The sequence below is a fragment of the Melopsittacus undulatus genome, chromosome Z (genome assembly GCF_012275295.1).
Source record: "Melopsittacus undulatus isolate bMelUnd1 chromosome Z, bMelUnd1.mat.Z, whole genome shotgun sequence".
NCBI classification, from domain to species: domain Eukaryota; kingdom Metazoa; phylum Chordata; class Aves; order Psittaciformes; family Psittaculidae; genus Melopsittacus; species Melopsittacus undulatus.
The window spans coordinates 9,395,819-9,972,534 of record NC_047557.1 but is presented as its reverse complement, the minus strand read 5'-3'; the positions used below and the strand labels follow the sequence as shown (position 1 = coordinate 9,972,534).

Here is a 576,716-nt window from a genome sequence, read left to right as displayed (position 1 = left end):
GCATCTGTGGACAAGCCTGTGAACAAGTATTTCCCTGTTAGGGTATCTCTGAATAAGTGCTCACATGAGTGTTCTTTTGCCAGCAAATTCTCAGATAAATCCTCATCAGTTCATATAAGTGCAGGTACTTGCTTTGGGATTTGCCTGCCAATACATATCTGAAGATACACTGGCCTGAAAATTCATATCCACACGTGGCTCTGCATGCGAATGCAGGTTCAGAGAATGTCACCTCACACTTTCCTTTTTTACCTACACCTTTTCAGCCTGGATTCTGCTGCAATAAGTTGTCACACGAAAAGGAAGCAATGGGGGAGGCGAAGGCCTTCAAAGCAAATCATGGCTCTTATTCAGATGAACAGTGGAGAAGGTTTTTTCCTGATGCTGTCCCTCCTGTCCTTGTGATATGCATATGACTCTATATGTTTCCATTTGAGGCCTGAGGAACTCTGTTAGTTCCCCCCTGCTACCCACGAGCCAAAAAGGCGATAAGGGAATATAATGAACACAAACAATGGTGGAGACTGAATTTGACTTTTTGTCCTCCAGGGACACACAGGACTCACAGATGTAGGAATATTATTGAATTCTTTTGGATACATTTGATCTCTTAGCCAAAAAAGTATGTGGGACATTTCCGCTTATTTTTAAAACATTCTGCCACAAAACAGTAATTCAATTAACGAAAGCTCCCACTGATGTCAGCACTGAGCTTCAGCCTGGCTGAGCATTTCTCTCTGCTGTGAACACAAAAGCCACCTTAAAGAGAAGCGACCAATCTACATATGTTTGGAAAGGAAAAGCCTTCATGAAATCTTTTATGATTTAAAGTGAAGGCACGTAATGAACAAAGTGTGTTGCCCATTAAATGCACCCATGTGCAAATGGGCCAGTCTGGTTGTGGTGTTTCAGCCAGTCTTTATGTGAATCTGGAGCCACAAAAAGTGTCTAAGGCTCATGCTGAGGTACTACATCCAGCTTCCCTCCCAGCAGCCTGCTTCTCTTTGCTTCATTCCCTCCTGGCAAAGAAAGCAGGAGTCAACATAGCTCCTCTGTGAAGTCGGCTTTGTTTTCATGCATTAACCAAGGGCTCCAAATTCATCAGGCCAGTGCTGTTTGAAAGGCACGCTTTCCCTGGAATAACTCCCTCTTCCCCCCACCCTCCAACAATTACCTTGGCCATATGTTTTGTAACAAGCACTATTCATGAAACCAACATCTTCTGTGAAATAGAACCTGACAGCTCTCTTTTAATGCAACGTTAAATGTGAGGATTTAATCTCATAAACCTGAAGAAACTCAGAAGCTGATCTTCCCCCAGAAGCTTTAACTCTGCCCCCTCGTGCATATGCCCTCCAACAGGAGCGCTCGCCAAACGAGCACGTGAAAATACTCTCCAGTGAAACCCTGGGTGTATAATTCCGATGCCTCTCAGGTTGCAGGGAGAAGTGTAATTTAAACACAAATCAAAATCAGACAATTAAGGTTACTTAAAAAGTAATATTGGAGACATATTATTCAACACCGTTTGGGAATATGCAATAGGATATAGAGATAAACTGAGGCTGAGATCCTGTGGTGGTAATGTGGTTGAAATACCTAGGTAGATGAATTATAAAGTAAATCAGGCCCCCAGGACACTTGCTCAGATGCAGCCAGGCTGAGAGCAAATGAAAGCTGTTTCTGTGTCACAGCTGTTTGAGGCCATCCATGAAATTAATCTCGTGGATCTCTATCCATGCTTGTTGGGATAAATCTCTACATGGAAAGAAAAAGATGCTGATCTTAGAATCATAGAATAGTCAGGGTTGGAAAGGACCTTAAGATCATTCGGTTCCAAACACCCTGGCATGAGCAGGGACACCTCACACTCAACCATATCACCCAAGGTTTTGTCCAACCTGACCTTGAATACTGCCAGGGACGGAGCATTCACAGCCTCCCTGGGCAACCCATTCCAGTACCTCACCATCCTCACAGTAAAGAATTTTGAATTTCTAAACTTCTGCTGTTTAAGTTTTAACCCGTTACCCCTTGTCCTGTCACTACAGTCCCTAATGAATAGTCCCTCACCTGCATCCCTATAGGCCCCCTTCAGATACTGGAAGGCTGCTCTGAGGTCTCCACGCAGCCTTCTCTTCTCCAGGCTGAACAGCCCCAACTTTCTCAGCCTGTCTTCATACAGGAGGTGCTCCAGTCCCTGATCATCCTCGTGGCCTCCTCTGGACTTGTTCCAACAGCTCCATGTCCTTTTTATGTTGAGGACACCAGAACTGCACACAATGCTCCAAGTGAGGTGTTACGAGAGCAGAGCAGAGGAGCAGGATCACCTGCTGGTCATGCTCCTTTTAATGGAGCCCGGGATACCGTTGGTTTCTGGGCTGCAAGCACACATTGAAGCTGGCTCATATTCATTTTCTCATTGACCAACACCCCCAAGTCCTTCTCTGCAGGGCTGCTCTGAATCTCTTCTCTGCCCAACCTGCAGCTGTGCCTGGGATTGTTCCAACCCAGGTGTAGGACCTTGCACTTGTCATGGTTAAACTTCATGAGGTTGGCATCAGCCCACCTCACAAGTGTGTCAAGGTCCCTCTGGATGGCATTCCTTCCCTCCAGCATATCAACCGAACCACACAGCTTGGTGTCATCGGCAAACTTCCTGAGGGCACACTCAATCCCACTGTCCATATCACCAACAAAGATGTTGAACAAGACCGGTCCCAACACCGATCCCTGAGGGACACCACTCGTTACTGGTCTCCAGCTGGACATTGAGCCATTGACCACAACTCTTTGCATGTGCCCATCCAGCCAGTTCTTTATCCACCGAGTGATCCATCCATCAAATTGATGTCTCTCCAGTTTAGAGGCAAGGATGTCGTGTGGGACAGTGTTGAATGCTTTGCACATTTTTTTACCTCAAATCCTTTGCCTGGAGTCCTAGCTGAGGGCAAGGGAGGGTGCTGGATGCTGATGAGTCTTCTGCTCTGAAAGATGTTGCTCTGGGGCAGAGCTGGGGCTCACTGGATGATGGGAGGGGAAGCAGATGAAGCCTTTTGGGCTGCATTGCTTGGTGTGGCTGAGCTGACTGCTGGCATAAACAGACTTCCCCCTGTGCACATGAACACATGTGTGCACACCCAGGACAACCTCACACTGATGGAGGAAACACCCCGTGCCTCTGTGGCCACAAGCATGGTGCATGCAGCCTCCTGATCTGCCAGCTCCTGATCTGCACACACTGTGAGATGCTCAGTAATGTTTGACCAGAGGGGATCAGGGGAAATGTGGAAATGCACAATCAGATCTTCTGGGAACCAACATAGGTTATAGGAGAGAGGGCCGGGGCTTAGCACTGGCCTCTCTAACCATCAGCCTTGTCCTGCAGCCTCATTGTTCAGGAAAGTGTGCCCTGCCATGGGAAATCTGGTACCAACAGAATCATGGAATGGTTTGAGTTGGAAGGGACCTCAGAGCTCATCCAGTTCCAACCCCTGCCATGGGCAGGGACACCTTCCACTAGACCAGGTTGCTCCAAATCCTTGTGTCCAACCTGACCTTGAACACTGCCAGGGATGGGGCAGCCACAGCTTCTCTGGGCACCCTGTGCCAGCGCCTCAGCACCCTCACAGGGAAGAGGTTCTGCCTAAGAGCTCATCTCAGTCTCCCCTCTGGCAGGTTCAAACCATTCCCCCTGTCCTGTCCCTGCAGGCCCTTGTCCCAAGCCCCTCTCCAGGTTTCCTGCAGCCCCTTTAGGCACTGGAGCTGCTCTCAGGTCTCCCCTTCAGGAGCCTTCTCTTGTCCAGGCTGCCCCAGCCCAGCTCTCTCAGCCTGGCTCCAGAGCAGAGCTGCTCCAGCCCTCGCAGCATCTTTGTGGCCTCTTCTGGACTCACAGGTGCAGGTCCACATCCCTCTTGTGTTTGGGACCTCAGAGCTGAACACAGAACAAGGGATAATGGTTTTAAAACTAAAGGAAGGTAAATTCAGACTACATATGAAGTAGAAATTTTCTACGATGAATGTGGTGAAACACTAGAACAGGTTACCCAGAGAGGCCCCAGCCCTGGAAATGTTCAAGGTAAGGCTGGACTGGGCAACCTGATCTAATAGAAGATGGCCCTGCTTTTTGCAAGGGGTTGGACTGGATCACCTTTAGAGGTCCTGTCCAGCTCAAACAATGCTGTGATTCTGTGATTCTATGATCCTATGATCCTATGAAATGACCATGCTTCTCAGCTATAGCACAGCAGGTACAGCCTTTCAGTACTTTGTGGTATACAGGGGCAGACTACTAGCCTGCAGGAATTTCAAGGTCTAGGTACACTGTAAGTGGCTAGTGAGGGGTTACACCAGCTCTTTAGAGCTGTGGGAAGTGAGGCTGGAAGGATGAGGGGAGAGCTACTGGAGAAGAACTGTTTTGCATGCCTCTTTAAGGACTTCATCAGTAGGTGCTTTCCAGAGGATTGGGGTTCTGCTGCCCACCTTCTCTGACACCCCTGTGACCCACAAGTGCAAGTGGCAGATCTGCAAAGCCTTGTGTGTCACATCATTATGGCCCAGTGAGGGACAGCTGAGGAGCAGCCTAAGTGACCCCCTGGGATCTGAGGATGCTGCTCCAAGCGACTTCCAAGTTCTTGCTGCAGCATGTTCTAGTTCATGCTGCAAGAGGGGGTGAGGACTGGGGCTGTACTGAGCTGGGAGTGATTCCCAGTGCCTTTCTGTCAGACAGCTCCCAGTGTGAAGAAGGAGCACACTGATAGGTGGACAGCAAACATATTCAGAGGCGTGAGGATGGGACAAATGGGCTTCTGCTTTCATCGCCTGGAGGCAGTAAATCCAACCAGACTGGTAGCAACAGTTAGCAGTGCTCTGTGGGTCCCTATGAGTGTGAAGCATAAGGAGAGAGGACTCTGAAGATGAGTATTTTGGCAGCTGTTGGATGCTTCAGGACATTTGTGTACAACCTTGAGCAGTACTGTCACTGTTCTTATCCCCAAAGCAGAATGACAGTGAACTGGAGGGCAAAATACCAACTTTTCTCCAGTTCTGCTTGACCCACTGTGTCAGAGCCTTTTGCAGACAATGTTTGTCTCGACAGCCTCCTTAGGTTGGTACCCATCAACCATCCTACCATCACTGGAGCTGGTGGCCCCGGAGCTGTCTGAGCCGAGCCTATACACGAGCTGCATCAGCTCGAGCAGCTCAGGTACAAATGCCCTCTGCTCTCCCAGCCAGGGTGAGGGAAAGGACGTGCCTCACACATTGTGCTGGCTCCTGCCAGCTTCCATCATTCTGCCTTTCCAAGCCAGCAAAGCAAACTGCATTTCACAGGCAGGGACAAATGCTTATGCCAGCAGCTTTGATCAAAGCTGTTGTTTAGTTATCCAAAGCAAGGTAAACAGCTGGACGTGCTCCTGCTGGGAAAGGCTCTTTCTCCTTTCTCCAAGCTCAGCCAACGTCAGCACAGCTCGGAGAAATCATTTTGCAAACTGAGGCTTTCTGGGGAGGGGGATGCTTCTCTTCAGGATACTGAATGTTTGGATCAGTCCCTAAAGTATCCTCACAGTCCCTGCTTTTCAGCATTGGGCAATCACTGTATGACCTTGGAAAACACTTAGATCTTTCTTCTAGGGGCAGATGTTAGAGGTGTCGGGTGTAAGAGGATACTTAGCCTGCAAGTATCAGCCCCTTGCATAAACAGCTTGGTCTCTGGACCCCTAGGAGGCTGCCAAGGCTTGCACAACCACACCATGGGTTTCTCCCACTGAAGTGCTCATCTCCTACACACAGCTAGAAAGGATCGTGACTCCATCTTCAAGTGTCCAGAAACTTCTGTGGTGGGGACACAAATCAGGAATGGGACAAGGGAAGCAAAGGGACAAAAAAGAGGATCACAAAAGTATCAGTTTTGAAGAGTGAGATATTTCTGTGCCTGAGCAGAGGCTGAGTCTCCTTGGCTCGAGAAACAGGATGAAGCAGCCACGCCGCCTGCTTTTCTGAAACCCAATCTCCTCCAGCTTCACGTCTCCCCACACTGAGGGCTCCTCTTCTCTCCCTTTCCCCTTCTTCTATTTTTTCCCTTCCTATGAAGAAAAAAAAGGAAAAGAGAGGAAGGACAGAGCTGGTGCTGTTTTCCCAAAGTGTTTCCCCCAGGGCCTTTGTTGCAGCATCAAATTTCCTTTGAAACGGCTATGTGGGAAACACAGTTTCTTGGGTCACTTCCCAAATGAAAAAGAAAAAAGAACAATAAAAAAATGAAATAGGAAAATAAAATTCGACATATGAAAAGCAGAAGCCAAATCACAGCAGCTCTCTGTCCCATTTAATCCTTGGTCCTAGGGAGGAGACTGGAAGTTCTGTTGGGAACACTAATTTTGCATTGCTGTGTTCCCGCTTCTAAACGTCTTCCTGGCTCCCTCCCTGGATTAGCCTTTTTGCCCTTTTTCCATTTAAATTCCACTAAGATTTGGGGCATCATCTACTCGCAAGCTGAGCGTAGGAACAAAGACAGCTGACTGGATGCAATTCCTGGAGTCTATTCCAGACCACCAAAGCAACCCAGAGAAGAGGATGAACTTCTCTTTAAACACTTGTTTGTGATTTGAAGAAAGACAAAGCTGGTTATTATGGGTACGAGGACTCATATTTCTGTCTTACCATCTGCCTCTGCTCCTAACCAGCTCTTGGTTGTCATCTCTGCATTGACCCACTCTAGGACAATGTGTGTGATGATGCTTTTGGGCCCTGTATCCCACCCAGATGCACGCACCCTGACTCCTCGGCAGCTGTGCTTGAAGGTGCAGTGAACTCTCAATAGCTGCAGCCTGAGATCTCCACAAAGACATCAGCTGCCTTAGAAATGTTTCCCCAACTTCTCCTAGTGCCTGCTGACATGTGAGAAGCTTTCTGCCACCTGGTCTTCTTGGCAAGCAACAGACACTGCCTGTCCCGCTTTGATCTGCTGCGCATGGTTTTTGACCGGGAAGGAGGCTGACGTGCCTCAGATAGTCTGTTTCTGCCAAAGCTGATACAAAGGATTAAGCTGTCTGGGGTCAACACTCCAAACCTGTACACGCCCCTGCTTTAACTCGGCTAACAGGCCTGAAAATAGTACAAAATCAAGGGTAAATAAAGCTTTTTCCCTCCCAGATCATCCCTACTTTCCACACACAGAACACAGTTCACCAGTGCTGGCTGATACAATGGGAAGGCATCAAAAAAGACAGCAGATGGACTATCCAGGACAGTTTTCCTTGGGCTTTGCTCATATCATGCTTGAAAAATCCATTTTCTTACTGGTTGCCCAGCCAAGGAAATGTGCGAAACACCCAGCCTTAGTGTGACTTGAAAGTCGATAGCTTTGCTAAGCCAGCTTCTCCACGCACACAGAAAGTCAGAGCTGCTTGCTGTGCCTCACGGTTTTTCTTTGAGTGACTTTGTCACATCTGGGAACCTCATGGCTTAGCCTAAAGCTTGATTTTCTGGTCCAGCAGAGCCAGGGCTCCTCCTGACTTTGCTGGTGGTTGTGTCAGGGTGAGCTCCCATCATCCTGATCTTAGATCACCTTATGAACATACAGTTTGAGTTTGACTGACGTGATGCGTTTCCCTGCTACTTGACATCTCTTACTTGCAGTGCATCACCTCTCCATTTCACAGAAATCCTATCAGAAAGGACACAGTTTTCCAAAGTGGCCATTTTTCTTCTGTACCAGCTGTTAATGTCCTTGAAATAGTTTGGTCACACTGACCACATCTGTGGCTAGCAAGCACAAGTGACCTCTGAAAATTACCTGGATGAAAGCTGTCAGGTACTTTAATTCAGCCTTTGCTATCTAACAGCCTGAATTTTGAAGCCATCACCTCACTTGAAGTTATTTACTGCTTCTCCAGACTAGATTTCAAGCCCTTCAGGAATACCTTAAAAAGAAGCATAACAATGAATTTCATTTACTCGTATATCTCCCTCTGCTACCTCCGTCATGTTTGTTAGAAAAGGATAGGTCTTTATGCCTTGTTGTTGACTGCATCAAACCGTGAAAAATAAATAATGATCAAAACCAAATGTCATCTGTCTTTAATTAATGAACTGTTGAAAAGGACATAGAGTGCCAGGATGTTTGTGGAGTTGGGCTTAAATAGATCTTGCAGCTTGGTGTGTATTTATGAAGGTGTTGACCAGAAGGTCTTAGTCTATGTAGAACATATTTACTCTGAATATTTAGCTACAGTGTTCAGCCTGTTCCTGTTGGTGCCTTACATCAGTAATGTCTGCATGGATGTATGAGGCTCAGTCCTGGCTGTCTGCATGGACAGTGCTGGTCCTCTCTAGCTGGTGCTCGAGAGAACAGGCTGTGCATAAAACATGGAAAGTTCACTAAAGTGCAACTCCTTGGATACGTCATCTCCTCAGAGGGAATAACCATAAAACTAAAGTGTTTCGGTCATTGTTGGATGGGCTCCAAAGAAAGTCTGGGAGCTTCACAGCACCTTTGGGTTCACCAGTTTTTGCAGATACTTTACTGAGAACTTTTGCAAGAGTGATGTTTCTGATCATCCTTGTGGGGAAAAGCAGTGGATTGCACAGACACAAGAAACCCAGCTGGATGAGCAGCTAAAAATACATTTGGCTTGGCATCTTTCCTTGTGCACCAAGACTTTGCATAAACCTTCATTCTTCAGAGGAATGCATACAGCTATGAAATCAGAGCTGCTCTTTTGTGTCACTGTGGGCCCCAAAATGAAATCCATCCCTGTATGTGGTATTCTTGGAAACTCACAGGAATAAAATTATGAGATCAGCAACAGGAAAGTTGCTGGCTATCAAAGTACCCTCTATCCCTGGCATCATTGTTTGGGAGGTACACAAGTTGCAGATGATTTGCTTAGAGACCATAAGAAACCTGTGTGTCAGTGCTCCATGAAGGCCACAAACCAATGATAAATCCTTTAATTCTTGTTATTATCCAGTTGCAACTTCCTCTTGACATCTTGTCTGGGTTCTTAAAATGGCAAGCCCAATCAATAAGCCATCCTGTAACAGTGAGTATCCTGACCCTGAAGGCAGTATGAAAGAACGTGCCATTATTTTACCACTTTGTCATTTTGCCAATGTCAGCTTGAATAATGACTGCTATCTTGCATCAAATGCAGTCTACCCTGAAGTTCGTTCACCACTAAGATAGTGTCTGCTGAGGAGACTACAAGCTCAGCTATGAAATCCTTGTCCAAGAAGGACATCTGTTTTGTTGTTGATGCAGTACTGCACCAAGCTATACATCAGCTTTTGTGACATTCTCTCAGATAAAAGTCTGCCATGCCAAACTTTTAGAAGCCCTCAGCCCATTCCCAAGCCCATTTTAATTATGATCAGGCATTTCCATTGGATTTGATTAAGAATATAAGGATGGGTGCACCCAGTCAGATAAAAAGTCCATTATAACATTGTCCTGTCTATGGCAGTGGACAGCAACAGATGCCTACATGGAAAGTATAAGAATATGGAAAGGATACAGCTATATTTCCCCTGAGTTCTCTGTCAAGATCTAGCAATTTCCATCACACAGACAACCTAAGGCAGGTGAGGATGTTGTGTTTAATAGCAAGCAGTAGCATTCCCCTCCATGAATTTGTCCAGTCACATTTTAAACTCATGTAAACTCCTACCGTTCACAGCATTGTAAGGCAAAGAGTTCGGCAGCTTAATTATATGTTGTAAGACGAATTTCTTCCTTCTGTTTTTTGAACAAGTGAGGCTTTTTGAATCTTCAGTGTGATTGACATGAGCCGGATGCTATGGCTGGAACAAAATGGTTGTTGGAACAAAAATGTTCCACCTGTGTGAAAAGCGTGATTGCTTAAGAAGAAGTGCATTTTTGCTCCCGTCATTTATTGTCAAGTGTCACAGGTCAATGTTCTGCATTATTACTAGTGGTAAAACTCCGTTTGGTGCATTGTTGTAAGAACTATTTAACATGTTGAAGGAGGATAGGCATATAGTAACTGTCTATCACACCAAGACGGAAAGCCAATTTGAATAAATTAATCATGACTTGAACCATCCATTTCAGACTCATTGACTAATGCTGAGTTGACTGGGTTGAACTTTGCCTGTAATGATTTTAAGAGTGTGTCTGTCAGCCACAACCTGCTTTATGCAAGCTTTTTCACCTACAATTTCATCTCACTTTGCCGAAGTTTTCTTGTATTCCTTCAGCTTGAAGCCTGATAAAGCATTTGTTGGCAACTTTACAGACCTTAGAGACCAAATGGAGATTGCAAACAAACCAAGCTGACTGTCACTATTGAATAGTCCTCAGACTCACAACTGGGGTAAAATCATGTTAGCTGTACAAAGTCTGAATTCCTAGCAAACTCCATGGAAATAATAGTGTGGCAACAGGGCCAGGGCAGTGAGCATCCCCCTGCACTGGGCACTGGTGAGGATGCACCTTGAATCCTGTGTTCAGTGCTGGGCCCCTCACTACAGGAGATATTGAGATGCTGGAGAGGGTCCAGAGGAGAACAATGGAGCTGCTGAAGGGTCTGGAGCACAAGTGACGAGGAATGGCTGAGAGACCTGGGGAAGAGGAGGTTGAGGGGGGACCTTATCACTCTCTACAACTGCCTGAAAGGAGGTTGTAGTGAGGTGGGGTTGGTCTCTTCTCTCAAATAACAAGGGATAGGACAAGAGGTAACAGCCTCAAGCTGTGCCAGAGGAGGTTTAGATTGGATATTAGGAACAATTTCCCCACTGAAAGGGTGCTCAGGCACTGGAACAAGTGCCAGGGGCAGTGGTGGAATCACTGTCCCTGGAAGTGTTGAACATCCATGTAGATGAGGATATCAGTGACATGGTTTAGTGGTGGACTTGAAAGTCCTGGGGTAATAGTTGGACTTGATGATAAAGGTCTTTTCCAACCTTGTTGATTCTGTGATTCTGTAATTCTAAATGGATGTGTTCAGTCAAGAGCAAATGTTACTTATCAGCAGAAATGTCCTGAGAACTGCTATAAAATATCTATAACCCTGATAGGAATGTTTTAGACTCAAGACTTACTGTAAGCCTGGAGGTCATTTTGAGGAAGGTGGAACAAGAAAGAAAACATGATGGTTTTTTATGTTTGACTATCATGTGTGGACAGCTTTCCTCCTCCTGACCAGTCATGTTCAGCTACATCTGTTTCTACAGAATGCAAAAACCCTCGGAGAGTACAGCAAAGTGAATGCACAGAGGCATCAACTACCCAAGTGGTTCTGTTCCTTGGATTCTTGTTCATGATGCCTAACAAAACCAATTTCTCTCTGAAAGATGTGTGCTCTGACTTCAGAAAACCATTTCCCAAGAATGAATGAAAGTATTTGGTTAACTGAGCAGGGGAAAAATGTGTATAAGTACATATATTTATATTTATTTTTATATATATACACACACATATATGTATAATATGCATGTATGTATGTATGTGTGCATGTCTATGGATCAGAAGAGCTTTAATGGGGGCTTATAAGGGCCTAAAATCTATGATTTCATAAGAAAAAGAACAGGACAATTTTGGTCAAACACACATTTTAGTTTAATGTTGACATGAAGGTAGCAATTAGCTCTAAAATAGCAAAGTCAAACAAGCACATCAAGCAGAACTGCAAATCAGTGTAAATTTTAAGATAGGAAGTACAGAAAATGGAAAGGAGAAGATAAAGATACAAGGAAAGATCAAAATTACTGAACAGGAAGGAGTTTTCTAGGCTAATTAGGAAGAAAAGAAATGCCAACGATGTCATGGGCCAACCACGTGAGGACAGGAAAAATGTGAATAATTATTTAGAGGCAGCAGAAATGTTCAATAAATAGGTTTGCTCTGAGTTTGGAAAGAAAGAAGAGGATGTGTTTATATCCACAAGGATGTCGAAATACTTTCCACTCTACTAGCAACCAAGAAGGAAGTTAAGCAACTTCTTCTAGGGATAAACACATTTTATACGAACAGAATCTGCAAACTTGCAGCCAAACATCTTCCTAGAACTGGCTGAGGAAATTTCTGACCCTTTGACATCAGTCTTGAATAACTCCTGGAGCACTAGGGAGATTCCAGAGCAGTTGGAGAGCTTTCAGTATGTGCCAGTATCAGAAAAGAGAAAGTGATCTGACCCAAGCAGCTCCACAGTCACAAGTCTGACATAATCTCATCACAGTAATGAAAAAAAACAAATATGGGAGTCAATCAACAGAATTAACTCATGGGAACATAATTAGGGCCAGTTAACATAGACAAATAGAAAGTAGCACTTGTCAAATACTCTTTGATGATATAAAAAGTTAGGATGATAGAGGTGACTACTAAGCTATAATATATTTAGACTTTTATAGAGCTTTGACTTTGCAGTTCATGACAGTTTGATTAAAAATTAGTGTGATGCAATGTCCATGAAGCACTCCTTAAATGGATTAGGAACTGCAAAGCGATCTGCTAAGAAGTGGTTGTTTATGAGGCATCAAGGGCAGATGGGGGTGTTTCTGAGGAGGCAAGGTCTGCAGGAGTTGGTAGGAAGTCTGGCATGACTGTGTCTTGTCATCCATAATCTGGGAGGAAAACCAAAATTGCTGTTAATGAAGTTATTTGTTAACAAAGATTAGCAAGATGATCTGTGTTTATAAGAACAGGACACCTATTCAGAGCTGGACAGTGTCTTCTTGCAGGAAGGAGTGAGTTGGATATCTTCAGCCATGGTGTGTAGGAAGTACTGACAGCATAATGTGCTGTCTCTGGAAAGCAGAGAGTTTGTAAGGGGCAAACAGTTCCCTCTTTTGATGGCAGATTTATTATCTAATATTTACACAATAAGTAGAGAAATATATACATTTTCATATATTTATATTAGAGAAACAGGATGCAAGGTACTAGTGATTAGAAGCAAGAACAAGAGTAGGGAATGATTAGTGAAACTGCTTCTTCAACACCACACAAATAAATACCCCTGGTGGGACAGAGCAAATGCCCCTTTCTTGGGAGCTTGGGGCCAGGCACAGAAGATGAGCACTGAATGCCTCCTTTGGCACAAGGAGCCGAATTTCTCTCCAAGTGCAGGTAAGCAGGAGTCCAAGTTTTCTAATTGCTGACTCCAGTTTAAGGGCATGAATTCTGTTTACTTCCCTTATTACCTACTGAAGCAGGTGGTCTGAGTCTTGCCCTCAGCCTCCTTACACTAGTGAAAACATGATCAAGGGGCATGCTGCAACAGCACATACACATCTTAGTGGAGATAATACTGCTGTTAGTTACTAACAAATCTTCAGGAGCTGTGCAACAGAGTGAAAAAGGCATGACAGGGACCAGTGTCATGGTTCAGAAGAACCTGAAGTCAAATTCAAGTTTGAAAGTACATCCCAATTTCTAATTCCAAATATGACTAGAGAAAACACTGAAGAGAAACATACAAGCTTCTGTCTTCTAATCCCTTCAGGTCACAAGATCTCAGAACAATCATCTCAGAAGAGGTATTTTAACCAAGCACAGGTTACTGATATAAATTCAGAATAAATACATAACATTTAATGGTAGAGAACTCTTTACACATTGTGTATTTCTGAATCTGTTTGTCCAGGAGAAGATTCCTGGACTCTTGTGATAGGGATCCATTCAGCTCTCCAGTCCTTTCACAGTGTCAGTTTTTCAGCTGACAGCATGTTAAAGAAACAGTGAATGAAGTTACTATCCATGAAGGTGAGCAGGGTAAAGACAAAAAGAAGAGAGAAGGCAGGACCAGTGGGAGGAGAGACAAAATGGCTCAAAGAGCAGATTATAAATCTAAAGAAAAAGAAAAGAAAGATCGGATATGAGAAAGAGCAAGAGAGTAATCAGTGTCCTTCAAAGTGTTCATGCTCAGTTTGACCATATTCGCTTATGGTCTGGTACAAAACACAATTTGACATCTGGCTCAGCTCTCCAACCAAGAACTGTATCTTCCTTTTGCAAAATGGATGTGAAATAAGTAAATACAAGATGCTCAGGGAATGGGAAATCTCACTGCTTCCCATGAGTATTTGGTTTGGGGTCTATTTGGTAGTGATGTTTGCACTGTTATTTTGCAGCCTATATGAAATTTGTTGATAGGTCTTGTTTTGGTCCTAAGGAGTTACTTGTCTGCATCCCTCCCACAAGGATCCACACACAGAATCCACAAAATACAACTTTTGTTGCCTGAATGTACAAAAGATCTTGCATTACTCTTCCAGCTCTTCTCATGGAGTTTTGCAATCAGGGACAGAAAATACCTTGGGTGAATGTCAGTCACCTGAACTCAGGTGCTTGCATGCACCATTATCTTAGTAATCTGAGCTCTCTGTGAACTATTGTTCCATTCAGTTGCCTTCCCATAGACCTTTAGTGCCATCTAAGATATCCCATGATAGCCAGTACTTCCAAATGTAGTGCAGTACTTACAGGATACCCATCTTTCTGGGCCAGCATGAAGCCCAAAGGCATGGCACAGGTCCCAGGTGGTCTAGAGTCCTGCGTGTGTGTACACTGAGCCACAGCCAATACTGTCAAGGGAGGTGGAAGCTCAAATTCCACCATGGGTGTGCATGCACCCAGCTCACATACAGACACCCACACAGCAGATGTTTCTGTTTACACAACCAAGTGGAGAGCAGTTCAGCTGACCAAATGTCAGTGCCTATGTCAGGGTAGGAGAAATAGCTCTCTGGGCTCCTGGGGGAGCCTGGGTACCAGGTTCTTGTGTTCATCAGAGGTGTAAGTGCCTCAAGCTTCAGCTTTACTTACCCTTGTGTTGCCCAAGGTTTATGGACTTTCTGGATAGCAGTCTTCATGGACTCCTCATCATTCACTTCACGTCTCTTGGTTCCTTCTTTATTCACATGTGTAAGCTACTGACTACACCAGTGACTGCACCAACTATCTTAAAGGCCTTCCAAAGCCAAGCATCACCCCTCTGGCATCATGATGCCCCAGGGAAAACCCTCCTTCTGTCTTCCCTTCTGCAAGTCCACAACTCTCCAGCCCTACCCACAGTACAAGACCACGAATGAGCAGGTGAAGAACCCGTATGTGCATGATGCCACCTTCTTACCATGCTAACATGCTGTCCTGCTTGCTCACACAGCTCCCTCTTGGCTCCCTCACTCTGGCCAGTGTCCTTTCCTTGCCTGGAAGACAATGGTCTGTAAGGGAAGCTGGGAAGCTGGAGTCGGTGAACCAGTTTGTCAAACACAAAAGGAATGAAAGAGAACAAATAGCCATCAGAACTTGTTTGTGTCACTTTCCTGTGTAATCATAGAATCATAGAATAGTCAGGGTTGGAAAGGACCTTAAGATCATCCAGTTCCAACCCCCTGCCATAGGCACGGACACCTCATGCTAACCTATGTCACCCTGGGAGCGGAGGCACTAAAGTATTAATAATACCTTTAATTAAAAGGTTGGGAGGTGCCTAAAGGATGAGCAGCAATAAGTAGGTATTCATCCCTTCCCAGCACAAGCTTTAAGTGCTTTATTTACCTCTGGTGCAGAGGCACAAGTGCTACAGAGGTACTGCGCCTCTTCAGGCTGGGACCAAGCATTTTAAATGCATATGAACAGCACACTGACTTCATTAAAGCGTTTGATTAACGCCAGAAAGGACCCACTCCAGCAGCTGCATTTATCACAAGGGTGATGGCATATTTAGAGAGTGAGTTGGTAGGCCCTTAGCATAATCAGAATAGATGAACCTACCTTAGAGAAAAAAAAATGTAGCTTTTAATAGACCCATAAGTGCACTATGAATATTTATTGTGCCTGTCCCTTCAGTGGGGACATGATGTGGTAGCAAGCAGAAGTGGGACAAGTCAATGGGCAGTGTCATTCAGCATCCCCTTGTCCATAGAGGGATGGCTGTTGATGCTGGCAAATGGTGACTGGCACAATGGATTCTCCATCAGCTCTGCTTACTGCTAGGAAACCCAGTATTCCATTGCTCTTAGAGAGACAGTCAGCTCTAGCACATGATTCAGACCCCAGAGGACTATGTATCCAGATGTATGTCCCTAAGATCATGCTGATATCAAGCATGGCCCTAGAGTGGTCTTGTCAGCTAGAAACATGCAGGGTAGACGCCATGACTCCAGGCACAAGAGTCCTTACAGCACTCAGCACCCTCTGTCCAGTTTTTAGCACAACTAGGTAAGACCAAAGACCCCATATCCCACTCCCAAAGATGGCCAATAGCAGATACCTGGATGAATAGAAAGAAAAAGATAATCCTTCTGTCAGCAATTTGTGAAACAGGGACATCCTGACCCAGTGATGATATACTGGCGGTTAATGATTCTCCACAGAACCATTCTTCCACAGATTTGCTCTTTTCTTCTGTTTCATCCCTATTCTTCATCTCTCCCCAGGCTCACCACCACTCTCCAAAGCAATGAGGAGTTTTGTTCTTTTTACATTTATTTTTTATGCTTGTGAGTTTTGGAACCTTCAAATTAATGGTCCTAAAAATAAGTGATTACTGAAAGGAGGCTGAGAAAAGGAGAGAAGGGGAAAAAGAAAGAGAAAAAGAGTTAGAAGCAAGAGGTTGCCCTTTGGGAACAGAAGAACTCAGTGCAGATGATCTGAGAACCAGTTTAATAGCCGAGACATTAGGGTGTGCATCTGTGTGTGAAGCTGTGAGTTTACTGGAAACTAGGACAGTGGTGGTTTAGCTAGAAAATCCCTAATAAAGGAGGAATAACTAGGACCATATTTCCAAAAAGGGTAATTTTTAACAACCTCCTTAGGGAAGAGTGGGGGATGGAAGAGCATTTGGAAAACAAAATGAAAAAAACCTACATGGAAATGTTCATTAATCTCTGGAGACCATTAGGTCAAATTAGGAGATGAAATCCAATCACTTAAGTGTGAAGCAGAGGGATTTTAGCCTGTTCTGAGGACAAATCTCAGTGCAGCTTGAATGTCGAAGCTTTCTGCCAAAGGTTTCTGCATGTACATGTTACCGAAACAAACACAGCTTTGTATAGGTCTCTCTGCCTGTACACAGAGGCAAACGTGTAGATGCAAGCAAAGATCAATTTATTTTCTTTGTATTTAGTTGTACTGCTAAAGATGTCAGTTTCTGTAATTCTCCCTGCCTCATTCTCTAATATACATGACCTTTAATAAGCAGGACTTGCAGTTTGACAGCAAGGACTATTGAAAAACGCAAGGAAATCCTGGCTGGATTAAATTTTTAGTCCATTTCATTTCCATCCGCTGCTTACAGCCAAGTTGTACGTGGATCTCAAACTAAAGATGGCAATTTGGGAGGCAATTTTCTTGAATTGCAGGTACAGCAGGATGCAGAGGAAAGTAATGGCAGGATCAGGCAGTTAGACATGGCATAAACATTAAAGCTACCAGTTATATTTAATGGATTTTCATTCATTCACTTTCTTTCCCCCTCTCATTAAAAAAATAAAAAATAAAAGATCTCCATGAATGAGGAGAACAAACAAACAAAGAATGATAATAAAAATAAAACCCTCAGCACCTTACTGATAAAGGGTAAAATTGCTGATTCTGAAGTTCCCACTAAAGCTGTTTTCTTTCCATTGACAGAAACATCTCATTGAAGCACCTGCTGGTCTGCTAATGGGTGGGCAAGGGCTCCCAGAGCTGCAAGGTGACCCCACTTCCCATGGAGAAGATGCACCCCATGAGTGAGCAATGCACCGGGAAGGCGCAGGCCTGTGCCATGACTGTGGCTTTTCTGGTCTGGCTGGAATTTGTGAGCCAGGGGCTTTTCTCATCTTTTGTACTTCAAAAGAAAACAGTACAGACAGCGCTTCTTTGTATTTAACAAGGATCTTGTGGCTTCTGGATTCTCCTGCCGAGGATGTGGTAGGATAATGCGACTTGGCAAGAAACTGTGAATGTGCATCCCTTAAAAATCACATCCCTAACTTCTCATCATGGCATCTCAGATCCCTCTCCTGGAACAGGCAGTCAACTGTTTTAGAATACCCACTGGATAGCAGGGTTCCACCCTCACCAAAGTCTGCTGACTGACAGCTTGGCACTGAGTCCCAAAGCCTCCTGAGGCCATGGGTGCTTCCACCATACAGGTCCCTTTCTATCTGCTGGAGAGGCTGGAGACATGCCAGAAAGGATGCTGAGAGCACCGAGCTTGCCCTGACCACAGTGGTGAACCGGGAGTGAAATTCAGCAGCACTCAGAGCAATTCCACGTGCTTGGGAACCAGCAGCGTGCCTCATGAATAGTTCCCATCTGTTGAGCTCCCCTGATGGACTTGGGGGGAGAAAAAGCACCCAGGTGCCACAGGCTCAGGTTTTCTCACAGGACATTTCTCTGCTCACCTCTACCAGTCATTTCTGCAAACCTCAACTACTGTGAATGTGACCTGAATTTGAAACAGATGCAATGGTGCAGAAATCTGGGCTTCCAGATACCAGCAAAACTGTGTCCAAGGTGTGTGCGGTATTTCAGGAGACAGATGGACCTTCTGGCAGCTGTCCAGAGGAAAGCAGTGAAAACAATGTAAGGAAAGATCAAAGACATCGGGGCTTTTTCGTCTCGAAAAGAGAAGCCCAAGACAGGAGCAGAGCTTTTAGATGTTTGAAAAGCTGTTTCAAATCAGAAAGGAATTCTCTGTGGACACTGGGGATGGGACAAGAAGTCCTCGTCTAGGTTCAGATTAGATGTTAGGAAACCTCTAACACTAGGAATAATGAGGTGCTAGGACAGGTTGTGTGAGGTAGAGGTGAAATCTTCATTTCTTGAGGCATCTACAAAGAAGTTAAATGCATACCTGTCCAGGATGAAGACAATCCTGCCTTGCGGCAGGGAATGAACACTTGGAGCTGAACTCTTTCCCATATTGGCATTTGACTTCTGCAATGGACTGAGAAAATGTTCTTTCTTAAAAGAAATGTCTTTGGACATTTCCATTAGGAAGTGCCCAGGCTGAGCTGGCCTGAGGGCCAGCCCATAGGCAGAGATTGATCATGCCAAGGCTTAGCTCACTGGCAATAACATCCGGAAGATTCAGGATCCTGAATGCTTGCAGTGATCTGATCCCAGTCCTACACAAGGCACTGACAGCCTGTAGTGGGATTTACACCATCAACAAGTGCTGATTCAGGTCTGTGGAGTGCAAGCAGAATCAGGACTGCGTTTCCTTATGGAAGGCAGTTAAAAAAAGATGGGACATTACAGACACATGCCTACCCAAGTCATCTTTCTCCATTGCACACAGTAGGGACAGAAATCTTCGCAAGGCAAGTCTGGAGTTGACACCAAGGGGTGTGATGGGTGCTGATCCCCAGCTCCATGCATGAATCTCCAGCCAAACCACAGCCACTCTGGATTACATCCTGCACAGTAGGCATTGAACATTGCTGCAGCTGACACAAACACAGAAGAACCATGCAGGGTCTTTCCAGTGCCAGAAGACTGCTGTGCTCTTACAACATTTGTTCAGTGTTTCCCGGTTAGGCACAGAGCAGGTTGGAAATGAGAGGGAGACAGGAGGTGGCATGAGCAGCCCACAGGGAAGCACACACAGTGCAGGGAAAGGGAGCTCAGTTTGTTTGAGTACACAGAGCATTACACATGCAAACAGTAATTTACTGGGGCAGAAGGCACACACAGGCAGGATGCCTATACACCCCAGGAATACACACAAACACAGACCCCAACAGTACAGAAATAGTCATTACACCTGTATACACAGATGCAATGCCCCTATGCTCTGACCATGGACACGCGTAAGTTGTGCTCATCAGCACAGTTGGCAGGCAGGCTGTACTGCACACACACATGCAGCACACTGCAAGCATACAATAAATATACCATAGCATTAAACATGAGTACACACAAACAAACACACATATGCACTGTAATCACATGTGTCCAATGAATGCACAAAATATCTCCACTTCCCTAATTCAGAAAGCACAGCCCTACTGCAGGGTGTATTACTCATTTACAGACACCATCCATCACCATGTACACAGAAATATCTTCCCCTTACCCTGTACTTGCTGTCTGTCTCTTCAAGACCCTCGCACACTATCAACACAGGCAAACCTCTGCAGTGCTGAGGCATAAGGAGCCCAGAGACATGCCCTGCTTGTTTGAATGGCACCCAGTGTAAGCCCATCAAAATGCCCTCACGGATTTAGAGCTTGTGGCTGTAGCCTGATAAGGTAATGTCTTTCCTGCAGCTTTAATAGCTTTTAGAAAGTCTAATGTGTCATTCAGATACAAGATGCAGCTGAAGAGTCAGGAAATTCCCAGGTGAATGCTACATAGGACAGCTTGAACTCTGCCCGCGTGTGAGTCAAATGCAAGAGGGTGAACAGGATGGAGGTCTCTAAAGCTCTAACATTGCTGAGCAACTCGATTCCCTCCCGGGGCTCCCCAGCTCAGCTGGAAACTTTTCTGTATTGACATGAGCACCATTTATTTTGGCTGCACAGCACTGTCTCCAACAGCCCCATGGATCCAGCTGCATCATCAGACACATTCAGCTCCATGTCCTCACCAGGTACCACTGCCATGGCCTCTCCTGGCCATGCAGGGAGGGGACAATCCAATGGATGGGGTCAGGCTGCCCCAGGGGTGTGCTGGGGAGGGGGTCATTGCCACCAAGTCGGATTTTATCCTTTCTGATGCGAGTCCTGGTTCATTAGCTGCACAACATCCAGCCTGCATGAGGCAGAGCTGAATAGCAATTTACCACTGCAGCTCCACTTGGCTTCCAATCAGACCATTTACCTGGGGGCCAAAACCTGCATTTAAGTGCCCTGCTTGCGATACTCTGCTGAAGCATTTCCATCACAGAAATCTCCGCAATCTGCAGTCTCAACAGTGAGGCTGAAGGCTGAATGAGTCACAAAGGCTCAATTTCCCTGCTGCACTCCGGGGGAATAACATTTGCTTATCGACCCTTACCTGGGGCTTTTCGAGGATTAGTCACTAATGCAGCCAAGCTGGGGACGGGATGCAGAGCTGGTGTAAGTCAACCTGCTCCCTTGCTCTCAGAGAAGTTTGCTTTATGCTTTGACAACAGGATGTGTTTGGGTGTTTTTTCATGTCTTCTTTCACGTTTTCATGCAGTAGTACTTTTGTTTCTAGAGGGAGAACCCAGTTCTAGATGGGACAGGCTGTGTGGGGAAAGGATTTTGCCTTTGCTGCTGTGCTTTTTACCAAGCAAAAGACAGATTCCCCTGGGTTGGTTGTCAGTCTGGCTTCTTTCACTGGTACTAAAGTCTATCACAAATATATATGAGAAATAAACCTGCCAAGACAGGAGAGAAACAACAAAAAACAATCAGTGCTTGCTGAAAGGGAGAAAAGCTGAGCAGCATAACATTAATTCCTACTTTCTAACATGGTGTCACAAGATAGAGGAGGCTGTATGAAAAGTAACCAAAGAATAATTATTCTTGAAAGGCTGGTATTTGGCAGAGTCATCTCTTTTGGAAAATATCCCATAAAAAGCATGCTGGTTCAATCTGATATGCAGACACTGGGGATGATCTGCTATGCCATTAGTTACTGTCCTGTGGAGTGACGATGCAGAGCTTTGCTTGCAAGGAAGGATACTAAAACAGGAATGAAGTTCCCTGCTCTGTCTGGGTTTGGATGTACATGCCAGCACATGCTAATCCCCCAAGAGCTCAGACATGCTGCGAGAGGTCTCCTCCCTGAGCAAGTTACCCAACATCTGATGACCAAGGACATTGTAAATGTTATTACAGTTCACCTCTCATTTGCGCTCACATGTGTGTGTACACCCATCCTCAGTGACCTGCTGCATGTCTCTGAGAGGAGACATCAGGCACAATGCCAGTGTTTTACCCCAAAAGCATGGTCTCAGCCATGAACCTCAGATGGTCCAATCTCAATCCTCTGTGGTAGAAGGATTCCTGGTGTGGCAGTAAGCCATGCACACTGTTTGTCTTAAGCCACAGTTGACAGCACCCTGTACTCCTGGGACATCCTACTGTCCCTCATCATGCAATAGCTTTTCTGCAACAGTTCTGTGCCAAGGCTTATTCCTCATAGCTCAGGTGATATAATACATCTTTCTTTTGGAGAGGCACCATAGACCTTGAATGACCTCGTATAGGCTGAACTTCCAATTGAGACCTTAAAAGCAAGTACTAAGTACAGGCTACAGACTTCTGGACGTGTTGATGTGGTTGTGGTGAGGGGTAACATCCAACCAGAACTATCCTAAGGGAAATTCCTGCTACACGTATGCAATCAAAGGATCAATGTTGTGCTTTGAGTGTGGAGCTTGCTTTGTAACAAAATCATCATTATTCTGGTCCAAATCTTGCTCAGGGTCAGCACTGCGTAAGCCTGGCCTGTTTGTAAGCTCTTATTTTGCAGACATTCAGTCCCTGCATGGATCAGAGCCCCACTAGTAAATAGAGCCTCTGTTCCCTCCCCCTTCTGCTTGCTTTGATACCTTTGCAGGAAGACCATTAAACTATTGGAGATGAGCCAGCAATTCAAAGCCAAATCAAAGCCAACAGCCCCAGTCTGAAGCCTTACCGTCTTCCAGCATAACAGGCTGCCTGCAGGCAAGTTCAAACAAACGCTGCTACAGTGCCAATCTTTCAATACAGGTACAAAACAGACATCATGGTTCAATACAGCCGTATTGCACTCTGACATACAAATAACTGGTTTGTGACATGAAGGAACAAGCCTAAATAAATCTTCCGAGGAGAAAAATCAAGTTTGTTTGGAGAAGGAAGCTGCTTCCAAGTTTGAATGCAACTTTGCAGGAAGGAGAGCTTGGCTCCATGGGAAGGAGGAAGTCATCAGGAGATGAATCTGTGTGGCTCTGAACAGCAACTGAAGTGTGATGCGCATGTCTGCTCCTCTTAAGTAGTACAAAAGCTAAGAAGTGATAAGGCTGTTTAGATGTGTTCAGGTTGATCAAAGCTAAGTACATCCATGCAAGACAAGGCAGAAACACTGGGAGTTAGACACAAAGGGCAATATACTCAGCCAGATTATGCCAGTGAGTGTAAGCGGGTGCAGCTCTGATGAGAGTGACCAGAACTGCTGCAGGAGCACTGTTGGAGCACACTTACAGGCACAGCTGGAGCTTACATTGCTTGGAATTGACCCCAGAGGAGCTTTTGGGAGAAAGCTGAGTGGTTTTGCTCTGTGTGCTGCAATCCCATGCACCACAGTCTCCTTCTCAAGCACTGTCTGTATCACTTAGCTAGCAGAGGTGTTCCAGAGCAACCCACCTCACAGGGGTGCATTAGGAAGAAGCATAACGTAGGTGTTATCTAATGGCTAAGAGGGAAGTAGAGAACTTCACTATCTTGGCAGGTCCCTGCTGGGTGGCTATTTCTGCCTCTGCTGTTTTCTTCCATGTTGTGTTTGTCTCATCTCTATAGCGTGAGAGTTGTACGAGGTAAGAGCTGCCAAGCATTGCGTGTCTAAACAACAGACACAACACAGGTTTGTGTTTTAGCTGGGTGCTTTTGAGTCTACCAGTTTAAAAGACAGAGAATAAAAGATTCACAAACAAGCTTAACAGCAAGCTAAGCTTACAGGTGCATATCTGAGCACTCCCAGCTGGACTGATCAGTCCACATGTCAAGCACAAATAGCTGAGACAGATAAAGAGCAGGTGCTGTGGAGCAGAGATTATATGGTGGGCAGGGTGCTCAGGAGACCCTTAACCTGCTGGAGAATAGGAGACTTCAGGTTGTTTTTTACAGACACTGGTACCAAGGGTGGAAAACCTGATGTGCTTAGAAGAGAAACCACAGTATCAGGAACAACACCAAAGCCAGCTGTGCTGAAGCCATTTATACTGCAACAGCAAACAGCCCAGGAGAGCCATTGATTGTAGCCAGTTTCTGATGGGAAGCTAAACTAACAGTGTTGTGGATGTCACAGATCCCAAAGATGAAGTGGGAAGAGAAGCCCCTAGAAAGATTTTGGTACTGGAGCTGATGAGAACTGAGTTCCTAAACCCTCCTGAAGACATGGGTGTCTGTCCTTGGAGTAGGCACTGCAATCTTGTGAGAGTGTTGGCTCTTTCAATACTCTTGGGGCTATTGAAAGCTGCATGCAGGAGCCAGAAAAGATTACTACATTTCCCCTACTATCTCCACCTCAGAACATGGTTTAGGTATCAGTTGTGATCCGTCCTGTCATGGCCAAAGTCTACCAGGTTGTTATTTTCACAGTGGAGCTCTTCGAAGGATGAGCCCTAAGCTCGGCACCCAGCTTTTCCAAAGCAGAACCTGCTGTCATACTTTGTTGGTCTTAGGGATCACAGAGCATCAGGTGAGCAGGGGTTTCCTAAGTAAGGTAGCTCTTTATGGGAACACATACCTGTATCCACTCCCACAGGCCCTCTGCAGAGGCTGGTCAAGGATGGCAGCAGACATGGAGCCACATTGATGGCAAATGCTCTGTTAATACCCCAATACCTCTAAGGGGCAATTTGCACAGTCCTGATTACATTGCCATGCTTAGGGGGCTGCCTGCTCACCCCATCATTGCTTTTAAAGCTGTAGCTCCAGCACCACACGAATGAGCTGGCACAGCAGGAGTGCTGCAAGGACTGAGCAAAGACTTGCTGTTACATGGGCTTCTTCATGCAAAGGGTGGCATTTATCTGCTCTGAGCAGCATGCTGGATGGGGGGGGGGGGGGTTGGCAGAAATCCATGTTTGCTGTGAGGCTCAGTGAGGGCAGACTGGAGCATTGAAGAGAGGTTTCAGCATCTTGAGGTGGCTGCTAAGCCCCAAGGATGTTCATTTTGCCTGAGGGTCATTTGAGTCACACAGATTTCCCCTTGCCTGGCAAGGGACATCCATCATTCTTCTGATAATGCAGATCTACAGCCAGCTTCTTCAATGGGGTATTGATCCACCAAGCACAAATGCCTGCAGAAAGCCAATGAATCCAACTGGACATAAACAGCTGAAGTTGGACCTACGGTCCCTACTTGAACCCAAAGGAGTCTGATCCCTGGGTTTGCAGTGGCTCCTATGACCATCCTGTGCCTATGCCTGTCCTGCGTGAGCACAGTCTGCCATTCACAGAGCAGGAGACAATTGACAGACATAACTGCTCATCAACAAAGAACAAACAGTGCCCATGGATTACATTTGGTTATCCCAGCTTCCCAGTGGGAGCAAAGAAGACTCTTAGGATTATCCCAGTTTGCAATGTGCACATAAAACCCCTTGGACGAGGGTGTTCCAGTCCACAATAAAGATGTTCAGAGACACACAGACAGCGCAGATCACACAGGATCACACAAATGAAGCTGCAAGCAGTGATATTAGGGGGAGATGATAAAGCTTTGCCGTCTTATATGATGAACACCATCAGTGGCTGCTTAATAGGTAATGTGGGATTGGCACAGTCCCAGGGCAGATGTAACACGCCTGCGAGTATGTATATGTGTGACTTCCTATAAATCTACGTCTGACACAAGGACCTTTGTGAACTGGGTTATAAATAATTAGCTGGACATGTCTGTATTTCTTTTTACAGCACCACTGTCACTAGGACAAAAGCTGAGATCTCCTGCACCCACAGTAGCTTGGATTGCATGGCCAGAAGGGGCAGGTTCAGGCAGTGTAACCCCTCACTACAACCTGTCCAGACATCCTGTCTGTAATGAGTCTGGCAGTTTGTGCTCAGCCAAGAAGCCTAGCCCATCATATCTGAAGAAATCCCTAGAAGGTTAATGCAATATAACCCTTGGCAGCTTGTTCCTGGTCTAAATGAGGTCTTATTTTGAGGAATTTATGATTAAAGTGAATAAAGAACAGTCATCTTTCCAAATATAAGTTGAAGGTAGTCTCTGATTTATTTCTCATGATGCATTTGGTCATGTTCTGTTGTCTTTGCAAATCTGTATTTTTATTGCATTGACATGTTTCTCAGGTTTAGGTTACACTTCTAATAAATATCCGATGCCATGTTGATTTCCTGTATCATATTTCATTAGTCTTAGAGAAGAATGGAGCACCATTTTTATAAAAAACAGCAGTCAGAAAAGGAGTTTCTAACACGAGGCTTGTCTGTGTTTAGCAAGTGATAGCTAACTCCCTAACAGTGCTGGTATTGTTAAAACTGGTACAACCTGCCCTCGCATGGACTTGGTTATCTCAGGCTAAAGGTGCCTTATGCCTGTATAACTATTTCCATGTGTGAAGAAGAATAACTCTGAAACTAGAAATTGAGGCTTTTAGTGGCATAGCTTTAACTGGTAAAAATCACACTGCTTAATGAAGCTGTGGCTGAAATAGGAATAGAAATCTTGTTCCAAAGAGAGGGATTCCTGATGTGGAAGCCAGCTTTGTAGGAAAAGAGGTTTAGGATCCCTGTCTACAGTCCTGCATCAATATCATGCTGGAGTATACTGGTCTGCTTTGGTCATCGTAGTGAAATAAGTACAGACACGATATTCTGCCTTAGAACGGGGTCATGGGCAGCAAAGGAAAGCAGACACATTTGCTTCACATTTGCACATGCCAATGCAGTGCCAGCATAGGCAGAGGAGGGCTCGGGAGCAGGTCCTTTCTGTTTGACTCAGGTCACAGTTGCCAGAAGCTGAATCCTAATGCATTTCCCACCCCATCTCCACACAGGAAGTCTGAAGACCATCTCTTGTGGTCAAACTCCCTAAGCAGAATAGGAATCTTCCAAGGATCCTAAGAAGACCACTGACATTCAAGGGATAGAGAGGTATGTAATGGGAAAGATGTGAAGAGAGAAGGTGATGGTGGCAGCCCCCACAGTGGAATAATACCCTGCAGAACATGCTCAGCTCAAGGCCTGAGTGTTTCTCTCATCACTATGCATATCCGTCACGACATTACAATAGGAGACTGAAATCTTTGTTATTCAAATATTCCCCCTATGATAAACTACATTACCCCCAGTATCTTCAAGGATTCCTCTCATAGACATATCTCTTATTTCATTAACTCAGTTGCTGGAGATGAAATCCTTTCTTCCTTAATTGCTCTGCTCCAACCATCCTTGTTACTCTTCATGAAAGGAGTAGACAATAATCCTAATATCCTCCCTTTTTTTTTGTCGCTGTTGCTTAACAAGAAGAGCCTTGAAATCATTGCCTCTTATTTCCCAGACCTATCCGGCTGATAGGAAATAATTAACTCCTATCTGTGCTGACGGAGCTGTGGCTGGTGTGTAGCCAGTTCCAGGTAGTTTGTTATTCCTGCTTTATCGCCTGCTGCAGAAGGGGGGCTGCAAGATTATTTAGCAAAGCTCTGCCTGGGTGTTTATCACTACAAGTTTGAGGAAAACAGTGCTAGTAATGATTTCATTTTATTTTATTACTTTCTTAAATAAAGACTATTGTTTAGTCTCAGCGATGCAAATGACAAATCTTCTTGGACTCTTTTCATTTAACAGACAAGATTGTCTTTGTGGCAGCCTCAGCTACAGCAAATGATCACACAGAGACACCCAAGGGATACAGAAAGCTGGGAGTTGCTCGGCAGCAGCATCAGAGCTGGAGCTGTGAGAGCTGCCCACACAGATCAGGCTAGGAAGAAGGCAACAGGACACTTGGAATTTAACCAAGCTTGCAATCAACTGCTGCTTGAAAGCAGCTTTGTCTGATCATCCCAAAGGTCCCCTTAGCTCAGCATCCAGGGCTAGCCAACAGCAGATGCCAAGAGAGGAACAGGAGCATGAGCCAGCATATCTAATCAATATTTCTCCCTGCCTCGTGACTTGCATCTTGGGACTTTCTGCCATAAGTGTGGCATCCACTTATGTCTCCAGAAGCTTTTCTTGCACTCATTAAAGTCTTTAGCACCCCCAGCATCCCACAGCAAGGAGTTCACAACTGCATTAAGTGGTTGTTTTGAACCTGGCACCTGCTAATTTCGTTCATTGCCCCCAGTACTTGTGTTGGAAAGGACAATGAGCAACTTTTCCCTGTACTTACTTCCCCTGCCACTCAGGATTTATTATCTTCCTTACCTCCAGCTGTGACTGAGAAATAATGCTGCTAAATCTCAGCTGAGGTAAAAATGCATTAATCACTACCTTGATTAATTACTGAAGGATCATTTCCTCTCTATGATACATGGAAACCCCCAAACTTCTTGAATCAGAAGTACACTCAAGGTGTTCAGTGCCACATCCATCATGTCCAAGAACGTCCCTGTCGACAGAGGCATATGTGGCTGCTCAGACATCCTTCTTGCACTGCTGAGACACCCATAGTCAAACTTCTGCCTTGCTGGGCAGGGTGTGTGAGCAATCTGGCAGCACAAGAACACCTCAGATGTCCCATTGTGATCCTCTGATTCCCAGACCTCCGCTTCTTCATAGCATTTACATCCCTGACAGCTCAGCTGTCACAGAGGGCTGTGTGCACACTGGAATCTGTTGTCAGACCCATAGAAGAGCTCAGTTAGGGTTAGGTTTGCTCCCACAGGAGACAAAATCACATTGCAAGGAATACCCAGCTTGCAGTGGACCCTTCCCATAGTTGGACATAGTCTGGACTCTGATCCATAGCCCTCATGGGCCAGTGTCCCCTTTTCTGGCTATGGCTGAAGAATCTCAGTATGAGAAGCTTTGTCCATAGCCCTCATCTACAGTGTAAGACAGAGGATTTTGCTCTCCAGGATTGTCAAACTGGACCATCTGCTTACACAAAATTCACTCTGATGGGGGGAGGAGGGTGATGATGGTAAAGCAGCTGTCAGCACATTGCTTAAAGCCGCAGAGAAAGAGTTACGTCATGTCATGGGGAAGATTCATCTTTTAACTCTGTTCTGGCTTCTTCATGATGCTTGCCTCTCCATCCCCTGCAGTTTTCCAGCTTATTTGCTCTTCAGCTTGGTGATGAGACAAATAGCCTTTAAGGCAGGGGGCTGGAAACGTGGCAGAACATGTAAGCAACAGATCTGAAAGATACCCTTGGACCAGCTTGCCTGGAGAAATATCTCCCGAGGGCTCAGCTCAGCAGTGGATCTTCTCTGCCCCATACAAAGGTTGCAGAGGGATCTTTACTCTTCCCTTGTTTTGGGAGATGCTTTTTGAAATACAAGGTCATGGATGCTCTGCAGCTTGTAAAAGGGCACACAGGGCCTGTGTGGTCCTGGATGGGATGGATGTCTCCTTAATAGTTACCAAGTTGGGTGCTGAATCCACTGGAGCAGATCTTGGTGTCTGTCTGGTCTGTGGTCCCTGCTCTGCCTCTGTGCACAACCATGGTGACTGGTGCTGGTCATGCTGGCAAGAGGGAGGGAGAGGCTGAAATGGTTTGGAAACACTGCCTGGAAAAGCAATGGCTGGCAAAGTTTCCACTCACAGAAATACATAAGGGGGCTTCAGAGAGTCCTCTGGTTATCTGTGCCCAGTATGAGGCATGACCAGCACCACCAGACACAGCAGAGGGGAAATGAGTGAAGCCTTCAGAGATGGAGTGTGGCCATTACCAGTTTGATTTCCAGAGGACGAACAAAGGAAACACAAGAGCCCCTCTCATCTGAATCCCTAGAACACAGACCACAACACTTCTGGGACAGGACCCTTCGCTGCCTGGGTAGCAGCACCTTTCCTGCCGATTCCCAAGCCTGGGCTTGAGAGGCTTGTGGCTGCTGGTAACCCACCAAGAGCTGTTCTGACAGCGTAACCCAGAGGTGGTGTCTGATTCTGCCAGACAGAACTTGGATGCAGTTAGCACTTCACTGTCCCTGGGGCTGTTTGGAGATGCTCTGCCTCTCCAGCAAGGAGGAGGGAGGAGCAGAGCACTTCCAGCTAGAGCCAAGAAAGCTAATGGATACATTTCTTTTCCCAAAGCAGGCAAATTATTTCTGCTCCCAGCTGACCCCTCGACCACAAAAAACACCATAAAACAGCAAGAGTGTGTAAAAAATAAACACAGGCACGCATCAGCCTTCCGGATTCCCGTCCCTCGAGCCAGAGGAGCTCAGTCCGCGGGCAGAAGGAATGTGGTGTTGCATCGGGAGCCATCGGGATGGGATCAGGGACAGGAACGTTTTATAACTGGCCTCTGGACCCCACTGAGGAGCAGAGGGAAGGAAGGACAGCGTGAGTGATGACTACTTGTATTGCAAAGGGGGGTAAATTTGAATCTCATCTGCATGTTTTGCAAGGATTGGTATTTTACAGTGGAAACTGCTTGCTCTGCTACTTTGACCATTGCTGTCTTGGCTCCTCTGGCCAAGTTTACATCAGGGCTGTCCTGACCAGCCAGGAGCAATGCAGAGGAGCTATAACATATGGGGTAAGATTCATGCTGCAGGATCTCAGGGATCTATATGGAAGTGAATGATAAAATGAAGCAGCCTTTTGCCCCTCGCCATCACCTTGCAGAGCTAAAGAGAGAGGGGGACAGAGGCCAAGTGGGTTTCCACCCTGTAAGAGGAGTCTGAAGGGATGTCAGGGTGAGACAGTAGAAGTCTGATATAAGCTGAAGCATTGCCATTTACATCAGATGAGACATCCTGCATGAAGACTGAAGACCAGCAGGATTCGTATTAAGAAACAAAGACATAGTGAGCTAGCTCACTGAAATCTGGGCTTGGTATTCACCATCCTCAGCAACGGACTATGACAATCATTCGTGCTTTACCCAAAAGTTTTGCTTCATCACACTGGGAGGAAGAGGAGATGCCACCTGGTTTTGAGCTACACTGATACAAAGGAATATGAATGTGAAAATAACCAACTTCAATATAGGAAGGGCTAACTCTCCTTAGCTCTGATTGTGGACTCCCAAAGAAATCCATCCAGAAAGCTCTAAGGGACTGAGATGATACAAGCAGATTTACCTTAAAACATCTGCTCCCAGTAAGTCTCCACCTGCATCTGCAACTTGCTTGCTTCCTAAGGATGCATTTTACCATTGAGAACTGGAGCTGCACAAATACAGAAAGTCATTCCACCCTGCATGGAGCACTGCTGAGCTCTGAGAAGATGAGCATTGCAAGCTGGTTGGGCCAGGATCCCAGCCAACAGCACCAAGATGTCTCCAGCCCAACAGCCCCAGCACAGCAGTAAGTGCCACTGTGTCCCTCCTGCTATTGCAGAGGGCAGCCAGACAAAGCTGCTGCCTACCAACCATCTCAACTTAACCCTTTCTCAGCCTGAGGAGTAAAACGATCCTTCAATGCTCAGATTTCATGCCCTGAGAGTAAGTATTTTTCTTACAGGGCAATTTTGGGAAAAACACTGCTGCTTGTGGCTGGTGATGTGAGGGACAGCAGCAGCAACATAAAAGAAAACAAGTAGTTTTGATACATTCCCCAAAGCAAGTAACCTACATTTTTTTCTCACCACTGCATTACTAATTGCATCCCTTTAATGCGTCAAGATCCAAAACAGATAAACAAAAGCAACAAGCTCTTTTCAAAACCCAGCTCAGCTAGTATGAATTAGGAATTAAACCCAGACACAACACAAATAACATGGTGGTTTATTAGATGTCCCTTGTTGTGAAGCACAGCTGCCTGTGATCCCAACAACTGGGTGCCTTCTCTGGTCTCTTCCCCTTCTGGGTACTACCAGATCCTATGGCAAAGTGCAAACAGTGGTTGTGGATCCAGGGTGTCTTTTGGTGCCCATTCTGTCAGGCTGTTCCCTCCTTCCCTTCCTTGCTGTTTTCAAGTCCCAGGTGACAGTTCAGACCAGAAATGTCAGTCTGCAAATGCTGGTATAAAGGAAGTTATTTCCAATCCAAATGGGCAGCTCCCCTGATGTTCAGCTTATGGAAAGCCGTTCAGTGTGCTGTCACTCAATACCACTTTCCTCTTGTTAAGCATTTAACTCCAAAACTCGTATCGATTTAGGCTGGGGTTTTTAAATCAGCTAAGGGTTTTTAAATCAGCTAGTCACAGCTCCAACAAAGCTAGAGACTGTAGGTCCCTGGTCACCTACATTTGTTATGTGCAGCACCTTCTGAGCCCGTTTTAGAATATTTAAAACACTGCATATCTTTGTTCAAAATGTGAAGTGCCAAAGGGCATGGGGCCGGCTGCAGAATACAAACTGCTCTGCAGAAAATGCTCTCAGAGCAAGAAGCTAAACCCAGGTTTATGAAACGCACTTGGAAGGAGCTCAACAGCCCAAATCCCAGTGCTAACAGAGCAGTTCTGAGTCGATTGCAAATAACAGGCTCTTACTGTCCAGCCGCACTAGAATTCCACTGAGCTTTGGCAGAGGATAATTCTGGGGTCAGATATTTTCAGGAGACCCTACTTGACATTTTGGCCGGAAATCCTGTGGCATGTTTTGATATTCCATGACACACCATGATAACCGCATGGATTTCCTCCATCGTTTTGACAGACACCACTACCCACTCAGGCAGAAAGCAGTGTCTGGATGAGCTCTTCCCCCCAGCTCCCTCCAGCCAGCACACAATGCAACAGGCTATTGAATATACGTTGCTAGATCCAAAATACCCTGGGAGAAATAACCACAGGACTGGAGCCTGCACGGCTGCATCCTCCTGGGCAGATGCATATACAGTTTAGTAAGGCAAGGCAGACACTGAATATGATGCTTCTGATGAGGCTTTTCCAGGGAGAGGAAACAGTTTTGCTCTGCATTTGGCATCACTTGGCTTGGTTCAAGGTACCGGGGCTGGTGCAGGTTAATGATTCACTGCCAGCCCAGGTGATGCCTCTTGTCTTGTCAGGTATCAGCAGTACAGCAAGGAAGGCTCTTTCCAGTGCTGGGTCCCCACATGGCCAAGTGAAGCCAAGATCATAGCAAAAGTCTCAGATAAAAAAACAGGTCCTGCAGTAACAGTTGTATCTTACTCATCACACTGGGTAGGGCGAAGGAACAACCCTCCTGAAAGAAGACAGGTTGCAGCTGATTGTCATGTTCGGAGCTAGACACAGACAAAAGAGATGGTTGTGTGAGACACGGGAGTACCAGAGAGGCCTTGGACTTTGACAGCATTAGAGCTGTAGTAATCCAGACAGCTGGAGAGCCATTTCCCAATGGAGATGAAAGCTAATCTCTGGCATTTATCATGCAGGGATTGTCTCCAGTGTGTCGAGAATGCTGAAGATACTCAGGAAAAGACACCAAGGGCGCATGAGAATCATTGAATCACAGAACGGTTTGGGTTGGAAAGGACCTTAAGGTTGTCCAGTTCCAAGTCCCTGACATAAGCAGAAACACCTCACACTAAACCATGTTGCCCAGTGCTCTGTCCAACATGGCCTTGAACACTGCCAGGGATGGGGCATTTGTCGCTTCTTTGGACAGCCTGGTCCAGTGTTTCACCACCCTCACAGTAAAGAACTCCTTATACCCAGTCTTTCTCTTGTTTCAGTTTTAACCCATTACCCCTTGTCCTATTACTGCAGTCCCTAATGAAGAGTCCCTCCCCAGCATCCTTATAGGCCCCCTTCAGATACTGGAAGGCTGCTATGAGGTCTCCATGCAGCCTTTTCTTCTCCAGGCTGAACAGCCCCAACTTTCTCAGCCTGTCAAAGGTGCTATTACATTAGAGGTGCTGCTATGGCATGTACAATAACATAGTGTACATACAATGGAGGAGACTTTGAATCCAGAAACATGCACATCACCTACCCACTCCTGTGCCCCTGTCATAAATTCTTCATGCTCTCTTATACAGGCAGCTTCTTTGCCCTCTGGGCTTGAGGCTGTTAACCAATGTGGTCCAAAAACACTTCAGTGTCCTGATGGCTGGTTCAGACCTGTTTGTTCCTGCAGTTGAAGCCTGAGCATCTTAAGGGAGAGGGAGAAGAAGAAGGGAAGGGAAGGAATGACACATGCCCCATATCAGTATAGTAAACCCTGGGAAATCAGTGAAGAAGGTGAATGGGGCAGCACTGGTGGCAGTGGTGTGAGAGGCAGAGGGCAGAATCCCAGAGGCAAGAGGATTTGTTGCCAGCTGTTGAAGAGGGGAGCAGGGAGCAGACAGCCGCAAGGAGGCATGGAAAGACCAGACTGGGAGGTTGCCAAGGAAGAGAGAGAGTCACATTAAATCTTATTTGTCTTTAAACAAAGTGTTCTAATTGCTAACAAAGGGATTTCAAGCAAATTGTAGTAAAACTGAGTTATTCTGATCAATTACACAGTCAAGCAAATTACAGAAGGAGTCTGAAATATTGCCAGATACAAAAAAGAGATGGAGAAAGAGGAGGAGGAGCTGCAGAGAGAGTGGGGGAGGCAGTAATTTGAGGAAGGAAAATTACTTGATGGCTTGATAAGGAGAGTTATTAAGCATAAATTTGTGATGCAGGTTGCTAAATCTGAATGCAAAATCAAGGGAAGAAACTGACATTGTTTTTTAAGGTTGGTGAAATATGAGTGGGGGCAAATAGGAAAAAGAAAATTAATGTGCAGACAAGCATTAAAAGCAGATGCTGTAAAGGTGTCTGCAAAGATCATTGCTAACCACAGCGAGCTGAAAACAAGGCATGACCCAGAGAAGGATAGCTTTGTGGTGAGGACATTGGACCAATGCCATGCTCCTGCCATGGACCTCCTACCTGACCCACAGCTTCTTCAAAGCACTTAGCAATGACCTGGTTTTGTTGCTGGAAGAGTCACAAGGGCCACAAGCCCAGTGCAGTCAGAGGTGAGACACACCAAGCCTGAATCCTTAGCCTTGTCACATCTTACCTGGAAACTGCAGCTGACACCTCTGCTGTCTGATTTGCAGGTTTAAGTGGAATCATTCAGTGTGTACCCATACAGCATCCAGAGCAATAGGCAGGGATGATTTAGGGAATACAAGCCAAGTCAGGCCCCTCTGTTAAAGGAACAAGAGTGGTCCCACAATGACATACAACTGCACGGCTGGTGGCTCTGACTCAGAGACAAAAGTACTTTGGGATGAATGAAATGATTGAGCCCTGTCCTGCTCAGTTCTGGAGGTTCCCTGCCATGCTGATAGGTATTCAGGGTTCTCATGAAACAGCTACCAAACTGCTGCAGTTTGCAGCCTGGCACATTAGGGCAAGTCACATCCAATTTAATTTTTCCATAATATACAGTGGGATCAATTTGCATTGGGTCAGCCATGCTCACTGAGCTGCTTCCTGCTCCGTATGGCACACATGAAGCAGGCAGCAAGATTAGGGAGACCATCCTATTGTTTTGTATGAGATGCACAAGGACAAGCCACACCACTTAGGGATGGCAAAGGGCTTGCTGGCTCTTAGGTACCAGCCTCCTACTAGAGCTGTGTTTAGATCAACGGGTGGAAAATCCAGTTCCTTCACTGAGTCTCAGGATTACAAGGATGTGGTCCTTATGTGTATATAAAGCTCTATAAGGCTGCTGTGAAGCTAGTCCAGAGGGCTCTAACCCAGAAATAGTGTTCTTCAAGCCAATTACCATATGTGGTTCATAACCCTGCATCTGACGGGATTAATGGATTATTGGCATAAAGGGCTGCAGGGAGATGCCTTTAAAAGAGGAAGAAAAGTAGCCAGAGATTATTTTTAATGGTGTTTATTTGTCAGAGAACTCTAGATCTTGTGGGTTTCTGTTGGGCTGGAAGTTCTGAGCCCAGAGAGGAGATAAAAGAAAGGATTAGGGTATTACTGTGGCAGTGGAGTTCATGTGTGTTGTATTATTAATGCTTGTAAAGTACTTTGAAAATGAAAAGCTCTGTAAAAGCTCTAAGTGCTGTATTTAGCAGGAGCTGAAGAAGAGGAATTTAAGTTTGAAAGGACACTTCTCTGTTATCAGCGCATAGAGAGCTTGGGTTTTTGAGAGGATCCCGCAGTCAGATGCAGTCTGAAGTGGCAGATGAGTTGTTCAGAAGCCAGTACAAGGAGGGCATAAGTACTCTGCAGAGTATAAGGCAGGTTACTGTGTCATGAATCAGAAAAACAAGCCACTTGTCATTTTAGTATGGCAAAAAGCCATCAGATTTACCTGTCCATTTCTCTGGAGCTGGAACTGGAACGTTCTCTACAAGACACCTACTTCTGCTAATTTCTTTAAAGGCCTCTGGACAAGTGACCTCCCATGCATTGTGTAGGGAACTTCTGCAACAGAGAGAAAATCATGACCAGGGGAGAGTAAGTAGGCAGCGTTAGGGATCCTCTGGTGGACCCATCACTTCTGACCTGCACCCACCAGCTTCCATGGCCATAAGCTGTGAGTGAGCTACTCCCAGGGCTCAGAGCCAGCATTTTGAGTCTAGAAGCTTCACTGGAAGACAGTGACTTCCAAACAGAGCCAAGATGAAGCTTGTCTTCACATTGCTGCTGTCCCAGCTCCAGAGCCCTCCTCCACCTATGCAGGTTGACACATTACAGACAAGAGCATTTTTCTCAAGTGAATCCATAAATAGATCTGCAGCATCACCCCTGACAACCCTGAGGAGCTTCCTGAGCCACCTTTGTCGAAGCAGAAAGATCTGAAGGCCAGCTGAGGCTGCAGACAGGTATTGATGGCATATACCCCTGTTCTGCAATGACAGGCATGTTCTTGCTTTCCCACCACTTGCCACTCTGACAAAACACCAAGTTTGCAGCTTTGCACAGGTCTTCCCTTACACATCAGTCCCTATGGCAGAGCTTTTCTTCATCCCTAGTCTATATTTTTTAACCACGATTTTAAAAATACCTATGTTTGACAGAGATGGAGACACCATCTGGGTGTCTGCAGACATTTTCTTGGTTTAGCCTGTGTTTGCAGTCATACAGTCACGACATCAATTCCTTGTGCATCAGAAGCACATTAAGGCTTGCCCATGTTGGAGGTCCCAGACTGGTGAAACCACCCAGGACACCTTCCTTTTTCCCAGCTCCCTTCCCATCTCCCAGCAGCCAAAAGGGGCTCAGAAACTTTTTCCCTTCCTCATTACTTTACAAGCAGATAGCTCAGCTTCTCATAAGGGGAAGGCTGGACCTAACCTGCTCAGAGTTATTGCATCAGCTGGCATGTTAAACATGGATATTTCACCTTCCACCCTTCCCTTCAGTATCTCAGATCCTGGCACTGAGGAGCATCCATACAGGCACCAGAGCTTCCCTGACCTGTGATGTGACAGATGTTACATATACCCACCATGACACCTGCACCCTCAAGAGCTCCTATCTCATATTTATTTTTGACAAACAAATCTGTCACTGCTAGATTTATGCCCTTCAAATATTTGTCAGCTGTTATCCCACCTCCCTGCACATCATTTAACTGAGCTTGACGTACATAAGCGCTTTTAATCTTTCCTCATGAAGCAATTTCCCCCTCCCCAGGGCCTCTGATCATGTTTGTAACTCTTCCTTGAGACAGCATCAGTTCATCATTGCTGCTTTGATAATACAGAGAGGAGCATGGCAGCCTGAGCATGCAGGTGGGGAGATGGGGGAGGATCATTTCACATTCTCATGCTCAGCTAGCTCTTGTTCTACCCTCCTAAGAGTACCTGAACTTGTATAGCTGCTCTAGAATCCCTCTCTTCTTCGCTGGGCACTGGTCTCTTCCCAAACAGTCTCATTGTTCCTGCTAAAAACACCAGTCCTGGATTATTTTGCAACTTGCATGAGCCCAAGAGGGATTTCATTTTCCTTCCTTCCTGTCTTTCTAACATCTCTGGTGTCTCTTTCTATTATTACCCAATCTGCGCTGGCATTCTCAATGCCTCCCAACTGAGGCAGGAGAATGTAATTAACAAGCTGTTTACCTCTCCTTCCAGATCATTAATAAATATGTTAAACGAGACCGCTACATTGCTGAGTGATGCAAAAACCTGATGAGACACGTAGCCTGCTTTTTAACTTTGTATGGTTTTCAACCCATGCAGGGGGCAGAGAGGCTCCTCCAGAGCACATCACCTTCCAAGCCTGCAGCTGAACTGAAACCCAATGTGCCTTATACCGGTGTATGTGCACACCTTCACACTGGCTCTCATGAGTCTGGTGATGAGACACCGAAGCTGATGCCTGAAGGGAGTATAGTTGGCACCTTAGTGCAACACAGAACCCACATCTCAAGACAGAGGTCCTCTTAGATCTACCGAGGACCAACGTGATACCCCATTCACCAGTCTCTAGTACTGTTCTTGAACAACTTATGTCTCAGACTATATTATCATTAATCCCAGTGAGTGTTTGCTTGCCAGTGAGATATGTGCTCAACGCTGAAGATGTGCTACAGCAAACAGGAGCTCACGACAAACAAGTCAAAAAGACCGCTTTTTGGTAAACTTAATTATTTAGCTTCCTTTTCTTTTTTTCTTAACACTTGCCTATTGCAGCAAGAGAGGTTTTGTTGAAGCATAAATAAAAAAGCTTTGTGCACAGCTAAGGCTCTGTTGGCTGATATCTGTAAGGATGGTGAGAGACATACGTGCTTGATTTCACTGGAGCTGCTCTACCCCAAGGCAAGGAACAGTCTGAAAAGCCCCTGACTGTGCTCTCCTGTTCCCTGGCTACATGATGCCCACAAAAGAGTCCTTCCAGGATCAGCCAAGAGAGCTGCAGGCAGTGGTACCTGCTTTTATCCCAGCTGCATGGCTTTGCCTTTACCTCTCCTGCTGGAGGGACTGGACCTCAAGGACAAAGACTTCTTAGTCTCTAATCAGTTTTTCTAGAGACCACCATAAGTTCCATAGATAGAACTAAATATAGCTGCAACACTGGTTGCCACTTAACATAATACTTGCTTGGTGGAAGACAACAGCTCTGTTCAATGGCAGACTTTGGCACTTTGACCTTGTTCTATTCAGCAGGAAAAACGACAATCTAAGGATGCTCCAAGGGAGAAGACGTATTCTGTGGTGTGTCCTGGCTGCCCGTGAGTCCCAGGCAGCTGCAGGGTGTTTAAAGTGACATTATCTGCCTGGGCTGCACATTCTTGCTGATGCTTGTCCAGTGAGAGGCAGCTTGGACAGCATAGGTGGCAAAACCATGGATGTCCCAGTACATGCAGCCTGGCTCCTGCTGCTCTCTGCCACCATGGAGGGATCTCTGCAAAACGCTGCGACATCCACAAGGTGGCAAATTCAGCTGAAGGATGTTTTGTTAACATCTTATTTTCCTATGTGTCTAATAGGGGTGAGGATGAAGGAGAAGAGGGCAAAAGCAAAAAGGAATAGAAGGATCCAGAAAGACTAAACAATATCACAGACTGTCCCATCTTAAGCTACCTAACAGCAGAGCTGGAAGCTCATCACCTGGATGATTTTTGCTCTTATGTTTGGTTTTATTGTGTAGTTGCTGTCAGCAGCCGTGTGGACACAGGTCAAGTGTATGTCTACTTCCCTCCACCAGCAGAGCAGACAAGAGGGGCTGTCCCATTCTCCTTGTATCCTCTGGAGTCACCTTGGGCAGGGAGATGGGTTTGCTTGTTTGTTTTTCTTAATGGGTAATTAACATTGCAAGCAGCAAGTGACCTGGGAGAGGAGAGAAAGTGTTCTCATAGCTCAGCCTCCCAGATTGTCCCCCTGGGCCACAGCAGGCAACGCACTGACCTTGGCAGCAGTAGGGTCTTTCAATTGACTTCTGCCTTCTTGACTCTCAGTTTGCTGTTGGATGGTGCCCGATGGATGCCAGAGACATGTCTCAGCATTTCCCCACCATCCTTGTTTAAAGGCCAATTAGAGGGTGCTGGTTTTGTTTTGCAGCCAGCAAGTTAGCCACCCCAGCGATTTAACAGCTGCAATTTTCATTTACAGTTGACTTTGAACAGCCAGTTTTATACATGCACAGTGAAATAATGGTATAATTAACCTAGGAAAATCCATTAAAAGGGTGCGGATGTTCAAAACATGGAGCAAACAGTTAGGAAACCCCATGACTGAGATTACTGTGGAGGTCTTATTCCTCCTTACACTGCTCATCTCTACATGGATTTGGGTTGGGAGTAATTTTTCTTTCAAAGGCTTTGCCACCAAAAGTTTCACCAATTTTCTAAATTTAACTTTTTTAACGGGAAAAATAAAATCATAATTGTGAATAGAAAATTAATAAAAAAGCTGCTTGAATGAATGAAAATTTTAGGAAATACCTCATATTGACGATTTTAATACTTTTAACATGGTTTGTACCAGTTTGGGCTTTTCCTTTCTGGTTTCTTTTTAACCTCCAATCAGGTCATTTTTTAAAACAAGCAGACATTTTGAAGTGAAATCTCTTTTTCCTCTCCCAGAAAACACAAAAAGCTCTTTCCCAACTTCCAAACTGTTCTTTGCAGCTGTTTTCTCAAGTTAGGTAGCTTTTCAAGCTGGTTGTGCCCAGAAAAACAACGGAAAAAAGACTTCTCAGACAAATCTGCATTCCTTCACACAAAAGTAATTAAAAAGACATTCCCAATCATAAACACTGTTTAATCAGGTGTCCGCAGACTGTTTGTTCCACAGGGCTGTTTGCACAGGACAGATAATGTTCACTGAGGCAATAGCCAATGTTTTTTTGTGCTCATCAGGTAGCTTTTCCAGACCTCTCTTTTGGACCTTGTTTATCCCTTAGATTAATATTTAAATTCATGAACTCAGCTTTTGCATGTTATTTGAGTCCAGAGGGCTGCAGTTCTGCCTCACCAGGGAGAAGGAGATGCCACCCTTGTTTCTGATATGAAAAGTGGCAAATGATGTTTGTTTTGGGGGGCTATAGGTAGGTTTTTGAAATATTGTCTTTGGGGCACTTATTCAGCTGGTGTAAGTCAATCCCATAATATAAAGAGGTGCCTATTTGCTCTGTTTTGGGGTTGTTACCACCTGAATCTTATCTTTGTGCCTTGGTGTTGGATGTGAACTGGCTCCTTTGGCAGAGCCCAGGGCAGTGCATTGTATGATGTGCCCCACTCCATATCCCACAAGCAGGTACAACGCACTGGGGTGCTCCAGCTCTCATGCCAGCCCCAATCACAGCTGCAAGTGTGAGTGAAGCATCATCCACCATCTGCTTCATCCCACCCTGCCACAGGACTTCTGTTACATCTCACCTCCATCCACCTTCACCACTACCTGCTGCAGTAACCCTCAGCAACCACCACAGCCACGTTGTTCCTATCCCTTCTGTGCTTGTGTTAACAAATATATTCAACCACTCAGGGCCTCAGATGAGCTCAGGGCTCTCCACTATTAACCTTTCTGCCTGCAGAGAATTGGCTGTTTGCTCCTTCCTTTCCCTCCCCATCTTATCTCAGTTTTAATCCTAGCCTTGGCTTTTCCTCTCATCCTATGGTTACCAGGTTTCTTTAATAGCATCCTATGAGGGGCTTTATCAAAAGCCTTTCAAAAGCTCAAATAAATTATAGGCAGAGCTCCACCATTCCCTGTTATCTTGTTAACCCTTCTGGATGATTCCAGCTCAGGTTAGACAAGCAGAACCCCTGCCATGGGTCCATTGCCAGCTCTGCAGAAAGCCAGTGTGGCTCACTCATGTGTCCTGCCTGGTCCAGAAGGATTATTGACATGCTGAAACATCATCCAGTCTCACCTCAATAGAAAGAACTATTCCTGGGAACTGAAAAGATACCCATCAACCCCCTCACTCAAAAATATGTCACACTGTTTGGTGAATTCTGGAGTATTTGATGTGATTTCCCTTTTAATTTTGATTTGCAATCGTGACTGTCAATTGAAAAGTACTATACAGCGAAGGTATTTCCAAGCAAAGAAAGGGTCTGTTGTCACACAGGTATTGAAGGCAGGCGCTTCAGCAATTTTAAAAGACCTTTTAAACATATATTTGAAGCAGGAGGGATCCACATGAGATGAATCCAAGCTTCTGGTGGAAAAAACATTTCAGGACTCCAGAACATTCCCTCAGTTCCATTGTTCCTTCCTACCCTTTGAGCTTCAGCTCAACGCAAGTCACAGTTGAAGGAGGCACCCCTGCTACTGGATGAGGACAGGCAGTGAGCGACGCTCTGATGTAGAAACCACAGCTTGCTCCTAAACTGGAGTGCATATGAGTGAGCTTTGACCCCTTGTGTGGGTGATGGGATGATGGCAGGTCATTGCCATATGCAGTTTGGAGCAGACCATCTTTCTCCAGGTATCCTCTGGGATGAGCCATGGTGGGGAATGCTCCCTTCTCAACATGATGCCTCCCTGCCCTCTGCTTCTTCTGAAGTTCAGTGCTTGGTTTCAAGATACCTTTTGCAGGCTGACAATGAGGGCAGGCAGCTCCTGTAGGTCCCAGGCACTCCTGGAATATATATCTCTGCTGCTGCAGGAGGCTGCCTGCCTTCCCTTTGCAAACCTTTTGTGGAGGTCATGCATAGGGTATTAAACACCTCGGGGAGCAGGGTGCTCAGTCTCAGCCATCTCTTCACTTCTTTTTACCTCTTGCCAGTTCTAGGACTCATGTTCCATCCTCCTGTATTTCTCCCCCTTGTACATCAGGCTACGTCTAAATCAGAACAGCTAAATTACATTTTTTTTGCTGAGATTTCTTGGGTAATTTGGGTGATTGGCTCAGCAGGAAGCAATGTGCTGGCTCAATGTGCCAGGCTGCTCAGGCACTGTGTGCCACCTCCATGGACATAACAGAGCCCTGCAGCTCCCCCCTGAGAGATCAGGAGTGTCTAGGGCTAAATCTCCACATAACACACCAGGACCTGACCCAATCTCCATCCTTCTTCCAAACTCCTTCTCTACAGCTACATCTTCCTGGCACCACACTGCAAAGTGAGGGCACAACTGCAAGCATTTACACTGCAGTAAATGTAGGTAGCACAGATGGGCAAGAGGAGAGCTGTGAAGGTTGTTCCCCCACCCACTTGGTGCAGGGCAGGCTCTCCATCAATCAGATGTTCCCATGAGCAAGGGAACACTGATATCTATAGCTGATTTAGCAATGCATTGCTGGGCACAAGGCTAATGTCTTTCTCCATTTGCATACAACTCTCTATCTTGACGGTTTGCTGTTAATAACAAACAATAAAAGGAGCTCTGCCATGTGTATGTACTTTCATGTCCCAGGTATCCTGAATGTGAATGCCTAATGCCTGCCTGATTATTATTCACTTGGTATTCAATAGTATGAAAAAATAAAAAGTCCTATAGTTAGAGAGTGAGATAGGACTGTTTAATTTCAGGCCATTATCTCCTGGTAATTGCTGGAAGAATTTCATTCTGTGCCAGTGCAATAGCTAAAAAAAAAAGGTTTTTTTTTTCCCCCTTTATGGAAAAAAAGGGCCTGCTTTTCTCCAAGGGGTTCAGGGCTTTCAGGCCATGGCTGGGAGCAAGAGCCGTGGCTGCTTTATCAAATTCGTATTTCATTTCCAGCATGCACCCAAGCTGCATGTAAATTATAATGAGAAAAGGGGGAAAAACAAAGAGATAGAGCTCAAGAGATGGGAAATGATAATGAAATCAAATGAACTCAGAGCCTTTGAAGACTAACAGAGCTACAGACAGACAGATATGTACACAGTGACAAAGATGGAGACAAGCAAGGGACATGCAAGAGGGAACAGCCAGCTTAGTGGGCAAATAGAGAGAAAATCAGAGATTTGAACCCACAATGTGCACAAGGACATTACATGTGAGTGAGCAGATAAAGGGATCTCTGCTTCATACAGACCTCTCAAGCCATGCACCTGGGGTGTGCATCTTGCTCATTTTTCCTGCATCTCCTATTACTGCCATGCTGCTTCAGAAGTCCCAAGAGTTAGTGATTAAACCTGGCAGCAATTTCCCCATGGCAATGCACACCTCCATCCTCCCAGCCAAGCCATGCTGTGTCTGCCCACTGTATGAGCTGAGGTGGGGACGATCACCTCACTGAGATAGGAACAGAGAGAAGACACATTAAAGTGATGCTTGAAGGAAAAAGGATTCAGCCCTCCTTTGAGGTCAAGACGGAGCCAAAGCCACAAAGGACAACCAACCTCTAGAGATCCCACCTGCCCATATGGGGATGCAGACCTCAGGTTGGAGAATGGGAGTTGTTGTACTGCTGGGTGTGTAAGATAAACCTCTTGGCAACTTTTCACTTCTGCTGGATGCTGATATTTGGGTCACACTTTGTTAATGGGAGCTCTGGCAGGGACTTCAGAGGGCTCCAGTGGTGCTGGAGAAGAAAAAGCCTTGCTGCTCTGGCTGTCACTGCTCAGCTTCTCCTCCAAACTCTTTGGGTTGGTCAAGCTGCAAACAGAAGGCTGAGCCCTGGGGAACATAATTCTCCCAAGCCCAGATGGCTGGTGGGACACTAAGGAGCAGCAAGGACCCCACCACCATGAGCAGAGTTTGGGCACCTTGCCGCAGTAACTCACACATAGTTTGATCCTTGCTCTCTGTGAATCAGATTGGCACAACACAGGGACAGATTCTGCACCATGGGAGGGTGAAGGATGGCTGCCTTGGGTGCCTCAATCCAGCAGGACCAGCAAGACTCCATGAGGTCCATTTTCTTGAGTTTTAGGATCTTCTGTTCATGGGCTACCTCTTGGGTCAGGTACTCCAGAGGTTTATTCTGGAGTATGCTGGAAAACTGAGCTTTGTTTCTAGGCACAAAGGGAAACAGAAGGAAGAAAAGGGAAGGTGGAGCCTTTAAACAGTCCTGCTATTAAAAGACAAATATCTTCAGAATAGCGATGCAAATACCAACACAGTGACATCTAAGTCTCAGTACCATAAGCAATATAACTTCCCAGCTACCTGTGAAAAGCACCTGTGTTTGCTTGAGGAGCTTCTGAATCTCTTGTTATGAATCAAAACTCATTATAAGTTGTTAAGGATTAATTTAGTCATGGATAGCTGACTATTTAGGCTGCGTGGAGACCTCATAGCAGCCTTCCAGTACCTGAAGGGGGCCTACGACCATGCTGGAGCGGGATCAGGGACTGTAACGATAGGACAAGGGGTAATGGGTTCAAACTTAAACAGGGGAAATTAGGTTAGAAATTCTTCATTGTGAGAGAGATGAGGCACTGGAATAGGCTGCCCAAGGAAGTTGGACAGGAAGCCCAAGCCAGGCCCCATCCCTGGCAGTGTTCAAGGAAAGGTTGGATGAGGCTTTGAACAACCTGGTCTAGTGGAAGGTGTCCCTGCCCATGGCAAGGGGGTTGGAAGTGGGTGATCTTAAGCTCCTTTCCAACCCAAACTAGTGCATGATTCTATAATTATTGTCATTGTGATTAGTGGAATGGGTAACAACCATTGTCAGTGAGCAAAGAGTGGGGTGCTGGGAGTGGATGGGACTCAAAACTCCTCCAAAAGACGCTGCCAGGGTGCAAGGTGGGTAGCAGAGCCCGGACAGGGGTCTGCACCAGTCAGAAGACCTCTCACAGAAGGAAAGAGCATTGTGCCAGCATCAGAGTGGGCTAAGTCACACATTGCTGCCCAGTTTGGCAATAAGAGGCAGGCAGGGAGCAAGTGGAGATGAGTTCTCCCTTTCCCTCCTGGAAATCAGGATACCAGCAGCCACTTCTCACTGTACTCATTGTTTGCTGCCTGGATGAGGATCTCAGAGGCTTATCTGCTCCTGGACAGGGACTCTTGGAGAGGATGGTTGGAAACCTGCTCCTGGGGATGCTGGATGTGGTGTGGGAGTCTGGGAAGGTCAGGATGGCACATGCCAGGGACTGGAGAGCAGTGCATGGGCAGTCCATACATCCTGTCTGCTTAGATGGAGAGGAGATAGAAAAGGGATGTTTGTAGGTCCCAGCAAAACTCCACACAAAGGAAGGGTGATGTCCTCCTTTGACCCAGGAGTTTAAAACCTGGAGACTTCACACTGCCGCACTGCTGCACTCTGCACTTGGCCCTCTGACATGAATGGCTTTGAACCATTGGGGAATGATGTTTGCAGCAGTTTTCTGGAATGTGCTACTGAAATCCCAGGATAGGGCAGATTGTGCCTTTTAACTGGCCTCTTGCTGCTCTGTGGAGCAAAATGGACCAACGGGGTCTAAATTTGTGCAAGAATAGTTTGAAAATCCTTCCAAACTTGCTAAATTCTCTTGGCTTTAATGAAACCAATGCAGGGAAAGCAGGATAAAAAAAAAAAAAGAAAGAAAAAGAGGAAAAAAGAAAAAAGGAAGAAGCCAGAGATTGATTCTTACCTCATATCATTAAAAAATAAATTGCTGTAGCGCTATAACATAAAGTAAGAATCAATCTTATTTTTTAACACCAGAAATAACCTAATGAAATACAAGATTGATTCTGAATATGGGCTTCTTGGTGGAGCCCCTGTGGGAATTGATTACAAAATTGAATGTCTCAGAGCTGATAAGATGAATTTGGAATAAATCTTACTTTTAACTACTCCCTTTTTATGCTCATAAAAAAAAGAAAGATTGATTCCAATCAAAACTTCTTCTAAAAAGTGAGACAGTTTCGATTTGTTGAGGCAGTTTTTCAACAGAACAGCACTGAACTTCAGAGCCAATCTCACCCCTAGTTATGCGTTCCCCAGGGAGGAAAAATACGAGGCACAATATTTCTGATTTACAGCTTGAAATGAGACAGTAATGATCATAATAATCAGGACAAGAAGAAGGAGAGAGCCTCAAGTGGATGGCAGCTCTCTCGACTGATGATGCCAAGGGAGGCAGTGGTTTGGAAAGCAAAGGTGGAGGAGCGGCTCCCCCTCCGCCTTGCTGCAGGGGACTGCTGAGGGCACCTTTTGCTCTGCAAACTCCAGGGTCTAACATGAGTCTGGTTATAGTGCAACAAAAACCCTGTTGGGAATACTGGCAGCTTCCCACAGGGCTGCATCTCCAGCCCTACCACCATCTCCTGCCAGCAGCAGCAACCCCTTGGAGCCTCCTGCACTCATGGGTAGGAAATAGCTTTGGGTTTCCAGCCTCAGTTATAAACAGTTTAACCCCATCACACTACACTATGTCCTGGGAGATGTTTAAATCCCACTAGCCAACTTGCCAGTTGCCTGGGATGGAGGTTACCCAGTCCCAGTAAACTCAAAGCACTGGGATCATCAAGCTCTGCTTCCAGGCTGGCTGTGATAATTTCCATACCCTCATTTCTAATTACATTTCATGCCTTTGTTCCCATGGGCAGCAGCACTGGTCTTATCAAAAACTGAGGCAAAGAACTCATTCAGTCTTGGGGCACAGTCTGTGTTTCCTTTAATCTCTCACCCCTCATCACTGCTTTGCAGAAGGCAGTTTCAGGACGTTTGTTGGTTGGGTAGTTTCTTTTCATCTCCAGCTTATATTTATTCATGGCCCAGTTGCTGATGTTTGTTGCAGTGCCAGTGTTTTATTTCAGCTTCAGACACTCTCCCTTCCACCTGGGCATCTCTGCAAGACGGTGATTTGCTTCCATCTCTTCCACCAAATGCTTCTACACCAGAGGGATCTCTCAAGGGATTTCTTTTTCACTTTCTGGAAGAAATGCAACTCCAAAACCCAACTTGTGTCTAGCTTAGAGCCAATGAAGGTAACTTGAAGACTAACTCTTTCTTTGTTTCTTCCTTTTATGTTCTTTCTTTCCTTCCTTTTATGTTTTCCTTCCTTCCTTCCTTCCTTCCTTCCTTCCTTCCTTCCTTCCTTCCTTCCTTCCTTCCTTCCTTCCTTCCTTCCTTCCTTCCTTCCTTCCTTCCTTCCTTCCTTCCTTCCTTCCTTCCTTCCTTCTTTCCTTCCTTCTTTCCTTCCTTCCTTCCTTCCTTCCTTCCTTCCTTCCTTCCTTCCTTCCTTCCTTCCTTCCTTCCTTCCTTCCTTCCTTCCTTCCTTCCTTCCTTCCTTCCATTCCTCCATCTCTCCCTCCCTCTCTTTCCCCCAAAAAGGACATTTAAAAGGAACAACATCCAGAGGACTTTCTGTCCTGATCAGAACATGCATTTTTTCCACTAAATATGTCCTAGGTGCAGAGGGACTGCTCACAAAAGCAGTCTGTGCCTGTCTTTCCCACAATTGCACAGCCAAGACTGCTTGGACACTGCCCTGTCCCTGCGACATGTGAATCTCAGACAGCTTCCTCCCTCCTTTGCCTGAATATCACACATTCCCAGCGAAGGGCTGTGGCCTCTCCCTCCTCCAGGACCCACATACTAGACCCATCTGGATGGGGATCCAACATGACATGTTGCCTCTGACATATGGGGTCCTGAAGAGACACTGGTCCCAGTGCGGCGCTGTAGTGGGGATGTACCACGTAGCAGGGCTGGGCTTTCAAAGGCGCCTGTGAGCAAACACACAGCTCCAGCTGTGCCGAGCATTGGGACTCCATCCCTGTCACGCGCCTGGGAGCACCAGATGTGCTCCTGACGTCCTCGAGCGCTGTGACGCACAGGGGAGAGAAGGGAGCTCGTTCCGAACTTGGCAGAGCCTTCATTGTGCCACCATGATCCATACTGACCCCCGAGCTGTGGCACAGGTGGAAAGAGGGATTCATCCTCCTATTCCTCTCCTTGGACAACTGGCTGTGATTTCAAAGGGGTTGCAGTGAATTCAGCAATGAGGACCCTCCTGGTTTCTGCAGCCAGGGAGGCAGCTCACTGGTCTGGGTGAAGAGCAATTCCATTCTCTTATCCCAGCAAAATCTGGTCCGCATTAAAAATAACAAAACTCTCTCAAACCCACTGTGTTTAAATAATGTTAAAGATCTGACTGAAAGCATAGAAAGCAAATTCCAAGCCCTAATGAAGAAGGATTGTCTGGTATGGTAATAATAATAAACCCGGTGCACATATGTATAGATGCATGTATATATAGAAAGAGAAATTCATCTGAGAAGCTGAGCACCCTATAATTAGCCTTTTCTCACAGTTGCACAAGGAAACACAACAGGTTAATGCTCTTAACCTGCTGTTTTCAGCTCAGTACAGGCAGACAGAGAGAAAAAAAGAGATGGTCCAAAGGAGAAGGCAAAAGCAGGTTGCCTCATTGTCTCCCATTCCATCCTCAGCTGCAGCCCTGGATGACTGCTGGGCTTTCTGGTTTTCATTGCTGGCTTTGCAGTGAAGATCTGAGGTATCAAGCATCTGCCAGGTCCCAGTCCATTAAAGACATGATGGCCATAATCAGGAGACTGTTTTGCTGCCACGAGACAAGGGTCAGTTACCAAGACCCACCTCTAACCAGAGGCTTTGGGGTCAGTCAGAAATGAGAGGTGTAGGGGAAACACCATGTCCATTAACATCACAAGAAGGCAGATGAGGAGGCAGCAGGAGACTGTGAGGAGGGCTAACCCAGGCTAACCCAGGGCTGACCATCCCCTACAGTGAGGAGACATCTTTGTCTTGTGAGGCTGTCCTTCCATGCTGTGGGCTGGTTCGGCAGCTTTTCCACTGATTTAGGTGATAACGCTCCCAGCCTCCCCCAGGGAACTCTGTCAGCAGTTTCTGTCATACTCCTCCACTTCATTATACTTAACAGATCCTCCTCCGCCTTCTCATTCACGTCCTTCAGATACCTATGTGCTGATGAGAGCGGAAGGAAGGAAGCTAGAAAACAGCATCTTCTAGTTCCTACCTGTGTAGGTAGTTGCACAGTGAAACCTGGAAGAGCAATGTCGATGAACCACAAGCCATATGAGCATATCAAGCTTAGCAGGTATCCAACCACCATGAGATGGTCATTTGATTGGCCAGGGATGCTGGATGGTGGGGGAAATCCTTACTTCATGGTATTTGTGTGTAAGGCAGCTCCTCAAGGTCAGCTGTGAGAAGTTAGAACCTGGTTTGTCCCACACTGCATCCAGAGGTCTTCACAGCAGAGTGCACCCCAGACCCAACTCGTAGATATCAGGTCAGCTTGGAGCCATATCTCTCACTTCCTTGCTTCCTTGAGCTGAACTCACTTTACAGTCATTGAGGACATCGTTTCCCACAGCATTCCCCTAGAGAAACTGGCTGCACATGGCTTGGATGGGTGTGCTCTTTGCTGGGTAAAAAAGTGTCTGGATGGCCAAGTCCAGAGAGTTGTGATGGATGGAGTTAAATCCAGCTGGCAGCTAGTCACAGGTGGTGTTCCCCAGAGCTCAGTACTGGAGCTAGTTCTGCTTAGTACCTTTACTGATGATCTGGACAAGAGGATCAACTGCACCCATGGTAAGTTTGCAGGTGACATCGAGTTGGGTGGGAGTGTTGATCTGCTGGAGGATAGGAAGGCTCTGCAGAGGGGTCTGAACAGCCTGGATCCATGGGCTGGGGCCAATGGGATGAGGTTCAAAGAGGCAAAGTGCCAGGTCCTGCACTTGGGCCACAACAACCCCATTCAATGCTCCAGGCTTGGGGAAGAGTGGCTGGAAACTGCTCATGGGGAAGGATCTGTGGGTGCTGATTGAGGGAGCTGAACATGAGCAGCTTGTGCCCAGGCAGACAAGAAGCCAACAGCATCCTGGCCTGTACCAGCAATAGTGTGGCAGCAGGGCCAGGGCAGTGAGCATCCCCCTGCACTGGGCACTGGTGAGGCTGCACCTTGAATCCTGTGTTCAGTTCTGGGGCCCTCACTACAAGAGAGGCATTGAGGGGCTGGAGGGGGCCCAGAGGAGGACAACAGAGCTGGTGCAGATCCTGGAGCACAGGTGTGATGAGGAATGGCTGAGGGACCTGGGGGGTTTAGTCTGGAGAAGAAGAGGTTTGGGGGGGACCTTATCACTCTCTACCACTGCCTGAAAGGAGGATGTAATGAGGTGGTGTCCATCTCTTCTCCCAGGTAATGAGTGACAGGACAAGAGGTAACAGCCTCAAGCTGTGCCAGGGGAGATTTAGACAGGATATTATGAAATATTTCCTCCCTGAAAGGGCTGTCAAGCATTGGAACAGGCTGCCAAGGGCAATGGTTAAGTCACCATCCCTGGAGGTATTTAGAAGATGTGCATATGTGGCACTTAGTGACATGGTTTTAGGGGTGGACTTGGCAGTGCTGGGTTAATGTTTGAACTTGATGATCTGCAGGATCTTTCCAAAGCTGAACAATTGGATGATTCTTTGATCTCCCCAGTGCAAATCTGGACAGACAAGCAAGCAAGCAGAGAGATACGTACTTGCAGTCACCTCAGTCTGCTCCCAAGTCCCCCATGGCCCCGTTAATCACCTGGGCTTGCTTACACTGTGCAATTTGCATGGTAATTATATTTAACAAGAACAGCAATAAGGGAAATAGAAAGTGTAATGTTGTTATCAAGGCATAATTATTCCTGAATAATTCAGTGATTACAGTTTGCTGTGGTTGGAACTAATTGTCACCAGTCCTCTTTGGTGTGACACATTCCCTCTCGCTCCTGCAGCATCAGCCCCGGGCTGCCTTCCCTGGACCACTCCAGCTGTCAAGAGGGTTTAAACACACAGGCATGATGCTTTGTGGCACCTAGATTTGCACCTAGCAGAGCAGGTCTGTGGAAATGAGCATTATAATCACGTTCTTCCAGCCTCTTTGCTCCTCTACAGTGTCTCTGCCACACATACAGGCAGCTCAGGACTGCATGGTGTGTCAGACACGCTTGGGCAGAGCACCAAGGGAGCCCAGGGAAAGGATGCCTGTCCTGAGGGTATCCCTGCAGGAAGGATGCAGGTAGGCACAGCAGCATCTCAGTGGAAGAGATGGAGACACAGCTTCTCACAGCATATCCCTGGGAACCACAGCTGCCAAACCTTCAGCTCACCACCCCAGAGAGGTGCATTACAATGTATTCTGTGCAAGGCCTCACTGGATAAAACGTGTGGTGCCTTCATGGTTCTTCTCAAGGCTTGGGCATACACTGAGATTTCAGCTGCTGTTGGTCTGCCTGGTCCCACAGCACCCTTGGCACCAGCCAGCCTGGCTATCATCCCTACACATGCATTGCCCCCACAGCCAGCTCCAGGGAGAGCTGAGGCAGGGCAAAGGTGTGGTGAAAAGCAAAACCTGTTCCTCCCATCCACTGCAAGGAAAACGCAGGGACCCATCCATATAAAAGCCAGCGCCCTTCTCCTCCATAGCCCAATACACGTGTTTCCTGCACAATAGAGAGCTGTCCTTTCAGATTTCCCCATCTGAAATGGGGAAATCCGCATGCCCATTTCAAACCCACTGAAACAGGAAAATGCTGTCCATGTCCTCCACCAAGCTCAAGGGTTCAACAAGCCCTCTGTCCTGAGGCATAAGGATAACCAAAGCTTGATGCTGAGATCCCTTCCTCTCTGGCTGCCATCTCCCACTGACTGTGCCCTGGCCAAAGCAATGGTGGGATAAAAATCCCCAATAGCAGACAGGCCATTGCTCAATTACTGTTCTGCTGCAGTGCAGCAACACTGCCACTGAAGACATGGTCTGCTGGGACAGCAATGGGTGAGCTGCTTGTGCTCCTCCAGTGAAATGAGTGTGCCAGGTCTCATCCAAGGAGCTGTTGCAGGGTGGGTATCTGCATGCATACACCCAGCATCTGCTTGACCCAGGGCACACATGAGGAGAGAAGGAGCTGAACAACTGCAAATGGATCCTCACCAGCTCATCTCTTTCTTAGAGGCTCCCAGGATGGTGCTTTCACGCTCCTCAGTGGGTTTCTGGGCACATGCAGAGGACAGTCTATGTATCTCCTGCTCAGTATATTAAACCCTGCTGTCCTTCCATGCTAACTCATTGCTTACAGTCCCCAGCAAAAAAAGAGATGAGAAAGGCCCCTGGAGCTGAGATTTAACTTCTCCTATAAATATGTAGAGACCTCATGTTCAAGTCTCTGAGTCCAGCTCATCTTTTCAGCTCAAAACACTCGTAGCTGCTTGAGGAACCCTCAGAAATTCCTCAATCTTCTGAAATGTAAAAAGGAGGGGAAAAAAAAAGCAACTATTCTGTGATGTATGGCTGCTTTGCTGCCCAAAAGGTATCTGAAAACATCAGGCAAGGAATTCACTGGAGGCAGTGTGCTTTGTATATCACAGAACACATTGGTGATCAGGTAGTTTGTGGGGCCTGAATTGGATCATTCAAGAGACTGGTAACAAGGAAGATGTGGGATAGAGAGGCAGGAAGGGTTGTGAGATGCTGCCTGGAAAGCACAGGAGCAAGAGGAAAGTCTTTACAGGGAGAAGGTGTGTGGAGATGGGGTGAGCTCAGGAGAGGTTGTGTCCATGGAATGAATTGCAAGCTGGTGAAGCCTCAGGGTGGGAAAACCATGCAGGAAACAGGCAGAGGAGATTGTCTTTACTGCTTTCCCACCCACCCAAAACACAGTTTGCAAGCACAGAGTTCCAATCTGCAGCCCAAGCACAGGCACTTCGGAGCAGATCCAAACCAGAGCGGCCCTGGTGGGAGCAGGTCCCATTGCAGCACTGAATGCACACAGTGGGATGCACACTCTGCCCAAGCCTTCACCCTTCAGACCATCCACAAGGGAAGCTCCTTCAGTGTCCTGTGCATGAGCAAAGGTCTGGATCCTGCTCATGCACCCTTGAGTAATCAAGGGATCATGGTGCAGGAGCCCTGAATCAGCAGATATTCCAGCCCTGTGTCACTAATTATGCCTCTCATACACAGCAGTGCATGCAGGAAGACCCAGTGCTTGCTGGATGTCAGCTCAGCCTCAATGTGCCAACACTACCCTAGCTCCAGTGAGCTGCTTCAGTAGAGGAGACACAACCTTCAAAAGACCAGGGTGCTTATGCTGGGTAGGATGAAACACCCATTTCCCCAGTGTCCCAGAAAGCCCCTAAGATGAAAGTTAAGTGTGTCGTAACAAATCTTCACAGCACACTCCCCATCCCACTTAGTGAGGAGCCACCCTGAGCTTGTTGGTCATTTCTGTGTAGTTAGTTACTGACGCTGAAGAGCTTTTTCTCCTGTGGATTTATCTAGTCTTTCCTCAATGCCAGCAAACTTTGAGGATCCACATCAACGTGCATCCATCAGTTCCACAGGCCTATCACACCTTGCACAGGGAACCATCTCCTTTGGATTGCTTTTAACAGCCTCAAGCCATCTATTCTGGCCTCTGCTTCTCCCATTGCTTCCTGCCATCTTCCCATGCCTTCTACCACATATCTTTGGTCACCTCTTTTCTGGACCATAAGAAAACCAGCTCAGGAGAAGACAGAGTAGTCAGTGGAACAAGGAGCTAGACACAGCTTCCATATATCCTTTCAGTTGGAAGCAAGACTTATTTACATGGTGGGACTCCTTAGAGACAGAAAAGCTTGCTGAGGAGTGAGGGAAGCCAGGGAAGTATCTTGTCATTGTAAAACCTCTGTAACCTCTTCTCCTTCATGCTGGAGAATAGGAGACCGTGTCACCCCTCTCTGATAGGGATGCTCCAACCTTGTCCTCTTGCAGTGGTTTGGGTTGGACTGGGGAGATCTGGGAATGGTTCAGACACGAAGCCAAGACACAGGAGCTACCCCTCCATCAAAGCTCTGATGTCCCCCTTGATGAAGCAGAGCTGTTTTGTTAATCATCTCTGTGGATTAACACTTGCTTACAAGCTGCACAAAGAAACGTTTGGAATCGTAAATTGCATTTGCACCACTTAGCCCGGGAGCATCGCAGGAGCTTGGTAGACAGATGTAAAAGGAAACCTTTAGAGAGAACAAGGAGGATAACAAAGACATTATCAGAACCAAGCCTGAAAATTAATAGACCAAATCAAAATTAATTAATAGACTAAATCCAATTAATAGACTAAATCAAATCCTCTTTGAAAATGCAGTCACCTCAATTACTGATAATCTTTGCAAACTCCCACACAGGCAGATAGTTCAGCTTCTTCAACAACCTGGGTTAAGAAAGGCCATGCTGGAGCAACAGGGGGGAAAGACCAAGGGTTTGAGGGTCAGAGATACCCCTGCAAGGTGGAAGGCAGGTTCAGAAGCACAGGCTGGACCTGCAGCATGTATAAGGAAATAAAAACCATTAGCAAATAAAAAGCTGCTATCTTCTCTCTTTAATGAAAGCTGTGATAGAATCATAGAATAGTTAGGGTTGGAAAGGACCTTAAGATCATCCAGTTCCAAGCCCCCTGCCATGGGCAGGGACACCTCACACTAAACCATGTCACCCAAGGCTTCATCCAACCTGGCCTTGAACACTGTCAGGGATGGAGCATTCACAACCTCCCTGGGCAACCCATTCCAGTACCTCACCACCCTCACAGGAAAGAATTTCTTCCTTATATCCAATCTAAACTTCCCCTGTTTAAGTTTTAACCCATTAGGGACTACAGTCCCTAATGAATAGTCCCTCACCAGCATCCCTATGGGCCCCCTTCAGATACTGGAAGGCTGCTATGAGGTCTCCACGCAGCCTTCTCTTCTCCAGGCTGAACAGCCCCAACTTTCTCAGCCTGTCTTCATATGGGAGGTGCTCCAGTCCCTGAGCATCCTCATGGCCTCCTCTGGACTTGTTCCAACAGTTCCAGGTCCTTCTTATGATGGGGACACCAGAGCTGCACACAATGCTCCAAGTGAGGTCTCATGAGAGCAGAGTAGAGGGGCAGCATCACCTCCGTTGACCTGCTGGTCATGTTAATGATGCTAGAAACAAGGTGAGTACTAAGAGCAGTTGTCTTCCTGGTGTTTGGCTTGTATCTGGATTAAATTTGTGTTAAGGATGGAATATGAGTCTGGCTAAGTATTAGTTCCCACAAATATTTGCCTTTTTAAAAGAGCCCAAATGTGGAGTTTGTCACATTCAGACCCAAACAAATTGCAGTGGAATGGAAGAACAATAAAAAGTAACCAAAGAGAGCCAAACAAAGGGGCACCAGGCTTGGGCACAGCTCACCATGGAAGGGAAGCACAAGATGCAACTGGGGCATGGGAGGGTAAATGGAATGGGCAGAGCTAGGGCCAGTCCTGTTGTTATCCTGGCTGTGCTTCAGGTTTGCACTTTCTGCATGGCAGTCCTGCCATGCTACACAGTAAGACCTTGGAGGGCTCTAGCTCCTCCTGGACCATGCATGGACCATGTATTTTGGAGATGAAGCAGGAGAGGAATCCTGCCCTGGAAGAAAAGTGTTTCCTCACCAGCAATGAGAGAAGTCCATAATCAGCAGCTCAGGTGGAGACAGCTAGGCTGAGGGTTCTGAATTTGGACATGCAAATCCTATGCTCTTACCATCAGAGGCAAAGTGACCTGCACTGGCCTTGTAACTCAAAACAGTGCTGAAGGAAGGCTTTAAGATGGCATTTAGGCATAAGAGGGTTTGCACAGAGAGTATCCACTGAACCCCCTCTTTCTTCTCAAAGAGGGAACTTTTACCCCTTAGCTGATTAGTCAGCTACTGCAAATGAGATGGTGATTTTTAGAGGTTGCAGATGTTTCCTGTTGCCTAACAAAGAGAAAGGTACACTCTTTTCAGAGCATAGGGGGTTCTTTTAGGACAACAAGGCTCTCAAAGCTTCTCTTAAAACAGGTGAGAGAAGTCTTTTTCCCAGTAATGGGCCTCTCCATGTCATCCAGTGAGCAATAACAAAATTACCCCAGGCACTGTTCTGTGAAACCATGACTGCAGCTTCCTATGCCCCATCCATAAAGCAGCACTCAAGCATCAAGGTTTCCATGGCCACATCCCTCTTCTTGATCTGCCTGTTGCAGCAGACCCTCGATGAACCCAGCCTAAGGGCAGGTGATGTTGTTTACAGGGCCGTGTGAGTGAGGGTTTAGATGGAGAGTTTACTGGCCCCAAAAATGCAGTTTTGAGTCAACTGAAGCTTTTAATGAATTTATGTTTAATCAGGGGTGAGGCAAAAACAAACAAGAAAAAAAGCCAGCCAAAATGAAAGTCACATTTGCAAGGCTCAAGTTTCTGTTTCACAATAACACTTTGAAAACCATTTGGCTAAATGTATTTATTGCCTTTCTGAAACAACAAACAGGGAAAAAAATAGAAGCAGCCCACAATGAGGAAACAGAAAGTAGTATCTTCTAATGTAAAATGAATTAATGAGTAATTAATCATGAAAAAAAAAGGCCTATCTTCCTTTGGCTCTGCTCAGAGAGAGATAGTCGCTCAGTATCTCTGATTTACTCACGACTTGCCAGCAGTGTATAAGAAAGGAGGCTGGAAATGAGTATGGCTTTAATTGCTCATCTTTGTTTGTGTCACAGCACAGTAGATTGACTTTGCTTTCATTAAGCAGCCCTGAAGTGGATGTGTGGAGGGCAGTGATGAGCCAGAGCTGTAATGTCTGCACTAGCAACAGGCTGTGCAGGGTGGAGAAGTAGAGGTGATGCTCACATGAGCAAAGGGATGAGGTGGTTTTGCCCTGCTGGAAGACCCTGGCATGTGTTGCTCTACCCCAAACTGCACATCTGCTTTCAACCAACTGGTTTCCCACTGAGAACTGCTTCTCATCGAGGTGTCCCTTGCCCAGCTGGCTCACACAGGTCCTGTGAGGTTGTATATTCAGTGCACACCACTATAGTCATCCCCAGAGTCCAGCCCATCTCAGCTCCTTGCCCTTCTCCATGATGAGTTTCTGATGTGCTGCAGGTCAGTCCCCATGCCTGGTTTACCTCTAGGAATTCATTCCAGCTCCCACCCAGCTGCCTGGTAGGGATCCCTGTTCTCCTCCTCCATCAGACCAGCCCACCTCCCCCAGCAGCTATTACTGGGAGGAAATGCAGAGTTTGCTCTTCGGGAGAGTCCAGTGTTTCAAAACAGCCTCATTCCAAAACGGAGCAAAACAAAGGCAGAGCTTTCCCTGTGAACTGGAATTTAATAATTTTGAGTCACTCAACTAGGCACAGTTGGATAAAATCAAAATGTTTTGTCCTGATTTTAATTACCCATTACTATTAAATTATTTTATATACATTACAGTGTATTATGCACAAGCATTTTGATGTTTTGACCACTTCCTCCCTTTTTCTTTCTGTGAGAATGAAGTTTCCTCATGGTCCACGCATTTTCACAAGCTGTTTTGCTTTCAACAGTTTGGCATTTTCAACAGAAAGAATAAAAGGAAAAGAATCTGTCTGAAAACCAGCTGCACTTGCAAATACTGCGGGAGGAGCTTCTTTCATTCAAAAGGCAGTTTCCACTGGATCCTTTCCTTGGTTTTAGCTGTTACAAGGTCAAAACTCCAGCCTTGCTTTGAAGCAGTACCACAGGGCTCCACATTAATTGCTTCCCTGTGATTTCAGATCAATTATAAAACTCTGTAAAAGGATCGCGTTGTTCTTCCGAGCCTCCTGTTCTGGAGGCTTGCCCATGGGTCAAAACCAGAGGTGTTTTTCCTATCCAGGTAATGATGCTCTGGCCACGAGCCAGAGCATCCTTTCTGATTTCCGGGGCATAAGTTTAGGACATAGTGATGCATTTGGATGATGCAGCCCAAGGCGCTACCCTGCATATGCATTTTGCATCACTCTGCTGATGAAATACAACCCAACACAGTCTCCACCTCTGCCCGTGGTGATTTAAAGGTGACTTTGCAGGCCCTTGATTACAACAACAAAAAGCCCATCCCATAGGATTTATCCCTGCAGCTATCTCTTACAGCAGCATTCACTTCCTTGAGGAAGATGCTTTTGTTGCTATCCTCCTTTTTTATGGCACAGACTGTAGAGGTTGAGAGCTCTTGTAACTACACAAGACGGTTTTGATCTCAACATTATTTTTAGGAGTGGAGTGGATAAAATACACCTTTTTGACAACCGAGAAAAGAAAAAAAGTATTATTTCCCTGGGAAAATTTTCTTTTGTTTAAAAATTTCCATTGGAGGAGAGATAAATGTAAAAATGCACTTTTTTCTTTTTTTTCTTTTTTTTATAGAACAAGTGGGTACTTTTACCAAAAAGAGTTCTTTGAAAGTCTGTCCCCCATCCCATTCTTTTTCATCTTAAGGAAAAAAAAAGGAATAAATTCATGCATGGTTTGGGAAGCAGGGGAAATGCCACAAAAAAACACATGTTTTAACCAGCTGAGTCGTAAAATCCTCCTTTTAGCCAATAAAGTCAGCAGGTCTGTTGGGGGGCAGCGGGAGAAGGTGGTCCTGGGTATCCAGGGGCTTTCAAGGCTGTGCAGGAGGTGGGTTGTGGTGTGCTATAGCCAAGCTTGTCCCTGCGCCAGCAATACTTGATATATTGTTATGGCCATGTTTGCTGTATTACTAATTTAGCACCTCATTCCCTTTGAGCACTGTACAAATTACTCTTGTTGTTTATGCATAAGTGTCACTCTTCATGTGTTGAAAGAACTTTATGGGTGGTAATTAATCCACATGAATGCTCCCTGAAACTCATATGCACCTGCATAGCTCTGCCTGGGGAAACTGAGGCAGGGCATGGATACAGTAGCATGCTGAGACCACAGCACCAGGACCCACTTCCACAGTGGCCATCCCAGACTGGTGCCCAAGTTCCTCTGCTGACAGATTCTGAGGGTGATACAGTGCACCCATGGGGGTGCTGGACCTTTGGATGGGAGGACCACCACAACGGGGGAGGCAGGGACCACACCGGCATGCCGCTCCCAGTGACCACAGGGAAAGGCTTAAGCTTCCAGATGTGGTGAATCAGCAGCTGGAGCTGGCAAAACCTCCAGAAACAAAGATCCTCTTTCTATGCAAATGTCCCTGAGAAATAAAACTCCAGGGAAAAGGGCAAAAGGCTGAAGGTGACGTCAGTGACTTCGTCTCTGGGATTTTTCCTCCCCTGAGTTTCCTGGGAGGGGTGAGCGGGGTGGCTTAGGCAGATGTTTGCTGATCAGATATCATAGAATCATAGAATAGTTAGGGTTGGAAAGGATGCTGGTGATGGTGCCCAGAGGGAGCGGAACTTGAAGCAATACGGTTTAACCCGAATGAAGTAATAAAACTTCCCAATTTCTTCCCTGGTTTTGGGTTCTAAAACAGCTAAAAAAGTGGGAGATAATGGTTAGGAACATCAAGAGGTTGAGCAGGGCTTTGCAGGCTTTTCCCTAAGAAAGAGTTAGGAAGGGAATTTTTCAATCCATTAAAACTTAATTGCCAGGAAACTGTCTTGTAGGGTTAGTGAATAATGAACCTTTGAGATGCTCCAAACAAGGCTAGCTGTACCCAGACACTGAGGACCTGGTGGGTGCAAGGAGGAAGCAACTTTTCTGATTCCTGCCAAAAAGCTTCCCAAAAGAGGGCGAGATGAAAAGGGCCCTTTTGACACTACTGTTAGCACCATGTTCCCAGCAGGAAAAGCCCTATGAAGCTGATTGCCATGCAGTGATGGGGAGGACAGAGTATTTGGGAGTAGATCCAGGGACCCATGCCTCTGGGTGACACAGTGAAGGATGGTGCAAGACACTATGTGGTTTGAGTCACGTCCCAAGCAGTGAGCTGCAGTGATTTTTCTGACCACTTTATGGGGGAAAGAGAGGATGATACAAACCCTGCTGCATCTCCTTGCACAAACCTTGGCCCTGGAGCAGTCCTCAAGCTGTTGTGAAGGCAGAGAGGGAGATGAAGCACTACAGCACAGACGTCTTGGAGGATCCAATGCATGGCTTCGTGAACCCAAGGTCCTTCCTCATGAGGCAGGACCGACTGTCAGGATGATGGTGTTGTGAGCAGGTTTACAGCTCTAAGAAGGACCAGAAAGGCAGATGATTTTCAGCCCTGGCACCAAAGCATCTGAAACCTTAAGACACACTGTGGATAGTGTCTGGACACCCAGACTACATGCGTGGATGGGGGTACAAACAGTTGTGGGTTCACATAGCTGTGCATGTGCGTCTCTGCATTCCTGTAGGGGTGTGCATGTGTGTGTGTGTGTACAGAGGGCAGTGTGAACATGCAGGGGTACCCACAAATCCATTCCCAGGTATGCCCGTGCCAGCCAAGAGTCTGGTTCTGTCTGGAAAACCAGTCAGTTTTCCAGCTTATGCCTGGAAACACTGGCAGTGTGGGCAGCAGGCACCAACGGGGGCAGGTGGGGAAGGGGAAGCTATGGGGCCAGTGGGAAGGGGTGATGCTTCAGCTAGTGGCAGGGGAAACATGAGACAGGGTTGGTCTGGAAATAACACAGCTCCTGTCAGATTTACAGCCCCTTTGGGGAGAGCTGTGAGAGCAGGGGAAGGAAAGCCAGCGGCAGGCCCAGGGGATATCACCAGAGCCTGGCTTTTGAAGGCATGTGCTCCCGTGTTACAAGTGTCAAGAGGGCACTGAGTGAGCCTCTTTAATGAGCCCAAGGGGCAGAGGCCACGGGGGCCATCCCACCTCTATGGGAAGCATGGGAGGGAAATGCAGACATGGGGCTGACAGGGAGAGGGTGGACAGCAAGGGGCTCAGCATGGGGAGCAATGAACCATGGCAGAGAGATAGCATGAAGGCAGCTGAGCTCCACATCCTCCCCAGCTACCCTGGACAGGTGAGAACAGCAGCTAACCCTGTTTGTCCTGAAAAACTGGAGCTAAATATCGATTGCCAGAAGCTGAGGCTATAGAAGGCATGGTTAAAGCTTATGGGCTTGGTGCAGGAGATATGGCAAGTGATAGGGTGCACTGGCACCCAGGCAAGTGTCCCAGACACCAGAGCTCCCTGCCTTCAGGGGTGCACACAGAGGGGAAGGTGAGGGCTGTACCTTGGAACTTGACATCTCCAGCAACCAGTTTCATGACTTGGCTGCAAGATAGAGCAGGAGGAAAAGCAGGACCAAGAAAGGAGAGGTGAACTTGTCATTCAGCAGCAATTACCTGCCATAATAGCGGAGGGGAGGTGGGAAAATGATCTACCAGGGAAATTGCTTTGGGTAAAAATGATCTGTTCCTTGCTTCTCGCTTGCAGCTGCGAAACTCTACATTTTAACCCTTTCCCAGGCTCCATCTTCCAGGAGATACAGCAGCACCCATGGCTTGGGCTATTGCAGTACCTAAAAGGAAGGGACAATTCAGAGCATGTCTCCATGAGAAGGCTGTTAACCCTCTCCTGACTGACTCTTCATGCCTCTGTCTGCTTGCAGACTGCTCCCAAGTTGGAGGCAGAGTTGGCTCTTCCATACCCCCAGGACACAGCTAGACCTGCTGGGCTGCAGCTACGTGGGAGCTGCAGGACCCATATGCCAGGGATGGAAGAGCATCCCACAGACACCATCCTCTTGCCCCTGGCCACAAGCTCCACAATGAGACAGCAAGTTGGGAAACTGCACTGCTCCCTGTCCTCTCGGAGCAGCATGCAAGCAAGCTCCATCTGCTCCAAACCACGCTGCACAATGCTCCCTTCTACTGCAAGGAAACTCATTAAGCAGCAGCAGCGTGGGGCTAACGATGTGCAGATGAACACTTCCATCTCTGTCCGCCAGAAGGCTGCGAGCCTGGGAAGACAGGACGGTGGCACAGTGCCTGCCCTGATGAAGGTGTTGTAAGGATTAATTAGGAAGTACTTGCAGTGTGCTCTGGAGCTGGAAAGCACTAAACGTTATTAATCAGTGTCACAATTTACATAGAAGAATTGCAGAAAATATGAGGGGATGGTGAGTGGGAAAATAAATCACCCCATGGCTTTGATGGGGAGCACAGGATGTGGGTACAGGTCATCCCAACCCTACAACACTGCTGCTGACATTGACTGGAGGAAGGTGGATCCAACCTTTTTGCACCATCAGTGCAAGTAGACATGCACCAACCCACCCTGCCAAGGCACCTTGGGGACCCATTGAACACACCATGCTGGTGTCCCCATACCCAAAGGTGATCCTTCCCATTCCATGCAGGCTCTCTCTGCTCTGGGGAGAGTTCACAAAGCTGCTCACTATCCTCTCTCCATCACAGCATGGGACTGCTCCAGGACAGCATGCTTCAATGCAGCCCCTTCCACTGGCAGCATCCCCCACCACAGCAGGGCCGGCCATCCAGACCAGATATCTGTCCAGGACCTCAAAATCAGTGAGTGAAGAAGGGACTGCAAAGCAGGACATCCCCTCCTCTGGACAGAAATCCCCTGTTTGAAGAGGGTCTGCTCTGTCCCACCAAACTGGAGCTGGAGGAAAAGGAGACCTCTGCTCCCATCTATGGGGAACTGGGAGAAGTACGGCTGGGAGGAAGACCCCCCGCCTGTCCCTACAGCCATTCAGGGTCCCCAGGAGTGTGTTCCATATCCCACATCCCAGCAGGACAGTGCCAGTGTGCAGGGCTGCACGACAGCTTCTGTTTTGTCCATCCCTTCAGTACAGCATCTGCACCAAGCCACGGGGCTGGGACTGGAACAGGAGACTGGGACAAATGGGAAGGAGTTTTGGAGAGTTGAGGTGGTGCAAACTGAATCAATGAGAGCACTGCAGGAACAGAGCAGAAGGGCTGAGTAGAATCAGACAGCACCTGGTCTCCACATCTGGCCACAGCTGGGCAGAGGTTTCCCTCTAGAGCAGCCTTGAGGGCTACAAAGCATCCTGCTGACCTTGTAAAACCATGCACCAGGTCACAGCCCAATATACGAGCCCTGTGGACACACAGAGCTTTACATGTCCCCCTCCAAACACACCTGTACCCAAGCACATAGCCCTGCATGGAGGAGCAAAGTCAGAACATCACACGAAGTAAAACCATCCTCCTGTTTTCTGCCTGGGGCATGTTTGGAAGCGGGCTGCAGACTGCTCAGATGCAGATGGAGAGTCACAGTTATTTAAGTGCTGTTAAAATCTGTGTTATTTCTAAGGACAGTTGCTGTGAGGCTGGTCCCCACAGCGACAGGATGGCTGCTTGGAGCAGTTCACCGGGTCCTGCTCCCCACCTGGAATCTGGGAACAGCCAATTTATCTCCGCACTAATTTGTGTGCACAAGATTGCAACTGGCTCTCCCTAAATGTCTGCGCAGGTAGAACTCGAGGGCTGGATATTTGCAGACAGCAAACACAGGCGAGGGCACAGCCCAGACCAAGCAGATTCATTATTGTAGACAAGCAAGTATTCAGGGGGCTTTTTGCACTTGTGTTTGCTCAGTTCTATTTCAATCATTTAGTGCATATGGGAGGTCAGATTAACACCTCCGAAGAGTTCCTTCTAGACTAGGAAACATGTTTTTTCTACCTTCCTTTTCCCTTCCCTTCCCTCCCCTTCCCATTCCTTTCCTTCCCATCCCTTTCCTTCCCTTTCCCTCTGCTTCCCTTTCCCTTTCCTTTTCCTTTTTCCTCTTTCCCTCTCCCTTTCCCTTTCCTTTTCCCATTTCCTCTTTCCCTCTCTCTTCTCCTTTCCCTCTTTCTCTCCCTCTCCCTTTCTCTTTCCCTTTCCTTTTCCCTTTTCTTTTTCCCTTTCCTTGTCCCTTTTCCTTCCTTTCCTTCTTTTATCTTATCCTCTCCTTCCTCCACCTTTCATCTTTCTCCCCTGCTTCTGTGTTCTCTTCCCCTTCTTTGCTCTCTGTTTTCCTGTAAACCCTGTGGTTTAGGGGATGAGTTCCTCAGGACCATCAGAGCTCCCCTCTGCTCCTTACCTCTCTCCCTGCTGTACCACATCTGTAGCTGCCGCTCACCCCACCTGCCCCCGGGGCCTCACACGAAGCCACTGGATTGAGAGTTAATTTGAATCTGAGCTGACGAACTCCAGGCATATCCCATCTGCAGAGGCAGGAAGTGGCCGATGTGTTAACCTTCCAGCAGGGAGGGCAGGGCAGAGGGGAAATGCTTTTACCTTCCGCTCCATTTAGTTTAGCTCTCGAAGAAGAAAATAAGGGTCAAATAAAATAACGCCCTGGGTTGACCTAAAGCTGAGGTGGAAATTGCCCACCAGCATCCAGAGGTGTCTGGGAAAGGGGGGAAAATCCCATCTTGCTGCCTGGGATGAGGGGCTAAAAGTGGAGGGGAGCCCAGGTTCAGCAGGACTTGCACTATGGTGTGTGCCAGAGGCTCGTTTCACTGGATGGATGTTCTCTTCCACATCATTGAAGCAGCAGAAACTGACACTGTGTCCCCTTGGCTGCTTGAGGATGCTCCCTGCTTTGCTCCCATGCAATGTGGTTTGCACAGGCAGTCATCCTTCCTCAGCAGAAGTATCTGTTCCTCTATGTGAAGCTACAGATGGTGGTGCCTTAAACCAGTTGTGAAGCCAGACAGTTGCCTCAGCCAATGCTCTGTAGTTTGCAAGAAGCTGAAGGTGCAAAGGGGACAAGGAAGAGTGCTCCAGCACCTCTGAATGACAAGGTGAACCTTACAGATCACCCATTCACACATGTGGCCATGCCACATGCCCCATGGCTGGACTTTGTGAGCTGCCAAACCACAACCTTCTACCACAGGGAAAATGACAAGGGCCAGAAAGAAGCAGGTTTTGTGCTTCAGTGGGAGATGCTGCAGGGGGTCTGAGCCCCACATCCTCTCTGCTCACTCATCCTCACACAGCCACCTCCGTTGTTTCAGCTGCTAACCCCTCTCAGCTCTTCAGTCCTGCCTGCTCTGCTTCTCTGACATTCCTCTCTCAAAGATGGCACTTCCAGCTGATGTTGATTTTTCTTTCTCTGCAATAGTGTTTTTAAGCACAACCAAGGCAGCTGGAATAAAATTAGCATTATTTAGCATTACCCAGCACCAAAGGCACTTGACAGATGCAGAACAAAGATTTCCGCTGGATGCTGGCAGAAAGCTTCTTAATGTGTCCAATGCTGAAACAGAGGAAGAAGCAAATGGGGAGAGGCTGGGTTCTCCTTTCCCAGGGTGCTACAGTTGTGCTGAGCAGACCTTCAGACCCATGTCCATGCAGGCAATTCTGTCACAGACTGTGGCTTGTGCAATCAGGGTTACACCAGGATCTATTGCCCCATCCATTGCTGCACCACCTGGCAGCTCAGAGCGTCAGCATCAGCATGCAGATGTCTCCATCTCCATGCTAAACCAGACCCCCCCCATTGGCACTGATGGGTGATGATAAAGGGGAGGGTAGGGCTGCAAAATATGGGAAGAGGCTTAGGGAAAGCAGGAAGCAGCAGGCAGAGGATTTAGGACCTGATCTGCATCCCAGCCCAGAATCAACTCTACCACTAAAACCTTTTCTTGGCTGTTTTCCTCTCTGGCTGCATCTCCTGGGTGCAGATCTAAGCCAAGCCCCTGGTGCTCCCTCTGCCACTAATGCCTGTAATGAGGCTTCAGTCAGGTGTAATACTGAGAGAACCGCAGCTTGTCACCTTTCCAGTGGCCGCAGGCAACGTCAGGTTTTTCAGATGCTCTAATGGCAAACTGTCAAACAAACCCGTCCCCTCTGGAGACGCTCTGATCAGCCTCGTGTTTGCACATCCCCTTCCTAGCGAACACGTGGTGCTGCCACGGATTTAGGAGCAGGATAAATAACCTCTCCCCAAACCTCCCTCATTTGTGTGCTTGCTCTCCCGAGAACTTCAGTAATTGCATCTTTGCCTTTAAATACCATACTGCTCCTTTGGCATTTCACTGTTTAAATGTCTCCCGCTTGGAAGATGACATTGTCTGGAGGTGGATGGATCAGGGTGCCGTCTGCACAGTGCAGTGCAGGCAAGCAGAGGGCTGTTCTGCCTGTCTGACTTCTCCAGCCATGACTGCAAGGCTGGGAATGGTGGGTTTTGCAGTGTGGCCATGGAAAACTGAGTTCATGATGGGAGTAAGGATATCCCCCTTCTCCTGCTCTTAGAGGAGTCCATCCTACCCATTCCTGGTGGGTGCAGATGTCTTGGCTGCATCTCTTTCCTAGAGCAGCATAGGTAAGGGTAAGTTGTGCTTTGAGTGTTGGAGCCCCAGCACAGGCTGGATTACCCCATTAGCACCATACTGAAAGCTCAGCCAAGCATCTTCAGGTCGTATGGGTGCCATGGCCAGGTGAACAGCAGAACCTTCTAAGCCTCTTTGCTTGCAGGAAGTGATGGATACATTCCAAATCTCCCTGCCATGCATCTTGCATATGCAGCCTCCCTGTTACCTCCACACCCAATGGGAATGGAACCAGAGTGTCCCATACTGCAGCACACAAGTGTCATGGTTACAAGTGCACAGGGAAGTGTGTCAGCTCTTAAATCCCAAGGTCCTGGTTTTAGGTGCCTCCTTCCCTATGAAACCTAGAACCCCAAGAAGAATATTCTCAGGATTTTACATCTATGTGTTTTGTTTCCTATTTTTCAAGCAATAGGGGAGCTGAAGTATTTTTGCAGTTAGCACAGTATTAGGGAAAGTGGTTAGGGAATGTTCTTGCTGGGAAAGGGGGTGGGGGAAGCAGCAGGAATGTCGTTCCTTATTATTTTGGGGAAAAGAGTAATTATTACCCGTTTGGTGTGTCTACAAAGAGGATTAATAATGTCCAGCTTCACAGCTGTCAAAGCCCTGATTAATTGAGCTTGCTGTACTGAAATCTCATCTGTTTGTCTTGTGTCAATGTGCAAATTGAAAACACAACACAATAAATCTTACCGGGCATCCTGTACCTCTCAGCTTATCAGCTGCCTCCTCCCACCTCCCTGCTTCCAATCAGTCCGGAAGGGGTGAGCTGCTGCTCTGCAGATGTGTTCAGCTTGGAGCTGGACAGTATCATCTCTGGTAGGGGTATCAGGGGGTTAAAAGCCCCATGGCACTGTCTGCTCTGCAGAGTTGGGGGTATTCATGCAGGACCTGCTCTCCTCTCCCAAAGAGGAGTCACAGGGGGACAAACTGCAGGAAGGTTACAACAGAAGTGTTTGGGGTTTGGCAGAACTTGCACCCACATCACAGCCAGGCCATCCTTGGTGTGTGTGGGTCCACCAATCCTCCCAGGCACAGCTTCTGTGCATAGCAAGAGAAAGGATATGGAAGGGCTTCAGGTGGATTCATATATGATGCCTTGCACAAGCTTATGATAGATTTAACCTCAACTAATGATTAGGTTGTGATTCATTCATCCAAAAGGCAGTAGGTGCCTGAGCATCCCTGGGTGAGAAGCTGGGTCTCACAGCTCTGGTCCCACCAGCCAACAGGCTCCAGCCAAGAGCCCATAGATATCCCTGGAGGGTCTTGGCACAGTGCACCCAAGCTGATGCAAAGCAGGTTTCAAAAGTGTTTAGGAGCAACTCTGCTCAGCCCCACAGAGCCCAAATGCAGGATGGGGCCTTTGGCTGCAGCCTCAGCTGGTGTCCTTCATCACACTCTGGGACATGAATTTGGTTTCAAAGAGAGACTTTCAGCTTCCATCAGCACCACTTAAAGGACATGAGGTATTTTTGTCTGCAAGGCAGCTTGCCTTGGTGCCGAATAAATGTATTACTGTGATGGTAAGGGAGATCATTATTAATTATAGTTCATAAAGAACCTGGGAACCCTCAGGGGAAGATGCTACAACACACTGAGTGTAAACCATAGGCATTTTTTCCAGGAACCTGATATTAAAGTGGAATAGAGTTATAGGGTAGTATTGTCTCAGAGAAAGAATACACTGGGTTCTGATAGACCCTGGCAGGATCTGTACCAGGATCTACATCCAGCCCAGAAACAGCCCTGGAATGGATGTGGGACTTCCCTGTCCTCCAGCTGCTATCCCACCCCTGCTGAATGACAACGCCAAGACACAAGCTGTGCTCAGCAGAGTCAAGACACTGAAGGGATGTGCCCCCATCTCTTCCACATTAAAGCCATTCCAGAACTTCACTGGAATGGGATCCTCCTGAAAAGACCCTGCAGAGCCTAAAGGCAGGTGAAAAACAATACTCTAATTAAATACCCTATTCCCACAGCTTTAGCCGATGCTCACAGAATAAAAACAAGTGAAAACTAGCAAGAAACCTGTGTTTACCGTTTCTCATTCTATAATATGCAATGTTTTCTCAGCATGTCTTCAGCAGACAAGCAGCTGGGAGCCCAGACTGAGTGAAAAGAGAGACAGATCAAGGTGTTAGGCAAGAAATGCAGGGAATGGGGAAGTAAGACGACCCTTCACAGCCAACACATAGCACCCTGTGGTGTTTACCCAGACTCATATCCATCCTTAAAGTGGCTGCTGTCAAGGGCACCAGGGCAGTTGGCAGTGATGGACACAACCTGTATTCCCACATCCTTCTTTGGAAGTGGCAGCAGGAGGGATCGCTTGGGATGTCCAGGCCATTTGCTCTCCCACCCTCTGGAAACATCTGTTGTCCCTTTCCAATTAATACCCTGGACATGGCTTAGGCTTCCCTCACCATGAAGCTGGGTCCTCTCCAAAGTGGGCCTCATCAGTAAGAGGCTGAACCATCTCCTCCGGATCAGATGCACACCTTTGCCATCCCCCTCTGCACAAGGTTTTATCCTTCCAGCAACGTGCACAGCCTGACTTAGCCCCAGCAAAACTGGGATCCAGCTCTTGGCACCACCAGCGTTGCACCAGTGCCCACACTTCCTGGTGTCCACAGCCCTGGTCCCCATCACCTGTCCCTCTTTTCATGCACTCTTCTGTCAGTCTTATGATGAGCCTGGTGAATCAGGTGAATGAGGACTGTCCTGGTGCAGATAACGCCTCCAGTGATGGCTCAGGTGATGGGAAGCTGTGGGTACCTCTTTCAGCCACAAGCTCCTCAGCAAGCTGGGAGGGATTGCAAGTACCAGGGAAGACAGGACTTGAGAACCTGAAACAATCCCAGAAAATGGGTGGAATCACAAAAGGAATATCCAGGCTGTGATTCAAAGAGAACAGGAATGAAGTATAGCACCAGGGATGGAGTAACTAACCCCTTAAGCCACTGAGGAGGCATTTTGCCCTGCAGGCAATGACCCCATTTGGCCTCCTGCACACCTGGCTGTGATGTGCTGAAGCCACAAGCTGTGGTATGGAGACAATGTGCCTGGCCCACCCTGGGGAGAGCAGTTTAGCAGCCAGGGACCTGTGGACTGCAGCAGGAAACCATGGGCAGGAGCCTGGAAGGAGGCTGCTCTTGTGGGCATGAAGAAAAGCAGTTTCTGGAGTCCCCAGAGGACTTAGAGCTCCTCTCTGTCCCTGGCCCCTTTAAGGAACCTTCCCCTGACATGCTGTTTGTGCTGATCTGCCAGGGCCGCATCCCATCAAAGCCATTAGATCTATTTTCTTTAGCTGAATAATTTCAATTTTCTAGTCAGTTACCTTTCAGGTCTTGCTTTCTCCTTTCTTTGTGTCTTAATTGCCTTCTCCATTTATCAGTGCTCCCCTGGCATGCTCTTCCCTCTTCCAGTGTGCCCACTCTCCTCCTCATCCCCTCCCTCTTTCCATGCCTGCACTGCCTGTCTCCCCATGCCTAACCCCCTGGGGCTATTGCAGCTGCTCTGCTTCACCCCATAAGTGAAGGGTGAAGGAAGGACAAAGGGAAGCTTGTCATTCCTGCCAGGAGACAGTGCCTAGGACCCTAGGACTGGGATCCAGCCATCCCCAGGGTATCTGTGAGGCTAAAATGTATTCAGGCTGAAGGCCACCATTATCAGCATCTTTCCCCCTGGGGTGACAGTGATGGACTTTGGGGGCATCTTTTTGCAGTTCCTCAGCCCCATCTCTCAGCAATGCTGTCATATCCCAGCTGGGAGTGCAGGCATCCTGATTTCTCAGCTCGTCCCTTGGAGAAACAATGCCCAAACCACATCAGAGCTGCTCTGCACGTCTAAAAACAGATAAACTGCTGTAAATCTCTCCCTGCTGCTGGAGAGCACCTGTCTTATAGGCACATGAAACAGTGGAAAACTGCATCTTGTGTACGCGAGCAGGCAGCACGCACCACATCACCCTGCTGGGATGCTCCTGGCTGCAGCTTGTGCCCATGCTTGGCACTGACTCCCCATCAAGGCCACAGCAGAGATGAGGGCTGAGGGGCTGAAGTACACTGCCAAGACCACTGGGGCTCAGTGCCCCTCAGGACAGAGTGGCATTATGTGCCATTTCTAAGCCTCAGGGGCTCAGCATCATACTGCTTCCTCCTCCTGCTTCATCTTGATAGGTCTCATTATTCCAGTCGTAGCTGGGGGGTGCTGACACCATGCCCTGAATCCCAGGGCTTGCACATGGTATCTACAGCAGACCCTGCAACCTTTCCACCCCAGGGGGATTATACTGGCCCCACATCATTCCTGGGGCTCTGCCACAGCAGGCAGATTATGCTGCACTGTGGACATCCTGCTCAGCCACCCCAGGCCAAGAGGAGCATCCTCAGGTTGGGGCAGGAGCTCCAGTTTGAATGCCTTGTCCTACACCCAGTCTCCCTTCCCATGCTGCCTTCTCTCCCTTTAGATCCATCTGTCCAAAAGACAGCAGGTCCCTGTCTTTGTTCCATGTACCTGGCATGAGGCAGGCAGCTCATGAGCTGGGTGACCTGCCCTGCCAAGGAGATGCTTCCCTTCCTTTCTTTTGAGGAATTCCTCACAACACAGCTCAGGGGTTTTGCTGCAAAGGCACAAAGCAAAGGAGATCAAACCTCAAGCACACACAGTCCCAGAAAGCAACTGCCAGCAAACCTGGGTGCGGAGCTGACTGCATCCTTAGTACAGGGAATCAAAGGTGATGGTTGATAAATAACAGTGGTGAGGTCAGGGGCACCCTCTTCTCTGAGAAAGACAGGGGACAAAAGGAAACAGCAAGAATCAGATCACTCAAGAGCTCTGCTTACACTTCACCTGGTTGCAGGGCTCCCTTCCCTGCAGCACATAGTGACTGATGCTCCTCTGTCCCCACTTCATGACTGGAAGCATGAGGAATGTGGAGCTGCAGGGAGACGGGAGTGCAGAAGGGTTTTGGCAGAGCTGAGAGGAGAGGGGTGAAGGCAGAGCTAGGGCAAAGAGGGAACAAAGTGCATTAGGAAAGCTGATGCCGGAGACAGACGTCAGCAGCCCTCTGGGATGGGGGGAGCACTGGCAACTGGTGGCAGAGACCTATTGCAAGTCCAGCCAGCCTGTTGGAGCAGAGAGGCTGGAGAAAGCTGCTTGGGGTGTATTTCAGAGGATACCCTGTCCCTGAGATGCAAAGCCAGCCATGGATGCTCAGGAGCCTGTCCCTTGGAGCCAGCTCTCCCCAAGCAGACTGAGCTGTATGCCTTCACCAGGTCTATTTTTCAGAGGATAAGAACAAAATCTGACATCATTCTATTGATAAATAAACAAGGGGCTTATCTCTGCCTTGCACTTTGCTCCCAGCCGGCCCTTTGACACCCTTGTGCATGCAGCCTGTGAGACAAAATGAAACAGTCTGTAGGAATTCTCATTTCAGCTGTGAAACACCCTGAGCCCCAGGATACATGGCTGTGCACATCTGACTGTGCTCAGCCCTTCTGTTTGCCCAGGCAGGACATTGAGCTGCTGCTCCTGATCAGTTTTGGTTTCCTTGCTAATTAAGGGACTGAGCAGCAATTTCTCACAGCAGCCATGCAGCAGGCAGGGATGCTGGAGGGCAAACAACAGCCTGTGGGTCAGGCACATGAGCATGTCCATGAGTCCTATGTGAGAGAAGGGTGCAGGATGGCACTGGCTGCATGGGCTGAGCTCGGGGAGGAGGCTGTAACAGGGCATATAGTATGTGTCAGGGAGGATTAGTGTGTCGAGGTAATGGCATACAGGAGACCATGCCTCTGTGTGCACTCTTCTGTTCATTTGAAGAAGTGCATGAGAGAGGTGGTGTGATTGTGTGTGATAAGTACAGCTAAGCACTCAAGCAACAGGCTCCGCAGGCTGGAGCGTTTGGGTGCAGCGGGATGCTCTGGCAATGGATTCGGTCAGTAATGGGTATATGACAGGGAATGTGGAAGACAGCTTCTGTATGCACATGTTGGTGTGGGAAATGATGTGCAAGGGCTTTGTCAGGTGCCTGTACCTGCCTCTGTGTGTGTGTGTAACATTTGGGCTGACGTTAGTCCCCGTAGCCTTTGCTGGCAGACAGGACATGACAACCCAGAGACATCACTGTTCAAATGCTGAACAGGGCATCCTGTCTTTTATACCTTAAAATTAAGTGGTATTTCATATTCCAGCACTGACCTCATTCTAAACCCCTATTAAAAAAGAAGAGAGACAGACAGACAGAAAAAAAAAGAAAAGGCCAGGAGGAATGAAAAGGCAAAGCCGACGGGGAAGTGCATCCCTCTGAAGAGGACATGTTTCATCTGAACACGAGCACTTCAGACGCTGCTCACAAGCCCTGTTAAGCAGCAGGCATCTGAGCGCTTCGGCTTGTGTGAGTGCTGATTTGTATCAGCTCCCATCACATGCCAGAGAGCGAGTGCTTCACCCTGCAAGCCCACTCATCTAGGGCTGGTGGGATGGGGCAGGAGGTACAGACAAGTCAGGGTTTTTAGGCTCTGCATCCCCCTGTCAGCCTCCTCTCCCCAACCTAACCAGGCAGTTATCAGGGCAGGTGTAGGATAAGGCTCCCAGGGCATGGACTTACCTGCACAAGTGCCCTCCCAGCCCTTCAAATTGCCTGAGAGCATCCTTTTGCCTTACAGCCCCTGCCCTGGCTACCCCCTGATGGCATCTGTATGGGGCCACAGGTAACACAGGCATCTGGATGAGGGCAGGTTTGTCTGCCAGGCAGAGGCATGCCTGGGAAGGATGTGATAGCAGTGTGAGGACATGGGCAAGGAGGAAGAGTGGCAAAGAGCACTTGCCAAGGTCAGTACTAGGCATGGGGCTGTACCTGGGGAGATGGGACCTTCGAGAGGAGCAGCTTACTTGGGTTCCCTCCATGCAGGAGTGGGGAGATGAGCACGATTAAGGGAAGTGGAAATGAAGCTCTTTGAGGAAACTGATCATCTGACTCATTTTAGGCACTGCTGATGCAGACAAATCCCACCCTAGGCTGCAGCTTTCCCAAGGCAGGCATTCTCACTCATTCTCATACTGCCCTGCCACTGTGTTCCCTAGCCCACCCCACACAGTGGGAACATGGAGTTGGGGTGTGCAGAGGCAATGCATCCTTCCTCCTTCTGCAGGGGCACTCCACAAACCCTGCCCACCCCTGTCCCATTCATATCCCTGACTGCACATCCCTGACACTCCTGCAGTCAGAGATGGGCAGGGCGGATTGTGATTGCTTTTATTATCAAGATAATCTACCCCTCTGATTTCAAGAGACCTCCTGCAGGTTTGTCCTAATATCGCTGAAAGAAGAGCCTAATCCACAGGCTGTATTGCCACTCTGGGATACGGCATTCCTGTATTCCTCCGGTGTACACGTACCCGCCTAAAGGCTAATGTCACCCAGAAGCCATTATGCACAGTGAATTGCAAAGAGGAAGGAGTCGGTGCAGAAAAGTCTGCCTCTTGCTTTTGTCAAGCAGCAGATAATGAACCATTTGTGCAGCCTCCCAGGGACTTCACAGGTTTTTCTGCAACCGAGGGGCCAGTCATTTTCCAGTGGGAAAGGGTCAGCCCCAAAGCAGTTCCACTGCCATATATAAATAGCTGCTTTTTTTTGGTTTATTGCTATTTGTCCTTGGTATTCTGAACACAGGTCTCAAGGGCAGTAGGAAAGAGGTGGTGTTTGCTGCCTGGGTTACCCTTTTCCCAAGCATTGCTCAGACCTAAGAGTGCATAACTCAAAAAACAAGAGACATTGCTGGCTCAGAAGCCACTTTCACAAGTCTCTTAGTTTTTAAAAGGAATAAAGCAAAGGAAAACCTTGGAGCATGAACACTGAAGCTAGGCTCCCTATCCAGAAGTCAGTCAAGAAGCTCGTTTCTCATCAAGTATTCAGATGAACCCAAGGAATCCAAATGGAAATGGAGATGACCCACAAAAAAGGAGGTGAGGGTGTTTTGTTCTCCATCATGAGACATCCCCAAAAGAAGCCTGGTATGTCAAAGAGTGGGATCTCAGTAGGGGCAGGATCTAATAACCTGGGATCAAGGTCTGAGGGACAGAAATAGCAAGAAATGAGGGTCATAGTCCCACAGAGTCAAACTGAGGTCCATTTTGAAAAGTGGACTGAGCCCTTTAGGAATCAATGCCCTTCATTTTCTCCCTATGAAAAACAGATGTTTTCACAGGAAGGAAACACTGATTTTTGGCCCATTTTAGCATCTCTCCTTTCAAACATGCTGCTATTCCCCCGTTCATCTGCAGGTGCCCTCAGCTGCAGTGCCCAGACGTGGAAACAGCTCAGACAAAGCACAATTGCAGCCTTCCATGGCTCACATCCAACATCCAACATTAATGCATCCCAAGAGGTGAGCTGCCCTTTTTGCTAAACCATCACACTATTGACTCATGCTAAGTTAGTGATCCGTCTCAACCCCTTGATCCTTCCCTGCCATCCCACTGCCTCTCTAGGCTCTCCTGCCTACGCATTCATGCATTCGTTTATCCCTCCCAAATGTGGCACCCTGAGCTCTCAGTACTAAATTTCGTCTGGCTAATTCCAGACACTAGCTCTGATCCATCCCCATCATTTTGAATTCCAAGCCTGTCCTCTAAAGTTCTTGCAGTGCCCTCGTTAATACACAGCCCTGGACTTATTTAGCAGATGCTGATATCAAAATGCATACAATTATTTCCAGTTAGCAAAGAAGTGTATCTCTTTAGCCAGCAGGAATGTTTTGTTCAGAAATGTCTTCAAAAACCCTTCAATTGCTATCACTCGCACTGATAAAATTCTGGCGTAATAACTATTGACTCTAGCACAGATACTTCACATTTATTCTTGTAAGCATCTTAGAGGAGAGTCGGGCTCATTCTTGTCATGCGCCCAGCAGTCGGTCATAACATCATAACATCCATGAAATGCCCGCAATGGATGCAACTATTTTATCCTCTCTCCCCAATGAGGGATAACTATTCGTTCTTGTTTTCCTTTTTGTCCCTGTTTAAGCTGTTTGTTGTAGACCTCTCTGCAATAAAAAGAAACAAAAACAACAGCAATAACAGAGAGAACAAAATATGTCAGAAAAGAACCCGGAGTTCTGGAGATGTCACTTTGCAAATCGCAATCAGTCTGCTGCTCAGAGAAAAAGAGGCTGGTGAAAGATTCCAGCTCAGTCTGGGTGCACTTGATGAGATAACACACGCTTTAGGACATCTCTTGCTGTGTCACAGCAGCTTTTAAACTTATTTCTTTTAGTGCAGAGCTGCTCACAGCAAACATGCCAACAGTGCCTGAGCAATGGGTCTTGGTGTTTGATGCCCTGCTTTGAGACCACAGAAGAGGAGGTTGTGCTGCAGTGGTGACAGCTGAAAGCAGAGGGGAAGAGAGCCCAGCTGAGGAGCAGTGCTCAGGGTTTATGCTCTGGAGGAACCCAGCTCAGCACCAAGGTTTGTGGACACTGGCCCTGTTTTGGCAGTGTTTGAGTGTTTGCTGAAGATGCAGCAGCCGCTCAGCTCAGGGGCTTCCTGAGCAAGATGTAATTCAGTGTAACTATGAACTTCTCTTTCCTACAGAATTGTCCAGTCTTCAGTCCAGGTAAGCTTTTAGCATCCATGACAAGGATGCTGAACATCCTATTGCTGGAAAGACTAATTGTTTACTTCAAAACCTATCTCCATCTAGGTTTATCCAAAGGATCCTACTCCTTATAGCAGAAGACATACCTTGCTCACCTGATTCATATCTTGAATTTATGAGGAATTCCCTTATCCCCTCTCACGTCCTGTAAACTTGCTCATCCTTGTTAGAAACCACAGGCAGGGACCAGCCCATCACACTTACCTCACAGGCTGGTGTTCCTGTAATTAACAGCAGTAGGAAGGCTCTCACTGGTAACAGGGTTAATTAGCCAGGTGGAGAGGGTGGAAGAAGCAGCAGGCAAGAGCCCAGTGAAACCAGGGCGTGCATGCCCTGTAGTATGGGGTTGTGTGTGAGGGAGGTTCAGGTCTATGGTTGACACTGGCCAAGGAGCAGTAGCAGGGACCCTACCTGTACTACATGGTCCCCAGCTCATACCCACTGCTCACACAGCATCAGATGATCAGTACATGGAGAGGAGGTTTACCTCAGCTGAGCATCTCGTGGAGCACCAAGAGAAAGGGAGGACAAGGGAAATGGGAAACTCCAGATGATGATAGTGAAGTGTGGACACCACTTCAGACCACGGCAGACAAAGACCAGGAAAACTGGGTGAGGTGCCAAGTAGTGATTCAGAGTACATCAGCACTCCCATCTTCACAGCACAATCAATGGGACCAAGCTGAGAGCTGGTTCATGTGCTGGGCCAGCCAAGGAGCATTTATAGTCATCCGTGCTTCAGTAAGGGACAGAGAGGCAGGAAAGCCAGAGCTGCAGCTTTGCAAGGTGCCAATGGCAAACGTCCTCTTCCCACCATACCAAGTCCCTCCCAGTATAGACAAACTCACTTGAAATCCCATTGCTCAGGCACACATACCAGCCAGCTCTCCCCAGCCCATGCTGGGGCAGGAGACCCAAGCTGTGCATCAGCCATGGGAATATGAATGTTAGAAGGATGGAGAAGGATCCCTAATGCTGCAGGTTGGGATGCAGAGTACACCAGCAGAGCTGTCAACACCTGCAAGGACAGGAGTTGCATCCCCACGCTGCATTCCCACTTGCTGCACAGCCTTCCCCATCTTGCTCACCTCTTTTTCTCTGTTTCTGATAGTGCCCAAGAGCAAGAGGGAGGGGGTCTCCCTCCAGTATGCACTCCAGAGAGCTCTTTTCATTCTGCATTTAAAAGGGAAAGAAGAAAAGGCAGAGCAAACCTGTCTCGCACGTAATCTGCTGCACAAATGCCAGCTCTCAGCAATCGATAGCAAATGCTCCCGGAGGGCTGTTTTCATTTCATAATATTTATTGGGTTGCTTTATTGTCAGAATCATTACAGTTCAATGTACTGCATGGATTTTATGCCAGCTGCGCTTAGTTCATCTTGTTTTTAGCACTCCATATGCCTTTTGCAGGGCCGTGGTTGCACCCAGGTTGAGACTGCTCCTTGCACAGGGTGCTGTGCAACATGGGACAAGTTACCACATCTCTCTGAGTCTCTATTCCTCCCTCATCCCAGGATAAATCATGGCTTGTCAAGCTAGCTGTAGTACCCCAGGACAGGGATGATCTCTGCATGTACAGTATCTCCCATAAATGAGTCCTGATCTCGGGTGACCTACTGGAAGTGAAGCAATCAAAGCAACAGAATCTTTAACATACAGATGCTGTGAAATGGTCAGAGCAGAACTGTGAAGAAGGGAGAGAGTGATGGAAGAAGGTGGGAATGGGGTTAGAGAACTGACTATTAGTAGTGACTAGGGTTAAGCATAACCAGGTTAGAATCATGAAATAGTTGGAGTTGGAAAGGACCTTAAGATCATCCAGTCCCAACCACCTGAGGCAGAGACACCTCACACTAAACCATGTCATCCAAGGCTCTGTCTAACCTGGTCTTGAACACTGCCAGGGATGGAGCATTCACAACTTCCTTGGGCAACCCATTCCAGTACCTCACTACCCTTACAGTAAAGAACAACCAGGCAGAAATCCTGGTGAGAGGGGCTAGGATGGGAATTGGGCCAAACTAGCCATTAAGTGAGGGAACTTATGCACTCCTTGCAGTACACTCTGCAGATACTCACTAGTGCAAACTCAGGGCTTGACTGCGTGCTGATTGCCAGTGTGGACACAACCCAACTGAAGCAGTAAGATGGAAAACACTCCCAGACCTCACTCTGTCCACACCTTCCTTGTTTCTCAAGGCTGCCTCTAGATTAGGAGGTGAAGAGGAGGAGACAAAAAGACTCCTCAGCCCTTCACCAAGAACACCCGGGCGCTGGAGCCAGCATGGACTTAACTCCTCAGCAAGACCCCTCGCAGAGAGGGACCCTAGAGCATGGGGAATGTCCTTGTCACACTTCATGAGCTCACACAGTAAGGAAACCCTGATGTTAGAGGAGTGCCTCCCTGCCATGACAGCCCAGGGAAGGGGCTGAATGCTTGCACACATCCAGTTCAGCTGCTACCTAGGATTGGAAGCCTTAGGGAAAGCCTTGGCCAACACTGCCCACAACTCCCAAGCAGGTGGGGACTGCACAGTTGCTTTCTGTGGGGACAAAGTCTCCTGGGCATTGCCTGAGGCTGGAGCCACCAGGGATGTTGAGAGGATGAGATGCCAAGGCTTTCCCCAAGGCAGGGGGTGCAAAGAGAAGGAACTGGCTGCAAAGGAATAGCTGCATCCCTCTCGAGTAAGCATTTAATACTCACACTCTGCTATAACCGGTACTTTGAGCTACTAAAGGAGCCCAGCTACTAACTCACAGACATTCCACACCCCCCTGGGATGATCAGGGCCAGTAATGGAGCACAGTGAGGAATCACTGCTGAGATGCCTGCAGTGCTCCTGGGCACACAGACCCAGTGGAGAACCCAGGCTGGACACAGGATATGGCAGCTCCTCTCCCCACTGCTAGCAGTTAATGTGGTGATAGCTCACAAGTGTTGGGAGTTATTATGCCAGTGCCTAAGCGGTTCTCTTGCCTCTCATTTTTTTCAATTACCACCTGCAAACTGCCTTCCCAACTGCCTGGCAGGCCTTGGCTCACCTGCCTGCTGAGCATAATTTGTGTTTAATGTATGGCTCTGGCAAATTTTCTCCCCTCCCCCCATCCCTTTTTATTTTATTAAACAAAAATATTCTTTTTTTTCCAACTCACATGTGTAATTAATTCCTAAACTGATGGCAGAGCAGGAAAGGCCAAAGCAGGTGTCCTTAGGGAGGCAGATACTTAGCACCTACTATTAACCTTGTACACACACCCATCCCCAGAGGCTGAGTGGGACATCTAAGGGCAAATTGTTCCAAGGATGCTTTCAGCCTTACCATGGCAGAAATCCCTACTGTGCCTTTATAAAGCAGCTCAGTTTGCCTCTAGCCCAGGGCTGCCAGATCTGTAGGCAGCGTGAGCTGTCATAGCATCTCTGATGGGCTTACCTAGTACAGCTTCACTTTGCCTTGCCTGCCTTCTCATTGGGTAGGGGCTGAAGGCTGGTTCTCACCATCCTTTCCCGTGTTCAGCTGCTGTAGCAGGTTTTTGGCTCTGTCTGTAGGGTAGGAACGTGCTCTAGAGAGGCCACTGATGTCTGGAGACACAAGGGCTGCTCCCCTTACAGCAGCAGGTCCTGGCTTAAGGCAGAGCTTTTAGCCATGAGCACTGGTTCTGCTGAAGAGACCCTGCAAGACTGAGGCCAGTGGTGCTGGCAGCAGTGCTGGGGGTCAGTCATTCTCTGGGTGCATATGGGCTTCCCAAACCACAGCCAATGGGAAAGGTAGCACGAGATGGGCTGGAAACAGTCTGGGGGTTGTGGCAAACTCACTAATCGCTGGCAGCAGCTCAGTTCTTCTAGAGCAAGGGGGATGTTACCTTGGCAACCTCATCTAGTTGAAGATGTCCCTGCTCATGGCAGGGCAAGAGGACTAGTTTACCTGGGAAGATCCCTTCCAAGACGAACTATTCTCTATCTCTATTTACAACCACTGTGTTCATACTCTTTTGCACTAGTGTGTGGTCACCACTGTCCTGGAGGGGCTGAAGTCTCATCTGGAAAATGACAGCTCTTCCTTGAGGAAGGCAGGCAACACAGCACAGCATCCCACCAAGGCTGCACCAAGCAGGATGCTGTGAGACAGGCAGACCTACAGTCCCAAATCCCCAGGTGGTGCTCACAGCTGGACCACTACAGAGAAGTCCTTCATGCCTCCAGCCCACTCAGCTAAGAAGGCAAAGCTCAGGCATGTGAATATTGCATTGGAAACTGCTTCTAACCCCTCTGCACTTCTGCTCCCTGCCTGTATCTCAGTCCTCACCATGGGGAGCTGTGATGATAAAGATGCTCCATTCACAGCCAGGAGAGCTGTTTGAGCACCAACAGGGCTGGCAGTTTATGCAGAAATTGCTGTTCAAATCCACTGCTGTACATGCTAGCCATGACGTGGCAGGACTATGCTGACCTCCCTCATTATACCCACAAATATCCATATGCTTTCAAGACAGAGCAACAGCCAGGGACCCCCAGAACACCTTCACACAGCTTCCTAGAGGAGCAAAGACAGAAAACAACACAACTTCCCTTTAAAAAGCAAGTCAAGGAGGGAAACAGCTGCTCCTAATGACCCAATCCATCAAGCTAGCACTGGCCCTGTCACTTGCCTCCTAAAAGCTCCTGATCATCAGTGATTATCAAAGCTGGCCATGTGCATTTTGATCAGGCACAATTAAAGCTGAGTGCAGCTGAAAGAGCCATAAAAGCCTGTGCAGAGCAATTGGTATAGAGTCCTGGCTGGGGGTCAGGCTGGGAGCTGGCTGGCCATGGGCTGAGTTCCTGCCCTTGCAAGCCTGCAAATAAACAGCTTGCTTTGGAGCTGAATGTAAAAGAGGAGAAATGCTGTGGATGTCCATGAGGCTTCACTGGCAATAAACTTACCAAGGTCTTGGGAGACGGCCTTGGGTAAAGGGCTCCTCTGTCATGTTGGGATGTGTGACCCACAGAAGGGGATAAAATGCATCACAGGAGATGGGTCTGATCCTACATCACACACACAAAGGCACATGAGGCTTCCTTATGAGATTCCTTCTCATAGCCCATCACCACACTGCAGGCATCCCTCTTTTACCTGGTCTGTAACTATAACTGTAGCATTTTGCTTCCAATTGTTCTTTTTCTGGTGAATATATTTTGGTTTTCAATCAGATTTTGCTGGAGAAACTTGGGGCCAATTTTTGATCTAAACTTGCTGGTGTTTTTCATGAGGACTAAGGCTGGTGTATGTGCAAGGAGATCCACAAGGCAGTCACTGAGTAAATATCATCCCCTCTTGACTGCAGTTGCTGCCGGGACAGTATGGGCTGGAAAACAGTCCGTGAAACATGGCCTGTTTTGGCCTCTGGGTTATTTGAGGCTAATGAGTTAATTATTCCATGCTCAAAGCCTTGTCTGTAAAGCCAAGTTAATGCAAGGAATGAAATTCATTCGGGAAAGAAGATAAGCAGCCACAGCTTGGTGAAAGACCTGGCAAGTAGCATTGTAGAATGAGTATGATGCTGTCTGGGCACCTTTTTTAGTGCAAACACAAATAAGATCATAGTAATTAGCAATTCATAAAGAGATAACTATCAAGCAACTAAACAAGCAGTTGAGGTGTGCTATTTGAAATGAGGTCTGTGAGAACTGTGAGCTCAGGTCAGTGGCTGCCCAGCAGTTGGGTGTCTGGTTGCAGTGATGACACACACAGGCACGGTTGTTGCTTTGATGTGAGATTTCATATTCCTAGCTCTGTGACCTCCTGTTTCATGTGCCATGTTGGCCCCTCTTCTGCTGAGAGGAAGCTCAGGTTTGAAATTGAAGCCTGCTCTGGTGCTGGTTTGGAACTAAGACCATGGGGAATAAATGGAAAGATTTGCTTTTCCATAGGGAGGACTCTTTGCATTTCAGGAAGTGTTTGGTGTAGCTCAAAGGTGTGTTTTAGCATTTCGCTTCATCTCATTAGAGCTTCCAGTTGTGCTAAAAGTGTCGCAATCACTTCAAGATTGCTCCACATCTGCCGCAGTGATGAGTCCTGGGTGGAGAGGAGCAGAGCTGAAATGGGCAAGCAGAAGAGAAATGCCAGCAGGATTCAAGCTTCTTGTGTTTTCACCACATGGATACACGATGCTATGTCAGATCAGAGCGCTGCAGATCTGCAGGTCAGCCTCTTCCCCTGACCTGTGCCAGGCTCTGGCCAAGCACCTCTTCCTCCTCAGAGGGGATGAAGCAAGTTGCCCAAGTTCATGGAAGGAGCCAACAGGGAGGCTGTTTCACCAGCATTAGCATGTCCTTCAATTATTGCAGTGTGCATGTGTCCAGGAGGCCGTGAGCTCCCTTGAGAGAGGAAGAGGGACTGGTAGCAATGGGATAGGGAGGTCAGCACATCATGCCCAGGGCTGCCACATCCCCTTCACAGTGTCAGGCTCCCTGCCCTTGGGCTGAGCCTGGTGACAGGGGGCACAGAGTGCCTGCAGGGTTAGCAACGCCTGTAATTAGCAGTTAATACATTTGACTCCCAGGGCTTGATTATTTCAGCGTGATTAACAGGACCCATAGGATGTTGTTGCAGACACAACATCATCTGCTCCCTGCCTGCTCCGAGCAGTGGGTACCAACATAGGGATAACTGGGCTGTCTCCTCTCTGCTGTGCATTTCAAGCGTGTGTTGCTTTATGGAGGTCATCATGCTGTGAGTGATCATGGGCAGCCAGCAACCCCATCCTCCTGCCCCGAGCTGAGCCCAGCACTGCCTGCCTGGGCAGGGAGATAACTGCTTCTTTAAAACAGCTGATGAGAGCTTCTACCTCCTCCTGGCAACTGATTCTGTGCTGCATTGCCCATATAATTGGAAAATATCCCCTAAAAATATCTTACCTAAACCCTCCCCACTGAGTGCCTGCAATTGTTTTGTCTGTGCTTAGTGGAGGTGATCTCTGCTTATTCCAGTCCTCTTTGCAGCTCTCTTTTATGTGGCTGTAGACCTCTCTTGTCTCCCTTCTGCTCCTCCTGCTCTGGATTAAGCTGTCTTTATTTTCACTAGTCTTGCTCAAGGCATGAACCCCTGAAGGAGGCTTCTGAAGTGCACAGAGCCAGAGCAGAAAATGTGGCAGGAGGGAGCTGAGAGGATGATTGCTGCCTCTCCATCTCTGCAGGAGGTGTTCCCAACATGCTGGTGCAGAGCAGAAGGGATGCCAGGACACCTGAGCAGTGTCTAACTTCTGGCATCCTCTCCTTTGCAGTAAAACTCTCAAGAGTTCAGCTGCTGATCCAGAGCCATCCTGAAATATTAGGACTGTCATTAACGTGATTAAAGCTCTAACGAAATGAGATGAAATGAGATTAAATGCGTAGACCTGGTCAGCATGCCACACCAAGTACCTAGTCATGTGTAAAGCGCTTTAAGCCTCTCCTGAAGGAGGTAAATCTCTTTCTTTCTCTCCACACAGCTCTGGCCCCAGGAGGAAGTTGGAGCAGATTGAAATTTCAATCCTGTGTGCATTTACCTCCACTCAGCACTTCCCAGAGATGAGGAAACTGTGTCTAGTTGGATAATGGCTGCATTTTTCATGTTGGGTTCCTGTTTTTATCTGTGGAGATGGGTTATCTCCTGTCTAAGGATATTAAAATCACAGCAGCACAATAGTATCCCTGTGGGGGTCTCTAATGTACCCTGTCTGGCTCTCACAGTTGCTCCTAGAACCCTCTTGATGGTGAAGGCTTTAAGTGCAGGTGAACATGGACAGCCATTCTCATTATCTGGCTCAAAGCAGTGGCCTTACTCCTGCTTGGCACTTTGAACATTTCATGGAAAATGTAGGTCAGTGATTTCATCTCATGTAGTCCTGCTGGAGTACACATGAACATCTTGTGGGGTCCATGAGAGAGATCAAGGCCATGATCCGTGAGCTTTAAAGCACCAGAAATCTGCATCTTTGCTGGAAAATGCATTGGAAAATGTGTAGAGGTCCCCAAAATAAATTGGTTATAAATGTGGTTTCTTCAGGCTGTGTGGGAAATAAATGATTTGAACCGGCCAGGCTGGCTAATGGCAGAGGCAGGATGCAGGATGTGAGCCACAAGCTTAGAGAGAAAAACCCTTGGAGGGGGCTTTCCAGCAGATGTGGCTTTCCCAGGGGTATCCAAGCCCTGGCTGTCCTGTTCTCCCATCCTCTCTGCCCAGAGCCTCCTACACATACTGGGATGCTGGGAATGGTAGGGATGTGAAACCGGCCCCAGCTGCAGAACAGCTGGATGTGGGCAGCGCCTGCAGTAGTGCAGGGGAGCGGTTACTCCCAAAGGGAGAAGAGGCTGTGGTAGGAAGCATGCCCTGCCCCGGTACTCACCGCAGTGTTGTACCACCACAGCCCTGGATCAGCTACCCAATGCCCTGTCCTGGTGCACACATACACAGGAATGAACACCACAAACACCAGCTGGGATGATCCAAAGAGAAACCTGGCTTCAGCGAAATCCCTCTGTTGGCATGGATTGAGCTAGTCCCAGCAGTGGCATGGATGGGAGATGGGCTATTATATGGGCTAGGGAGGATTCCAGAGGGGCAGATCTCTACATCTGCAAGCTGGGATATTTGCCTGCTGTCCCCAAGACATATCAGAGGACATATGGCTTTAGAGCCAGGAATGCAGACCTGGCCTGCAAGGAGAGATAACAACCGGCAGCTCCACATTCCCCTTTTTCCCCCATGCAGGGCAATTTGTGACAAACCCTCTCCAACAATTATTACCTGCTCTTTGAAACTGAGCTGGATGTTTTCAAAGCCCATAGCTGGACGACACACACCCCTGTTGTAAAGGCTTAAACCATGTCCTGTTAAGGGCTGACACTCTGACAGCAAGTAGCCAGAGTCTACATCTTTGTGTGCCTGGCTTTGCAATCTGACCTTCCTGCAAAGCTACCATTCCTAATTGCTAATTAATGAAGATTTGCATATGCAGTTTAAATTGGCTGGGCCTCACTGGGAGCCAGGCAGCTGACAAACATCCCTGATACAGTACAAAAATGCTTTGGTTCTTCAGCTGAATCAGGTAAAGTCATTTTTAGATCACTCATTGGCAGGAAATATTTCAGAACCATCGTGAGACACTGTAAATAAATAATATTTTTTTAAAAAAATATGATTTGTGCAAATATTTGCGATTGCAGAACCATTTCCTGTCTTGTTCTGAGATGAAAATGTGAGATCTTTTATCTTCCTACAGGCTCATAGCTCCAGCGCGGAAGGAAGATAACTGATGTTACCTTCAAATTGGCCTGATCATTTCAAGTAGTTTCATGCTAGTCTCAATTTATTTGTTTGTTTGTCTAAATGTATTCCAACATTGAGACAGGCCCATTTGGATTCATCTGCAGCTCTCTGGTTTGAAAATACCTTGGCAGACGGTTTCACTTTAATAACCATTCTTTCTTTTGCCCCCAAAAATTTTTGAGCTGGGAAAGTTGATTTTTTTTGTGTGCCTGACTGTTCTGCAAATAGTTTTGGTTATGCTGAAGCAGCATTCTGGGCAAACACAACACTTGAAACTCCAGATATGTGGCGTGTAAGTGTATTTCTGTCTGTGGATAGAGACATATTTTTACGTCTTTGCTCAATTGTGTTTATTTTAGTCAATAAAGTGAGGATTTAATACCAACTAGTTGCACAAAAGAAGCTGGGAAGTTTCCATTTTGGATGCTATGGCCTAATGGTGCTGCTAAACATCCCACGCTCTCACCGCCATGGCTCAGCCCTTCCCCTGGTTCATAGCTGTGGTCTGGGTGGTGCTGGAGCCCTGAGCACCACCAAAAGGCTCAGGATGAGCCCATTTTCACAGATGCTGCCCAGTGCCCTGGTCACATCACCCAGCCCATGTGCAGGCACAGTTAGCATGAGGCTCCTTGGCTTGTCAAAGAACCCCAACAAAACAGATTGAGAAAGGGAGCTGCCCTTAACACTGAGCAGTGTCTGAGCATCTTCACTCTGCTACACGGGTGTGATGTGGCCAAGGTGGAAACTAATCTGGATACCAACCTTCCTTCAAAGGTCCCTGTGGAACTGGAGATGGGGGAGAACAGTCAAAAGTCAAAAGACAGAGTGATGGGTGATGCTGGGGTTTGGTCTCATTGGGTGGCCTCAGGATGCAGACACAGACTCCAGAGCTACACACAGAAGAGGTCTTCCTCCTATATGATACCACATAGGCAGCATGTGGTGCCTTCAGCCCACATTGCCAAGAGGCAAACACACCTCTGAACAAAAGAAAAGCCTTATTTCAGCTCTATCGTGCTCCATTTGTAGCCTACAGGGTGAAAAACATGCCTTTTTTTTCTGTGGGTATTTTCTGACTGACTCCAGCTGCCTGCTCCGTTTGACTGCAGCCAGCAGCAGGCTTACAAATACCAGGTTTAATTAAAACAATCTTTTATGTTCTGAAGCAAGCCTTATTTCCTCTACCTGGTGAGAAATGGCTCTTGCCTCAATCAGCAATTGAAGCCTGAGATTGCTGTGCTGGGCAGAACGGCTGCCACTTTCTGTTAATTAAAGCTCTACTCAGGGCACTGCAGCCTGGCCGGACAGAGAGCAGCTCCCAAAACTTGTCTCCAGCCTAACAGGAGCAGCAAAGGGATGCAGGCACTAATGGGATGCGGGAGGAAATCTGCCGGCTTCCATCGTGCCCTGGTGATTTCCAGGATAAACCATATATAGTTTGGTTGTTATCTTTTCTCTAAGAGAGAGTGCTTTTGTAACTCTTTGGAAAGCCTATGTGAAAAGGATGATATCTCCAACTGCATGCACTGCCTTGGAATTATCATAGAATCCTGGAATGGTTTGTGTTGGAAGGGACATTAAAGCCCATGCAGTGCCAACCTCCTGTCACGGTGCAGGGACACCTTCCACTAGAGCAGGTTGCTCTAAGCCCCTTCCAACCTGGCCTTGTTTTCCCCTTCAGTTGTATCTCCATTCCCACAAGGAATTCTCCCTGCCCAATTTCTGCTCTCCCACTGGATGCCAGAGACTATTCCTCCCCATTGCAATGCCAAGGAGGTGCTTCTGCCCTAGAAGGGATGTGGGATTTCTGTGCTGGACGCAGTGCTGTCCTCCAGGTATTTGGGAGCAGTACCTGTGGGACCAGGGCTTTTCCCAGTATTTGATGTGAGGAAAGGGAAGGAAGAGTTTCTCCTGGCTGGTAGATGGCTCCACCAGGCCAGCTCTAAGCAGGAGTTAAGACTGAAATGATGGGACCACTAAAACCAGATTTACAATAGCGGAATAAAACTACTGAAAGACGAGTACAACACTATGCATTATTAAGATTCTGCTTAACAATAAAGATCCTCCCTCACTGCATCAGCACCTCGTTTAGCTTTTTTCTTCTCACATTAAGATGTAATCTTTCTCTATCAGTGTAAGACCCACTTTTATGCTATAAAACAACCATTTCCTTTCACCAGCCTCCAGCAGGGAAGGTGAAGGGGGAAAGAGCTGTTTCATCTGTGCTGCTCCAGATGAAAATATCTTTGTCCTGGTTAGTTGCTCAGGCATTTGCCAGCTCATGAGATGGCAGCAGGGTTGACCATGCTCTTCTTGAAGATGTGCTGCACACACCTGTATGAGATACCCTTACCACAGTGTTCTTGGCTCCAGTTCACTACTGTGAACTCACCCTTCACCAATGTTGGTGATCAAGTGGTGGGGACAGCTGAAGGCTTTTAACTCTAGTAGGTGGCTACTAACAGCCACAGGGACATTTAGCTGAGGAGAGGCAAGGTACTTGTGAAGGCAAACCAGAGGGTATCTCTCTCTAAGTGGTGGATACCAGGATGGGCACCCCTGACACCTCCAACATTCTGGAAAGGATTGTATAGGACAGCAGGAAACTCTGGCACTTTCAAAACAGGGTTTGGTGGGTGGTAGATTTGCACCTTGGTGGCCAATTCAGCCCCAAAGATGGTTGCATTGGGCAGCAGTGACACTGGCATGAGCATGATGCTGATGTTGTCCTTTGGCAAAGGCACAGCTTTCTGCCTTTTGGCCTCGGGGTTTCATTTCCAGCTTCCAGCCCCAAATCAGGCGCTGTGTGGATGAGAAGTCAGAGGACAGGAGACCTGAGGCACACCAGATAACCTGTGCCCAGGTTACCAGCCATAGGGATATCAGCCAGGCAGCCCTGCAGACTGCTCCAGTGTCACACAGAGGTAGCGTCCTTCCTCCTGACATCCTGGTCTATTCCTACCAGGGCGTTCAGGCCATGCAAACTGCAGGACAAGGGGAGAGGAGCTGGTTTCCAGACATGTTTGCAACATGTGGGCTGTCACTGCTCCCCAGGGCGAGCAGAGAGCAGCGTTTCCAGCAGACAAACACAGCCCCACCAGCAGGTTTGGATCAGCTGGAGCTTCCCATGACAGAGGAGCCGACAGCATCCCACATCACTCTTACACCAGCTCTTTGCTCACCTCTTCCCTCCCAACTATGGGAACTATGGGTTTGGAAGCTTCCTCTCCATCTACCCCAGACCTGCGGTCATGCAGCATGAGCTCAACACTTTGCCCTCAAGGCACTGGGCTGCAATAACCCCCCAGACAACTCTTTCCTACCCTGTTCCTCTCAAAGGAGGTGAGGTGATAGTGCAGGGCTGAGGTTTTAGATGCTGTGACATGGTCCTCGGGAACACAGTGGGATGGATGGATCCATGATGCAAACTAAGGGAAGGGAGTCTAAGAATGTGTTGTAAAGTGTATGGGATGGTCTGTCCCCTGTAGCAGCCACTTGTGTTGCTAGGTTTTGCTTCTGGGGCATAAAGATTCTCTCCCATCACTGGAGCACAGCACAGAGCTGAAGGGAAGGAATTAGCAGTCATTAGCAGCCAGCCCCAAGCAGCATGCCTTCATCCACAGGATCTTGCAATGTAGAGGTGCCAAGAAACTGCCTTCCTTGCTCCAGGGATGAAACAATTCCCGAATTTCAGATGGGAGATGAGGTTTGCAAATCACCAAGGACAGTGGTGCCACCTCCACAGTTCTGGGCATGATCTGCTTGCAGGGTTGTTTCATCCTATGAAGTCCTAGCTCTAGTGGGACCCCAGATAGGGTATGATGTGATATGTTTGTCTACCCCAGTCTCTCCCACAAGTTTGTGTAGATTTTCAAGGCTTCTGGCCTTTATCCCTAAAGAAGTTAGACTCATTCATGGTGGGTTTGGAAAGAGCAGTCAGGAGCAGGGCTTTGCCAGTGCAGAGAGGGAAAAGCTTTCAACAATGCTCTTTGTCATGTGTATGGGCAAGCAAGGAACACTCAGTAGCCCTGCTGCCACTACCTAGGCGATCTCCTCCAAGTCTCCATACCTCACTTTTGGGCTGGATTTGTTTCCTGACCACTTTCTAACCAGCTTGGACACACTGTTAACTACTTTCCGTCTCTTCTTGTTATGATAGCCCTTTCTGAGCCCATCAGAGTCCATATACATCTCCATGAAACAGAGGACAACTCACAGTACATCCATGCTCGTCCATCTCTTCAAGGGTTAACAGAAGCATTTTCCTATACAAAACCATAGCTTTCTGAGCAGAATTTTCCCTACAAGATTTTTCCAAGCACAGCCCTGCGGTCAGCACATGCATCCCATTCTCTGCAGCACCAAGTGACTCTGCACTGCAGACCCTGCAGGGAGCCTGGAGTTGGCACATTAGCAAACTCCATCTGTGCTAGGAAGAAACTGCAGCAGCACCCAGATGCTGTGCTCCCAACTTCTGCTGCAGGACCAAGTACAGAGTCAGACACATCTGCAGGAGAGGCAGTCACAGAGGCATCCTCTGTGGGGTCAGGTCTGTTCTTGACCCCACATTCCCAGTAAGGTCCTTGAAGGGCTTCTCTATCCCTAAATATTCCTCAGAGGTCCCCTTGCCAAGCATGGGCCAGGTCTACCTTACCTTGTGAGCAGGAACTGTTGTCAGAGCTGACACTGCTTAAGATTTACTCCATCCTGTGTGGAAGGAAAGTCCAAACCCTCACATCTGAGTTAATGAAACAGTCTGAGGAGACAATAGTTCCTGGCGCTGCGAGAGCTTGCATTAGTGAGCTGGGGTTACGGAGAGCTTTGATCAATAAATATGTTGCCACAGCTTTTCGGAGCATCCATCACTTGTCAGGAAATGCATTTAGGCTAATACCTGCAGAGGGCATAAACCAGCCATAGGAATTAAAACCTGCCACATGCCAAATGGTAATGCACAATTTAATGATCACAGGATCTGATAAATAAGCAAAACTGTGAAATGAATAAATACACTCTGGCTTCAACATCTGCAGCCCAACCTGACCACATTTAGAGTATCAAGATTAACCTGCAAGGTGATTCTCTGTGCTCATCTGTTTGCAGTACATGAACAGCAAAAGCAGCAGCCTGCATCCCTTTCATGGGAGACCCCAAAGGACTTCCTGACCCAGCATTTCTTGTCACCTCAAGGTGTAGATAGGAATCATCCTCATGGCCATGCTGGGCAAAGCAAAACAGGGAGAGACTGAAACTGCAGCAAAGAAAATGCAGGTTGGGCACCAGAAAAGAGGGGACCACAGGTTCATTCCTGACTGCCAGATGTGAGGATTGAAGGGGATTTTAGGAAGACATGAGATGCAGGGTAGGCCGAGACAAGTTGATCCTAGGACCAGAAGCTCTAGAGAGCCTCTCCAACCCATCTACCTCCCTATCAGGTTCATCCTATGCTTCTCCCATCACCACCACCACATTCCAGAGACCTCACTGCTTGCAGGCAGGATGAGGCAGGAGGAAGGTAACTATCACTGAGCAGGAAACAACCTCTTAAGAGAGCAGTATGAGAGAACCACTGCTCCTGTCACACTACAGCACCTGTCCAGGGGATGGCTTGGCACAGAGAAGGGAAGGATAAGCAGCATGAAATTAAGAAAGGGAAATGCTTGGGTCTGTAGCAGGAGAAAAAACTTCCTGACAAGATTTATGAGACTGTGGAGAAGTTTATCCCAAGAAAAGCCTGGGACATTTGAAGCTAGATTAAACAGCAAATCTGGAGATGCAGACAGGGAAAACTTCTGCACTGCAGGAGAGTTGGACTTGAGGGAGCTGAGTGAGGCACTGCCCACTGTTAATTTATTCCTGGTCTGTTGTATTATCTATTCATGCTCTCCTACCACATCCATCATGACTCTCTCTGGTACTTGGGAAATGGAAGGGGACCTCCATGGCCAGCGTGGATAAGGGATCATTTAAATACCTCTTTCTGCCAGCTTCAGGACCAGCTGAATCTCCATGGCAGCTTCAGGCAGCTCAAGCACAGCCCTGTGCCTCCCACATCAAAGCACAGCAAGTGCTGTTAACCCTATGACATGGCCAGCAGCACTTCAGGCAGAGAAAGTGCAGCACATGCAAGGAGATGAGCCAGAGAGTAGCTGCAATTTGGGCAGCCCCCAGGTCTGTAGACCCTAGTCAGTAAAAGGTCATAAACATGAAGAGCTATGGCAGCACTCAGACTTCACAAGGCAAGAAGAAAACGGCCCTACACTGTTTGGGACTGTGATTGGGCACTTATTCCTCAAAACCATGCTGAAGGCATCACCTCACTTCAAACTTTTATAGACACTGGTGGCTATTGTTCACCACAGTCTGGACCACGTCTGCAGTCATGCAGCTGCCTTGATCACAGCCTGGGGTGGACATGGACAGCATATGGATCAGAGATCTCTGATGCCTCAACTCCCTGTGGACCCAAGCAAACTGCCCACACCAAGGCCACTACAGTCAGTCTCTGGCTCAGGCTTGGTCAGGAAGACCCATGCATAAGAGATGGAGAGATAAGGAATTCAAGCCTGCAAGAGTGCAGATGCTTGAGCCGAGCTCTTCATGCCAGTAAAGTGTAATAGCATGGGGTTTGAAGTTCAGCCTCTCTAATGCTTGTGCTGCTGCAGATAACAGCTCACTGCTAGAGGATCGAGACCCTGTGGAGTTCATGAGGTGATTTAAGGGAGCAGAAAGTCTCAGGTTTGGCTTTGCTGCTCACTCAAGTGCTAAAGCTCTTCCTAAAGCAGCAGCCCAGGCCCACTTCTACTCCTGTCCCATAGCCTTCATGTCCCCCTGCTTGGGAGCCACCAGTCATACCATGGCATAATGAGTCCTTTCATGGAGCTGTTCTGGCTGAAAGGAACCTGACATGCCCTCCACACCCCAAAACACATTTCTTTCAGGCAGGTCACTGACATTAGTTGACTCACCATGCAGTGACAGGAGCACTGGTGAGGGAGGATGCAACGGGGTGAAATCGTGTTTGGCAGGAGGGTGGTAGATGAGTTTATGATGCTGTGCCACTGCTTCATACATCCAACACTGGCACAGCCTTTTAATGACTCTGTGCCCCCTCACTGCCCCTGCATGACCCTCTGTCATTAAAGACATCTAAGGAACACAAACCTGCTTTTCCCAAAGAGCTTAATGAAACGTTCTATTAGGGTGGAAAAATCTGGAAGCAAACCCTTGAACCTCACCACAACACACACCTCTGAGCTGGGCTCTATCAGCCAGACGCACTGTCACTCTATGACTGCTTGCTTGCCTTCCTTCAGGGAGCACATGCCTTGTCTTACAACCCCACCACCACCACTTTGCAATGTCACCTCCAATTCTCACAGCAGCCTCTCCCTGATTTGATTATATCACAAGCAGTTTGCTCTCTGATTAGCCCTCCAGTTACCTGCTGCAAACCCCAGGACAATTCTGTTGCAGACTTGTGTGTGGTTATCAGCTCCCCAGCCTGACCTCCATCAGGATGCCAGTCTGCTCCATCACCATCCCCATCCAGCCTGGCATGACAGAAGTGGCAGAAACATGCCTTGTCAAGGGACAATGTCATCAGGATGACAGCCACACTCCAGTTTCTAAAGGAGATTTGCCTTTTCCCATCCAGCTCCATCTAAAATTGATTTTTGGCTCCTGGGGGTGTGGGGCTACCCAAAGGAGCAGCATCTCCCCACTTCTTGGTCCCCACATCATCCCTCACCCCTGGGAGAGCAGCATAGGCTGTAGCCCTTATGTGCTGCTCTCTTCCAAGTCCTCTTCAATTCTGTGCCACCTTTGTGGAATGATTTCTTGAAGCCTCTTCTGACACCATGTAATCAGGCAGTGATATGTAAGAGGTAGCTTTCATCCCCAGCTTCCGTGGCATGACAGGTGAGGAATTAGGAAAAATTATAACCCAGCACAGATTCAAATGAGAAAATTGCCCCCTGTCTTTCCAGAACCCTCATCATTGCAAACACAGGAGTGCTGCGTCTCCTCCCAGCCTCAACAGCGTAAGGGAAATGGGTCTTCAAACTCCTTCACCAGCACGGCCCCAAGGCACGAAGTATACATGTGCCTATGTTCACATACATGGTGGGGTGCTCACCCCCATCACCATGCAACCCCAGTGTCCCAGCAGCAAAGGAATGAACAGATTGAGAGATACTAATGTCTTGCACAAATGCAGAACAGATGTTCCAGCAAGAACCCAGGAAAAAAAAAGTACATAATTAAGAAATAGATAGAGAAATCCTGTTCCTTTTTACTTTGTTTTTTCCCTGGAAAGTGCTGTCATGAGCCTGAAGGCCTCGCCAGTGGCTCCCTGCAATGCCTCAGCATGGGACGGGTGAAAGATCCAGGATGCACCAACCCCCTTTTGGGATGAGTTATCCAAAAGCCGGCCTCTTTTATTTGACATCTGCTGCAAGGGAAGCCAACCCAAGGAAAGGAGGAGCTCTTCTGTTTCACCATCTTGCAATAATTCAGGATAATGGAGAGGAAGAAAAAAAGAAACCAAACACAAAACAACCCCAAAACCCGAAGGAGGGGGGGAAAAGAGAACTAGCAAGAAGAAAAAGAATCAGCCATTCCTAAACACAGTGTGGCAGCGCAGCCAAACCAAACAGTAATGATTCATTGACCTGTCTTCACCCTTCATTTTTCCTATAATGAGCAAAGAAACCACAGAAATGTGGAGCTGAGGTCGCTCTCTGCTCCCAAGGAACAGGGAGGAGGATGTACAAACCACCACTGCCCTTTGGCAGGTTTAATCATGGACCAGCTCCTGTGTGCTCAGTCCAGCCCCACCACCAGCCTCCTTTCCCAGCTCACCTCCTCTCAGTTCATCCATTGTACTCACTGCCTTGCTGGCTTGGGCTTGCTTTTCCCTACCAACTGCACTGAGGAGGTGGAAACAGGTACTGCAGCCAGGTCTGTCCTCCTGCCTTTGGTGGGGCCAGCTGGCCAACAAATGGATGTGCTTCCCAGCCAGTTCTGCTCACAGCTCAGCCTGATGTCACCAAACCATCTCCATGCCAGGCTTGAGCAGCTTTGGCTTGGGAGCAAGCGCACAACCCATTTGGATGTCCCACTGTGCACGGGCAACTGGTCAGCACCCTCCATCTGAAAGCCAAAGAGACACAGATGGGCCCTCCCAGAGAGAGAGGGGGATGAAGACTATGGTTCAGCTGGCTTGTTGAACATGATAGAGAGCCTGAAAACCGTGGATGGACTCTGCAAACAGCTGCAAGATCTCACAGTGCATCTTCCCCCATCTCAAAGGTTCAGAGCCCTCGTGCTTCCTGCCTGCAGTGCAGCCAGGGAAGGGGTTGTGCTTCTGCTTCCTGAGCTGCACCATACAGAGTCCAATGGGTTGAGCTCGAAGAGGTGGCAAAACACACCTTGAAAAGTAGGGCTGATTCCTCTGTCAACACTCCTCCAGCAGCACTGCAAGACAACAGGGTCTAAGGAGGAACAGTGGAGGGCAACAGCACCTTCCTTCATCTTACTTCCTGGACCCAGAACAGCCATTCCCAGATGAGCTCCCCTAGAGAGTATAGTGGCCATGCACTGACCAGGCTTTTCAGGAGAAGGGTGCCCTAAAAGGTTTCAGGATGTTGCCTTCCTCATTTCATCACTGTGTGATGGAAACAGCAGGGTGTCCATTGCATCCATGCACTGTTGCCTGCAAAGGAAAGATAATTCAGTATCCATTAAGGCATCTCGAAGTCCATGTTCACTCACTGATTTGCTATGGGACTTGAGGTTCTAAGAGCCCTTTTTAAAGCTGTGAGTTGCTTCTCCCAAGGAAATTGGTAGCCCCTCAGGACTTGCCAGCAGATGAGCAGCTCAGAGCCAAGTCTGAGTCCCAAGCCAAAAATTCAATCCAAGGATGGGAAGGACCATTCCCCAAAGGTGCATCTGGAGACCATCAAAGTCATTGGGCGAAATCACAGAGAGCTCTTCTCCACAGAGACATTGTGGGACATATGACTGTTTTCTAGGTGTCTTATCAAGGCAGGTTTAAACTAAGCTTCAATCCTTGCTCCAAATATCTGCATCACTTCCCACATGGGAAGACCCAGAAAGCTGGGCTTGTTACCCAGTCATTCAGCAGTCGGGACCAGGCATTGCATGGGTCTCACAAGGACCAGTCCTGCCAGCTGGCTAGTGATGTCCTTTCTGTTCAAAGCAGCACTCCAGTCACTGTGGCCCTTCGGGGATAGGAACAAAAATCAATCACATCCAGCAGCTCAATAACACTTTGCCTTGGACTTGTGCAGACGAGCAGCAGGGACCAGAGGGAGCAGTAAGAGATGCAGGAGAGCTGAAACGGGGTATTCCTCCTGGTTATAATTCATTTTCATGCTGTCTCTGCAGCTTCTCCTTAGGGCCAGGGAGAAAAGAGACAAATCACTGAAGATAAGCTGCTTTACGAGAGTTTCTCTTCCCATTTTGTGGCCCCTGGGGGTTTTTCCCACACTGTCCCCAAGCCTCCTAATGAACGGCTTGATGTTTGCAGAGGTTGCTCACCTCCTCCACATGGAAATACAACTGTTTGTGCAGCTTCTCAGGGGGCTGGTTATCTTGTTAGATTTGTAAGAGCATTTAACATGTTGCCTAGCCGTGTGCCCTTGAAATATCTCAGGCAGCATCTTCCAAATGTACCATAAGCATCACTCTGTGCTCAAGCTAATTATCTCCATCTCCCAGCAGGACAATTGGCTTGGTCCAGCACAGTGCTGACCCAGCCACACGGCTGCCTCCGCAGGCACATCTGTGAATGCCTGTCTCAAAGCCTGGGCAGGCACCAAGAATTGCCTGCTTCCCTCCCCTCCTCAGTTCCTTGCTGTGCCCAGATGTGAGGGTTGCAAAACAACCGCTACAGAGGTGGGCACCTGCCCAGACCAAGACTTCATGTCTCCTTGCAGAGAGGCTGTAATTCCCAGGCAAAGTCCTAAAACAACCCATGTTTTCAAGGGTGTTCTTGACATCTCTCAGCCATTCCCTCTGCCCAGTACAAAAGTTGCACTTCTAAGAGTTCCTCAGGGCCACGAGGGACCTCAGGACTTCCCCACCCTGCAAGATCCATCCTGTGGGATGTGGATGGTCTCACTGTGGACCATCACAAATGTTTTCCTTCCTTTCTGTCCTCCTTTGTCTTCAACTTGGTGCTGTCCAGCCTCTCTTTAACATCACCTGCTTGAATACTTGCTTATCCCTCAATAGGCTGCTTCTTTGCCTACACAGGCCATCTTTTTGTATGTGACATACCTTTCCAGACCTCCTTATCCCTGGCGTGTCCTCTAGCATCTCCCCTGCACTATCAGGGGAGATGCTCATGCCTACTCCTGGTCAAAAAGAGGATAGAATGGAAGAATGGGCTTGCCAAGCTGGTCATGGTTGTCCAGGAGGACACCAGGGTCCAGAGTCCATCTCCAAGCTTTCTATCTCCTGCTTTCCCTCTCCACAGGGTCAAGACCAACAGACATCCTTGGCAGGGCCATTGCATTAGCTGGGGAAAGGGAGCAGCAAGGACAGGAGATAACCATGTGGGGTGGGAACAGTCGCCTGGGAGCAATAAGTGTCCCCTGTGCAAGCCACGCATCATTGTGCCCTTGTTAGCAAGTTCCAGCTCGTTGCACTGCCTGTGTAATTCATAACTGCTTAACAAGGCCGCTGATGGCAAATTATCCAAACATCAGTAAGCAGGGAATGTGGTCATCACATTCATCCTGTTAACTGGTGGCCAATTATCTCATTGTGCCTCCCATGTGCTAATTGCAAACTAACCGTTTCACATAGCCTACCAGTTTCATTTGAACTTTAGGAAGGATCCAGGCAGCGGATGTGTTTTTTCCATTGTTCTTCCCTTTTTTGTACATACCTTGGAGCTGCAGTTGTAGTATAGAGGAATTGGCCTTCCTCATGTTTGTTATTGGCACCAGTACTGCAGAGAGGAGCTTGCTGCATTCATACCAGTGGCCCTTTTGCTCTCTCAGCTTCATCAGATGGTTAGAGGATATCACCAGTGTCTCTTTGGGAGGCTACAAAGCCAGGCTCTGTGGGCTGGTGGCAAAGATAAGGGTCTCAAGGCTACAAGCAGCCACCAAGCAGTCCATGCAAACAGCAAGGACCTCTTGCTCAGCAGGTCACATATAGGGGCAGTTATAAGTAAGGATGAGGCATTTAAATGCCCTGCCCCTTGAAGAGCTGCTTGCTTGGAGTCTGGGTGCAGGCTGGGGATGCAGGGCTGGAAACACATCCCAGAGCAGAGGAGCAGCTATTTTCTGAGCCTGGGAAGCACTAGAAGGGAAACTCTAGAGATCTTTCACTCAGCTGCATGTGCACCAGAGAAAATGTGCTGCAAACACAGCCTTTAGCCAGAGAAGTACAACTTGCCTTTGGGACACTCCAAAATGAAGGTCCAGGCAATGCAGCAGGGCCCCACAAGAAAGATGATGCCACTCAGCCTGTCTTTTTCTGCCCCATTTTGCCCTCCCCAGCATCTCATGGTGCCCACAGTGTATCTGAAGATTGAAGGACACTCTGGGCCCCCAGCATTTGGAAGAGCCATTTCCTCACATGGACCAAAAGCGAGGGTCTCTCCAGGGTGTCCAAATGGTGATGTGCTGGAAGGAAGCTCTGAGAGAAGAGACAGGAGGGGAAGAACTCGTGAAAGCATCCTTGAGCACCAGGGATAATGAATTGGGCTCCCCGCCAGCTTCTGCAGATGTTTAATTAATACTGTAAGACTCCTGATCATCTGGCTGATCCCAGTGCAAAAGGCTCCCCAGATCAGCCTCAGCTCAGCTCTGCAATGTAATGGAGGTGGATGGTGAGCTGCCAGGCTTGGAGCTATTCCTGATGGTCTTTCTTCTCCTGCCTCATACAGGTACCCACTGTTTCTGCTGCCAGGGAGCAGTGAGACACAAACCTCAACACATAGACACAAAGGGAGCTGCAGCAGGACTGGACCATGTCCTTGGGGAACCCCATCCCATTCCTGCTCACCATGCTCTGCCTGGTTTCCAAAGGAGTCATGTAGGAAACATCCTGTAGGGCAAAGCAGCTCTAGCCTGAAGAGCAATCTGGTAAATGCTGCCAGTCACGGTGAAGCTTGCCATGGAAACACCTTTGTGCTCTAGGTCTGCTGCAGGCATACAAGAGCATCTCAGTGTTGGGGAACAACTCCTGGTGCAGCATGGCTGGTCATAGGGGAGTGCCCAGAGCAAGCATGCTCAAGCATTGTGAGCTGCAAAGTTACTAATGAAGACAACTCAGCTGCTATACAAGCAAAGGTTGATAGAAAGGACATGTTAAAAAGGCCTGGCATACATTTCTTCTGCACTGGCCATTTTTACCATCTGGAGAGCCATTTCTCTCCAAAATGGCCCTGGAAAGGGATCGTCCGGATCCAGCTGGATTTGTCCTCCCTCTTATGACAAAACAGGAGTTGCAAGGCCCGCAGGGTGTCTGCTGTGCTCCACTATGGTGCAGAACCAACAAGCCCTTGGAGATGTGGGTTCAGAAAGGAGAGCAAGAGACCTCTCCTGGGGGAAGTGATGAGGACAACACTGCTGCCAATTTCCAGCTTGAAGAACATCTCCAGGCTCCCCTGTTACCATTACTCCAGGGGTTCTTTGAGACCAAAGTAACATTTACAAAGCATTTCCCTATGTGATGTTGAGATATGGGCTTTGGGATGACACAAAAGGGGCTATAACACTTTGCTGTGTTCTTTGAGCCAAGAGTACCCAAAACCCACATGTAATGTGACCATTACATTCATGCAGAGAGGGGAGATATCACCCTGTCTAGTGTTTTCTTGGGAAAAGGGAATGACATTGCAACAGGGGTGCTCACTAAAGAGTCAAAATAAGATAAAGAGCAAAAGAGATGAAAGGTGTGCGGGTGGCACAGGGACTATTTAAGGATGCCCTTTCAGGCAAGGGAGGAAAAGAGGTAGTCTTTGCACATTCAAGGTTGTCCAAATGTGGAATTAAATAAGAACACAGTTTCTGGCAGGTTAGATGTAAATACACAGTAAGGCAGCCAGAAAAGAGTGTTAAGATTAATTTGCCATGGCCATAATAACAAATGGTCCCTCCTTCAGCCACAGGACCAGCAGAGTCTTCAGGACCATGAGATTACCAAATGATGATAGCCCTTAACAGAACAAAGTAGAGGACCATTTTCATTCCAACACACTGCAAGCAGGTTTGGAAAGCTGCTCACCATAGAAGCTTTCTTAAGACCCATCTCAAAACAAACCTGAAGACAAGCAGCAAAACAACCCTTAAAGGAGCTAAGGTGGCACAGAAGAGCAGGGAAGTTTTCTCTAGCTAAAAATGGGCAAAAAGGCCAGTTTCCTGATGGAGGTGCAGAGTCCTGCAAGGACCTGTACTGCTCAGTCTGTTCATGAATGAGCTAGGGAAGGAGGCAGACAGTGAGGTGACATCTTCTGCCTGCATCATGTGCCAGAAGACCCAACAAAACTGTTCAGCCATGAGCTGACAAGTGAAATACAGGGTCTATAAACACAATAAACTGCTCAGGGCTCTGCTGGGTTTGTGGGCTGGGTGCTGCTGCTCTGTGTGTGTGATGGGGATCAGCACAGGAGTGGTAGCAGTTGTCAGGGAATAGAGTAAAACATCGACCATCACCATGGCACAGTGTAAATCTGTATCCATGGACACTATACTCTTCTCTCCTGGCTCAGAGAGACCAAATGGAGATGACCCAAGGTCTGGGACAGCCTCTGCACCAGGAGGAATTGGGTCAGGCAGGACTCTGCTGCCTGGAAAACAGATTGTGCAGGGCCAGGGAGAGTAACAGTCCATAAGACAGGGAGAAGGCATGGGGGAAATAAATACGTTCTTCACTGTCTCTTAGTACAAGGAGAGGACAGCAAGGGAATTTGCCATGCTCCAGCAAGCCCAGTGCTTGTGGCAGGCTGAAATACTATTTGGGAGAAGGAGGAGGCTTTGCTGGACATGTGCTAGGCACAGGCTACTGGAGGAGCCCAGGCAGTAGGTTTGTCTCCTCTCCCAACCTGTCTCTGGTCTGCATTGGCTCTGATGTGTTCAGAATGAGCCTGGGACACTTTACAGCAGTGTCTTTCCTTCTTTTCAAGAGCAGCTGTGTCCTGAAGGACAATTGGCTGTGGGAGGAGATTGGAGCAGGACCATTGACTCCAGCAGTCACCTCCCTTCCTTCAAGGAAAAGAGAATGCCTCATTTCCCCAAGGCTCCTCCTGCTTGTCCTAGGGCAGGCAGAGTAATAACATCATGGGAGCCCAGAATTCACCCCCTTTTCTGCAGGGATTTCACCCCACACATCCCATGGGCATCCAGCAGCCTTCATAAGCAGCCCAGTGGCTCCATGCATCTCAGCCAAGTGGGGTACCCCTTATATCCCAGCACTGGCCCAATGCATTGTAACTGAGACCCACTGCAGGCACCTGGGCAAGTGCCCCATTTTTGCATCTCCTGTCTGAGGCAGGAAAGCCTTTGGATTTCAGAGGTAACGAGTTCATGGTGACAAGATGGAGCAAGATTTCTGTCCAGTGTGGCTAGCCCAGACACTCAATTAACATGAGTTATAATGCATCTACTCTCAGTCCCAGTGCTGGGCAGCTCACAGCTGATGATGCCTGCTATGAAATTTGTGCTGGTTTTCCCTGGATAATAATGCCTGAATCAAAGGAGTTTGTGAAGGGAATTAAATACAGTATGGGAAGGTTCCCTGCGCCTGCCTGTTATAAATACATACCACAAATGTTAGCTTTTTAGGCTTAAATTCCACCTTCTGAATGAACTATTATTTCAGCACAGCCAAGCAGCCAGATGAGATTCTTGCTTTTGTATTTTGATGAGTAAGAGGATCTGACATCTTGGATGCCTCTGATCCAACCCTGAGCTTTCTTCTGCATCTAATCAGCTACGGTCCCTGTACATCAGCCCTAATGTGAAGCAGTGAGAGATTTCAGGCATTGATCAAAGAGTGCAAAACCTATGACAAAAAGTGGCCAGTGTCCTCACAGAGCAGCCTGGGCTTTGAGAAGACATCTGAGGTGCTGGAAACATGGACAGTGCTGTTTGCAGTGTGATCAGGAGCAGCACATCCCTCCCAAACAGCCATCTTCTCTCCCATATGAGGTGTCAAATTTGATGGTAGAAAGCCATCATCTCAGACACCACAGAGATGCTGCTTCTCCAATAAGCAGTATGATGGGCACTATCTTGGGTGCAAGATGATGTGTTTCCAGGGTATACATACCCCCTTTGCAGGGCAGGATTATGGAGGAGGCAGGAATGAGAAGCTGTTGTCTCCAATAGGTATCTCTCTGTGTGTGGCAGCTCCTAACATTGCTGAACCCCATTGGCAATTTGCTGCTGAGGTTCAGCCCAGTGGTTCAGCCCATTCCTGAGCTCCTTCCTTAGTCTCAGCTTGTCCCTGTGAGTAGATACCAGGAGCTGTATGATCTGTAGAGCAACAATCTGGTCTGGAGAAAGCAATAATAAACTGCAGCTCCAAGGAACCAGCTTTCCACATTGCTCGAGCTCCAGCTTGCTAGGCTTGTTTACCAGGAGCTAACTCCAGCTTTGACACAGGCCAGAGATCATGGCTGTCAGAATCAGACACTGACAGCAGACCATGTCCATGCAGCATGTGCAGGAGGTTTCACCTTAACACAAGCTCTTGGTCCCATGCTTCAAGGTCATTGGCAAGGCAAATAGCTACACATCAGCTCCTTTGCAGCTGAAAGGCAAGAAGGGTCATGCCATAACAGCCTATCTGCTATGGAACAGCATCCTCCAAACTAGCCCCCATACAGAGAGGGTGCTTCAGGAAGATGATACACATCTACCAGCATTGAGAGACGAATGGGGCTGAGGAATTCCTTTGGGAAATGATTTCCCCCAGGAAATCCATGAGTTGAGCTGCCATGGACCATCCAGGTCTCTCTGAGGGGCAGTCATAGAAAGTTCTAGAAAAGAGCCATTGAATCAGAAGCTGAGCTAAAGGCACAGAGGGAGGCTGCAGCAATAGAGCAGTCTTTCAATCGAGTTATCAAGGCAGCAGCGGCCCCGTTTTGAGGTAGACACAATAGCAATCAGGAAGGAGAAATATTCCCAGAGCAACACCACAGCAGGCAGCCTGTAAATGCATCTGTGACTGATCTTATTAATAGCAAGGTGCCACAAAAGGGGGAAAACCCCTCTCCTGAAACTGTGGGAGCCAGACACTGCCCATGGTACAGAGGAGTGCCTGTCCCCACTGGGGACATGGATGCTCTGCTGCAGATACTTGGTGCTGAAAGCAAGAGCAGAATACAGCCCTGTACCCCTTTTAATACAAAAAAGAAACATGTACTTCTTTGATTCCAAAAAGAAGGAAAAAAAATAAATAAAAATCAAACAACAGCCTGAATGGCTTCCTGAAGATCTGGATTTCTTTCTCCTTTTTTACAAATGGTAATTTCAGGCTGATGAAAGGAGAGTAATGTGACACATTGACTGCACAAGATGTCTGCACAGAGGGAAAGTGGCTGATGCCCAGGAATGCAGGGTGATGCTCCAAGCCTTCCCCACTTACTGGTACCACATCATTGCCCTGGGCCTCAGTTTCCCCCTGTGACAAAGGATGCTCTTTTCTGGAAAAGCAGCATCCAACAAGGAAGTCACTTGGCAGCAACTTCTCCATGCCCAAGGCTCTCCAAGGACTTTCACAAGGCAAGGCTTCCTTCTTGGCACTTCCTTAGCTGCAGGAAAAACCTCCGGCCTCACCCCTTGGCAGGGAGATTTCTCCTTTATTCTGCCCATCAAGTCATACAGCTAATTTAGCAGACACCCTGTCCCTTAGGAGCCAAAGGGTAGCCCATAGATTCACTTCAGCCACCCCATAAGTAACAGTCCTCCATGCCAGAGGCTGCCATCCTCATGTTCCTGTCCAGCTCCCAGGAGTCACCCACCCTCTGCTACCAAAACTGAACAGCAGAAACACTGCAGCTTGTTTTCATGTCCTTGGGTCGGTTTGTTTTTCCATGGGTTATTTTTATTCTTGCCCTGATCCCAAGTCATACTGGGGATTTAAAGTTTCAGCCAAAGCAATAAGACATAAAAAGTGAAGAAAGTGAATCGGGATCCAGACCATTTCAATAAATTAAAAGGAAAAAAGAATTAAAGGACAATAAAAAAAAGAAAGACTTAGCCCAGCGCAGAGGAAGCAAAGCAATCAGAGCAAAAGCTGTCAGCTTTGCCAGTTCCCGTTTGTTCACAGATCAAATTCACTGCCTCTCTCGTCCAAAAGTAACAACTCCTAAGTCTCCCCTGTGCTCCCAGCAGAGGTGTTTTCCATATTGGAAACAAATCTACTTTGACACTCTTGATGCTGTTTTACCCAAATTGCCCTCTGTTAAGCTGCCTCTCTCATTTCCCATTTACAACGCACCGTGTCCCCAAGACAAGCCCAGGGACAAGGTGACCTCAGTTAGTGCTGGCATCAACCTGGACTCACACTCGCTGAGCCCTTGGATTCCTTCGAGGAGCTCAGGCTCCCTGCCACCAAGTCCCTCTTCTACCCATCCCCTCTGGCCATGGGGAAAATCTGGCCCAAGCCAAAGCTCATTTGGCGACCGAGCCCTGACCATGCATTGCTTAGCAGGGAAGAAAGAGCCTTGATGCTGGCTCCCAACCAGCAATGTCTGCTCAAACATCCTTTTCCTCCAACACCCTGAAGCTCCAAGTCTCCAGGACAGTCTGACTGTTCCCTGCTGAGGTCTGTTTGCCAGACAGGGGAAAGAAAGGAAACAGCTTTGCCAGCAAAAGGATGGAGGAAGTCCCTACAACCCAAGCTGGGTACAAACGTCACCATGAAAGCTTCGCAGTTCAGTATCTGATGAATGTTCATGGATCCCCCCAGGTCAGAATTTCAGATGGTCCTATATCCTATCCTATACTATCCTGTCTTATCTTATCCATTATCTGTGTTTGCTAATGTACTGACCTTCATCCTGGGTGACAGGTCTTAAAGTGTCCTTGCTGAAGCAGTGACTGCCTTGTGCAGAGAGAGGCAAGACATCTGTAAGCTGTCAATAGGAATGGTCCTGTAGGATGGTCCTCTGTGTGTAGTCAACATATTGAAGAGATGTTTGCCACGTACATGGCACTGAATTATGCATGTCCTGGGGGCTCAAATGGGATCACGCCAGAAAGATTGCAAGAACTGAGTAAGATAATGCTTTGCAGAGTCTCTCCTGGCCCAGCTGAAGACACAGCAGCAAGAATCCTTGTGGTGGAAACTCCAGTCACCACCAGATAGTGACAAGCTCTCCTGTCCAGTGAACTGATTTCCACAGGCAATGTTTGCCCTATGCCAAAATCCACGTGGATTGATTTCTTGGGCTGTTTTTTGCCTTTAACACTATCTGTGCAGTGATTTGAAAGACATGGCACCAACAAGGGTTTTCTCCTGTACACACCTCTGGTACCACACAGCCCCTCTGACTGGTTGCTTTTTTGTAGCTGCTGAACTCATAACCCAGAGACTTTTCCTTAATTCTCCCATTGCAGACTCAGCTTTGTTAACCCATTGCCCAGCCTGGTCCTTGCTGTGGCTCCAAGCATCTCCAAAGCAATGGGGTTTTAGCCCAGGCTCCTCAGCCAGTTTGTATCTGATCTTTTTTCACCTGCAAGACAAGGATCACTCCCTCCATCACCTGAAGTCTTTACAGCAATGCACTCAGCCCCAGTAAGGCTGAGGGTATAATGAGGAGAAAATTACATCATGAAACAGTAATAATTATCAGCATCCCAGTAAGCTGGCAGCCACCAGAGCTGGGGGAGGAAATGCAGCATCCCTGCAGCATCAGTGCCTCAGTGGGCATACAGCTCACTTTCACATTGCCTGCATGCAGATCTTCTGTCCATCACTAAGAACAGCACATGAAGAAACCTTCCTCTCCTTTTCCTGGCTCCAAGATGGCATTTCACCTCTGCAGTCACTGGATCAGAGCTGCAGAGACTCATGTCATCTTGTGTGCTTGAGAGGTGCACTCATCTGATGGGTTGCTAACAGCCGAGGGATAAGGAGGGAGCAGAGAAGTCAGTTTAATGCCATTTTCCTTGTTATTATCACTAGCTTCTCCCCAGCAATTTGCTCAAACTTCTGTATAACTTCTTGCCAAACAAGCCCCTGCCCAAATAGTCCTACATGTCCGCAGGACTCTATTTATGACCATGATCCCATTTAGCAGATAAGTCGGGGAATTCGAGCAGGATTTAAGCTAAGCAGTTATCTGTGACCAGCGGCCACAGTGTGCATCACATTAGATTTACTGGGGATGTAGAAGGCAGGACAGGAGAGCAAACAGCCTTCAGAGCAGCCAGATAGAAACCTGAGGGATGCAATCACTGCTGGCAGACACAGCTTTGGGAGCCTTTGGGAGCAGCCAAAGAACATGGACCAAACCCCTTTCCCTAGGATGTGGGGAGTGTTCTGCGCACCCTAGGATCCTGCAGGTATCCAGCATCACTTATACTCTCCTCCTCCAGCTTCACACCACTTTCCTAACAATGTATTTCTTGCAAGGGTCTCACTTGTCTTCCCAGCTAGATATTACAGTCTAAGATGGCACACTTAACAGGGTTGTGAAATCTGCCATAAAGTTTACTGCCCTACATCAATATAATGCCCTGCAAAGTTAATACGGAGGTATCTATTTTATAACAAGGACAAATAAAAACATATCCCATTAGCACCCAGCACTGGGAGTCTCACTTCTGATGGCCAGATGCTGCAATGAAATGGGTGGAGAATATTAATACGCATGTGTTTAAAGCTATGCACATGTACATATGCATATATATACCCATATAAAAATGGGACACTATTGGATTTGCTCACATATTCTGCAGTGTTCAGAGGGCTTTATTTCCACACTGCAGGAGAGATTGGCTGCAGATCCAGAGGCACTTCTCTGCTATTACACCATGTCAATTTTTCATCATCTCAGAGGCCCTTGTCATGTTAAAATGAATAACTTCAAATTGATCCAAGTTCAGAGTTAAACACCTGGATGTAAATGCAGCAAGGAATGAAAAGCAAAGAGGAATCAGCTACTTCCCATGAAGAGGGATGTCACTGGGGTCAGTCATTCAGATTGCTGAATTTGGGAAATCCTTTGGCCTCTCTTGGGAAGTGGTTTCTGTAGGCATTTCCACCCTGAAGGGGCAGTGGGATGGAGCCCTGTGCCTCACAGCTGTGTCTGTTTGTCTGTTCTGACAGCCTTGGGGTGCAGCTGGAGTCTGAGCATCCTCAGGATGAAATGGAGTTACTGGTTGTAAACCCAGCAGCACTGTGCTGAACCCAACCCTTATAGTCCCAGCCCTTTGTCAACACCGAGCCAAGCTCCAGCCATGTGCTGGCTCCATGTCCTCTGTGCCATGTCCCTCTGGTTTCTTTACTCAGCCACCATTATTGTGGGGAGAAATAAAGAGTTTTCACAAGATCTGTCACAGTTTCTTCCCCAGAGACCAAGAGTTGGCCCAATACTGCCTGGAAGGTGCTGGGTGAGAGCTATAGGGCTGTTTGTCATCCCCAAAGGGTGGACAAGGGTCTCCCAGCTTCCCCATTCTCTCCTCTGGCCAAGTATGCCCACAGCAGCCCCCTTAGTGACACCAATGTCCTGATGGGTTGCATGGGTGTCCTGGAGAGCAACATTTCAGCTGAAGCTTGAATCCACATTGCTCAGTGATAGCAATCCCAGCCAACCCCTGGGCAGCAAGCCTTCTGCCACCATCTTCCTCCCTGGCATTCTCCATGCCCTATGTCCAGCCTCTCCCTGTTGTCTTCACCCAGACCCTATCACCTCATCTTGTTCCTTCAAAACAGGTATTATTATAGACACAATATTTTATGTTCCTATTGTAAAGTGCTGAAAGATGTGAAAAGAAAGGTATTAAGTACAATCAAAGAGCAGAAAGCCCTTGTCAACTAGACTTGCAGGAGCAATAAAAGGTTTTACCCGTTTTCCCTCCATATGATGGCCTGCACATGGCATGGCCTTGAGAGCACGAAAAGGGAAATGGACACCAAAGGATGCCATCCATGCCTGTGCCCAGCTCAGCAAACATGAATAGAAAGGTCTCACTGCAGGGCAAACCCCACTGAACTCCCGAGCAATGGATAATGCCAACCTGCAGCCGAATAGAACATTAAAAGCCTCCGATAAGAAAAGGCTGGGACAAATCAGTTATACATCACCACCACCTGCTGGGTATCACAGGAAGGATCCCCAGCCACTGCCACCCTTCCAGGTAAGGTTACCCCCAAAAGTGTGCAGGACCCCCCAGAAGCAGCTGCCTACCTCTCCAGCAGATAACACAATGCAAGGAGAGCGGTTCTCCATCAGCAGCTTGTGAGCACAGGGATTTAAAAGCATGCATGAAGCCAATCTTCTTTGTTACTGCATCAATCCCAGACAAAACAACAGACGGCTGGTAGAGGATGGGATTAATAAAGAGTTAAAGAAAGGTAAAATAATTAGGGTCCCACTCATGGGGCATATGGAGAATGGGGCTCGTCAGAGCAGCTTGCTCTAATTTTTCATGGAGATTACAAATTTGGTGGAGAGAGATAATAGCGTTGCTGTAATGTGCTTAGGCTCTTGTAAGCCATTTGATCTGCCCCTGCCTGACACTCTGATTAATAAACCAGAGCAATAGAGAATCAACATGGCACACGAGATGTGAGGAAAAACAGCAAATGAGGACACCCAAATGGGATTAAAGAGAAGCAGCCCCAAAGAGAGCATTTCCTGGGGCCTCCCCAAGTCCTGTCCATCATATGTGCACATGGAATTCAGGAAAGAAGATGCAAGTCTCCTGCAAGAGGGACAGCATGGGCTGCACTGACAAGGTGGGTGCCCTGGCTGGTGGCAGCAGCTCTGCAGAACATCTGGATGCTGCCCCATAGGATGTGGATGCTGCCCCATAGGATGTTCAGCTCAGCCCTTGGGCTATTAGAGCTGAAAAGTTTATTGCATCCCTGGATGTAAAGCAGGATCATGCCAAAGCAAAGGGAAACTGTCTCCAACCCCAGTGAGAGCGCATTGCCAGGACTGGGGCTTGGGGGAGGATGTGCTGATGTGAGACCCTTCCAGGAAGAGCACAGTGGATTGCACTCAGCAGCTCTTCATCCCCACTGCCCCTTCACAGACCCAAATCCCCTCACTTCAGAGGATCTCAAGCAGTAATCAGAAGCAGCTGCTATTGAAGCTTTACACTCAGACCAGTGAGCTGCCCTCCTTCTCAGAGAGTTACATGGCATGAGAGATGCTAAACGATAAGGAAGATAAGGAGGAATTGGGAAGCACTGTGCCAAGGATGTGGGCTGCCCATCTCACTTCTCCTTCTGTTCAGCCCATCAGAGACCCACCACACCAGAGCCCTCCCCATCACCTCGGACATCAGCCTTGCACTGAATTAGCCATGCTACCCCAAGCATCCTCCCCAGAGCTCTGGAGAAACACCAAATCCAAATTCCCTCCACCCACAGCTCCCACAGCCCCTCCACTCCTGCCCTTTCCCTCGGGAACAGCCAGGAACTTTGGACAGATATGTGTTTTCATCCAGAAAATGCCAGTTCATCAAAACACTTCCTAAGAAAAGGTCACTTCGGAGGAATTTCTTTTTCCAAAAACCTTCTGGGGAAAAAAATAAGAAAGAGAAAGACAAGTAATGGTTTAACTATCCTGTTTCAACAGCTTTAAACGAGAAATAAATCTTCTCCCCCCCCACCCCGCCCAGGTGCCAAATGACTTTTCATTTGGAAATGGAAGATCGTTATCGTTCTTCAAAAAAATCAAATAGAAAAGGATGAAATCAAAAGAAAATCTCTGGAAAAAGTTAAAGGGAAGCGCTCGGCTCAGTCACACGCAGCAAGCGGAAGATGGGCTGCACTCTGCCAGGTTCCTGGGGTGGCTTTCATCCCATCTCAGGGCAGGATAGGACTCATAGGTCCTGACAAGACCCCCCAGGACAGTGAGTCTGGATCCCCATTCCAGCATGGGTTTGTGGGACACAGAGACATGGACAAACAGCTTTCAACCCACATGCTTGCCAGGAGCAGAGACCCCACAACTCGTGACATGTCAGAGCAGCAGAGCTCCATAGACTGGCAATGGGCACCCCAGTGGGATGGGTCTTGCCAGAGGTGCAGAGCATCAGGGATGCCCAGGTGGGAAGCAGGGGGTTGGTGTTTCTGTTCCAGCCTCCCCATGCATGCTCGCAGCCCCCCAACATCATCCCCAGCCCTCAGCTGTTACAGTTTAGGCTGCGTGGGGAGCGGGAATGCCAGCAATCAGGCATCCAGAAGGGAATCCAGGCCCGGTTCAATATTGAAAGAAGAAGGGCTTTGAAAGGAGTACACTCATTTTCCTGTTTCGTCCTTTGCCAAGAAAACCAGGGGGATGGAGGAAGGGGCGAAGGGGTGGGGGGAACAGTGGAAAAAATGTCTTGGCTGGGCCTTCTTTGCCTTTTATCTCGTGGGCAGCCTGCCGAGATGGGGTCTTCCCCCTGCTGAGCCCGCTGGCAGATCAAATGAAAGGAGAGAAGAGTTATAACCCCCCCTGCTTTCCCCCCCCTTGGCCTCCTCCCTGTGAGGAAAAGGAAAGGAGGAAAGAGCAAACAGCACCATGATGCCAACAGTTCCCACCCCAGCTGGAGAGCAACCCATCATCTCCCCAGGATCCATGGAGAGCCAAGACATATCCCCCCAGTTGGCAAAGGGAAACTCAGAGAGACCCAGATGGTGGTGGTGGGGGAGAGGTATCCCTGTGGAGGGGATAGCACTTGATGGAAGGGGAAGGTCAGTGGTGGCCACAGAGAGCATCTCCCCAGGGTCCCTATGTGCCCCTTCCTCTATCGTGCCAGACCTTTCAGAGCCAGCTTTGAGCAAATAGCTTAATTAAATGCCTTTATTCCAAGGACTCCCTCTGTGTGTTTGTGTATTTATGGATTAGCAGTTAATACAGTAAGAGGCTTTATTGTAACTAAATTGATTTCTTCACCTTTTCTTTTTTTTTCCTTTCTTCTGTACTTTTCCCCCTTCTTCCTTCTCACCAGACTGTCCTCCCTCATCATAGGGCTTCACAAGGGAACCCTCACCTTCACTGGTGACAGTATGGATGTGATTGGGGAGGCAATGACAACAAGAACCTATCCAGGGAGACCACAACCCATGATTGTTTTGTGTAAGGGGTGTTCACATTGGCAGGCACAGTGGGCACATGGGGAGCTCCAGCCAAAGCCAGTCGAAGCACACTGAATTTTCCAAGGCAATATGGCCACAGGTTGCCAAAGGGAAACCAGCCCCATCCCTACCTGCCGATCCCTGAGGATTGCTTGATAGGGTTTGTGCAGTCCCACCATCCTTTTCTTTCCAGTGCAATTCAATTTCCCTACGCTATAATTCAACTTACAAGCCTGTAGCACATTGGGCCCATGCACTGGGTGTTTAACTTGAAGTCTATGACTGCAACAGGTCCTCAAGAAGTCAAGAGCAAGGAAGATCAGGGTTTGCTATCCCATTGCTGAGTAGCCCCAGAACACTCCGAAAGCTCACAGTGTTCACCGCTTCTTGCTGTGGTTAGTTAAATTAGGCTGGTAAATACAGCCACTATCCAAGCTGGGACCTGGACATTACTCTGGGCTTCCCAGGATGGGCATATTTCCTTCCCTTTTTTCCTTTAGTTTTCCTTTTCCATTTTGTTTTCCTTTCCTTATCCCTGTCTCTCTTCCTCTCCCTCTCTCTCCCCCTCCTTCTTTCTTCATCTTCCTCTTCCTTTTCCTTCCTCCTTTACTACTGCCTGCCAGTTCCTTACTTTTACTCCTCATCCCTCTTTCCTCCCTTCCTTCCTTCCTTCCCTCCCACCCCATGCCCCATGCCCACAGCCAGGCAGAGCTGCCCTCTCCCCTCCCTATCCCCAAGCAGCAGGAGCTGAAGCTGTAATTAAACTTGGCTGGGAAGAACGTGAATCAAATGCTGTTAAAAAAGAAAAGAAACAAGGGTACCTGTGGGATTACGTGAGCCAGAAAAATGCAAAGCCGGCTTCCAGCCGCCCATAAAACAGAAGCCATCTCCTTTCCCATTGGCAGGGTTTGGCAGAGCACAGAAAAGACTGGGAAGAGGATTTTTATGGGAGTTATTTATAGCCTGGGTGAATAGCAGTGTGCCTGTCAGTGGGTTTCTACATCTCATACTGTGCTGAGGTTGGGAGGAGCAGTGGGTGCCAGCCTCGCTGGGTACCACCATGCTGGGTTTGGGACAGCACCAGCAAACCTGAATGCAGCCCTGGGCCTTCTCCAGCCCTTCCTGCAGGGATCAAAAGAGGAACAATCCGGAGCAAAAAGGGTGTGAAGGAGCAGCTAAGGGTGGCTGCTTGCTTCTCAGCAGCTTTGTCTAGGCCAATGTGCCCTGCATGGGGACAAGCAACAGGCTACTCCAGCCTGAGAGCCACCACAGCAGGACCATCCATAGAATACTCACTATCCCTCCCTCCCTAGTATCTTCATTCCTGGCCTGACGGCTTTTCCTGTCTTCTCTGGTTTGATGGAGACATCTGAGAAGCCTTTCCCCCCATTTGCACCAGTAGCCAGCACAGAAATTCATCCCTTCATGAGCAAAATCAGCTCAAAATCATCACCAAACACCAAGCGAAGCTCCAAAGTTGGCACTTCAAGAAGCACATTCATTAAATAAAGGGGAGAGGGAGAGGTGGAGGAAAAGAAAAGGGAGAGAGGAGGGGGAAGGAAAAAAAAAGATTACCTTGCTGAATTAATCAGGCTTCACTGTAATGTTCAGCCTCGGATTTTATTTCCTGTAATAAGCCCATTAATACGGGTGTCTATAGCAGGGGGCTTTTAGCAGCAGGCACCATTAGTGTAACGAGGAAGGGCTAATAGAGTTTTATTGGAATTTTTACTCCGACATCACAGCCTTTTAAAACAGCTGTCTCAATAGGCATTATTATTCTGATTAACGTTTAGACAGCACAAATCATAGTGATGCCCTTGGTGTCCCGCAGGTTTTATCATAATCATCCCCAGTCCCCATTGCATCAGCTAGTCCTCAGGGGGCAGAATTTTAGACCCTCGCAGGGGCTGAGGGTCATTTCTTTTCTCTAGTGCCCATGTATTGGCTACTTCAGAGGGTGCCTGCTGGGAGTGTGATGGAGCAGGGTTCTGCTGCTGCAGAAGCATGGTGGAAGCAGCTGTAACCAGACAGATGCTTTCTGAGCATCTCTGATCCTTGGGGGAATCCAAAAGCAGGAAGGGTTAAAAAGCAAGGTGACATGCTGGGCATCCATTCCGGCTTCACTCTCACTCTGCTTCTTCTCCATGTGAGAATTCAATTTTTTTTTAGTAATTTAATTTGTTTTAATTTAAATCATTCAGTCATAGAATTATAGAATCATAGAATCACAGAAAGGTTTGGGTTGGAAGGGGCCTTAAAGCTCATACAGTTCCAACCCCCTGCCATGGACAGGGACACCTTCCACTAGACCAGGTTGCTCCAAGCCCCTGTGTTCAACCTGGCATTGAACACTGCCAGGGATGGGGCAGCCACAGCTTCTCTGGGTAATCTGTGCCAGGCCCTCATCACCCTCACAGAGGAAAACTGCCTTATATCCAAGCTAAATCTCCCCTCTGTCAGGTTAGAGCCTTTCCCCTTTTCCTGTCACTATGGGTTCTTGTCCAAAAGCCCTCTCCACATTTTTTGTCATCCCCTTTAGGCACTGGATCTGCTCTAAGGTCTCCCCAGAGCCTTCTCATCTCCCAGGCTGAAGAAGCCCAGCTCTCTCAACCTATCTCCATAGGAGAAGTGCTCCAGCTCTTGGAGCATCTCCACGGCCTTCTATGACTCATTCCAACAGGTCCACATCCTTCTGATGCTGGTGGCCCCAGAGCTGGACACAGGACTGCAGGTGTGTTCTCACAAGAGCAGGGATGACCTGGTCATGCTCCTTTTGATGCAGCCCAGGATGCAGTTGGCTTTCTGGGCTGTGAGCACACACTGCATAGTCATGTACATCTTTTTATCAACCAACACCCCAAGTCCTTCTCCTCAGGGTGGCTCTCAATACATTCTGCACCCAGCGTGTAGTTGTGTTTGGGATTGTCCTGACCCATGTGCAGAACCTTGCACTTGGCCTTCTTGAACTGACTCACCTCTCAAGCCTGTCCAGATCCCTCTGGATGGCATCCCTTCCTTCCAAGTTGTGACTCCACCATACAGCTTGGTGTCTCCACCTGGACTCCAAGTCATTGACCACAATGCTCTGGATGCAACAATTCAGCTAATTCATTATCCACTGTATGGTCCACTGGAATTCATGTCTCTCCAGTTTAGAGACGAGGATTTTGTGCAGGACATTGTGTGAATTAAGTATTACATATTGGCAGTTTGTGTGCACAAACCCAGCAGTCTGCAGGACAGCACAGTTTCAGGGCAGCAGCCAGACCCAGGGCTGGAAAAGGTTTCCCTCATATCCTCACAATCCATGGAGCCAGGTCCAAGCCAGAGGCACCACGAGAGTCCCAAATCAGGGGTGTCACACCGGTCCTCATACAGCCTAGGAGCATCTGCAGAGCTGGCACAAGGGTTCCTACTGCCCATTCAGCTGAGGTGGACATTGTCTGGCCTCTGTGTTACTGATCCTATTTGAGCCATGGTGAAACTGAGGCACAGGGAAGGGCAGCAGCTTGCCCACAGGGACAACAAAGCAGCCCAGAGGATTACTGCCTTCCAGTCCAAGCATATAACTCAGAGGGAGCAGAGAAGCTGCCAAGAGTTATAGACAATTGTGAGCAAAATAAGCAAGGGATTAAACATCAAAAGCAAACAGTCTGCAAATGCACTTTTGTTTTTTATCTGTCACGTTTTGTTTTGTGGGGGTAATTTATGAGGACTTATTATTGCAATTGAGCATGGGGAGCAGCAGCTGGTTCATCCCAGCTCCAGTCGTACCCTGCAGGCTTAATCCAGCTTGGGTGCACTGGAGCGGGTGGTTTGACTTGGAGCTGAGCAAGGCAGCCTGAGGGCACTGGGCACGCTGAAGACCTACTAATTACTTTCTCATTAGCATCTAATTAGAATATGCCTACCCCCTCCACTCTCCCAAGGGCTCTGCCAGGAGTCCCCTTATGCCCTGGCCAAGCTCCGGGGGTGACTTTCCACCCTGGATCCATGCTGGCATTGCCATGTCTCTTTGCTCCCAGGTCTTTGTTACTGACTCCTCAGCATCGCTGAAGATAATTAGCAAACATGTACAATTTCCTTCTCTGGAACATCAGGATGAAGGGGATTCCCCTTCCCAGTGGCCACTGGGCAGGCGCAGATGTTAGTGAGCTCTCACAGCTGGCTCCAGCAGCAGGGGGTACCAGGCACAGCTGGGATGCCTGATACTGCCCATGCCAGGATCCAACTGGATTTAGCAATGATCCTGGGTCCTGCAAGGGCTCCTGCCTTCTCCCAGCATCTTTCCTACTGGGGGATAACCCTCTTTAGTGTTCAAGCATGTCATCTGTGTAGCCTCCTGCCCTCCTATCTATACCTGCTTCCCTCCCTCCCCTGGGTTTTAGGTGAATCCAGCAGGAATCCAGACCTTTCTGGAATTTCTCTTGCTTTAAACAGACCTTAGCCCCATGGTGGGGTCCCATGATAGGAGAGAGGCTCAAAATCACCTGCAATGGCAGGTCTCCATTGCTGGGAGCCAAGCCTTCCCAGAGCTGGGAATGCAGAAAATTTAGGGGGAGCTGAGGGAATCCACTGCTCCGTGATCATATGGGCACTGCAGCGGGATGGTATTTCATGATCCAAACAATAAACAAACTAAATTCCACCCATCCTAAAGCCCATGCAGAGCCCATGGCTCTCTGCTGCTGGCAGGCAGCATCCAGGCATCCCACTGTGTCCAGCAGGGACCAGCAGCCCTCCCACGAAACATGGTCCCGAGAGCTCTGAAAATGCCTTGCAGGGAGGTCTCAGTGACCATCAGCAGAGGAAGAAAACAGCAGCTGGCTGAGGCATGGGGAAGTCACCTCCAAAATTGCTTCCTGCTGGTCTCAGCCTTTTGGAAAGCCCCTTCCAAGGCAGCTGCCAAGCCCTGAGGAGATGCTCCAAGGACAAACTGGGTGCTGTTTGCTGCCCAAGGATCTGCTCCCATGCTCCTGTGTGTCTGTCTAAGCCAAGAGCTAGAAGGGGTTTGTTTCTCATTCTCGTGGCATAGCAGCTCTGCCCGCAGCATGGAGCCGTCTGCTGCAGGGCACCAGGGTGTTTAGCATCTGCTTAACATTTTTAATTGTTTTCATGTTCAGCGCCTGATGCTGTCTTTTTAGATAGAAATGGGAGGATTTAGCCATCCCTTCCTCCCTGCTTCCCTTGTTCTCCTCCTTCCTCCCTCTTTTCCTCCATGTCTTCCTTCCTTTTCTGCCTCCCTGCCTCCCTCACTTGCTTCCTCCCTTCCTTTTATTCTCCCTCCCTAAAAATTTACTAATTTCTTCCTTATTACATTCCTAAAAGCCCCATTCAGTTAAAGGCAGCAGCCGGCAAGGAGAAACTCAACCATAAGGGCAAAAACAACAGTAAAACTGGAATGAAATGACAGCCATAAACCCAGTACCAGGAGGGACAGTAAAACTGCAGTTTGGCAGGAGCCAGCAGGCCTGCACTAATAACTTTTTTTTCCTGATTAAAACACTCTGGTCACAGATTAACTTCCTTTGCTCAATATTTATTGTCTTACCTGCGCTGAGAGACAGCGAAGAGAGGAAGAGGGGTGGGCACGACTGGGGACTCAGGATCTGCAGCAGGTCTGTGAGCAGCTCTGAAGCCATTGGGAGCTGCCTGGGACACGGACACATAATCAAAGGTGATGAACGCACCTCCAACAGTTACCCTGCATTGGGTACCACCAGTAATGATGGTACTTACACCAACAGTCTCTGTGCAACAGGGCAGCATCCCAGAGTAGCATCCCAGGACTTGGCCATGGCCACAGAAGGAGTCAGTGTCAGAACAGGGGCAGTGATGGAGATAGGCACTGCTACAACACAGTCGAGCATACTGGTTTGTCTCACTTGAGCCAAAGCCCCAGCAACTCTGGGAAAACCACATCCCTTGGAAGACTGACCCATTTTTTTCAGTGGCATCAGAAAAAAGGATGGAAATAAGGCTAAAATCCTGGCTGTCTCCCCTAAGGCATCTGTACATCTCCTCATCTCCCACTTGGCTTATCACTGGCTCCTTGAGGAGCACAGGATGTGCCAGCCTGAAGCAGAAGCACCACAGCCCTTTGCTAATCACTCACAGCCCTACTAACACACCAGAGAGGGAGCAAACACCTTCATTGGATCTCAGGGCATTTTTAATGTAGTAATTCCACACTTAAGCTTCACCGTGGCTCCTCTCATTCCCTGTTCTGGTCATCCTTTCAAAGCAGCTCAGGGAATGGACTATGAAGGATGATGCTGGGGAACTGGAGCTCAGAACAAGGGTGATCCCATTGCAGGGACCCTTTTCCTGGGATTTCCAACAGCTCCCAGGCAAAAGTTAAACACCATCAAGGCACATCCCAACATAGAATCCCAACAGGCCTCAGTTTCCCTTTGATGCTGCCAAGTCAGGAGCATCATCTGGGTATCCCACAGTCCCTCTATACCACCATCCCACACTCATGTCTGCATGTCATGTTTCATGTCTGCATCATAAATAACTTTTTGATTATAACTGGACTTTAGCTACCAAAACACAAAAGGCTTCAGGGCTTTACAGCACCCCATGGATAGGTCTGGGAATTGCAATGACTTTACATCCCCAGTAGCTCCATTCACACCTGCCCTGTTGACACCAACCCAATGCCACAGGGAAGGCTCCTTGCTCCCTTCCAGCCTTTCACACCCCTCCCAGAAGCTGAAAATACAGGAGAGGATGGATCCATCATGAGGATGAGGGAACTCAGCAGAGCCAGGGTCCCGTTCCCACACCAACCCCACTGCATCTCTGGGTGGTCCTTCACCAGGTCCTTCATCATCCTTCACCTGCTGCTGAGTTCCACCCTGGATGTTTCAGATGGCTTTTGAGGAGGGGGAAACCTAATTTGTATCAAGGAATAAAAGAGGTAATTAATTCTCCATCCACCTCCGATCTATTTTAGCAGCAGCTAAACTCCAGCAGCCACTACCTGCTGGGGAGAGCATCCCAGCACGGGTACCAGCGCTCCTCGGCACACGCCGCATCCCCAGCCTCCGTCCTAAATCACAACACAACAAACAGGCTGTTCATTAGGCGCTGTTTAATTAAGCAATATGGATCCTGCCTCGATATTTACAATCCCACTTGCTCTGATTTATTAGAGAGTCTCGTTTCTAAAAGACGGCGACTGTAAAGTTTAATACCGCTTGACTTACTGCAAGTTTCATTTACGGCCCCGGGCCGAGGCGATGCAGCCAAGGCTCAGAGCCGGTGGGGTATTAAATCACAGCTAACTGCGCATGCAAGGAGATGACTAGCTTCGTTACAACCGGTTCAGCGGCTAATTATCCCAATCTGGATTCACACATTTAAGTCAATTCGTTGCGGCTTTTCCAGGGCCCTGGGGAAAAATGCGGAAGTTGGGAGGTTGGAGTGAAGGCACTTGTTGCGATGAGAAAGGCTGAGAGCTGTGATGGGGATGGCTGCAGAGCCCAGACAGACTCTGCTTATAGCAGGAGGGAAGGAAACTGTTTGTAAGAGGCCAGTCTTGCCCAGCTGGGCACCCCACCATGCTAGGCAGGGGGTATGTTGTGTACAGTGATGGCTCCAAGATCGAGGGTCTCCCCAAAACCCACCATCCCCTCCCCAAACCCCTTGGGCACGTGAGGAGAGTGAGTGGTGAGATGGCTTATGGGCTCTGGGATGGGATGACTGGGGATGAGGATGGGGCTAGCATGCAGGAAGGACACATCCAGCCTGGGTCTGACCCCTACACTGGCCCAGCCCTTTTCTCTGCCCCAGCCCCATGTGTAGGGATGGGGAAACGATGGACAGATAGGGCAAGGGGGGGCACAGCCCTCCCCAGAAAATGTCATCTTGTAGGTAGGCACAAAGTGTTTCTCTCTTCACAAGGTATTTCCAGCCCCCAGGAGCCCACTCACAGATTTGACAAGGCCTCATTAAAAGTTATGAGAATGGCTCTTTAGTGACAAATAAAAGACTATTTCTGCAGAGAAAGCAATGCCAAATGGCACTGTGCATCCCCCCACATCAGCTGTGGGGCATCACTGTCCAGGACCTACCCCAGGACAGTCCTGGGGCTTTCCTAGGGGAAGGGTCTGCAGTGGGGGACAGCACAGAGCTGGTTGCAGCATCCCTCGGCTCAGTCTAGGGACGAGGGTGCTGCTGTCCCACACCACTGGTGGGCACAGGGAAGGGAAAAGAGGACAGCTCCTTGCTGCATCCCCACAGCCCTGCACAGCAGCTGCAGAACATGCAGCAGGAAGAACAAGGGCTGAACCCTGGCAGCCTCAGGCAGAGAGGAGGAAGAGGAGCAGCTCTGGAGCCAAGTATTCTCTCCAGAAGCATCCATGCAGCACGTTTGCCAGCCCTCAGCCCTCTCCAGCAGCTTAACCAGCCTTGGGCAGCATCAATTCCTCCCTTCTTCCAACTCCACCCCAAGCCTGCAGCACCCAGAGACAGGCTGAGAGCTCCCCCCAGGGAGGAAGAGGAGGCAACGCAGAGATAGGAACAGGAGCAAGCAGCATGGGGCTGCCAGCACATCCCCTGCAGCCCTCAGTGTTATTCCCCTCAGCAGTTTCGGTCCCTACCAGAGACCCCCAGACCTCCCACCCAAGGCCAAGAGCCACGAGGGTACAGGCAGAGGCACTTTGCTTGAGGGTTTTATTGACTATGGGGATCTGTGCTCCTCCACAGATAGGTAGCACTCCCAGTCCCACCAGTAAGACTGGAATAGTAAGGAGGGTAAGACCTTTAGTGGTGGTAGGAGCATGCTGTGGAGGCAAAAGAGATAGGGAAAGGGACAGAGAGAACAGCACCGTCTGTGTGATGATGCCACAAGATTAGGACTGGGGCATCCCAACAGGCAAAACCAGCCCCTAAGTGGGGACAAGGCTCAGAAGCTGGAGATCAGAGAGCTCACAAGTGACATGAGTTGCCAGGCCTCAGCTCTCATCATCCCCAGCTGATTCCTCTTCCTGGTCTCATGAAGCACAGTGAGGGCTGGCCCTGCTGCTCCCCATCATGACATCTCCTTAGCCCTCTGCTTGTAGTGCACCTCGGGCAGGCTCCGCAGGCGCTCAGCTGCCTGTGGGACACATCACAAGGGACAACCAGTGGCCGGTCCTGAGCATGGCCCTGTCACAGGACCCCCTATTCCCCACAGTCCCCCCAGAGCTGTGCTCACCTGCTCCGGGGTGAGATCCCGCTGTGCCTGTGCCAGCATCTCATAGCCCACCATGAACTTGCGGACAGTGGCAGAGCGGAGCAGAGGGGGGTAGTAGTGGGCATGGAGCTGCCAGTGCCTGCAGTCCTTCTCCAGGTAGGGACCTGTGGGGGCTCCTGGCAGGGGTGCAGCCACTCCATGAGCCCCATGGATAAGCCCCGTGAGTAAGAAGATTGTGGGGGTTCCCAACCATGTCACTCACCATGCCAGCCCATGGAGTAGGGGAAGGAGACTTCAAAGAGGTTGTCATACTTGATGAGCAGCCTCTTCATGATGGAGGCGAGGCCTGCAAAGGAGAGCTGGGGAATCACAACCCAAGCCAGCCAGCTCTGTCCAAGGCAGACAGTGCACCAGGCTGGAGGGGTCAACCTCAGCACCCCTCACCATAGTGGACACTGGTGACAAGGAGGAGGGATGCACTTGGCAGTTCCTCCCCTCTCCACCCATGCAGACAACCCAAGCAACATGGTGGAAGTCCCGATTCCTCAACAGCCATTGCCCCAAAAGTATGGAGCACCATGTGCTTCATCACTCAAACAGGAAACTAGTCCCTTCACCAGTACTGGCTGTGCCTGTATACCCAGCTCTTATCCTAGCAAGACAGGGGTGCCAGTTCTGCTCCCCCAAGCCAAGCCCAGCAGCTAGAGGGTACATGGACCCACAGAGCTGCCTGCTAATGAAGGTCAATCCCACAGAACATGGGATAGGGCATAAGAATCACTCACTGTCCTTCTCGCCCTCGTGGAGGTCTTGGAGGCGGCAGATGTGGCGACGTGGCAGCAGCAGGGTCTGGTAGGGCCAGGTAGCCCAGTACGGCACCACCACCAGCCAGTCCTTGTTCTCCACCACCAGCCGCTCCTGCAGGACACGGAGCTCCATGGGGACACACGCAGCCCCAAAGCCCAGGGGATGGGCACCCCCAGGGTCCCACTCCAGCATATATCCATCTCCTAGAGAAGGGATATGGACAACAGGCACATCCTCACCTTCCGACGAGCCTCCTGCTCAGCGTACTCCAGCAGCATGGGCACACCGTGCTGGTTCAGGTGCTGCTGCTGGGTCCGGTCCTCCAGGCATGCCTCGTTCGGGAGGAAGCTGCTGGCCCATACCTAGGGGGGATATGGGGGCACAGGTTACCTGCACCCTGCATTTACAGGGGTGCCCCAGAAACGCTGCCCATCTGCAGGTCCGTGCTGCCACCAGGTGGAGAGTCTGACATGTGGTACTAGAAGGGACAGTCATAAAGAGGGAAGGTAACAGGAGAGGTACGAGGGTATCCTGCAAAAAACATGGGATCAGCGCAGGGGGATTCCCATTCACATCTTGTCCTTTGGTTTGTTGTAGGGCGGCCCGCAGGTACTCACAGTTAAGGCAGGTCAGGGTGGGACAGCCTCACCTGGCAGTGGGGGTGCGGGTTGGAGCATCCCATCATCGCTCCTTTGTTCTCGAAGATCTGTGGAAGAAGAGGTGAAGCCAGTAGGTTCCAGCCCCAGGGTCCATAGTGTCCCCACACACCAGGAGAGCATCCCAAAGGAGAGCAGAGCCTCACATCCATCCAGAAAGGCTCAAAGGGGCACAAAGCAGGGGTAGGGATGGTCCCAACCTCAAATACTGCCAGAACACCCACTGCTGGCCAACTGCCTCCACCCAGGACCCCCAGGGCAGGGAGAGAAAGGCAGCCCCCACCAGCCCCGGACCTGCACCCAGGGGTAGGAGGCACCCAGCTCAGCCGCCAGCTCTGCCCATGCATCGATGACAGCCCGGATCTCTGCCAGGGACATGAGAGGCAGCGTCAGGTCCGACCAGGGGTGGAAGCACATCACCTTGCTGCAGAGGAAACACACACAGCTGGGACTGAGGAGCATCTCTGGGGACCCCCACAGTCCCATCGGGTGCAGGGGAACGAGGGACAGGGATGAGACGCCCAGAATGCAGGTGTGTGCAGAACAGGGAGCGCAAGGAGGGGACCAGGCTCAGTACAGCTTCATCCAATTGATCCTGGCTGACACCATGGACCAGACCCCTTAGAGCCATGGATGTACTTACCACACCCCCCGGGCTGCTGCAGCTCGAAACAAGGGATGACCGCTGTCATCTGGGTAAGGACAGAGAGTGGGGAAGGAGAGGATGCTGGAGGCGCACTCATGCCCCTAAGGGTCACCCCACTGACCCCAGGGATCTCAGCCTGTGGGTCCCCATCAACCTGATCTCCCCCAGAATTTACCAGGCTCTGGAGCATCAGGCTGTAGGGCCGGGAAGTCATTTGGGAACACGAAGGTGCCCTCGTACTGGGGGTTCACCTGCGAGGGCAAGAGATGGGATTAGAGGGGGCCAGGGCAGTGGAAGGAAGGAGCCCGGATGCCTGGGTCCTTGTTGGTACCTCGCCATTGGCCCGCGTCGCCCCGGGGCAGAGAGGGTTGTTGGGATCCCAGCGGGGCACATCCTCGGGGGGCGGCTTCTCCAGCTGCCCCTGCCATGGCCGCTTCACCCGGTGGGCCGACACCAGCACCCAGTCATCCCGCAGGGGGTTGTAACGGACGTGCTGGTGCTCTGCAGGGAGACACCAGTGGGGTCAGGGAGGGAGAACTCAGGGTGAACCATAGTCTGCACCCCGCCTTATGCCCCCATCAGCTTCACCCCTTCCTCCCTCTCTCAGTCCGGGGGGGGGTCCCGGCTGCCACCCCCGGGCAGGGGGGGGTCCCCGCAGCCCCAGCTCCCGGTGATGTGCTGTGGGTCCGGAGGCTCCGGCCGCGGCCGTACCGCTGGCACAGAACCGGCCGCCCCCCTTCTCCTCCTCCCCCGACGGCTCCATGGCCACGCACTCCCGGAAGCCCCGACAGCAGCACCGCCCCTCGGCCCCGGCCCCTTCCCTCCGCATCGGCCCCGCTGCGCTCCGCCTCCCGGCGCCGGCGCAGGGCCGCTGGTGGCCCGGCCATGGCGTGTCGGCGGTGGGGGCGGTACCGGTGCCCGTCCCGCTGCCGGCGGGGCGGAGCGGAGCCGGGCGGGCAGCATGGTGGCGGCGGCGGCGGGGCGGCGAGCGCTGCGGGCCGGGCTGGCGCTGGGAGCGCTGGCGCTGGTGCTGCAGGGGCTGCGGGGCTGGTTGGCCTCCAAGCGGTACGAGTTCACCCCCGCCGAGATCGCGCAGCTCGCACGGCACCATGCGGGTACGTGCTGGCCCTCGACGGGGCCCATCGGACGTGGAGGGGGTGACGGGGAGCGGGGATGGGAGCCGGGGGAACGGAGCTGGAGCGGGGACGGAGAGCGAGGAGGGTCCGGTGCAGGGGGACTGGGATCATGGCGGGGATGGGACCGGGGTCAGAGAGGGGCCGGGAGGCTGGGACTGGGAAGTAGCATGGGTATTGGGAAGGAATCAGTACCGGGGCACAGGGACAGAGAGTGGGGTGGGGGAATAGGACTGGAGGTTCGCAGCATCACCCAGCCCGGTTAGGGTGGGATCTCGGGTAAAGCGGCTCTCGGTGCTGGAGCAGGTCAGGGGCAGGACCGATCCCCAACTGGGAGGGGAGGGCTGGCCCTGTAGGACACAGGGTGTACAGCGGCAGTGGTGGGGCTGCATGTCACCAGGGCAGGGTGACTGTCACCTCACTTGTGTTCCCCATGTTGCCCAGCACCTGGGGTGGGCCATAGGACTGGAGTGCATGTCCTCCATCACCATTTAGGGAGCAGCCACCGGGGGTGAAGGTTGGAGAGAGGAGATGTCATCCCTGGGCAGACCCCTCTAAGGATGTGTTGGGACCCTGTGGCTATGGAGGGGAGTGAGGGGGATGCTGGTAGAGCTCTGTGGCAGGGACTCACGGTGACCCTGGATGCTGCAGGGCTGGACCATGAGCTGGCTTTCTCAAAGATCATTGTGGAGCTACGGAAGAAGCACCCAGGCCACATCCTGCCAGACGAGGACTTGCAGTGGGTGTTTGTGAATGCTGGTGGGTGGATGGGCTCCATGTGTCTCCTGCACGCATCGCTCACTGAGTATGTGCTGCTCTTCGGGACAGCTGTTGACACTGGGGGACACTCAGGTAAGCAGGGGGACAGGGATGGTGGGCAAGGGGCTTCTCTGAGCTCTCTCCACTTATTTAGATACATTTGCCTTGGCCTTGGGGTACCCATTGCATGGAGCCCACTGCTCCTTTTATGGGGTGCAGATGCTGGAAAACACTCTACACGGAGACCGTCCCCCATGGTGTCCTACAGCACATGCAGGTCCCTGTGCATGCCATGCTGGCTGGCCAGGACTGTCCGCATCCATCTGGCAAGCAGTGGCAGACATTGCATCTCCCAGCACTTCAGCAGGGAGGAAATGCCAAACACTGGGAATGGTGGGGCTTAAGGACAGCAAACAGCCTGGGCTGGTGATATGTGACCAGTCAGACAGGCAGCCTGGGTACCAGACCCAGCTGTACTCCTCACTGAGTCAAAGCCCTGGGCATCCTTCTCCCTGGGAGGGCTGCTCTGTAGTTCAGCCCTGAGCTCCAAAGCTGTCCCAGGCATGGATGCACTGAGCCGGTGCTGTCTGTCCTCCTGCAGGTCGGTACTGGGCAGATATCTCTGACACTGTCATCTCGGGGACCTTTCGGCAGTGGAAGGAGGGGACCACCAGAAGTGAGATCTACTATCCAGGTAAGTGCAGCAGCCCTCTGAGCAGCATCCACATCCTGGGACACAGCCACTCCACTGTCACTGAGCCTCTTCCTTCCAGTTGGCATAAGCCAAGAGCTCAGGATGGGGCAGTTTGTGTCCCCAGAGGCACATCCCAGCATCTCAGTGAGTGCCAGTAAGAGAAAAGTGAGCAAGACTGGGGAGAGGTTGGGGTGCTCAGCCCTGCAGGTCACCATCTGAGACATCTCTTTGGGCCTGGTGCAGGAGAGCCGCTGGGAGCCATGCTGGTTTTGTGTGTTGGCAGGGGATACCATCGTGCACCAGGCAGGAGAGGCCACGTCAGTGCAATGGAGCGCAGGCACCTGGATGGTGGAGTACGGCCGGGGCTTCATCCCCTCCACGCTTGCCTTTGCCCTGGCTGACACCCTCTTCAGCACTCAGGACTTCGTCACCCTCTTCTACACCCTGCGTGTCTACGCCAAGGGCCTGCTTCTGGAAGCCAGTGCCTTCTTCAGCACCATGGGCTGCTGAGCTCAGCTGCCAGGGCGCCCTGCTGTGCACAGCTGGCTCCTCCCAACCTTCCTCTCCTCCTCTTCCTCCCTGAGCGCAGGCTCTAGCAGAGGCAGCAGGAGATCCCCCCTGTGCCTTCCCTACATTGCTCTGTTGTTCCCCGTGGGCCAGCTGGGTGCCAGGACAGAGGGACTGTGGTGGTCACAGCAGGACAGACCCAGTTCTCTTCACTACCTGCCTCTTCCCCTCCTTTCAATTGGAGCTGTGTCCTGCTTTTCCATCTCTTGCAGCTGGAGTGGCCTTGTGGGATACAAACACCCCTGTGTGCCCTTGGCATGCAGCAGGAGAGGGACCAGAGCTGGCTGTCCCCAGGTTCCACAAGGTTGCTGCTCCTGAGACATCAGGAGGAGGATGCCACCCTCAGGGCAGGGTGCACCAGGTGTCCGGAGCACCCACTGTAAAGGTCAGCTGAGAAGTTCCCATCTCCCTGGCAGTCTGCCTGGGCTGCGGGCAGCACAGGATGCTGTGTCCAGCTGGCAGCATCCCCCATGGCTCCATCCCTGCTGATGTAGGTTGGCAGCACACAGTGTTACTCTGGCACGGGGCAGGATCTGCACTGAGACCCTTCAGCAGTGGGGGGATGCTCAGCCTCTGTGCTGGAGGTCCCTCCTGGGCTTCTGTGTGTTACCTGTCCCAGGGGATAGCCAGAGCTGGAAGGGGGTCCCCTTCCCATAGTCCTCTCCCTGCAGTCCCCCTCCAAGGTGGAAAGCCACCGTCTGTCGCCTTAATGGAGAGCCCATTCCGTGTGGCCTCTGGGCTGTGCACATACCTGGTGTCTGCATGTGCCCAAACATCTGTCGTTGCTCAGGATAGGATTTTGCCCCTCAAAATGCTTCTCCTGCCTGTGAGACCCTCTCTGGGGACAGCCACCCCTATTGTCTGCTGTTGGGGGGGGGTCCCAGCCAAGGGAACACTGCAGTTCTTGACCAAGCCTGTCTGCAGACCCTGCTTGCAGCCCTGCAGCCAGACCTGTGTGGGTTCACTGCTTGGTGGAGGGCTTTCACCCCCGTGCTGTTGCCAAACACATGTGTGTCCCTGGCCATCAGTCCCGTAGCATGTCACTCTTCCTGCTCCCCAGACTGTCCCTGTCCTGCTGATTTGCAGCCCTGCGCATGGGCTGTGTTTAATTTGCCACCTGGAAAGAGGTATCTGTAATAAAACTGTTCATCCCAATTGCTTGGGTCCCTGAGAGAGTCTGTGGAGCGTGCTGAGCCCCTGCCATAGGGAATGGCAGCCAGCTTTCAGCTCAATGGGGATCCTGCTGAGTGTGCCTGGGGAAGCCATCAGCATCCCACCTGGGGTCCTGGGAGCTGGGGGTATGGAGTTGGGCAGGATCAGCCCCACCTCTGCTCCCAGAGACTGGCAGGAGATGGTGCTGTTACTCCTCTCTCCACTGAAATTGCTGAGGATCAAAAGCCTGCAGTGTTGCCAGGCCTCTGTTTCCATGGGGGACCCAAGAGTAGGGGGGGGTCCATCCTGTTCCAGTACTGGGCATGTGGCTTTGGGGGTGGATGGAGTCACATCTGGGAGGTTGGCTGCTCCAAGAGGTATACACAGACACATACACGGGTTCACCACCTCCAGCATGAGGGGTGCGCATGTGGAAAGCACAGGGTATATAGGCTATGTGTGTGTGCATGTATGTGCACGTACATGCAGACAGGTCACACTTGCATGTGTGTGTATAGGTGCAAACAGGATGATTTTGTGTGTGTATGCATATAGGTAGAACAGGCGGGGATTGCACATGTGTGTACATAGGTAGAAGAATTAGGCATCTGTCCATACAGTCAGAGCAATTGCACATGTGTGAGTGCTCAGGCACAGGTGTGTAGGACAATTGTGTATACACATGTGTGGGCAGAACAGTCGTGTGCATGCATGTGTGCCTATGCAGGTGATACAAGTGAGTGCACACGTGTATGCACAGAGCCCACAGAGTACAGACCGTAAGGACATACATGTGTGTTCTGTGTCCCCATGAGCAGACCACATGTGCACACATGCATGTGGGCAAGTTCCATTTGCACATGTGTGTGCATTCCCATGGGCTGCAAGGACACCTGGCCCCATGCCATGCCTGTTCCCTGAGATTTAGCAAGGCACTGTCGAGGAACAGGAGCAATCCCGTGCTGGCCCACACGGGAAGGAGCTAACTCAGCAGCTCGTATCAATACTGCTCCACTTACAGCGAAGGCCGCGTAATGAAAATCCGATGGGCACGCTGGTGGGAGTAAATAAGTATGCCATTAAAATGAGAAAATCAAAGGTCTGGACAGGTCTTTTCTCTTGCCCATTGATTTCTTTTATTACGGAAATATTGCTGCTAAATAACATTAGTGTGAACAATCTCAGCAGTGTTTTCTGTAGCGCCCGTGTCAATAACTCCATCACGGGCGGGGGATCCCCCCCAGCCTGGCTGAGAGGCCAGCTGTCCAGGCAGAGGGCTTCTCCAGGGATACTTCACCATCCCCAGCTAAGCTGGGATGTGCACAGCAGAGAAACCAGCTGGCATGGGGTAGCTCTGGCAAGTGCCACCGGGATGGAGTTGGGCTGGGATGCAGGAGTCCCAGCTGCTTTGCTGCAGCAGGAGGGGTTGTCCCCATCAGAGCACCAAGGAGAGACAGTGCAGGTAACCAAAGGTCCCAAAAAGCAGCCTTTCCCTTCAGGGTGGGTGGTTGCAGCTTGTAAAGGATCATGTAAGACTAGCAGAGAGATGGGTCCTTAACACAGCAGGCTTTTGCTGTCTCTTCCCCTTTCTCCCATTCCATCTCATCCATGCTGGACTGACCCAGCTCCCTTGCTGTTGACACACAGGTACCCAGCACCCTCCAAGATGCCCACAGATAGCAGGAGCATCCCAGATGGACTAGAGGATGTGACCAGGGTGGTGGGAGATACGCACCCTTTGGCACCCAGGTGTGACCCCAGGGCACCTCAGGGGATACCAACCCCTGCGAGTGGCTGGACAATGTGTAGGGATACGGCCACAGGCACCTGCACCATGGGTCCACCTCAGTCCCAGCCACCGCTGAAGTGACCATGAATGGCATCTCCCTGGAGCCCTCATCAGGACAAATGCACATCACTGCCCAGCAAACACTTTCCTTCTGCAGCTCACTCTATCTTGCTGTCCCTCCACATGCAGTGGGTATTGATCAGTCCGCAGGATCTATCTCCCGATTCCTCTTGTGGTATCTCTCTGCTCCTAGTATCTCTCACTCTGCTCCGCTGTCTGCCGTGCCTGTCTATACCTCCAGTATCTATCTGTGCTGTCTCCACCACAGCCATTGATAGCCATTTGGGGGATTTCTCTTTCTTTCCAGCCAGGAGCATCACCGGACCACAGTAGTGCAAAGATGCTGAGCGGAGAGTGGGGAGAACACGGATGGTCCTGCTTGCTGCCCCAGGCAGAGCCTGAGCATGGACACACTTCATGGCACATGTCCAGAGCCCCAGAGCCACTGCTGTCACTCTGGAGGCTCTAGGGAGGAAGCAAGTCATACTGGTCCAGCAGAGCCAGCTCCCTTGGTGGCCATGCCCAGAGCAATGGGAGAGACTACACCCCATGCAGACCCCAGTGCTTCACTAGCCAACCTAGCCACATCCTCCACATTGATCCAAGCACCCTAACCCCTCTGCCTTGGAGAACAGGAGATAGCTCTGATGCCTGGGTTCCTGCTGAGCCATGAAGTCCCATCACCATCACCACACCTGACTCAACCTGCTCAGCCTCCAGCCCCAGCTCCCTCCTCACCCCATTGTGCAAGGGATGGGGCACGAAAGAGGATGCCAGCACCCTGAGGTGCAACACAGGAACACTGGAGCCATGTGTGATGGGATCCCCTGGGAAAATCCCGGGGAGCAGCTGGTCCTTGGGCCAGGTCCTATCTTCCCAGGGGCAACTCAGCAGGAACGTTGTCCAGCCACCAGCAACCCGCTCAGAGGGGCTGGCAAGCACTGGGAGGTCCTTAGCCCTGCCTGAACGAGATGGGCCAGTGCGAACTACAGCAGCCCAGCCCCGAAATGGGATGGCTGACAGCTAATTTATCTCCTGCGCAAAGATAAACAGAGGCCGGGGGCCCCGCGGGGCCGGGAGCTGCACTGAGTCCCAGGGAAGAGGCTCATTTTTCCACAAGAGCCTCTCTGGTGAGGATGCTGCTCCATGCCTGGTGCTGCTGCATTGCCATGAGCTCAAGGAGTCACCAGCACCATGGCAGGATGAGGGGCAGCTCCCCCCCAGATGCTCAAAAGCCATGACTTTTCCCCACAGAGGGGTGCAGTGAATGGGGCACAGGTTCATCCCAGGCTGTGGAGCCCAAGAGCAAAGTCAGCTGCTACCATAGCTGTGGCCAGCGGCTGTTCCCACAGGATGCTCCAAGGAAAAGGAAGGACTCAGCTCACAGCAGCTGCCCCTGCAGCATCCAATGGTCCCGGAGGGGACAGATCCAGCAGCTTTTGGCACCCAAATCCTCTGTCACCCCATGCCGCTAACACCCAGTGCAGCAGCATGAGGTTTTAGTGTCAAGCTGATGGTGTGAAAGGGCTAAAGCTGTTCCTTGTGTCCTAGTGTTGCAGGATGATGATGCTCATCCATAGGGATCTATGCAAGTCCTGCAGCTGCACTGGCATAAAAAGCCCAGGGAAGAACAGGCACCTCCTTTACCTTCCGCCAAAGTTGCCTGCACAGAAAAAGGGGTCAGGAAAAAACTGGGAGCCAGGCAGGTGGAGGTGGAGTGTGGGAACACCACAGGGATGTGACTGTGGCTAAGCCCTGGGCTTCCTCAGGGGCTTTGGCCCTCCTGCGGCTGTGAGGTGCTGTGGGTGCACCAGTGGTCAGGCTCATCCCATGCTCATCCCCGCTTACACCCTCATCAGATGTCTGGAGGCATGCTTGATGGTACCTGGTGCCTCAGTTTACCCTGCTGCAAGGGCAAGCCAGCAGCACTTAGCCCCTTCAGTGCCAGAGGAGATGCATGGCCTCATCCTGCCCATGCCAGGCAGGGGCCAGGGCTCTGGAACACTGTTGTTTTGCAGTCTGACCCCAACCAAGGTAAAGGCACACACAGCACCCCTCAGGAGGACCAGCATGGGGTTAGGGTTAGGGTTAGGGTTAGAAGCCCCAGCATGGGGTGTGCTGCCTTGATCTCTCCATGTACACGTACAAGCACTTATTGCTGTCCCCAACACCATGCATACATGCCCACACACACACTGCACGAGTTCAGCCCCTCTGACAATGCACATGGCTGTACAGATCACAGAATTATAGAGTCAACTAGATCGGAAAAGACCTTTAAGATCATGAAGCCCAACTGTCACCTCAGCACTGCCAAGTCCACCACTAAACCATGTCACCGAGAGCCTCATCTACACCGTTTGTGAACACTTCCAGGGACGGTGACCCCACCACTGTTCTGGGCAGCCTGTTCCAACACCTGACCACCCTCTCTGTGAACAAATCGTTCCTAATATCCAGTCTAAACATCCCTTGGCACAGCTTGAGGCTGTTAAGTTCTGTTCCATCACTTGTTACTTGGGGAAAGTGACCATGAAGCAGCCCTCTGAGGGGAAGGATGCCTCTGTAGATGCTTGGACACACACACAGCATGTACAGACACACAAGCAGTGCACACTCCTGGTGCGTGTGCACAGGTTCCCCTGCAGACACACATGCATTATGCTCACCTCTCCCAGAGTACACGGGCACATGCAAGCTCAGACAGCCTGCACACACACATGTGGTGGACACTGGGCTGCCCAGTGTGCACACATTTACCTGCGCAAGCACATACTGACTGCACACACACTGCACTATCTTCTCCCAGCACTCACAGGTATCCACACATAGGCAAACCCTCTGTGTATGTGTGAAATGAGTTTATACGCATCTACAGACCCTTTGTACACCCCCCTACACAATCCCCTCTCCCCATACATATATGCATGCACCCCTGGACACCCTACACGCCCTTGTGCACTTCCCTCTCCCCATACATACATGTATACACCCTTGGACACCCCGCACACCCCCTATACTCTCTGCTCTCCCAGTATATACATATATCCACCTCTGAACACCCCACTATGAACTCCCCTCTCACACACAAACCGCTTCCACCCAGCCCCCTGCACCCCAACCCCATCCCCTCCGGTCAGGGCTCCCCGACCCTGCTCTCGGCACACCGGTCCCGAGGCGATCCCGCGGGGCTGCCGCAAGCCCGGCCCTCCCCGGATGACTCCCTTGACGTGCGCTGGCAAATGGGAGCGGGGAGGGGTGTTGCTGCCTGCGTGCCACTTGTTGCAAAAGAGAGGAAAAAAAAAGGAAGAAAGAGAGAAAGAAAGAAAAGAGGAAAAAATCCCACCCACCCTCATCTGCTGCGGAATAAAAGAAATATCGGCGGCCGCGGCGCCATGTGAGCGGCGGCCGGGACCGGGCGGAGCAGCCGGCCGTGCCCCCCGGGACGGCGGGGCTCGGAGCCGGCGGCATGGTGGAAAACCCCAGCCTGGCGGCCAAACCCGCCCTGGTGAGGGACGGGACGCAGCGGAGGGGCCCCGGTAGCGCAGGGGTGCGCGGTTGGGAGCGGGGGGGGCACCCGGGGTTGGACGGGAGAGGGGTCCCGGGAGGAGAGGGCACCGAGGGCAGTCTCCGATGGGAGCGGGATGGGGTTCCCGGAGGGGCCGGGGCGGTGCGGGCTCGACAGGAGACGGTTCCCGGTGGGACCGTCGGGGCGGAGGTCTCCGGTGGGACAGGGGAGGGGGTCCTCGGTAAGACCCAGTCCCCGGTGGAACCGGGGCGGGGGGTAGCAGCAGAACACGGGTTCCCATGCGGAACGCGGAGGGGGAGTCCCCGAACGACAGCGACGGGGGTCCCGCGTCGGAACTATTCCCGGTGGGAGCAGGGAGGGTGTCCCCCTTGGAGCGGGTACTGGGATCCCCAGTAGGGCAGGGTCCGGTGGGACGTGCAGTACCTCCTGAGCGGGTACCGCGCCCGGTGCGGCGGCCGCGGCTCCGCCGCCAACTTTTGGGCAGGGCCCCCGGGAGCGTGGGGGAAGAGCGGGTGGAGTGGGGGGTGCTTCCTCCCTTCCCTCCTCCTCCTCCTCCGGCGGCGGCCGCAGTGCTGAGGCCGTGCCCTGTGCCCGCAGCCGGCCGCCCCTCCGCGGGGGCCGGGGCCGGCGGGGGGGCTGCGCTTGGCGGCGGTGATGGAGAGCCTTCAGCGGCAGCAGGCGGCCCGCCTGGCCCGCGGCCCCGACGGCGCTCCCCGACGGCCTCCCGTTGAGCCGGGTCCTGGCCCCGGGCCGCTGCCCGCCGGCCCTCGCCGCCGCCCGGCCCCCGACCCGCGCCCGCCGCCCGCCGCAGCTGGGGAGGAGGAGGAGGAAGAGGAGGAGGAAGAAGAAGAGGAGGAGGAGGAAGAAGGGGAGCACCGGGAGCCTCCGCCTCCCCCACACCACGAGTGGACCTACGAGGAGCAGTTCAAGCAGGTAGGAGGCATCTGCCACCCCAGCATCGGCTGCTCCAGGCAGGCATCCCTGGTGTCCCCTACGAACTCGGGGTTCAGCCCTTCCTGAATGGATGCTGCTTATACCCCCCACTACCTCCTGTTTGTGTCCCACCCTAAATGTGCAACCCCACTGTCCCAGGCTTCATCCCCGTCCCTCCCCGGGTATCTGTTCCCCCAGACGTTATGCCACCCTAAATGTGAGCCAACCAGTCTCCTTCCACTACCCCCAGACCTCATCCCAGATGAGTACAGTCAGTGCAACCCCGCATCCCTGTCCCAGAGCCCCTTTCTCCCCCAAATGGGTACCCCTATAATACTCCTCGTCCCCATCCCTGAGCTGTGTCCCACTCCAACAGGCATCTTCATGTGCTCTCCATCTCCCTGCCACTGTCTCCTCCATCTCACACATGCTTCATGTCCTCCATCACTTTGGTGTCCCCTGTGCCTGTCCTCATGCCCCACAGCATGATGGCATGCCCAGTGTCCAGCCACCTGGTACCCTATACCTATATCCTGACCCATGGAGGTTTCATCCCTGGTGCTTTCTTGTAATGGGTAAAACTGTGTCCCTTTCCATGAAGGTGTTTCAGAGATAAACAAGGGCAAAGGCTCTAGTGCATGGTTACCCCGAGGAGCTCCTCTGTGTTTCTGTGAGGACCAGGGTATATTATGGATGGTGAGTGTGGCACATTGATTTCTCATATTGGCTGGAGGAAGCCGTATGTCGACCCTGTCACCTCACTCCTGGTGGGCATAGGGAGGACTCCCATGCCATGGAGGTCTGGTGCAGAGAAAAGGCTCTGGGGGGTTGCATATAGGGTGAAGGAAAGGCCTGCTTGTATTTAATGTGTGTTTATCCCATCCGTGCTGCCCTGGTTTGCATGCAGTGAGTGCTTCTCTGTACACTATGTGAGTGTGGACAGCACAGCACCAGGTCGGGTTTGCACTTCCCATGTATTCAGCTTGGTTGCGGGGGGAGAGAGCAGTGACAGAGATATCCCTGTGGAGCTGGTGTGTGGCTTTTTAGGATGGCACTGCTCAGGGAGCAGTGAAGTGAGGGGACTTCCTGCCTCATCCACAGTGTTTCTGGCAGGAAGGGATGAAGTCAGCAGCAGGGACCCGACTTTCGGGGGGTGCTCGGGGTGCATGTTGCTACCTATTGTGTTATTCAGAGGGGCCATGGCTCATCCCGCTGTGCTGCGAGGCAGCAGGCAGGGTACAGGCAGGGCACGGCAGCATGTGACCTGTAGCTGTGCTCGGGGTAAGCTGTTTCCCCGCAGTCAGGCCGGGGAGGTGCGGGGTGTGTGATCCGCACAGCCCCAGTATCTCCTCCGGGAAGTGCTGCCTTACACCCCACCGCGCAGAGAGAGGCGGACTGTCCGGTTCCAGGGTCAGCCCGGAGGTGGGAAGCGGCTCCTCCCTCCCCAGCTTTACGAGGGGAAAGCATCCCCGGCATTTCTCGTCCCTAAGCCTCACGCCCTGGCCCCGGCCGGGGCTGCCCAGGCTCTCTCCTATGCGGGGCAGGAGCAGACGGCGGTGCGGTGGGAATACCGGGAGGTGGATGGCAGGGGATGAATCCTGCCATCACTTCCCAGGGTGAGAGCTGCCTTCTTCATTGCTTGCTCGACTTTTTCTCCAACCCTGGTTGGAAAAGTGATGTCTGTACTCCACAGACACACACTGTGGGTTTCCTACATGGTGGCATATCCCAGGTGACGGTGAGATGTCCCTTATGTTCAGTACTCTAGGGACAAGGGGTCCTATTGCCTCTGGATGGCTTATATGGGATGGGACAGAGAGAGGGGAAAGGAGTTTCTAGGACCAGCCCTTCCTTGCCTTTGCGTGGGGTACCTCATCTGGGGTTGCAGTTTGGATCAGGCTCCGGTGCTGGCTTGCCTTGGGGTCTGCAGAGTGTCTGTCACTGCTGTCTCTGCCCTGTGATCATCGGGGAGGGGACATACCCCTGCCTGGGAGGGACGTGTCTCCCCTGGCTTCCCCCAGGCTGCAGGGCTGTGCCTTGCCCAGCCTGGGGAACAGGTTCTCTGCTCTCCGCAGGGGCCGTGTTGGAGGGTGTCCGCACTCAGCTTTCGCAGGGGCTGTGATGTGTGGGGCACGGAGGGCAGTGCGTGCCTGCTCACAAGCTTATGGGGCACTCACAGTGTGGGCATGGGGCTGTGTTTCCCACAGGGACGCGCTGGATGGCACTGCTGGCATCACCTGGGATGGGTCGGGGGTCTGTCATCTCCTGGGGGGCAACAGTTAAGTGAACGGGGACCACCAAATCCAGACTGGTTTACAGAGGATGGGTTCTCCGCAGCAAGGAGAGGGCTCTGATGGGGATAGGGTGGGAGGCTACTGCAGGACCAGCTGCTCAGGGTTTTACACGCAGTGCGGTGGTGCTAAAAATGGGAGCAGAGGATAAGGTTGCAGCGCAGAAACCCATTGAGGGTTAATAGGCAAACACTGCTTCAACCCGGAGGAGCATTTTGGAGAAATATCCCTTATGTTTGCCCTTGTGTTATATGTTTCCTGTGGCGCCGGTTTGGGAGGACTGGCAAGACCTTTGCTCTGATCTGGGAGGGCTGATGTGATATTAGGGGGTTGTAAGACCCCCTCACCCCTGCCTCTTGCATCAGCCCCCGGCGCCGGGCTATGTACACTTGATAAGGACATATGGGTAGAGCCCTGGGCAAAGGTCCAGGAGGTCTCCTGCACTCAGCGCTGCAAGGCAGACCTGGCCCCAGGACCGACTGGGGTCTGACTGTGCACTACCCTTGAATACCCCTTCCATGGGGATGGGGATGCCACCACGTTACAGTGCTGCATCATGTTTGACTTAGGGGGCACCAGGAAGAGGCTGGCATTGCTGGTGCCAGCTCAGCCCCATGAATTCAGCTTTCCCCACTGGAAAGCATGCACGTACATAGGGATATGGGCCCTGGTTTCCTCCAAGTGATGGAAGAGCAGCACCCAGGGCTTCCTTCTCTATCTCCCAGCTCCTCCCAGAGGTAGCACTGCAGGAAGGCTCAGGGCATGAGGGTCTCAGACATCTAGGTTTGTGTCCATCTTTCTGGCACCAGTGTTTGCTGGCAGGAGGGTGCCATCCCTGCCAGGGCACATTCAGACCCATCTGGTTGCAGTTGGGATGCATCAGTACCCCCCTGGAGCTCCTTCCTCCCTGCCTGGGAGCAGCTGGGGTGGGGGGGATGAGCCCCAGCCAGCCCTTTGGGTCCTCTCAGGTGTCTGGTAGCCTCAGTATTTAATACAGGGATGCAATGGTTTGCCACCATCTTCTGCCAGCCCTGGTGTGGCTGCTCCTCCTCTTGCCATGGTGCTGCTCCTGCTCTGTCTGCCCCATCTCTTGCACCCACTCACCCTTTATGCATATTTAGTGAGGCTCATTGTCTGTACCTTTCAAAGCCTGGAGCAAAGTGCTTTGAGTTGGCTGCAGCCCTCCTTGTGCCACAGACCTCAGCCCCATGCCTTGGGGCCATCCCAAAATGGGGTGCCAGGGTGTGCGTTCCTGCTCTGTCCCCATTCCTTTCTTCTGTAGGGTTGTCCCTGCCTGCAGGGAATGGAGGCGGCTCAGGAGGGGGATCCTGGGAGAAGGAGGTGGTCTCCCTGCCCCATACCCCCCCCTCAGTGCATCTTCAACCCAGCTGCAGCAGTTAACAACCGAAGGGCTCCCAGAGCTAAATTAGAGGGTCTCTGGTTACAGCGCAGAGCTGGAGGGATGATGGACGTGGTGTTTGCTCTTGTCTGTGTCTCCCTGGAGGTTTCTCACCACCAAACGTACAGGCAGAGCTCTGGGACCACCTGCATCGGGGAGGTGGTGGTGGTGGCAAGGGTCAGTGTGCTAATCCCCTGCAGCAGCAGTGCCGGCAGCTCCGGCAGCCCAGTATGAGTGCAGGGGTACAAGGCAGGAGCTGCTGGTGTATGGCAGGGAGTGCATATGGAGGTGTTCTCTGTGTGTGTGTGTATGGAACAACAGCGTATATGTGTGTGCATGTAGGGGTGTGTATGAACCATGCATGTGCCCACATGCATATGGTGTGTCCATGCAAGTCTGAACATACCTGTCTGTATGTATAGGAACACATGTAGTGTCCCAGTGTGTATGGGCACTCCCGTATGTGCATGGACCAGTGTCCCTGCATGTGGACCCATGGGTGTTTGAGGCACGGTATGGGGGCTGGCCCCCCGTCCAAGACCATCCCTATGCCCCCTGCCCCAGCCCACAGTGCTGAGCAGTCCTGGTGGGTGCCCCCAGGGCCCTTCCCAGCCCCACTATAGCCCAGGGGATGCTGAGTACCCCAGTGGCTGCTACAACATCATCTCCCAAACAGTCTCAATCCCAAGCTCTTGGGACCTCCAAACAGGAGGTGTAAAACTATTCAGAGTGGGAGAGGAGCATTGGCAGAAGCTCCCACCCTGGCTCCCTCACAGGGATCTGGCCCCACAGCAGTGCCCATGGACTTTCGCAGATTCATGGGGGTGTAGGAACAAGCTCAGCTCTGTGTGGGGTACATGTGCCTAGAGGTGCATGAGCGTGCAAAAGGGAGAGTGCATAGGGAACACATGAGCATGCACAGGGGTGAGTGTGTGTGGGGAAGGTGTGTTCAGGGGCTGCATGAGTGTGTGAAGGATGCAGAGGGGGAATGCATAGGGGATGTATGAGTATGTACATGGTGATTTGTGCACAGGAGGAACATACATAGGGGATGTGTGAACATGCACTGGAGGTGTGTATGTGTGCATAGAGAGAGTGTATGGGGACTTGTGAGTGTGCGCAGGGTGGAGGGTGTGTTTATAAAAGGTGTGTGTGGATGCACTTGTTGTGGGAATGTGCACAGGATAAATGTGTGTGCACAGGATAAATGTGTGTGCACAGAAGTGTATAAGCGGTGCATAAGTGTGCACAGGAGGCTCTATGAAGAGAGAGAGCACATCTGCACCTCTGTGGGGTGCTGGTGCTGGGGGGGGTGTCCCCATCCTTGGTCATCCTGGGATGGATTGAGGCAGGACAAGGACGGAGAGGCAGGGATGGAGAGGAAAGCAAGGCTGGAGGGGGAGGCAGTGGCATGGCAAGCACCACGGGTCAGCGAGGTTAACCCGAACAAATCCCCTCATTGACTCCCTGCCTGCTCAGCCATGAACGAGTAACAAGGGGCCGATCACGGGGGACACACGCTCGCTGGGAGGCAGGACCCTCCCTTCCCTGTGCCACAGCCCCCAGACAGACCGATGTGGGCTGGATGGTACCCGTGGTGGCACCATGCAGCGTGTTTCCTTTGGCTCCAGCCCTTAGGGAAGCGATGCCGGTGTCCTGTGTCTCGGTTTACCCTCCTGCAAAGTGCGTTGAGGAGGAGATTAGGAACCCTATGAGCCCCTCCTTCACCCCGGTCAGGCTGTAGGTAGGGGGACTGCTGTCCCAAGGCCAACCCTGCCATCAAACAGTCCCCAACCTTGAGCGAAGCCGGGTTAATGTTTGCAGCAGGCAGCTCTCCCAGCAGCAGCAATGCCTGCTGTGATGGGGAATGGGGGTTTTAATGACCTGCTGGATCCGCCACATTATCAGCGCTGATTAAACCTGCTGCTCTATAAAGCGCCGTTAAATATTAAGCATGATTAAAGGCTTTGAGGGGGAGCCGCAGGGCAGGGACAGGGCTCTGGATGGAGGGGTCCAGCCACAGCAGTGGGGTTGACCGCAGAGGCTGGGGATGTTGGGGTGAGCAAGCACCCCTGCACCCATCAGGGCTGTGGGGTCAGGGGAGCAGCCCCCTTCCACTGGAGCTGGCAGCACCTTCGAATGCAGCCGGTGTCCCAGCAAAGCCGTCCCATAACCATTAACTTATTAACGACTGGTGGTGGAGGTGAGCGGTGGCTCACAAGGTCAGGGGGTGGTTTGTGCCCAGCGGGAATGAGCTGCCCCCCAGCTCTAGCACTGGGGAGAGGAGGGAGGGCATCCACAAACCCTTGGCTCCTTTGTGGGTGTCCTGTGGCTGGGGGGACTCTGACTGTGGACATTGTTGGGGTCCCTGCACCCCAGCCCCATCCATTGGGAATAGCCAGTTCCTGTGGTTGTAAGTATGAAAGGTAAACTGAGACACAGATGGCTTTTCTGTCTCCCTCTGTGCCTTGGTGACATGGTCTGGTGTGAGGTGTCCCTGCCCATGGCAGGGGTTTTAAGGTCCTTTCCAACCCTGCCCATTCTGTGATTCTATGATTCTACGCTGTCAGGACACAGAGGACACTCCAATGTCCGGCTGTGCACCATCCCCCTGGGGTAGGAACCAGGGACCCCAGCTCAGAGGTGACAGTGGTGCTCAGGAGGGGTGCAAGGACCCCAAACCAGTCAGGCACTCACGGTGTGCAGCTGCGCCCTGGGGGGCTCATGGGGTGTTGGGGAGGGATGAGCATTACCTGAGCTCCCTGCGTGAACAGCAGCCAGATAGAAAAATTAGCAGCACGCTAATCAATGTGGTGCATATTAAGCGGCTCAGGGCTGGGGGAGGAAGGATGCGAAGCAGGGGGGAACCAAGCAGGGTCGGGGATCGATGCAGCTCGTATTAAGTGGATTAAATCCTGGCTGCCGATCTGAGCCCAGCGGGAGGTGGCAGCTGAGCAGGAGCTGCGGGGGGTCCTGCTGCTATTGCTCCCCTTGGTGGCAGGGGGCTGAGGGTCCAGGGAGACAGGGCAGCCCTGAGATGCTTGGGGCTGGGTTATCACCTGGCTGCTTCCTTTCTCTAAGGGATCAGCTGGGCTATGGGGTCCCAGCTCCATGAGAGGCATCTCCTGGGTGAGTGAGAGGTGCTAATGATGTTATTTAATCGCAGTGAGGAGGAGGGGCAGGCACAAGGTCTATTCGTATCCCTTTAATAAAGCATGTTCGACCCACTGACCTTTAACCTGCCTGACAAGCCCCGTTATCCCCATCCCTTAAGGAATAAGGATGTCGCCATGGCAATGGGATGATGAGAGGGAGTGGGGTCCCTGGACCTGGATATGGGTATGAGGACATCCCCCTCTGGCCCTGCACCAGAACCCAAGCGGTGGTGTTGGGTGGAAGTAGGATAGCGCTGGGGGTGCTGTGTCTTTTGGGGGTGAGAAGCACTGTGTGTGGTTGGGGTCCCCGAGGTCGGCAGAGCAGAGCTGTGGTGCGCATCGGTGGGATATTGATCCCACAGCTTGACAGTTTAATACTTCTGTTTATAGAGGAATATAGTTACATCGATGGCGTTAAATGAGTTACTAATTATATCAATACAAACATGATTAAAAGGGTCCTTGCTCATAGGTCATGGCAAGCAGGAACCACTGCTCATGTTGCACAACTGCCCCGGGGCAAAGCCTGCCGGACTGCTCTGAGGTGCAGGGGGGGCTCTGGGGTGGGGTGTACCCCTGCAGGGTTTGGGGTGTCTGTCCACGGGGTTTGCCTGTCTGGGGTTGTGCATGCCACATTTGGGGCTGTGCATGCCCATCCAGGGTTGTGTGTGCCTGTCTAGAGCTGTGCGTGCATGTATGGGGTTGTACGTGCCCATCTGCGCTTGTGATTGTCCATACAGGGTTTTGCACAAGTGTATGGCATTATGAGTACCCGGCTGGGGTTGTGAGTGCTCATCTGGGGTAGTGTGTGTTCATCCAAGGTTGTGCATGCATATCTGGGGTGCATGCCCACGCAGGCTGTATGTGCACATCTGGGGTACGTGCCCATGCAGGGCTCTGCATACACATCTGATGTGGATGCCCATGCAGTGTTGTGTGCACCTATGAAAGCCTTTGTATGCTCACCCAGGCTTGTGCCTTCTCACTTGGGGTTGTACATGCCCATAGGAGGCTGTGAACAGCCAAATTCCTGCATAGGGATTTGTACCTGTGCAGATTGTGTATGTATATACAGGGTTGTGCACACTCGTGTGCTGTACTGTGTGCCCATGTGGGGCTGTGTATGCCTGTGCAGGGTGGTACATGCCCATGCAAACTTGTGTGTGACACTGGGAGGTTGTGATGTGCCCCTTAGATGGTCAGTCCCCAAGTCAGGCAGGAGGGAACCATGGTGCTCACCCTGCAGGAGGAGAAGCAGGGTGAGTGGCAGGGCCCAGAGCTCTGGGTAAGGGATGGAGTTGGCTTCTTCTACAGGGCTGGGGCTCTTTTGGGGTCCCTCCTGACCTTATGGCTGTAGCAGACCACTACCCATGCCACCACCCATGTGCCACTTCTGCAAAGTGATGCTTGGATCCCATAGCCAGCCTGAACTGGGACTCAGCCCACCTTTCATCAGCAAGGATTCCCCAAACCACCTCCTCTCCCTCCCGAGCATCCCCACATCCAATGGGATGCCCAGTGCATGCCCGGCACACCAAAGGCTGCTGGCTGCTCCCTGCTACTCAGCTCCGCTCTCATCTCCACTTAAAAGCCGACCTTTGCTCCCTGTTTGATGTAATGTGTCTTTGCATCCCCGTGCTCTGCAGATAAAAGGTTAGAGGTTAATAAATGGTGTAAAAATAGATTCCAGCACTTGGAAATCACACGTTTTGGGGGTTGGAGGCAGTGGCAGCACGGGTGGGATCCTGTCTTTTGTGGTGAGAGGAGAAACACAAGTGACATCGGATGTAGGAGGACACTGGCTGGGTTGAAGTCAGTGGCTTCTCCCTGCTATGGGATAGGCAGTGGTTGCTGGTTTGGGGTGTTTGCTCCTGCTCTGACAAGCCAGGAGACTGCAGGGATGGAAACAGGGTTAGTGTGGAGCCTTGGGGGTAAAGAGCCCTGCTGCAGGCAGGGAGATGCACGCAGAGCCTGGCTCACGCAGCCTCCCTGGGGCAGAAATAAAAGCAGCCCCCCTGGAGCTATGCTCTGAGCCTGACCTAGTTACTGTTATCGATGGCTTGAGGCGCTCCGGGGAAAGGGCAGGCAATGAGGAGTGGGCACAGAGCAGAGCAGGGAGCATCACAGTGGAGGAGAGGCACAGGGTGATGGTACTCAGGGGTCAGGGCATCCCAAGAGCACCCTGCTGAAGGAGGGGACACAGATGAGTAGCACCCAAAGGGTAAGGAAGGGACAGAGAGCGAGTGGCTCAGAGCCAGGCAGTCAGCACCCATGGGTCTGGTAGGAGACTGTCATCAGGCTAGGTTAGGGACAGGCATTTAACACCTATCCCCATGGGTTAGATGATGATCTGGGTTAGAGGTGTCTGTCCAGTCATGGGAACTGTGGGGTGTGTGTACAAGCATCCCTGCATCTCTGTGTCCCCCCAAACCCCCAGGTCCCTGCATCCTCACCTCCCTACTTTCCCTTGTCCCTGCATCCCCACATCCTTGCATTCATGTGTCCCCAACACGTCCCTGCATCCCCCCCCCATCCTCACATCCCCACGTCCTTATAGCCTGCCATCCCCACAGCAAAGCTCCCTTTATCTGTCCAGTGAATGATGTGCTGTGTGGAGGGGGAGAGTGCTCCCACTCTATTGGTTTTTAACGGCCTTTCCCAGCACAATTGTTTTTTAAACGACTCAATTTTGTGCCTGACTTTGTTTTCCAGCTTGCATTTCTTTGTATATGTTTTGGAAATCCATTCTGGACTGCTGAGTTTTGTTTCTTTTCAATGGCTTTAAATTCTTGCCGGGCTTGCTGGGAGGAATTGGTGTCTATAGCGCCTTCGATTGGTGCTAATTTTTCCTTCATGTGCTCTGACTTTTACTGCTGGGCCATCGATCTGGCGAGCTCCAATTTGTCATGGTCACCTAGGCACTGTGCTGGAATCAGGCGAGCCGTGGCTTCTGCACAGAGCCGGTGCTTCATGTCCCTGATGTAGGGGCTTCACTTGCCTCTGCGATGCCATCCGTCAGCTCAGCCTTGGGGTCTGTGTCCGTGTGTCCGGACCCACATCCCTCCAATACACATAAGTATGCTCACAGCTGAATGTGTGCACCTGTGTAACTGTGTGCACACTCAATAGCTGGCACACACAAAGTTGCTGGGACACACAAGCACCAGTGTTGGTGCTGCACTCACCACTGTGTGCTTGTGCACTGGCACACACATCTGGCTTTGTGCACACATACACTGCAGGAAGTCCGTGTGTGTTGTGGGGATGTGCCACTGCCATGCTCACACCCTCGTCCCTGTGCACAGCTGAGGAAGATGGATTTGGGGTCCCCATGTCCAGGTGAAAGAGGAGGATTTGGTAGCATGGCCCTTTGCAGAGGCACCTACTGCTGTCCTTGGCCATTGATCAGGCCCCGTCTCAGGGTGACACAGCTCAGGCTGTGCTAATCATGTTGTCAATAGCCCTGTCACCCCAGTTCAGTGTGGCAGTCTCTAGTGCTGGCAGCTCCCCACTGGCACCCGTCCCATGGTCCTGCCAGCTCACCCTGGAATGGGACCAGCATCTCCACTGTGCAGGTGCACTGTGTCCCTCCAATGGGACATGGTGAGCACAAGCACTGGGCAGTGCCAGGAGGATGCTGAGCCAGAGCAAGGATGAGTGTCCAGGTCCCAGGGACCTGCCTGGGGGAAACCTGGGATTTACTGCTGTCCTGCCTACACTGGCATCACCTTACCAGGGGGGAACAGTCATCCCTCCACCTGGGGGAGTGAGGGCAAGGGAAACTGAGGCACAGATGCAACATCTCTGCAACAAGGGTGCAGAATAGTCAATGGTGTGTGGGCTGCCCATGCCAGGCATAGGGAGAACACAGCACTGTCAGCATGCAGGGTGCACTGGCATATCCTGTCTGTGACAAGGGACTGCCTCTTATTGCTGTCAGAGGAGGCTGGTGGGACCAGGGGTGATGCCTGGTCCTGGTACCAGCAGCACTGACTGCTCTCTTTCCTGCCCCCAGCTCTACGAACTGGATGAGGACCCGAAGCGCAAGGAGTTCCTGGATGACCTCTTCAGCTTCATGCAGAAGAGAGGTAAAGGTGGGTGGCAGGGGTGGGCACCACTGGCACCCCTGCCTTGGCTGCTTGGGGGGGCTCCCAGTGCTCTGAGTTGCTCCCAGTCTCTGTGAGCCCAGCAGGTAGGTCCTGCAGTGCCTCCCATCCCCATCTACACATGCACATGTGTAAGCTCACACTCTTCAGGTTTGACCCCATTTCTATAGGCAGCACCCACCATGGGGTGCCTGCTGGAAAGAGGTGCTCCCTTGGGCCCCCAGGCTGGAGATGGTGGCAGTGCCAATGCAGATGCCAGTTAGCAATGCCCGTTAGCAGTGCCCAGCAGGGATACCCCTTGGTTACAATCATTAACAACACCTACTGAGGTGGGCTGGAGATGAGGATGGGGATCTGGATACCACCTCATGAGTGTCCCCCGAATCCCCCTGGTCCTAGTGCAGGGCTATGGGTAGCAAGAGGGAGCATCATCGCTACCTCTTCCCCCCCAGCATCCATCAGACACTAATGATGCCCATTAGCAGGACATTTTAGTGCTGCCTGCTGGGAATACCCTTGGCAGTGCCCATTGGTGATGCCCATCAGCAGTGCCCAGTGAGGATGCTCATCACCAGCATCCTTAGGGATGCCCATAGAGCTGCACTGCAGGATGCAGGCAGTGTTCCTGGCAGCACCGGGCACCTAGGGGTTAAAGGCTCACCAGCCAGCCCTGCCGCATTGGAAATCTTTGCTATCGGCATGGGGGGCCGAGCTGGCTCCTGGGGACTCGATAAATGCTTTAACCTTCGCCCTCCCCGTCCGGGCCTGTGACAATTAAAAGTTGCCGAGCGCGGGCGTGTGGCCAGCAGTATTAATTAGAGCCTTTTGCTGGTGTGTGGATTAATGAACATGCCGCTCAATAGCCAGTAAACCCCAGGCAGAGGTTAATGCCGGGCTAATTAACGGGGGAAGGCTTGGGGGTGGGTAGGGGGGTGCAGAAGCAGCAGGGCTGGCAGTGTGTGGGACAAGGGTGAGCTGAAAGGGGCTGTTGTCCCCAGTCAGTGCCCATGGGGAGGGTGGTGAGGACATCTGCCCACTTGGGGGGCAGCAGTGGTCAACTTGTGGGTCAAGCAGAGACACCACAAATTCATTTCACTAAGGGCTGTGCTGAGGTGGCTGGTGCAGCCATGGTGCTTACACTGGAGCTGGGATGGAGATGAGGATGGGGATATGGGTACTACCCTATGAGTGCTTCCCAAGTCCCTCTGGCCCTAGTGCAGGACTTTGGGGAGCAAGTGGGAGCGCTGGCACTGCCTCAGTCCCCCCAGCATCCATCAGACACAAGATTCATGGGCTGTTCTGTGGCTTCATTATCTCTCTCTCCAGAGCTAATTAACTCCCTCACCACTGGGGCTGGGGCTAATTAAGCAAGCACATGGTGGTGCAGGGAGGAGGGAGGAAGCCCAATGCTTCCCTGCTCCTCATCCCTGTGTGTCCAGCTGTCCTGCTCCTGTCTCATCTGTCCTGCATCTCCTCCGAGTGGGTGACTTCCCCCCAGGAAGTGTGAATACATGTGTTGGAGTGCTGGATTTTACAGCCAGGTAGCAAAGAGAAAAGGGACAGAGGGCAGCAGGACAGGGACAGCATCACAGGGGTCATCAGGAGCTGAAAGAGAAGCAGCACCCATGATACCAGCATAAGTGCTTGCAGGAGCACCCAGAGGTGCATGGAAAGGCAGCTGCCACCCCCCAGACTGCATCCCAAAGGTGGCAGTGGGACAGTGGGAATAATGCCTACAGGATAAGCTCTAATGAAAGGGGCCATGTCCCCCTGACGTCCGACAGGGCAGTTTTGGCACTGGTGTTTGTGAGAGGGGCTGAAAAATGGGTTAGAGACAACCCTGATAAGTGGGAACTTAATGGCTCAGGGCAGGGACACCCAGCCCCAGTGGCACATGGGGGTGATGGTATCATCCCCATCAGACATGGGATACAGGGAGCACCACATCCCCATGTCCCAACCCCTGTGGCACTCCAGAAAGGGACAGCTGACTGGTGAGGGAATAACTCTGCATTTGCTCAGCAGGGCTCCGCCATCTCCTTGCCAAGCTGAGGGCCCTGCTGATAACACGGGGCCATTAATCAATCAAGGAATTAATTGCAGCGCCACAATGGCCGCATCACCTCCCCGAGCCTTTGTGCTGCTCGCCCTGGCCGGGACTGGGGCCATCACTCTCCAGGGATGCAGACAGGTCCCTTTGTCAGCAGGATGGGCACCGGCCGCCCGCCCCGTGCAGCACTGAGATTAATGATGAGCTCCTTTGGATAGCCACCATGCATGGGGATGGGGGAAGAAGGAAGGAATCCATTGATTGGGGTGAGACCCAGCACACTCGTTGGCATGTTGGGCTGATGGGGAGCCCTCAAATAGAGCCCCCATGAGGTGATGGGGCTGGTGCAAGCAGGCAAGGGACTGCTGGCAGGTATCAAGTCAATATCTCTGCCTCTTTCCCAGGGGGACAAACTCCTCTCCCTCTTCCTGAGCAGCCGAACAACAGAGACACATACACACAAAAATAAGTTAAATGAACTCAGTAAAGGAATAAAAAGAGCTCATTTTTCAGGCTTATGTGAAGAAGCCAAGCCAATATCGGGGCCATAAATTAGGGATGCTGGAGGATGGTGGTGAGTGACGGCTTCGTTTGAGGGGCAAAGCGCAGCCGTGACAGCCTCCCCTGGCCAAATGGATGGCTTTCCGATACTGCCTGAGCCCCGACACCCCGCAGGAGGAATAAATATGGGGTGGGATGGGACAGGATGGTATGGGATGAGATGCGTATCCTTCCTCTACCCTACTGCAGCCTTCAGCCGCTGCCTGGACCATTGCCCTGAGGTGCAGTGGGGCAGAGTAAGGCTATGGGACTATTTGGTGGGGCTGGGAGAGTGGGGTGTGAGGGAGGTGTAACCAGACCTGGTGCCTGTGTGGACCATTTCTGGTCCATGCTGGGCTCACAGAGCCCTGGTAACCTCATGTTCCTTTGCCCCATGGCCTCAGGGAGGGGGGTGATGTTGAGGGACCAGGGATGACAATCGCTGCTGAGGGCATCTGAAGGGGATTTGGGGTCAGGTCTCTTGAGGCAGGGCACTGAAGGCTTTTAAGCAGTCAGGGAGGCTTTTGGGAAGGATTTGTAGGTGGGAACCTCCTCTGGACTCTTAGGGAACTCCTTCTCAATGGGGCTTGGAGAGGATTTTTAAGAGCAAAAACCTCTCTATAGGGAGATTATAGGATGAGTCCCTCCAGAAGGGAGGGGAGCAGTCTCTCTTCAGAGACCCTGTATAAAGTTTTATGGGGTCTCTCTTTATGCAGCTCTGAAAGGGATACAGAGAGAGACCTTCTAGGATGCTCTGAGAGATTTTTTTGGGGGAGATGCTCTATTGGGAGCTCTAAGAGCTGTAGAGGATGACTTTCTCTAAGGGGCTCTGGAAGAGGCACTTTACCCATCCCACACTTTCCAGATGAGAGTGTATCCATCCCCACCAGCAGCTTCATCAATAGGGACCGTGTGCCAACATGCTGGGGTCTGCTCTGCTCATGGGCATGGTGCTGCACTCCATGCTTATGGGTGCTCACCCTCACATGTGTCACCCTTGTGGGGCAGCTGGTACCCACACTAGCAGTGGGGACAAGGTAGGGACCACATCCCCAGGCAGTATGGGTCCCCATAGGCTCATCCAACACCCTTCTCTCTCTTCTATGTGCGGCTGTAAGGGACGCCTGTGAACCGCATCCCCATCATGGCCAAGCAAGTGCTGGACCTGTACACGCTGTACCAACTGGTGACGGACAAGGGTGGCCTGGTCGAAGTCATCAACAAGAAGATCTGGCGAGAGATCACCAAGGGCCTCAACCTACCTACCTCCATCACCAGCGCTGCCTTCACCCTCCGCACGCAGTGAGCACCCACCCGGGGGCACCCACTGCCTCCGGTGTCCCAGACCCCCAAGTGGGGTCCTTCATGGGGTGTCCCAAAAGGGGATGAAGGGCTCTGACCCTTAGCAGGTGCCACCACCACCATGGTGCCTGCTCACCCCAGGGCTGGCTGGGAGGTGCGTGGTGTGGGTCTCATCCTGGCTCTCTCCCCATGCAGATACATGAAGTACCTGTATCCCTATGAATGTGAGAAGCGAGCGCTCAGCTCTCCGGGTGAGCTCCAAGCTGCCATTGACAGCAACCGTCGGGAGGGACGGAGGCAGACTTTTGGCACAGCACTGTTCAACTACTCACCAGTCAGCACCCCAACCCTGCTGGGGTCCCCCAAATTGCCTCTGCCAGCTCTGAGCATCTCCGCACACAGCTGTGGCCAGCTTGGCCAACTGCATGCAGTTAAGAAAGGTAGGTGAGGAGCACATATTCCCCCTGGAACACATCTCTCTCCAGGGATGGACACAACTCCAGCAGCAGGGATGTTCCCTGTCTGCTCCTGCTGTTATTGCTTGGGGAAAACAGATATAATTTTGTACATAGAATCATAGAATAGTTAGGATTGGAAAGGACCTCAAGATCATCCAGTTCCAACCCCCTGCCATGGGCAGGGACACCTCACACTAAACCATATCACCCAAGGCTTCATCCTGGTCTTGAACACCACCAGGGATGGAGCATTCACAACCTCCCTGGGCAACCCATTCCAGTTCTCTTAGTCCCTTTCTGGGACAGAGAAGGGTTTGTATTTCTCCTGTCTTTGGAGAAGGACCAAGCCCAGAGAGGTGACCTTCTTGCCCAATGCTAAAGGGATGGAGGTGGCACCAGCAGGGACGGTGGATGGGGTGGATATGTTGGATGCGCTGAGGTCTCTTGGTCATTGCAGAGGATGGCATGTTGGCAGCAGCAGTGCCGGGGCGCATCGCTATCCCAGTTGGACTGGCCGGCCACCACCTCGCAGCAGCCCAAGCAGCAGCTGCCTCACAGGCAGTGGTGCTGGAGCAGCTAAGGGAGAAGCTGGAAACGGGGGAGCCTCCGGAGAAGAAGGTGGCCCTGACAATGGAGGAGCAGCAGCGGCTGGTGCAGCACGCACTGCAGCACAACCTCCTGGCTGTGGCTTCCCAGTTCCCCATGAACATCAAGATCTCCAACCGAGGTAGTGAGGTGCAATGCCACAGCTTGGGGCACCCCATCCCCTGCACCCCTGTGGGGAGCAGCAGCGAATGAAGGGGAGCATGGATGCCTGGAGAGGACGGAGCCCCTCTTGTCTCTCTTGGGCAGGTTCTTGTTTCTCTTTCTCTTAACACTCATATTGGTATTTCCTTTCCCCAGATGACAGACAGGAGACCGCATTGAACCTGTCCACCAACGGCATTAGCAGTATCAACATGTCAATAGAAATAAATGGAGTTGTCTACACAGGTAAATAGAAAGGCCGCTTGGCCTGTGTAATTGCGGCCGGGAAATCCAATAACTTATAGCCACTGCCTGGCCAGCAAGTCCTTCCTTCAATCTGATGTCTTTACTATAAAATCCATTGTAATGAAGTGGTGGGGCCTGGGGAGAGGGGGCAGGAGAAGGAGGGGGTCGGTGAGGATGGAAATTGGCCCCCAGCAGGAGCTAGCAATGGAAGGTGAAACTGGGGAGTGGATGGATGGATGGATGGATGGATGGATGGATAGATGGGTGGGTTGGTGGATGGATGAATGGATGAATGGATGCATGTACTTGGCTATTAAAGTATAAAAAGGCACCCGCACTGTGGGGTCCTGCAGGCAGGGCTTGGATTTGGGGTCACCAAATGCTGGTGTGCCCAAAGAGTGACTGGGTGCAGGGGTTGGCTGGTTGCAGAGCATGGTGTTGGGTGCAGGGGAAGATGTTGGGGTGCTTTGCCAGCACAGAGGCTTCTGGGTAACATTGTGCAACTACCTGGCTAGGCAGTTTATCCCATATCACCCAGCTGAGGCACCCCCAACTAAAATCTATGGCTTTTCCTTCAGGGCTTAAACATTTAAGGGTGTGGAAAGGTCAGGGTCTCATCAGCATGTGGGGCTGCCAGTCAAATGGCCCTGGGACACCCCACAGGCTGCCCCATGTGGGTGAGGGTGGCTGGGCTGGGACAGACACCGAAGGTGATGGGGGGAATGGAGCCCCCATGGATGCTGGGGACCAGGAGAGCAGGGCCTCCAACCCATGGCTTGCCCTAATCCCCTTGCTCTTGCTCTCCAGGTGTCCTGTTTGCCCGCCGGCCCCCAGCACACCCGGCACCAGGTGGAGGGAGCACCCAGAGCCGACCAAACCCCATGTCTGCCCTGAACCCCCTGCTCCCAGCCCCCTCACACAACCACACTCCCAGCAGCACCTCACCATAAGGAGAGATGCCCCCACCCAGCTGGGGGTCCCCAGAGCTTTGGGGGGGCTGAGTAGTGGGACCCAGCTGGGACACCAAGGTGGGATGGGGGACCCAAAGGTGCCTCTTGCTGCAATACTGAGTTGTGTCCTTGCAAGGCTGTGAGCACCCATGTGGTCCCTTTTGTCCCTTATCCCCATGATTGGGGTCCCTCCCATGCGCATGCCCTTGGACATACACATCTATTTCCTTAGTGCCGCCCCCAGGTAACCCACCCCATACAGCTCCTGCCTGCCCTGCTGCCTGAGGCACCCCTGGGCCCCGCATGCTGCATCCTCTACACACTGAAGCCCCTGTGCCCACATCACTGCATGCAGCTGCAGCCTCTGTACACGTCTTAATGGGTACACTGCATCCTCCATGTGCCACACTTAGTGCATCTCTTATATGCTGTCTCTGTTACACACATCTCTATGCATACTGTGTTCCTTATACACACCCTCGATGCATACACTGCATCACCTGCACGTTAGATCCCTTACATGTCCAGTGTGCACACTGCATCCCCTATACACAACCTTGGTGCCCACATTACCTCATCCATGCACATCCTCAGTGCAAACACTTCATACCCTATACTCTGCACCCCTATACCTTGCATCACCTATACACTGCATCCCCTATATACTGCATCCTCTGTATACTGCATCAGCTATATACTGCACCCTTTACCCTCTGCAGACTCTCCTACCCAGCCCTCCTGCACTGCCTGGGCTTGCTGCCCCCATCCTGAGGCACCCCCAGGGCCCTGGGTACCTGCTGGCCACCCCAGGCTGGTGGCATCTCATCCCCCCCAAGTCCTCACTCAGCTAAGAGTTCACCCTGGGGAGGGGGGTGGCAGATACTGGGGAAACTGGTGGGACTGGTGGGGGTGAGATGTGACAGGTGGAAATGGGGATCATTGGAGTGGGAGTGGGGATTGTGCACTGGAAGGAGCTTGTTGGGGGGAACAGACAGGGCAGGGAGGCCCAGAAGTGCCCCCCACCACCAAAGACCACCCAGTTGCTGGGGTCCCCATTTGGGGGGCAAGGAGACAGAGGGCACTCCGAACTACCTCGTTGGGGCCAGGCGGGCGCCTCCTCCACCCTCTTGCACCCCTGGGTGCCAAAGCAGGCGAGCGTGGAGCAACGTTCACCTCTACCTCAGCATGGGGGGCCGGGGGTCTGTGCCCCCGGGCTCCCCACGGCACTCCCACCGCAGCCACGCGACTCTGTGTATCTATTAAAGGAAATGAACTGCTGAACCAAACCAGTGTGGACATGGTGGTATGTGTGATGTGGTGCCATCTGCCAAGGTCCAGGGCACAGGATGGGGACACGGTTTGGAGGTGCAAGACACCCACACAGCCCAGCTACAGTGCCTGAGGTTTCATAGCCCACCTCACCTTTGCCTCCAGCACAGGGTTGCCTCTGTCTCTGGAGGCTCTGAGTTGGGGAAAGTTGCCACCAAAGCCCTCAAGCATGGGCTGGATCAGACCGAGCACCAACCCCACCATGCTAGCAAGGCTATGGAGCTGCTTGGCCCCATAAGCTGCCCTGGTGTAGCTCACCCGTGGGAGGGAACACCATTAGGCTGCCTGTGTGAGGCAAGGATCGTGGCTTTGGGGCTGCTCAAGCCATGGCCATGGGTCTGTGAGGTTGCACCAGGTGAGATGCAAGCAGTGCTGGGCCAGCTTGGCACATGGGTAGTGCTCACTATGAGCATGGGTGACCCAGCTGGAGCTGGAAGACATGGACACATACATGGGTGCTCATGGGTGCATATAAGGGTGCACATGGGAAAGCATGGAGATGTTATAAGTCATACAGATTCAGTGGCATACACGAATTCATACTTGCACATCTGTGTGCAGATGCACATGCTCACACGTGCACGTTTGTATTTCGAGGGCCACAGGGGGGGCTCCCATGAGGACTCTGCCAATCACAGCCATGAGGACAGGCTCACCCTGGCACCCATGAATCCAGGACAAAGCCTCCTGGTTCACGGGTCACCGCCGAGGACACCCCCAGCCCCTCAGGGACACCCCCCAGTACCTGTGAAGACACCCCCAGCCCGGACCCCACCGGGTTGTGCGGGCGCTGTCCATGGTGCTGCAGCAGCGCTGCCTGCTCCTGACCTCCCAGTAGTGGCACTTGGGGACACAAGAGGGGGACACGGGACCCCTGAAGAGAACCCTATTCCTGCCCCATTGCGGGTCTTATAGCGGAGCCCTGTAGGTGGGTATGAAGGTGAGCGGGTCTGTGAACAGCGGAGTGTGTGTGTTTGAGTGCACACCGGACTGCAGTGGGGTTCCCCTCTGTGTGTGTGTATTTGTGTGCCTGTGCGTGCCCCAGGCTGGTCCCAGGGTGTTTGCTGTAGGGCTGTGAGACAGCTGAGCGCTGGCACAGAGCTCCTGCAGCCACTGCACAACCCAGCACAGCACGGCAAGCAGAGCCGGAGTGGAATCAATGCAGCCTTAATTGGGGTCTCATGTCCCCTGTCACTGCCAGGCAGCGCTGGCCACAGCTCATCGAGCGCCAGGGCCCCGGGGAGCCGGGAGGGCACACGAAGACCCACATCCCCACTCATTACACGGCTCAGGGGGTGATGTGTATTGCCACTCTCCCTGGGGGGCTCGGAGACACAGCTGCTGTCACCTGAGTAACCAGCCCTGATTGATGCCCGATTCCCATGTCCTGCAGGGACTGTAATTGAGCGGGAAGCAAGAGACGGAGGATGCAGGGATGATCCAGATTAGCTGGAGGAGTGTGGGTCTGGCTTCAGAGCTGGGTTGGGGGCCGGTGGCTGTGGTATCAATATCACTATAGGGATAGAGACAGGGTTGAATTCCTTCTCTCAGCCCCAAGGAGTGTGGGGCAGATCTGTGCACTGCCCTGGCTGTGGGCAGCCAGTGCTGTGCCTTCAGCCCTGTTTCAAGGCTGGTTAGGACTCTAAAGGATGGATGTCCTCCAATCCCAAATGCCCCCAGTGCCCAAGTCTCAGGCAAGGACTGCCTGAATTTCCCACTTTGGGGAAGAGGGAGATCTGAGACCCTCTGTAATGGTCATCTGTGTATCTGTGGGCACTGCCCATCACACTGGGCACAACCAGTACCTCTAAACACAGACCAGCACTATGTTAGCAGCTCACAGCCCTTTCTGCAGCTTGCAGTCACTTCTGCTAATGAAGCAGTTTCTATTTGTCACCTTTGTGGAACAAAGCACAGCTCTTCCTCTCTGAAGATCCCTCTTCAACAGCCCAGCTATTGATTCCTGGGAAAAAAGGCAGAGTGCACAGAGCCTCTGCCTGTTCCTCACAGCTCCTTCAGGGAGATTTGGGAGGCCATAGGGGTTGCTGGGGCCCTGGGCCAACCCACAGCTCCCTCCAGCATGCCAGCCCTGTACAGCTCCCTATAGGAACACATTTAGGACAAGGCTTTTTCAGGGCACAGTGGGTTTTGATCTCAGCAAAGGGCACTGAAAGGGTCCCCAAAGCCATCCAGCCTTGCATTGCTACCCATGTTAATAAAGTATTTGCTGTTAGCAGATGGTTTTGACCTAAGAGCCTTGCTTGGGACCCTTGATTGGGTGCTCCCTGTGCATGGCAAATGCAACACCCAGCTCCATGCTCACAGCCACAAGGCACAGAGACTCAGCACCCCAGCCTGAAGCAGTGCTAAGGTTACATGGACAAGCTGAGCCCTCATGTGCAGGAAACATCACTTTGAAGGTGCTTTGAAGGCTCACAAGCTTCTCCCTCTGCATTTTGGAAAGTCTCTGGGTTTTCCTCTGTGGTGGATGCTGGTACCATGAATTTATCACATACCTTTGAGAGAGTCTTGTCATTGTGAGTGCTGGTTGCAGGCAGCGATGGGACTGGGGCTGGCTGCTGCCTTCATTAGCACATCCCTTCTTATGAGCATCCCTGCGCTGGTCGATAGGATAAAGGTGAACCTGGGCAGGCTGAGGCCTGGGGAAAAGCCTACGGCAGCATCCTGGATTTCAAAGGCCCTTGATTCCACTCGCCCATAGATCACTATTATCAATTCCTTTTAATATATCTGAGTGTCTCTTTCCTGAAGACCACTCTGGAATGAAGCAGACATCGACCGCCAGCGGCCGCCGCGCCTCCCTCTGCAGTGCAAATCACCATCGACCAACCACAGCCACCCCTCCTTCACACCGAGAGCGGCCTTGCACCCTTCCCGTCTCCTCACCCTATCCCTTCCCTTCCCCTTGCCCTATCCTTTCCTTTTCCCTTTCCTTTCCTTTCCTTTCCTTTCCTTTCCTTTCCTTTCCTTTCCTTTCCTTTCCTTTCCTTTCCTTTCCTTTCCTTTCCTTTCCTTTCCTTTCCTTTCCTTTCCTTTCCTTTCCTTTCCTTTCCTTTCCTTTCCTTTCCTTTCCTTTCCTTTCCTTTTCCCTTTCCTTTCCTTTCCTTTCCTTTCCTTTCCTTTCCTTTCCTTTCCTTTCCTTTCCTTTCCTTTCCTTTCCTTTCCTTTCCTTTCCTTTCCTTTCCTTTCCTTTCCTTTCCTTTCCTTTCCTTTCCTTTCCTTTCCTTTCCTTTCCTTTCCTTTCCTTTCCTTTCCTTTCCTTTTTCCTTTCTCCTTTCCTTTCCTTTTTCCTTTCTCCTTTCCTTTCCTTTCCTTTCCTTTCCTTTCCTTTCCTTTCCTTTCCTTTCCTTTCCTTTCCTTTCCTTTCCTTTCCTTTCCTTTCCTTTCCTTTCCTTTCCTTTCCTTTCCTTTCCTTTCCTTTCCTTTCCTTTCCTTTCCTTTCCTTTCCTTTCCCTTCCCTTCCCTTCCCTTCCCTTCCCTTCCCTTCCCTTCCCTTCCCTTCCCTTCCCTTCCCTTCCCTTTCCTTTCCTTTCCTTTCCTTCCCTTCCCTTCCCCTTCCCCTTCCCCTTCCCCTTCCCCTTCCCCTTCCCCTTCCCCTTCCCCTTCCCCTTCCCCTTCCCCTTCCCCTTCCCCTTCCCCTTCCCCTTCCCCTTCCCCTTCCCCTTCCCCTTCCCCTCCCCTTCCCCTTCCCCTTCCCCTTCCCCTTCCCCTTCCCCTTCCCCTTCCCCTTCCCCTTCCCCTTCCCCTTCCCCTTCCCCTTCCCCTTCCCCTTCCCTTCCCCTTCCCCTTCCCCTTCCCCTTCCCCTTCTCCTTCCCTTCCCTTCCCTTCCCTTCCCGTCTCCATGGCAACGGCGGCCCTAGCAACGCACCGCCGTCCGCTGGTGCGAGACGGAAGTGACGCGCAGCCCTTCCGGCCGACGGCAAGATGGCGGCAGGGGCGGTGGAGTTGCAGCGGCTGCAATGGCGCTTGGAGGAGGTGGAGCGGCGCATCGGTGTCAGCGATGGCGATTCCGGAACGCGCAAGGTGCCGGGGGTTGGGGGGGGGACACCCTCCGGTGGTCAGGGTATGGCTCTGTCTGCCCCGGGGACCGGCAGGGTGTGACAGGCCCGTCCCCTTGCGGTGCCTCTGCAGGTGTCGGACGAGCTGGTGAAGGTGCAGGTGGCTCTGAACAACATCGCCAGCAAGAGGGAGAGGATCAAAATCCTGTTTAAGAAAAGTGAGTGGAGTTGGACGTGGATATCGGGAGCAGTCGGAGAGGGGCCGAGGAGCTCGAAACCCCTGTGTGGCGTTTTGCTCCTCCGAACAAAAATGGCTTCTCTTGTGAGCAGCTTTGATTCGGGGCTCTTGTTTCACATATCTGGGGGAGAAATAAGGGTCATTCTGCTTGTGATTCTCCAGCTTAGCCCTTGGGTGTGGGAAGTCACAGAATCATGGGTTGGACAGGACCTAAGATCATCCAGTTCCAACCCCCCTGCCATGGGGAGGGACACCTCACACTAAACCATATCACCCAAGGCTCTGTCCAGCATGGCCTTGAACACTGCCAGGGATGGGGCATTTGTCACTTCTTTGGGCAGCCTGGTCCAGTGGCTCACCATCCACACAGTAAAGAACTGCATCTAACCTGAACTTCTCTTTCCGTTTAAAATCGTTCCCCCTTGTCCTGTCACTACAGCCCCTGATGAACAGTCCCTCTCTGGCATCCTTGTAGGCTCCACAACCTGGTATTTGCATGATATCTGCCTGTATGGGCACAGTGATGTGCACCACCTGAAGTACAGCATTTGAGGGTTGTTGGAGCATGAGTTGCTGAAATGACTTTCTGCACACTCAGACTTCCTGGGCACACTGTCTCTCCTGTGTGTGGTGGGAGGAGTAAGGATCACACACAGCCACTGTTGGATGGATATTGGGACCTGCCTCCAAACTGGGAGATATCAGGAGCAGACACTGGAGTGGTGCTTTGAGCCAGAAATCTGCCTCTTGGCCAAGCTTTGCTGTGTGATGTTGCAGCAGGAGCAGGCTGCTTAGGGAGGCTCATTGTGGTCCAAGGCTGTGGTGGACATTGGGTATAAAAATGTAAACTGCATGTGTAGATGATTTTGAGAACCAGGATGAAGGGGTAATGGCTGGTTGTGTTTCAAGGGCAGGAAGAAGCAGATTTCGTTTGCCTTTATGGGCATTTGTCATAACCCAAATAAAAAGAAATGTTGCAGGTGTCCATCATGAAGCAGTTGCATAACTTGCACCATTTGTTAGTTCTTGGTCACAGCACTCCAAAGTCACATTATTTTAAAGTGCTATAGAAAGTAATCTGAAAACCCCTGACCCTAAATGTGCAGTGTTTAGAGCGTAACCTGATGTATAGCATGGAGGAAAATTGTAAGTGCGGTAACATCTCTGCTACTTTTTGTTTGCAAACCTATTTTTCACTCTAGTTGAAGATGTAATAAAATACCTTGACCCTCAGTACATTGATCGTATGGCTATTCCAGACTCCATAAAGCTGCAGTTCATCTTGGCAGGTATGGCGTGAAATGAGACATGGAAGTCTTTTTAGTGCTATAAAAGTTGTGTTTTACCTGAGTTGGATTGGGATAGATGTCTTTTCTTTAATTTTAAAGATCTGGTAAGGCACCCCTTTACAGCTATTAGAGAGATGGTTTGTACAAGCATGTCTGTCACCCTTAGTGCTCCCATGCTGCAGTTTTGTCAGTTTGGATCTTTTTAGTATTGACCAGTTTAACAGTGAATTAATAAAAGGTTGGAAAGAAAAACTGTAACTAGATCAGGTTTTCACACCTCACTTCCAGCACTCTCTAGGCTTTAACAAAAGTGGAAGACCTTTGAATGTATTTTAAACACCTTCTAGGCTTGTCCTCTTTTGCCCCAAAGAATTTGCTTCAGCCTTGTCTTGGTATAAGTCTACGAATGAAACTTGGTAAAGATTCTCCTGCCTTAAACTGGTGTGAACCAAGATCCAGAGATAAACAACACAAAAGTCTAAACAAAATCATAAACACCCCTATTAAGTACAGCTAAGTCACCTGGAAAAGTTACCTCACCAGTATCTGTGTAAAACCAAAGCAGCATCTTGTACTTACTGATTTTGCCTGTTGTCCCTCCCCACCTAGAGGAGCAGCAGATTCCTTCCCGAGCAGCCCTTCTGGAGCAGGTGAAGAACCTTCAGCCCGTCTTGGACAGTACCAGTATCCAAGGTACACATATTCTTCTGCAAGTTTGAGCTGCAAATGCCACCCCCAGGCTGTTGCCTGTCCTGTTTTGTTTTGTGGTTGTTGTGTTTCTTTTCTTTCATCAGCCTCAAACTGAAGCACACAATCCAGAGTGAGTAGAATAGGTATAAACTTAATGGGATGTCTTTTCCTCTCTCATGCTGCTGTGACGTCCCAGGCAAGGTCAGGGATATGATAGAATAGGTCAGGAAGCAGGTTAGAGACAGCATCTTGGCAGAGAGGATGGAGAGAAGCAGGGACTTCCTACCTGTAAACATGCCTTTTTAATTGCTTGCCATAACATTCATCCAGGTAGTTTACTTTGATGTAGTTCTTGATTAGCCCTCAATTTGCAAGCGTCCCCCACTCATGCTATCCAGAAGAGTTAGCAGATAAACTTGGTTTTTAATATAGAGGGCAGCCAGTTGGGCTTTTTAATAATATAAAAGTTGTGTTTGTGGTGTGTGGCACTTGCATTCAGTGAGTAGAGTTATACTGGGATGCTCTGGTGGAGAAGAAATTGTCTTTATTTTGAGAACTAATCCCACGTGCTGTGAAACTAAATGGATTTCTCTTCTGTGCTCTCAGCGGTTCCTGACCATGCAGCCAAACTACAGCGACTGTCTCAAATCCACATACAGCAGCAGGTAGCATGAATGTTCTCAACAGTCCTGACTAGCAGGGAGGAGCTGTACTTACACTCCTGCTTGTGCAATTGCTTGAATTTGTAGCAGGTTTTTTTTTTCAGTCCCAGGATATTCATACTGCATTCTTAAGTTTAATCACTTGGGGGGAGGGAAGTACTTATGATTTCTGACATCTGAGCCTGAGCTGGAAAAGCACTTTGCCTACTGTAACTGCTCAAACCAGAGGTTTGAGTGGCAGTAGGTTTAACCAGCTGGCATTTCCCCTTTCACTGGGACACTAAGGTAAAGCATTGCAGTCTTACTGTGTCTTTGTTCTGGAAGGCTGTTGACTTCTGTCATCTTGTCACTTCACCCTTTCCTTCCCTGTTTGAGCACTCCTGAAGCTGACACTGAATAGCCTGGGTAGTGCCTAATGCCCCTTTCAGCATTTAGCTGTAAGTTTCCATTTTGGGGAAAGTAAGGCATGGATGCTGAGGAGAGGCAGGCAGTAGTGCAAGCCCAGGGGCTTTGCTGCATTGTAATCATGGGTTTTTGTAACCTTTCACTTGGATGTTTAAATCCTTCTAGCTGTAATGAGTGGCCGCAGTCAGGCCTGAGCTGCAATCTCAGTCCTGGCCTCGGATGGGTGTTGGCAGGGACTGGGAAGGCAGATATCCTTCAGTTTATTTGTTGTTCACTGACTGTGGCTCCCCTCTTTGCAGGAACAGTGTCACCACCTCACTGACAGTGTCAAGACGCTCCTTGAAGACTATAACAAGATGGTATCCTTTATGCCTTGAGCCATGCACAGCTGAACTGCCATGTCAGCCTGTATCCTGGGCTGACTCCCACCATCAGATGTTGTTGGATCCACACCCCTGGGTTCAATGGCCAGTGTCCTTTCTGATGTGGTGACTCCATGTCCTTGTCATACCCCTCTCAGGAGCAGAGCTAAGGGCCAAAACTGCTGGTCTCTGAGAAAAGAAGGGCAGGGTGCCACTGTGAGCCATAGTCCCTGCGCTGGATCTGTTCACAGTTGTGTTGGCATCTCTTCAGCTGCTGATCTCTGCAACCGGCATGAGCTAAACAGTGGCTGCTCTTGTCTGCATAGGATCCCAGTTCTGAGACACGTCCTAAAACCATGGAGGGTAGGGAGGCTCTGCTCTTTCATTTAGAAAGACCCTCAAAATGCAGTGTTCAGAAGTGCCTCTTGAGCTCCCATTGTTGTTTGGTGCTGGGCAGTGGCTCAGCACCTGGATGGTTTGAGTCCATGCAGGATTTCTGCAGCCTCGTGTCCCAGTCTTTTCCTCACCTGAGGAATCAGGATTGTACCGGGACTGTTGGGGTGCTCTGAGCTTGGTTTCTTCCCTCGAGTTCCCACATCTTTTTCCTTAAGAGTCACATTCAGACCCTGCTTCTCTCCAAGCAGTTTGTCCAGTGGAATGAAATACTGACTCAGCTGGAAACTGCCAAGGAAGCCAAGCCCGTGGCAGAGTAATGGACAACCCAGGAGCACTGAGAGCCCAGGGGACCCTGCTGGCCTTTGGTGTCTCTGGAGAGGCTGCAGCACTGCTTCCACCCCACAGATATCTGCATCTTCCCACTTGGCGTGAGCATGCTGCCAATGACATGCAGGCGCACAGGGTCACCCTGGCTCTGTGTCCAAGCTGTGTCAGCTCCAATGTGAAGCCACGCTAATATCACAGTTCGCAAGTCTTCCCTGGAAACACCTTTTGTTTTCTAACATACTTTAAAATCCCTTTCTGCTGTACTGTGAATTGCAGTAAAGTACTGAAACACTGACTGGGTTCTTGTCCTCCCTGGGTGCAAAGAGGTGGGGGTCATTCTCTTTCCCCAAGTAACAAGTGATAGGACAAGACACAGCGGCTTCAAGCTGCACCAGAGGAGGTTTAGGTTGGATATTAGGAACAATCCCTTCACTAGAGAGGGTGCTCAGACATTGGAACAGGCTACCCAGGCAGTGATGGAGTCACTGTCCCTGGAAGTGTTCAAAAACCATGTAGTTGAGGCCCTCAGTGACATGGTTTGGTGCTGGGCTTGGCAGAGCTGGGGTAATGGTTGGACTTAATGATGTTCAAGGTCATTTCTAACCTGGTTGATTCTGTGATTCTAAGGACTCATCCTGTTGCCCGTTACCCCGACACCTGGATTTCCAAGGCTCTGAACTGCAGAGGTCCTGGGGCAGCCTGCAGATTGCCAGTGCTTTCACTCAGCCTTGGGCCAAGGTAAATCCCTTCCAGCCCTTTGCCCTTCCCCAGGCTGTGGCACAAGCTCTTATAGCTCTTTCTCCCCTTTCATGAGAGCTGCCAGTGCCCAGGGGGATCTGGCCTGAGAGGGCTCTTGCCTTGGGCCCTTCTCCTATCCCTGAGCTGAGAGCAGGCAGTAGCTCTTGCTTTAACCCTGCCTCTGCTTGCCCAGCAGCTGCTGCAAGCTGGAGCTGGCAGTGAGCTCTTTCCCCTTCAGAGAGGGGTGTGATCTGTGCCTGGTCTGCTCTGCCCATCACCTGCAGCTTCTCCTGGCATAAACGAGTCTCGCTTTTAGAAGGGTCCCAAACCCTCCTCGGTGGGCCACACACCAGCTGTGTTACCTGCTGGAAAGTAGTGAAGGGGAAAGGGAGCTGGGGGTCCTGGTGGATAGGAGGATGACCATGAGGCAGCAATGTGCCCTTGTGGCCAAGAAGGCAAATGGCATCCTAGGGTGCATTAGAAAGGTGTGGTTAGTAGGGCAAGAGAGGTTCTCGTCCCCCTCTACTCTGCCTTTGTGAGGCCGCATCTGGAATATTGCATCCAGTTCTGGGCCCCTCAGTTCAAGAAGGACAGGGAATTGCTTGAAAGAGTCCAGCGCAGAGCCACAAAGATGATGAAGGGAGTGGAACACCTCCCTTATGAGGAGAGGCTGAGGGAGCTGGGTCTCTTTACCTTGGAGGAGACTGAGGGGTGACCTCATCAGTGTTTACCAATATGTAAAGGGTGGGTGTCAGGATGATGGAGCTAGGCTTTTTTCAGTGATATCCAGTGACAGGACAAGGGGCAATGGGTGTAAACTGGAGCATAGGAGGTTCCACGTTAACATCAGAAGAACTTCACTGTGACAGTGACAGCACTGAACAGGTTACCCAGGGAGGTTGTGGTGTCACCTACACTGCAGCCGCCAGGGGGCAGACGCACACCCAACACGTGGCCCCGCCCGCCTCGATGACGTCACGAGAGGCGGGAAGCGGCGCCCCGCCTCCCTCCTTCCGCGCGTGCCGCGCCTGCGCACTGCGGCCGCCATCTTGAGGCGAGGGCCCCGCTGAGGTGTCCGCAGGTGAGGCGCGTTCCGCACCCCTCCCGCTGCACGGTCCGGGCCCCATCGGCCTCGATCGGCCTCCCCATGGGCGCTTATGGCGCATCCCGGCCTCACACCGGGACCCACAGAGGCGCCCGGCCCCCCACAGCCCCTCATGGTGCGGCTGCCACCCTCCTCATGCCCCGCAGCGGCGGCCTGCCCCTTCTCCCACCCCCCCACGTCCCAATAGCGGTGGGTTCTCCAGACTCACTCGCCCCCCGGTAGTGGCTCGTCCTTCCTAACTCATACCACAGGAAGCTCGGCCTTCCCTGGCATCCTCTGGCAGCCTGCACCCCTATCCCCATAGCAGCAGTGTCCCCAGCCCGCTGCCGCCGTATGGGTGCAGGCCTCGTGGAGAGTGGGTGCAGAGAGAGGATGTTGGCCGGGCCTGTTGCCGTAGGGGGTGAGGTACAACGTGCTGGTTGTGGGTGAAACAGGGCTCACGACCCTGCGGATAACAAAGGCTTAGTGCTGCGTGCTTTGGCACATTGGGCTTTCTGTGGTGGGGAGGGGAGTGTTCTACTCAGATTAGGCAGGTTTTGGTTGGGTTGGCAGTAGCGGGACCCAGTCTTGGCAGGGAAGGGAGCGATAAGACTGGAGCTTTCTGTCTTTTCCTCAGAAAGCACATTTTGGTGTTCATTTATCAGCTTAATTTCTTTTGTCTTTCTTCTTGCTGGTAATGTGTCTGCCTGCAGCCCCTGACCTGCACCTGTCTGCCCTGCATAGCTTTATCAAGTACCCAGTCCCTGCCCTTTCACCTGGGCTGGCCACGGGGTTCAGAGCCCCAGGACCCTGTTTCTGAGACAGAAGTGAGCTGGTGCAGGTGAGCCGTGCCTGGGTTCACCATGCCCATGTTCTGGTGCATCTCACAGGCTGCAGATGTGGTCATTGTACCCCTGGCTTCTGTTCCTGGTAACCTCAGCTCACCCATTTGTTCTCTGTTTTGCTCTGAGGTACAGCCTCTGTTTCTTACTTCATCCAGCTTAGGCCCACAACTCTGTACCTGTCACCATCTGCCTGTCGGGACCAAGTGTTTGTGCTGTAGGTATGCGCTGATAAAGGCAAGTGGCTCCCCAGCATGATTACAGCATTCCTGCTCATCTGTTGGATGTGTCTTTTCCGGATCCCCAGCTCGACAGCTCAGAGTGCCCTTCAGAGGAGAGGTTGTAGCTAATTGTGGTGAGGGTTCCTTTCAGTGGGAGTTTGTATTAACAGATCTGTTTTCCTTTTCAGCACTGCAGAATGGAGAACTATAAGAAGACCAAAATTGTGGAGAAACCTTGTCTTCATCCTTTCACCAACTTGCCCCCCGACATCATTGAAATGAAGGTGAAGGATGGGAGCAAAATCAGGAATCTGATGGGCTATGCCATCAGCAAGATGGAGCTGGACTCGGTGAGGCAGATTCTTTTCACTGGCTCGGGCAAGGCTGTCAGCAAGACCATCACGTGTGTGGAAATCATGAAAAGGAGGCTCAAAGAGCTGCACCAGATCACCAAAGTGCTCTTCAAACAGATCGAAGAGATCTGGGAACCCATTGTGCCTGAGGCAGGCCTCGATACCTTGACAGTGAAGAGAAACATTCCTGCCATATGTGTGCTACTCAGCAAAGATGCCCTCAATCCTCAGGAGCCCGGGTACCAGGCTCCAGGCTCTTTTGATGCCTTCTGTATTGAGACACTTGCAGCAGAATCCCAAGGCCAGGTGAAGAGGAAGCAGAGTGGAGGCAGGGGAGCGAAGCACCCTCACTTCACTGGAGGAGCACCTCGAGAGCCCTGCGCCAAGTCTTGACACACCAGCACTGTGCTTGAGTGTAGTTTGGGGGAGCATTGGAAACAAACCAGCTGCTGCTGCTGGAAAGCTGCTGCTGAACACAGGGGCTTGCAGAGTGGTCAGGGGAGGGCAGGAGGAGTTCACTGTTTCAATAGGGTGTGTCTGTAGGTGTCTGAAACTGTTTTCACAAGTTCCCTTGTCAGAGGGCTGCCAGGCTGTACACTTTAGCTGCGGTTCAGGGATCACAGGAGATGTCCCTGCTTGAGCAAGGTTCAGGGAAGACAGGAGTTCTCTCTGCATGAGCAATGACCATTAGTCTCTCATCAGGGGTGGTGCAGTGGCCCAGGCAGGAGCTGTGCACACCAAGCACTGTTTGTGCAATCAGGAGGCTCTCACTGGTGTGAAGGGGAGATGGTCCTGACGTGCATTCCCAGACAGTGGGGCACAGGGCTTCTCCACCTCAAGAGTCCATGTGCTGAGCTTGTGGGGCAGTTTGAACACAGGACTGCAGGAATACCACTCCACCTGCTTGCACATAGCTCCCTTTCTGTCCTCCTTTCTGCCAAAGTGGCAGGGGCCGGGTCGTGATCAACCTGAAATACTGTACTTGCACAAGTGCCCACGGTGGTGGTGGCAGGCTCCAGAGGACCCTGTTCTTTCCCGTTTCTGCTCCTTTATAACGCACAGGGGTGGGTTTGAAATAAAGCTTCCTGTTCATGTAACGTGAAATTTGTCATGTCGTCCTCACCCCGCTGGAGGTCACCCTGTCAGCGCCGGTGCTGCGGCTGCTGACTGGAGCTCTGCTCCTTCAGCTTTCCAGAGGAAGAGAGGACTCGCTGCGCCTCTCTTGACCGGGAACAGATGTGGAGGGGGAGATTTTCTTCCTGGCTTTGCTAATCACCTGTAATACCCAAGAAAGGTCAGCGCTATAGGCTTGTTTATCTGGGAAGCTTTTTTTTCCTGCTGTTTTGTTTTAAACTGACTAGAACTGCAGTTTTGGAAGGACTCAGCCCAGCATCTCTGAGTGACACAAAGAAAAAGACATCAGGTCTTTTTTAGCACTAAAGTTTCCCTCTGGACAGTGGTGCTGGGCAGTATGGAGTGCTCAGGGTAAGCTCCCATCAGCACAACCCCTGCTCACAGTGTCCCTGGTGCTGCCTGTCCTGTTCTCTTCCCAGTCACTGCCTGTGTTGGCAAGCTGCAGCAGGACCCGATGCTCTGCCTTGTCAAGTCAACAAGAAACAATATAAGCATTTAAAGAAGAGATTTTACCTAAATCCAGGCAGCAGGAGAGATGATGGGTTACCTGCACAACCCAATGCCTATACAGACAAGGCTTCTCTCATGATGCCCTTACACCAGTAGGGGCTCTCACAGGCCTAGTTCTCTTGCCTCCTGGTGGTCTGCTCTGCCCCACTACTGTCCCTGGAGCTCAGTAGGAGGTCGGGAAATGACCAGACCCCTCTGTGGTGCTGGTGCAAGGGACAGAGCAGAGTTAAGCTGCTTTACCTTGGTGCTGCTCCCAGTTGCTGCTCACGTATGTCTAAGGAGGAGGCTGCTTTTCTTGACTAATTAGCAGATTAGTGATAAATGCCAAGGAAAGATGTTCAAGTGTCTGAACAAACAGCTTCTGACATTGCAGCAAGTGCTGTGTTTGTGTTTGTTTACTGTTAAAAGCACCCTCTTGGAGCAGCGCTGATCCTCGAACAGCCAGTGTAATCCCCCCTCTCGGCGGTGGTGGATGTTAATGCCTTCTCACCAAACCTGCAGAGTTGGTCTGTTTTGTTTCACAAGTGGCCCTCAGCTGACTGAGCCCCCCGGGCCTGCAGCAGACCCACCCATGTGTCACTGCTGTATATCCATGCAGCCCAGCCATGGCTTTCCAGAGCAGCTGTAGGTGCTGGGATTACACCCCTGGGGTCTCCAGGACCTCCAAAAGTGGGGAGAGCCCCTGTGTGCTCCCAGCGACCTCCCCCTATGTCCTTCACCGGGACGGCTGTTGCACCGTTACCTGTTCCCTGCCTCAGTTTCCCCAGAGGGCAGGCAGCAATGGCTGTGCCTTGGAGGGTAGATTCCCATCACTGAATATCCATAAAGGACCTGTCACCCCCTGATCTATGGGCAGTGTCCGCGCCCACCCTGCCTGCAGCCCCTGTGTCCCAGTAGGGACCCCAGCCCAGTCGTGCCCACTTAGGGCTTTAAGCACACGTGTGTTGCACACGTGTGCGCGCACGTGTGAAGAGGGGCAGGGCAGGCAGCGCCTCGGGGCCGGGCAGGACAGGCAGGGGCCAGGCAGGGCAGGCAGTGCAGGCAGGAGGGTAACGCAGGCAGAGCGCGCGCTGCCCAACAGCCCCCCCCCCCCGCCGCTCACGTGTCCGCCGGCCGATGGGGGGCGGGACCTGATCCGAGCGCTCGCCCAATGGCGAACTCCGGGCGAGGGGGGAGGTAACCAATGGCCGGGGGTGGGGCAGCGTTAGCCACGCCCCCGTCCCCCGGTGCCGGCGGGAGGGAGCGGGCAGCGCGCGGGGCTGCGGCATCCACCGGGCGGCCCGTGTTGGGTGCGAGCAGTGCTCCAGCTCCGGGACCCGGTACCGGCACCAACACCGGCACCAACACCAGCACCGGGACTCGGTACCGGCACCAACACCAGTACCAACAGCAGCACCGGTACCAGCACCGGTACCAGCACCGAGACCCGGTACCGGCACCAACACCAGCACCGAGACCGGTACCAGCGCCCCGCTCCCCGCCGGGACCCCGCGCAGGGACCCCCCCCCCCCGGCTCCGGTACCGGGACCCGGCCCCGCAGCACCGCTCCCCGCCGGCGGGGTCCCGGCGGCCCCGGGCGGAGTGAGGCAGGTGGGTAACAGAGGGGTCCTGCGGACGGAGCGGGTTCGGCCGGACCTGTTGCTTCGGGAGTCCCGGGGCGTTAGAGGCACCGGGGACCCCGAGGCCGGGGCTGTGACCGACCCTGGTGTCAAGCACAGGGGGGGCTGTCCCGTACCCCACTTGCTGCCCTCTCAGCCGCTCGCCCCGTTGTGGGGTGTGGGTCCAGGAGGCAGGGAAGAGCCTGGGGAGCGGTGTTCGTGCCGGGATGAAGCCGTCGGTTTGCAATGGGATACGTCCAACTTGGCGGCTCTGGGAGGGGATGAGGGGAACAGCCGGGCTGTGGGGTACGGGATGGGTCCGGGAGCTTCTGCAGCCCGCAAACCCTATCAGAGCACCGGGTCCTCCTCCCGCTGGCACCCGGAGGGGTCGGGCAGCCTGTCCCATCGTGGTGGTGGTGACGGTGACTTTCTCCCTTCCAGGTGCAGGAGGGCGGAGAGGGGTCCCAGTGTCCCCTCTATGTTGCCAAGAGATCGCTCCCATCACTCCTCTATAGCAGCGAGGTGAAGCCCAGGACACGGCTGCGAGCACCCGAAGTGTGACGGGATCCTGCTGCCTCCCGGTCCCCATCCCCGTCCGACCTCCAGCACCGCCGCCCCCTTCGTCCCCCGCCAATGCCGGCGGGTGGAGGCTGCGCCCTCGATCGCTGCGCTGGCATCGCAAGCGTGGGGCCGAGCTGCGGGACCCGCTGCTCCTCTTGGGACGGCGGCGATGGGGGCTGCGCTCTCCACCGGGGCCATCGTGGCCATTGCCTTTAACTGCGTTATCGCGTTGCTCATCCTCATCCTCTTCCTCATCCTCTGCAAAGCCTGCAGGACCCCCTCGTGCCCCAAGAACAACCCGGGTACTGAAGTGGATGAGGCAAAGAATGAAGAGAAGTACCTGCTGCAGCGCTGAGCTGCCCGGGGACCCAGGTACCCGTCTGTGCCAAAGGAGTTGTGCCAGTGTGGATGCCTGCCCTGGGACTGGGGATCTGGACTGGGCACGGTGAGAGCAGAAGGGATACGGAGCTGTGACACAGGGCACAGCCCTTTGCCTGTGTGGTTTTGGGGTGTGAAGTCCCTGCAGATGCCCACAGTGACCATGGGGATGGAGAGACAGAGGCTGGAATGTGCTACGGAGACAATCCTGCCTGTCCCAGTGGCGAGAGAGCACCGCAGGAGCCCTGCTCTCCAGCACACCCCCTGTGTGGGGACAGCCCATGGGCTTCTCCCTGTGCTCGTGGCCTGGGACACTGGCCATGGTATCACAGACCTGAATGGGGCTTGGAGAGGGGAGGCAGTGGGGCTGGCATCGCCTGTCCCCCTGCTGTCCCATGGTGGGGTGTGCCTGGGGGAACCTCTGCATTCCCAGCCTGGCTGGCAGACCAGGGTGTCAGTCTGGGTGTCTTTGGGGGTGGCCTTGGGGTGCCAAGTGCCCCCAGAATCATGAAGGCATTTGGCATCTGTCTGCCCCAGCAGCCAGTTCAATGAGCCACAAGAGGGTCTGCATGGTCTGTCCATTCATCCCTGGTCTGTCTATCGATCCCCTTGAGCATCAGCACCAACACTGCTAGGCAAACAGTCCTCCTCCTTGCTCCCTGCCTGTCCCTGCCTTCCCTCCTGCCTGCTCCCAGCCACGGCCAGTGGGGTTTGACCTGTCTGTGGGCAGCAGATGTGCCTTTGTTGGCATCCCCATCCCTGCAAGCAGCTTGGGATGGGTTTTTGCTGGGAAGGTGGGAGTCAATGGGGAGATGTGGGTGCCCAGATGAATGGCATTGGAGGGTCTTCCAGCCCCATCGCTCCCTAGAGGCCACAGTGGCTCTGTGGGAAGGGATGCTGGTGGTCTGGTTTGTCCCTAAACTTGGCAGCTGCATTCTTCTGCCCTGCCTAGAGGTTTCTGGAGGGCTCTATCCTGCCCATCCTAGAGCTGAGCAATACCCAAGCCCCCCTGGCACAGCCTCTACAATATGGGGATAGAAACACGGGCTGTGCTGGGAGGGACACTGGCCAGGCCTGGCAGAGCCTGCAGTTCCTCCCCATATCAGGTGTAGCTAACACATCCCTTTGCAGCGTTGTTTTTACTAGACTAATAAACTGATTGTAGGACTCAGGAGGTGTCTCAGCTCTGCCCAGTGCCTGATGAACTTGGTGTTCAGGCTGCGTGTCCTGCGGGGCTGAGGAGTGGCTGCCCCAGGTCTGGTCCTTGCAGTTTGCTGGGTGACGGTGACAAGGGCTCATGTCTGCATCTTTATGTGGCTTTTAAATGCTGGGTGAGCAACCTGGCTGGGTGTTTAATGCCTGCTGTGGGCATGCGGCTGTCAGCAGGGAGCACCCCCAATAGCGGTGCTACAGGCACTGGGGAGTTTCAAAGCTGTGGCTTTAAGTCACAGGGATGCTTATGGGGTGCACAAGAGAGCTGGAGGAGCCGTCACCACCCCTGCCTGGGTGAACGGGTGTCTGTGGTCCCCATCCCGGCAGCCGTGCGCAGGGCTCCGGCGGTGGCAGCAGGACCCTGCTCATCAGCATGCGGTGAGGCCACCGCGGCTGCTGCTGCCACCACAGCCACGTTAATCCCTGTGCTGCAAAGCGCCGAGCGCAGGGAGGGCTCTGCCCAACCTCAGCCGATCCCACCGACACCGGAGGGGCAGAGGGGGCTGAGCCCGATGCTGAGCCCCTCATCGGAGGCAGGAGCATCCCAACCCTGTGATGTCCTGGCTGCAGTGATGGCGCATCCCTGTTCCACAGCCATGGGGGGCCAGGCCGGGTCCCAGCCACCCACCGGCTTAGGTTACCACCCCAAATCCACGTGTGGTTGACCCCACATATATAGGGTGCTGCAGCGCAGTGCTCAGCGTCTGAGGCCGCACTCATGGTGGGGCTGGCTGCTCTGAAGCTGCAGCCCTGAGGTTTTCTTAAGCCCTGCACAGAGGTTTCCTTAAGCCCTGCATAGGGCTTTCCCCCTGCGCAAGCCCAGCCTGCCTGACCCCAGAGACGCCTGCCTGCCTGCCGCAGCTTCCCCAGCACCTCCCTTTATTTGCCCGGGCACAGAGGAGAAGTGTTCCTGCTATGCAAAGAGCAGGCGGCGGGGCCGTGGCTTGCATGCCAAGCAGCCTCCGATCAAAGCCGGGCTTGTTCGGCCGCCGGCCCCAGCAGAGCCGCCGCTCCCCATTGCTCACAGCTCTGTCTTGTTCGCCGGCTCTCGCACCAGGCTCAGCAGCTTCTCCAGCTTCGCGATCTGCACCTCGGGGCCCTTCTCAACCTCCTGGCCCTTCTTCGCCTGCAAAGAGACCAAGTGGAGCAGAGCTGTGAGCAGGGAGGGCTGCTGTGTCCCAGCTCTCACAGGGATGCACCTGCCTGTGACTGTATCGCAAGCACAAGGAGCTGTGAGATGTGCAAGAGCCCCCATGGATCGGGAATGGTGGTACAGAGGGGTTTGGGCAGGGATGGAAGTGGAGCTGTTGATCCAGAGCAACACAAACCCAACCAAGCCTCTCTCCTCACAGCCGTTCTCAGCTCCATGGGACTGGACCCCCCTCTTTCCCCCCAGGCCCCATGGGGAGGCTCCGGACATGTACCACTCCTAGGGCAGTGACAGTGGTGCAGTGTCCAGACCTCCCCAGCATGGTCCCACCATGCCCATCCCATGCAGTGCTCCTGGCCAAAGGACGGAGGGATCATCACAGGAGGGGGGATCACATTCAAATGGCTTTTCCCAGGAGTGGGAAAAAGTCTCTCAGTGGCTGCTGAGAACCCTTAACCTGGGGCAGGGGAAGAAGTGAATCAGGGCTCCCAGATGGGCTTTAGGCCCTTGCTTTGGCTCTCCTTTCCCTGGGATACCCTGAATGTCCCATGAGACATCCTTGCCCCTCATTGCACACCCCTGTACCAACCCCAGCACCTTCCCACACTCCCCAGCACCTCTCCCAACCCATCAGCTGCCTCCCTGGGTGCCAGAGCAAACCACCAGCGTCCTGGGAGAAATCATATTGCATGAGGGAAATAAGCATGTCCAGTTCAGTCCTGGTTTGCTTCAGAGCATCAGGAGCTGGTGGGGGATGATGTCCCTGCTGAGGGTACTAGTGCCACCCAATGCTTTGGGCAGAGCATGTCCCCCTGCTGCAGGCTGCAGCATCAGTGCATTGCTCTCAGGAGAGCTCAGAGCATTTGGGAAGGTGATAACTTGGGGCTATCCAGACACATCATGGCAGACACAGCTGCATTCAGCCCACCAAGGCCTACTGCAGATGAGTGTCCATCCCTGTGGGGTTCTTCTAAAGTAGCAGCCACGCTGCTGCTGCTGCATCCCATTGCTCAGTGCTGCCTTCTGCTCACACCATTGCCCTTTGCCACGCTGCTGGTTCTTGCCTTGCCTCTGGAACCGTGTGTGTCCCTGCCCCAGGGATGGGAAGCTCCTCTGTGTCAGCACTCCAGATGCCAAGCACAGGCTGGTTCCCAGTCTGGCAGTGGGTCCCCAGCCCTGTGGATCCCCAAAGCACAGCCTCTGCACACGGATGCTCTTCAGAGGCTGACATTGCAGCAAGCAGCATCTGGTTTCTTCTCTCCCCACTTAGGAAAGATCAATTCTTTTCCTACTGAATCAACTCCTCTAATAGTGCAGCAATTACAAACATCACCTTCCCTCCAGCACTGACAACAAATGGCAGCGCACAACAAAGAGGAAGCTGTAGGGCTGTAGGGATCTCTGCATTTCTGGAAGTTCCTGGGAGTAGTGGATTTAAACTGAAACAAGCCAACTTCAGGTTAGATCTAAGGCACAAGTTCTACCCTGTGAGGGTGCTGAGGCGCTGGCACAGGGTGCCCAGAGAAGCTGTGGCTGCCCCATCCCTGGCAGTGTTCAAGGCCAGGGTGGACACAGGGGCTTGGAACAACCTGGTCTGGTGGAAGGTGTCCCTGCCCATGGCAGGGGTTGGAGCTGGATGAGCTTTAAGGTCCCTTCAACCCAAACCATTCTGTGGTTCTATGGTCCCTGGGCTTCCTCCTTCTTCCAGCCCAGCACAATCCTGACAGAACAGAGGTTTTCTGAGCTGCTGGAGGACATGGATGGGATGAAAGCAGCTCTGGAGGGGGGAATGGGGACCATTGTAAACCCCTCTGCTCACAGAGAGCCCCACTCCCCATCTGAGTGCTGGGATGAGCCAAGGCTGGTTTTATTCACCAGGCCCATCCATTGCATACCGGGACAGCACTGGTTTGTACTGGTGTCCCTAAGCGAGCAACGCCCTTCGTGGCTCCGGCCCGGGCACTGCAAGCAGTGTTTGTACTAACGGCCCACGTCACAGCCGAGCATCTCTCCGAGCGGGAGTGTTGGGATAAACACAGCTGCTGGGGATATTTTAGGACTCAGCTATTTCTGCAGAAAAGCTGCTTTGCTGCCTGACAGCATTCAAAGCGCTCCCTTTGGCACCCTGCATCGCGCACAGCATCATACATGGGTCTGTGGGACACTAAAGAGGCAACTGCTTTGCTCAGCTGGGAAAAGGTGATGATGAAGCCATCTCCCATCAACCTGCCTCCATCCCAAGCCCTTTGCTCTCTGCACTGGTTGAGTCTGACTGATGGCTCCAGGGGTCCATGGGTCCTGAGCCTTGCTGGAGTTGCCACAGGTAAGGCCCAGCTCCCAGTCACTGAGCTGTCCCTTAAACCTTGACTTTCACACTGACTCTGCTCCTTTGGTGCTTTTAAACAAGCTGCAACAAAGCCACACACAAGCCTGTAATGAGCCGTAACCAAACCAGAGCCCTAATTTAACGCCACATAACTAGGCAAGCAGGATGACACAGGGAAGGAAGATTACAATGTCCTTTTGGGTGCACTGGAATGGAAAGTTTCCCTTTATTTCTCCATCTGCTTTTCCCAGGGTGCCTGTGCTTGTGAGTGGCTGGGCTGCTGTTGCACAACCATAGCATTGGGGCATCTGCTTGGTTGCAGGCGGCTGCTTCCTATAAATACAGGGGCTTTGCCTGCATCAGGCCTCTGAGGAACAGCTCTTCTTGGAGCAGGGATGCTGCAGGTTCCTGGAGCATGCATGGAGCAGGGAAGTATCACCTCCATGCATGGCTGCTGATGGGCTTCCTCTCCTGACGGATGCCATGTATAGGAAGGGGTACTCATTGGGCTATTCCACATGGCATGTAACTGAGCCCATTCTCCACCTGCATCTCTGCTTATATGCCACATTCATAGGGCTCACTGGGAGCTGAGGGGGAGCTGGGGCAGAGCATCCCCCCTATGGAGCTGACAGATGCAGAGCTGTGCTTACAGAGGAGGTCTGTCCCTGAGGAGCTCATTGAGCGGGTACCAGAGTTGCTCACGGTAGTGTTTGCATCAATTTTATTGTTAACAGTTCCCAGCAGGAGAGCAAACTGCTTTTGGCTGAAATGGTGCTGAGGGACATGCCAGGAAAGCTCATGGCATGGGCAGAAGAGGTGCTGTGTGGGGATGGACTCCGCCCTGTCAAAGAGCATGGCCCTAGGGAGGTGAGATGGGGAGGAGACCCCCTACATACCCTCACACTGCTGTGCTCATGGCCAAATCCCCCTCTGCACTCACACTCCCTTTGCCTTGTGCCTTGGTTCTGTTCTGTCTCTCCCTGCAAGTAAACTGAGGCATGGGGGTCCTGGCCCTATAGACGTGGGCACTGCCCTCGGTGGTCCTCTCAGCCCTAGAGGTGACTACTGACACTAGAAGTGAAGTAAGAGGGGGAAGATGACTGAGATGGAGCCCAAGGGGTGAAAGCAGAGCAAGGACAAGGATGAGGACTGGCTGTTTGAAGGCCCCAGCCCTACCCGCACTGGCACATCCTGAGCTCTACATCCAGGATATGGGAGCCGTTTAGGCTGGATTCCGTGTGCCTCAGCTGATGCCTTCATTCCCTTGCTGAGCAGTAAACTGCCAAGTTAATAAAACTCTCCCATAAAAGCTGGCAGTTTTCAGCATTCCTCTGCCCCCACCCCATTGGTGTAATAATCATAAAACATCTGCTGTAGGTTTCGATTAAATGAAGCAAAACTCGTTTATGTTTTAAAGTAGCAAGGGAGTCAACCACACTAGCACAGACAGACAGAAAAGTCCCAGTAACTTCACTGGGAACAGAGGTGACCCTTCCCTCTGCTGGGTCTGCCCTGCTGTCTTCATGACACTGATAATCCCAGTCGCTGACATTCCTGATGGGATTTCTGGGCACAGCTGTTCTGAGTCAGGATCTGGATACTTTCCACAGCAGCCCAGTGACCCAGGACACCAGCTTCCCATGCAAAATGGGTTTAAGGTTTTACAGACTGATTTTGCAGGGGGTGAGAAGCTCCAAGGAGCTGCTAATGGGGCTGCCCAAAACTCCCATGCTCATTATCTTCAGTGGGAAGGGGCACACAGCCTGACAGGTCCTTAGAGGTGTGTTGCTTCTGAAGAAGACCTGTTCTTGTGTCTTCTATCCTGCTCAGGGGTAGGTTAAGGTGATACCTCCAGGGTATGGCCTCCTCCATTAGCAAACACAGCAATGATGGGTCTGGTGAATTCAATAAATGGAAGCAGAGACTTCCCTGAAGCATTTCTGTTAGGAAATTGAAGGGAAAAGAAAGGAAACCCAAACTCTTTCATCAACTCCCTGGGCCTCTGACTAAACGTGCATCAATGGAGGTGTGATATGACCTGCTGTGATATGAAGCTGGAGTTCCACTGAGGTGGGGATGATGCCTGTGCCAGGACCACATCTGGGCTCCTAAGAAGCCCATTTCCATGCAGCAGCAACATGCTTATCAACCACTGAGAGCCTCGAGTCACACTCACAGCCTGATTTGACAGCATTGCTCCTGGCCCATGGAAGGATTAGCTGACAGACTGGAGATAAGGATTTAGGCTTATTCTGCTACTGTTTGGAAATAAATGACGCAGGAAATGTTCTCCCTGCAGGGAATGAAACCAGCAGAAACGCCCTGGGGATGACTGGGTCATCAGCAGCCACATGGGATCATTGGCCTCAAAGATGCTCATCCCTCCAGCTTCAGCTAAAACACTTCAGGTCAAGCACCTCTCCTTGCTCCAGCTCATGTATCTGAGTCAGAGATCTCTGCTAGCACCTACACTGGGCCAGCAGGGCAGACATGTCCCATGGCCTCAAGTGATTTGCCATTGCTTGCTGGGGGACACCAGTGAAACCACTGGAACCAGTAAAGACACAGCACTGTGGCTCAGCAGCACCCATCTGCCAGTAAAGGCATAGGAGCAAATGTCACTGATGTTCAATAGGCAGGAGGAGCACAGGGGTCACCTGTGTATAAATGGCAGGTACACCACATGGCTGGCTGGCTTACAGACAACCATGGGAGAGGAAAGGGATCATTTGATGGCATGGACAGGCTCTGCAGCAGCAGAGAGCTAGCAGCAAGGTTGGGTCCTTACCCATGGCCATAAGGGAGGACAGTCATCAGCAGAGCTCTGTGTCTGTGCTGCTGGAGCCTGGCTGGGACCCCATATTCTTGCTCATCCTCCTTGCAACGTTCTCTGGCCAAGCAAAAGCTGTGCACACAGAAGCAGCTAAACCCTTCCCCGTGGGTTTCAGCAGCCTCAGGCAAGGCTGTGGAGGAGTTTGACTCCTGCTTTCATGCTGATAGGTCTCATGGTGCAATCTCTACTGGCCCTCAGCAAGGAGCTCAAGAAAAATGAAGCAGTGTGTCTCCTAAGCACGTTGTGCTAACAGCGTTTAATGAAGCATTGACAGAGCCCTTTGAAAGCACTTGCTGCCTGGTCTGATCTAGATGTACACCCTGGCTGGGCACAGGAAGCTGCTCAATCCATAGCCCATCTCACAGTGACTGCAGTGTGGAGCATGGCCTCGCCAGCCCTGGGCACAGGGCAGTATGAGGAGGGTGCTGTGGGCACCATAGGGTGCAGGATAGGCAAGGCCAGGCTCACCTAAGGATGAAGAAAGGTTTAGCACTGAGTGCTCATCAGGCCATTGACAAAGTGATCTGGCTTCCAGCTACACTGAGAGTTCCCTGTCCTTGCTAACTCCAGAGCCATGAGTAATGTCTCTTACACACCACTAATTTAGGCACCTAAATATAACCATAGTAAGACTACATTTAGCAGCCATGCATGAAAACTTTAGTGAAAGAGGCCAAATTTGAGCGCAGAACTTCAGCTCCCCTGAACTGGGCATTACAGTGATTTGTCAATGCCTGAATTTGTCCCAGTACCAGCTCCAGAAACCCACCAAACCCATTTCAACCAGTTGGTCTTCTGCTTGTTCCATATCTGACACTTACGGTTCAAAACAGATATGTGCTCATGATCCTCAGTTCACATATCACCAATCTCTAAGTGAAGGATAAATTTTAAAGTTATCCAAAGACATTATGGTCTGAAATGGGCCACATGAGCAAATAACCTTAACTGCCTTACACAGATGGTGTGATTAGGAAGCATCAGCAACAGGCTCCCTGCTCCTTCAGGAGGTCACACAGGGTTTTACCAGCCCTGGGGACAGTTTGGCTGCATTGTGAGCAGTGTGTGCGTGTCTGTGTGTACGTGTGTGAGAGATGGAGAAGAGCTTTGCCTTTGGGCATCATTACCCTCAGTCACTGAGACAAGCCAACAACAGCCGCCTCGAATGGAGCAGCCTGGTGAGATGACAAACTCCTCACAAGATGCATGGAGTGTCAGTCCACAGATCTGTGTGCTCCATGTGCAAGGTAATTACCCTTTTAGACCCACAGAGGTGTTGTAAAAGGGCTGGGGTGCAGTAACAAGCCCAAAAGCTTTTGCCTTCAATGCACAGAGTCTTGGTGGTGTAAACCACTGTTAAGCTAAGGATAGAGAGACAGGATACCCTTTCCTTCACTTCACTGTGATACAGGCAGTGAGTGCATCCCCCACTGCCCTCCAGCCCTACCAGGTTCAGACTTTCTGCAGTGCCACCAGGCTCTTCTGGATGGGTTGGATTAGCTCTTAGCCTCACTCAGTGGGAAACCCCATTGCCCAAAGCTTGTCCACATGCCACATGTTATAATGGCACTTGATGGTAAGGCTGGTGGGGATTATTAGCACCCATAGTTTTAGCAGTGGGATCTCTCAGACCTAAGTGGTGGTAAGGAAGTAAGCAAGAAGTGGGGTTTGGTTGATATTGTCCATACACACCACTAGAGAGGCAATACCTTGGCTTCTAGCTTGACTTCAAGCATTGACACAATTCCAGTGAACTGGCCCAGCCACCAAGCCTCAAGGCATCCTAAACAGTTATAAAGATGCCCAGCTTCCCTAGCTCTTGTGTCTACCACATCTGCAGCACCTCTCTACTCATGCTGGCAACCCTGCAGCAGGAGGCTCGGGCAAACACAGCACCCACAGACATATCAAACCCATCCAAAGGGGCAAAATCAAGGAGATGCTCTGCAATGCGCAGGGACAATGTCAGTCTTACGCTGCATCCCTCGATGCCAGCTGGCACGTAGCACCATCAGCCACCCAGCAACATTTCTTTATTACTCAGCATCTCTTTCTCTTTTCTTACTTCAGCATTACTTTATCATTTTTCATGACAGCTCAGTAAGCAGTTGCTGATTAGAGTTTAATAAAACCAAACACGGATAGGAATACACAGCTCCTGCAATACCTTGGGACTGCTGTTATCTCATAGGCATAGCAGCTTATGAGAGATCATTTGCAGTTGCATAAAGAGTGTATTTTTAAAACTTGTGATTTTTACAATACCTCTTTGGCCACCATTGTTAATGTATACACATATCCCCTGCAATCACCTTTTATCTATTGTAAGAAAGTTCAGCTGCTGCTTCTCTCTTAACATGGCACCTTCTTTAAAACTTTTGAATATAGCTCATAGGAATATTTTCATAGGAAGCTATTCTTGTTTGCTACTAACATGAAAGTGTGAATATACTTCACCCTGGACAAATATAAGTATGCTGGAAAATTAGTTTTCCTATAAATAGAAGTGAAAAGAAATGTCTTCACTCATAGATGCCCCATATTTAATAACATTAAATGTCAATGGCATGAAAGATGCATTACAACTGATACTGTTCAGTTTACTGAAAGAGCTCAGTCTGCCTTTTAGTGTCAGCCCACAGTGTTCTCCCCCTTTCTGCATGTCTGCACTTGAACTCAGGGATGCTCCAGAAACAGCACGAGGTACTTCAGCTGTGTGAGCAGTTGTGTCATCTCAACAACAACAGTCTTGTGTGTAGTTTCCATTTAAATCAGTGTCACACGGAGCAGGGCTGGGAAAGGTTAGTGCACTAATCCACCCTGGTCCATAGTGGGAGCAGCTACTTTTAAATTGCTTTTGACAGATGCTTGCTCAGCACTTGACCCACAATGTGCCCCAAGCAGCGGGTTGTCATGCTCTGATCACATCACCTGCATGCCATTTCTTCTGAACCCCCTCCACTATGGTGCTGCCAACCCATCTCCTGATGGCTGCTAGCATGTCCCTCTCACATCCAATGAAACCTTTTCCCTAAGCCTTTTGCTGCTGTCTTATAACCTCAGAGCACTGCCTTCCTGACCCTGTCAGCCCTGGACCCCTTTAGGTGTGAGCATCTCTCTGCGTCTCCCTCATTCCAGCCTCTCAGCTGGCCATGTTGTCCTTGGTGTTTTCTTGCTCCTCATGTCATTCCAGCCTGGTATCCCAAACTGGAGCTGAGGCCTTTGCACTGCTAAGCTGTGCAGCAGGATTAGCTCACGTGTCCCTCTCACCCTTCTCTTGCCTGTGCTCAACAGTACAACACCTCTGCTATGGCAGGGCACTACTGGCAAGTGAGATCTTCTTCTGCTCACCTCCTTGGTTGATTATTCCCACCTCATTTCCCTCTCTTCCTATTTTTCCACCATCCTCACCACAATGCATCCTGTTTACTTCAGGCTATGCTTCCCATTTGCCATGGATTAAACAACTTGCATGTCTCCTCTCCACCTGCTGCACAGGAAACAGCCAAGCAAATGATAAACAGCACAAAAACACCCTCATGCCTGGAAAACAGATACGCTATTAGCCTGGGCTATGTGGGATGTCACACTAAATCATATCAGTTATGACTGAGTTACGCTGCAGCATGTAAATCAGAGCTTTAACACGGTCAGCAAGAAGCAGGAAGCAGGACACCCATGGGGAATCCTGCTGTTCTTCCCAGAATCTGACCCTGTTACAGCTGCTGAGAAATCCCCTCCTGCCACACAGACATAGCTCAGCACTGCAGTGCCCTTTGGCTTGGGAGCTCATGGATAGCAGCTTTGGGGGTGTCAATCTTGTGAAGATGGGCTTGACGCAGTGCTGCTTAGTGAATGATGCTCATCACTGTGTGTTGGGATGTTTCCTCTAAGTCCATATGGGTCTGAGTAAGAGCTGTACAAAGAAGAGGATTTATCCTGGCCCAACTGCAAATGCAGGGCCCAAGGGATGACTGTCAGCCAGAAGCAGGCAGGATAAAACAATGCAGGAGAAAGCCAGTGATGTGCTGGGAGGCAGCTCAGGGAGTGAACTTCTGGGGCACAGGCACCTCACTTCCTTCCAGGATACACTGCCAGCAATGACCAGATCCGCTCTGACCTGAGCAACAACGCTCTGCATGAAGGAACACAAGGCAGACCCAAATACTGGCTCCTGACCTGCAGTGATGGGGATGGCAATGGGGCTAGAGCTGGGGATGCTCCTGTCCAACCAGCAGTACTAGATTCCACATGCATTGGTGACATGTCCCGACACATCTGACTCTGGCCCTGCTACCTAGAAGCATAGATATTGTCTGCAGACAGAGATGAAGTGCAGTCTGACTAAAAAGCAGATCTAGACCCTGTGTTAGGGTAAGCTCTCCAGGCGGAATGCAGTCATTTTAATGACAATCCAGTGTTAAGATGCTGAACTGGCTCCAGCCCAAGTCTTTGTACTAAGCTCCTTGACATCCTATTTAGAAAAGCATTATTAAAATCTAATTTCTTCATGCATATATTGCTGTTTTAATTATAACAGAGGCAGAAGAGAGATATGAGCAGTAATCAGTCTCTCTGATGCTAATAAACATCTTAAGAAAGAACTGACCATGGGAAAAGCCAACATTGTCTATGGAAAACGTAAGAGGGATTTATTCCTAGTGATTGTCCATGCTGCCAACAGCACAGTCACAGCAAGGCAAGAGATGGCCTCCCTAAACTGCTCTTTGCTTTGAGTGACTGACCAGGATGCTGCATCTGAATTAATTTCACATGTTCACTGCTGTGTCTCTGTTGTACCAAAATGTAATTACTTCAGGGCCATAGACCAGTTAAACCCATCTGCTAACAGGCTGCTAAAACTAATGGAGTCTCTTTGCAATGTAGTATTACGAAATAAAGGCAGGCTGGGAAGAAAACAATGTAGAAGTCATTTAAGGTCCTTAAGGTAAGTACTTCCCAAGGTAATCTCCCCGTCACTCAGCAAGTCCCATCAGTACCAGAGATAGAACAAGGTTAACCAGCAGCTGACAGCTTCAACAAGACAGTGGCCAAGTTGGCAGAAACAACTATCAGACAATTAATTGCAGATTTAAGGAGTAGAGGGAACCCGTTAGCAAAGGTTAACTGAAGCTGATGCACATGCCTAACACTAAGTGCTGAATTAACAGAATGACACTGGTACAAAGCCTGTCACCTTACTGAGTCTGAAAGCCCCAGCACACCAGCAAATATCCTTGCCCTGCTCTTTGTGCTGCTGGAGCTGGGACAGAGGAACATGGCTGGGACACGGCTGTAAGGCAAACATTTGTCCTGGAGGGCCCTTGGAGGAGGTATCTCTTTGGTGGAGATGGTAGAGATTTTGCCACATCTGGATATGAATTCTGACTGTAGCTTCCCCCAGTGTGGTCAGATCACCATATCAGAGGGGTCACTTCTTCCCAGACTCTCCTCCTTCTGTTCTGATCTGAGCCCATGTATGGATCCTCCTGGTATTGTCCTAATGTGAGGAGCTCCCTGACACCCAGATGTGCTGTCAGGCTGCAAGTCTGGGAGGAAGTAATAAAGACTAAACAAGAACCTGGTGATGTCTTGAGAGTCCTCAAGATGATGACCAAAATTGTCCTTCCTCACCAGCATGTAGGAGATGCCTAAACTGACTTAGAGGAATGGTGGAAGCAACTGTATTGTAAAGAGATGTTGCCTCACCCCTCCTTCTCCAGTAAAACCATGTGGATTGTGTGCCTAAAGTGCTGTGAGATGCAGACACCACAGACGCCAGGACATGGTGTTTTCTCCAGGCACTCTGCTGATCATGCTCTTCCCTCTCACTGCGGAGGAGTGCTCAGCATCATTTGAGAGCTGGGTGAGACACAGCCCAGCAGGGGATGAGCCCACTGCGCTGCTGCCTGCCTGGCACTGCGCAAGTGCCTCAGCATCCAGAGTGATCCTGAAAAGAGATATCCTCACAGCTGGCAACCAAGCAGGAAACAAAAGGAAGACAGAAAGGAGCCACTTGTGCTCAGAAAATTAAATCCAAATTTAATTCCAGTAATAATACTTTCATTAACACCCTATTTGCCATAAAGATGCATGAAAAGGCAAACTGAGAGCTGAATCATTCCAAAGGTGAGAAGAAGCTAGCTAGGAAAATAGTGCCAGCCTCTCCTTAGCCTGTAAAATCTTTAAGAAGCCTGGATCACTGTGAATAGTTATTGTTTGTAATTTAACCTCCCCAGCAACCATCTGTAAATGAGCCAGAAATCCAGTGAGAGCAGCAAAGAACCTGTAACAGAGCTGATTTATTCTGGCAAACCCTGATTTAACCACAGACAAATGCAACATTTTCTCTATGACCATCTGGGGCTTGAATGCTACTGTGGTGAACATACAAGCCAAACTCACCTCACTCCCCACATCGTGCTGCAGACATGGTATTGCTAAGCAGGTTGGGTTTATTGTTGTAAATCCGAGTCCTTCAACCATAAGAACTTTGTCTGGGCTCTGCACCAAAGCAGGATCAAGGACACCTCAGACCAGCTGGTTTTTGGTATTTTGCAAAGGTCTTCAGTGAATTCACCTCCTTCTGAGATGTCACAGGATCATAGAATTAAAGAATCCCAGACTGGTTTGGGTTGGAAGGGACTTTAGAGCTCATCCAGTTCCAACCCCTGCCATGGGCAGGGACACCTTCCACTGGAGCAGCTTGCTCCAAGCCCCATCCAGCCTGGCCTTGAGCACTGCCAGGGATAGGGTAGACACAGCTTCTCTGGGCACCCTGTGCCACTGCCTCAGCACCCTCATGGTAAAGAACTTCCTAATATCTACTCTCAATCTCCCCTGTCAGTTTAAAACCATTCCCCTTGTTCTGCCATGTAGGCCCTTATAAAAATCCCCTCTCCAGCTTTCTTGTCAGCCCCTTTTAGGCACTGGAGCTGCACTAAGATCTCCCCAGAACCTCTTCTTCAGGCTGAACCAGCCCAATTCTCAGTCCAGATACAAAGTCTTTCAAAGTCCTTGTGATCCTCTCTGCCTACCAGGCCTGTTAAAGACTTCTGCTAGATCTCTGCTAAATACCCCAAGTAATCGATGGGAAATTTGAAATGCCAGTGAGGACAATGCCCACAATAAATCTGCAGACTGCTCTGAGCTATCTTCCCACTTATCCTACCGGTAACTGCTCCATTGATTTTTCAGCCCGTTATTCTTCCCACGTCTGGCCTAACCTTTGCAATCTCCTAGCTTAGCTCAGCCATGCACTTGTCATTGTGGATTGGCATCAAAAGTATGAGGAAAGGCAAGTACATAACCACAGGAGGAGATTCACAGGAGAGACAGGTAAAGCCAAGCTACGGATGCTGAAGGTGAGAACCACGCTTCACCCCTGTGTGATGCTATGGCATAAGAGCTGCTGTCAGTTTAGTAGCAGAAGCCTAAGTGCTCGATATTTCCTGTCACACAATAGATAAAGCTTCATCAGATTTCCTCCAGAAGGCTGTAACACAGGCAGGCAGCTCCAAGCCAGAATGTGCTAATTAAGAAACACTGTGTGAGGGTTAATGAAAGTTGGGAGGTAGGAGGAAGCGAAGAGGGTGAACCCCTCTCACCTCCTGTCCTAATGCTATATGATGCCACTTAGTCACTGGGAAAAAGGCACTTTCTAGGGAGGAAAGAAATAAGATAAGGAGATGATGGCTGTGCTGGCTCAGTGCTTCTGTTCTCTGCCCCTGGTGATGAAAAACAAGCTGTAAAAGTTTTCATTTTCAGCTAATGGGTAGGAAGGTTCCAGTTTCACCTGTGGGAAGAGGCAGAAGGTATTTTAATGGCTGAACTGAGATATTGATAAACCAGACTGAGTCTAGCAGAGACTACCGAGATTGAGGGCTGGAGAATCTGCACTGAGGAGACACTAAGGGTGCTGGGCTTGTTCAGCCTGGTGAAGAGATTGGTTTGGGTGATCTAACAGCACCCAAGAGGAGGATATATCAAGGAGACAGAGATGGGCTCTTTACCTGGATGTGCAGCAGGAAAATGAGTTAAAACTGCCATAAACTGAAACAGGAAAGGATTCAACATGACATAAGAGAGTTTTTCTCTGCAGCAACAGTTAGGCATTGGAACAGGGCTCAAGAGGCTGTGAGATATCCAGCCTTGGAGGTTTTTAAGACAAGCTTAAGCCCTGAAACAACCTTGTCTGATGTGAGGGCTGACCCTGCTTTCAGCTGGAGATTGGAATACAGACTCCCAACATGCCTTCCAGACTGAGTGTGCCTGTGGCTCTGTGATTCCACGATGTCCTTCCCTACCAAGTGTAAACTGAAGGATTGAATTCTGCAGCTCTACCCTATTCTGTTGTGCTGTTTATTACAGGCAGCATTTCTAAGCAAATACCCTCTTAACCATATATTGTTCATAGTGCTGGGACTGGTCAGAGCAATCCAACCATCAGCAGGGCAATTCCCAGCTCCTGGGGAATGCTGGCACACTGTAAGAGGGAATAAGCTCCCCAGGACCTTCCTCCCATGGTACTGGAAGTTTCAGAAAGCTTTACAGATGGGTTTGAAAGCTGGTGTTAGAGGGGTAAATGCTGGTGTTAGAGGGGTAAATGCTGGTATTAGAGGGGTAAATGCTGGTATTAGAGGGGTAAAGAGAGGAAGAAGGTCTCCCAGTGAAAAATGACAAGCAGGAAGCACTGGAGAAAACCCATGGAGAGCAGAATCCTGAGGGATGGATAGAGGAAGCTGGACTGAGTTTGTGAGAGCTGACACCACAGGGATCACAAAGTGAGGACTGTTTGCCTGTGCTTATTGGGAAGAGGGGAGCATATGGGGCAAGTATATCTTTTCCCACCAGCATTATCACAATGGCAGAAAAGGGATAACATTGATTTAATGTAGACTTATGCTTGCTGTTATTGTAACACATTGTTGTCTCTGAGTGTTTACAGTTATTTAGCACATAGGCTAATAAATAAACAAGAAGAAAGAGAACTGAAGAGTTCAGGAGCCTGTAAATCTCTTCCTATACAGCTACCTTGTTTGTTCCAAACTGGGATCACCTCTTTATGAAAGGTGTGAATCTCTTTCTGTGATGCTGCATGTCAACCCCCTATAATTTCAAGAAGACCAAAAGCAGAAGCAGACTTAACATTGGGCCCAGAAATAACCATCATGATTCACACAGCCCCAGTCAGTAAACTCATCACACCAACGACTCCTCTGGAAGCCAAAGCACACCTTTCAGTAAAAGACAAAGAGTTTTGAACAGAAGCAGCTTGAGGGACACAGACAACCTAGTGCCATGAAAAATATGTCCTTGTTTGAGTTTGGTTAGCAGCCAAATCCCATTTTATCTCCTTCTGCTAATATAAAGAGCTTTTACCACTGTGAATCCCTTTGTATACAGGTGCGTTTAGGCTGAGATGAAGTTATGGCTTAATTTACTTGTAAGCTCCTAAAAAGCTCCTTGAAATTACGTTTTCCAGACCTCAGATGAACCCCCTTGCTCTTTAGTTTGCATTTTTGGTCAATGAATCACCTCTACTAAAGTGTCCACCTTGGATGTGTCCACTGCAGCTGGTGATAGATTTGGTAACACTGCTCCTCTCAAACACTGGACACTGGTTTCACTCCTGAATCAACCCAGTGAGGCAGCCAGACCCCGTGTTTGGTCAGTGTTTCAGTGGTACACTGAGAGTTCATGCTTTCCTTTACAATATTCAAACCTCTTTCAGCATCTCCAGTTGCAGGATGCAGCCCCACAGCTGTGAGGGTGGTTTGCATGGGTTTTATATCAACCTTGTGCTACATTGCTTCTGGCTGGTAACAAAGCTCTGATGGGCTTTATTAAAACAATACCATAGCACTAAGTCATCTGTCTTGCTGCTGGTGCTCTTTACTGAGCAGCAACACTCACACTTGACACAAACAGAACTATCAACAAGAGCTGGGTCACAAAAATACTGCACCAAACCTTGCCAGACCCATCTCCCTGCCTCCAGTTGCCTTGAAAGATCTGCTGGTCCCAGCTCCTTGCAGGTTTTGTGAAGTGCTTTTTTTCTTAAAGAAAAAGGAATTTAAAGTGAATCCATGAAGGTTTTGTGAAGTGCTTTTTCTTTTAAACAGAGCCTTTACTTCTGAGACAGAGCCCATGTCAAACCATTCTTTCAGGCTATAAATAATACCTTGGTTCAGGTTTATCACAGGCTTGAGTCAAACAACATTTGCCATGCAAGGCTGAAAGCACACAGAGTCGTGAGTGCATAGGGAGTGTGGCCACGTTTAAGAGGACTCACTGCAGTTCTCTCTGAAGCAGGGGAAAACAGCTTGATTGCAGTGCTTAAGTTTCCTCTAATTCCCATAGCCACATCACACACTCTGTGGCACTTCTGCAGCATCTTTCAGCCCAGTCTGCCCAAGCCTTTCACTGACCTAGGGCTTACTCACTCATATGGAGGAGCAGGGACAAGGTGTAGTCATTGGTTTTACTGCAGCCTGCAGAGAGCAAGAACTGTCACTGTGAAGCACTGTGAATCATGGGGGGCATTGTGAAGCATGGGGGGACAGTGAACCCCTGCCACTGACTCCAAGCTGGGTGAAGAGCAGGGATAGAGAAGAGGGGAGAAGATGATGGCCTTGCTCTTGGGAAAACATGCTCAGACTGTGACTACAACTGTTATATGACTGTTGCAGAGATAAGGGAACCAAGGGCTGCAGCTTTCTGTGCCAAGCCCTCTCTCTTTCTTCCTTTGCAGGTAGGCAGTGGTGGTGTTCCATTTTCTCCTTGCTCTTCTGAGTTACAGCTCAGACTAACCTTGACTCAAAAGGAAGGTATAACTGCTTGCAGAAGATCTTGCCTACAGCACCAGCCTGTGAAGAATCATGCTTGTCAGCACATCCCTGGCTATGTGCAGGGTATAAACACCCTGAAGAGTGATATTTCTCTACACAGGCAAGGGGAAAGCAACCAGAGAGTTTCCTGTGTCACTGCAGAAGGACAACAGATCCCTCTGCAAGTCCTTGCTCCCTACAGCTGCATCAGGATCTTCATCCTCAAGACCTACACTTGAGGCCTCTCCCCAGTGCAGGAGCAGGATCCAGACCCCTCTCCTTCACTGATGCTTTAGGCTGGGAACTGTGAAGCTGAGCTGAGTGAGATGACATCTCTACATCACTGCCTTTGGCTCATGGCAGTGGATGAGCTGAGGTTTCTCAGGCTGGGGTTCCCTTGTCCTTGTGCAGGTCAAGTTTCCCATCCCCCAGGCTGCAGGAGCCATTTGGGCTGCATTGTTTTTATGGCACAGTTTTTCTTCTTGAGCAAGCAGTAATTGAAACACAATCCATCAGTGTTTTGCTCTGCTGTGTTACAAACTCTAACCGTGCACAACCTGATGCCCTTTTTTTAATGACATAAAAGACACTAAATTATTGATCTCCTGCACTTCCACTGGATGCTGTTTGGTTGCCCAGGCCAGACAAAATGAGAACATTTGGCTTCCTTTTGCTGGCTTAGAGGGTTGCTTCAGTGCAGAGGAGAGCAGGAGGCCTAAACCTGGAGAGGGATGAGCACCCTCCAGTCTCCCAGTTGCATTTGCAAAACCAGTTTCTGGACATTCTGGTTCCAGTGCCTCCCTTCTGACAGCAAGTCAATATAATCAGAAAGTCAGAGGAGGCAAGAAAGTAAGAAAGCAGAGACTGAGCAGTGCTCACATCCATGTTCTCTCTGCGCTCACTGAAAGGCACTTTTCCCCTGTCCTACAGTCCCAGATCCTTGGGATACCACAGCTGAGACCAGCAACCATGTGGGGAGACATCTGCTCTGGCTGGGCAAGGCATGGGTTAGCATGTACTCAGACAGCACAGGCTGGCAGGGAGACACAATGCCTTTTATTAGCTCAACAAACATATATCTGGGGAATAAAAGGCAAGTTTTAAGGCACATGCACTTCTCTTTTCATCCCAGGTATATTGGTTTGCCTGATAAAGGGTGTAATCTCTGCCCACACACTTTTGCTTGCTTACAGTGTTTGAGACCATCCTGAGCCCCCTGGGAGGCAGCTATTTTCACATTGACTGGACCTAATGGCTTTAATCTGAAGCATTTACCTTGGGGAATTTCAGAGGATGGCAGGGATCAGAAAGCTGAAAAAGGTAAATGCAGTAACTAACTTAAAATAGTGACAGACCTCCAGTCTAATCTCGCTTTTCAGAGATGAGTGGAACAACCAACAACCTGTGAGTGCCTATGAGGAGATGCATCACAGCTCACACAGGTTTGTACCAAAAAAGTCATGCTGAACCACTCTGATTTCATTTTGCAACAAGATACTAGACACTGTGGACAGGAAAGAAACAGAAGTCATTACTCTTAACCTCAGGGAGACTTTCCTACTGCCTACCTGTGTGTTCTAATCCTCATGTGAGGTAAAAGATCTATATAAAGTAGGTAGAAGCTGGTAAGACCCAGCTTAATAGCTGTACCAGAGCTGTCAGCACAGAGCTGTGTGTGATGCTCACGGCTTCATGAGCAATCTGGTCAGCATTTCTGTTAGTGCTTGGACACTGGGACAGATGGGAAGGCTTCAGGTGTCCAGGAAGGCAGGACCAGAATCTGAAATTACTTTGCTGGACCAGCGATGTGACCTGGAAAACCTGGACATGATTTAACAGGGACAAAAGGAGGATACTGCAAGTGAGTAGGGACAATTCCCTGCACAAATACAAGATTGTGGGGAGGAAGTGTTCTTCTATCAGGGCTGGGGTTAGAGGGATAATCACCTGGATAGGATCTAGCACTGCTGTGATGCTGTGAAACAGTCTGCAGAGAAATGGGAGCATCTTGGCAGTCCTGGGGTAATGGTTGGACTTGATGATGCTACAGGTCTATTCCAATCTGACTGAATCTATGATCACAGCCAGGCAGGTAAAAGGATTCCTCTGCACCAGAGAGGGCAGTGAGAAACCTGCACCCACAGGACACCATGCAGCTAGGGCACAGCTCATGGGATCAGTGACAATGAGATTTGGGCTGCAGGTGGGTAATACAGCACTGCTCAGGCAGGACAGGTCTCTCAGTGACAAGACCCCCATGGGGGACGAGGAGCTCAGACACCCACAGTGGGATCACAGCCAGCTCCCTGGTGAGACATGGCACTAAGGGAGAGCAGGGGATATTTGCCCTGAGATGACCTCACACAGTTGGTGCCTGGTATCTTGTGTCACAGAAACAGGGAATTGGAGCGTAACAGCTTCCCTCCAGGAGCACCCTCGAGCTGCTTTGATTGCAGCCGTCACTGCATCTCCCATACCCAGCAGGACTGTAAGGCAGCCCCTCTTCTCTGCTGTGCAGGGCTCTTCTCTTCCTTTTCTCCACGGGATAAAAATAATCCTTTTGCGTCAGCTCCATCACCGTGAGCAGCAAGATATTCCATTCACCGGCAATCCCTTCCTTTCTCTCATTTAAACAATTCCCCATTGAGCCATCAAATTAATTTGAGCAAGGGCCATTTATTTGGCCTGCTTGCTGCTGCAGGTGTCTCCCTTTGTTTTCTTTCAGAGGATGCTGGTAGGTGGCATGAACGTGAGTTGGGGAAAGGCTCAGCAAAGACTGGGAGCAGGCGATGGTTTTGATCAGAGCATGGAAGAGTAATGGCAATTTGTAGCTTGATGTACCCAATATCAGGAAACACACAAGCAAAGTCTGCAGGTGAAGGGCTTTTTACAGCAATGCAATTGGGACGGCACAGACACAATCTCCCAGGCAGGGAGCTGCCCTCTGTGTCTCCTTCAGTAGCCTCAGCCCTTTCCAACCCAGGCCAACTGTTTGGGGAAGGCTGTGTCAGGCTCTGGCAGGGGTTCAGGAGGAGGATATGCCAAATCTCAAGCTGTTCCTCTGGCTCTTGTAGTCTCATCTCTCCCTACTTCACGTCAGGACAAACTTCCTTCCGTTGTCACTGCAGTAAATACCATTGTGTTCTGCAGGCAGGGACTGTCCCAGGGTGCCCAGACAATGGCCAGGGACAAGGTATGTAATATCACAACCAACAACAGTAAAAGCCCACTTTTTCTGAGCTCTGGGTCATTGCCAGGTCCAGTGAGGCAACACAAAAACCATGACTAGGATGGGTCCTGCAAATGAAGACCAGTGTCCCATTTGCCATACCTGCTGAATGAGGACTCAAGTGTCAGTACACTGCACAGCCATGATTTGGAGAGAATTCTTTACACTTTTCCACCTAAACCACATCACCAGCACAAATGGAAGCCAAACCAACACTTATGGAGGTGCAGAGCCAAGAGGAACCTGCTCACCTGCATCCCAGGGTTTTGTGTGCTTTCTGGCCAGGACACCTGCAGAGCCCCTGCTTCTCCGTGCTCGTACCATGATCCTGCTCCTTGTCCTTTTCCTCATACTGCTGCCACCTCTTTCCTCTGTCCCACACAGGGACCTGCTCTCTTATCCTGCCCTTCTCGCTCCATCTGCCAGCACAGACAGCTGAGGGGCAGCACAGGGCCAAGACAGGATTGCTGGGCTGAGGCTGTAACAGTGCACACATCACTGCTGTGTCTTCTTGTTGTCAGCAAGCCTCTTTTGGTGTCACATTCCTCATTTTCACCAGTTCTCCAGTGACATGGCTGCCCCAGATTGAAACTTTGGGTTTGGTAGCCTGTGACATCCAACTGTCTTCCTGTGATAGACAAGGCAGGAGAGTCTGCCAGGCACTGGGCCCTGGTGAGACACAGTTGTCCATCAGGACCCCAACATTGTCTCCTCTCCTGATTGTATTAGATGTGTCCCAACAGCACTCCACAGGAGGGATGCACAGAGAAGAGAGGCTGTTGGAGAGCATACACACAGCGTCTATAGACACCTCTCACAGCTCCCAGAGAGATGCATGTCCTCATCCCACTTCCACATGGAGAAGAACTGCATCTCATCCAAAGAGATGCAGAGGCCAGGTCCAGGACCAGTGCTGAGTGTCCCAGCCCTCAGCCACTGCTTTACACCACATCATCATGATGAGCCATCACCTTGCCCTTCAAACGTGCCTTATGGGCTGAGTTAACAAGCTTTACTCCTTACACCCCTGCAGCAGAGCCAGTGCTCAAGAATAGCTGCACTCACAGGAGCTCCTTGGGGCTCTCTGTCAAAAACCCAGTTCACCCTCAGATGACCTGGAAGTTATGCATCCATCCACAGAGAGCCATGATCAGTTATGGAAGGGGCTGAGCACTGGATACTCTACAGGAGAGGCTGCAGGATGGCAGACCTGCTCTCACACCCAGACACTGCTGGGAGAACGAGTCTCCCAAAGTCTCCCTTGCTGGCTCTGCCAAAGGCACACTTTGGAAACAGCCTGTTCCCCTGTGGGTCCCTTTGCCTTTGTACCGGGGCTGTTACTCAGGGACAGAACTGGATCCCTCAGTTTCCTGGAGAGGGTTAAAGTCATGTGCATAGAAATGAACTCACAGAGGGCAGCTAAAGAAAGAAGGAAACTGTGCCCACTTCTCTGCTGCCACGGCTTTTTGCCAAGGTACTGAGGAAAAGAGAGTCTCTGTCCCAAAGAGGAGCTGTTCAAAGTGAACAGGCGTATCCAGGCAATTGCAGTTCTAACCAAAACTCAAGTCCTTTGAAGCCATGAAGCAGGGCTCTTTATCATGCAGTGAAGGGCTCGCTGGGCTGCAGAGGAGCAAAGCCCAATCTGCTGGAGCTTGGGGAGCTCTAGGATGGTGCACAGCAAGGTACAGTCTGTTCATAGGGAAGAAGATGCAATGCCTGCAGATAAAATAGTTCATGTAGGAACATAACTGAACCATTGTGGGGAAATACAAGGGAAAGAGTAAAATAAGACCTCACTAAAATAAGGCCAAATTCTGATTTCAGTTACTCTTAAAAATGTAGAGGACAGCAAACCCAGTGGATACACACCAGACTTATGTCTAGAGAGGGGCATTCGGCTCTGTGATTTGTCTAATGCTAGTGCTAGAAAAACTACCATTTTTACTCCAAATCCCTAGAATTGCACATGAGGCGTGTCACTTGCATCACTTCCATACACAGTCAACACTTTTGATTACACAGATCTTCAAAGAGGAAATGAGGAAGTCAAAGACAGTGCTCCTGACTCTGACAGTGCCACTCTGACACCACAGAGCATCTCACAGGATGAGACTTGCACTTTAGGAATAATTTATAAGTACTACTGTATTTTCTTAAAATGGGACCTTTTCATGCTCCAAATGCCAATGTTGCCATTAAATGTACTAAATACACCTTATCCTGACCACAGGGAATTGACTTCAGCTTAAAATAACTTGTAAATACACTGATGCCAAACAGAGTAGTCATAGGAAGTGATGTTACACAGCAGAGGTAAAGTTGATGACATGCAGCCAGGAACAGTGAAAAGGAATAATACCCAGCTCTTTGACCCTGGGGTTCAGCAATCCTGCAGTTACATAGAGCTCTCCCTTCACATTGTCTGAAACAACTCAGAAGTTATCTCTCAAAAAATGAAGAAAACTGATTTAATAAGAGAAGATTCAAGTCCTTCAGATCTACTGCTGGTTGTTTGGGTTAGCTCTTCAAACAGTGCCAGTATCTAAGGTTGTCACATCTGTGTCTGGGATTCAGACCTCATTGTACATGTGATGTGATGCTCTTAGACATCAAGATTTATGCCACAAGGCCACTCTTCTGTGCACAATGGGTATATCCAGGATCTCCAGTTAAATATCCAAAGGCTTCAGTTCTGCCCAAGAAGGACATGAACCATCTCCTTTTCAAGAAACAGGTTATCAGGTCCAAACAGTTCCCTCATTTTATCTCAGGCTACACTAGACTGGGAGATATCCTGATGTGGGACAATGGAGGAAAAAGGGATCCCAGGGGCTGTGGAGGTCTTCCTGCTAATGGGCTTCCCAGAAGAGTGACAGGGCAGGAAATCATGGCAGGGAAGGAGCAGGCAGAAGGAGTAGGAAAGCCTGTTTTTGTCAGTACACATCAGTATTCTCTTCAGTAGATGTCGATTTAGAGTTATGGGTCACAGATCTGCATAGCAAAACGGCCACAGGTTACAGGTAATGCTGCTCACACCCTGGCAAGCTGTATACAAGCCTCTTGCTGGCTTCAGCGTGTGGTAGGACCAGCACATGCCAACAGCAGGGACTGATGGAGCAACCATCTCCAGCCTTTCCTGCTCCAAGGCAGGCTCAGGACACCTGTCTCTATAAATGTGTCTCTTACTCTTGTTGAAGGCCCCTAGCACTGGGCTTCTTTCCTGTACCAAGGAGTCAAAGCCAGTGTATATGTCTTTACAAGGCCTACACAAGCTACACAGAAGGCTGTGAATGGGCAGAAATAGGGTTTCACGATCCCTGGATCAATGCCACAATGCTCAGCTCTTCCACAACAGCACAGAAAGCTGCTATCTGCAACCAGCCTAAATAACAGGGGAGGGACTGACAGGAAATCAAAAGCATTTGCAATTTGCAAGAGGAAGGAAAGCCACGAAGCTGCAGGTCAGCATTTATGAGACCCAAGCTTATTTGTGTGTGCCTCCTTATCAGGGGGTCAAGATGCATCTGGAGGAGGCAGTACTGATGTAAGCAAGGCACAGCAGTACTTGATGCCAAACTCCTCCAGCACTGCTTGTGCCTTGTGCTTTTGGGTCACTGTGCAATTATCCAGCCCTGAAAGAGACACAGGAACATTGGCCACTGCTCCAACAGCACACAAGTGACTGTGGGAATCTCAACAAGAGAGGAGCATTTGCATGAAAACAGAAAGACTGAGAATTACACCACTAAAAGAGTACAACTCAAGCCATTTGGAGAGGAGAGGTGAGTGCTTTTTGCTCAGAAACGGGCAGCTGCTCTCAGAATTTCTCTCACAATAATGTCATATAAGAGCTGTTACAATAGAAAATGTGTGGATAAAATGTACTTTCCTCAGTGCTAGACCACTCACCAGTCCAGGGCTGGTGTGACTTGAGAGAGTATCTAATATATAGCTTCATTCTGTAAATACAGTCACATTTGCTGTTGGGTATGTCTGGATGTCTCCTCCTGGGACTGAAGGAGGGAGTTCATATTCATTTTCCTGTGCTGGTTGGTTCATTCCTCACAGCCACTGAAACACCTCCACAGCTACAGGAAAATACTAAGAACAGAAACACATTGTTCTGGTCCTGAAATCCTTCAAGCTTCTCCCTGTCACAGCAACACAAAGCTATAAAGCAGTGAGGTTCAGGATCAAGCACCTCATTGTCCATTTACAACATCTTAGCTCTGGACACGACATGCATCCCACAGAAGCAGGAGATAGGGCAAAAAAAAGGGCCACTTACTGAGAAAGCATTGTGTGCTGTGGGTGCTGCTGGAGAGTATGAGGAGAAAGCAAGGAGATAGCAAAGGAGGCAGTGCTGGTGAGGGCGATAGGCTGAATAAGACATTTCAGCCACTCTCCTACTGTCCCCCTAAAACTTCACACTCTTCCACCAATCTTCCCCAAATTCCCCTCCATCCTTCATCTCCTGTCCATCACAGTCCCCCACATCCTGACTGGTCCCTCCCAGACCCTGCCATCAGCTATGGTCAAAGACCCAAAGTGCTGCAGACAATAAAACTCAATGCCTCTTCCCTGGCTGGATCTGGCCAAGGGCAAACCCATCAGGGCTACCAATAGGGAGCACAGACAGGCAGAGAGGCACAGGGAGTCCAGAGGTGATGCTGGCTGGTGCAATAAGGCACAGAGGGAGCCCCACATGCATGCAGGAAGGCTCAGAGCTACCTCATGCCCCTCACTTGTCCCCAGACCACAAGCTGCTCACAAGAACCCTGTGCTGGACTCACAGATATGTGCCTACAGCTCCTGAGCTGTGCACATCCCTGATGCTGCATCCTGCAATGGGTGTGCAGCTGTGTTCCTCTTCCCAATCCTCTCATAACCAGCTAGACCCTGTCAGCCTGGATATACTGCTTACGAAGGAACTCAATTGTGCCTAAGGGACATGAAGGAGGTGATTCGGAGGTGAAGAAACCAGTAGCAGGGACAGAAACTGAGATAATAATATTGGATAATCCAAGATAAATATCCAATACAAGCATGAGGCCGAGAAGCTGGCTGCCTCCCTGGCTGTCAGCCTGGGTACTGGCCAAGAAATTGCCTTAGCCTCAGCAAATGTACTGTAACCTCTCTCTGACCTGCTTTCTTCCCTTCTCCTGCTTGGCTGTGGTCTCCCAGCATTTCTAAAACCTCCTCACACTTTGCTTTACTGCTTACTTTTGGCATTGACAGGGGTTGTGCTGGGCTATTTCAGCAGTTTTTAACAACAAACCAAAGCCCATGAGCAACCACATTCTTCTGACTGTGATGACAAAATGCTTTAATTTCTTCCAACCCCCAAACGAAACCCGGAAGGCTTACTAATTAAACATCTCTGCCCCAAACTGATTCTTCTTACAGCAATGCTTCCCTCGGGTGAACTCAACCACAAGGTCGTTATAAATTAGGAACAATACTTTATTAGTTAAACAATTCCTGCCTGACAACCACTGCAATTTTAAAGGAGCACTTGGAGTCCAAAAGTGGCTTGGACAAGAGCAGAGAGCCACTTGTTCCTACTGCTGCATCTTAAAATACTGCAAGCACTTCTGTCCCAGCTCGGAGCAGGACTTAACCCAGTTTCACCTTTCACCAGGTCTCCTTGCACAGGACAATAGCTGTTGCCATAAGCTTTCTGCTCAAGCAGGGCTTGATGCTCAGGGAGGTGGGTGCTTAGCAGTTGGGTAGTGTGTTCCAAGAGGACTCACACAATACAGAGACAATGGCAATAGGCATGGATAACCTCCATCAGGATCATACCTCATGCCTCAGTGCCTTGGGGCTAAGAGATGTCTCTGTCTGCAGAGACTTCAACCTATGGGGCTAGGGAGGTCTCCAGGACCCAAATCACCAGGACAAAGACACAACAACTCCCACTGTGCTTGGCACGAGCACAGGGACCTCTATATCCTCTGTGTGAGGTGTCCTGCCCATGGCAGGGAGTTGGAATAGGATGATCTTAAGGTCCTTTCTAACCCAAACCATTCTACATGGAGACCTCATAGCAGCCTTCCAGTATCTGAAGGGGCCCTTCAGAGATGCTGGTGAGGGACTATTCGTTAGGGACTGTAGTGATAGGACAAGGAGTAATGGGTTGAAATTTAAACAGCAGAGGTTTAGATAGGATATAAGGAAGAAATTCTTTCCTGTTAGGGTGGTGAGGCACTGGAATGGGTTGCCCAGGGAGGTTGTGAATGCTCCATCCCTGGCAGTGTTCAAGGCCAGGCTGGATGAAGCCTTGGGTGATATGGTTGAGTGTGAGGTGTCCCTGCCCATGGAAAGGCGGTTGGAACTGGATGATGTTAAGGTCCTTTCCAACCCTAACTATTCTATGATTCTGTGTACCCTTGACACAAGGGCCTGATAGATGGTAGAGACCCTGTGCCCAGCTTCAACAAATTCACCTTTTCCTATGTGCCACTAAGTGATTTAGAGGCCAAAACTCACAGGGAGTTTTAGGCATTTTTGAAGCTTTTACTGTATGTCTTTATGAAAGTCTATTCTGAAAACGCCACCTGAGTGCTTTTGAGAAGTTCTGCCCCTTGGCATATTTGTTCTACCAAGTGTTCATAAACGCGGCTGTGCTAACACTGCTGACAGCAAAACTTGGGTATTAAATAACACTTCTTAAAGATCCCAGAGTGTTTTACAAGCATGAATTAATTAAGCTGCAGATCAACCCTGCAAATTATTTATAGAGCTCTTGAACCTCCGCTCCTCACTCAAGGACCTGAATAGAGGACTGAACCAAGGTCTGATGCAAAGAGTCCTTACCCTCGCTATTTCAGCTTATCCATCACAAACCAGAATAGACTCAAAAAAGCTGAAATCCCATTGGGATGAAGTTAGCTCAGTCTGTCGTGGTGGGCCTCATCTTGGAAGCCCAGCAACAGCTAAGCAATCCACAGAACATGGAGCAGGCAGAACCATGCCTATTTTAAGGGAAAGAAGGGGGTTTGGAATAACATGTGGCTATTCATTATTAGTGTGCTGGTCATACCTGCCAAAAGTAGGTACCCCAGTGGTGTGGGAAGCTGGTGGAGAAGTTTCACAGGTAAACTCCCATGTGAAACACAGGGGTAGTGAGACCTGGATGAGCCCCTGGCTGCCTTGTCCTATTGGCACCTTGAGTTCTGTCAGACCTCAGCAAAAGGCACCTTCCCACCCCCAAAAGAGCTAATGGGGATGACCAGGCAGCTGAGATCGCAGATGCTGGGGGTGGTACAAAGGCCCCAGCCTCCAGAGGCACTGGCCATGATGTGTCCTCCTGGGTGCTGGGCAGGTTCTCCCACTGGGCTCTGTGGGGATCAAGTGCTGGAGAGAACAGACTGAGGTACCTGGGTACAAACCCAAGCACCAACAGGTTTCTCTCCCTACAAAGAGATGGGTGGGATGCCAGGACTCCTCTGCACAGGTCTGGACCCTTCCCACTTACAAAAATCTATGGATATTCTGAAACTGCTAACTTGGCTCTGGTGACTTGCAGAAAACAGAGAGACTTATACAGAACAGGGAGAACAGGTTGTAGCTGAAGGAAGCCTATAAGAATGCTGGGGAGGGATCCTTTATTAGGGACTGTAGTGACAGGACAAGGGGTAACGGGTTAAAACTGAAACAGAAGTTCATGTTAGATATAAGGAAGAAGTTCTTTACTGTGAGGGTGGTGAGGCACTGTAATGGGTTGCCCAGGGAGGTTGTGAATGCTCCATTCCTGGTGGTGTTCAAGGCCAGGTTGGACAGAGCCTTTGGTGACAGTTTAGTGGGAAGTGTTCCTGCCCATGGGGTTAGAACTGGATGATGTTAAGGTCCTTTCCAACCCTAACTATTCTATGATTCTAAGTGAAGTCATTTTACAGAGGAAAGCTGGCTGCACAGGGTAAGGGTTTAAAGAGCATGTTGTCTTGATCTTCAGAGGAGCTAGGATCAATATCCTGGAAGAGCATCTGACAGTAAGACAATACTGCAAACACAGCTGGAGGCTTGCTACTAACTATGGACAAAGGCTGCTGCTGGCATAGGAAGCAGGTGGAGAGGATGAGGCAGTCGATGGCACTGCCTGTTCTGCCAGGACATGGCCTCCCTCTGTTACAGCACCCTGTTGCAGCAGCTAAACCCTCTCACCATAGAGACCCAAGCTCACTCGTCCACTTGTGGCACAGAAAGGCCACTGGGCTGGCTGGGCCAGATCTGCCACTTTGCCACTGCACTGCATGTTACCTGTTTCGAGTTCTCATCTCTTTCAGAGAAGAGCTGGCTATAGCCAGGACACCTGTACACATCACCAGCCATGCCTTAACATCCCTCCTTCTCCACATGTGCAGTGTCCCCTCAAACCTAACCAAGCAAAGAGAAGACAGATAGCTTAATAACATCAGAGCAGCGAGTCCATTTCCACCCCATCTATATGTTGCCTAGGACATGGTACCTATTGGTTTAAAGTCAGCAATCAGTGATTGAGCCATTACCAAACTCAGTTTAAAGTACTTTGTCAACAAGATGCAATTAGCCTCTGAAGAAAGTTGGCAAAGGGAGATGACAACATTGGTACCTGCACAAGAGGGTTGCTGATGGACACAAGGAGTGGAAGGAGACATTCAAACGCATTCTGACCCACAGTGCAGTATTGGTGGGTGCTGCACAGCCCGCAGCTGGGGCACGGAGGAGAGCAGCCACATTCATGTGTGTGTGACCTGTTTCCATTGCTGAACCCTTGTGTAGCCAAGGTCCATGGCAGACATGGTGCTTGTCCATGCCCAGGAAGGACTCATAAAGCAACAAGGAAATGTGTCCTGAGCCAACCTAATGACAGCCCTGAGAGCTCAGATGGTCTTAGGCTGTGGTTTTGAAGGAAACAGAGCAGCGTGAAGCATATGAGACATCCTCCTCCACAGCTCTTGTGCCCAGCCCCAGACAGACTGTCACACTTCTGTGTTTTCTGTGCCTTTCAGCACAGGGAAGATTTAAAGTTCCAGTGGTTTCCAGCTTAAGAAATGTCTTAAAAATAACACAGAAGACTCTGGAGTGACACTAAGTTGATTAGCTCCTGGCCAAAGACCTTGCCTGACACAGTGGGTTAGTAGAGTATTAAAACCTTTGGGGTATATAAATAAAAGATGGTAATTTTGAGAGATGGCTTTCTTGGATCAGTGCTAAAAAGCCTGAAACTGAAATAGCTCCACTAAACAAGAGGATATGAGAATTACATGGGCTCAGAGAGGACAGTGCATTTACAGCCATTTAGCTCATAGCTGGATGAAGCCCAGAGAGAAAGTCTAGTAAAGCATCCATGTGGGAGAGGTCATCATCCATCACAACTGGCATACAAGGCTGGGTTGGAAAAGGGGCTTCACCAGCTCATAGAGGCACATGCTGTCACTTGAAACAAGGATCCCAAGTCCCCTCACAAATCAAACATAGTGCTTGCTCTTTTACAGGAGAGATGACATGGTGGTCAGCGGACAGGCTCTGGTGATTGAGAAGTGCATGAAGACAGGTAGCATGGGCTCTGTGGGAAGACTTGGGAAGGAGCTGGGACTTCCTTTACCTGGTTTTCAATGAGTTTTGCAAATAAAACTGAAAGATAAGAAAAGAAGTGAGCTTTGGGGAAAAAATGAACCTCTGCAGAGCTTCTGGGCTTGTGTGAACCATGGTGAGAAAGAACCCACAGACAGCAAACCCCTTCCCACCAGTCTCCATTCCTGTCCAGGAGCAAACTGAGCCTTACTCATACAGGAACAGAGGCAAGGATCCAACTTCCCAGACATCGTACCCAAAAGGCTTGAGGTAATATTAAGCACCTTGCTGGAGAGTGCAACTTTGCCAGTATCATTGCAAGGAAGGAGAGGGGACAATGATAAAGCATGCAGAGACCTGCTGTGATTTGTGTGTCCATTAGGGGACTGCAAGTCATCCTCACCTTGGGCATCTTGCGCAGATTAGGAGACAGCTTCAAGCAGATAACCTGGCCTCGTTGATCTCCAATGATGATAACAGGGTAGACCGGGTTAAACTGGACATGGGTTATTTTATTCTTCTTCCTGCTCACCACTAGCTGCGTGCAGAGAGCTTCATACTTATTAATGCTCAGATCAAACACATGGGCCTGGGGAAAAAAAGGCAAAGAACACAAAAGGGATTAATCTGGTAAGAGCAACCTCTGTTGAAACAAGACAGAAAAGGTCCCATGGAAAGGCAGCCTTAGCACATAATTACTCTCTGCAGTCATGACCTTCATCCTCTTTTAAGCAACCAGTGTGCAGAAGCTGCCTGATGCTTTTCAGGGCCTGTCCTCCTCCCACAGGGACTCATGGTGTAAAAGACAGTTCCCTGCTGTGGATGCAAGCTCTTACCAAGACCCTTGGTAAGGCTCCAGTTGATCTGGACTGGAGAAGGCTCAGAGCCAGCATTGCTAATCCCACAGGTCTTAATCTCTCTTCTCAGTGCTGCAAGTATTGAGACAACCAGGTGTTAATTCAGGATCTAACAGAGACTGATGCACAAAGCAGGGACTGCTGTCAGAAATACTTACAACCCCTTATAGTAGAGCCTTCCAAAATGTCCAGCTTAATAATAACATTAAAGTCTCAAACCAGTAATTAATAGGGAAGTGATGGGAACATGGATGGTATGATTAAGGGTGTACCTTGGGGTAAAGCCAGGGAAACACAGGCAAAGCACGGGACAGCTTGATGCTGGCAATCCACTCTAGTCCAGCTGCTTTGGATGCTATGCACACGGGTCCTTCTCCCACAGCATAGAGAGAAGTGCCAGGTGAAAACCGGAAATGTGAGGATGAAGGGAAGCACTCAGGTGGGTTTCCCACTGGCACAGACCCCAGACCTACAGCAGTGATGCATCAGTGCCACAGACCTGCCCCATCACCATCTGCATGGTAATGTATGTTTCATTGTGAACCCAGAGCAAACACTAGCAGTTACTCAAGAAAATGTGTTCATGTAATGTTATCTCCCAACAACTGCAATTAGTTCCCATCATTGATACAGCCTGTAAAGACTAATAAAACATGACATCTCTCTCTTTCCTGGTGCTGAAGTGAGCTGTCTCCAGCATGCTGGACTCCCACCTTGAATCCCTTGTGGAGACTTCCAGCCTTATGTTTCTTTTCCCTTTCCTCCTTCAGAAGAACTAAGGAAGAGATTATTTCATGCTAAGAAGTAAGTGGGAATATGGGGAAAATCAGGACTGAAGTACTTGTATACCTCCTGCAAGTTGTGTCTTGTTTACCAGCAGTTAGGAAACAGATGAAACATTTCAACATTGTGTCACGCTCGCAATTTGAATCTAGGAATTATGTGAAATTGTGTTACCCTATAAAAGCTTATTCCAGACAGTATGGAAGGTTTTGTATCAAATCAGTACATGTACTCTTCCAGCACAGACCAATGAGCTGGTGAACGTTATCTGAATTCAAGTATAGCAAAGGGCTGTGCAATGTGCACGCACACGTCCCAAGCAGCCTCATGAGCTGCTGTGTCTTCACAGGACTCAACATCTAGCAATCTGTGGTGTCACTGGTCTGGGCAGAAGAACCATGAAAAGCTTTTATAGATGCAGCAAACAAGATGAAGAAGACTGAAGTAAAATGAGGCTTTTGTAGATGGGAAAAAGCTTGAAAAGCAGAGAGGGTTCTCAAATGTATTTTGAAGAAATCCATGGCAATATAATTCAAGAAGGGAATCCAAAGCATCAGCCACAGATGAGGATCTGCAGTTTGAAGAGTTCTGCCCCAGTCAATGGAAGCATAGGTGGAAAATAAAGCTTTCAATTTTATCTTCTCAATCTATCAGATGCCAGCATTAAATTCTGAATCTAGACCTGACACTTGAGGTCCCACAGTTCAGCCAAGATAATCCCATCTAGGCATAAATAAAGGTAGCTGTCCTGGCTTGTACTTTATGCCTGCTGTCTTACCATCTCTAAGAAGGACAAGCTGTCTTTCAAGCATATCAGCCCTCTATGACCCACATTCACTGAAGATTTAATTGGTTGCCTTCAGAGAATACATTTTTATTTGTTTAAGGTCAGGATTAACAACCGTCCTCCCTGCAACGGCACAAGCTTGATGCTTAGTAACCTAAGAGCCTGTGAAGTGCCCACCACTTGAGTAGGCATCAATTGATGTAGGAGGAAAAAGCCCAGCATGGAATTAGTGGTCAGGTTTCTTTTCAGCATCCACTGAAGTCTATCTGTAAGGCTGTTAAAGTATCACACCAGCACACCCTACCCAGCGCTGCAGTGGAGAAAGATGGGATGTCTGAAGGCTGAAGGCTCAGTGCTGGAGCACTGAGCAATGCAAATGACTTTGAGTGAGGCTGCCTTTCAAATATGTCACTGACAGCCCAGACAAGCACAATGCCTGGGACAAGAACCCGAAACCATCAGCACTGTGGAGAAGGTCAAAAGCAAACAAGTTTATGAATGTTCCTACTATAAAGCTCCTCTTTTATGAGCTTCTAAACAAATGGGCTTGTTTTCCTTTGCCAAGGGAATCATGGAAAAGAACAATCCATTTCAGTTCTCCAGCTGGAAACACCAGCCTCATATCAGCTGTCAGACGCTCCAGATGGAGGGGTGGACACGGGCTTTAGGGAGGACTTTAGAGCCACTGCTCTAAACCAGGCACTCTCAGGAGAGGGGGAAATGGGGTCAGATCAACACTGGTTTTGGTGTTTTGGGAGTAACCTAAAAGGTACACAGGGCCTCCCATAACACCTAAGGCAGTTTAACAGTAATGTAAAGCAGCGGAGCTGCATTCAACCAGTACCATATGCCTGGGGCTTGGGTCAGGGCTTCCTGCTGAAAGAATGGGAGATTGAAAATTTGCATCTTTCCCTTGAGATTCCCAGTTCCATGAGCTGCCTGCTGGCTCAGATCCTGGGATTAAGGATTACGGAGTAGGTTCCAGTTGGATCTCCCACCCCAGAGACTCACTAACATCATACAGTTTCTCCCCATTGCACTGCTGTGGTGGATCCTATCCCTCCAAACTATAGATTGTCCTCCATAGGGCACCTTTCTGCTCAGAGGAGTCACTCATCCAGCAGCATCCAGATGACAGCTGCCACCCAGACCCTGTCAGGCAACTGGCACAAATGGGATTTTTTGATAAGGGATGATATTTGTATAACTTTCCACATGTGGCAGACAAGCTTATTCACCTACTCACTGATACACAGTGTGACATGTTGTCCTGAGCTGTTACAGCTCACAGGACAGCCTGCTTCCACCCATCTGTCCCCTGATGCCTTGCTTGGTACTACAGCATCACCCAGACTGTTACCTACACCAGCACAGTGGTGATGCTTGTCAGAATGTGAGATCTTACAGTTCAGTGACTCCATGGGAAACACAGTAACTTGGCCAGGGCTCCTAAAGCAGAAAGTGTAGCTTTGATAGCATGACAGCATATAGGAATAGGGCAGTGTAGGGCCCTGTGCTGGGACACCAGCTTGGATTTTAATGTTACTGAGAGTTGTGAAGGAACAAAAAGCATGTCAATGCAGTATTGTTGTCACAGCCTACAAACCAATGAAGGTGCCCCTATGAATACCTCCCTCTGCCCTGTCAGTACTGCTACTCCTTCTTATGCTTCCCTCCCTGCAAGTGCTGAGACCTGGGACCACGTTCACTCACTCACTCACGCTCATCCAGAAGTGGTTTAGAAACTGCAGAGTGGAGGTTTCAGACCTCTGATTTTCAGTTTCCTCAGCAGTGCACATCCCCAGGGAGAGAGATGGAGCCTCTGACAATGAACTTGCTTTGTTCAGGTATCTTCTGCAGATCGCATAGAAGTGAATCAGGGACCTGCAGGGTCTGCAGACCCTGGCAGGCACCCTCATTCTTTCTGCTAATAAGCATCCAGATAATGGGAAAAGGGCATTTCAGGTCTTTTGTTAGAGTCCTTAGGAACAAGATCCGGCCACTTCCTTAGAGGAGCATGATTCAGACTCCAAAACCAAGAAATATGGAGTGAGGCATAGAGAGAGGTAAAGAAACATTAAAATGTCTGAAATAGAAGAGTGTGAGGACTCTCCCCTGCTTCTCCCAGCCTAGCTGCAGATCTCCAGGGGGAGTAAGGCATGGGGCAGTAACCAATGACTCCAACATCTGTTTTATTTATGGTCCCTCTAAACCTGTGTGCTCACTCCAGGGAAGTGCCGGAGGACAAGAAGCACCTCCAAACGAAGCCCAAGCTGTTGAGCAAAGCCATTCTTTGCAGCACAGGGATTTATGAGCTGGCATCAACAACCATCAAAAGAAACCTAGACCAAAGCACTGGACAGTCTGATGCCTGATTATGCCTGATATACCAGGCAGATGCTCAAAGCAAACTTCTTGTTGATAGAAGAACAGTAACTCCAGAAAGTCAGTAACCACTGAAAAGGAGCATTACATTTAAGCAGATGCCCAGTTATCTGAGACGGGATCAGGTGAATCCTGCAGTCTGTCTCTTATACTTTTTACTCAATAGGAACACTTTAGCATTGCCATCAGGATAACAACAGAGCCTGCATGCTTGATGTACAGGCAATAATGGATCTAACTCTGCTGTGTTACAGTTGCAGAAAATATTTGACATAAATGAGCTGCTTTCATGCCTGACTCTCAGCTGGAGAAGTAATCCAGCTCACTTGCATCCAGACCATCAGTTCCTCTGTCTATGAATCACACAAATGTATTCCACCTCCCAAAATCGAGTGGCTCCCCACTGAGGCTCCACACAGCTGCTCTGAAAGCATGGCACAGTGCATGTCCAAGGCTATTACTGTAGCTCCAGCATCAAAACAAGCTCAGAGTTTTGACCAACTCATTTCCCCCTGTCCGCTCTGCAAACTGCACATACAGACTGAAAGCCAGTCCAGGCTCCCATGTGCTCAGCAGCTCTGAGGTGACCTGGACCCCTCTGTCCTTATATTCTGCTGTCACCCACTGCCCTGAAGCACATAAGTCTTGTGAGCACCAGATCTGGTGGAGAGCTGAAGCCTCCAAAGGACACCATCAGAAACAAATCAACCTCTCTGCCAGCAGAGCAAGCTACTTGGTTTTTGTGGCCCATGAAGAAGGGAGCTCTAGAGCTACTTTGACCTCCCCTGCCTTTATTGCATGCCTTGAACTAATGACCCTATGCTGTCCTATCCTTCCAGGCCTGCAAGCCTCCATTCCCCAGCAGTGATGTGGGCAACGCTGTCATGTTCAAAATCAACTTCACAGCAACCAGAATCAAGGCTGAGGGGAAGTATGTATGTGGTAAGAACAAGGAAGATGTACCTGGTAACTTGGCAACAAAGAACAAAGTTGGTGTAAGAGCAAAAAGGTGAAGGATAATTTAATATAATGCTGCCCTTTACCAGTTGACATCTCTTTCACTGCTTGGCTCTCACTGTCTTCATGATGGATTTACCTAATTTTCTTGACTGAACCATGATACCTCATCCAGTTGCAAACTCCACGGATGACTTGTTTCAGACTCTCAGCTAATGTATGCAACAGGCAGCCTCTGTCTAGCACCAAGTCAGATGCTGGAGCATCCTAAAGACAGTGGGCAGGCAGGGCAGCTCCAGCTTACATCAAAGCCAAGCTGCCATGCGGTGGAGACCTTACTTTGCATGATTTATGTAGTCTCACTGCAGGCAGAACAGCCTCAAATACAGTTAATTTGCTCTACAATGATGTTTTTGAGTTACATATAAGGGTCATAAGACAGCCCTTGGTCTCCTCTGAAGCCTGGGGCTTGGCAGGAGGAAAGGAGACCTGGCTCAGAGAATACTCATTGCCTCTCTGCTTGTGTGATGACACAGGAATGCTGGTCCTTGGTGGCCCTGACACCAGCACTAAGCAGACCCCAAAATTCATGGGTTTTCACAGCACTTTCATGCTAACAGCAAAAGGACAGACCCCAGCTCTGTTACAAGATGTTCAGAGGCAAGGCAGCCTTCCAGTATCTGAAGGGGTCTTAGAAGGGTGCTGGAGAGGGACTCTTCATCAGCGACTGTAGTGATAGGACAAGGGGTAATGGGTTCAAAGTGAAACAGGAGAAGTTCAGGTTAGATATAAGGAAGAAATTCTTTACTGTAAGGTTGGTGAGGCACTGGAATGGGTTGCCCAGGGAAGCTGTGAATGCTCCATCCCTGATGGTGTTCAAGGCCAGGTTGGACAGAGCCTTGGGTAACATGGTTTAGTGTGAGGTGTCCCTGCCCATGGCAAGGGAAATAGATGATTTTAAGGTCCTTTCCAACCCAAACCATTCTATGGCTCTAAGGATGAGCAGGCATCTGTGAAACCTGCTTTTAGGGCTGAGGCAGGTGAGCTTTGCCAGTGAAGAGTATGTCCCAGGGTAAGGGAGAGGCCTAAGCACATCCCTCTGCCATGCATCATGCCAGCCCACTGCCCCAGAGTGCGTAACATGAAGGGAAAAGAGAGCATCTGTGTCTCCTGACTTAACTGTAGGAGCTGTTTCATTGCAGGGATGCATATCTCTGCTCTTTCTCATTCAGTAAGAACTGGGTCACTCCCAATTTGACATGGTAGGAAAACAGCCCCAGCCTCAGCTGATTTGACTCATCTCCCACGAGTCAGTAAGAAATCAAAGCCTCTGCACTTGGAAGGGCTGCTATTCATTCAGACAGGCTGCGGACCATTTGACACTTTATGGAAACCCTGTGACATTGTTCTACAAGAAAGTGCTTGTTTATCCAAGCTGATTTGTCAGTTACCACTCCTGTCAGCCTGGCTCTGCTCTGACAGTCTCAGTGATTAGGATAATCTCCTTCAGTCTCAGTCTTGCTCACTTCTGAATGCTGTAATCTGGTGTTAAATAGCTGATGCATCCTGCCCCTGCTGCTTGCACTTTAGTTTGGTCTAATATGATTCTCTTATGTTGCCCATGACTTTTTTGTATTCTTTTTTTGACTCTTTAACTTCAATAGTGTGCTTTGGAATGAATCACAAAACCTCTCTCTGCTCTTCAATTTTGTACTAAATGTAATGTTACTTTCCAAATCACTTCTGAAAGGTTAAAATCAAACAGAAAAGCTAATCTGTGCTGAGCTCATGCAACAGCTAGGCTGATGGAAGCAGCTGGTACCTCTGCACTGTGCTGCAACCATTTCTGCAGCAGCAGAGATGACCCTTCCTTACAGACCAGCATCCAAAGTCCAGCCCAAGGCCTGGCTGTGCCCATGAGGTGGCTTTGCCTGCATGTCCCAGGGTTTGACTCAGCAGCACAGTATCAGCAAGAACACAGCAGCACAGGCCCAGCATCCCTTACAGTCCTGCTGCTGCCCCAGTTAGTGATCATTTCATGTTGCACATTTAGTTTGTGTCTTTATTGAATTTTATCTCACTGACTGCAAATTGCTGCTGAGGTTGTCAACCTCATTTACAATTTCAGTTCTGGCACCAAAGCACTTGTAAATCCTGTCTGTTTAGTCCCCACCGCCAAATTACTGCTGAGTTTCAATGCCAGCTTCAGTACCCAAAACATCCCTAAGCTGCACTGCACACTCTGCTGAGGATGATTTCCATCATGTCACATCCACCTTCTCACCTGCCTTATAGTTTGCTTATGAGCTTGTGCCAACAGTGTTCCTGACGTCAACCTAGAAACATGTATTACACAGTCCTCTGACCGACCAGGCTTGCTACTCTCAAAAACATTAATAGATCTGGTTTATGCTATATGGCCTTACTAAAGCCTTACTAGACTGACTGTTCCTTGATCTACCAGTACTTACAAACAGATCATTCACTGATTTGTCCCACGGGCAGGGACACCTTCCACCAGAGCAGGTTGCTCCAAGCCCCATCCAACTTGGCCTTGAACACTGCCAGGGATGGGGCAGCCACAGCTTCTCTGGGCAACAGCCACAGGGAAGAATTTCTTCCTTATAGCTAATCTAAATCTCCCCTCTTTCATCTTAAAGCCATTTCCCCTAGAATGGCTATGCCCTGCTACACAGAGCCAGCATCCTCTGTACTCACCCAGGACAGAGGCTGGGGCATGGGTTAAGGCAGACAGTTGCACAAGCGAGGACAGCATTGGTTTGATGGGAGAACCAGTCACTGCTCTCTGGCACCTGCAGCCCTGCAGCAGGCCAGCAAAGCTGTTCATACAGCAGATATCGAACTGTAATGATCTGGAGACTGGCATTTAAAATGGATCAGCACAGATTTCAAGTCATTATATAATGCCAAGCAACAAACACCAAGGTACAGGAGCTGCTGTCTCTCTGCAGCAGGATGGGCAGATAGCTGAGGGCTCTCAGTGGCCCGAATACAAATGGTTCTCACTTTCAAACTGAAACCTAAGTGAAGGGCCATTCTTAATCGAGAAACATAACAAAGAGCGGAGAACCACCTAGGAGCAGCTTTCTATTCTCAGAGATACTCTTAATGGGCTCTGTGCCCCCAGTATGTTTTCACGCAAAGTCTAATAAGTGAATCAATGAAAACTGGAGATAATACCCAAATCATTTTTTCCATTCATACGTCTGTGAAAGCAGGAAAAGGCAAATTTGGCTCCTGCATGGCTGAATGAACTAGTTAATCTCAGCAGATGGGTTTTGTTAAAATGCTGTATTTCATAACCTGAAAAAGCAATAGCTCTAGTGATGAAAAACTGGTCTGTGAGCATCTCTGTAAGAAACAATTCCTGCAGCACCACTGACAGAAAGGGGTTTACATTTATGTATGGCTTTGCACTGAAACCAACTACTGTGCTGACCTCACCCCATGGCAACTCAGTAGCTGAGGGATGTGAATGAGCAGTAGCAATCTCAAGTGTGCATTTTGAGGCTTGGAGCCCATCAGAGCAGCCTAGGATAGGATGGAAGCTGCAGCAGGACAGAGGTGAGGGCTCACACCCTGCAGGGCAAACCAAAGTCTTCCAGGCCAGCTTTATTCCCTAGAAGCAGTGCACAGAGAGCCTGGTGTCTGCGGGAGAGGAAGGATAGCCTCACTGGCACAAAGAAAGCAGCATTACTTCCAGGGTCTCTGACCATCTACCTCACTGAGCTTTGATATGCCAACAGCCTTTGTTTGAAAGCAGACATAAAAGCTTGCCCAGCAGTTCACATCAATCTCAAAGATTCAGCAGGAAAAAAGAGCAAGCCTTTTAGGTTTCATGGCAGAAGAAAATGAGCAGTTTCACCGGAAACAACCACTTATGCTGTGAATGCCATTTCAAAGCCAATTTAAGAAAGCCCCTGCCCACTTCAGCCTACTCAGAGGTCCTTTGGGGTGATGACAAGGGGACCTGCACTCATTCGGTGTTTTTACACCCCAGGCCACATTGCAGAGAGCCATAAGATGCCTCATCCCAGCCCTGCAGAGCTTGTAGTGGCCCCTAACATACATGAACCCCATGGGATACTGCAGAAGGGTAGGAGGAAGGACTTGAATGCAGCAGGGACATCTGTAGCCATGAGGGGTTCACAGTCCTGACTCCCCTGGGCAAAAGCATTGCCTGATGCTGGGAGGTCTACTGGCACCCCTGATTCGTGCCCTACAAGGAGAGGCAACATTAGCCCCAAAATACCCAGTGAACTATTTGTAAACCTGAAAGGTTTAGCAAGCCTCTTATCTGCAAAATCATTCATGCTTTTAAAGTAAGAAATTGGACTTTGCTGCTGGTCAATACTAAATTGCAAGCAAGTCTCTGCAAATTGCTCTATGCACAAACACACAACAGTGCTAAACAAGTGATTCTTTCCCAAGAGGAGAAAGGAAAACAGTGGGTATCAAGACAACAGGCATTTATTCGTCATCTTATCCAATGCCGAGACACAACAGGAACGTGGTCCTCAAGACTTCTCATACAGAGGAGTTGTTCAGTAAAACATGTGTGTATAAGCAGGAAAGGGCACACTCACTTCCCGAGCAGCACAAACCATTAGCTAATTTCTTGAAGGTTTATGTTGTTTCAAGTACTTCACATCTTGAAAGGTCAAGAGCTTCAGTAATGGGGAAAAGCCCTAGAGCATACATCTGAACAGCCTTCTCTGCATAGTGCACATTTGGATGGCATTTATCTTGGGGCTATCAATATTTACTAAAGATGGCTATAACATCACCTTGCTCTTGCTGCATTAGTCATGAAGGACACAGACCACAAAAACATGAGAGCAAATGGACTTGTACTTAGTGCAAGCCTGTAGTAAACCCCCTGGTATTGCCCTTCTCACACAGGACATTTCATAATGTCATAGGGTCAGAAGGTAATTCAGGTTGGAAGAGACACCAAGAAGTCTCTACTCAAACCTCCTGGCCAAAGGATGAGCTCTGAGGCCAGATGCAGTTGCTCAGGGCTCCATCTAAGCTGATTTTGAAAACATCCATGGACAGTAATGGCACAGCCTCTCTGGGCAAGCTGTTCCATTACTTGACGCCCTTCACAGTGAAGGTTTCTCTTAATATCCAGTCCAAACCTCTGATTTCAACCCAATTCAGCTGCTGTGTCTCACTGTTCCTTCATGCACCACTGTGAAGAGCTTGGCTCCCACTTCTTGATGACCTCCTTGTAGGCACTGGCAGGCTACCGCTGGGTTCCTTCTCCAGGCTCAGGCACACCATTACAGCCATTGCATAGGGCAGCTATGGCTCACAGCCTGGGATGCAGCCACTGAGGGACACTTGTGACATTGGTGTCTGTAGCTTTTTTAACACAGGTAACAATCCATGCATGAATTCAGCACCAGAAAGCATCCACATGTGTGGAGTGATCCAGAAGCAGAAGGAATGCCAGCACCGTTTTCTTATTTAAGGAAAGTAAGTAAAAGAAGCCCAAACAGGAAATTCCCAAGCAGGAAATTTCAAGTATGATTCTTGCTTTTACATGTTTCTTTTTTCCTTTCCTGCTTTAAGCCTGTTTGAGATGGGATTAAAGCAAACTCCCAAAGGCAAATCCTACCAAATGCCACAGGGATTAAATACCACCCCTCCCTGCTTCTCTGACCAACATCCCTAGATTTCCTGCACTGTAAGTTTAAGAGTCTAGGTATCCAAATCCATCTCCACATGTTTTTGGGTTTTTTTCTTATTTCCAAAGTTAACCTTTTTCTTCTTGTCAGGCTTTTACCTTTTACAACATGAACTAATGTAGGTGTTCTCTATCTCATTTTATTTCAGTGCTGATCACATCAGTAACTGCACCCAGGTCTCTGTAGGAAATGGCCTGAAGGGACCTCAGAGCTGCTGCCAGCCAAATGAGCTGCAGGACTCATGCTTAGAAGTAACAGATCTTTCCACTTGTCTGCTTTAAGAACCACTGTGGAGTCTTCAAGGAATGTAAGCGTCATCTGAAATGCAATCACGGAGCAAAACTGCAGTGAACTTAGCACACTGATTGAAACCGAAGCTGAATGCTCTATAGCAACCACTCTGAGTGCATCCAGCAGAGACTAGCTTCCATAAAAGCAGCTGGCTGTCCAGTCCCTTTAAAACAGGCCACTTATTTAGACACCTAGTTAGAGAATTGGGAGGTTTTTTTCCAGGCAGTGTTGGCATGCACATGTCTCAGTGATCATTTTATTTTAATTTTCATTGCAAATCACTTATGCTCATTCTGAAATAAAATGGCCATGGGGCAGAGCAGGAGACTAAGGAAATTACCCAGAACATAATAGAGAGCACTAGTAGCAGTTAGTAACCAATGCATTAGCAGCAGAACAAGCACACTTGGATTATTTATGAAGAGGTGGTGCTGTCTGAAGCAGATGCCCAGCTGCCAACACACACATTTTATCATAATGTCCATGATACTTACAGATTTTTCCTAAATCTTCACTCCTGGAATCATGGGGATTGAGAGAATTTTAGATTTCCAATTTCTGAGTCAGTCTTACAATCTAGGGGGTTGATATACACCTTTTGGATGCATAGCATCAGCTTGAATAAGGAAACACGTTCTCCAAAATACACCAGGTATCCCTTTAAGGCTGCAATTAGGGTCTGATTTAAAACCACCTCCAGGCAACCTTCAACTTTTGTAGGCATAATTATGTGCGGATGCAAAGCAAGAAGGTTGTTTATGAACAGGAGGTCTTTAATGTTTTATTTTCTGGCTGTGTGTCCTGTTGTTTTCTGTATCATAGAATCTTAGAATATCCTGTTAATATCCTGTTAATGTAGACCTTTTCCCAGCATTAATGGAGACTACCCTGTGCGAGGTGCTGAGCCATTCCCAAGAAGTACACTGTGCCACGAAGTATAATATGTCCAGAAACAGAAAGGCTGTAAACAACTACTTATTCCTCTTCCCTGCAGATCTAGAAGGTTCTGCTCAAAATAGAACCTAAAACCATGGCTCAGACATACCCTGCTGCAACCATCATGGTTAGTGGCTAGCACGAAGGCCCAAGATTTCTATCAGCATCAGATCTGGACAGTCTATTGCAATGGGAAGACAGCTCTTGCCTGGACCTTTCCTGCTAAGAAAGAACTGGGCTGCTCCTGGCTGATGGGCACTCTTCTCAGAGTTTGCGATTACAGGCATAAAGCAGAATTAGATCTTACTAAGGTCAGGATTACTGAATTAGATCAAAGGTAGGATAGACAAAGTGAGATACCCTGGGTGCAGTGCTGCCAAAGCCAGGCAGCTGACTGTCTTATCCATAGCCCCTTACAAACTCCAGGCCTATGGATGCTGCAGCTGATGTGACTCTGCAACCACACAACTAGAGTCACTGCAGCAGTGGCTAAGACATGCAGGGGTGGGGTGGACAGATCATATTGCACAAACTCTTGCTAAGTGCATAAGAGATTCTCTACAGCAGGTGAAGCTCTGACGAACCTGGCCCAAGAGAGCAGCATGAAGCCTCCATAGAGTTATCACTGCAGACACTTGAACACATCAATAAAGAATCCAAGTATGCTCCATCTGCTTGTGCTGCCCAAGATGTATCACTGCCTGAAAATATCTCTCTCCTTTTCCCCACAGTTAGGAACCAGGACACAGATGAGGTACCCACAGGTCTCTGTAGCACTCATCCCATCACTCAGAGCTGTGAAGGTCAGCATGACCCTTACCAGGTTTGAAGATGCACACAACTTCACTTGTGGAAAACAATCAGAGGATGAGTCACATTATGAATGCATTAATTTAATTCATTCAGACCTTTCATTTCATATAAGGGAGAATGGGCTCAGACATATTCATGAACAAAGGGCCTCATCATGACCCTGCCTGCAAGGGAAAAGCATCAACACTGCTTTCTGTAGACTATGGCTTCTCATGGAGACCAGGTGCCCAGTGAAAAGATTTCTATTGTTTAACTTGGGAGAAACAAATTCACAGCCTGAGCCAGCGTATCAGTGAAATGACTTTTTTGCTATAACATAAAGGTTAAACTGCAATAAAGTTGCCAAGGCATCAGTTCAATAATAGAGATATATAAAGGCCATCTCTTTTGCTAGAGTAATTTGGCTAAATTGCACAGACTTTCCAGTTTATACCAGTAAAACATTCAGACCATGGTGACAGAGTAACATGGTCTTACAGTACAAAAGCAGAGTTGATGGATAGCTACAAGCCCTGGCTATACACCAGGCTCAAATTAACCATCTGAGCTACTCAAATGAATGGCTAGGGGGAAAGATATAACTGCCATCATCTTAATATTGGGACTGGTCTAATCATTTCATTACCAAATCATTACTTTTGAACACAGCCTTACACAGTGGAAAAATGTTGATTTTATTTAATTGGAACAAAGTTTTATTGGCTGACCCAGTGTATATTACTATAATTGACTTTTTAATATCAATGTAAGTATATAACCTCTTTATTCCACTGCTTCTCTATACCTTAGACATTCTGAACCAATACCCTAATGTCAGCATGTACTAGGGGTGCTCTGATCTAGAGCATTGTCTCTCCATCCCCAGGGATGAACTGGTTAATAAGCTGATTTCCCACACTGGGAATGAAGTGTTTTTTCTCCTGGCATGTGGAAGCTGCACACCTTTACTGATGTGGCCAACACAAGAGCAAGCAGGGACTTTTATGCATTGGCAATCCCTACCTGAAGGCAGCATGAGCAGTGCTGAGAAGGAGCTGGCAACTCATGGCTGGGGACATGCATACCAAAGACAGGAAAGCATAGGGAAAAGAAGCTTGTTGCCCAAACCCTGCTTTCCTCTTTATTCTCTGAGTACCTCCATTCCTGCCTTAAGAGGAGCTAACTAGAACTGCAGACAGGTTTAGCTTTCTTATACTAAAGGTTGGGAGGCTTGGCACCAAAGAAGCGTCTGTGCTTAGAAGAGAAGGCCCATATATGCATTTCTGATGGGTTTGTCATGGGTTTGCAGAGGGATGTGTCACTGATCCTCAACATCTGCTAACAGCCCTCTGATTTAAACCAGCTGTTTGGATGACTGGGCTGCAGCTGAGAGATTTCTGGCCTTGCTGCTTGCAGGGCTGTGGTAGACCTTAAGGGAGAAGGAGTACAAAAGGCTGCTGCAGGTTTCCTCATCTCTGTTACTACTTTATTACTTCTGTGTCCTTGTAATCAGACTGAGCAAAAAGGAATTTTAGGGCCTTGAGCTACCAAAATGAGCCTCCCATCCTGAGGCAAGCAGCTCAGGCAAGCTGCAGCCAACTCAGCCTGTCACTGTGGTGGATAACTGCTGATGGGAGATCTGCAGCTCCTTGATATGCCAGGCCAGTACTGGGCTGACATGTCCCCATGCTCAACCCTAATTCCCCTTGGCTTTCTCTCAGCTCAAATTAGAGCAGTGTTGCTTCCAGGCTCTCACCTTGCTATCAGTGGTGACTGCAGCAAAGACCGTAGAGGAGTAAGGAGCCCATGCAACATCTCCTACACCAGAATTCAGGTCATAAACAAACATTGGAGTCCTGTAAAAAAAAAGGAGGAAAGAACTCTTTTATACACATATCACTCTGGAATTGAAACACTGAGTTATAAATACTGATGCTGCAGCCTGTGTTCAAGGCCAGCTGCAGAAGTGGGAGATGGGGTATTTCTCTATGTCAGCTATCATCTGAGCCAAAGACAAAGCAAAGCTCAGTGTGAACTCAAATGGGTTGGGACTGGTCCTGCTGTGATGAGAAGAAAAAGTGCTTATTTCCAAAAGCATTTTGAAAGCTTCCCCCCCAACACACACAGAAAGATGAAGTCTCTCTGGTTAATAATCATATGGGAAAAAGTGATTTTCCCTCTCTGGACTTCTGACAACACTGACTATTAAAGTGGTATTGGCAACAGGAAATATTTGACTCTGATTTACAAAAAAAATCAATTTTGTGATTGAAACCAGACATTGCTCAACCACTAACCCTGAAATTCCTTGTGTATTTTTAAATGTTCCAATTCTTATTTTTCTCTCTGACTCTTTGGAGGTGTCTGGTCTCTGGGGCCATAATCCAGCCCCTGACATGTCTCAACAGCATTTCTCCAGAAGAATAACCCTGCCACAGTAGGTCCCACCTGAAGAAAGCCAGGTCCAAAGCAAGCAGTCAGGCTCTGCACTGAGCTGCAATGCTTGGCAAGTTCCTGGGGCAGACGATGCTAAATATCATACCTAAGGAGTACAAATCTGAGTCACAAGCCCCAGAAACAGAAATAAGAGAGCAATTAGCAATATCAACCCCTTAGAGGGAAACTGAAGCTGAGGTATAAGCAGAATCTATATCTGATGGCTGGCATGTCAGGCTGGAGCACCCTGACCATGCCAGAACCCAGGAGGACGTACTTGATGGTGTGATCCCAGATCTTGACTGTCCAGTCGGAGCTACAGGAAATGAAGACTTTCGAGTGGTAGGGATTCCAGCTGACTGAGTCCACGGCCATGTGATGAGCTTCAAACACATCCAGAAACTGGCTAGAATAGCATTTTGAACACTGTAAAGGAAAGAACTAGTCAGTAATCAGAGACCTCTCCTTGCACAGATGCTTCCGAAAGCTTGTATGGCCTCCTAGGCTCTTCTGGGCTGGCTGGGAAGTGGTGGCTGATACCCAGAGGGGCTGCAGAGACAAAATAACTTAGCACATGCTGTTTCACCTCACTTCCAGACAACACTAAGCTCTCCTCTGCAATACACAGAGGTAGGAATCTGGTTATATTTACAGCCACAGCCAGGCCCCTGAGCCCTTTCTTCACTGCAGGACTTCCACCAGCTTTCTGTGAGCTTGGGTTCCTGCCATGCCCCTGAAAAAGGCTCTCAGAAGAGGAAGGTGAAAACATAGCTTGTGTTGCTCAGGAGCACATAGCACTGTGTGCATTTGAGTGTCACAGTTAAGACCTCTAGTAACAGTGCTCTCAGCACAAGAATGACCTATTGGACCCTTTGGTTGTAAGGCTTTTGGGAACATGCCATGCCATGATGCTGCGACAGTCTCCTCTGAGAGCCTGTGCCCCATCACATGGCTCTGCAGTTCCTTCTCTTGTGCTACTCGTGACTTCCCAGAGGGGTGTGAGAACCACAAGAGGTTGGCCAGCACTCAGGCATGTCCTCAGTGGGCAGGGGGACAACAGCCCATGCATGTGAGGGTCAGGCCAGCAGTGTCACAGCTGATGAATGGCAAAACGTAGGATGTGTGCAAGAGCTGGAAAACATTTGGGAGCACTGGAAAAGACACTCTGTGCGTGAGCTCATGAAGTGGGGGAGAAATTACAATCTGCTGTCTGCAGGAGCAGAATACAGGACTTGATCCAGACTCTGTCAGTTCTGTGTACACAAAAAAAATAGGTTATACTCCCCACACGTCCTCCCTGCTGAGGGTAATGGAGGTTTCCTTTGTTAGCCACAGGGACCTCATCTCGCAGCTAATGTCTTCTTGGCTGTGTTCCTTCACATGAGCTGTATCCACACAGTAGGTTGGGGTTGGTTTAAGGATTTCCTGTTGGTGTGCCTTGGTACCGCTGCTACAAGGACTTTTCAGCACCTTCCATTAGTCCCTAATGAATGCAGCAACACATCATCTGTCCAAGCAGCAGGATTGCTGGAGTGCTATATGACTTTACTTCCCACTAACCAAACCTCTTAATAATCATAAGGCTTAACTGTTTATTACACGTGACACTCACTGAATATTCAGACCTGTTTTTCCAATGCCCTTGTGCACTGGTACTGCATTGAGGGTGCTAAACTAGTCACACAGCACTAGGTCCTGCATCCCTGGGAGGTTTGCTGTGATAGGAAACAGAAACAAGAAAGTAGGTAATGCTCACTGAAATTTACTGACAGTGTGTATAGCTTGCTGTTTGGTGCATACTCTGTCTCTGAGTTACTGTCCTTGTGTGTAATTATGGGACTGGAATGTCCTTTAATGGCATGTTTCATAACTTCTCTTAATAATTCTTAATGTTCAGCCACCAGGAAAATTGGTACTTGGCTTCTTTTGGAAGTCACTTAGCTGTGAATAGACAGAATGGGTCATGAGTAATTAACACAAGAGAGAAGCTGCTTTAGCCATCTGTCTTTCCAAGTATGTGTATTGAAGGTCCCTAATACCTGAGGTATTTGAAGAGTGGGATACTAACCAGATTTGTCTGCATCCACCTGTAATGAACTGTTTTTAAAGCCTTCTTGGGGCTGAGCCCCTGATCAGTGCAACACTCTGGGCACTTGTAAAGGAGCTTTCATGCTCTGGGATATGCTGATCCTCAACACTGGCTTTGCAGTGTGCAAGTCTGGCCCAGAGCTGAGGTCCAGGTCCCAACAGGAAAGGGACTGATAGGTTTCTTATGAATTCAGCAGCAAAAAGGGTTCTGTAGGGCAGATGCCTAACTTCTGAGAAGATAGCTTCAAAGAGGATGAACAGATTCAGGGAGCAGGCATTTGTGCAGCCTGATCTTCTAGAGCACTGCTCCAATTTGCTGAGTGTTTTTCTCCTATTTAAATGGTGGTAGATGTGTATGAATAATAAATGGTATTTTTATGATGAGATGGGAAAGCAAGAATGTGTCTACACCAATACAGGAAATCAGTAGGAAGATGATTGGTGATGAGGCTACAAAACATGGAGGATGAATTCTGGGAGGAAAGGAGAACTCCAAGGACACAAAACTAATCTTCATTATCAGCACTTCAGATTATGCTAGATGTTAGCCTGATGCAAAACTCCTCCACATCCCTGGTGAATGGATGGTTATTAGTGTCCTTATAATATAGATCATTTGTTTAGTTCACAAACAGAAATACTGAGACTCCCTAATTTTTGCTCAGTGCCTTCTTGTAGAGATCTGCTGAGATATGTACAAAGGCTTATGAATGGAAACAGGCATGTGAATGCACTGGGAGAAACAACAGGAAATGGTAAAAGAAAGAACCCTCATTATTTGATGGCAAATGCAGTCAGTCAGGTGACAAGATAACAGGGCAGAACAAACAGAAGCCCAAAGACAAGGTGTCAAGAACACTTCATCAGACTCCTACCAGGATATCTGCTTGCTTGGCCTTCCCCCTGATCTTCCCCCACAAACAGCCTCTTCACTCACAACACTGAGTTCAAAGAATCACCTTTTCCTACTACACAGTCTTGCACTGACTTTTATTATATTCATTTGTTACACTCTCAAACAACCTGCCTAAGACTGAAAACAAAACCCTTTCTTACATGAATATGCTTTAATCTCATCACAATTTTTCTGCGGAAGCATGTTTATTAAGAAGTAATTCTGACCAAAGAGCTGAAGCCTCAATAATGTCTCAGTATGAATCACAGAGACCATACTTTCCATTACCAAAGCTGAACAGTTCCTAAACAGCAAGTAAGATATGCAAAGAGGCAGTTTTGCATTACAGAATCATATTAATGTAGAAACAGTTTGTCCTCTATGAAAAAGGGTGATAGGTCGGTATGTAATTAAGATAATGATTTCTTGGCTTCAGAAATGCGATTAACTAAGCCATGTTAAAAATTTCACCATAACTGCTGTGCAGCTAAAGAATTAACATATTAACATATTAACATTCTATCTGTGGGCATGCCTGGTCTCTGAGAAAACACCTCCCTGAAATCCACTTTCCAATTTATTTAATAAACAACCTAAAATCCAGCCCATGTGGACAGCAGCCCATGTTTGATCCCTGACTCATACTGCATCTAGTGGCAAGGGCAAGTGCAGCACAGACACCTGAGCAGCCCAACTCCTGCTCAATGTAGCCACAGGTCCCAAGAGCTGCTCAAAGGGCTGTGGCACTGTCACTGTCTTCAGCATCCAAGCAGGGCAAGGCCCTGGGAAGCAGTTCAGAGGTAGCTTCAGTAGTGGGTTCAGACATGCAATGCTTCAATGAAGGGTGTGATGAAGATGTGTGGTTGTCCTTGAGAAATGCCTGGAGAAGATGATCCCAAAGCTTTTGAAACTCAGGGGATGCTAAAGGTGCAAGCAGTCTTGCCCCTGGTTTTGTGGACACTATAGAGGCCTGCTTGTGCTAGACACATGATTTCTTTTCCATGTGTTAGCCCAGACAATCTGATGGAAGGCTGCCCTTCCTTCCCATGGGGACACCCAAGTTTTATAGGGCAGTGTTTCACAATGTGAGAGGGTCCAACTTTCACTAAGACTTCCCTTACACAAAATTCCAGTGCAGGAATATTTCGTTGCTTACCATAAACATGAAATCAGACTCAGTACCCATAAAACAGAAGTACCTTTAAAACAGTATTTCTGCATTTGTCCACCCAAGAAGTAGTTAAAATATCTGGCTTCATGGCAGGGATCACTCCTTATGATAAAACCTTGTCTAGCTCTAGTTTCAATGATGATCGTCCAAGGCAGGAATACCTACAGCTTTGTCAATGCAAATGCTGGCAAATTCTGCTCCTCTTCATTGCTCCTCCATGAAGGACTTCCTTTTCTATGTAATTAAGCCAAGACATTTGAACTGAGCCCCCATTTACCCGGAGAAACTACAGACCAGTCAGTCTCACCTCTGTGCCTGCCAACATCTTGGAGCAGATTCTCCTGGAAGGCATGCTGGGGCACATGAAAAACAACAAGGTGTTTGGTGACAGCCAGCATGGCTTCACTATGGGGAAATCCTGCCTGACCAATTTGGTGGCCTTCTATGATGGGGCTACAGTACTGATGGACAGGGACAGAGCAGTTGATGTCATCTATCTGGACTTGTGCAAAGCGTTCGACACTGTCCCACACAACATTTTTGTCTCTAAACTGGAGAGACATAAATTTGATAGGTGAACCACTCAGTAGATAAAGAACTGGCTGGAAGGCCGCATGCAAAGTGTTGTGGTCAATGGCTCAATGTCCAGCTGAAGACCAGTAACGAGTGGTGTCCCTCAGGGATTGGTGTTGGGACTGGTCTTGTTCAACATCTTTGTCAGTGACATGGACAGTGGGATTGAGTGTGCCCTCAGCAAGTTTGCTGATGACACCAAGCTGTGTGGTTCAGTTGATACACTGGAGGGAAGGAATGCCATCCAGAGGGACCTTGACACGCTTGTGAGGTGGGCTGATGCCAACCTCATGAAGTTTAACCATGACAAGTGCAAGGTCCTACATCTGGGTGGGAGCAATCCCAGGCACAGCTACAGGTTGGGCAGAGAAGAGATTCAGAGCAGCCCTGCAGAGAAGGACTTGGGGTGTTGGTCAATGAGAAAATGAACATGAGCCAGCTTCAGTGTGCGCTTACAGCCCAGAAAGCCAAACGTATTCTGGGCTGCATCAAAAGGAGCATGACCAGCAGGTCGAAGGAGATGATCCTGCCCCTCTACTCTGCTCTTATGAGACCTCACTTGGAGTATTGTGTGCAGTTCTGGTGTCCTCAACATAAAAAGGACATGGAACTTTTGGAACAAGTCCAGAGGAGGCCACGAGGATGATCAGGGACTGGAGCACCTCCCATATGAAGACAGGCTGAGAAAGTTGGGGCTGTTCAGCCTGGAGAAGAGAAGGCTGCGTGGAGACCTCATAGCAGCCTTCCAGTATCTGAAGGGGGCCTACAGGGATGCTGTAGGGGAAGTTCAGGTTAGATATAAGGAAGAAATTCTTTACTGTGAGGGTGGTGAGGCACTGGAATGGGTTGCCCAGGGAGGTTGTGAATGCTCCATCCCTGGCAGTGTTCAAGGCCAGGCTGGACAGAGCCTTGGGTGATATGGTTTAGTGTGAGGTGTCCCTGCCCATGGCAGGGGGGTTGAAAGTGGATGATCTCAAGGTCGTTTCCAACCCTAACTATTCTATGATTCTATGACACCAGCCTGAACATACTTCCTGAAGGGTACCTGGTGGTCCCCACCAGTCACAGACATGCATTGTCATCATGCTCATTGACATCCATCACTCACCTAAGCACAGAGGAAGTTAAAACATGTCATTCCCTGCTGCCTTTTGATCAGAACTAGATATAAGAGTGCCTAAAAAATCTGGAGTGCAATACTTAGTGTAGCAACTCCTGTGGGTGACCAGCCAACTCAGAATATCTGCCCATGACCGGACACATGCTTTGTATCCTGAAAGCATCAACAAAAAGCCATTACACCTACCTCATTGCCCATCACCTATCAGCCCAGCCTCCCACTTTTCTTCCACCTCCCTTCTTTTTGCATCTGCCTGGTGCAATGCAAGTCAGCATTACTCAGAAATCTTCCCTAGATGCTTCCTGGCAGAGGGAGAGATTTCAATCAGCATTATCCCTGTGGAAGGGCTATATATTTGCTAAGTCCTTCTTGCCTAAATGATTGATACTTATTTCAGAATACTGTTTCCTTTGGGTTGTTTTCCCCTGTCTTTTTTCCGCTTTGAAAGCAGGACATGGTGAAGGAGCTTACTGCATCCTCTAGGGATGTCTGGATGGATCTGCTCAGCATCTCAGCCTCCTGCTGATGGCCCACCCCCCACATTGAAGGGACGTGGCTACAATATTAACAAAGCCCCAAACCTAGCTCAGAGGAATGCTGTGCAAACAAAAGTTATATGAGTAAGCAGCTACTGGCTTTATTTTCAAGGATATATACAGCAGAGCTCCAAACTTTCTATTTTTGTCTTGATTTCTTAAGAAAACACAATGTCTGTGTCCTGCTGCCTGCTTGTCTCTCCTCCCAGACAACTTTTGATTTCATAGGCAACTTCAGGCAAAGCTGGGACTTGGCAATATTAAGGCCTTGCATATTCTGTGAAAAGGGATGGCCGTAAAACACAAACATCTGGCAGTCACTCCATCCTGGGAAGGGCAAGCAAACCTTGGCTACTGCCCTCAGCACATGGCTGAAGCTGGCTGGCCATGCTTCAGGAGGGTATTGGAGAGGAGGTAGCCAGCCCTGTCTGCAGAAATCAAGGGTTATAGCATGGAGATGGGATCACTGAGCTGGGGATAGGATGGGAGTGATCAGAGAGTGAATGATTAGAGTAGGTAGTGAGGAAATGGAGATATCAGAGCAAGGAAAAAGTGGTACTGGGGAAAGGACCTATATGTAATTGTGGAAGGGAAGGGCTGTATGACACCGGTCCATAGGAAACAAGGCTTCATTAGCCTCACTGTTCATGGGGTAACAGGTCTAAAAGAGAAAAGAGCTGAGATTTTTCCTGCCATTCCCCCATAGCCATGATGACAGAGGATAATGACCTTTTAACTTCCACTCTGATCGTAGCTGGCCCCTCACTTGCACAGCCACAATCAGCAAAGCATTCTGGGATGCAGTTTGCATGAAAAACATTGAGCAAAATAAGATCTTAATTGGGTCTGTGCAGAGAACTCCCCGTGACCCTTTGTGTCTCTGTGCTGGTCTCAGGCTCACCACAGCGATCTGAGAGCATGACCAGGCTCTGAAGTTTTTACATTATTACTGCCTGAGCAAACAGTTAAGATGATGAATCTAAAAGACAAGCACAGGTCAGGGGGTGTAAAACAAGGGACAAAGAAACCATTCTTACCTTATAGATCTTCCCCTCTTCAGTACCAACGAGAAACAAATAGTCTATCTTTTTGTGAAAATCAAACGATGTCCCACAGCCTGGTAACAGAAGAAAGGTCTGTCAGACACAGAATTGGTTCACGTGGACAGCACACACTCCCTGCCTATGGTACACACACACTGCTGGGGTTTTCAGGAGTGATTGATCAGCCACAATCTCCCAAGAGAAATTAGAGCCACCTCTACCTCTTCTGCAAACATTACAGACCCAGACCAAGCTGTGACTGTCCCCAAGACCTGCAATTTGAAGAACCAACATGGAAAAATGGAAAAGAGAACTGGAAACACTCGAAGGGAGCTGGAAGAGCAGATTGGCTAAGGATTCACTTACCAAAGTGAATCCCTAGCCAAGTGCCTGTCGCAAACATAAGTCATGAGGACCAGGCCTGCCTCCTGGGGAAGAACAGATCTTTCCTGTCTGTTTAGTATTCAGAGAAAATAAAAATGGTTCCTTATGCATAAAGGAGCCCATAGAGGAAACACCACATCACACCTCCCTTTTCATCCTTAGCTCAGAAGCTTAGCAGGCTCACTTCAGCAAAGCCAATAGCAAAGGATGTGATTTGGGAAGAAATCTTCTGCCAGCACAGAAGCATCCTCTTAACTTCAAAAGCCCTGAATGAAGCAACATTGCAAACTGTATTTAAAAGAGGTGTCAACCACAACAGGCTGTGAGTCCTTGAGATTTTGTGGCTTCTGTTCCTGAGGCAGATGCAGCATCAACCAAGAAAGCCAATTTGGATGGTGGTGAAAGAAAAATTCAGCAGGGTCCTTGAGCAGAAGATGGGATGTCTGATGAGAGCTAGAGCAGCCTGGGGCTGTTGACCAGCAAGGACACCCGGAGCAAACATCATATGATAAACAAGCAGACAAGGCTGAGAAGCACATAGTTACAGAGAACTTTCTGCAAAGGCAGCTGTCTTAAACATTATGTCTTAAACGTTAACAAAATGTAGTCCTCAAAGGAATTGTTAAGGTTATTCAACTCTGTAATACTGTCTGCATTTTTAACATTTAAATAGATTGTTAAATATTCAAGGCAAGTCTTTGAAAATCCATTTCACAGAAACGCTAACAAATAATCCCAAAGCCCCTGGGGGTTCTGCAGTGTGCTGCTTTCGCTGGTCTCTTGCAACCTATGCAACCTTCTTACAAATTGTTCAGCAATTATTGTGTAGAAACATAGCAATCCCTAAACGTGAAGTGCTTTCTCCAAACCCAGACCACAGCTTCACAGCCAAAAGCAGGTGCAATAGGATGATTAGGAGATTCTTCGAGGCTCCCTGTGTAGTCCAGGACCTCCAGAGCTGACTCATCCCATCTTATCCCAAACACATGGTGGTCAGGATGAGGTGATTCAGCACAGAAGGACTGCACTGTCTCTACTTTGTACAGAGGGAGCCTAAGATAGTAGCTCAGAAGAGATATTGTGCCTTTAGAGAGCCAAAACCTGCTGAGGTTCATCACTGCTGGCTGGATGAGCTGTGCACCCAGGAAAGGGGAAAGGCTGTTTTTTGTCTTGATTTGGCTTGTTCAGACCATTGTCTGGCAGGAAGAACAAAACTGCCTTAGTTTTGATAAATAGAGGTAATGCCTGTGCCTTGTCCACAGTGGGATATTCCAGTAAAATCATCATGCTTTGAACTGATGTTCATCTTTCTTCCTCAAGTACAGGCAAGGTGTAACCAGCAAAATCTGACTCAATTAGCAGCTATTGCTCCAGATAGATTTTGCCTTACTAAATGATGAAAGCAAGTAGGTGTAGCCCTTCTTTAGCTCCCTTCCATCTCAACACCCTACTCCTAATTTAATTCCCAGAATAACTGATTAGAGGCTTTGTGTCAGTAATTAATCAGCAAGTAAAGGACTTGGGCTCCTACCAAGTGTTTTCAGCTGCAGCCCCTCTGGCCTCTGTGCCGCTGTTCCCTCTACTGACAGCTTGATGACATCTGTATGAACCAGCTCATTCTGCAGGCAGAGGAGAATCCACATGAATAACATGGTTTACAGCAACAATAGAGAGACATTCAGTAATTTGAAATGGCAAATTTTATGGAGGAATTTTAAAAAGCTGTCCAAATGTTGCTTAATGTTTCATGCTCACAGTTGGCAACTTGATAATGTTGTCACTTTTACATAAAACCTCCAGGAAACTGATGCTTTGGTGTACTGGAGCTGAGAGCCACTGGTATACCACGCAGACACATGCAGCTGATGTGGGAAGCTTTGGGGTCAATGCTTTTGAGTGGAGGTCGACATTGTAAGCCTAAATCATTGTGTTATGCAAAATCACCCTGCATGGTTTAAGATGGGTATTGCATACCATTATAGAGCTGATTAAAACCCACACTAGCGGATAGTAACTCACCACCTTGCCAGTCTTTGCTTCTTACCATCCTCCTATTAATCCCAGAGCAGCCTCAGCTTGCAATACTCTCAACCTCATGGGTTCTGAGATTCAAATAACATCTAGCAAGCAGCTTCCCCAGAGGAAAAATGCCCAGTGTTGTTGTTATCAGCAGAGCTCCAAATAGCTCTCATTGCAGGCCGCAGCACTGCTGTGCTGGGTGATGTATGCACACAGGGCAAAAAGGCTGTGCCCCAAACAGTTTACAGTCAAGGTGGAAGACAGAAGACAGATGAAAATAGACACAATGTGGATGAATATGAGGAAACAATGTGAGGGCAAAGATCCATTCTTAGACTAGTATTGGGAATTAAAATACCACTGCAGAATGGAGTTGGTTGTGAATATAAGAATACCCTGGGGCTGACAAAAAGAACAAAGAACTAAAGATTAAATTAGTGAGCAGTGTGGGCTGAGGACTGGATGTTTTAATGAATCTGCAGATTTCCCACTGGAGCACTGTGAGAACAAAACATAACTTCTTAGCTCAGTGAATCCAGCTTTAGCTGGACCTCCTCTAAGCCCAGAGCAGGACTCAGGTAAAAAAAGATTCTGCCTGGCAAAGTTAATCCCAGGGAATTGCATGTTAGGGAAGATGGGAGAAGACCTTGTGAGTTCACTACTGCAGTCCAGAGGGGACAGTAATCTGCAAGACATTTTTATCATATTTTAGAAGTACAAATTTACAGAAGGATCAAGAAAGGCCAAAAGCCATAAAATAATGCACTTTATTCTCCCTCATTTGCACTGTTGCACATCAATGTGCCCTGACCTATTGATGGCTGGAACTGTTCTGTAAGAGAGCAACAACCCGCAGGACAGACTCCTGCAGCCTGCACAGTCCTGCCTTCTGTTATTGACTCTTCTTGTAGCATGTGGGTTACATCAAGTTGGAGTCAGTGGGTCAAGACAGGAGTGATGCTAAGAAAGAGACATATATGCTGGTGTATGTGTGCAAGACATGGGAAGAGCAATGCCCAGAGCATTCAGTAGCAGAGCATATTCCATATGCTGTTCACTGTGTACCCAAATAGGAGTGTTAGTGGGGTGCTGGGAGCACAGTCAGGATATGCTGAGCAGGTACTTGCCTCTGCTCAGGCTCCCAGCTCTGCCTGTTCACCATAGAGCATCTGCCCTGTCCAAGCCATTGGTGGTTGTCATAGGAGCCTGGTCTGAAGGGCAGCTTTGGAGCTGCCTGCCTCTGGTGACGCTGATAGACCCAGTGTGTCTAACTAAGGTCAGACACATGATCTGAGCAGACCTAAAGACATGTTAGCACACTTACTCTCTGTGCTGCTAGAAAAGCAAACCACATGAGATCGTCTCTCTAAGTACACACCTTTCTGCAGCCTTTCTCTGAAGATGCCACCCAGCACCTTCATCTGGCCAAGGCCTCTGTGAACAGCTTCTGTAGCCTCTCGCCTTCACAAAGGATCTTACTCATGCAGACTTTCCTGTTGTGCTGCTTTTAGTGTGTACCCAGCTTTTCCAGCTCCACAGCCTGGAAAATGCATCTGTTCCTGGGGCTGTTTGTTGCCAAAGCCATTTGTATATTCCTCTGAGTAAACAGACTGTTGACAGTTTGGCCTTCCAGGAATACTGAGCAGTAATACATTGCTTCTGCCTAACAATTGTAAAGCACTTTGTAAGCATTAGTGAATTAGGCCTTGCAGCTGCCTGTTTCTCTTTAGCTGTTATTAGCCTCAAGTGATGAATGAGGCACAGACCTGTTCAGTAATTTAGCTCTAGGTCACGTAGGAAGGGTGAGCTACAGCTACTAATCAAATTTGGGATTGCTGAGCATCAGCCTGGGCAGCAGTGCCAGGCTGCATCCCACTCTTTGATGAGGCTCTACAGTCCTCCTTTTTGATAGGCAAGGTGTGCATGCAAGGAGGGAGAATAGCATCATCCAGCTGCAGCAGTTCTGCATTCTTCCTTGCTATTTTACGTCTTCATGCTGACCCAAAACCAAGCCAAGACAGCCTAAGCCCATGCAGCTCATGTGCCCTCTCATGAAGTTTGTTCAAAGTGATTGTGCCCACTTTTAACAGACAATCACTATGGTCAAGCCAGATCAACTGTCCCCAGCTCACATTTGACAACTCTTCTACCTAATTTTTTTGTGTGGCTTGCCAAATATTCAGCTGTAAGAAAGAATTTATCAACTTTCTGCTCTCAGCTTTGCAAGTGTCAAACAGCTATCAGTGCTGGAAGAAGCTTTCGTTCTGTATAGTCCTGATTAGTCAAAAAGATTAATGAAGGTCTCTTTCATTTATTCACTATTTGCACTATAGATCTGAAGAACAAAAAACCTCTGGACTTTATTTATTTTTTTCTAAGTAAAACCCAGAGATAGCTCTTTTGTAAAACTGGAATTCAATTACATTGCTCACTTCTTCTCGCTAGATACAAACCTACAGTTTGCAACAAAATGCCCTTTTCATTCTGTTTCTTGCTTTCCCTGATGAATCTCTGTCCAAAAAGAGAAACCAGACAGCACCTAAAGTGTTTCTGTTTTCCAGCTCTGCCTGCTAAGTACATGCCAGCTCTGGCAACTTCAGAGGTAACTTCACCCCAAAAAAATCTTAAAAGCCTGCTTTTCACATGGGTATAGCCAATTTTATAATAGAAGTGCAAGAAATAAGTAGAAATGACATTGTATTCTGTGGATGCAGGACTTAGAAGTCACACCAAGGATGCTTAATTAGGTATATCTACATGCTCAGGGATTTACAATGTGGGAACACAGTTAAGCACAGATGAATCACAGAAATGTGGTAAAAGACCTTTTACCAGTTGAGTTGACATCGAAGTGCATCTGCAGGCTCTTAGGTTGTCTCAGTTGTGGCATTTGAAGTTAAGAGACTTAACCCAATGCTTCTTGCCTCTTAAGTGGAGAAGGCTGAGCACACTCAGATACTGAGGCTCAGCTGACTGGTTTAACCTGCCAAGTAACCCCAACTGGATGTCTTTAGCTGAAGGTGTGTACCCACTTCCACACAAATCTTTAGGGAATTTTTAGTCAGTGGATAAAACTGGAGCTGACAGCTGGTAGAGTGTTAGCCTGTCCCTGCCTAGGGAGCTCTGAGAGTTCTTTTGGGAGAAGGACTTGGGATACACTTGCAAGAGGGATTTTTATACCTATGGCTGCATGTATGAATCTGGAAGAGTTTATTAAAAGGAACTTAATAATCAAGTCCATCTGCATGCGTGTTCATTAGAAGAAGCTCTCATTTATGAAGTGAATGTGAGATAAAGACTTACATGGTGTCCCTGCCCATGGCAGGCGGTTGGAACTGGATGATCTTAAGGTCATTTGCAACCCAAACCATTCTATGATTGCATGATTTTATACAGTGTTAGATATGAATCCCTACCCATGGCAGCAAGGCCTAAAATGTTCAGAACAGACAAGCCTTGCAGAGCTTGGTATAACAGGTTAAAAAAATGAGCATCCAAGGACATAAAGAGAGAAATTTCTTTGCTGGAGAATAATGAAACAGCTGCTTCAAACTCATAGTTAGGACAATTTGATCATCTTTAAAGTAAAAGACTTTGAAATCTTCAAAAGCCAACAAAAAAATGAATGTTGAGATTCAGAGACATGAATTTAAGGGTCATTTAAGGACATGAATGCTAAGTTTCTATCAACATACCTACTCAAGGAAAGAGAGATCAAAGGCATGGCATGCAAACAAGTTAACAGAAGCTGGCAATATCATGGCAGTGGGAAGCCCTCTGCCTGTCTGATTGCATGTTGCCATCTCACTGCAAATGTGAGCTTACTTTGTGCAATTCTGGCCACAGGGGGAGAAATTTGCACCGTCCTTCTCCCATTCTGAACTGCAATCTGTGGGGGAATATTTTAGGGTTGAAAGTCTTGAAGCTGGGGAAGAAAGCTGATTATTCTGGTCCATCTGTCGGAGACCCTCCCGGGATAAGCTAAGTTTCAGAGCAAGGACCAGTCTTAAATTCCTGCAGTTACGAAGCAGGAAAATGCTCCCTTGTACATCACTGGGTGCTATCAGGGCAGGCAGGATGAAGATTAGGTCCTGAGTGAGAAGTAGGCTGGTTCTGCTCATTTTGGATTTTAATACAGAACCCCAGACCAGCTGTAACTGCACCCACAATCTTCTGTTGACACTTCTTTTCAAACCCAGCTCTTTATAAATAAAAATAAACTTAATGCATCATTGAACTTTGAAAGCAATTGTTTATAATAGGATGGGAAAAGAAATTGCCCCTGTTTACCTGAAGTAAAGTCCATGAAACAATCCGTCCATCCGAAGAGACAGAGAAGAAGTTCAGATTGTTGTCCATGTCATTCTTCTGCCACTTGACCTTAAAACAAGAACACAGTCCCAGTCAGCATTAGCAGGGCAGAGTCTCACATCCTCAGCAGGGTCTCCTGAACTCCTTCCTAAAGATCAGCTGGTTTCCACCCCAGTGACATGCTGCTGCATGGCATGGAACATCCTTACCTCCACAGCATTCATTTTCCTGCAGAGATGCTCCAGAGTGGGGGCAAAACCCCACACCTGCAGACTCTGTACTCACCCATACCCATCTCTTCCAGCAGTAGGAGGAGCATTGACATCAAGGATGGGCCTTGTGAGGTGTCTGAGCTCTGCAGCACTCTGTGTTGTGGCACAACACCATCCCAGAGATCCCTAAGACGTCTCCAAACAGCTCCAGAGGTGCCTCAGAAAGTTCCCCAAGACAGCTGAGCACATCACTGACCCTACACAAACTAACCCCTTCCCATGTGGCTAATTACTCCAAGTGCCATGTCATATGGTTAACCTTCAGCCAGACAACCTCAAATTAACTTTCTGTCTCTATGTGGGGTATAGACAAACTCTTGTAGGCAATCTGTGACATGGGTCCTTGGGACACATCTGTTTCAGGGACATGAAAATGTCTCCATTAAAACTGAAATCCCCTACACCTTCAGAGCATCTGTCTGCCTGGTAAGGAGATTTGCCTTTTGACTATGACAGCTGAGCAGGAGAGATTAGAACTCAGATAAATGGCTTACAGTTTAGAAGAGACATTTCAGTTAGACCAAAAGCATTAGAGATGCTCAATTTTCAGATCTGGGAATTCAATCAGATTGAAAGGAAAAGGATGACTTGTCACTGAGCCTGTCAGCATACACTTCTGTGGGCATCTGTCAGTTCAGGATGGGGACAAGCACTTTGTCAGGTTCTGCTGGTGTTTTCAAAGGTGTATCTGTTCCTGTCCAAACAGTGCAGCAGTTACATCTCCCTAAACTTCATCCCATAAACATGATAAATGGGCATGATTGTCCTAGAGCTTAGCAAATACTTTGTCTACAACAGCTAGTTATCTGGTACCTATTCTGGAAATAAAGCAGTATTCTCATTACGTTACACAAGTTGGGTATCCTTCCTTGAGAAACACAGTGTTAATTCTGGTTTGTAAAACTGTGAAGTCCTGTAGAACATGAAAATCCAGCAAGAGACTCAGCAAAAGTAATTAATCTCCTACTGAACAGGACCTAGAACACACTATTCTGAAGAAGGAAAAATGAAATATAAAAGGAATCCAAATGAGAATATATGAAAATGCCAATTTCATGTCCATAGGGTGCAACTGAAGAGTGTTGAGTGGCATACACCTCTGAACATCCTTGCACAGGAGATATTCTGAGTCTTCCAGGTGGAATCAGTTCTACTATCTGCCATTAAAGGAATGTCATTATTCACTATGGTCCAGAATAAAACAGCTAACAATATAAAGAAGGTTCAACAGCACATGGAGGACACTGATTTTCTAGACTAGCCATTGTGCACAGAATGTGCTGGTATATCTATTCCAGGAACATCTCCCTGGGATAATAGCTTCTGCTGACAGTAATGGTCACCAGCAGCTTCTTCAGATGAAGGGGTAGGTGTAGTGAGGAGCTTTAATTCAAAGTGAGAAATGACAAGTTCAGGGTTACAAACACGTCCAATGTGTCTCACACTGAGCACAGAAAAAGGGTCATGTTTCAAATCAGAGCTTTTTAAGATGCTGCACTAAAACTGTCTGACAACAAGATGTTTTTGTTAGTATGTCCAGCACAGCTCTCCATGTTCTTCCTCCTAAGCTCACTTCCCCAAATATTTGGGAGAAACAGTCACGCTTCCCAGGCCACCTCTAAGTCAAACTGACGGCACTTGAGGTAGGGGAAGCTATTTCTCAAGACAGTATCTCCTATGAAAACAAAGGTTTTGCTATTCAAACCTGGGAGCAGTTAGCACAAGTGGCTCATATATCCTTTACTAGGACAGGACTAAACTGCAAGAAAAGGGGCTCTCCAGTATCTGAAACCTGCAGCCTGAACCCAGCAATGTCCTGAGATGGATGTAGAAGATAAATGCAGGTGACACATACCTGTACTGCAGTCAGTGTGCATCTAAACCATCCTGAAGTCTAGAGACACCATGCAGGTTGCTCACAATGGAGGATCAGAGCTGGTCCAGACCCTCTCTGAACGGAAAGTCCCAGCTTGCCCACTGTCAGAGTGTACATTCAGGCACCCACTACACCCTGCTTGAGCTATGCAGGGGCAGCAGCAACTGAGGTCCCAGCTCTGCTCTTGCTAAGTGCAGTGTAGATGTTGTGCACCCAAGCTAGAACCAAGTGATGGCCCAACACACCTGTGGAAAATACATGGATGGACACTCAGTGGCTGGAGACCATCCTGATCACCCCATCCAGGCACAACTCCTGAGTCCTTACGTTTATGCTAACATGATGCATTGCAGAAACCTTGTCTGGAGGTGACCAACAATGTAAGCACTATCATGAGCTCATGGGGTATTTTTTTCTGAAGCCAATCCCTTTTAGCATTCCCCAAGCAAAGAGCTTTTCCCCAGGGTTTGCCCACTTCAAATACCCTCTCTCTGATGGAGATCTATTCAAGTTTTCCACTATCAGTATTCAGTTGGGTGTCACAACTCCTTCTCTTCAATAATTATGCAGACAGGTGGAGTTATCAGCCCCAAAATATATTAATGAGGCAAATTTGCTTGGGATACTCTTTCTCCTCTATTCAAAGCAGTCAATGGTATCTGAGTTGGGTACATATTGTAGACAGCTTGAACACAGTCCCTCAGGGGCATCATGATCTGCCCTCAGATGACAATCAACACTCCCAGTGACATTAGCCTGAATTTCAGAAAACAGAAATTGGCACTTTATACTTTCAATTTTCCTTCAATACGCTGACATCTTAATAGTGTCTGTGATCTTTTTCTCCTGATCTCTGAATCCCTTAAATGCTTATTAGAGTAATTAGCCTCCATGATACTGCAATCAAATCAGGCATCTGTTCAGAACTGGCCTTTTCTGTGATCCCAGAGACCCATGAACATGGCACAACCTCCTGTCATTAGCAGTATTCGTGCTGTGTGGATTTAGGCATTTGACAAGAGAAGCAGGCAATTGTGTGTGTAGTGGCAAGAAGTTAATTCTTTCCTGAAATGTGATAATCAACCAGGATTTTGGCTGTGTGAAACTACTTACAACAAAAGCTTAATTATGATACAGGAAGACTGACAAAACACGTGAGAAAGGAATGTGCATGTAAACAGCAGAGAGGAGACAAGTAGAAACAGAGCAGCAAGTCCTTTGCTGTGCTGGATCATGATGAGACCTGTAATGAAGTCAAGGATCTACTGCTATTTTTCAAATGTGATCTTAACCTGACTATTTTTGCAGTGCAGAGTTTGTGAAAATCACTGCTGTTAGAAGAGCCTGCTGCTTTTTAATGTTTGTTTCTTAGATCTTGCTTATAGAGAAGTTGAGACTACTCAAACCCCTGTTTGTTCGTATGAAAATAAAAACATGTGTGCTCACTGCTATGTACAGCAGGTTAGCAGGGCAATAATCCATTCATTCTTAGCAAGGGAATACTAGCATCTTTGTCTACAGCAACTGGAAGTTACACCATTTATCCAATCTGATTGGAAAATTCCCATGTTTCTGATGCCACTCTTACAAAAGAAATATTGCTTGATCAGTTTTCATGGCACAGAGGCTGTCAGTCACTCACACTGACAAAATAAGGTCAGAATCATCCTGGTCATGGGGCTGACTCTCATGCTTTGCAGGCAGCCACAGGCAGCATCTGCCTGCCTCTTGTGTAAGGTAAGACCTGCTACTGCAAACACAAATCCCTCTGGCTGGCCTGAGGCTTGCCAAAGATCAACCGTGGGCTGCCATATGGAACACAAGCACATCGACTGACAAGAAATTGCTTCCCAGATAGGGCATTTTGAAATTCAACAAAGGCAAGTGCAGGGTCCTGCACCTGGAGAGGAATAACCCCATGTACCAGCACTGTGGGCCCTGGTGGACAACAAGCTGTCCATGAGCCAGCAATGTACCCTTATGGCCAAGAAGGCCAATAGTGTCTTGGCTGCATTAGGAGGAGCAGGTCAAATGAGGTGATCTTTCCCCTCTTCTCAATCCTGTTGAGGCCTCACCTGGAACACTGCGTCCAGTTCTCGGCTCCCCAGTGCAAGAGAGACATGGAGCTCCTGGAGCACATCCAGCAAAGGGCTACTGGAATCATAGAATCATAAAATAGTGTTGGAAAGGACCTTAAAATCATGTTGTTCCATCCCCCAAATGATTAAGGGTCAGGAGTATCTCTCATATGAGGAAAGGCTGAGGGAGCTGAGCTTATTCAGCCAAAAGAAGACTCAGGTGGGGATCTACCAATGTGTGCAAGAAGGGAGGGTGTCAAGAGGCTGGGGCCAGACTCTTCTCAGTGATGCCCAGAGACACACATAAACTAAAACACAGGAAGTTCCACCTGAACATGAGGAAGGACTTTTTTACTGTGAGGGTGACCTACTGGGATAGGTTGCCCATAGCGGCTGTGGATTCTCCTTCCCTGGGTATATTCAAGATCTACCTGGACACCGTTCTGAGCAACATGCTGTAGGCAACTCTGATTGAGCAGGGAGGTTGCATTAGATGAGTCCTGAGTGGTCCCTTCCAACCTCAGTCGTTCTGTGATTCTCCTTTGAGGAGCCATGGGGGTACTACAGCCCTGCTGTCACCTGTCCTAAGTATTATTATATCAAATAATAATAATATCCAATTGTATTATGATAGTATGTAACAGGCGTACAATCAAAACCAGCTCAAAACCTAACCTGCAAAAATTACCATGCCCATCTATATCTACTTTCATCAGGACTGATCTCACTATAGGAAGGAAACTTCAGTATCTGAAATGGATTTTGAGTAACAGCTGTTTTACTACAGGAAGGGAGCATTTTACAGGCAGGCAGATTAATCACATTACAAGTGAGACTGAAGTGACACTGAATGTTTAGTCCCTAAGTGCTCTTTTGGTGCATGCTCTGCTGTCCTTGTTCCAAGGAAGCACCCAGTGAAATCAGCAGAAACTCTGCCCAAGGAAGGGCCTCTTTTCATAAAGCAAGAGTTACAACTCACCCATTGTTTGCATCAGGAGGTAAAATACTGTCATTCAGTGTCTAAAAAGCACAAATAAAAGTCTGCCACAGGTAGAGAAGAGGAAAGACAAAGTCATTATCAAATCACTTTTACATGAACTGGCCCAGTATGATGACCAGATGACTCCAGCAAACTGCTGAGGAAAGTCCTGGCCAATATGACCTGAGCACAAATTCCTGGCAATCAGTACAGTGCTGAGAGAAGCCTTGATGGCAATGCAGAGTTTGGAGGTACACAAAAAAGGCATCTATTCAGCTCTAAGGCAGGAGCAGACACCCCCTTATCACTGGTGACAATTCACACAGGCTGCTCTCACAAGCCTCCAACTATAGGCACTCAGCAACCTCCCTGTGTATAAATATGTCAGAGCTTAACTGGCCTTATATAGGAAATTTCCTTTACCACAAGTCAAGCCAATTACTCCCTACCATCTCCCCAGTGGACACAGAGAACAACAGTTTATTCCCCTTTTTACAGTAGTCTTTAAATGAACAAGAAAATGTTGCACCTTTCTCTGTTTTCCCAACCCAACAAAACCAGTTACTTCAATTGTTGCTTCCAGGTCCTGCTCTTCCAACCTTCACCATTCCTGTCCTTCAGCCCTTCTCTACAGCTGCACACACATGGTATCAGACCACCTCTAGGCACCAGCAGACCAGAGTTACAACCTCCTCTAACTTATATTCCTGCTAATAATCAAAATGACACATGTCTTTGTACAACAGTATTGTATTGCTGACCATTGGCAGTGATCTGATATATTCTTCCCTTCTGGCAACCTACTGCCTATCCAGTCATCCTATTTGGTATCTGTGCATTTAATTTCCCCTTTCTAAACACAGTATTTGCTCTTGCCTTTATTGAATTTCATCACATTGATTTTGGGATCTTCTTTCAATTTATCAAGATAATTTTGAACATAATCATGTCTTGCAAAGTGCCTTTTCCTCCCAAAGGGGTTTCCCTATTCTGTAATCGGAGTTGTTAATGAAAGTATTGATCAAAACAAGACCAGGACTGACAGCTGGATCTCACTTGTAGCATCTTTAGTCTGACAGCAAGCTCTGTATAAGTGCTCTTTGAGCATACTGGCTGAGCCATCTGAGCAGTCTCTTTAAGTATTTGCCTAATTCATATTTCTCTAATTTGGTTATGACTATGTCACTGTGTGAGTCTGGATTGAAAGATTTAGTAAAGTCAAGATGGATAGAGGTGATGACCTTAACTGCTTCCTCCTTCTTCATGAGGACCATTTCTCTGAAACAAAAGAAATGATACTGTCTTGACAATTTATTCTGGACAAATCCATCTTGGCTTCTCTGAATCACCTTATTATATGGACACTTACAAACAGTTTTGCCATTTGTTCCATTGTTTTCCCAGTCATCAAATGGGTCTGGATAGCCAATAATTCCCTGGGACCAACCCTACAATTTTCTTGCAGTTATATTTTCACTTCTTTGGGTCCTTTGAGACCTTTCCTCCTTTTCGTGGCCATGCTTCTCGTACAGCCCAGAGTGCAGCCTGATGCACTTCTGTGCTATTGTTCCTGTGGCTGGCTTCAGCTGCCTCTAACCTGGGTGAATCATCCAGACACTGGTACTCTGCCCATGCCACTGTTCTTGTATGCAAGGACAGTCCCTTTGAGGAAAGCACCTGCAGAAACTTCTTTTGCCAGACATTTGCTCTTCAGCGTCACACTGAAAAATGTTTTAGTATTGATGACAGCAGACTTCATAAGTATCATATTCCAGTCTGCCCACAACACACATGAATGTGTGTGAGTCCACAAGGAAAAGTAGAACGATGCTTCCCTTCATCCATGCCCCAGAGCACACCCCATCCCTGAGTCTGAGTCAAGGTACTTAATCAGCTCAGATGCTATAAATGGACTTGCACATAAATATCTGCCTTTGCTTAAAATGCAGGATAGATGTAAGCCCAAAACCTCTCAGAATGCTTGTTAGTGGTCTGAAATTGCTCTGGCTTGTTCTTTAAGTACTCCAGGGTACATTTAAGCTGATCTTGCTGATGAGCAAGGGCTTGTCTTATCAAAATATTCTTTAACATGCTCTTTCCCTATTCTGACCTGTGCTTTCATCCTCTTTTTACATTAATCATGCTAAGCAGCCAATCTCACTTATTGTAAGATTAAACAATACAGCATCAAATAATTCACGCTCCTCTAGCACTCACTATTAGCTGAAAGTTTTCTTTATTAATGAGCCTATACTCTTCATTCCTTTAACTTCTAATATACTTACCAAATATTTTCCCCTTCTCTTTCATTACCCAGGATAATCACAGCTCATTTTGCACTTCCACTTTCTCTTTATTAGTTTGTGGTTTTCTCTAATACTCATCTTTAGACATATGTCTGTACTTAAGAAGTTTCTTCATAACCCACTGCTGTGTTCTAGATGCAGCCGTATGGGCACCTCTTGGAATGCTTGCCATTCTGCCCAGCCCTGTAGCTCAGGGAGTTTGCCCATTTGGCTCCATAGCTGAACTGAGCCACAGTGTCTTGCAGGAGTCCAACTGTACATCACAGGAGCACGAGTGCTTCCCAGCCCCTCTGGGCTTTCCCAGCCACCCCATTTTCCCCATACCTTGAGCACAAAGGGCTAAGAAGAGAGATTTTGACATTTGTTACACTCACACTGGCTGAAGGCTTTTACTCAAGGCTTTCCACTTGCAAGCACCTGCTCCTTGTGTGAGCATACAAACACAGTGATGGAATCTGCCCCCACCTTGCTCTAGCTGTGCCTGTCTTGTGACTCACTGTTAAAACCGTGTATCCCCAATGTCTGTGCACAAGCCTGTGTCAAAGCAAAGCACCAGCAAAGCTATTTTATCAAGGCAGAAGAGCTGAACCTGTGCTATGACATAGCAAGCTCTCATGAATGAAGTGTGGCTGCATCCATCACACGATTCGCAGGTCACCAGCTGACAGATGAACATGATGGGATGTTTGCAAAGGCAGACAGACCAGACCCCAACCAAGAATACCCTTCTAGTCCTGGATGTGTTAGTCCAGTGGTGAGCACCTTTGGTCTGTGTAAGAGATTATTTTCTCTGTTTTGCTGCTATCCTGTTTTTCAGTCTGCCTCAGCATCATGCTGAGGGCTCATGCCGAAGTGCTGATCTACAATAAAATGCTCCATAGGTCACATCTTCCAGAGCCAGACTGATCTCCGCTGTGCTCTGGTGTGAATATTCTCCTGGACTCCCCTATAGCAGTGTCTGATTTGAGATAGGAAACAATTCTCATTTCTTCCCTCTGTCACCTCCAAATGTGTTTCTTGTTCATTCCTGCCAGCAACTTTCAGCAGATTGGCATCCGGAAACATCAAGTCATTATCAGCAGAGAAGAAATCTTTCACATTCTCCTCCTGTCAAAGACAAATTGCTGGGGTTTTTGTTGTTTATTCTCTTCCCTCTGTCCCTTGCCTCTGCTGTTTGCCTAAGGGATCTGCTGCAGTGAAATTCCCCTAAGACAGTTAACTTATCCTGAGTCTGATGACTTCCTGTTTTGCTGGAGCAAACCGTTTGTCCCTCTTTGCTCCTCTAGTGCTTCTACAACAAAGTCCCCAAATGCCATCCATCAGGAACACTGCCAACTATTCCTTATTTGATGCTTATCATGCACCCCAGCCTGGCACCATGGACCCTCAGCCTGGTATCAGAAGTGAAGCCAAGGCCAGGCACCTGGAGGAATACATGCAAAAAGGAAGCCGGCTCTCCTGTAGCCAGTCACAGGAACCCCCTCAGAATTATTCAGTTGGTTATCCAGCAAGCACAGACCACTTCACTCACATGCAAAGCATCTCCAGCATCAGTCTTTGTGCAGCAAGAGACAGGGAAAGCAAATTTTAGAGGCGAGGAGCAGGGCAGTGCCTGGATTCCCCACTGCTATCTTGGACAGCAGTACAAGTTATCCTGTGTGGAGGTGGGAAGAAGAAAGATGTAAAGCTTCACTCTTTACCAAAAAGTGAGCTAAATCCAGATGATTCATTTTGACTGGAGGCAATAATGATTTATTTTGTCAGAGCTATGGTAAGTGACTGCAGATTGCTTACTCTGAGATTTAGGTGAAAGCAGCCCAGTTAGCTTCTTTGGCTAAGTCTATAGTCAGGGGGAAAAGTTGCTCCTGGGTCCTGGCTGCACTTTGGTCAGAGAATACCACTGTGGCAGGTGCAGATTTGGCTGTGCCCTGGCTGCATGTGGGTCCGGTCAACCTGCAAAGGTAAACCTAGGCAGGCAGGCAAGGAGGACCCATGGTAAACCCCAGCTGATCTCTCAGTAAGTGAGACCAGAGCCATGAGGTGACCACCATGCCTGTTCTGGAGCCAGGATGACAAGGTACAGCATAAAGGGGTCCTGCCCTGTGGTTCATGCTCAAGAAAAGAGACTGCTGTTTTGTATCAGGGCTTTTTACCATTTTTGTCTATTACACTGGGAAGCAGACAGCATTTCTGCTCTGAAACATCTAACAAGAATGAAAGATCTCCAAAAAAGTAAAAGTTTTGCACAACACTGTCATAGAAGATGTTAGTCTTTGATTTTGTTCTCAGAAGCCCTTTTGTGAAAGCTTAGTCCCTGTCCTCATCTACATTCCTGAGCTTTAGACACAGAGTCGGTAAAAGCACAGCAAATGGATGAATCCAGACACAGCTGAAGGATAACTGCCATCCCAGAGACAAATAAGTACCCTGCCATAAGGGGAATGCTGGGCTGCCATTGTCAGACTCAAGAGCCTTTGTGCATCCAGAAGCTTCATGGAGAGAAACAGCCCTCATGAGTTGGAGGGCACTGCCTGAGACACCTCTATGGGGAAGAAGTTGGACACTCTTTTGAAGGGCAAGTAACTTTTCGGGCCAGGATGACAGTGCCTGTATGGAGTCAAAGTCAGATAGCCCAGAAGGATTCATCGAGCCTCTGCCTCCTAGACCCCATTTATTGTTCACTAAGAGGAAGGCAGGTCCCACAACAAACCACAGGTAAAGCAGAAGTATTAATATCTGTCTTCTTCCAGTGCCATATAGAAGGCAAACTGTAACTAGACACTTGACACTATGTACTTGAAGGAGTACATCCCAGAACTGCTGATATGTCCAACTCTGCAAGGCCTCTTGAAATTCAACCTAGGGTGGTTAAGTGAGCAGCAGAAGCAACTGCTGAATCATTGGGAATTGTCTATGAGAACTGGAGGTCAGAATTGATCCTGGAAGATAGGAACAGGGAAAAAATGCCTCCAGAAAACCCAAACCAAAACCTGTCTGGAAGGGCAGGTTTAAGGTCTATGGAGCAGTCAGCCTAATGCTGAACTTTGAGAGCTGGAACAAAGTATTAAGCCATCCATATGTATGTACTGGGTAAGAAGATAAGGAACAGTGAATATGGGCTTGTCAAGGAAAGATCTTGTCAAACAGAATTTATTTCCTTCCTTGGCAGAGTAATGGATATAAGGATTACAAGGAAGGAGTGGATGTTATTTACCTTTAATTTTGCAAGGCTTTTACCATACTCCCTGTGATGTTTTCAGAAGCAAGCTAAGAAAATAAGGTCTATATGGAATTACTGTGAAATGGATGAGTGACTGAAAATGAATTTTCAAGAGAAATCAGCAATTTCCTGACCACTTGAGAGAATATCTCTAGATGATTCTCACAAGAGACTGTCCTGGATCCAGTTCTATTCAACATTTTCATTAGTAGCTTGCACAGTGGATTGCAGAGTACACAATTTGACACAGAGGATTCTGTTAGCATCAAGACACAGAGCTATGGACAAACTGGAGGCACAGTCTGAAAACAGTAAGGTGAAATGTGGTAAAGACAAGTGCAAAGGGACACAGACAGGAAGAAGAAACCATATAAACATGGAGAAATTTGTGAATTTCCAGCTGACAGCAGTGCAGAAAAGGATTAGAGTCTGATGCTGGAATCAGCAATGTGATACTGCTGGAGGGGTGGGAGAATTACAGAAGTCCTTTTCACATGCATTAAGGGGTGTGTACTATCTAAGACATAGTAGGTAATGACTTACCCAGTCATCAGTCAATAGCAGTCATTACCTACTATGTCAGTACCTCCTTCACATCACTGCTGGTGAAGACAGCTAGGCTGCTCAGTCTCATCTTGAAGAAAGCGTTTCAGGGATAATAACACAACTTCTGTGATGGAATGGTGGGAAGAACAGGACATTCTCAATGCTTCTGCAGGTCTCATTGCTGTGATTCACCAGCAGAATCACAGAAATTCCTCAGTTTCAGAAGGGAAGGTCCAGTCTGATTTTAAATTCAGTTTCACCCCTCACAAGTTTACTGCATGTCATGTTCAACCACACTGTTACTGCTTCATTTGCTGCAATAGATGAGACTGCTTTGTGTAGCAGACAAGTCTTCTGAGTGTGAGTAAAAGCTGACAGAGAGATAAAAATAAATATTACTTTGATTTACATATATATAAACTTAAAAATAAATTCATTGAAAAATGTTCCTATCTTAAAATCTGCATTTTCTTTTAAATGCAAATGTTTCAGCTAAGACAGTAAGCTGCAGATAAGGAAGCTGTTAAGCAAAGGAGGGTTCTCAGTGCTATTCTGTTCTTTGTAGAAAAATTGTTGATGTTTTACTGTGAAATCATGCGACAAGACAGAATGATCAGCTTAGGAAGTAAACCTGCCACCATGACAGAAGCCATTAAAGAGATAAGGTCTGCAAGGACTAACTCCTTCTAAAGCGAAGCCAATAATATCTGAATACATGGCTGGACTGTTTGCATTAGAGAAGAAATGGGTTAGAGAGCTGATGTATGTCAAAATGTTTAAAGATCCCAGCGCCTTCCAGTCAGCTTGGGCTCCTTTCCTCTCTCTTACACCTTTAATGAGCAGCTTTGACCTAAGCTACTCCCTGTCACCTTATCTGTATCAGATGTAGGGATTTAGTCAGATGTCTCTTGATTTTACCAACCCTCTTTTTATGCAACACAGCTTTCCTAATAATAAGTATGCTGGTTAGGAGCTGGTTAGGGTGGCTGACAGGCTTGGTAACAGCAGATAGGCACTGGAAAGATGGCAGCTGCTTCATCTATAGACAATTTAGGCAGCATCCAAGGCAGTTAGCTTGGCAGGACTGTATCTCACCAAGCTAGGATATAGGAGGGAGAAGTCTTCAAACTACTGCTGTAATAACCAAAAGCATCTCAAAATACCCTGGAACTGAACATGCAATCCCGGGGTGCTTCAGGAGCAGCCTTTGACCACAGGCCACCAGTCACCTCCATTATGCCGGTGTAAGGCTGGCTGATGGATTTATTCATAGGTATCAGCCAAAAGAGGCTTATCCAGTCAAAGACGGTTGCTCTTGCTACAGGCAATAGCAGGAACTTCCCATCTGAAAAATTTACAAATGCTTTCTCTCTTTCTAGCAGTGTATGGCTACTTGCAAGCTTTACTACAAGCATTCTTGGGGTTTTCTCCTTTAAAGTGCTTGAAAGCTTCCTGATAGCTGGGGAGAAACAGCTAGATGTGTTCACCAGCAATGAGGACACACTGTAAAATAAACTCCATTTCACATTTAGCCCCACAAATACTCATCTTCTGAAAATCACCTCTCTCAGACAACTAGATCAAGTAGAACACCTGACTGGCCATGGGAAGTGGTGAATCAGTTCCTTGGTTTGCTTTGCTTGTTTGAACAGCTTTGCTTTACCCATTAAACTGTCTTTGCCTTGATCTATGCAACCCAACAGCAAGTTTTCTTGCCTTTGCTCTTCTGATTCACTTCCCATCCCACCAGGCAGGGAGTGAGCAAGTGGCTGTGTGTGCTTAGATGCCATTTGGGGTTTAATATGACGCTGGGACTCACAGCCCCAGGCACCATCTCTTGAGTACCAGTGAACTCAAGGGCTCAAGATCAGCAGAGACAGGCAAAGGATCAGGCCACCAGATCACTGTGTTCACACATCACCCACAAATATGGGGTGCAGGAAAAGGGCAGCAAAATCTCTCCTAACAGAGAGCACATTTGGTGATACTGGGAGGGACTCAGCATTGAACTGAGCAGAGAGCACAGCCATGGGAGCACAACTGGTGCAGGGCAAAGGCCGAGCCTGGGGCTTATGCATCACTCATGCTTCAGAGACTCAGATTTATCTGGAGGAAGCAGAGCTCAGCTATAAATAGCACAGGATAAGGCTGGCCCTACTTTCAGTTTGTTTTTTTTTCCTGATGGGATTCTGATGTCAGGCTTCATACAGCATTTTATCAGGAGCTTGGTTGCTTGTTTCCCTCACACCTCTCCCAACTGTATTTATTAGCCTGGTATGTTAACAGCTGAAGAGTGAAGAAACAGACATTAGACTCTTACCTTTTTGTCTCATCAGTGGCCATGTTCCCAAGTCAGATACTGCTGAGCAATGGGTACCAAAGGCCAGCAAAGCTCATGGGTACTTAACCAATTGCAATTCACAGCTCTTGGTTTCAATTCTGACTGTGCTCATCAAGCAAGATTTCCAATTTACAGACAAAATACGAAGTTTTCTGTGCTCCATGTGCAGGCAAAGTAGATACACATGGCAGGCAGGCTCGCATCCAAATCCCCAAGCTGTCTGATGCTGCTAAATCAGAGACAGCATCTGTAATGTGACTGACAGAAGATTCCCATCATCACAGGATTGAGTGGGCTTGCAGCAGGGATGGGGAGAGATGGCCTCAGGGATTGCCAGGCGCTGAGGGTCCTGGATACCGCACTAAGCTGTGACAGCTCACTATAGCACCAGGAGTGGGAGAAGGGTAGGAGCAATGGCCAGCCTCAGATCCCCACATTTCATTGTATATCTGTGTAATCTTGCTTGCACCATCCCTGCCCAGCTTCCCTCTAACTCTCCTCTTATTGCTTTTGTCTCTATTTCATCCTCTTCAGAGAAGCATTCTGTTATTTCAAAGGCCACATTCCTGATTCCTATTAAATACTTAGTAAACTTTAGAGACTGCTATAAAGCAATAGCAAAGGATTCAAAGATCTAAGCAACCAAACAAAAGCATTACAAATTCTCTGCCCTTTTAAACCTCAGGCTAGGATTTTCCAAGGCCTTCAGAGACTCTTGAATTTTATAAGGGAAGTTTCCTCCACAAACTAGGACCAGTAAGACTAACAGGCAAAGAAAATTATTCATATGTTGCTTCCAGACACTAAAAAAGAAACAGACTGACAACCCACAATAATATGGTTTGGATCTTAAGTAAAAGGAAGGAGGGGAAAATAACAATACAGCACTTGAGAAGAATGTATTTAGCAAGCAGCAGTGAGAGCAGACTGCAGAAAGGAAGTTCAGCATCTGGATAAAGGCAGAAGGAAGTACAGCATCAAAGCAGAAAAACCTCATTTTCAGACAAACATTACATGATGTGCACAAGATATTTTTCAGGAGAATTTCTAACCCACAAGAATCCCAACCCAAGGCACAATATAAAATAAATAGCTATAGAAATGGAATCTCTAGAAGGTTCAGTCTGATGTCATCTCAAAAAACACAACATTGGAGTTAAAAGACCAGGGATTTGGTCATTATTGTCGAAGATACTTGGGAATAAGCACTCAGACACTTGCCTTGACTAATGTTAAAGTGGCTTAAAAAGTGTCAAAAGGTTTTGAACAAGGTACAAAGATGTTACAAAAGATTTAATTCATCATTTCTGCCACAGCAATGTCTTGCACTTTCGGTCACCTCCACTATGCCTAAATGACCCCAAAGCTTCCAGATGAATTTCTGTGGCTCAGCAGAGCCTTTCCAAACACCAGTAAAACATGACTGTTAGAGACAGGATTTTCTCCAGTTGATAAAGCTGCAGTGAGCTCTCACAGAGACTAAGGACAACCAGAAAGCTGCCAATCTTGACCCTGTTTCACACAGCAAGCATATGTTAATCCTTCCCAAGCACAGCTCTTCATACCCACATATCCCTCCAGGAGAAGACAAGGGAGCGAACACATCAGATATCTGTGGGCCACTGAATGTCTCATGGTGCTGCAGTGAGGAGTGCAGTATCAGGTCCCCAACAGACCAATGCAACTGCTGCTGCAATAGCCTGTTGCTGTCTGCAGAGTTCAGTGTAGGGAGTGGGACTGCAGCTAAGGATTGCTACAACAAGGAAGTGTCTGACAAGGTCCCTGGATCCCTAGTGCACCCTTGCAGGTCTGTGGATGCTCTTTCCACTCTTCTGTACTTATGTGCATGTGCTGAATGACTGAAGTGACCTCTCTGATGAGGATACAGCATCCTCCTTTACTCCTGGAGCACTGAGGTTAAACTGTGCCAGGTATGCAATGCAGGGATAGTAGCAACAAAAAAGCAGTAGAAAGCTGGGGCTGGAAAGTCCTCTGTGCAGACACTGCACTGTCCTATATGAGGGATGGAGTTTTTGTGCATAACTCTAGAGGTTTTGTACTAAATGATTATCATCATCAGGTTTCTACCCTATTATCCCTTTAAGCTACATTCTCCCACTTGCCAGCTCACATCCTGGTGCTCCTCATCCTTACCTCAAGGTCCAGCCTCCTTGGTTTCAGATCTGTGTTACTCTTCTTCCTTTCAAAGATTTCTGTTTCTCCTCTAAAGTTATCCCCTAACAGTATCCTCTTGGAATCAAATAAGGTTTTTCCACTGAACTATCCCCAACAAACACCTATTTTTTGCTCCATAGCAGTGAAGGTAACAGGAAGGGCGTTGAGCCTGTTCTGAGAAAGCTGATCTTTATTCTGACCTTGATAGCAACATTCTGTCTTTTTCTTGTATTTCCCTTGCATCAAACTCTTTGTCTGAAGCTAAAGGAACAAAGTATTAGATGAAGCTGTAACTTCTCTGAAGCAATCCAAGCTGCAAAATCTGTTTGTCTGACTGCAGATGCCAGATTTAGGAGACTGCCCATCATCAGAAATGAAATAATGTGCTGGTGTGACCCTTAAATGCGGTGAATACAATCAGTTTCTTGTAGAGGCCATTTTTTCCTCTGTGGAGCTGTGCCCAGTAGCAAAGAATGGGGTGGAAAACAGCAGGTCACGATGACTTTAAAGGGATTCAGTAACTGAACTTTCATCAGCAAAACAAGACTTCAATGAGTCTGGGATGGCTTCATGAACTGCTAAGATTCAGTGTAGGCTTATTTAAGGGCCTTAGATTAAGTAAAGGTGAAGAAGGGATCACACAATTACAGGATAAATTCCGGTGAGCAAGTCTCAGGTGTCTTTTCATAAAAGCATAGAATGGTTTGGGTTAAAAAGACCTTAAGATCATAAAGTACCAACCTCTCTGCCACAGGCACAGATGTTTCACACTAGACCAGGTTGCTCCAAACCCTGTCCAGCCTGGCCTTGAACAGTTCTAGGGATGGGACAGCCACAGCTTCTCTGGGCAAGTTGTGCCAGTGCCTCAGCACCCTTACATAGTGCACAATTTCTTCCTTATATCCAACCTAAATCTCCCCTGTTCAAGTTTGAAACCATCATCCCTTTTCCTGTTGTTACAGTCCCTAATAAAGAGCCCCTCCCCAGCATCCCTATAGGTCCCCTTCAGATACTGGAAGGCTGCTCTGAGGTCTCCACGCAGCCTTCTCTTCTCCAGGCTGAGCAGCCCCAACTTTCTCAGCCTGTCTTCATACAGGAGGTGCTCCAGTCCCTGATCATCCTCGTGGCCTCCTCTGGACTTGTTCCAACAGTTCCATGTCCTTTTTATGTTGAGGACACCAGAAATGCACACAATGCTCCAGGTGAGGTGTCACAAGAGCAGAGCAGAGGGGCAGGATCACCTCCTTCAACCTGCTGGTCACACTCCTGTTGATGCAGCCCATAATACGGTTGGTTTCTGGGCTGTAAGCACACACTGAAGCTGGCTCATGTTCATTTTCTCATTGACCAACACCCCCAAGTCCTTCTCCACAGGGCTGCTCTGAATCTGTTCTCTGCCCAACCTGTAGCTGTGCCTGGGATTGTTCCAACCCAGGTGTAGGACCTTGCACTTGTCATGGTTAAACTTCATGAGGTTGGCATCAGCCCACCTCACAAGTGTGTCAAGGTTCTTCTGGATGGCATTCCTTCCCTCCAGCCTATCAACAGAACCACACAGCTTGGTGTCATCAGCAAACTTGCTGAGGGCACACTCAATTCTATTGTCCATGTCACCGACAAAGATGTTGAACAAGACCAGTCCCAACACCGATCCCTGAGGGACACCACTCATTACTGGTCTCCAGCTGGACACTGAGCCATTGACCCCAAGTCTTTGCATGTGACCATCCAGCCAGTTCTTTATCTACTGTGTGGTCCACCTATCAAATTGATGTCTCCAGTTTAGAGACAAGGATGTCATGTGGGACAGTGTCGAATGCTTTGCACAAGTCCAGGTAGATGATATCAACTGCTCTGCCCCTGTCCATCAGTTCTGTAGCCCCATCATAGAAGGCCACCAAATTGGTCAGGCAGGATTTCCCCATAGTGAAGCCCTGCTGGCTGTCACCAAGCACCTTGTTGTTTTTCATGTGCCTGAGCATGCCTTCCAGGAGAATCTGGATCATGGCAGGATCATGGAGCATGAGATTGATTGGTCTGTAATTTCCTGGGTCTTCCATTTTCCCATTCTTGAAAATGGGTGTTATATTACCCTTTTTCCAGTTGTTGGGATCTTCACCTGACTGCCATGATTTTTCAGATATGATGAACAGTGGCTTTGCAACTTCATTCACCAGCTCCTTCAGGACCCACGGATGAATTTCATCACATCCCATGGACTTGTGCACATTCAAGTTCCTAAGATGATCTCAGACCTCCTACAGTAGACCTAAGGTCTTCATTCTCAGTCCCTCCATCTGCCTTCTAAGACTTTAGTGGTATAATCAGAGCAGAGACTGAGGCAAAGAAGTCATTGAGAACCTCAGCCTTCTCCAAATCCAGGGTAGACTACTTTTTCTTTTATCTGGTTTACATTTGAAATGGGACCTCCACAAGTTTTACTGGAAAACTATTCTGCAAGTGGACACTCCCTCTAGTTTCCTTTGGCAGTTTTCAGGCTATTACTGTCTGCCTTGTCCTTTCTGTCCTAACCACAAGCAAGTCCTAACCATGTCCTAAACCTGAATGGCATTTGGTGAAGAATTATCAAGTGGTGGACACCCCTTTCTCCCCCCTTATATTCATAACATGCATGAATACAAGGCAGAAAATTATTCTTTCAGGATGCCATCTGAATCTCCATGGTATCAGTTCCTCAGGGAGGCCAGATCATCTGCAGTAAATTAACAATGAACCACGCTGTTTTTTTAACCAGTGATCTCTCCATAGCAATTCCAAACCACGCTGTGCACATGGACATCTGACCCATCTGAAATCTGCTGTATGCTCAGGCAAAAGAAATGTTCCGTTTGCAGATCTTGGTGTTAACACTGCAGTGGGAATTTAACCAGTAATTGTGATGGTGAGCAAGTAAAAAACCCCATATTTCCACCCCTCTGCAGCAGTCATGGCTCTGGCACCAGTGCCAGCAGCAAGCAGAAATAACGTCCTTTTGGTTTGATGTGAAAGTAAACTAGAACCACACAGTGGAAACAAATGTGTTGGTGATGTGTTTTAGGAGGGAGATTGAACAGCAGAAACAAACTGTCATGCAGCAGATAGTTTCAGTTATCAATCCGTGTTTCTGAACAGTTCCAGCTTCAAAATGCTTCAAACCTAAAATATTTAGTATATCCCAGTGATGAAAGGTAAGAAAAAACCCATTCTTCTCAGCTGTAAATAAACTCTAGTCATCATATATTTTAAAAGAAAGGAGACATGAAAAACAAAGCACAAAGGCTGGAAAAGGGAAATGGTCTATGCTGAGAAAACTTTACCAGCAGAGTGTCACTTCTCCCCAGAGAAGACTGCTTCTGTGGGCTCTGGGAGCCCAAGTTTAGCCATGTTGTCCCACTTTGGACATGTTCATTGAGATCCAGAGCAAAGCCCTGGGACTGAGCCATTGGCTCAAACAGATACCCTGCCCAGGGACTTGCTTTCTAGGAGTACTCATTGCTGAAGATGACAGGGCTGTGAGGATTTTGTTGACTCTTTTGAGCATTGTTTTGATTAAAGTGGGGTTTAGCTTAACCTCACATAGGCTTTTGCCCAGCAGAACATAACAGATTTGACACCATTTCCCAGGAGCTGACTCCTTTTAAAGTGGTGTTCACAGCCAAAGGCAGAGGCCTGAATTTATTGACCTGGGAGACCATTTCTGATTCTATATTCCTCTAAGACCAAAGGTTTCAGTGATGTATTAGCTACACTGCACTACATGCATATACATTCATCTGTCTATGTATCTGTTTATTCATTTTTGTCTTTGGACCTTAATCATTTGGTAGTAAGGAGTTAGAAATGTGTACTTTAAAACAAGCAGAATTTTCCATTATTTATAATGCAGTAGCACTTAATACATGGAAGGCAATTGCAAAATCTGTAAGTAGCCATTGCTATGCTCTTTAAAAATACAAGGAGCAGTATCAGGCAGACAAACTCATTCTTAGGTAACAGAATTAGAAAATTTAGATTATTCTATTTTGCTCTTAATAATGGGCTATGTTACATCAGTTTCTTTTATACAAACTTACTGAGATATTACTAAGTCACTGAAAATGAAATAGCACAAGAAAAGAATTGTCAGTCTGCTTTACTCATTTCCCATTTTGCTTCCCCTGTGAAAGGGCTGTATTGTTTCAAAAGGAAGGAGCCAGGCAGTCCGGAGAACAAAGGCTCCTAATTGTTCAGGAGAGCATTGTTACATTCCTAATTGATCTTCAAAATTGTGGACTTGCAGTCTCTACAAAAGTGAGGACTGCACAGAGTGATCTAGACAAAGACCAGACTTCAGACTAGCTGGGGTCTTGGGGGAGAACAGAGCATCTTTGAACTTCATATGAGAAATGAGGCATCACCTTCTAGAATCATTTAATATTGAATGAAGAATAACAATCTGATGTGTCAAACTAACAGTCCATGTCGCCTTTCCTCCCATTAAATGAAGTGAAAACCTTACTAAATCTGCTCAATGATATTGACAAATACCTACAGTTCTGATTTTTCCCAACAGAAGTACAAGGTTTTCTCCTGATTGCTCTGCAGTCTTACTAACTTTAATCACTAGTTTTGTAGCAAGTAAAAAACTGTGATGTTTACTAAAAATACCAGTACCTTACTGCAGAAGAAAACCAAGTATAATGATTCTTAGCATTCAGCCTTTGGAAATGAAACAAACAAGCAGGAACTGAAGTCTGTTCATACCTATATCTATCCATATACCATGAAGTAGTTTGTCTCCTTTTCAGAGCTATTTCCCTAGACCACCCAATGGTTTTTTTCATCTCTGAGCCACTTTGCTGCCAAATGGTACACAAAAAATCTATCTCTAAAAACCCTGTACAGAACGGCCTCTAGTGCTGAACATACCTGCTTCTGGTCTTTAACTAACACCCCTTCAGCACACTCCGTTCTTCCCACTGTCATCTGGGGCACAAATGATCTGGGATTCTGGCATATATAGTGTGCAGAAACAAATGTTGACCTTCAAGTATCATGCTGAAGCAAGACCATGAAAAGCTACACATAGGACTTAGTGTTTTGTCAGGCTTTTATACTGGAAACCTAAGTGGCAATGGGAGAAGACTGGAATTCTTTGTGTGCCTGATACACTGTATTATAATAACAATCCATAGCTGGGGTTACCATATTAACCTGAAGAACTGAAAATGTTTGCTAGAGGAAAAGCTTCAGACAGACAAGCAACAAACAGAAAATTCAGGTCTTTTCTGAAATGTTACATTTGCATAACCTCTTTGTTTATAGCAAGCACCCGTCTTGCTCTTGGCATATTTTGCATTCATCTGCAGTCCCATCAGGATCCCTTGATTTCTTGGACTTCTATTGGAAGATGCAATAACAAGGAGCTATGGCTGGGGGACAATCCATGCATGGTGTGTGCCAAAGTACAAGGAACATTGACAGTGTGCCTAGATACATGACAGTATGACAGCCTAAATCAGGTGACAGCAACATAGGACTTACTGTTGTGTGAGGCTTTTATACTGGAAGCCTAAGTGTCAATGGGAGAAGCTTGCAGTAACACCTGTAAACACCCCTGCACCTCAGCAGATGCACAGACCATGTTGAAATACATGCTGCCACACTTTTACTCCTATAAATGAGATCAGAAGCACAAATACCTTCCAGCGCTTCAGTCTTAACTTGGATTATATTGCAGACATGACTACAAAGTTAGCTGGGTGTAACAGCATATTCATCCCAGTCCTTCACAATATCATCCATGTGGTGACTCTCTATGACAGATATCAGGGTGGCATTGCTTTACATCACCATTCTTCATTCACTAGAATACTTCAGGGTCAACTACAAAGTAGTATGTCTTAAATCCCAGTGGCAGCCAGTTCCATAGGTGACTGCCTCTGGGTTTATTGTGCCCAAAAGAGCTCTTTTTTAGGGCTCATACACGTTTTAAACACTGCTCATCACTTGTTGCTCTGTGATTCTGTATTTGGAACATAAACAGCATTGTATGCCTGCTGAGACAAGATCAGTTCCTCCCCAAATAGAAGTAATTTACAATCATGAAAACTAAAGAGAAATATTTGTTTATAGCAAACTGCTGCTCACATATTCAATTTCTGTTGAGGATCAAGGATTCATGTGTTTTTTTTTTTGCTTTCTATATATTTCAAAATTATCTTAATAATCAATAGATAATTAAACCAACACATTTCCCCATTCAGCACTTTTCCTACTGTGCCCAAGCTCAGCCCAATTAAAAGTCCACTTAAAGGAGAGGACAAGCACCCTTACCTGCCACACTGGCTCTGTGTGCTTTGACTTTGCACAACTCTTGTGGCTGGGCTGGGAGGTTGCCTTCAGGTTGTAGATGGCTACGTTGCCGTCATAGAAGCCCACTGCCACGAGGTAGGGGTAGTCATTATGGAAGTCCAGGCACATGATGCCACTCTCGCTGCTGAAGATATACTCTGGGAAGGAGGGGTTCTTCATGGTGTAGAGCAGGAGCATCCCCTGGCTCTGTTTCATTAAGTCATCTAAACAAGGAGGAGTTTTGCTGTTAGATCAGTTTCCAAGATTCTCTACAATTTGACAGCACTCACCTGTGCCTAACACCCATTGAATGCAAAGACATGTGGGAAGGACATCTGTCACAGCACCAAATAGTCTTGCTGGTGTGCCTACATCTGAACAACCTGTCCTCCATTGATATACCATCCTCAGGACAAAGGCACAATGTGCTCATGCAGAGGAACTACTGTTCTAGCAGATGTTTCTAGGAAAGAGACTTGAGAAGCCCTGGAGAAAACGTGCAGAGTTAAAAAGAATCTTGTGGGCATCTCTTTCTTTGGGCTAGGATTTCACTAACACCGCAGACATGTAGGCTGAACCAAGGATAGTGGCATGTCGCTTTCTATATCAGCAATATTTGATATTACACTGCTTCTTCAAAGAAAACCATTTCATTGAAGTATCTGTAAAGCATTACACATAACTGTAAAATGCACAAGTCACTGCAGCTTTATTTTCTGCTTATGTCCAACATCTCCTCCTTGCTTGGCACAGAAGCTCTCATTTTTTGCCAAGACTTTCAATTTTCTTTTCTATTTACTTTAATCTTTCCTTTGCACTGCCTGAAATTAGCTCTCCCTATTCTGAACAAGGCCATCTTTCTCTTGTGCTGTTTATTTTTATCATGATGTGTTATTGCCAGGAGGGGTTTGGTTTTTTGGTTTTGGGGTTTTTTTGTTAGGGTTTTTTTTTTCTCATCTAAAAAACAATTTCCAATTTCTTTTAGAAAGGAAAAAAAGCTGTTGATGTTATTCTATGTTGTTGATGTAAATAAGCTCTCCAGAAGCAAAGACAGAGCTTTCCTAATCTACAAAAACAATGCTTTCTGACAGCACCCTAGCTAACCCTCCACGTGCTTTTTCTTACTGTCAAATGCCCACAGGCACACAGTATATAGCAAGCGAATTTACTGCTGCCTGTGTCCAAGTATCCACTACACATCCTGTTTCCAGAACAGTCATTTTCCTTTAAAAGTGCTTCCTACCTTTGTTAATATTTTGACCAGCCTGCAGGATAAGGACTTGGTAAATGTGTACTCCAGTGATAACACCAACTTCAGACACCTTTCCTTGGCAGCAGGCTGATCCCAAATCAGCATGCAGGTACAGGCTTAGCTTACCTCAAACATATCAGGGCCACACAGAGGACATTCAAAGAACCAGTAAATAAAAACACATCAACAAAACTATTACTGCTGCTTTGCATTTGGGTTGTGGAAATATTCTATTTTCACAGGTTTCTCTGTACGTTTGAGCCAAGCAGGAGGAATGGCTTCCTTTTTGTTTGCAGAAAGGTATGATTTCAGTGCTGGCATTACTTTAAACATATTGGAATCCAAATAACATTTTTAACTCGGGGAAAGCCTATTCCTAGAATTCTATCTGAAAAGGAAGTGATTATACTTTCTCTAGCAGGAAGTATAATAAATTGTCCTTTCAATTCACAGAATTATTTTTTCCCTAGCCAAATAATGTCACTGAACTTGTATGAAGTTGAGCTTCAGCCATGATAAGGATGAATCCACTTCTCCTCAGGAGCAAAAACACTTGGGAGGGCTGTGAAAATGACCTACCAGGCATGACTCACAGCACAATGAAGTCAAATTAGTAAGACAGCCTTTGAACTCAACCTATTTCATGCTCTTATTTCTCCTGGAGTGTGCTGACCAGCCAGGCATATTACCAAAAGGTCTCCGGTGCATATTCGTTTTTGTACCTGTTGGTACTGTGCTGAGGAGCCTCAGACAGCTGCTCCCCATGCTCCCTACACAGACAGCAAATGGGACACCCCTTCTGAGGTTGATTCAGCCACCAAAGATCTGAACTGGGCTTTGGAGGTGCTTCTCTGTCCACTGATCTGGCAGTAACATAGGCTAGCCACATTCCTCAATTAGACATGATGGAGCAGGCCTTTACTGGGTAAAACAATTCAGCAGCTTTAGCAAGTCCACCTGGATGTTAACCAGGCAGGGGGAAAGCAAGTTCTTGGGAAGAAGCTCTGGCAAAGTGAAACATGGGATTTAGTTTGCAGACTAAGATACCCATATACAGGTCTATGTGTGTCTGTATATCAGAGTGCTCAGAGTCTAAGGTTCTGCTGCTATTAGTAGAGATCCATATATCCAGCTCACTGAGCATAGAAAACCCACCTGAAAGAAGATCCCTATATTTGGTCAACTGATTTATTCCCTGGGCTCCACTGACTGTAATGGCCAGCTTTCTACTAACTGTTAAATCCATGTTAATCCAGGATCTGAATCCTACTCATTATCTCCCTTATGTTATGAAATATTGCGGATGTGAGTTTAACCATATCCTGGGCTGCATCAAAAGGAGTGTGACCAGCAGGTCAAAGGAGGTGATCCTGCCCCTCTACTCTGCTCTCGTGAGACCTCACTTGGAGCATTGTGTGCAGTTCTGGTGTCCTCAACATAAAAAGGACATGGAACTGTTGGAACAAGTCCAGAGGAGGCCACGAGGATGATCAGGGGACTGGAGCACCTCCCATATGAAGACAGGCTGAGAAAGTTGGGACTGTTCAGCCTGGAGAAGAGAAGGCTGCGTGGAGACCTCATAGCAGCCTTCCAGTATCTGAAGGGGGCCTTCATTAGGGACTGTAGTGATAGGACAAGGGGTAATGGCTTAAAACTTAAACAGAGGAAGTTTAGATTGGATATAAGGAAGGAGTTCTTTACTGTTAGGGTGGTGAGGCACTGGAATGGGTTGCCCAGGGAGGTTGTGAATGCTCCATCCCTGGCAGTGTTCAAGACCAGGTTGGACAAAGCCTTGGGTGACACAATTTAGTGTGAGGTGTCCCTGCCTATGGTAGGGGCATTGGAACTAGATAATCTCAAGGTCCTTTCCAACCCTGACTATTTTACTATTCTATGAGTCTAAATCATAGATGTGTGAATACCACTCGTAAGTCTGAATAATATGACTGCTAAAGGACATCCTGTTTCTGATAAAAGGCAAAGAAGTGGGAATAATTCACAATTAACACTGAAGCATGGCACATAAGTATCAGTAAAACGATAACCTTCTAAGAGCAGACATATAAGTCCATTTCAGTAAAGGGGGAATTCTCACCTAAGGTACTGAGACATACTGAGATGTTCCTTGATAAATGAAAAAAGAATGGAATTATTTCATTACTGATATTCAGTGTTCCAGGAATGGCAGGGACAGCACATACCCACAACAGCATATTGTCACATAGCTTTGAGGCATGGACTTTTCAAGAGAAAGGTGTTTCATTAAAAACTAGCAGAGCACTGCAGTGTGCCCCAAATCCTGTGTAACTGCTCTGTCAGGACACAGGTAGCTCACTGAACCAATGTTAGAAGACCACAAGGCAAACAGCAAAGCAGAGGGTGCAGACCCAAGAGCTAGTAAGGGCTATACCACTGCTGGAAGTGAAACCTGCAGCTTCAGATTGCAGACAACTGCTCTGAACTGAATGGATGCACCAGTATGCACTGAAAGAGCAGAGAGCTTCTACCCCATGCAGGCCCACAAAATGCATACTGATACATGGGCTGGAGACTAGAGATATTAGACAATTATTCTGACAGTCAGTGCCACCAGGAGTTATTCTTCTCATCTACAGGACGACACAAGGCAGCACAGCAAGAAGAGGATGTGAACAGACTCTTGCTGTAATTAGGAAAAGTGCCTTGTCATGATGATCCTCAGTGTTCACCTGAACAAAAGGTTAGATTTCAGACCCTGACACATAATAAGTATATGTGGGGAGAGAGGTTTTCCTTATGAAGGATGTAGATAGCATATTTTCTGGTCTCAGCCTGGAGAACTGAGCCTGTAAGCATCTCATGCAATCAGAGACAGGTTTCAAATCAACCATTACCGCTATCTAAAGTATTCATTTGCATTTGCATTTAAGGCTGGAGAGATTCAACCCAAACCCCCAAACTTATTTTCAGAAGAATAGTGATTTAGTGTTAACACAGTACCTCAGACTGTGTTATATGACTGTGTTACCACCAGTTCATGCAAAACAAAAACCTGAAAAGCATCTAAATCTTTCATTCTGTCTGTTTTAACAGATTTTTCATTTCCACTTCTCCTTAGCTGAACTTAAAAGAATCAGCAAATGCTCAATATCAGATCAAAATATGTTGTTTGATGGACCATGAGGTTTTCCTCCGTTTCCTCTAAAATGATTAGTGGCTGAACCTGTATGCTCAATGCAACAGTATCCTCAAGTTAAGCTTCAATGCTTGGGGTAAATACTGCATTCACATAGTAAATCTCCATGGTCACCACCAAAAGATATTTTTACTACACAAAAAGCCAGTGCTACAGTTTCTTTGTGATAAACTGGCAAATTTAAACTCTTCAGAGGATTTAAAACCCCCAAAACTGCCCCCTTACATCCCAGATCCTGTGACACATTGTACATCAAGCCCACCACCATCCTGCTGGTATGGCTTGGGCTAAGAAATCACCCATGCTAAAAGGAACCATGCCTGCTTAAAATACATTCTTTCTTCTCTGAGAGCTCATCTGAAAAAAGCAGTGAGATGGAGAAGCATGGCTGTGAACAGCTGCTTGTTTCTGAGCATCACAGCTGCACAAACCCATCTACTCTCCTTTCTAGTTATGCCCACACTTTGAAAGCTTGCTGGCTGGGGCTCTACCCTTTAGGCTTGGATTTCTAGAGAAGCAAAGGAAGGGGCTGGCTGTGCTTTATGCCTGGTTAAGTGATCTCCTCTGGGGCAAAGAGATCAATTTCAAAAGGAAAAATTTTGGTGTTCAATCTGTTTACTTGAATTTCAGCTATTTAAAATGTAGAGGACAGGAAAAAAAGAAAAAGGTTATTTGTAGGCCAGCATATTTCCTCCAGCAAATTATTGTTATTATCTAGGTCTACACGACCCTGAGCCCAACCTATGAATTTGGTTAGCAAGATGACTGAACGAGTCACAAACTAATGAATTCCCAATGCTTTTTTTCCCTATCAGTGAACAAAAGCTGTGCAGCATGGCACTGAGCACAGGCTAATCTAACCCTCTATGAAACATGCTGGCTGAGTTTGCACTGCTTCAGCAAGATTCTACCCTGGCTTATTTAAGGAGCTCTGCCAACTCCACACTTTGCTGCGGTCGCAGTATGGATGTGCTGTAAGAAAGGAAACAGCTGGCACTTCCAGCTTAACTGTATGCCAATAGTTCAGAAAAATCAGGGAAGAACAAATCTTTCCAAGGAGATCAGAGAATTTGGGCATGGGCTGAATGTGTTTGCAAAGGCTCTTGATGAGTAACAATAGTAACTGGAACTTTTATAGCACGTCAGTGTGCCTGTATCCACAGCACTCCGTTTTACAGCCAAGGGAATGACAAAGGGCAGTGGAAGGAATGGAGAGCCAAAGGCACTACAGCAAGCTGAAAGAACAGTGAGCAGAACTGGGACTTCATTGGGTTCTGGTCATGGGGGCCCCATTCCAGGATCCCTAGGAAATTTAAGCTGGGATCACCGACACCCATTCTGTTCCTATTCCTTAAAATGCCCAGAAGTACTTGAGTTTACTGCTGTATCAATATAAACTCTTATCACTATGGGTATGACTGTGAACCATGATGTGGGCAGGGAAAAGACTAACAGTGAGCTTTCAAAACAGTCCCTTTCCAGAAGAGAAAACGTTTTGAGAATTCATTACTTCATAGCTCTAGGCCAGAAAGCCTGGCCTTCTCCGTTTCACAGCTCACAAGTATTACTGGTATATCCTGTTTTGAGCCTGATAACTTGTTTTTGGCGAGGATATGCATACTTCATTTGAAGATCTCAAAAGACAGAGAGGCCACTATTTCATTTTGCAGTTTGTTTCAAAGTTTAATCGTTTTGAGTGATTAAAAAGCTGCACCTAATTCCTTATTTGACTTATCAGGCTTCCCACTGTTAATTCTTATTATGCCTATCTTGATTGGATGAAGAACTTATTTCTTATCTGGTGTTTTCTCTTCATTAACATACTTTAAAACTGAACACTACTTTTAGCATACTTTTGATAACCTTCACAGCCTGAACTCAAAAATCCCATTAATTTCACCAGCACTGCATAGGGCAGCTTGCTCAGCAGAAAGCTGTGAGCCAGCACAAGCTTTGCCACACCAGTCAAAGGCACTGCCTTCACAGCTGCAAAGAGGAAGCTGCTTCTCAACAGATGTGGAGACGAGTGGAACCTTAGGAAACTTTCCACAGATATGTGGAGGACATCACATGGATAGAACTTGTGATAGGGTCAGACAAAATCCACTTGCAGTCCACATTTCAGGTAGATATTGCCCAGTCTCCACCTTTAGGGCATCTCAAATCAGTTTGGGGCTCTTTATTGAATTATCTACAGTTTTTCTGCATGCCTTGAAAAATGCTGGCTCTAGAATCAAATACAATACTCCACTATCAGTCTCACCAATGCTTAAATCATATCTCTGCTGCTGCTCAGGACTCCCTGCCTGCACTCCAGGATCATGTTCACCCTTCTTGCCAAGATAACACACTGCAAACTCAAATTTATCACTTATCCACAAAAGTCTTTATTCCATTTTTTTTTCTTTTAGAGTTGCTGCCTTCCAAAACACAGCACTCCTCCTTGTTTAGAGAGGTATAATGTTAAATTTGGCTGCATTAGAATGCATTTGGTTTGAATAATTTCAGCTTACCATAAGATTAATCACACTGTATGACAGCCCTGTTCACAGCATGATTTACAACTCCACCTGCCTTTTCATCAGTCACATGTTTCATCTGCTGTGTGTTTATATTTGCATCCAGAGTGACAATGAAGACAATGCCTAGCTCCAGGGCCACCATGGATCCCAAAACCACCCCCTCTGAGACACTCTCTTAGATGATATATGTGTGTTTTCTGACATGTCAGTGGAAGTTGCAACCACTTGTGCTGGGACAAACTCAGTGAGCACAGGCACTTCCCTCCCACCCAGGGAAATATGTACCCTCTGGTTAGCAGTGTTGATACTGTGAGATCTGCAGGCTCTGAGCAAGCCCATCAATGCAGGAAAATTGTAAATCATTTTAATTTGTGCTGATACAGATGTTTGAATGTCAAATTTAACATTTTGCTTGATAACTTTCACAAGCTGCTGGGCTAATTCGTTAAATCATAGAATCATAGAATGGTTTGGGTTGGAAAGGACTTTAAGATCATCCAGTTCCAATCCCCCTGTCATTGGTAAAAATGCCTCACACTAGACCATGCTGCCCAAGGCTCTGTTCAATGTGGCCTTGACTGCTTGTCTCTGCAACCTGTGCCTGTGCCTCACCACCCTCACAGTAAAGAACGTCTTCCTTATATTTAACTTGAACTTCTCCTGCTTCAGTTTAAAGTCATTCCCCCTTGTCCTGCCCCTCCAGTCCCTGAGAAGTTCCTCTCCAGCATCCAATACTCTTGATCAAGTTAATATTGTTAGCTGGGGCTCTGCTTAGGGAGCACAGAACCTGCAGCTGGGAAAGGAGAGGTTAAAAAACCCCAGAATTTCTAAATCATTTGGACATTTTATAGAAGTCAAAATTGACAGCTGACATGGCAAGCTGTAATTTATATACAACCTGAGGCCATGTCACAACCCTAATAACTGGTATGTGCCTGCACATGTCAGAGGCAAGACACACCTTTAGAAGCAGGGATGAATAGGTACAAACAGGCTTTAAGAAAACATGCTGTTAGGTACGTTTGCATCTTACTCTAAAATACAGTCTGGCAAAGTAATACAAGAATGACCACAGTTAACTGGGCCAACAAAACCAAAAGATTTAGGAAATGCTTGGAACAATGCGCTGTTTGTTAGGGCATGTGAGAGCAGAGAGCAGATGAGGAGAGGAGAGAAGGAGGTTAAAATACATAGTGCCTCCCTGAAAGCAGGAGGAGGATCTGGCTTGCAACTCAGCTGTCCACTGGTTCACACAAAGGTGAGCACTACAAAAAGAGAAGGAATATGTAACTGGGCTGAGTTTACAATGCTGTAGGTAAAAACAGAGTTTCTCATTCTGATCAGACAGGGGTTTGAATGATAGGTCTAGCAGGCATTACAGTTCTTCCAGTTTTGTTTTTTAAATAAGATATTCACAGGGGCTTGGTTTTACAATGTAAATAGCAACTGTGCAACTGTTATGAATGCTAACTTCTATTCTGAAGATACTCAAATGAAATGGAGAGTCCCTGTCTGTATCTGGTACAATAAAGGTGCAATACTATCAAAAGGGAGATTGTCTTCCACACCTTGCAGTGCCAAGATTGGCTACTGTGATCTTGGTTGTTTCTTCCGCATACTTCTCATAGCCCTTCTGTGAATACACACCACAGATGAGGGAGGAAAATGGCCACTGATAAGGGCTACAAAAGTTCCATTTATCAATCAGGTCAAAAGCAACATTCTTGTTTTCAGGAATGCGTTTATGTTTTGACTTTCAGCTAGACCGACTAAAAATCACATGTAACTCGCTCCCATAGCTCCTCAGAAACAACGGAGTAAAAGACACTTCTTGGCTCCAACATTCAGGAAGAGACAGAGTACTCGTCTGGAAAGCTGGACAAACGCTAATTCTCCCATTACACATCTGGCAGCCATCGGCACAACTCCTGCCTTTCTTGTTTTGGTCGACTTAAGACGCAATCTTGATCGTGTTTAGCTATTTAATATCCGAGGCTCTGTTTCCTCTATCCCCCTTCCACAAAAATCTTGGCATGCTTGAGAGCACTTGCAGCCAACTAAGTATTTAAGAGTGCCATCAAGCGGCCAAGTGAGGGTTTTCCAGCAGCCACACACCGCTTGGAAACCCCCAGGATCATGCAACAAATAGTCCTGTATAAATGTGCTGTCTTTGGATGACCACACCAGCCTGCTGTTACAGCAAACAAGCCAGACTGTCACCATCTCAGTGTTCCTGACCTGAAGAGCTCTGAGAGGGAGGCACAGACGGCAGGAGATGCTTGTGTATTCCATAATTAAAGGACAGGAATGTCAGAGTTTTATGGTGGTGCTGTGGCCTCCTGAAAGCAGACAGATGCCTGATGAGATGGACATACACAGCCCAGACAGTGAAGGAGGCAATTAGAAATTATACTGCAGCTCAGAACCCTTCTGAAGGCATTTGGCATCAGACCTGGTCTTGACTGAGGCACTAGATGCAGCACAGTTACAGACACAGGCCAACCTGCACGAAATTTTGCACAGGTATGAACCTCAAGGACAATGAATATTAAGGGCAGCCATTAAAGCTCAGCCCCGACCCTGTCTGCAGCAATGGTTAACATAAAATGCTTAGGGAACTGTACAAAAACAGGATATAAACCTTATGATATCTCTTCTAGAATGCTGTCTGGGCCCCTACAGATTTGTGGTGAAGCATCTCCCAGGTCCCTAATGGTTCTCTTCCCACTCCTTTGTGCAACCAGCTACTGATCATTAATTTGGACAGTATCTTTCAGTATTCATCTTTGTATAAGGAAGGAATATATACCAGATACTCAGTTCTTCTCACAGTAGTTTTTTTTCCCTTTGGCTTGCTTTTATTTTTAGCCCGTGAAATATTGTGCATCTCAAGTAGATATGTGAAGTATATGACTGATGGTTAGTGTAAATGGGTTCTAAGAGCTACTCAAAGTAGATTTCAGAGAAAAGCCATTAGTTTTCAAAAAAACTGAATGACTGAATGAAAATGTAAGTAACTTTCATATTTGTTAGTCTCAAAGCCAGTTCAGAATGTATATGGCAACAAAGCAACAGCTTTCAACCCTTTAATCAGATAACAAAGGCAGGAAGATGAGGCAATTACAGCAAGAAGAGAGAGGATCCTTCAGGGTGATACTTCCAAACAGCAACTAGCTGTTTGGAAACCAAGGAATGGAACTGGTTTAAAAGGCTAATGTAAAGCATCAAGTATCTATGCAAACCATGGGCCAGATTTTGACTCACACTTAGATATAGAATCATAGAATCAACTAGGTTGTTACGAAGGGCCTCATCTACACAGTTTTTAAACACTTCCAGGACAGTGATTCCATCACTTCCCTCGGCAGCCTGTCACAATGCCTGATTACCCTCCCTGTGAAGAAATCTTCCTAACTTCCAATCTCAACCTGCTTTGGCACAGCCTGAGGTTGTTATCTCTTGTCCTGTGGCCTGTTACTTGGATAAAAGATGAAGAAGGAAAAAGGAATCACAGAATAGCTGAGATTGGGAAGCACCTCTGGAGAGCATCTACTCCAATCCTCTGCACCTACAGCACAGTCAGGCAGATGGCAATGCCCAGGACTGTGTTAAGTCAGGTTTTCAGTACCTCTAAGGCAATATCTTCACAGTCTCTCTAGGTTGTGGAAATACTATATCATTGAACAACTACCCTCACAGTAAAGAAACTCTGTCTTATGTTTAAAGGGACTTTACCTTAGTTCATGTCCATTGTCTTTAGTCTTTTCACTTGATAGCACAGAGAAGACTCTGGCTCTGGTTTTTTTAGTCACTCCCATCAGGTATTCATACACACAAGGAGAAACCTCTAGTAACAGCCAACTCTACAGAGTCCCAGCTCTGCGAAACCAACCACTACATAAGTCAAACCAGACTACAATTCTGGTCAAAAGCATGGATTCACTGTGATAGTTAAGGGAGAGTTTAGCTCTCCATTACCTCCTGTTGCCACCAACCAGGCTGCTGCTGGACAGTTTGGTTTCTCTTCAGCATCTCTGCAGAACTGGACAAAGCCTGGGACTGCGTAGCATCTAGAGAGTATACGCTGCTCTAGATCTTCACTCTACTGTCCTGTGTGAGCCAAGCAGGGGAAGAAAGTCCTCTTGGGTACCTCCCCAGTATATAGAAGAGTTGCATCTGGCCCCAGGTATGACAAAGCTTAACTACCTAGCATACTGAACACAGCAAAACACTCAGATACTTCAGAAGGCAAATAACTTGTTACAGTGTGAAAAACAGCTCTCAGTGTTCTGCCGGGGTGATCCTGATCTTCTAAGCACAGTCTTAGAGCTTGGATGCAAAGACACAATCATACAGCACCAAGGGTGCACAAGGAATGCTGAGCCAAACATCTCCAAACTTCAGAATCCGTGGCTTGCACAATCTGGCATCCACAGTGTCAGCACCCTGAGAATCTTCTGTGCTGGCTGCTTTTTTAAGAACTCCCCAAAAATAAAAAAAGCTGATACAATTGACCCTCTATGAAGACCTCTTAAGCAGTGCTGGAAACCACTTCATCAGGCATCATTTGATAGGAGGAGCTGGAGAATGCCAATGAATCCTTATGACTGGAAGAATTGGATGAGAATAACTCAGGACTGAGTGAGCTGGCAATAGATCTTGGAGCAATACCTGCTGCCTTTCTTTTATGGCAGGTGAGATTCTTTTCCAACAGCAGTCACTGTGAGCAGCCTCAAGTTCTTGACACAAGAAAGTTGTATTCTCCTTATCTTATAGCCAGGAAAACAGAAGTGTAGAGTAGTTGATGAAGACACAACTCAAAACCCATTACAGGATTCACCAGTTTGATTCCTCACTGATACAGAGATTTAAGCATCCCTGAATAATTTCTTCCTATCTTCCTTAGATGACTTCATCCCACAGTATCCTAAAACTTGTTTTTATCCTCTCTCACATATATTACAGCAAAGAGATATCCCTGAGGACAAAATATGAAGCAGTCAGAATAACTAAAACAAACCAAACAAAAAACCTCAACCCGCCACAAGATGCGCCGAATCTCTCACACTGTTCGTATGGAATAACTACTGTTAGAATTGTCTGAAGGGTCACAATTTGTTCTGCATTTATTTTACAGAATCATAGAATGGTTTGAGTTGGAAAGGACCTTCACATCATCCAGTTCCAACCCCCTGCCATGGGCAGGGACACCTCACACTAAACCATGCCATCCAAGGCTCTGTCCAACCTGGCCTTGAACACTGCCAGGGGTGGGGCATTTGTCACTTCTTTGAACAGCCTGGTCCAGTGCCTCACCACACTCACAGTAAAGAACTCCTTCCTTATATCAAATCTAAACTTCCGCTGTTTAAGTTTCAACCCATTACCCCTTGTCCTATCACTACAGTCCCTAATGAAGAGTCCCTCCCCAGCATCCCTGTAGGCTCCCTTCAGACACTGGAAGGCTGCTATGAGGTCTCCACGCAGCCTTCTCTTCTCCAGACTGAACAGCCCCAACTTTCTCAGCCTGTCTTCATACAGGAGGTGCTCCAGTCCCTGATCATCCTCGTGGCCTCCTCTGGACTTGTTCCAACAGTTCCATGTCCTTCTTATGTTGAGGACACCAGAACTGCACACAATGCTCCAAGTGAGGTCTCACAAGAGTATTTGTTCAACTGTCAAAACTTTTAAAGTGTTCCTGATAGAATCTTTACCTGAAGCATCCTCTAATATGAGTCAGTGGAGCTTAGCATCCAGATATTCCTGGGTATGTTTGGACAGTTTGTCAGCATAGCAAATATTAACAAGCATGAAGTGGAAAATTGAAACCCATGATTCAGTTCCCTAAGCAGGGAGCAAAATGCTGTGTTGAAACAATATGTGGTTTTGTTTTGCAGCAGGTAAAAACCAAATGTAGGCTAAGAAGAGTGTGGACATCTCACAAGTTTTCACTCTAACAAAAACATTACATTAGATTTCCTTCAGGGTTTTACTGATCTGCTCTGTTGAAAAATGATCCTCACTCATCTCTAGAACAAAAGACTAAAGAGAAAAGACTTTGAAGAAAAGTCTTTAATGGGGCCTTACACAGTTTCTTTGTACCATTCTGCCCTAAGAATAATGAAAAGCTATCTAACTTCAGGAGCTTACAAAGTAACTTACATAGTGCTAGAATTAGTGATGGAATGAGCCCAGTGCAGATTTAAGGCCAAAGGAGATAATCATGATGAATAAATCCTGTATTTATTTCCTATGCTTAATCACTTCCACCATTAAAAACTCAATTTATTTCCAGCTTTCTGAGATTTCTGAATTGTAATTCCAGTTGCCAGAGTCTGTCCCAGATGAAAAAGTAAGATGAAAGAGTAAGATATATCCTTTCTTTCCCTTAAGGTGAGTAATGGACATTAATCTAATCACTATTTAAAGTTCTTATTAAGCTAAGTTGAGCTGTGTATTTCACTGTAAGGCAAAGTTTTCAAATACAAGCCATATTGTGGCTCATCTCTCAACCTTTTTCAACTTTAACATCCATTTTGAACACTGAAATGTTAATAGCTGGATACAACATTCCAGCAAACATCTCACCAGTGAAGTACACAGAGGCAGAACTTCCTCTCTCCTGCTGTTCTTTAGTACATGAATGCATTCAGCATCCCTTGCAGTGTATTGCAAGACACATTTATGAACTGCTCTTCCAGATTTAGCTGGAAGATTTTATCTCAGAGTGTACATCAAGATAGGAAAGTATTTTCAAGTCCAATTTCATAACTGACAGGAAAAAAGAGAATTAACCACAGGCTGCTGCTAGACATCCTGACCTCTCTTTTGCTCTGCTGTTTTTACCTCCCTCCTCTGTGTTCTAACCCCAGTGACTTTGTGCTTACTGATCTGGCTGAAAAAAACCAATCATTTGAAATGGCATTGTCATCTTAAGGTACTGATAGTAATATTACATGCATGAAACACTATATAATCAGCCGTTCTTAAATGACATCTGCAGAGGAGTAGGTCTCTAAAGCTGCATGGTGACCCAGCTTTCTGACAGGATACTAGCCAGCAAAGACAGACAGGAGCAGGGGGTGGTTGGGGCAAGTTATTGTTTCTCTAAAATAGGATCATGGTATGACGGCACAAGTCTGGAGAAGCAGAAATCCAGTTAACCTCTGAAAAAAAATGCCTTTAGAGTCACTGTCCCTTTATGGGAATTGCTGGAATAGAGTCTTCTGTTTCTAGGACTGCCCTATGCGATCTCGAATGCCATAAGTGAATGAGATGAATGCAGCTCTGGATATATGCTGTTTTCTGTATGGCCCTTAGCTTTTTCAATAAGAATTGGAAGCAGCATTGCCTGATCTCATCTGGGAAGACACAGACAGTCAAAGCAGAAAGGAATTCAGACCCCACAGCAATGGAGACCATTCAAGTGACTAAACAAGGCAGGCAGAGTTCCTGTCCCCTCTGCAATCCCAGGCCACCATGGAGGAGCTGTCACATCCATTGGCTCTGAAGTCAGCCTAGACAACAAACAGATACCTTCAGCACTGGGCTGGAAGGCAAGAGCACTAGAAATCCGATCTGTTGCGAGAACTGCAACACAGGTCACCCAAACCATAACTATTTCTACCTTAATCCTTCCTGCAAGCCAGGTTTGGACTGGAAGAGGCTCAGATCTCCTCATTAGTTTCATTGTATTTTATAACTGCTAGACGCCACAGCTTCAAATGCATGGTAGAAAGCTGACCTCTGGTGTTGGAAGCAGGGGTATAGAGAGAAGATGGCAAGAAAGTCAAAATCCTGTGCTCCTGAGCACTGCTTCCAGTCTGTGTAGCTCTCTGGTAAGATTCACTCACTAGCATTACTTCAAGACAAATGAATAAAACCAGATGATGAATGAAAGCAACACGTAGCAACAGGCTACAGTGTCTGGCAGTGGTATTGCTGGTTTCATTTCTGTGCTTTCATACCAGTTCTTCCACAAAGCATCTAATCAGCCGATGCTGTACAGCAGAAAATTAATGGTTTCCTCCAGAGCAGCCTCATGATGCCAAAGAGCATGGTGAGATTGTTTGTAAATATTTGATTAGAAAAAGCAAGTAAAATTGGCATGAAAACATGCAATAATTAATGCTGCACCACTATCCAGTAGGGATATTTATAATACAGAGGTGATGTCAGCCAACATTAACACATGTGGTACTTCACCAGCGGCTCTGCCTGTAGAAAGCCAGCATTCCCACAGATCCAGTCCATAAACAGCTGATTGACAGGAGCTGGCATAGTTTCCAGGGGTTACATTGGGTGTTCTGCTCTGCTTTGTTTCTATACAGCACACAAAAGGGAGGGTACTGGAACATCTGGAGCATCCTCAGAGATGCAGGCACTCAGCCCTCTCTTTGGCCTCTCTTTAAATCAGGGGACAGGGCTCAGGATGTGAATGAGCCACGCTTCCTTGGTACTCAGTGTCCTTTGAAAATCTCCCAACAAGGAGCAAAATATATGGCCAGTCATTAACCCATGCATGTTTCTTTGTGGATGTTTTCAGGCAACAGAACCTTATTTTGGGGAGGTATTCCCTTGCAGGACTCTCTCTCCAAAGTCAGTTCAACATCACCTGTGATGAGCTTCAAGGCCCCCTGTATGCCCATGCAAGGTGCTGCCATAAGGCAGCACAGCCACAGGAAAAGAGGCCCTCCTACAAGAAGTATGTGTTCTTCCATACCTACCTGCCTGAAGTGGGAAATCCCTCATCTGGTTTCCAGTCCAACCTCTGCTCCTTTACATCTGAATTTCAGATGTAACAAACCCTCTGGCAAGGGGCGTCAGGTCCACAGTTACAAGTTATTTTCTCCAGCAAGTGAATCTGACAATGCTGGAACAAACTGCCTAAGAGGAAATAAAAGCCCCTATCATTGTGAGCTTTAAGACACTGGTCTTCAAAGCACCACACATTTCTCAGAATCCATTAGGCAGAATTAAGGTTGTTCTGATACATAGAAATAATTTCTGGAGACCCACTCCAGCCTGATTTTATATCAGTCTTTTAACTTCATACTTTGACTTTTTGATTAAATAAACACTTCATCACAGATTAAAATCAAACCAATCTGCTAATTCATAGTTCCTTCCAACAAACAAAGAAAAACCTTACATTGTAAGGCAGAAGGCAGGCATTACCTTCCCAATGAAAACAGTGGGCTGATTTTGATCTTGTTTATGTGAACAGAAATTGGATATAATGCTATAGCCAGACACACTGGTAAATCTAGGCATGAAATCAGAATAAGACCTAGCAGTATTTTGGCTATTGCCTGATTGCTCTCTCCTACCCATCACAGAAAATACCTGTATGGTGTGGTAATCATCCCAACTGACAGTAAGCTTTCATTTCCTAGCTATCTTGGTGATCACATATGGCTTTCAGAACTCTTGCTCTGCAGCTGTTTGCACAAACTGACAAGAGTTTCTCTTTCACTTCAGCTGGAAGTCACATTTCCTCCTGTCACTTAACTAATACTGCAGCTATGTAAATATATGTGTTAAGTGAAAGACAAAATGCATGATTAATAGTGCAAATGGCACCCACTGAGTCTTGGAGAAAGCTGACAATTCAAGAAATAGTAGGTTTAAAATTGGGAAAACAATAGCCTGTTAAAGTGTGAATCAGCTGGTGGTCAACACAGAACATGGTCCCAACTGACTGTCATTTGTAAGTTAATTAAGATTTCCTTTTGGTGGCACCTTTCTTGAAAGTTCAGTTGCAATCATTTATACAATGTTAGCACAACTCAAGAAACAGAATTAGTATTCAGGCTGGGACTACATACTGTCAGCTGTAATACCATATGCAAGAAATAATAAGAATTTGTTTCAAAGGAGAGAAGGAAACGCAATTTTCAGAGCACGCTGTGAAGTCTGGAAGGATTAGAGGCTGTCAGAGATCCTATAGTACAAGAGGCATAAAGGAAGATGCTAAGCTCTGATGCTTTTAAAGTATAGTAGATCCCAGTGGGGCTTATGGTTTGCTTGGAAATCTTGAAAACCCTTTTGCAAATCTGGAAATGTATTTCAAACTTTCCTTTGCAAAAAAATATTAATCTTTCCTTTGCAAAATTAGTACTGTGGGAATACATATTTGGAAAATTACATTAAGAAAATCAGCCACAACAGCTGTTTGATCATAACAGATAAACTAAGATGGCTTGAAGGAAACAAATGGACAGCAAGGATCAGCAAACTAGTAAACTAGCAAAGCTGGACCAGATCTGTGACTTAGGAGTGATTTCTTACTGTATTCCAGGGATCAGAGTGGAGCTGTGAGCTGGTCTCACAGGAGTGCAAAATGGCAATAGTTGTCATCAGATTTGCATAGCCATGAACACACTGGGATTCTTCCTAGGTCACAGAATTCCATTTATTCGGGAGCCATTGCCTCTGCATTCACGAGGGGATACATTCTCACTGCTTAGAGAGTTGTGCTAGGCATCCCATAGACAGAAGCCACAATAGGGCTGTTAATCCCTGAAAGTTTATCAGGACTGCTGCAATAACAGGAGTATTTTTTATTCCCAAGCCTCAGCTTCAATATTAAAACACAAGTTCTGCTTCTGCTTCATTTCCGAACAAAACATTGCTAAGCTTTCATGGCAATAAAGGAAAGGTTTAAAACACCAAACAGATTCCACTCTGAAAGCGCAGGAGGCAAATAAAAAGTAGTCAAGCCTTATCATTTGTAATAATCTCATGATTCTGAGAGCCTGCCTTGCGATCTCTGAATGATCAGACTTGGCAGAACCATACCACCCTCAGGGAAAAACTTCCTAACTACTGAATAAATTTTCTGTATTCCCTGAAACATGAACTCCCAGTGCTTATTAGTATTACCTTTTCTGCTTCTAGTTCTTCCTGTTTTCTCACTTTCATATGTCAAATAGCTTTCTGTGAAGACATCATAAATACTTACATTGCATCCAAAATTTAAAATACGCTATTTTTATCGTAGACAAGGACATATATATTCTATCACTCCCTGTCTCTTTAAATTCTATCCCACAGACTGCTTTAGTAATAATGTCTGTACAGAAGGTCTGATTGCTGGCTCTGCAGACCTCATGTACAGTGATTTATCTTTTCCCTATCTGAGAGGAGACAGATAATTTCAGCTCAGTGCACAGATACAAAAGTATTGTCATGATATAAGGTAATCTAACCCAAACAAACTGATAGGAGCATCAAGTCTGAAGGTACATAAGCATTATAGCTGAAAGACATTAAAATTTATTTCAAGCCAGTATATCCACATCAACATGCTCATTAAGAATTCCTGCAGCACCTTCCACATCACAGGATGGAAACAAGGACGTTTTATATACCAGCCCTCTCAACACACAAAATACCCTCTTTTACTCTCAGGGAACTGCTTGCCAAATTAAAGACTTCACTCAGGGTTCCACAATTAAGACATCTCCTTAGCTTGAAAGACTCTGAATGCAACTGAAAAATGCAGATCACTGAATCATCTAAGCCTGCAACATTAAGTTCAAAAAAAACCATAACAGAATTCTGTCCAGATTAGCTGTATCATCATCACTGAGCTTTTATTCCTATAGCCATGAGAGATTAACAATAGCTCTATGTTCTTAGCAAGGATTTAAAAACTTTTAAGCTTTAATACTGAGCTGGTTAACCACAGTAAACTATGCATTAGGTGATAAATAAAATCTATGGAATCTATGGAATCCTTATTCGTGTGGCTGATTTCACAACCATAGTTGCCTCTGAGAAGCAGAGGAAACTGAAAGACTTCTCAGGGCACTGGATCCAGAGCCTTTTACTGGCAGGCAACCAAAGCAAATCCGCAGCATACTAAACTCAACCTTAAACTAATATATGTGCCTGCACTAGCCTTAAATAGCTCTTAATGCCTCCTTGGCATTTATCAGCCCTGATACACTTCTGGAGTACTATGGAGGCTAAACAAATCAATTCATTTAGTCTTCCCTTGCATGGAGGCTCTAGAATTCCTCTGAAGAAAGTGCCATATAAATCTGGGTTATTCTTAGGCAAAAGGACTTTACAAACTTATTATTCTTTATAAATCTATACATGTTATTGAACCTCATCCTAGAAGTCCTAATGCAAGGAGTTCAATCAAGGCTGGATCTTCAATCTTGCAGTTGTTATCTCTCGGATAGAACTCAAAGCACTCAGGATTAGGAAATCTGCTTTGTAGCCCATACCAAGATTTTAGCAATGAAAAATAAAACAAGTTGTTATAAGCTTCTTGCATAAGTAAATACATCATAACTAAGTAATGTTGGCTTGAGTTTTATCCAGGTTTTACTTTGCCATTTGTCTACATCAGCATTGGGTCACTGGGTATACAGAACACATGTTGGGGCTGATTGGAGGAATCATTGGTGCTCCCTAAGAGATGGGAAGCTGATACCCAATCATGATAACATCCAGCAGTGGAGGGGGTTTGACAGCCAGGGCTGGTGAGGGTGGTCAGGGCCACTAGAGCATACTACTGCCCTTAAGGTCCTGACAACATTTTCTCTACTTAGTGTGAGAAGCAGACTTGATTCCAGGACTTTTGCTACAGAAAAGTCAAGCTGTGATGATAATGCAACCCTGGTATTTGGAAGGAATGGGAAATACAAATCCAAACAAATAATGTTTGGCTTATAGAACATGAGCATAAGAACATCTGTATTTCAGAAAATGAATCTTGAAACAGAGCATAAAATGATGCTTCTAAGGGACAGTGTATAGAGTTGTTTTCCCTGTCCTTAATACCTGTTGATCACCTTCTCCTGCTGATTTAAGGGGTCTCTCAGGATAGACAGGTGGAAAGTCTTCTAGCAAATTTTCACTACAGGACAATTGCCTTGACATCAATAACAAAAGGAATTAACCCACTTCTCCTTGGTTTCTGTTGTGCAAATGCTAAAAAAAGAATTCCCACAGTAACATAAATGTAGCTGTTTCTGGGGACAAAGCTAAGAAAGAAAAGGTGTCAGACTGGCTTTATCAAACAGGGAAGACTCTATGGCACACAAATGTCTAGTCTCCTGTGGATAAAAATGCACTAATCAAACTAACTAGGCTAGACAGAGAGGTAAGTGTGTTGAAGTTAATGGCCTGCAATGCACCAGAGACACAACAGGATGGCTGAGCAGCTCTTTTGAACCCCATGATACATAAAACCTGTTAATTCATGTTTTTCCCCAAACACAACAGATCTCTTTATTGTTTCATGCTTAACAAAATGCTACAGCAAAAAATGATGTTATGAGTTGATTTAAAATAAACAAAAGGTTAATGCTAGAAAAAATTAGGCAAAGCTTGCAGAATTTAAATTACAAATCAGTAATTAAGTCACCAACTGAAATTAATCTTTCGTATGATTCACTCAATGTATTATACTTATTAGGTTATATTTACTAACAGAGTTGATAGTCTAATAGGTACTGTCAGTTTTACTACTCCCAGAGCCTGTATGTGTGTTAAGAGATATTAGGTATTTGGAAAACAGGTTTCAAAGTGTTGTAATTTTCAGTGTAATTACATTTAATTTACTACAATTAGTTATCTCAATAAAACGGATGTATGAAGGCTTAAATTTCTAACACTGATTCCACTAGGGAGGTTTTTCCAGGACCGCCAGACCATGGAGGAGGTACAGATGTTTTGCAAATGAACTTCAAAGCCTCCAACATGAAACAGTGCAAATAGCAGCCTCTAGAAAGGTTAGAAGAGTGAATAAATCAGAATTCTGAAAAATGTAAGATATAAGGAACATAAGATTTTTCTACGTTAAAACTTATTTTAAATGAAGAAATCATGGCTGCAACAGACCAAAACTTAGACACAAACATCGCATCTTTAAAATTTCCACATTTTAAAGCCTCCAGTGGTTGGGAGTTTGCCACATGCCAAAATTAATTGTCTCAATTTCCCATCTGCTATTAAAAAGCCACACTTCTTTTTTTCAGTCTGGACTGAATTTACATAGATCCAGCTTTTCTTTGATCTTATTACATCATTTGTCTTGTAGATTAAAGATCTCTTTGTTACATGATCTGCTTTCCCAATACAGGGAGTTAACAGACTGTAATCCAACTACCTAATAAGCTTTTTGTTTGTTTGTTTGTTTTTTGGACAAGAGGAACAAACCAAATTCCTTGAGTTTGTTTCCCAGGTCAGTTGTCCTGCTCTTAGATCATTCTTTCATTGTTTTCGAACCCTTCCCAGTTCATCACCCTTCTCCTTTGCATGTCACCAGTGGTGAGCATGCCTTTTCAGGGTGGTCATTCCAGCACTAAAGAAAAAAGGCTGTTTAAGCCCCTCTGTTCCAATTCCCCTTCCCTATAGAGCCAAGTATCTCTGATGCTGGACAGCACAGGGGTTTCATCACAAGCTCTTTCTAAAATCATTACTCCTCAAGATAGGGCTCCCCCCTTTGTGGTTGCATGGCTTGAATTCCTTTGAATGCACACTTGGACACTGTAAGGCAGAATGATGCTTTGCCCTCTGTAACAAAGGAATCTAGAATGTTCTTTGATCTGACTGTGCCATTTCTTACCACCTCTCAGATATTTGTCTCATCAAAACATTTTCTCAGCAGTAATTTTCAGTGTATTTCTTCTTCATGGATGAAAACATAAATTAGTATTAGACCTAGTTATTAAGGATTTCTGTTATGCATTCAGAGGCATCTGATCGCTATGTTTTATTTCTTGCCTTTTTTTTCCCCAGCAGTCTCTTTTAATTAATACAATGTAGTGATGGAAAATTCCTTACAGCTATTAAAAAGTCACACAGCACAAACAGTACTCATAAGTTAACACAGAACAAGCCTATGTCCTCCAGAGTGTTCCTTTTTGATGCTGGGGATACTCAATGCCCATACAAATGTGCTTCAACAATTCACATATAAGACTTACATATTCCCTTTCAATTTTTTGTCTATGCTTATTTTATTATTGCCTTTTTTCTCTATTATAATATTCCCCTACAGCAGAATCATAGAAACATAGACTAGTTAGGGTTGGAAAGGACCTTCACAGCATACAGTTCCAACCCCCCTGCCATGGGCAGGGACACCTCACACTAAACCATATCACCCAAGGCTCTGTCCAAACTGGTCTTGAACACTGCCAGGGATGGAGCATTCACAACCTCCCTGGGCAACCCATTCCAGTGCCTCACCACCCTCACAGTAAAGAACTTCCTCCTTATATCCAACCTAAACTTCCCCTGTTTAAGTTTTAACCTGTTACCAGTAGCAACTTTGCATATTGAGTGGGGCTTCAGTTTGCCTGATAGAACAAATATAATAAATTAAAATCACTGGCAACTAAGCAACCATTATGTTTTAATTCTGCGATTGCCTCTTTTTTTACCCCTCAACATAAATTCACTACTGATAGATATAACTGTTCTATCAACCACCAGTAATAACTGGCATCACCAGCATTCACAAAAGGTGACAGTCTTTTGACTTACAGTACAAATAATCAAAATATCAATAAATAATACATTCATAGCTAAAAGGAAACATTCAGTCCCCATGATGGCACAATGCAGTTCTCAAACCTGTTACCAAAAATTAGAGTGAACCTCCCAGGTCTTTTATCATTGAAGACTTACTTAATTTTATCAGCTTCAGAAGAGTGTTGGGCACATGACTGAATAGACATGGAGATATTTTCCCAAATCTGGAATTTGTTACAGTATTTTGGTGCTTTATACAAATGTAGGCCAAATAACAAACCGAATCCAGACTGTGACATGAACTTCTCTTTGAGGTGTGTTGGCCACATGAAACTCTTATCAGCTTTTTGTGGCATTGCAGTCAGAAAACTTCAATGGGTTTACTGTGTGGAATTCCACAAGGCTGAAACTCACTGCTGGACCTGGCCCAGCACACAGGCCACTATGTGTCTGAATGGCTGCCAGCCCCCCATCTCCAGCACAATAGTCACATGAATCACATATGCACACAGCCTCATACAAGACAAGTGTCTCTAAGCAATCTAAAATACTTTATCTGACAACGTCTTCAATCTCTATTCCCAATGTAAAAATAGAGTTTAAGGGGAGATTAGGAGGGATCTCTGCTCCCTGAAGTCTTCTCTGCCTGTCCTGGGAACGTAATTTAAATATATAATCACCAAAGCCACCTGGAAGAGAATTTCTGTGGGCTGGTTCAGAGATCTGAATTTGTTACACAGTACTTGATCCACTTCAAGCTTTCACTTAAAGCTTTTTGGTCATTCATCAGAAAATACGAGGTTTAATAGCAACTTGTTATGTAAGTCCAATCCAGACTCTCTTCCATATGCTCCATCACAACCTTTACATCTACCACTGAAGAGAATACTCACAAATGCCTGGTGTAACTTCTAATACTGCCTCTCCTGAAGCCCACAGCCTATACAGTAAAATCAGAGGTTTTGGGGTTCTCCTTCTCAAACATAAGCTGCTGTCCTTGTCACAATGTCACAACGATTGCCCATCCTCTATAGGACTTCTCTCAACTGTGCCAGGAATTACAGTGCATGCAATTTTCATTATGTGGACTAAGGTGAGTCATCAAAACCATGTCTTAAATAAAGTATTATCTTGCATGGAGATGGGCTAACAACTTTCTGAAATCCTTTTCTATTTTTTATTACTTTCTAATGTATCTGTGAGTTTCAGCAGGGCTTCTTAAGTCGTTATTTCCATAATTTGATAGATATCAGGGAAAACTTGAGGGATTTATCTACACTTCAAGATCGGATAAAGAATTATAACTTCTAACAAGTAGTTAACATAAATTGATGATCCCAGACCTTACCTGTATGCAATGAGATTCTTCCAGTGTGAGGACCTGAGTCCTACCAAATTACCTCCCCTATTACTTAGATCCCTAGCCCTATGGAGAGGGTAAATGTCCTTTCAAAGCTGTCATTCTTCTTGTCACGATGCCTGATGAAAAAAGTGTGCTAACACAAATATATCTGTTTACTCATTCAGCATTCAGTTAAATACATCATAAGATTTGATTAAAAACCTATATTACATGGAATTAGCAGAGCACATACTAGCTCAGAGCCTAAAGTAGAGCTGTAAACAGAAAGAAAAATGAACAGAGATGGTTTCTAGGGCAGATTCCCAGGCATTCATTCTTAGTCCAGCAGTGGTTATGTTTTTTGTCTGATATAATGATCATAATGATATAGTGAACATCATGATATAAAATGTTTGATGAGAGTCTGAGATGACACAACAGTGGGTGGAATGCATTAAAGAGAAACTAGGTGAGTGTGCTTGGTATGGCATTTGTGCTCAGGAATAATGTGGGTATGCTGGGGAAAGGTTAGAGAAAGGCCACTGAAATACCATAGCAGACAGGAAGCAAATCTTGAGTACAGTTTGATGAGTTCAGCCTAAAGAAGAGAAAAATGAGAGAGGTCTTCATCAATGCATATGGGCACTTATATCACTTATGGAAAAAGGACTTGCAGGAAAGGCTGTTTGAGCTTGCTGTCAAGAGAATAATGAGTTTCAACAGTGGAAAATTGAAGTTAACCAAATCCAACCTTGTAGTGAAATACCATATACCAGAGGGCAGACCAGTTCAAAGCTGGAACAGTATACAGAGTTGGGGAAGGATTAACCATCATACGGAGTTTTGACAGGGAAAATGGGCATCATTCTAAAAGATAATATCCAATCCATCTTCTAAGACAAATCCTCCAGCCAGCTCATGAAGATAGGATGGGATCCAGGCCTGTTGTTCATTACTTTCTTTCTTGAATCCACGAAGATCCTCCTCCCCACACTCAGAACACCTATAGGCTTGCCTTAGGATAGTTAAGCTTATGCTTCAATGCTTTAATTGTTCTCCTATTGGGATCAGCAAGTAAGGGTTTTCTAGACTTGCATTTTATGCAAGCTTGTCTTAATCAACAGACTTCCCATAGCTGAAGAGAAGACACTTAGCAGGGCAGTTCACAGTTCTGTAGGGATAGAATAAGTCCTTTCTGAAGCCTGGCACAAGTGGCTTGCTTACATGCTCAGGATCCTACGCTCTATGTCAGAGAGTATCTGCCCTAACTTAGATTGCCAAGACTTTAATGTTCCAATGTTTTTCTACAGCATCATGAGGTAAGAACCCTCAGAAACCATCAGGGTACAGAGTGCCTAATACGTTTCCTTCTCTTGGAAAAACCTGGATACAGGATACTGGCCTTTATGTCAGGAAAGGGCTCTCAGGCCCTGGTCCTGGGACTATCCAGGCACCTGCTGGGAAAACAGTACAGTGGACTGCAAGCAACCAAGGAAACTACTGGAGTGTAGGAGGAAACTTCCTGATACAGGTTTTGGAGAGCCCAAAGAGAGGAAAGGTGCTGCTAGACCAGTTCTTCATTAGTGTGGAAGAACTTATTGGTAAGGTCCAGACTGGAGGTAGTCTGGGCTACAGCAATCGTTGCCTGGCAGAATTCTCAATCTTGAGGGATACAGGACGGGTGAAAAGCAGAATCAGGGTCCTTAACCTCAGAAAGGCAAACTTTCAGCTGTTTAGGTCACTAGTGCATGTGATCCCTTAAGAAAATGCCCTCCAAGATAAAGGAGTGAATGAGAGCTAGGAAATATTTAAAGACATTTTTCTTTGGGTGCAAGAGCTCTCAATCCTGATGTGCAAGAAATTCAGCAGGGGAAGAGGGGGCCAGCTTGGCTAAGTCAAGACCTCTTAGCCAAACTAAAACACAAAAGCAGCATGTATAGGCAGTGGAGATAGGGATATACATCCTGAGGAGATTATAGGATTATGGTCCGAGAGTGCAGGGAGGGGATCAGGAAAGCCAAGGCACAGCTGGAGTTGAACTTGGCTAGGGACATAACAAATAATAAGAAGGGTTTCTTCAGGTACATAGGACAACAAAGGAACCTGCTTAGTAAAGTTCCATGTGATACAGCCCTAGAGGGCAGAGAGGAGCAGAACTTGGTTGATATTCAAGGATCACCTGCTACAAGCTCAGGAGTGTTGCATCCCGACTAGAAGGAAATGTGGCAGGAGGGCCAGGAGACCTCCTTGGATGGATAAGGAGCTGCTGAGGCAACTTAGAGGGTAAAAAGAGGCTTATAAAAGGCAGGAGCAATGACAGGTTGCATGGGAAGAATGCAAGGATGTTGTCCAGGAAGCTGGGGACCAGGTTAGGAAAGCTGAGGCCTGGTTAGTATTAAACTTGGCTAGGGATGTGAAAGATAACAGGAAGGGGTTCTATAGGTATATTGCAAATAAAAATCAGACTAGGGACAACGTGGGCGCTCTCTGGAAGCTACTGGGAGAACTGGTTACCCTGTATTTGGAGAAGGCTGTGGTTCTTAATGACTTCTTTGCCTCGATCTTCACTGGGAAATGCTCTGAGCACACCACCCAAGTCTTGGAAGGCAAACTCAGGGACTGTGAGAATGAAAACCTTAGGTCCACTGTAGGAGAGGATATGATTTGAGACCATCTTAAGAACTGAATGTGCACAGGTCTGTGGGACCTGATGAAATCCATCCACATGTCACTTGGAGTATTGTGTGCAGTTCTGGTGTCCTCAACATAAAAAGGACATGGAACTGTTGGAACAAGTCCAGAGGAGGCCACAAGGATGATCAGGGACTGGAGCACCTCCTGTATGAAGACAGGCTGAGAAAGTTGGGGCTGTGCAGCCTGGAGAAGAGAAGGCTGCGTGGAGACCTCATAGCAGCCTTCCAGTATCTGTAGGGGCCTATAGGGATGCTGGGGAGGGACTTTTCATTAGGGACTGTAGTGACAGGACAAGGGGTAATGGGTTAAAACTTAAACAGAGGAAGTTTAGATTGGATATAAGGAAGAAATTCTTTACTGTTAGGGTGGTGAGGTACTGGAATGGGTTGCCCAGGGAGGTTGTGAATGCTCCATCCCTGGCAGTGTTCAAGGCCAGGTTGGACAGAGCCTTGGGTGACATGGTTTAGTGTGAGGTGTCCCTGCCCATGGCAGGGGGGTTGGAACTGGATGATGTGAAGGTCCTTTCCAACCCTAACTATTCTATGATTCTGTAAGATGAAAGAAACTATACCCAACAATGAGCAAAATGAGATGTGGCTAAACATGCCAGACATGGAGAATGCTGAGGTATGCAACATTTTCACTTAGTCTTCACAAGTCCATGGGACCTGATGAGACACATTTGAGGGTCCTGAGCGAAATGGCAGATGAAGTTTCTAAGCCATTATGTGTCATATCTGAGAAGTCATGGCAGAACAGTGAAGTTTACACTGACTGGAAAAGGGGAAACACAACCCTCATTTTTGAAAAGTGAAGACCCAGGGAATACAGGCTGGTCAGTCTCACCTTGATGCCCAACAATCTTATAGAACAGATCCTCCTGGAAGCTAGGCTAAAGCACATGGAAAACAGAGAGGTTATTACTGACAGACAACATTGTTTCATGAAGGGTAAATCATGCCTGACAAACTTGGTAGCCTTATATAATGGGGTTAAAGCACTGGTGGATAAGGGAAGAGGAATTGACAAATCTACCTGGACTTGTGCAAAGCCTTTGAGACTGTCCACAAGAAACCTTGCTCTAAACTGGAGATACATGGATTTGACAGGTAGACCACTCAGTAGATAAGGAACTGGCTGGATGACTGTGCTCTGTGTTGTGATCAACTAGTCAGTGCCTGGGTGGAGATCAGTAATGAGTGGAGTCCCTCAGGGGCCAGTATTATTTAACACCTTCAACAGGGACATGGACAGTAGGATTGATGCAGGTTTGTTGATGACACCGAGCTGTGTGGTACAGCCAACATAGTGGAAGGAAGGGATGGCATCCAGAGGGACCTGGACAGGCTCAAGAGGTGGGCTACAAGGAACCTGGAGAAGGACTCTGACAAGGGAATGTAGAGACAGGACAAGGGGTAATGGCTTTAACTTGACAGAGGGGACATTCAGATTATATACAGGGAAGAAATTCTTCCCTGTGAGGGTGCTGAGGCGCTGGCACAGGTTGCCCAGAGAAGCTGTGGCTGCCCCATCCCTGGCAGTGTTCAAGGCCAGGTTGGACAGAGCTTGGAGCTATCCAGTCTAGTGGAAGGTGTCCCCGCACATGGCAGAGTATTGGAACTGGATGAGCTTTAAGGTCCCCTCCAGCTCAAACCAGTCTGTGGTTCCTTACTTGTGTCTCTCAAATTCGTATTTAGCAGAGAAATATTTTGCTAGAAAACTGTATTTGGCTAAGTGGAATTTTTTTGGGCTTGGAACAGGATGTGTAGGAAAATATGTGCTGTGTAATACGGAGCTGATAATCAATTTACATTGAATCTTTGGAGTGAATAGCAGATTGGGTATTCTCTACTAATTGTTTCTTCCACTATGTGCTTCTTAGACAGAGGGGACACAGGCTTTTTGCACAAAAAGAGGTAGAGGAAAATGGCATACTTCCAAACATACTCCCTCAGTCCCTGCAGAATAACTTTTCCCCTCTGTAAGTGAATTTGTTTTGTTACCAGTCATTTCCATTATTCTATTCTCTAATTTAAATGCCTTGTTCTGCATTCATCACCATCACTCAACAGATATAGTGTGTAGCAATTAACCCTCCTTTCAGTTGTTTGTATAGGATCAGATTCTGGCTGAGACACTGTTTGAAAGGTAATGGAAGCACACTCCTTGACCATGCCAGTCTTATTTGATATTCACCTTGCTATCTTGTCTTCAGTACCCTTCCTGGTTCTCAATGTTACCAAGAGCTAGCTCCTTAAGGAGCTGTACTTCATCCTTTAGTGCTCATGGAGAGCTGAGGATGAATAGATTCAACTGACTTGAAGTGTGACAGAACTGCTGAGGCATGAGGCCTCCCTCATAGCAAGCAATGCCCATGAAGCACGAAGGTTAGCAGAAAGCTGCACAACCTTACTATTAGAGCCATTTGGCTCATTTTCTTCTCTCCCTGCTCCCTCAGAAGCACGCTGAGCATGTCCCATTTAGGAATATCCCTATTGCAATGACCAGCCCCCAGTCTCAATCAGTGGAGGGCAGTAAGTAGAATACTGTCCATGGTCATTGGCAGTGCATTTGAGAAATGGGAAAATACAAGACGGCCCAATAAGCACACCCAGTCTCCCGCAATTACCTGACACTACATTGTAGGAGAGACCTGCCCCATGATCTCAGTGTTAAACCACAACTCTTCAGCACCAGGACATCTATTAAGTACCAGCTCAAGTCTGTGAAAGCACTGGCACAGATTTTACATCAATTTAGTTCAGTCACAGAGTTATAACAACTTATTTTGTATGCAGTCACACCAGCATAAGGACCTTGTACTAGCATTGCTCATGCTGATTTCACACAAGAAAGCTAGGGCAGTGCAGGCATCTTTACATGGTATATTTCTGTCCACATGAGGCCTCACTTCAGACTGAGCACTGTGAAGATACCTTTGCCAGATACCCCATATTGCCAGAGCTTCGGGTGTGAGTCCATATTCCTCATGCATCCTTATAACTGGCAAGTTAGATTCACGAAGTGCAAAGAAACAGTAGGATATAAAATACATTGGCCATACATATACTATTTTTCCCTTCTCAAGTTGTGCTAACAGATGGAGGTACACATAAAAAGCCATCTCTGAAGGCTGTCAGAGGCACACTTGCTACTGGAACATGAACTGAGGTGATTGCTAAGACTTGAACTTGTATTTGTAGTGCTCCCATCAGCAAAGCAGAACATAAGCCCAACACCCACAACAGCCTCTTTGAACCCTGCACTGCAGGCTGTCAGTCTAGCCAGAAATCCAGAAATCTCATTTATGCAAAAACAAAAGCAGAAAGACAGCTCCTCCTGATGGGAATAAAAATTAATTCCAGCCAAGTAGCATAAATACTGAATTGCAAATTAAAATGACAATATTTCCTTGTTCAGAAGAGACTGCCTCATGCCAAAGAAACGCCATTAGCATTAGAAACCCCATTGCAATAAATCACTGGTTAAAACTCCAGAAATGTGATACAAAAGCGAGGCACAGCCTAGGGCCCTCTTTGTACAGAACTTGCCACACTAGAGTGAAATGGACCTACAGTAAACAAGGGACCTTTTGTTTCAAAAGGTATTATTTGGGCTGTAGAACAAAGGTGTTACTGGTATCTTGGCAGCTCTCCCAAATGCATGCTGCACAAAAGACTGGTGATGTAATTATGGACACTGCAGAACCAAAGATCTAAGGGATTGTCAGGCCATTTTAGGCTTCCTGGCAAACTAACAGGAACATTCCCAGGGCTCAGATAGAGTGAACTTCAAGAGCAAATCGTCATTTTAAGAGGAAAATGAAATGTCGCAATATTGCAGGCAGAATGCAATCCTTACTACTGTAAATGAGGACAACCCATCTGGTTTCATTGTCAGAGAACAAAGAAATACACAAAAATGACTATCTGGGACCATGACTCTGTAGCCAAGTATCTTATTTCCAAGAGTACTGAGCGGCAACTGCTTAAATACTGTGAGAACCTTTTATATACTGAGAGATTCCAGCAACTCACAGCTAAGAAATGACTGAATCAGATGGTTTGTCCTTCCAACAGCAAACTGGCCTTCATGAATATATCTAACCTCTTTTGAACCCATGTATATCTCTGTTCTCCAGATCACAAAGGAAGAAAAGCTCCACAATTCCATTACATATCATATTATTCTCTTCCATATTTGTCTTTGTCCTGCTACTCAGTAATTTCATAATGTCTCCCTCATTGTGGTGTTATGGGCAATAATGAAGATTTAACTTCTTTTCACTTTCCCCATGCCCCAGATCCATACGACATTTCTCCCAGTCTGTCTATGCTCAGAATCCAGCAGTCAGTGTGTCTGTAAGCAATATGAGATACTGAAAAGGAGGAAATGCAAGCTTGTTGATGTGGACTCCCATGTTCTTAAAAAATAATAATAAACAGAGCAGGTAGCTGTAATGTTAAACAACAGCTAAACAATACAAAAGGTAAGAAAACATTAGCTTGTTAGATTATTTTTTTCAATTTCCTGAACTTAGGAACAATAATATTGGATAGAGATTAATATGGAGTAACACAGATACCCACAAGCTTTATATTCGCTGCTACTCAAAATTATCCCATGTCCAATCCCAGACACTACAAGAGTGAAACTGCCTTTTACATTATCCAGACCCAATGTGTCTTAATTGAGAGCTTAGTCTCCGAGACACCACTGAAAGGTGTCTCCTAACAAGAAAGCAATGAGTTTACATTTAGAGAAGTCTCTCATTATTAGCTTCTGGTAAAGTACAATGTACCTGGTCTTGAAGCAATTAGAAGGGCAGGAACAGAGAAATCAGATCCCAAGAGGTAAGATAAAAGAAACTAAGTGGTGATTCTACAGGGAAATCCTTGACCAAAGGGGAAGTCAGCACTGTTATGAGCCAAATGCCCTGGCTAATGCTGTCTATGCCTATGCATTAAGAATGTCATGGAATATAAAGGCCTAATCCCTATTTTCAGTTAAATCTCAATTTACTGCTTTGAAATTAGGTGAGTCCTTGCTGTGAGATGCAATCAATATCCCAGAGTATTATATGATTTGATCTCATTGCACCTGTTTAATATTTTAAATCACTCAGTGATTCTGTTCCATTTGTTACTTACAAGAGCCATATCCCACTGCAAACAGGTCCTTGTACTTTGGATTCCTGTAATGAGAAAATATGCATAAGGTTGCATTTTTTAATCAAACATACAGTTCCATGCAAATGCACAGTGTTTCACACATTAATATCAGAGTCCATTCTCACAGGACTGCATACAGTCTGAGGGCTTGAACCTTTAAACGTGCACTAGGACAGGTGATGCATTCTTCCAGATTCAGGATGCATAAAAAAGTAGAGCACCAGAATACCACAACAGGGATAAAAAGAACAAAAAAGGCACAGACAGACACGATGTGAATCTCCAGCATTGCTTGGCTTATTTATTTCATAATCATAAAAGGTTTACTGTTAAAAATTAGGTCTTTGAGGGAACAAAAAAGGCAGGAATGCATCAGTTTCCATTTTCAGAGGCAAGAATACAGGAGCTTCTAAACCACAACAGAATAATACCCAATAAACTTACCTTCCTGCTTGTAATTAAATAATAAGGGATAAATCAAGAGACAGCTATTAATTCATGAATTCATGATCATTCAAGTGATGGGGCTGTTCAGCCTGGAGAAGAGAAGGCTGCGTGGAGACCTCAGAGCAGCCTTCTAGTATCTGAAGGGGGCCTACAGGGATGCTGGGGAGGGACTATTCATTAGGGACTGTAGTGATAGGACAAGGGATAACGGATTAAAACTTAAACAGGGGAAGTTTAGATTGGATATAAGGAGGAAGTTCTCTACTGCAAGGGTGGTGAGGCACTGGAATGGGTCACCCAAGGAAGTTGTGAATGCTCCATCCCTGGCAGTGTTCAAGGCCAGGTTGGACAGAGCCTTGGGTGACATGGTTTAGTGTGAGGTGTCCCTGCCCATGGCAGGGGGGTTGGAACTGGATGATGTGAAGGTCCTTTCCAACCCTGACTATTCTGTGATTCTATGATTCCCAAACACCAGGAAGTGAAATTCCCTTTGGTGAACAGGACACTTGCTGAGGCACACTGGCCCTGAGCAACTAGCTATCCACTATGCCTTCTAAAACCCCTTTATTTGAAAAACATACACCTGCTTTACAACTTCTGCCGTATGTGGACACTTACAGAAGGGTTTACATGGGACAAAGGTCAGTACTCCTGCTGTTCCTGAGCTCACACAGCACACCTAGTGGCTAACAATTCTGTGAAATCAATGGATGTGAAAATTATCTGAGTGTTGTCTCTGATTTGTTATTATGAATTGATAAAATAAATCCACCTCCCTTTTAACTTCGTTTCACTTGGGCTAGTATCTAGGTATTCTCATGCTCTTGTTTTATCCGCTAAATGCACTGTTACTGCTAACAATGTGAGAACAGAAACAAAATTAGAAAAGCTCATTACATAAGGCAATTTAGAGTCATTTTTCCAATTTCAGGGCCATCTTTCTATTATCACTTCCTGGAGACAAGAATAGCAGCACCACAAACTACTGTTAAAGATCCCCCATCTCCCAGTTTTACACCTAATTTCCCTATTGTTTTGCAATTCTCACAATTGCATCCTTCTGAGAATATCCCTGGTATCCTATTAAAGTATAATTACTACAGTGGTTTGAAATGACAGAAGACTGCAATCCTGCTCTGTTTCTCCATAGACCCTCTTTAGCAAGACATGGGTTTGCACTGCCTCACAGACAACTGAGGGTAGGCCTAGCTGCAAAGGAGCACAGGACAGGAGATGACTATGTGTCATGTTTAGTGCATGAACCAGGCCAGTTCTGGGGAGCATCAAGCATGGTAAACAGTAAAAAGACCCATTTGTGTTTGTGACATCAGTTTTTTTTCATGGTAATACTCATGACTATAACACCTCAGAAACAGATCACTGATTTGAAAGTATCAGGGATCTTTTTTTTGACTAACCAGGAGTAAATATGTGAAAGTGGACTGCATGGCAAATACCTACTAAACTGAATTGTGTGAGATCCCAGTACACAGATACCACTGTTGTCTGGTCAGCGACTGAATATGTACCATGCATAAAGGTCTTGTGTGGTATCAGTGCCTCAGCATCATATAGCCTATGGTGCAGCCTGTCTGGCACATGCAGTATTTTCATTTCCCTTTCTGCTGCTCTAATTCTTCTGTGTTGACACTTGTCAAAAATATAGCTGCTATCCCTTCTCTGCTCTTGGCCTTTCCAGGATTGATTCCTACAGCACATTGTCCAAAGACAAGAATGTCTATCCCAGTTTTCCCAATAAGGGGCTCTTCTTTGCTCTGCTAACTGAACTCACTTTGCCCTAGCACTTCACAGACCCTACTGTGACTTCACTTCTGTTGAATAGCACAAGCCTGGCGCATTCAGCCTTACACAAAAGGATTTGCATCCAGAAGCATCAGGCATGTCCAGGTGTTGCCAAAGAAGCTGTCTCTAATTCTTTAAGACAGTGTTAGAAGAGAAACCAGCCCAGACTTCTAAGGGCCATCACATGCATTCCTACTTCCCTGCGAACCAAGAGTAAGTTTGTCATAAAGAGACTTACCAGGAGATGGCAGTAACTGCAAATCGCTTGGCTTTGTCATACTGGAACTTCCACAGTGGGAGTAGGGTTCCTTTCTGACCTCTGTATTCATCCGACTCATCCTCAAAATATTTAAAATCTAAAACAAATAAAAAAATAAGGAAAAGGCCATGGTGTATAAACTGGAAATAAATCAGCACGATGAAGTGCCAGGGAAGTTTTAAAGAACATTCTTATCCTCACAGCCTAGCTACCCAGCTCAGAGCAGGGCTGACGTGGAATGTTCTCTGCATGCCCACGGCCTGCTGTACAGTTTGCCTTGTGTGAATCAGAAGGTTTTCAGCCCTGCTCATTTTAGCTCTATCTATTCTACTCTACTCTGTTCCGTTCTTCCTACAGCTGTGTCCACTCATCTGCAGGCTTTGTCCCAGCAGGGCCATACCTTGTATAATGTCATCCATTGTGTTCTGATTCACCATCCGCTCCATTATCTTAGCAACCTTTGAGACCTTGGCTATTTCATTACTCTGTTGAAAAGAAAAGCAAGGAAGAGAAAATGTATTTTCTGTCTGTTTACAAGTCCTTCAGATCTCATGTGACCGAAAAACTTGAGTCTTTTGATCTTGAATACAGGATAATTTGAAGCTCCTCACACCTGCACCTAATGATAAAAGCACTTGAATTGAGGCAATTACTTTATTATGCTTAGCAAGATGCCATCCACAGCTGAGCTACCCTTCAGTGTTAGTGATTTAGCTCAACTAGAAGGTACTTACCTGTGAAGGCAGTTACAGTCTTGTCTTCCTTAACTCATTCAAACTACCTCAGGATGGAATGGGCTAAAAACACACATGTGATCCCACCCTCATCTCACTTGATAATAGTTCATTAGCTTCAGTAATGAAATCATAGATGCTTGATCATGCACAAGCATTCTCTCATCTCTAGCTGGAGAGCTTTTAGGTCTCATGTATTAAGTAAAGATCACAGGATTTTTGAGTCCTTCAGTCAATCCCTGAGTAATTCCAACTTGATGAATTCACAGATCCATAAGCTCATACAATACAAAACCAATATGAAAAGGGTAAATTACTTTCTAGCTCCTTGGAAACTATTTTGATACTGTGGAAAATCCAATCTTCCTGGCCAGGGAACTCAAGTGGGCAAGCCTGCATATGTGAAAGTATGCAGATACACCCGCATGTATGCAAGTATTGGAAACCTCTTGGGCAGGGGCATCGTGCAAAGCCAGCAGTCCCTTAGTAACTATATCAGTAATACAATGTGAGGCTAAGATTGCCTAGGAAACTATTCCAGGAATAGCAAACTTAAGTATGGACATAGCAAAAATGTGACCAATAGGAAAGAAGTAATTAAAACTAGGTAGTTGATAAGGAAGAATAAAAGGGTGGAGAGAGGGACCAATCCAGGTGGATGAGGGGGAAAAAAACAGGGGAAAACAGAGAAAAGAGAGCGTAATGGAGTGTCTGACTGCCAGCAGGTAGCTGGTATGCTTGCCTGACAGAGCCCTGATCACCACAGCCTTTCAGGCATCTTCTTACTAAGTGCTACTCCTATTTTCATGTGAGTGTGCTCTCCATCCTCTGTGTTGTGCAGCCACTAGGAAGATCCAAACTGGTGTAAGCAGCAAGGACAAGAAGCCTGGCTGCCAAGTCCTCAGACTGTGCTGAGCCATGAGGATGATGCCAGCGTGTGAGAATACCAGGGCATTCAAAGTTCTCTATTCCAAGGAGCTGCATCCCTATCTACTCCTGCCCCAAAGCTTGAATTGTGTTTCAAAGCCTTTCATCTTCAAATCCTGCTAGGAACTGGTAACTGTCAGCACAGCATGATTTACTCCACAGTGACAACACTCAAAAGAAACTTGTCATCCTTGACACAGCTCAGAGGGTGCCCTGAACATGAAAAGAAATAATGAAATGAGTTGCCAAAACTAGACCACACAGACACAGTCAGAACCAAGAACATGACTTCATATTACGTGTGTCCCAGACCTCTGCTTCTTTCCTTTGCTCTGCACAGACTTGAGGGAGGCTGACAGCATTGCTGCAAGAGCACGAAACTACACGAAGATGACAAGGCAAAGGAGAAAAGAAACAGCAATTCTGCAATTTGCAATATTTTTAATAAATCCATAGTTTGCCTAAACCATCAGTAATACATGCAGTTTTATTCTCCCATCTCAGAAAGGGTAAAGTAGAGCTTGAATCCAAGTTTGGAGAAGGTCAACAAGGCTTGTTCAAGTCTGGAATGGTTTCTGTACCAGGAAAAACTGAGTGCCTGGGACTTGCCAGTCTAGAGAAGAGATGCCTTGGGAAGATACGAGACATGTCTATGAAATCCTAAATGGCCCTGAAAGGATGGGCAGGAACTGATCGTTCACTATCTTTTCTGGTACAAAAAAGTAGGGGTGTCAAGTGATGCTAGTGGAAACCAAGTTCAGAATAAAGAAAAGGAGGTGACTCTCACAGAAGGATGACACAACTGTGAAAGTCCTTGTCAAAGGGTGTTGTAGATGCAAGAATTTTACAGGGTTTCAGGCAAGACTGAACGAGTGTTTCCATCTATGTGTCAAAGTATATAAAGCTTAGGAAATAGGTGGAAATGGTTGAAGGTTAGAAGACTATTTGGGACTGGGATATACTCTTGCTGTGTTCTTACAGTTTACACATGCACTTGTGGTTAGAGCCTTGATCTGAATCAGTGTGGCCACTATCATACTCTTCAGGTTTTCCCTCGATCTGTGGGTAAACTTCTTGAGAACAACACAGAGCATTTACTGCCACACTCAGAATTTAAGAAAGCATAGGAAAAGATATGGGGTTTTGTTTCTAGTTTCTTTTCCACATTTTAACAAATCATGATATTCCTTAGACATCAGGAATTCAAAAATATTGAGAAATTAAAGATGGAGAGAATAAGGATGCTTGAGACATATCATGTAATAATCAATATTCTCAGTTGCTGGGATTTCTCTCTTTTGACTTCAAGTTGCTGTTATTGCTTCAGCCACAGTAAGACCTGTCTTTCTCTAAAACATTTCCTAAAGAAAAGGCAATTAACCTTTGTCAACACTTGCCCAGCAGGATTGGGATCATGACTATAAAAATGCCATTGTCTGCCACCACCATATTGCTCTGAGTAAGCTTAATTGACATAGGTTAAATACTGAAAAGGTTACCTTTTCTTTTAGAAAAAGAGAAACGAAATAAACCTTTTTCTCTCCAGTACTGTAAAAGTCAGAAATACAAGGCATAAAGAATAGATCCTCCAAGCCTTGCTGATCCATCAGTTGTGTTAGCTTCCATTCCCCTATTATATAGGAAAAAATTTATCTTCAATTTTAATATGCATCTGCTACTAGAAAAAGCTAAATGGCAGTGCTGTACCTGGCAGACATGAGCAGGATCATGGCTCTTGTTCTCTTACACTGTTAAAGGCTAGAAGAATAGGAAACTTGCACTGCAAGCATTCTGAATTTCACCCTAAGACATCATTCTGGGGTGAAGATCAGAGGATAAGGCTTACTTATGCATACCCAAAGCTGAATGCTAGATCCTGCCTTATCTGTAATAACACCAAGCTGTGTGGTGCAGTCAACACACTGGAGAAAAGGGACACCATCCAGAAGGACATTGACAGGATCAAGAGTTGGGCCTGTGCAAACCTGATGAAGTTCAACAAGACCAAAAGCAGGCTTGAGCAATCCCAAACCTTTAAATACAGGCTGGCTAATGAATGGATTGAGAGCAGCCCTGAGGAGAAGGATATGAGGGAAGTGATGCTTGGAAAATGGAGTATGAGCCAGCTGTGTGCACATGCACCCCAGAAAGCCAATCATACTCTGCTCTGCATCTAAAGAAGTGTGACCAGCAGGTGATTCTCTACCCCACTGCCATGAGACCCCACCTGCAGTTCTGTGCTCTGCTCTGGGGCTGCCAACATAAGGAAGTGGGCCTGTTGGAGCAAGTGCATAGTAAAGCCATGAAGATGCTATGAGGTCTGGAGCAGCTCTGCTCTCGAGACAGGCTGAGAGAGCTGGGCTGGTTCAGCCTGAAGAATAGAAGGCTTCTTAAGGGGAAAACTTAGAGGAGCCTTAACGGATCTACAAGAAACCTGGAGAGACTTTTTATATGGGCATATAAAGACACTACAAGGGGGAATGTATTTAACCTGCCCGAGGGGAGATTGAGATGAACCCTCAGGCAGAAGTTCTTCCCCATGAGGATGCTGAGGTGCTGGCACAGGGTGCCCAGAGAAGCTGTGGCTGCCTCATCCCTGGCAGTGTTCAAGGCCAGGTTGGACACAGGGGTTGGAGCAAGCTGCTCCAGTGGAAGGTGTCCCTGTCCATGGCAGGGGTTGGAGCTGGATGAGCTTTAAGGTCCCTTTCCACTCAAACCAGTCTGGGATTGTATGATATTCAGAATCTGTGATGGTCTTCCTTTTTGACGAGTGGAAAGTAGGCTTTAAACAGCATCCCCCCCCACACCTGTATACACAGGAACAATGTATTATTCAATGGAATTTTTCCTGCAATGCAGGAAACTCTCAGATGAATTGAAAAAGCTTAAAGTCAGCTTTCCTGTTAGGTAGCTTTGCTGACAGCAATACAGACACGAATAACTACATTTTTGGCATGACACTGGATCAGAGTAAGTTGTTTTCTCATTGGATCCTGTCCTATCTCAGGTTTGATTTATTCTGTGCATTACCAAAATAGATTTTCAGTGGAAGCTATAGGCCTAATTTATCTTATTTCTGAAAGATCTAGCTAGCCAAATGTAGTGAGAGCTCATGAGCTAACAAATTTGTTTCATTTATTTCTGTGCATAAATTATTTTTGGAACAGCAATAATGTTAATTGAATCATATGTAAGACGGATAATGGGATAATATTTTGAAAATAAATGTCTTGGTCTTGCTCTCCTATTCATTAACACTAATTGCTTCACATTTGCCTCTCAGCAGCTGGTCAGTTCCAATGCCTAACTCCAGTAAACTAAAGCATAAGAAAACCCTTCTGCTGGTGTAAAACTGTACATCCAGTAGACAAATCCCACCCTAAAACCAGTGCGATAACCGCTCATACCTTTAGCAATACGTATAGAATCGTAGAATAAACTAGGTTGGAAAAGACCTTTAAGATCATCAAGTTCAACCATTTCCCAGCACTAAGCTCACCACTGACCCATGTCACTGGTCTCACCTACATGGTTTGTGAACACTTCCAGGGATGGTGACTCCACCAGTGCCTTGGGCAGCCTGTTCCAATGTCTGAGCACTCTCCTGGTGAAGAAGTTATTCCTAATATCCAGCCTAAACCTCCCCTGGCACAGCTTCAGGCCATGCTCTCTGTCCTATCACTTGTTACTTGAGAGAAGAGATGGACCCCCACCTCACTACAACCTCCTTTCAGGTAGTTGTAGAGAGCAATAATGTCCCCCCTATTATTGCTAATATATTTGTAAAAGCATGTTTTATTATCTTTTATGGCAGTAGCTAGATATAGTTCCATCTGTGCCTAGATACTGTGACTATTAGAACTCCTGCCTTGCAAGGGAAAAAGCATGGTACAGGGGTGTTGTCTTGTGACCCAGCCAACACCTCCATGCACTGCAAAAACTCACTGCCAATCCTAAGTAAGGACCACCGGGATGAATCCTGTCAGGTAGGTATTAATTTCCAGGATCGTACTTATCTGTTAATTTCCACCATTTGCTTTTCATTTAGATACGCTGTAAATAGCAGATTGAAGACAAAGGGATCAGTAACAACTCATCCCCCCCTAGGAATGATGGGGAACAGGTTAACAATAATGTGAAGGTTAATTACATTTGAATTTCAGTTGTTATCTCAGAAGTAACTGTGTCCATCCAAGAGCTCCCAAATTATAATTATGACCCTGTGGGCTGGGTTATCTCACCAGGCATACCTCCCTCAGATAGGATAATGCTACAGTGAGGTAGACAAGTCAGGCATATCCTCAGTCTGAACCAGGACTGCATATTTTCTCTGATAAATATAAGTTTTATCTGGACTTCTGAAGAAACCATTCAAGCTCTGCTTCAGGTGAGATTAAAGACTGTTCAGCTCAGTAAGTTTCAGCTGTAACATATTCCTAAATGGTTCACATCCATCTGTATTCTGTCAATGCTATTCTCCACCTTAGTAATTCTTCTCCCTCTCAGATACTTCAGATTCCCTCTCTGCATTTGCATTACCAGAGAAATATGCAAAGGTTTTTTTAGTCTTCTGTATTGAAGCTTACAATTTTTTGTATTCTTTTTCATGTCTATGCAGGCTTGTAATCTATCATCTTTGCAGAGATGTGATCAAAACCACATATCCCTGTACTACTCCAAATACCCCACATTACATAAGAGAAGTATTTCTCTGCTATTCCTCACACAATATATTCCAGCAATATACTTGTCTTTTCTTAGCCATATCACAACTCACCAAGCAATACACTCACGTTTCTCCCTGTCTTTTCAAATTAGAAACCCTCACCTTATCAGAGATTGCTCTGATACTCTAAAATGCAGCCCTCCTCTCCACTGATCCCTCCCAATCTGTACTAATAACTTTTCTGGCTTATCTGATCATTTCCTAAAGACACTATAGAAATAGCCTTACAGCATTTCAGCCAGATTATTTTTACTGTACTTCCCTTGTTAAAGGAAACCACAAATTCTTCTCTTATTAATAAGAAAGAGGCGAGTTTTTTGGACACAATCTACCTTTGGCAAACGTGTGCTGTTTTATTCCATTTCATATTTACTCCCAAGTCTCTATTCTTTCCCTCGCTATTAATTCTATTTCCTCATATACTGTTAAAGATCAGACTCATGGAACCATTTCTACCTCTCTGACATATAATATATCCTTGTTATACTCCAATTACACAGATCCACCCCTCTTCAGACAGATTCATTAAAAATCCTTACTATCAGAGTTGTGATTTCATGCCTTGTCATCTCAGGGTGAGAGGAGCTAGCCTGCATCAATTTAATTGCATTAAGCTCTTTGCATTTTGCTTCTACCTCATATACTGTCATTTCTACACTCATATAACAACATGAGGAGGGTCAACCTGTATCAGACCAGGAGTATCTCAGGCCAGAATCCTCTCTGTAATCAGAACCATAAGCAGATGGCTCAGGAACAGTGAGAACAGGACAAGCAGATACAACACTTCTGCCTAGTTCTCTCCACTTCCAATTATTTTCAGCTCAGAAAATCTTGTATCATTCCTCTTCGATTTCCTTTGCTCTACATGTTCTGTTTGTTGCCTTTATTGAAAACTGAGGAAAAGTTTCATATGTTATATCACTGTTTCTGGATGTAGCACATCCTCTTTTCTCTAGATCCATTTAACTGACCATGATGGGTTGATCTTCGAGGGACATCAGGTGCACAGCAAAGCTGCTCTGTCACTCCCCATGTCGGCTGAACAAGGGAGATAAAACACAATGAAAGCCTGTGGGTTGAGGTAAGGACAAGGAGAGATCACTCACCACTTACTGTCATGGGCAAAACAGACTTGACTTGGGGAAATTAATTTATTGCCAATCAAATCAGAGGAGGGTAGTGAGAAATAAAAACTAAATCTTAAAAACACCTCTCCCAACCCCTCCTTTCTTCTCAGCCTTAACTTGACTCCCAAATTCTCTGCTCCTCCTGCCAAGTGGTGCAAGGGGAGGGGAATAGGGACTGTGATCAGTGCATCACAGATTGTCTCTGCTGCTCCTTCCTCCTCACACTCTTCCCCTGCTCCAGCGTGTGATTCCTCCCATGGGAGACAGTCTTCCATGAACTTCTCCAATGTGGGCTCTTTCCACAGGCTGTAGTTCTTCACAAACTGCTTCAGCATGGGTCACTTCGTGGGATGCAGTCCTTCAGGAACAGACTACTCCAGTGTGGGTCCCCTGAGGGGTCACAAGTCCAGCAGCAAACCTGCTCCAGGGCTCCTCTCTCCATGGGGCCATAGGTAATGCCAGGAGCCTGCTCCAGCGTGGGCTTCCCACAGGCTCACAGCTTCCTATGGGTATTGCCCTGCTCCAGCATGGAGCACGAAGAAGGCTTTTTAATATATGTTTTCATAGGTAGAATTTTTGTTTAATTTTATTATCAGCTTTTAGTGTACATCATCTAATTGTACCACTGACTTCAGGTTTAATTCTTCAATAGATTTGGGTGAAAGATCTATTAGTTATCAAAATGACTGTGAATTCCAGTGGCACAATTCACAAGAAGCCTCGCAGAAGAATAGACAAAACATGTTCCTGGTCTGTTTATACTATAAGGCTTTTGTTGGCACACTGCTGCTATGGCCGCTAAACAATCCATATCTTCTACTGTTGAATTAACCATATAGTATGAAAATGCTAAAGCTGATTTCAGAAGCCAGTTTCTATTACATAGATATGTCCCAGTTAAGCTGATGTATCTACACCTATTCCAGGGGCAAACTAAGAATTTACTCCCCTATTTCTGTATTACTGCTCTCAGTGCATTTTGCTCCAGTCATGATAGAAATTATTTCTCTGTCTTGGAACTGATTTAACTTGGACTGGAGAGAAAAGAACAACCCACACTTCTGTATAGATCAAACTGTGTTAAAACTTAACAGAAACTTCCTGAAACCCCCCCATCCCTCCAAACATTCTAGAACATGAAGAAAATCTTTCAGTGTGGCCTCTGTAAAGAAAGAGGCTAAACACACAGACTGCTTTCACAACTATTTCACCTTTATTCACTCAAGCATCATAACATACAGAATACAGATACGGGTCTGAGCCATGAAGCCAAATAGCAACGACATCATTCCCAGTGACTGTTTTCAGTCACAATAAATTCCATTCTATAAACAATCACTCCCCAGGGTGCTTCATCCCAACCTTGCACCCAAACACTCCCTGGCTTGCTCAAGACCCAGGTGCACTACCAGCAATTCTTCTTCAATTATCCACATAGTGGGAACAGGACAGCTTGCAGTTCCCATGTTTCAGCACTGCCATATTGCATTCTCAGTGCTTGGGATCACACTTTTAAGATGAGGACATTGTCACTTTAGCAGAATGGACTGAGGCATCCCTGCCAGGCACTCCTGACAGAGTATGCTGGATTAGGAGTCAGTATCACCCTCACAGCAAGACCACAAAAACAGCCTCTGGGAGCTTGGCAGGAGTTATGATGGAGGCCACTCCAGATCAGCAGTCTTTGACATTCACTCTGCTGCTCCATAGGGATCAGAGTGGCTGACCCCCTCTTGGGATGATCACATCACTGTGACTGAGGTATCACCATACTGTGTAATTACTGACTGTGGCATAACAGTTCAGACACTGGAGAGAGATATTTCTGTCACTTTCCAACTGAATGAATAAACCATGCACAAAATCCCCCTTCAAATTAGGTCAAGCCTCTCAGAATTGTTATTTAAGTATGTAGGCTTTGATTTTAATTAACCATGATTAACTTTTATATAAAGCATATATTATATACCATTTATATGCATATAATTATAAAATATATAAATTATAAATCTATAAAATTATCATTAAAATAGCAGTGCTTTATTAACATTTTGAAAGAATCCTAAATTTCTTTGCCTTTCAGATTGGAAGATTGTACCTAAAACTTCAGCATTACTTAGAATTCCTTGGCAAAGTCATACATTGCTTCTACTTATTTCATTCTTTTACCTCTCACATGCTAATTAACAATGAGATACCCACTATCAAAACCACAATAATGCACAAAAAAAACCAGGCCTATATGTCAATTGGAAATCAGGTTTTAAGACAAGATTATGGCTTAACCCTGTTTTGTATTCCCATACAAAGTACAGCAAAACAGGAAATCCTGTTTTGGAAACACAGTTCCTGATGAAAATGATTTTTTTTTTCATTTCTTAGTGTTGTTACTTGACAACTGAGACAATCAGCTACACAGCCAGCATGACTTGCTATATTTCCCCTGTCTTGCATTATGGATGCATCCACCACCCCCCTGATCAGCCTACTTCCAGCATTATGAAATGTACCTGAAACTCCAGAGAGGTAAACTTCCTTTCCTTCTTCTTTACCTCTTCTTTCTTTACTGCCTGAGATTTTGACTTCTCTTTCTCTTTTTCCTTTTCCATTTTCTGAATGTGCTCCACATAAGCATCATAGATCTCCCACTGAGAGACAGACAGAGGCAGGATTTATCAGGACCTGATTATATGCCAGAAAACAGCTATCCTATACCATCAAAAAATACGTGTCCTCACAACAATAATACTGCCACTGGAATCAGCTGAAGACAGCTGGCTTGTTGTACAAAGAGTAAAGGATTGAAGCCCAGGATTTTTAAAGCTTGATGGGGTGTGTCTTACTTTTTAAGAACACCTTATTGCATTCTTGATGATTTATTACTTGAACACCCTTCTTGGTGGTTTGACCCCATATCTTTTTTGTAGGACTTTGTGTTTCGTTACTTTACCAGAGCTTAACAGGAAATATGCATTAAACATCGCTTTATGACATTTCTCATGTGGTGCTGGAAAATTAAATCGTAGCTGCTTAACACAGTTGAAATCTTGGACTCCAACTCTGCAGCATATGATCAAATGGAAACTGAGCAGCTTTATATCTTCTGCTATGCCACATGACACAAATACCTTACTTCAGTAGATCCAAATGTAGTTTTTCTATTTAAAAATTATTCATCAGTATTGAAATGCTAGTACCATATCTGAAACAGGTACACCACTTTCAGGGCAAAACAAAGGCAATCTAATTCTGACACATAAGCTTAGGAAAGCAGGTATGATTCAAACACAAAACACAGACTAGAGCATTGGGGAAAAAAAAAAAGATGGCAACAGAAATCTTTAGCAAAAAAACCCTGCACTGTGTTTTAAATTTGCAGGCAAAAATGACATCTAAAGATGTTCCAGACATCAGGAAAATGACAAAGAAGATGTGATAAGAGTAGGAGGAGAAGAACAGAAAACTTTGAAAAAAGAAATTGTAAGCATAAGGAAGAACAAAAGGAAAAAGAATTGAGGTAAAAAAAGAGTTTGTGTTCAGATTTTATCTTGTATCCACTCAAAAGTCCAGGAGACTAAAAAAAAAATGGGAAAACTTTTAATTTTCAGACATTTCATGTGGAATTTATGTGAGGTCCAAATTAATGAGTTTGTTTGCTTGAGTTTGGTACAGTAGGTTAACTTCAGCAACAGCCTAATTGTCTTAAATAGTTCTGTTCTCCCTAATTCTCAGGTCATCAAAAATGAAAGGAAACTAACTGGAGGGGAAGGAGATCTTAGGCCAGTTACTCTGTGATTTCAAGTTCAGGAATAGACTGAGTTACAAAGACATCTTTGCTCCCCTTCCTATCACTTTCCCATAACAGCATTTTTTAAGTTGCTTCCATTACCTTATACCTTCCCCCATGGTACACTGGTAACAAAACAATATTTCCAATACTAGTTGTGTACACTACTTGAAGCAATATTTGCAACAGTGACAAACACAAATACATGTTGAAAATATCTGTGAGAATTAATTAGCAGAATTGGCTGGATTCCCTTTCCAATGAAAGCTATAGTATATTTAATGTGTAAAATAGCATGCAATTTTCTTTACATTTTTAAGGGATGGAGAAAGTATTATATAGTTCTTCATTATTAATAAATTGGCACATTCCCACTACACAAAATAGAGCTAAGTCTATTGCAATAGGCTTAGTGAGGACCTTCCATGTTCCTTATGCAGTAGGTCTCACCAGTTTCAGCTTCAGGCTTAGAAACCTGCTTTCACATACAGCTGAACTTAGACAAGGTAAAAAACATAGTGTTGTACACATCAAATTCTTAACAACATTCCTAAAACTTCAAAGAACCCGTGTGAAATCCCAGCTGTATGAAGTCCTCAGAGTTCTCCACTCTCTAAACACAGTGTTCAAAGTGGAGCTAGCATGCAGACGTGTCCTAAGTGCTATTTCATTGGTGTTTTTTCATGCATTTTTAGTCCCCATTGATCCTGCCTCTTATGGGATCAGCTGACAGAGGTGTCCTGCAGCTGACCAGGTATTAAATTCTGGATCACATCTCCTCGTAAATAACCAGCTCAGTCATCACACAGTGATGGGAGATCTTCAGCAGCAAGACAGTCCCCACTCCAGAGGGAGCCATGCCCCAGAGGAGGCAGTGCCTGCAAGCTGCAGCCCACAACTTGCTGAGTCAAGAACCATGTTCTCACTGTGGTTTCCCCATTTTCACTCATTTAAGACTCCTAAAGCAGACTGGACAGGGTGGCTGGCAAGTGGCAGATCAATTAAAAGCAATGAAACCAACACACTTGGCAAGTTCACCCATTAAGGCAGAAAAGAGGGCCACACTAGTTTGCTCTCAAATTTAAGCCAAAGAGCAATGCCACAGTACAGGGTTTCATTCCATTGCAAGGAATGTAAACATAGCAATTAAGTTTTCGCTTTCTCATATCTCAGTTTCATGCATAAACTCTAAAAAACTTTGAAAGAATATACCTGGTTAACAGTGGATGAGAAATCTTTACAAGGCATAGGCTCCGACTGACACGCTTTTTCCTGAATAAAGAATAAGCATAAAGAAGTGTAATCTTTGCATTAAAACTCTTTTCAGTGACATCTGTGGAAACAGCCTTCTCATAGGGGGTAGTTAGTGTAATATTGATCTAAGATCAATTCAACATCCAAATGACTCCTAGAGCACTGTATAAACATCATAAGTGATCACGCAGTTACAAATAGATTTACTTGTGGACCAAAAGAAGGCTCTTAATTTTTTTTCCAACATGCTTAAAAGAACTAATTTCAGTATTTCATTCTGAAGGAGTTGAAATGGCTTCTTTCACTTTACCGATTGAAACAATCTGCTACTGATTACCATATCAGTTATGATATCCTACCAAATTTGAAAAGTTTTGACCTACATGTTAAAACCCCACTTGGGTACAGCAGTCAAAGGAAAAGAGTTGAACAGAATAATAACCTATAAACAATTAGTTTCATGTTACTTAAATCATATTTTTATCACCCTTACACAAACATTCTGAAATAAATGAATATATTTCTGATACTTTCATTTCACTGAGCAGCATTTTCTTTTGAAAAACAGTTGTGTCAGGATATTTTTAAGAAGCTGCCTATATTAGTTCACTGACCTCTGAAATGGAGCAGTCTCAAAGGTGGAAACTGCACATCTTGTACAGCACGCTATGGTACTTCACAGCTATATGGTCTATATTCTGTTTTCAAAGGCAGAATCACACAGTGGCATGCTAGCCTCTCCCAGTGAAACCAATAGGAAGAGAACATGCAGATGTGAGAATAGAGAACTAACAAATTCAGTGGCCTCCACAGGGGATTTTGTTCTGCAGAATCTTAGCTCAGACATTGCAGTAAGCACCCCACTGTTGGACAAACTCTCCTGAGATCCTCCATCTTTCCTAGTGGGCAAAGATGGTATGTCTTCAAGGAGATAGCAGCTCCAGCAATAAAATTACTCTTAGATCTCTCCAAGCCCATCAGTTGTAAAGACATCTCACTTGAGGTGTAATAGCTGCAAGAAGGCGGACAGGCTCTCTGGGGAAGCTGTATATACTGTGATTCCAGGGCAGCAAGGAAAATAGGAGAACTTTCTCTCTGCAAGTTGTAGCACCAATTCAGAAAGCTCCTTTTTGAGCACAGAACCAGGGGCCAGCATCACCACTATTGCTCAGTCAGAAGGCCTGGTGAAGACACACTCAATGGGAGTGGCTGCAGGCTCAGTAAAAAGCTTCGGGAAAGTTCAGGATCTGTACTGATCGGAAAGTGCATGCATAGAGAGGGAGCAAAAAGTTCCATGTAACAGCAGTAAAGACTTGTCATACTTACGTGGGTCTGTTAGTGTCGTACCTGTGCTTAATACAAGCATAAATACCATTATCCTTTCAACTGTGTGCAGTTCTGGTGTTCTCAACATAAAAAGGACATGGAACTGTTGGAACAAGTCCAGAGGAGTCCACGAGGATGATCAGTGGACAGGAGCACCTCCCATGTGAAGACAGGCTGAGAAAGTTGGGGCTGTTCAGCCTGGAGAAGAGAAGGCTGCATGGAGACCTCATAGCAGCCTTCCAGTATCTGAAGGGGGCCTACAGGGATGCTGGGGAGGGACTATTCATTAGGGACTGTAATGACAGGACAAGCGGTAATGGGTTCAAACTTGAACAGGGGAAGTTTAGGTTAGATATAAGGAAGAATTTTTACTGTAAGGGTGGTGAGGCACTGGAATGGGTTGCCCAGGGAAGTTGTGAATGCTCCATCCCTGGCAATGTTCAAGGCCAGGTTGGATGAAACCTTGGGTGATATGGTTTAGTGCAAGATGTCCCAGCCCATGGCAGGGGTATTGGAACTGGATAATCTTAAGGTCCTTTTCAGCTCTAACCACTCTGTGATTCTGTAACACAGGAGTACTTATATACCTGCTCCATGGGCAAGAACTGAAGTACGAGGCCATAAAAGACTCTCTGGCAAAAAGATATTGAATTAATGGATTCCAACCCCTCAGCTACCCTAACTACTGCTCTACACTTTTGCAGATAATAAAATAGACATGGAAAGTATTATATCCAAGTAGAAGTTTCAGGATTCACAGTAGCAGCAAAAATTCTTTGGGCTGTGCAAGAGGCAAGAACTTTTCTGTCATCATTTTCATCACCCAGAATGTTTAACCACAGGAAAACACTGCTTCTTCCTCCTAATACTAGCTACAGAGATCACAGGATATGAAACAAACACAGATGATCCCAAAGCAAAGATCACTCAAGTCACTCAAGGAAATAGCAGCATACCCGCAAAGGGTTGTTGAGTGTCCTTGAAGCTCTCTCGGTGAAGTTGAACTGGTTTGCAAGCTTCTTCTCTGGCTTTTTGGGGGGAGGAACCTCTTCATCCTCCGCTGTCTCAGCTACTTCTGCTGCTCCTGACTCCTCTGCCGTTTCCTCTCCTGCAGCCTGCAACAAAATAGAGCAATGACTCCACCCTGAAAGAACCTGACATCTCTTTCCTTCTTCAGAAGCCCTTCTCCTCAGACTGCTCCAGTTCTTCTGCCTAGTGAGTCAGATTGTAACTGAAGATTCATTATCTAAGATGGAAATCAGAAGACTTCCAGCAATTAGAGCAATGAGGTTCTGGAATGGTATCTAAACAGGAATATGGAAAACCAGGAACTGAAGCTACTTAAAACAAAGCCTGACATGAGTAAGATAATACATCATGACTGCCTTTCCTAAAATGGATTTAGGGATCAGGAGACTGTGCTGAAATCCCACTACTGTGATTTAATTTACTTGCTAGACAGTGAGCTTTATCTGAAACTAATCTGAACTTGATTCAAAGGCCTGACACTGAGTGGATAAGAACAAACTTCTCACAGATTACTCTTTTCCTTATCAGCCAACTGCCTTTAAATCAATACATTGCTTAATTCATGTTAACTCACGTTTAAATTTTCGACACTGTCCCACACAACATCCTTGTCTCTAAATTGGAGAGACATCAATTGCATAGGTGGACCACTCAGTAGATAAAAAACTGGCTGGATGGCCGCACGCAAAGAGTCGGGGTCAATGGCTCAGTGTCCAGCTGGACACCAGTAACGAGTGGTGTCCCTCAGGGATCAGTGTTGGGACCGGTCTTGTTCAACATCATTGTCAGTGACATAGACAGTGGGATTGAGTGTGCCCTCAGCAAGTTTGCCGATGACACCAAGCTGTGTGGTTCAGTTGATACACTGGAGGGAAGGAATGCCATCCAGAGGGACCTTGACAAGCTTGTGAGATGGGCTGATGCCAACCTCATGAAGCTTAACCATGCCAAGTGCAAGGTCCTACACCTGGGTAGGAGCAATCCCAGGCACAGCTACAGATTGGGCAGAGAAGAGATTCAGAGCAGCCCTGCAGAGAAGGACTTGGGGGTGTTGGTCAATGAGAAAATGACCATAAGCCAGCTTCACTGTGTGCTTGCAGGCCAGAAAGCAACTGTATCCTGGGCTGCATCAAAAGGAGCATGACCAGCAGGTCAAAGGAGGTGATCCTGCCCCTCTACTCTGCTCTCGTGAGACCTCACTTGGAGTATTGTGTGCAGTTCTGGTGTTCTCAACATGAAAAAGACATGCAACTGTTGGAACAAGTCCAGAGGAGGCCACGAGGATGATCAGAGGACTGAAGCACCTCCCATATGAAGACAGGCTGAGAAAGTTGGGGCTGTTCAGCCTGGAGAAGAGAAGGCTGCGTGGAGACCTCATAGCAGCCTTCCAGTATCTGAAGGGGGCCTACAGGGATGCTGGGGAGGGACTATTCATTAGGGACTGTAGTGACAGGACAAGGGCTAACAGGTTCAAACTTAAACAGGCGAAATTTAGATTGGATATAAGGAAGAAATTCTTTACTGTAAGGGTGGTGAGGCACTGGAATGGGTTACCCAAGGAAGTTGTGAATGCTCCATCCCTGGCAGTGTTCAAGGCTAGGTTGGGCAGAGCCTTGGGTGATATGGTTTAGTGTGAGGTGTCCCTGCCCATGGCAGGGGGGGTTAGAACTGGATGATATGAAGGTCCTCTCCAACCCTAACTAGTCTATGATTCTGTGAAATAAGTGCAGAACAAATTGTGACCCTTCAGAAAATTCTAACACTAGTTATTCCATACGAACAGTGTAAGAGACTCTGCACATCTTGTGGCAGGTTGAGGTTTTTTGTTTGGTTTGTTTTAGTTATTCTGACTGCTTCATATTTTGTCCTCAAGGCTATCTCATAGCAGGGGGCTGGAACTAGATGATCTTAAGGTTCTTTCTAACCCTATTTTGTGATTCTATGATTCTATGGAGTTATGCTTGCTGCTTTCACCCCTCCACATTCTTTTTCACCAATTTCTCTTTCAGGAATGGACATCCTTTACAGGAAGATTCCAGATCCCCTCAAATTACACTCTATCTTGATATAATATCTGCATAAAGGCAGAGCTAGTGTGAGAGACCTCATCCCCCTACATAGCTTCTGCATACTGAAAAATGGCAGCAGGATCCTAGTTGTTCACTAGAACCTGAAGGATCTCACCTACAGCAGTGACATCAGGCATAGCAGAATCAACCACAGAAGCATCTCAGCAAGCCCATTTTATAAGAAAGGGATGTCAAATCTGATATTAAAAATAAAATGAACAGCTCTCAGGTGAGTATGGAGAATTACCTGAGTATCTCCTGTGCTTTCTTCATCTTTACCCTGTGTTTCTTCAGATGTTTCTGCAGAAGTCTCAGCAGGAGCCTTTTCTGATGATAAAAAGGATAAGTGAGTAAGTTCAGGATAATAGGATGTATTATCCCATACTCCACAGATCTTTCTGTCTTCCTTTTCTCATTAGACAACACAGTAACCAATTCCTAATTTGGAAGCTGATTTTTTGCTTGAAGCCATAGAGAGAGACAATGTTATTACTAGAACAAACCTCAATCATTCTGGCTGTACTGAAATAAAAAATCTGATTTAAACTCAAATCAAACCTTAAATCCAGTTCTGACCTGAATAGTTTTGTCTCTGGGTATCCAACTAGTTCTGGACCTCTCTCTGCCCTCGAAAGTGGTTGGAATTTTATATAAGCATGAAGAATGCCTTCAAGGCATGCAAGAGTTACAGCATATTTTGTTCTTGTTTATATGGATAAATATGAATACACTAGTCTTGTTAGAGAATGGTGGATGTCAACATTCCAATCACAGTCTTGATTGTGTAGTTGTGCTAGCACCAAGCTGCTTTAAACTAGATAGTTATGAATTTACAAAAAACATTGCCAACAACAGCAATCCATGCTTTCGTGCCATTGAAGATCCCCTACAGCATTTTGTCCTACTTCAAATCATCATGCACATTTTGTTGAGTGTAAAATAAAAGGGGTTCTGACCCTCAGAAGCTGCAAGTAACAACTTTTCCCAGGAGCTTATCCTGTGTTATCATTGCACCTGACAGTTACCACCTTGAAAGTACACTCTTTGTGACACAACTTCTCCTTTTGCAAAGAACAGAAATACAAGAAAATTGCTATGCAGTACATCTTTCCATGCTGAAAATTCAAACCTAAAACTCTTTACTAACAGAGTTTTTCAGCCTCTGATTAAGGTGTCTTTGGACTGAAAACCTCAGAATGGTGATAATAGACCAGATCAAAGATCTAACTAGCCCAATATCTTGTATCCCCCATTGTCTAGAAAGAGATGTTCTGGTTAAAGTGTGAATATTGGTGAAGTGTATCACAGTTTCCTGTACGATCACCCAGCCTCCAAACATTTCTGCTTTGATACTTTAAATCAAGTCTGAAACCTTCAAATCAGGCTAGGGAGTTTAGACATTTATATTCAACTAAGGGTAGTGGAAGATGTTTAAAAGATGCTAAATAGCTCTGAAAATTTTAGTGTTAGTGCTTACATGGCTCAGAAAGCATGCACCATTTTCTACATAGCAGCAAACATCTGGCTGATTGTTTTTTCTAGTTTTGTTTCCCAAGAAGGATGAAAGCCAAAATAGTAGCTGTTCAGTTCCACGGTGATGAAGCATGATCATTCCCTCATGGCAACAGTACCCAGTTGAAGATTATTGTGGGTTCAGATAATAAATCTACCTGCTCCAGTGGTTGATTTCATACTCTGTCGCCTGCCCTCATCTGAATCTTTGGGTATCAGGTTTCCATTATAAGAGAAGTGAATGGCCATTTGATTCACATGGCTTATTTGTTTGTATGCTCGCTCCTACCAAGAAGAAAAAAACACAAAAATTAGTGGAGAAAAAGTATTTTAGAAACAGAAATACTGTGTAGACTAAATTGCTAAGGCTAAGAAGATCCATACTGATAAACATACGTTTGTTATTTGCATATTTACACTGAATTTCTTCCTATACCTCTCGACACTTGAGAGCCATAAATTAAAAATACAACAAAAAGAAGTAACAATGTGAGACCTCTAGTTCCGCAGCACTGTAACAGCAAGTGAGTTTAAATGTAGTTCTAATTGACCTCTACTACACACGGCACTCCCTAGGAGACTCTCATGTCCTTTTGCCCTGAGATCCCAGAACATGTTATTGCACCTACACAAAAGCATCACCATATGTAGAAAGCAGCTCTGACCTGGGGATAGTACAGGCTTTTAGCACTGTGCCCAGGTTACAAGCACTGTACTAATTCAGTTATTTGATGCTAGCTTGACTGGCAGTTGCTTATGGACCATTGTACAGTAAAGGCAAGTACCTGGTCTCAAACCATGTATTAAGATTTTGAGCTGCAGCTAAAAGTGATCAGAAGCCACTGCAGACCACAGATGCTTCAACAGCTTCTTCTTAAAAGTATGACTGTTTTCTGTACCAATCACAGCATAGCATCAAGAATAGCATTGAACCCACTCTAGCCACTGTGGAGGATTAGAAGTTACAGATCATCCATCACCTGTTTCTATCCCATGAATATGGAAAACATCAACTCCAAATAGAAGACAAAGTGACCTTATTTGTTTCCACAGACTGATTTCCCTCCCCTGGTGATCTCATGTAGTGGTTGGTCAAACTAGTTACCATAGCAGAGGTAAGACAGGCTCTGGAATATTCCAACTGACTGTGTTCCCTACCCAAGGTTGTGAACAATCTAGTGCCAAAGCTGAAGGAGCTGTCCCTGTGTCCTTTCTTTCAGGGGGTGTAACCCTGGCAAGGGAGGAGTGGGAGGTGAAGACATGGTTCCAGTCACCCCCTCCCACAGCCTGCCTGGCTGCTCATGCTACCTGGAGAGACTGCTCCAGAGTACTGCAACATATGCTCTGCACATACAAATGTGAAGGTGTGACTCTCAGATGTTTCCTGGCAGTCTTTGCTGCATCCTCTCCTGCCTGCTCCTACTCACCAGGAACAGAGCTTGTCAGTGATTTCACAAAGCACATTTCTGAGCTCTCCTGTAATTCAAACTGAATCTTGATATGGGGATACTGAAGTCTTACAAACTGAGCAAAGCATTGCCTTTTGTCCTCTAACCACCACAGAATGGAGAAAGTTACCACCCAAGATTAACTGTACTAATTATGTTCACCTCCAGATCTAGTTGAATAATTGTTATACCTACTTATGAATTAATACATCAATGCTTTTAGACTTCTGCCCTCTGCAAAAACCCTTTAGGAACCATTGGCAGTAAATTTGTAATAAGATGAAGCCACATTAAAAGGAAATTTACCTAGTTATAAATCAGAGGAAAACACAAAACCAGTTAACTGCAAGAAATGTCATCGTGGTTTACAGGTCATGCCACACTTACTTTATAGCTGTATCTGACGATATTCTGGGGAGCATGGGGATTATCAGCTTTCAGGACGCGTGTAATTTCCTCTTTTAACTCCTTTGGAATGGGAAAAATACTACTGTAAATAAAACTCCACTATTAATACAACATACAGTATACAAAAATCAGCAGGTTTAGGCTTGGATCTATGCTGTTCAATTTCCCACAGATACCTCATGTACAGCTGGTGCCTCCACAAGAACAACGCTTGTGGCAAAGCAAGCTCAGAGTGGAATCTGAAACAGTCATCTGCTTCCAACCATTGTATTTCAATGGGCTTTCTTGAATCTTTTAGCTGATGTTAATTCTTCTCTGAGCTATGTTAGCACTTAAAAAATGCTAGCTGCATTCTACAGGGCAAGGAAGATCACCCGTGTCTTGAAGTGTACACTGTCCAAAAATGCATAAACAATAAGATTGGTAGCAGTGCTCACAGGATTGACCACTGCAGACAAAATGCAGTACTCCAGTTAACTGTTTTCACTACTTGAGTAGGGGGAGGTGTATCTTCCCTTCGAGAGCTACTTGGAGGACAGGGAGCAAACTAGAGTTTTACATGGCAGTGGAAGAGAGAGCCAACTGCAGCTGAAATGGTGACTGACAGCAATAGCATTGAACCAAGCTGGCAAAAAAGGGCATAAAACTGTAGGACTGTATATCACACACAGACACCTGAAAAGCTAAAAGGTTGAGTCTGGGGTCCTCCTTGTCTAAGTGATGCCTTTGCCCCATTCCCCTCTTGGATTAACTCCACGCAGTTACATTGCCTTAAGGCCAGAACTGTGATTCAAAGCACATTCTCTGTTTTCCTGCTGAAAGACATTTCAGTTTATGCAGCAGACACTGTACTTCAGCAAGTACTGGAGTTTTCATCTTGCAGGAATCCCTCCAGAAAAATGGATAAGAGGTAGGCTTCATCTTATGGAATTTTGTACACATCTCATGACAGCAACAGGCACTGTTTTACTCACAGCCTCAGTCAGCTCCAGTTGATCTGGGGGTTTGACTAGAGCCTTTCCTCCTGCCCCTGCATCTGCCACATCTCCTGCTTCAGTGGAGACATCATCATCCTAGCAGAGGAATGACAAATCCATTAGTACACCTCCCAGAGCAGCACTTCTCGAGGCATGGAGCAAGGAGATAAAAACAGCATCCCCCCAACTCATCTGTACGCTGAGCAGAGCAGATAACCCCAAATGGCAGGCCCAAATCTGAAGATTGTTGAATGGCTACATTTGACAGCAAGAGTTCAGCAACGAGGAGCTGCTGTTTGTAGATAATTCCTGGGCTGTAACAAAACTGGAATAACTCCAATAACAAAACTGTAGTTTGAAGTAACTGTACTTCAATTTTGATTTACAAGTTGGCAATTTTGTTTCTTTTGACCATATACACCCAAATGGGTTGTACCTTAGGACTACTCAAGAGCACAAGCCAAGGACCTGCAATTACTTCTGAAGTGCTATTCTATAAGCTACACTTAGAAATTAGTTTGAGATACAAAGCTGCAGGTATGCAGATCCTGGAGGAATGTTAACCAGTTTCTCATGAAGGCCAGCAGGTCTGCATGCTCCCAACACAGAGAGCTGCTCTCCTTAGGCTGAGGTTGGGTTGATGTCATGGTATGATATCATTAACAGGAGAATGAATCACTGAAGGGATGAATTTCAATTAATTGTCATTACAGATAAACTGCCAGAACACAAAGTTGCTGATTAAAGTGTTTAACTGCTCCAGGCAAAATTTATCCCTCAGTTAGAAATGTGTAATGGGTTGATTTAAAATAAATCAATCATTCTTTTAAATACAGTTCTCTCAGGTCTGCTAAGCATTATAGAGCTAGCAGTGAGTCCAGGGTATAAATGAAAGCTGTTTTCAAGTACAGACTGAACCCAGTGAAGCTTTGCTATCTGCAGAGTGCCACAAAGGTAAATAGCACAATGGTGTGTAAAACCATGCAGTGGCTGAGAGAATTCTGCATATGCCAGGCATCCAGGGAAAGTCACAGACTGCAGCCTTTTTCTTCCCTAAGGGAGCTGAAATGAGGCAAGCTGTAAGGAAGGTCATGCGCTCTAATACACGAGAGATTATGACGGCAGAACAGTTGTTTGTGATTTAATGCTCCCCACCTGCTTGTAGGACATTTATCATTCACAATTCAATGCCAACAAGATCAGTGGCTGTTTTCCCCAGTGAATCACATAAAGTGTTGTGGGTTTAATGTTTTTATTTATGATTTTCATTTAAAAGTAAATTTTCATTTAAAAGTAAATGAAAAGGGTCAAAAGAGGAACATTTAACAGGACTGAGATTTGTTCTAAGAAAGTGAAAAGCTGTTTATTACTATGTCTGTTTAAAGACACGTAAACTGTGGTTCTTCCATCCATGGCAAGACAGCAAAGTAAGGGGAAGGTAGATTAAATACAGCTATTCTAAGCATTTATTTGCCCAACAATAAAAACATTATAGTAAGAATTACAGTAAAAAAAATAATACTTTGTGTTTTTTTAATGTTTGTATTTCTATGTTAATTAAGCGAATATGGGATAGATTTTGATTTTTCTAAATCAAGCAGTCAGTTTTTTCACAGTCTCCAGCTGATATTTTGGAATTTACACCCCATACATTCTATTTTAATCTTTTCATATTGCAAATTACCTACATTGCACCTTTGTTTTAGCTGCCACTTTTATCCTGAAGTGCTAGTGTAATTCCCTTCTCAGTGGAAATCTAGAGCTTCCCAACCTTACTGCTAAATCAATTGGAATGTTACCAATTCCATAAAACAGGCCATTGTTCAGACTGCATCAAGCTTTTATCTCATAGTAAAGAATGAAAAAACACTTTTTGAGACTTGTGGATTTGCAGTTCTTACCCGTTTTTTAGGTGCCGCTCTCAAAACTCTTGGTGGTCCTGCCCTTCCTCCTGAAGGTCGACCTTGGCCCTGAAGCGACAACATACCAAATGCAAACCTTTGAAGCGCCTTTTTATCTAATTTAACCAAAGCAGAATAAAAGTTTAATGTGTTTAATGATGTTTGCTCCAATGATACGTTTCAAAAGCAGAACATTCCAGTATTTTGTCTATGAATAATTTAATTGAAAATCTGTCACTTTAACAATACAAGACAGCAGTTTTCAGGGTGAAGAAACACTAGGCTCTCTCCTTGTTACTGTCTGTCTGTGATACCCCTAAATGTCACACGCAGAGGGTTCTAGTGCCTTGCTCAAACACACAGAAAAGCTGCTCTTCTCCAAAGGCCTGCATGTCACAGTGAGATTGGAGACAGCAGATCCACACCTTTTAGCACAAAAGAGCTGAAAACCCATGGATAACACTGATGAGCAGCTGCAAAGTTAACCACTGTCAACTTCTCCAAGCACAGAAAAACATCTACAACAGGCTTTAAGGAAAACAATGAAATAGTTGTTTATAGGGAGCCTGATAGAGTTTAAGGAATAACAGAAGGGCACCAGTGACAAAGCTTTATGAAAACTTCACAGAAGGTGAGAGAGGAAATGAAGAGGATCCTTTTGAGAAGACACTGTGGGACAGACAGATGGCAGAGGGAGGGAGAGCTGGTAAATCAAACAAAGGAGACAGTATTCAAAACCTGGGCAAGAACGGGTTTTAGGATGGATCCCAGAAAAACACTGGCTGGGATGGATAGGAAAACCAAAGTAGGCACTTGGAAAAAGTGTTTGTGTTTGTGACAGGAAAGAAAGGAAACTAGACAAGAGGGAATGAAAATGAAGGTGTGGAAGAGCAAGCTCCCAAGGGTTTATTGATTTTCTTTAGAAGAATGTTAGACTGCTTCTCAGCTCAGATCAAAAGTCAAACTAGCCAAGTGTCTCCTTCTAGCAGTATTCAAAGCAGATATCTATGGAACTTTCTCCAGGATACCCTCTCAGCTTGCCACGGGGACTTAAAACAGAAATGTTGTCTTTTTTATTTCATACCAGTGAACCTTTTTCTCCACAAATTTATTCAGTCCTTTTGGAATCCATGCACATTGTTAGCATGCACAGCTTCCACAGCAAAGATTCCCATGGTACAACTACATGCAAATGCAAAGAACCCCTGCTTGTTTTTCAAGTCTGCCACTTGCTGTTTTCATCTGGTTTTCCTAGTTATTCTACTCACAATCCCAGCTTTATCATATTATCCATTTTTCATCCCCTTCTCCATAGCTCTTATGAACACCTTAAGGAGCACAGTCTCTACAGAGATTCCTAGATGCCTCTCATAGTTCCCCTTCATTAGGAAAATTAAATATTCATTTCTACCATCTGCTTCCTACGCATTAAACAATTAAGCAGCTATAATGACTTCGACCCAGGATCCCCAAGCCTTTTTTCTAAAGTCCCTTTACTTGTTAAGACATGACAATAAGAATTCAGAAAAGAAAAATTTTCAGAGAAGAAGAAAGAGTAGCAGAGATGTGAGGCTGTGTCTTTCAGTACTACTTCTCTTTGTACCACCTAAGCCACCTAAAACTGCATTTACTTTTATTCTGGAAGATACATATTAAAAAATATGAAAAATAAACAGACCAATACATTTATATGCTTAGAAAACATGCATTTCTTTGAAATACAAATGGTTATGATTCAAGTGAAGAAAATAAAGAGTTACGACATTTCCTTCATAATCCTGCAGTGGGCTTGTAGCAGAGCAGATCAGAGAGCCTAAAAGCCCCCACATCACAACCACTGCTGACACTACTGGATTACACAATTGTCCTGTGTCCCCAGTGTGACTGCTTGGCAACAGGCAATAGCACATCCTATCCTACAGAGAGCATGCTACATGTGAATTAGAGGTGATTTAAGCAACACAATTTAAGCAACAGATTTTCAGAGCAGAGTTTTATTCAGATCCAAATCAAAATCAAACTCTTGATTTTAAACATGAAACAAAGCCTACTCTCTAGTACCCTTTGTAAATGAGTCTATAAAAGCATTTATCCTGCAGCAAAGGCATTGACAAGGCAATCTGAGGGTAATTGGTTTTGGCAGTTGCATAGATTTCAATTAACATAATCCGAAAAGCCACCTGTGAATACATATATGCAACAGTATTAAAACAGAAAAGTGGCACTGAAGAAAAGCTAGAGTGCACTGGAAGGAGACAGCACAAACCCTGCCCTGCTCCCTGCACTGTAGAGTTCGTAGAACAGAACATGAGCAGTTTTTCTAATCAATCAGAGGCCTATGGCTAATTTGCTTTATTTCCTTTGTCTTTGTACAGTACCATCATGGTTTTAAGACTGTAATGTAATGATATAATACAGGCCTGATATGATTGGGAGACCCTGAGGAGACCCATGATGTGGCATAGAGGAGTACAGGCAGGTGATGATAAGTGATGGGGCACAGGCTTGAAGCAGGGAGACCCCACAAGTGTAAGCATCTCATCACTGGCCAGTTAGAGAAATGTAGATCTGCAGAGGGAGGAACTGAAGAAAATTGGGTTTAGGGGTAACAAAGAATACAAAACAATAGCATCTAGCATAATACTATACATCGGGTAACACCAGGTGTAATGTGAACACCATACCAATGAAGAAACGTGTGGAACTGTGTTAGCTAATGTATAATATAAACTCCAAGTGGGTCTAAAACTGTTGGAATCCAGCTGGAGGGTGACACAAACATGAAGAGATGAGATCCTAGTATTCTGGCAATATTATCACTAGACAACACTCATCACGACTAGTAAATCTCTAAAATTATTACAGGGAGCAAAATGAGGATCAAACAGAATGCTGGGGAGGGACTCTTCATTAGGGACTGTAGTGATAGGAAAAGGGGTAACGGGTTTAAACTTAAACAGGGGAAGTTTAGACTGGATATAAAGAAGAAGCTCTTTACTGTAAGGGTGATGAGGCACTGGAATGGGTTGCCCAGGAAAGTTGTGAATGCTCCATCCCTGGCAGTGTTCAAGGCCAGGCTGGAAAGAGCTTTTGGTGACAAGGTTTAATGTCAGGCGTCCCTGCCTATGGAAGGGGGATTGGAACTGTATGATCTTAACGTCCTTTCCAACCCTAACTATTCTATGATTCTATGTGTCAGCCAAAAATATAAAGTGTTTTACATATTCTCCTAACTCAGGTAACAGCACAAAGACTACTGCTGTGCCACTTGCTGAAAAGGGCAATCCTGACATTCCTTTTTATTGGTGTGCCTGTGCTTTGTCCTTTTGCTATCTCTTTTGCAAGCTCCTTCTCCCTGTAAATCTTTCCCCCAAGCCTGCATGCTGTTCTTCTTCACACCTTTCATTAAAACTTCTCTGCTATATCAGCTGTAAAGAGTCATCAACAGCACCCAGGTAGTTGATGACCTTCCACCACAGCTCAGACTGACAGCCATTGCTTCCTTATTCTTCTTTTTAGTGTATCCATAAGCTACTATTTAAGATGTAAACCTTTTGCTCTAAAAGCCATTTCTTTGTTCCACAACGCAGTGTTTCTGTAACAGGGAAGAGGTCACAAATGCACTCGCAATACAAATAAACAATAAAGGATAACTGAATTAACATAAGGGTTGTATATTCACTGGCAAGATACAACCTTCATACACATCTCTAAAATCCAAGTACATTTTTGCTGTTGTTAGCTACAGGAAAAAAAAAATCAACAGACTATTATCAGCATCTCAAAGTGAAGCATTTCAGAAGTTAGAAAATGTGAGAATTAAGGTTGCTTGGGCAACCTTCAATTTATCCCATCGGGGACAGGCATGGTACACAGCTTAATTCCATAACCATACACTTTGTTTTGTGTAAGTTCCCTGCCTCATTTAAGTTCCCCCAGGCTTACAAACATGGCCAGAGTTCAGACAATATGCTGCTACTAGCACTTTGGTTAATGTTGTTCAGCATCTAGAATCTTTTCTTTTTTTTTACTGCATAGCCTAAATCAGACACCCAGCAAAGAACATTTCAATCACAAGCCAAACACTAACATTTTAGTGAATTCTATGTAAACTGAAGATGATTTTGCTACAGAAAAAAATTAAGTCTTCCTAAATCTTTCTAATAAATGGTGCTATTATCCCTGTCTTTAATAATAATTAACTAGAGAAGGAGTGTGAATAATTATGAGAGATTTATATTAGGAAAAAAGTGACATTGTTGCTAGGGAACTAAGGAATGGGTAGGAAGCATTAAGGAGCTATAAGGCATCTCTCACCTCCAGGTCACCCTTCTAACTTTGACCATCCTGGTCGGTCCTCCCGCAAAAAAAATTCCAGAGTAAGAATTTATGTATGCTAAACATGGTTTACCCTGATGAGCATCTTGTATTGAATAAATTAACAGATTATAATCTTTTCCATAACAGTCACGATATTTAAATTAAGGATATAGAAAACTGAGGTGACTTCTTTTCTGGACCTTTTTTGCAGGATATGTTTATGATTGCAGCAACTAGAAACTGGGACAGACATCGACTATGCTACAAGACAAATTGACTATTGAATATAGCAAAGATACAGTAATCCAACAGGATGATAAAGATCAAGAGAGGAAACGGCTGAAAATGGATGCTTTAAATGCATTTCATTTTCTTTCCCCTTGCCACAGCCCTCTTTCACACAGACAAGCCGTCAAGAGGTGCAAATAGCTGCAAAATCAAGTCCTTCAGCAGGAAGCTTTCCTACTGCTAAACTATCCAACAAGCATTTCTAATTATATTTAGGTTGGATATTTGGGTTGTCTCCAAATGAAATTCCTCTAATTATTTATTATTTAAGTTATAAACCAGGAAAATAAGAAGAAACTATTGGCTACTTTCCAAAGGACATAGCTGTAAATGAAAAAAGCTTTCCAGGCTGGCATTTCCTAAAAGCTATCTTGTTTCTACATCACAGAAACATGTAATGGGATGGAAAGCATCTAAGAGATGCAATGACTAGTGGAAGTTTTGCTCTCAACACCCTAGCAATTTGAGTCCAGCTTGTCCTGCAATGAGGAAAACAATCACATCCAACTATTCATTCTAGTCTTGTCCTTGCTCCCTCTATCCACAGTGACTACTACTCTCTTTTTGTTGGCAATGTGACAGCCACAAATTGCTGTTCTGAGACTCATTAACTGAATTTGTACAAAATAGACAAGGACTATCAGTACCTGACTTTTTGACTGAATAGCAAAAGCTCTGAAGCTTTTCTATATCCTGGAACAATCATGTATGATTCTTCTTTAACTGCTATTTTCTATGACCCAGTTTTTCAACTGTTTTACCCTCCACTATAGAAACCCCCTGATTTGTCAGTGGCAATGCTGATGGCAAATAAATCATCTTAGTGTCCTACCAAGCAGAGATTTACTCTCAAGAGCAAGTGCTCATCCAAGAACTGGGTTGAATCCTGATTTCGTGACCATAGAAATCCTTCAGAATACTTCACATTCAGATCCAATGACAAATCAAGCAGGAGATGCAATGATGCTACCACATGTGTAGTCCTGCCATCCAGGTTAAATTCTTCACTACAGCCTTTGCTGGGTGGTGCATCCTTCTCCTATACCATCAGATTAAATTGCCCCTTCAAACTAACTCTTGCAGCTTTTCATTATAGTGAGGACCCAGACACACCACTATACAATAACTCCTTGAGTAAAGTGAAGTGAAACTAAACACTTAAAACATCAGCCGGGCTGAATAGATCTGGATTTGCAGATCCAACCTAAAATACCAGGAAATTCAGGGGGCAGGGATGATGAACGTTGATTAGTCTGCAAAGCTCAACTGTCAGTTCATATTAACCAAATTTTCGAAGGACTGAAAATCAATTACAAAGTAATGAAACACTCATCAGGGCAATGACAAACCCAAACTGTATTTTTTAGGACCATTTAAGAGACATTCCTGCAGCCTTTCTGCTCCCCATGCTAGCCATCGCCATAAGACAATCAGACTACAAGGCTGAGCAATCACAGCACACTCTTGCTAAATTTATTTCATCTTTCTGAGAAAAGACATTATCATTCCCACTTCTTCTGAAGCATAGAGGTTAGCATGTAGTCCGAAAAGAATGCAGCTGTTTGAAGGATTCTAAAGTGAAGAGGGAGAGACATTAAGAGCTAAGCCTGATGTTTCTGTAAAATCATTTAACAAATTCCTGCTAGCTTTTTATTCTTGTTTTGATTATTAGCAAACTACATACCAAACCACCACGCGGCACAAGGAGCAAATAAGCACATAAATGGAAACAAAGCCAAAGGAAACAAAGCGACTTCCAGCTAGCCCTGCAGTAGACATCCATTTATACACACTAGGGATGCCAACTGAAGAGCTATTTGCCAATACGTCTTATAATCTGTTTTCTGAGAAACACTAAACTGTTTATTTTATATTCCGTGGATGGTTTAATGCATGCTTAAGAGCCAGTAAGCACCTTAAAAGCCTTGGCTGGCAAAAAAGTAAAATGTGTCTAATTGTTGACTGTGTTTGGAGAGGGGGTCTCTGATTCTCTTTGACATCTTGCTGAACGACAAGGAAGCTGCTGACAGGTTGTTGGGTGCAAGGCTGCAAATCAACTGTAACAAGAAACATTTGCTGTCCAAATTCAGATGCTTTCTTAACACTGCATAAGTGATCTGTTGCTGACAGAGGATTTGACCCCAAGTGATAAGACCAGCCAGTCTTGTTTTGCACACAGTAAATGTGAAGAAGTGTACACAATGTCAGATAAGAAACCATAACCAATCTTGCTTCTGCTTGGTGGGGGTCCAGCTATAGAGGTACACAGCAGCACAGAGTACTTCCCACAGCTCAAAAAAGCCACAAAGCAAAGACAGGGAAATCTGGAACCAACACCTGCAACAGCACACCTGAAACCCATGTTTAAAGTCATCTCAGGAGCATTGGCCACTTTCTCTCACTAACCAGAACCACACATGGGCCTGACACCAGGTTAGGTGCTAATCCCTGCCCTATCAACAACTTTCTGCATGTCCATGCATATGCCACAAAGGTCAGTGTTTTTAAAGCATACTGCACTTCTCAGTGTCCTGTTTGTCCTACTCAAGTCAGGAGAGCTGAGAATCTAATTCTTCCATCCCTTCTGTCTGATGCAGGGATACTGGTTTATGCCTTTCCAAAATCCCACATCTTTCCCAAATGCTCTGGAGCTCTGTTATTGTCCATAATGCATTTCAGACCTGAAAGGAAGGATGTTATGGAAGAACAGAGCATAAGAACGCTATTTACAAAGCTGCATTGGGAACACAAAGATCCAGGCATACAAATGCATTTCTTATTTATGTACACAAATGTGCAAAAGCCTGAAGATGCTTCTAATCAAGGCTCAGATCAAGTTAAAAGATTAATCTGGTAGACCACAGTCTTTATCTCTGATGGTCTTTGACATATTTTCACCCAGGAATATGAGATTTCTTTCAAAGAAAAAGACATCCCGATGGCTGGAGACTGAACTGGAGGCTAAAGTTACCCAGATAAAGACAAAAAAGGACTGAAATAAAGCAAGAAACTGAAGTCAGAGAAGGCAAATACAAGGCAGGCACAGAAGAAGGGCAAGCAACCATCACCTGTAAGGGAAGACGACAAAAAGAATTAATCACAAAGCATTTGAAGAATACACAACCATGAAAGCAGAGGAGGGACTGAAGTGGCAGACACTAAAAGAGAAGGACCTGATAGTGTCCAGGTAACTATCTCAGCTTTGAGATCAACCTCAGGAAGAAAATTTTTCAAAGGGAAAGCAGTCAGCATTGAAAAAACCTAGGAGGCAAAGCAGAACAAAGCAATATACAGAAAGAGAGGAATGAAAAACAGAGGACAGTGGAAAAGAGCAGTAGTAGAGGAGAATTAGCAATAAAAGGGACAAGGACAGAAAGCCTAGGGAAATGACACTTAGCAGAAAAGACAGTCTCAGCAGCAAATAGCAGGCTTGTTTCCAGCCTTACTACAAACACTGGCACACAGAAGGAATGCATATGAGGGAGAAGTGCAGGAGGTTACTTATTTTCAGAGATTTTCTTGTCAAGAACTGGGATGTAGACTCTAACTTACCAAATTACTTTATAGTGGCCATTATGGCTCAGTAAATACCAATCATAAGGCCCTGAGTGGGTAGTAAGAAGTGCAAAGGTACTGCTATTCACACCCCGAACTCCCAAAGCCACTGAGATGTGGGCTATATTTTGACTCAGGGAAAACAAAGCAAAAGCCTATGGACTCCAGAGCCAGCTAGTCAACTACAGAATTCATCCACTGCAAGAATATTCCGGTAGATAAAAAGGCATAAAACAGTCTCAGATTTAACAAGCTCAAGGCAAATATAGGAAAGGAAGTACAAGAGAAGTTAAAATTATTGTCTTTCAAGTTACTGTAATAGAAGTTATGTGAAAAGCCAAAAATCCTAAGAATTTAAACAGTTCATAATGTTCTAAGATGTTTAAAATAAAATGAATGCCTTCATAGCAGATTAATCAAGTTTTTCAAATAACTTGTGAATCAAAGCCTTTCTGTTCCAGCATATTTCAGATAATGGCTACTGAAAATAATTAAAAATATTTATGTGGAAATCTAAAAATAAAAGAAACTGAAATTCAGAGCAAGCATTTCATCTCATGTTTAGCTTGTGTCATTATTATTATTATTAATGAGTTTTACCATTTTAGCGTAAACATATAATCTAGGAGTGGATCTGGTTTTGGTTCTGAATTTCTGCCATTTGCAAACTTTATAAAGCCCTTTGTAACATGAAAATTACTAAATCTCTGCTTCTTAGTACAAAATAAGGAATGTCACAGTGATCCTCTCTTTTATTCTCACCTACTCTAAAGCCCAAAAGCTCTCCTACTACATGCAGAAACACCCAGATGGCTCCCGGAGACTTTAGAAGCCATGAGGAACTATTTCAGTACCTCTGGATTTTGGGCTCCAACCCTTGGTTGCAGGAGCAAGACGTCCTCAGGGTCTACAAAGCCAGCTCACATTAGTGAGGTTTATTAGCTCTAGCTTCAGAAGTTGCATGGGTCTATATGGTCTATACAGCTGCAGCATGGATAGATCGACAAGATGCAATACGCTTGGGTAACTGGAAGGGGATCAGATGATCAGCAAGGGTTGTTGTTCTCACCTTGAAAGAGCTCCTGCTGTGCAGATCCTCTTGCAGATCACTGGGGGTTGCCCAAGGATCTCAGTTACCATCTCACAGCTCTGGACCATCACGCTGGTCCCTCTTTTTTTTCTGCTTTCTTGGATTAGTTATGGCTTTCTGGCATATGTGGAAAGTTATGTGGAAAGTTCTGCCCTAAGCCATCTTTCTCTAGGCTGAACAAACCCTGTTCTCTCAGCCTTTCCTCACATGGTTTCCCAGTCCTTTGATCATCTCTGTGGCTCTTCTCTGGACCCACTCCAGCCTCACCACATCTGTTTTGTTTAACAGGGATCTCAACTGAGCACTGTATTCTGGATATGGTCTGACAAGCCGTGAGTAGAGTGGGACAATGACATCTTTGTCTGCTGGTGATGCCCTTGTTGATGTAACATAGTCTCAAGGGATATGAAAAGAGTTTTATCAGACAGGTCATATTCTGCTTTTAAATCAGTTTGCAAATCTAGTAGATGAGATCCAGGAATTAATTTGACTGGGCTGTTCATCCCGTACAGGCACGCACACAGACATACCCATGCAGAGCCTGAAGGCAGACAGTGAGGTCTCATAGGTACATCCCGCACCACTACTCCCAGAGCAGGGTTACAGCCACAAAGGTGAGGACACAACCTCACTTTATTGTCTGAACTGAGCAAAGACCAAATAGTAAAACAAAAGGAAAGTGACAAAACTTACAGCTAGGTGTAAATGAAAGAATTTTTACAGAAGTTTTTAAAAACAGGGATTTCAACCTGTCTGCTCAGTGTCCATTAAAGATTCTCTGGCACACTGGGGGCACTGTTAGAGCATTAAAACCTGCAATGAAGGGAAGCGTGATATGCTGTAACAGCAGTGAAACAGCATGACAATGATCTGAAGACTTTGTAGGGTTGCTATAGTAGTGACACAGTGTGGGGTGCTGCAGCTTTGGGACATGCTTGTTTACCTGGTGTGTACAGTAATACCCAGTTTAGACTGGATATCAAGAAAGAATTATTTTCCAAGAGGATGCTCCGGCACTGTAACAGGCTGCCCAGGGCAGTGGTGGAACCACCATCCCTGGAAGCATTCACAAGCAGTGCAGATGAGGCCCTTAGTGACATGGTTTAATGGTGAACTGGCAGTGCTGGGGTAACACCTGGGCTTGATGATCTTTCCCAACCTTGTTGATTGATTCTGTGAACTGCCACAGAACACACCGGTGTCCTGCCTGGGTGATGAGGTCCCTCAGTGCTGGGACAGTGATGCCACATGGTGCAACCATGCAGTAAGCAGTGCCAAGGCCTGCTGCCTGTGGGGTTACAGGGCACCCTGGGGGGGGAACAAGCTGGGCTACACATGGTGACATAACACACGGTATCTCTGGGAACCTCCATGTCACCCTTACACTGCGGTACCCCATCAGAGCAGGAGCTGAGGGCGGCAGGGCTGCAGAAGGAGGTGCGAGGCACTGCAGTGACGCCATTCGGGGTGGGCTGACGTCACGGCGGTGACGTCACACCGGCACCACCCTGCTGCGATGCCCACACAGGACAAGCCCTTACCTTCCGGTGCTTGTCGGCCGCCTTGCCTGGCATCGCGACTGCCCCTGCGGCTTCCCGACACCGGCCGCTCCTCACCACAGCTGGGCGGAAGTTGACAGCTGTAACTATGGCAACGTACCGGAAGCGGCGAGCGGCCTATCCGGCTGCAGGCAGCCGTTGGCCGCTGCTGCTTCTCCCCCCCTCCCCTCCCGTCCCTTCACCCCGAGTGCCCTCTCTGCCCCCCCCTAGGTGAGGAATGGTATGTCCCAGCGGTGGCGGGGCGGGGGGCCGCGGGGAACCGAGCATCCGGGCTCCTGGTGTGCTGACACTGGCCACGCCCCCTTCGTGAATATGCAGATGAGGGGTGGGGCGGCGGAGGCCGGACCCGGAAGCGGCGCGGCTGAGTCACCGCGGCGGCGGCGGCGATGAGGCAGTAGCCGCGGCTGGTGGCGGTATTGTCGGTGTCGTCCTTCGGTGTGTGAGGAGCCTCCCTGCGCTCTCCCGTCCGCCCGCCCGTGCCGCGCCCCAGCCCCGCCGCCACCATGATGGAGGAGATAGACCGGTTCCAGGTGCCCGCCGTGCGCGCCGAGATGCAGCCGCTGGTGAGGGGAGGGAGGGGCGGGCGGGGCCGCGATGTCCCCGGGAGCCGCCGCCGCTGCCTCATCGCGGTGTCCGGGGACGGAGCGGGAGCAGCAGTGCCAGGAGGAAGAGGAGGGGGGGAACGGGTGTCAGTGGTGGGGTCCGGTCTGCGGGCCGCGACCGTTATGTAACGGCCGTCCCCTCAGCGCCGCCGCCATCCCCGTCGGGCCCCGGGGCTGTGCCCAGCGGCGGCGGCTGCTGCTGTGTCATCCCGCGGTCACCGTAGGCACGGGAGCCCGTCCGCCCCGATCGTCCCATCCTCTCGGTGCCGCCGGTAGCTGCGGCAGGACCCGCTTGCGTTGAGGGCGGCAGCAGCCGCGCTCCTGCCTCGGTGCAGACATCGCCGCTCCGGAGCATCATCCCGGCCTGGCTGGCGATGGGGCTGGTATTCACCAGGCGGCCAGAGCAGCTGGGTGCATTGGGGACTGCGGGGTTTTAGTTGGCTCTTAAGATACATGAGATCTGGGGTGGAAATTGGGTGGTTGCAACGCGGTCTGAGAGCTGCGAGGCGCGGTGATCCCCAGGGGCTGGGTTAGCCTCCCGGGATGGGGGTGAAGTAAGTGTGGTGCGAGGCTGCAGGACCTTCCCCATGGCTGATCCTACAGCCGCTGCTGTCAGTGCAGAGCTGCTGCTGGATGCTCATCGTGTGAAAAGTCCAGGTGTTTTGCAAAGAAAGAGCTCTGGAAATCCGTTTTGCTGACAAAATAATTTACATTAAAAACACACAATCTGAGAGTGGTTGATTTCCGCTCCTTCCCCCTTTGCCAGGGCGTGTGTTCTTCATATCAGGATGTGTTTTCACTTCACAGACGAAATTATACTCAATTAATGAGCTCTGAAGAGGTTGACATGATGGTTACACTACTACATGGGACCCTGGGGAATGTTTGCAGCAAAGGAAGTGTACACAGCTCATGGGGCTCCATGGCTGTGTAAATGGGCAGGTAGAGTGGCCCTGGGCTTTTGGTAGCTTCTGAAATGACAGTTACAAAGGAAGACCAGCTGGCTGGCAGCCATAGGAGATGCTAGACTAAGCACTCAAAAGACTTCTTAAGAGCACATAGCTGCTTTGCTTTGATGCTACAGGCTTGCCTTTGTATGATGTTGTGCCCCAGCTGCGTGCCACAGAACATCTGAATGTTTCCACTTCTGTTTCCCATCTGAGAGAGGTTTTAGGGTGTTCCTTTGCCCTTACTCTGGTCTGCCTCGCTCTCTGCTTGGTGTATTATGCATAACCTGGGACCTGTTAAAATACGGTTCACCTTGGCGTTAAACTGAAAGCTGGATAATGGGCTGACTCACTCAAGTTGCTGATTCCCTTTGGCAACTGGAGTAAGCAAATTCCATCTCAACCTCTGATTGTGTGAGATGGGAATATGAAATGTTTGAAGAGGTGGAAAGGACTTTAATGAAATACTTGCATGGACCCATTTGATAGCAGATGAGGATTGGTTATTGGCAGGTTTATGTTGCCACTGAAGACACTACTGAGATTTCTAGTATATCAAACTGTACATTAGAGTTATCTATCGATCCTTGGTTTCTTGTTGCAGCTAGTATTTGTAGGAAGTTAAGAACACCTTAATTGTCTCATGAACAGAAAGGCCCTATGAAGGTCTACAAACTCAAATTACCCCTTAGTGGCAAGAAAAAGCACTTTTAATGGTGTGAGTGTTGACAAATTGTGAAGGTGTATTTTAGCTTCATTTTTGTTGTTTCGTTCTTTCCCCACATTTGTGGTGGGAAAGAAAACTGTCCATTCAAACTGACACAGACTTGTTGCGTGTGCTACTTGTTGTTTGAGTTTTATGAAGCAGAGGCAGCAGGTCACTCTGAACATCCCTGCTTCCTTCTTCTTTCCCCATCTCTGTATGCTGAGCATGACTCCATTTGGTATGGGATATTCTTTGGTTCATTTGGGGTCAGCTGTCCTGTTTTTTGTGTCCACTCCCAACATCCTATGCACCCTCAGTCTGCCAGTGATCTGTCTAGAAGCCATCTGACAGGCAGGTCTGCTAATCTGCTGATGTTCGAAATGAAGAGACAGGTACAGCTGTTAAATGCTGAAGGGAAGTCATTTTTGCAAGGTAGTCTGAAGCCTTTTTGAGCCCCTCAGCCTCCAAATCTGCCATTGATACTGGCACTATTGATAAGCTGTCTGTCAGGGTGATAGTACGCTAATACGTGATGTCCATTGAGTACATCCTGACAATAACCAGTGTTGTATTTACTGAGCAGAGACAGAGATCCTGACATATCCATGGCTTCTTGCACAAGTAAGTTCTTTGAAGGTCAAACTTGTCTGGTGGGAGAATCTTTTCTCCTTGACAGCCTTGACGAACCAAGGGGTGTACTGGCATCACACTGCAAGTCTAAAAGTGGTGCCTAGATAGTACAGACAGGAGCTGTGTGGAGTACTGCTTGCTCCAACAAAGCTCACCAAATCTCTCTGCAGTTTTCTCTCTACTAATAGCAAGTAGATGGGGATTGTGTTTCTGAGTCAGGAAGCATTTGGTCTGCAGGCTCAACGTTGGCCAGCTCTGTCATGTGTGACGTTCTTACCCTACCACTGCATTTGATGCAGTGATGTGGAGTTAGGAAGGTGGCAACCATTTTCTCCTGTCTCCAGCCTGTTTGGGTAAGCATAAGCTGTCTTGATTTTGTTTGGCCTCTGCAAGCTTGTGTAATGAGAACAGTGTACTAATGCAAACCCAAGGAAAGGTTCAGTGCAGGACTTAAAGAGGGGGAGCTGCTGTGGGCAAGTGGACAGGGTGGCATATGGACCCTGGTTAAACACTGGCAGGCTGTAGGATGGGGTGAAGCCTAGTGTTTTGTATCTTTGCAAGACACATTACTTTGCTTATTTTGATATTGTGGCACAATTCTGTACGTTTTCATAAAGGAAAGGAAGAAAGGCTGGTAACAATCAGTTCTTCTCCTTCATGTGTCTCCTTTCCATGAAAATGGGATGGTTTGTTCTGATTCCTATTTCCTCTCCTGGATACTGGTGACTCTTGGCTTCCATCCCAAAACTGCATGCTTCTTCAAGTTAATACAAACTAATTTACAAGGGGTTTATTTACTCTGGATGCCTAGTGTCATGTCTTCCTTATCAATGTGATGCAATCTCCACTGTGGAAATTCTTAGTTCTGCTTAGTTTCTATTTGATCTTCAACTTGTTGTGATCCTTCTGCACTCACAAAAAGGGCTCTCTTTTTGTTAACTGCTGAGTAGTGGGTTCATTACAGACAGTCCCTTCCCAGGTTTTCGGGAATGCATGGTATGATGAGGTCTGAAATTGACTATTTCTGTGACACTTATACTTGGTAGAGAGCTGTCTTGGCTGATGGGGTTGGTATTTTATGTGTTAACTTCAGACTTATGTTGTTAGTGGTGCATTATGGTGATTCGTGTTGGTTTGTTTTCTCTAGGTTTTGGGGTTTTTTTTTGTCTGGAAGGTTTCCTAACATGCAGTTCTGATTACAGAGGTATGTACATCTTTGAGAGAGAGATGAAGGGATATTTGCACAGTGAGGATGCTGCAGAGAAATAGAATCAAAATACTGTCTGAAATAGGAATGGCAGAGTCTGCAACTATATGTAGACCCATTCTTTCTTTAGCACTGGAGCCTCACTGCATGCTCTCCCTGAGATTTCTAAGTCTGTATTTTGTGATGTTAGCTAAACTCTTGCAAAATCCATAGTATTTTTTGTTGAAACAAAATGTACTGAGCACAATGCAGTGGGGTTGTATCTTGAATTCTGCTGGAATCACACACCAAGTACTTGCTGGCATATGATGGCAAACTGAGAGATGACAGTGTTGGATCACACGCTGCTCCCGTACATTGACGCAGGCAGTTTCTGTTCTTAGCACAAAAATGGAATTAGAGTAAAAGTGTGTTTGCCCACATGGCACCAGTATGACTTTTCCTAAGAAAAAGCACCTGTCAAAGTACAGTAGCTTCTGAGGAGCTTTGACAAAAAACTCCTGAGGCTTTGGCTCATTTCCTGAAGGCAGAAGCTGGAATGCTGCATTCTGGTTTCCCAGTTCTCTGCCTACGTGAGAAATGGGAGCTCTTTCCAGAGAAATTGGGCTGATGGTTGTTTTATCTCATGCTGAAGCATTGGGGCCAGGCAGGTTCCTTGCAGAAGTTCGTCAGGCTGTGGGACCTCAGACTGGTAGCTTTAGTTGTGATGATGACAGCCGACCTAAGGATTTTGGTAACCACATCCTACAGTGATGCTGTAAGCTTTTTAGCTGGGATGCCAAATCTACACTGGTCCTGCAAGTGTAAAATTTCCAGAAACTTTGAAAATACAGAAGATGCATTTCTAGTCTGAATGCTGCAGAGCCAAAAATGTTAACATTAGAAGAGAAAAACGTAAAAAAAACCACCCTAGATTATCTATTGGATATTTAATTTAAAAAAAAACACACAACAAACTATTATTTTGTCAGTGGACATTGCAAGTGCTCAGCATTTTTATATAATGTGAATTCTTTATTTTTGGAAAATATTGATTATCTCATCCCGAGGAAGTGTGTTATGATCTCTTTGTTTTGTCTTCTGCATTCCTAAAATGGGAAAAAATCTAAAAATAGAAAACTGAAATTAACCAAGAGGTGAAAAGAAAGGTTATACCTCTAGGGCTTAGAAATAGTGGATTAATGTAACATTAGGTCTCTAGTGCAGATACACAATACACACTTCTTTTTGGAAGGGAAACACTTCTAAAATGAAAATGTCTGTATGTATGTTCATTGTAATATAGCCCAAGGGTTACACAGCTATATGTTTTGTGAATGCTTACAGTACATGAGATTTGTAATGTCACAAGACTATGGGTTCTGAAACAGAACTATTTCACATAGTGCTGCCTTTAGTTGTACAACCTGTTTTGATGTGCTGCAATGTTGTCTTTAGTGGTAGTTTTAAGTGTTGCCTCCCTGAATACTTCAGTTCATTGATGTTCTGTCCTTTCCCCACCCTGTCTTGTATCAGACCTTCAGTGCAGAGATACAGGAGTGCTTCTGTTGCCACCCCATGCCAGGCTCAGATTCCAGAAGTGATCCGGCACAGGCTCTCAAACAGCCATGGTGAGGGATGTGGCTGCTGTAGCTAGGGGATGACCTGTCATGACATGGGAGTGTGTTGTGACTGACACTGTCTCTGCAGGCACAGTTTTGTCCTCTCCACTTTTTTGCACAGGCTCTGACTATGGTTGTTTTGTCAGTCATGTTTGGAAATCTCTTCTTGAATGAAGAAAGATGATTAAAATGGGGCACTGTACTCTTAGGAGGAATTCAGCCTGCACAGTGCCCTCTTGGGATTCTTCCATGACTCCCAAGAGCTCATTATCTGTATGTAGCTTGATATTAATATGTACTGAGACACCAATTTTTGCTACTGATAGAGCTGTATACTTTTTGTGCCAGTAGGTATTAGCAAGTCCGTAAAGAGTCAGACAAGATGAGCAAAATGCCAGAGTGAAAGAAGAGAGCAACACATGCCTTCAGTTCTGCAAGCCTTCATTCAAGAATAGCCCTCAGGTTACCAGTGAGGCTGTAGGGAGTATGTGGCCTCTTTGTATTTACATATTCATTGCTGTGAAACTGAAGACTGAACTTGATGAGATTAGAGGAAGAACTCTATCTCTAATCTTTGATTAGAGATCAAACCCCATCACTGGTTTGATCTGTGGGGCAGGACATTAAGAATGGAGCTGTCTAACAGTAAGACTGAGAGTTCATCAGTCATCATAGTGTACCTGTTTTTTTTCAGACATTTAAAAGCTTGGTTGGAGTAGTTGCCTTTTTGCTTCTACAAAGATCAATTATGTGTCACTTTCTGCAGCCAGGTAGAAATTTTACATAGAGATGTGTCTACGCCATGCATCTTCGGTGAAATCTTGTGCCATTTTGAATATAAGGTCCCTCTGGAGTTATTTTATCTGTCACTATAAAATTGACATCATAATGATGCAGCCACTTGCAACTAGTAAATCTGTCAGTCCAGCCTGAACCCTATGTAGTCTTCCTGGCTGTTATTCTTTCAGAGTTTTAAAGTGTAATCTTGTGAAATGGATGGGTGTCCATTTTGTAGTATGCAATAGAAAGCAACCACTTGCTTCACTGGTTTGACTGTGACGATAGTGAGTTAGAACCAGAGAATCATAGAATTATTAGGGTTGGAAAGGACCTTAAGATTATCCAGTACTACCCCCCCTCCCATGGGCAGGGACGTCTCACACTAAACCATGTCACCCAAGGCTCTGTCAAACCTGGCCTTGAACACTGCCAGGGATGGAGCATTTACCACTTCTTTGGGCAGCCTGTGCAGTGCCACCACTCTCACAGTAAAGAATTTCTTCCTTATATCTAACCTGAACTAACCCATTCCCCCTTGTCCTATTGCTACAGTCCCTGATGAAGAGTTCCTCTTCAGTATCCATTGTATCAGTGAATGGATGGAGTTGGAGTGAACGAAATTGTAGGTGGAAATTTTCTTCATTTTGAACAGTACTTGCTGGAATCTGCTTGGCTGTTGGACACATCTGTCACTGATTGACAGGACAGCAAGGTGTATCACTTTGGGAAAGTCTTTAGCAGAGACATGCACTCTTACGTGCATGCAGAGTATATTGGTGCATCTCAACAGCTTTTACTGGGTGAGTTGCAGAGTGTCTTGCCTCATACCTGTCTGGCCCTGTTTTTCTTAGGTTCTTTCCAGTGTCCATCCTGAACTGACATCCATTAATATCAGTAGCTCACCATCTGGGCTCTGCTGCATTCAATCTAATAAATCCTGTAGACAGTCCATTTTTCTAAGCCAAGCACAGCAGTGGTATTCTAATGATCATCATTTCTCTCTCTTGGTGTTGTACTGATTGCATGGGAATGTAGGTTAGTCATTTAGTACGCCCATCTTCAATTAAAGTGTTTACTTAGGTTATGTCTTGTTTCAGGGTTTTATTATGTGGTCACAAGTGAAAGTAAATCTTGGTTCCTGTTTCAGTGTCAGAGATGCTTATGCTAACCTAATTAATATTTCCTTCCTTACCCCCCAGTGAATTTGGGGTGTGTTGCTGTCCACAAAGTTTGCTACAGGTGTGGAAGGAGCTTTTGAGCTGGGATGAGGTAGCCTCTCCTGCTCAAATCCTAATGTTTGTGGCCACGGTAGAAATCTTTGAGGATAAAGTAAAGGCTTTTGCCTGCAGTTGTTAATGCAGTAGAGGAATATATCTACTATTTTAATACTCATGGGGCTTAATCCTCATTGGTAATGACTCGACTGTGGGGCTTAACTTTTAATCTGAACCTTCTTTTGTGGTCAGTTGTTGCAAGTAGCTTAAGGTGTAGTAAAAGACAAGTTTCAAGATTTGTGAAGTCTGCAGGACCTGAAAATCCATGGATTTGTCAGAGCAGACTGACCTTTTGAGAAATGGGAGAGGGAGGGAGAGAGCTCTGCTTTGCATGGGGTGCCTATTGTTAATGGAAAAGAAAAAACAAATAGGAGTGTTCCTGGCATTGCAAAGCTTTGGTCTGGCAGAATCTTGTGACTGACATGTCTAAAAACAATACGTTCCTTTGTATGAAAGCATAATTTTCTTCCCAACCACATGCATATGATGCAAATGGAAAATATATTGCATGTGATGGGCTGAGCAGACCCTTCAGTTGAACACCACATAGACGTTCTGCAGGCATCTCTTTGTCAGCTGAGGCATGGAAAAAGGTTATTGCACTGATGGACCAAAACTAGTGAAGGGTCACCCTTCCAGGCTTGGCTTGTGTAGTTTGGAATAGGGTGTCGTGGTGTACAGAGAAATGCACAGTGCTCCTGTGTCTGTACAGGGACCAGCTACGTTGGTGTAGCCTCCTCTCTGCAGCAGCACTTCCAGAGCCACGCTTCTGTGGGATACCTTTGTTCCAGTGGCAAAACGGTCATAGTGTAAGTGCAGTCTACATCATGGAAATGATGTAGTGTCTTCTGAATTGTAGCTTTGGCCCCTAATGGTTGCAAACATGGATTTATTTTAAAAGCACAAGGGAATGCACAGTACCTGAACCTTGCTTCTTGTAGCATCTGGCTATGGAATACGTGTGGAGTAAGACAAAGCTAGGGATGATATCCCTTGAGACAAGCTGGAGGGGTATGAAGACAATAGGGATGTGTAACAGGATTTCTATAGGATCTATGTGATATGGAAGTAGCAGGAACACCTTTTTTTGCTTAAGCTTAGGATTCTTAAACTTCAAACAACCTTGCAGCAAAATAGTGTTGTAATCCAGGGAAACACTTAACCATTCCTGTCTCTCCCCTTGCCAACATCTGTTGGATCTGTGGATCTATCTAAATCCCTAATCGTAATTTCCCATAATGTAAGAGTTAGGAAAAAAGTTAATAGCTGTCACAAGAATAGTTACAGGAACAGCATGTTCACAGGATTTGAAGACGGAGGTCACCTGGCCCACTGGAGCATGTAAAAGCTGAGCTTCACTTTGTGCTGTTGGCAGCTGATAAGCCTAGGAGAAACTGCTGGCTAGTGATTCCATTTCTGTAAATGTGTGTGTCAAAAGTTGGATTTAGATTCCAGTTTTGACCACTGTGCTAGGATTAAGGAGAATGGGTATGGTTAAAAGGAGTCCGACTCTTCTTGAAAATTAATTGTGATGCATCAGTACTGAGGTTAGTTTTACAGGAATTGTCACTTCAGGATGTTAATGCAAAGCCTGAAATGGACTCTAGAATTCTGAAAAGTAATAGCAATTCCTCTGCTGTTCTGATGGAGTAAAAAGTAAAACCACTCCTGTCCTCATCTGTTCCAGCAGAGTGGAACCCTCCCTTAGGTGTATGTACTTCAGATAGCATATCACAAAAGTACTTCTCCTTGAAAACAGTATCTTGTAACCCTTGCCAAAATTAGGGCAAAGTGATTGTGAAAATAACTGAGATGATCCATGCTGTGCACGTAAGAATTATTATAAAGAGATTATCTGGTTGTGGGAGAATGCTTCATTTGGATTATGCAGCTACACAGAATTTGTAATCTGTGCTTTCTGTGGAGAAGTTTCCTTGCGCGGCAGTGGAAATGTCAGATACACTCTTCCATTAACTCTAAGTTCCTTGTTTGCAGCACTGAATTCTGAAGGATCAATCTCTGAATTTGAGAGGTAGATTTCTTCAGGTAGAGACCAACCCAGCAAAAGAAGTTTGTCCCATGAGGTTAACCGGTACCACATACTAAATTTAGAGGTGCTTATGTATTAACTTGCAGAGGTGTGAAATTTGCAGTGCTCGGTACTTGGTTTGTGGCCATAGGCTGTGCTCAATTTGACAAATGGAGATGCATGAATTAGGTGCATGTTTAACCTCTTTTCAGTAACAGAGCCCTGCTTGTTTTTCAGTCTGCTTATGAGATGGAAAAAGAGTGCGTGTGTTGCCAAGACAGCAGCTCATTTAATCTCTGCTTTGGATAATAGTAGTCCATGATGCAGACAGATAGCGCCAATTTTTTCCCTTGCTTGTCCAAATGATTAACCCTTGAAGCAATATTTAGTACTTTGTGACTATATGGCAGTGCTGATTTGAGTAGCTGATGGCTAACAGCCTAGCACTTGGCTGGTGAGGAACAAGGTGCTTTTTCTGGTGTTGAGGTGTGTATTTGGTGCTGGCTTACTTAATTTCCTCATGTTTTATCATTTTGCTATTAGCAAGCAATTTTACACTTCTTAGTAAGCTTTGGTAGTTTGACAGTGGCTCTGATGGTGAATGGCTGTTGATAACTCTGTAAAATGTTAAGTCTTCAGACTTCTCAATTTCTGCATCCATCTGGCTGTTAGGGCATTCTAGTGTTGCCAATTCACTTGATAGCACAAGATCCTGACATCTCTTGTAAATCCTAATCACCTTGAGGATCAAACACTTCATACTTGTCTTCTGACTTGTCTTTATAGAGATTATTTAGAATTATATGAACATGTAAGCTTTTTTTTAATAGGTATATAGGAATTCAAAACCAGTCCTGATGTTTTTGTGGACTCCTTCTTTTGAGGCCAGTTGACTTTTGGGTTTTTGAAAGACTTTTCAAATAGCCACTGAAGTCTGGCTTGCTATATTAATAACTGATAGAAAGCTAGATGCTTTTACCATAGGTATCCTCCATTGGTATGGCAGTTGATAGGTATTCGGAAGAACCTGCCGAGAGACTTTGCATAAATTCAAAACTCATTAACATCACAGGGAATTGACAGCAGTTGGTTGCAATGGCGATAACATTTCCATGCTGATACACAGGCAGCCAGGAGGCATGATAGAGGCAGGCCTATTAAATGCTGCTCCAAGCTTGACCTTCTGAAGTGTATTAGACTCTTGCTGAGATTTTATTCCCTTGATGTCTCAAACTTGTTCTTTTGGTTTAGCAGGGCTGAAGAACTTGCTCTTAATAGTCTGAAGCTGTACTTCAGACTGTGGTCTTAATTGATAAACATGATGAATCCTTTGTTTTTTCAATGTTAAAGTCAGTTCATCCTTTTTATTATGTAAAAATAGAAGTGCTCTTCCTTGGTCATTACTAGGAGCATGGGACTTAATTCTGTTGATTGCCAATGATAAACTTAACTGCTAAATCTAAAAACCTCAATGGGGATCACATCCAAAGGAGCATTCTGGTAATGGCAGTTGGAATAACTCCTCAATGTACTTAATAACAGTTTTTAGGTGGACACATTCCTGCTCTTCAAAGACAGGGCTGCTTCCCTGTCAGGTTGCATTGTTATGCATCGTGTAGTACAGTGAATAGTGAATGTCATTATGGATGTGTCACTGTTACTAGAATCTTCTCAACCTTCTAAATAGTGTTACGCATGTGGAAATACCGTTCTTTACTCAAACAGTCTTCTGATAGCAACTTCTGGTCAGACTTTTCAAAAGCTGCCTGTTGTCTTTCCCTGAATTTCCAGGTAAGTTTTGCTGTATTGGTCATCATGACCTTTAGTTAATACCTCAAGTGCCTGCCCACAGCCGAAGTCTATTGAAAGCAAACACTGTCTGAACTCAAGTTTCATTTTGGATTAACTGGTGCAGGCAGTGCTCATGTGGTGAGCACATACTGCACTCTAAACCAGAGATACTTACTTAGTTTTCAATAAAGTCCTGCAAATACGTGCTGCAGCCAAGTCCTCTGTACATATGGTATTGTTTGAAAGAGAGGATTGCACTGTGATTTCTTCCAGTGCTGGTGCGATGTATCATCCCCTTCACAGGCAAGAGTCACCTAACAGACATGGCTACTTATGATCAGGATTCAGACTAAACCTTCCCTAAATGTCAGCTATCTCATATCTGTCTCCTAAGTGTCAACTGTTCAGGTTACAGACTTCTTAAAGGCTAGAGCAACCAGATGGGAGTCTTCTGGAGTTGTTTTAGAACTACTTACTTTTGTCTTGCAGAAACATTTGTTGAAAGCTGGAAAAACAAAATCTTAAAAAGGCATTGTTAATGTATTTTACCAGTTTTATTAGCAACTCTGTCTGAATTTGTCCTGTTTGTACCTGCTAATATTTACAGGTGTCTTGGTAATTCCTCTACAGTAGGATGGAGAAAGGGCTAATAAACCACTGGGGTTTATTCAGAATTGTTTTACTGCTTGCTGAAGTGTTGTAAGTGATTCTGTAAATCCGGTCATCTTTCAATTTGGCAGAGCACCTGGGAAACTACCAACCGTGTCCAGCAAGTTATTTCAGCCTAATTAATGTTTCCTGAGTTGCTGCTCTGAAGTTTGGGTTTGTACCAGGAAAGAGCAAAACCTTTGGGGCAGAGGGGTGTGCTGAGCAATAAATGTATATCAAAGAGCTCTAAACTGAAAGTAAAGGTATCTCTTGGGATAGAAGAGTTGATCCCCAAAATCTCAGCCCCACTGATGTGGAGGCAGAGAGAGAATAGTATCTTTTGGAGATTTGAGGAGCTGTTACCTTATGGTGTGCCTCCAAGTCAGTAGATGTCTTGGTAACATGCTTGAGGACATCATATCTATGAGTCAGTAGGTGGAAAGCATTTTGCTTGTTACTGGAATCGATCTCTGTCCTGTCTTGCATCACTAGGTTGTGCTCCATGAAGAGCTTACTAAGTTGAGGATCTAAAGAAGACCGTCAGGGTGACTGGTACCTCAGGGATAAAACATCTGTTAAAAATCTCTGTTAGAACCACAATGGACCCTGTTATCCTACAAGTGGCAGATTTTTTCAGGGCCATAAGAAGGATGGTCTGAGCACAGTGGGACTCATGGCAGGGGAATCCTCCAGGTGAAGGTGAGGAACTGAAAAGAGGTGTAAGGGGAGAGTGGATTTGAAGGAGGATACAGGTATATTCCTCCTGAAGAAGACTTTTGCAGCAGTAAGTGGTGAGTGTAGTATGAGACAAGACAGATGCTTAACATGTTTTGATCTGTAATATTCCAAGTACAAATATCATCCAAGTCCTAAGCCCTGTTTTCAGCCTTTAAAAATATGCATGAACACTAAGTTGTATACTTACAGTGCAATGGCCAGTCTTTAACATCCTCAGTGTGTTTAAGTTCTGTTCACACAGGTGTGTAAACTCAGCTGCCTTCCACCTTATGTGGTATTGCTGCATGTTTCTGTCACTTGTTCCACAGTAAGCTGTATGGTCACAGTCTTTCTGGTATGTTACAGCCAGAGATGAGATTGTGACCATATGTGCCAGGAAGTGTCCCAGGTCACCAGCCAGCCCTAGTGTGCCAGGCTGTGCCTTGTTCTGCGTATGGAGTGACTCTTGTGCTAAGCTAAGGCGAAGCTGTGCTAAGCTAAAGCTTTTGAAGACACATCCAGGATGCTGGGTTAAAAGTTGCTAGTAAAGCAACTAGCAGGGATTCTTCATGATCCTCCAGAGGACCTGCACTTTGAAGTCTTTTATCTCCTTCTCATAGGTCAGAGAAAGGTTTCTACAGATTTAGCAATGTTTGTGGTGATAGGACTTTCCTCCCTAGAACTCAACCTTTACTATGCTGGATGTCCCTTGAATGCAGAGACCAGGTGGCAAGAAGAAAAGCCAGTATTGCTTGGATTGCTTTCTTAAGAAGCTTTTTTTCTAGCTTGTACAAAACGTACCAATGGCTTAATGTGCCACGTTCTATTTTTAATGCAAACAGCTCTCTTCTGGATACTAATGTTACCTAGAAAATGGGGAAGAGATATAGCAGCTTTCAGGGTTTGGTATTTAGATTGGAGAAGGTAAGCTGCATTACAAGATTCACTGAACAGGAATATGGACCGTCTTATGGTGGCTTTGTTTGGTGGCTTGCCATCTGGCTGATTATCCAATGGATGGTGGGGAGGTATATGAGGCAGGTCCTTTGCTACTTCTGCTTTAGTGCTTTCAAGGTAAAGCCTTCTTGTAAACTGTCATTTTGCTGTTTTGGCTTAGCTGCCACACACTTAGCTGTGTAAAGAAATCAGAAGATTGTGGGCTACTCCAGAAGCACATGTACAGGACCTGGGATGTTGGCAGCATGCATCTGATATGTGGCCACCAGCTAAAACTATCATACCTGCTCGTGTCATCTGCTATAGCCCCTTTGCCTACACTGCTATTTCCATCCATCTGGCCTTGCCCTGAGGGAAGGTTCTTCCCTGGTTAAGGTAAACATTGTACTCAAGCTCTGTGCACTGTATTCTGTTGAAGGGAGGAGTTTTAAAAACAAAGCAAAATCTTCTCTGCTCCAAATCGTTCGAGTCTGTCCTGTCTGTGAGCTTGTCTGTACTAAAGAGCTATTGAAAAAGGGATGAACCTGGACAGCTGGTGGTGGAGGGTTTTAGTTCTGTCTATATAGAAGGTGGGTTGGGTAAGAGTCACAGAAACCTGATGAGCCAAAATCAGTAACATTTTCTGGTCACTGGAAGAGACTTTTTGCCCAAACTTCCATGAAAGAAGCTTATTGTCCACTTATGGTGGTGTGCCCTCATACTGTGGAAGCTGGTTTTGGTATAGTGGGAAAGCCCTGCTGTACCACTCTTTGGTGGCACACTGGGCTACTGTGGGCACTTATATCTCTAAAAAGAACTGTAGGGAAGAAACTAGAGACTTCTGCTCTTCTGGTTCCCTGAGGAAGGAAATGGCAGACAGTAGAAACCTCAAATTTAAACTACTTTCTCTAGAATAAATGATTGTTCTTTGTAAGGTTTAACTTTTCTATATTCAGTGTTGATTACAAAAATGGTCATTTTGTGGTGCTCTACCACTGTGTCTTTAAATATTCTCATAAACAGGTCTGGGTGTTAGAAAAATAGCTCTCAAAATAGATAGCTGTTCTTAAATGTCAGCTATGTGTCAAGACAAAACCCACTGATTGGATGTGCACTTAGTTAATATTGATTAAAATTGCAGTCTCAGTTAAATAGTGTCTGGTGATAGTGCCCTCATGTTGCTATAGGCAACCAACACGTTGTAAACTTACTTAATATTAGATTTATATTTAATGTTCCCATTGTCTTTCTGCTAAAAACAAGGTTTCTTCCCATAGATGAAGAGAGCTCTGACAGCCCTGTGAGTACACAGAGCCAATGCTAATAAGATCAGGGGTTTAGATGCCTGCTCTCAATTGATTACTTTTTAAATGTCTTTCCACTGTAGAACATGTTTTCTGTTTAAGCTGTCTTTGCATCCTGGGTGGTCAGGGGCAAACACACTGGAGCCTCACAAAGCTCACCCTGCACGTCTGAGGCTAAAAAGTGAGTTTTGATTTTACACTTAAGCAGTTGCCTTTGAGATTCTGGCAGGTCCCCCGCAGCAGGTACTGGCTGCCTTCCTAAGAAACTAACAAGGCAGATGAGGGTGAAGCAGGGCTAAATGAATAGACTGTTTGCATCAAATGTCCTTTGGAGCACAGCAGCTTTCCTGGAAGCAGTGGGGTTTCTCCAACAAAAACAACCCAAATCAGAATTAATCCTATCCTGGCAATGAAGCAGTGTGGGGAGCCGTACGGCTCCTGCGTGCTAGGTGCTTGCGTTCCACAGATCATTGTGATCCTACAGCATTGATTTTTGTCTTTATACCTTCTGGTTGTTGTCACTGAGATCAGATGATGGTCAGCAGCCATGGCAGGTTAGAAACTTCTTTTTGCGATGAGTCTGATGTCCACATCCCCTCTTATCCCTGAACAGCCACCACTCATCTTGTTTCTACAGACAGGATGTTACAAGGTGGCTTAATATAGGACCTACAATTCTGAAATGGTTTCACTTTTATATAGACAAGAAGTATATGAATGTGCCTTTACCAGAAATTAAGGATATTTCTATACCAGCTTTCATATCTTAATGATTTGGCCATGTCTTTCAGTTAACTACCACGGGATGTAACTATCCATTTCATTATGAGTGATGTGTCATTTTCTCCTAATGGGTTTCTTAAGTCTCTTTCATGGAAGAAACCTCCTGTCTGGTATAGTATAGAATGTTATGTATGGGGGTACTCCTTGGCTTCATGGTAGTGATGGCTGTTAAAACCACTTTGGAAAACGAATGAGTATGTGGTACTGTTCTCCACTTTGAGGAACTTCTGAGGGTGCATCTGTGCTGTAACCACACTGACAACTCCAACATAATATAGATATTCCTGATTTAATGCTAAACTAAGTGTCTTTGTGCAAGCAAACCAGCATAGAGCCAGCAGGATGGTGGGGTCTTTCCCAAAAGGCAGGTAATTTAGCCTTCAGTGAGCTTTGTCCTTTTCTGATTGAAAGTATACCTCAGGTAACTTGGTTAAAGCTGTCTTTCAGCTGCACTGCAGTAACCTAGATAGTATTTAGCCCCTCAGAGCACTGTAATTTTCTTAGCCACATGGAAGAGGTTTGTCTCTAAGCTATGCAAGAGTGCATGCCAGTCATGCAGAGGTTGTATTGCCTCTTAGTTACATGTCTCCACTTACTAACATATTTAAGCAGGTTCTGGTGAGGTTACTTGTGGACAGAGAGTCTGGAGGGAGATTTTTTTGATGTTCATTGATTCAACTTCAGTTTTATAGGCCTAAAGGATGTGTTTTATAGGTAACTCTCCAGGGGTGCCAGCATGGAAAGCTGGGTACAAGTGTCTTTCCTTAAAGAATATGGGAGAAAGCTTCATTTCTCTCAACAAACACTTTCATAACCAAAGTGTAGTTAAACTTCCAAGAAGCCTGTAAGTGCAGCAGAATATTGCATGTGGTTGCACAACTTTGCAGTTTGGGCAAGGCAGTGATTATTGGGGCTAGTGGCTAGAGCTTTGCAGGATAATAGGAATTACTCTGCTGATATGTTCCCTGCTAAAGAACTGTCTATAGGGTGTTTTGGGAGGAGAATATTTTGCAGCTATTGGGAAAGTGTTTCAGAAGAGGGCAAGCTGTGTGAATGTGCCTCTATCTGTTGTGGTTTTACTTGGAATGATTTTGTTCAATTAAACATTTTCAATAGTTTTAGTGATTTCCATAGGTGGCCCCTATGCTGCCATGGTGTGCTAGGCTCTGGAGGCAACTGGAAACCAAGGAAGACCTCTACAATGCCCCTGTGACAGCCATAAAACAAGAGTTTTAAATTACCTGAAAGCCTTGTCTGTGCCTATAAAATGAGTAAATGCATGGGTGGGCAACTGGAGACTCATGTGAAGATTCCTCCAGCTGCTTTCTGAGGGCTGTGTTAGAAGGAGCAACTACACAGGACCTTTACTTTAGTAAGAATTTGTTTCAGAACCGTCATATCAAATATAGTAAATGCGTGAGCTAAAATAGAAACTTCTGTTAGATGCCTGCTGGGTCAGTGTGTTGAGTGGGGAAAAAAAGGCTGACGTAAAAGGTTGATGCCAATTGATTGTAGTATGGCTGTGCCTTGGTTCTGGCTTCAGGCTGCTTTGCAGGGCTTTGTCTCTCTCGGGCAAGCAGTGCCAAAGGACTGAATGTGCAATGTTTCCTGACCAGTCTTTAAGGCACTCAGCTCTGTGACGCAGCCCTTTTATTCACAAACATCCATATCTCAGCAGAGACGTGAGGCTTTTCTGTGCAGGGGGTTGTTTGGGTTGAGACATCTTGATTAAGGTGTCAGCATTTTGCATGACACAGTTCTGCAGATCAGCTAGCTTGCTTTCAAAGGTATCGCTAAACATGCCTGCCTTAAGCAGGCTTCCTTGCTGAGAGACCTCCTGTTGTTGTGCCCCACCATATTACTTCAGATTGCTGTGGGGTCACATCCTACTTTAAATACTGGGGCACAGCCAAGTGTGTTTATGTGCATTTTGCAGGTTTCTGTCCTCAATGTGAGAGCCATTGAGCTTTGTGTGTGCCTGCAAAGGACTGCAGATGAAGCAGCTAAGGAAAGATGTCTTGCAGTTTCCCAGCAGAGGTCTGTAAGGGGTTTAGCCTGAGTGTAGCTATTGGCAAGGAGTGACAGCAGACACCAGCACATAAGTCATGGGACCACCTGAGATGTGACACAGGCTGTTGCATCTATGACAAGTTGCTAGAAGATAAAACGAAAGGAGCCCCTGGAGAACTTTAAAGCAACAACCCATCCATCAGTCCCACACACAGAACAAGGAGCCACAAGCTTGTCTTGTGTTCAATGGAATGGGATTTCTGCCATGAAAGCAGCAATTAAGCTGTAATTAGGTAGCAGTAGGTCTGATAAAGAAATCCCAGAAGCCAGTGTCCTCCAACAAGGCTTTTGATGGGAAAGCACTGCCCTTGAAACTCAAATCTTTTCCAAGATCAGAATCCCTGAAACCTTGGTAGGCATAAAACTTCCACCAAAACCTGGTGGGATGGAGGTAGCTTTTCCAGGGAATATTAAATACAGTACTTTGATATATGCATTAGGAGTGGACTTCTAGCTGTGGCTGATGGCTGCTCTGTTCTTCTCAGTACAAGCCTCATTTTCTGAACAAGTCAAGATAAATTTACCTCCCTTTTCAGGATTTGCATGGGGAGAAGCCTCTGTTTTCTGCTAGAACCATCATATTTTCCTGCCCTGGTAAGTGGGTTGCACAAACAAGGTCAGTAAAGGTATAGGAATTGACATGTTGCAGACTAAAAGCAGTTGCCACATTCAAGAAAGATTTAGGGAACAGTCCTGCAAAAGTAGGGAATATAGTGATTACTAAAGGCTCTATTTAAGAATAGAGGAAGATGCTTCAGGGTCTAGTAGAAGGAAAACTGCAAAGATAGGTGCAGACACAGTGCTTTGCAGGAAGAAATTTGGATGATATTGCTCACTCTTGCAGTCTCAACCCAGTGACATCTGTCTGTTGGTAAGAGATAATCATATGGAACTTGCCAAGCATTTCACTGCCTAATGTAATTGAATTTGATTTTAAATCAAATCAGCTGTTTAAAAGATTCAAGACAAATATTTATTTCAGAATCAACCTGTGTGAAAGAAACTTGCTACTACATAAATAAAACTTTCAGAACATGTGACAAAACCACTTCATGGTCAAACTGGAGGAGTCACTAGCTGGACACCCGGTGTCTAGGTTTGATGTGCAAAGCCCCACCTTCTTTGGTAATCATCTCTTCAGGGGCATGAGAGAGATTTTTCATGTTATTAAGCTGAACTAGTTGAATAATAATTTCACAGTTGAAATCAGTTGAGAGTCAGTAAAAGGGAAGAATTCTTCCCTTTCCTCAAGCTATGAAAGGGTCCGAGGCAAAGACCTGTTTATTCTGAAACTTTGTTGGATCTGTGGTCAGAGATTTTATCAATTTTGCAACACGTTGCTTCAAAATGTGCATTTATGATCTTAGACAGTGCAGTGGGATTTAAGGCTTTTCACTGCTGTTTAAAGTTGAATTTGTGCATTTGCCCTCCAGGTCTATTCAAATGCAGCTTCAACAGAAAAGTGGGAATTTGAGGGGAGGGAAATCAGATTAATTTATCATGACACCAGAGACTTGGTAAACATATAGGTGGGTGATTACTTTTGTATGCAGACTGTTACCAGTAGCAAGAATAATACTATGATGTAAGACTAGATTTAGTGGCAAACTGAAAGTTAACCTTGTCTGAAAAATGGATAGACATCAGTCATCAGAGTGAAAACTAATTCATAAAGGGAAAGGTAGTCAGTGACTTAAAATTATGTGCCATGCTTGCTGATTTTATGTATAAGTCACTGATGTTATGAGGGTATAAATGACTTAAACACATCCTGCTACCTTTACCGTGCAATTCAATGCAACGAGAACAGTCAGTGCTGCAAAAAATAGCCTGGGAGGAGGAAAGACGTGCTTTCCTTGCCAGCACTGTGTACCAGGTTATTCTAACCTGGTGAAGCCCTGGGTCTTCATGATTTTCTGGTACAGCACTACCAGATCTCCACTCTAATGTTCTGTAAACCTTTATGGAGTCCTTATTTCAACATGGTCTGGTTTTCTCATTAATAAATGTTTATTCACACTACTTGCTGTTTCATCAAGTTGCTAAAAACTCAACTGTTCTAATACAATTTTTTTCTCATGGAAGAAGAATGTATGCTCATGGAATCGCAGCAAATAAACTTTCATCCAAGAAATAGCTGCCCATGGACTAACAATTATTGTATTGTGTCTTCATTCAATAGCTTTGGTCCTGATCTTGAGGCATAAAGTTCATGAGTCCTGGCTGTGGAGGGCATGCTGGGAGGACATACCGGATTTTCTGGGAAGACTTAGGTGTGAAAATCCTTCCATTAGCATCATCACAGACACAACACAGTGTCCTATGTGGAACTGGGACAAAAGGCCACAAAGAAGTGCTGCTTTATGCAGTTGTGCATATGTTAGGCGCATTATTCCAGTGAGCTTCCTACCTCTCTCTGGGCCTTAGTGGGTCAATTAATTTTTTACCACTGTCATTTCTGTGCTTCAAAGGATGGTTTACTTGAGGAGGTGAGACCTTGCTGGGTTTTGTTCTCTGTAAAATTGAAGAACTCCAATGTTTTGGGTACTGAGCAAATAAGGAAAAGAATCCAGCATAAAGAGCTGGAACTCTCAACTCAGAAGGATGACTTCAGCCTCCCAAATGTTCAACCAAAGAGTGGTCCTGACTTGTATTACTCTTCCATGTGATCTTTTTGTAAGAGCAACTCAGTCCAGAACTGAGTGGCCTTAAAAAGGTCATTATGCTGCTTCATGCAGCATCACTTGTGAAGGAAGTGGTACAGGCTGAATTGTGCACTCCCTGACACTACCAGTTCTTTCTTGGCAGTGTATGGTTGTGAGTCCTTAAAAGCATTCAGCACTTCAGTTCTAAGTGAGGGAAAGGATCCTGCTACAGGGTTACATTGCATACTGCTCACCAGGAAAATGTTCCTAGAGAACGTAAGTGGAGTGTGTTTGATCTTGGCCATTGAGATTTGCTAGCTTTGAATTCTGCAGTGATATTTTTAGAAGTGGTTTCCAAATGTAGAGCCACGCTTTAATTTCTATGCAGGACCAGAATACCATGTTGGCTGACCCTTACAAATGCTTGAGCAGGTTTGGAAGAAGCACATCTGTGTCTAATGGATCTAATTAGAAATTAAAAACTTGCTGCTTCATAGCTTTGGGTGAGTAGAAAAGGATTTTAATAGAGAGACTGTGTCTTGATATACACATGGAGGGGGGGGAAAGAAGAAAAGTGACCCTGGGAAGCCTCTCACTAGTTTCTTCCAGTTTTTGAGGCATGTGCACAAAAGCCCAGTATGTTTCAATCTTTAAATAATGCTCAGATCTCTAGAGGTAAATGCTATTACACACTTCATCTTGGTTAAAATGTAGGTGAATGCCATTGATTTGCCCTGCTTCTTAGCTGTGGTAAATGGTGCTTTCAAGCACTTGTGTCACACAAGAAAATGACAGCATATTTTCAGCAGCACATGGAAACATGAAGGTGTATTGGGAGATAATTATTGAAGTGTAGAGCCTGCCTCCATAACATAGTTTGGTTGCAGAAGAACAGGAGGCTTATGCGACAGTGAATCTGTCCATTTTCCTCTGGCATATGTTTTTGTTGGCTGATACAAGCCAATTTTATAGCTCTTTTCCGAAGATAATTGGGACACCATATTTCAGGTTTGCTGAAAAACAGCAGAAGATAGAAGAAACCCAAATGAGTGCCCCACTGTGGGAAGCACGGATGGAATACAGGCAGGATGGGGTCTGTGTGGCATCTGCCTGCAAGCTGGGCCATGCTCTAGCCTGGTCCATGTGATGCTTCCTAACAGTGATGATCTAGAAGGTATATTGCAGAGAGCTGAGGAGAGGATGGTTAAAGGGCAAAATGAAGAAATCTTAGTGTAACCAAGATTCATTAGTTTTCCTGATTATGAAACACCCTGTTACTTTTTTTTAGAAGGAAATCAGAAAGGTCGATATTTAGAGAAAAATCTGGCTATGGATCAGTGTAATCTAACAACTTGAGAAGTACAAAGCATGCTAATGAAGGGTGAGCTTTGACCACATGGTAGCAAAGCGCTTGGGGTCAGGACAGTATGAGCTGATTCAGAAAGGGCCCTCTGAGCATCGTGTTTTCTTAACTTTAATCTTGTTTCTGAGGCTGTAAGCTTAATTCCTTCCACCCTGTGCTTCTGTTTCTTTGTTGCTGCTTCTATGATGCATCTCCTATTGTTCCCAATAGCCCAATGTTCCTCTATGTATTGTTTGGGGTTTTGATGGTTGTGGATTTTTTTGTTGTTTAAATGATAAATCATGATTTCCTTCAGGCAGAAGACAGAGGAAAAATAAAATCAAAGTAACAGATTGAATTATTCAGTGAAAGCCTCAGTTACAATAATGTTGGCATTTCCCTCTCCTACACAGTCTTATATAGGAAGATGTGATTGGGAGAAACCTGCACTAGTGTTTCAGACCCTTTAAATGAATAGGCTGTCCATGACATCACAACAGAACATAGCCACTCAAGTCATGCTGCGGTCCATTCTCATTAGCAGAGTTCTTTTTGCTTGTATAAAATCATTTCAAAATCTAAGTAGAAATGAAAACTAATCCCTTTCTGCTGCTCTGATGTTCTGGGGTGAAGTGCAAGCACTGTGCTCTTGCACAAAGTCATCTGTCACCCAACTTTGCTAGCCTTCACACAGCACACATCCCATGTGAGTGGGGAGCCCTGGCAGCCTGGCATGGGCCAGCGTACCAGTCAGATTCAGTGCAAACCATCTGCCCTTCACAGCAGTGCTGGGTAATGATCTCGGGGTGTTTTATTCCCTAGGAACTGTGCAAACACTTTCTCATATGGTGGATAGCAAGGAAGTCCTAAACATTTCCAGCCTACAGAGAGGCTGAGAAAGCAGTAGCTGAATCCAGGGTGGGTCAGATGCCAGGGGTTAGCAGAGATGGTGATGTTGTGGACTAAAAATAGTCATTCCACCACACACAGTGCTGCCAGATTGAGCCCTGGCACACTGAGCTGCTCTTGCACAGGCACTTCTGCAGGGAAGGCAGTCCACTGCGCTGTGCTTGTCCCTGTGGAGACAAGCTGTTCTCTCTGCACAGCCCAGAGCATCTCTCCCAGCCCTCTCCTGTTTCTGCTACCAGGCTGCAGCTCTAGGGGTGGTTTTGCTAATCACTAATCATTTGTTTAATTCAAACAGGGAAGGAAGAGTCTTGGATGTGGCTTTTCTCCCACTGTCTTAGATTTCAGAGCTGCTGTCTCTAACACTGCACTGCAGGGGAGGATCATTCTGTACTTTTCAGATGGAGCTATGACATGTAAGTCATCATGACCTGTAAACCCTCATCCTCCTGGGGTCCTCCTTACCAGCTGTGTGTAGCCAGAGTGGGGCAGTATCCTCCAAGGGGGCTGAGGATGGTGGAAAATGGTGAGGGAGCACAGTGCTGGAGGACAACAGAGCTGCTTCATTCTGCCAGAAATCTATATCCCTCTTCTTCAAGATTGCACAGTCTGACCTTCAAAAACAAGGACAAGCTTCAGGAAACTCGGACAGAGGCTTTCCATGTGGCAGTGCTGGACAGGTGGAGTACTACAGCAATTCTGTAGCTCATTTAGGCCTCAAAAGACGTACTTATGCACCTCTGAATTCCCAGAGCTGGGACAAAAGACGTCGGGAGAGACATTGCATTGTCTGTCAAAGCAACTGCTGAAACTAAAAGATGTCACAATTCCTGATAAAGTGGTCCTGCTCTTTAGTATGGTGGAGCCTTGATTAGTCAGCACCTGCAGAAACTGAGGTATCTGAGTTGGATCTTCCAGTTAGTTTCATTGCTGGAAAGGAGGAGCATTACATATTTGAAGCCATGTTTCAGTTGTGAACAAGAGAGATTTTCCATTGTCTTTTTCCCCATCCTTCCTTTTGTTTTTTGACATTTTTAAATAAGAGATAGTTGCTAACCAGACTGTTCCAAAATCAGCAGAGTGAAACAGAGCTAGTTTTGTTAAGGTTTACTGCTCATGATCCTTTTTTCTTCCCTAACAGAAGTATGTAGAACGTCTGTTCTCACTGTGCTGCTGGTGGGCAGAGCACAGACAGCCGCACAAGTCCTGTCCATCTGCAGGTGAAAGACAGCATCACGTTGCATCACATGTGGAAGCAGAGTGATCAGGGTTTTACTGCTTTCCCATGCAGTTTGTTTTTCCATCAGGTGTGGTCATCTGTGTTAGGGACTGAGTCCTGGGCTGCTGTTTTGTATTGGCTACATAAATGACTGCTAATAAAATCTACAATTTAAACCAGGGCACCGAGGTGAAAAGCTCTGTCTTCTTTCATCAGCGCCTTACAACATTAAGTCATCAGGGTCAATCTTATGAAAGGAATTGGCAAATTGACAAGTCATTCTTTTTTTGATCTAGCTGCCTTTGGATTGTGATGATCATTAGGATCCACTGACACTTAAATGAATCAAAAACTTCAGATCACTGTCTTGGACAGTAAATACCTTGACAGAGTTTCCAAAGCCAATTATAAGCTACAGTTTAAAGGCTCTTTTAATTATTGAAAACACCCCTGAGATAAATACACCTTCAGCATGTTAGATGCCTCCTTCTGAAGCTTGTTGTATGTTAGCTGGGACAAATACAAGAGGAGAAGTCAACTGTAAAAGAGGTAAATCTGCTGGCTGCCTTCTAATCTTGTGATTCCCATGTGGTGTTTCAGCCTATGTTCTGATTGGCAAGATGAGTGTACTGGTCCTAAAAATTTTAATAAGACTTTTGTAAATGAGTTTTAACTTAATTAAGAATTTCTAGCTATGGTTATGACCTGCAGGGAAATGTTTAATTGGCTCTTTTCCCTAGCTGGTTAAATGCCCTCTTACTAGAAGTGTGTATGCTTACGGGATTTGAATGCTTCAAACCTAGTGTGAGCCAGGATTCCTGTACTTAACACTGCTGCTGAAACTTTCACCAGTGACCTCTGTCAAGTGAACTATTCACTTGAGCACCTGCTTGCCTGCCTTGGTCTGCTTTTCCCTTGGAGATGATGCAGGTAGTGGGAGGCAACAGAAACATACTCTGATGAAAGCATGGGCAGAGGTAGAGTTTCCCACAGAGGTGGAGTCTCCATCCCTGGGTATACTCAAAAGCCATCTTGTCATGGTCCTTGAGCAGGATGGGAATTGGACCAGATGACCTGCAGAGGTCCCTGCAAACCTCATCCAGCCTGTAGTCCTGTTTGGTTGTGGCTGAAAACAATGCAGAGCCTGAATTTGTATTTCAGTGGATTGTAGCCAAAACCTGGAAATCGAGTCACGTCTGTGTACAGCCATTATTGAGCTTAATGAGAATTGTGTATCTGAAACAAATGGCTCCCTATTTGTCTTGATAAAATCCTCCACTGCTAAAATAATCTCAGGCAATTTTTGCGTGAATCCCTGGTAGAAAGTAACTGTGTTATAGCAGTGGCCATCTGGAAATGCCTTTTACAGCATAGCTATGAAGGGTGAAGATAATCTCTCTTATTTCCCATATAAAACTCTTTAAGTATTGTGTTTCATTTGAGAGAGCAGCCACATGGTAGTTACCACTGTTGCAAACCACTGCACTGATTCAGATGCACTGAGATGGGCAGGCAGTGTGAAGAAATGGATAGAAAATGCCAGAGGACTGTGTGTGCAAGAAAACCTTCAAAGCAAGTGCTGCTGGAAGAGTGAGCAATATTCTGCTTATTAATGTAGATTGGAATTTCCTGCTAGCACAGAATAATGCAAAGGTCAGTCACCAGCTGCAAGCAAACAGCGTGTGGTTGATTCTGAAATTAGTTAATCTCTAGCATTTTCATTTCTCTTCCCTGCATTCCTTGTTCTACCTTAGGCCTGAGAATCTTGTTAAAGATACTGCAGGATTGAAAGAAAATTCTTTTGTTCTTCTCTGTAAACTGCTGTAGTTGAGATAACTAGGTGCCTGTTACATATCATTATGACCAGGGTGTTATTTTGTCCCTAAAACATCTTCGTAGGCTCAGTGACATGATTTGAACTCTAAAATGGCTTATTTATCCTTTTCTCCCCATTGGCTAGAGTCTGCTAGCACAACTGTGCTGTCTGCAACGATTTTACCCTAACCTTTCTAAACTATTCTGTTTTCTCTCTTGAGCCTAGACTAGACATAAGCTCAAGGAGAACCTGAATAATGGCCTCGGGAAACCCTCAATTACTTTCAGCTGAGGGGCCAGGAGCTGGTGTGATGATGCAGCACTATGGCCAGTCTGGAGGTGGGAAAATTGTTGGAGCCTTGGATGGAAAGGTGAACAACAGCACTGCAGGCATAAAACTGCCCCTATGGTACCTGACATGAAAGGCAGTGCTAACTGCTGAAGAAAGTTAACTCCAGAGAGCACCTGCCTCTGCTTTAGGGCATCTTACAGAATGGTTTTTAACCTGATAGCGGTATAAAATAAACAACTTCAGAGCAGAAGCACTGTCTTGGGACATGTGTGTGATCCTTTGCCTGCAGAGCTAATTTGTGTGGCAGAGAGGCAGTGATCCTTAGAACGACTGCGGCCAGCCGATAACACAGGAAGAACTTGTCACATTCAAGTGAGTCTAAACACTTGAGAGCCAATTGTGCTGTCTGGATATAATAAGCCAAATTCTTGTTGCTGCAGAATATTGTTGTGGAGATGCTGTTTAGTCGGATACACATTGCAGGTAATGAATGAATGGCCACTCAGCTGCTATTCTGTATATGAGCATTGTGTATCTAAGCCTAAGGTGAGACTTGGCACCTCTGTTTTGAGGTGGATCTCACTGCTTTTTAGCACAGATAAAAGTCTCATTTTTTAAAGCCCTTGTGGTTGGGAGAACATGATTTGGTATGTCCTGCATCTAGCAAGTGCTGTGGACATGAACGCTGCTCCATGGAAAAGCCTGGGGTATCTTTGCTTTTTCCCCAGCCTGTCCATACGCTGCAGCCTGTTTAGTGGGACAGACAGTAATATGTTTGATACCTTCTCTGATCTTCTTGTTTATGCTGAAACTTGCAATAATTTTAATTTTAGTCTCCTTTTAAGCTTACCTAATCAACAGTCACAGAATTTATCAGGTTGTCTAATTCCTGACTTACTTTCTTAAGCTGGAGGTAATGTTTCCTCAGGTTGCAAAGTCAGAAATTTCCTCTCTTCCCTGTGATAAATGTAAATACAGTTTTAGGATTCAGACTTTCACACATTATATGCATAAAAGCCAAGGTAGCTGGCTCCTGTCATCTCTTCAATATTCTGTGTGTTTAAACAGATCACCTGGCTAGGCAGCCTAATGTGAATTTAATACAAAAGATATTAAATGCAAATACACCTTTTAAATGTTGATTGCATAGAGACATTCATGTTCTTATATACAGAAAGAGAAGAGCATCTTAGATGTTCATTCTCTCATATTTTTTTACAGCAATGAGAGTGCTTAACAAGGCAATGGGGCTGCAGAAGCATGCTGTTATACTAATGTAAAAATTAAGCAATGCCTTTAAAGAAAAGGGTTTTTTTTCCTGTTTCTTTTCTTTGGTGGACTGCAAGCAGAGTGCAGTCTACACTCTTTTGTAGCATCTTAAGCATGGAAATCTTTGTACTAATTGAAGTTACAAAGCAGAAAACCCAGCCATCAGCAATGTGTCTACTTATACAGAGCACCCAAAAAATAGCAGCAAAAGGGAAAGAAACCCCCCCCAAGCCATGTCCCTGTGCTTACTGAGCATCTCTTCAGCCTGGATGGGGTGACCCCAGGTACTGCTGCCATCCAGAGCTGCACTCACAGCACTGGCTGTGTGTGGCACTGGTGGGCAGGAAGATGTTTGCACAGCTTGTAGCGATGCAGCAGGAGGAGTTTGCAGCCATAGAGAACTTCTTGGAAGAGGTGGTGTCCAATCTTGTATTTGTGTCCAGCTCTGCTTTCTTTATTTAGTAGATTCCTGACCTCCTTTTTGTGATTGATGGGTGTTGATTGATGAGAAGGTCAACATGCACTTGCAGTGTGCACTTCCAGCCCAGAAAGACAGCCCAATGCTGAGCTGCATGAAAAGGAGTGTGGCCAGAAGGGGAGGTCATTCTCCCCTTCTACTCCGCTCGTGTGACATCCCACCTACAATAGTGCATTTGGCTCTGGGGCCCCCAACACAAGAGGGCTGTGGACCTGCTGGAGCAAGTCAGAGGAGGCCATGGAGTTGCTGTGAGGGCTGGAGCAGCTCTGCTCTGGAGACAGGCAAACAGAACTGGGCTGGTTCAGCCTGGAGAAGAGTCCATAAGGGGAGACCTTAGAGCACCCCCAGTGCCTAAAGGGGCCACAAGAAATCTGGAGAGATGAGGTTTTACAGGGGCAGGTAATGGCAGGACTAGGGGGAATGGTTTAACCTGAAACAGGGAAGATTTAAGATTAGGCCTTAGGAAGATATTCTCTACTCTGAGAAGTACTGGCAGAGGTTGCCCAGAGAAGCTGTGGCTGCCCCATCCCTGCAGTGTTCAAGGCCAGGATGGACAGGGCTTGGAGGAAGCTGCTGTAATGGAAAATGTTCCTGCCCATAGCAGGGATTGGAACCGGATGATGTTTAAGGTCCCTTCCAACACAAACCAGTCTGAGATTCTGTTCACAAGATGTGTGTGACACATGGCCGTAAGGAGAGCTTATCTGTATCACCCATGACATTCAGTATGACTGTAGCAACATTCAAACCATGCTAGCAGGGGTGGAGGGAGAGAGTCTTCAGAAGAGTTGATGTGTGGTGCTTGCTTGAATATTCTGGAATGGTAGCCATAACCTTAAACATTTTAAAGCAAAAATAACTTGCCTTGGTACAGTTCAGAAAGTAAAGCAGTAAGAAATGCTTGCTGCTGAGCGCTGTTCCAACACCTTGTTTAGGGGCAACAGTAGAATAGTGTTAAGTCTTAAATTCCGTTCCAAGTTAAAGAATACTTGTATTTTCATTCAACCCTATTTATAACCCTTCCACTAATCTTGGAACAACCAGCTCAGGGCCTTTTAAATTCAAGCTTCTGTCTTCTGTGTCTTCCCTAGCATAGTTTTCATAGTCCTTCTCAAGGAGGGAAATTACTGAGTCAGAGAACTGATGAGATGATAGGAAACCTTTCACATTTCAATTCCCAGTCCCAGCCCAGTGAAAACAATAACCGAGAGTTTGTTACAAAGCTGTTTGGACAGAAAACCACAGCTTTTCATTAAGACCAAGTTCTGCCCTACCAGAGCCCATGTGAAAAATTACTTATGAAACACATCTTGTACTAATCTCATTCTTGGTCTCACCAAACTAGCTGCAAAGGAAACCAGTGTTGGCCATCACCCCAGGATAATGAATTTGCTGTTTCTTACTAGCAATAGATCTGATTTCACATGTTTATGCTTAACTTGGAGAGACTGCAAGGCTCTTCAGGATGTCCTGCCTTGCCCCCACCACTACAGACTGCTATCAGACACTTTGCCTAGGAGAGGCTGGGTTGGTGCCAGTCTAGAGTGTTAGGATTAACTGGAGCTATCAAATAGCTGGAGGAGCACCTCTAGCTGTTCCAGGGTGTAGGAGCTGCCAGGTTACGCTAGGGTGATGGCTACCAGTGCACAACATTTGCGTGTGCCTCTGAAATCTACTGATAAACCTATCACATCTCATAGGTGGGCAAATGGGGACTGACTTCCATTGTCACCTTCTGCTTAATGAGCCTCCCAGGAATCAAATGCAGATGCTCATTGTCTGTCCTCCCTCCTACGGGAAGACACTTTGCTTATAAACATCTAGATACTCTGTTGTCTCAGGTTTATTCAGACTCCCCCTGTGTAGTGGCTTTCTTCCCTGTTTCTTGCTGTACATGTGAATCACTGCGGTTTGTCATAATTTATTTTTACAGCATGCTGAATGTATAATAGCAAACTTACAAACATGGTAGGGATAAGCCACCTAAAATAGCACATGTTTCTAATTATAAAGTTAAAGCTGCCTTTCTAAGCTATTTGGCTCTTTATTATACCTTGAACAACCCGAAAATGTACTTGGCTACATTTAGACCTCCAGATACAATAGGGGAATTGTAAATGAAAACCATCCAGTGGAAAATTACACTATTAGCCTGGAGCAGTAGCCCTGATCTTTACAGTTTATGGTGCTGCATGGCCTACACATCCAGTAATGTTCAGTGAGTCCATAAAGTTGAGAGGACAGTCTCTTAAAAGCAGAACAGTTTAATTTTTGGAAAGAATTCTTTTATGATGGGTTTGTTGTGGGTTTTTTTTAACATTCCCAGCCTTTTGTACATTAATCTGATTTAAATGGAAAGTAATTTGTCTTTGCCTTACCAAGATCTATTAGGCAACATTCCTGAAAGGGTTATGTTTAATTAGTTTTTCAGTTATGGTTTTGGTACCTGCAGGGTAAAAAATTAAAAAGAAATAAAACAATTATATGTAGGTTTCTGTACAGGGAAGAGTAATGGTAATTGTAACTTAAAGTTTGTGTGTTCTGCTTGGATTTTAATTCCATGTGCAGAGTTGCACCCTGATGGTCCAGCTTGGCTGCTTTATGAGGATGCTTTACTGACTGCTAATTAAAGGCTGTGGTGCACACCTTCAGCCATCACTGATTCATCACAGTGATCATGGAGAAACGAGCAGCAATGTCACAGCTGGCACAAGAAGAAATGAACTAAAGCTACAAAGGAGTGAGTAGGGATTTGGGACACATGCATCTAGGTTCCAGAGAGCAGTGAATAACTCAGGGTATTCGCTGTCTAAAGCTGTAATGTCCTGGTCTCTGAAAAGAAGCCATCATGCTGGCTGAGATTGGCTTTTGGAGCTAGCAGTCAGAATACAGACTCTTCTTCATCTGCTTGCTGCAGTGGGAGCCAAGGGCATTTCAGATGCTATCAGAGATAGTTGGGTAGGGTCTTAAGTAATTAAATTAGTTGGCTTGGGTCACAGGGCATTAAAACTGACATCTTGTCCTCCTGTGGGATTTTAATAGGTGCCAGTTTGAGTGAGGCTTGCCCTAGCTGTTAAACAGCAACAGGAGAGGAGCTTCCACTTGGCTAAAAAGAAGAGCTGTAGATAAGCAGTTCTTGTGCTGGAGAAGAGGTTGGAGATCCTTACGTTTCGTTTCGCTTACTTCCACCTCTGTTTGTAGGTGACATAATATTCAGGGCATTCAGTTCTGAATATATCTGTACTTTGAGAGATATTCTTAGGAGACAGGATCAATACTTTAATACAGTTCTCAAACGTTCTGTTACAGGATGTAATACGTGTTAAATGAAACTCCTTGGGTTATAAGATGTAGAAGACCACTGATGTGTTTTGGATTAAAGTGATGTGCTTTGCTGTTTTCTCATGAGAAAAAAGAGAAGTTTGCCAGTGGCATTTCCCTTCTTGTGTTTTTCTGAAATGCAGCAAAAAGAATTATAGTCTCTTTAACCATCTGAAACACACATGATTCTTTTAGATTTGTACTTTGTCTTCAATTCATGGAGAACAGCTGTGGAATTGTTACCCAACAACATAAGTGAATGTCTTGGCAGATGGCTGTCACACTGGCTGGGATGAAAGCAGCATATTCCATCCTGGTGTGGCTTGTTTGTTCTTAAACCCTGGTATCTTGACAAGGCTCAAGTAAGACTTTGCTGCTTTCATTGCAGTGTAACTATAGTGCTGCCTCTGTAATTCTGCACTGAAGTCTTGCCCCTCTCCCTGTTAATTTTTTCTTCTAAAGCAAGGGAACAAAAGCATTGATTTATTTTCTTAAATCTCAGCACTAGTGCAACCTTTCAGTTAGAGAGATGTGAATGGAAATGTAAAGTTCCTCCAGATGGAAATAGTTTTACAAGGCAGATACTGATCCAGTTCTGTCAAAGACACTTGTTTTCACCCTTGAAACTTTCTTTCCCCCATTGCCTTAACTGAGGAAGGCTTATTACAAAGAAGAGAAGGTGTTTGGACCATGTAATACTTCACATATATGATACCAGCTTTGCTCAGATACCATTTAATCTCCTGTTTCTGAAGCAGGGATGAGTCTTCACATTGCAGGGACGTGTGGACACTTACCTCACAGACTTACACAGATGTGGGAGTCTCAGAGTCTATTTTTTTCACCTGCAGCATTTTTGTGACAGTCATCTTGAATATGACATGGGAGGCACCAACCCCCTCCCTTTGATGTGCCAGCAGAATCCGTGAATCAGTGTAGCCCAGCTGCAGTGGCTTCACAGAGCTGGATCCTACCAGTTGATGCAGTCCTGGCTCCAGCAGTAAGCACTTGGGCTGCATGCAGGAGCAAGGAGTGATGTGACCCCAGCCTCATTCCATCCCCTCAAGCTGGTGAGCACCATAGCTTTGAGGAGACGATCAGATGATAAGGCAGCCTATGCTGCCAGAAGAGCCATACCCACCCTGCTTCAAGGAAAAAGCAGCATACAGCCAGGGCTGCAGCTGAACTGTGCAGTTGTAAGTGGTGGAGGAAATACAAAAACAGACTGTGAGCAATGTCACAATTTGTGGGTGAATGATTTGTCAGCTTGGCAGCTGATTGCAGTTGAAGGGGGAATGCGCTGCATTTGCAGTACGAGGCTCTGATTCAGGTTGTTACTGTAGACTGGCTTGTGTTCACCTGCTCTGTTAGTGCTGTCTGTGGGGATGTGACTGGAAAGTGATTTTCCAGACTTTTCTTTTTATCCATCATCTGCAGGTGGAAGTCTCAAGGAGTCACATTGACAGAAGGAGCAGGAGGTCCCTCTTCCAGGGCCTCAGTAAGAAACCCTGTTTGCTCCCATAGGAAAACACCTTCACTGTGGTAATTACCTTCAGTCAACTGTATTGATGGTACAAGATCCAGGCTACTTCTGGAGCCTTTTGGGAAATAATATTCTTCAAGAGAAGCCTTACAGCTGTTGCTGGATATGGCAGGAAGAGAGTGAAAAGTTAGACTGAAGCAGGGAGGCAATGCAGCTTTAGCATCTGTGTTCTCCACATGACAGTGCTCTTGTGAAATGCATCTTGGCTCTGTATGAACCACAATACTAGCTCCTGTTCTACTTGGGCTATTTTTAATCTCTGGATTTGAAACATAACGTGTTAGTGCAGTTGGATACCCATTGGTGTGATGGAAATATAGGACAATTATTGAACTGTTTATGCAGGATGAGCAGGAGCGTTCATGAGTTCAAGGTGCTGGGTATGGTTGTAAATGAAAATCTGTTTGGCATGGCTCCTGTATAATTAAGATGCCACACATCACCTCTTTGTGCATGTGTCACTGTCAGCACCTCAGGATTGTCATGGGCATGATGGCAGCAGGCAGCTACCTCCATAATTTACTTGATATAAAAGCTGGACCTGGGAACTCACAGTTAAAACTGGAGTTTAGCCACTTGTATGGTCTTGGAAACTTCAAAAGCAGTGACAAATTCCTTGAACCTTCTCCATTACAGCTGAGGGAGTAGTTATATGTGAAAACCCTTGGAGCAGTTGGAGTAAATGGCCCTAAACTGTACTGTTTGTGCAATTTAATATCCATTTCTGTTCAAAGCAATTCTGCAGGGATTTCAAGTAGTGTAAGAGCAGAATAATTTAATTTTGCTATGTTAAATTCTGTTAGCTCTCCTGCAAACAGGAAATAGTTCACAGCTTTGTGATAGCTCTGAAATGACTGAGGTGGGAAATTTGAGAGAATTACATTTGCTCCGTGTAAGCACATGTGTATAGTCAGTGGTGAATATTGGTCTGCTTCAGATGCTTGCAAATTCTGCAGAAGTGGAAGCATAAAAGGCAGAGACAGGTTAGATGTACACTGTGCCCTGATGGTAAACATAGTTCAGTCTTAATGTCATTCTTTGCCTACAATGTTGATTCTGTGGCTGTGCAAACTTGGTGAAACACAGATTACAGCTAAATTATTGATCTCCCTGCCACAGATGAACCGCTTGAGACGTCTTCTGGTTGCAACCCGTTTCTGTGACCCTGTTCTGTCCGGCCCAGGCCACCTCTGTGTGCTCAGTATCACCACATGTCACACCCCTCAGTTAAAAGCTATGTTTATGCAGATGCTTTACACAAACTCTTGTGATGATGCCCAATTTCAAGATATGATAGATGGTCCTGTAACTTAGATTGAAAACATTGCTTTGGAAGTAAAGTAGGTATAAGGTGGAATTTTTCTTTGACAGTTGTAGAGATGGAGAATTGTTGGAGTGAAAATGTAACCAGTTTAAAGTAAATTGAAAGCCTCCCAAGTTTTGTCAAGTTAAAGCACACATTGCAGGTGAGATAGAGGCTGGCTGCTTCATGGGAAGTGAGATGTCTCACCCAGGAATTATTATCTCTTTACAAAAGACCCTCTTCAAGACTAATGGGCTCCCATTAATGAGTGGAAGTAAAAGGTCTGGGAGTAAGGACTGGAAAATGGTAAGAGCAAAAGAAGGTATGTGAAGGAGCAGTAAAGAACAAGCCAACCTAAAATCATGTCCTGAGATAGCTGCACTTAGCTTACAAGCTAATCATTATGATTTGTGTTGTCGGTACATCCTGTGATTATGCATTGTAATGGGCCAGGACTCTGCTGCCTCTTTTGAAGGTCATTACAATGCACTTAGGTATCTTTTGTTTGTACAACATGAGCATCAGCTTAGATCTTGTGTGCAGTAAAGTATGCTGAAGATACACCCAGGGGTTAGGCTGTATGTAGATGAGCTTTTTAAAACGTGCATTTCATCTAAAGCATGAGAAGCTGTCTCTGAGCTGTGGTGCTGGAGGCAGGGATCTAATGAGACTGCTTTAGTACAGCTCTAACATACACATTAGGTAGCGGTCAGAAAGACAGTCCATCTTTCAAGGTTTAAGCAGCACTTTCTAAAAGTGCCTTCAATTAGCAGCTAATGACAAGCTTTCTTCCCTGATTCTCTTGCTATCTTGTATAGCCAGATAATGAGAGTGATCACCCAGAGAGACGTCAATTTATTTACCATTTTTTATTTCATTGGGAGGCTTCCGGATATTTGAGCCAGCAACGTTCCTGATTTGTTCCTCCATAGATTTGTTCCTCCGTAAGTCAAGTGCCTGAGTTCAGCTTCAATACATCATTACTCTGAAGATTTACATTTCACATAGCTTTTTCCAGCAGCATAGATGTTGCAAACCTTAAATTAATGCACAAAACTGCTTCTACATCACATAAGATGGAGCTAATAGGTAAGGAAAACAGCATGTCTTTTGCATGCCTGTCTTCTTAATGATAATGGCATTTAAAAGATCTATAAAGGGCTGTTTCAGCTGAATATCTTATGTCCACTGGTATTTGAAAAGCGAATAACGACCCGAAAGTATTTCTGTGCTCACCCACGTGTTAATTGAAAGCTGTGAAGACAAAGAGGTAGAACCAAGCTCAAGGGACTTCCCTTACATACAGTTTATGTGAACCATCTCTCCTGTGTTTGTCTAAGCTATCCTCATTAAACTAAAAGGCTTCAGTGGTCATAAGAGGCCTTCTTAATGCTTCCTGTTGTATTAATTCTATAGGCAACTTACAAACCAGATTGAAACTCTTTGCAGAAGATCCTGTGCTAACATTTTGTTGACTCGTCTCTAATCTTTACTTCTCTCATGCTGAGCACAGCAGAAGAAGCAGACACAAACATGGACCTGGTCTCCAGACTTACAACCAAGAAGGCACCTTGGGAGGGTAGTTGTGCATTTTTACAGGGTAGTTGTGCATTTTTACTTGCTTTTTAAGGTCATGTGTTGCTCTTCCCCTTCTAATTGCAAGATCCCTGTATGAATGAGAACCACAGGAAGAAGAAATTTTCAGATGTGACAGATTGGTAGAGAGGCGACTCCTTACATTGATCAGGGATGTGTGACATTGGGGAGCTCTGTCTGATTACAGTAGTTTGGATGATAATGAGAGTCACTTCCTGAGAAAATTAACTGAGCAAAGAGCATGAAGTTGTTCACAAGGCAATTTTGGAAAACCATTTTGCTGGAAAAGCAAGATGATTGGATGAAGAAAGGAGCCTGTATACTGAGACCAGCCTTCAAAATGTCTGGGGAACAGTCTGGCCTGTGAGACTTGTGATTTGTTTATGTAATTTTCTGCTTAATATGAAGTGCTTGCAGGAAGGGACCACTTTCAGGATTGCTATACAGCCCTGGAACTGCAGCTCCTGACCGCTCTTTTTTTCCCTGCAGTGTGGTTAGTAATGTAATATTGGTGCTTACTGCCTTCTTGTGCATACTATCAAATGTATTCAGTAGAAATGCATTTATGAAGATGCTCAGTCGCAGGGGCCAGAACCATGGAGGAGGACCCAGCTCTCTTGCTCCTGTGTTGAACAGCCTCACTTTTCTGCATCTCACTTTACCCAAATATAAAATAGGGGATGATTCAGACCTCTAATGCAAAAACACTTTGAAAGATGAAAAGGAGGGTAGAAAGGCTGAGACGTGGGGAAAATAACTTAGTGTCACTGCATGGAACATGAATGAAGCCATCTGTGCATTGTGGCAACAGAGACAAAAAGGCAAACAAAAGGTCATGGAGATCAAAATGCAGACAAAAAAAACTGTGGAGTTATTCTAGATCAGTAATGTATTGCCTGGGACCTAAAAAGGATATTGTGGAATCAGGAAGAGTTTGGGAGTCTGTAAGAGAGAAAGAAACAATGAAAATCCTGAGATTGTTTTTTCTTGAAGAAGCAAATAGTAGGAGGCATTCTAGAGAAAGTCATCAAGGAGGTAAACAAAGAGAAGGGTCAGGAGATACATGAACTCCTGCTCCAAAAGACCTTAGTGGGACTAAAAGACACTGATCCAAAGCTGAGTCAGTGGGAGGAGTGGAGGAGGCTGGGATGCAAAGCCATTCCTACAGCTTATGGACCTGCTGGCACAAGATACCAGTTAATGGATAAGGAGGATGCAGGGTTCTACACAAGGTAAAACAAGCAGTCTGAGGAGGAGTGTGCATTCTCTATTCAGTATCTCTGGCAGCCATCTAATTACTGGAGCTTGAAAGGGAACTTTCCCAAGCATCATGTCATTCCAGAGACATTTCTTACCTTGTTTGAGGTCAATGAGCACAGGCCTTTGGTAAGATGGAGGTGGAGATCAGGGCTGCTGCTCTGATTTGTTATAATCATCCTCTTGCTCTTGGAGTACTCCTGCTCTCCCAACTCTCAGAGCAGAATGGTTGTGCAGGCATTGGGCATGTTGCTGGCAAGAAAACTGTCAGGGTTGCAAATCAGGTTGCAAGGCATGCCAGTGCATTGGGGGAAGGATGGGTCTGCCAGATACAGAAAGACATGGCAGAGCTATATATACACATGATGAAGGCATAACACCAAAATTCCCCTGACAGCCAAGTAGGTAATTCTGTGGGCTGTTCCATGGTATTTGGTATGACAGATAGTGTCTGAGTGCTTCACAAAGTCCTTCTTCATCTCTGCAGCCCTACTGCAAGGTGAGGGATTGGAAAGCATAGATCCCCCTAATCCTTCTAAAATCCCTTCCCTCTCATGACTGTGTGACTGGATGAATAAGGTCTTGAGACAGAGACCTATTAAGACCTAATGATTTTTCGCCCCCTCCAGAGTTACATGTTTTCACCTACGCAGACTGCAGCTCCCGCTCACTTTGGTAGCATTTGCAAGTGCCCAGCATATCACACTGCAGGGCTGTGATCCAGGAGCCCAACAGAGGAGGGAGACTTTATTAGTGACCTTTCGTGGGAAACCTGGTTTTAGAGACTTGGCATATTTCATGTAAGAGCATAAAGCTCCCAGTTCTCAAGGACAGACCCATGCTGTATAACCACATCATTCCTTCTCTGCGCTCCACTTCTCTGTTCCCTATGTGACTTGCAGCTGACACGAGAAATCACATACTTGGGCTTCTGTTCCTTCCTTGTGTAGCCCTGATTCATCTCCAGTGTGGGACCATGCTGGCTTCTGAATTACCAAGGGGAAGGGTTTACCTGAATATGTCTTTAAAGACCAGTCTGTAGCATATAGGTTGCAGGGGCTCAAATTAGGCTGCAGATAGATATATTTGAGAGCTTGGCAATCCAGCCCTGCTAGTTGTTTCTAATGTCAGTTCCCTGCAGTGTTAACGGGGAAGTGAACCACAAGGGAAACCCAGCATGGCCCAGCACAGCAGCAATGACCACATTGCTCCGCCACCATCCTTAGCTGAGTTCAGGTACAGAGCCACTTAGGTTCCTAAATCCCTTCAGTGCAAGAACGCTTCTGGAGCTTCACCCAGAGCTAGTCTAGGACTGGCTGGGGAAGTAATGGCAATGGCAGGTTGCTGTCCTTCATGTGCACAAGCCCTGGCAGAGCACAGAGGTGCATTGTACCACGGATGTCTGACAGCTATGTTTTTTTAACCCTGGTAGCCTTTCACTGTCCCTGCCATGTCTCTTCATTGTCTACTTTGATGTGTTCTTCTAGCAACATTATTCAGCCATTTCTATTTCCCCTCCTGGCTACCTGTCTAGCCTGTTGCCCTTTCTGCAGTCAGCTCTAGTCCTCTTGGCAAACCATGCCTTTCTTCTCATCCCCTGTTAGTCCCCTGCCCTCATCAGCCTCAGCCTGTAGATGATGAGAGGGATGTTATTTAGAGGGGAAGGCTCAGGGTGGCAAAGTATGTTCTTAGTGCCTCACACCAACAAAAAATAGAAATATATATATAAATAAATTATTGTGTATGCAATGTAAAATAATTTTATATATAAAATAAATTATATAAAAATACATCTGTATTTCAGATCAGTCAGAGAGAAGTGTCCAGAGTGCAAAATTTCACCCCAAAGAGTAGACATTTGACAAATGTCAAAACGCAAAGATTTGGGCAGTCACACTTGCTGAGCAAAGCAGGCAAAACACTCCATGGCTCACAGCAATCTGCCTTCCAGCAAGGCCTTTGGGAGCCCCAACACAGAGTTTTGGGGCTGGTCCATACCTCTGCAGCAGAAGCAGCAGCAATGCTGAAGGAGCCAAATAAAGAGCATGTGCCTGAGCCAGTCCCAGGGAGCACTGATGCTGTGGCCACCCTTTCATCTGCCTCCCCAGCTCAAACAGGGATCTGGTTTGGCTTTTTGTGCATGCAATGAGCTCCCTGGTCCCCCTGTTCCCACCTCGAGTGATGCTTCCTCCCATGTGCTGCAATCTGCTGCAGCTCCTCGAAGGGGGCCAGGGACAGATGGCTTGTTTTCGGCTGATAAAGGGGCTGCCTTCAAAGGAGAAGTGAGGCGGAAGCCGTCTGGCCTGATATCTCTTTCTGGTGCTGTCAACAGGAGGCCAAGGAGACAAGCTGGAGCCGGATGGGGATCAGCTCCATTACAAGGAGCACCAAGGGGAGACAAATTCCCTCTAAAAACCCTCTCCTTGTGCTGCTAAATGGTGTCTGCTTGCCTTTATTTCAGACAGCTCCTGCTAAGCCCAGTTTACCTTAATATTTAAGGTATGCTTTGGTCTTTTCTCAGCCTGATATGCTACATAAAAGATAACAGCGCCAAGTATCTTCATCTGCTGTCAAGGGATGGCTGGGAATGCCGCTGATATTTTGTGTGCCACTGACTTTTAAGTTCAATGTGTTAAAATGCTAACCAGGTTTGTCACTCCCATCTGCAGTATATGGCAGCACTGGGGCTGTTGGACACCTTGCTGACCCCAGCCCCAGCAGATAGCATGGGGCTGGCAGGCTCCCCAAGACCTAAACTGCAACCCTGCAATAACCGAGGGAATTGGGATCAAGCTTAGCGAATAGGAGAGATGATAAATCTGTCACTTCTGGGCATAAAAATAGGTTTTTCTTCAGGGTCCTCAATTTTGCACTTTTTTCGTCAGGATTGGGAGGGCAAGAAGCATCCTTGCCCTTTGGAGACAGAATAATTTATAAGCCACACTTATAAAAATTAACCATTTCCCTTTAAGTCACCTCCTGTGCCTTTGTCTCGGCTTCCCTTATTAGTCACATAATGAGGATATTTCTAATACAACGTGTCAGGAGAGAAGGCAGCCACACAACACTTTATCAGAGGAGAATCTGTATCCCCCCGGATGCTAATTAGCCATGGAGACACAGCCATGGGGAGCGGGGGCAAGGCAAGCTCCTGTTTTAGAAGCCCTCCCAGTTTTTATGCCCTCACAGTTCCTCGTGCCAGGGCTGGAAAGCTGTGCCAAGGTAGGGAGTGACTTGAGATCTCCGTTGGCTTTCACATCCCCACCCCTCAGACGTGTTTGCCGTGCTGCTGCTCCTGCGGCTGTTTGTGGGGTTATTTCTGTCACAAGCTTGGCTAAACAGAAACTCTCTCCTCATAAATATGGAAATCTGATGATTGAGCTCTCTGTCTCCTGGGACAAGTTGAAAGCTGCTAAAGAGAAAAGGGCTGCTGAGCAGTCAGTTTGGTGGCTTTATTTTCTGTACTAGTGGAGGATAAAACAGTAAGGTTTTAATGCTGGGATCCAGTTTTGCATAATGGGCAAATGACTTCTCAGGCCACAGCAACGTGATGAAGACTTTTAACTGGTGGCCACACTGAGCATGGCAAGATGAGGACAAGAGCAGTGCTGCCCGGGGCTGCCCCTTCAAAAGCATTAGTGTTACCCACCATGATCCTGGCTGAGCCACTCAGCCTGGGCTGTGGGGTCAGGAGGCAGCACTGGGTAGGTATGAAACCATGAAAGCACCACCTAGAGTGGTGTCCACCACTGAGATCCCCTCCTGTCTGCAATGTGACAGATATACTTGGTGCATGAGCCTTGAGTTAGCTGCTCATCTTTTGGGTTCTGTTGGAAGAGTCTTTGGGTTTAGATTTGTTGAAAATCTTTGGACACCACTGGGAACCCATTATTATACCTGAGAAATCTCTTTAAACCTCCATCGTGGGATGGTGGGCCCTCACAGTGCTTCGTCAAGCATTTGTTTGGATCCTGCTTACAGCCTGTCTCCTTTTGTTGGTTTTCTGAGCATCCTTCTTTCCTGGGGCTAGAGGTAGCTTTGATCTTGGACAAATGCACAGGTATTTGCTCTTCCTTCAGCATCCTGACTACATTCAGCATCCTTCCTTCAACATCCTGACTCAGCATTTGCAGATCTTCATCTTCCCTAGAGTGCAGGGTGCTGAGTCCTTGAGATTTCCGTGTTGGTGACTCTTTCCTGACCCAGTTTTAGCTGAGTACCCAAGGGGAGATGCAGTGATTCTCTGCTGATAGCACTTACAACACCCAGCCATGCCCTTCATCGTGAGTGCAGGCAAAGTACAGGTGTACAAGCTGAGCTTGTATAGACAGCAAACACCCTGCTGAGGGTGCCTTGGGTTGAAGGCAACAGACCTGGCAAACATGAAGTAGGTGTATGATGAGAGGGCATCCTGTGGTTTTGACATGAATCCAGAGGCTAAAATAGTGCTCTGCAGTCTGCACACATTTTCATTCCAGAAATGTCTGACATTAAGCTAACACTCAGTGGGTGGCATTGTCCATTGTGGGGGTCTCGATGACTTGAGACCTCAGTCAGAGAACCTGCAGAGCCGAATTAGCCCTGCCATGTGGGAGAAGGAAGATTTACTAGGTGCAGGACAAAGGCAGGAGCAAAAATGATTGATGGAGAAGCAGTGAACAGGAGAAGCAATCAAACAGCTCAGAACAGGATCCTGAGGCGTTGGATTAAAGGTACCAGGTCAATTCCAGGAGCAAAAAGCAAGACCTCATTCATCATACATGTATAGGAGTTGAATGTGTAAAAATCAGCCAGCTTTTTTAAACTAAAGGTTCTGACTGTTAACTGGAAAAGGACAAGTGGCCCCAGAGGAATGCTAGTAATAGCTGTGATATTGAACCACAGACTGGAGACTTTGGTCTATTGAAAGGTATGGATGTGGAGCCATCTTAGTTTTTCCTGCTATTATTCTTACAGCCAAAGGCTTCAAAAACTTTGTAGCATCATATTTGCTGCATTGGATCCAGTCTGTACCTTATAAAAGCTATTACCCAATTTCCAGGGTTTTGGAGGGCACTTAGATCACTGGAACAAAACTCTCCTACTATTATTTGTATTGTGCTGGGATATTTTTTGTCAGAATATATCATTTCTGCAGTAGCTACCAGAACCAGCCGACATTTTTAGTGTTTCCTTTGGGCAGAGTTTGATTTTGTCTTTCATGTACAGCTGGAACAGCCTGGCTGCATGTGGAGAGGATGTGTAAAGCATTCTGTATATGCCCATGACCATGGCATTTCAGCAGAGATGGCACTGCTTGTCTTGCACCTCCTCAGCCAGTTTCTCCAGGTGTTGGAGTTGCCCATGGGAAGGAAGCACTGTTCCTCTCTGTTACGTGGGAGAGTCTCTGATTGTCTTGATTTCAGCTGGAAAACTCAACTTGCTCTTTGAAAAAAGACTTTTCCTCTTGTTGAGGCTCCTTTAAAGCCTTGAAGGAGTAAAGATGGGACATAACTTTGAACAAAGGTGTAAATACTAACCAACAAGCATGAAGTCAACTCTCTACAAGGTCCCTTATGGGCATCACTAAGACTATGTAGAGCATTTAAATTTTCTGTAGGATTCAGCTACAGTAGCCAGGAGCCTGAGCTCCTATCCTTGTCTTTGTCCTCCAAATACACCCTGACTTTGTCTCTGTCATGCTTCTCAATTTTCAGTCATTCTGAGGGTGTCCTTCCTCATGGGTCAAGTTTTAAAGAGCAGTTGTAAAGTTGTTTGGGGGTTTTTTGAGATCCTGGTTTGGCCAGATGCCGGTTGCTAAACTGACTCTGACAATAGGTACCAAGGAATTTGTGGTGCTTTATTGCCTTAAATGCTCGTATGTCTCCCAGAGTGGTACAAAAGGCAAGGTGTAATGTCCTCATATGTATATCCTTTTTAAGGAAGGACATGTTTTGGTATTGAAGCATCCTGAAAGCATACCTCAGTTAATAGCTGGTTTTAAATAGTTATTGCATGCCAGCTGCCTGTCAAGGGCTGCGGGGAGCTAGGGGAGTGCAGTGTGGCATTTCTCTAATTTGCAATGTTAATGATCCAATTTAAGTAATGTAAAGTTATCACAAGATACCAAACCTATAAAAGCATGTGGTAATAGTGATGGCTTACGTGCATGAGAAGAGCCTGGAGGGAAACACGGTCTTAAATATACTCTATCATGATTGAAAGGAAAGGACCGGGGGCTGCTTGTGCTGCTGGTTTCTTGAAGGGAAATCTAACAGAAATCGTGTAATTACTCCCATTTTTCTTTGTCGCTCAGTTGCTTTCCCAAAGCATTTGGTCTCTTTACTGAACTGGTGCTTCCTCTGTTACCGTAGCCTCCCAGGATTAGTCATACACCATCACCTAAGAAAACTTTCTTCCCTGTGCTGCATATGTCAGCTTTGATTAGGAAAACAGACCCTCTGAAACACCGTCTTTCTGTTTGCTGTGGTTTTATCAGCTTGAATGTGGCAGTCAGGCAGACCCTGCATAGCCATGGCTCCAAGGGAGCAGTTCAGCAGAAGCGGTGAGGCTCACACAGGCAGATTAGCACTTCTCCTCTGCTCCCATTTGAAACGAAGCAAAGATCTGAACTTACATGCCAGTGAGTTGAGCTACCCCTACTGCAGGTGTACACAGTAAAATGTCACTCCAGTGATGTTCTGGTTCAGTTTGATACGACTTGACATCTTAATCATGCAGAAAATTGATGCTGCTGGCTTTTGAGTTGCTGAAAGAAATGGCTTCAAATACCAGTTTGTCTTACAATTATAAATGAATCCGTTTCAAAATGCAGATCTTGTAGGGATATTGCAGGCCTGATTTGTTACTGCTAAGTAAGATCTGTTCAGTGGTTGCTCAAAGAACAGCAGTGTTGTAACTTGTGCATTGGCAGAGCTGGTAGAAAGTTGATAAACAGTTGTCGTTTATGGGTTTGTTGAAACTGAGTCAGTAGCTATCAGGATGTATTTCAGTGCATCAGTTGCTGTGTCACCAAAATGCATTTATTTTCACTTTGGTACAGGGTAGTGATGCTGAGATGAGCAGTTAGTGCTCTGGATCCAGCAGCATGTACATGTGGATATAAAATGACAACCATGTCTTCCTGGGAGCCTTCTGCACTGGTCTCTATGCGATTCTGGGGGTCCTTTAACATGTGAGACTTTCAGCTCACCCATAGGGAAGGTGAAGGCCAGCTATGGTTCTTGGCAATAGGTGGGGGAGTTTGGAGAACCTTTCATTCCTAGGGTAAACTGATCCTAAATGAGTCTGGCTTACAAGCAGGCTCCTCTTCTCTTAAGACAGGTGGGTGAAAGGGACCTAAAAAGGTCAGGATCTCATCACCTTGTACCAAATCTAGATCAGGCTGCCTCAAAACCAGATCAGCTCTGTTGACTTTTCTGTGTGACAAATCATTTTCTAATCCAGTTTTGCAGCAGCAATTTCACAACTTCATCGGGCAAATATACAGCTCCTTACCCTTACCTCTGCAGTTTGCTCTGAAATTGCCTTCCAGTCCTGCTCCAATTTAAAGTAATAATTTCTTATTCCGATTATAAGAAACGTGAAAATATATATATATATGTTACTCCCTTTTTCACTGTGGCAGCCCTTTCTCTATCTGAATGCAGCTATTGTATCTCTCCTTAGCCTTCCCCTTTCTCCTCTGAGCAACCCCGTTATTCCAGTGTTTCTGTATGGTTGTAGCTTCAAGTTCTATCTATAGGACTGCTGAGGGGATTACATCTTCCATGAAATAATGAGGTCCAAAACTGTATGTTTAAGCATACAGTTGTGTTGAAGCAGAAGCCTGAAGGATTCAGAGGAGAGCATTACAGAGTCCTTTGTGAGGCTTGCAAGTTCCATTCGTGCCATTCATCCCCCTGTGACGCTTTCCTTTCTCCTGCCGGACATGCCATTACTGACCATTGTTCATCTGTATGGTGGCTTCAGCTTCATCCACTATAAATCTGACAGCCTTTGAGCTTCTCCTTTTATGCAGTTTCTTACACAGACAGATGATGCATATCTCGGTTCCCAGTGGTGTTGTTCACTGTGGGTTTTTTTAGCGCTTCATGTCCATAGATATTTGATGCCTCTATTGTAGTGATACCTGGATGCTGCAAAGGTCTGCTATCCAATGTACTGGTGAGATGCTACCTTCACCCACCTGTGCACATCAGGCTCCCTAGAAGCCTGCTGCCTACAGCTGCCTTTCTCAGGATAACCTAGTGCAGTACAGCTTGAGGCAGAGGAAATCTGCAAAGGGCATAGGGTTTTCTGTTCCCAGGGCAGAGAGACTGAAGGCATAAATATTTATTAGCAGGAGCAATGTTCTTGCCTGAGAGTCTTGGATGACAACATGGGAATGATAGAAACTGCTCAGTGACCTGAATGTACCCCCTGTATTGGGGGTGCATGCAGTTTCTCACTTGTTTTCCTGTGCACTAAGTCAGTCTCCCATGCACAGAACATCTATCAGTTCTCTCCAAACTCAGTATTTGATGTAGAAAAGAAGCAAAATGCTTGGGCTTGTCCTTTCTTGTTAGCATTTGTTTGCAGCAAGTGAATCCACATGAGCAGCTTCAGAAAGCAGGAGTCTGCTGAGCTGTGAGCACTCACTGTAGGCTGTCACACTTATTGGTACTTAGATGACCATCTTTAAGTTATAAGACAGCAAGCACATCATTGCTTGGTAGTGGAGAGAGACAAAGGTAGCTGGATGGTATTCCTGAGCAGTCAGCTCATACTGGTTCAGTTGATGATCAGAGCAAAATCTCTGAACGATGGTGAGAAGTGATAAGTAAAGCCCTGTATATTGTGTCTTTCCTCAGAATTAGGGGGTAAGGGCAACTGTGCCTTTCTGTTTTATCAAAAAGCAGAGCTGCTTTAATGATCATAGACTTTCCCACAGACAGCAAAGTGGAGAACATTTTCTTAGGGCTGTAACAGTGACTGATTTTTACACTTGGCAAGGGTGGGCTGGTACAGACATCTCAGTTTCCAATTATAGAATCATAGAAGAGAATAGAACAGTTAAGGTTGGAAAGGACCTGAAGATCATCCAGTTCCAATCCCCTTGTCATGGCCAGGGACACCTCACACTAAACCATGTCATCCAGAGCTCTGTCCAGCCTGGCCTTCAGGGAGCTGAAGGGCTGAGAAACTGTGTGTGTCCATTCTCTTCCACATGAACTAGGGTCCCAGAAGATTTGCTGGATGGAAAGAAGAGGTTTGTTAAGCAACTGTCCAGTGTGGGTTATTGGGAGAGGTAGGTTACAAGGGTAAAAAGGTCACTGACATTGTGCATTAAGGCAGATGTGTTTTTTGGTAAGTACTGCAAAAACAGAGGGATTTAAAAGAGGAGGAAGAATAAAAACCCTGCTGTGTGTCATCCTTAAACTCTTGATTTTGAAGTGTTTTCAGCTTCTCTCTGTGCTCCTGTATATTGAGGATTCACAGCACTCATGCTCCATGAAGGTTCACTGGAGTTAATTTCTGTTGTTCAGAAACAGCACATGGTACACTCAGAGTAGGACGTGGCCATACTTATCAGGAGAGCAGTTTTTGAGGTCCATTTTGTCAAGCCTAGAGGAAAAACCAAACTAGTAAGGAGCCACCCCACTGTTTGAATGCTGTGGTTGTGCATACCCAATTAAGCTGTGAGCATGTGGGATGTGGGGAGAAAACTTTGGCTAAATTCTGGTTCCGGACACATATTCATAAAGTGGCCTCATTTAGTATATTTTTCCCCCTAGGAATGAAATTATAAGGAGGCCTCAGGAACAAAAAAGTCCCTTGAAAGTATTAAATTTCCATCACCATTTAGAACCCCTGCAGCTACATCTCAGCACTTGCCTTTTGATTGAGCGTGTACCCCCAGCGAGCAGAGAGAAATCACATTGTCTGGCCTGGGACTGGTAGCTCACCACATAGCTGAGATTTTGATGTCGGGGTCAGTGCTGAATGCATCAGCCTGGAGAGGCTGTAAAAAAAGACAAAATCACCAAGTGAATTGCAGTAGCAAAAGCCTGCATTGAGTCTCGGTGTGCTCACAGGCATTCACAAGCAAGAGGCTAATTAGTCAAGTAGATGTTTCTCTGAGTGGATGAGATACAGAGAAAGAAATGCACCCGTTCAGTATGCACAGAAGAAAAGCATGTTCGTGCAAAGAGGCAGCTCCAGCCGAGCTGCGTGGGAATGCTGTCGTTCTCGCAGCCAGGGTTGTTACTATGGAGTCTTGTGCGTTGCTGCAGAACATATATGAAGTGATGGATGGGAAATACGACAGTGCCTTGGCACTCCTGGGGTGGGGATGGATACCCACTGCCACTGGGAATGCTGTCTCTGGCCCAGCTTGGTTTCCTTTTCAATACATTTTGCTCTCTGGAGAGAGCAGTCTTGCCTATGTATGCAGTGGTGGTCACCCAGAAGCTGCTGGTGCTTTGTGATCCCTCTGTGCAAGCCATGGGTCTGTTGTGTGGCCATAACATGTTGCCCTGCAGGTCTGCTGTAGGGATGCCATGCTGCTAGGGCAGGAAAGTGTTGTTCCAAACCTTGGAGATGAATTCCTGGTATGGACTGGCATTATTATGGACTCTGCTGCTGTGTCCGTCATCTGTCCCATGTCATGTCAGAAGCAGGGATGCAGTCTCCACCAGTTGTGAGGCCTCTTCTGTAGGCAGTGGGGAGAGGGAGACACATCTCCAAGGGTGGATTCATCTCCTTTTACAATGAGTGTTAAGACATGATGGAATTAATTGCTCCTTGAAAATCATCTTTGTTTTTTTCTGGAGTTCTAAGGATCCTTTCCTATTTGTTTGATCTGGAGCCCAGGTTTGAGATCGCTCCAACTGAGTCCTCTGGTCCAGGATCAGAGTCCAAATCCTCACAGGCACCTCAAAGTATTTCTCCTCTCACTCTATTCATGCAAATGGATGTTTAATCTCACTGGCAGGTCACACACAAGGAAAAGCTACTGTCAGCTTCTGAGAAAAGCAAGGTCTGGTTTGGATTTAAAGAGTTCAAACATGATTCTAACAATGTGAATCTGAGGTAGTCTGGGTGGTCAGGCTCCTTCTCTGCCATGTGAACTGCTGGTTGTGAGCCCTCTTGGCTCTATGTTGTACTGCACCATCATAGAAGGCAGTATATGGCCATCACACTGTGTACTTAACTGTAATATATCTACTCCCATGCCTTCCTGAAGGCAGCAGATTAGGGCTCCAAGGACTTGTGTTCAGTAGCACTAAGGGAGCATCCAGCTCTCGGAGTCATGCTCCTTAAAATTGCTGTATCCTGTCTTTTCCCAGACTGTTGGATGTAAGATTCTCATCCAGGAAGCCTGCACTCAAGTGGTGCCACTTATATTATCTTGCACATTCATCTTGGAGAGTTTCTAGCATACCTGAGAAACAGCCATGCCCTTTACGTTATCTGGCTATTCCCATAAATATCCTTCCTGGAGCTTGGATTCTGGTCTAGCTCCTACATCTGAGTGTGTTTGAGACCAACCCTGTGCTCAGAGGATACCACAACAACTGGTCTTTGGGTGAGATATAGCATAGAATAGGTTCTAACACAGAAAATAAGGATGGCTGTTTCAGGTCAGATGAAAGGTCTCAGCTACCCCTGTATCATGTCCCCAAGAGTACAAGAACATCATGAGCCTGTGGTAGCGCCTCTCTGGTTCTCTCCCCTGTAGATCTGTGCCTATTATCTGATGTAACCTGTTGACCAAGATCTCTTCCTTGAGTGATATTAGCTAGCTACAGCTCATGATTTTAATATATAAAGTTGGGATTGTTGTTCTTTGGTGTACCACTTCACTTTTAGCTTCATTTAATTTCAACTGCTGTGTTTTTGCCATTCAGCTACTGTTAAGTGTGGTAAATCCAAATTTACATACAGATATAGGTGTATGTATGTGCATGCATGTCCAATTTAGTTTCTAGCTTCGTGGAGGGGAAAAGTGAACATGTTTGAAAACATTTTTAATTGTCATGATGGTGCTGAGTAGAGGGAGTTCCAACAGGTGTGAAGTTTGCTTGAAAGGACTTCAAATATTCTTAGATACTGGTAGAAGTGCTTGAATTGGTAGTTTGTCTCTCTCTGAACCCTTTGGTGTGCTGTAGCAGAGACCACGTGGATTAGGTTGTATGCAGGTAGGCCTGATGGGGAGCTTTGGCTTTTGGGAGCATTTCAGTGACAGAGAATGATGCTGTGCTGCTGACAGATAACTGGGATTAAATCTTCCCAGTTAGCCATGAAAGTGATTCAGTATTGGAAGTACAGGTGTCTTTATTCTTCTCCCAAGAGGACTGGAGATTGAATTCTCCCATTCATTCCGTCCTCATTCCTTCTGAGCTGGACTTTCACAAAGAGCTGGTCACAAACTTTCTAGTTTTAATCATGAGGTTGACTGGTCCACCTGGGACTTGGCTGAAACTGTAAGTGTTCCTAGTGCAACACCCCACAGTCATCACATGAAAATGGTTCAGGACTGGAGCCAGCTCAGGCTGAATTTGAACTGGTGAACCACCCTCCACATTATATTCCCAATATCATCCATCATGGAAGTCTGTTGTTGAAATCTGGCTTTTTCAGAGGTACTTTCAGCGTACTAAATGTGCTTCCAAACTCCTGTGGTTTGCCTCTCAGTTTCAGCCATTCAAAACACTGGCATGTTCTTTGTTCACTCTGAATGCGGGTGGGGATGGACTTGCCTAACAGCATGTTAGGGAAGAGACTGCGTAACTTTTAGCTAAACCATTCTGTTTTGTTTCCTTTTGTCTTTCAACAGGATCCAACAGCTGCATCTATTTCGGACAGAGATTGTGATACAAGGGAGGGAGAGACTGTAGCCATGAACTATAAGCCATCCCCACTTCAAGTGAAATTAGGTGAGTCTGCTGATGGAAAGTGAAAAGGCTGAATCCAAGGTCTGAAATACAATGAGGTGCTCATGGGATCGTATGCAGATCTCCACGTATGTGGCTGAACAAGCCAGCTTGGATCAAACAACTCTCAGAGCAGTTTTATCATTGTAATTCTGCTGCTGAGGGAACTGACCTACAAACATGTAAGGACCCTGTACCTTGGGCTGTGATAGAGGAAAGAAAGCTGTTCCTTGAAAGGAAGACATAGCTTTTTAAACCCACAGATTTTTATCAAGCTATGATCAAGGCTTGGCCAGATACAGAATGTAGATAATATAGAGGGACTGTAAAAAAGGAGAGAAGACAGAATAACTGCAAACAAAAGGGAAGGGATCAGAGACTTGGGCCACTACCAGGAAAAGACAGAGCTGTGTTACTGTGAGGACTTGTAGGTCTGTAAAGGTTCACGTACCTCATTCTGTTTCTGAGCAATAGTTTTTAAGTTCTGGAAGCAGAATCATCCAGTGAGCACAATACACTGCTTCCTTGCAAGGCTAATGCTTACAGGAGGACAGCAGTTCATACGTGGCTGTTCTGCCTCCAAAACCTGGACCACTAGTGTGCCACACAGCCTCAAGAACCTGATGAAGGAGCAGTGTGCTTTTTGCTTAGAATGTGGATATAAAATAGAATCTTAAATCTGAAAAAAACTTGCAATGGGATCAGGAAGCAGTCCCCTGATTGTCCCTCACATCAGTACAAATGACCCTGAGAGGGTGCTGCTGGAGCTTATTGAGGGTGACTGTGCCATGTTGGGAAGGCTTTGAAAGAAGTGGGTTCCTACATGTTCACTGGAATAATACTGACCTCTACCAAATGAGTGATAGGGAAGGTTATCAGACAGTTAAGGTTTCAAAAAGACTGGGGGAAGTTTGAGGCATTGAAATTTGATTATGAAGAGATGTTCTTAACAGATAGGTTTTACCCAAGCACCTACAATACTACTGCAAACACTGGTGTTGGCCTCATTTTTAAGAGCAGCTTAAAGAAACACCAGGAAAAGGCCAGGGAACACTTGGGAAGTCTCTAGGCTCTGCCTGAGTATGTGGTAAATGGAACAGTCAAACTAATGTGTTCATAGCAGTACAGAAAGGAATGTCGCAGAGTAGACCCATAAACAGCAAAGGAAAATATAGTAGATGAATTGGCAAGATCTCACTGCACGTGTGACTAGGAAGGAGAAGACAGAAAGTTGGATATGCAAATGCAGCAAGATTATGCAGCAGAGAGAAGGACCTTGAGCTACTTATATAGATAGGTATGAGCAAGTGCATTGGGACAAGAAGATGTGTCCTGCAGTTGCAGTCATGAATACTCTAAAGCCAGTGGCTGCTTCTCAGGAAAAGGCAGGGAGCAGCAATATGTGTTATTGACAGCACAAGTCACAGTTTGGAATTAAATGAAAAAGTAATTTGAGGTACCTCTAAGTGTTTAAGCAAAGCCAGTAGGTTGAGAAACCCAGGAACTTAAAACACATCAGATAATGTGTTTTGAGAAGGAGAAAGTATCAGATGAAAGGGCATTGCTAATGAAGTGTTTATTAATGATTTTGACACAAAATGCATGATTCTGCAAAGAAAATTTAGTCATAGCATATTTGGAAGACAAAAGTACAACAAAGACTGTGAAATACCACAGAGAAAACACATGAAAACTAGAATAATAGAAATGAGAAAAATATGACAGGGAAAACTCAGTCTGATGTAAACTTGAATTTAGCAACTGGAGGTGACTAAGAGGAAGCTTGTTACATTAGCTGAGTGCAAGACAACTGATTATTACAATGGACTAATACATGAAAGTATTCCACAATTGCATAGCTTACCATATTTTTCCCAAGATCAGATACCACAGAATGTTTAGTCGTTCTTCCAGAACTTATGCTTTTCCACACAGGGAATATTGTATTTCACTTACTCACTGCTGAATGCTGCTGTTCATCAGTAGAGAGGCAAAAGGAGGTATTGGAAGAGTCTGAACACTTTTTGCGATAGATAGAGGTGTAGTATTGCCAGGACCTCATTTCCAGCTAGTGATCCTGTGTGGTTTACACTCAATGCAGACCACTATATACTCATAGAATCAGAGAATAATTAGGATTGGAAATGACCTCAAGATCATCTAGTACAACCCCCCTGCCATGGGCAGGGACACCTCACACTAAACCATGTCACCCAAGGCTCTGTCCAACCTGGCCTTGAACACCAGGAGGGATGGAGCATTCACAACCTCCCTGGGCAACCCATTCCAGTGCCTCACCACCCTCACATTAAAGAACTTCTTCCTTATATCCAATCTAAATTTCCCCTGTTTAAGTTTTAACCCATTACCCCTCGTCCTATCACTACAGTCCCTAAAGAATAGTCCCTCCCCAGCATCCCTGTAGGCCCCTTTCAGATACTGGAAGGCTGCTATGAGGTCTCCATGCAGCCTTCTCTTCTCCAGGCTAGAGAAACCTACGTGCTTAAGAGGAATTGTCTTGCAAGGCTGCCAAACATCATCTTGCCTTGTCTCCAGAGAGAAATCTGCTCAAACATCTCTCACTCTGCCTGTGGAGACAGCATGCCTCTTTAATTAGGTGCACACATATCTAGTGACATTTGGACTGATGCTCTACTCTTAGCTATACTCAGATAAACTCTGAATTACCTGTGGCAAAATGAGGCTAACGGTATTGTCTGTAGCCAGGGTAGCATGCCTTTAATCCACATCGACTCTTGCTGCTGTTATTCTTAAAATCTGCCCAGCCTTTACAATTTCCAAGCAGTTTAATGGCTCTCATCTCCTAGCTCTGGCCCCTGTTCCTCCAACTAGACTTTTTTGTCTCTTCTTCATTAAACTTGTCAGGATTTGGGTTGTTTTTTTAACCTCTTTAAAGCTAGAAAGAGTTAAAGTAATACATAAATGTTTGACAGCTTAACTGGCAGAGCCATTGTTTGGGATGGTAGCAACTAGGGTTTTAATCCTATTGTGGGTTTTCCATATGGGTAGTGGCATTTTTCACTGTTAAATCAGAATCAATTGTTCAAATGTCAAATGTTCGGATGCAAGGTTGATAAATGTCATTTTTCACTCCATGAAGATTCATATATAAATCTGTCACATGTGCTTGCTGGAAGCTTGGTTCAAGTGAGCTCAGTTAAATACCAACCCAGCATGAATACAACTTTTGCTTCCAGAGGCTGCAGTGATTGAAGTGTGACAGAAGGAATTTACTGTGCTGCATGCATGGAACACAGATACATCCTACTGCTCGAATGGTCTTTTCCTCTGTTGTTTCTCCCCCTCTGAATAAATACATTTGGCCTTGTGTTTGCTTTGAGAGTCAGTTAGATAGAAGAAAAACTTTGCAGCTGACATATTTCTAGTGAATTCCTAAGGATTACACCTGGTTTATAAATGGATAGTAAAACATTTATCTTGCTGCTGGGAACACGACAAAAAAGAGGAAAGCCTCACGCCAACTGGAAATAACATCTCCCAGTTCATGTAGTTAATCATCCTAAACCTTTATTGATATTATGTCCATATTAATTATGTATTTCTTACTTTTCTAACACTCCCATTTCATCTTTCTGTCAGGAACTGCTTCTTTCGGTCTGTAAAATCACTTGATAAGGAGGCTCCTGGCACAGGGGAGAGAACGAGGGAAGTCTGGGTATACATTAGCGCTTAGTGTGGATGTCTCCAGCACATCCTTATTAGGAGGCATGTCCAGATGGAGCATATACCACAAGCTTTGTGAAAACAGAAGAGAGTTGTGAGAAGGAGAGATGGAGGAACAGAATAATCCCCAAGTGTAAGTCTCAGGGGCACCATATCCACTAGAAAGCAATGGATCCTCCTGGGATCCCCAGGAGATGAGATATTATTTTAATGAAGCTTATGCCATCTGTTTTTCTATTTTGCATTTTTAATTTCTCTTCCCTATTCTGAAATCCCCATGCAGACAGTCTGTCTGCCTTATCTAGCAGTCAGTGACGTTACAGATTGTGTTAAAACAGAATGGGCAATGTGGCAGTTGGTTGCAGTGCTACAGAACAAGCTGCTGTGGTGATGAGGGTTTGTGGCAGTGGCATCTTCATCACACCAGGAATATGGCTGTAAATCCTAACTACTGTTTTGTTCCCCTCCAAGGTTAGATCTCATGCTGGTACTTATCTTACCAGGAATACCAGAAAGCACAGTGGCTGATTCTGGTCAACCCCATAAGGAGAAGCAAGTGTCATAAAGTTGCTTTTAGTGTCAGCTGCTGTGGATCAAGTATGTAATCAATCCACCAGCCTAACCAGGAGCTTTCCTTGCTTCAAGAGGCAGGAAGCTATTGTAACACTAACAGAGGAGAGCTATTTCACTAATTAATAGGGTATGAACACATTCCTCCTGCCAGCTGCATTGTAGGATGTTGCTTTTTTTCTCTAGGAGACACAGTGCAGGTCAGCCACAGCCCAGCTACTTCTGGGAAAGACATTCTTTTCACCAGGAGCCTTAACCTATTGCTAGGGTGAGCATAAAAGCCTCTTGAGTCACCCCAGTCTGGCCTTTTGGCTTTTTCTATAGCAAGGAGGAGATGAGAGCAAGTGAATGGCCATAGTGGGGCCTGAGCCAAGCAGATGGCTCAGGGAGAGGTGAAGGAAGTCTTATTATTCACATAATCTCTTCTCTGCCCAACCTGTAGCTGTGCCTGGGATTGCTCCCACCCAGGTGTAGGACCTTGCACTTGGCATGGTTAAACTTCATGAGGTTGGCATCAGCCCACCTCACAAGTGTGTCAAGGTCCCTCTGGATGGCATTCCTTCCCTCCAGTGTATCAACCGAACCACACAGCTTGGTGTCATCGGCAAACTTGCTGAGGGCACACTCAATCCCACTGTACATGTCACTGACAAAGATGTTGAACAAGACCAGTCCCAACACCGATCCCTGAGGGACACCACTCGTTACTGGTTTCCAGCCGGACATTGAACCATTGACCACAACTCTTTGAGTGCGACCATCCAGCCAGTTCTTTATCCACTGAGTGCTCCACCTATCAAATTGATGTCTCTCCAGTTTAGAGACAAGGATGTCATGTGGGACAGTGTCGAACACTTTGCACAAGTCCAGGTTGATTGACGTCAACTGCTTTGCCCCTGTCCATCACTTCTATAGCCCCATCATAGAAGGCCACCAAAGTGGTCAGGAAATGTCGCATGTTGTTCTCTGGTGTGCTTGATTTGGACAAAACTGAGAATCTGATTTATGTCTGGGTCCCATCTTGGTGGAGACTGAAGTGGGCAGAGGAGATAATCAATTTAGAGACAGAGGCTGATGACAAATCTGTGGTATTAGCTTCTACCCTCCAGCCTGCTGCTGGAAGGTGAAGACTGAAGTGGACAGAGGAGATAATTGATTTAGAGACAGAGGCTGGTGACAAATCTATGATGTTAGTTCCTACCTTCCAGCCTGCTGCTGTGTATTCATGGCAGATATTGAATTGCTGTACAATCAGGGAGGAGTAGTACTGGGAATATCATTCAATGAGCTGAGAACTGCAAAGACCTCAGGGTTCAACATAAAATTGGTACATTCGTGGTTGAAACTTTACAGATGGTCTCTAATCCTGGTAAAGAACAGAATGCCTTTATCTCCTCATGTTTCTCATGAGACTGATCTTTCAGTTGATGTAGTTATTTAACCCCTCTCCTGGGGCTGGGTGTGGGTTCAGAGCTTGTTCCAAAGTATTTCCATTGAAAAACTTAAACAGGGGAAGTTTAGATTGGATATAAGGAAGAAATTCTTTATTGTGAGGATGGTGAGGTACTGGAATGGGTTGCCCAGGGAGGTTGTGAATGCTCCATCCCTGTTGGTGTTCAAGGCCAGGTTGGACAGAGCCTTGGGTGACACGGTTTAGTGTGAGGTGTCCCTGCCCATGGCAGGGGGGCTGGAACTTGATGATCTTAAGGTCCTTTCCAACCCTAACTATTCTGTGATTCTATGATAAAATCCAGAAAGCACACAGCAGAGCATCCTATCCCAGAGCTCCTCAGAAGGATGCCTTGCTCAGAAATCCCATTCCATAGTGCTCTTGCAGCAGATCAAGATGAAAAACTGGCACTGGGAGATGCAGCCCAACCCCCAGACTTCTAAAGTTTTCACAGAGAAGACAGAATAGTAAGGGGAGGTTGTACCAGGCTGGACAAATCAATGCCATTAGTGTATCCTTTTGTCAGTACCTCAAGTACTGTCTATTCCCAGTTGTGTTTCTATAACAAGGCGATTAATGCTAATTAGGTATAGCATCTGTTGTTTCTGGGAAGAAGCTCTGCAGGTAAATTAGGGATACGTTTCATAAAGAAGCTCCCACTCTTAAGCTGGGTCCCCAGGTTCCACCTCTGTTGACAAAACTGCACATTTCCATATCCATAACTGTTTACATGGCGACCTCAAGTGACATCATTACCTTAAGTGCACAGAGCCGTGTTCATCCCTTAGGAGCACCCATTTCCTTGAACACTGTCTGTGTCTTGTATGGGGGGAGGCGGGTGGTAGTGTGGAAGCCAGAGTACAGTGGCAGTGTAGCACTGCTATTGATTTTCTTCATGAAGATGGAAGCGTAGCCTACCACTCAGAGGCCTCCTGAGGCTTGGGAGGAATTTATTTAAACATTATTTCATGTGTTATTACTCTTCCCATTTATAATAGCAATTGCGTACACAATTTATTGTAGCATCCTTCCTGTAGTGTATCTCCAGGGTCTTTTTGGAGGGGATGAGAGAATGAACAGTTGCATCACATTAAGGGCAGTAAGGCTGTCTGCAGACAGAACAGCAAAGAGGAGGGCAGGAAAACAGTTGTGGCAGGCGTATTATTGCAGGTTAGTTAGAGGAGAAATAGAAGGGCAGAAAGGAAGAGGTGTGTGAGACACTGCAGCTGACACAGGCTTGGGTAAACAGTAAAGCTATGAAGAGAAACTGGAAGAGAGCAATTCACTGGAATTCAGCAGAGTGCTCTGGGGAGGAGGGAGTATGTTAGTGGGTGAGACAGAAGGAAGGGAGGTACCAGTCAGCAAATCCCAGGAGCAGAGCCCAAGTACATGAATATGAGCATGATGTGGCGTGATGTTCACCAAACGAGCCTACTATTTCTGTCACTACAATTAGCTTGCCACCCCACCAGTATTTTACTGGTCTTTCCCATTCCTCCACCATCATATGTGCACCTCTCCCATGACATGTTAGGGGGAACCCACAGACTTAACAAGCCAGTAGGCACACATCTTGTGTTGTACACATCACTCATGGCTAGTACACATTCAGATAAGAGGTCATGAAGGAGAAAGCTTTAAGTTAGCTGAATAATTTTGTTGAGCATTATAGAATCATAGAATAGTTTGGGTTGGAAAGGACCTTAAGATCATCCAGTTCCAACCCCCCTGCCATGAGCAGGGACACCTCACACTAAGCCATATCAGCCAAGGCTCTGTCCAGCCTGGCCTTGAACACTGCCAGGGATGGAGCATTCACAACTTCCTTGGGAAACCCATTCCAGTGCCTCACCACCCTAATGGTTAAGAACTTCCTCCATATATCTAACCTGAACTTCTCCTGTTTAAGTTTGAATCCGAATTTAAACTTATCTGGTTATCCTTTATCCACCTCAGCTTTTCACAGTATCTACAGGTATGATGGTCCAGGAAAGAGAGAACCCTGAAGATCCACTTCTATGCAAATTATTTTACGTTGTAATGAGAACAGGCCAAAGCTTCTGCTGTCTGAATGGGTTTTTTTGCCTGAAGCAGAAGACCAGAGCTCCAAATCACAGGTTTTCTTTGTCCTGACCCACTGTAATCTGCCACCTTACATAGGAGCAGCAGCTCAGAGGTTGTGAGGCAAAACAAATCAAGTGGATTATTGAGATTCTCTGATAGAAGGAAGGAAACATTCAGTAATTAAAGTAGTGATGAGAATAAAAACTACCTGGTCTAGCAAAGCCTAACCCCAGCAGGCAGCACCACAGCAGTGATAGGCTGATGGTCTGTTCAGAAGTCTCATTATACTTTCATCATTGTTCTCTATCAAATACTTAGAAAACTGGTTTAAAGGAGAGTGATGACCAAAAGGTGATCTTCACCTTGTTCCTGAAATTAAAAAGTCTAACACCAGCTGAGTTAACAAGTCTGCCTGCTCAGGTGTTGGCATCTCTGACAAAGCAACACAGAAAATGGCACTAGTACTTTTTCTGGCTTCTCCGAACCCTGTGTCCTTAAATGTAGGTTCCACCTGGTCCCCTGGCCCACTGCAGGGGAATATTTCCCTGATTCTGGATTATCCAGGATTTACTATTTCTGTAATCCCTTTTGATGTCTCCATAGGTAGATGAGTTTAGGCATAGCACTCAATGGAAGCAAGTAGAGCCCAGTGTAATTAATGTAAACTGGCTCCAGAGCAGATCACAGCATCTGTGGACAGTATTGGATGATTATACTTTTAATGTGTTTGATTTATTAATGATGAGCCTTAAACAGTACCTGGTGGTTAATTGAATTTGTTCTGACTATTCAGTGACATGGGTTTGTCCTTTGTCTTCTCTGAGCTGCACACTCAGCTCTTAGCCAGGAAAGGTTACTGTCTGCTTATTGAGTGTTGGAGCTAAAATGCTCCATCAGCAGATAAGGCTCTGTTAAATAGAAATAATACACAGAGTTTTGCTGGTATGTGATGTTCACTGCAGTTCTTGTTTATCCACTATCCTTTACATACAGACCATGCTCACAGCACCCTGTTAAACTTTGTGTTGCTTTTCTGAGATCTTAAAGGATCCTTTGGAGCTCAGAAGAACACACAAACCTTCGTGTGCCACAGCAGAAGAGCAGGACAGATGAGGAGGTCCTCGATAGCATGTGTCATGTCAACATCAGGGTCCTGATTAGGTAAGGGTACTGTTGTGGTCTTGGATGCAGAACTCAGCTGAGTATAACCAGAGAAACACCCAAGGAGCCCTTCTCCTCTGAACCCAGGGACAGCCGTGGCTCCAAGTATAGCTGACAGCATTACTGGCAGACAGAGCCCAGTGTGCCAGGCCCAGCAAATGATGCAGCTAAAGCACCACCTGCATGGCCAAGCTCCTAATGTGGCAGTTAGGGAGATGTCCTACATGAAATGGTGAAGAGGAAGGATGGAAGCAGCAGTAACGAACTAAGCACGTTTTTTGCCCAGTTAGTAACTGTCAGACTTCATCATATCCATCGTTTTTGGTTCAGAGGCCTGGGGAGGAGCAATTCCCAAAAGCAGGGGACAGCACAGAAGAAACCACAAAGGTTTCATGAAGTGAGGACTGACTGAAGCAGGTCATGGAGCAATATGGACCTATGTGAAGTGCATGCAAAAGAGGCTGTTGCCCTGGTTAGCAGACGTTAGAAGCAACTCTACTGCAACTTCATCTGTTCTCAGTATGTCAGCTTGGTGGCCAGGGATACCACCAGCCTCTTATACCAGTCAAACCACTGCTTTATGGAGTTTTAGGACCAGGAATTAAGCTGCAGTGCAGATGATGGGACTAGTTGTGCAAAGAGGCTTCTGGATCTGTGAGTCTTTGGCACTTCTGTTTTTCTGTTCCGGATGGCAGTCATTCTCTATAAAACAGGTCACACAGAAGGAAAATAAAGCTGGTTTTATAGGTGCCATATATTTACCAAGACAAGATTTTATTTAAGAAGTTGTAAAGTCACAGCAGTAATTGAACAGACTAATCCCATTTCTCCAGTTGTTAAACATGACTGTCGTTCGAAAAGCTTTAATTACTGCTTGAGTCGTGGCTGAAAAGCTTGTGCTAGGGGTAGGCATTTATTGCATCGTCATGGAAATGAGATGTCATGGTCTGGTGCTGCGCAAAATAGCTGCAGTTTTGAATCTTCTTCCAGAAGGAGAATTGGGAATTCATCAGATTTTAAAACATTTGAGCATTTTTCAGCCTTTTTCTGAACTGACCTAAAGAAAAACCATGCCCCATAAACAACATTTGCATCCTCTCTCCATGTCCAGTTAAAAGGGAAGAGGAATGAAAACAATTACATTCTTGGCAGGTAGATTCAAGTCTTCATATATTTGCTCAAAGAATCATCTCCAGCTTCTCCTGTGTAGCCATTGCAAACCATTCATCTCTGCCTCCAGCCTCAGCACAGTACAAGTAACAGATTCCTGTCCTCTCCACTCTGCTTTGCAAATTGTTCCTTTTCCAGGCTTCCTCCCACTTTCTGTATCAGTGAAATCATCCATCATTCCCTCCCCTCCCTGTTCACTGCTTACCTTGAGAAGTGATTCAGCCTAAGCTGTTGCAAATGGGGAACTGTACTGTGAAGTGTCACTGTTTATAGCACAGTAAAGTAAATTCTCTATGGGTTTTAAGGCAATTCTACCTTAAACCCAAAACTATCATGTTATGTTTGCTGTAACGTTAAGTTTTTCTACCTTCTGCTCTAAATGGAAGACAATACCCAATTTTTACAGACAATCTACATGTTCTCTTCTTTGCTCACTGCTAGGAAATTGGTACAATCAAGTCAGCAAGTACTGATGTCTTTTGGAGGAATGATGCAGTTCTCCTGTCCAGCGCATGAGCCATGAGTAAGCAGCATTCTCTGGCTATGAGAATGAAGTTTAATCACATCAGGTGTTTCAGAGCTGCAACTTGCTGGCAGCCCCTTCACTGCAATGGAGCTCCCAAGAAACACCAGCCACTCCATGCCTGAAAATAGCCCCTCTATCCCCCATCACTATCCAGCCCCAAACTAAGAGCAGATTTTCAGAACAGAAGGAAATGCTTTATTTTAAATACTGGTTGTTAGATTAGGGGCTTGATAAAAGAGATGAATAGCACAAGTGAGACAATTGTACTTTGTGTAAGTTCATCTGAGAAACCATCTTTGACATATTAAATAACACTGTGCTAAAAATATAGCTTGAACAAGGCTAGCATATTTAATATTTAAAATGATGCTGTTGGGCATGGGTAGTTTGAATCCAGAACAGAAGCCACTTTTAAAATAAAGGGTTTTTTCAGGTTTTGCTTACAATTTTCAAACTAAAAACAAGTGTCTTGGTCTTAAGAACTCCCTAGTAAACCCTAGCACTATTTTGCAATTATTTGTAATTTCGGTAAAACAATGTGTACTTGGTCACAAAATAGCTGTGCCTCTTTGAGCTACTAATTTTCAGCCAGAACATGGATGACGCAAGTTAAATTCCTTTTTTCTGCATGAATGCTTTAACCATCAGGACGAAATGTGGGTTTACGCAGCCTCTGATCTGTGGGGCAGGGGGTGAAGCAAAATGTGACAGTGAATCTTCAACATAGTTTTTTCTGTGCAGGCAGATGTTATGATTTTAGTTCCTCTCAGCTCACAAAGCTGACTCACTTCTGCCTATATGCAGAAGAGCTACAATACATGACAGTCCTTGAATCTGGCTTTGGGTTCTTTGGACAGTCCGTTGGGTATTTCTCTTCGTGGAATGAGGATGACCAATAGCACAAGGAGGTGATCTCAGCTCCTTTGTTGCCAGCATTCTTCTTTCTGTCTGCAATTAAACATCCATGGGTACATGGGAGTTTCCACCTCCCTAGAAAGCAGTGTCATGGCTGCATTAGAAAAAGCTGTGACTGCTTTGGGCCTTAGTGACTGGGTGAATTGAAGCATCCAGGGGGGCTACAGGACATGCATCTGACCTGGAACCAGGCTGTAATTCCTCTCCTTCAGGGCAGAAAGAGAAAGCAGAATGGGCAGAAGGAGGCAGTGACTGCTGTCTGCATTTATCTGGTAACGATCCTCAGACAGGGGATAACGAGGGTAATCTGGAGAGATGTAAAAAGAGTGGAAAAGCTTCATGAAGCTTCATCTGTGCTGGTGAGGAATGATACCAACACGCCTGATTTGGCAGTAAATTGCCTGTAGTATCTATTGGGTACTTCATTCCCAACCTGTTCCTTTTCTCACCTTAATCACTATAAGAACATCCTTTTTCACTGTGAGGACAGTCAAGCACTGAAGAACTTTTCCCAGGGAGGTAGTGGCATCTCCATTCTTGAAGGGGTTTGAAAACCTGATTGAATAAAGCTCAGAGTCTGATCCCATAGCTGCTCCTGCTTTGAGGAGGACATTGGGATGGGAAGGTCCTGAGGACCCTTCCAAATTGAAGTATCCTGTGAACTTATTCCTAGTTAGGACTGCAGTTATATAGATGTCATATACTTTCTACTTGCTACTGAAAAAGCCTGTCTAAGTCCTATCTAGTTATTCTCTTGAGTTCCCAACATAAGCATCGTAGGTAGTAATTTCCAGAGGTAAATTTAGGTAACCTGCATACATTTGCACGAAGCAGTCCTCTTCCATCAGCACTGGTATGCCCACTTGTAAACAAGAGAAACCCAATTGCTACTTGATTTTCACTCCATTAAAAATGTTCCTTCTCCTTAATTCACCCTCCTCGATTGTACAGTGATTGAATTTTAGAGTGTATTAGAACTAATTTTCTCCTCTACTTGTATCTCTGGTAAGACTCCAGTGTACAGACAGAGAAATTGTTCTTCTACAGACACGTTTCCTTACTTGCATTTTATCCATAGCTCTTGATGCTGAGTGCTCTTTTAATAGCGGGAGGCAGCTCATTTCTTGTACCCACTATGTCCTAGCAAAACAAGGGCATTCACAGAATGTACCCATGGAATATTACAAAGCAGAACCAAATTCCAGGTGGTTGTGCACATGTTTATGTGAGGTGCAGCACAGGTGACAAGCAAGCAGCCCCTAAGGCAGCTGTACAACACCACCATTTCATACGACAATTTGAGCTGTTCCAAGCATTGGTGATGTCTCAACCAGCCAATTGGAAAATGCACTTCAATCTTAGATTGTCAGAGAGGGTTATTTCTGGTGTAATTTGGGGCTTTAAGGGGACTTTACAGGAAAAGATAATGACCCAGAGGCTGGCTGTCAGAGAGAGATCCCTACCTGCTGCATGCCAACAATAGTTATAAGAAAGAATCCTCCTGAATCCTCCCATCCCATGTTTTATTCTCATTTGCATCCATGCATTTTTTTTTCTGTAGGGCATGTGAATGAATGGATTTTAAGCAGAGAAAGTTAAAATCTGTCCTGGAGAATGAGGTCTACCATGTTAATAACTTGAAAAACAGTGGTTTGATCTTCTTATGAGGATTTCCAGGCAGGAGTGGAGGCAGTGGGCAGCAGTTCAAGATTGCTGAAGGTGTGGAGGTTGCCTTGGGAAAAAATGCATGCTGATGTGTCATCTATAGCCAAGAAGAAATAAATCCTTTTTCATGGTCTTGGAGTTTGGAACAAAGAGGTGCTTATGAAAAGCTGTTTGTTACATCTAACAAGGTTATGGAACAATACTGAAACTTTTCAAACAACAATAAAGCAACTCGTCATAGACCAGCTCCATTATCCAGAGGCAGAATCATAGAATTGTGAAAAACTAAGCAGAGGATATTTGAGGTTCTAAAAGTGAAGATTCGTGGGTCCTTTTATCTCAACAAATTATCTACTACAGCTTCCTGAGTACTCATCTGTAGCTACTGCTCAAAAGGGCCCTTAGCAGTGGTTACCAACAGGGCTGTTGAAAAGCTGAGTGCTCTTGAGCTGTGTTCTGTGGTGGAAACGGGGTTATGTTAGGTGGAAGAAAAGCACAAGCATTGGCATTTGTAAACAACTCCACTGTAAAACCTGTTCCTCGGGGCAGTCCTTCAGAGCCTCTGTGGTTACTGCATACAGATCCCTGTGCCTGTCCAGCAGAGCTGAAGTCACCCAAGTGACTTCAATTGGTAGCCTTTAAGTCATGGTCCTCAGAGATTTCCAAAGGGAGAGTGCCCCATGGGCACCATCTGCCCAGGCACTGCCTTTTGCTTTCTTCCTTCCCTTGGAGACTGCCAGATGTACCTGATAAACTGTCCCAGGGTGATGCCTTGCCACTTCCCCAGCACCTTGCACTGTTGCTGGTAGATGCTGGTTGACCTTCGTGAGGTCTGTTGCAGATGATGAGGTTATAGACCCAGTGGTGAATCCTGACTTTTCACAAGGTCAACCAAAGTAAGCAGAGTGCATTTAACACTGCTAGTAAACTATGAAAACCAGTCACTGTCCCAGCCCCCAGGACAAAGTGTGGTGGATTTAACCCCCAAATTTACCTCTCTGTGTTACTGGAATTCACTGTTGCAGAGCACCCTCATCAGCACAGAACCAGCAGGCGCATTTTTGCTGGAGTACTCATTCCAGTTCACTGCTTTTAAGCATCAAATTGATGCATTTACAGAGAAAAGACTTTCTGCCTCTGGTTTCCAATACCTTCCTCTCCAGAGATACTCGGAAGAGCGATGGCTCTCCATGCCTTTCCCACTACACTGCTGCAGAGGTGACACTGTCAGAGCTGCTCTGACAGCTGTGTCACAGAGCGCTCTGGAGAGGACATGCAGCTTGCCTTCCCTTATATTTTACAGGACCCTGGAGACGTGGTAGGAAGAAAACTTGTTCCTGTCATTGGGGTGAGCCAATGTGACTTAAGGTGCCCAGGGAACCGATGCAGGGGACAGAAAAATGCTAACTTGAATTGTTTTTCTGTCTCTCCTCATCTTTTATCCCTGTGAGCTCAAAGGCAGAACACATCCTCTCAATCAGATGGCTTTGCTGAGTCGTGTATGGGGTGATTGGGAAGTGATTCCTCCTTTCCTTCCCCCAGTGGACATGCTGCCCAAGGAGAGACTCCATTGAAGACAGCTCAGCAGGTCCTGTTGCCCCCAGATTTTGGCTTAAGTGCTATCTCTGGAAAGGACAAGGCAGTCTGTCCCTGGGATTCCTCCACATCTCCACTGGTGCTGAGCTGGAGAGAAGTTAAAGGTGCTTTATTCCCTGAAGCTTGGCATCACGTTTCTGTTCACCTTGCAAGCACAGTTGTTAGGAGCCACAAAGGCCTATTGAAAGCAGAGTTTATTTTCTGCCACCCTTTCCCTCTGTTCATGGCTTTTTTAAGTCCTTTTTGAGCACCAAATGTGCCAGCGTTGGTGGGGTGGAGGGACTATCAGGAAATCTGTTACAGCTATTCCTGTTTGGGTCTTGGCAAAAGCCAGGCTGTTTGCAGAATATTGTGCCTGAGAAAGAGGTTGCAGGCTTGAGATGAGTCACTGAATGTGTGTGTGTGTACACACCACGGCTCCTTCCTCCTCCCTGCACTTGCTTGAACTTCTTGCCTTAAGGGAACCAGTATCTCCTTCCCACTCCCAGTCTCCTGCAGATGCCTCAGCCCATGCGGTCCGGGAGTCTCTCATGTTGCTTTCACACTGAATTTGTCTTCAGGACACAGGATCCCATCACCCTCATGTGCTGTCCCCTGGGTAATTTGAGATACAGTGTGATCTAAAGGTTGCTAGTGCTTGTATGGAGAGAAATAATGAGGAAAAAAGATGACAGTTGATACTAACAGCCCTGCGTGCAGTCGGTTGGCAGTGGAAATCTGTGTTCTTGACTCAAACCAGATTATGAACAGGAAAATAAGTTTCTTTACAAAAATGCATAAGGGAGGAAAAAAAACAACCCAAACACCACCGACAGAAAACAAACCAATAAAGCAAGCTTCTATCTCTGCAGAGGCTCTCTGAAATACTGACATTCCTTAAGATAACAAACCCCTGCTCTTCATGTCTTTGGCTCTAAATTGGAGTCTGTAGGGTTTTGTTCTTTGCACATCCTGCTGCCTGCTCCGTTGGCAAATGGTGGGTATCCAGCCAGCATCTCCCTGCTGCATCCCTCCCCTTCACCTCTGCATCACCACTTGGCTGAAGGGCAGGTGGGTCCTTTCTTACAAATTCCTTTAAAAGGGATTGAAATTAGCACAGACTCTGGCAAAGTTTTTTATGAGGGGGAAAAAAGACAACCCTCACTCCACCTTTTTGTCATTAAATTCAGCCTGCTTTCTCTGTGCTTAAATATCTGTGTATACAAGTTAAGGCATGTTGTAAATCCTAAGTATTGAAAGATAATTCAACCTGAAGTTGGAACCAAGAGGTACATCACTGAAATACCCACCATTTTAGCTGTTCGTACTCCTTACGTGCAGTCTGTTTTCTGTCTTGATTTCCTCAGGCAAGGAACTACACATCCTCTATACACACTCACTAGTCCCTTAGCACTTACTGCAATAAAGCCTTACTTGTTGAGACCCTTAGGCTGTTTCTCTTCTTTTATTCCACTCTTATAATTCTTCTGTTCCTATCATCTCACCTCCAGCTGCGGTTAGGTAGCCAAACAGGTAACTGTACAACAATAAGCCTTATGTTTGAATGCAGTTGGCAGTTTAGCTCACAAATACATATGTGCCAAGTGAAGCTGAGGATGTGTACACTGTGGCCCAGCACTATCTTGACCCAGGCATGCAAGGGGCACAGAAATTATGATAATTCTTGTAATTGCTTTTGCTTATCTCTTCCTTTTTCTCTTAGAAATGCTGTAGAAAATCCTTAGCTAATGGTCTTTTGATAAGCAAATCGAAGCTGGGATTTTTCCTCGCCTCAGTGCATACAGCTGGCCATTGGGGGGAGGTAAAATGTTCCTCTGCCAGGATTTCTGCCTCACCAGGTCATTTAGGAGAGTGGGTCAGATAGGAGGGACTTGGCAGCTGCAGCATTTCCAGCAATCCCATTTAGTGTTATGGTGTTAAGAGCTGGCAGCTGGGAGGCAGAGTCAGAAACCTCCCCTGCCTGCTGTCTCCCGGAGGTGGGCTCATTTGCCAATCAGTGGGATCTCATCAGGCATTAACTGCAGCAAGACAGGAAAGGGTAAGTCTGTGCAAGATTAGGAACAGGGTCTGACACTCAGAGTTCAGGGTATACCTGCCTCCCCTTTGCCTGGACTCCCTTTTATAGTCCCCCTAAAAGCAGCGTTAGACCTTGCCCAGGCCATCAGTGCTTTAGCAGCCATTCTGTCTCCTTGCTCTGGTCCAGCAGTGAGCAGCGCTGGGATGGCAGTGCCAGAACCACAACCCTGAATGCTCACACCAGCACCCAACAGCTTTTGTTGGCAAATCACTCCTGAGCACACTGCCCTGACAAAGGGTAACAAAGATGTAAAATACATCAGCATTAAAATACTAAACCATGTTTCAGTGATGTTAGAGCTCCCTTTTAAGAACTATCATCTCTACCTGTATGATAAGCTGCCTTTAGTGTAAGTCAGGTATTCCTGAGTCCATGCCACCATAAGTGCTGCTCCTTTGACAGTGGCTTCAGCTCAGCAATGCACACATCTGATTTCCAGCTGTGGGGCTCTGCAGTTTGGGTTGACATCTCTTATCCCCCAGCCCTGCTTCTCCTCCTGCAGCACTCAAAGCAGATGCAGCCTGTAACCTTCTCTTTCATGTTGTCTTTCAAGCTATCTTTCAAGCCCTATTCTCAGGGGTTTCAGCAGGGACACAAATTTTCCCTGGGCAGTCCTGTTTCCCTCTCTCATTTGAGGCATGACTGAGTTTTGCTACAAGCCCCTTTGAGAGGTGGAAGGAAAAGGCAGCTACCAAACACTCAGCCCTGCATCTGGAGGGAGAAAGTCATTATGGAACATAAAATAGCTGGCAACTGCATCATAGCATCCCTTCCACCAGCCGCTACTGCCTAAAACTGACAGATAGCAAACCTACCTGAGAAAGGAGACAGAGCACCCCTTGGGGATAGGAAAAGGTTTAATCGTTTAAGATAGATTTGGACTAATCCCTGAGCCCAGCTCTGATTTCCCTACCAAAGCAGGGTCCTAGCTGGAGGAGAAAAGTGGCAACAACCTGCCCCCAATGCTGAGACACCCTGCAAGGAACAGATCGCAGCACCCGGTGAGCCCCATCCTTCAGACCACATGGCAAAGGAGAGAGCCAGAGATGAAGCCATCAGCTTTCTCTAAACCCTTTGCAACAAGAAAGAGGAAAGGAGTTCCTGTTCTTCCCTGGGGTGGGCCACCCACCCGAACCCAGATGAGAGCAGCATGGATATCAAAATAACAGCGTAGGCTCTTTGAAACTGTACTTGTGAGGTCTGTGTCTGTCCTAGATAAACCCTGCCTGCCTCTCTCCACGCTGTTTGGCCAGACTTCAGAAGAGAGGAGCAGGAGTCTTTGAGCTGCATCATGTGTAACAACCAGGCTGCAATGTCCCCAAGGGCCACCATGCCCCAGTGATGCCCCAGGTGCCTCCAAACAACTTTTGCAGGTACTGGTGCAGCAGGAGAGAGAATTGATATACAGGGGCCCACAGAGATCCCTGACCCTGCTCCAAGGGAAAATGTATTAAATTAGGGACCACTATCCCTCTAAATAGAATTTCTGCCAACCTAATTAATGAAAGTTTAATCAGCAGATTGGTTAATCATAAACTTATTAAATAACTAATTGAGCTCTAAGGCTGTTCGTCAAATCTTCCAGACAATGGCAATCTCACTAAGGGAGAGATCAGGTCAGTAATCCTGTTAAGGGACAGGTTTGCTGTGCAGGATGGCTCTTTGAGCCACTGCCGATCCAAGTACCCAGAACTGGGCTGATAAATTGAATAGCAGGAAGAGGCACCCTGGGCTGTACATATCCTGTTCTCCCATAGAGATTCATAATAAACACGCAATTCATCTAGTGAAACAATGCCTGAAAGTCCTCTTGTGGGGAGCAAAGTTAATAGCATACTCTTTCATTCTCTTTTCCAGGGAAGACAGTATGTATCTTACTGCAGAGCAGGGATTTCTCAGATCATGGTGGGGTGAGGAATATCCATCCATTCACCATGTTAACCAGCCTCATTGCCTTTCTCCATCTGCTTTCATTTTATTCAATAGAAAATACAGAATTTCGTTTCAAATGCACAGGGTTGTAGAAACCCAGTGCAGCAGGTGATAAAGAAGAATGGATCAAATGTGTAACTTTTTGGTGCCAAATCAAAGCCAGAAACACAGCTGGGAGCATCAACTGCAGTCCAATTCTGGCAACAAGGATAATACCAAGGGTTCTTTCCAAGCAGGAAGCTGGAATCAGCGAGCTGTGAGTCCCTTCCAAGCTCTCAGGCTGCCTGTGGCATTAGCACTTCTGTCCTTATTTGTTTTGGCTACTAGATGGGAACTCAACAAGTCATTGCAAACAATGGCATCTGCTGGCCAGTGAAAGCTGTCACAATTACAGTATCTTTCAAATGAACTAAATCTGTAGTTCATATAGGCTATAAAACAGATGCTCTCTGCCATAGATCAGTTACTTAATGTGCATTTTAGACTCATGCAAGTGTGGACATTTGACTAAGTGTGCGTGCAGTTCAAGCCTACTTACGTCAGACTCTATTCATGTGTTTATTATACAAATATGCACTATATGATGATCTCCTGAGTAACCAAAGGCTGTGAATATTCAGCTAAGCAAGACTGTATTGTTACTCTCCTAAATATACACCATACTTAACTACAAGCCTCAATGACCTTAATGCTCCTTCACAGAACATCAGGACCCACAACAAATGTGATGTGGGCGCTAATATTAACTCTGTTTATCTGGCAGATTATGCCATTAGCATGTGATGTTTTAAATGATGAGAGCTATTTAAATGAAGAGAGAAAAATTGCACATAATAGACATTCAGCAGGGTCCAGCAAGTGGTTTTGACATAAGCCTCTGTTCAGTTGGGTAGAAATGGGGTATTTGCAGAAGTTTCTTTCTAGGTGAAATAACTTAATTTTCTGTCCTTTTAAAATATGTTAATGGACAGAGTAGCTGAGCTTTATGAATTACATCTTGTAGATTTCAGTTTATAAACTGAAACCTTTAGGCTGGGTTTGTCAGTATACAACACTTCCCCAGTTATCTAACTTTGTGCTTCTTGCTGGCAGGAAAAGTATTCTTTGAAAAGTACATGAAAATACCAAATAAATCCATTTCTGAAGGTAAATATGAAAAATGAAAAAAAAAATTAAAAATTAAGCTGATTTCATATATTCCAGTTTGACAGTGATAAATGAAATCTTTATATGCAGTATTTTGCAGCCATTAGGAACGAAAGTCCCAACCCTTAAATTTACATGAAAAAGCATAGATCAGATCCCAGCAGAATGTCCTTGTGAGCTGGGAGCTGCAACAGTCGGTGTGTTTGAAATCAGTACAGAGGGATGTTCAGAGATGAAGGGAGATGAATTGCTGCTGGCTGCTACATAGGCACAACCTGTCTAAAATGGCTGCAGAGACAGCGCAAGCAGAGGACTGGGAGCCAGGAATCCTGGTTTTGTGCTTCCCTGCTGCCACAGATGTTCTATGTGGCTTTAAGGTAAAGCAGTTAGATAGTTTCTTCTGGTAGTAAAGCACAACTTATTGTTTAAGAAAGATGTCTTGTGATTATGTCACACCTTGAAGAGGTAAAATGCTCTTAATAGTGTTCAGAAGAGTGATTTTTTACTTTTCTTTTTTTGCCTAAGGGGAGAAGACATAAGGTTTTCTTTGCTAGATGGCTAATTGCACGGATGCCCTGCTCTCCTACACACCGAAGCCCAATAATGGGGAAGTCACTCCTTCCTATAATCACATGAGGGTCAGATAAATGAGCTTTGGGGGTGGGATAGCATGGCTAGGAGATTGGAACATGCTTGCTAGAACAAAAAGCCACTTCTGGAGATGCTTGTAATGTAAGTAAGTGATGTCTTTGGTCAGGACCGAAGCACTTATTCACCCATCCTCCTCTGTGCTAACAAATAGCATGGCACTGCGGTTTGGTGTGTTTTCTGAGGGGATATGCAAGAAGTAACATCAACCAGGCCATCGTAAACCTCTCTGTAACTTGTGCTTTATGTGAGTGCTGACCCAGTATGAACCCTGTGCATGGAATGCACTGAGCCCTTGTTGTAGTAGCTCCTGTAGAAGCTAAAGAGCTGTATCCTTGAATAAGAGATGCAAACATTGCCTTTGTACTCCCTATGTCATTTACCAGTTCTTTATCTGCTCAGGCCTTCTTGGAAGCTGAAAGGAGCTAAAACCACCCAAAGCCCATTGTTTTTTGTGCCAGCTGCCAGCCATGCCAAAGGGACAGAATGGCAGCCAGATCAACAAAACATAAGGAAATGCAGCTACTTGGATGTTTAAAACCTGGTCCAAGAGAGACCTTGGCAGACAGATTTGTATGCCTGCTAGCCAGGTCTCACAATTAGATGTAATTTGCTAATTACCCCAGGTTTGGGTACATCAGCAAAAGTAGTGTACTTAAGCTAAAAATACTATGTCTAGCCCAAATTGGGTGTTGGATAACTTGCTTATCTGATCATTGTTATAGTTTAATCCCAGCCAGCAACTAAACACCATGCAATTAGTTGCTCAGCCTCTCCCCAAGGTGGGATGGGGAAGAGAATCAGAAGAAGATAAAATTAATGGATTGAGATAAAAACAGTTTAATAATTGAAATCAAGTAAAATATAATAATAGTAGAAAAGAAATACAACAACAACAGAAATAAGATTCAGGAAACCCAAGTTATGCACATTTGCTCACCATACACTGGCCAATGACCAGCCCAGCCCCAAGCAGCAATTGGTGGCTCCCAACCAATTCTCCAGAGTTTATATACTGAGCAGGACATTGTATAGAATACCCCTTTGGCTAATTCAGGTCAGCTGCCCTGGCTGTGCTCCCTGCCACTTTCTTGTGCCCCTCTTCACAGCATGGGAAAGGGAAAAGTCCTGGATTTAGAGTAATCACTGCTTATAATCACTTAGCAACAGCTAAAACATCCCTGTGTTGTTAACATTATTCTCACATTAAAGCCAAAACAGCCCTGTACGATCTACTAGGAAGAAAAGTAAGTATATCCCAGCTGAAACCAGGACATATATCTCAACAGCTTTTCCTGAAGCTAGGAGAAACCATCCTGATTAAGATTCAGATTGCCTGTCCTGAATGGTCAGCACTGACACCCAGTACCTGTCAGCTTGAAACCATATTCCCTATATTGAGAGCAGAAAGCTGGCCACAGAGAGATCCCTTCTGCTTCTGCTACCCCTGTTTAGTAAAAAATAACTGTTATTTTGCTGTTCTGTGGGATGCAGGGAGGCACAGCCATCAGCTGCGCTAATGTCATGCATGTGGTTACATATACACTCTCCAGATCTCTTCAGGGAGTGCAGCCCTCACCGGGATCAGGATGGCTCCAGCACAGCTTTCTTATACCTCCCTTTCTATACAGCCTGCAGGCAAAGCTCCTATTGATGTACGTACCCTGAAATCTCTCCAAGAAATTACACAGTCCTCACTGACAAATACTCTCTGTTAGAGGTGAAAGTTACTGAAGGTTTGAGTGTTAACCAGATGCATGCTAATGTCCCTGAGCTAAATGATGCAAGTGAGCCGAAAGCAAGATTTGGGCTTGAAGAGGAAGTTGTAGTCATGACTGTTCTTTTTCCCTGTGTTTGCCCATGACTCTGTTCATCACTCAGTGGGATCTGAACAGACAGATTAATTTTATTTACTGTGTCATTTAAATTCTCAGCTTGCTTGAGAAGGTGGAATTCATCAGGGAATCACTGCAGACCTCAGGCTCTGAAACAGTTCGGCTGACCCTGGGGAACAGAGAGGCAAATACATCCCAAATCTCATCTCATAGACCTTCAAGATGGAAAAATAACACTCTGTCACACCAGATTAATTTCTCTTCCCGCTGAAGCAAATCCCATGGACCCACACTGCAGTGTCCCCATAGCAGGAAGCTCCATCTCTCCCTGGTCAGGCAGGTCACAAGCAATTGAGTTAGTGAGGTTCAGCCAGCAGTTTTCAGCAGACAGGAGCAGTCAGCATCTGTGTGCTTCCAACCCACAGTACAAAGGAAGCAAATCAGCCTCGTCTGCCACTGAATGGCATTTGTGCTGATGAGGCTGCCTCAGTTGAAGGGGATGCACGTAGTCAGGGAGCAAAGTGAGAGGCAATGGCATCCTAAAATGCTCTCCACTCACCACTGTCTGACCTTAGCCAGAGACTTTCACTATCTTGGGTACAAATGAGAACCATAGTTTTGAGGGATCTGACCCTCCACATACCTCTTCAGCATAGTACAGGGTGATGTTGGCCAAATTCTGGGTTGTCTGCTTTACCTTATGTCGCGAAAGAAGCAGGAGACTGAAGCATGTGGCTACTTTTGCCATTTCTGTTTCGCAGCAGAATGTAGGGAAGATCAGTGCCCCCACTTCATAGTAACATGTACCAAAGAAGATGTTCCATTTTTTAAAAACAGGAAGATGTTATTAAAACTCTTTGTGCTTTTGATTAAAAACTGAAACTAGAGAAATAATTTTAGGTATTTATTCTAGTCTGATTTTCAACATAAATACATCCATGTTAAGTCCATTCTGCTTCACATACTCCATTACTGTTTTCCCCCATCATAAAGTAGCTAGACCCATCCAGCCAGCTGAACAGGTAACCATTTTAAATTGCACTGAACAGCAGTGCTTGAAATCACCTATTAGGGCTGTAGCTGTTCCCAGTGGTAAGGAGAGAATTCAGCCCCTCTCAACATTATTTTCTGTAACACAGGTTCCCTGTGGGACCACGCTTCATTTGTCAGCATGCCCATCCTCTGACACATCCTAAATCGGGTAGGTGAAAGCACACTGGGATGGTTAGCTGAGTCCTTAGCATGCTGGGGCACAGCTATAATCCGAGACCTCTTCCAGACAGGATGCAAGGCTGGGACAGGTGTGATCCTGATTACATCTCTAAAATGCATTTCCTTTGCTCTGCTATACGTAGGTATTACTGCTGCTTTACTGAAAGGTTTGGGGGCTTCTCTGGCTGTTGTCTTGTTAACCAGTAGAGCATACATTGAAGCAGCACTCAGAACAGATGCTGAATGGCTCAGATGGGGTCAGGCTAGCTTGAGGCTAGCACAAAGGTAGCAGCTTGCTCATTGAGCAGATTCACGTTCTTTCTTTAAGTTATTTTAATGTCATAAGGGAACAAAGTGTCTTAAAGATAAAGTGGACAAGAAAGGAGGGACACGATGTGATGCAGTTGCAGGTCCAGATGAAAGGCTGCCCCATATGCTGTTCAGAGCAGTATTGTGGTGTCAAAAGGACACTGGACCCCCTCCTCACGTACAAACACACATGTACACAGATGTGTTCCTCTTCTGACACAATGTCCAGGAGTATCTTAAATGGAACTGGTGCAGCTGAATTCCCATGCATCATGCTGACAGCACAGCTGTCTGTGTTCACAGACCTCTCCACTGGAACAGAATCACAGAATAGAATCACAGACTGGTTTGAGTTGGAAAGAACTTTAAGATCATCCAGTTCCAAGCCCCTGCCATAGGCAGGGACACCTCACACTAAAAGAAGCTAATGCTGCTTCGCTCCACTCAAGCAGGAAGCAGGTGCTGGGTTGAACCTGGCTGGATATCAGGTGCCCACCAAAGCCGCTCTGTCAATCCCCTCCTCAGCTGACGGAAGAGAAATGAAAAGCTCCTGGGTTGAGGTAAGGACAGGGAGGGAGCATTCACCAATTGAACATTCACCAATTACTGTCATGGGCAAAACAGGCTCAGCTCAGGGAAATTAATTTAATTTATTGCCAATCAAACCAGAGGAGGGTAATGAGAAATAAAACCAAGTCATAAAAACACCTTCCCCACCACTCCTTTCTTCCTGGGCTCAGCTTCACTCCTGATTTCTCTACCTACATCCCCACCAAGTAGAGCAGGGAGATGAAGAATGGGGACTGTGGTCAGTTCAACCAGCCTTGGCACTGGTTGGCATTGACTGTATCAGACATGGGGGAAGCTTCTAACAGCTTCTTACAGGACCCCCCCTCTGTAGCCCTGCTGCTACAAAAACCTTGCCCTGCAAACCCAATTTATTACTTAACACAGCAGCCCTGCTAATGATAAGACAGAATGTTCAGACTCTTAATTGAGCATACTTCCTAATGTCAAAGGCACACACAGGCTGCTTCATGCCCTTCCAATCTCCTCTGCTTTATGCTGCTGCTTCAAAGAAGTGTCCGTGTGGGAAATTAGTGAAAAGCCAGCAGGAACCTGGATTTGGATAAAGCTTTCACTCCCCCAGCTGTACCTGCACTGCTGGTATTGCTAATGATTGCCTGTTGGCTCTGCAAGCCATCACACATGTACTCACAGTGTGCTTGGTCACCCATAACCATTCCATGGGATGGGGCATCACAGGAGGGTGCATATTTCACTAGGTACAGTGATAAAAAGTAGAACAGCCAAGTAAAATGAACGCTAATCAACTTATTTCAGATACTTGCAATTGCCATATAAAGAGCAGTATTGGAGCTCTGCTGTTACACTGCTCTTTTAGTGCCAGTTATTAGTAATTTCTCTGAAACAGCTGAAGAGCAGCCTTGTTTCATTCTGGCTTCCCCATCTCCAAGTCTCCATCCTTCACCTTGTATTTCTGCTGTATTAGCTTTTCATTGATCAGCAGCAGCCAACTTACTGAACACGAAATAACACCAGTGGCTTTAAATCACAGTCTTCTGTTTTTTCAGTTGTTCTTTTATGTCCCATTTTCTCTGTATTTGGCAGGAGTGCCTGTTAACCCTTCTTCATCTTTCTGGTGCCCAGAAGTTGTACAGCATTAGGCAGTTTTATAGGACCAGCATCCATTTTCCATCAAGCTGTGTGGCTTTCCCAAAGTTCACTATGGGTACTGGAGCACTGCAGGCAACACAGGCACTCACAGATATGGAAACCCTTTCAATAGCCAGCACCAGAAACCACCAAGTGCTGAGGACAGACTATGCCTATCCCCTTTGGTGGGACCATGCTCTTAGTGTTTCAAGCTAAGCAGTGGCTTTGAGGCTGGTGGAGGCACATGGGAACACCAGTCTCATCTGAGTCCAATTCGGAATGCCTGACTACCATATCAGAGAATCCGGTATGACCCAGAAGGAAAGAGCATCTTGGCTTTTCATTTCTGTGAATTGCCCATATACACAGTTGCCAGGTTTCATACAAAGCTTAGCACAACTGGGTCAGTGGAGGGTTGCAAGCTTAGGAATCATGCTTATGTGGGTGTAGCATCAGCCAATATGGGACACATTTTAAAGAAAAATGCCATTTATGTATCAAGGGTAGGTTGCTGTTCCTTCTCTCACCTTGTCTTTGCTTTCTTGGGTGTGTGTCTGATCGCAGATGCTATGAGCAATAATTTGGGGTTTGCTAAGATGCTGGACCTTGAAAGTAACATCTTCAAAAGTCACATTTCTAAAAGAACAGAGGGAAAGAGCTCACCACCTAGAAATAGGGTTTGCAAACTCCACCTGCTACACCAGAAGGAAGCATCATGCAGAAGACAGGCACTGAAAAACTCCTTCCTCCATTTGGATGGACTGTTGGTGTGCAAAGCTGGAATTTATAGCCCAGAATTACTGGAAGAGATGAGCACCCAAAAGCTCCCTTGTGTGATGGTGGAAGCAGCAGTAGTTCCTAATACTTGTAAAGCTCAAATACTAGGTTTCCTTGCCTCAAAGCCTGACGTGACTCGTGCATATCCTCACTATGTTAGGAACTTTTCCTGACACACCAGGGCTGAGTAGGCCTCCCATCTACCCTGGAAGCAATCATGTTCTAGCCACTAGGGCCTCAGGATTCATAGCATCCAAGAGGGAGATGAACTGTTGGTTCAGGCTTAAGCAATTTGTCTGGGGACAAAAGAATGGATGTTCCTACTGCAAATACAATGCTTTGGGATTTTTCACTCCAAGCCACTACATAAGTGAAAGAAAGGGTTAAATAGGAAATCTGGTGCTGTTCAGACCCACATGGTGTGATGAGACAGTAATAGCACAGAAATAGCCATGGAGAGACCTACTGGAGGAAAAAGGTGCTCAGCGAAAGCCCTGATTGATCAGCTGAATGAGTAATCTGAGTTGGAGAAGAGCGTTAGTGCTTGTACTAGGCAATCAATAGACAAGCAGAGAGTGCTGCTCCATTTGAAGGGCTCAGACAGGCCTTAACTGCTTGACAGAAAATGAAACCTGTAACCTTGTTTTTGAGTCAGGTGCTCTATATGATATACACTTCCTTAAAGCATTGGCATGTTGTCTCAGCACAGTGTATTTGTGATCAGTGATGGAGCTTCTGGTGTGAATGGGTGACAGTTGTGTTGTATTTAGGGCTGTACACATTTGTCTCCATGAATCACCCTTTATCCCTCTATGTCCGAATATCAAAATTCACATGGCCTGCAAAACGCCAGCCTTTTATGCTGGCAACAGATAACCAATGAATTTGCAAGTTCCAGTCCAGAGAAATTACCCTGATTTAAGGTTTTGACTTCAATCTTATATCAGTCTTTGTTGCTCTTGCCACAGAGAGTTATTAATCTGATCCTTTTCCTGCCAGGTTTAATGAGCATTTATTCACCTCTGCTGTCAGCAGAGCTGAACATGGTTTGTAGGAGTATGTACTCTTCTCTGCAGGTTCCTCAGCCACTCTCATCATCATGAGGCATCTCTGCAGCTCATTTGTCCCTCGGAAAAGGCAGCCTTGGGTATGTGCCCCCTGCTTGTACCTGTATGGAAGGGACAGAGACCTTGCACTGGCACACCCTGGTAGGCATGCTGCTTTTCCACGACAAGTGGGGGAAAAGTGCTCTCCAAGGCAAATGGAATCTGCAATATAGCAGCATATTCTACACACCACAGGGGAAGCAAAGCGAATTCACTGTTCAGGTTCCTCAGCAAGCAGTGTGGTAAACCCCTGTTATTCAGGCATGCCACCAAATTAGTTACCAACATTTTCTCAACACTCTGGAGTACGTTTTTAATTGGTCCCTTTCCTGTCTTACTGTCTCCATGCTCAGCTCTTCCCTACAAGCCTTGCCTGGTGTTGTGGGATGAGACTGGGGCAGTTAGCTCCACTTTTGCTACTAATTGCTAAATCCACTGACTGCCCACAGGAAACAAGGAAGGACTTTGAATCAGAAAGCTGAATATGAGTTTGTATGAAAGCCCCATCATCCATGGGCTCCTATCCCTGCTGTAATCAGGGCTGTATTAACAGGAGAACAGACACTGTATACCTATTTAGCTTTAGGACCTGAATTCTAGTTGTGATCCTGTGGTGAGAAGTTAAAAGAAACAGTCTGCCCTAAAAGAGAAGCTAATTTAAATCCCCTTTTACACTGAATACATAAAGTTTGCCATACTGTTGGCTTTAAGGTACATTTCAGCAGTAAATAAAACATATCTGAAAATTTATGCGAACAATATGCTGTGTAAGAGTACAGTTGAATAATGTTTTGCTTGTCTGTTTGGGGTTTTTTTAGTAAAGAAAGCATGTTCCCAAGAATCAATGTGAGATAAAAGAGAAGGGCACACAGGGGACATCGCAGGTTACCAGGAGGAGAAGCAGGAAAGGCAGCAACACTTTCTGCTGTAGGGTGTGTTGGTCTGGTGAGCTGCTGTCTAGGGAAACAGTAGTAACTCAGGCGTGGTGTCAAGCTGGGTTGGACTAACACTAAATGATGGTACTGCTTTTCTATCCCCACTGGTCCTCTCTGCAGCAGCCTCAGTAGGAGGAGAAAAGGTAGAAGGATAAATTCCCTTTCCTGGCACAAAGCGCAGTCTTCTGGTCCATACAGCATCTGGGTGCAGGTACAGACAAGTTCTCTGCCCTTTCTCTGCCTCAGCTGGGTCTGAGTCTCATCCAGAAGCTCCATGAGCATCTTCATGTGGCATTCTTAACAAGGTACTATGAGTCAAGGTACATGAGTTTTACCCCTAGTGACTTTGGACACCGTGGGACACAGCTCATCCTGCCCTTTCAGTGTCCCTCCTTGGGAGGTGGATAGCTTGCATACTTTGCTATTAATTCTGCTATGCCTTTTGCAGCTGTCAGGTCTGGGTTTCTACAGCTGTATGATGGCCAGCCAGGCTGTTGCCCTGATTTTGCTTTTCCCTTTGTATCCCATATGCAGAGAAGCAGAGAGAGCTGGCTCGGAAGGGCTCCCTGAAGAATGGCAACATGGGAAGCCCAGTTAATCAGCAGCCCAAGAAGAACAACGTGATGGCACGAACAAGGTAAGGGACTGAAAAAGGACACAGCTGAGCTCTAAGCTGCAATCCCTAGTGGCCTTAGAATGGGCAAGATCATGTTCATCACCATTTGACCTGCCAGACACACTGGGAAAGCAGTGCCGGCCCTTCCTGCAGCTTGCAAGCCCCAGTGCTGTGTGCTGTGTTGCATCCCATGCCCTGGGGGGATGCAGGGACAGCTGAGCCCAGGACCAGCGACAGTGCAGTCCAGCCTGGTCAAAGTCTGGGGTTTGTTACAACTGTCTTGCATGTTTTTTGTAGCCTCATGTAACATGTAAACCTGCCAGTTGGAGAGCCACATGTAACACAAATTGGTTTAGAGCTTAGTTCTGTTTTGGCTGCTTTTATCACAGTGGTACCCCTGCTCCTTTTCAATGTGCCCCCTTCCCCATACTGACAGACTTGATTAAAGCTTGTAAATAATCCATGTCGTTGCCATATGGCTTTGCCATATACCTCCTCCACACTTTGAATAGCATGGCCATAATTTGCTGGAGCTGCTTTGGCACATTTCTGTATGACAGTATCAGAGAGTGCTGCAGACCGCTGTGAACAAAGATTCCTAGCTGAATACTTTGTTTTAGAGTATTTCCATTTTTTTCATACAAGCTCCAGTACACCAATGTATGACTTAACCTGCATTCAGGAGGCAGGAACCCCCCTGAGCCCATGGGACTGCATGCTTTGCATGCAGTTAGAAAGGTGGCAAGTTTTAGTACACGATCACACTTAAAAACACAGAAGAATCTGCATGAATGCTGAGTATTTACTGATGAATGGGAAAGTTGCATAGATTACCATGTATTAAGTAGAACAGGAGCTGCAGGTCAGACCCTCTCTGTATGCAACACATCCAGCAGATGAAGTTCCTTGTTCCCACTCATTCTCCAAACCCAAACTAGTAGACATAAATCATGCCAGGACTTTGTCAAGTTCTATTCTGTAAGCCTCTGTGATGCTGGTGGAATATACTGCATTGCTCTCAGCTCTGAGTGTGGCTGTTGAGACCATACGAAGGAGCCAGGCCCTTTGTGGCAGCAAGAAATACAGCAGATGCAGGGTTTTCCATGCCCACTGTTCCTCTTTGTCTTCCAAATACAAGCTGGAAAGACTTGGCATCTTTTGGCAATAGGCTGTGTGCTAGCTTCCCAAGAGAAGTCACAGCAGACTTGAGAGATTCAGAAGCACTGAAATGATCAGAAGAAGATGGTAAGGGGGAAAAGACAGAATAAGTACAGGTGCCTACCTGTAAAATCAGTGACTTCTGCTTGGAGAGGCTGTTTCCAAACTGCTGATGAAAGAAGTGATTTGAGTGGGGAAGAGCAAAGCAGTGACAGTGACACCTATTGACAAAAGCTTTCCAACAGGCAACTAAGTTTTATTCCACTGAGGACATGTGAGCACTGTTAGAAGACATGTAGACCCCTCCACAGCCAAGCATAACCTCCTGGCACTAGCCTTGCTTAGTTACTTTTCACACATCTTTTTAGAAGCATCCCTTGGGATCTGCAAAACAGAGGTTTGCAGCCACTGCTTTAGCCAGCTCCATTGTTCCCATATGGCTAGAGGTTCTGGCACAGAGTCTCACCAGTCCAAGTACCTTCATCCTTCAGCTTCCTTGGCTTTCTGGGAACCAACCTGTACCACAAGCACAGCCGTAGTAATACCTGGGAATGTTTCGGTCGCTCTTGCCACAGACAGGGCAACCCAAGCAATGCAGAAATGGCACAAGTTTGTTCAAGCAGCTTCTTTTCACAGTGTATTTCAGTGTAACAGAAGATACACTGCAAAACATCCAGGTTGTTTCAAGTCTTAACTGTTGGCCTTCTCTGGTCTCTGCATGAGGAAAATAAAGTAAATAAATAAATAAAGCCATTTCCTCCCTTGTAAGCGTTCTGCTGTTCTCATCAAATATGTTTTCCTTCATTCAGGCATACCACATTGCCTCTTTTAGTCTTTACTCAACCGCCTCCTCCTTCCCCAAGGGTTTTGTTCTTCTGTATTATCTGTATGGATTTCTGACATCCAGCCTCTAGTTCCAGGTTGACTTCACCATTCGTTCTTCTCCTGGAGCAAGCACACAGCCAACCTCAGAGGTGAAAGGATCTGCATTAGTAACACACTCAGGCTCCCTAAGAGCAAACAAAATGTGACCAAGGTTGGGGTGATGCTGGCACACATGCTATGAGCACAGGCAGAGCCCGCACCACTTGGGCACAGCCAGATATTGCAGTCTACTCTGAGGATAACCTAAACTCAGATATATGTCATAACATATTTCATGTTAAGTGAGCAAAGGCACTGAGACAAGAAACTCATACTGGGACAGTTGCAGATGAAAGCAGCTACAACTGCTACCCAGCTTTGTTCCAAGGACAGTGGGAAGCAAAAATAAAGACAATCAGGATGTGAGGGAAAGAAACATTATCACAGTTCTTGTCTGTTGCAGAAAGACTGAATTTCTGTGTTACTGAGGAGAAAAAAAGATATTTCTCAAGAAAAAGATATAATGATTTTTTTATATATTTATTTTTAGTTAAATAGGTAGCACCACAAAGGATTCTTCTCTTTGATCACCTGATAATGCTTTGTTCACTGTTGGTATAGTAACAATCATTAGTGAGTATATCTGGATCAGAGACTTGAAAACTGGAGAGTGAGAATGGAAGTCAATACGTCTGATATCTGTATGGAAAGGCTGCTGCTGCCAGGTGGCATCTTCTGTTTCAGTCCTCTTTGCTTCTTGAGTTCCTTCCTATGTGCTTCAAGAGCAGAAGAATCATCCCAGTGCTATGAGAAGGGGTACTGAATTTTGCAAGTGGGTCCCATTTTCTTCAGTCCCTGGTGCAACAAGTTGGAAATGATGCATCAGTTTCTAAATTGATCTCTTTCATCTTGTGTTTCAATCAACACAGTAAGAGAATACAAGTAGTCATGAACCTATATATCTGCTTTGTGATAACACTTGATATATTGACTCTCTTTAACTCTACTCCTCTTCAGTTCTTGGCAGGCCTTTGTATTGCTAAAATTGTAATGGTTTCCTGAAATTTTCTGAGCAGAAGCAGAAGAACATTTCAGGTAGTTAGAGAGCAGTTGGAGCATGGGTGAGATGGTTTATCACCTTTCAATTGCTACCTCCCAAACTAAGTGAAGCATCACTGTGCATCATTGTGTGTTGTTAAAGACCAGCTCTTCATCTGGGAGAGAACCCGAGTTAACCCACAGAACAAGTTGATTTTCACCACTTCTGTGGTTCCCACCTGCTGAACACAGAATCTTGCTCCATTTTCTTTGTTTGTTTGATCTTATGTTAAATATCAACCAAAGTCTTTGTGCACTTTTGTGGGTGAAAGAACCCTGTTGTGAACTAGATACCATTGTATTAATGTATTTTCCTTATCCTAGAAGCTCTGAAGCCTTTATTCCATTTTACACACTCTCTCAGGCAATTAAAGGTGCAAAGTCATTGTCAGCCTTTGTAACACTCCTGATGAAGAGAAAGTCATTATAAGATAATGGGATTTGAAGAAGTGCTAGGCTGAGTGGGCTCTTATGCTGCACCCACCAGCTCATGCATCTCATATTTCTAAACTTAGGACTGAGACCTCAGAAGAGTTCAGTTGTGGGAGGCTAGATAGGGACTCAGGCAGAAAGACTAAATCCCTGATTTCCAGCAGTAGAATAGCAGGAGCACTGAGCCTCTGCCTTTCCCTAGGCAGCCTCCTTCTCCTATTTACCTATTGCTTGTGTCATGTACTCATTGCTGGGAAAAATTAACACAAAAACCAGCAATCTGATAAGACAGGCAGTGCTAGGTAGTTCACCAGAATGAAGGGTGGAGTGTCCCCGTGTTTTATTTAACCAGGGAAAAGCATGTTCCCAGCACATGTCCAGCATTCATCTGTGGGAAATAGTGCAAAGCTACCCAGAGACACAGCTTGCTTTCTCTGATTTCCACCCATTTAAACATCTTCATAGATAAGGGAGAGCTTGCAATGAAGTGGGATGGGGAAAGCCTAGCTATCATATAGCTTTGCTGTAGACTGTGTGTGGTACAGAGCTTTACTGTGTGGTTAATGGATATTTAACTGTTTCAGGCTCGTCGTTCCCAATAAAGGCTATTCGTCATTAGACCAGAGTCCAGATGAAAAGCCGCTGGTAGCCCTGGATACGGACAGGTATGCAAAGTGCTAGGAAGACACTATACATTATGGGGCTAGAAAGTTTTCATGCCAGAGTGCAGCACTGAAGCTAACTCCTGCAGAAACTGCTTTTGTGGACCACTCATATTGGTCCTTGCTGTGCCCTCTGGCATATGCCATAACTGGTCTGTATGTGTAAACAAGTAGGAAGAGACATGAGTAAGGACCACTGTGATGGAAACATATGAGGGTCACAGAAGAAAGTTGCTTTCCAGCCCCTAGAGGTAACTTCTCTATGCCTCAAGGACAGTTTCACATGATACAGATAGGTCTAACCAGGGAATACAGGTCTCTTTAAATGTTCTCTTCTTTGCTCTGTCTTGTCCTTCCCTGCAGTGATGATGACTTTGACATGTCCAGATATTCCTCCTCGGGATACTCATCAGCTGAGGTGAGTTACACTCTCCTATGTATCCTTGCCATGAATGATAACTGTAGAACATCCAGAAACAGCTTAGAGTGGCCTTGTACTGCCAGAAATGGCTACACAACAGATTTACCAGCAGTTGTAGACTGTGAGTCTGGAAGGGGCCATTGCAGAAATTGTGTCATGTTTCTTTCTTCCCTGGTGATCCAGTTGGCTCCATCCCCACACTTCTGTGGCACAGAGATCTGCCTGTTGGCTGTTTTCACAGCTACCTTTGGCTTCACTCAGGCTTTTCCCAGTTCTGCTTAGTCCTGCGGTGTTGGCCCATGTGGTACAGAAGCATCAACTTGGCTGTCATGCCAGCTTAGCAGCCATATGCTTGCTAAGGATACAAATAAAGGTTCTGAGGGTGTGCTGTGATTTCCAGTTCTTGGGGCAGTCAGGGTCACCCAGTGTGTGTTCATCCAGAGCAGAGACCAGATCAAATGATCTGGGCCAGCTGTGGGCCCTGATAATGTGTTGTTCACCCAGATCTGGTTAGACAGCTCTTGAAACTGAGATTACAAAGAGCCAAAAGGCTTTACCACCTTTCAGGTGCTATAGGATGCCCCCTCAAGTGAGATGGGTGCCTCGTCGCCAGTTGGTTTATTAACATTATTATTACATCAGTTTAAATCAAGGTTTGTCTTCATTAAAAGATTAACCCACAATATAGTAGTTTATCGACCTCTGGATTATCTCACTCTAGACATAGACATTCCTATTCTGGAATAAGATAGAATAGAAGGCAATCTTCACCTGTGGTCAAAAACTGGGATTCTTTCATTGATGGGTCAGCTGCTAATGATGGGGGAACGCATTCCAGAATAAGGGACCTCCTTCATCTTCACCTTTTGACCATCAGAAGTCTCAAGTGTTTGACTGTTTGTCCCTTTGTCTGTAGCAGATCAACCAAGACTTGAACATCCAGCTGCTAAAGGATGGGTACCGGTTAGATGAGATCCCAGATGACGAGGACCTCGACCTAATCCCCCCTAAATCGGTCAACCCTACCTGCATGTGTTGCCAAGCCACCTCCTCCACCGCCTGTCACATCCAGTAGTGAGGCTGGCAGGCTGTGATCAATGCTTTCCACTATAACTGTAAAACTTAACAGCCATTGCTTCCTCCTATGGTAGGACGTGCACCTCTTTGTGTTCATGGAGCCAGGAGAAACCAAAAAATTCATTTTATGATTGGTTGATAAGTTATTTTAAATTATGGTTAAACAAAAGTTGCTCAAAGCGCCAGGCAGTGCCTGGCAAAACTGACTGGTCTGGAGAGTGAATGCAGAGTTGTCCAGAGATACCTCCTTGGTTTGTGTAGGCACTGGGGATGTTTTGTAAGGTGTCTGTTACAGAATGGGAAGGGTCAGATGGGGCTGCAGGTAATTGCCCTACCAAAAACAATCCATCTTCAAGATCAGGGGTGAGTCTGAGGAGCCAGGAGGTTTTACTGGTGAGAGGATGTTGGCTTTTAATTCATCCACTGACCTTGTTTCACTTGCAATGATACTGGGGTGCAGGAATGAGCAGAGCATCCTTTCTCATGGCAAGGCTAGGCAGGACTAGCATGGCACAATCTGTTCACTTGTAAAGAGGACAAATAGGTAGCATTCCACTGTGAGTCAGTACTAACTGTCGTATCACATATCCAGTGCAATCTACCCTTAGCTTCACATCAAATTATCACCAAACACATCCAATTTGATTTGCAGTCCACTGGGGAATCAGTCCTCGCCTAAGAACACCCTATTCCTGAGTTCAGTCCAGTCACATATACTGACTCCAGCCTTTATTTAATTCCCATGAGACCCATCTGTTTCCAAAAACCTTAAACTTTGTTCAGCTAAGGAAAAGTGAGTCCTGCCCGAGACAGGTCTGGAGCTGTACAGCCTGAAGGTCAGTGCTGGAAAAGGTGCTTGAAGAAAGCACACTTTACAGTACTCATCTATTGATGCTCTCTTGACGCTGCGCCTCTTGGTGCCTGTGGGAGAGATTTGTTAAGGCTGAAGGCATCTGTGTGCTGGCACCAGACTTTAGGGGAGTTTTCAGCAACAGCAGGATTATGAGCAGCTTCAGCTGAAAAAAAACCATGAGAGGAAACTACTGTTTATCCATTTCTGCCCACTTGTGAGCCAGGCTTGCTCTGTATTAGAGCTGTCCCATATCAGGAGCAATTGTGTTTACTCGTTGCTGGAATGGTCAGGAGACTTGGCATTACATCCGCTGGGCTGGATTGCCATTTCACCAGCAGTGTTTTGAATGCAGCATAATTTCTGGAATTAGGAAATACATCCTCTCCTGGCTGGTCTTACACTGCTGGCTTCAGCATGTGTGGGGCTCAGGCAAGGGATGGGCTGGTATTGTTCTCCATGTTGAAATCTTTTGCCACAGCTGTGTGTTTTTCTGCCCTGCCAGGAGGAAGGAACTGCCTGCCTTGTGTCATCACTTGCTTTATTGCCTGGGGAAGGGAAAAAGCAAGGGCAATTCTGAGCTTCCCATCAGAATTCCTGAGTCAGAAGGCAGAGCCTGAGCTCCATCCCTGCAGACAGATCCCCCATCTGGAATCTGCATGAAGTGAGCTGAGTAAGAAGTCCTCTTCTTGGTTAGGAGAGGATTAATTTGACATCCTGTGGTTTCAGTCTGTGCAGTGTGAAGCACAACACCATCCACCGTGTGAGCAACAGAGCAGGCACACAAGACTTCTGGGCTCTGTCGTTCACTAGCTGGTATGGAAAACTGTTAAAGCTATGTTTGGCCCCCCATCCCTTAAATAGCATGCTGCCACCCTGGCTCCAGAACACAGAAAGGGGACTGAGTGGTGCTGTTTACCAAGCATCCCTGCCTCCTCATGCAGAAGTGCTGGTTAACTTCCCAGCTCCTCTAGGAAGGGTGTTCCTCAAGTGAATTCCTCTCCCTTTCACACCACTTGGTAATGCAGTGGGGATACATACTAGATTAGGATGAGGTTAACAAGCTGTCTGGAGTTGGGGGGAGAGCTCTAACAACACTGTGTAGAGACTAAAGATAAAAGAGAAAAACATTCCTTAAGGAGTCTTTTTAATGGGGATTGTAGTCAAAACCTAACAGAAACACCATGGTCAAACCAAACCCTGTAGGACATGACCGAGTCTGTTTAAATCATCACTCCTCTCAAGAGGGACTCTGCAGTTCAGCATTGGTACCGTGCAGCATTTTACATCACATTTACCCTTCTAGGTCAGTCTCTGTGCCTTCCAGCCGGGCTGCACACACTGCGCCTTTCCCACAGCCCTTGCTCAGGAGCATTTCGGTGTGCCTGCTAGAGCAACAAGCCATCTGTTTACATGGGTCAGCCATGGAGGGCTGCAGGTCCCACAAGTCTCTGTCATGCTGCCATTGTGTTTGGTGTAAGCCAGAAGGAGGCTTGCTGACAGTGTATCTCCCAGGGTTAACACCTCCCCTCCAAAGGACAGACCTTCCCTGATAACCCCATGGCACCATGACCAAGTCCTTTTATTGCCCTTATTGCTGGTTTTTGCCTGCCATGTGCCCTCAACCCTGCAACTGCCCTCAGCCCTTTGCATTGTGTAATGTGCATCTAGTTCTTGCACAACCCTTTAGGGAGGGAGGGAGATGAATTTAAATGTTACAGCCAGTGCTTTCACCAAATACAGACCAAAGCACAGGCCAAGTGTTTTTTCATGCACACACAGGAGTTGGTTGCACAAATAGCTGTTTTGGCATGACAGTACAGGACCATAAAATGGCAATTTTTTGGCTTCTCCTCTCTATGCTTTGTGTTCGTATATTTTATCAGGGGGATAAAGTAGAAAGGGTGGGGAAAAGTAGTTACCTGTGTAGGGTTGTTATAAGGAAGGCTGAGTGGATTAAGGCAATGCACATGTGGCCATCACAGAGAATTGAACACTAACCCTTCTGAACCACAGCCCCTTAAGCAGGTTGCAACCATGTGGCATGTTTGTTGGCTCATTATGGAATGTGGTGGACAGCCTGTCAGTCTGTATTAACGGCAGATAAGGCTGGCTCTCCCTATCTGGTCTCATGTTCAGACCTTTGCTTCTGCCAGAAGGTTTCCTTTGTGCCCTCAGTGCAGGTTATGCTGTAGTGACTTTGTGGGAAAGGTGTACAGATACATGGCCATTCTGGCACTGCTCTCCTTAGACCAGTCTTTGCCACCATGGCCTGGAAAACAAAGAGTATAAGCCCTGACTCTCTGTCATAGTATTATAAAGCCCTAAAATCTGCAGAGCTGCTAGGCACTCTCCTAAATGCAGGTTAAAAAGCATCAAAAAAGCAAATTATTCTGCGTTCCAGTCTTTGCACCAAACCATATGGTCTTCTCAGGCCCCATTTTCAGGCCAAAGTTGTACAGAATACCAAGGAGAGGAGCACAATGAAAGACATTGCTGTCCATCTAAATTACCATGCAAATAGGATTTAAGGATATTGATCTGGTATCTTCACAAAGGAACTTGCATTTGATTCCTCCTAAAGCCAGACTGGCTTTTTGTTAGGATTTTATGTAATATCAGTCACCAAATTACTCAAGTTTAAGCAAAGTTCCTTTTATCACGTGATAATTTTGCTCTTTAATGTAAGCTGGCTTTGAACTCCAGTGTCTCAGCACTTAACTCCTGTCCACAAACTCCCCATTTCCAGATGTCTGTGTGAGGAAGGTCTTTAGATGGCATGGTTTAGTCATCATGGTTGTAAATAAACTGGCTGAAAGGAGGCTGATGTTCAAGCAACCATCCTTAAGGCTCGCTTGATGTCTTACTGGACATATCTTGAATCCAACCCTTGAAAGAGCCACTGGATCATATCTGATGTTGCTACACGTCTACCCCCAACATGTATGCTTGGTCGCTGGGTCTGCTATGCTATTGTGGATGTCTTGCCTGCAGATGCCTTGTGACTGCAAAAGCAGGTGACCAAGCCTGCTGCATGAACTTACAAAGGGACTTCAGGATGCTCCCCCATGGGCAGGATGGACTCAGCTGCTTCTGGTTTGTCTCTCCAGCTCCTTTCCCAAAGGGAAGCACCCACTCGGCTCAGCTGCATGCTGGCTGGGACATTGGTCCATGATACTGAGCAGAATCGTTTCCTCTCCATGCAGAGTATGTCCTCAGGCTGGCCTGCAAGATGTACAGCAGCAGGCAGGAGGCTTGAAAAGTACAGCTCCCTGTGTGTGACTCAACAGAAACATGAAGATGCTTTTGAAGAAAGGAAGGACCCAGCTGGGCACCAGATGGAACAACAGGAAAGGGAAAACAAGCAGCAACTGGAAAGGTTGCCAAGTGCTGTCTTGGCCTAGGGCAGATCCCAGTTGTCCCAGTTAATCTATCTCAGTGCAGTGCTGAAACCAGCAGGGAGCAAACTCACTTTCAGATGCACACACCAGAAACACCATGTCCCCAAGCCAGCACTGCAGCCAAATACAACTGTGGAGAGTCTGATGGACTGTTAGAGCCCAGGAATGAGGTCTGGAGTCCCTTGCTGCTGTTGGCACATGATAAACATTTGCACTAACTCAGGCAAGTCACATACCCTCTTGATGTCCATTCCCAGGACAGGAAACCTGCCTTTTGAAGGTGCTACCACCACCCTGCATGGATGTTGCCAAACGTGTGATGGGAACCATTGATAGGATAGCTCTACCAGCAAGATGTAAAAAGCATGCTATAGATATTTATGGATCTTTTCAAAGCACTAATTTGCTTTCCTCCTGTTTACCAGCTTCTGGTGTTGCTTGCATGTGCCAGAAGGCTTCAGGGTAGAGGTTAGGAGAGAGATTAAATATTTGGCATCATGTGTTTCCCAGTTATCTGACAGCTGGCTCTTGCACAACTGGCTTCTCAATCTGCATGGTGCCACAGGGAACATGTTAGAGGATTTGGCAGCCCAGCAGCTCCATCCGCTGCTAGTAGAATTAAGGAATTTGGGAGAACAACTGGGATAGAGAGTGCTCATGAGAGGGAAGAGAGCATTGAAGGGCTCAGTTGGCAGTTTCACACTCTTACATCCATGTAACCATCTGAGGGTATAGACTGCAGTTTTGCCTACGCTCCTCCTTCACTTTTCCATTCTTCTTTTAGGGTCATATAGGCTCACAGCTACATAGATGGGCAGTGGCACAGGGTAAGCTGGACTAGGTTGAGCATAAGGGGAAGGCATGGAAAGGTCTTGATTTTAAGGTGCTTTTCACCTCTAGGAGAACACTGCATCCTTGTCACTGCCTTTCACAGCTCTCCTGTGAGAGGACTTGCTCCAAACCTTGGACATCTCATTAGACAAAGCTACATCTGTTACAGAGCCACACAAGCCCTGAAGCAGAAGAACCAGGAATTTAGCATAGAGGAAATGGTTGTGACCTGGAGTTACCTACAGAAGATTAATGCAGGTTTCTCACAGGTGCTGGCATCCATATTTTAATTCCCTGTATTATGCAGCTGAGCTGACGCATTGCTTCCAAAAATCTACAGTTACATCCTCTCTTTTGCCCACCTTGACATTGGTGGCAGTCCCAGAACCACAGCAGCTGAATGGTGCCTGAGCACTGCTTTGACAGCTTGCTGGGGAGGCAAAAGGCAGGGACTAATTGAGATTACCTGGAGCACAGCATCATGGTCCATGCAGACACTGGCAGGACAGGTTGCAGCTTTTGGTGGTTATGCCTGGTCTGTGCAGCCATTTCTATAGTAAAATACAGTGATAGAAGTGGTGGTGGAACTGCATCAGGGAGTGGAAAGTACAAAAGAAGCCTCATTTATGTCAATGGAAACCAGCACAGTAGGTACCAGGAAAAGAAAAGGCCAACAAAATGCCATGCTGAGATAAATCCCATTACTTGCTGAGATGTTTGCCCTCGTGGAGCAGCACTCCCATGCTAGTTGCCCATCCAGCTCTCCCAGGTGAGCTCACTGGAAATCACTGCTCTCCACTCAGGTTGCCTTCTTGCTTCTGCACCCCAAAAAATGCTGTGAGTCCATTTGTTACCCACCTTCCTCAAGCCTGCATGATCTGGGGGACACAAAGATGTAATACAGACACATGGAGAGGGCTGGAAAACTTGGATAACCTCTTAAGAGCAGTCTTTATGGGTTTTATCATCTTCACCTCCATCCCCAACTCACAGACTTCCTTGCTCAGTTTCTTACATGGAAAACCTGCAGTAGCAGCTGTATTCATCCTATAGCTGAGACAAACCCAAACATCAGACCAGTGGGAGATCCAACAAGTGTGACGGTGGGTAAGCCAGGGAGCAAGCTGGGATTTTCTCTTCACCATCCTGAAGGCTGTGGAGCTGAGGGTTCACCAGGCCCATGTGAAGACTTGGTGTGATCCAGCAAGCTGAGCCAGCCGCCTTCACCCTCGATGTTTCAGAGATGCAGAGGGTCTGAGACCCACAAACTAGGTCCCAGTGCTGACAGTGCATGTACTGTCATGGTGTAGGCTGCAGACCTGCAGCAGAAGCACAGGAGGGATGCCTGTGGGCTGTGCTGAGGCCCACAGGATGCTGTAAGGCACGCTGGTAGGGATGTCACTCCTTAGGGAGAAAGACTCCTGCAGAGGATGAAGTGTCTTTGCAAAGGAGTAAGTTCAGAAGGTTGCTTTTTTCCCCTCCCTTTTTGCACATTTTTAAACCATTTTTACTCCTTCCACAGAGGTTATTGAACCTTCAGTTTAATAAGGGAAATGAGCAACCATTAAAAAGCTTTCTGAAAGGTCTGAAAGCAGGTGCTGCTTGCATGCAGAGCTGGTCTGTGCTGAACACACAGCTTTCAGACCTCACTCTACATCCTGTAGCTGAGTCACTACGTGTGCTGTGCAGGGTTGGGGTAGGAGAGTCAGTGCTGGCCATCATGCCAACCAGCCACAGCTTCCCAAACTGAAGAAGAATCAAACCAAGAAGTGGAGGAAGGAGCAGCAATGGTAGGATAGCTAGTTGTCACAGGTAATCTTTGGTATCCGTGTCCAGTGGTTAGTCCTAGAATTGCAAGCCTTGTTATATTGCACATGTCCTTCCCATCTCTTTTCTCAAAGCAGTCATTGCCTTTCCTCCTCCCTGCCACATGCACTAGTGATGAGCATCAGAGGCAGTTGCACCAAAGTGACTCAGTCCAGTTCTGCATCCCCCTCTCCCATTCAAACCCAAGGCAGCCTCAAGTAGTTGTTGGCCATCATCTAGTAACTCCGCTTGGGTTTCTTTCCTTGTGTACCATAGCTTCATGCACACCCTAGCAGGGCAGTACAGGAGGCTCTGACCATGTCCCAAGAAGCTTCCTTGCCCCCTGACAGCACCTTGCAGACATGCACCTTACTGGGAATGTACTGGGTCGATGCTGATGAGATCTTGCACTGCTCATCTCGTGTAGGTGGCAGCTGATGGGGATCCGCTGGGGGAAGCTGGCAGAAAGTGGCTGCTGTCCTTTTTCTTTTCTTTCCTGAAGAAGAGGGGGATTTTTCTGGCATTGTGATTATAGTCCACCTTTCAGTGGCCAAGTTCAGGGCTGCATTAATAATTGGGGATTATTGGCTGTCCAGGCAGGTATGGAGCTTTACACCAACCTTAATGGCAAATGCTGCGGCTGTATCCAGAGCCTGGATACAGGTGGGGTTTCTCCCATGCTAGCAAAGTGCTTTCAGGAGGCTCCAGACAGACGTTAATGGGAGGCAGGGAAACTGCACTCTGAGTCCGGATCAAATCTGCACTTCCATTTTGTGTCCTCAGCTTGGGAAGAACTCAACCCAAGCAAATGCTTCCCAGGTCTCCTTTCCCTGTGCAGTGCACAGGGTAAGGGGTGGTGGGGTGCGTTTCAGGATCACCAAAAGAGAGATCCTTTTTGGATGTGTTGAATGGAAATATCTTTCAGGAGGAGAAACCTTCCAACCTTTGCATTAGTATCAAGAGCTGGAGATGGATTTCCAGCTGTCCTTGCATATAGTGAAACATAGCTGAAACAGCCAAATGCAGAATAGAGTTAAATGTAGGTTTTGACCTGAATAACCTTTTAATTAGGAAGATAAATTTGTTGTAGCTTGACCTTAGTCTGTGTTAGGAACCTGCTAATCATTTGACATGCAGAGCGTATTAATGCTGCACTTAACTTGGCCATTGGTTTTATTAGCTGGTTTGGGGAGATTTTTCGCTCCCCAAGCATCAGTCTGCATCTTGTAAAGGTTTCCTTTTCTCTCTTTCTTTCTCATTCAGAACATGTAGCACACTGTTGTACTTCTGTTCCCGTCTGCGTAGAGTATTGCCTTAAACAGATCATTTGTGTTGTGGTTTGTTTGGGGTTTTCTTTTTTTCTACCATCAGTTTTATGCATTAATTTATTTTAAAAAACGTGGGTTGGTTTTGGTTGTTATTTTGTTTTCCCAAAATCATGAAACATGTATAATATTTTTTTTAACATTTCCATTGCAGTATTTATCATTGTTACTGGTTGTGTGTAGTGTAACAGAATTAATGATATTAAAAAGCATACATATGAAAACCAGCCTGCCAGCCTTTCTCATTGGAACGAACCGCGGTTAGATGATACGAACTGGACCATCTCTCTTGACCCCCAGCAGTCACGGATACTGAAATCGGGGTGCCAGCCCTCATGCCTGTGTGTCTGGGCTGTGACAGAAGCAGAAGTGCTGTATCTGTATGATATCAATGGGTGAAATAACCTTTTCTCCAGTATTGAAACCATTTTGGGCCCCCAGAGCTGTTGGTACAAGAGCCAAGCACTGAATGTGAAGCCCAACACCTGGAAACACCAGGAGACAGCCATAAGGGAGGTAGTGGTGCATGTGGGCAGCCTGTGCAGTGCAGGATTAATCCCTCCTCAACAGGGAGGCTCAGAGTCCACATCTCTGCAGAGCAGTGCTGCCCAGATAACAGAATCATAGCCTTACAGAATGGTTTGGGTTGGAAAGGACCTTAAGATTATCCAGTTTCAACCCCCTGCCATGGGCAGGGACACCTCACACTAGGCCATGTGTCATGGTTTAAGCCCAGCCGGCAGCTCAGAACCACAGAGCTGCTCACTCCCCCCCCCACCCACTCCTGGAGGGATGAGGAGGAGAATGTAAAGAATGTAACTCCCACAGGCTGAGATAAGAACAATCCAGTAACTAAGGTGTAACACAAACCACTGCTGCTGCAACCAATAATGATAATGACAAGGGAAATAACAGGGGAAGAGAATACAACCGCTCACCACCCGCCAACTGATACCCAGCCCGACCCAAACAGTGATCTAGCCCTTCTGGGTAACTGCTCCTGGTTTATATACCAGGCATGACGTGCTGTGGTATGGAATTCCTCTTTGGTTAGTTTGGGTCAGGGGTCCTGTCTCTGCTTCCTCCCGGCTTCCCCTTCTCCCTGTCAGAACATGAGACTCAGAAAGTCTTTGGTCACAGTAAATACTACTGAGCAGCAACTAAAAACATTGGTGTTATCAGCGCTGTTCCCAGGCTGAAAGTCAAAACCACAGCACTGCACCAGCTACTAAGGAGAAAAACAGCTGCTACTGCTGAAGCCAGGACAATACCCAGGCTGCCCAGCTCCACCAGCAAACAGAGCAGGGCTCTGGTAAAGGGGTTGGCATCCAGTCTGCCAAGATGGACATGGGTCTTCACTGGTCATATCCAAGGACATGCAGCAGAAGGGCCAGAGGCATGAGCAGAGCAGGGCTCTGGGTTGGCATTGTGTGACAAGCCAGGTTTCTGCAGGGGGTTCCACTCTGCTCCCTAGCTCAGGGAAAAGCAAACCCACTTCATGCAAATCCCTCCCTGGTGTAACCCAGCTGCTTCTCTGCAGCTGAGGTGGATGGGGATCACTCACTTACTGCAGAACCCATCACTCAGGACACAAGAGCAAACGAACCACACAGGATAGCCTGAATCCAGCTTTTTAATTAAAAAGGAGAGACAGAGCAGGTGATAATTCCCCTGTCTACTCCAAGAGCCATAGGTACCACTGTGCCTGGTGATGTGCCCTGGCTTAGGTATGGTGATGTGTGCATGGAGCTAGGTTGCTGCAGAATTTCCAAGGGAGAGAGGGGCTGGAAAAGCCAAAATCACTGCTTGTGCACCTCCCAGAATAGAATTATCTTGACCAGGACCAGCTGAAACAGTTTCCTACCATTATTAAGGTAATTGCCTGCAGGAGGGGAGGAAGCAGGGGCAGAACAAAGCCAGCACAGTGCAGCCTGTGGAGGGCTGCAGGCAGTAATTGCTGTGCCCTAGGCTGGAATCAGAGGGTAGCCATAGAACTGACAGAGACACCAAATCCCCCTTCTCATGCATTATGACATCACTGATGACACAAGCACCACCCTGGGCTGGCAGAGCACCGAGGCCACCAGTCCTATTTTCTCTCCTGCACTGGCAGTGCAGCACATCCAAACAGGGCATCCCCTGGCACTCCAAGCGCTCCCATCCTGTCCAGGCTGTTGCACCATGTTCCTCTTCTCTGCCAAGCACAAGACCCCCATCAGCACTTACACTGACTCCTATCGCCCCCCATACTCTGTCAAACATGCTGTCTCTGACCGGAGGCTGCTGGAGACCTGGAAAGAGAACAAGTTCGTGACACAGGTAAGTGCTGTGCAAGGAGGAAACCTCAGTGTTTCTGCCCCGTGCAGCTGTGGATGCTCAGGGCCAGGCAGGACAATGGCTCAGGGACTCATGGGGTGCTTTGCTGCATGAGTGTAATGGGGGTGGCAGGGTTGAGCTCCCTCGTTAGGACAGAGTTTGACACCCAGAGTCACCCAGGGCGATGGATGGGCAGATTGGGTGGCTCCAACACACAGCAAAGGGACAGGGGGAGACCTGAGCACCAAATAACCCCTTATCAGCATTGGTCCTGTATGAAGAGGGATTCCTGAGCTGTGGTCTCACTGTGGGGGGTGCCTGTGGGACACGTATCTTTCCCCACACATGTCAGTGCCTGTAACTGTACAGGCTCCGATGAAGAGCACAGGAACTGGCTCATCTGTTGCAGCCTCCTTAGCATGTGCATTATAATAAGGGAGCCAGCAGAGGGCACAGAGAGGGATGTCACCACTGTGCAGGGACAGAAATGGCTCGTTCAAACAGGGCACCCATCTGCCCACCAAGACCCCAGTCCTCTTGGGCCTGCCAGCTGTAGGACATTGCTTTGGTCCTGTAACTCCCTTCCCAGCCTCTGCTGGCCATATACTTATCAGTCCCACTGCACCCACACCATGTCCCACCCTGCAAAGTGCCCGGATACCTATGGATACCCTGGATGCAGGCGGAAAGGAGCTAGTGATGCCAAGCTGTAGAATCATACAATCACAGAATGGTTTGTGTTGGAAAGGACCTAAAGATCATCCAGTTCCAACCCCCTGCCATGGGCAGGGACACCTCACACTAAACCATGTCCCCAGTTCTGGGGAGCAGGGAGCCTGGGCAGTGGGATCACAGTGCTGCTATGACCCCATACCCACCACCGTGTAGGGAGTCTTGGTGTTCGGATCTCCATAATCGGCTTCACCGTGTGCCCTGATGTGAAGGCAGACGCTGCCACATGGTCGGGATGCCTCTCCTCTGTCTGCAGGGATTAACGATGCCTCCAGGACCAAGCTCAACAATCCAAGCTCCGCCCGATCTGAGGGCAGCTATGCGGGAGTACTACAAGAGCAGCATGTACCCCACTGCCTACAGTCCTGGGAACTTCACATCCAAAGGTACTGACAAGGTCCCAGCTGTGCCCCAGTCATACAGGGCACATCCCCATGGGGTCAGGGGGATGAGGGTATGCACAGCAGCTCTGTTCATCCCCCTCTCTAGATCACTCATCCCCTCCTGCAGTGATAAAGGGACCCACACTCAGCATCTGCACTTGTGGCTTTGTCCCAGCTTCCTACCCCCATCCCTGCACTGAGAGTGTCCTTGTCCCAGCCATGCCCACAAGTCCCCAGGGTTCTCCCCTTCTATAGTCCCCAAATATCTCCTGATGGTAGGTGCTGCTTGGGGGGACCCCCTCTTGGTATCCCACAACCACCAGGAACCAATGCTGTCCCCAGCACCACTGGACATGACTGTCTGTCACTTTTGTATTGCAGAGAAGTACAAGCCAGTTTTTGTCAATGAAGACAAATACGTGTCCTGGAGAACAAGTCCAAGCACTACAGCCTGGACTATGGAACCTTCTTACCTCCCTCTCCTGCCCAAGGTAGAGTCAACCCCTCCTGAGTCCATGAAACTGGAGCCACATCAGGTCTGCTGGACCTCAGGCTCTGCAGCAAAGAGATGCCCATCATGATAGAGCTGTCATTGCTCCTTGCAGGAGACAGGGATGAACACCTGGCTGTACAGCATACCCGTGATGTGCCCCCTGAGACCCACCTGCCTCAATCAGTATGGTAATCACCCTCTCCCTGTCCCTGTACTCCAGCTGTAGCTCTGCCTGTACCATGCTGGTGTCCATCTAGCTGACAGGCTGGCTGCTGCTTGTACCACTAACCTTCCCTTACCATCCCTCTGCTTCAGAGAAGGCGGTGGTTGCTGACATGATGCACAGGGTGCCAGTGTACACCGTGGCAGGGAGGATACCCTTCCAGAGCTACTACTACCCCTGCTCTGGGCGCCACTGCTGCCTGCGAGGGATTGACTGCTACCTTGATGGGATACCTATCACCAGAAAGAAACTCTTTGCACTAGAGGGGAACGTTGTAAGGTTTGGATTGCTTTGCTTGGGGTGGGATGGGATGGCTTGGGGTGGGATGGGATTGTTAATAATTAAGGGGGTTGGAGCATCTCCCATGTAAAAACAGGCTAGGAAAGTTGGGGCTGTTCAGCCTGGAGAAGAGAAGGCTGCGTGGAGACCTCATAGCAGCCTTCCAGTATCTGAAGGGGAGACATAAGGATGCTAGGGAGGGACTATTCATGTGGGACTGTAGTGACAGGACAAGGGGTGATGGGTTCAAACTGAAACAGGGGAAGTTCAGGTTAGATACAAGGAGGAAGTTCTTTACTGTGAGGGCAGTGAGGCACTGGAATGGGTTGCCCAAGGAAGCTGTCAATGCTCCATCCCTGGCAGTGTTCAAGGCCAAGTTGGACAGAGCCTTGGGTGATATGGTTTAGTGTGAGGTGTCCCTGCCCATGGCAGGGGGTTGGAATTGGATGATCTTAAGGTCCCTTCCAACCCAAACCACTCTGTGCTGCCTTGGGGTTGGTATGGGTTTGGATGGACACGGCCTCCACTCACTCTATTTCCTCTGTCTCTTGCAGGACCATCCCATGTCACCATCAGAGGCCCAGAGAGAAGTTCAGTGCCAGTGCTCATTGCCACCAGCCATCCTCGCAGTGCAGGATACCTAGGTGGATACAGCTTCAGTGGAGCACTGCTCCATGCTAGTTGCCCTAGTTCCCTAGCCTATCATTTGTAACTAATGCCAGCCAGCCACTATCTCTTCATTAGGGTTTCACACATGAGTACTCAGAGGGTTATCCTGGAGACAATGGTGCAGACTGCAGAGCCAGAGGGGCAGCACCATCCCAGCACGGTGTCCATGCAGGCAGCAATGCAGCCACTGCTCTTCCATCTCACACTGAATGGATGTGAGCAGGAAGGGCAGGACACCTTGGTGCTGGGCTGTGGACTGTATGGCATCTCCCTGGTTTGGGACCACACCATTTCTTCTTGTGCCATTCTTGTATTTTCTGTTGTCATTGTTTGCTCTTTTCACCCAAGAACTTGTTCCCTGCTCATGCTGCTCATTACATGGTAATCAGCCCTGTCCTTCACCCCTGCAGGTCCAGCAGCACCTTTTGATCCTCGCATGTTTACTTTTAGGACGTCTCCATTGCTGAGGCAGCTGTTTCAGCACTGGGAAGGCAGTGAGGGAAGAGGGGAGGCTATTCAACCATCACTCTGCTACTGCATCCATACCCTAGGGGCAAAAATCAGGCATCAGGCTTTGCAGAAAACATGTGATTGGCTTTGAATTCGTGTGCCCAGAAACTAAAACCAAAGGAGAACAAAAAGGAACCAGTGTGTTCACCAGAGCTGTCCCTCAGCATGAGCCTTGGAGAGATGTTTCTCAAGGTCTCCTCCACTAAGAAACAGGAAGATTTTCCTGGACTCTATCCCTGGTGGTGTTCAAGGCCAAGTTGGACAGAGACTTGGGTGACATGGTTTAGTGTGAGGTGTCCCTGTGCATGGCAGGGGGGTTGGAACTGGATGATGTTAAGGCCCTTTCCAACCCTAACTATTCCATGATCCTATGACTGGCTTAGCTTCTTTTTCCTTCTTCCTCACTGGAGTTTTTTCCTGCTATGGCTGATAACTTTATCTGCTTTCCTAGGTGGGACACAGGCTTCTTCACAAACACAGCAGGAGTCCAGAGATCCAGCTACACCATCCACCCTGATTTTGTGTCCGAGGGTCTGTACCTTCCTGCCTATTGAAGAGCAAAGATGAGCTCTCATTAAACCTGGCTTGAACAGCAGCTCCCCTACAGGCTGGGCACGTTCTGGGAATGGGGGATAAACAGGGAGTGCTTCCCAGCCCTCAGGGGCTGGTGCCTACCACCACCTGCAAGCTGGAGACCAAGAAATCACACACAGAAAGGCTCTCAGAGCACAGTAACACAGACAGAAATAGCAGTCAGGCACTGACACCATGTTTGTCAGCTTCACGCTGGGCTGCTCAGGACGTGCTTGCTTTTGCCAAGTTATCCAGGAAGATCTGCCATCCATCTGGGATACTGAGCACAGGCTAAATAAGGATGGGGGTTTGAAAGCAGCACATAATTAATGAAGGCATAAATGCCCTTCTGTGACTATGAGCTGGGAGCCCAGTGTCGACAGGCAACACCATCCAGGGCTTTTCACGTGTGCTGCACATCATACACTCACAGGCTGCAGTGCCCATGGTAAGGAAGATTGAGCACAGAGCCATCTGGGGTTTCACATTCCTGCTTGGAGCAGGGAAAACCCAGGAAAACCCCATCTTGACCCAAAAACGTCCTGGTACAGCCTCACCATTGCCAAACCCCAAGTGCCCCCAGCTCAGCCACAAGGGTAGCCCCATCTCCAAGCTCCTCTGGGCATCCCCATTGGCTCCAACAAAATAGAAAACAAAATCCTAAAATACTAAAAACCTAAAATCCTAAATCCTAAAATACTCTCTGAAAACAATGGACTTGTAAACCAAACAGTGGAGACTACACCTCTTATAGTTCCACTAAGAGCTCAGAAAAATAAGAGGACTTAAACCTCCATCCCCACCTCCCAAAACTGGTATTTTACATTAAACTGTTTCCTGTTCCTCCTTCCCTCCCATCCCTAAACTGCCCAAATAGCCCCAGAAGATAAACCTGGCACAAGCTCCAGCACAACAAACTGAGTTAACAACAGGTCTCACTCTGCCACTTCACGGGATTAAAATACAGCCACCCCACTAAAATCCAGTGGAACAAACACACCTCCACTATCAGCAGTACTAACTTTCCATTCCCAACAAGTCCCCAGTAATCACTCCCACAATAAGCATGAAGAGCTACACCATATCCCACGTCAATCCCCCCAGGCTTGTGGAAAAGGCTCAGTTGCCATGAGAAAGAATAAATAGAACCCTCCAACATGCCATGCAAATAAATCATACTATAGATATAAAAAGATACAGCCTTACAGTATGGAAAGGGGGCTACAGGAAACCTGGAGAGGGGCTGTTTACAAAGGCGGGTAGGGACAGGACAAGGGGAATGGGTTTAACCTGACGGGTGGAGGTTGAGATGAGCTCTTAGGCAGAAGCTCTTCCCCATGAGGGTGCTGAGGCGCTGGCACAGGGTGCCCAGAGAAGCTGTGGCTGCCCCATCCCTGGCAGTGTTCAAGGCCAGGTTGGACACAGGGGTTGGAGCAGCTGCTCCAGTGGAAGGTGTCTGTGGCCATGGCAGGGGTTGGAACTGTGTGAGCTTTAAGGTCCTTTCCAACCAAAACCACTCTGTGATCCTATGAAGCCTCCACACTCACTAACCACCAATATCATGCTATAGATACCAAAATCAAACCACCCACCCTGTAACAGGGCGAGGGGTCAGACGCAACAGTTAACTCATCCAAAACAACACATACCCCTACAAGGCACAACTCAGGTCACGCCAGTCCCCAATTGGCTTCCCCCAAGCTCTATGTCCTGAGGCTCACATCGCAACAACACGAACACAAACAGAACGTCCCCCGACGTGACCGTCACCGGCAGGGACCCAACTGCCGCTGCCAGGGCCGGGCCGGGGCCGGTCCGTGGCTGAGGGGCCGGTCCGAGGCGGGGCGGGGCTGCGCCAACCCCGGAACCGCTGCAGCCTTCGGGCCGGCCCCACTGCTCCGCTGCCGGTGAGTGCGGGGCCCCGATGGGGAGGACGCAGCAGCCCCGGGGGGGGGGGTTGGGGGTTGGGGTGCGCGGCCCCGGGGCTGGAGGCACAGACGGGGGTGCCCCGTCCCGCAGAGCGCAGGCAGTGCGGTCGGGAGGGCCCGTGGGGGGCACGGTCACCCTGCACCGTGCGGGGCAGCCGCTCACCCTCCGGGGGCAGGAGCTGCACACGCGTTTATTGCGGTGGGTGGGAGGGTTGAAGCGGCCCCGGCTCCGTTTGCAAGGTGTTGGACTGATGCTTGGCAGTGGGAATGTGAGCAGATGGGGCTTGCAGCGCGTTGTACGGTACTGGGTTGGGTTTGGAATGCTTTATGGGACGGCACCTCTGTCGGCAAGTGCTGGGAGAGGCAATGAGTGGCCAAAACTGGTTCAGAAGGTATAAAATCTTCTGTTTCCTTCTTGGGATCCCCCATCGGGCACCTGGTGCAGCAGGTACCCACAGCCCAGTGGGGAATGCGGGCTGAGGGGTTGTGTCTGCATGGCTGCATCTGCACATGAAAGAGCTGCCAAGGGAAGCATTTTGAGGGATTGATGGTTGCATTGGGCCTAAGGTTGTTCTGCATCCTTGACTGTTGTATGCAGATGCAAATTTGGAGTCCTGAGTCACTAGCTCAGCTCCATTGCCACTCTCTGGAGCTGGAGTTTCATGGTGATTCAATGGAAAATCGCAGGGGCTGTGCCACAGGGATGTGCTTAGGTTTCCATTTCTTCCCCATATCGCATTGTAGTGCTTGGATGTTGGAGTGAGCTTGTGTTTCAACTTGCCTCAGCATCTGAAATGCTGAGGGCTTCCAAAGAGCTGGATCAGCTCCTTAAAAAAGGGATCTGTGGAGAGTAAAATGGGGCACCAAGCCCCACTGTGTGGTGGGTTTGCCTTGGAGGATGGAGACGAGCAAGAGGGAGATGAATGCTGGTGGCAGCACTGGGGAGAAGGTGGTTGGAGTGATAGGGTGGTAGATGATGCACATCTCGTACCAGCAGGAAGTGGACTGGGGGAACAAAAGACATCAGAATCTTCATAGCTGTGTATTGTAAATGGCACATGTGGCAAATGAAATAAGATAATAGAATCATAAAATGGTTTGTGTTGGAAAGGACCTTGAGATCATCCAGTTCCAATCCCCTGCCGTGGTCAGGGACACCTCACACTATATCATGTCACCCAAGGTTCCGTCCAGCCTGGCCTTGAACACTGCCGGGGATGGAGCAGCCACAACTTCCTTGGGCAAACCATTCCAGTGCCTCACCACCCTAACAGTAAAGAATTTCTTCCTTATAGCCAGTCTAAACCTCTGCTGCTTAAGTTTCAACCCATTACCCCTTGTCCTATCACTACAGTCCCTAATGAAGAGTCCCTCACTAGCATCCCTGTAGGCCCCCTTCAGATACTGGAAGGCTGCTATGAGGTCTCCACGCAGCCTTCTCTTCTCCAGGCTGAACAGCCCCAACTTTCTCAGCCTGTCTTCATACAGGAGGTGCTCCAGTCCCTGATCATCCTCGTGGCCTCCTCTGGACTTGTTCCAACAGTTCCATGTCCTTTTTATGTTGAGGACACCAGAACTGCACACAGTGCTCCAAGTGAGGTCTCACAAGAGCAGAGGGGCAGGATCACCTCCCTCCACCTGATAGTCATGCTGTTTTTAACAGCAGACTGATGCTTTGCACTGGGGTTCATAAGCCTGCCTGCTGGACCAGCCCTGCTGGGCCACAACCTTGCCTCTGCCTGGCTCCGTTGATGGGAGCAATGAAATTATACTGCAGTTATTGCTTTTCTTTCTTGTTTATGGTAGAGATTTATATCATCCCAGTATGCTGGCATGTAGAACTCCTTGTGCTTTGTGTTTCACCACTGTCAGGTGCATGCTGGGTGGGTTTAGTGGATGCCTCCCCAAGAACTTAGTGCCTAGGAGCTGACAGGTCTACCATGGACTGCAGCTTTGGGGCCAGGCTGCCTCCTGCTCCCCCAGGTGCTGTAGGACATCTCCAAGGTGGACACAGGTATGTCCTTGAAGGGAGAGCACTGGAGCTCTCTCTCCCACGTGTCCAATGCACTTTGGACCAGGAGAGCTCACTTTGTTTTCTGTCTACACAAATCCTTGCAGCTCAGACTGATGCACCTCCAGGCAAGGCAGAGTGAGAGCCCTTGGTCGTGGCTTAGTCATGAGCAAGTGGTGTGCAGGGTTAAAGTGAAATCCCAGCTTATTAAAACTTCATCTTGCTAATTAGCACAGGGTGAAGAACAAAGTCAGTGTTGTAAAGGGGGAATTGTCAGGGATGTTCAATATTAAGTCATCTGCTGGCACAGTTGACTCCAGCGGCTTTTCTGTATTCATGGCCAGGACTAGCCGAGGTGTCTAAATGGGTTTGGAGCATCCCTTGACATTGGCAGCTTTAAGGGCTGTAAACTGATGATTCCTACAATATAGGTGAATGTATTTAAGGCTGGGCAGAGTTAATACCACAGCTTCAAATCTCCTTCCTGCTCCTGCAGACGGAGCAAGGGGCTGCCAGCCTGTCTGCGCTTTGATGAGCTCTGTATCCATGTGGCCACCTCGGATTTGGGGTTTATCCTCTGTGTGCTGGTGCTGTTTAATCCTGGCTTACAAACCAGCCAGCAGCAGCGGGGGCTGCTTGTTTCCTTTCACTCAAGGCACCCTCGTTACCCTGCTGAATCACGACTGCTTAAAACCACAACACTTGAGAAAGGAAAGAAGCAAAACCCTGGGTTGGTTTTTACTTTGCTTTCTGATTCCGGAGAGCCTGTGAATGCAAGAGGGGATGGATGAGCCATTTCCAGCTCACCTGGCAGGAAGGTGAGATGCCAGCCTGCATCCCGCATCTCCAAGCGCTCATGCCCTTGGCAGCACAGTGATGAATGCAGCATCCGCCTCTGTGCTGGATGTCTCTGCCTCAGCACACCCCGACCGGAGGGTTGGCTGCTCATGCATCCATCACACTGAGGAACACACAGTGACGTGCTGGTCCCCTCCTCCTGCCCAGCACACATGCTGCTGGGGCCGCAGCCAGCTCGTAGCCCCAAGATACACTGAGTGATGGAGAGGACGGAGCTTGGGGATGTGGAGACGTAGCAGCAATCAGGGTTTGTGTGCTTAAAAAGACATCTGTGGTGGAGACAGGCGGCAGGCAGCGATCCCGGGAGGCAATGGATGGGTGAGTACCAGCTCCAGGTCCCCGGTAGGATGAGCTGCCTCCTTAGGGCTCTGTATACCCATGCAGGCAGCAGCCCCAGGAGCAAGCATGGGTCACTTTGCAGGAGTGACCCCACTGCATCCCTACCACAGCCTTTTAAACCAGGCAGTGTCATTCCCTGCTGCGACCTCAGGAGGGATGGGGAAGGTGGGGATCCCCTTGGAAGGGGGCACTGTATCCCCCACACCGTCCCTGTCCTGCTAAAGCAGAGTCACTGCCGTTGGCTGGGGAACAGTGGTCTCTGTCACCCATATTAACCCCAGGGTGGGTTGTGCACTGCAGGGACAAACCCTGGGCCCCAGGGTGATCCTGTGCAGCACTTGAGGTGATCCTTGTGGTTGGCTGTGTGGGGCTGGGGGAGGAACTGGTGCCTCTGACCCACAGCAGGAGCTCATGAGGTGCATATGCAGCACTGTGGGGATCAGCCCTGTGCCCTGTTCTGGTACCGGGTGCCCCTGCCCGTCCTACCCACTCCCATCAGTGACAAGGGTCTGGAATGGTGATTTCACACTTCATCACTCCAGAAAGCCCTACAGAGAACTCCAGTGCTGCTAGAGACCCCTCAAAGGGGAATTAAACCCATGGGGAGTGTCTGCTCATCCCCCATCTCGAAGTCCCTTTTGTAAGGCTGGTCCCCCATGGCAGATTGCAGAGTGGGCACATGGAAGTTCTTCAGAGAAGTGATTTCCCCTTTAATTTGCCATCCTAATTCCCTGCTTTTTCATCGAGTTGGAGATGCCTCCCAATGAAATCTGAAGTGTTCCCTCAGCTCAGCTCCTGTCAAGATGTTTGGGGACGAGGTGGCATCACCTTGCACCAGAGGGGAGGGTTTCCCAGCATCCCAGTGTGCAAGGTACAAATGTGTCCCATTACCCCAGCATGGTTCAGACCTGACCCTGCCAGGTCAATAGGGACCAATTATGTGTTATTGACCCTCTTTAAACGAGTGTCCTAATTGCAGGGTTGCTGGGGTTAGTGGTGCTGTGGGTCTCCCAGCCTGTGGTTAGCAGCAGTGTTGGTAAAAATAGAAGCGGTCAAAAATGGAGCTTTATTTTTACTCCTTAAAGTGTGTCCTGCTCAGATGTGTTGGTTTCACCTCGAGCTGAAGCAAGATGCCTCTCTGCTCCCACAGAGCAGGAAGAAAAAGCCGTGTTTTGGGTCAGCTGGGACACTCCAGCACAGCAAGCTGCAAACATGCTGTTTGAAACCCTCCCATTTTCTGTTTTGTTTCCTTGAGGAGGTCACCACAATGTCATCCTGGAGCAAAATAACATGTTTGCATTAAGGATAAAAGGTGTTGAAACAGGGTTTGCGTAAGCAAAGGCACCTCTGCGGGCTGCAGCTTGTGCAAGGCAGGAGGCATCTCCAGGGAGGTTGGGATTGGGAGACTTCCCAAATTACAGACTGGGGAATGTATATACTGTTAACACTGCAAATAAATAGAGGGGCTGGATGGGCATAAAGCAGATCTGGGTTTGGGAGACCTCCCTAGTGCATTGGTGTGCTGGGTGATGCCTGCAAACACCCTTCTCCACATCTTCATTGGAGTGGTACCCAAGTGGGTGACGTCCATCAGCCCAGGGCAACCACAGGGGTTTGATCCTGGCACAGACAGCAACAGGAGCAGGATTAAATCCACCAGCTCAGACACCGGCTTGCACATCCCTCTGAGCAGATTTGTGCCCAAGAGCCACACAAGACTGCAAAACCTGCCTTAAAAAACACATTACTTCTGTACTGGCAGCGCTATTGACAGCTCCTTCTTGCATGTCATGAGCTCCAGCCCATGGCAGCGAAAAGAAAGAAACAGCCTAAAAATAGAGCAGCTTCGAAGTAGTTCATAAATAATAAACTGGTTTCTTGAAAGGGAGAAGAAAACCCAGAAATCTTACATGGAGTGAGGAGGTGGCTGCCCCCACAGTGCCAATATTGGCCATTTTGTGGAGCTTAAAGTCCTAAATGAGAGCTGAGAAAAAAAACACCATTTATTTCCTCCTTTTTTTCTTTGAAAACTTGAAAACTTTAAATTTCCCACATAATTTGCAAGTCCTGCTCAGTGGAGGCTGGTTTTACATTTTCCTCCCTTGAGCATTGCAGTCTGCAGATATAGCACACATGAGACAGAGGTGTAGTGACAGGTATTTGCATCTCCCCCTCCAGCATCCCCAAAATTCCCAGTGCAGAAACGGATAGAGCTAATTTGGGATCAACATACCCATCTGTATTTCTAGAAGCATCCTGCTGCTTGCAGCTTTGTTCATCTGTGCTGAATTTGGCCAAGACCCTTCTTTGATTATTACATATATCCCATTAAAATAGTATTATTATGCCCCCTAAATTATTATATATGCCCATCCCTGGCAGTGTTCATGGACAGGTTGGACGGGGCTTGAAGCAACCTGATCTAGTGGAAGGTGTGATAGGAGATTGGAACTGGATGAGCTTTGAGGTCCCTTCCAACTGAAACCACTCTGATTTTATGATTCAAACCTTCCTTCCCTCCATCATTGGTACAATCCTGCACTGCTTCTGCTTCACTCTAAACCCTAAGTGGGGTTAATAGAGGGGATGAAGGCTTATCCCAATCACAGCATCTTCCCACCACCATCTCCTCCCTGCCTTGATTGCCCAATTCTTGCTGGGCTCAGCTGGCCTCACATCACATATGCTGGTGGTGGGGGCCCTGTTCCCCTCCTGTGGGGCAGGATCCATCTCTGGGTGACACCATTGTGACACAGGGGTGATTGGAGCTGACCCCATCCTGTGTTGGAGCTCACTGCTGGAGAGTGAGGGCTCTATGGGACTTGGACACAGGACAAGTCATTTAGCTAAACCTATCGCTTGTTCAGGCTAATCGCTTCCTAATGCCAGTGTAATCCCATTTAAAGCAACTGGCAGTCTAGAAAGTTACCAGCTCCCAGGGGAAGGTTAAAATGACACGGTCAGCTACAAGAAATATCCCCAGCTGCAAAGTCTGGCCCAATACATGGTTCGAGATGAATACAAAATGCTGTATGTTTTGTTGAGCCTGTGCAAAGATGTCACGCTGGGTTTACACTGGGGTGTACCCACAGCTGAGTAGGAGCCCTTTCTGCTGTAATTGTCCTGTTTAGGGGAGACAGATCTGTTCAAGTTACAGGGTAAATATGCTCCAACGTGTCACACCTATGGCAGAGAGAGGGTTCAGTGTTTCATTTCGGATCCTTTTCTTCCTCTCTTTTAAAAACCACAGCCCATTCAGAGGCAGTGACTGCAACCAGCATCGTCTGTGCCCACACAGAGTGGGGTTTTCCTCTTCTTTGCCCTGAGCTGACAGGCTTATGGCCAAGTACTGCAGCCGTACAGCTCCTCTCCTTCCCCTGCTCCTACAGACAGGCTTGTTCCTCACTCCTCTCTGTCCTCACTTTACTTTTCCCCCCTGGGTCCCAGGCACTGTGCTTGGCTGAGCCCATCCAGCCTGCGGCCAAGGAAAAGCCTTCAGGCTCCTGGCACAGCCTGCTTCCCTGGGGCCGCACAGGGGGAGCAGACTGGGGCTGAAACACAGCACAGAGCCATGCTGGAGAGAGGAAGAGCCCTTTGGAGGCCCTGCACCACTCACTCCCCAGTACATTAGCTTTCCTCCCATCTGGAGCCACTGCAGGGGTCTGTGTGCACAGCAGGAGTGAGCCATTCTGATGCTGGTGAGTTCCTCCACACATCCCATGCATGCAACCCCGAAACCAGCAGTGAGACACCAGTTTCTTAGCCCCTTCTGGCCATCCTGGAGCTGTGGATATGCAGGGATTTGCCTATCTTCACTGCAAAGCATCAGCAGGCTGGGGGAGCCAGGACATGCCATGGACAGGGAGGGGATGGTGCTAAGGATAAACTGAGTTTAATCTGCCAGGGAAGCAGTTTGGTTAAAATTAGGCATGCTGCTTGGAATTCATTATATGGTGTCTTTATCCATGGCTCTTAGCGCTGTCCCTTAATCTGTCAGTGGGGCTGATGGATCTCCTGCTCATCCTCCTCCTACCCGCTCCCTGTCTTCCCAACAAAACAGAAGTAATTATGGCAATGATTTGGTCCTTGTTGCCCTGAAGTTGTTATACGCACGTGGCTCAAGGCTGTTCTTTGCACGTGTTGTCTGACCAGGGTAATTGGAGATGGGATCTGGTACTCAGTGTACAGCTACAGGCAGCGAAGGGCCAAAGGGAGCTAGTGAAATTGAGACAGCAAATGGATGACAACCCATACCTTGATTCAGAAGTTCTGATGAGACTATTTATATATCCTCTTCCTTTTCAGAGACAGGTGCTGTGGGACTTGGTGGAGGTGGGAGCTTTCCTAACAACCCGTTTTCTATTCCTGAGAGCACCAGGATTGCTTCAAGGAGATCTTCCTTCCCACACCTCTGGAAAGAGCTATAGGGAAAAGGGATCACCATGTACACCTTCCTGCCTGAGAACTTCACCCCAGTGAAGCAGAAGCCATCCAAAGAGCTGAGGCCCATGCTCGGGGCCATCCTGCTGGGCCTCATCCTGTTCATTGCCGCGGTGGTGTCCTGGTGCTACTACACCGTGTCCCTGCGGAAGGCGGAGCGGCTGAAGACGGAGCTGATGGAGCTGCGCGCGGACGGCTTCGCCATCAGGAACCAGCACGGGGAGGTGGTGTTCCGGCTGGCGTTCCGCTCGGGCAGCCTGGACCTGGAGTCGTGCTCCAAGGAGGGCGAGATCCTGAGCTGCACGCGCTCGGGCCGGGGGCCGCTCAACTTCTTCATCCAGACGGTGAAGCCCAAGGACACGGTGATGTGCTACCGCGTGCGCTGGGAGGAGCTGGCGCCCGGCCCCGCCGTGGAGCACACCATGTTCTGGGAGGACGCGCACTGGTACGGGGGCTCCGAGATGAGCACCCAGCACTGGCCCATCCGCCTGGCCGGGTACCAGGAGCCCGTGCCCTACGTGACCAGCGACGTCTACTCCTTCCGCGACAGCTTCGGCGGCATCCTCGAGCGCTACTGGCTCTCCTCCAAGGCGGCCGCCATCAAGATCAACGACTCGGTGCCCTTCCACCTGGGCTTCAACGCCACCGAGCGCACCCTCTTCTTCCAGGCGCGCTACAAGGACTCTCCCTACAAGCCCCCGCTGGGGCAGCAGCCGTTCCCGGAGCTCAGCTACCGCGTCTGCGTGGGCTCCGACATCACCTCCATCCACAAGTACATGGTGCGCAGGTACTTCAACAAGCCCTCCAAGATCCCTGCCGAGAACGCCTTCCGATACCCCATATGGTCCACGTGGGCACTCTACAAGAACGATATCGACCAGGATAAACTCTTGCGGTTTGCTGAAAAGATCAGAAAGTACCGATTTAACTGCAGCCATATAGAAATTGATGACATGTACACACAAGCCTATGGAGACTTCGACTTTGACCCCACCAAGTTCCCCAATGTGACAGAGATGTTTGCAAAACTGAGGGAGGACGGGTTTAAGGTCACCCTGTGGACTCACCCTTTCATAAACTACAATTCCTCCAATTTTGGGGTGGGAATCGAGCGCCAGCTGTTCATCAAGGAGCCGTCAGGGAGGCTGCCGGCCATGGTGGAGTGGTGGAACGGCATTGGGGCCATCCTGGACTTCACCAACCCGGCAGCGCGGGACTGGTTCCAGAGCCACCTGCGCCAGCTGCGGCACAAGTACGGCATCTCGTCCTTCAAGTTCGATGCGGGTGAGACCAGCTACCTGCCCAAGCAGTTCAGCACCTTCCGCCCGCTCTCGGACCCCAGCATTTGGTCCCGGCGCTACACGGAGATGGCCATTCCCTTCTACGAGCTGGCCGAGGTGCGCGTGGGCTACCAGTCACAGAACATCTCCTGCTTCTTCCGCATCATTGACCGTGACTCTGTCTGGGGCTATGAGCTCGGCCTCAAGTCCCTCATCCCCACTGTGCTCACCATCAGCATGCTGGGGTACCCATTCATATCTGCTGACATGATCGGGGGGAATTTCTTCCCTAACAAGACAGATGGAGCAGTGGAGATCCCAGACCGGGAGCTGTACGTGCGGTGGTTGGAGCTGTCGGCATTCATGCCCTCCATGCAGTTCTCCATCCCCCCCTGGCTCTATGACAAGGAAGTGGTGGAGATCGCACAGAAGTTCACGGAGCTCCACGAGTCGCTGGTGGCCCCACTGCTGCTGGAGCTGGCCGGGGAGGTCACCGACACGGGGGACCCCATCATCCGTCCCATCTGGTGGATCTCGCCCCGCGACGAGGCCACGCACAGGATCGACTCCCAGTTCCTCATCGGGGACACCCTCATGGTGGCTCCGGTGCTGGAGATGGGCAAGCAGGAGCGGGACGTGTACCTGCCGGCGGGCAAGTGGCGCAGCTACAAGGGGGAGTTGTTTGAGAAGACCCCGGTGCTGCTCACGGACTATCCCGTTGACCTGGATGAAGTTGCCTATTTCCTCTGGGTTTCCTAAGAGCTCCCTCTATCACTTTTGGGGATCACCATGCCTTACCTAGGACTATATCATATATAACAATTCTAATTGCACATTTAGTTTGTGACTGGGGATGACAAACGGAATTAAATGGACTCACTGTTTTTGGGGTATTTTTTTATTTGAAGGGGGGGTGATTTTTCCTATTAATTCAGTAATGTGGGAGACTCCAATTAGGTTCTGGTATGCAGAATTTTCTCCGTACAGGTCAAGAAGGAGTTGTCAGTCTGTCTGCAGGCACATAGTAAACCCAATTCCTTTTCAGTTCCCAATGATTTCAAGAGGTGGAGGTTGGTTAGTGCCAGTGGGATTGTTTGTTATGTTGTGGGAGGACATGGGAGTGTGTGATGTGGGAGGGTTGCTACAGCAGAGCCTGCCATAAGTTTTATAATAAGGCGAGTATATTTAAAATGGCCTTTTTAAGAGCAGAAGGCAAATTAGAGATACACATACATGCACATTTTTTCCTCTTTTGGTCTAGTGTTCCACTGGATTAACATTTGTCCCTTGTTCCTGCTTTCCTGGGTACCAGCCAGGCCAGGTTACTCGTGTGATATCCAGGTATTAACTGTACAGGCTGCGTGTTGCTTCCTGCACCACCTCCTTGCCCATTCAACCCCAGCTGCTAGGCACTTGCCTGTGTGTTTTGCCTCGGGTGTCAACATTGCCTTTCCTAGAACAGCACCGTCCCTACCAGCACGCCCCATTAGTCTTTATAAAGCATTTATGTCCCTGCATCATTACATGATTATCCTGCTGATACCATCCCTTCTGGTTTTTAGGGACAGATGAGCTTTCAGGTCTGTTCCTGGCAGGACTGCCTGGAGCAAAGCCCTGCTCAAAAGGAACGTGCAGCTCTTCCCTGGCAACAGCCGGTTCCCCGAGGGAGCCACACATGCCTTGGGTTGGTGGTGACGTTTGCTGCTAGCCAGCTTGCCTGTGGGTGGAAAACACCGGTTTCCATGCTGATGGGTCTGTGCCAGCGGGTGTTGTCACTGCACCCAAGGAAATGTCCTCATCTACCATGAATTTAACCTAATATCCATCTCAGGTTAGAGGCTATCATTATGTTGAGGTTTTCTCCTGAAGCAGCCCTCCCTTTTCCCTGGGAGAATTAGGGATCTGCCTTAAGCAGTGTTTGTGGTGCTGGAGGTGGGGTTGTTGTCACAGGTGCTCGAGGGGACACGGGGTGATGTGGTCCTGCATCCCAAGTCCCTGCAGCCGGGATGGAGCTGCAGAGATGTTTCTTTTCCAGCTTTCCCATTTGTTTTGTTTATGTGAAGATGCATTTACAGAGAGCCGTGGGCAATCTCTGAGACAAAGAGAACAGGAATGAGGTCTGGCAGCCTTCCTCCCCAGGGCAGGACATTCCCAGCTGTGCCCTGGTTGGGAGCATGGTTCAGCCCCTGAATTTGTAATGAGCCTCTGTGTAATTGAACTGTGTTGGGTAGGAAGTTCATAGTTAGGGAGTGAGGAAGTCCAGTTTGATGGACCCTTTGGAGCATCCCTTTAGGTCTGAATCTGCCCTGCATAACTCAGCGTTTCAGCCTGAATGAGATGCAGGGGAGCCCTGTAGTCCCTGCCCAGCTGGAGCACAAGCATGTCTCAAAGACTGTTTCCTGTGGCTTTTAACTGTGAAGGACTCAGGTTTTTCCCTGCCACCAGTGCAAATAGTGCTCATATTACAAGCTACAGACAAGCTACAGCCTCTGCCAAAGAGTTCATCCTGGAGCTCTACCATCAGTCATCAGGGCACTGGCAGGATTTGGCCATTGGACTGGAGTGTGGAGGTGAAGGTGAGGAGCTCCTGGAGGTGAATCTGACCACAGCATCCAAGGAGGACAGGGTGCAGAGTAGGCTTCTCCAGCCCCAGAAAGGCATAAAGGCCATGCTTTGAGGGGCTCTGGCTCTTCCCTTTCCACCTTGGATTGTGAAATCCATGTCCTCTTTTGGCATGGGAGTCACTGGATGGAGGAGATGTTGCTGCATGGCTCATCTACCAGTGAAGAAGTGGGATCCTTCACACAGGACTCCATGGGAAGGATCACAGTGTGACCAGGAGATGTTGCATGTCTTCTTCTCTACTGTCTGTGCTGTGCCACCTATATTATCCCTGACTTATAAGGCATGAGGCTACGTGAATGAAAACACAGCATTCCTGTTAGTATGCCTTTATCATTAAAATGATGGGAGCAGCCAGATGAGTGCCTTCAGTCTCCTCGCAGTGATTCTGGGCACTGGCAGGAAGGTCATGAAGGAAATCCTCCATTAGACACACTGTCTTCATTCCCCTCCCCTCAAAAGAAAGGATTTTGTTATCAAACTTTTCATTTCCTTTTATTTAACTACATAAATAAATGGTTAAGATTATGGAGTACCCTTATTTTTCTAAATGCTGTGGTTAGGGCACATTCAGTGTTCCAGCTAGGAGAAAGGGAAAGAGGTGACAAAAGACAATGCTGAAAAATGGGTGTCTGTCTGTGGGTGCATGGCACCAAGCCTTCCCTGCTTGGTGTTGGGCAGAGTCTCAGCAGTGGTGCCTCAACAGCAGGCTTCTAGGTGCCCTTTCCATCCAGCTCTACCAAAACCACTATTTCTAACACTATGCTGTAGCACTGCAGGACTTGAGAACCTCTAGTTGCTCATAGACCACAAGCATTCAGTGCACAGGCACCTTGAGAACTGCTACTATGGAGATGCCTGTGATTGATGCTATGGGTCACTGGCCAAAGCAGTGTTTAGTTTGACTCAGCCAAGGAAAAGGCTGAAGCAGTTCTGGGAGCTGATTCAGTCTTTTCCACTCCAGCCCACTGAGCAGCAGGCCAAGGTGCTGCCTGTATGATTGAAGGTTGAAGCTTGCAGTGTCGTGTATCGGGGTTTCTGGATGCTTGTGTTTGTACATGCTGTTGTGTGTTGGACTGTTATGCTGGTGGGTTTGTTTTTAACCACTTTTCTAGTTCTTAATTGTCATGAAGACAGAACTGTAACATGAATTGCCTTGATTGTTATAAAATTTTGGAAAACAAAAAGCAGTTTGACTGTGTCCATCTGTACCAAGTACATGGGCCTGGTGGTACAGGCAGATCTGGGGCCTTTTAACCATGGACTTCACTGAAATCAGAATTGAGATTGCTGGTTTCTTTAAAGCTTGCACCTTGCAGCTTTGATGTGTGTTTCAAAGGGAGGAGCTGGCAGCCACCCCACTCTTGTGTCTGCAGTGGTGGCAGGAGATGAGAAGCAGAGACAACCCACTGGATCACCCTCCTTTGTGTACTGACAGCAAAGGGAATAACTGTTCTTTGGGGGTGGAGAGTACCATGTTCAGGCAAAGCCCCACATTGCAACTGTCCCAGGAGTGGGGATCAGACCATCACACCCCCATTTCTGCTGACATCCACCCATAAAAGGCCCATTGACACTGACTGGGGGCTTTGTAGGTGCTGAAGAAGAGGAGCCTGCTCTTGGCTTCCCTTGGGCACTCCAGGAGTGTCCACCCATGCTCTGCCTGTCCCCATTGCCCCTGGGGTCCCCCTTACCAGATGATGCTGATGATCAGGATGGAGTAGACATTTGAGGCTATGGCAGTGGCATAAAAGCAGAGTGTGAAACTCATTTAAGAGTCACCTTGACCCACACTAACCATTTTGCCTCACACAATGTTTTTCCTGCCCTTCCTGTTGTTCCTGCACAAACCACAGCCTGCCTTGTGTTCAAGGAGGTGCCCATGGGTGACAGCAGAGCAGTGGCTGCTGACCCATGAGATCCTGGTCGGGAGCATCTCCATCCCTGCCAAAATCAAAGTTTTTATTAAAAGTAAGGAAAAACCCAACAGATCAGCAGGTAGAACCCAAGGCTGGGGAGCACTATGGTGAAAGGACAGCCTGACAGCAGCACAGTCAGGTTATCCTGTGCTGCTGGGCACATGGCCAGGCTGGCAGCCTCAGGCAAAAAACAACCTCCTCAATTGCAGCTCATCCTGAGCTGGGTGGAAGCTGCCAGCCTGCAAATCCCTCACACTGGGAGAGCCATAAAGATGCAGAATCCCAGAGGCCAAGTAGAGAAAAGCAGTGATTTTAATTTATTCTGTTATTATTTTTGTCTGTAGGACTGGATGAGTTTTTTGTTCAGAGATCAGTAAAGATTTAAGGGCAATATACACTTCCTTCCCTGGAAAACAGCCTGTGCTAAGCAGTGGGCTGGGGAGAGTGCCCTGTCACCAGCACCTCCTGCAAACAGCCTTTACTTAGGGCTGGGAGTGCAAGAAACAGACCAGGACTGAAGCTAGCAAGGCAAACAAGATGTCCTTCTGGCAGCACACAGTCCCAGTGCAGACAGGAGGCCACAGTGCCACCCATACACAGGGTGCTTCTGGCACTGGTCCCTGTGGCTCCCTATGGCTTGGCTGGGCAGGAGAAAAAGGCACTGGGGGAAAGACTGGGAAGTGGTGGTGATTTGGGTGAGATACTTTTCAGTCAGATGGTACCAGGCAGCTCAAAACATCCCTGGAGTCTGCAGGAAGCCTCTGTGGTGCTTGTTTAATTCCCCCTGGCCTGTGATGCAGGTGGACGGAAGAGCTGTGTGCATGTGTGTACAGAGCACACTGACTGCAGGACAGACACAGTGGGATGGGGCTGATGCTCTCCCATCCTCCCTGCACTGTGACCATCAGCTTTCAACAACAGACAGAGGAATCTTGCTGGAGCCTGTCTGGGACTCACTGGTTACCCCAAGTCCAGATGTCGGGGACCCCTTGGGGCTTCAGAACAGCAGCTGGGAGATCAATGCTTTCTCATCTTCAGGGGAGATACATTAGTGGAAGCCACTATCCTGGAGTGGGAGAAAGCCCATGGTAATGAACCAGACATAGTGTGTGATCACTGGACACCACTGCCAGACCAAGACTGCTCTCCCTTCCACATGCCTAACTTAAAATGGGGTTCTCCTTCTTCATCACCACACCAGTGACAGCACTGCTGTGGCTTCAGCTGCTTTCACAGGCATGTAGAAGATGTTCTGGCCCATCCCACATGGCACTTCCCTCATGCCGCTGTGACCATGCAGGGTCTTGGTGGCATAATAGATCCACTGATGGGTGACAAGGGTCTGAGCTGGTTTTGAAGCGCTTCACCTGAGCACCAAACCAGCTCTGCAGTGAGTACAACATTCTCCAGTTACTTTTTATATGGACTAGCTCTTGGCAAACCCTAAACAAAGGAGCTTTCTCTTGCCTTGGGCCACACACAGCTTTATCTCTCAGGTGCCTACTAGCAGCATACTGGGGTCAGCAAAGGAATCATCAGTCTCTCTTGTTGGGATGATGCATTGCAGCCCAGAGACCCCAGGACTCTCCTAAACTGCTCAGTCATGTCACTTTTAAACTTCTCTTTGCCTAAAACGAGGGAAAATTGGACCAGAAGTGGAGTGCACACTTCAAGCCTGCATGTACTGCTGAGACACCTCCTGGGAGAAGTCATCTCCATGAGCAGAAGGATGCCAGCTCATATGGATCTCCAGCTGGTGGCATGGGGAAACTGAGGCAGCAAGGCACTAGGGCTGGTTTCCTTATTGAACCATCACAGGAGGATGATGCCTGACTCCTCTCCTAGGACCTGACAGATTGCACACTTTGGCTGTGAATGTGGTCCCAAAGACAGATGGATCCTATTAGGTCCTAACCTGTACATGCCTTGGTGCTGGGTTTTAATCTTGACTGCCATAGAATTTCACCACAAGCTTACAGGCTTGGCTGAATCCATGCTGCGTGCTATAGCTTCATTCTCCTTGCTTAGATAGCTGAAGCCATGGGAAACACAAAGCCCCTTACTCCTGCATCAGCACCCATCTGACAAGCAGGCTGGAAACTGGGTGCCTTTGTCTTTAGGATAATCACAGACTGTTTTGGTAAAAACATACTCTGCTGCAACTGCCACCATCACTAAGTAAATGGAATTATAAATAACTCAACGATCACCCATTAAACCAGGTAACAAAGGGCTGCATGTAAATTCCTCCATAAACCAGAGGAGTGCATGGCATTTGTTGCTGGGAAAAGATTACGAGCAGAAACTGTTCCTATACTTCGTGTTTGTCAACCTGTAGTAACAAGGACAGCAATCCAGTATAGTTTAATAAGTTATTCTACAGCACTTGCCACATGAAACGAGGTCATGGTGTTTTCCTCAGATTTCATACTGAAGTATTACTACTTTATAAACAATTACAATTCCCAGGCCATTAAAGTCACTGGTTCATTAATCCCTGAGGCTGTTCCACAGCTGATGAAGGAGGCAGTTAGGAAACATGAAGGAAATAGGCAACTTCATCCAGGTCAACGGGATAGTCTGTGAGCAGCACCGGGGTCTTCTCAAACAACTCCCCCTTGTAGCTGCGCCACTTGCCCGCCGGCAGGTACACGTCCCGCTCCTGCTTGCCCATCTCCAGCACCGGAGCCACCATGAGGGTGTCCCCAATGAGGAACTGGGAGTCGATCCTGTGCGTGGCCTCGTCGCGGGGCGAGATCCACCAGATGGGACGGATGATGGGGTCCCCCGTGTCGGTGACCTCCCCGGCCAGCTCCAGCAGCAGTGGGGCCACCAGCGACTCGTGGAGCTCCGTGAACTTCTGTGCGATCTCCACCACTTCCTTGTCATAGAGCCAGGGGGGGATGGAGAACTGCATGGAGGGCATGAATGCCGACAGCTCCAACCACCGCACGTACAGCTCCCGGTCTGGGATCTCCACTGCTCCATCTGTCTTGCCAGGGAGGAAGTTTCCTCCTATCATATCTGGAAGTACAAATGGGTACCCCAGCATGCTGATGGTGAGCACGGTGGGGATGAGGGACTTGAGGCCGAGCTCGTAGCCCCAGACGGAGTCACGGTCAATGATGCGGAAGAAGCAGGAGATGTTCTGTGACTGGTAGCCCACGCGCACCTCGGCCAGCTCGTAGAAGGGAATGGCCATCTCCGTGTAGCGCCGGGACCAAATGCTGGGGTCCGAGAGCGGGCGGAAGGTGCTGAACTGCTTGGGCAGGTAGCTGGTCTCACCCGCATCAAACTTGAAGGACGAGATGCCGTACTTGTGCCGCAGCTGGCGCAGGTGGCTCTGGAACCAGTCCCGCGCTGCCGGGTTGGTGAAGTCCAGGATGGCCCCAATGCCGTTCCACCACTCCACCATGGCCGGCAGCCTCCCTGACGGCTCCTTGATGAACAGCTGGCGCTCGATTCCCACCCCAAAATTGGAGGAATCTGTGTGAATAAAGGGATGGATCCACAGGGTGACCTTAAACCCGTCTTCCTTCAGTTTTGCAAACATCTCTGTCACATTGGGGAACTTGGTGGGGTCAAATTCAAAGTCACCATAGGCTTGTGTGTACATGTCATCAATTTCTATATGGCTGCAGTTAAATCCGTACTTCTTAATGTTTCCTGCAAAATGCAGAACTTTCTCCTGTGTGATGTCTTTCTTGTAGAGTGCCCACGTGGACCATATGGGGTATCGGAAGGCGTTCTCGGCAGGGATCTTGGAGGGTTTGTTGAAGTACCTGCGCACCATGTACTTGTGGATGGAGGTGATGTCGGAGCCCACGCAGACGCGGTAGCTGAGCTCCGGGAACGGCTGCTGCCCCGGCGGGGGCTTGTAGGGAGAGTCCTTGTAGCGCGCCTGGAAGAAGAGGGTGCGCTCGGTGGCGTTGAAGCCCAGGTGGAAGGGCACCGAGTCGTTGATCTTGATGGCGGCCGCCTTGGAGGAGAGCCAGTAGCGCTCGAGGATGCCGCCGAAGCTGTCGCGGAAGGAGTAGACGTCGCTGGTCACGTAGGGCACGGGCTCCTGGTACCCGGCCAGGCGGATGGGCCAGTGCTGGGTGCTCATCTCGGAGCCCCCGTACCAGTGCGCGTCCTCCCAGAACATGGTGTGCTCCACGGCGGGGCCGGGCGCCAGCTCCTCCCAGCGCACACGGTAGCACATCACCGTGTCCTTGGGCTTCACCGTCTGGATGAAGAAGTTGAGCGGCCCCCGGCCCGAGCGCGTGCAGCTCAGGATCTCGCCCTCCTTGGAGCACGACTCCAGGTCCAGGCTGCCCGAGCGGAACGCCAGCCGGAACACCACCTCCCCGTGCTGGTTCCTGATGGCGAAGCCGTCCGCGCGCAGCTCCATCAGCTCCGTCTTCAGCCGCTCTGCCTTCCGCAGGGACACTGTGTAGTAGCACCAGGACACCACCGCGGCAATGAACAGGATGAGGCCCAGCAGGATGGCCCCGAGCATGGGCCTCAGCTCTTTGGATGGCTTCTGCTTCACTAGCATGACAGTTTCAGGCATACATGTTTCTTTGCCGTCCCCCTTTTGAGCATCCCCATGTTTTCCTGCACGGTGGGTAATCATTCTCTCCATTACTCCTTTTTACAGCGTCAATGCCTAGTTAGAAACTTTGCTGCTGATTTTGCTTTTCTCCAGCTGCTGGACGGATAATCCAAGATGCTGCATGAAGATGCTCACAGTCTCCTTTCCAAAGCTTGGCCACTCACACCTGCAGTGTCATTTCATGAAACAGAAGGTTATAAACAGCAGAAAACCAGTCAAATCTTGCTAATGGCTATAGCTCCTCTCCCCTTGTCCCTGCAGCTCTGGCTTGCTCTGCTCTGTGCAGTGACAGCCTGTTCACTGGCAGCTGGGCTCAGCTTTTTTGGAGCAGGGATATGCCAGCATTCCCATGACCCTCTCTTGGCTGCAGCCTTGCTGCGTCCTGCAGAAGGGTAAAGGGGTGGAAGCCAAGCCAGAGCCTGGAGGAGAATGGGGCCAGGGAAAGGGGCTACTACCCAAGCGTACAAACTAGATATCTCAAGCTGATCTGTTTCTACATTAACTATGTGCCTTGCTGGATTTCTCCACCTGTCCTCTTCTCCACATCAAATGTGGTCAGAGAAATGCAGCATTGAAGTGTCCATCCTCCGCCTGCTGCTCCCCAACATCCTCCAGTGATGCAGCCAGGGAGTGATGTGTTATCTCCCTGCACTTTGCTCCTGCATGGGGGCGTGGGGATGCACACACTTTGTGGCACTGCACTGCTTCAGGGTGGCTGGGCAGAGCTGTGACTGCTGTCAGTCCTGGAGCCATCACCCTAGGACAGCCCCTCTTGGCAATGGGAAAATAGGATGTTTGCCTACATCTGCCTCCCTGGTTTTTATCCTAATTCAGTTCCTGTAACTCCCAGGCTCGTGCCAGGCAAGACATAATGGTGCAGTGGGGGTGGATGGTATTTAGGGACAGAGACTGAAGATGGGAACGTTACACTGAAGTTTTTGCAAGACCAGCACTATATTAAAGCTGGTTTTGCTGAGAAGTGCACAAGAGGGTGACACACACCCCAGCTGCATCAAGCATCTCACAGCATCTGATAGAGCATCTGCTGCCAACAAAAACAACAGGCAGGAAAACCAACACAGGTGGCTCAAGGCAATGTGTTCCATAGAACTGGGCTCCCTCCCGGCTTCCCTGTCCACATCCTGGGGTCTGCGTGCTCTGATAGGATGAAAATGTGCAGGCGCAGCCTGTATGGAGAGGAGGGAAGAGAGCCAGCTTGCTCATGCAAGCTGTGCCCAGCTATACATGCCGGGCATATTCACCCTCACTGCCATGACATCAGTGTCTAAGTATAACAGAGATCATAAGCCACAGTGGGAACCATTAAAATACCAGAGGTCACCAAGTTTGGTGTCAATTGCAGCAGCCTCCCATCCACCTGAATGAGCCACTCAGTATTTGTAATACAGTCTTAGTGTGAGCAAGGCTTTGCTGAGGATAAAAGAGGAAGAAAGGATAAACGTGTTCCCAAGCAAGCCCTGGCAATGGTAGGGGGCGATAGAAGGAAGGTCAGTGCTGCCCCAGGGATGGGTTTGGGGAGCAGGATGGGTTACATGCACGCAAAGAGCTCAGAGCTGGCAGCCTCCCCATGCTGGGCTGGCTCTTGACACAGCTGTGTAGCTCCAGTGCAGGGGGTGGTTTCCAGCCAAACCCTGGTGTTATTGCAAAACAGCCTTTTTGCTTTGAAGCTGCTTGGATGTGCTGGATCAGTCCCTGGTTGCTGCCCTCTGGGCTTTCCCCTTCTTCTTCCTTCCTCCTTTTGCCCTCCCAGTCAGCCTGGAGGCAGGAGTCTCCTTTAACATGAGCCCCATCATTCCTCAGGGTGAAAAACAAGGAAGGGGGAGGGAGAGGGAAGCAGAGCAAGTCGATTTTCCAGGAATTCTGCTTTTTCTTTGTATTTATTTATCTTTATTTCTTTATGCTAAACAGCACATTAAAAAGCAAAACCAAAATGAAAACAAAAACCAAAACCTCACACACACAAAAGACAAACAAAAAAAAACAAAACCAAACCAAAACCCCAAAAAATCACAAAACCAAACCCAAAACTAAAAAAAAAACAAAACAAAAAACCCAAAACAAAACAAAATCACACCAAAACTCAGGGACTCAGCAGGACTCAAGAATCCGTGTAAGAATAAAGGATATGTAAGATGTTTCCCAGCTTCCTATGCAGTGATTTCTCGCCCAGACAATTGCTTTAAATCTCTCTATTTCCCCAGGGGTAGATCAGTGGCAGAAAGATGGTATATAAGGGAATCAGGGCTCCTGGGCCAAGCTGTAGTGTCCCAAGAGCCATTTGGGTTTCCTTCCTTCCTATAATGTGGTGGGCACCATAGGCCTGCCCCTCATGGAGGAGAGGTGAGATGTGGGATGTCAGTGGAAAGAGTAGATGCATCTGGTGACAGAGCAGGATACAACTTTATGGGATAAATCCCACCAGGATAAGGAAGACTCTGAAGCTGCTGACTCCTGAGCTTCAAGGCTTGTGTTTCACAAGCTGCCTGGGGCTGATGAGAAGCAGACCCAGACCCAGAGCCTGGATCCAGCCTTTTCCTTGCTCCATCCATGGGGTTGTGGCATCACAGTGTCCCTTTCCTGTAAATAGTAACAAAGCCTCTGTCCTCTGATGAGTACTTAATTAACTCACACAAAGGGCAACCATTCCAAGAAAGAATGGGCTGAATGCTCCCATAGCAACCCAAAGTCCAGATGCCCCAGGGATGCATGCACTGCTGTGTTATATTTGGGCTTCTTTACCAGATCTTAATCTGATAGGGGTCTGGCCCCATCGAACCCCAAGGCCTTCCTCCAAAAGGAGCTGGGATTCCACACCCCAAGGATCTAAGCAGCTCTTAGCATGCACAGATTAAACATTGACATATCCAGCACTGTGATATCCAGAAAACAAGCCAGGACTTTAGACCCTCTTAGAGTTAAATAGGAGCTAAGCAAGGGCTTCAAGTGATGAACCACACATCAGTCAGCTCAAAGGGCAGCTACACACCTAAACCCCTTTTACATGCACCCCCAGAACTTTCTTCCTCCAGATCAAACCTATATCCAACAAGCCAACTCTCTTGGCACATGTGGCACAACCTTGTCAGTCCTCAGTTAAGGTTTCAGGTATGTGATTTCTGAATCCACAGACTTTCCCCTTTCGAATGTATTTATCTACCTGCAGGTGCAGGGGGAGTATCATTCATCAAACAACACATCAGGGAATAATCCCATTTTAAAGGGGTAGTTTTGTATATTAGGATTTTTTTTATAAGGGGTTATCAAACACTTAGGAGTCACTAACAGGCACTCGTAGGGAGAGTATAAAGCACAATCTAGCAGATAGTGCTATAGGGAGCTCTAAGTCATGGTCATAAACAACTGCCCTGTCAAACTGCATGAACTGATTAATCATTTACTGAGGCCTTTCAATACTGTTTCAAATGGGACATTTTAGCAGAAAGCACACACAAAGCAGAATGCAGTTCCCATCACCTCTCATTTCCCATGGCTGCCTGGCACATGCAGGCATTGTATGGGTGATTTATTGCTAAAAGGGGCTCAGGAGGTTTGCTTACCATTCTTGCTGTGTATATAGATGATGTGAGAAAAGAGGTATCTGCTATCACTGCAGTCAAGGAGGGCAAGGGAGGGAGAGCCAAGGTTATTGCATGAGCTGCCACAGATTAGCTGCAAAGCTAACAAGTCTTAACACAAAGAGGAAGTGGCTGGGGGATGGATGCAGAGGGTGAGGTGACATTGCCATTGCTCTTCAATCCATGTGGTGCAGGTAGTGGCACCAGCGTTCCTGCCAGCAGCACCCAGCGCTGATGGAGCTCCTGCAGCAACCTGATCAGGGGGCTGAAGAGGGATACAGCCTGAATCTCCCCCTTGGAGTGATGCAGGATCCTGCTCCTCCTGGAAACAGCTCACTTGTGTCCTGAAGCAGGGGGTATATTATCCACAGCACTGTGTGCAGCCCTCACCCCAGCTGGGGCTTTGAGCAATTCATGATAGCTCCAGCCAGGGCAACAGCAATGCCTCGACCTTTGTTCCATGGGGATCTCACCCAGATCTTTGGGCTCAAACAGCAGTTTGGGTCATATTAACCCCATATCAGCAGCAGAGTCTGACTCCCAGGAGGACTGTGGCTGTGTCCTGCAGGGATACACCAGGCATGGAGAGACCTGCACCAGCTCACACACACCAGTCTGTTCTGAGCAGGTTTATTCCTGGCAGCTGTGCTGATCTGGGGGTCTGTGCACAGGTCCTCATGGCTCCTGATGCCTGGAGGGTTTTTAGCTGATCTCAGTGTGAAGGTGACTGCACAGACTCTGATGGCTCATCCCTGTAGAAAGTGCTGATGCAAAGCTGGTAACCTCCTGCAAGCCTGAAAGTGGGATAAAACCCTTAAAGTCATGCAAATCCAGCTCAGGTCTGGAGCAGAAGTATTACCTGGGGTTTTCCTTATCCAGAAGGTCCTGGTCCCTCACCACTGGAAATAAAGTGAAGTTTAATGAACAGGTCTTTCAGTCCTAATTGCTTTAAGAGCAGGTAGTGGAAGTCCCAATCCCATCCTCTTATATGAACAAACTTCTCCTTTCCAAATTGGCAGAAAACAAACCTTCAAAATCCACTTTTTTCCCCTTTTCATATCTCTCCCTTGACTCCTGAGCCTGCACACAGTGCCCATGTGCTGCTCCAAACTGCAAGTAGTGGCCACAGCTTTCCACTGCATGCTGAGAGCTGCTCTGCCTGCATCCTTGGGAAGGAGCTCCATCTGCTGAGTCAGTGGCTGAGATTGAAACCCAGGCAGTATTACCAGGCTTTTCACAGGCTGTTTGGTGACCTGTCATCCGGCCTCCCCTGGGCAGCTCTGGGCTGTCAGACCCTCTTCCATCAGGATCAGTGCTTGTAAGGAGCTCCAGGGGGTTTCTGAGGTGCCTCTCCCTGATGAAGAAGCAAACTGTATAGAGAGCAATAAGCAAAGCATAGGCAAAGGGAGAAAAGGTCACTGTGTGCCTCAGCTGCAATCATGTGAGCAGGGTAAGGACAGTGGAAATGTAGGGAAAAGTGGGGGAAAAAAGGATGCTGTCATCTCAGGCTGCTCTGAATGAAGTCAGTGAGTTGGGCTTGTGCCATGTGAAGGAATAAGCCTGGAAGGGATCTAGGTCTGAGCTGGGTTTTCTTCCACTTAGACCCAGGCTCAGTTGGAGGCTCTGCTCCAGAGCTAACCCTTGGGAGATCCCTGCAATAGCAGTGAGATGGAGGTGACATAGCTTGAAGGCTTTCACCTTCAGCCGGAATCTGTGACCCAGAGACCCACCATGAGGTCCAGGTAGGTCCTTAAGGGGGTGCTTCAGGCTCTGCATGGGTTCAGCCATGGCCAGGGTGAGGGATCCTGGGCAATTTATCTCATACCTGCCCCTGTGGGAATTTCTGTGGCAAATATGTACCCAAAGTGGGAGATGAGGCTCTCAGGCAGCTGAGGGCATCTGCTCTGGGATCCCCACTGTTTCAGCCTGCTGCTCACATTGTAGCGTGGCTACAAGGACCACATCTAACCCAGACATCTCTGGAGAAGCTGCTTTACCCAAAACCAGTTCCACTTCCTCAATATGGGTGAATTCGGTATGTAAAAATCTCTTTCTCCTTTTGTATTCCTTCTCAGAGACACAGGATCTTTACTGTGGCTATTTTCCCAAATATTTGAAGCCAAGTGCTTCTCTGTGATCAAAGGTTTCACTGCAGAGACAACCCCAAGATGGCCAGAGCCCTCAGCTTACCTCAGCTTTAACCAAGGTAATGGAAGCCCATCTTCAAAGCAGATGTAGATGGAAGGATGAGTGGTGATTAGTGCCAGCCAGCAGCCAGAGGGATGTGGAAGGGGTCTTACCAACAAAACTCAGCCTGGTCATAAGCAAGACAGACTTCCCTGGGTTTTCAGAAGCCACCCTGCATGGCTGAAGCTGTTCCTTTCACAAGCACTTTGAAGCAGTGGAAAAGGACAGACAGCTGAAAAGAAAGCTAATGAGGATTTGTGCCTTGCCCAAAGGAGGTTACCCAGGGAGAGAGGAAGGTTTCATCTCTAAAACACTGAACAGAGCCCCAGCCTTCCTCACCACAGGGACCTGATGCTATCACTGTCCTCATGACACTGAGGGTACGGGGCTGAGCTCAGGTTTTAAGCACTGCTGATGTCCCATGTGTCATACAATATCTTGCTGACTTAAAGGCTGGGATGTCTGTGCTATTCCTGAGCATCCCATGAGTTTTAGGCTAGCAAAATATTTGTCTCTCCTTGTTCTTCCAGTTTCTGTGTGCCTGAAAGCAGTGCCTAACAGACAGGACTGAATTTGCATGTCTGGTGAGTGATCCCTGTGTTTGAAGATGTGGTAGGTAATACCATGACTCCATCAGGTGGTGAAGTTTCATTTGCTCATCACTTCACTCTGGTTAAATTCACCAGGAGCCACAAAATGATGAGAAAAACCAATGCATCCACCAAACTGATGATGGAGCCAAGAACAAGGCTGCTCTATGGGACTCAAGTCACCAAGGACTAATAGATGTGGAAATTACGTGACTGAGAGCCAGCAATTATGGGACTATTCTGCTTCATGTGGGAGAGATCACAGCTCGAAAGTATCTTGCTCTCTTCTAGGTGCAGCCCAGGAAAAGCCATGGAAATGATTTGAAGAAAGCATTCCTACACAGGAGGCTACACACACTGCAAGCAAGCCAATGCAACACAGAAGAATGAACTTTAAGGCTACAGAGCAATATTATATGCGAATATTTTCTTGCATGTATTAGAAATAAGACCAAAGTGGTGTCTGAAACCCTGAAAATCTCAGTGGCTGATTTTTGACAGATTCATTTTGGGGTTTCAGTGGCAGCCTGAACATCCTGTATCTCATGAAAAGATTGCCAAATCCAGGAAAACAGGATTTGCCTTTGGATTTGGTGTTAAGCTGCATGTCTGGATGGAGCACATCTGGCTGGCATTGGGGGTGACAAGGGATGCCACAGCACAGAACCTAGCTGCTTCCCTTGCTGTTCACCGCTGTGCCCTGAGGTGCTGGACCAGAGGTGTGCTCCGTTTGGAGATCTGCTCCATATAGAGATGTGCAGGTCTCTGGATGGATCATCTCCCTAGCAAGATTATAACTCTGGCTTCCCCTATCTGTTTCACAGCCTTTGCTGCTATCTCTCAAGGCAGGATATGTGGTTTTCGTAGAATCACAGAATGGTTTGGATTGGAAGGGACCTTAAAGCTCATCCAGTTCCAACCCCTGCTATGGGCAGGGACACCTTGCACTAGAGCAGGTTGTTCCAAGCCCCTGTGTCCAACCTGGCCTTGAACACTGCCAGGGATGGGGCAGCCACAGCTCCTCTGGGCACCCTGTGCCAGCGCCTCAGCACCCTCACAGGGAACAATTCCTTCCTTGTATCTAATCTAAATCTCTCCTATTGAAGTTTTAACCCATTACTCCTTGTCCTGTTGCTTTCCCCTGTGCAGAGCCAAAACTGATGCATAAAACCCAAATTCAACCTGAGCAACCTCCAGGGTGCTCATCAGTGCAGACCCACAGCAGGACTTTGCTCCATAGCCAGCAGCTCAGCTTCTCTTTCCATCACCTTCCCACTGCAAGACCCCTGCAGCCAGTTTGTGAGGCTTTATCTCCCCCATGATGTATAATGGCACTTCAACCCATCTTAGCTGCAATAGTCCTCCCTGAAAACATCCCCGTGTGACAGCACAGCCGAGCTCAGGGCTGCAGCACACACATCCCACGCCCCTCTGGGCTCTCCTGACGAACTTTGCCTTTCCTTGCCAGGCCAGCCCCGCATCCTCCTCTGCTCCAGCCCTGGTGAAGGCAGCTCGCCAGCCTGTTTGGCATTCGGCTCTCATTGCTGGGAGAAACACAGCTGCTAAGGAGCTGAGTTCAGTGACTGGGAGCATCTCGGTCCAGGGTCCCCCCCATCCTGCCTCGTCATATGATTTCTCCTAAGGGATAACTGGACTGCGTCTCCAAGCTGATCCTTTGCTGATAAGCCAGCTGCCAAGTCTACAGCGCTAAGACAAAAGGGGTTTTCTCTTCCCAGCAGGTTTTTCTGCTGTGGATGACAGAGGCTGCCTGGCACTCCACTTGACTACAGGCTACAGGGACTCCTTCCCCCCTGCTGTGCTGGCAGATCATGGAGCTTTTCAGACTGAGTTTAGGATGTATTTGCCTCCTTCCTTGGCTTGAGGGTAAGTTTCTCCTTCTTTGGGGTAGCTGGAAGGTTGGAAGTGAACTTCCTCTCTGGTTTTAACCTGCTTTGCTGCTGAAGTGTTGCTTGGGCTGCAATGCTCTGAACCCACCAAGCTGTGAAACAAGTGCCTCTGGGCACGTTTCAAGGCAGCATTTGCAATGGAATTAAACACAGGGGTACGGGACAGCCTGGCAAGGTGCTGGGATGCATTGGCCAGGGACACCATGGCATCATGCTGGCTGCTTTTATAAAGTGCTTTTATACTGCTAACAGTAGTGGATGAATAAACCTGCTCTGGGAGTGAAACAGGCACCAAGTGACCTGTCAAGGAGCACTCTGTTCCCTGCTCCTTCCTGGCAGAGGTGAGTGGGCTCAGGGTGTGCTGGCAGCATGGGAGAGGGTGGGAAGTGAGCAGGACTTCATTGCTTTAGTCCTGTTCCAGTTGGCTGTAGTGGGATGTGCTGGGGAGCTGCAGAGTCTGCACCACTCATTTCCATAGAGCAAACTTGGTAGTGGCTCACGTTAACATTCAGCTGCTTGCTCAGGTTGCTCGAATCCTGTGTCCTGAGGGTGCACAGGAGTATTTTGAATCCAACCACCCTTGGCTTTGATGTGCACAGGTAGATGAGGAAAGGAGGAGTCCTGATGAGCATCATCCTGTGGAGCTGGAGCAGTGCTACCCAGGAACAGATACCCTTCCTACGGTCTCACCTGTCCCATCATGAGCACTGGGTCTATTTTCTTTGTTGTATTTCTATATGATATATATATTATATATATCTACATTTATATCTATTTTCCTTAAAAATGTGAAAAGCCCCTGAGTTAAGAAACAATCCCTTTTTATTTCACCTTTATGCCTTGAAAAGGACTCATTGAAATAAATCCCTGAAGTGTTTCAAGGCTCATCCAGTCCCTGCAGCTGCAAGGAGGACAGCCCTGCAGTTTTACAGGTTACCTACTCAGAGCTTATCAAGCTCCCTAGACCAAAAGACTGCAACTATTTGGGCTGCACATCTAGGATAGCTATACCTTAAAGACAGACCTCAGACTGACCAGCTGCTCTCCATTCCCTGCTCCATGACCTTTAAGTGTGTGATCCCTGGGCTGCTTTGAGCAGCCAGCCCCCAGTTTGCTCTGCAGCATGGTCAAAGAGAGGTTGTTTTGATTTGAGTTTTGCTCCATCTGCTGCTGGTTTTTGTACCCCAAATCTTGCCAATTAAAGTAAATCCAGCTAGTTGAATCTCTAACTTTTTAAAGCCCCAAGTCTGAGTATGGCACTGTACTAATGAGGCGTGAAGATACATGTGCCTCTTTTAAAAGTTACAGGAGATCTGTTTAGGACCTGGAGGAGATACCATTGTAGAATGCCAAGAGAGCCTTCAGGGTCTTGCTCTTTCTCTTGCTCTAATACAGACCTTGTCCGGTGTTGGAAGAAAGTGGTTCTTTTACTGCTGCCATACAAAAGGAGCCCCATGTCTATGTTTTATCATCATGCTAAGGAGGACCACAGGACATTTCCTTTCCACTGAAATGCTTTTGGTGCAATCACACAATCAGCCGCTGTATTTGAGTCAGACCACTAACAAAAATACCACTGTTTTGCAAGAAAGGAATTTATCTTCCCAAAATCTGGCAGTGCCCAAAGCAGGCTCAAAGAGCAGAGAGCAAACACGGTCTTGCTTGGGGCTGATCTCTTCCTGCAGCAGCCTCTCCCCATCCCATCCTGCATGGGGCTGCTGGGTTTTAAGGCTGCCAGCGGGACAGAGGTGATTGCTCTTGACAGGCCTTGAAGGGTTCAGTTCCCTGCTGGAAACAAGATCCTGGAATTGCCTACACTGCTCCTGACAGTGGTTCCTTTGGAAAGTCCCTGCAAGCAGGGAGGGAGCTCAAGGGTGTTCTTTGGAAATCAGGCCTAATGGTAACACAGTGAGGTACTATGGGTGGTGGGGAGTTGGGCACCAGCAAGATCAGGGCATAGACAAGCATAAAGAAAACTGCTGAAATAATACCACATTTAACAGTGGCTCTCAATTCTCATGCACTAACTGTGAGGCTGGTGATGGCTCTGCTTGGCATCCTGTCCTGATCCCATATCCCAGGGACCACTCTCTTTCCTCCCAAGCCTATGTATGTGCAGTGCTCTCCTGAGGCAACCCCAAGCACTTTGCATTGCAGAGGCAGAAAGGCTGAGCTTATCTGCTGCTTTTCCTCTCCCTATACTTTTCCAGGCTCCAGCTGTTTTCTGCTGCGGGAATTTCCTGATGCTGGTGTGTTTAACTCTTCATTAGCTATCAGATCTCCTCCCTCAACTTGTGCAGTCACCTCCTGCACACGATGAGCCTTCCCTTGGAGCCCCTTGTCCCATCTGGGATAACTCCTTGACCAGTCAGCCCCCACTCATCCTCTCCAGACCTCTCTGGATTTTACAGACCTCCATCATACATCCCCAGGTTTTCCCCACAAGCATCAGCATCAACCTCCCCTGCTCCCCATTGTTTATCCTTGTGCTTTTCCATACCAAAGCCTTTCTTCCTTTCCTATGGCTGTTCTGCTCCCTTGGAGGCCTTTGCTGAGCCACTTGGTGAAAAGTGGACCTTGCAGTAACATGGGAAGCTTTGCTGGTCAGCCAGAAGTAAGAAAGCAGCAGTGGTTGGGAAGAAACACAACCCAGTGTGGTTGCCAGGAGCAATAGCTGAAAACTGCTCTTGGAAAGACATATTACTGGAAAGTAATGAGTGCAGACCAACAAGTATTTGCAAGGAGGTACTTGCACTGACAAGCTGTTTGCCAGCTCATTACTGCTGGTTACCAGTAGGCTTTGTTGACTTCTCTATAAAAATGACACAGCTTGATAAGAGCTGAGCCTGAAGTGGTGGAGACTGTGCTCCCATAAACCCACAGATCCCAGTTGCCAGGTAGCTGCTCACCCAGCTCCAGCTCTGCCCATTCTGCTGGGCCTGATGGGCAGGCATCTGTTTGCTCACCAACAGGGACTCACCCTGCTCTACTCAGCATCACCCTCTCCAGAGGCAGATTGGACACTGACTGTCATGGATGTTTATGACTCTAAACTTTACATTGAAGTAGGTATAGCTGTGGGCTGAGGGAAGACCAGCGCAAAATAAAGCTAATGTTGGTTCCAGTGAGCAGCCTGTTAAACTGATCTCACCTCCTGCCATGCTGGTCTTGGGTATAAACTCAGGAGAGCCATCTCCGAGAGCTCATTGTGGGCTGTGGGGTACAAAAGGTGCTGTGGCTGCTGCAGATCCATGCCTGCCTTTGAGGACAGGTAGAGACAGGAAAAGGTAAATTCCTGACTGTGACTCAGCTGTCATCTTACAGAAAACACCTGCTTGGCAAGAGAATTTGAGCTAATTAAAGGGTTTTTCCAGGATTTAGGAACCAGGGAGGGCAAAGAAAGCCACAGATGAGGTTCCCAGGTGACCTGCAGTGTTTTGGGAACCTCTGCTTATACAGCTCTAACTTACCCCTCCTCTCCACAGTCTTCAGTGGGAGCAAACCCTCCCCAGGTGATTTGCAAATGGCTTTGATCAAACCATCACAGACACTGCTTAGAAACTGCAGTAACTTTCCAGGCAGACTGGGATTACTGGTAACCAAGGCTTTCCTGGTGGCCTTACCTTAATTAGGAATGTTGCATGGGTTTTGCTTCTAATCCTATGAGGAACGGCATGTCCCATGGGTGGCCATGCTGTGGAGAAGCAGGGGGCTATGTTTGCTTGCTTTTCTTGTAACCAGACAGAGTGGCAGTATCATAGGATAAATGAGCTGGCATTAAGTGCCTTTGCTAGAAATTGTTTATTTTGTTCCTAAAAATATGAAGAGGCCAAAATGTTCAAACATGAGGAGCTCAAAGCAGACTCTACTCAGGCTCTCTGGGTAGGGCTGGCATTTTCCAGAAACACTGAGTCTCATCCCCAAGGAGTACATTGGATGCTCTGCTTGCTCCAGGTTAATGTTCCTAATGTTATTAGTGCTGATGGCCTTTATTTGCAGGGCTGCCAGACAGTGGGACTTGGCAGTGTTGGGGCAAATACATTTAGCTTCCTGAGCAAGGTTTCTTGGTGCCTGATGTGCATCCCAAAGTAATTACACTCCAGCTTTGGGGGTCTACTCCTTATGACTGTGTGGAGCATGTGCAATGACTGCTGCTGGTTACCTGAATTTAACTGTAAGTTGTTCACTTAGCAGGTTCTTAACCTGAGGGAAGAAATAAAGCATAGGTAGAGGAGGGTGAACCTGTATGGTTGACACAGGTTCACATCTGGGATGGCAGGGATCATGCAGAACACCACAAGGAAACTCCTGTTGTTGACGGGCATCTTTACAGAAAGCTCAATGTCACTATTGGTAGGGAAGACACTCAGACCACAGTTCAGAGTAGAAAGATACAGCTCCAGCTTTGCTGTCACCCTTCCATGTAATGTTGAACCAAGAAAAGTTTAGTTATACCTCTGTTCCCAAGCTGTAAAATGGGGGTTACACTTTCGGACCTCAGGTATGGTGTGAAGACAAAAATCTACTAATAAACCAGTGCTGTATGCTACCGAGAAGCTACACAAATCTCAAGGTAAAGCACTTCAGTTGTAGCGTTAGGGTTCCTCAGCTCACATGTATTCCCATGGCAGATGAGCTGCCTGGACCTTCAGTGCAGTGAGTTCCTGCAAACTGAGACCTGCATAAAACCAAGAAAGCTGGTAGAAAGGGGCAGCTCAAAAGTGCAACAGACAACATGGGGGCACCCAATGCTTGCTGCTAACATGCAGATAACACGGCAGTCTTTTAGAGGGGAACTGTACACAGAGAGCAAAACACAATTTTGCTGCCTGGATTAAACAGCAATGCTCTTCAAAATGTGATATAAAATTCAAACTTTCAAATGGGCAATCATTGTCAAGCAAGGAAAAGAAAAAAACAGCAAAGATACAGCATGTTTAATATCAAAACCCATAATAAAACATATGAGGAAAAGATTTAGAGGAGCACCCTACAGGGAGCATAAAAAACTAACTGAAGAACTTGGTGGGGATAAGGAGGCAAATAAATAACTGGCATTTATGTAAGAAGGACAACCAAAGCAGGGCATTGTAGAAAGGCTGAGTGGATTATTGCTTCCAGTGCTCACTTCAGACGTGGTCCTCACACAGCAGTCATTCTGCATTCTGAAGAGTTATCTAACAAAACTGCCAATAGAGGAAGTTTTAGGGGGGGAAAGAGATAAATAATCTGTGTCATATTACCAGCCCAGATGGCATTTGTACTGAGCTACAGGAAACTAACGATGACAAGTCTTAAACTTCTAAGGAGTATGGAAACTTACTTAAAGCAACCTCAGCACAAAGGACTGCATTACAGCAATTATGCCCCTCTTCAGAGGGATCCTTGCAGAGCATGGGAGAACAAATGCAGGTCACTAGGTTTGATTTTGGCATCAGGCAAGCCCATAGAAACAACAAACAGAATTTGCAGACAGACAGATAAAAGTCAGTTCAGCTTCTGTAGTAGGAATATATGATATCTGCGATGGCATCAATGAGCATATAAATGCGGTGACCTGATCTAGATCTTGTGCTTGGGTTTGCAAAAGGCTTTTGATAAGATTGTTCCACCAATGCCCTTAAGAAACACTGTTCTCATGGAGTAAGAGAGCGACTTAACCCATAGGCTGGAACAAAGAGGTGGAGAAAGTTAACAGTGACAGCAGAGTAAAGGTATAAGCAAGTGCCAACAAAGATCAAAAGGAGTGAATAATGAAGTAATAAAGTTTGCTGATGGAACAAAATTATTAATAATAATAAAACATTAAATTGACTGTGTAAAGCTGCAGAAAGAGGTCATGATACAGACTGAGCAACAAAATGGTTTTGGACTTCAGAGTTCAAATATACAATATACTGTACATGGACAAAGTCATACCCCATCCCTGACTGTTCAAGGCCAGGTTGGACAGGGCTTGGTGCAACCTGGTCTAGTGGAAGGTGTCCCTGCCCATGGCAGGGGGTTGGAACTGGATGAGCTTTAAGGTCCTTTCCAATACAAACCAGTCTGTGATTCTGTAAGTCTATGATTTAATCACAAAACCCCAGCAATGCTCTTTTAACTAGTTGAAACATTTTAGGAAGGAGGTACTACTATGGTATCCTTGCTTTGTTGAGTGAGCTCTTTTCTTTTCTGAGTCTTATCCTCTTCAGCTATTAGCAAATGCTAATGCTCAGTGCTGGAGAGAGGACACTGGGCTTAGGAGGTATTTTATCTGACCCAGCACAGTTCTCATGTTCCAGTGTTACATTTCTATACAGCTCTCAAATCATTACTTTGGAAATGCTTTTCTCCCACTTAAGACAGAGTAAAGAAGTGAGAATCCTGGATTCCAGGCCCTAGAAAAAACATGGTGGGGGGATTGTATTCATCCCTTTGGATTTTCTAAAGATCATGGGAGATTATATATGGAACATTTCTCCTGCCTTTGGAAGCTGGCAGAAACTCAAGCCCAACACTCATTAAACATCTTCCCTCCATCCAGTCCTCGGTAAGGAGTAAAAGGGACAGGACTCTCGAGCTGTCCACAGATCTCCCAGGAATTTACTTTCCACTTAGGCAGGAACATGGTTTTGGCAGGAATTGTCTGGATTAGTGGCTATTACAGGTCTACAGAACTCGTATCCCAGCACAGAAACATCCATCCTCATCTCAGAGCTGATGCAAGAGATGTACAGCAGTTTTTGGCTGCTTCTCCCCATGCATTCATGCTGATCAAAAAGCCCTGAGCTGTTTCTGATTTAACAACCCACAAGCACTATTAATCTAGCAGACCCCTAGAATTTCCTGAGAGAAAACATAAGGGCTCTTTTAAGCTATTGTTCCTACCCTCAGTATTGTGTACTGGCTCCTGTTTACATTGTCATTAGTTTTTTCAGGTACTGAGCCAAATATTTGCTGCCAGGGAAAAGTATTGTTCTTTTCTTTGGGAGGGGAAACTCTACAGAAATAGTTGTTTAGATAAACATCAGTGTTCTTGTCTAACATCACTTTTCAGTCTCCTCTTATTCTTTATAGTCAATACTGTATGCTGATGGGGCTATTCTAACTGTAGCTCCTGGAGAAAAGAGGGGAAAAAAGCACTGTAAAAGCTGGAGTTACCATGAATTAATTGTAATTAAAATGAAAATATGTCTAAGAATGTCCAGAAACTTTAAACTTGTATTTCCAGATCACCATTTTAGGTATAAAATCACAGTGACAGATGGTTTAGCATTTAACATTTCACTCAGGATGTTCACAGGCCACACCTGATGATTTTGCGCTGAAAATGGAGTCAGCTGTCCAGCTAAAAGGATGATATCCATCCCAAGTCATCAGAGATGTTGGGATCCATTGCTATTAAAAGCAACAAGCAATTACAGAAAATGCTTCAAAATGTGTGTCTGTTGTGGGACAGCTGTAAGGGATCCTTAAAAATGGTACCTTCATGCCTGAGGAGCACAGAACAATGTCAACTAAACCCATGTTTATTTCAATACTTACATGACTTGAGTCAGCCGAGTACTTCCAGACATCTGATAGGGTATGGTTTTATCTCAGTTGCTTTAATATCACCAGAAGCCATCTAATGGAAACAGTGGCCCAAGGTGGTCTAACTGGTCCCAGATGAATTGCACCTGGAGAACCAGGGGTTTCAGTTGGGTTTCTTTATAAGAAAGGTTTGACGCAAATAGGGGCAAAAAAAACCCTAAACCATCCAAATCTTTTGCAGGTAGGAAAGGATGGGTTGCCTATTTAAAGCAGTTGAAATAGTGAATTAAATCTATATAGGCAGATAGTTCATAACAATATGACTTTCCAAAAACGACGAGATTTTTCCCCATTAATTACTGATGTCATTGCTATTTTTTTCTATAATTTATATGCTCCTGGTTATTTGTATGCCCTGTATTTTAAAGAAATGTCATTCTGGGGAATTAGGAAGCTGGGACAACTGTTTATCCAGGCACAACTATCCAGAAGGGATTGGTGGGTTATGCTTCCCCTTCCCCATGGCATATATAATGTCTGGTGCTCTGAAGACATGCACAGTACTAAACCGTGCTCTGATTGTACTGCAGTAGCAGAGGGACAAGGCTTTCTCATAAGGAACACTTGGCTGGAAAAGTGCATTTGCGTCTCTCATCACAAGCCCAACAGCATCAACCTGACTGACTGCAAGGAGGATTCCCAGCAGCAGCAATGGAGCTGGGACCCCAGCGCCGGGACCATTGTCAGCCTTCAAACGAAGCAGTGCTTGTCAGCCCACAAGACACATGAGCATGCTCTGGTGAAGCTGGAGCCCTGCGGGGACTGGGAACACCAAGTGTGGTCCTGCAGCAAGAAGGGACACTTGACTCTGCAGAGCTTGCGCTTCCACCTCAGCACCAACGAAGGAGGACACAAGGTCTTTGTCTCAAGGAAAAAGGACAAATTCAGCAGGTGGAAGACATTAGCAGAGGACACCGTCTGTGCTGCTGCCCAGACAGCAGCTCCAAGGCACCACACACCAACGCAACAAGCGGCAGACTTGCGTGTGTGGATCCATAAAAGTAAGATGAGGTAGATGTAGCATTAGACAACACCTAACCTTACACGTCATCCAAGCCACCTAACAACAGTCTTGCATCCATCATTCTAACTTATGTTCACTTCAGCCCCATACAGTGAGATACCAAATGGCTCCAAATCAGCCTAACTACTTGATGCCACAGTTTTGCAGTAGTTCAGTGTTTTCCAGAAGGTATGCAACACCTCACGGGATCGGGTCTCTAAACCCCAGCTGCATTTCTAATGACAGGCAAAAGTCATTCTTCTATATTTGAAAGTTCATCTGAATCAGTGCCCAGAGCTAAGAATAGTTGAAATCGCGTGAGCCTCCCCCATCCAAAACAACCAAGAAAGTTTCATAAAGCATCATAAAGCTTCGAAGGGGCTTTTGGTACTTTGTACTTTGGAATGTCATTTTTGGCAATGTGAAAACTGGAGGCACCTCTTTTAAACTCGTATGAATTACTGAGCAGCAGCTATATTTGTGATGAGAAATTGTTGCTCCAGTTTCTAAGCAACACGTTACAGTTACCTCCTGCCAGACCCCAACAGTGCACTTATCACTAATGAAACCACAGTTCTAACCTTCATCACATGCTTTCATGATACTCCAAAGCGAACCTTGTTGCTGGTGCCTGATGTAACCACAAAGAGAACAGTGAACACAGTAAGCAGTGGGAGGTAGTTAAAGTGCTGCCCTCCTTTTGCATGAAGAAAACGTAGAACATGACATCAAAAAGTATAAAAAGTCTGGCTTATATTATCAGTTTCATGGCCTCTACTAAAAAGAATGTAATCTCTGTCTTCATGACTGTTCACTATCTTCTGCCTGCACACAAAAAGGGCAGAAAGCCTGGTCCTGTCATAGTGTTAGGTGTTGGACACCAGGCTGACAGACATCAGGCATGGCCATTGCACCAAGGTGTGACTGTCCTCCTTTGTCAGATGCCCCATGATGCTTATTGCCAACCACTGATCATTCATGATCCAGTATGTTTCCCTTTTTCATTCAGTCCCTTATGCGAAGGAAGGTGCTTTCAGGGCATTTCTTGTGAGGTTGTGTGAAGAACTGAGACATGACAAATCACACACAATTCCTCCCGTCCCTTCCTCCACTCCATAGACCAGAAAATAGCTGGTGTTTGTAATGGTGTTTGTCCATTCTGTAGGTGATGAGATTCCCAACCTTCTCAGGGAAAAGTATTTTCTTTCCATAAAGCTATTCCTCACCTTAAGGCTTGACGGCCCCAATGAGATTTTCAGCTTTGCAGAAATAAGTAAAGAGAAAATAGGATGAATTTGTTTGACATAAGCAAATGGATTATGAATATAACCTTTTGATTCAGAGGTTGTATCTAATTTTTAAATAAAAAGTGCTTTTTTGGCTGCCATGTGCAAATAAGATGGCCTTTTTAATGAGGCTTTTAATTAGCCAACTAGAAGGTTAGCATGTAATTACCACAGTAGTCACAAGTGTTAGTGTTTGTTTAATTTGAAGGTAAATATACCCAATACGAATTAAATACTATAATAAGCTAGTTAAATACAGGCTAGGAAACACATGGAACATCTAAGATACGGGAAAAGACATGTGAAAAGGGCATTTGCACTCCCAAAGGCAATGTCCCCAGCAGCCCAGGGCTGCCACAGAGCCAGGCTCCCCAAATAAGGCTGCAAGAGTAAACACAGAGCAGGCTTTGAATCAGGTTGTGCCAGTTAGTGTGTCTTGTGCAAACTGGTAATCTTCCTATCAGAGTTTACTGGAAGGAGCCTCTGACTACTCAGTAACATCAAAGTTCTATGTGTTGTTTAGGGCTTTCTTACCCAAGTTTCAGTTGACCATCAACAGACAACCTTTACTTCGATGGGTTATTTGCTCTATAAGTCACATCTGTGTACCTGTAGATGCTTGTGCCACAGGAAAGGATGGGATTGGGATAAGCAGCAGGAGCCCTGTGCAGACATGGGTTTCTTGATCATGCCATATGCACAATAGGGATGACAACTGCTGCTACCAGATTTCCCACAACCTAACCTCTAGCTGTAGTTGCTACCCCACTTACCCAACTTCTGCAGCACAACTGGCAAGGCAAAGGATGCCACTGAGCCTTGCAAGAGGTATGGACTATTTACCACCCTTTTGATCCCGTTTCATCATCTGCTGTGTTGGTATTACCTGTGATGCTTCCACTTGCCTCTTTCCCACATTTCACCCTTTAACAGCTGGTGCTAACACTCATACCTTTTAGACCAATAACCTTATTTATCACCAGAAAACAGGATCTGCTTTGGCCGTGGATTCCATATTGAATGGTTCACTTCATCTTTGAAATCTGTGAGAATGGAAGGCCCTGATAATCAGGAAGGTGATTGCTATTGTACCACATTGCCTTCACCTTGCAGGGTAGAGGACTAAAGCAGCAGGGCTGGGCTCTCTTCCATTCTGTACGAAAAGTAAATGATAATCACACACATCTTTGCTCTATTTTTCTACAAGCTAAAACCATTGATTCATCAAAGACCAGTGCTGTGGACAGAGAATCTTCTGTGAGCTTGACTGACCCACCACTGGCTAACAAACTTAACAGCACAGTGTCTCCTGTGAAGACCAAACAGCCGTACCTCCCAGCAAATGAGGGTGAGTACTGTTCTGAATGCAGATGTGAGAACAGCAGGAAGGAAAGTGTGGGTGGCATCCAGAGATTACCCAAGTATTTTCAGTGGTGGTAAGCACCTGAGTACTTCTGAGGGACTTCCATGTGTACCACTGAATGGTTCAAGGCTTGGCTTTCACACATGTTGAGATGTTTTCCCTGGCAGGCAGTTGGGTGACACACTCATAGCCTTAACCTGGAGGCACAGACAGATGTTGTAGCAGCAAAAGTTATCTGGTGGCTGGGGAATGCTGAGGAACAAGAAAGGTTCCTCTTCCCTTCCTGCTCTGTACAAAGGGGATCTGTACAGCTCCAGGAGGAAGATGGAGCCTCCTCCTGTCCAACAGTGGAAGCTGCTAATCTGAGTTTCTCTTCTTCCCGCAGATGTATCCCATAATCACTCGAAAAAGCACCACGGAAATAGAGGGAAAAATGCTGGGGCCAGGCTTGCAGGTAGGTCCAAGGATCAGACAGAGGAGGAAGAGACCAGGTAGATGAAGGTTCGTCAGTGCCCCTGACCTCCCATCTCCATAGGGAACTAGGGCATCAAACTACCTGTCAGAAAAAGCTCCTTTCAAAGGTTTATTTAACCTTCCCAGGCCTTGAGTAAGAAAGTGAGCAAACCCATGCAAATCCTTTGTCCCAGCTCACCAGGAGAAATAGATATCCACTAGCACTGGTGCCTTCCCCCAGCCCTTCTTGTTTTGTATCAGAGAGCTGCAGAGTGCAGAAGCATGAATAGGTATTGTATTCCTAGTGAGAAAGAAAACCTTTTTCTGGACATTTTCAATAGAGGGATGCTGTGAGGTGTTAAGCAGCTGTATGATGTTGGTCTCATAGGAAAAGCACTTTTCCTGTTATCAGATAGTCTTCAGGGACACTACAGGTATTTTTTGTGGCAACCATGGCTATTGCCTAAGTATGGGGATAGGTATAGCCAACACGATTGTTTTCCATCATATCCTTTCAGGCACCAACTGGAAGACGGCCATGCTGGTCCTCAGTCCCTTGGCATTCATACTGGGATTAATAATACTGACACTCAATGTCCATTACAACAAGTAAGTTGAGATTTAGATTCATCCGATTTGACACATCCCTGTAGAGCATTTCAAAACAGAAGTCTTGATCTTGGCACCCTTCCCCATTCAGATGGGTCTGCTCACCAAAGATGTCACCCTTGATGATTTCTCCTCTTTGCCACCCAGTTTCTCCCTCTCACTCAACCCCATCCAAATGCACTTAATAATATTGGCTCCTCCTCTCCTGAACACCTCATGCCACCTCTGAAGGGCACTTTAGACAATGTGGGCACTGTGGCTGCTGAACCAGTTGACATGGAGAAGCAGCCAAGTGTCAGTGCAGTTACGTACCCTCTTCTCTCTCCTCTTAGGAAGAAGAAAATCCTGTCTGCTCTGAAGAGCTCCGCAGCCAACAGCAGCAGAGCTGATTTACGGGAGCCATCTCCCTTACAAAGAGGTCCCCGGACGTACCTTCCACCATCTCACTCCCCTTCCCTGAGGCGTGGAGAGATCCTCATTGAGTGGAAAGATGGGACTGTCACTCCTCTTTTTGATAACGCCAATTACCAAATGGACTAGCTCCAAACCAACAGAGCTGCTGTTCCATGCTGTGTCACCCTTCCCACCAGGAAGAGTACCACCACTGCCAATCTCCTCCCTAGCCTTGCTGTTATACAGGGAGTTGTAAACACTGTTTGGGGATTTTTTAACACTTGAGAACAATCTCCTTGCACAGCACGAGGTTGAAGCAAGCAGAGCAGATTATTTGGTTCATCTAGACACACGCTGCTTAGCTCTTCCAGAGCTTTTTTAACCCATAACAATAAACAGATTTAGCTTAATGAAGCCAAGACCTTGCCAGCTGCAACTATCCTTTGCCCCTAAATTCAGAGTTATTGAGCATATAAGAAACTAAATCTTTGGAGACAAAGTGTAAGCTGAAAAACAGAAGTCCTGATGATCCATAAGCCCTTTTTAAGCTAAAACTAGCTGCCAACAGACACAGAAGGCTGTCAGTTACTCTGTCAGTGTGAGAACATAACTAATAAGCACTGTCTTCAGGACTCAGAAGATCAAAATCTCTTCCAGATATCTGCTAAAGTACTCTCCTCACTAAGTTGTCAATTAAGTAACAGCAAGTAATTTTTCTAACTTAATAGGCCATCGTCCTCTCTGTATTGCTCTAAGAGTCCTGCTGAGAGAGTACCTGTCTTTTGAAGTATTTCCATATTTAAGACACATTAGACCTTATTATAGGACACATCTTCTTTCTTTACGTGGAATGACAAGTAGCATCAATGGTGCTTGTCGGGGATATGATATTACCCAGCCATTTTATACCAGCTGCAGTCTCTGACATCCCATAGTCATATGGAATAGTCAATGAACAGATACTTTGCTCCCATCAACAGCAGTAACTTCTTTTTCCAGAAAGGAGTAAAGCATTGTTTCCAGCCTTTACACTTCTTGTTTGACCATAACTACCTGTGACCATCACACTCAATCCTGATCTTTTCTCAGTGAAACTTGCAATGTCTTAGTGCTTTCCTAATACTAATGAATTTATGCTTTCCTTCTCACTGATCTTGTGACAATGTAACCTGTAATCACAGCTATAATCAGGAATTCTGTGGAATAAGAAATACTAACACCAGGAAATTACAAACATGAGTTGCATCAGTGTATTTATTCAACAAAGCAAGGGAAACCATATCCTAACCTGCCTCTTACTCAGACTTAACCAACACTTCTCACTTTACCTATATTAAGTTGTACTATTTCAGTGGAGCTTGGACTTCTCTGGAGTATGATTTTATTTACCCATAGGCAGAAGTAAGGTCTCAAAGGAATTTAGAATCTCTGAGTATTTTTACTGTTTTCTAAACATAGATCTGCAGCCTGGTAAAAAGTTAACCGCTATGAGACACTATTATGACCAAAAACTCAGCTGGTCTCAAGAAAGACAATACAAACCTTATTGGTTTAGGGGATAAAAATCACAGAGTTTGGAAATAAACGTCTTCCCCTTGCAGATTATTCCACAATAATTTCAGGAGGGTTTCCCACATGATCCTCCAGAAAATGTTTTATTACTAGACATGGGCAGAGGAAGAACTCTTTTTTTTCCACAAGTGACCAGTGAACATAAACAAGAGTCAGAATTAAATTCCGACCTTACAATGTTTCCACTTTAAAACAAATACAAAGCCTTTTGGGTTAAGTTTCCAACTGCGTAAGCACCATTTTACACCCAAATTTATGTGAATACATTCCGTACATAGATCTCTCAAAATACACACACAGTGCCTCACCAATTATGACAGTTACATCCCTTGTACCTTTTCCTACTGCAACTGAGATGCCAGCCTTTGAAAGTTTGTCCCAAGAGCACATCACAGTGCACAGCATGCATTATTCCAAGACCTTGAGGCCCTTTGGGAACTCTAATGTATGCAGTGCTGTTAAAGTGGAAATACTCCCTTAGAGTTCAGCCAATGTGCTTTTCAAAGCAACAAGTGCTTATGTTCATTACTGCCAAATGGACAGAAGAGATTACTTGTTAATGACTGTCTATAATTCATGCTTAATATGCTAATCTTGATCATAAACATGAAGGCAGTTAACACCATTGTTTACATAGCACTGATGAAATGGTAGCTCAAACAATAATTAAAAAATAAGACTGTGAAGCAGCACAAGCTTGTAACTGTTTTCTCCCCCTTTCTTTTCCTGGTTGTTATCTTTCAGTTGTTTCTCACTGGTTTACACTAGATACTAGAGACTGTATTTTCCAAGGTACGGACAGAGGAGCTGAGGGTGTAAGCCTTTGTCAGGTCTTGAAAATCACATTAGCCAAACATCAACCAGGAAAGACTCCAAAACAGCCAATTCTGCCTTGTGGCTGGACCTGGTGACAGTAGGAGACAGCTTCCATCCTCTGCTTCCGAAGGTAGCTGAGAAACGCTAAAAACAGTTGTACAGCCTATGTGCTGCTCACTCTCTAGCATCACCTGAACACAATAAACAGTGCTCATAATCCAAATATAAACTGTCTATAAAGTTGAGAAACACTAACATTGTTTATGTGTGTATACACATATATACTAAAAGCCTCCTTCTAGTGCACCTTTTTTTGTGTATGTATATATTCACACACATACAGACACAAAAAAGAATGCTCTAGAAGGGAGCTTTTATAAATCACTCTTCAGGAAGATACCAGTGATGAGCAAGGCACCACTGTCACAGTAGTACTAACATTATTAATATATGCTGCACCAAAGGATGAGCGCTGTGTAACTGTAGAGTAACACAACACTGAACTGCCACCCTTATTTCTCAGCCCAGTAATGCTGCATCTCTGGTATTGCAGGTCTCCTCCTGCACTAATGTGATGCTGATGACCCTCACTTCACTCCTGCAGCCAGGAAGAAGGCAAAGTGTGAGTGGAACCCACCTTCTCATGCACTCATTTGCTCTGCAAGGTCTACGTTGCATAGGCAGAAAAGGCTAGAGAAGTAGGGAAGAAGGGACACTTGTCCTTCCCCAAAGTTCAATAGGATTCAGAAAACCCCATTCCTCATCTAAAAATATTAATAATGTCTCATGGTTTTTTTGGTCTTTTGTACCAAAACAGCCAAAGGATTCTGAACCATCATTATGAATGGAACATGCACAATCATATTGAAAGCTAACAACTCCAGCTCCCACCAATGCCAGTTGACAAGAGGGAGCCTCACAGGAAATCTGACACAGGTGAGCTCCTCAGTACTACCATGGGTTTCTGCAATCATCCGGCACAAGTACCTACAGCTCAGCACTGTCACTGCACATGGGTGCTGGCTGCAACCACAGAAATACAGACGCTAGCAAACAGACCAAGACTGCACATTAGCTTAGCTGTTCTGTGCAGAAAACACTGTATTAGGCAGATACATTTCCCTTTCCCAACCCCCTGAATAATGCATGGATAATGTGTCTGTTTAAGAGTGAAAAGGAAAAGAAAGGGCAAAAGAACTTCAACTTTACAATTTAAATACTGTAGATCAAGTGTTTACTAAGACTCTTCGGATGGAGAATGTTTTCATAACAGTACATTATTGATGTACATAAATTCATGATACAAACAAACAAAACTTAAAATGATTTTGACAAGTTACCACAGCATAATGGTGGAGGAGGTGGGAACAGAACTATTGCTTCTCTATTTGAAATGCAAGGTGCACCTTCTGCAGTAAATACGTTGCTATTAAAAATCTCCACATGCTCATTTTATCAACTCTGCAATTTTACTTTAGCAAGTCAAGAAATATCAGGGGTTTGATCTTTCAAAAAGACCTTTGGTTGCTCAGCACTTCAAGGAGGGGAAAAAAAAAGCAAAAAGGGAGACTGGAACAGAGGAAGTCCTTGTTAGCTATGGGTTTCAATTCAGACATCTCTGGCTCATGGTTCAATCATGCTTTTTTGCATAAGCTAGAGGAGACAAAAGCACAAGCTCTTCAAAAGCTTCAAGTATCTCCACTGAATTTGTACAAATTAAAGAATCTAAATTTCTGCAGCTATGTAGTTCTTTCCCTGGTTGAAAAACTAAAGCAAAAAGAAAAAAAGTGAAAAAAAAGGCAGGCCATGTTTCCTCATAAATTCTCCTTATCCTTCACAAATGCATTTATTTTTTTGAGCAAAGAAACTCATGTGCTTCTTTCAGAGTCACTTGCATGTCCTCATATTCTGCAAGCTTGCAAGCATCCTCCAGCTTCAGCCACTGGAAAGCTTGGTGCTCCTCAGAGAGCTTGATTTCTGCGTTACAGTCCTTCACTTCTGCCAGCCAGTAAACAACAGTCTTCGGTTTGCCATGGGCAGGATAGTGCAGTTCTTTCTTGTACCCCTCTATGAGGGTAAGCTGACTGGCATGAAGGCCAGCTTCCTCCTGTGTTTCCCGGAAGGCTGTCTGCAGGTCATCCTCTCCTGGGTCCACATGGCCTGTCAAGAAGGTGAAACAGTAAATTGCTGAGAAGGAAACTCAGATTTTGTTTCATTTACTTAACTAGGAAACACTGGGACACAGGGATGAGAGTACACTGTAGCTGATACAGAATCAAATGGAAACTGGAGAAGTGAGATTGCTTTTCCAACTCTTTTGTCTTGATTTGTCTTGAGGATTTTAAGATTGTTGTTTATCTCATCTTCTGAAACTCTCAGTGGCCTGTCAAGCACTAGACATCTTTTCTTCAAGTCCTCCTCTTGTCTTCTGAAGTCTGTAATGTCCCAACATGAATTGTACTGAGAACTGAGTGCCTCCTGAGTGCCCTTCATTTATCCCATCAGAGGGGAAACTGCTCATTTGAAAGGTTCTTAGTCCTCTCTCAACCCTCCCCTCCCACAGAAGCTTAAGGCTCAGTTCTGCAAAACTCTTACTCTTGCCCACAGCCCAGAAACAACAGGAGCAGGCACCAACAACAGTCAGGGATATTTTTACTTTTCTCCCATATTCCTCTCTGAAACACAGCAAGCCTAAAAGCCAGTCCTTTCACCAGCTGTGCAGCTCTTCTAAGACACATCATTTATTTTACGTTACTCAGAATGAGAGGTGCCATTACAAACAACGGATAAATATAACACATCCCCAGCTGCTTATACTTTTGTTGAGAAATGTCAGATTTGGTTTTCTCATGAAAGCTCCAGACCAGAACATAAATAGAACAGGCCAAGCAAGATCTCAAAAAAAGCAACACAGAAAGAGTTGGGAGGTTTCAAAAGGAAATAAAAAAAAGGTTAAGCTTTGTTTTTCCCCTGGTGTCACTCTGTTTTCTACGTAGCTGGTTGCATATAGCCATAATTTCACAAGAGAGATGAATCTTTCCTCAGGGTTCAGGTATCCAGTATCCAAAGCCACCCTTTAGTACTAGAATTGGGATATGTGAGAAGCTCACTTTGCTTTCCCAACAGGTCTTGCTCACTTCCTTCCCATCAGAAGCTCAAACACCTCTTGCAACATGTCAACTGTAAAATATGCTTCAATTTCAAGCAGCAACTGTGAAGAAAACAGCATCAGAGTTCCATTTGATGTCTCAGATATTTGACATCAAATACACTGAGACTTTAAGTATTTCCGCCCCCACTCCCCCCCAAGTCTCAACAGTGCAGTCTCCTTTTTGACAAAGTGTATTTTCATAGCTGGGACTTACAGCTAATAGAAACAGAATCTACTTGGCCTTGTCAGCTGGACTACTTTTACAGTACCCACAGCAAATGCCCACAGAACATTCATGAAGAGTAAATAACCACTACGTTTTATGACAGTTGTGATCTGTAGACACCGAATATACAATGAGTTGAGGTAGCAGTAACGCTGGAGGGCTGAGATCCAGTTTCATCCCAAAGAATACTTGTGCCACCTCCTGTCCTCCAGCACACCAAAAGACAATCACCTCACCCTGCTGTTGACAACATCAGGTCTAAGATCACTAAGTTTCCACCTTTGTGCAATACAGTCTATCTACTAGGTGGATAAAGGGCTGTCAGCAGTACCTCACAGCTTCCAGATCCTCCCAGCCATTCGCACCAATGCAGTTCCAATATGCTGAGGAGAAAATGAACCCTGCACCCCTTCCCACCAGCCTCAGCTAATGCAAAGTCACAGTTCTGGGAGCAAGAGATGAGGCTGATAAAGCTCATGTGGGGAGATCCAAGCAAGTCCAATTTAATCCCATAAGTGTTGTAGCTGCTTAGGGAACTTTTAAAATACCAATGTACAGCTGCAGCTGTAAATTGCCTCCTGCATGATCTGGGTTAGAAACTTACAACCTCTCATTCTGGATCCTGCCACATTAAATCTATGTCTCCATCATATACAAGTTATGTTACTGCATCACACAACCTCAGGCTGCCTCTGGAAACCACTCATAAAAGAGTATACATTCAATTTTATTGCATTTACTGCCCCCAGTCTGTACCAAGCTACTATTGAAGACTGGCATCAAACTGTGCCTTTTGATCTACAAATCTTAATATGTAGAGGGAGGTGAGTCTTCCCCTCTATAATCTGTTCTGGTGAGCCCCCAGCTGGAGTTATGCATCCAGCTCTGGGATGCTCTGCACAGGAAAGACACTGACCTGTTCAGACAGGTCCAGAGGAGGGACACAAAACTGATCAGAAGAATTGAACACCTCTCTATAAGGACAGGCTGAGAAAGCTGGAGTTCTTCAGTCTGGAGAAGGCTCCAGTGACACCTTCTGATAGCCTTTCAGGCCTGACAGGGAGCTTCTAAGAACAATGGGGACAGGCTTTGGAATAGGACCTGTGCCAGCAGACAAGGGGCAAGGGTTTTACACTTACAATAGCTGGCATTCAGGTGAGCTACAAGGAGAGCACTGTTTATCATGACAATGCTGAAACACTCCAACAGGTTGCCAGACAGCTGAGAGATGACCAGAACCCTGGAAACGTCCCAGGTCAGGCTGCTCAGGACTTGAAGACAATCTCACCTAGTGCAAGGAGGCCCTGCTCAGTGCTGGGCAGCTGGACCAGATGAACCTTCCAAGGCCCCTCCCACTCCAAACCATTCCACAACTCTGTTTTTTTCTTGTTTTCCACTCCCTACTGAAATGCCTACAAGTGACTTCAAACACTTGTCCAGAATTGCTGTGTTCCCAGTGAACATTTCCATATGGGTCTCTCCTCTTACAACAACCAATCATGTCCCAGCACATATTTTTTAGCTACAAACTGTACTCCCTTAGGCTTTTGGTCAGGGGACAAAGGGGCAGGTTTGGAAAGTTTTGTTCTTTCCCTTAATAGGACAGCATAGCTGATACTGTCACAAGCTTTTTTTTACAGTTTGTGAATTCCTGGTTACAGGCTGCTCCTGCACTATGCTTTAAGAGCACTGCATTTTACAAAATAAGAAGTAGAAACTATCAGAAAGACATCTCCGGGGATGAAAACTAGCATATAAGACCATGTACAAGAAACCTGAAATATTTCTGTGCAACACTTTTCCTGGTACCAGGGCTGCAGCTATTTATTACCAAACACTGGCTCTGCCATGTGTATTTGCAGACAAGGGGCTCCTATATGTCTTGAGGCACAGATCTTATCTCCTCTGGGGCAGCATGATAAGTAAGGATACCTTAGTTAAAGATGCCTAGTAATGTTAATTCTCCTGTAATTCCCTCTCCTCTCTGCTATATAGGTACATCTCTTTGCCAATGATCTCCTGAATATAAAGAAACTCCTGCATCTTCTACGAAAGGTGTTTTAAAGTAAATAATCACCCACTTCAGTTTGCCCTTTAATACTGAGCTGCAAAGCGCAACCCTTCTTTTACACAGAGTTCAGACAACACACTGGTAACAGTGATATCCACTGGAGGGTTAGACCCTGAGTAAGAAGGCAGAAATTTCCCTAGCTGCCTAACTTCAATTGTCTGCCAGAAACATCAGATATCTGAGGATCATGGTGTGTGACCCCCTCGACCCCAATCAGTCCTGCACAATAGTTTATATAATCACAACTTGCAAAGAATTTTGGCCACGAAACTCCCCACCCAGCTGCACAAACAGCACAGTCAGACAAAACACATGAGTGGCTACTTTCACTGCAAGCTGCCCCTCAAAACTGACCTTTACAGCATTCAGCCAAAGTTCAGTCTATAAGCTCACTCACTTGGACACAAACAACCTTGAAGTGTGTTACCAGAACAAACATCACCTTTGGGTGGGGTCCAGTGATGGGTCCCATAGGATGTCTGAAGGAGGAGGTATTCAATACCATCAGTGACCTTAGAACATGGTGCTGACTGCAGCCTCCTGTAGATGATCAAGCCACAGGCCCTCACAGCCATGTCCTGCTGTTAACCGCACTGTGGAAGAGCACAGAGGATCAAGCAGGAGCAACACAGAACTTGGAGCTCAGACAGACTCACTGTATCAAACAGTGAGCAAACATATCTCAGCATGCACTGAAAGTCGTCCATCCCGTCACAATTAAGCTGCATCTTATTAACTATATTTGAATTGTAAAAATCTGAGTCCTTTCAAGACAAGGAAGCAGGAACCAATATAAAAGCTTTTCTTAAAAATAAAGTTATCAGAAGCATGAAATGTGACCTATATGTAATTTCTCTGCTGCTGATATATTACAAACCACATTGCAGAGGGGAAAAAAAATGCTCAGGTAAAAGGAAAGTCACTAATTAGCACCCTGAAGCTTTTCCACTGCAAAAACCCAAGGGCCCTGTGCAAAGATAATACCTCAACATCATTGGAAGTAACAGAGGAATAACTCCCCAAGACAGATTCCCTGCAGCAAAGAACTCCACAGGATGTCAGCGGCAGAGCTGAGGAAACAATGACAAAGGATGGCCCCCTGCTGTCTGGACTTGGTGTGAGAGGCTGCTGCACAAAATCGAAAGCTTCTTGGCATGTGTTAAGCATTAATTTGATGTAAATAGAAAGGAACACACCTCTTAAGTGATAAATACTGTGATCAATAAGCCAGGTCAGCTGGTCCTATACAGAAACAGGGAGAAAACAATTAACAAATCCATGTGGCAGTGATTCCGTTCCAGCCGAAGCTCTGCATTTTGACAGAACTGCACGTTTCAGTAAGTAATAAATGTACACAACACCATTTTAGCATCGTGGCACCTCCCGTTTCCAGACAGCAGCACTGAGTCCAACACCCACTCCCCAGTGCAGGGCTCATCTCTCCTGGTTAACCCCCTTTAACTGCCTCAATCACACCACACACCCCAAGGCCACCCCCTCTCCCTGACACACCCGCACCCTCCCAGTCAGCGCCGGGACCATCCCCTGCTGCCGCGGTGCCAAGCGCCGGCCCAGGCCGTGACACCAGCACCACCTCCCGAGCGTGCCTGAGGACAAACCTCCCCGCGGGCCGGTGGGACACCGACCGCCGCTGCTGCCGTCCCCCGGTGTCCGCTCCCCTCCCTCCGGCCCCACAGTGCTGACGAGCGGCTCCCGGTGGCTCCGGGCCGGGCAGGGACCAGGCCCGGCGGCCTGAGGAGGGCAGGGCCCCCCCGCGGTGTTGCAATGGTAGCACCCGGAGCCTCCGCCACCGCGGCCACTCTGACGCCCCGCCCTCACCTTCACTTCCGGGACAGGGATAGGCGAGCGGCGCAGAGTGAAAGCAGCTCCAACCAATCACAGTAGCTCTTCCCTCAGTTCCGTCCTCCTGCACCCACCCTCCTGCCCCTGGGCTCCGCCCCCTCCGGCCGCTAAGATCTTTGATTGGTTTCTCCCCGCCGGGACACGCCCCATCCGTGTCGTTCCCTCTTCCTATTGGTTAATTGCGGGTGCGAAGCTGCGCGCGAGGGTTTGAAGCGGGAAAAGCGTGGTTACTATGGAGACGTGGCCTGGTCGGTGCTGCCGTGTGGTGGTGCGGACGGTGAGTGCGGGCGGGGGGTGCCGTGAGGCGGAGAGGGCTGAAGAGACAACGGATGGGGTGGGGGGGGCTCGTCCCGGAGCCACCATCACCGTATCCCGGTGACCGGACAGCCCTGCAGCTTCCCTCAGCCCCGGCGGGGGGGGGTGCAGGGCTGCTGCAGGGCTGCTCCCTCCCTCGGGCCCTGCCCCGCTTCGGTGTGTGAGGGAGGGGAGTACGGCGTGAGCAGGGCAGGGGAGAAGGGGAGGAGAGGGTCTGTTGGTGGGTGAGGGTCTGCTGCAGGAGGCGGTTGGCAGCTGGCACGGGGCCCCTGCCTCAGTACTACAGCCCTGCTTTTTATGAGGTTCAGCCAGGCTCAGTGCCGAGTCCTCCACTTGGGACACAACAACCCCATGTAATCCTCCAGGCTTGGGGAACAGTGGCTGGAAACTGCTCATGGGAAAGGATCTGTGGGTGCTGATTGAGGGAGCTGAATATGAGCAGCTTGTGCCCAGGCAGGCAAGAAGCCAACAGCATCCTGGCCTGTACCAGCAATAGTGTGGCAGCAGGGCCAGGGCAGTGAGCATCCTCCTGCACTGGGCACTGGTGAGGATGCACCTTGAATCCTGTGTTCAGTGCTGGGCCCCTCACTACAAGAGAGGCATTGAGGGGCTGGAGGGGGCCAGAGGAGGGCAATGGAGCTGGTGCAGGGCCTGGAGCACAAGTGTGATGGGGAATGGTTGAGGGCTCAGGGACTTTAGTCTGGAGAAGAGAAGGCTCGGGGGGACCTTGTCACTCCCTACAGCTGCCTGAAAGCAGGTTGTAGTGAGGTGGGGTCGGTCTCTTCTTCCAAGTAAAGAGACAGGACAAGAAGAAACAGCCTCAAGCTGTGCCAGGGGAGGTTTAGATTGGATATTGGGAGTGATTTCTTCATAGAGAGGGTGCTCAAGCACAGGCTGCCTGAGGTGGAATCACCGTCCCTGAAAGTGTTCAGAAACCATGTAGATAAGGCCCTCAGTGACATGGTTTAATGGTGGCCTTTGCAGTTCTGGAGTAGAGGTTGGAGTTGATGATCTTAAAGGTCATTTCTAACCTCGTTGATTCTATGATTCTTTCAGTGATGAAGCTATAAAATACCTCAGTCTGGGGCTAAATTCAGTGAGGGAAACTACAAATGCCTACGGGGCTAAATTCAGTAACCATGCGCCCCCTCAGTCATACAGTGTAATCCCAGATGCACTGCAGTTTATTTTGATAAAATTATAAAATAAATTTTGAAAGCCATTTGGTAAACCTGACTGTCGGGAGAAGCTTGGGCACAATTTTCAAATAATCAGCATCCCAATATAACTCATAGATTATTTTCTTAGCGTGTGGTTGAATATTAGACACTTCCCATTCCCGTGCAGCTGTTGTTTTAAGCAGCTGTCAGGATCAGCTGGAGGATGGATTCTCTTCTGCTGAGGTCATCAGGCTATAGTTAGAATGAAGGGGTGAATATAAAAAATAGCAGTATCTTGCCATTAAAAAAAAAACAAACATGTAGGGAAAAAACAAAAACCCAGCATTCAGCTGTTGGTTTTAAGCCTGATTCAGAAAGCAATGAAATGAACTGTAGTTTTAGTAACCAACTCTGTGCTGGTACATTGGTAGAAAAGGAAGTAGGAGTGTTGCTGCAGGGAGAAGACCATCGTCATGGTCCATCTGAAAAATAGATGTCATTTAACATTAAAATTATTCCCTCCTCTCCATTTGCTCGTAGCTGTACTGAAACTAAGTGGTTACCTGTTGTGAGTGTTCAACTTTGTTCCTTCAAAACAGGCGGTTACAACATTTGTTCCATTGAGCAACAGAGTGTTTAATGCCATGTTGTGTACATGCACTGGGAGTCGTGTAGTGCAATCATATGATCTTACAAAGGGATCTGCTGCAGTGTCAAACACTGATTCATAGATCCCTACCTACAAATACCCTAATTTCCAAGGAATGAGGCCAGAATGATTAAAGGTAAAACATTTTGTGTCGTGCTCTGGAAAAGCAAATTATTTGTTCACTTCTGGAGGGCTGTCACATTTGGCTTTGGATCACAGTTAAAAAAGAGCGTATTGGCCAGATGAATAAGAAGTAAAGGTGGATGACTGGTGATGTGAGTTAATAAGTCACCCTTTTTTCTTGTATGATTGCTGGATCAGGTTTTTTTTCTGAGCTTCTGCTTCTATACTTAAAAAAGTGGCAAACACTTTGGCACTGATGGATCCTGTGCAGAAGGCTTGTTTGGGTTAATGTGGTTACAAGTAATGGGTACAATACACTGCTATATGAGTTGTGATCAGGAGAGGAAACATATCTACCTGCTACATGTGTTTACAAGTTTTTTAAGTTCTTAACTTTTGCTTTTATAAGGTACTTGTAAAGCAAAGTGATTTACACAATACGAAGTGACAGGCAGGAAAACAAGATGCTGTTTAGGTTTTGTACTCTAATTAACAATTACTGTGTTTATCAAATGCCTTTGAAAATTGTGCCTAATAAAGTTGTTTAATGATCAGACCAAAGTTTATGATTCAGAATGGTTAGCTGAGATTATTTGAAGGATTAAATGTATAGTTGCATTAGTTTGCAGTTGTAGGAGTGCCACACACAATGTCTTTACTTTGCCAAGACTTGATTTCCCCAGTTTAAAATACAAATATAGTGACGCTTGTCTTGGCATGACACTCAGGAATATCAGTGGAAGTCAGCTAAAATTGTCAGGTAAATACGAGTGAGCTACAGTGGGACAACAGGGCATGGGAGCATTATTCAAATCAAAATTGCTCTGAGATCTTCAATATATCAGATATTAATGAGGATCAAGATGGAGTGGTCTAAGGCTGCTTTATTCTTATAATAGTCTATGTAGGGATGTTACATGATACATTTTACTCACAGTGACTGAGCCTCACTGAGTGTCTTAGAAGGCCTTTTCTCCACTTTAAAGACTACATTGAGGATGAAAAGATCTGTTTAAGAGCTAATTAACAATTAAAAGCATTTTAAAATGGAAGATCAGCTCATAGAGCATAATTTTGTTGTTACTTTCCTTCAGAATACATAAAATGGAACCACTTGTTAATACTTATCACTTCTGGCTTCTTTTTTTCTCCACCTTTATGACTTTTAAAAAGCCTGAAAGTACTGAAACAGAGGAGTTCTCTGATGACAAGTTGCAGTCGTATTCTGTGCTTTTGGTCCCTTTATAAAATTCTAATGCTTTCCTACAATAAGTACTTATCCATTACCAGCACTTGGCAGGCTTTTAAAATTGTTGTGAAATTTACTTGCTTAAGAAGTAAGTTGTAGAGAACTCAAATTTGCCACATAGTGTGCTGACTGGTCCCTTGTTCAGACATGTTCCAGCAGTAAGGTGTATCACCATTAACTGTTTCTCCCTCACTGCTAGCTTGTGTATAGGTAAGTAAAGACGCTCTGGGCTCTGTTGACTTCACAGTTTCACTGATTAACTTCAATATCTCTTTTTCATCAGTGACAAAGTAGGTCCCTTGTGTGAGAAAGTGATGAAAACTTCAAAGTGATGTTGGGTCTTTCTGCCAGCTAAAATGAGAAAAGCAAGCACTGAACAGCAAAGAATTACAAGCGATGTCATAATAAAGATTCAGTGACCTTACAATTGAGATTGATTGACCTTATAACTGGGTGCCCATGGAGAATTATACCTCCACAGGAACTTTTTTCCCAGAATATGTTATATCCAACTATTTTAAGAAGTCTTAGCCTTTTGTCGCAACCCTGTTTTCAATAAAGGATGTTTTCCCCATAGCTCTGCAGGGAACAAAACCTAGGGTTTGATATGAAACTACCACACTGAAGAATGTCATCTTTTTCTGCCCTAGGACACTGTGTTCTCTTAAGTGGACAAACAAAATTAGATCCTGGCAATAACTGAAGGAATGCTGGCTGTTATTGTAACAAAGTGAGTCTTTCCTTTTTTTTGCCAGAAGATGGCATTATCATTAACAATTTAGGATTCCTGAAAACCTACCAATGCTCCTCTCCTTTCTTTGCAAAGCCAATTTGTTTTGAAGAATTATGTATCTGTTTTAGAAATTCCACAGTGCTGGATGAATTAAAAGTATTCTTTTAATAAGTAGAAAGGCACTCCTTTCTTTTAGAGTATCACGAGTTAAAAGGCCAGAAGGCTTTCACTGACAACTGCAATTTTCCCTGGATTTTCTCATGTATGAACCACACCAATTTTTTTTTTAGAAAATTGTCTTCTTTTGAGTTTTAAAGTGATCAGAAGTTCTGAAATCCATCACCATGATGACTGGTAAACTCTTGTATTCATTTTTGACCAGTTTGTTACTCCTTTATTAGTCAATGTTTGGTTTCCCTAGGTTGAAACCACTTAGATCCAACAAGATTTATTATATCTGGGGGAGCAGAAGTACTTACATTACTTCCCAGACCAGCTGTCATTAAGAAGCCATCCAATTGCTTTCACAAGACACGGAGCCTTAGCGGGTAAGCCTTGCAGAGCTGCTTACAAGTCTCAGTACTAATCCTCAGGCATGTTCTTCAGTACCTATATTGTTCACTATACTTACTGTATTTTGAGAAGTCTAGCCCCTTGTTACCCCAGAAAATGGAAACTTGTCTGTACAGCCATTTCTAACTATGTAAATGCATTTTTTTGTTTAATTTTCAATTAGAATCTTGACCTTAACATTCTTAGTTCTTTCCCCTTGTCTCCTGCTCTTGTTTTGGAAAATGCCTTGATTTTTTACCTTTTTATCCTCTATGCTCTCTCCTGTGCTCAACATTATAATTCAAACAGAGGTTCATAATAAATTGATTCTTGCACTGGTCTTTGGCCTTTCTGTATTTAACTTCTGCATATCTAAAGATGTGTCATCTACGATGCAGAGTGAGATTAGAGAAAAAATCAAAATAAATTTGGTAGACTGTGTTCATCTTCATTAGATTCTCAGAGAGTGTGTCAGAGAGTGCTGTCTTGGTGTTTTGTTCTAGCTGCTCCTTCTGTCAAACAAAGTAAGTTTCCCATGACAATGCTTACATCAGTTACGGAGGACCTGCAGTGTATTTACATTTTAAGCTCCTTATGCAAGATAGGCTTTTTTTTTCAAAAACATAATCCTTGAAATGAAGTCTGAAGTTCTTGTGGAATTTTGTGTTACAGAAGTTGGTAAATTGTGAATGCTTGTGAAAACCCTTGCACATGTGTTCTTTGGGTTTCCTGTTATCTCTCAATTCTGATTTCCCTCTCAAGGATCTAACAGTCTCAGCAGTGGCTCTGACTTTATCTCAAGATTCATAATTGCATTACATACACATTAAGTAAGTCTGCCTACATACCAATATTTTGGTCTTAAAGCTTGTACTGCTGAAACTCATAATTTTATTATAGCTATCTACAGCTTAGACTCTAGCTTCTAAGTCATTTTAGATGTCATTTACTGCACCTTTTAGCCTGTGTAATATCTTACATAATAGTCTTTATTGGTGTTACTATTATTTCAACATGTGTTAATAATGATATTGAATCAAATTCTTGGGTGATATTTGGTGACCAACTTTTTTAATATTGTAGAGATACTCGAAAAATCCTGTCAAAGAACTTACCCTGAATGATGGAGGTGGGGGGGAATTAGTCTTAAATAAGTTGGTTTTCTTTGATGTTAGTGTAACCTCCAAACATGAATATTTGTGAAGGACCTAGAATGAACAAAGATATAAAAAGGCAGTGGGCAACAGATACTTGAAGTGCTATCATTTTTCCATTTTATGGAACAAGTAAAAATATCTGCACATATTAATCCATCTGAATAAAGACAGCTGCACAATGCCTTGGTAGGGAGATATGAGTGAAGTAGTTGAGGGGTTTTTGGCATACCTTTCAGTGATGCATGTTGTTTTTTTGGGGTTTCCCAAGAATGCAAGTATGGCGTTCTAATAGCATATGTGGATTTAGAGAAATTCTGTCTTTCAGATTTTGCAGAATGTTTTGGGTATTCTATTAAGGACATTCAGAAATGCTCACAAGATTCATGACCAAACAGAAAGTATGCAACAAAACTACAACTTTGCTGTATTTCATCTATAAGATGAATGGTCTTAATTATTCAGCTTGAGGTGAAGACAAAAGCAATTTCTTCTGCTTTGGTTCATTAACCAGGCATAGCTGAACCACATTAGACCACATGCCCTGATATTAAATTGAGTGTCTAAAATTAGGCATTTTACATTCTGTAGCTTGAGGACAGGGTTTCAGTAGCTGTGGCATTCATCAAGTAGACATCAGGCGTGTAGGAACTCTGCAGCAGTAAGTAACACTGCATTGTGCAGTTTTTACACTTTGTTGTCTATTGTCTGTAACTTAAAAATATAATTTCATAGATAAACTATGTTTCATGTTTCATTTATTGTTATTTCCATATTCTGGAGCATTTGGCAATCTAGTGTATTGTACACTTGGAGTTAACAAGCTTCCAGCCTAATTGCAGGTAATGGCATCAGAAAATGAGTAACTTTGTCAGATGTGATGCTTCATATGATTCTAATACTATGTTTGATTTCTTGTAGGTGTTAGCTTGAAGATGGCATCATGCCTTTATGAATGCCTTTGTGAGGCAGAACTTGAAAAATACTATCCCCATTTTGCTGCCTTTGGCCTTCAGAAGATTGATGAGCTTGCCAAAGTTACCATGAAAGATTATACCAAACTGGGGGTTCACGACATGAATGATCGCAAACGACTCTTTCAGCTCATTAGAATAATCAAAATTATGCAAGAGGAAGAGGTTTCAAACTTAAGCAAGCAAGATTTTCAACCAGGTGGCCTTTTCATTCAGCCTCAGGTGACCAGATCAGGTCCCCGTAGACAGTTGCATTTTGAGTCCTTCTTTGAAGAAAATGATGAAACGGTTAAAGACTCCGAATCTGAACCATATGGTTTATCTGATTTTGGTGCCATTGAAGAGAACAGTGTAGGGGAAATGTTGGGACACATGCAACCACATGATTCAGAGCTCATCAGATTAACTAGAAGAGATCTAAATACTCCTGGAATATGCACAAAAAAAGACTTGAGCTGTCCAACAGTTTCTGATGATATTGCTCCACTCCTGGGGGATTCTGAAGCTCCTATTGTACAAAGAATAACTCATATTTCAGGGTATAACTATGGGCTACCTCATTCCTGTATCAGGTAATAATTAGTTGCCTTTATTTTGCTGTATTTCAAGTTGGTCATAATTAATTCTTTCTTCCTAGTGGAGGAGAATCTGTCTTCATTACCTCCAAATGAGCAATCCTACTACTACAGAGAAATGCAGAATCCTATACTGAAGACAGATATTAATAAGCACTTTAGACTCTCCAAGTCTAGTGGAAGCAATCAGCTGAATTTCACCAGCTGCTGCTCACCAAGGTTTTCTAAGACTAGTCTTTATTGTCTTTCAGATTATAAGGCTTTGTTTTCATGGTGTTTTGGCCAGTCTTTCTTACTCTATCTTTCCGTGAGACTATAGTGAAAAACATTGTCTTTCCAAAATACAGCATTCTCTGTTGATAAGCTTGTCAAGTTTTTCCATGTGAAAAGGATAACTTTTGTGATGGCTTTCTTTGTAAAAAGAAAATCTAAGCTGGAGCTTTAAAAAGAAACAGAATTAATATACCTGTTATAGGATACAGATATGATGGTGAGAGGGATGCCTTGCAGCTGCTCCCCACTCACATGATCTGTAACTTCCATACTTCTACCAGCATATAGTAACAGAAGGGCTATGGTTATCTTGAACCATGGGTAAATCCACCCTGCAAAACATTTTAAAGCACAAAATATGTTTTTCCTGCCTCAGCAGCGGAGCACATGCCCCTCTGCACACATGCTACCAGCATCTAGCACCTTGCAGTGCAGTTGTGGCACTTCTGTTTAAAAATGCAGTAAGGAGGGACAGCTGTATGAAGATGGGACTTGGTCTGAGAAGATCTGGTGTATGGAGAATCCATAGAGTTAGGGTGTCAGTTACAACTCCCATTGAGCATGCATGTAGCCTGGAGGAACAGATGCTGTTGCCACAGTGGAAAAGTACTATGGTGACATAGTAGTTAAGAGAATTTAAACTGTGAAATGCAAGGCAGAGGTTTATAACTCCCTTTTGCTGGAAAAAGTCATTCCCACCTTCCAGAGAAGCACTCTAACCTCATACCTATGTTGGCATCTTAGTACATTTCTGCCCCTTCTAGTTGAGCCAAGGTGCAACTAAAAGGCAGGATTCCTAGTGCTTCTCTAGTAAAAGTAAAGCAAGTAAAAAATGATAAAATTTAACCTAATGTCTCAGCTAGAGAAGTGCAAGGTTTTTAATCCTGTGATAGAGCTGTGTTCTCCATTGCTTTCACTTTGTTTCCTTGTTCTTCTGTTTTTCTTAAGCACATTGTTCTTCGCCTAACATTACCGTTCAGCTTATTAATGAGCATTATGTTGGGCTTTCTGCACCCTCCTCCTGACATGCCTGAGTTTCTCTTTCTCCTGTTTTGACCACAGAGTACATGTGCATTCTAGGCTTGAGCCAGTGTGCTGACTCTTGGGTTTGTGATTCCTGTTTTGCAAGTGCTCCTTCACTGAATCCATCCATTCCCATCTCACCTTGTCATTTTATCACTGCAAAGGCTAATCTAGTCTCATCTATGAGAAACACTGGAAACCACTGGCATGATTTCAGATGGCAGAAAGATTAAGAGCTCTTTCAATATGTTTCAGTATATTTTCTACTTGCCTACACCAAATGGCTTGATTTTTGGCAGCAACAGACAGGGCATGGTTATTTTTCTGACCTATTGTCTAATCAGGTTTCTAATGATCCGTGTCAAGATTTTGGTCTTTTTAGTAATTAAAAAAATATATTAAAAATACAATTGCTACTTACAAAAGATTAATAGAAAATCTAAACTTCATGTTCAGGATATAGAATTAAAATGCATTCTGTTCCCATACAAAGCATATTCAACTAAATGTGTGTCTGTATTAGAAAGAATTTATGCCTTTTTTCTCAAAAATGGAGCCTCCAAGTCTTCATTTTTCACTTTCCCCAAATTTTGCAATCAGTGCTTCCTCTGCAGCCTCTGAGAGCACACCAGATTCTTTCTGTAGGTAACCAAATCCAGCCTATGCCATGAGAATCAAACTTCAGAGCCTCTGATCATGTCTTGGATGACATTTGGTGCCTAGTGATATCCTTAAGCTGACACTAGCTTTTGAAGCATCTTATTTCAAGTATCATTGCCTTTCTTTACAGGGGAAAGAATTTTCCATCTTAATGCAGGGCCAGATCCTGCTCTGCATGGGAAAGCTGTGCTAAAATTAAAGGGATTCCAGTTACAAGTAAAGATTACTTGTGTGTAGCTTTCGAAGACTGCATGTTGAGATTTATATCAGCATGTTGTGTGTTTCTGTGGCATCATGCTGCACAATAGTGACAACACTATAAGCTTGGAGTTGTAATGAAATACTGAGTAACTTGTGGGTTTGGTCTTAATTTATTAAATAACCAGTATGTGTTAGGTTTTGGTTGCTACATTAAAAGATTTTGGAAGGGCATTTGGTCAGCGTGGCAGAAACACTAACTGGGCAAGCTGGGGCTTGATTAAAAGTTGATTTGTTTGGGGTTTTTTTGTTTCACAGCTTGACATTCAAATCCAAGCTGAACATCATTACTCATTTGGCTGGAAACAGCTTGAAAAGGGAAAGGCAGAATGAATACATTTTGGTTGAATTCAAGCATATTCTCTGTGCTGCATCGCAAAATGTTTTGTACTGCAAGTTAATCAATGAAAAGGAAATGACCTCATATTTCTGAGGTGTCTGGAAGGGAACTAAAGGGGAGTTGCCAAAACACAATAGCACAACTTTGCCTGTGGTCTGAAACCGCATATTATTTTTGTGAAAAAAGACCATAGAGGAGACAATGACAGGATCAATATTTCAAGTTTTCTTTGAGCTGAATAGGAGCATGGTGATATGGCACATGATGACATGGTCTTGTTTCCCAGTTTGAGTCATTTGCTTGTAACCTGCTTGACAGCCTATAACAGGAAGAATGAAGCTCAGTGTAAAAGAAAAAGCAACTAGATGATCTTAAGGTCCTTTCCAACCCTAACTATTCTATGGTTCTATAAATATTATAGCCTCTCCTGTTCAAGACCTGTTCATATTTGTATATGTACATTATTAACTAATTACAACTGTGAATAACTTCAGCAAGATTAAATTTCATTATGCTAACTTGCATATTATGCCAGCTTTAATCACATCTTTGTTGTCAACTGAAAACATGCCAGTCCAGCAACAAGTTCAGGAATGAAGCTGTAAAAACACTAATATTCTTTCAACAGAAGTGCACAAAAGGCATCAGTCTATAGGAAAAAAAACCCACAGAAACTTCACTGTGTAACAATGAGGGGTATTTTAGGTCTTCTTTTTATAAGCCACTAAAGACAGAAACATTTATTATAAAGCTAATAAATTTAAATAAATTCTAAATTCTGTAGTAACTCTCTCATTGTTGTAGATCCAGTGCTTCTGAGAAAGAGACACCATGGACAGAGAGTGAAAAAATCAGAGTGTGTGTCCGGAAACGTCCTCTGGGCCTGAGAGAGGAGCGACGTGGGGAGGTTAATATCATCACAGTGAAAGATAAGGAAACCTTACTTCTTCATGAGAAGAAGGAGGCAGTTGATCTCACCCAATATATTTTACAGGTAACATATTCCACTTGTAAATGGTGTTTATGGCCAGTCACTTGCATGGACACAATAAAGCAAATTGTGCTTAGAGTTTCCATGAGGTGAAGCAGAAAAGGCCTTTCTCCATTTCTTGCACTTGAGCTCAGTGAACTATATTTTAATTGCTTCTACTTATGCCAGCCTGTGGCAGAAAACCCAAGCCCAGAATTTTAAGCTTCAAAAGTGTCTCTTGCAGCTTTCTTTGCACATGGCAAAATAAAACCCTCTGCTACATGCCCTCACTGCAGAAGATTTGCCTGCTGCAAAGACTCCTCATAGCTTTCCTGAGTGCTACAGTGAGCAGTTCCCTTTTCCCTATAGGTCTGTTTCAATGAATCACATACACCCTTTATCCCCTCCCTTCCTTTGTTCTCAAATGCTTTTGAAAATTAAGTTCCCATTTGGCCTTTGTTTCTTAATCCCCAAAACCTTGTGCTGTCATAGCTCAAATTCTCACTTTTGAATGACAGCACCAGGAACACAACTGATTTCTGGACAGCAGCAAGCCATTCTCACTCTACTGGGTGTTATTTTTACAGTCTGGTTCCTAGGAACAACTGTTTGGAGTATCCAGTAAAATTTCAGATTGCAGCTCTCGGGGGCATGGTTCATATACCACATTTTACAGTGTGACAAATGCAGCAACTCCACCCCGCTCCCTCCATCTGACTACCTATATTTGGCATTTATGTGGTGCTTATCACCTTAGTATCTCAGTGCTGAAATAACCACTAATTAACTTCGTTATATCAGTACAGGCAAATGAAATCCTGCTATCAGTTAACATAGTCCAAACAAAAGTATGTCATGGCAAAGGCTGTGTCTATTTTGTAGGACCCAGGAGAACTTCCAAGTCTGGCTATTCACCCTGCCTCCACCTCTGGTTCCTACAGAAAGGACAGCAAGGGGTACAGAGCAAATGGGAGGCAATGGGGCATAGTCCAGCTCCACAACTGCAGGCCCACTGCAGAGCACGTCTGCTGTTTGAGCTGAGTGTAGCTGCTGAGACGCTCTGGTTTAACCTGCCTGTGTGCTCATGTGGTTTGTTTGCATTGAATCATTGAAATGATTCTCAGCCCTAGACATCTACCACTTTAGTTTACACTGAAGGGGATTTATCAGAGCACAGTGTTAAGATGCCAGTCCATGGAGGCTCTTTTGCAAACGTTGTGTTTGTCACTGTCCCTACAAACACTAGAAGGATCCCCTAACGAGCTCTGTTGCAGATGCTTTGAGTCAGATCTGGAGTGTGGGAATTTGGGTGTTTCTTGACCCCTTCTAAGATAATAGAATCCAGCTTTACTTAGGAATAACTTCTGTCTTCTCTGGCACAAACAGTTTGTAAGTCTGCAGAACAGAGGCAATTAATCACAACTGAGGACTAATTTTGAGAAAGTCAGTAACTGACTGAGTTCTTTTCACTGTTGTGGTCTTACTGTACATCTGTACAGGGTGAGTCATTTCAAGAATAGTTTTCTTTAATGAGCATTTTTCTTGTCAGAAGGCTGTGGTATGTTCTGCTTCAGAATGATGGGAAATTAAGGCATCTTTGTTTCTCTTTTTTTATTTTTTCCCTTTTTTATTTTCCCTACCTTCAGTTTCTCAGTTAGTCATAATCTGTTTCTGCATGTGTCATGCTGCTAAATGGGCTAAATCACTTTGTATCTCATCCAAAGCCATATGAAGTCATTGGAAAGATTTCTGTTATTTAACTTTGCATTTAAATGGGGGTGAAGGAAAAGTGAAACATACTCATTTTCATGTAAATCATATTTATTTTTCAGCATGTTTTTTATTTTGATGAAGTCTTTGGGGAGTCATGTACCAATCAGGATGTGTATATGAAGACAGCTCATCCTCTCATTCAGCACATTTTCAATGGGTAGGGCATCACTGCTTACATTTCTTATTTTTTTGCTTTGTTGTTTGCAAATTTCAGATACTGCTTTAATTTTCCTTTACACTTCCCATCTTTTGAAAAATACATTCATTTCATTTTTGCTTCATACTGTCCCCTTTTAGAATGTCTGTGATTGCAGTTTTGACAACATAAGTCAGGGAAAACTTTCTTCACATTTTGTGAGAAATTTAAATGAGAGAGGAAGTTAAAATTGGACCTCAGAGAAGCCGTGGCCAGCCTAGAACAGAAAATGTGCTCCAGCACTTCTGAAATCTAATCTCCTCTTTAACAAAGCGGTGGTTAGCCTGCTCATCTATAGGAGAATAATATTACCCCTTTCATGAGACTGCTGTGAGATATTTTTTCATGCATTTTTACAGTTCATAGGGTAATAGAAATTATTAGTAATCTTATGGTTTATATTTATTGATTTATATGTGCCTAGAGGCTTAATCATAATGACATACTTCCTGATTAAGGGGAAATCGATGGTGGCTTTACATGAATAATCTTATTTTCATGCAAAGTATCAAGCTTGAATATAATTACACTTTTGAGTCTTTGAAGGAAAGAATTATGTGTCCATACTGAAAATTAACAAAATGGAGCATTCTGTTACTGAAAATCTCCAAGTATAATCAGCATAGACAGAGAATGTCATGCTTTGGAGAAAAGGAATGTAGAAAAGGAGAATGACGCATGTAGCTTGCTGTGTAATAATTGCTAAGAGCACAATTCACATTACAGCTAATCCAATAATGCCACCAGGAGAGATGGCACTGTTTTTTCTCAGCTTTCCTTAAATGTCCCATCCCTCCTGCTGCATCCCCTTCATTGACATTGGCCTAATCTGACACTGTGGTAAGCTAATTCTGCAATCCAAGATGGCAAGAAATTCTTCACTGAGCTTACTGCAGTCTTACATTTTTACCCATTTCTTCTTAGGGTACTGAGCCAGCTAAAAGGTCTTTTTTTAAGGAGGGGAGGAGCAAATAATTTGTTCTGTATTCTTTCTTTCATGGCTGACTCAGTTCCCTAAATCTGTTCACATCATACTTGTGTGTTCAGCGCCTGTAGAAGACCAAGGATGGGAAAGAAGTAGGCGAGTAGAAACCTCAACCTAGATGGGCTTGAAGGACATTGGAGCCATATCCTGGTACCTTGGCACTTCATGTGCATTGCCACTATAATCTTATGGTGATATGATGACAAAGCTGGAGCAATCTGGAATAAGACAAGACTGTAGTTGCACAAGCTGGAGTGAGAGAACCAAACAGCTTACTACCACTGAAAGGGGATGATCGTCTTCCTTAACCTCCAGCTTGACACATTCCCATAGGTCATGGGAAGACAGCTTGGGTATATTTTGTGATCTTCTGTGATGTGCTTTAATTCACTGAAGCAGCAAAAATTAGCTTGCAAAAAAAGTGTAAAGCTTTCTGTTGATTCAGTGGAGTAAAACCTAATGTGAGAGCCAGCACAGGCAGGAGTGGGTCAGTGGGGTAGGTCACACAGCTGGGAGCAGAGGAAAGAAAGAGCAAGACTTTCCCCTAGGCAATAACAGCTCTTTAGATAGATAGAGCTGTGTGCAGCCTGAGACAAAGTAACCTTGCTTAGTAAATTATAGCGCTGGGGTGTTAATTTTCATCAAGTACAACACATGTTTACACAGATCCTGACTTGTGGCTGTTTTGCATCTCATGTCAGTAATTTTTCTCTGTGATTCATAATCAGTAGGATTCCCATTCATAATTCTATGATACTTCTGATGCATCTAAGCAGCTGGAAGAATAATAATGAATTTTTGTTTCCTTAAATGCATTTTTGGCATCTGGAAGAAAGGAAGAGAGCCAGCACTCTGTGACATGCCAGGTCTCTGTAGGACACTCTTGGGAATCACTGTTAAACGTTCTGCATTTTCTCACATAGGATATCAAACCGAACTTTTGAGTGGCCTTTGTAAGAGGCCACTATAGATAGACATTTACATTGCAGAATCTTTTTTAATAGATATGAATAAATCAGATGTGACACTAAAAATACAAGTTATCTTCACAGAGGCAATGCAACCTGCTTTGCATACGGGCAGACTGGTGCTGGCAAGACTTACACTATGATAGGTACTCAGCGGAATCCAGGACTCTACGCCTTGGCTGCTAAGGACATCTTTAGACAGTTGGAAGCATCACAGTCAAAGAAAGACCTCCTTGTTTTGATCAGTTTTTATGAGATCTACTGTGGACAGCTTTATGACCTGCTAAACGGAAGGAAGAGGTATTTAAATAAAAATACATTTTACTATTAACCTATGGTTATGAATCACTTGGTTACTGTTTATAAATCAATTACTGTTATACGCAATTTCATTTAACATGTTACCATTTACAGTAAATGTTATGTACTTTAATGAGAGTTGTTCCTAGGTCTAGTGGAAGGTGTCCCTGCCCCTGGCAGAGGGGTTGTAACTGTATGATCTTTAAGGTCCCTTCTGATCCAAACCATTCTGTGATTCTATGATTCTAGGAGCTACTTAGAGAAGGCAGAATCTGACACTAAATACTGTGGTATTGATAGGAGCTCCTAGTTTTTACTACTGGGGGAGGAGAGGAATAAGTAAGAATAGATATGAACTCATGCTATTTTGCTTATGCTATAATAATACAATAACTGAACACCATAGATAGAGAAAGAACCTTCCTGTGGCTAGTTCTTATGCCAACCACTGTGAAGTCAGTGTTTTTGCCTACTCAGACATAATCTCTGGCTGTTCCTCATGCCACTCTAGTCTCTGAAGATCCTGCTGATCTCCCAGTTGTCATGCTTGACACTGCAAAGTCTGCTCACCTTCTCACCCGGCAGCCCAGTGCTTGCCCCTCAGTCTGCAGCCCCAGACTTTTTTTTGGATGGATATATACTCCTACAGGAACTCCATCCAGAATGGAAATCAGACAACTCAGTATATGGTATAAAAAAAAAATCACTGTGGTCTGAAACCTCTGAATAAAGTAATAGTCAGTTAAGATCTCAGTAGTGAAATCTTTTCAATGATCTTGAAGGAGCATTACTTGTCAGCTGGAACCTTTAGCAGCCTTTACAGCACTGTCCTTAGAGCACACAGGAGGGCTCAAGAGGGAGGCTTTCTCCCTGAGTGCGAGATGTCCCTGCCCATGGAAGGGGGATTGGAACTTGATGATCTTAAGGTCCTTTCCAACCCTAACTATTCTATCATTCTATGATTCTGAGGAAGTGAGCATATGTTCACAAAGGAAGCACCTATTTCTGTGCATGTGTGTGCCCTTTCTCCAAAACAGTCTTTAAGGAGCAGGTAATATAATCTGCTATGTAAGGAATCAAGTTACTAAGGCAAAAAGAGTGTCCCTATATCGTTGAGATGTCTACTAGCTATCCTGCATGTCATTGAAGGAGAAGGTTAAACCTCCTCCTATAGGCATCATGTCCACATTCTTCCTGTATACTGTAATGCTTCTGTGTGATTCACAGCAGAGGTGCTCTGAAATCTGCCTGTGGCTATGGGAGCTGCTTTGAAATCCTGTGCATGAATCTTGAGAACTCGAACAGAGCATAACTTACAGTCTGAGCTTCTTAGGGGAAGCCCAAGGTGTGGCTGAAAGAGAGACAAGAACTCTAGAATGTAAACATGATAATTTAATTCCCTGCTTTATTATATTCCTGAACGAGCACAAACACATTGCTAATGTCTCTTTAACAGTGAAATATCAGTGATACATGTTATAAAAGAAATACCTCTTCAGCTGTGAAAATAAATGAATGACAGTGGTGCCTCTCCCCAGTCACCAGCCTTGACTGTGTTTTCACAGTGTCATAGCACTGACATATGTTTTCATTGCTGCTATCTGAGATTTCAGAAATCTTTCTGCACTGTTTTCAGACTTTTTGCAAGAGAAGATAGCAAGCACGTTGTTCAAATAGTTGGACTGCGGGAGGTTCAGGTGGACTCTGTAGATCTGCTGCTGGAGGTAATGTCTAAATTTATGATTATTTTTTGTTTTCTACAGCCACATTTGCTGATTTGTGAGATATATTACTTACAGAGGTTGTTATTTGTTGAGTAGTACATGTGTATATTCCTGTTTAAGGTTCTGAAAAAGGCAACCCTAGCAGAGCACCAAGGAGCCCTGTTAGAAGTGCCTTTATTCAGTAAGCTTCTTGAGTCACTGTGACTTGTGTTATTGACATGCAAGCTGCTGATCTACAGCTGTTGCTTCTGTTGCCAGTCATTATGGGAAGATCTTTGCCAAGAAACAGACTGCTATCACTATTCCAGAAATTAAATTGTGTCTCAGCAAGGGACCCTTAAAGCTGGATAAGTATTTTCTCCCAGCATGGTTGGGTTTTTTTTTGCTTCTGTGAACTTAAATTTTCTATTTTAAAGGTACGTGGATGTGGGACAAATTATATAAATTTGAAAATTAATAGAATTATAAATTAGAAAATACTGTAGATTGACATTTTGATCTGAATTAGGATTAAGCCCCTGCTTAGATAATGATGGGTGATAGCAAGTAAAATTAGGATCTTTAAACAGCAGCTGACATTCAGTACAAGCCAGACTTCAGTTTTCCTTCCCTGCCTGGCTGTCCCTAAAAAGGCACTGGCAAATTTTCCGTGTTGTCCTGCAGCTAACAAGCTGCTCAAGTCTGCTTTCTATTTAGCTTGACTTCTCACAATTTAATTCCTTTCTCAGTGAGGAAATTACAAGTGCCTGATGGTGTAATTGACTCATTAAAATTGGCATAGTGTTGCCCATGTATATTCCATTTAATTTTTATCATCATCTTCCATTAACTCCAAGCTTCAGGGCATGCTGGTGGTGCTTCTTCAAATTAATATGTAATATTTGCCATATGGTTGATTAACAGATTCCTCTGTATTATCACATTCCATACACAGAAGAGCTATGAAATGATTTTATTATTACATGTATCTCAGAAAAAAAAGAATTTGATATTGAACACAGGAATGTCAGTGGCTTGACTTAGAGCTTACTAATAGTCTATACCAGGTATATTGGAAGAGTTTTGAGTACATCCCTAGTTATTTACCATTCATTGATGTTGGCTTTGGTTCAGAAATTATCTGCATTTAGCACTAAAGTAATGCTTCAGAGCTGCTGGTTAGGTTTCTGTTGGTTAGGTTTCTCATTGAGAACTGGCCACTGAAAGGCAAGAATAATGTACATTTCTCAACTGAGAATGTATGTATTTGTCTAGATAATGATTTAATTTGTTCTTATAACCAGAAGCAAGATTTATGACTTTTATGAATGTCCTGCTGCAGTTGGCTGCTAGACTTTCTGTGAGTCCTTAAAAGTTTTCAAAAGAGAACTGTTTGGATATGTATTATGAAGGAGCCTTTGTCCTTTTGCTTTGCTTGTTTTCCTATTTTATTATTGTATTAAGTATAATCGAACTTTTAACCTTGTTCCTTACTTTGGCACAATTGCTTTTAGTTATGGAAATGTAGAAAGGTTTTGACAAGTAATTTTTGTGTTATTTTCTGGGTAACGGTAACATGAGAAAGAGAAATGTTAAAAGAACACCACAAATAGTTATTTTATGAGTCTGTTAGGTTATGTCTACAGTCTTTCTTTCTTTCATTGCTGATATACTTCTGGTTTTAATTTTATAGTTTGTATATTTTGCAAATCCAAGCAAATGTGTGATGCAACAACTGCTTACCTGCAGTATCCTCCCAAAGCTCTGTAGTGTTACTGCAAGCAAGTCCATATACAAGGTTCTGAAAGAAACATTGGAAGGGATCCAGTCTAACTTAACATCCACCTTGCACCAAATTTTAAGGCTGGAATTAACCATTCTTCTTAATATTTCCTCATCTTAGGAGGACTTCTCTTTCTGAGAGATTGTGTCTTTATTTACAATTTACACTTGGATTTTGTCCCCCTTATTTTGCAGGTGATTTTGAAGGGGGGGAAAGAACGTAGCACAGGCGCTACTGGAGTCAACTCAGATTCCTCTCGATCTCATGCTATCATCCAAATTCAAATTAAAGACACAGCCAACAGGGCATTTGGAAGGTAAGATGAGAAGTGTGCTGCTTGGGGCTGATGAGGACGTCAAACCCAGGGATATCCAGGAGGCAAACAAAAAGGAGGTGTTGAGTTAGTGGGCAGCTGTGTGTGGAATCAAAAGATAGGGCTCAGAGGGACTTTGTGGAGTTTCAGTCCTTTCTCTTTTACCAGGGAGAGCACTTAAGCCACATCTGATGTAAATGTAGATGCAGGTAAATGTCTGCAATGGGCATACTGATGTTTGAGCTCATCACCTTTGAAGTCAATAGAAACAGTAATTTCTGTGATGTCACCTAACCTAGATCAGGTGGATTTGCCCCTCAAAGCAGCTCTGTCCTGTAATTGACTAGAAAGGGAGCCTCGGATGACTAGTGCAGGTGGAGGTGGTTCCATTAGAGAAGTTTGCCTGTGGTCAGAAGAATCACAGTACGGCACCTAAACCTCCCTGGTAATTTAAGAGTGTGGCTCTGGTGCTATCTTCAGCAGCCAAAAAGAGAAGTTTACTTCAATTTGTAACACCTATTTTATGTATTTGAAGACTATAATTGTACCTTTTCTCAATCATCTTTTCTCCAGACTAAACAACCCCAAGAAAAAGGTCTGAGGAAAGAGAGGTCTAGGTATCGGTATTACTACCGAGTGTCAAACAATCATGCTGACACACCCTTCCAGCAACCACCATGCAGTTTTGCTTCCCAGGATCTTATTTTAAATACAAGGCAAAATGAAATAGCCATAAATAGTGGAGAGAGGAAAATGCAGAAGAGGGAGGCTTAGAAAAAGAAGTGTATGTGATTATGTAGGTGTGGCATTTGTGCCTTTTTTGGTTTTTTGTTACTGAAGGTGAGCTGGAGTGAGGAAAGGATCCCAAGATAGGCCTGTAAGAGATGTCAGGGCTGTTCCAGATACAGAAAACAGCAAAGAAAAAGATACAGTGCAATAGTCAGTGATAGCAGCTGGCACTTAGAGCTATGGAACATGAGAGGGAGTAATTGAGTTTCGTGGAAGGAAGGGTCAAGGAACACTAAAAGCTCAGTCTATTACTTACTTCAGTGTAAATTTCTGTTTGTATTGTCCTGAATTCCAATTTGACAAGGCAGTTGTCCCTGATACCTGGAAGGATAATTTAAAAATCCACAGTTTCTTTAACTGTGTTCTTAGGAAACCACAAGCACATTGATTATCTGCAGAGATTAATGTGTTCAACTTTAAACAGCATATCCATTAAACTGTGGAGCACTCTCATCACATGCAATTATACTTTCTATGGCAACTGTGTTAGTGTCAGGATGCTCTTACATTGTTCCTAATGCTATGCCTATCACAGTGCCTCAGATATTTCCAGGGGGTATTTCTCTTTGTTCAGAAGTAGTTGTTTCTAATAATTCTTCTGATGTCATGTGCTAGAGTACTTCAGTTTAAAAAATAAAATAGAAATATAAAAACTAGCCCATAAAATAAACAAAACTCTGTTTTTTCTAGGATATCATTCATAGACTTGGCTGGCAGTGAAAGGGCAGCTGATGCCAGAGACTCAGATCGGCAAACAAAAATGGAAGGAGCAGAAATAAACCAAAGCCTTTTAGCAGTAAGCTACTAGCATTTCTGGGGAAGGTTTTGTGTTTAATTATTAGCATGTGTTTTAGAATAAAATGAACCACAGAATAATGCATGTATGTATTCCATGGAGGGGAAAAAATAACCAAGTGTGTCCATTTTAATTTGACTCATGTCTGAAAGACAATTTAGAAGGGAAAAGGTTTTCTGATTGTCTTTTTAAGCCATTCTTACAGCCAGCAAGGTAACACAGCATAGAGAATATTAGGTATAGTATAATAAGTGTCCTATATCTTACAGAGAAAGTTTTGTCCCTTTTAATTCCAGAGAATAATTCTTGGGATTACCGTATTTGTTTCATAAAAGCACATCTCTTCCTGCTGGTTATTTTCAGCACTTGAACTCTTTCAAATCAGGTGTAAAGGCCTTAAATACTCAAAAGCACAGAAACTAATAATTCATGTATGGGGAAGAAGGAACAGGAAGAAATGCCCATTTAATGCAAATTTCTGTAAGTGTACACACTTATGTAAAGAGGGACCAGGAGCAGAGAAATGTCACCCATGAAAAAGCTGAAGTGCCTGTAAGCATAAGTTGTACAGAAGCCTTTGCAATCCTTTACTTCAAATGAGCAAAGCTCACTGGTGACTGAGGGCTTCTCTGAGTGAGACTGAAAGTGGTATGCAATTAGTACCAGTCAATAGTGCAGAAGTCAGTGCACACAACCATACCTTTTAGTGTGCAGTAAGAGGTGGTTTGTTTTTATATTGAGAATGTAGAATGTTCTTTTGCACAGAGGCTTTCCTGCTGTGTAATACTGGTATTTATATTGAGAGACAGCCTATAAAGTGGACATGTTTCTCTACTTTATGCTTTCTTGAGCACTTGCTGGTGAATACCTGTTTGGGTTGGGGAATCAGAACCTGAACAGAAAGGATTCCTGAAAAGTGAGGCTTTTTGTTAAGACCACAAAACTCTTCTTTTAAAAGGAACTTTAAAACAGAGTGTGTGTACTTTTGGTATTGTGTTAAACCGAGTAAATAATTACAGTCTACAATTAGTGACTGAGTTAACTATATAGGCATCTTTGGGTAGGTCTACATGACCTGCAGCCTGTAGAATCTAGCTCTGCTCTCAGTTATGATACCACTCTGTTCAGGTCTTAAGACACATTAAGTTTGAAGTTTGCTCCTGTTTTGAATATTCATGTTGATTTCAAGTAGAAGATACTCAGGTACTGCAATTATGAGAAGTGGAATAAAAAATTAGAATAGTTTGATCTCTTTACTTGTTATAGGTGTGATTTTTAATAAAATATAGTCAAAGTAAGAAATAAGTGTCATTTTAAGTGGGTGTATGTAGGATGTAGTAAGGCTTTCAATGTACAATGGCTGTTTCATGATAGAATCACCATGACAATACTGTAATCTGCTTATTTTTCTTGCAATATTTGCTCTAAATGACTTGTCTTATGGATATACAGTCAATTTCTGCCAATTTTAGAGTATCCAGGCTTGATAAGTAGTGTGATGCTATTGTGCTTATCTCAGTGGAAATAAGGCAAGAAAGTGCACATCTCTGAGTCTGAACATGACATCTTCTTCCAAGGCTGGTAATAAATCAAGGGGTGTTCCTTCAAGCTACAGGCTACCTCTGATGGTTATTAACAATAAGATCTATTGAGTTCTGTGAAAGGCACGAGTCTAGCTAGCTGCTCATGTTCTGTCAGTTTTAATGGAAGTTCTGCGGCTGTATCTCCACTCCCTGAGCAATCTATTGTTCCATTCTCAGTATTTTGTGTATAGTTCTTAGCCTGCCAGAGGCCACAATGACATGTTTGTTTAGGTAGGCTGTACCTATGTTACCTTCTGATCATGGCCTTGAACCTGGACTTCAGCACAGCCCACCTCACCGCTCATTGGTCCATGCTCTCCCTAAGGTTTTGGTTTAGCACCTTGCACTGGTATAAAGAGGAACTGACTTAAGTTCAACTGCCTTCTCATACAGCCCAGTGTACCCACACATAGGTGGGACATCTAGACTACATATGATTCTCATAATGGGGAGAAATACACACTTACTAGCCTGTGCTATCTCTGACTAAGGTATGAAAATGTTGCCAGAGTGACATAAGAAATTTGCAATGCTGTTGTCCAAAGTGTTGGTGTATTTGGGGGAGAGGAAGAGCTTTTAGAAGAAGGAAATTTGTAAGACATGGAGCTGAAGAAGCTCTGTTAATGGGGTACACCTGCCCTGCAAGCTGCAGTATAGTCTTGATTACACTCAACCTGGCTTCAAACTCGTTAGTTATGGTGCAGGCAGCAGTAGGTCCACAGTAGTGTGGAGCTCTGTGTATGCTAAACCTGTGTATTTATCCGGTTTCTTGGGTTGGTGTAGCCCACAGAGCCATCAGGCAGGGCTAGCTATGCTCTATGCTGCAGCTTTGCTTTCTTTGAGTGCAGCTAAACTGCTGCTGCTGACTGAACTGGCTGAAGCTATTTGTGGCTCTGACAGCAGCAAACTCCCCTTGCAACAAGGGACATCACATAGTACAGGTTAAAGGTACCACAAAGAAGCTGTACATTTTGTACGTTAGGTTTAATGCAGTTCAGTTCCTTGCCAGTGTGTGACTAACACGCTTTTTCCCCTCTGTTTTTTGTTTTGTTTTATTTTTGGTAGCTAAAGGAATGTATACGGGCACTGGATCAGGAACATGCACATACTCCTTTCCGGCAAAGCAAATTAACTCAGGTAAAATGAGCAGAAAGACAGTGGTAGAGGTTTCCCTGAGGGGGACAAAATAATCAATAAATAATGATTTTAACAAAGGGCATAATTCAATAACAGCTGTTGAACTCTTGAAGAAAAGAGAAAAACTTAACTTTTGCAAACATTATTTTTAAAGGTAATCACAGAATTAAGGCCAACTGCCAGATCCCCCAGCCAGTCCTGGGGACTGGCACAGTCAAAACCAAATAAACCCAAACCTAATACCTAACAAACCCCCCAAACACTGCCTTCCAGATTCATTCAGAGTTACCATCCATTTCCACCCAGTCTGCAACCTATCTTGCATCTTCTCTGCAGTAACAATCCTGTGAGTTTTCAGAACTTCTTCACTCCAGTTGTAATATATGCTTTATTCTTCAAAACGTAAGAGCACCCTTATGGCACCTGGTGCAAGGGCTTGTTCACAGCCCTCATTAACACTTGTGTAAATTGTAAACAAAGAATTGCAAGACAAATTGAGACGAGGACTACATTAAAAAACCAAATAAACAACAAAAAGAGATGGTAAATCATGATCAACTGTTTCTTCACACATTGCTAACTTACCTGAAAAGCAAGGTACATAAATTCCTAAGAATCTTATTCTTTCCCTCCAACACTAGGTGCTAAAGGATTCTTTCATTGGCAATTCCAAGACATGTATGATAGCCAATGTGTCACCAAGCCATGTAGCTACAGAGCACACCCTGAACACTTTAAGATACGCCGACAGGTAGGTGATAAAGCTCAATCTTGCCAAGGTGAAAAGCACAAATAGAAAAGTAATGTATGAGGTTGTGGTTACATTTTATTTTGGTTGCATTGGACGTGTTTATTTATGCAAGAAATTCAATTTTCACAATGCAAATACAATCCATACTTGTCCCAACTCTTATATTTGGTGTTAAAACTCTTTGTGTCTTGCAAATCCTTTTTGATGGCAACTTTTAGTGATGAAAATATCACTGTAACTGCAGGATTACTAGCCTCCCCCCCTCACCCTCCCAGTCCTGTACACTTGAGCTAAGTAACCCCCACTGCAACTACTCCAACAGCCCTAGTTTGTGTTTGTGGGACAGTGTTATGTGCTATGGAGAGTACTGGTTTGTCTTCAGCTGCCACTGTGCCGTGCTGCATTATAAAGTGTGGAAATGCAGCCCAACAGAGGCTATCTTCACTCACTTAAACTGTTATGCACTGTTCAAGGAAGCACTACAAAATACTGCTACAGCTCCTTCCAGAAGTCCAGGCATTTTGGAAGGCTTTTGATGCCTGTGTGGGTAACTACACAGGTAAAACAGAAATCATGACACTGAATTCAGTGTGTAGTCTTAGTATGTGAAAGCATTAGTTTGTTCTGATGACACTTATTTATCTGAAAGCATGACATCTTCTAAAGCCAACTTCATTCACAGGGTCAAGGAGCTGAAGAAAGGGATTAAATGTTCTACCCCCATCACAAACAAGCGTCGGACAGCTGGAAATGTATCTCCAAAACGTGTCCAAAACAATCCCTCTTTGCCACCTGGGGAAAAGAGCTCTCCAAAGAAAGTGAAGCTAGGCCTCCAGCATGCCTCAAATGCCACAAAAACAAAGGCATGTCCTGCAGCACTCCAGCCATCAAGTGTCCCTTTTACCTCTACCCCCAGGGCAATGAGCAAAGGACATGCCCACAGAGGAAATCCCAGCTCACCATGGTTCCACCATGCTAGCCCCGTTAAGGGAGTTCTACGGATAGCACATCCCCTGAAGAAGAAGAATGATGATCTGCCTCCCCACTCTGAAAAGAACCCCTCTGCAAAGGATGCTGCCACAGCAGAAATGAAAGAGAGTGGCCAGAGAGACAAGTATATGCAAGATAGAGCACCTGCCCAGGGCCTGAAAGTCCAGACAGTGCAACCTGTTCAGAAACAGCTTGTTCCTAGAGATGATTTTTCCTTTGGAGAAGGAAATCTGCTGCCCGCTGGGAGACAGGAATGGGGAAACACCTTTGCTAAACAATGTGTTGAAACCTGGACAAATCTGCCTCCATTTCAGAAGGAAAGGGAAGAGCATTTACGTCTTTATCACCAGCAGTTTCAGCAGCCACCTATTCTACAGCAGAAACTGAATTATCAACCTCTTGAGAGGTTTTTAACGCAGTACAAGCCCCAGGAGATTCAAGTGAAGCAGGAGCTGAGCCTTCCTCCCACAGAAGTACAGAGCAAAGAGGGGATGCAGCTGGAAGACCTGGATGACAGTGATTTCAGTGAAGATTCTTTCTCACCTATCTGTAGTCAAAAGAGCGTGAAAAGACAAAACACGAACAAATGCAGTCAACATTCATTTTTCCTCCATCAAAGAGAACAAGAAACTGAAGAAGAGCAAAAAGGACAAAAGAGACAGGGTTTATTTTTCACATATGCAGTATCCATGCCAGAACATGAACTAGATGACAGCTGGGATTGTAGTGAGGGCAGCCCAAAGACAGAGGAATCCATTAAAAATGCAGGCTGCAGCAAAACTCCAGCAGACTGGAACTACAACTTCACTATTGAACCCTCTTCTAGCAATGCTGCTGAAAAACCTTACTGCCTGCAGGATGATCCTGCTTGTAACTGGAAAAATGGCAAGGATTTCCTAGCTGATCACAAACAGTGCAAATCCAAACACACATGTCTTGTTCACTCTGGTGAAGAACCCTTGACTGCAGAAAAGGAAGCTTCAAGCTCATATGTTTCTCCTGTATTGAAACTGGGAACTCCAGAGAGCAAAGAGGTCGACCTCCAGCATGAAGAGAAGGAAGAATCCACTTTGGATAGACATGTTGTAATTGCAGGAGATGTAAAATGGAAAGCTCGAAAAAATGGTGTTAACCATTGCGGATCTTCCAGTTGTTCCTCAGAATTCTCCTCTGAGCTGATGTCCCCTCTCATATCCCTTCTTGACTATGAGGAAACAACTGGTACAGAGAAAGTGTCCTCTAACCAAGAGATGTCCCCTTGTGTGAAGAGCACACATGGCTCCCAGAGCAGGTTTGCAGAAGAGAGCTGGCAGTGCACAAGAAGCAGGGCTCTGACAGACAGCATGCTGGAACTGGGGGAGCAAACGCGCCGGTGTGGAAGACACTGCACCCTGCTGCATTCCCCACAAATGGGGGACAAGGGGCTCTCACCCCTGTGCTGTGATGGGAAGCCTTGCCACTGCCTCCTGGGCTCAGCTTCACCAAAGCAAGGGGTTGCTCACAGCTTATCTGCTGGACATGACCTGACAGAAACATCCACAGCTGAATCCACAGGCTCTGGGGGACACAGAGAGTGTGGTTTGTTTCCCAGTAACTCAACGTGCAACGAATACTTGTGTGGCAGACAGTGTGGTGCAGATGTTAAAGATAATACTGGTAATTCAGGAAGATCCAGCTCAAATCAAGGACCCAGTGTTGAGCCTATGGCTCAGGAAATAAATGCTGATATACCCAAAAAGAGCTATTTTTCAGGTGCACCATGCTTTCTCAGTATGGGACATACGGATTACACAGTCCAGTCCCCCTCTCAGGAAAGCAGCCTCCTACTGCAGCCCAAGTCAGGACTGAAGAATGAGGACTTCAGTCATTCTGAAGACTCAGCCAAGTCATCGTTCAGCAATGAGGAAAGAGGTTTGCTAAAGAACAAGTTAATGCAGAGTCTTTTGACACAAGAGACTTTTGTGGCAGATTCAGGATTTGCAACTAAGGATAAGCAGCCATTAGCAAATGCAAAGAGCCCCTCAGGCGTGTCCAGCAGCAGCTCTGCCAGTGCTGCATCAGAGATGGGAAAATGGCAGAGGGAAGCCCTAGAAAAGGCACAGTAAGTCTTGCTCATCACTGAAGCTTGTCACGAAGCTTAGAAGTTCTAAGCACGTGATACATTTGCTGTTATTTGTGTATCGTACTCACATGTACTTTAAAAACTGATGGGAAATCAATCTATGAAATTATTATTTAATAAGGTCAATGATAATTTATAGTGATACTTTAAAATCTCACAGGAAGCCAATTACTCTCTTAGCACTTCCTAGGATAATGAAGAATTAGTTACTGAGAACTGCAATTCTCAGTAACTAATTGGCTTCCTATAAGCTCTCAAGAACTAAAATACATCAAAACTTCCCATCAAGAATCAGGTGACAGCTGTTCCAGCCTATGGAAAGCAAAACAGCCAGAGCAGCTGGGCAGTTACTGAAGATGTGGATGTAAAGCTTCAAAGTGCTGGGAGCTCTCACTGTCAGCTCCCAAGGACTGGACTGCATTCACACAACTGAAAATAGGTGAAGCTTGCCCAGAGGAATGGACAGCAGCACTGCCTTCCTTCTCTGCCTGTTTCTCACCAAAATAACTTTCAGCCTCATGGCTTTAAGCCATTTCACCAATTATTAGACTATTTTTTTGCTCCTAGATTTCCCTATGGTAAAAGTCAGTACGTGTTCCTGTGCTGCTTGTGCTAACAGAGCCTATAGTCACTCCTCTGTGAGCAATCCTGAGACATCAAGGTCATCTTTAACCCCAAACCAGTGCAGTCCACTGCAATTCAGGGAGCACTGGTGTGGACTTTGAGTGCCAGGAGCAGAGGACAGCAAGGCTTCCCCTGGGATATTTCCCCTTCTTAAGGGTTTATTGAGTAATTATAGGCAGCACAGCAGGCTGTGTAACTAGTGATGTATTTTATGTTAATCAGACAGGCTGTAATTCGCGCCCATCAGCAGCAGCTGGATGAAATGGCATCCTTGTGCTTCAAGGAAGAGTGCTTAATAAATCAGATGTCAGCAACGGTAAGTGTTTCAGATTATGATTTCAGTGCCTGCTGAACCTGCATAAATTAATCTTAAGAGATTATTAACTTTAATTAAAGATGTGGCACTCCTCATCAGTTGTTCCTCTCTCTGATGCCTCCCTGTGGCGGCTCATTTTCAGTGCCTGTTGTGTCTTTGCCAGTCTCCACACTGCCAGGTCCCTGGGAGAGAAAGAGACTGATGGGCCAACTCTGAACCACTTGTGCCTGATCAGACAGCTTTCTCTTATCTTCCATCATGGGTACCAGACTGTACCAAACAGGGCGTCTTCCCATGTGGTGTTTTTCTCTTACAGGCTGGAGCAAGTAAGTCAATACCAGAGAAAACAGCACACGCCTAAAGCATGATGCTGGGATGTCACAGTTGGTGGTTTAGTGCCACATTGCCTCTTCCTTCTGAGAGTCCCTCATTTGCCTGCCATGCTGCAGATAGCCCCACTCACACAGGCTCGTCACTTTTGTCACTCAAGTGTTGGCCTATCCTTGTCTCAGATAACAGTAGTGCAGGCTAGACCTGCATAGCCCCACTGCTGGACAGGCAATCCCAGTTCTCTGCTTCTCCTGCATCCCATAGGCGCATGTCACAGCTCTGTGAGAACCCCCATTCACCCAGACTATTAACATTTCCCAGTAAGAACCTCCTGCCTTACCACTTCCCTCATCAATAAAGCTAAGCTCCATTACTGCATTACATTATGAAGCCATTTCACTTGATATCACAGCTCACATCTGAAATACAGCTGCACATCAGATGTATTTCAGCATGGAGCCACCATGTGGCTTATTTGTGTGATTTCCAGCTGCATGTGATGTGTCACCAGATAACACCTGGAAGTTCACACAGCAGCACAACAGCCATAAACTGTATCAGTTTTGTGGCAGACAATGCAGTGGTATAAAGGAAGCTTGTATTTTTTAATTTCTTTTTAATTTTTTAAGTCTTTTAAGGTTGCTCTTCCTAAGCCTTTTGGTCACTGGGCACCAACCATAATTCCCCCTCTGACCTCCGTTTATTTGCCCCTTGCCACAAGCAATCATTTTCTACTTAGCAGAATAATGACCAGCTTGCCAGGCCTCCCAGCAGTGTGAATACCTTGTATCCTGTAGTGTTGTTCACAGCATGACCTTTCTTTGGGCACTGAAATCACCTTGGACTTCCCATTATCAGTTTATCTTCTTCCACTTTCAGATGGTTCTGATTTCTCCAGCCATGAAAATTTGGCTGCAGGAGAGACTCCTGCCAAGACCATCCTAATACTCAACTAAGCAGGATTTAAAGTGCTTAAGAAAAGCAGGGCAGCTGGGCTGGACATTGCAGTCCTGATGTCCCTGCTAGACAAAGATGGAGTGCAGGAGATAACTGGAGTCCATGGAGTCCTGCCAAATAAGCTTTTCAATGACTAATTCCCAAATGGTAGCAGTTGAAATCCCTGGCTCCGAGGATGCTGACACCTCCCAGCTCCTTAGACACTGATCTTTGAACAGAGGCACCAAACATTGCTCTTAGCTGGAGAGAACAGGTCTGAATGTACCTTTATTAATACAAGCCCTGCTCAAATAATTGCCTCCGTTTCAGTTTTACTCAGTTTCACATTGTATTTTTATCCATGTGGCAGGTTGCTGTGGAAGGTAGAGCTCCCCTCAGCCGAGGCTGTACACACTGCTGGTACTTCTCATGTCAGATCTAGCAGATCTGTAGCCATGCAGGATTTGGACCTGTGGCCTTATGTGAAATAATCCCTTCCATCTCCCAGGAATGGGCTATTCTTGGGCTGTTATGTCTGATCAATGAGTGGCCCAACTCACCGTTCATTTTCATGACTAGATCCTACATGAGAGGTGTCAGGAACAGAGCTCAGCACGATGTAAAACTCCACATCAGACAACCAGTGCCTAACCTTTGTAAAGCTAACTGGTGTAGAAGGTGCTTTATACGTTTTTGGTTTTAAAGGATCATATTAGCTATACGTTCCCCAACAAATAGATAAAATCACAAGTGTAAGTAAACCTCACTATTTAGAGGCATTGGTCTGGGTCTGTGAGGGTCAGGAATTCAATAAGGAAATGCCAATTTAATCTACTACACTGCAAAATGGAAAACATGCTTTTAGGTACTGCTGCAGTGCATAAAATATGCTGATTTTTCACCAACATGCTGCTCCTGCTGCTCTCTAAACTTTCTTTTTGCCTTCCCCATCAGGATTTTCAGAACTTCATGACCAAACTGGATGAAATCTTGATACTGAAGTCAAAGTGTATCCAAACAATGCGAGACCAGCTTCAGCTCTATTTAGCCTCTCCTGGCACTAACACCTCCCTGCAAACACCTCCACCAGTTTAAACTGTCTTTGCTTGCATGTGCACAAGAACAGCTACAGAAGCAGCCAGCTAGTGTTTGAAAACACTTGTGCTGCAGAGTTTTGAGTGGGTAGGGGATAGCTTTTGGTTTGATGTTTGTTGATTAGTGTGTATTTTACATAGGGATGGAGAGAATGCTGAGTAAATGAGAAATGAATACTTGGCACCACAAACTTTTGTGTTTCCTTAATACAAGTAAGCCATTTTCTTAAGCACAGCAATGCATCAGCCTCTTAAGTATCTCACCAAGCAGCAGGCAGCCCTGTCCACAGTATTCATAGCAGCTTTGCACATGCTGAAGTCACTTCTGTGTTTTCAAGAAAATGAGGCCAGACACAGGTCTGCAGATAAATGCTCAATGTTATCCAGAACAGTGTTTGCAAACATAAGCCAGGAAAGAGGAGTGACTGTTTATTAAGTACACAAATGTAACCAGACCATCAGTAAATGGAAATCAAGGCAGAAGTGCTGTCACTTTCAGAAGACAAAAGGCTATTGTTGCAGTTGTTCTTTCCTGGGGACAAACACTCCAGAGCTCCTGAACTTGGCTGAAGTCAAGGGTAACAAGTGATTTAGTAGGGGCTTTGTATCAAAGGTTCATCTAGCATGTTAATAAGCATGTGGGTTCATACTGCTGCCAACAGTGTATCCACTGCAAACTAGGGCACAGCTGTAGAGTGTTCACTGGTTGGGGTCTGGTGAGAGGCACTGGGCTTTCAGAAGCTGCCAACACTGCTGTTATGTGAAGCTGGTATTTGAACCAAGAACTATGGAATGATCAACTGGAGCCCTGCAAAAGCTGTGGTGCTCTGTGCAGTCACATCAGAACCACAGAACAAGTCCACCTGCTGAAGCCACAAGTGACCTTGAATCATGCCCCCCTGACAATGTGCTGTGCAAGCACTCCCACTCCAAAATTAGGGCTGTCACAGCACATTCAGCCATCTCTGTCTCCTCAGTGATGCGGGTTGTAGCTCAAAGCTGGCTCAGTAGCTAGAAATGCCATGGGTAAGGGAACACTGCTGTCTGACCAGCTGTGAATGTCACTGCCTGCTTCTACAGCTACTCTGAGGAGCCCACGTTTGGCCAAGCAACAACAGCCACCACAGTGACAGTTATCTGGGTTGTGTATTTGGTGCACACACTCCCAGGAATGTCACTCAGCCATGGGGCACAACAGTGCAAAGAGAGGACTTTAGCAGAAGACTAAAGTCCTGTGTTAGTACCCTGACTAACTAACTAAGTACCTCTTTTAGCACAGGTTGGTCTCCAGCTTACAACTAGGACTGATTACTCTGTGGAGCAGACATCCTCTTGGGTCTGAGTTTATGGCTCTCAGGATGGTTCCTGTGTCCAGGCCATCAGCAGTTCACTCACACCCAAACCCAGGTCTACAGTGCGTGTTAAGAGAGTACTTCCTCACCCAGAGAAATCAGGGCTTCCAGGAGAAAATGCTGGTGCCAGTGGTGTTTGTGCTTGACAGCCACCAGAAAGCTACAGAGCAGCAGGACACCCACTGTCTTGTTAAAACCATGGGGGAAAGAGCAGGCATTAAAATAAGCTTCCCTTTAAACCAACTCTTAAGAAGCCTCCCTCCAGCTCATGGGGTCAGGAAGAGGTTTCCTGTGAGAACATGTGGCAGCTGGGTAGTCCTTGTCCCCACTGAAAGAATAAATGGATGTGAGCACTTGCAGTGGTTCCCCAGCCCTTTCTCAGCAAGCACACAGAAAACAGGGCTACTGAGGGGCTGCTGAGGAGCTCTGCACCTTCATTTAGAGCTGAAAAAGCATCAGGATGTGTGCACAGGTCACAGAGAAAGATGCCCAGCCAGTAATGCAGTACTAGGGAGGAAAACTTTCCTTCTGCATACTCTGACATTTGGGAGATGAATACTGGTTGATGGTACTTTCAGTTTTAAAGAACCACTCAGCAAAGTACATGCAGCCTCTCATCCAAGCTGGCCCCTTCTAAAGACCTATTCACACACCCCACACTGCCATGTCCCAGCTGCTGCATATTGAGGTACTCGTAACAAGGCATGAGGGACCAAAAGTTTCCATGAGCAGACATGTGAGTTAAGTCAGCTACCAAAGATAAGCCACCTGATTCCTAACCAGCCTCTTGACAGATCTGAGCCCCAGTGCAAGCTCCCAGAGCAGGAGCTAATCACTCCCTGGAGGAATGGCCAGGAACACTGAGAGACAAAAGAACCAAGCAGTTTTTCAAGTCCTGATGGCATTTTGTATCTTGTTAAGATTCTGTTATCACTGTTCTTTGAGTTTTATTTACTGCATGTGAGATGGTTTAACTAAAAAATGATAATAAAACAGCTTCTGCTGTGAAAATCCACCATCCTTGGCAATAACAGGACTGCAGACATTGCCTGCATACCCAGGCAATACTGAAACTGGGCTCCCAGTATGCAATGGAAAATACCACAGCTGTTACCAAAAAAGGTGATGTTTTTCTCTCCAGTCTTGAGGTTATTACCTAGATGCTGCTTTAGCTCTTGTGTGAAAATGCAGTAAATGAGCATTTCTGAAGCATCATCCCCTTCCTGCTCTTTGATATTGGTCTGACACCTGATAACAGTTAGCTTTTGTTTCAACCTGAGGAATATATCTGAAATTGCCATTACACCAGCCTAGGGGATTAAAAGAGCCTGGCCACATACAATCAAATAAACACAGAACTAAAGTGGTTTCAATTCTGTTTTCAGGTGCAATAAAGACAATGAAAGCTCATGGCAGATGCTTGATATTTTATTTGAATAATTGACATTATTTAAAATAAAATTCAATTTGCTACAGAACTCTGGTAGAATTTTATAGTAAATGTGATCAAAATGCCAGTTTGATTGATTACATAAAGATTAACTGGGGCTGGGAATGGGTAGGAGATCCCCTTCACACCTGGCCTGTTGACACGGCTGGTGTTTCGAAAGCTGTCCTTCAGGCACCCGAGGCCAACCTGAACAATCCTTGCACCAGGTTTTGCTGCACCACCAGAATGCACTGTCCTGCCCAGCATGGAGTTACCCTGCCACACAGCGTGCAGCAGAGCTGCTGATGCAGGCCCTGGGGTGCTCCAGCAGAGCCAAGCCACTGGAAGAGCCATGAAGCCCATTGAAGAAAGCCTCAGGGCTCCCACAGTGTCACCCTCAAAACAAGGCAATGAGCACAGGAGCACGTTTTATCCCAGTGGGCAGAGTGGGAGCCCTCAGCTCAGAGTTCCTGCCATGCTGCTGCTCTCCAGAACTGTCAGGAGGCAGCTTTGGGAGTCGCTGGCTCAAAGAACAACCACCAATTTTGGCTCTGCATCCATACAAGTCTTTCCACCAAGGTATCCAGGCCTTGGTACATGGCAGCAGCTAACACAAGGCAGCAGAGCAGTCTCTGACAAAGTCAAAACAGTGCCAGGTACGTAAATCAGGTACATAAATCTATCTGACATGAGAAGCTACAGTCCTGGAGTAACTATTGATCCCCAGCACCCAGAACAACACTGAAGTCTCATCACATTGTGTCACTTGTTACATGGTTCTTCAGAAGTGCCTCTCCTCTAAATCACCATGTTAATCCCCATACTCCGTGGTCTTCCCTTCTGTGAGAGGTTGCCCAGAAACATGCTTCCAGCCTTCAGCTGCAGAATGTCCTTCTCAGACAAGTTTTAACTTCAGCCCCACCACTATAAACTGATGAGGCTGAACACAACAGGGTATGATGCAAGGCAATGTGCCTCGTCTGTAATCGCGATCCATCTCCACATCTCCTACATACTGGCCAGCTACATGTCTCCTCACCATCATTTTAAATGTAATTAATATAGTTGAGCACCCCACAGAGAATTCCAGGAGTTAACACTGGACTTGAATTAGATGTTTTGGTCATATAAAGTTTAACAACATAATGTCTCCTTCAGAGTCCTGACGAGCCAAAACTTCCTATTGAAACACCTACTCAGGCAATGAGCCAAGCAGTCTTCCCCTCCTGAAGTCCAACGCTCCCAGCTCCATGCTGTGACATGAGTTTGGATCCCGAGATTTGGTTTTTGTAACACAAAAATAAGCCACAGCAAAAAGCAGCACATTCTGTCACTGCAGCTGCTTGTCCAGAGACCTCCTTGTTCTTCCCCATATGGACAGTTCATGTGTGCCTACAGAAGCAGGCAGGATCCAGCAAGGTCTTCATCTGCTGAAGTCAAATAGCATGAGAGATGGGAACCATGACACTGGGAGTCATATTTGAGGGCTTTATTAGTTGTTCTTCTGCAGAATCAAAATAATTAGCAAATTACTTTAAAGATTCCTCAAGACTGCTGATACTTGATGTATTTAGAACTTGAACAATGTACAACTTAATAGTTTGAGCTATCAAAAACAACCCAAAACTTGATTTCTAGTACTAGATGTTATAATGTAATTCTATAGCAGTGTGAGAAATTGAACTAATGCAGTGAGTATATTTGTTTTAAAGAAAGTGCTTGAAAGAAACTTCCTGCATCACACTGAGTATTATGTAAAATGAAAAGATAACTGATATCCTAGCAGGGCATTGTCTTAAATAGCCTACAAGCCTGGGGGGTTAAGAATACTGAGCCCCAGCTCTCTGCCTTCAGGTTCAAGAACCAACACAAGCTGCAGATCCAGGCAGAGTTCACAGCTTACCTGTTGCAAGAGAACTTACACACCACTCAGCATTGGCAGAAGTGTTGGATGCATGAGTAAAAATAAACCCAAACCAAACGAAACCCACAAGAGGAACTGCTTCTCGCTTTATGCATAGCAACAGCTTCTGAACCAGTGTTTTACTAAGTTACATACTAACTTTCAACCAAAAAAATAAAACTCCATTGCACTAAAGGTCAAATTTACTCAGTTAATCTGGACTGTGACACAGTCAAGTAATTCAGTACAAGCAGACAAGACACCATGAAAGCAGCTTCAAAGAACCAAAGCATCCTAGTTTCAGAACCAACTTAGTAGCTCTTCTGTCCAACTCCAGTGCAACAGTGAGGGAAGGAAACCACTCCTGTCTCTACCTACGTACAATTCCAGTAGAGGCTGGGCAGTCTAAACTCTCCGTGGCCAAGCTGGAAAAAGGAAACTTAGGAAAGGACACTTTAAAGACTTAATTTAAGAAAGAAAGTTGGCTTTCAGTGGAAAGAGAAATGCTAGAGTGATGCACGCGGGCGGGCTTGCTCAGTCACTCTCCCCTGCATGTGAAAAGCCGGGCTCCCTGCTGCAGAGAGCAAGTCACACTGGATGTGGAGGTGGCAGGGCTGGCCCTGCTCCGCTGCACGCCAAGAATCCAGGAATGTGTTTTCAGCTGGCTCCTGCGCGAGCCATTAGATCTTCCAAAGCGTTGTGTTGGTCGTTGTTATGTAATAATAAGACCTCCTTAATGTCTTTTAGTTCAAAGCCCATTTCTTTAAATTGACTCATTAGCTGGAGGAGTTCTGTGATCTGAAAGACACAGACAGTCCATTATTTGCAAGGGGAAAGAGGATGATGGGTGCTTGGTGGAGGTTTAGCACAGAGCCTGTCTTCAGCGACCTGGGCACCCCATAGAGTTGATACCTATTTCCCAAGTACAGCCTGCTCTGGCTCCATTGGGACAAAGTCATCCACATTAGAGCCCACAGAGCCTCACCTGTGTTTGCAGCCCTGCATCTCCAAAACCCTCTTCAGCAACAGGACCAAAGCTCAGCCTGTGGGGGCCTCTCTCCCAGTGTTTTCTCCCCACAGTAGGAAATTTACCGACCTGGCTCAATCTGGGCTCCCAAAAATGGTGATTAATGGCATCCTCTCCCACACCCACCATCCTGCTCTATCTGAACTTCTTTTTAAGTTACTTCAATTTCAGGAACAGTACAGTACCTCTCACTATCAAAAGGCTTCTCAGAACTAGTGCAGACTTGGGGGATTAGCACAAACCCTATAGAACACATTGTCATCAACCATGAATCCTCCATGAGCTTGGAAAAATTAAGTGACCACAAGTGGATGAGCTGATCAGACTTTCATGAACCCTCTGCCATTTACAGGGCCTCGGCTGCACTTCAGGGGAAAGGAAAAAACCCAAAAACACAAAAAGAAGCAAGCAGGTTGAAATGGGTGAGCAGGAGATTGGCTATTTCCAAGTTTAGGGTTAAGCCAGTAGCAAATGTGTTTCCTGAAATCAGTAATTTCTCCTGTATTTGCACTGTTGTTCCTCTGTTTGCATCACTAAGTCAAATAAAGGCAGGAAGGCATATATATATGGTGGGGATGGGGGGCTGGGCTGCACCTCTAAAGCATGCAGGCTGTTTAAAAGATCCTGTTGTTCTCTGCCCTGGCTACCTGCTTGTGTCTCTGTACCTTTGGTGCTGATAAAACAGCCAAACAATGAACCAGATCCAAAAAACAGATTTCCTAGCTTCCAGAGCAAGCCCTAACCCAATCTGCTGAGCAGCCTGGCTAATGCTTTCATACAAGGGAGAAAACCCATGGCCAGGGCATGCTGGCAGAGTCTGAAAGATAACCTGCTGCTTCTAAAGTTAACTGTCCCTGTACCAAGCACCTTGCACACAAGAGAACTCTGGGTTCAAAAACACCCAGAAATAAGCAGGGTCTTTAAAAAACATCCAGTCCCCATTAACATGCATGCAAGTGAGAGCAATAAAACCATACAAAATTCTAATGCTTCAACACATATTTGCTTTATCATCACAAAGATGTCCTTTGGCAGTCAGCTTTAGAAACAAGGCAGCATTACCACAAAAGCCAGAACTACACCAGCCAGAGGAACTGCTGCTGGAATTCCCCATCACTGCACATTCTCTCAATGGCTTAGCACACTGCGCCCTCACCTTCTCCTCTGAACACTGATGCATTTCCAAAGCTGCTTCAACAAGAAGTGGATCAAAGCCCTTCTCGCAAAGCTGTCCATGTGTAAACAGGTAATCCAGAACCTGTGGGGAACAAAGAAACTAAGTTTTCAGAGTGGCATTGGCAGCATGTGGTTGAATACCATACCTGTACAGATCGGCTGAGCACAACTACCCCAGGCCTCACCAGGGACTAAGACAAAGTCCTTCTTAGTAGAGCTGGGATGGTCTTTATGCAAGAGTTTGCTTAGAGAAAACAGGAAAGTCCTTCTGTCCTCCTGTGTTCTCCCACCAGCTCTGAATGTCATCTTCCACCTGAGTCACGGCAGCTTCAGAAGCCTATGTTTTAGCCTTCTGTGCCTGATCACTGAGCAGAAGACACACATTTAACTGTGCCTTTAATATTACAAGTTTTTAAAGTGAAACTGTAGGTCCACAGTCCAGATGTGTCAGCTTTGAGCTTCCTCTCAGACAGCCACAAGAGCTGATGCAATCTGAAAGCAGTCAGCCTTTTAAGATCAACTCAGCACACTGGTGAGTGAGCTGCAAATCCCAGCTCATGTGCCCAGAAACTGCTGCCAGGTTCCTTACCTGTGCTCAGCTCTGAGGGAAAAGGTCAGATTGGGAACGCTGTGTGCAAACACAGCAGGATTTAAAGTGTCCTCCTAAGGGGCTTTTATTCCATTTGATACTACAGTTCATGCCAGTGCACACATTAAGCCACTTTCACTGGGTAGGTAGATCAGGAACACATCAGCTCCACTACCACAAGTGCCTGGGGCCAGCCCTCTTCTCCAGGCACAGTCTTGGCCCTGCCTAGGGCCAGCATGGAAAATTAAAGAGGCTATGCTCTTCCTGCTTTAAAATGTTTGTTTGAAGCTGATCCAAGCCCCAGAGCCACACTTCACCCTGCAGCTCTTTATGCTCTGTGACCTGGTTTTAGCAAGTGTTTGAAGCAGCACATGTGGAAGGAAGCACCACAACCAGGGCATGCAGAAGAAAGTCGGTCAGTGGTGCCTCCCAAGAGCTGTTGTAAGCCTGCAGGGGCCAATCTCTCTGCAAGGAGAAATGTCAGCATCATAATCCCTTGTAATAAGAACAAGGGAAGAGGGTTGCTCTTTTATCATATGGCACCAAACATGGTGTAGAGCTGCATTAAGCTTCCTTTGTACAGTTCTGTGACTCCTGGGAAGACCCAGTGCCTTTCCCAGCTTCATGTGCAGCTAAGGGCCCATCCCAACCTCAGCAGAGCTCTGGCTCAGCACCTCACAGGTATGACTGGCTTGAGCAGTCTCTCATCAGAAACAGGCATAGTCACTCTTGTTTTGAGAGCCTCTGCTGCTTGGTGGCAACTTCTCTAGTGGTTAACATCACAGTGGCTATGGACTGCAGCTCCCTCTTGGAATCACAATATTCCTCCCTATGCATTTTACAAACCCAAGGTTGTTTCTCAGCAGAATCAGCATCCAACCAAGTGTTACTTTCCCACCGCACAAGCTCTTACCTGGTCTATGTTCTGTCCCTTCTTCTTCATGGCTTTCAGGACGTTCTCAGGTGAGTACCCCATGTTTACAACTGTCTCTACGCACTGCCTCTCACTAGCGGAGAGTGCCTGCTGCAGCTCTGGAGCGGGGCCACCCGGCCACTTTGTACGGCTGGTGTTATTGGGCACTTTAGACACTGGGACATTTTGGTGTGTTACCTAGAGGGGAAAACTCAGATGCTAAGGTGATGGTCATCTTCTGCATCCCCATACCCTGCTCCTGGCTAGCACAGCACCCATGTAATTAACCCAAGAGGCTTTCTAGAATGAAGTTACTCACTGCTAAGATGAAACCAAGCAGTGCACAGTCTGACTCCCACCAAACAACAATTAGCAACCTAGACTCTCCACAACATACCTTCTACCACTGGGACCCAAAACCTTTCAATACCCAACCTCTGCAAAAGTGAAGGTCTTTATGATATAGCCAAACCCTGTACTTCAGAAGCAGCATACAGGCTGCTTCCTTCAACCCAAGTTCACTCAGCACTATGATCTTCTGCACTCAAAGGACCATTACTTCTGGAGAGTCTAAAAAACACAGCCCAGTGCAAACACGTAAGTATTTGTGAACTTACCACAGGGGTTTCTGTTTCCTTGTAATCTGGGTGTACCTGTTGGACAACACACAAATAAGATGACTGTAAACATTATACACCAGTGATCAGAGTTTGCTGCAGCAAAGAGGAGAGATCCAGGAACAAGTCTACCACACTGGGGAAACCTGTGATCTGATAAGTCTTCCCCATGTGAGACACAGACATTACACAGCTGGGTGCAGTTACAGAACCACCATTGTAAGGATAGTTCCTTCTCTTAGCACGCTACAAACAGGAGTATCTGTGTGTCCCCTTGTAACTACTGACTTCTTTATTCAGTCACTGTGATGGCGACAAGTTCATATAGCTCAGTGTAGTGTGCTGGCTCCCGCTAAGCTCTTGACCCAGTGCTCTGCTTCCAAACAGAAACCATTTAGGAGTTACTACCCAGAGACTTCAGTTCTTCACATTTTGTAATGCTCCTGCCAACACAGATTGCTTGAAAAGCTGGTGACTTCTCTGGGACCAAACTAAACAACAAAAATACCTGTTTACTAAACACCAATCCTGAGAATATCTGTAAGAATTCGGACAATTTCCATTTATTTGCAAAAACACCCAAACCACCACCACTAAGGTGCAGTGGTATATACTCTGAATGGTCCACCAGCAGTGTCCCATGCTGCCACAACCAGAGATTTCTGTGAATAAAATGCATCATACCAGTCAGCTCTCTGATCAGCTTTGTTTAATTACAACCTGTTGCCCTCATTAGTTGTTTCTCCCTCTGTAAATGCTGCAAAAAGCAAACCAGTGAGTTTCAAGAGAACAAGAGGAGGGGAGAAACACTCAAGACAAAATCAGTGAAGCCTCAGAGAATCATGGGCTTATTTCCATCAAACAAACCCCTAGGTTCAATTCACTGCTAAAGCATAAACTCCAGTGGCAACTCCAGATCCAAAGTTAGCGTTTTGAGATTAAAATAAATCATTGTGGATTACACAGGGACACAGAATTCTCTGGAGACTTCCTAAAATCACTGGGCAGAGATTGTAATAACAGGAGCCTTGAGAAGAAGGACTTGGGGGTGTTGGCTGACAAACAGGTTAACATGACTAGGCATCATGCACCTGCAGCCCAGAAACTAACCCTATGCTGGGCCACACCAAAAGGAGTGTGACCAGCAGATTGAGGGAGGTGATTCTCCCTCTCTGCTCCACTGTCATGGCACCCCACCTGCAGTCCTGCATCCAGCTCTGGAACCACTACCTGCATAACTGAGGCCAGAGGAGGCCATAAGGATGCTGCGAGGACTGGAACACCTCTGCTCTGGAGACAGGCTGGGAGAGGTGGGCTTGTTCAGCCTGTAGGACAGAAGGCTCTGCAGAGACATTAGAGCAGCTTCCAGTACCTAAAGGGGGCTACAAGAAACCTGGAGAGGGATTTACTACAAGGGCATGTAGTGACAGGACAAGGCAGAACTGTTTTAACCTGACACAGGAGAGATTCAGATCAGGCACTAGGCAGAAATTCTTCCCTATGAGGAGCTGGCAGAGGTTGCCCAGAGAAGCTGTGGCTGCCCCATCCCTGGCAGTGTTCAAGGCCAGGCTGGACAGGGCTTGGAGTAACCTGGTCTAGTGGAAGGTGTCCCTGCCCGTGGCAGCCCCTTTGAGCTACACACAGTCATACAACCACCTCTCCAACTTGTGATCTACACCAGCAAGCACTTGCTCAGCACGTTGCTGCTTCTGGCAGAGTTCACTGTATTATATTTGCTCTAGTTGTCAGTAAAGAGCTGTTCTGCTGTGCTCTGAGGAATACACTAGGTGCCAGAATACTGTATTTCACCATTAGTACTGCATTTATCTAAGCCTGAGAGGTGGAAGAACAATGGGAGAGAAGTGGTGTCACTTGCTTTAGAGCACATGGTGACACAAAAACTTACAGCATGCCAGCAAGGCCACAGAACTGGGGAAGCACTGCTTAGACTGGACAGAAGAAACCAAGTTAGTATGGAGCCAGCTAGAGGATTTGGCTACAAAGCTTTCACTAGGCTTCATGACACTGGTGTCCAGATCTTAGGTTCTTCAGGAAGAGAGCTCACAAGCTTACCCAAATCTCTGTGCTTACTCACAGACAGACAAAGACAATGACTGGTGTGAAGTTAAGTGTCCTCAAAGTCACTTTAGAACTTTCTACAGGTTTCACAGGAAATGAAGGATCAACCTCCATCTCAGAGCCACGGGGCAACCAACTAACAAGAGCAATCTGAGGTGACCTTCAGGACTGCTTCTGGCATCCACCAAGCAATCATTCCACCTTCCTTCACAAGAAAACGGGTCAATACCAGATTTCACCCATCATTTTCTTCCTTTTAAAGATTAGACTTTAAAAGGATCTCGGGAAGAAATAAAATAAAATCTAAAAAGACATTTATTTTACTGCATATCAACTGCAAGCACCTTTTTCTTTGCTGAACGAAACAGCACATCTGTGTTTTTTTAATGTATTAATTCCCTTTCCTGAAAAGCCTGCATTTCCAATTATTTCTAGAAAATAAGCAAGCCAAGGAACAAACCTAGAAAATACCTGACTCAAAACCTAACAGCACTTCAGAATATGATATATTTCAGCTGGGTAAGACAGAAAGCAGAGCTGTGCAAAGAAGGTATCTTACATGCTTTGCTCAAAGGTGTGAAGCTATGAACAGAGAGAGGTGGAAAGCTGAAAATTGCCAGAAGTGGTCTAAAAATATCATATTTTGGGGAAACCTGCAGAGCAATTATCTGAGGTTCAGAACTACAAGCATAAAGGCCTTTTGGACTGATCAATCTGTTGTGTGAATAAAAAAGACCTACACATCACTCCCATTTAATGAACTAAATAAAGCCACAGGATATTTCAGAAGCAATATTTGCCTCCACATCTTCCCATCAACCCCAATTCTAATCCATCTTTACCGTAGTCGCTGTGCTTTGAGGTGGTTCTTCTTCTGTACAAACTGTCGACACAGCCAGGGAAGGCAGCCTGGATGAAGAGGATAATGTTGATGTCTCCATACCACTGTCCTCATTTAGAGCAGAAAAACCAACCATGTGGTGTCCATTCAGTTCACTAGCTTTGCTCTGAGCACAGGTCTGCAAAGAGCTGAGCAAAGTGCCATTGCGGAGACAGGTAGTGCTATGGAAAGTGCTTGTGAGCTTTGATGATTTCTGATCATTCTCATCGGAGTCAAGTTTAGGAAAGGACAGGGATTTGATATTGCTCACTGAAGTGATAGGGGACAGGGACACTTTGGAAGACAAGGACATCTTTTCACAGTTTCCCAACTGCGGTAAAGTGATAAAGCCATTGGGTTTGTGAAGGGGCTTGAAGTCCAACGTGGCCCTTTCTATGGATGCCAGAACTTCCTCATCTTGCAGTACAGACTCAGACCCTCCTTTGGGCAAGGTGTTATCTAACAGCTGGGCAACAATTGGCCCAGTAGTACCAACATGAATTTCAAGAATATTTTTTAATTCCTCCTTATCATCAATAGTTTTTAATTCCAGTTTATCAAATGGGTCTTCTTCACATTCAAAATCAGCTGGGTTGAAGTCTGCTTTTGGACGAGGTGGACTGAGGACCTTCTGCTTCACAGCACTGCTGTTGGCTGGTGTGGGAGTAAGGATATTATTGTGCTGCAGGCTAGCAAGGACAGGGTTGATAGGAGGAGGCATGGCCTCAGGGCAAGGTCCCTCTGAGAATCCCATCTTGTTGCTGTCCTCTGGAGCTGATTTTGAGCTTGCTAGTCCTTCTGCTTCTGCCTTGCGTTCAGCTTCCCTCTGGGCAGCTTGGATTTTTCTGATGTCTTCAGACCACTCGATTGTTTTCTTTTCCAGTGAGAAGTCATACTGACCAGGGGTGGAGGGGAAAGGAGGAAAACAAAAGAGTAAGTTACAAGGATCACGGCTATTATGTCTGATAGTAACAAAAGTTAACAAAGAGTATGAGCTACATGAATTACCATGGACAGGCATAGAATCAAGGAATGGTTTGGGTCAGAAAGGACCTTAAGATCATCCAGTTCCAACCCCCCTGCCATGGGCAGGAATATGTTGCACTAAACCATGTTGCCCAAGGCTCTGTCCAGCCCAGCCTTGAACACTGCCAGGGATGGAACACTCATAACCTCCCTGGGCAACCCATTCCAGTGCCTCACCATCCTCACAGTAAAGAACTTCTTCCTTGTATCCAATCTAAACTTCCCCTGTTTAAGTTTTAACCCATTACCCCTTGTCCTATCACTACAGTCCCTAATGAATAGTCCCTCCCCAGCATCCCTGTAGGCCCCCTTCAGATACTGGAAGGCTGCTATGAGGTCTCCACGCAGCCTTCTCTTCTCCAGGCTGAACAGCCCAAATTTCTCAGCCTGTCTTCATACAGGAGGTGCTCCAGCCCCTGATCATCCTCTTGGCCTCCTCTGGACTTGTTCCAACAGTTCCATGTCCTTTTTATGTTGAGGACACCAGAACTGCACACAATGCTCCAAGTGAGGTCTCACAGGAGCAGAGGGGCAGGATCACCTCCTTTGACCTGCTGGTCACACTGCTTTTGATGCAGCCCAGGATACGGTTGGTTTCTGGACTGCAAGCACACACTGAAGCCGGTTCATGTTCATTTTCTCATCAACCAACAAACCCAATTCCGCATCATTTTTTTTTACTCAGCATCTCTTGTCAACTACAGACTGGCACAGCCAGAAGATGCCTGAAGTACTTTGTTCTGCCTCCAGAAGCAAAACCTGGCTATAGTCTGGATGAGAATATCACATTTTGCTTCCTTCCTACATTTATTTTTGCTTTAGAACTACTGAACATCCCAAGATCAGTTTTACATTCCTCTCACCCTCTCCTCCCACAACAACGGGCATAGCAAGAGCAAATCTAATGTGTTATTAGATGGATGACCATATACAGATCTTGCAACACTGAACCACTTTCCACAAATTCCGTAAGTCATTCAAGACTCCAGCACAGTAATTCTACATCCTAAGACTAACACTGTATTATTCAGTTCCCCCTAAAGGATTCCTAAGGGACCTGAGTTTTATATCACTGGTTCAAGAGGTATTGGTGTTCTTACCCACTGCCAGTGGCCCATCAGCCAAAAGCTATTCACCCTAGTGGCCTAGTTGAGAGATCAAAAATCTGAACGGGCTAAATGAACTTCAAGCTTTGGTATCTTCTGGAGAATGAACAGCCTCAAATGATCTATAATGTGGTAAAAAAACCCCACAAAATGCTCAGAGAAGACAACCTACAAGCTAAGTCCAGGATATAACATACTTCTGACCCATACAAAGTTACAAGATATCCTTACCAGGATAATGGCACGTAACCAAACAGGAGTGCTCTTGCCATGGGACTCCTAGTTCATGCAAATCCCTAGCTCTAAAGAGCAATAAGCCAGCAAGGCTTGCTAGGCCTCTATTAGGCTTTTCTGGGACTTGCTATGTGTTATGTCACATCCCATCCTATAATGGGCTCTAGTGAGAACTTGGAGACATGTTTCTCAACCGTATTAACAGTTTTCCCTTCCCTTTGCTCTAAGATGCCAATAAGTGTGATACACAATTTATCAGCAAGCTAACTAACCCACTGACAGAAGTGCTGGGCAGCACTCATTACACATTCTTTGATATCTCAGCAGTTATCAGTTTTCTCGGTATATGTGGCCATATATAGCCAAAATTGACCCAAGCCACCTATTTTTTTATAATAAGGAAATGAGAGGTATTTATATAAACATATATGGCTTTGGTTAATTGTGCTTCCCTTCACTTTTAACAGCTGTCACTACAGCTGTAAAAAAGTCAAACTGCACTGCAAAACACACAGTCTCCATCATATGTTAATCAAGGTGTTGCAGTCCAATTGGGCACAAATACTTGAGCCTCAGCTTGGCAGGAAAATGGAGACAGCAGAAGGAAGCCAGAAACAGGACATTAAAGTTTCCTTTAGCTCTCCCACATTGGCTTAACTGGGTGGAAATATGTGTCTTAAGACAATCAGGTCTTAACCAACCATTTAATGGTTATAATGAAATCAATCATTTAATGGTTATGATGAAAAAGCTGTGATGTACGGTACTAGGGTAATATGCAGGGCAGGAAAAAAGGCCAATAAAAGCAGAACCATCTCCAGCAATCTGTCACAGCTGAAGTGAAAATCTCAGTTGGGACTGATCAAGGAAAGTCATGGATTAAAATGAGAAAACATAGTTCAATTATATTTCATGTATCACAACCTGCATTTGAAGATTAGATTTTCAACAGTTAAGCTAAAGCGATCAATTTTAGGCTATAAGAGATGTGATCCTCGAAGATCTGGAAACCATCTATACCAAGATGGAGCCTGTTTGCCCTACAGCTGGAAAATGATTCCCACTCAGAACGGCACAGAAAACAGGAACTGGAAATTTATTTCTTCATCACAGTATTATGAGAACCCATAAAGTACAGTCATAAAGACACTTGTTACCCTTAAGCAAGGGTCTGCAAGTGTGCCATAGAATGGGTGTATCAGTTTTTTCTGGTTTTCCTCTTAAACATGCTACTCAAAAGTAGTCAGGGTAACATCTAGACTAGTAACCATGACACTGTGCTTTTTTGAAGTAGATATACTAAAATGAGTGCTATTAGTTTTTTTTAAAGCAGTGAGAAGTAGCTTTTTGCACCACCTACTGTATTTTTGTCTATCATTCTGATAGATCTTCTACAAATACAGCCTGGTGCACAAAATGACACTACAGGACCAACAAGACTAACATTTGGATACATGTGCAAACTGACTACCTGCAACACATGCTGGAGGCCAGGGTTAGGGAATACAAAGGCAAAACACATCACTTACCTGGGTTTCTCTGACAAGCTGAGAAGAATCAGGCAGGCAGAAACCAATGGGCAATCCAACCTTTGCTGGGGTTTTGAATTTGTCTCCTATCTTAAATGGAACATCATCGAGATAACTGAAGGGCCCTGGGATCAAAAGCAGAAATTGTCTTAGGAGTTTAATGCATTCAATTAAGACTCACATTTCTATATTTGGGAGATCTTTTATCTCTGCTGCCCCAGCTACACCAGATGACTCAATACAGAGGGAGTTGCTTGATCAGATGCACACTGAATCTATTTGGACTTCACTGCTTCAGTTTTGGTGCTTCAGTTTTGGGGTTGTGTTTTTGTAGGGGTTTTTTGGGAGTGGGTTTTTTTGTGATTTTCTTAAGGTTCTAGCCTGCAATTATTTAAAAACAAAAAAACCAAACACGCAACCTAATAAATCCAACAATTGGAACAGATTTTGAACTTAATGTACCAAACTTCTTAGCTCCCCTTGTGAAAAGATTATGTTCAGACGACTGGAAACTGAAATTCTCCTGAATTCTGCTATGTGTCTATAAAAAGACCCGTCACTTTTTGTTGTATTCAAGAGGCTCCAAAATGACCTAGTTTTAAAGCAGCTACAACAAACTAAAGCCCAGGTTTTGACATACACATATGAAGTAATATTTGAACAGAAGTGGTCACAAGGGCAAAGTGGCCAAAGTCTAGACACTCCACTTTAACCAAAACACAGAAATATCTCAAGACAATTTAGCACAGATTTCTGAAACAAGGCAATCTAATTTAATCAGCTATCTGATTTCTGGTCACTCCAAAGAGAAGCTTCAGACCTATTTCATTGTCCTTTGTCACACAGGGTATTTCAACAATGTTTTAGGATTAAACTCTTTCAGGCACCCTGCAAAATCATGAGGCAGAGTCACTTAAGAGCTTAACTACCTCCAAGAATCATAGTCAGCTAGGTTGGAAAAGACCTTTAAGATCATCAAGTCCAACCATTATCCCAGCTCTGCCAAGTCCACCACTAACCCATGTCACTGACAGACTCATCTACACGGTTTGGGAACGCTTCCAGGGATGGTGACTCCACCACTGCCATGGGCAGCCTGTTCCAGGGTCTGAGCATCCTCTCTGTGAACAAATCGGTCCCAACATCCAATCTAAACCTCCCCTGGCACAGCTTGAGGCCATTTCCTCTTATCCTGTCACTTGTACTTGGGAGAAGAAACCCCACCTCACTGAATCCTCCTTTCAGGCAGTTGCAGAGAGCAATAAGGTCCCCCTCAAATCTCTTCTCCAGACTAAATTCCCCACGTCCCTCAGCCATTCCTCATCACACCTGTGCTCCAGGCTCTGCACCAGCTCCGTTGCCCTCCTCTGGCCCCCTCCAGCCCCTCAATGTCTCTCCTGTAGTGAGGGGCCCAGCACTGAACACAGGATTCAAGGTGCATCCTCACCAGTGCCCAGTGCAGGGGGATGCTCACTGCCCTGGCCCTGCTGCCACACTATTGCTGGTACAGGCCAGGATGCTGTTGGCTTCTTGGCTGCCTGGGCACAGAAGAAGCCAAACTTCAGGTGTGTTTTCCTTGAGCTGCTGTGCAGAAGTAGAAACCCCACAATACTAGTTGCATTTAGTTTTTCAATTAACGAAAAGGGGTCTCTTGGATCACTGGTCTAAGATTTTGGAATTATAGGTAAGGTTTCTGGCTGTGTAGAACAATCTGAAGTGTGTCTTTAGCATTGTCTGTGACTTCACTTTGCTGCAGATCCAAAAAGATGTTAGTGGCAACATCTAAGATGGTTTTCAGTTACTAAACTTCTAGCTCAGTGAGCTGTGACTTGCCATTTTTATCTGACCCATTTTCATACTCAGATGACAGTAAGTACTGTTTGTGTTCCTTCACTGTTGACTCATCTACAACAAGGCAGCCACAGGCTCAGAAAGGACAAACAGCTTTTGAAAACAGGAACATCCTGTTAATTTGGAGTTAAATGTTTATGTGCTGTCATCACTTGAGCTCCCATACTATGCACTGCACTGGTTGTTCCCAGAGTCCTGTTAGGACACAGGTGGTATTTCCTTCAGCTTTGAAATAATCAGGCTGAACAACCTATACCCCACCTGCACAACTAGCATGCAAAAGTGCTCCAGGCAGAATATAAGTGTTTTCACCAATCAGTACCAAGAAGCACTCATTCAAGCATTACATAGCACAACATCCAGAGAGCACCTCACTGGCCACCAACACCACTACCTGCCACACAGCATTCAAATTGCATTTGAGCTGACAATTTAAGAACCTGGATATGCTAAAGTGTCTTCTTATGCAGAAACAGCCACTGTGGCAGCCTTTGCACTGAGATTGGCAACTCATGCCCAGGTCAGAGACAGGAACCAGATCTCCTAACTCCTTGGTGTGGTGTGACTGCTGCTACTATGACTTGCTTAGTCCTGCTTAGATCAGGACTTGCACCAGATGATGATCCAAGTTATGATCCAGGATTCCTCTCTGCACCAATCTCACAGCCCAAATTGCTCAGTGTGCAAACACTTGTCTTACTAGACCTACTGACACTGCAAGTGGTAGGCACCTCTCACTGCACCACTACCTGAAATAGATGCTAGCCACATAGGGTGCAGGCACACACTGTGTGGTATGTACACAGCAACGCTTTGCTTTGGTGCAGTAAAAACCCGAACACATGAAGACTAGATGGGTTGCCAGTTTAACCTCAGAAGCTGGACTAAGGAATAAAAACCTTCCAGTGTCTTTCCCAGTATATTGATATTTGTTTAATAGCAACTACTGCTATCACCTCATCTTGAATATACTTCTGCTACAAAAACCACAACCACACGTTAAGGGACACACCACGTGGTTTAGGACATTTGATGGTAAAGTCTTTTTGAGGCAAAACACCAATGTACATAGTATTCAATTTGTTCCAGCTGAATCAGAATAGTACTAGTCTAATGAAGTTAAAATCTGATCCAGAAAGACAAGAACCCTTTTGTGTTTGTAAACAGATGAACCTTCTGCCTGAACACAGATGGGTAAGTGTGGAAACTGACATAAATGGCAAATTCTAAAGCAATAAGGAAAACCTACATATAGAAAGTATTATGCAAGACACTGTTTCAGTAGTCCAAATGAAGCAATTAAACACGTTTTTGAACTGTTATTTAATATGGTTGTCAGCCACTTCATCCTTTTAGCAGTTAAAAGCTGGATGTTCTGAAAATAGCCCTGGCAAAACTGGCACCTGTCAGTCTAGTCTCTGACAATGCACACTGTATGATATTCCTGGTCCAAGGAATTAACTACAAGAGTAAAATTTCCCTCCACTTCAGTACAATGCAGAAGACACTGACCAACTCAAAGAAGCATCTTCCAGCTTGGTAGCAAAATTGAAACATTTCAGGTAAAACCAGTTACCAGCTATGAATAGGGAACAGCTCTGAAACCAGAAGCAAAACTGGTTTTGTGGTCACACAAACCAAACTTCTGTAATTTTCAGAAATAGGAGTTAAAAGCTCTCACATTGTATAACAACAGCAACAATACAACAGCAATGTTAATGCCCCCGTACAAACCACACTTTCTGTGCAACAGATGAGAGCTGCATTTCTAGATGCCACTAATTACCAGAACTTAAGCTTGAACTTCCAATTATTCAAATGACAGGAGAGCATCTGAAGTTATATGGTTAGGCATAGTTACAGGTGTGTGCTAAGAATACTCTTTGAGACAGGAAAAGGGTTCCCTTCTCTCCACCCATTCCTTATGTTATCATCTTCACGTGAACATGGTGCTGAGCAACCTGCTCTATGTGGCTCTGCTTGAGGAAGGGGTTTGGTCACTTCAGTCTGTAGAGGTTCCTTCCAACCATTCTGTGATCCAATAGCAGTCCTCTAACCTCTAATAGGCAGCTCAACAATAAGTACAAGATACGAACCAGCTATGTTGTGCAACTTCATCAGTCTCTCAGAATCACCAAGCTAAAGGGAGGTGTTGGGATAGATGCTTTACAGTAAGCCAAAATTCACTTAGTGGGATTAATTCTTAAACAACCCTGGAGAAGACTGAAACAATTGCCCTGCTGATTTCTTAAGGCATAGTAAGCCAAGGAAGTTGCTCCACTACTCCTCAAACAGTACTGTGACAGTGTCACTGGCACCATTAGAAACACAAAAAGGTAGAAGCAGCCAGCAGCTTACAGCATCATTTGTTTAGATGTCATTTTGAAGCCTGAAGCATATTCCATCAAACCATACTGTTCTGAGAAGTATCTGAGACAGGCTGAATTCTAGCTCTGAGCAGCATCTCTGCCAGTCTGGTTTAGGAAGCAGAAGAGAGAAAAACAGGCTCAAAAGACAAGCAGTTCAGAGTGCTCAGAGACCATTCACAGATACAAGAGCAACTGCTGAAGAACTAGCAGCTAACTAATAAATAGTCTTGCAGCAGGATCACTGGGCCACAGTAAAGGACACTGCCTAAAAATTAAGTTTTGATAGGGCATTTTTTATTAATCCTTAACCATGTACTTAAGTGAGGAATTTCTTACTCCATGCTTCAACTTCACACTTGCAGGACTGCATATAAAGCTCAAGAGAAAATTAAGTTCCCCCCAGACTCTCTTATCTGCAAGATTATCCAGGAAGATGAAGGGTGACTTTCCAAACACAGAACTTCTTATAGGATGAAAAAACATGTTGGAAATTTCACATGAATGTCAGAGTATCAGCTTGAATGATTACTGATTTGAAGCAGCTACTTTACGTACAAATTGAACTTTAATGTTCCACAGAAATATTAATCCTCTCAAATTATATCCCATTTTCTAAAAGATCAGCACATACAGAGACAAATAATTATGATACCAATCATCTGCATGACATTACACATCTAAAATTTAGGATGTAGCTGAATGAGATTAGGCCAATTTAGGGAAAAAGAAAAAATAACACTGCTGAACAAAAAGCAAGCATAGCTCAATGATATATTAAAAGCTTCACTTTCAAAGTCACAACTTCTCATGTGACTTTCACAGAAAAGAGCTACAGATCTACTGTCAACTTCAACCAACATCAGACGAGCATCACAACTGCAGTGCAGCTTTGATTTTGAAGGGGTAAGTGTGGGAAGGAGAAGGTATCATTCTGCCATGAAGGAGTGGGGACAGCCACAGGATGAATTTCAGCTTAACCAGAACAGGCACAGCATCAGGAAGCAACTGTGCAAGAAGGAAGCCAAGGCACTTAGTTCCTAACAAAAAACTACTGAGAGGCTAAACAGATTAGTCTCTATGGACTGTCCAGGTGTGGACATTAGTCAGCAGCAGTAGCAGGATTCATCCTGTTGGAAAGACAAGGATGTCAAGTTCACTTACCATGAGAGTCGGAGCCCAACTTCTTAGAAGCCATTTAGAACCTGGAAAAAAACAAAAGAAAAACATTTTAAAACAGCTTTAACAACTTCACACATGTAGCAGAGCATAAGCCTATGCAGTTCTACAGCATCTTATCTCTGGATTACGGGACTTGTTATGGCACTTGCTGTTTATCCTGTTTGCAAGATAAATTTATTTTATAGCTTGGAGAACCGACTGATCAGACATAACTTAGCCCAAGGTCTGACAATCTAAATAGCAAAATGAAGGGAAAAAAACCCAAACCACACAAAAAGCCAATAAAGCCAGCCAAAATAGCAGCCGCGGATGATCAGGAAGACAGAGTTCCAGATCACAGTGCTCAGAGACCATTCTGTCTCAGCCCTGTGTAGCACACCCTGCCTACCCTGGTATTAAGAATAACCCTTCCTACTGGAAATACCACACTGATCCTCTTCAGTTTAATCCTTGCTGCTCTAATAAAGGGGTACTATTATACTGGCTACACCGTCAGTTAGCCAGTGTGGCAGTCGTCTAGACATAATGGGTAATGCACAGGTAACAAAAGGTATACAATAAATGGAGATATTTTCAGATACACACAAGGAAACAATGCTAACAACTGTCCTCATCCACTGCCCACAGAATTCTACTAACAACTTTTAAAGTTTGGATGCTAGTCCTACATTGCCAAGATGTTAAAACACAGAAGTGCCTAGCCAGCTTTTACAACAGAGCAGGCCTGTGCTGAGGAAGAGCTAAGACAGTTGTCTCATTCATTTTCAGTTAAAACCCTGCTCAAGAATGCTTATGGTGTTAAATAACATACGGGGATTCTTTTTCTAGATTAGAAGTACAATACAAGATATATTTCTAGACACCAGGGCATAATTCTTCAAATAGCTGAATCTGTAAGGCCTCCTTTGACATCATGCATGATACAGTATCATAGTTGCCCTTTGTTCCTCAAGTCCTCCAGCTCACAAATGGAAATGCCCAACAGCCATTCTTCAAAACCATGAAGTTACCTGGTACAGCCCCACCGCAGCAGACAGCACTCAAAGCACAACTTGAATGAGATCTAACATTCACACCGTCATTCCTCAGTCAAGATTTAACTCTCAGCCTCACTGTTCTCACTGCAGATTCCAACTGTAAATGTTAACATATAGGAAGGGTTTCATAGGGTGAGGATTACACAGACCGCTTAGCTATTCCTCCTGGCAGCTGAAGACATAATTGGGGTCAAGAAGAGCTAGTTTCAAGTACCTCAGGAAATTACATTTTGCCCTTTCAACACCAGATGAAAATAAATTATGTACACCAACCCTAATGGTTACAGGAACTCAACATACAGCTAAAGCCAAAGCTCTATGTAGAAGGTTACCTGGGTGCAACAGAATTAATAAAACATGATGAGCAGGTGCTAGGCAATGGGGAAGTGAGTCATGCTGGGCAACTCCAGGCATACCTTGTATATAAAAGCTGTTAGTCATTCAATGTTTATCAGGTTCTTTGGGAAGCTCATCATGAGGCAGCAGTGTGCTCTTGCACCCCAATTTGCCAGTCCTGTGATGTACTGCATCAAAAGGAGTGTGACCAGCAGGTCAAGAGAGGTAATTCTTCCTCTCTGCTCCACTCTCATGACAACTCCTGCAGTCCTACAGCCAGGTCTGAAGCCCCAACACTAAAGGGATGTGGACTTGCTCTAGCAAGTCCAGGAGGCCATGAACATGCCCTGAGGGCTGCAGCACCTCTGCTGAGGGAGCTGGGCTTGTTCAGCCTGGAGAAGGCTCCAGGGACACCACGTAACAGTCTTCCAGTACCTAAGGGGGGCTTAAAGAAACCTAGAGAGGGGCTTTTTACAACAGCATGTAGTGATAGGAAAAGGGGGAATGACTTTGAACTGACACGGGGGAGACTGAGCTCTTAGGCAGAAGCTCTTCCCTGTGAGGGTGCTGAGGAGCTGGCACAGGGTGCCCAGAGAAGCTGTGGCTGCCCCATCCCTGGCAGTGTTCAAGGCCAGGTTGGACACAGGGGCTTGGAGCAACCTGCTCTAGTGGAAGGTGTCCCTGCCTGTGGCAGGGGTTGGAACTGGATGAGCTTTAAGGTCTCTTCCAATAGAAACCATTCTATGATTATATGCTTGTCAGCACATCTCACGATCTCTCTCAACATTGGTATTATACCCAAAACTACCCAATTAAGCTAGAAAACCGGTTTTGACACTGGATGGCAACTTCTCAGAAATAAACAAAACTCTGAGGCTTCAGAGAGGAGGTGGAACACTGCCAAGCCTGCTACCTCAGGAAGGCTGTCCAGGGCAAAGCTACAGGACCACTCAGTACAGTTGTGTGTCAACTACTGGAGCTGAATGGGCTACACCAGCCCCAGTGCTGCAGAGGAGGAGATCGACCATACTGCAGTACATGAAAAAGGCTACACCTGACAGACTCAAATCACACAATCAGAAAAGCTGCTACGTTGCTAGCTCCTCTGCATGAGAGCAGCAATTAAGACATCAACTTGATTTGTTATTATTGAACAAGCCAGGCCACATGTGAAAACGTGCGGCCTTAATCTCATCAGTCTTCTGTATGTCACCAGAGACTGTGAAGCACTGCCTGCAAGAATGTGCTATGGCTGCCAATCAACCACTATTATTACAGTGGAGCTGAATCAGGGAGAAGGCCTCTACACACTTCATAGAATGAAAAGTGATCCTTTTCTGTAAGATTTCAGAACTTCTGATGAGAGGAAGTAACCTCCTCATTTTGGCAACTTGAGTTGACAAAGCAGTCTTTCCAATGTGGAACCAGTTATCTGCAGGCAATAGGGTTTACACTGTCCACCCCATTCTCCAGAAGCAGCTTACTCCAGACTGTACCTAAAGGACAGTGAAAAGAAAACTCAAAGACAACATTTTTACAATGTTAATTTATATTATTCCCTCTTCATCAAGCTGCTGCGAGGACATACTAAGTTACCACCTCACACATTGATCCCAAGTAACTGAATGCCAAGTTAACTGTGACACAATCAATTTGCTCCAGGGATATCAGTAGCAATGCACACAAATCCCACAGAATCAAAGACATGCTTATCTAGCACCCAGGGAATTTCACAGCAGTGTATCAACCTGGAGCTGCATAAAGCCTTGGGTGTATTATCAGTGTCAATGTGTTGACAATCCTGCAGTAAAATCGTAGTGCACACCACGCACCTCTATCAACTTTAATGTGCAATAGGAAAATGGATTCCTCTGCCATATGCAACACCTTACTTTAACTAGAGAATTAGCTAAGGCATATCAACAGCAAGCTAATAATGAATTTACTATTTCCATAGAGACAGCCACTTTAGACTGAGGTAGCATTTGAGTTATCACACTAGCTCTTCCTGATGCACTATGAGCATGCACTCACAAAGACACCATTATTGCAGCACCGTCAGCAAACAGAATTGCTAAGCACTGCACACAGTGACGCTAGGACAGGCTGCCAACCACATTTCATCACCTCCATTCCAAAGAGGGTTTAATTAAAATAGTGTCTTGTGACTAATCAGATTTGATGAGCTATTTGGGGACCACTGTATCAAGCATCTTGCTGTTGCCCTGTCCTGCTGGATGGAAAAAAACCCTTATTTGCAGCCAGTTAGGTTATTGATGTTGCCACTACACATCTGGGCATTATCTGAAACATTATTTGCTTAGTCCAGGCTGCTACACTGTGCAGTAAAGGTCTGCTTAACTTTGTTACCTCTATTTTACACATTTAAAGGACTTGCTCACAAAGCCCTATCAGCTAATAGATGACTGCCAAGCCCTATGCACTGTTGCCTTTGATCTCCAGGCTCCAGAACAGGATGCTGGAGGGCATCAGTGGGAACCACGCATGGATGCACATTTTAAACCGACAAAGAACATCCACTACTGCATGTGAACTTTTTCAACAGTTTTGCTGGGCTATGTGAACAAGTTAGTTGCATAGTACTACATGGTTTTCTTACAGCCACTTCCAAGACGCACCAAGACAGTGCCTGGCATGTCATCACTTAAACCTGAATGACTACTTTGCTGTTCTGCCAGACAGGAGAATATAGAAGAGCATGATTTGGTGCATAAAGGGACAGACACGTCAACAGGTAAGAAAAAAAAGTTACCACCAAGACTGACTCATGAGGAGCTCTGGGAACTTGGGGTGGTTTTTATTATTTCCACATTCCTTCTATTGGTGTTTTCTCTGGAGTTTATATCTCCATTCCTCTTATTCTGAAAGAGCTCTGATGAAAACATCCTACAACTAATGGCACTTACAGCTTTCTCAGTGATAAGTCAAGGCAGTTTAACTATTTGTCAAAAGGGACTGGTCTCTTGTTGCTATATCCCTCCTTCCGGGGTGCAAGTACATCTAGATTACAGACACATGAATTCTCTGAATTAACTCCCACCTAAGATTCAGATAAATGAGAAATGTACTTATTATGGGCCAGAAGAAACAAAAATGCCTCAAGTTATAAACCATAATCAAACCAGCACATCTATGATTTTCAGAGACAAGACTCCTGATCTTGCAATTTCCATTTTGCCTGCTAGCACACATTATGTAGTCTAAATACACAGAATTGAGGATGCATGCAATCACTCTGAAAACCACAAAAAAGACAAAGAAATTAAAAAGAAAAGGTAATTTTGCTGCCCATATCACATTAACCAGCTACTAATGATTTTACACCAAGAAACAGGTGAGGTGTTTTGTTCAAGTCATTTATTTCTAATGCATTACAGGTATTCCACATTCAGATTTGGGTGAAGTTTTCGCTACAACTGCTTGTTCCAGTGCAAGTGAAAGGCTGTAACCAACCTCAGGATTCTGTATATAGCCTCATACAACAAAAAGAGAAGTAGACAGTGCCTCTTGGCAAGATAAAACAAACATTAAGATTCCAATATCAAAGCTTCCCACCTATGTAAGCATTCAATCATTGCTACATAACTGAGATCTCTTAGTCTGACAGCAAAAAGCTGCTCACAGAAGTTTACTACAGCACAAAACCAGATTCTGTTTTCATTTACTGCAGTCTCTAAACAGATGACATCACCCTAAAATCTGCAGCAAATGCTTCTGCTTTGTACTTTCAACAGTCCTGCAAACAATAAGCACAGTCAACTGCATGAAGGTATGTCTGTTTCGCAAAGGACAATGATGTTGAGCTACTGATAACAGCTCTTTGGATAAAGTCGTTGTCAAACTATATTTGATGTGCTGTAAATACATGTCCTGCAGAGGAAATAAAAAAAAAGGAAAAAATTAAAAGAAAACCCACTTTTCACTAGTCTTCACAGAGAAGTTTTACATATATCCACAGTAATTCTTTTTAAAGTGCTACTGCAATCCAGGAGATAAAAGTACATTAAGGTTTTGGGTCTACTGTAAAATAAGCAAAGCCAAACCAGGCCCTCCCTGAAGCAATCACTTACAGTTTCCACCCAATTTTCAATGGCCACAGGTCAAAACAAATCTAATAATACGCTTTCACCTTGTAGGAGTATCATTGTTTAAGCCCAAACAGTAACTCAAAACCATGCAGCTTTTCGCTCACTGTCCTCCCCTCCCAGGCAGGCTCAGATAAGAACAGTCCAATATCTAAAGCATAATATAAAACTACTACTAATAATAATGATGACAGAAATAACAAGGGGAGAGAATATAATACTAAAAGGGGAAAAAGAAAACAATAAACACAAGTGATGCACAACACAGTTACCACCCACCAACCAATGCCCAGCCTGACCCAAGCAGTGATCTGGGCCTTTTGGATGACTCCCCCCAGTTTCTATACTGAGCAGGACATGCTGTGGTATGGAATACCCATTTGGCTAGTTTGGATTAGGGGTCCTGTCTCTGCTCCCTTTCGGCTTCTTGTGCCCCTCCTCACTGGCAGAGCATGAGAGACTACAAAGTGCTTGATTAGGGTAAACATTACTGAGCAACAACTAAAACATCCCTGTGTTATTAGTATTCTTGTCAGCCTAAAGCCAAAGCACAGCCCTGCACCAGCTGCTAGGAAGGAGAAAACTGTTAGAGCTGAGCCCAGGACAGGGATGAAAGTGCAAATGGTCATCATACATTTACTCAATTGCAGAGTAGGGATTACACTAACGACACGGGGAAGAGGAAGGTATGACATATCTTTGCTGCATACACACCCCATGGATCAAAGAGCTATCATAAGAAATCTAAATTTTGAAAGACAGCCTGTAAAAAAAGTGACTCAGTTTGTTACTTTCAGTGCAATGACTGAGGTGCAGAGAGACAGGAACCAATACAACAGCACTTTAAAAACATTTCCAGAATACATGAGTAGGAAGGACAGGGAAAAAGAGTCCCTGAAGAGTAGGTTTGTGTGCAGATCACATTATTGGATTTACGAGACAACACTCTTTAGTGATGGCAGTAACATCCATTATTGAGCTTTACATGCAGATGTTGAACAGCATCTTCCTAGAAGCCACAAAGATTAGGAGAAATTGATTTTTCAAATTGTGCCATTGCTTAATGTGACATAGTGGGCAATTAGACCTTCTGCTTCAGTACACATCAATCAATGGAAAGCTAAAAGACAGCTCCTCCACAGGCTTTCAGAAAAAACACAGCATCTCTGATGCTATTGGTCCATATGAATTCATTACATCAACATCCGACACCTTTAGTTACACAGCTACTCTCATGTCATGTCTCCCTTTGTGCATTAAAGACACTGGACTTGCTAAAAGCATGAATTACTTGGGTTGTTTAATGATTTATGGTTCTTAAATGATAATGCACAGCTCTATTCTTCATTTAAGATCCTGATTTTACTTTTGGGACAAAGGAATTTGACATACATTTCACCCAGAAATAAGAGAAAAAACCCTACAATGGCTGAGGACATGCAGTACACTAATGCACCAGTTTTTCAAGCACTGCTATCACCCGCCATACAAGTTTTCAATAAAGCTGAAGCTTATATACCACACAAGCCTCTGGAAGTACAGGTTTCACAGGCAAGAACATAAGGAGACTGAAAATTACTTATAGACAGCCCTGTGGTCAAGGCAGATCTGCACAAGGTTTTCCTTTGACCAGAAGCTCATGAGCAGAACAACAGCATAAAAGATGCAGCTGTTCTAAATCCATATTTAACTGTTGCAGAAAATAGGTGATCTTTTTAAAATGGAGTCTTTAAAAAAAAAAGACCTGTCAGAAGAGAAAAACTGTGTACAACTAACATCTAAGGCTGCCCTCACTTCCAGACTGCAAACAAGGGGATAGCACAGATTCTGTCAACTCTGAGAGCAGGTGATTTTAGAGTGCAGCTCCTACTACTGATTGTTACCTAAGTTATTTAAAGATCATACAGAGAGGGGGAAAAAAAGTACATGGGTTTACATTATCTTTTGCTTTTTCAGATCAGCTTCACTAACACAGAAGATACACCACCACCAAGGAAATGGTGGTAAACCAGACGGACCAACTTCCCCTCCTTGAGACATAACAGAAGCAAGACAAACATTTGCAAGCTAAGCCACAGCAGGAAAATATAAGTAAATTGCACAACTCCGATATTCTAGGAAAAAGCAAGGAATTATGATCCAGCCACACATGAGGGTTATAATAATCTCACAATACAGCATTGAAGCAAGTCCCCAACTTGACGAGCAAAACAACTGCTTCTATTATTTTCCTATATTTAAAGTTTGTATTGCAAATACCTACCACTTCTGAGAGCTTACAATAGTCAGATTGAAATAATCTTGTAACTTAACAAACTTTGCTACTTCAGCTTAATAAGCACAAGACTTCATACTGCTATGAACAAATCAAACCTTTAAGAGCAATCTTAGCCCTAGCCAGAGTATCCATATTGTATACACACATATGTACATTTGCTTTTCAGTTAATCCTAGCACTTTAGAAGCTAAAATTTCAGCACAACCCTTCTCAAATGAGAGGCTGCTAGCTATAGAAAGTTACCAGCTTCAGCAACAAAATAGCCCACTTACTCTGTTCTTTCTGGAAAGATGCATGGAAAAAAACAGTGGAATATCCTGTGCATACAAAACATATGACTGGAACCCAGAGCAGCAAAAGGTAATTAAAATGCTGGTCTGTTTGTTGCAGTGTTACTTCAATATGCAACAAGCTGACTCTGTAATTCTTGAATATTATTAATACTTCAGACTTGTCCCAGTTATGAATGAGAACTAGACAAACATTCCGAGAATTCTGCCAGCGTTAACACAGTAGAACAGCTTTTGCTGTTAATCAGAAGATCTCCTTTTTAATTAAAACAAAACACCAGAATTGTGTGGTTTTAAGCTACTGTTTCTTATACTCTTTGTCCAAGAGAGGTGTACAGGTAGCTGTAGGTCTTACAATTAGAAACAAGTTCAGCTCTCATTGACCATACCAAGATCTACTCCCAACAGAGACAAGAACTCTATTACACTGCAGAAAGCAATTTGTATTCTTTTGATAATTACTAATCAAAAATTTAATCCATTTAAACACACTACAACAATTAAATTATTAAAAAAATTCATTCTAATGAAAGCTACACAACTGTCGTATTTTCCCTGCCTGAGCTCAGAAAGGAAATGGTACTGATCATTGAGAGGTATGGGTTTTGTTAGAAATTTGGTGAAATGTGAATGCTTATGGAATTATTTTAACAAAGTGGACAAAAAACATTTAGGAAGAAATCAAGTTGCATTAAAGTTTTAAAATGGAAAAATAAAATCTGACAGGAGGTCAAACATCACTTGCCATTTTGTACACTTCAACTCAGCCAAAATATGTGCATACTGCACTGTACAAGAATAATGGGACCAGTGTTAAGACTACCACAGATTCATCAATTTTTCCTCTTATATTAGTCACATGCACTACCCACTCTCACCACACATTTAGTTTTTTCCAGCAATATTCAGTGTGGTACCGGCAGAAAATACAGGCTGTTAAATTAGCTATCCCACCTACAAACGACTCTGCCTGCCTTCCAGCAAACAGGCTATATAACCTTAACTCTGCATGGGAGCTGCAGCTTCAAATCCTCATTGCTTCCTCAGTCGAACATAAGGCCTTTACCCACTCCGTACAGGATCTCACCCATAATGTGGTTAGAACTGCTTAACTTTTCCAGCCATCTGATATCCCTGTTTTCCACTAACATACTTCGTCTCAACTAGAAGAACCATGTTCTGAGAACACAAGTGCCCTGCAAATTCACTTAATTTACTCATGGAATGGTTTGGGATGGAAGAGGCCTTCAAAGGTTATACAGCCCACAGCCTCCTCCACAGGCAGGGGCATCTTCCACTAGATCACATTGCTCAAAGTCCCATCTAACCTGGTTTTGAACACTTCCAATGATGGAACATACACAACTTCTCTACATAACCTGTTCCAGTGTCTTCTTCCTTATGTCCAATCTAAATCTACCCTCATTCACTTTAATCTCCCAGTGCTGCCTGTTTTCACAGCAAGTTACTCTTTCACCAAACACACCCTTTGACAGATATGAAAGCAAAAGTCCTAAAAACTCCTTACTACTGAAGCACCAAATAGGTGACCACAGCATACCTGGAAAAGTGTGCTCACCAAAACGCATTTCTGCAAAGTCACAATAAAAAACTCACACCTTCTCAAAGCTTCCTGCTTTTAAAAATACACTCTATAAGCTTTGTTTGCCTTTGTCTTGACAGTGCTAACGTGAGAAATGTGAATTCTATCTAAGGTGCTACAGATGTGACATTCGTCACACACTTAAAGACTTTTTGAGGCTTTATGCATCTTCTTCAACCAGCATGTCACTGGTACAGCTTCAGCTTCCAATGCTAGCTCATATTGTCCATAATTCATGTGCCACTCTTACTAAACCAGCCAGTATCTCTCTTCGTTCATCCCTTCTTATCAACACAGAGACACAAAAATAAGTATAGACATAAATATACATCTGAAAAGATCCCAGATTTTGCTGCAGCTAAGAAAACTAACAGACAAGGGAAAAGCCCTCATGACTGTTCAAGGTTGTCCTGGGTTCAGCAGTAGCAGTCATTTTTTCTCCTTGGTAGCTGGTGCAGTCTGTGTTTTGACTTTCGGGCTGGGAACAGTTGCTGATTGCAAGTATGTTTTGAGTTACTGCTCAAATGTTTGGTTTGTCCAAGGCCTTTTCTGAGCGTATGGTCTGCCAGGGAAGGAGGGAGGCTGGGAGGAAGGAGAGACAGGACACCTGACCTAGGCTAGCCAAAGAGGTATTCCATACTATAGCACGTCATACCCAGGATGTAACCGGGAGAGACTCAGTAGGGCTGGAGCTCTGGGGGGATGGAGGAGGTATCGGTCGGTGCTCGGTCGGGCAGGGTGGGGTAAGTTATGGGTCGGTGGCTGGTGAGGTGTTGTATTCTCTTCACTTGTTATTGGCTTTATCATTATTGTTTGTGGTAGTAGTAGCAGCAGTGATTTGTGTTATACCTTAGCTATTAAACTGTGCTTATCTCAACCCGTGGAGGCTACATTCTTTGGATTCTCCTTCCTAACTCTCTGGGAGTTGGGGGAGCAAGGGAGGGAGCGAGTTGACAAGCTGTGCGGACTTGGTTTAAACCATGACAAAGGTGAACACTCACTTCAGCTATTTTCACATTTTCTGATCTCAGGTCTCTTTGGGGACACATTTATTCCCAGATTAATTCAACAGAACAAAGGAATCAAATTGAAATAGAAAAAAGTGCATCCAACAAATAAAAATATGGTCCCACGGCAATAATAAATAAAAACCCTATCTTATTTCATCTCCAGATATAGTATCTGTTAAGTCTGCTTTCATGTTTTTCCACTCAGTCCAAACAGGACTGAATGGCCAAATTACAAAGATGACCCAGATGGGAAACAGTAGTCAACACAATTAAATTCCATTAGCAGGATTTTACCACCCTCATTGTAAAAAATCTCTTCCTCACATCCAGCCTAAATCTCCCTTCTTTTAGTCTAAAACCATCACCCCTTGTCCTATTGCAACAGGTCCTGCTAAAGTCTCTCCCTATTTCTCTTACAGTCCTTACTTACACTTTTAAGAACTTCTAAGTACTGAAAGGCCACAATAACATCTCCCTGTACCCTTCTGAAATTGAATTCATTTGGAATACAGGAAATTAAGTTGCCTTGAATAAATTTGCCTAGGTTAGAAAAGTAGAAATTTGAGCAGAGAAGTCAAACTCAGGTTGCCCTCAGCTGTATGGATATATTACAAAACCAGAATGTAAGTAAATGAGCTGCTTGCCTTGTTGTACACTAGAGCTTCAGTGACCTACAGCAGTACATCTGTTAAACAGTTTCCATTCTCTGTGTGTAACTGACACAGCTGAGGTTACTAGCGGTGAAGATATACAGACATGAAGACAATCTCACCCTCTGAGCAGGAAAGCAGAGAAACCACCCAGTCCCTGAGATTTAACTTTCAAGGATGCTCCATTTGCTATGCTCACCTTTACATGCTGTTCCAGAAAGCTCTCCTGTAGCACAGCTGTCATGCAGCAGTCACCAGCTACATTTAGACAGGATACTCGGTAGGTCCCTAAGCATCGTAAAATAACCTCTACACACACTTAATTCCTACTGTTTTTATAAAATGAGTTTCAAGATTCACACAGCCTTACTTAAAAACTGAACAGGGTTGCTTCTCTCCGTGTAAGACACAATTCAGTCTGCATTCACAGCACTGCAGACCTACACACATAGTTAATATTTGGAACAGATCAGTTTAAGGGCTAGTATGGACTGAAAACCTGCACTTCACTACAAATACAGAATTATCTTCCTATCATTAATGTACAGAACAAAATGCAGAAACTCTGAAGGTACCAGGAACAGACACATACACAATTACAAGCCTCCCAATTATAAGAATGCATTAACACTGAAACAGAGTTTCATGCTGCACTGGAACGGAAGATGGGAAAGAAACCATAGCCACAGAAAGACACTGCTTTAAGATGAAATCTAGAAGGCTACAAGATATTCATATTGCCAGAAACTGAACACCCCTGCACACATACACACATTTTTCACTCATTACCTTTCCTCTGACCAGAAAGCAGTTTTGCCACAATTCCCTTAGACCCTCAGCACTGCCTAGCTCTTACATGAGACTTCAAAATACTTGTCAAGACACTTAATCAGCAGTAAAACTATTTTTCTTTTGCAGGTGTGGGGAACATGGCACAAGGATGAAGCAGTCTGTCCACAAGCCTCTAGCTCAGTCAGTAACAAACCCAAACAGAACCTTTATTTCCTGAATCCCAAATCCACAGCTACCCCAGGAGTGTCACTGCATTCTCTCAAGTTTGGACCAGTATCTTTGTCTCCCAATTTTTCCTATCAAATCACTCCTGTTCAGCTTTCCATTTTACTATAAAAGACTTTAGGATGTTCTTCGAATTGATAATACAAATCTGGATTTAGTCCAAACTTGGTTACTACTTCAAATTAATTTAAGTCTACAATTTCGTTATCCGCTATATATATAGTTTCATTTAGTGGTGCAGACTTTTTTCCTGCATTTTATAAACTATTTCAGCAGCTACAGTAATGAATGCAACCCCTGAAACATTTAAAGCAATAAATAAACAGAAACAGTTCATTTCATGTGCAAAGCAGCCATCAGAGATGCATTATCTTAATTTCCTCAGGACATTTTGACAGCTTCAGCAATCAAGCCTCACTTCTACTTCATAACTAGACCAGAGTAAGCTGCTGGATGAGGCTGCTCCACAATGATACAGCAGTCATGCACACTGGCTTCTTTCCAAGCACCTAGCAGACTGGTAACAACATGGGACTGCTAACAATACAGAGATCTACCTCAGTGACCATCATTACTGTGATAAAGCAGCAAGATTACCTCTTTTTATAGAAAATAAGTGGAGAGACTCTAAGTCCTCAACTGAGATACTAGGTTTTCTCCTGTAACCCAAGAACGACTCCCAGCCTGCCTCTTTTAAAACCCACATGATGTCTGATTCTATCCAGCTTACTCTAGCAAATAAATTCAGTGCTGCCTAATGACAGAATGACAGCACTGCATTCACATTCCAGCAGCAGCACCAAATTACAAGAGAAATATGCCTTGAAGGCGGCATTTAGTAAGTAAAATGGATATTCAGCCTCTGTCCTTCCCTTTAAGCTGGTAGAGAAAAACTTTAAATTACTCAATAGCATCAATTTATCCAGTGTATGGTTAGATCCCTGCACTGAATACTGGTGTATTCAAGTGTTCATCTTCTCAGGAGAGAAGGCAGAGAGGAGGAAGGCAGAACTTTTTCATCAGTGCAAGATCATAACACATACAGAACATCCCAAGAGACAGGCAGACCTTCAGAACCACGTACTACTTGTGTATGCAATACTGAAGCTCAGGTATGAAAAGGATGATATATGTCCACAGATGTGATAGCCATTCTGTCAACCAAACATGTATTTCTAGAGTCCACTCCCAGCTCCAAAAGCAGCTTAAACCCCCTAGCCATTCATGCCACATTCAATTTCTTCATCTACCTTTATTTATCACATCTTACTATATGCTTGTGGATTCTTAAAAATAAAGCTGTGTTTATTATGGCTTTTCCTGCTGAAGATCTTCATTTAGAAGAGTTTACTAAATACAACAGTATTATATTTATGTTCTCACTTGAATCTGCTAGCTTTCTTTTTACATACAAATTAAGAAATACTCAACAGTGTTAGTTAAAAGCAATGAGTTTTTTACCAATTTACTTGCATTTTCTCTGCAAAGAAATTACATTACTAAGCACAGGCACTAAGTGACCTAGGAATACACTGTAAATTTTAAAAGCTATCAAAAGATTTCCAAGTAAGTCAACAGAAATCATGTATTAAACTCCCTTCTACAAAAAAAAGAAGGAATCCTATAACTGCAGATATTTTGAAAACTGCCCTCTGACAAGACATTAATCTGAATCTGGCAATTGTTCTTCCACATACAGTTCTTTCACAGACAGCTTAAAGAAACTGCACTTTGCATTTGTGCAGGCATGACACTCCTTGTCAGCTATGGGAGTCCCAAACAGTCCCAAAATGCATCTTCCCCTCTAAAAACTCTGTCAGGTCTCCAGACTGATATGGTAACACAAATAGTTGGCTGATTAAAACTTGATAAAAATTTTCTTACCCAAATACTTTCTTTAAATTATTCCTCAGAATACAGAATATTCCTCAAAATTGTCTTCCTCCAGAAGACAATACCTCAAGTGGGATATAGCCCTAGAGGGCAGGTAGGACCAAGACTGTTGGTTGATATTCAAGTATCACCTGCTACAAGCTCAAAAGTAACTCAACACAGAGCACTTTTTGTAGGAGCATCCTTCATCTCCACAGGGAGAAGGGGCAGTTGTGGTGTGCTGCTGGCTTTGGCCTAACAGCCAGGGATGGGCATGAACAGCTTTGTGTGCTGAGGACAAAGGAAGACATGGGTGCCACAGTTCCACTGGGCTTTCGCTTACATGGTTTGGTCATTCTGGTGTCCTCAATATAAGAAGGACATGGAGCTGTTGGAGCAAGTCCAGAGGAGGCCACGAGGATGATCAGGGACTGGAGCACCTCCTGTATGAAGACAGGCTGAGAAAGTTGGGGCTGTTCAGCCTGGAGAAGAAAAGGCTGCGTGGAGATCTCATAGCAGCCTTCCAGTATCTGAAGGGGGCCTACAGGGATGCTGGGGAGGGACTATTCATTAGGGACTGTAGTGACAGGACAAGGGGTGATAGGTTCAAACTGAGACAGGGGAAGTTCAGGTTAGGTATATGGAAGAAGTTACTTACTGTTAGGGTGGTGAGGCCCTGGAAGAGGTTGCCCAAAGAAGTGGTAAATGCTCCATCTCTGGCAGTGTTCAAGGCCAGGATGGATAGAGCCTTGGGTGACATGGCTTAGTGCGAGGTGTCCTTGCCCATGGCAGGGGGGTTGAAACTAGATGATCTTAAGGTCCCTTCCAGCCCTAACTATTCTATGATTCTAAGTAGTTATATGCTTAGATGTGAAAGTAATAGCTGATAGAGAGCCCTGCCAGCCACTGATCACAGACACAATTACAGTTTGATTAACAATTCTAGGTTTATAAGGAGCTCATAAATCTCAGAGACATGTAATATAGAAATCTGACCTAACCTTTCTTTATGGTTCATTACACCCCCCAAGTGCAAAATTATTTTATACTACTGTAATTTTTCTATCCATTTCCACCCGATTAAGGGGATGCATTCATTTACTTATTCCCCCTCTTCCCAACAAAGAACCTAAAGGTACATTCTGAAAAGCACTATAAAACACCGACTTTTTATACTGTTACATACACAGCAAGCAAAATAAAACTATAAAGTTTAAGATATTTTCTACCAAGAAGTCAAACAGACTGGCAATGAACTGCTTGCTGTGACCTAATACTTAATTAAAAGATTAAGAACACATTCCTTTCTCAGAGGGTATGCAGCATAAAGCCTTTCTATCTTCTTTCACTACATGCATTTTATTCCAGATGATTAATAGTGTCTTTATTCCTATAAACTCCTTTCCCTACTATATGTGCCTCCTATATTTGTATGTCAAATTATTACATATTACTGTGCAAGGACACCACATGATGGTGTTAGTCATTAGGGTGGATCCCAGTGTGGCTTTGCTGTATCAGAGAAGGAAATGCATATGCTTTAATAATTACCATGCAGGGTGCTTATAAACTAGGAATATAATTTTATTTTAGAGTTCAGAATTGATGGGCAAATTAAGTTGAACATATAAGCACATCTGCATGTCTAGATTAAGTCCAGTGTTAACACTTGACATAGTACAAGTGGTAATACACATATTGTCAGAAATATAACTACCCAAACCCAGCCTTCCAAACTCAGGTGATAAATCTCACCAGTCATTTCAGTCACAGCTTCATCTGCTGTTCACCTAAAGACGTTGACTGGAGCAAGCAAAAAACATACACATTAGGAAAGGGCTTATATCAAGTATTTCCCATAACCTAGTAGTTAGTTACCATGAATGTTGATCTCCAGCAACACAGAGCAGGTCAACTCAGAGCTCACAACTCTCTATTACTTGTTTCCATAACACTAGATACCAATAGCTAGGTGGCTTCAGCATAAACATATTCAAACCATCTTCCAGCTGAAGAATTGACCACTTCTTGGATAGGACTCATGTTCTTCCAATTTAAAACGTTACCGTGGTATAAGAGTTTCTGACATAAAATGCGGCTGAGAAAATACAAGCTCAGAATTTCCATTTGCACTCAGTCATCTAGTTAGATAACAACTGCTAATGAAGATGGTATTTTGACCCCCTCTGCTTTCCCCTTTTAGAAAAGAATGTTTAAATCCAGGCTGATGTTCTGTTCAGCCTTTTATATACTTCTATGCTTCAAGTACACAGCAAGCTTAAAGGATTCTGAAAAAAAACTTGCAGCCTTCAAAGAAGCATAAATTAAATAAACCCCATAACCAAGTCTGGGCATACAAGCTGCTCTTCCAAAATTTTCCAAACACAGGAAAGAGAGTATTTCTTAACATTTAAGAAAATGCCTTCCCTATACAAGCAAGGATTTTGAATAAATCTGATCATTTAAGAGATGGGAAAAAAAAACCTAATGCTCAGCTCCTCTCAGAGGCCTCAAAACAAGACTACATTGACTACAAAAGGTCACTAGGAACACAGAACATGAGCTTATTCAAATCAAGTCAGAGGGTCAAAGCATTAAGCAATTGCATTCCAGAGAGGATTACCCACCTAAGTAGTTAACACACAAAAATGTGAGCTCAGGCTTGTATTGATCAACTGCAACCCCAGGGATGGAGTGGTACATGCTGGGAGATCAAGTTACCAGAGCAAGCAGACACAATACAGGGGAAAGGAAACCAACCTGTCACACACTCTAGAAGACCTACTTTTTCAAATAGAAAAGCTGTTTATAATTTGTAAACAACCTTTCTTTGCCTTTCCTTAAAGTAACAGTTTTCAAAAACATCTTCCAGAGCCTTCCAGTTACAGCTCCACTAGAGCTTTTTTACACTGACATTGATCTGAATCTCACTGATCAGTTTTAAATAAACAGTAATACCTTTAGGTGGAGATCCTTGTAAAATGACAGCTCAATCTCTGGAATTTGCTTGAAGAGACTGATCATGTTAAAACAATGCTGGAGAAGGCCAGACAGAAGTTCCATCTAGTAAGTAAAACTAGATTTCTCACAGAGCAATTCATAAAGATGTTCAACCCAGTACCAACTGTAAAATACAGGAAGAGGCTGATGTCAAGCACTTATAATACAGAGGCTGGACACTGACAACAATATTGTATGTCCTGAATAAAATCCCTGAATTCTGTGGAAGAAACAGGAAATCATAAGCTTGTACAATTAAAAAAGGAGAATGAGTAAGGCAATGACACTTTTGCCAACAGCACAAGCCAAAAGAGCTCTGGCTGACGGCATGACAGAGGTACATGAGGTGGTTTTCTGGATTAATCTAGGAACCTGACTCTTATTCTATTAGTTGTCTCTAGGGAAACAAGTGCTGTGCACTGCAAAACACCGTGTGAAAAACGGATATTGAGCTCTTTCATGTGTTTTTTATGATCTTTCACCATTAAGATTTTTGTATCCACCAACATAAACTGTGCATTATCTTCCAGATAATCAGCATATTCTCTACACTGATCAGTGTACTCTTAAATTATTCTAAAAATTTAAGTTAAAAGTCGTTAAAGAGAAACTAGTATTTATTCATTCACACATCTTACACCTGAGATTTCCTTGGTCTTCCCTTTGAAGTTTCTGGTGCTTTTGTTTCAACTTACACTTGACTTATGCAGTGTCTGACCTTAGTATAAACAATTTCTTCCCTGTCTCTTTTGTTCTGCAGTGCACTCACAGAGGAAAAAAAACCCAAAGAAAAAACCAGAAAACAAACAGTCACACTTGCAGGCCAGATGCAGCTGTTGAGGCAACAAAAGTCTGATCACTTTCAGTTTTGTTTTTTGAGACTAAAACCACAAGCTTGCAAAAGGTAAACTCACAGTCTACATGTCTTCTTCCGCCCATACTTAGACTTAAGATTTTGCTTAAAATGTTTAAGTAATCGACTTGCAACAGTGATCTAAAGAGTCACTGCTATTTTTGAATCATAGCTCTGCATGTACAGAAAACTGAAGTCATTAAGTAGCAGTACTACTGTGTTACAGCAACAAAACACCACCCTGCAAATGGCCCTGAATACATCAGTTCAACTCTACTATGTCGCTATCACATGTACCTTCTGAGCCCTATTCCCCTCCAATGACAAGTGCAGAGCTGCTTACATAGCTCTGATTTGTATGGAGAAAATAAAAGGAGGCAGCAAAAAAGCTTTTTCCCTGAAAGCTGCTGTTGCAGAGATGCCAGGTCAACCCTAGGAATCCAACAGTTGCAAAAGTGCCTTTGCACAGGGACAAAGTCCCATGCTCTGAGGATTGATAAGGGAAGGAAGGCAAGAAAAAGGTGAGGCTCATTCCAGTACTTCTTATTTCCTTAACCAGACCACAGCTAGCGTTAGATGACCCTCACCAAGCTCCCACAGAAGCCTCTTACCCTGTAACAGGCTGTAAGCTACAGTATGCCTTCTATCAGTAGCACAGCCTCTGAAGTTACACCACCAGTCACAACCCAGTTGTTCCTCAATTTGGCAATACTCGCATGTAACTTAAAAATACCCATCTCAAAGTGTTTAAATTCAACATGAATACATTAAGTTCAGGATGGCAGCTGTGTCAGTTGTACAGCCAAGTGCCTGAGTCCACCTTATTTCTATTCTACTAAGGCAGTATTGGTGTTATAACATTACTGTAGGCTACTTTTTTTTCATTTTTAAGTGATGTGTGGAATAAAAACACTTGATAAGGTGATTACTCATTTCCACCTATTGTAACCAATTCTAGTTTTCTTTCTCTTTAGAATGACAGATTGAGCTAAAAAAACTCAGTAAGACAGCTCTTGAATTATGCTGAATAGTTCACAGAACTGCTAAATGTTCTACTTCTAGTAAGCACCAAGATAAACACAACACAAGGAAGAGAGTACAAAACTAAAGTATTCTTATGCTAGTGTATACACCCATGGTATGTGCATTTCAAATGCAGAGAAAGAGACGATCCTCTCCCCCATTCAAAAGCAGAACAACTAAAAGGAAAATATCCCGAAATAGGTGATGTGCATAAACAGAAATGTGAAAGGCTACAACCCACAAAGTAAACGAGACTTTGGCTTTTCAGCCCACAAGATGCAAGAAAAAAGTGAACACAGCAGAAATCTAAAGTGACCAGTGGCAAAGGCAAGATAAGTACTATGGTTTTCACAACACAAGAAACAGAAATTAGCAAATTACCTGACGACAGGCTTGACAAAAACCACATACACACACACCACAAAGCAGAAGCAAACATTTTGCTCCTTCACAGATCTAGTTACTGTGAAGAGAAACTCACAAATATCACGGCCCGTTTACTCTGATCGCAACAGCAATCAGCTCTCAGAAGGCGAAAGATCATTACCAAAGATGATTAGGTGTGAAGGCATTCTCTTGACTCAGGCAGTCCCGAAACTACTGGAAATAGGGCGAGTGCAGGGACAGGAGCATCACCCCCTCTGCCTGATCCACCTCTGCTCCTCGGGCCCGAGCGGCAGGACTCCGCTCTTTCATGCTGACCATGCGGGTTCTCCTTGCCATTAACGGTCACCCGCAACTGCGGTACCGAGACGCCGCCAAGGCGGAGCAAGGCCACGCACAGCGGCAGCGCCCACAGGCTCGCTCCCGTTCACGCCCGGTGGAGCGGCCCTCAGTCTGCGACCCGTCCAACCCGCCCCGGCTCTGCAGCAGGCCCACAGCCACCCTGCCGACACTTCACGTCCCCCAAACCGACACGGAGGTACAAAGAGTCCTCTCACCCAGGACGAGGAGAAGCAGCGACGGGGCGGAGGGCCCGGGGAGCAGCCGGCTGCACCCTCCCCCTCCCAGGCCTCGTTACGAACAGGACAAGCACACCCCCTCCCGCCTCCCCTCCCGGCCCAGTCGTTACCTGCTCGGCGCCTGGCGGCCCCCGGCTCTCGCCTCCGTCTGTCCCCGCGGACCGCTGCGCACCACCCGCCCCTACGACACCCGCACAGCACCGCTACCTCCAGCCTCGCCGCCGGGCGACGCCATCTTGTCTACCTGCCCTCCGCCTCGCCTCCCAGGCGACGCACGAGCGTCACACCGTCAGGTCATCTGCCCCCCCGCAACGGACCAATCCGGAGGCGCCCCTGGTGACGACGTACACCGCGGCAGGGAGAGGGGCGGGGCGATGGCGAGAGAAGCCACGCCCCCTCCCGTGAGGGGACGGGAGGGGGAGCGGGGCCAGGGACCGCTCATGGTTCCGTATCGGTGGTGATATCCCAGTCCTTGCTGGGCTCCTCCAGCACTTCCTGCTCCTTTCCCTTTGGACACAGCCATAGGGTCCCCCCGGGACTGGATGAAGGTGTCGAGCCGGGTCTAGAGGGATATTTCATCCCATATTCCTTAGCCCATTCCCTCAGCAGCCATGGTGGCCTCATCCCCCCACAAGGGGCTGTACGCCCACCCAGCACCATAGCACAGTGCTTCCCTCTAACAGCAGCTTTACTACCGGGTTTTCAGATATTGGGGAAGGGTTTGGTAAAAACATGAGGGTTTGGTCCAAAATGCAGATGGTGGTTGTGTGTGTGTGTGAGCGGGGATGTGAACAGGGGGATTAATGGTGGCAAATCAGGGCCAAAAGCAGCCAAACATGATTTATCATCTGGGGTTTTGTCTTCTGGGGAAAACGGAAGGCCTGTGAAGTTATTTTATAGGGTTTGGGGTTTTGTTCTCTTTGACTTATCACAGCACCCTTATTTGAGGTTTGTTAGATAAACCCACCAAAAAAAAGTCATAAAATAAACACCTTCTTTATCAAGACAATAGTATGTTGACTGCTTTCATCTCTCTCAAGGCACTGTAGGGTTTTGAGCTGTCAGAAGTTGACTGGTCTTATGGCCTTTGTGTATGTCATATAGAAACAGAATAGTGTTGGAAAGGACTTCAAGATCATCCAGTTCCAACATTGGCAGGGGCACCTCACACTAAACCATATCACCCAATGCTTCATCCAACCTGGCCTTGAACACTGCCAGGGATGGAGCATTCACAACCTCCCTGGGCAACCCATTCCAGTACCTCAGCACCCTAACAGGAAAGAATTTCTTCCTTATATCCAATCTAAACTTCCCCTGTTTAAGTTTTAACCTGTTACCCCTTGTCCTATCACTACAGTCCCTAATGAATAGTCCCTCCCCAGCATCCCTGTAGGCCCCCTTCAGATACTGGAAGGCTGCTATGAAGTCTCCACGCAGCCTTCTCTTCTCCAGGCTGAACAGCCCCAACTTTCTCAGCCTGTCTTCATACAGGAGGTGCTCCAGTCCCTGATCATCCTCGTGGCCTCCTCTGGACTTGTTCCAACAGTTCCATGTCCTTTTTATGTTGAGGACACCAGAACTGCACACAATACTCCAAGTGAGGTCTCACAAGAGCAGAGTAGAGGGGCAGGATCACCTCCTTTGACCTGCTGGTCACGCTCCTTTTGATGCAGCCCAGGATACGGTTGCTTTCTGGGCTGTAAGCACACACTGAAGCTGGCTCATGTTCATCTTCTCATTGACCAACACCCCCAAGTCCTTCTCCTCAGGGCTGCTCTGAATCTCTTCTCTGCCCAACCTGTAGCTGTGCCTGGGATTGCTCTCACCCAGATTAGTACATCACACATTTCCCTCATTCCTCTTCATCCTTTTTATTTTGCTTTGTGTCACTTACAAAACATTGATCATTGGGTTTGGGTTACTCTTATTTTTTGCCTCTATAAGCAGAGGAAAAGGTATGTATGAGCCGTGCAAGAAAAGCATGCAGGTTTTAAAGTAGAGTGAACAAATACAGATGTTGTATATGCCCTTCAGTTCACCACAATAAGGGATTTTCATGATGGAATGGAGCTCTTCAGCCTCACTGTGGGATCTGGACAGGCTGTATAGATGGGATGTGGCCAATGGTATGAGGTTCAACAAGGCAAAGTGTTAAGTCCTGCACTTGGGCCACAACAACCCCATGTAATGCTCCAGGCTTGGGGAAGAGTGGCTGGAAACTGCTCATGGGGAAGGATCTGTGGGTGCTGATTGAGGGAGCTGAACATGAGCAGCTTGCGCCCAGGCAGGCAAGAAGCCAACAGCATCCTGGCCTGTACCAGCAATAGTGTGGCAGCAGGGCCAGGGCAGTGAGCATCCCCCTGCACTGGGCACTGGTGAGGATGCACCTTGAATCCTGTGTTCAGTGCTGGGCCCCTCACTACAAGAGAGACACTGAGGGGCTGGAGGGGGCCAGAGGAGGGCAATGGAGCTGGTGCAGGGCCTGGAGCACAAACGTGATGGGGAATGGCTGAGGGACCTGGGGGGATTCAGTCTGGAGAAGGCTCAGGGGGGACCTATCACTCTCTATAACTTCCTGAAAGGAGGATTCAGTGAGGTGGGGTTGGTCTCTTCTCCCAAGTACAAGCGATAGGATAACGGGAAATGGCCTTAAGCTGTGCCAGGAGAGGTTTAGATTGGATGTTGGGACTGATTTGTTCACAGAGAGGATGCTCAGACATTGGAACAGGCTGCCCAGGGCAGCGGTGGAGTCACCATCCCTGGAAGCATTCACAAACCGTGTAGATGAGGCCATCAGTGACATGGGTTAGTGGTGGACTTGGCAGAGCTGGGATAATGGTTGGACTTGATGATCTTAAAGGTCTTTTCAACCTGGTTGATTCTATGATTCTATGAAGCCCATCCCTCAGAGCCCCATGGAGGAGCCAGGTAATGAACCCCGGCTGCCTACTTAAACGGGTTTCCCTGCAGGAGCCGCCCGTCCAGCTTCGGCTGCTTAAAAATAGAAGAAAGAAGGAAAAACCCAATAAAAGAAGGAAGAAAAGACCCGTCCTCCCCCCCCCCATCGCCCCCCAGCCGCCAGGGGGCGCTGCCCCATCAACCATAAACGGGGCCGCTCTGCCTCCTCCAGTTGCTAGGAAACAGCTCATCGGGCGGGGCGGGGAGCTACCGTAAAGCTGCGACACGACCGTCGTGAAGCCATGGGAGGCGGGGGGTGGAGGGGGGAAGCCGTGTGGAAGATGTCGTGACGCGAGGTCGGCGGGGCCTGTGGCGGAGAGAGCGACCGGGCTCGGCTGCCGAGCTTGTATGCCCCGTCCCGCGGCGGCCGCCCACCCCTCCTGCTCCATGTGGGGCCCGGGCTCGGCTGTCGGCCTCTCCTCCTCCTGTTCCTACTCCTTCTTCTACTATGTCCCGGAAAACAGTTAGCAGGAAGCGGAAAGCGGCGGCTGCCGCTGCCGCAGGGCCCGGGGGGCTCCAAGGGGAGCCGGTAGGTCGGGGGTGCGGGAATCGGTCTGCGATGTGGGGCGGGGGGGAAGCTGTTGTCGCCGGTGTGGGGGGAACGTGGCGGTGGTTGGGAGGAGGGGTGACCCTGACCGGGCTGTGCCGTATCCCGGTACCCACTTGGGGTGGGCGGAGGGATCCCGTTGTTTGAGGGATATGAGGTGGGGTGAAGAGTAGTCCCGTTCCCGGTGCTGGGGATGTCCCGGTGCGCGCAGCTCTCGCCGCTCCCCGTTGGCCCCAGGAGCTCACCTGACCTCCCTCCGCCCCGCGCTGCCCCCGTTGGGTTCAGCCGTTCCTCACATAACGGCCGGGGCTCCGGTGCCCCCGGGTTGAGCCATGCCGCACGGCTGTCCCACACCAGGGCGGAGGAAGAGACCGATGAATGGCGGGGTCGGTACTGGGTGCTCCCCACGGAGTCACCCCTTTAAACCTGTCGAGGTCACGGCGGGGGGGCTGCCGAGGTGCCCTGTCGGTTCCCTCTTGCTCCTATAACAGTCTTGCGTCTCAGCGGTGCCAAACCGGTGTCTACTGTTTTTGATGTCTTCACAGTGTTGGTTCTTTAGATTTTATGCTGCTAAAGGTTGTATAGGCATTTCCGGGTTTATATTTGTTTATGGTACTCCACAGATACCTTGGAAAATGTATCTTTGAGTTTGGAAGGGCCATGCCATGTTTGTTCTAGTAGCTTTTTCTCATTTCTGTGCTTGTTTTCCACAGTATGGGTGGGATCACTCAGATCACAAAAGGAAAAGGCTCGCCCCAGTGAAAAGGTCTCTGGTGTACTACCTGAAAGGTAGAGAGGTCAGGATGCAGAATGAGTCCAGCTATCACCGCTTGTTGCACGGATATGCAGCCCAGCAGCTTCCCAGCCTCCTGAAGGAGAGAGAATTTCACCTCGGAACCCTTAACAAAGTGTTTGCCTCCCAGTGGCTGAACCATCGACAAGTGGTGTGTGGGACAAAATGCAACACAGTAAGTGCCACCTCTCTGTTCTCTCCCCTCTGTTAATTATGTCACCCCCATCCCTAAATGATGCTTACCATAATCAAAGTATGGAGACTGTCAAGGAAAATATTAGTGAGTAGTTAGGAGTGGAGTCAAGATCACACACAGTTAATTTAAGATTAAGGTAATGCTTAATGATGACCAGTTTTCATCTGAAAATATGGCACTGTGCAGATAGTTATGAACTCAACCACCATGCCTGTACCTCATTCAGCATCTGTCTGATCTGCATCAAGTGATATATATCTGTTTGTGGGATGGAAAGTAGCAGTGCGGTTGAATCTTTCTTGTACTGAGAATGGAGATTTAATTTTTAGCTTTGCTAAATGTTAGCAATCTGCCTAGCAGATGTTGCTCTTTTTCTTACAGTCAGTCTTATTACAGTTTGGTTTTATGTGTGGTTTTGTGCTGATGAGTTTGAAAAGTTGCTACAAAATTCAAAACAGTGGGTAAATTCCAGATACACTAGGAAACATTCCTAGTGTAAAAAGTAAATCTCAGATCTTCAGGGTTATCCTTTGCTTGTTCACTACATGATTTTCAGTCTAAATCTGTTTACAGTGTTTAAACAACTTCTCTTGCTTATGTACCTTCATGTGCTTCAGCAAAAATTGGAACCTCTTCAGCCTCTTACAGTGATGCTTTGGATCTGAAACATTATAGGAGAATTTTAAAATTACGTCCTATGTGATTAATAAATGAAGGAAATCATGCCTCTTAGGTAGCATTCTCTGCTGGAGTAAGAAGCACAACTTCATTGGCTGAGGTTGCAGTTTCACATGTGCAGTTCTGATTGAAGTAGTTTCCAAAATCCCAGATTTGTTCTTTGGAAGCTGCTTAGTGACACAGAAATTAATCAAGTGTTGTAAGGAATGTATAGATCAAGCAGTCCTTAAACCTCAGTATATCAGTAGGTCTGACTGCTTCTTTGCCTCAGGATTCTTTAGTGCTGAAGCTGTGCTCAGTGATCTGACCTGCAAGGGAAAGTGGTGTGGTTTTGTTTTTTATTTCAGATGTTCTGTTATTCATAGTTACACAGCGGGAGGTTTTCATGCAGTAGCTTTTAAGAAGCAAGGATTAGCTGTATAAACAAAGCAACCTTTTCACTGGAATAAGCCTGAAATTGAATCTTTCTGCCTTCTTTCTCCCTGTGTGTTTATAGTTCTAGCTGGACAGCAGCCAGCACTGGTTGTGGAACAGCTTTACAGGAGACAAGCTCCTGCTGAAACACACACTTTTGAAAATCTTGCTTAGTCTAGCAAGATGACTGTGTTTCATAGAGCTGGGGCACTTTTGCTGTGTTCTGTAACTTCTGCAGTTCCAGCACTGCTGCAGCAAAGATAAATGGGCAAGTGCGTTACTAATGCAACCTAGCAGGAAATAGTTTGGGATGAAACAATTGTGGAACTGAAGGGGGATTCAACCGTATTGTTGTTCCCACTGCATATGCTGCAGCAAAATGTATGCTTCCACAGCTAGACTTAACATTATAGGTGGGCCTTGGCTTTTATTAAGCACAATATAGTGGTTATGAAAGAATTCACTTCAGCGCTGTGAAAGATTGTGCATGAATTATGAATACTGTAATAGCTTTAGCTTAGTTTCTTTGTGTTCACATTTGAGCAAGCTGAGCATTGAACCCTACACTCTAATTATGAGATTTTCTCTCTCATCTCCTGAGTAAGCGACCTAATAAAGAATTCCTTCGCCAGTTCTCATATGCTGAAGTTGTGGCATTTAAGTTGGGAGTAAATATAAAACAGTGTGGTTGACTTGAATGGGATTTGCTGCACTGGAGTTGCACATAATTATTACATTAATGCAAGAGAAAAATACAAACTATAGCAGTTATTTTAATCAAAGCTTGAGTGTGCCTCTGAGAGCTTTTAGCATTTAATTTAAAAACTGCCGTTGGCAATGCTGTGCCAGAAGGATTCACTGTTTTTAATAACAAAACAAAAACATGCTCTTGTTGTGGAGGACTAGGTTTGCTTTTAGTCGCCTGACAGTACTAGTCACTATAAACATTGAAGAGACTATGGAGCTCTCTATTTCACTTGTTTTTAATGATGATTATAACTTATTTAATTATTTGGTGTAACTTCTTAGCCTTAAAATATCCCTGAGTATGATTGTGTATATGAAATAATTTCATTGTTCTGCAGTGGATCTGGGTATTTACAGTTGACCAGCTGTAAATCAAATATTTGTCTTTTTTTAAAGGTGCCCACTTTTTTTGATAAATTTGTAATTACTGAACCTATGCAAGCATTCAAGTGTCAAAAAATTCAAACACCATCACCTGTGCTTTTCTGAGGCCAGATTCATGCTTGCAAGGATCACCTAAATCTTGTATGCAATGGGGTTCTTAATGTTTTCTGAATTCAAATGAATGAGTGGGCAAACCTCTGAGAGGTGCAAGCAGTTAGGGTGTGTCACCATGGCATCTAAATTACCAAAGGCTGATTCTGAGAATCTCAGAAGATTCTATCTGTAATCAGCATCTTTCTGTTCAGGCTTCTTAGAAAAACTTCAAGGTTTACGTAGGAGACAGCTTATGGCAACGAGAACACTGAACATGAGATTGCTGTAGATTGCTGTAGAGATTTTTTTGCTTTATATTTCAGGAAATGATGAAGAATAAATCAGCTTCTAATAAGTTTCAATAATCATTTTGAAGCTGCTTTTGTTCCCTTAGTTCTGTGTGCGGGACATAATTCTTTTGCTAATTATGAAGTTACTTGTGAAAATATACAAAAGCTCTAAATAATTCCCTATATGCAATAAACTTATTAGTATCTAATTGCTCAAGAATATAACTTCCTGGAATATAATTTTTTTACTTTTTAATTTTTTTAGGCAGGCCTGATAGATATATTTGTGTTTAAGAACTTATTTCTGTAATGTTCTACTCTGTTTTCAGCTTTTCCAAGGCATGAATGGGTTGCTTTCTGGGTGCTAGCCAATTCATATGATACCTTGGGTGCCATGCTGTAAATCACCAGCTCTTGTTTCATCTTAGAGGCTTGAAATTTGTTTGAGAGATCCCACATCTGGTGCATGTAATACAATTATAACCTAGTCTTGTTGTGGGGCTGTAGTGATGAGAATGCAGTGCACAGTTGCTCTTCCATCCATGAATATGTATTCTCTATGGGGAAAACAATTTTTACTTGCTCTGCAACTTAACAGATCTTCTGGCTTTGCACATGTAATGAAGAATCAAGAAGACTGTTAGTTTCTGATCCCAGGGAAGGAGTGAGAAGTCAAGCTCCTGCAGTTTGTAACTTCAGGCAAAGTCTGCTGAACAGTGACAGAAACTCTTGTTTAAATAAACCTCAAATGCCTGTAACTGACACTTCCATTCACCCTTCTTTAGTAGCATATATATAAATAGCCAGGTGTTGTTTCTTGTCTCAAGAGCATTTGTTTTTCTGTCAACTGCATATGATAGCCATATGTGTCTTCAGAGCCTGGCAGTTTCTGTGCCAGGTATGGTGTGGATGATAGAGATTCCTTCAGACAGCTGAAGTCTCTCACTTCTCCAGCCTTTGACTTCTGTCAACATGTGTTAACTGTCTGCCAACCTCCTGAAATTAAACACAGAGGGCAAGGCACAAATAAAAAACAACAAATATGATTTTAGCAGTGAACAAATTCAGTGACATCAAAGTGACTACCCTATTAGCTAGTAGGGCTTCAGTTTCATAGCAAGGTGGAATGCCTGGTTGCATCATCTTGTCTCTGGAAGTATGAATTCAGAGTCAGTGAAGTACTAGTGGAGGGTGTCCCTTCCAACCCTAAGTATTCTGTGATTCTGTAAACTGGCTGCTTTTACTGCTGCTCACTTCTCAGGTGGTTTCTTTATATTCTCGATTGTTATGCTTTAGATCCTTTCAAGGAGGATGTTTGAGGCCATTACCCACTTGTATCACCTGTACTGCAGAACCTGTGAGTAGTTTTTCTCTTAAGATCAGTGAACAGCTGATGTGCTTTACGAGTTTCTCTCTATGATAGTTGAAAAGTCATGACAGTCAGGTGAATTCCCTGGTGACTGGAAAATTGAAACATTGGGCCCATTTTTGAAAAAGAGAAACCTGGGAACTACTGACCTGTCAACCTCACCTCTATGCCTGGAAAGATAATGGAACAGATCCTCCCAGAAGCTGTGCTACAGCATAAGGAGGACAGGGAGATGATTTGTGACAGCTGTCACTTCAACCAAGAACAAGTCTTGCTTGACCAACCTTGTGATGGAACTACTACAGCTGTGAACAGGGAAAGAGCTACTGATGTTATCTGTTTGTACTTCTGTAAGGTCTTTGACATGGTCCCTCACAACATCCTTCTGTCTGCATTGGAGAGATACAGATTGGGTGGATGGATAGACTCTTTGGTGGGTGAGGAGTTGATTGGATGTTCACCTCAAGAGGATAGTGGTCAGCAGCTCAATGTCCAGATGGAGACTGGTGACAAGTGGTATTACTCAGGGTGAATACAGTCTGGGGATGAAGGGATTGAGAGAGCCCAGTGGAGAAGGACTTTGGGGGTACTGGTGGATGAAAAGCTGGACATAAGCTCATAGAATGGTTTGAGGTGGAAGGGACCTTACATATCATCTAGTTCCAACCCACATGCCATGGACAGGGACACTTTCCAATATTGTTTGTTCTGATCCCCTCTGCAACGGGGACATAGAAGCTTGATATATTAGTCTTTAAAGAGTTCATGTTTCTTGAGGCTTGGCATATACTATAAATTTGTATTGCAAAAAAATGGAAGAACATTATGCCAAGCATTTTATGAACATAAAGATGTTTATAATCTGTGTAAAAGGCAAGACTTGAGAAATGCAAAGAATGAAATGGTACTACTCTGAGTGACTAACCATAATAGTGGTGTAATGACACTGTAAGCATTGTGTTGCCTTTGTCAGCAAAAAACATATCTGGAGAGAAGTGATGTCATTTTTGCAGCTTGGTTGATGATGAAGTTTCTTTGACCAGGTTCAGCTGGTCGGGAGTTGTGCAGTTGTATAATGGGATGTTTCCACATTCTTGTTCTTGCTGTCACTGACGTGCTTGTGGCTGGGGAGTCAGTGGGAAGAGTTGTTTTTTGCTCAGACGGGTTTTCTTGTAGGGTTACTTTCCACCAAAGACAGAGATAGGATCCAGATGACCTTGCAGCTACCTGAGGCCTAGCTGCTGTCAGAAGGGTGATGATACTCTTGGGGTGGGTGAGGAAGAAGCATGTGGGTTCTCAAAGATTGGCTTAAGCCAATTGTGAAACTTCATCATGATCAATTCTCTCTTAGGGACTCTGTTTTTTAGCAAGATAATGAGTTTTTCTGTGCTTTGTTTCAAACATTAGCATGAATGACAAGTATGCCTGTTAATTTCCGAGAGCAGTATGTGAGGAGCTGTGGCACACAGCGTGTTGTGAACGTTTCTTCTGTTAAGAATAAGCAATCTTTCATGCATGCTCTTTGTGCCTTGTAAATACATGCCCATCCTTGTGTAATACAAACATGCTGCAGATCAGGTTGCCACCCTACAACTAAGTCAGGAGTAGGGCTGCCTGTTCCTCTGTGGTTCTGTGTGCAGGGGCAGCAATGGAAGACATGAGAGAGCCTACATGCTGCCTTGAAATGGTGTTTCAGAGGCCTGATTTTTATCTTGTATAAAGTCAGTGCTTTCAGTAACAGATGTGTGGGAAGGGTGCTTATGTTTATTATCTGCCTTGATCCTTGAGTTGGCCTTGGTTTTAGACGCCATGTGCCCACCAACCTGTTCTCATTCTGTTCCTTAGCAAGGTGGTGGAGAAAATAAGATGCAAAAACCTCATGGGTCAAGATAAAGGCAACAAAAGCAAGGCACAGGGAAGCAAAGGAAACCAAAATAATTTGTTTAATTTTCCAAAGTCTTGATAACCCTCTGCACAATGGTGAGGGGGAACGTTGGGGAGCCAGCCTAGATGCTGAGCAAACCCTGCTCAGCTGTAGCCAAAACACTGGTGTGTTATCAATATCTTTGCAGCTACCAATACAAAACATAACACTGTGGTGGCTGCTATTGGGAACATTAAGTCAGTCTCAGCCAGACACAACGCACATGGCACTGTTGCAAGCTGTACATCTGAATTACTTAAAATGATATGGAAAGATGGATTTCTCTATGTCATGTCATTTAGCCTGTTTCCTTGTTAGAACACGGTTGCCGTGCAGACGACATGGTAGTGAGTCTGCTCCATTTCTCACAGATGAAGTGTGGTCTTTGGACTTCTGGCAGTAGTTGTCCAGTGCGATCCTGGCTTAGTAATCCTGGATGTTATTTGGTGTCCTGAGATACATATATTTTACTAGCAGGAAGAGCTCAATTGTCTGCAGAGTTTAAAATCAATAGACAGATATCCACAGCTTACTGTTTCAAGGTTGATGGGAGTTCACTGCATCCAGGAGAAGCTTTTGAGGCTGTTTTTCAATGTCTATATAATGAATAGCTGGAAAATAAGTTCTTATTCCTGCTTCAGAGAAAGAAAACCAATAAATGTATTGTGGAGCTATCAGGACTTTGTAAAGACTCTTGGATTCCAGGCTGGTTTGGTGTTACTTGCAGGTGTACTTACTTCAAGAGTGGTGAAAGTACCTCTTTGCTTGGAAAAAGTAGGCCAAGTGGAAGGTTTTGTTCAGATCTGTGCCATTGTATGCTGCAATTTTGGCTGCACTTGTTTAAAAGCAGTCAGATAATTTGTACTGTATTTACTGTAGTGTCTTTAAAACTAAAACAGTATTCAGATTTTGTTCATTTTTAGCTGGGTGCCTGTCTTAACATTTCTCCCTGTTTTTGCTCTAGAAGCATCTAGGAGCTGTTTGGCTTCTCTTGGTTTCTGTTCGCTGGATTTGCAGGGACGATTTCTTGACAATCAGTGATGCAAGCGTGAGCTTCTGGCTTCTTGCCCTGCCTAGGTGATGCAAGGCACTAGCATGTGTAGACAGTGCTTCCTTATTTTATTCTAGGTTGGTGGTGGTTGTTTTCAAACTGCCCACACTGTGCTAAGTTCCTTCCTAAACAACGTGAGAGGTTACACTGCTTAGAACTCTGCAGCTGAAGCTACAAAGCCAGGCCCCTTAACTGTGCAAAGTTTCTTGCTGTAAGAACAGTTGCTGTTCTGGTTGCAGTAATGCTGTGCAACTGGAGGAGGAAAGTGAGAAAATGATAAAGCAGTTAAAGGGCTGACAATGTATTAGAATGGGGTATGAGTAGGTGAAAGCACTACAAGAAATATGTCCTGTTGCTGCTTCTGAGAACACCTTAATTTGGAAACTTCCTATAGGAAAATGAATATGAGTCTCTTGCAGCTGAAGCACAATTTCTCTGAGTCCATGGATATCCTGAGTTGTGGATGTGCTTTCCTAATGAGCTTTTCTGATGCCAGTTTAACACTGCAGATGACACTTGCAAGGATTAATCTTAGGTACTTAACTGTTCATTTTGTGGTTGGCTTATTTTTCAGTAGTTGAAGGAAGATAGGGGCAGAATTGGATGTTTCTGCTGGAAGGAAATGCTGAGGACGAAAAGAGGATATGCACTCACAGGGGAAGGACAAAGCAGGATGAGAGGAAAGGGAATTACTGGTCCTGTAGTGCAGGTACTGATGTTCAGGGATGTGGTTACGGCAGAGTGGCTGCTATGTGCTTTGTTTATTCCGCTATCTCTGTCAGTGAACTGCATTGAAAGGCCTGGGAGAGAAGTGAGAAGTGCCTCCTTCCTGTTCACCTGCATTTCAGCTGCTGGCTGACTCCACACCTGCATGCAAACTAAGGAACTAGACACCATAATTCAGTCCCTGTAGGACTGTTATCTGTTTGTGCAGGATTGCTGCCTACCAAGGAACATCAGTTTGGGTAGAAGGTAATGCGTACTTCAGACACAACTCACAAGTAGGAATGAGTAGATTTCAGCTTTCTCTGCAGAATGAGTTTAACACACCACACAGTATCAGATTTTGATTTGACAGTAATATTTCGATAGCTCGGTAGATCAAGAATAGTAGTTATGCTGCTAAAATTTCTTCTTTTTTTACACTTATCAAAGAACAGATCTGCAGTTTGTGGGAGTTCACCTAATGAAACTTGTATGTTTAACTTCTCTCTGAGAACCTCTAGATTTCTGTCCTTCTAGAAATGTCTGACAAACCATTTCAGAACAATTTCCTTGATGATGGTGTAGTCCATGTAAGTTTCTGCCACATGGTTTGTGTACATTCGACTTCATCTGGATATATGGATACGTTCCCAGCATCCAGCCTGTGATAGATCATCTCTAGAATGGCTGATTCCCTCAGGGACTGGGTGCCTTTCTCTACCGTTGTCCAGTTGGCTTAACAACTCATAACATTGTCATTGTAGGGAAGCATTTCCTTCACAGCTACAGAGAGCCACCTCCAAAGGCTGAGGGCCCGTTTCTCTTTTGCAATCACTTTGTCAATTCCCCCTTCCCTAGCAAGTGATCCCAGCTTGGCTTCCCTACCTTCTAGTTCGTGGCTGTCAGCCCCCTTGTCCCAGCATTGGAGCAACCAGTTGATGATGGCTAAAATCTTTTTGCATATTCTGTAGGTCGGTCGAGGTCCAGGGTCGAGAAGTCACCTCTTCTTCATCCTCTTTCTCTGATTCACATAAAAATAGCTCTTGTTCAGATGCTGTCCGCTGTAGTAAGTGCATTGGTTCTTCATCTTTCTTAACTGTATGGGTTGCTCTTTGTGCCTCTTGTTTGCTTTTCCCCTTGCTCATAGGGACAACTGATACTAGCACAAATTCGTTCTTTGGTTTAGCTGCAGTGACTTTCACTGTGGTTGGAGTGGCTGCAGTGTCTGCCTCTAGGGTTGGAGCAGCTGCAGTATCTGTTGTCAGGGTTGGTGCAGCCTCTGTGCTTGGGGTTGAATAGCATCAGCAGTTGCATTGTTGCTGTTGAGGTTTGAGTAGCTGCTGTGCTTGTCACTGGTGTTGATGTAGTTGCTGTGCTTGGAGTTGGGGTAGCTGCATTGTCTGTTGCAGTCATAGTTTGAGTAGCTGCTGTACTTGTCACTAGGGCTGGTGTAGCTGCTGTGCTTGGAGTTGGAGTAGCTGTGTTGTCTCTTGCTTTGCCATCAGATCCAGAGATGTCTTTTTCTCTTTGAAGGTGCTGGATAGTGTTGAACAGGGCTCTGTAGGCATAGGCCAAGCCCCAGAACATTGCCATGATTTGTCCCTCTCTGGTATGACCAGAATGACAACACACCTCATTTAACTGTTTTATTAGTTTTTCTGGATTTTGCACTTGTTCAGTGGTGAAATTCCAAAGGACTGGAGGGGTCCACTGGCCTAGATACTTGCCCATACACCCTGCCACTTGTGACTCTCCAGCCTCAGGGAAAATCTCTTTGTTCTCCTATATCATCATCTAACCCTAGACCAGACCCAAACCTGAACCTGGTTAACTTTCAAGATCAAACAACCTGACTGTGGGTAAAACACACTCTGTATGTGTGCCAGCAGGGTGATCCACATCACAGTCAGCAGGCAGATCTCAAGGGTATTCAAAGGCCATCCAAGACCTTCAGAACTCTTAAATGACACTGCAAATAGTCTGGTGGGGGAGCTGGAGGTGTAAGGGAATATCTCCTTCATAGGTTGACCACCCAAGGAGGAAAAAAATTATATGTAATTGCTAAACAATTCCATTATATACCTCCCAAAGTATAGAGGTGATGACCACACTGGGAACGCAAGCCAGACCAATTTCATCTTCAATAAATGTATTACCATAGTCATTACCCTAAAGTACAGCGAAACAAGAACCGTAGCCCAGACCCCCCAGCTGATAAACACTAACACAGCAAATACTGGCTGTAAGTAAGGTACAGCATGCTGAAACTGTGAGATCAAGCGCAACAACTTTGAGAGCCAGTAAATCAGCATTGTGATGAGTGACTGTTAATCTGAAACAATAAATACTTATTACAAATGTGATTAGACACCCTCTGGTCACACCTGTTGTTATCTTAACCCTTTGTGCCACTTGTTGGGTGGCACAAAGAGCTGTCATGGTTTAAGCCCAGCCAGTAACTCAGAGCCATGCAGCCACTCACTTCCCCCTTTTTCCTCCCCCTGCTCTCGGAGGGATGGGGAGGATATTCAAAAGAATGTAACTCACACAGGCTGAGGTGAGAACAATCCAGTAACTAAGGTATAACACAAAGTCACTACTGCCACCACCAATAATGATAAGGGAAATAACAAGGGAAGAGAGTACTACTGCTCACCACACACTGACCAATACCCAGTCCAACCCAAGCAGCAATCTGGGCCTTCCAGTTGACTCCCCTCAGTTTCTATGCAGGGCATGATGTGCTGTGGAATACACCTTTGGCCAGTTTGGGTCAGGTGTCCTGTCTCTGCTTCCTTCTGGCTTTCCTTCCTCCCTGGCAGAGTGTGAGACTCAGAAAGTCCTTGGTCAAAGTTAGCATTACTGAGGAACAATTAAAAACATTGGTGTTATCAGCGCTGTTCTCAGGCTGAAAGTCAAAAACACAGCACTGCACTACTAAGAAGGAGAAAAATGACTGCTCCTGCTGAACCCAGGACAGGTCTGTATTTTTTTTAATTGCACTGAATGGGGGTTTTTGTTTGTTTGTTTTGGGGTTTGTTTAATTCTGTTTTGGGTTATTGTTGTCTTCTCCATCTTCAGTTCACTTTCAGAGGTTTTGGTTATAGAAGGAATGAACTTGAAGGTTAGGAGGTGGATTTTAATTATACCTCAGGGCTGGGATTCTGCATCACTTCCCTTAGTGCCAAGTCAGCTTCAGATCCTCTATTTCTTCACTCACATCCCTTCACAGGGCTTTGTGCGCTCAGTTACATGTGTTTCACTGTTAGTGCAGCTGCCCTCCAAACATCATCTGTGAAATGATCCAACACAAGAGCTTCCCAAATGAAAGTGCAGTTTGTCAGGCGATGTGAACCTTTGTTCTGGTTTAGACTGTAACCACATAGTGTTACATGTTCTACCTGACATAATGCTGGGTGAAATGCTGTCTGTTCAAAGAGTTGTAAGCCTTTAACTGAGTTTTTTGCCAACGGGGCAGTGACAGAGAGCTCCAACTTTTTCTGTGGGAGAAGGTACATAGGTAGATGCCTTTTCTGAGATGTTTGCACTTGGGTTGCTATATTTAATTACTAATCTCTGTACATTTCCAGAAGATAAACTCCCAGTTATATAAATTTATGAAGTGTCTGTTTGCCAAAACAAAAACTTCCTGGTAGGTATCTTATCTGGGAGGTAGAAGACTTGTGACAAGCCCCCTAGGGCTTACTGCCTGTTTTGAAGTGGGTCTCTTTCTCACTGTGGTACAGAGAAACAGAAAACCAATATTGTTTTGTCACAGTATTGAAAAGTGAAAAGAGTTTCAGATTCAAAGGCTTTGTTAAATGGGAAACCTGCCATGACAAATCTCTGGCTTCCATTACTGTGAAAACCAAATGGAAATAAACCCCTCTGTAATAAAATCTACTTGTTTTAAGAAGAAATTTATGCATTTTTTCAGCCATACTTGCAGAGTTTGTGGATTTCAACTTGTAAAGAATATCAGTTCAAAAGAGGGACAGTATTTGACCATCTAATTTTTCTGGCTTTTTCAGTGATAATTTAAATCTCCTGGTTTTGTTTTTTGTTTATTTTCCCAGTTATTTGTAGTAGATGTCCAGACTGGTCAAATTACCAAGATTCCTATTCTGAAAGATCGTGAACCCGGCATGGTGAACCAGCAGGGATGTGGTATTCATGCCATTGAGCTCAACCCCTCCAGGACCCTTTTAGCCACCGGTGGAGACAATCCCAACAGTCTTGCAGTTTATCGTCTGCCTACACTCGATCCTGTCTGTGTGGGAGATGTAAGTTTATTTTGTCACCTACAAGAAGTTCTACTTTGAAGTTATGAATTTCAGAACAAAGCTCAAATTTGGGAGTCTTGTAATGGAATTTCAGAAAGCTTGAAAACATTCCTGATTAAGTTGTCTCAAGTATGAGTACGTACACAAACATGTGAGAAGATTCTCTGGGTTCTAAGTCAGATTTCTTCTTCACACTGATTCAGGTCTACTTCAGTTTACTTTTAAGCACTGAAGATGTTACAGAATCCTAAGTGTTAAATTCTAATTGTGGTGATGACCTCTGAAACTAGCTTTAGTGAAAAAGCTCTTTTGGGAAATTGAAGAGATGATACAAGTTCTTCAAATTTTCCTCTTCTCCAGTGCAGCTTATTGTTCTGCTGACAGGCAGGCTATGCAACAAAATGACCACACAGTAGCTGTATAATATGCACAGTTTATTAAGCAAGCACTCTTTAAATGTGGATCGGATATATACCTCTCATGTATAGTAAACAAGTACAAGGAGCACATCAGATATATGTAAGTAAAGTACAGAGGAAATTTAGCAATACATCAACTCATTACTGGTTAGACAGAATAGTGATTAAGAGGAAATACATCACCAAATACTACTGAATCATCATTGAGGCCCACACTTCCAGCTGGGAAGTCCCATTGTAGGTGATGCCAGGAGTCTCAGGTAACTGGGAAAATTCCTACACACATAAGTGAGGCCTCGGGTTCAGCTACTAGAGAGTCCTGCTTTTTTAGCTTTTGAAAAACAACTGGCTTTATGCCAGCTCTCTGTTTATTCGTGGGGCCATGCAGCTTCTCATCATCTCCCTGTTCACGCTGAGAGCATTGGCCAGGTGCTCTGGTGCAGCAGTGTGAAGGCCATAGAACAGCTGCACACCTGTGTTTTCCTGCCTCTTTCCAACAAACAGTCACAATGAACATAAACCCATATACTCCACCTAATACACTTTAACAACATACTTTGTTATGTCTCTCAGTCATAAGAGGGTATCAACTTTCAGCCAGGTTCCTGTCCATTTCTCTTATATATATATATATATGTATTATTCTAGAGATGGAACTTGGCTTTGAGGATTAGTTCTAACCCAGTGACTTATGGCAGTTTGATAGACTCTGGTACTGCTAATATTTCTGAAACACTGTGAGTGCTTTTTAAATAGCCAGTCTTAAAAAAGGCTGAAATGAATATGGTGGTGTCGCTGAAAGCTTCTCTCTCATTCCTCCTCTTTATTCTGGACTTCATATAGATGTTAACAGCAGAGGTCAGTCAGTTTCTGCAATAGCAGGTAATCAGCTGCAGACTCAAGCTTGAAGATTTATGTGTCTTACTATTTATTTGTGTGCTGCTATGATTTTACAGCTTTTCAAATGAAACAAAAGCCTTATGGCCTTCCTCCCTCCCCCTCTCCAGGTTTCTCTAAATAAAAGATAATTGAAATAATACTCTTGAAAAATTAATCTGTAGGTCATATATTGTGAGCTAAGGTTTTGTTACTTTTTATAGTAGGGACATAGCTACCTTATAGAAGTAAAGAATGCTGCTTTCAAAATGAAAAATATAAGTCCTTAGAACTGAAATCAACTTGTCATTGGTCAGAGATCTGTTTTTCTGCAACCCAATGCTTGCTATCAATAATACACTTCAAAATCAAACCAAGTTAACATTACTGTTGGGTATTTCCAGCTGCTCCAGCTTGATACTGGGATCTTATCTGGATGTTTTTTAACGTAGAACTGTCCTTCTGAGTTTTTGCTAAAATTCAGACTCAGGAATAGCTCTCTGCTTTGAAACTACTCTAGAGTATAACGAGACAGAAAAATCTGTCATTTTTTCCTTTTAGGATGGACATAAGGACTGGATATTTTCAATTGCATGGATCAGTGATACTATGGCCGTTTCTGGTAAAGTCAATTTTTTCCTTCTTTTTTTTTCCTCCATGATTTTACACTGATGCACAGCACTTGATAAGTCTTAGGGGCGCACCTTTGTTACAGCATTTGAAACCACTTGGAACTACTGTGGCTACTTAAACCTTACTTGGTCTTAGTATGGTTCTTCACTTCGTTCCATTTGTAAGTCCTGGTCTAAATTTGATTTTTCTCGTATCAAATGGAATATTTCTATCTTTCCTCTCATAGCAAAACCTGCTGCATCTCTAAACACAATGAGTTACAGGGAAGGATCCTACACAAGAAAGAGAGAAGGGAATTGGTTATGAGTTAATAACTTTGGAACATAGCAGAGCTGTGTTAGTTTCTTGAAATCCTATGAAAGGCTAATTAATGAAAACTCAAATTTGTTTTGTCAAGCTACCAGTATAGCTCTGTGTGCGTATGTATATGTGTGTGTGTGTGCACGTGTTCATATATGCATGTATACAATGGCAGTTAATACAGTAGAAATAGTAGAAAAGGTCAGTTATTTACTTTTTAGTAACTAGTTAGATAATTAATGCAACTTCAAGTAATAACAAAGTATTACTTAGGTAAAGGCAGCAATGCTAATATACTATTGCATTAATGTAGTAGTTTACTGTCTTCCTGTGCTGACAGGGTATAGTATCCTGCACAAGGAGATGTCGAACTGCAGCTTACACAAAATTATAACAGCCTTACATAAAAAGCAAATACTTCAATTGTTAGTTCAGTAAGATTCCTCCCCACCCACCCAAGAAAAAAAAACCCAAAATTTAATCCTGAAATTTGATTTTGCATTTAAATTGATCCTTGAAAGTCTCCAACCCAAATAGTGGCATCAGAAATACACTGTTAGCCTAGTAAGCTTGAAGAGAACATCAGAGATTATTACAGACACGCAACAGAAACATAGGGATCTGTTGGAATAGAAACACAGGATGTGAAATTGAACTGTTGCTCTTGGTGTTCTCTACATGCTCAAGGGTGGAGGTGTGAGTAGAAGACTGCTGTGTTCTCTGTTGTAGGATGCTTACAACAGGATGTAGGCTCTTGACTCCAGACCTGAGACACCAGGGAAAACTTGTTGAAAGCAGTTAGTGTGTCTGATTGCTAAATTGAGCTCTTCAGAACTTTGATCATCTTAATCAGGAGGAAAGAAACAACTGACTTCTTATATTGTTTTAATCTTACAGATTTCAATTACATCTGTATCTGAAAGCGTGGAACACAAATAACCGAACTCCAAAAACTAAGGATATAGAATTAAGACACTAAATGCGTTTTTTTTGTGACTTTCTTGGGGCAGTTTAAATGCTACAGGAAGACAAAAGAGCATTTGGTCCAATGGCACGCCACACAGATCATACAGCCTGCAGTTCAGAGATTTGCCAGTGTACTTTCCTATTGCCCTCAAAACTGCTGAGCATGTAGGAATAGGACATAGAATCATAGAATAGTTAGGGTTCTAAAGGACCTCAAGATCATCTAGTTCCAACCTCCTTTCATGGGCAGGGACACCTCACACTAAACCATATCACCCAAGGCTCTGTCCAACCTGTCCTTGAACACTGCCAAGGATGGAGCATTCACAACCTCCCTGGGCAACCCATTCCAGTACCTCACCACCCTAACAGTAAAGAGTTTCTTCCTTATATCCAATCTAAACTTCCCCTTTTTAAGTTTCAACCCATTACCCCTTGTCCTATCACTACAGTCCCTAATGAAGAGTCCCTCCCCAGCATCCCTGTAGGCCCCCTTCAGATACTGGAAGGCTGCTATGAGGTCTCCACACAACCTTCTCTTCTCCAGGCTGAGCAGCCCCAACTTTCTCAGCCTCTCTTCATATGGGAGGTGCTCCAGTCCCTGATCATCCTCGTGGCCTCCTCTGGACTTGTTCCAACAGTTCCATGTCCTTTTTATGTTGAGGACACCAGAACTGCACACAATGCTCCGGGTGAGGTCTCCTGAGAGCAGAGTAGAGAGGCAGGATCACCTCCTTTGACCTGCTGGTCATGCTCCTTTTGATTCAGCCCAGGATACGGTTGGTTTCTGGGCTGTAAGCACACACTGAAGCTGGCTCATGTTCATTTTCTCATTGACCAACACCCCCAAGTCCTTCTCTGCAGGGCTGCTCTGAATCTCTTCTCTGCCCAACCTGTAGCTGTCCCTGGGATTGCTCCAACCCAGGTGTAGGACCTTGCACTTGTCATGGTTAAACTTCATGAGGTTGGCATCAGTCCACCTCACAAGCATGTCAAGGTCCCTCTGGATGGCATTCCTTCCCTCCAGCATATCAACAGAACCACACAGCTTGGTGTCATCAGCAAACTTGCTGAGGGCACACTCAATGCCACTGTCCATGTCAGCGACAAAGATGTTAAACTCGATTATTCCTCTTGCTTGTATTAACCTCACCAAGAATGAGGCAGGGCTCTGTTTATAGAACTCTCAGCAGTGCATTTCAATAGTCCAAAACCATATAATGAAACTCTTGACTAAACAGCCATATTAGAGGGAGAATGCATCAGTCCACTCAGTTGTACTGGCTGGCCAACAAAGATTTCCATAGCAAAAGCTTCAGATGGAATTAATAATTCCAGGGTGGCAAAAGTCTAGGATAACATATTCTCATTAGCTTCAGAGCTAACTAGTTGAACTATATACAGTGACTTTTTCCTCTGTGAGGGCTATCAAGGAGACAGCTTCCTCATAAAGTATGTGAAAATGTCTAGAAATTCTACTACTGAGTATTCAGCCTCCATAGCAAACAGGATTAGGTGTCATTAAAAACATATACATGTAAATTGAGTGGCAGGATGTTGTGTCATGTGCTGTCTGCTGCTACAAAAGTGCAATTAGGAAGCTCCTTTTTTTATTTGCCTGTAGTAGGTGACAGTGGCAAAAGACCTCCAGCTGCGTGGGGGTAAAGCCATCTCTGTTGTGCTTGGCTGCCTGAATTGCAACAAGATGTTTTGCTTAACTGTTTTTGTATCTTATTCCCTCTGCTGTACCAAAGCCTATACATTTAATAGTCTCATCACATAGTCATAGTTGGAAAGGACCTTCAGATCATCTAGTTCTAAGCCCCTGCCATGGGTAGGGATGCCTCACTTAGACCATGCTGCCCAAGGCTCTGTCCAGCTTGGCCTTGAACACCACCAGGGATGAAGCATTTACCACTTCTTTGGGCAACCCGTTCCAGGGCCTCACCACCCTCACAATAAAGAATTTCTTCTTTATATATAACCTGAACTTCTGCTGTTTCATTTTAAAACCATTACCCTTTGTCTTACTGCTACAGTCCCTGATGAAGAGTCCCTCCCGAGCATCCTTGTAGGACCCTCTCAGATACTGGAAGGCTGCTATGAGGTCTCCACGCAGCCTTCTCTTCTCCAGGCTGAACAGCCCCAACTTTCTCAGCCTGACTCTGTATATGAGGTGCTCCAGTCCCTGATCATCCGTGTGACCTTCTCTGGACTTGTTCCAACAGCTTCATGTCCTTTTTATGTTGAGGACACCAGAACTGCACACAATGCTCCAAGTGAGGTCTCAAAAGAGCAGAGTAGAGGGGCAGGATCACCTCCTTTGACCTGCTGGTCATGCTCCTTTTGATGCAGCCCAGGATACAGTTGGTTTCTGGGCTGTGAGCTCACTCTGAAGCTGGCTCATGTTCAGTTTCTCATTGACCAACACCCCCAAGTCCTTTTCCGCAGGGCTGCTCTGAATCTCTTCTCTGCCCAACCTGTAGCTGTGCCTGGGATTGCTCCGACCCACGTTTAGGACCTTACATTTGGCTTGCTTGAACTTCATGAGGTTGGCATCAGCCCACCTCACAAGCGTGTCAGGGTCCCTCTGGATGGCATTTCTTCCCCACAGTGTATCAACCAAACCACACAGCTTGGTGTCATCAGCAAATATGCTAAGAGTGCAGTTAATACCACTGTCCCTATCCATATCCACACACTGTACATATCCACAAGCACACTGGTAGAAATTAAATGAACTGAAAGTGACAAAAACACAACTGAATTTTCTTGGCAGTTTTTCATATTGGTGTAACAGACTGTCAGTTTTGGCCTTGGTAAGCCAGGCTGAATGTTTGGGCTTTTCAGTTGCCACAGAGTTTATTCTATGTGGGAGTCTGTAGTGGTGATCATTCTACAGGTTTGCATTTTTTGATGCATCACAATCAGTTTGTAAACAGATGAGGTGATCTTGCTGTTTGGAGGCCATGTAGACAAACCATACGACAGTGAGTTCACAATGTTAGGATCTTTACAGCTCAGTAAAATCACATTTTTGCTAATAGCAAGTAATACATAGGTATCAACAGTATGTTCAGTTAGATTAAGTTAACAGTATCCTTTCTTTCAGACCCTATTGTTTATTCCTTTTTTTAAAAGGGGGTTTATATGTGAGATATATGAGGTGGACTATTTATTTATGGATCATTTATTTATGGATTTAGGTTCCCGGGATGGTTCGATGGGTCTCTGGGAAGTCACAGAGGATGTGTTGTCGAAGAGTGACGCCAGACATAATCTCTCACAAGTTCCTGTGTATGCCCACATAACACACAGGGCTCTGAAGGATATTCCAAAGGAGAACACCAATCCAGACAACTGCAAAGTCCGAGCACTGGCTTTCAACAATAAGAACAAGGTAAGATAAGCAAGTCAGCTGAGAAATCCTAAAACTGCCTGTATTTATTAGAAAAAGAAAAAAGTTATTAAAAAAAATTGGAGTAGCAACCTAATATATTTTCCCCTGGTCCTTCCACATTTTGATCATGTCGCCTTCATCTGCTGTGTCTGTTCTGCCCAGGTCAATGGGGAAGTTCAGTAGGGGGAAAAATAAATTATACTTTTTTCAGAAGGAACAATTTTCCTGTGGGTTTGATTTTGTTGTATCCTAAGAAGGAGAGACAGGGAGTGTTTACAAGAAGCAGATGAGGCACCAGAACACCTCTTGCAGCTTGAGTCCTGCTCTTGAGTGTTGTTACTGCTTTCTTTCCCCTTTTGTGAGGACCAGCTGACATTCAGGCAGTTCCTGTTTTGGTGGCTGGATCCTTCCTGGATTGCTCAGTGGGTGAGGTGGCTGACACACAGGGCAGGTACAAGTGCCTGCTTTAGTGTTGCATTTGACAAACAGTAAATATTAACCTTCTCTGTGCTGATCTCTTGTTATTACTAGTTGGAGTAGCAGTTCATCCTCCACTTCTTTTCTTTCTGCCCTCAGAGAGCAGCAAGGGTCTGAAGCAGAGGTGGGTGGGCTGTCAGGAGCACAGTGCTTCTGCAGGCTTTATTTTTCACTGTAACTGTTAATTACTCCTGTCGAATGGAGACTTCATATAGCTTTCTCAGTAGAGTAGTACTTGGAAATAATTGTTTGCTTCAAGGTCAAAATCAGTGTAGGAGCTGCTGAAAAGAATTCTCCACTCTAGATTGTGCTAATAATTTGTTACATGATTGTCTGACAAGACATATACTTTTCAAAGTTATTTTTTGTTATTTATTATGTTCTTATTCTTCGTGGCACCTTTGTGCTGTATTGTACTGTATTGCATTCTGTCAAGGTACATATAAAGTGAAAATGTATCTTGATTAGCACATACAGGTTTATGGACAAGTTCAATTGGAGTATTCAGCCTGCTTAGTGGAGAGTGTAAGTTTGTAAGGATATCTAAAATAGAGAAACTAATTCTCTTTTTTTATTATAGGAGCTGGGAGCTGTGTCCCTGGATGGGTATTTTCATCTCTGGAAAGCAGAGCACACACTATCAAAGGTGCTTTTCTGTTTGTTGGTATTACATTTAGAAAATTGCCCAGCAGTTAAGACTGTTCACTGTTATTCAGTCTCCTTTAAATGCTTGAAGAAAGACCAGCAGCATTGGTAAAACAGTGAAAAGCTTTATGTAAGATGAAATGTCCCAAAAATTAGAACTTGAGGAGGGAAACTCCTAGCTCTAATTATTTCGGAGGATAGGAAGTGCTCTTAACTTCCTGCCAGCTCTGTGTGAGCTGAAGTGAACTCTTGCATAGAGTATCATAGAATCATAGAATAGTTAGGGTTGGAAAGGACCTTAAGATCATCTAGTTCCAACCCCCCTGCCATGGGCAGGGACATCTCACACTAAACCATATCACCCAAGGCTTCATCCAACCTGGCCTTGAGCACCGTCAGGGATGGAGCATTCACAACCTCCCAGAGCAACCCATTCCAGTGCCTCAGCACCCTAACAGTAAAGAATTTCTTCCTTATATCCAATCTAAACCTCCCCTGTTTAAGTTTTAACCCGTTACCCCTTGTCCTATCACTACAGTCCCTAATGAAGAGTCCCTCATCAGCATCCCTGTAGGCCCCCTTCAGATACTGGAAGGCTGCTATGAGGTCTCCACGCAGCCTTCTTCTCTCCAGGCTGAACAGCCCCAACTTTCTCAGCCTGTCTTCATACAGGAGGTGCTCCAGTCCCTGGTCATCCTCGTGGCCTCCTCTGGACTTGTTCCAACAGTTCCATGTACTTTTTATGCTGAGGACACCAGAACTGCACACAATGCTCCAAGTGAGGTCTCACAAGAGCAGAGTAGAGGAGCAGGATCACCTCCTTTGACCTGCTGGTCACACTCCTGTTGATGCAGCCCAGGATACGGTTGGTTTCTGGGCTGTGAGTGCACACTGAAGCTGGCTCATGTTCATTTTCCCATTGACCAACACCCCCAAGTCCTTCTCCTTGGGCTGCTCTGAATCTCTTCTCTGCCCAACCTGTAGCTGTGCCTGGGATTGCTCTGACCCAGGTGTAGGACCTTGCACTTACTTGTTTGCAGAGTTCATAGAGAAAGTTACACTGGCTTAAGTTGCAGATCAAACTCAGACACAGGTATGCAGGTGTATGAGGTAAGCCTTTTCAGCCGAGAGCTGATGTCTCTGTACAGTGGCTGAAGAAATAGCAGCAGCTTAGATGTAAAATGATCTGCCAAAATGTCTATTGTTCTTTGCACACTACTTGGCTTCAGCCTTTATCATCTCAGTTTGGTTCAGGTAAGGCTTCCCATCACCTTCATTTTTAATCTCTGGGTCAGGTTGTTGCTTTTTCTTCCTTGAACATAGCTTACGGAATTATTCTATTAACATCTTGCTCTTTTCTCCTAAGGGGTTAACTTTTTATTTCTTCTCTTCCCAGTTACTTTCCACGAAGTTGCCATACTGCAGGGAGAACGTGTGTTTGGCTTACGGACAGGAGTGGTCAGTGTATGCAGTAGGATCACAGGCACATGTCTCATTTCTGGATCCCAGGCAGCCTTCTCACAGTGTTAAATCCGTTTGCTCCAAAGAACGAGGCAGCGGTAAGAAACTTGTCAAAGGGTGCTTCAAATGGTTTGCTTGCAGAAGTAGCTGTTAAGACAGCAGTGAGATATGCTTTTACTAAACAGGAAAAGGTTTTCATGCAGTAAACTAAATTATTAATAGTGTATGTAGGTTTTGCTTTTGACAGTATTCCTTGAGCAACCAACAAACCAAATGTGAAAGCAACTCTGAAATCTGATGATAGAAAACATCACTGCTTTTATGATCAATTGAATTGTACACCTCCAAACATTACTGAACTTTTAGAAGTGTTAATTTTATTTCTACTTGATTTTACTGTGTTGTATTCTGTTTTACTTCATCTCCAAAGCAAATCCAGTCTTTGTACTGCTATTGATACTGTCTGTTCTTGCATTTTGCTCTGGGCATGGGAGAAAAAAGCATGTTGTCTGCTCTGTGCTGTCATATGGGAGTCTATGCTGGAGTGAATGCTTATTTTAAAGTCATGAGTGAGACTCTGAAAAGCTTGCAGATTTGAGTGTTGTTTTCCCTTTCTGATGTGGATGCAGCATGTCCAGTTAAACCTTAGACTAGGGCAAGCATGCGGCCTCGCAGGGTGCATGGTAGCATAAGCTTCTTCCCACACCCTTCAAGCATGAGAAGACACTGTGCTGTGATGCCTATTTTAAACCACATTAATCCCAGACTGATATATTGCAGTTCTTACATATCTTGGCTCTAGGCATCCATATCTTGGTCGGGCAAGTAATAAAAAGAAAATGCATGTAGGCAAAGATTAGGAAAGTTTTATTTATGTGGTTACTGGGGTTTAAATAGTGTCTAGATAAGCACCAGCATCTGCTTCTTTCAGATATGGGAGAGGTGTATATAATATGAGGAGAGATGCTTCACCGGCTTGTGTTGTCACCTGGACATTGTAGCAGCAAGAGCCCTTGTCCTGACCTGCTGTTTGTGAGGGCTCTGTGAAGGTCCTGATTCTGTCCCCCTTCAGAGTCATCAGGAAGTAAGAGCGAGACACTGGAGAGTGGTGCCCAGTGTTGGCTGGTGGCTGAAACCTGCTGCCTTGAGTGTATGATCATCCCTGCTGGGGGCACGACCATGGTAGTGTTGCTGGGGCATCTCCAGTTCATACCTGGAGAAAGCCTTTGCTCTCAACACTCTTTCCTGTTCAGCATAGTAGGCAGATGTTTTTTGGGTTGTTGTGGTGGTGGAGGCACTAAAGTAATACTAATTCCCAAGATACCAAGTGTTTCAACTTTGTTGATCTCACTGGGACTTGGAGCAGAGCAGTACCTCTAGAAAACAGGCTCTTTATTGATTGCAGACTAAAATCTGATGCTTTGAAGCATTTCCTGAATGCACTTTCAGCTTCCAAATGCACCTGCTGAACATGGTAAACCTACATTAACTTCAGATCCCCAGTGTTGTACTCAAAAGCAGGTCAGACAAGGGTTGTTGCTTAGTGAGACGGGAACTGGGGTTAGTTTATATACAGTGTAAGCAGTAAATTGTATGTACAGTGTACAGGTACACTGTACCTCTTACTACATGAGAAGGCTTTTCTTGGCAGCTGTACAGAGAAGTGCAGGCCCTGGACTCTGGTTCTTGATCTCTGAAAACAACTGCTGTCTGCTCCACTGGCATCACATGCCCTTGACTTTATATCCTGAAGGCAGCAATGTTAATGCAGGGGCAGAGCTTGCGTGACACAGGCTCTGTGTCTGCTCCTTATTTAGGACATGTTACTGTGTCTTCATTTCCTTCCAGGATGTGTAGAGCCTCCCTGCCTCTCAGGAGTAGCAAGACTCAGTTTGCTGACCCAGATAGTCCCAGTCCACAGGTGGTAGAATGCTGACTGTGTTGGAGAGCATACCATGATCAGTGCTAGGCACAGACTGTGTTTTTAGTTTGATGGAAATGATTATTCTGAGGTACTTCAGCCCTTCAGGAGCTAGTTGGAAGGGCTACACTTGAAAGCCTGTTATAAACATCCTCTTAGTAGCAGGTACATGATGGATTCCTACAGTTAATTCATTTGATTAGAGAAAGAGCCACACTTGTTCTGCGTTTTATAGTCTTTTTTAATTATTAATAAACTGCGTTGAAAAGTATATGCCACCTGCCTTCCTACTCCTTCATCTGTTTCTGTTGAATGAGTGTTCTGCTGGGTTGCTTGTCAAGAGCACTTCTGAAGCAGAAATAAGAAAAGCTCCCCTCTAGTGCCTTCCTCTGCTTATCCAAGTGACTGCTTGTGCTGATTGCAGCGATGTTAAAGCTTTCTGCATGTGTTTGCCAGAGCCAGGCCCTCGCAATGGGAGTGAGAGGAGTTGTCTCAACTTCCTCAAGTACATTTGTAGCTTTCTGAATTAAAGTGTAGATGCTCTTAAGAATCTGGTAAATCTGCTTCTGCAGGTGTGAGACTGCTCAGTGGTTTCCCACGTATTTAGCTTGCAGCCAAAACTTCACCTTGCATCTGGAGCTTAACAATGTGGTCATGCCTGTTCTAAGTGTGTGTCACAGATGCTGGCTGCAGGTGTAACATCAGGCTATGGAGGCGGAAGGATGAGGGTGTGCTTGTAGTTAGGACTCTGTACAGAGGGAAAGGGGAAACCCCTGGCTGCCTCTACACCTCTTGGGTGTCTGCTGTCACATGTACTGCTGGGTATATTCCAGTATGTTCTAAGTTTTGTGCTGTTCAGTCCCACTTGGTATGGTGACAGCAGCTGGCACATGGATGTAGGTGGCATAACTTATTCTTTTTCCCTCCTGTTTGAATGCTTGTTTAGGCTGTAGTTCAGTGGTACTTTAAAGAAAGCTCAAAAAGACTCATGGTTTATAACCTGGTGACACCTTGTGTAGTACAGAAAAACATAGATGTGGTGGGGTTTAATCTGTGTAGAAGAGTTGTTTGAGATAAAGTGCTTACACAGAACAAGCCTTTTAAACTATATAAATGGAGGTAAGATGAGAGGACATCTTGCAAATTGCAAATCTGTACACACAGTGTATCCCCAATACTGTTTCCAAGGGATCCTTGTTTAGCTGAGACACCAGATTCAGATATTGTGAAAACAAAATCTACTCTTTTACTCCATCTAATGGCATAACTCAGATGTGGCAGAAAGTTTTGTCTGTATTGGCAATTTGCTGTAGCTTCCCAAGTACTGGTGGAACCTGTTGTTGCTCAGGTTGAAGGATTCCTAGTCATTTCATTGCTGGGTAAAGTACTAAAAGTGCCAGCCACAAAGAATAGTGAGTGTATCCTTGTGTCTGAATATTTGGGTAGAGATAGCTTCAAAATTATTTAAAAGCCTGATGTATCTTAGTGGCAAAGTGACTAGTGATTATTATAGTTGCACTTGCTTATAGCTAGCCTGCTGATTAGCAAAATGCACTTGGTGGCAGCTAGGACAGTAATGTTTTTCTCCCATGGTCACTTGACACAGCCTGACAGGTAGGTAGGTAGAGTGTGAGCTCATGGAGGAAACCAGTGTGACATTCTTTCCTCTGCTACCACATACTTGCTCATGGTGTGCTCACTTACAAGCTCGTGGCATGTACAACAAAGCTACTCTTGATTCTAAATGGCTTATGATCTTTGCTTGTCTGGCAGAGCTGTGGCCTGCTGAGAAGTGGTGCTTCTTAATTGTACACCATCCTTGTAACTGATGGCCTCAGAGAAGGGAAGTAGTATAGGCAATTGAAACTCCTGTTTCAGTGGCATCAGTGGGCTTAGTCTGCACTGCTCCATAGCAGTGGAGAAACTTGTGTGTTGTAGAGCATACTGGTAGGTAGTTCCTCTTAAAGAAAATGTTAGACATCAAGCAGCAGCACTGCAGAGCCTAAGTACCCATCTTCCTTACTGCATTCTATGTCCCTTCTCTATTTGACAGGTATTCGATCGGTGAGCTTCTACGAGCACATCATCACAGTGGGAACGGGGCAAGGTTCCCTGTTGTTCTACGATATCAGAGCCCAGAGGTTCTTGGATGAAAAGCCTTCACGTGGCTGTCATGGGCAGAAGCAGAAATTAGGAGGAGGTGAAATTTTGAAGTTAACTACTGGGAAAGGCTGGCTGGTGAGTAGCTTGAGACTGTAGGAGGCCCTTTAGACAGGAGTGAGAGTTCATGCTTTAGTGCTCAAGAGCTGGTTCTTTGTGTAGTAATGGGAGCTATTGTATGAAATGCATCCCAGCTACAGTGATCATGTATCTGATAACTGTAATCATGAAAAGAAGTGCTGCAGAATAGCTTTATACAAAAGCCTTCTGAAAGGTATTGAAGGTTGGTTGCTTGTGTGTAAGGCATACTGACTACTGGTTTTATGTAGTGATTTATAAATGAACTATTTTATATCAAGGTATTTCTGAACATAATCTTTCAGTTTTCACAACCTCAAACACAAAATACATTGTCTTCCCTTAAAACTGTGCTACTCTAATGTAGTACTTAGAGATATTTAATTTGTGTGCAGTTTTAAAACTGGCTTCCTGAGGTAATGCCATGTCAGGCACTTGAGTTCAATTTCCTGTGTGTTATCATAAAGCAGTTAATGGCTTTGTCTAACTTCTCTCCATTATCTTTTGTATCATTATAATGTCACTTTAAACATGGTATCTTTCCTACCTTTCACCTTCCTACCTCCTATGTCAGGCCCAAACATCCTTAGGAAAAGTTTCAGGACAACTCTGGTATCTTCACGTTGATCTGTCTGAAACTTCAGGGAGTACTAACAGCAAAGATGTGTTTTTAGGCTCTGGGAGCCACCTTCTGCTTTTTGTGAAACGAGTTTTGGGGGTATTTTTAGCAAAAATAACACTCTGAACTTTCCTTTAACAGAATCATGATGAAACCTGGAGGAATTATTTTTCAGACATAAATTTCTTCCCAAATGCTGTTTACACCCACTGCTACGACTCGTCTGGAACAAAACTCTTTGTGGCAGGAGGCCCCCTTCCATCAGGACTTCACGGGAATTACGCTGGTCTCTGGAGCTAATGATAACTCCTTATAAATGCTGATCTTTACACAGATTTCCTCTTTTCTTAACAACAAAAATGTGTGATGCCATTGGTTTCTGATTTAAATGCAAGTTAATTTTTTGGCAGAGTTTTCTGTTGGTCTCCAACAGTTTTGTACATGTTTTTGAACCAGTTTTTTGTTTAAACCTCCTTGATCCTTTATATGAAGAGTTTTTGAAACCCCTTTTTATTGTATTTACTCCAAATAACTCTTCCCCCCACATTTAGGCTATCTTGCCCATGTGCCCTCTCCCCTACTTTGCTGTGAGGTAGGATTCCTTTCTTATAGTGTGGTTGCTCCTGGGCTTTCTGTGAAAGTCTAAGGGCTGCATGTGTGCAGGTACTTTGTGTCAGTTACATTACCTGGAGTGAGGACTACTTGTAATTAAAAAGATATTAAAAATATTTATAAGAGATAAGCTGCTATATCTGCAGAGCCTGGCCCTGGCCTGGGTTGATCTTATTTTTTAGAAGTACAAGTCTAATGACACTGTTTGTACATAGAGGAATATGATGAACTTAAGCTGAACTCAATTGGAGCCCAGGGGCTGATTCCACAGGGTTACTGCCCATCAAGCCCAAACTGCAAAAGTGAAGAAGTTGCAAAACGTGCATTTGTATTTGAGTTGTAGTTCCAGCAGTGCCAGGAGCAAAAATTGATCTTCTCTTCTTTCTCTGCCTCTCCCAGGTATCAGCTTGCACATCTTGAGTTTGTGTAATCTGTTCTGCAGGGTGATGTTACATTGAAGGCCTACAGAGGTGCTAAGAGGAAGTGAGGGCTAGGGAGTGTTCTTGTCATTCAAAATTAACTAAATCTATCCATTTTCTGGATGAGCCAAGGTTCCTGAGTATGCTGCTGCAGTAGCTCACAGGTTTTTCATAAATTGGTTAAAAAACAAGATTTTTCCCATTTTAGCTGTTTTGGGTGGCCATCTTGTCTGATGAGCCAGTGGAATAAAGTGGGTTTTGTTATAAAGTTAAGAGTACCTCTTGGACTTCAGTAACACAAGCTAGAAGTTCTCCACGGAGCAAGGTAACTCACACTGCACTAGCATCTGCTGTCATCCTATTAACTATAGGAGAAGCTCAGTCTTGCCTCAGATCCCCTGCTGTCTTCTGCATTCAGACTCTCTGGAGCTTCGTGTAGGACCAGGTGGGGAGAATAGGTCCAATGTCCTTCAGGTCCAGATGTGAAGCGTGTGCATTACAGAGTGATGATCTCACCTAATACTCAACTAAAATGCAGGACAAGGGTGTTCCTCCTAGTTTGGTTTCTCCACTAAACTCTCAGCGTGTTATTGAGTCTCTGTTCTCTGCTGGGATGAAGGCCTTTCCACTGCCCCTGTCACCAGCAGAGCAGAGCGTGCCTGTGTCTGCCCTGCTTTGTGCCAAATGGGAGGTTGGTTGAAGCTGAGAGAACAGACAGACAAGGCTGGGACAGTATTCTGTTCCCCTGTCTCTACAGGACATCACAGCCACCACTGCAGAGCTGCTCTAGTCCCTTGTGCAGTTCCTGCCAGACTGCCTGGAGCTAGCCTGCATGTGTAACTTGCCATCCCTCTTGTCTTTGTACTCAGTATCATCATCAGTAACCCAAGCAATGAGCCTCAGGCTTAATTTCCAGTTGGCAGTGGAGACTTGTATGAAGATCCTACAAGGAATGCAGTTCACTCCCATCTGGGTGGAAACCCTGGCAAGAAAAGAGCTCTCCATGATGTGCATCTGCCCCAGAAGTATCACTTACTCCATGCTGACATGAGTGCTTCACAAACAAATCTTCCTGCTGTGTTTCATAATTCTACTTCCCTTGTGGGTTGTGTGCTTAAACAATCAGTTTGTGGTGCTCCGTGTATGGCTCTTTAGGTTTCTCTCTGAAAAGGGGCAAATTATATACCACAGGATAACAAACGACCTCTCAAATTTTATTTAGATGTTATTGGTTTTTAAAGATGTTGATGTGCTATGTTGTTCTGTGATGGTGATTTTGGTTATTTTAGAGGTTTTGAGAAGTGGACGTATACAGGGAAAACCAAATCTTGGTGAAGTATGGCAAGATGTGCATTTCTAGGTTACTCCTCCAGCTACTGTGTAAAATCAGTATGTCACAAGGAACGTGGCCTGCTTTTTGTTTGATGGAGAGCTTGGTTTTTGGGTGTTGTTTTGTACAACAGGAACTGCACACTTGAATGTACTTGTGCCTTCCAGTTCTTCTGAGATAACAGTTACTAGTTGGGTGCTTAGTGTCACTAGTACTGTTTCTGCACTGATCTGGAAGTCCTAGCCCTGATGTCCATCTATTAATTGAAGCATATTTGAGGTCTGGGTGAGGGGGAAAAAAGGGCATTTGTATGGACTGAGGCTTCCAGCCTCCAAACACATAGACTAACCTTCCTGCAGAGACAAGAGAGTCTCTAGTTAGGGAAGAGGCACTCTTGGGAAGTGCTAACTCTTACCTCCCCTAGTACCCCAGTGTGTGGTCCTAAAGCCTGGTAGTGTGAGTGCCCTTTTTCTGTTTTTGGGTGTTGGTTTGCTTTTTGGTGTTTTTTTGGGGAAACTTCGGCCAAATCTCAGAAGAATCTGGACAATGATGTAAAATTTCTCAAGTCTGACGTGCTCTGTGTTCTGCTTTCAGGGTGCTTTCTTGCAAAAGTGATTTCTCATGGGGAGGAAGCAATCCCTGCTGCTGTATGAAAATCCCCTCCTCCCAAAAAATGGAAACAAACTAGATGGTGCTGCAAGGATCCAAACAAATTGGGCCAGGGACACTTAATTTCTAGCCAGTTTCAGTGGGTTTCAATGCTTGTAGCAATACAGTCGTTAAGTTTCAGAACATTTTGTGGCTGGTTGTATGTCAGTCTCAGCCCAGTCATTGTTAGAAACCAAGGCAGAGAAAGGCACTAGTATGCCAACACTGGCCAAAGATAAATGATAGGAAATAATAGGAGGAAAAGCCAGGTCTTCTTCCTTGGTGTGATTTTTGTTGTTGTTGTTGCTCTGTTAGGTTAGATATCAGAATTGAAATCCACTGTCATAGTGAGGAACTGTGCAGGGGTTTCCCGTTGAAGTGGAGGAGAACAGCAGGGACTCTGGGCTCCCATAGAGGTGTGCGATGCACCTCGATGTTCATATGGAAGATACAGCCCTGAGATGGATGGAGTTCAGTCTGATGACTGTGCTTCAGTAGCTTCTTAAACAGCTCACCATGCTCTGCTCAGACCCAGTGGCATTTTCAGACTCTTACCTTTTCAGATGTTGCTTCATGATTTCTCTCTTTTGCTCTTTCATGCCTTCCTGAATGGTCTGTTTGAGGTCAGCTCCTCCACCCCAAATAATCCCAGTCTTCTGTGTAGCAATATTGTGTTCACAGAGGTGACCTCAGTCAAGCAGAAATTGGCTTGCTGGCATGTTACTAAGCCATGCCCAAGACCTTCAGCTTGTTTGAAACTTGGTGTAAGGCTGACTCAGATAGTGGAACTGCACAGTTCTCTTGTACATGTTTGACTGATGGGATTAGACACTAATGGTCTGTTCCTGGGGTTTATCTCTGGTCTATCTCATGTTAGGCACTTGGAGAAAAGAACTTTTAATCATAACAGACCTTAAACTTTCCTTCCTGCTCTTCACTTCTCAGTCATGTTGGATCTTTTGTGCTGCTGGTGAGTGTAGGAAGCAGTTAGTTTTACCGCTCAGCTCTTTTCAGTAACTACCATGTTAATTTTGGTATTTGGGGTATAACATACCAGTATTCATAATCACAGGTAACTAAACTAGTCAGTGAATTATGGGTTTGGTAATACCCAGCTTGTAAGTACTAAGTAACACCCCTGCAGTACTACTGGGTGTTACTTGATGGACATTCACAAGGAAGCAGAAGCTACTTTCAGTTGTTGGCTTGAGCATAGCACTGAGGGTGGTACTCACCCTTTTCACCAGACACCTTATTCCTGATAATTCCTCTAGTTTTCTCCCTTGCACAGTCAAATCATTCAGGGAGAATTGATAGCGGTCTTTTCAGGTGGTTTTGGGGATTGCAGTAAAGAATTGAGCCCATTTGTTTGGTTCCATCATCAGTGCTGCTGGTGTTAGTCCAAGATGAGTAAATTACCAAAGAATAGTTAATAGGTGTTTGTAGTCTCAGTTGTTCATTTTCTGTGTAGCTCCATTTTTAAGATTCATCACAAGAGTGACCAGTGATCTTACTGTGCTTAGTCTGTCCACAAAGATTACATTCATGTTGTGAGTGACTCTTGTGACCCCCACCCTGGGGGGGGCACACAGACACACTGTTGAATTTCATTATGGGGATATATTTGCTGCCTACGTTTCAAATCTTTGGCAGATTTTTGTGTCTTAAAGATTAAGATACTTAATAACCAGATATTCTAATACAGATTTTCTTCCTTTTCCTTTATCTGAGCACTTGCTTTGTATATAGTTTGCAGTTGCAGTGTTAACAGACTAAAGTTATGATCCATCTATGTTGAGTGGTGTTTTTTGTCTCAATTTCTGCCCTTCAGCTGAAGGGCCCTTACTGAGCTCATGAACTGATGTCTCTTGCCTGATGCAGATGTGAAATAAAGCAGGTTTGCCTAGACCCTTCATGGAGGTCACCTCTTTTGTTTGCTTGCAAGAAGCAGTAACAAATGGGCTGCTGATTGTTGCAGCCATGTGGGAGCTCTGAGGTCTGTTGGTGGTGGTCTCGTGCCCTTATTTTCAATAAACCCACTTTTCCAAGGTGTCCAAGAGTCTTCTAATTAGCTTCTGTCACTATTGCTGCTATGGCTGAATTACTGAACTAGGTACAGCTCGTACTGAAGAACACTGTTGTAGAGCTGTGTGTGATGCAGGCAGAGCTAATGCTCTGGCTGGCCCATGCTGACCCCTGGACTCCACTCGTAGCCAGGAACACACTTCTTTAGCTTAAAGCCGAGTGGAAATCCCCCTTTGTGCTGCTGGCCACCCACTGCTGGATCCCATGGTGTGACCTTGACTTACAATAAGTTTCTGAGTGTTGCAATGCTTTCAGTAACTCATTGGAAGTGTCTGAAGTGCAGACACCAGGAATTTATGTTGCAGGAAAGCCAGGGGGGAAAGGAGAATACAGCTACATCTTGCCCAAAGGATCTCCTGCATACTCTCTGCTGCTCTCCATTGCCTTTGCAAGTGGGCACTTGTGTGAGTGGCGAAGATGGGCAAGGGGCACAAGAGAAACAGGGAAAGCCCAACAATGTTTGGTATTGGTCTCAGGATTCCTGAGCAGTTTAAAACCAGAGGGGATACTTGTTCGTTGCTCAGGAGGTCCTTGTGAAAGGGCTTAGAACCATTTTCAGAGAGGTCAAGTCTATACCCATCTCGTTCTTGTTTCTACATGTTAATTTTCAAGGGTTTAGAGTAGGAAGTGGTTTTTTGCATGTGATGGTGGGTTTCTTTATGAAAACCATGTGGTACTTGGCTAATTAAAAGAATGCTCTTACAGAAAGGAATCTTCCCAATTAAAAATGGAGCAGTTTTCTAACAGCCTTTCCCTCTCCGATCCTGCAGGGAGCGATATGCTCTAAGAAGATGCACATGGATCTAAACCAGGGTGTCAAGGTTGGCAGAGTTAGGAAGATGTGGCCTGCCTCACCCTGTCTGTACCCAGAAAAACACCAAGTAAAACACTTGATTGTATACCAATTATGGTTACAGGCTTGAAACTGAGAGGTTGTGTAAAACCCTTTACAGCATAGTGCAATATCTGTAGTCCTAGATGTTGATTCTTTGACTTCGGATTAAAAATCTAAGAGTCAATATGTTGTTTTCTTAGGAACTGCTTTTCTAGATTCCCTTATTAAAAGGGAAAAATCAGGTGCTGAATCTTAAA

The 576,716-nt window shown here is 46.1% G+C and overlaps 15 protein-coding genes across 20 annotated transcripts; 10 read left to right on the top strand and 5 right to left on the bottom strand.

The window, feature by feature from the left end:
• Window positions 1-119,399: 119,399 nt before the first annotated feature.
• On the bottom strand, window positions 119,400-122,808 carry GALT (galactose-1-phosphate uridylyltransferase). The gene is made up of 11 exons (XM_034072873.1): window positions 122,737-122,808; window positions 122,357-122,526; window positions 122,201-122,276; window positions 122,023-122,071; window positions 121,674-121,803; window positions 121,373-121,429; window positions 120,963-121,085; window positions 120,702-120,834; window positions 120,179-120,262; window positions 119,938-120,092; window positions 119,400-119,838 (listed from the first exon to the last, which is right to left on the bottom strand). Exons 1-11 carry the CDS (start codon window positions 122,786-122,788, stop codon window positions 119,773-119,775), a joined length of 1,095 nt encoding a protein of 364 aa, XP_033928764.1. The 5' UTR covers window positions 122,789-122,808; the 3' UTR covers window positions 119,400-119,772.
• On the top strand, window positions 122,787-126,325 carry SIGMAR1 (sigma non-opioid intracellular receptor 1). The gene is given in 5 exon segments (XM_034072654.1): window positions 122,787-123,002; window positions 123,005-123,140; window positions 123,810-124,010; window positions 124,519-124,611; window positions 124,895-126,325. Coding segments are annotated over 5 exon segments (873 nt in total). The 3' UTR covers window positions 125,122-126,325.
• A 6,037-nt stretch (window positions 126,326-132,362) lies between these two features.
• ARID3C (AT-rich interaction domain 3C) lies at window positions 132,363-149,937 on the top strand. Its single transcript, XM_034073069.1, has 7 exons — window positions 132,363-132,641; window positions 143,502-143,574; window positions 147,301-147,484; window positions 147,680-147,924; window positions 148,400-148,669; window positions 148,846-148,935; window positions 149,743-149,937. Exons 1-7 carry the CDS (start codon window positions 132,363-132,365, stop codon window positions 149,883-149,885), a joined length of 1,284 nt encoding a protein of 427 aa, XP_033928960.1. The 3' UTR covers window positions 149,886-149,937.
• Window positions 149,938-155,139: 5,202 nt separating this feature from the next.
• On the top strand, window positions 155,140-159,898 carry DCTN3 (dynactin subunit 3). Its single transcript, XM_005143458.4, has 7 exons — window positions 155,140-155,259; window positions 155,368-155,452; window positions 156,675-156,761; window positions 157,371-157,454; window positions 158,058-158,116; window positions 158,818-158,877; window positions 159,504-159,898. Exons 1-7 carry the CDS (start codon window positions 155,161-155,163, stop codon window positions 159,591-159,593), a joined length of 564 nt encoding a protein of 187 aa, XP_005143515.2. The 5' UTR covers window positions 155,140-155,160; the 3' UTR covers window positions 159,594-159,898.
• Window positions 159,899-161,374: 1,476 nt separating this feature from the next.
• On the top strand, window positions 161,375-163,938 carry RPP25L (ribonuclease P/MRP subunit p25 like). The gene is made up of 2 exons (XM_005143471.4): window positions 161,375-161,422; window positions 162,677-163,938. Exon 2 carries the CDS (start codon window positions 162,686-162,688, stop codon window positions 163,232-163,234), a length of 549 nt encoding a protein of 182 aa, XP_005143528.2. The 5' UTR covers window positions 161,375-161,422; window positions 162,677-162,685; the 3' UTR covers window positions 163,235-163,938.
• A 2,609-nt stretch (window positions 163,939-166,547) lies between these two features.
• Window positions 166,548-168,194, top strand: ENHO (energy homeostasis associated). The gene has a single exon (XM_034072959.1). The coding sequence runs from the start codon at window positions 166,814-166,816 to the stop codon at window positions 166,997-166,999; it is 186 nt and encodes a 61-aa protein (XP_033928850.1). The 5' UTR covers window positions 166,548-166,813; the 3' UTR covers window positions 167,000-168,194.
• A 1,061-nt stretch (window positions 168,195-169,255) lies between these two features.
• Window positions 169,256-318,584, bottom strand: DNAI1 (dynein axonemal intermediate chain 1). The gene is made up of 19 exons (XM_034072653.1): window positions 318,552-318,584; window positions 305,854-305,952; window positions 304,859-304,939; window positions 303,182-303,308; window positions 301,759-301,838; window positions 299,370-299,528; window positions 297,046-297,105; window positions 294,557-294,694; window positions 284,930-285,014; window positions 284,509-284,626; window positions 282,000-282,043; window positions 250,349-250,590; window positions 228,220-228,309; window positions 223,442-223,529; window positions 221,521-221,600; window positions 214,378-214,526; window positions 213,421-213,520; window positions 198,566-198,751; window positions 169,256-169,360 (listed from the first exon to the last, which is right to left on the bottom strand). The coding sequence occupies exons 1-19, from the start codon at window positions 318,582-318,584 to the stop codon at window positions 169,256-169,258; spliced, it is 2,064 nt and encodes a 687-aa protein (XP_033928544.1).
• A 447-nt stretch (window positions 318,585-319,031) lies between these two features.
• FAM219A (family with sequence similarity 219 member A) lies at window positions 319,032-403,414 on the top strand. Of its 4 annotated transcripts, none has more exons than XM_005143144.3 (6): window positions 319,032-319,132; window positions 368,401-368,500; window positions 397,508-397,610; window positions 401,726-401,806; window positions 402,167-402,221; window positions 403,141-403,414. In XM_005143144.3, the coding sequence occupies exons 1-6, from the start codon at window positions 319,073-319,075 to the stop codon at window positions 403,297-403,299; spliced, it is 558 nt and encodes a 185-aa protein (XP_005143201.1). In that variant the 5' UTR covers window positions 319,032-319,072; the 3' UTR covers window positions 403,300-403,414. The 4 variants fall into 4 exon arrangements, with proteins under 4 accessions (XP_005143201.1, XP_005143204.1, XP_005143203.1 ...); XM_005143147.2 differs by having other exon boundaries at window positions 368,401-368,457; window positions 397,513-397,610; window positions 403,144-403,299; XM_005143146.2 differs by having other exon boundaries at window positions 368,401-368,457; window positions 397,513-397,610; window positions 403,141-403,299.
• Window positions 403,415-413,695: 10,281 nt separating this feature from the next.
• On the top strand, window positions 413,696-417,673 carry SPMIP6 (sperm microtubule inner protein 6). Its single transcript, XM_005143162.2, has 6 exons — window positions 413,696-413,833; window positions 414,819-414,959; window positions 415,329-415,436; window positions 415,551-415,626; window positions 415,754-415,940; window positions 417,571-417,673. The coding sequence occupies exons 1-6, from the start codon at window positions 413,696-413,698 to the stop codon at window positions 417,671-417,673; spliced, it is 753 nt and encodes a 250-aa protein (XP_005143219.1).
• A 9,466-nt stretch (window positions 417,674-427,139) lies between these two features.
• Window positions 427,140-429,503, top strand: LOC117437984 (myogenesis-regulating glycosidase-like). Its single transcript, XM_034073288.1, has one exon. The coding sequence runs from the start codon at window positions 427,271-427,273 to the stop codon at window positions 429,305-429,307; it is 2,037 nt and encodes a 678-aa protein (XP_033929179.1). The 5' UTR covers window positions 427,140-427,270; the 3' UTR covers window positions 429,308-429,503.
• A 6,116-nt stretch (window positions 429,504-435,619) lies between these two features.
• On the bottom strand, window positions 435,620-437,716 carry LOC101870530 (myogenesis regulating glycosidase (putative)). The gene has a single exon (XM_013127491.3). The coding sequence runs from the start codon at window positions 437,714-437,716 to the stop codon at window positions 435,620-435,622; it is 2,097 nt and encodes a 698-aa protein (XP_012982945.3).
• A 25,134-nt stretch (window positions 437,717-462,850) lies between these two features.
• On the bottom strand, window positions 462,851-467,721 carry NUDT2 (nudix hydrolase 2). The gene is made up of 3 exons (XM_034073296.1): window positions 467,681-467,721; window positions 466,927-467,077; window positions 462,851-463,196 (listed from the first exon to the last, which is right to left on the bottom strand). The coding sequence occupies exons 2-3, from the start codon at window positions 467,057-467,059 to the stop codon at window positions 462,883-462,885; spliced, it is 447 nt and encodes a 148-aa protein (XP_033929187.1). The 5' UTR covers window positions 467,060-467,077; window positions 467,681-467,721; the 3' UTR covers window positions 462,851-462,882.
• Window positions 467,722-472,495: 4,774 nt separating this feature from the next.
• On the top strand, window positions 472,496-500,253 carry KIF24 (kinesin family member 24). Its single transcript, XM_034073310.1, has 14 exons — window positions 472,496-472,573; window positions 472,998-473,124; window positions 475,204-475,828; window positions 479,190-479,379; window positions 481,188-481,285; window positions 483,362-483,577; window positions 485,214-485,301; window positions 487,258-487,379; window positions 488,856-488,961; window positions 491,610-491,681; window positions 492,323-492,432; window positions 493,115-495,523; window positions 496,391-496,484; window positions 498,705-500,253. The coding sequence occupies exons 3-14, from the start codon at window positions 475,218-475,220 to the stop codon at window positions 498,843-498,845; spliced, it is 4,257 nt and encodes a 1,418-aa protein (XP_033929201.1). The 5' UTR covers window positions 472,496-472,573; window positions 472,998-473,124; window positions 475,204-475,217; the 3' UTR covers window positions 498,846-500,253.
• A 1,355-nt stretch (window positions 500,254-501,608) lies between these two features.
• Window positions 501,609-540,408, bottom strand: UBAP1 (ubiquitin associated protein 1). Of its 3 annotated transcripts, none has more exons than XM_005143150.4 (8): window positions 540,251-540,408; window positions 520,086-520,126; window positions 514,705-514,829; window positions 510,772-511,704; window positions 507,851-507,886; window positions 507,234-507,431; window positions 505,712-505,813; window positions 501,609-504,326 (listed from the first exon to the last, which is right to left on the bottom strand). In XM_005143150.4, the coding sequence occupies exons 2-8, from the start codon at window positions 520,117-520,119 to the stop codon at window positions 504,186-504,188; spliced, it is 1,569 nt and encodes a 522-aa protein (XP_005143207.1). In that variant the 5' UTR covers window positions 520,120-520,126; window positions 540,251-540,408; the 3' UTR covers window positions 501,609-504,185. The 3 variants fall into 3 exon arrangements, with proteins under 3 accessions (XP_005143207.1, XP_030899656.1, XP_030899657.1); XM_031043796.2 differs by lacking the exon at window positions 540,251-540,408 and adding an exon at window positions 539,726-539,842; XM_031043797.2 differs by lacking the exon at window positions 540,251-540,408 and adding an exon at window positions 528,133-528,177.
• A 2,969-nt stretch (window positions 540,409-543,377) lies between these two features.
• Window positions 543,378-575,591, top strand: DCAF12 (DDB1 and CUL4 associated factor 12). The gene is made up of 9 exons (XM_005143152.3): window positions 543,378-543,630; window positions 544,362-544,616; window positions 556,369-556,575; window positions 558,432-558,492; window positions 562,976-563,169; window positions 564,227-564,292; window positions 565,688-565,850; window positions 569,727-569,911; window positions 570,672-575,591. The coding sequence occupies exons 1-9, from the start codon at window positions 543,550-543,552 to the stop codon at window positions 570,828-570,830; spliced, it is 1,371 nt and encodes a 456-aa protein (XP_005143209.2). The 5' UTR covers window positions 543,378-543,549; the 3' UTR covers window positions 570,831-575,591.
• Window positions 575,592-576,716: the final 1,125 nt, after the last annotated feature.

Coding starts and splice junctions, on each gene's coding strand:
- SPMIP6 (XM_005143162.2), top strand. CDS start 413,696: ATGTTCCTCTTCTCTGCCAAGCACAAGACCCCCATCAGCACTTACACT. Junction 413,834..414,818: donor AGAACAAGTTCGTGACACAG/GTAAGTGCTGTG, acceptor CTCTGTCTGCAG/GGATTAACGATGCCTCCAGG. Junction 415,941..417,570: donor CTAGAGGGGAACGTTGTAAG/GTTTGGATTGCT, acceptor CTGCTTTCCTAG/GTGGGACACAGGCTTCTTCA.
- ENHO (XM_034072959.1), top strand. CDS start 166,814: ATGGGGGCTGCGCTCTCCACCGGGGCCATCGTGGCCATTGCCTTTAAC.
- DCTN3 (XM_005143458.4), top strand. CDS start 155,161: ATGGCGGCAGGGGCGGTGGAGTTGCAGCGGCTGCAATGGCGCTTGGAG. Junction 155,260..155,367: donor GCGATTCCGGAACGCGCAAG/GTGCCGGGGGTT, acceptor GTGCCTCTGCAG/GTGTCGGACGAGCTGGTGAA. Junction 158,878..159,503: donor TTGAAGACTATAACAAGATG/GTATCCTTTATG, acceptor AGTCACATTCAG/ACCCTGCTTCTCTCCAAGCA.
- KIF24 (XM_034073310.1), top strand. CDS start 475,218: ATGGCATCATGCCTTTATGAATGCCTTTGTGAGGCAGAACTTGAAAAA. Junction 475,829..479,189: donor CTACCTCATTCCTGTATCAG/GTAATAATTAGT, acceptor TCATTGTTGTAG/ATCCAGTGCTTCTGAGAAAG. Junction 492,433..493,114: donor ACTTTAAGATACGCCGACAG/GTAGGTGATAAA, acceptor CTTCATTCACAG/GGTCAAGGAGCTGAAGAAAG.
- NUDT2 (XM_034073296.1), bottom strand. CDS start 467,059: ATGGCTGTGAGGGCCTGTGGCTTGATCATCTACAGGAGGCTGCAGTCA. Junction 463,197..466,926: donor TCACTGGACCCCACCCAAAG/GTGATGTTTGTT, acceptor CCTTCTTGACAG/GCCATGTGGACCCAGGAGAG.
- DCAF12 (XM_005143152.3), top strand. CDS start 543,550: ATGTCCCGGAAAACAGTTAGCAGGAAGCGGAAAGCGGCGGCTGCCGCT. Junction 558,493..562,975: donor TGATACTATGGCCGTTTCTG/GTAAAGTCAATT, acceptor TTATGGATTTAG/GTTCCCGGGATGGTTCGATG. Junction 563,170..564,226: donor CTTTCAACAATAAGAACAAG/GTAAGATAAGCA, acceptor TTTTTATTATAG/GAGCTGGGAGCTGTGTCCCT.
- FAM219A (XM_005143144.3), top strand. CDS start 319,073: ATGATGGAGGAGATAGACCGGTTCCAGGTGCCCGCCGTGCGCGCCGAG. Junction 319,133..368,400: donor GCGCCGAGATGCAGCCGCTG/GTGAGGGGAGGG, acceptor GTCTTTCAACAG/GATCCAACAGCTGCATCTAT. Junction 401,807..402,166: donor GTAGCCCTGGATACGGACAG/GTATGCAAAGTG, acceptor CCTTCCCTGCAG/TGATGATGACTTTGACATGT.
- RPP25L (XM_005143471.4), top strand. CDS start 162,686: ATGGAGAACTATAAGAAGACCAAAATTGTGGAGAAACCTTGTCTTCAT.
- LOC101870530 (XM_013127491.3), bottom strand. CDS start 437,716: ATGGAGAGAATGATTACCCACCGTGCAGGAAAACATGGGGATGCTCAA.
- GALT (XM_034072873.1), bottom strand. CDS start 122,788: ATGGAGCCGTCGGGGGAGGAGGAGAAGGGGGGCGGCCGGTTCTGTGCC. Junction 122,072..122,200: donor GCCTGATGCTCCAGAGCCTG/GTAAATTCTGGG, acceptor GTCCTTACCCAG/ATGACAGCGGTCATCCCTTG. Junction 120,263..120,701: donor CCACGAGGGCGAGAAGGACA/GTGAGTGATTCT, acceptor TCTCCTTTGCAG/GCCTCGCCTCCATCATGAAG.
- UBAP1 (XM_005143150.4), bottom strand. CDS start 520,119: ATGGCTTCTAAGAAGTTGGGCTCCGACTCTCATG. Junction 505,814..507,233: donor AGGGACAGAACATAGACCAG/GTAAGAGCTTGT, acceptor TGTTCCCCACAG/GTTCTGGATTACCTGTTTAC. Junction 504,327..505,711: donor ATCAGTGTTCAGAGGAGAAG/GTGAGGGCGCAG, acceptor TGTGTCTTTCAG/ATCACAGAACTCCTCCAGCT.
- ARID3C (XM_034073069.1), top strand. CDS start 132,363: ATGGAGAGCCTTCAGCGGCAGCAGGCGGCCCGCCTGGCCCGCGGCCCC. Junction 132,642..143,501: donor ACGAGGAGCAGTTCAAGCAG/GTAGGAGGCATC, acceptor TCCTGCCCCCAG/CTCTACGAACTGGATGAGGA. Junction 148,670..148,845: donor CATCAAGATCTCCAACCGAG/GTAGTGAGGTGC, acceptor TCCTTTCCCCAG/ATGACAGACAGGAGACCGCA.
- DNAI1 (XM_034072653.1), bottom strand. CDS start 318,584: ATGCCAGGCAAGGCGGCCGACAAGCACCGGAAG. Junction 285,015..294,556: donor TTACCTCTCTGGAGTTTCAG/GTACATTTCATA, acceptor TCTTTTCAACAG/AGTAATGAAATAGCCAAGGT. Junction 169,361..198,565: donor ATCTGCGCAAGATGCCCAAG/GTGAGGATGACT, acceptor GTCTCTTTGCAG/GCGAAGAAGGGCCAGGAGGT.
- LOC117437984 (XM_034073288.1), top strand. CDS start 427,271: ATGTACACCTTCCTGCCTGAGAACTTCACCCCAGTGAAGCAGAAGCCA.